This window comes from Carcharodon carcharias, chromosome 6 (genome assembly GCF_017639515.1).
Source record: "Carcharodon carcharias isolate sCarCar2 chromosome 6, sCarCar2.pri, whole genome shotgun sequence".
Taxonomy (NCBI): domain Eukaryota; kingdom Metazoa; phylum Chordata; class Chondrichthyes; order Lamniformes; family Lamnidae; genus Carcharodon; species Carcharodon carcharias.
Window position 1 is genome coordinate 81251981 of NC_054472.1, and position 576716 is coordinate 81828696.

At 43.8% G+C, this 576716-nt stretch overlaps 2 protein-coding genes across 4 annotated transcripts; both read right to left on the reverse strand.

Annotated features, from left to right (window-relative positions):
- Positions 1 to 561: 561 nt before the first annotated feature.
- terf1 (telomeric repeat binding factor (NIMA-interacting) 1) lies at positions 562 to 46298 on the reverse strand. 3 transcript variants are annotated; one of them, XM_041190313.1, is made up of 10 exons: positions 46068 to 46298; positions 39027 to 39122; positions 34331 to 34464; positions 31712 to 31807; positions 31361 to 31510; positions 28322 to 28416; positions 14103 to 14168; positions 13452 to 13558; positions 10530 to 10615; positions 562 to 2408 (listed from the first exon to the last, which is right to left on the reverse strand). In XM_041190313.1, the coding sequence occupies exons 1-10, from the start codon at positions 46252 to 46254 to the stop codon at positions 2232 to 2234; spliced, it is 1194 nt and encodes a 397-aa protein (XP_041046247.1). In that variant the 5' UTR covers positions 46255 to 46298; the 3' UTR covers positions 562 to 2231. The 3 variants fall into 3 exon arrangements, with proteins under 3 accessions (XP_041046247.1, XP_041046248.1, XP_041046249.1); XM_041190314.1 differs by lacking the exon at positions 39027 to 39122 and having other exon boundaries at positions 46068 to 46292; XM_041190315.1 differs by lacking the exon at positions 10530 to 10615 and having other exon boundaries at positions 46068 to 46292.
- A 61279-nt stretch (positions 46299 to 107577) lies between these two features.
- On the reverse strand, positions 107578 to 479649 carry kcnb2b (potassium voltage-gated channel subfamily B member 2b). Its single transcript, XM_041190152.1, has 2 exons — positions 478873 to 479649; positions 107578 to 109659 (listed from the first exon to the last, which is right to left on the reverse strand). Exons 1-2 carry the CDS (start codon positions 479449 to 479451, stop codon positions 107578 to 107580), a joined length of 2661 nt encoding a protein of 886 aa, XP_041046086.1. The 5' UTR covers positions 479452 to 479649.
- Positions 479650 to 576716: the final 97067 nt, after the last annotated feature.

Below are 576716 nucleotides of genomic sequence, written 5' to 3' on the forward strand. Positions count from 1 at the left end.
CAGGAGTTGGAAGTTGTAACTACACATTTGTAATAGGGGTTGCAAAAATTGGGTGATCCTAAGAAAATCAGTTTATCCACTCTTGCAGGCATTGAAAGCTTTCCAGTTCAGAGTTGGCCATAGAAACCAAAGGTTCACTGAATTTTTGGATTAATTAAACAGGAAGGATGCAACAAGACAAAGTACCAGAAGTACTCTGTTACAGACGGAAAAACTTGCTCAGTATTCTTGCTCAAGTGCTAAGCCCTTTAATTAACAGGATAATTCTTGACATTTACATATTCTATTTTACTTACAATGCTAATTTACATGGGAAATTTGTCATGATAGTGTAACATGTTTAGGCTAAAAGTTGCTTCGAATTAATTTTTAAACATGACAGAGATGAAATACATGAAGTATTGTCTTATCACTTTGGGTATACTGGAATTTATAAAATACTAAAGGTATGTTAACATTTTCAAAATTAAAAATGCAATGGAAAGAATTGGGAGTCAGATGGGGGAAATGTTAATAAAAACAACTACTGAAGCTTGTTATAACAAGAGACAAATGCTGTAATCTGATCTCATGAAAAACATTTATTCACAACATATACAGATACTGGAACTTGACAATGTTGCTACCATTTTATTAAAAAAAACCTCTTCTCCCCCAAAATTTAAAGTACCAGCTTGTAATTCAATAAAAGCTTTGGCAACTTGTCTCAAGTTGCCGCTCTTCAGTTTCCCTCCCTATAGTTAGCACTCCTGCAATTACACAAATAAACACCAGGGTTACACTGTCTTCTTACTGCACATAAAGTACACAATAGATTTACACTGTGCAGCTAAACTGCATCACAATGTGGAATATGCATAAAGTTTGAGAATCATTTTTGAGATTCCAATAAAAATTTTGAGAATCCTAAAAAACCCTGAACTCCCAACATTTCACCTTTCGGCCATTTAGAACTTTTTTTCTACTGACAAGGTTTCTCTTTCAACTAGGGGAAGATTTGAACAGGGTTTGCAGACATTGTCACAGATCACTTTTGATTCATACGACTCTGAAAGAAGCTATCACAACTTTATGGAGTAAAACTGGTCCTGCCAGTTTTTTTTGTCTCATCATTACCAAACTAGGAGCCTGTAAAATTCATCCTAAAGGTTTCTTCCAATAATAGCCATTGAGATTAATGTTTGAACTCTATTCTCCTGGCTTTAAGTTTAACATTTTAATAGGATGTAAGACTGTCAAATTATTTTCATACCCCATTTCACAAAATCAAACAAACAATCACCATTCTCTACTCTGAAGGGGCGACATACGGACTCAAAAAATTAACTCTTGTTTGCCTCTCCACAGATGCTGCCAGGCCTGCTGAGTTTTCCCAGCATTTTGTGTTATTTCAGATTTCCAGCATCCACAGTGTTTTACTTTTATCACTATTCTCTATCTGGTCATCACCGCCAACATGTTCCTTTATACCAATATTACTAAAATGCCATTTTGTTGAGATACTTAGGTAAAATAATTTTTAACATGCCACTCAATTATAACATGGTGTGAACTTTTCATTGCAAATTCTATGCTAAATGACAAACACCAAATAGAATATTCAGCACTTCCCACAAAACAGACCAATAGGCTCTCGTGTAAAAGACTACACTCTTCAGGACCCAGGAGCTGGCTTAGGTCTAAACAGGCTCTCGCATATGCAAATCTTTGATAAATCGCTTCCCATTCCCTAAGCTTGAACATCAAATTCTGGGAAAGATTGAAAAAAAAAGTTATGCCTTGATAATCTCTGCATTACTTTTAAGGAATGCATCATTAAGATACTGGTGGGGCAAAAGTGTAATGTGAAATGGTTGTTGACAAAAGGATAGATTTGGGGACTATCAAAATGTAGCTGCGCATGTCCCCATTCCTCCCTGACTTGGCACATAGAACAGCAAAAGTATGCAATCCTCATATTTCACAAAGCATGCATTTAATTACAAAATGCAAGACACAATTTAGATAAACAGAAGAAACAATGTGTACAAATAAATGCTATATATGAGAAACTTACTAGATGTGTCTGATAACAAGTCTTGCTCAAAGCTCACTGAATAAACATAGATGTTTCAAAGTGATGGATCTGGCAGTTAAGTAAATTGATCTACACGTTGCCATAAAAATGTGAAAAATATTGCCAGTCTATCCCCCTTCATTTATGGTGGTGGCCTTCTGAAATTTTTTATTTCTCAGGTATCATCATCAGAGTTGATCATACAGAGCTTCTTCATGGTTCTCCACCTGTCCTTCAGCATTACACTGGTACGATTGTTGAATTCATAGTGCTCCAGGATCTTGGTCCAGTTTCCAGATCCAAATCTTCGCAATCCTAACTTTAGTTGTGTATCTTCTTCCCATGTCCAGGGCTTTAAAATAAATAAATGTTTATATAAATAGAGTAAAAAATGAGTTGTGGGTCTTTATAAATTGGATAAGTTATAACCGTTCTCTTGTAAAAGTTGGAGGAGTTGTCTGGTACTAGATCATTCACAAGTAAATAAATTATATATTGAAGAATTTTTAAAATTGAGTGTGAGAGAACGTTAACTATACAGGTGCTAGGACATGCCCTATAAAAATTACCTGCATAGCACGGTAAAGCTATCCACACTAAGTATGACAACATTTGCATTTTGTGCTTCACATCTTATTCTCGCCCCTAATTAATTAAGTTTGGTTTGCTTATTTGGAAAAGAGGCTTTGAGATAACAGAAATGAGTATTCAAGACTATGAATGGAGCTGACAAACAAATTGTTTACTGTGGTAAAAAATGAAAATACCAGAACAAATTGACATTGGGAAGTTAGTCATGTGACACACTTTGTTCGGAAAAATTTATGAGAAAAGAATGATCTTTAAAAATTTACAGTCTGTACTGCTGAAACAACTGTCCTCTTGTGCAATGGTATCCCGCATGTGATAAAATTGAATATTATAGAGATCACTTGCAATGATCAGTCATTCGTAATGGCTAAAATCTGCTTTCCGAAACCACACTCCTGACGTTACAATGCAGCACACCCTAATAAAGGAAAAGCGGCATCACAGGTCAGAAGTTGAATAAAAGCAGAAAACTGAAATTTGTGGATAATGTACATTTTGGGGGCTGGAGGGATGTAAACAATGGTGCTTCTCCAAAAGTCAGTCAATTTGGAACAATTGCTCATTTTACATATATACACACAAATAAATAACGTAGACTTGAGCATCGAAGAAGAAACTACCAAAATGTGCAGATGATACAAAAGTACAGTAAACTTTAACTTGTATGCAATTTCAGGTAGACGTAGATGGGGTGGTAATTTGAGCAGGTAAATAGCAGATGAAACTTAAATACGGACCTAAGTATGGGTTGATTCTTTTTTTTTGGGGTGGGTGGAGTCCCGGTAACACATCTACTGGTTCTCCTTTATCAATGCTACAAGTAATATCCTCCAAAAACTCCTTTGTCAAACATGATTTCCCTTTCATAAATCTGTGTTGACTCTGCCCAATTTTACCATTTTTTCCCAAATGTCCAGTTACTGCAGCATCTCCTCTAATAGATTCTAATATTTTTCCTAGTCCTGACACCAAACTAATAGGTTTGTAGTTTTCCATTCTCCCTCTATCTCCCTTCTTAAATATTGGGGTTACATTTGCTACTTTCCAGTCTGCAGGAGCCTTTGAAGAATCTGAAGAATTTTGAAAGATAACCACCAATGCATCCACTGTCTCTAGCCACCTCCTTCAACATTCTGGGATGAAGCTCATCTGGCCCAAGAGGAAACCTAGCCTTAACTATCTATAAGGAGGAATAACAACTTGTGCTTATACGGTGCCTTTAATGTAGTAAAATGCCCTAGAGTATTTCACTGGAGAACTATCAATCAAAATTTGACACAAAGCCACAAGTTATATTAAGGCAGATGGCTGAAAGCTTGGTGGAAGAGGTAGGTTTTAAGGGGCTTCTTGAAAGGAGGAGCAAAACGTAGAAAGGCGGGCAGGATTAGGAAGAGAATGCCAGAGCTTTGAGGCCAGACATCTGAACAATGGCTGCCAATGGTACAGCAATTAAAATGAGGGATGCTCAATTGACCAGAATTGGAGAAGTGCAAATATTTCAGAATTGTAGGGCTACCAGAGGTCACAGAGATAAGCAAGACCGTGGAGGGATTTGTAAATGAGGATGCAAATTTTAGAATTATTACATTGCCAGACTTGTTGCCAAAAAAACTGAAGAGGTAAGAGACAACATAAAACCAAAAGAAAAAGCATACAGAAGTGCAACAAAAAGCACAGATCCTGGCAAATGGGAAAGGTACAAAGAACAGCAAAAGGGTGAAAAAAGACAGTGCGAGCCACAAAAAGGGACGATGAAAAGAATCTTGCAAGGGATGTCAAATTCAACACAAAAGAAATTACAATCACATTAGGAAAAAAAAGAGTGGTCAGAGACCCTTCAAACCTGATAACAGTGACATTGTCAATGAAAATAAGGAAATGACGGACATACTGAACAATTACATTGCTTCAGTATTTACAGTACAGGAAGTGGTCTGTGCATCGAAGCGTACCAAGGGAACTAATACTAAATCAGGGTCAGGGACTCATCCAAATTAATTTAAGCAAAATTCCAGTAATGAAGAAAATATTGGCACTAAGTGTGATAAATCCCCAAGATCAGATGGCCAACTCAGGATTTTAGAGGAAGTAGCTGAGAACATTGCAAATGTCCTAACTATAAAATTCCAAACGTCTCTCAACTCAGCAACTGTTCTTTAGATTGGAAAATTGTATTATGTCGCTAAACTATTTAAGAAAGGGAAGAGAGGAAAACCAGGGAATTATAAACCACTTGGCCTAACATCTGTTGTCAGGAAATTACTGGAGTCTGTAATTAAACTGGTGGCTGAACACCTTGAATATATTCAGCTGATCGGAGACCCAGTGTGGATTTGTAAAAGGGAAAGCATTTCTGATGGATACTCTAATTGGCAGGATATGACTAGTGGTGTCCCGCAAGGATCTTTGTTGGAGCCTCAACTATTCACTGTATTTCTTGACAAATTAAATGATGGGGTAAAAAACTACATAATTAAATTTGCCAATTACACAAAGATAGGTGACATTCTAAGTACAGACACAGTGTCTCAAAACTGGCAACCTTGGGACCAAGTTTTGCTGGATTTTGGATCTTGCCAGTTTTCAGGTTGGGCGGTTGGGGCTGGGTCACATGTGGTTCAAAGGCCGCTTGAGCTCCTGAGCATGAGAAAAGATAGGTGGGTGACACCGACAACTAGTTGGCTTGCTTTTGCACCAATGCAGTACCTATACAAACAGGCAAGTTATTTTACTCATCTAATAATAATTAAGAGTCATGCATGATAGCTTAAAAAATGCCCAGGTTTTGGGCATCGCTGGTTTTTGGATAGCCCGATCTGAGACACTATCTGCAGTGTAGATCGAAGCGTAAAATGACAAAGCGATATTAACAGATTAAATGAAATGAATGGGCAGAACTGTGGCAAATGAGTTTCAACGCAGGCAAATGTGAAGCCTTTGGACCTAAAAGGGATTGAAAAGGATATTTTCGAAATGTTGAAAAGCTAGGAGCAGTGGAGGTCCAAACAGGACTTGGGGGTCCAGACACACAGATCATTAAAATATCACGAACAGGTACAGAAAAGTAATCAAACAGGCTGTTTGAATGTTGGTCTTTATATCAAGAGAGGTAGAACAGAAAGGGTTAAATGTCATGCTTCAGTTATACAAAGCCATGGTTTGACCACACTGGAGCATGGTAAACTTTCTGGAGGGAGTGCAAGATAGAATAACCACAACGATGCCTGCGCTCCAAGGATTAAATTAAATTACACAAACGTGTTGCATTTCATGGGATGATTTTCTTGAAGTTTTCACGATATTAATGGGAACAAACAGGGTAGATAAAGAGAAACTATTTCCACTGGTTAGGGAGTCTAGGACTAGGGGCATGATCTAAAAAATTACAGCCAAGCTTTTTGGGAGCGAGATTAGGAAACACTTCTATACACCAGAGGTGGTAGAAATTTCGACTCCTTTTCCATAAATCAGATCAATTGCTAAATTTAAAACTGAGATTAAGAAGATTTTTATTAACCAAAGGCATTAAGGGATATGGGCCAAAGACAGGAATATGGAGTTAGGTTGCAGATCAGCCATCAAATGGCAGAACAGGCTCAAGGGGCTAAATGGCTATTTTGGTGGTGGAAAGAATATGGGGCTGAAAGCTCAGCTCAGGGACAAATAGGACATTATGGTAAAAGCAAAATACTGCGGATGCTGGAAACATGAAATAAAAACAGAAAATGCTGGAAAAACTCCGGTCTGGCAGCATCTGTGGAGGGAGAAACAGAGTTAACGTTTCGAGTCCATAAGACTCCTCTTTAGAGCAGGACACTATGGAAGCTGGTTCAGCCCCAGCAGTGTCCAGAAAGATGGATGAAGTTTGTGGCGGAGACTAAAGATAATGGCTCTGGATTTCCTAATATTTGACTGTTGAAAATATCTACCTATACAATACTGGATGTTAGGCAAGCAGCATGAAAAATTAGAGGCAGTGAAGGTCACAAGCGAGGTAGTGGTGAGCAGTGCTGTGTGTCATCAATGTACTTGTGGAACTTGATGTTATGGTTTCAGATGATACTGTCGAGGGACAGCACGTAGATGAGGAATAGGAAGGGATCAAGGTGTGATCTGTGCAGGGCTCTAGAGGAAACGTCAGAAATGGGAAGAGGAGCCACTGCTGGTGTTTCTCTGGCTAGGGCTGGATAGATAAGAATAGAACTTGGCAAAGGCAGTCCCAGGCAGCTCAACAATGCAGGAAAGCTGTTGGAAGATGGTGCGGTCAACTGCAGAGGCTGAAGATAGGACAATTAGGGTCAGTTTACCATGGTCAGCCACATATGATGTCATTCACAACTTTAATAAGGCTCATTTCAGTGCAATGTCAAGGGAGGAATTGCAGGATACATGGACACACGAATTCAGGCAACATATTGGAGATGGGCTGGTAGTTTACAAGGGCAGTAGGATCAGAGGCTTGCTTTTTTGAGAAGTGAGGCAGATTTGAAGGGGACAATACCCAGGGTTGAGAATGGCTGAAGCCAAAATGGTCTGCAAATGTTTTGTGATAAGGACACTTTTTATGATCTGTAATAAATGAAAATGCTTCTAGGCCACTTCAAATAGGTGGAATTATGAGACTTCAAGTGGGTAAAAACATTAGTTTTGCCTTTGTTTACCTTCTATCATCATCAAGATTGTGGACAAGTGCATTTGTATCCTGTCACAGTCTGTTTATCCTTTCCCATATTAATATTTTTCACTCTTCCCTTATCTCTACTCTTTGATTTACCATATATTCTCATATTTGATCTCTTGCCCCCATTATTTAGTTTAAAACCCTCTCTACTTCCCTCATCATGCAGCTTGCTAGAACTCTGGTCCCAGCACAATTCAGGTGTAGACAGTCCCAAGGGTTAAACCCTCACTTTCCTCAGTACTGGTGCCAGTGCCCCACGAACCAAAACCCACTTCTCCCACACCAGTCTTTCTGAGCCACGCATTCATCTCGCTAACCTTATTTGCCCTACGTCAATTTGCATGTGCCTCAGGTAATAATCCAGAGATTATCTTTGAGGTTCTGCCTTTTAATTTAGTGCCTTGTCTAGCTTCTCATATTCTCTATGCAGAACCTCCTCCCTAGTTTTACCTATGTCATTGATACCTACATGGACCACGATCACAGGATCCTCCCTCTCCCACTGCAAGTCTCTCTCCAGCCCTGGGCAGATATCCTGAACCCTGGCACCGGGCAGGCAACACAGCCACCTGGACTCATGCTCTCGCCTGCAGAAAACAGCATCCATCCCTCTGATTAAGCTGTCTTCTATCACAACCACATTCCTCTTTGCTACCCTCACTTGAATGGCATCTTTCACCATGGTGCCATGGTCAGTCCACTCATCCACCTTGCAGTCCTTCTCCTCATCTACACAGGTAGCAAGCACCTTGTACCTGTTGGACAAAGTCAGGGGCTGAAGCTCCTCCATCACTAGATACTGATTTCCCTTACTTGCCTGACTCAGTCACATCCTCCTGTCCCTGACCATTGACTAACTCTAAAATTCTGCCTAACTTAAGGGAAGTGACTGCCTCCTGGGATAAAGTGTCCAGGTAACTCTCCCTCTCCTTGATGCCCTGCAGTGCCCACAACTCAGACTCCAGCTCAGCAACTCGGAGCAGAAGTTGCCTGAGTTGCAGACACTTTCTGCAGATATGGTTGTCTGGGGTTGCAGTGCATTCCACAGGTTTCCACATGCTGCAGTCATGGCACACCACCAGTCCTGTCATTTCTGTCCAACCTCATTTATTTAATTAGTCAATTAGTTGACAATTTACACAGATAAAGTAATAGAAAGTTTCACTCATCTGGCTTGGAGACAAGGAAGAAAACTAACTAACAATTGGAGGCTGGAAACAAAGTAGAAAAAAAGAGCACCTCTCTCCTCCTCTGTCCCTAATTTCTACCTGAATCAAATTCACTCAATCTACATCTCACTCAGGTGTAGTCTCGTGTGCGTGCTCTGCTTTCCATGTCCAAGTTTAAACTCTTCTTGCTTTTAAAGTCTCTCTGCTTTTACACAAACTGTTGCAGCTAGCTGGATTCAAACCCTAGTTCCAGAGATAAAACAATAGTGTGCTAAACTAGTGCAGCAGGAGTTCTCCTCATTTATTCCCCTTTTTAAACAGGAAATGTGGTTCTCAATTATTGTATCTTTGTCTGGATCTCTACTGGTACTCAGGAAGGTTTCACTTTATCCTGGAGACTCCAACAGCAGCAGTGATATAGAAAGCACTTTTTTTGTCCACATCTTTGTAATGAACAGTTTCCATAAATTATTTTTTACAGCTAGGTGGATGTTAGGTGTGACAGTCAGAGAGGGGAACAAATGCAAACAAACATATAATTTGGCTAATTTGGCAAAATACCACTGTTGCTTAATACGAGGGAGATAAGATTGTAGTTTTTTTCACAAGCCTTTCAAATCTCATTTGTGGCTGTATTAATAAGGAAGGTGTCATGCAGAGGATTGGTGCATATCTGCACCAGGAAGAAGTGGAATAGACAGAAGAAACGAGAGTCATCTCTAAACCACAATCATGAGCATTCTAACCAGCAGTTCAATATATCATTAGAAAAAGTTTTAACATTCAGCTTGCCTGCTCTTTGCCCTAACTACTGTTGGGGGAATCACAGAACACAAATAGGAATATCAAGCACATCCAAAATCAAACCCCCAAAAAAATCAAAATATTGTGAATGTTTGGACCAAAATGATACACTTAGCAACTACAGAAATACATCACAACCGGAGACTTATGATGATTTTTATTTATTCACAGGATATGGGCATCACAGGCTAGGGCAACACTTGTTGCCCATCCCCAATTGTCCTTCAGAAGTTGATGGTGATACACCTACTTGAACTGCTGCAGTCCATGTGGTATAGGTACACTCTCAGTGTGGTTAGGAAAGGAGTTTCAGGATTTTGACCCAGTGATAGCGAAGGAACGGCAATATAGTTTCAAGTCGGGATGGTGTATGGCTTGAAGGGGAACTAACAGGTGGTGGTGTTTCCATACATCTGCTGCCCTTGTCCTTCTAGATGGTAGTCAAGGGCTTGGAAAGTCTTATCAAAGGAGCCTTGGTGAGTTGCTGCAGGGCACATTGCTGCCACTGTACATCGGTGGTAGAGTGAGTGGATGTTTAAGGTGGTGGATGGGTGCCAATCAAGTGGGCTACTTTGTCCTGGATGGAGTCAAGCTTCTGGTATGTTTTTGGAGCTGCTCTCATCCAGGCAACTGGAGTATTCCATCACAGTCCTGACTAGTGCCTTATAGATGGTGAACAAGCTTTGGGGGAGTCATGAAGTGAGTCACACACCGCAGAATTCCCAGCCTCTCTTCTAGTCACAATATTTATACGGTTGGTCCAGTTCAGGTTCTGGTCAAAGCTAACCCCAAGATGTTGGACAGTGCAGGATTCAGCGATGGAAAATATCACTGAATGTCAAGGGTAGGTGGTTAGATTCTCTCTTGTTGGTGATGGTCATTGCCTGGTATGTGTGGCGCTAATGTTACTTGCCACTTATCAGCCCAAGCCTGAATGTTCCAGGTCTTGCTCCATATGGACACTGCTGGCTTCAGTATCTGAGCAGTCATGAATGGTGCAATTATGGAGAAAATATGAGGAAAAGAAATGAAAGCCTAATGTACACCCTATAACCACACCCCAGAGGATTGGTAAATGAGAGAAAAATCTGTATATTGAAAAAATGATCAAATAATCAGCAATCTTCTACACTGTCATTAAAAAATTGGCTTGGAAAGAAGCTTGTTTCTTTTTAACTTCAACAACATAACCTTTCAGTTCACAATTTTCCCTTTATCAAGTGCTTACTCTTTTCTTCCTCGGCACTTCTGAACTAACTGATGTGTTTTGTTTTTTACTTTCCACCAGATGTCCATTACTTGCGATTTTCTTCTCTGTAAAAAAAATTGAACGGACAATATTTGTACAGCTGCAAAAGCCTTTATCTTCCTCCAGATTATCCCAGTGGGTCTAAACGTTGCCAATTCTAACATTAGCATCCAAGTTTCTAAATGGAACTGGGCTTTTAAATACAATGTCTCAACACTGTTGTGGCTTGGCCAGCTACACACATACCAACAATTTGCACTTTCAAACAAGGCCTTGTTTAACACTTACTATTTTTGCCCTATTTCAGTGTTCCAACATCCTACTTCATTTCCAAAGTGACAAGATGGGAAAGTCAGCTGAGCCCAGATCCTTGTCAGTGCTATTTGATTTTGACTGAACACTTCAGGAGTGGGGTGAAGAAGGTGGATGCAAGTGAACGTGCTCCAACTTTCTCTCGGAGGTGCATACCTTCTGCTCTCTCACGTTTCCAGTGGCATGACAGAAATCAAGAGCTTTCAGCATGGGGAATTATGGATACAAAGCTGTTTCTTACACCCAACTGCATAGTGCATTAGCTCCTAAAAATACTCTTGAAACAAGTCTGATTGGAGCTTACGTTACTGAATTCAACTTTTAAAGGTAGGCTTGTGGTTCGAAAGAGAAATTCTATTTTTTTTAAAGTCTTAAACAGAAATGGGATGAAAACTCAACTCACCAAAATAACATATCTTATACTTTATCGTGTAACTTTATTTAAAAAAAAATTCCATTAATTCATGTTCATGGATCAACAGGCACATCGTTTAGACAGACAGAATCTGACAACAACCTGTATTTATATTGTGCCTTAATATAATATAAACATCCTAAGCAGCTTCACAGGGTTGTTATAAAGCAAAATCAGGCACTGAATCACAAAAGGAGATCTTAGGGCAGATGATAGTTTTAAGGAGTATCTTAGAGGAAAGAGAGTTAGAGAGGTTTGGGAGTGGAATTCCAGAGTTTAGGGCCTAGGAGGCTGAAGGCACAACCACCATTAGCGAAGTGATTAAAACTGGGATGCATAAGAGGTCCAAATTAGAAGAATGCATATATCACAAAGAGTTGTGGGGCTGGGGGAGATTATAGAGATAGGGAGAGGCAAGGCTGTGGAAGGATCTGAAAAGAAAGATGAGACTTTTAAAATCAAGACATTGTTTAACTGGGAGCCAATATAAGTCAGCCAACATGGGGTGATGGGCAAATGGGACTTGGTGTGGATTAGGCCAGGGCAATGGGACTTTGGATGCCCTCAAGTTTACAGAAGATAGATTGTGGGAGGCCAGCCAAGAATATATTGGAATAGCCACATCTGGAGGTAAAAAAAGGCACTGATGAAAATTTCATTGGCAAATGAGTCTGAGGTAGGGGCAGAGTTGGGCAATGTTGCCGAGGGGGAATAGGCCGTATTAGTGATAGCACAGCTATGTAATCGCAAGCTGATTGCAGGGTTAAACATGACACCAAGATTGCAAACCGTTTGATTCAGGCCCATAACAGTTGCCAGGAGAGTATAGGGTCGTGGCAAGGGAAGAGAATGATTTCGGTATTCCCAATATTTAAGTTGCAAGAAATTTCTATTCACCCGGTACTGAATGCTGGACAAATAGTCTGACAACTTATAGTGGAGTCATACAGACTTGAAATGTTAACTCTGTTTCTCTGTCCTCAGGTGCTGCCAGACCTGCTAAGTTTTTCCAGCATTTTCTGTTTTTATTATAGTGGAGGGGTCACTCAAAATATAAGGCAACAGTGTTTTAGTGTTTAATTATTTGAAGTTGGGAAATTTGATGTGCTCGGAGGAAAAAGCAAGGGACTGGGACAAATTGGGTAGCTCTTCCAAAGAAGACATGATGGGTCTGTTAGCCTCCTTTTGTGCTGTATGATTCTATACTTGCAGGCCCTTGCCGGTGCCATGCGATTGTGCAGCTGGAACACATCACAAGTGGCATGCTTTCCATTCAAGATGATGTCAGCCTTGGCTCAGTGACAGCACTTACCTCTAAGCAGACAGCTGTGGGTTCAAGCACCACTTCAGAGAAATAATCTAGGCCAACACATCAGTGTAGTACTGAGGGAGTGCTGCATGCCATGAGATGTTAAACCCAAGGCCTTCATCTGCCCTTTCATGTGTATGTAAAAGATCCTCATGGCACTTTTCAAAAATGTAGGAGAGTCCTCCACCTGGCCTAGCCAACATTTATTCCTCAATCAACGCCACCAATACAGATGTCTTGTCCTTTATCTTATTGATATTTACAGCATCTTGAGGTCATGGAAGTGTGATAGGAATGCAAGCACCTTTGTATTTCTTTCTTTATTGACCTTTTATACAGGGCCACATCCAAAACATCCTCAGGAAATCTATTAGAAATCTAATAATCTTCTAATTTCAATCATGCACTGCTGTCAGTTGACAAACGACCAGTAAAGAATTTCCCACAGGGAGAGTGAATAAAATAAAACAGTAGAACTAATTGTTCTATCTTAATAGGACTCTTACAAGTTGGGAAAACCTATTTGCTGACACTTCAATTATTTTTTCCATACAGCATATGAAGGAGGGAACATACTGATTTTCAGCTCAGTCAATAATTCACACCAGGCAGATCAAACACATATTTCAAGTCATGAAGCAGTAAATCCACTTAGAACGACAGGTGCAGGGAAGGTTAGCTGGCCACAATTAAGAGTACCACTGCAGCAAATTACTTTAGTTTCTGTCGACCTAGACCTTGTCTGTTGTTCAGATTGGAAGGCTACAATACAATTAACTATTAAATGCTTGTATTTAGACTAATCAATACCAATTATTGAATCAGTTATTTTATTTTACCAATCATTACCTTCTGATATACCTACTTTTCACAGTTGACCTTTTTCTTTTTCCTGCAAAATCTTTGACTGTTTCAGACTTTATCGGTTTCCAAACTTGATGCTCAATAGAACTGTAAAGCTGCCTTTTAGATCTGCAAGAAAATGTATTTCACTTCATAATTTTGGCAGAATAATACTTATACTTACTAACATTTATAGAGGGAAGTATTTAAAACAGGAAATCATCTATAACTAAAAGGTAACAATTTAATTTTCAGATTTACAAGCCTCTACATAAACCTCTGTATTTATCCACTTTGTAGAATTGATGGGATATTTGGTGCACAAAAGCACAATTTAGTATTTATAATCACAAGATAATTGGACTTTTAGCATTGAGTGGCAACTGCAAATAAAATCTGGATGGTTAGAGTAATATCGTAGATTTCTCTATTCTACAACAGTGGGAAAAAATAAAATACAAACACTCAATTTTAATGTTCATTCTCTTTTAAAGCTTGTTCTAATATCAGGAAGTTTAGAATATATCCAGACAGTAATTTTGAAGCTCTTATTTCAGTCATGTCATTAGCATTTTAAAAAATACATCTTACTTCTGTAATAATAGTTCCCAAATTCAAAAACCACAAAACAGAAAGAACAACAGGCAATCAGAACTGTACAAGCATAACACACCTTTGTGCACTTGTTTTTATGTTATTCAACTCTGCATCTGCTTCTCCACTTGATGAATCTCCACTGCTAAAAACAAAAAGGACAGATTTTCTCACACCTCCAAACAAGTTGTAAACATAAGGAGCAGAAATTACCATTTCAGACAAAAGCAATGTTTTCCAGCTCAAGTAATATTCACTACTGTGGCAGTACTAAACTCTTGTTCAAAACAAGTTTTATAATAAATGGCAAAATAGTGCCGCAATGATCAATGCAATGCACTACTGGAAATGATGTGTCAGATGTCAAACATTTTCAGAAAGTTAGCTTCTGAGATCACAGAAATTTTAAGTTATTTCCATTGGAGTGGGTGTGTGCCCCGTGTGCATGGGACCAGCAGGAGGAGCATGCAAGTACCTTAAATTTATCAATTGAAAGATTAAACCCACATTTTTGAAGTAGGGGAACATTCACTATGGAATGGGAACCTAACAGAAGGAAACAGGGCACAACATGTACTTCATCCAAGCTCTTTTGGTTTTATAGAAGTGACCAATCATTTCGGTTAGAGGCACCTGCAATAAGAGATCAATAGAATACAAGGAAGAATATATGCATCCTCCAGAATAGCACTAAGCAACAGAGGCCTCTTCAAATATCTATTCATGCTGCTTCAGGAAAGCCAACAGGAAAAGCAATTGCAAGTTAGAGTCAATTTTACTGTCTTGGTAAATTGTTCTGAGATGAGGAGCAATTATCAAATAAAATGTGTTAAGCAATGAGTCCCCAGTTCAGCCCTCCCTGCACTGGCACACCATAGTGTTTCCTCTCCCAGTGGTATGATGTGATACCCCTGGGATGGTTCTCCAGTGCTGGTAGATGTCCAATAATTCTCTGCTTCAGCTTTCGCGGACCCCAATATTGCCAGACTCTGGAATTTATTGCCATAATTCTGTCAGGTGCCATGAATTATAGGAGTTTGTGGAACTAGGGTTGGGCAAGCTCAAGGAAGGAATTAAAGGTGACGATGAAGATTTTAAACTACCAGCATTGAGTGAAAGGGACGATGGGTGAATGGAGTCTACTGTAGGACAAGATCCGTGCAGCAGAGTTTTGGTCAAGTTAGTGTTGATACATAGACAGATGGAAGAGATGCAAGGAAAGTATTGAAGCAATTAAGACTGAAATTATGTGGGTTATGTGGAGGGACTGAGTTACAGACACAGTATTGCGGAGGTAGTAGACAATCCTTATGATGGGAAGGATAACGGCCTTTTAAGTGTAGCTTGGGTCAATCAGTGCTTCAACATGATAAAAGTGAATCTGTTGTAAGCGAGTAATATTTGTGGCAGGATCTAAACAACGTACACACTGTTGGAAATTAGAAGAGATAGCAAACTAACACTAATTCAAGGTTTGAAGCTTAAGTTTTGATCCAAATTAGCAGAAAGCCCACCATTGAAATCTGACAGAAATTAGACACTACGGGCGGAATTCTTCCAAAATGAAATTAAGCGCGGTGGCGGGTGGTTTTGGCAGCGCCCAGCCCGCCATCAGTAATGATGGCAACTCACACCCAATTCTACGCTTGGAGCCTCTTACTTACGCAAAGGCACGTTTCGCTCCAAATCATCTGGCAGGTTGGGAGCTGATTCATCCGCCCGCCGTCAGCTAGTGGGTTCAAAGGTCCGGGCGCCGTATTTAAGCACTAGTCCAACACACAGTTTCAATCTCTCCAGGCCACCAAAGATGTCTGCAACCCATAAGAAAGAGAAACGCCAAGAGCCTCAGGACGAAGTCTGCACCCCGGTTCATGCAGCAGGCACTTCAGGCCTTGGTCAGAAAGGTTCAGGAACAATGGCATGTGCTTGGCCCCACAGATGGCTGCAGGAAGCACAGCAACCTCACCTCTCGGGCCTAGTACACAGTGGTGGAGTAGATCAGTGCTGCTGACACTTGCGCCTGACGTACCACCCAGTGCAGGAACAGGATGAATGATCTCATCCACTGCACAGGGTAAGTCATCCTTCAACACTCTCCAATATCAAACTCTCATCGTGGCATTATGCACTCAAACAACTCCTCTCTTAAGGGGTTTCACACCTGCCACCATTAACAGGGTATCCATATTAACACTGTTCTCTCACCGAGACTTTCACATTACCACCATCCCATCTATCATGTTGTCCATCCTCTTGCCCTTTTGGGGAGGGCTCACCACACATAGTGGACATGCATCTCACCCAACCTCTGCGCCATCCCTACTCATCACATGCATGCCTTTCTTTTTGATACAGGCCAAGTTGGCGCACAATAGGCACGAGAGAGTGTAGACTGGGGGAGGGATGTTGGACATCCTCGCCCTCAGCGAATTCAAGGAGGCTGCAGCCAAGCTGGCTGGGGGTGACAGGCATCGCTCCTATAGGGAAGGGGAGATCAGCCTCTCCAACAAATCTAGTATGGATCACAGCTCCATCACTTCATCAAATCCTGACATTCACAGTGAATCACGAGCAGTCTTATCTAGCTCATGCTCATTAAACTCTTTTTTCTATTTCTAGGCACAAGCACATTGAGGCCCCCAAGCAATTCCAGCACAATCAGTGTGAGTCTCCCAACCTCATCTGAGGACGAAGCTCCAGAAGAACCACCACGGCGCTCACATACACCCTCCACCAGCTCAGAGGCACATAAGTACAATGTAGATTAGGCTTGGCCTCAGTTTCTAGAGAACACCTCACTGACAGGTTCCTGCAACAGTCGGAGGCAGGAACAGCCCAGGTCTCTGGCACTCGGAGGGCTGCTGGAGACCAGCCACCTGCTTGGTCCGAGTCAGATGATGAGTCTCTGGAAGCGGCTGCTGGAGATACAACGACAGGCGGCGGAACATCAGGCAGAGACTCAGCAGTCTAGAGCGAATGATGGTGGAGTCTGTCTGCGTTCTGTCTGATGTTGTGGCTCCAACATGCAAGCGCCTCGAGGTCACCACGGGAAGCTGGCAACCCACCATGGAGACCTTGGTCCAGCAGATCTTGCCAGATTTGTGCTCAGCCCTCCACTCCATGGCCACACCCTGGTGGACACCATCAGGATGTAGGCAACATGGGGAACAGGCACCTTGACCCCCCCACTCCAGATACACCATCTCTTCCAGGAGTCAGGGTGGGGCCCTCGGGCACCCACAGGGAAGATAAGTGTCATCAGGACACCCCGGAGGCCTCCTCTCAGGACACTCCATGGGTGTGCAGCTGCTCACAATTCCCTCTGCCTGTGACCCCATCCACTCCAGCTTCTCAGGCTGTTTCTGCCTCCAGGCAGGTGACCCTTATCAGGCCAAGGCCTTCCAGGCCACCAGAGGACATCCTTCAAGGTCATCACAGACATCAGGACATAGCAGTCAGCAGGCTGCCTCCACCCTCCACTATGGATGTCGGGGCTGCACCCAGGCAGCTCAAGTTACAAAAGTTATGAAAAATTGATGTTATTTTTGGATCACGGGTGTGCTAGACATGTAAATAAATTCCACTTTTATTAATACATTTTATGGTTATGTGAATGTTCCTGTCAACTGAAGGCCCTGAGATTTTGTACTTTGGAGTCCTTATTTTGAGGTTTAGCCTTCCTCCCACTCAGTGACAGTGCTCCACTGTGAGATTAACATTCTTGTGATGTCAACCTAAGTTGAACTAGTATCTTCACTCCTTGTGTGATGTCAGGGAGATGTGTTTAAATCTATATTCAAAATGTGTGATGTAAGTGTTTCTCACCCTTCTTCCTCAAGGAACACCATTGAGTGAGGGCAGCTCATCAGCATTGATAATCTAGTGGCACATGTGTCTCCTCAGTGATAGTGGCAGAGGAAAAGATATGCCTAGGGTTCTCCTCCTCCCATGCATGTCCACATCTTAGTCGTAGCGGTGTTGGCATCATTAGATGGCAGCGAAAGCTTCAAGTCTTCTCTCGCATCAATCTTGTTTTTAAGTGGGCTTTCAGTTCTCAGAGTGAACTCACTCACAGGGCCCCATAGACCAAAGCAAAGATCATGGCCTGGCGATTCATGAGGCAAGTGTGAATGCAGGACTTATTCTCGATGCAAGTGGGTGGACATCCCGGGTGGAAAAAAGACAGCGTTGAGGGCTAAGAGAGTTATGGCCATGTTCCCCCACTTGACTTTATTCTTCCTGGAACCTGTCAGCAATTAAAGTATCATGAGCATGTCTCCCAAGTCTTCCTTCCTCCATGGCATGATTGCCCTCATACTGACCCTCAGCAGCCTCCTGAGGTTTCTGGGCCTCCAGATCTTCATTCTTTGATGAGTTTTCATCCTCCTTCAGGGGGTCACCTCTTTGCAAAGCCAGACTGTGAAGGACGCAACACACTGCGATGATGCAGGAAACCCTGTCGGGAGTGTATTGGGGTGAGCCACCCAAGTGGTCCAAGCACCTAAAATGCATCTTCAGAAAACCTATGGTCTAGCCTATAATGGAGCTGTGGACCTGTGAGCAGCATTGTAACTCTCCTCGGCACAACTCTGAAGGCGACGCACCGGTGTCATCAGCCAGCGCTTCAGTTGGTACCCCTTATCCCCAAACAGCCATCCCTGCAGATGTAATGGCCCCTTGAAAATCTCAGGCATCTGGGAGCGACTCAAGATGTAGCAGTCATGGCAACTCCCAGGGTACAGTGCACAAACATGCAGTATGTGCTTCCGGTGATCACACACCAGTTGCATATTGATGGAATGATAGCCCTTGCGGTTTATATACATTAGGGCCTTGCTGCCATGGAGCCCGTATAGCCACATGGGTGCAGTCTATTGCACCTTGCACTCTTGGGAAGCCTGAGGTGCCAGCGAAGCCAATGAATCTTACAGCCTGGCTACCTTTGTCCAGAGCAAGCCTGACATAACGATGGGCCTTCCTGTAAAGGGCATCTCTGACCTCCTTTATGGACGATGTGTTGAGGACTGAGAGATGCTGCACAGGTAAGGCTAAGAAATTGAGAGCCGCGGTCACCTTCAAAGCCACTGGTAAGGGATACCCTCCAACTCCACGGGGCATCAGGTCTTCACGAAAAACGTGGCATATGTAATGTGCCAGATCGCGAGACAAGAACAGACGTGCACAGCATTGCGCCTCACTCATTTGTAAATAGGAGACTCTTGGATGATAAACCTTCGGCCTGGCAAGTGACCCCCGTTGTCTTGGTCTCTCCTCCTGACCCTCCTGTTCATGCTGTGGCTCCGCTTGACCACGTCCCTCCTGCTGTAGCTGCGTGCGGAGACACCTCTCCGTCCTTCGCCTCCTCCATTGCATTAAGACCCTGACAAAGGCAGCATTGTGCCCTGGATCCATATCTACTTTTGTTTTCTCTCTGCAAGGAAATATTGAAGATATTAATAATTCAAGGGACAAGAAAGCAAAGCTCAGAGGATGACATGTTTGGAGACTGTAAGGGTCCATACCTTTTCCTGCCCTACTTGTATGGTGGCTAATGCCGCCTTGTCCCTGAGGCACTAGCACACACATCGAGGTGACAAATATGGCATCACAGATATGTAACATCTTGAGCACTGCATGGGATGCTAAAGTTTAGGTGAGATGTTTGACCCAACCTAGCTCTGTGCTCCAATCTCTGATGTGGCATATGAATGACCAACCAGTTGCTCATGGTCAATGGATCCTTTGGCCCATTCAGAGTTTTACATCTGGTAAACACATGACAGGACTTCATTGATGGAATGCCATATATGATACAGCTGTTCTCCCTCACAATTGCCTGCATTCCCAAATACTACATTCTTTTGTGTTACACTTGAGATGCAGTGACTGTGATGTGTAGCCACCATGTTCTGAATAGCCCTTTAACAATGCTAATGAAGCCTTTGGTTTTCAGTGGCTTTCGACACAAGGTCTTCCTCCTTTCTTTCTAAGCAGACTCCTGCTCACTCCGGTGGCAACAAGAGGTTAGAGGGCGGCCCCAGAAAGGTCCTCATGATGTTTGCCCTTCCCCCTGACTGCCATTCCACAGCTTTTCCTCCCCGTTGTCCCCCTCGTGTTTGTCACTCGACCCCTAACCTCACAGTCCACCCCCAGTTGAAGTGCTAGTCTCTAAAAGTGGAGGCCTGCATTAGTACCACAGCACAGTGGTGTTCCTCGGGACAATGAAAGCAAAGAGGAGCAGTCCAAACCTACAGCCCCAGCAGAGTGGCATTCATCATAACAAGACTGGCGCAGCGCTATGGCAGGTATGTTCTGCTCACCTCAAAGTTACCAGCGAACCAAGGTCCGACTTGTGCAGGCCACCCCTTTTCAAACGGGTTTGATGCCAACATAATTTCCTGCTGGCGTGATGGAAGATCGGAAGATGTGGCATGATATGCTAATGAATGCAAATGGCGTTCACGCCACTGGTTGGCGGGATATCCGACCCACCATGAATACACCGTCGGGAGAATTGTGACCCGTTTTTACAACAGCAATTTTTTGCCTCCCGCTGGATTCTCCGCTTCCGCCTGTCATGAAGCCTACTTCGGGCAGGATGGGAGAATTGTTAGTTTCATTATGCTACATTGCCCTAGTTACTGGCACTATACGGTCATGTAATAAAGATTGCTTCCCGATTCAGACAGCAGGTAGGATTCTGCAGAAATTAAACAGCAGGTTTCACTTTTTAGTTTGTGTGCACCATCCAGAAGTAGTTGATGAACCCACCACATCAAGTCTGTTCATTTCTGTGAGATGACTGCCGTAGAATTCAATAGCAATAGATATTGCAGCAAGTAATACTCCAACGTCCAAGAACCCTTCCCCCCCACTATACACCAGGCACCACCTTACTACAGGTCCCACATTTGCAGACCACCCTTCCAATATAACTAAAATAATCCTGCTACAAACCTGCTTCGCCAACATGAAGCATCTTCCCTTTCAACATTTAGATCAACCTTAGTCCTTAAAGAGACAAGATGGCCTACATATGTGAATAATCATCAAGGCAATTGATTTACAATTTACTTGAAAATGCGGACAGTCATAAAATTTGAACCCAAAAGTGATCTAACAATGCTCCATTAAAATATAATTTTCTATTACTTAACTCTCATAAATCGTACAGCTGAACCTGACACACTGTAAGCAATATCAAGGGAGATATACCTAGAAACTGTAGATTTAAATCAATTTAATTTTTAATTTTATTGATTTGTGTCTCTGGAAGAGTTTCCATCAATCTGTGTCCCCAGTGATATCCTACATTCCATTCAAAATTTAATTATCATGCCTTTCCCCCGGCCAGTTCCTTTGTAGTGAGTCCCTGACTTTTTGTAGTCTTTGGCATCTCTATCACTTCTGCTTCAATTTCACTTCTCCCCACTCCAACATCCATTCCTGTTCTTCATGAATCTTTTTCTTCATCCCTTGTCCTAGCAGCGTGCTCTTTAAGTATACAACCCGCTGCATAAAAATGTTTCTCCTGCTCTCTGCCCTAAATCTCTTGTATTTAATCTTACATGCATGCTGTTTCATTCTAAACTCTTTAATCACTATTAATTGGATCAAAATCAAACAGCAGCAAATAAATGCCCGTGAACTAGAAACATACAAATAAAAATATCACAGATTCGGACACATCTTACCCCAGTGCTCCCAGGACCTTTACCCACACTGCTACATTCATTTTCTCAAAAATCATAAAACCTCTACTCAATCTGTACAATTACACACACACAAAACAGATATACATGCTTAATTTATCTTTTAATAAGTGTCAAGATGAAAGCTGCCTTGCCCCAATGGGTGCAAAATGGAGCTTGTTGCCAAAGATCTGAAAAGTGCCAGCCTGGAACTTTAATTCACAAATCAACATGTAAGGCAGAAAGGTTAGGAAAGCAATTCTAGAGGTAGACCTGGCAGGTCAAAGGGAGAGGGATTCCCAAGACACTGGAGTCAGGTCAATCTGACTAAACCTCATTATGGCATTAATGGGTATGCTAGGCCCAGATGGGGTGTAAATATTTGCTCAACAATAAGCAACTTCCATTTGTTTATCACTTAACAGAGAAATACTTCCCCAAATTGATGCAAAAAAAGATACAAACTACAAGGAGGTGATTTTGGGAGGCGGGGGGGGGGGGGGGGGGGGGGGGGGGGGGGGGTGGTGGTGGTGGTGGTGGTGGTGGTGGTGTTCAAAAGCCATGTTAAAGTAGTAAAGGGAAGGCAGAGATGCAGATAGTTTAGTGAGGCAATTCTAGAGATGGGCCTGGTGGGACAAAGGCAGGGGCATACTCAAGATGCCGGAGTCAGAGAAATTGTGCACTTGGGAGAAGCATGGAGGGGGTTGAAGTGCTGGAGGTTACAGATTAGTGTATATGAATAGATTTAAGAGGCAGAAACGTGTGTTTTACATTTGAGCCTGGGGAATCAGGAGGTAATGCAAGTCAGCAAGAAAAGGGGTCATAAATTAGAGAGAATTATTGCAGGTAGCATACCTACAGCAGAGTTTTGAATGGAAGTCAGCCACTGTAGCATTGGAGTAATAGAATCTGAATCTTAGATGCATGGATCAGTGTTTCAATGACAAATGAGTTGAGGTAGGGGTGGCTGTAAGCACAATTAGAGATGGAATTAGGTGGTTTATGTGTTGTAGAAGACATGGAGTTGGAAGCTCAACTTTGTACTGAATAGGATGCAAAAGCTAAAAAGTCTGGTTTAAGCAGCTTGCACTTATATAGCACCTTTAATGTAGTGAAGTTCCTAGCCAATGACAGTGTCAGGAAGCAAGAAAGAGCCAGTGACAAGTATTCAGAGTTTGTGATTGGGCTGAAGCTGCTGACATTACTATTCCCAATACTCAGCTGGAAGAAAACTGGCTTATCCAAGATTCAGTATTGAACAAGAGGTCTGACAGCACAGATACATTGAAGGGATAAAGTGAAATGGTGGAAATATTGTGATGGCCCCATGTCTATGGATGAGTAGCTAAAGGTCAGCATGCAGCTGAGGGTCAGGGGGTCAAGGCTGAATCCTTGTGCAAAGTGATTTTGCAGAGGTGGAAAGTGAGTCCATTGTTACAGATGATCAGGTTATAATCAAATAGGTAATAATGGAACCAAACAAAGGCAGTTCCACTGAACTGGAAAATGGGAGAAGTGTTTGAATAAGATCAAATGTAATCAATTGTGTCAAAGACTACAGAGGGATAATGAATCATAGCCAGAGAGAATGTCAACTCTTTTCTTCTCCGCCGATGCTGCCAGACCTGCTGAGTTTTTCCAGGTAATTCTGTTTTTGTTTTGGATTTCCAGCATCCGCAGTTTTTTTGTTTTTTTTTGAGAATGTCATTTGTTGCTCTGGTTGGTTAGAGCTGTTTCAGCGAGGGAAGGATAGAAGTCCACTTGGAGGAATTCAACTGCAGTTGTGGGAAGATGGGCACAGGTGTGGGAGGTAATATGTTCAGGAGTAGGGAAGAAGGTTGAAGGAGAGGCAGTAGCCTGAAAGGACAAAATCGTTGACACAGTTTCTTTCTAAGGGAAAATGAGATGGGGAGTAAACTGCTTATGTCAGTTAGCAAGACAGCCAAAAAGAGAAATTGAGCAGTCAGAAATTTAGTGGGATAAGGATCAAGGGAGCAGGAGCTGGATCTCAGACTAGATAAATTTAGAGAGGACATGGGGATAATGGGAGAGAAACAACAAAGATATGGGTTATTAGAGTCATTGAATTGGATTCATTGACAGTTCTTAATGCAGAGATCTCTAGGTTTGGTATACATGGCAAGCTTTTCACCATCCTTAGGCTTTTTAAAATATTCTTTCATGGGATGTCGGTGTTTCTGGCACAGCCAGTATTTGTTGTCCATCCCTAGCTACCCTTGAAAAGGTGTTGGTGAACGACATACTTGAACCAGACGAAGTCCATGATGAAGCTGCAGTGCATGTGGTGCAGGTACATCCACAGCAGAAATGGGGTTCCAGGATTTTGATCCAACTACAGTGAAGGAATGGCAATATAGTTCCAAGTCAGGTTGGTGTGTGCCTTGGAGGGGAACATTTCTGCCACTGAAAGTAGGTGGTGGAGGGAGTGAATGTTGAAGGTGATAGAAGGGGTGCCAATCAAACCAGCTGCTTTGTCCTGGATGGTGTCGAGTTTCATGAGTGTTGTTGCAACTGCACTCATCCAGGGAAATGGTTTTAATTTTATTTACATCGCCTATTTCATGCCACATATCATAAGTGAGGCAAGACTCACTGATGAGGCACCTGCCTCACTCTGTGACCGATTTGACAATATATCCTCCGGCGTTTCGCATTAACTCCGTTACCCCAAGGCTCTACTCTTTCTTCCAGTTTGTTCTGCATCTATATCATAAGACCATAAGACATAGGAGCAGAAATTAGGCCATTCGCCCCATCGAGTCTGCTCTGCCATTCAATCATGGCTGATAGGTTTCTCAACCCCATTCTTCCGCCAACTCCCCGTAACCTTTGATCCCCTTACCAATCAAGAACCTATCTATCTCGGTCTTAAATACACTCAATGACCTGGCCTCCACAGCCTTCTGTGGCAATGAATTCCATAGATTCACCACTCTCTGGCTAAAGAAATTTCTCCTCATCTCTGTTCTAAAAGATCTTCCCTTTACTCTGAGGTTGTGCCCTCTACTAATGGAAACATCTGCCCCACGTCCACTCTATCCAGGCATTTCAGTATTCTGTAAGTTTCAATCATATCCCCCCTCATCCTTCTAAACTCCATTGAGTATAGACCCAGAGTCCTCAAAAGTTCCTCATATGTTAAGCCTTTCATTCCTGGGATCATTCTCGTGAACCTCCCCTGGACCCTCTCCAGGGCCAGGACATCCTTCTTGAGATACAGGGCCCAAAATTGCTCACAGTATTCTAAATGTGGTCTGACCAGAGCCTTATAAAGCCTCAGCTGCACAACCCTGCTTTTATATTCTAGTCCTTTTGAAATAAATGCCAACATTGCATTTGCCTTCCTAATTACCGCGTCAACCTACAAGTTAACATTAAGAGAATCCTGGACTAGGACTCCCAAGTCCCTTTGCACTCCAGATTTCTGAATTCTCTCCCCATTTAGAAAATAGTCTATGCCTCTATTCTTCCTACCAAAGTGCATGACCTCACTTCCCCACATCGTATTCCATCTGCCACGTCTTTGCCCATTCTCCTAATCTGCCCAAATCCTTCTGCAGCCTCCCCACCTCCTCAATACGACCTGTCCCTCCACCTATCTTTGTATCATCTGCAAACTTAGCCAGGATGCCCTCAGTTCCTTCATTTAGATCATTAATGTATAACGTGAAAAGTTGCGGTCCCAACACTGACTCCTGCGGAACTCCACTAGTCACTGGCTGCCATCCTGAGAAGGACCCCCCCTATCCCCACTCTCTGCCTCCTGCCAGACAGCCAATCTTCTATCCTTGCCTCTAACACCATGGGCTCTTATCTTATTGAGCAGCCACGTGTGCAGCACTTTGTCAAGGGCCTTCTGGAAGTCCAAGTAGATAAAATCCATGGGCTCTCCTTTGTCTAACCTACTCATTACCTCCTCAAAGAACTCTAACACATTTGTCAGGCATGACTTCCCCTTGATGAAACCATGCTGACTTTGCCCGATTTTACAATGCACTTCCAAGTATTCTGAAATCTCATCCTTAATAATGGACTCTAAAATCTTACCAACAACCGAGGTCAGGCTAATCGGCCTGTAATTTCCCGTCTTTTGCCTCACTCCCTTCTTAAACAGGGGGTTACATTAGCGATTTTCCAGTCCTCTGGGACCCTCCCTGATTCCAGTGATTCCTGAAAGATCACCACTAATGCCTCCACTATCCCTTCAGCTATCTCCTTCAGAACTCTGGGGTGTAATCCATCTGGTCCAGTTCATTTATCCACCTTCAGACCTTTCAGTTTTCCTAGCACCTTCTCCTTGGTAATGGCCACCATACTCATCTCTGCCCCCCGACTCTCTTGAACTTTGGGGATGTTACTCGTGTCTGCCACTGTGAAGACTGACACAAAGTACCTATTCAGTTCCTCCGCCATTTCTTTTTTCCCCACTACTACTTCTCCAGCGTCATTTTCCAGCAGCCCAATGTCCACTTTTGCCTCTCTCTTACCCTTTTTATATCTAAAAAAACTCTTGCAATCTTCTTTTATATTACTGGCTAGTTTACCCTCATATTTAATCTTCTCCCTCCTTATTTCTTTTTTAGTTGTCCTCTGTTGGTCTTTGTAGGCTCCCCAATCCCCTGGTTTCCCACTGCTCTTCGCCGCATTGTATGCTTTCTCTTTAGCTTTTATGCTGTCCCTGACTTCCCTTGTCAACCATGGTTGCCTCGTCCTCCCTTTAGTATGCTTCTTCTTTCTAGGGATGAATTTTTTGCTGTGTCTCCCAAATTACTCCCAGAAACTCCTCCCATTGCAGTTCCACTGTCTTTCCTGCTAGGCTCCTCTCCCAGTCAATTCTGGCCAGCTCCTCGCTCATGCCTCTGTAGTTGCCTTTATTCAACTGTAATACCGTTACATCTGATTCCAACTTTTTCCTCTCAAATTGCAGGATAAACTCTATCATATTATGGTCACTTCCTCCTAAGGGTTCCTTCACCTTAAGCTCCCTTATCAAATCTGCCTCATTACACATCACTAAATCTAAAATTGCCTGTTCCCTAGTGGGCTCCACCACAAGCTGCTCCAAAAAGCCATCTCGTAGACATTCCACATATTCCTTTTTTTGGGATCCACTACCAACCTGATTTTCCCAGTCTACCTGCATATTGAAATCCCCCATGAACACTGTAACTTTGCCTTTCTTACACACCTTTTCTATCTCCTAGTGTATCTTGTGCCCCACATCCTGACTACTGTGCGGAGGCCTGTAAATAACTCCCATTATGGTTTTTTTTTTACCTTTGCGGTTCCGCAACTCAACCCACACAGATTCTACATCATCTGACCGTGTCGTTTCTTGCTATCAATTTAATTTCATTTCGTACTAACAAAGCAACCCCACCCCCTCTGCCAACCTGCATTTCTTTTCGATAAGATGTATATCCTTGGATATTTGGCTCCCAGTCCTGATCCCCTTGCAGCCATGTCTCCGTGATGCACACCACATCATACCTGCCAATTTCAATCTGCGCCACAAGCTCATTTATCTTATTTCGTATACTGCGTGCATTCAGATACAACACCTTCAGTCCTGTATTTCCTGTCCCCTTTCTCATTGTTGTCCCTTTATCTAATGTGCTTGAAGTTAGATTCCTAGCCCTTTCCAAACACTCTGTCCTATTTTGTGTTCTGGAGACTTTAATAGCCTCTCCTGGGCTCTCCTTTCTTTTCAGTTTTTTCATAATTTTCCATGAAGTTGAATCCATCAGCCCCAAGCTAACCTGCTGCTTTGTTTTCTATTAGTCATACTTCTTGGAGTTTCCCCCCCACTACCCCACTTTCTAGTTTAAAGTCCTGTTGACCACCCGATTTACCTTTTCGCTAGAACATTGATCCCAGATCAGTTCAGGTGGAGACCATCTCAACGGTACAGAACCCTCCTGTTCCAATACTGATGCCAGTGCCCCACGAAATGGAACCCCTCTTTCCGGCACCACTCCTTTAGCCAGTGTTTACTTCCTTTATTCTCGCATCCCTATGCCAAATTGCATGTGGCTCAGGTAGTAATCTGGAGATTATAACCCTTGAGGACCTGTTCTTTAATATAGTTCCTGATATTCCCCAAACAGGTCCTCTTTCCTAGTCTTACCTATGTTATTTGTCCCGACATGGACCACAACAATTGGATGCGCCTCCTCCCTCTCCAATATCCTTTCAAGCTGGTCAGATCATATCAATGGTTACTTTCATTCATGTTCAATCCTCTTTTTCTTTTAATTATTTTACTTTTATATAATCTAGTTTCTCTTCAACAGTGCCATATGTAGGGCAAAGAAAATTGTTCTTAACTATGCTGAGTTTCTTCATGTAACTCAAGCCAAAAATATTAATTTTAAATCTTTGATAGCTCCACCTTTCATTTACTGATAGTTCAAATAGCTCCACTGCATTTCTCACCCCATTCAAAAATTGCTTTTATTTTGCAGATAGCAACACAAAATGTAAAAAAAAATCAAAACAGATTTCCTACTTATTTGCCTTAGTTAAAGCGTAGTTGGCTCTTCACCTTTCAAAATACAAATGCTTCCTCAGTACCTAACACACTTACCTTTTTCCATGTTGGTGTTCACAATTACCCTCATCTTCAGAACTGTCCAGGTCTGTATCTCTTTTCTTTCTAGACTGCACCACTTTGGTTGCTGCCTGAAAACAAAAGATAGCTAGCTACATTATTAGTCATGCTAGCATGGTTAAATGGGGCTGTGATACACAGCCCGTAATATGTCAGAAAATATTTACTTATTTAGCCTAATTTTCCAAAAAAAAACATTGGCTTAAATCTTCTGGTCTCTGGATTATCAGAGACCGGATACATGACAGAAAATGCATGTCAGGACCCTGCGGAACTCCTGTGGTACTGACCTCCAAGGGAATTTCCCAGCAAGTTCCAACTTCCAAGAGGCAATTTCCCAGCGGTCTATAATCCTCCACAAACGTCTCAGACACTGAGCTAGAGTTGGTGACTTCGGACAGTTCCAATGTAATTACCTGGATACGCCCCGAGCCCCTCCACCCAACTACCTACTCAAACTTCGACTAGCAACCCCCCACCACCTGACTACACCCCCTTGACTCCCCCATAGCTACCCCTCCCGACCATCTGACCACACCTTGAACCCAACCTGACATTCCCGACCTTACTAGCACTCCTACCCCCACCTCACCTCACTTACTTACCATCTCACCCACCTGATATCACACCACACTACCTACTTACCTTACCCTACCCATTCCTCCATTCATTAACAATTACACTGGAACTTTAAACTTACTATACAGCAACTAGTGCCATAAAAAAAGGATGTGTCCTGTCTTCCCAAACTCTCCAGTGTTGTGATGGAACTCTGAGGAAGGCTGCGCTCTGCATTCCTGATAAAGACAGGCTTGGAAGACCTGCAAGAATGCAGAGCAGTGTCAAGGCAGGGCACAGTTTGAGCAAAGCAGCATTCCGACGTTGATTGCTGCTCCTAGGAAGATCTGGGGCTTTTTTTTGTAAAAGGAGAATATCAACTACTGCTTGATCTTTACTTTTAATGAAAACTCAAACAAACCCTAGTTTGCTTTAAAAAGAAAATCAGAGCATGTGGCATGGCTGGTTGTTCCCCACCAAAGCAACATTTTCATAGTCAATGGAAATTTGCTACTGATAAGTTGGTCAGTCAGTAATGAACATTTGAATTCGATCCATAGAGAATGAAGCCAACTTGCTTCTAAAATAAAAGATATTTGACTCTGTAGTTCAGTACAAATGTCATTTTGCTTTCCAATACCCAGATTTTGGGACTAAGGCTATTTGTATTTATTACAACTTTTTGAAGGAAACCTATATTTGCCACATTAAAGTTGATCAATAACAGGCCTATGAGCTAGGTCATGCAGGGTCTTGGTAGTCACTAATCATGGGAAGGTTGAGTGTCAGCGAAATCTTCAGACATCAGTCCGTAAATTATTAAATTACTCATCAGAATTTGTGAAAATCTATGAAATTCCAACTGCAGGCCCAGCCAGCAAAGAAGGCTTCAGCTTACTCTTATCTTAGCTTGATAAAGGAGGAGGAAGTGGAAAATATGCATATCAGGGCCAAAACTGAGGACACACATAGAATAGTTAATACATACTTATTAGGGAAGATATGACCATTATATCCTCCACATACAACAATAGTCCAATGAATGACAGATATTAAAAAAAAACAAGATAAAGGGGTTCAAAATAAATAAGTGCCCAAGGATGGACAGTGTTTACTCCATATTGCTGAAAGATTGCAGGGGGTGAGGGTGTATGTGGAGATAGTGAGCTGTTGATAAAAGTAGGTTGAAGCTCAACTCAAAATGGTGGCAATTCAAAGTGCAAGGATGGATAAGGAATTACTGAAGAACAAGAAACACCATGTATATTTTAGGGGAGTTTCCAAGATTTCCCTGTTCATCCACGTCCTTCAGCATCTCACCACTGAGCGTATTCTTTGTTTTGCTTTCCAAAATACATGGCCTCGCATTTATGTACATTAAGCTGCCCTTCCCACTGCCTACCCATTCTAAGTGCTAGAACCCATTATAAAAAGACAAAATAAATTCACAGTTAACAGAATAATGATGTTAACCTGATATCAAGAATGATTAAGCAAATGGAAAACAGGAGGACTTATATATCTTTAGACAGACACAAAGATAGTCAACACTTGGCACATTGGAGGCAATGATGAATTTTATGATTTATGCCTGCTTTCATCATATAGAGCCCCCAAAATACAGAAAATGGTCCATATTTTCCAGGATCTCGCTGTTGATCTTAATCGAGGGGGGAGGTGTTTTGCTGTGGGAGCCAGTTGGAAGAGGATCTTAGTTTTCCGAGTGTTTAGTAAAAAGTCCATTTTCGCATATGCTTTGGAGGAGGAGTTGACAATGAACTGGTGCTTAGTTTCTGAGTGAGTGCACACGTAAGCATCACTTGTATACTGAAGCTCTATGAATGAATTTGGAGCAGATTTATTTTTGGATTGAAGGCAGTGTAGGTTCAACAGTTCCACATTTTTTTCTGTACATTATCTCCATGCCTGTGGATAATTTGCTGCAGGTGCTAATCAGTGAAAACCAGCTCCACTGGATGGGACATGTTGTTTGTATGCCTCACACCAGACCTCTGTAGCAACATCTCTACTCAGAACTCAGTTGTGGCAGGAGATTCCCTTGGGACAGCGGAAATGCTTTAGGGATGTCCTCAATGCATCCCTGAAAAAGTCGAACATATCCGCCCACTCATGGGAGATCCCAGCTTGTGACCGACCAAAACAGAGAAGGCTCATTTGGGAAGGCACTGAACACATTGAGAGACTTCGTGCAGAGGTGAAGTTGAGGTGTCAGAGGGAACGCACAAACCTCCAAACAACCCATCTACCCTACCTTTCAAGCACCACCTGCTCTGCACATGGTTAAGTCTGCAGAGCCTGCATTGGACTTAGCAGCCATTTTAGAACTCATTGAATCAAATTGGACAAAAAAGAATCTTCAACAATTTCAACGGAATTACCTCTGAGCTGTGAGGTAACAAGAAAAAAAATCATCTAGATGATGCAAGTAACACTTACTTGAATTAGGAAGTTTGATTCTTTCTCATTTAGTATTCTGTTTGCAAGAGACTCAGCATTGTCCACTAATCGTTTGTTGCTAAAGTTGTTAAGGAATTTATGGCATGGATCTTTCTTACTGATAATCAAGGACAGCTTCCTTTTTAAAGGCTGGAAAACAAAATAAAGCAAAGGAAATGATCAGTAAAATACCTATGGTATACAAAAAGAACAGGTTATCAGTAAATAACTTTGTTTCAAAAATCAATAAAACTGAACTGCTACACTGTGACACTTAACTGAAAATCTGCTGCTTATAACAGGTGGTTAATTGTGACACCTTTAAATGCAAGAGATCTGAAACACAAATACCTGGTCTGATTCAGAGGCCACATTTTCTTGAAATTGTCGTTCCAGAACTTCAGAAGCTCTCTTGAAATCTCCCTTTTCCATACAGACTGCCACACTCTACAAAGCAAAAGTAACAGGAAAACTTTTAAAAATGATTTTAATAAAAGCATAAGGCTTTCTGATGTCACTCATCAGCATCCAGGTTTGCCTGCGCCTCAGTTTAAAAACATGTTTACAGGCATCTCATGATAATGCTGATAAACCAGAACAGACTGTTTGATGGATATTTCTGTACCTTTTATTGTTTTAAAATAGTTTTTAATCATCTCTACTGCTGAAGTGCCAATGAGAATAGTTTAATTATCCCTCTTTACTGATCTTTCCTCAAAAGAGTTGTGTACTCCCATTTTGAGCCCTGTCCACAAAAATCTTAAGCACAGTTGAGATATCCCGACTTTAATACAGTCCTCAGCAATATTAAAACTCTCACCTTCAAAATACAACATTCTTATAAAAGTTAAAATCACTTCCTTAACCGTATACACTCCTCAAAAGAGCTGAGACTGTCTTCTATAAATACCCTCAGACGTGTGCCAACACACAGGGTTTTTTGAAAGGGGCCCACAATATATGCGTGGAAAATTCTATAATAGATGTTGAACTGTTCGCTATCTAAAATTCTTCCTACAATTCTTTTCACATGGAACATCCATTTTTTTTTAAAATTCCCCATATCTTCTCAGCTACAGGTAGGTGGTGACATTTTACAGACTCCTTCAAATGTCACTGTAAGCCAACTTTCAGAAAGCATACAAAAGCAGTGTGAAGATTAATTCCAAGGGACCATTCTGTCTCATAGACGTGCATATTCAATGTGGGAATTCGGAAGTATGAGGGGAAATTGAATGTGCCATGGCACAGCACACAGACGGCCCATTTGCCTAACAGTGTAATAAAATGTACTATTATCTCTAGCAAATGTCTGTCAATTTTATCCTACCTTATTGTTTAACTGTTCAGTGCACTCAATCTCCATGGAAATATATAAAAAACATTAATATAACATCTTATCCCATTTTCAAAACATTCCAAGCACTTTGCAACCAATTAATTACTTTTGAGGTGCAGTTACTGTTATGCAACTGATCCAGACAACCAATTAGTGCACATCAAATGAGTTGATTGGCTAGTTATTGTTGCCCAAAATATTTAGTTCTGTTGAAGAGTCATGTGGACTCTAAATGTTAACTGTGCTCCCTTCCACAGATGCTGCCAGACCTGCTGAGTTTTTCCAGGTATTTTTGTTTTTGTTATAGCAGGAACTTCTTCCTTTCCAGTGCCATGAGATCTTACATAATTCACCTGCAGCGACAGGCAGGGCTTCGGTTTAACATCCAGTTTGAATGGCAGTATTTCCAACAATGTAGTACAATCTCTTTTTGCAAAAATCCAGCCACCATAAAGTGGCATAAAAGTGACAACTCAGAATTTTTTTTTAAATTTATGACATAACATTTTAAAAAAATCAACTGTACCCATCCTATCTCTCAAATTACTCCTACTCCTCCTTTCCACACAGGTCCTCATCAAGCAGCCTTCACTCTGCTTGCAAACAACGTTCTGATCTTTAACACTGCCCTTATGCCCTGGCTCACCTGAGCCTCAGCCTCCTGTGCATTGATAAGAATAACAGATGTATAATGTACAGCAACAGTCTACTGCTGCACAACATTTTTTTCCCTCCAATAGCGGTCTCATGCTCCAGATTTGCAGAATCCTCTTGGCCCTTTAGCAATGATACCTGTATTGATAATAGCTAGTATTACTTGAGCAAGAGAGATATACACATTTGTTAAAGATAAACAGCCTTACATGGCTAGGCATAAGCAGTAATTGCAGGTTAATTAAGTACGGAGTCTTCCCTCCTCCAACAGAGGGTTAACCAGTGTGTCAGCAATAATAGAAGCCACTTTGGTTCACTGATAGAAATAAACAGCTTATGGAGATGGCTAACAAGTAAAATACTTTGTGAATATATAAAGGAGCAAGTGGGAGTTAAAGTGCATGAGGTGCATGCAGAAGATAAACAAGAATGAGGAAATAGAAGATAAACAGAGTGAGGAACTAGAGGGAGGCAGCCTTACAGAAAGAAAGTTAGAGGCAATCACATGACGACATAAGTTGAGAGGGGGCATATGTACAGACACAATGATTTAGAAAGAATTAGGGGCACAATTTTCTATTTATGGTCTTAAGCAAGAGCACACAGCATCATCTATTAAAAGGCTCCTAAATATTTACAGGAAATATTACACACCAACCATTGCCACAGGAGCATAGAACACTTTAGATATGGACATATGCATGCACAAAAATGGTATCAATTGTAGATTTCATCACTTAAACAGTTAGACCTACTTCAGTTTTCAATTTACAACTTAAAATAATTTAACACCAACCGAACATTAACTGTTTCACATTGTACACATATCCTGGTTGTTTATATTACCTTTTATGAGTGCTAACAGAAGTATTTATCGATAAATTAGATTAGCACGGTATATGTTTTAGCTACAAAAACAATAAGGTTTTCTCAATGACACCCTTCATCACAGTCACCACTCGAAGCACAGAACTAACCTGAATTTGAAGCAGCTGTTTTAGGTCTGAATATAGCACATCTTTCTTTAGCTCCTTGCTATCTGCCATTTCAATCAAAACCAATAATGCAGATTCCAATGGAGTTATACTTTCATCTTCATCAAATTGGACATCTGAAGTGCAAAATAAAAAACAACCATTGCTTTAAGAAAGGCTGATTTGTGAACTGGATTACCTTTATTTATCAATATGCATTTATTTTAAGTTCTTGGCCCAGATTTTGCTGCCAAAATAACAGTTTAATTCACAAGGTATTATTATGTAAATAGTTTGGGACCTTGTTGTGAATTTCAAATCGCCATAGATTGCTGGATTACTTGCACCAACCTGCTGTCTTTAGCCTTGGAAAAACGGCAGATTGCCCTCATCCATGCTAAGTTTCATGAAATTGCTGCATTTTAAAAAATATATTCATTCATGGATTGTGGATATCACTGGCAAGGCCAGCATTTCTATTGCCCATCCTGAATTGTCCTTGAGAAGGTGGTGATGAGCTGCTTTTTAATAAAATAAAATACAGATGTTTTCCAGCTTTGGCATCCAGTATGTTCCACATCAACTACTACATCTTCAGTAAATGTATGCAGCTTGAAGAACTCTGGCTCAGAGTTGATGAGCTGGAGTACAAGCTTCAGACACTGCGATGCGTCATGCAGGGAGAAAGTTACTTGGACACTGTTCAAGGAGGCAGTCATGCCCCTTAAGTAATTCAGATTTGGTCTGTGGTCAGAGAAAGGATGGTATGACTACAAGTGAGACAGATATGGGGATCCAGAAGGTAGTACTGGGGGAGTTTCAACCATTGTATTTGTCCAACAGGTATAAGTTACTTGCTGTCTGTATGGACAAGAGAAAGGAAAGCCTGAATCTCGAAGGCTGTGTTGCCTGCCCAGTTCCAGAATTAAGGATATTTCTTCATGGCTGGAGAGAAATTTGGAGTGGGAGGGGAGGGATCCAGTTGTCACGGTCCATGTAAATACCAATGATACAGATCGGATTAAGAGGATCTGCTAAGGGAATATGAGCAGCTAGGGGCTATGTTATAAAGCAAACCACAACAGCAATAATCTCTGGAATATTCCCTGTGTCATGAGCAAATTAGCTTAGGGTGAATAAGAACAGAGCATTGAATACTTGGCTCAAAGATCGGTGTGGGAGAAATGAGTTTTAATTGATGGGGCACTGGCAGCTGAACTGAAGAGAAGCAGTTTCTGTTGAGAAGCTTTACTTGAACTGCATTGGGACAGGTGTCATAGCAAAATGAATAACCAGGGCTGTAGAGAAGGCTTTAAACTAACTATTGGGGGGTGCGAGGAGAAGGGTTCATGCTGGGGAAGGTTTAGAAAGTTTCAGAGAAAGGACAAGGCAATAGTGCAGTGTAGCAACATAGGTTATAATAACAGGAAGGCAAAACGTACACAAACATGAGTGCATCAACAAACATAGCCAAAATAAGGAAAAACAGCAATAAGATAGAGTTAAAGGCTCTTTATTTATGAGTGTTGTGTGCTATCTGATAACATAGATGAATTGATGACATAAATAGAAATAAATGGGTGTAGTATGAAAGCCATTAGAGATGATTTTATAAGGTAACCAAGTCTGGGAACTGAATATTCCAGGGTATTTAATATTTCAAAAGGATGGGAAGAAAGGAAAAGAAGGTGGGGAAACTCTATTAATAAAGGATGAGATCAGTACAGTAGTGAGAAATTATCTTGGTTTAGAAGATCAAGATGTAGAATCAGTTTTGGTGGAGTTGATAAATAGCATAGAAAGAAGTCACTAATGCGAGTAGTTTGTAGCTATTGACAGGGGGCCTTAAAAGTAGGACAGAGTATAAAGCCAGAAGTAATGGTGGCTTGTAAGCAAGGAACTGCAATAATCGTGGATTATTTTAATTATCATAGAGGTTGGACACATCAAATTGGCAAAGGTAGCCTTGAAGAAGTGCATTTGGACAGTTTTACATAACAATACATTGTGGAACTAACCAGGGAACATGCTATTTTTGACCTGGCAATGTGTAATGATACAGGATTAATTAATATCAAAGCAAAGGATCCTCCAGGAATTCACTTTCAATTTAAGGGTGAAAAATTTGGAACTGAAACTGGTGCCTTTAACACAAATAAAGGAAATTACAAAGGTAAGGCGACATTCAAGGACATATTCCACAACTCTCATATATTCCATTGAGAAGGAAAGACTCTATGAGAAGGAAAATTTTAGAAACTAGCAAGGGATGACAAAATAATAAAGGGCGAAAAGGAGCAGACTCAATGGCCCGAATGGCCTACTCCTATTTTTTATGTCCTTGTGAACAAATGCAATCAAGTGATGAAGGTATGGCCACAGTACTATTAGGTAAGAAGGTCCAGGATTTTAACCCAGCATATTAATTGCCAATAAAGCTCACCACAGAAAGTTAGGCTGCTACTTAACAGAATAAGTAGATATGTCAAGAAATATTTGTTCCTGCAAAGCCGCTCAACTTCTCTGGCCTCAAAGAGGGAAGAATGGAAAATGTGGCATTGCATTCCTGCAGTAGATTGTTGTTAGAGATTTGCTTCAATCTTATTGCACAATTTTGTCTTTTTTCTCTCTCTGCCAATCTTTATTTCCCTCTCTATTCACTTTCCACGCAATATTTGACTCTAACTCACTCTATTGCCTTCTCCTTGGTTTTTGTCTGAATTCTCCACTCAAATTGGTTAAAGGAACAAACTTATGATCCCTTTATTCAGCAAGATGACCTTGAATCAAAGAAAAACCTCACCATCATAGCACACCAAAAGATGCCCCACTCTTGCCAAAATTGGCCATTATGTATACACTCAATGAAACATTTCAAACTATTCTGAAATAGACATATTCTTTTAAAACACAGAACTTTTGGAGTGTCAAAGAAAAAAGGGCTGCTGTGTATAGAATAAGGGCCGCTTTACAAATGATCTCATCCATCAGAGTTCTCATTTTGACTGCCCAATAGTAAACCTAGTTATGATTTGAAAATAGATGACAGAATAAATGATAAAATACAGTGAATGAAACATCAAAGCACAGCGACAATGAAGGAACAGTGATACAGTTCCAAGTCAAGATGGCGTATGGCTTGGAGAGGAATTTGCAGTGATGTTTGCATACATCTGCTGCCCTTGTCCTTTTAGATGGTTGAGGTTACAGATTTGGAAGGTGTCGAAGGAATCTTGGTGAGTTGCTGCAATGCATTTTGCAGATGGTAGACACTGCTGCCACCTTGAGTTGGTGGTGGAGGGGGTGGATGTTGGAGATGGTGGATGGGGTGCCAAACAAGCAGGCTGCTTTATTCTGGATGGTGTCGAGCTTCTTGGTCTCCACCAAGACCATCATAATATATCTCCAACTCAGGACAGTGTACAACTAGAAGAAGAACTTTGTAAAATAATTTATAATAACCACAAATGGTTTTTACAATGTAATCATTACACTACTTAGAAACAAATTGGATGTGGCCAGATTTTTATAATTTACAGCTAACCCAAAATTCACAATGTATAAATGGGTGTACAGGTGGTGGTGTGTCCATGTGCCCACAGCCCTTTTCCTCCCAGGTGGTAAAAGTCATAGATTTGGAAGGTGCTATCAAAGCAACCTTGGCAAGTTACCTCAATGCATTTTTTAGATGGTATACACTGCTACCACGGTGCGGCACAAGTGGTAGAGGGAGTGGCCATTTAAGGTACTGGATGGAGTGTCAATCAAGCGGGCTCTGTTTTGCTCTGGATGGTGTTGAGCTTCAAGTGAACAGCTTGAAGTTACGTGCTATAGCATTATATCAAGGCAGTTAGAAAGTACATCAGAATTCTACAAATATGTTTGTGAACAATGATTTTATAACTGATTTAAAATAAAATAATGTGGATTGGCCACATCTAATTTGTTTTTAAGTAATGTAATGATTACATTGTAAAAACCGTTTGTGATTATTATAAATTATTTTATAAAGTTCTTTTTCCAGTTGCACACTGTCCTGAGTTGGAGATATATTGTTATGTTCATGGTGGAGACCAAGAAGCTCAATACCATCCAGGACAAAGCAAAACCCATACTCCACATTTACAAGAATTTTTATAAAGCAAAGTTAGTAAGATTGTATTTCATGTTTATACTGCTGTCAATCCTTACACTTAAAAACAGTTTACAACCAACAGAATATCTGAACTCCTGCTGGTCCAAAACTGGAATCAAATATTTTCATATAATTAAAATTCAGTAAAATTCATTGCTCTGATTTGCAACTTTTTTTGCCATTAATGCAGCAGTTTAAGTTTTTTCTGCTTTTTAATAGAATGATTGAGAGATGCAAGTCTGTCAATTGCCTGCAGATATGTATAACATGAATTACAAAATTAAAAATACTCAAAACAAAATATTCTGCTCCAGTTGTGATTCAACATGTTTATGAAGAATGTGATTTTAATAGTCTGCAGGTGACTCGTCGAAGTGCAATTGTTCCAATAGCTACCTTTTGTGCATTCTTTTCAAGCATGTGGTATAGAAAAAAGTGCAGCTATTAATTACTATAATTTATATCATTTTGATAAAACTACATATTATCATCTAAAAACTGGGATCGCAATTCATTTAAATCTTGCATTGGGGGAAAATAAAACCATAAAAGTAAATTAATTACCAAGATTTTTCCCTTCAACAATTCGGGACAGGATTTGGCAGATATGCACCTTCTTTGTTTGTTTGGTCTCTATAATGGACGGGTGCTGAACAAAACCTAAAAGAAAAAATATATATCTGTCATAATTACTGTATTCTAAGTTTGTGTAACTTACTCAATAAATTAATTTTAAATGCTTTTTTTCCTAAAAGCAGTCTTGTAACCTTCCAGAAACTCACTCGTCAACAAGACAATGATGAATCACACTTCATTGCGGATGAATCTATTGACATCTTAGGTCTAGCATAGCTCAGCTTGCGGCTGGCAATAATTGCCCTCTCACCAATGTTTTCTTGCCTGCTTGTTCTATCTCATGTCCTGTCTAAATTGATGAAGCAGTGGCTAACCACTTATCATGTCGATCTTCCTAAAAGCATTTTTAAAACAATCAAACTGAAGGTGGGTTGGCTCTCCACTGCACGTTTTTCCAGGTCTTCAGAGGAGAAGAAAGATCAGGAAGTAGAATTAAAGTTTTAACTGGTAGATAAATGGAGGAATCTGTTTAAGAAATTGGTAGGCATCGCAAGCGACTGCACTTTAAACATCTTGGAGTTAATTATAGCTAGAAGTTAACCTATGTTTATCTTAAAGGCCAGTGGTAGAAGTGTAAAACTTGAACAATGAATGATGCTTGTAAAGCACTGGGCTTGTAAAGGAGCCAAAAGGTCTACACTCACTTCAATACAGGATTTAAATTATGTAAATTATGTACATAGTTCCCAGATCAAAAGAATGTAAAACCAGATTGTAAACAAGACAGTTCCTTAACAGGGTCAGCAATCCCGGGAGGTGGGATTGTAAAACGCAATTAGCAATATAAATTGTTCTTATGAGTTACAGAATCAAAGAGTTGTGTTGAAGCTAAAATAATTTGTTTGCACCATCCCAAAGAATGCCAAATTGCCATTGAGATAGTGATAGGGTTGGTTAGAAGGTTCTTTTGTTTAATTTGTGTGTGTGTTTGGTGACAGAAGCCAGCAGTAGGGAATAGAGAGAGGCATCTACAGCTTTGCTTTGGTATAGACTGCATCTCAACAGATTGAGAAAGCCAACAGGAGATCTGTCAGTTAGGCCTCCCCTTCAAGCAAAGACAACACTATCATCATTCAGCTGGAAAATTTGCTCTAGCCTGAAGAGATCTACAGTGGTCTTCACATCGCTTTGTGCCAGGAAGTAGTCAGCAGAGTTAGCTTGGAAAGCTGTGGGATAGCAGTTCAGTATCTGCCGACAATCCAAGGAGCTGAGGCAGCCACAGTCGTGAGGTTTGTGAAGAAAAGGTGGAGGGTCACATAGCCAAAAAGCTAATAGAAGGACCTCAGGACCTCCATGGAATCTTACCTTAGAAGAACAGCTGGAATACGAAGGAAAATTAAAGTCAATTCTGGAGGGCTGTGGGATACATTTGAGTTGGTTCCAGCAAAAGTGAATGAATCTTCAAGATTTCCTAAGAAAAAGGAACTATTGTGGCGTAGCATAAGTCTTTATAAGCTATAGTGTTAAGGTTGTGGTGCTTGCTTTAATTTCTTTTTATATAAAGTTTGTTTCTGCTTAAATATATGAAATCTTGTGGGGTAGTTCGGTCAGTTAATTGCTGTGTGTTCAGATTTCTTCTTTAAACATTAACAGTCCCGAATAGGATTGTAACAATACAAACATAGTTGGCGTCAACTTCCAAATAGAGCAGTGGAGATGAAAACTCTAGAATTTAAAAAAAAATGTTCCTTTGTTGTTGGAGACACTAGGCAGGTTGTATTCAACATCCTTTTCCAGTTGCAGTGAGATACTTTTAGTCACACTAGGTTGTCAGAAATGGCTTTGTGCAAGCTGGACATGGAAGCCATCCTGACCTTATGGTGAAGGATCCCATGGGCAAGCGTTCTTGGCTTTTAGACCATAAGACCTAGGAGCAGAAGTAAGCCATTCGGCCCATCAACTCTGCTCTGCCATTCAATGACATCACGGCTGATCTGATAATCCTCAACTCTACTTTCTTGCCTTTTCCCCATAACCCTTGATTCCATTACTGATTAAAAATCTATCTCAGCCCTAAATATACTTAATGACCCAGCCTCTACAACCCTCTGCAATAAAGAATTCCACAGATTGACTACCCTGAGAGGAGAAATTCCTCATCTCTGTTTTAAATGGGTGACCCCTTACTCTGAGATTATGCCCTTTGGTCCTAGACTCTCCCACAAGGGGAAACAACCTCTCAGCATCCACCCTGTCAAGCCCCCTAAGAATCTTATGTGATTCAATAAGGTCGCCCCTCATTCTTCTAAACTCCAATGAGTACAGGCCCAGCCTACTCAACTTCTCCTCATAAGAAAATCCCTCCATACCAGGGACCAACCTACTGAACCTTGTCTGGACTGCCTCTAGTGCCAGTATATCTTTCCTTAGATAAGGGGACTAAAATTGTTCAGTTTTCTAGGTGTGATCTAAATAGTGCCTTGTATAGTTTTAGCAAGACTTCATTTTTACACTCCATTCCCTTTGAAAAAAAGGCCAACATTCCGTTTGCCTTCCCTATTACCTGTTGAACTTGTATGTTAGTTTTTTGGGATTCATGCACAAGGACTCCCAAATCCCTCTCTGCTGCAGCCTTCTGCAGTCCTTCTCCATTTAAATAATATTCAGCTCCTCTATTCTTTCTGCCAAAATGCATAACCTCACATTTTCCCACATTATGTTCCATATGCCAAGTTTTTGCCCGCTCACTTAACCTATATCTCTCTGTAGACTCCTTGTGTCATCCTCACCACTTGCCTTCCCACCTATTTTTGTGTCATCCACAAACTCGACAATAGTACATTCACTTACCTCATCTAAGTTATTAATATATATTGTAAATAATTGAGGCCTCTGCATTGATCCCTGTGGCACTCCACTAGTTACAGGTTGCCATCCTGAAAATGCCCCCTTTATCCCAACCCTCTGTCTTCTATTAGTTAGCCAATCCTCCATCTATGCTAATATACTACCCCCAACTTCATGGGCTCTTTTCTTATTAAGTAGCCTTATGTGCAGTACTACATACAGTGCCAGGTTTAAGCCCTGACAGATGCACTCTGCCATTTTTACTGGAGTGACACCTATTTGTCATCATCTTGGAGCCCAACCAAGTCCAATGGAGGATGCATGGCTGGTGAACTGGACTGAGCTCAACATCAAAATCACTTCATGACCTGACATTGGTCTTGGCTACACAGTACATCGTTGGTCATATACCAGTTGCTGGTCTGGTAACAGTGAGTTCATTTGATCCCTCCTCCTTGATCTGTTTATAAATTCAATAGAAATTTATTGATTTCTTCAAGACAGTGAGACGCACTAGGTCTCTGCTCATCTCGAGTGTCCCACTTAGGAAAGTGGCCAGTTGCTGATATACGCTCACACCCAGGCTCTCCCATTGTGCCTCGAGATGCTGAAGATATACTGACACATTGAGAATCTTCCAAGGCTGTGTGCGCTGGCGACATTTTCTTCCACCAGTCGCATGGCCTGGATTCCAACAGACAGTTTCCTTTACATCACTTTGCAGTGATTGTCCATGTTGTTGCAGGAACTGATGGTGTTTTTCCAGGGATGCTACAGAAAGTAAAGAGCCTCTGAGATGGCCATAAAGGGCCTTAAGCTGAAATGTTAATTCAGCACACATTTAGAGCAAGACGGCAAAATGGTGAAGGGTTTGGCGTTTGCAACAGGAACAGCTTTCCCTGGGATTAAGGGGTGGATTGGTATTAAAACTGATGTGCTGTATATGGAATTCCAAAAGGCATCTGATAAATTATGACCTAACTGGTTTGTTTACGAAGGGAGTGGGAAGGGGGCACCTAGCAGAAATGGTACTAATCCTGGTGAATCATCTCCTCCTTTTACATGTTCAGCAATGTGAGGCTGCCAGAGAGAACAACCCTTGCTGAAAACGTAAGCAGAGCTGCTTTATGATGATGCAGTAGGTAAATGTAACCAGAGGCAATAACTGCCTGGATGGCTTGGCATTACATCCACCCATCAACAAATCCACCTCAGAAACAAAGTTTCCAATGTCTCCTGAAACGGTGCATCAGGGAGGCTCAAACTCATGAAGCTTTTCCATCCAAGGTCACAGGTTTGGACAGAACAGGCAGACTGGGGGCAACCACCAATTTCAAATTTATGCACACTAAACTGCAGCTTGTGAAAGGTCCAGCTTTAATTCCAAGTTAGTAGTTGGTTTCAGCTTGACACTATTTGGCCTCCATGCCTTCCTAGGCTCAAGAGAAAAAAAATCAGCTTGAGTTCCTGCTTCTTGCTGCCATCCAGCAAACAGATGTTAAGCTAACTGGTCTATAGTTAGCTGTCTTTTGTCTCCCTTCCTTTCTGAATAAGGGTGTTACATCAGCAGTTTTTCAATCATCTGAGACTTTTCCAGAATCTAAGGACTCCTGGAAGATTACTACCAGTGCATCCACTATCTCTGCAGCTATTTCCTTTAATATCCTAGGATAAAACCCATCAGGTCCAGGTGACTTATCGTCCTTTAGACCCATTAGTTTCCCTAGTGATAGTTATTGCATTTATTTCCTCCCACCACCGCCCCCCCACCACCCCCCCCTCCCCCAACCCCCAACACCCTTTTGCCCCATAATTATTTAGTTATTTTGGTATGCTATCAGTGTCTTCTACCATGAAGACTGACACAAAGTATTTCTTCAACTCCTCTGCCATTTCCTGGTTCCCTATTATTTCCCCAGCCTCATTCTCAAAGGGGCCTATATTGACTTTGGCCTCTCTCTCTTCCTTTTTATATATTTAAAGAAGCTCTTACTGCCCGCTTTTATATTATTTGCTAGTTTACCCTCAAAGTTTATTTTCTCCCTCTTTATTTACTTTTTTGGTCATCTTCTGTTGGTTTTTAAAACTTTCCCAATCCTCTAGCTTACCACTAATCTTTGCCACATTGTATGTTTTTTTCTTTCACTTTGATGCAATCCTTAACTTCCTTGGTTAATCATAGTTGGTTTATCCCATTCCTACAATCCTTCTTCCTCACTGGGATATATCTTTGTCGTGAGTCATGAACTATTTTCTTAAACGTCTGCCATTGTTCATCATACGCATTTTCTGCTAATCTCCTTTCCCAGTCCACTCCAGCCAACTCTGCCCTCATTCCTTTGTAATTACCCTTATTTAAGTTTAGCAGAGATGTTTTCGCACTAAGTTTCTTACTCACAAACTGAATTCCACCATGTTATGGTCACTGTTTCCTAGGGGATTTTTTTATTCTGAGATCATTTATTAAACCTGTCTCATTACACATTACCAGATCCAAAATAGCTTGAACCTTGACAAAAACAAAAATAAAAATACCTGGAAAAACTCAGCAGGTCTGACAGCATCTGCAGAGAGGAATACAGTTAATGTTTTGAGTCCGTATGACTCTTCAACAGAACTAAGGAAAATTAGAAGAGAGGTGAAATATAAGCTGGTTTAAGGGGGGGTGGGACAAGTAGAGCTGGATAGAGGGCCAGTGATAGGTGGAGATTTCCAAAAGATGTCATAGACAAAAGGACAAAGAGGTGCTGACAGTGGTGATATTAGCTAAGAAATGTGCTAATAGGTGACATTAAGGGTAGAAAGCAGCACGAGCAAGGTACAAATAGCCCTAGTGGGGGTGGGGTGGGGTGGGGAGAAGGGATCGAAATAGGCTAAAAGTTAGAGATAAAACAATGGATGGAAATACATTTAAAAAAAATGGAAATAGGTGGGAAAAGAAAAATCTATATAAATTATTGGAAAAAAGGGGCATTGGAAAGTGGGTGGGGATGGAGGAGAGAGTTCATGATCTAAAGTTGTTGAGCTCAATATTCAGTCTGGAAGGCTGTAAAGAGCCTAGTCTGAAGATGAAGCGCTGTTCCTCCAGTTTGCGTTGAGCTTCACTGGAACATTGCAGCAGACCAAGGATGGACATGTGGGCACAAGCAGGGTGGAGTGTTGAAATGGCAAGCAACAGGGAGGGCTGGGTCATGCTTGTGGACAGACTGAAGGTGTTCCGCAAAGCGGTCACCTAGTCTGCGTTTGGTCTCTCCAATGTAGAGGAAACCGCACTGGGAGCAGCGAATGCAGTAGACTAAATTGAGGGAAGTGCAAGTGAAATGCTGTTTCACTTGAAAGGAGTGTTTGGGCCCTTGGACAGTGAAGAGAGGGGGTGTAAAGGGGCAAGTGTTGCACCTTCTGTGGTTGCACAGGAAGGTGCCGTGGGAGGGGGTTGAGGCGTAGGGGGTGATGGAGGAGTGGACCAGGGTATCCCGGAGGGCACGATCCCTGCGGAATGCTGCCGGGGGGTGAAGGGAAGGTGTGTTTGGTGGTGGCATTATGCTGGAGTTGGCGGAGGATGATCCTTTGAATGCGGAGGCTGGTGTTGGATCCTCAACAGGTTTTTCTAGGAAGCAGTCCCAAATACACTCTATGAATTCTTCCTGCTGGCTACCTCTGCCAATTTGATTTTCCCAATCCACATGGAGATTAAAGTCACCAATGATTAATATACTGCCTTTTTTACATGGCCTCATTATTTCCTGATTTATTTTCTGTCCGACTGCATAGTTACTGTTGGGGGGGGGGGGGGGTGCTATAGACTACTCCCACCAGTATCTTCTTCCTCTTGTTATTTCCTACTTCCTCTTGTTATTTCCTACTTCCACCCATATGGATTCCACATCTTCTGATCCAAGATCATTTCTTGCTATCGTACTTATTCCATTCTTATCCATCCTATAACCCCCTTTTTTACCCCCAACTCTTATCCCATGTTCTATCCTTATGGGCTCAAAACGTTAACACTGTTTCTCTCCCAACAGATGCTGTTACACCTGCTGAGTTTTTCCAGCATTTTCTGCTTTTGTCGTCCCATGAATGAAGTAGTCTGAAGCAATGAGAGTCTAGAAAGGAAGACAGTGGTTGACCCCAATGGGATAGAAAATCCATTACAGCAACGGTTGAATAATAGATACTGACCGTTCATGGCGTCCCTCAACATCCTGAATTCGTCGTGCATCCCTGCCCCAAAATACCGGCACAAACAGTAATACATGAAATCCATCATCCAGCCATTCGCCACCTCCACCATCTGGGAAAAATCATCCCCGAGAGGCAGGCCTCCGAGCCCCTCACCCCGAGCCACACTGCAGACACCGGCCTCCATTTCACCTCACTCAAAAACCGTCCCCCGCCCCTCTCCCGTGTAACACCAAACACCGTCCCCCCTCCCGTGTAACACCAAACACCGTCCCCACTCTCCCCCTCCCGTGTAACACCAAACACCGTCCCCCCTCTCCCCCTCCCGTGTAACACCAAACACCGTCCCCCTCTTCCCCCACCGTGTAACACCAAACACCGCCTCCCGCCCCTTCCGTGTAACACCAAAATCCGTCCCCAGCCCCACCCGTGTAACACCAAACACCGTCCCCCACTCCCCACCGTGTAACACCAAACATCGTCCCCCTCCCCCGTGTAACGCCAAACGCCGTCCCCCACCCCACTACTGTACAACAACAAAAAAATCGGGAGCCATAGTGTAATTTGGTAGTTTTCAGTTGTTTTGACAGCTCAAATGTATCATTTAAGGCAGCCTATTTTCAGAAAGATCGTTAAATAGGTGATAGGTCGAACATCAAAATATTTAAGGGCTCCAAGACCTCTTTTAAATTGACTCTAGAAACAATGCCTGAACCAAAATGGTATACCAAAATAAAAACAAATTGCAGGTCTGGCAACAACTGTGGAGAGAGAGAAACAGAGTTAACATTTTCAATCCTTAAGACTCTTCGTCAGAGGTAAAGAGAAGTGATGGATTTTATACTTTTTGAGAGGGGGTGGAGCAAGTGGAGCAAAATAGAAGGTCAGAGATAGGTGGGAGTTTATGAGATTGACAAAGATGTCATGCACACAAGGTAAAGGGAGTGTTAAGAAGCAGTGACAGATGGTCCTGGAAAGGGGGGGCGGGGCGGTGTTGAGGTTGAGTTGGGGAAAAAGGATGATAAATAAATAAACATTAGATTAAAAAGGGGGTTAAGATGGAGGAGAGAGTTCATGGTCTGAGGTTTTTGAACTTAATCTTAAATCCAGAAGGCTGTAAAGTGCCTAATCCGAAAATGAGGTGCTGTTCTTCCAGTCTGTGTTGGGCTTTTATTTCAGATTTCCAGCATCCGCAGTATTTTGCTTTTATCTTGGTATCCTCTGGTTTCTGCCTAGTCACGTTTCCAGCCCGTAATGTTTTGACCCATTCAGGCAAAAATTAAAACAAAAACAGATAAATCTTCAACTTATATTTTCGTGATTTTGCATGTTGCTATTTCACGGATAAAAATGAATGTGTAAATCATCTGTGCATTAAATTGAAAAGTAGATACTTCACAGACATTGCTGCAATTGTATGTAACTGTGTATATTTTATTCGTTCATGGGATGTGGGCATCGCTGGCAAGGCCAGAATTTATTGACCATTCCTAATTGCCCTCGAGAAGATTGTGGTGAGCCATCTTCTTGAACCGCTGAAATCCATGTGATGTAGGTTCACTGATGGTGCTGTTAGGATGGGAGATCCAGGGTTTTGACCCAGCAATGAGGAAGGTATAGTTCTAAGTCAGTGTGTGACTTGGAGGGGAATTGCAGCTGTTGGTGTTCCCATATGCCGGCTGCCTTTTTTATGTCCAGCTATCCTCAGCTGTATCATCAATGACCTTCCCTCTATCATGGGGTCAGAGGTAGGATTTTCACCATGTGCCAGCTACCTTTTTTCTTCTAGATGGTTGCAGGTTTGGAAGGTGCTGTCAAAGGAGCTTTAGCGAATTGCTGCAGTACATCTTGTAGATGGTACACATTGCAGCCACAGTGAAGGGACTAAATGTTTAATTTGTGGATGGGGTGCCAATCAAGCAGGCTGCTTTGTCCTAGATGTTGTTGAGCTTCTTGAACATTGTTGCAGCTACACTCATCTATGCAAGTGGAGAGTATTCATTCACACTATTGTGCCTTGCAGATGGTGGACAGGCTTTAGGGAGTGAGCAGATGAGTTAGTTGCTGCAGAATACCCAGTTTCTGGCTTGCTCTTGTAACCACAGTACTTATGTGGCTGGTATAGTTGCATTTCAGTCAATGGTGACCCTTAGGATGTTAATGCTGGAGGACTTAGCGATGGTAATGTCATTGAATGTCAAGGAAAGTGGTTATATTATTGAAGATGGCCATTATCTGGCATTTTTGTGGCATGAATGTCCTTCCCAAGTGACAGCCCAAGCCAGAATGTTGCCCAGGTCTTGCTGCACGTGGGCATGGACTACTTCATGATCTGAGGAGGTGTGAATGGAAATGAACACTGCAATCATCAGTGAAAACCCTACTTCTGACCCCATGATGGAGGTAAGGTCATTGATGATACAGCTGAGGATAGTTGGACATAAGAACTACCCTGAGGAACTCCTGCAACAATGTCCTGGGATTGAATTGATTGGTCTCCAACATCCACAAACATCTTCCCTTGTACTCAATATGGCTCCAGCCAGTGGAGAGTTCTCCTCCTAATTCCCATTAGCTTCAATTTTACAAGGCCTCTTTGATGCTGCCTTGATGACATGGGCAGTTATTCTTACTTCACCTGGAATTCAGTTCCTTTGGTCATGTTGGTCCAAGGCTGTAATGAGCTCTGGAGTAGACCTAGCTCAACCCAAGCTGAGCAGGTTGAGTAAGTACCATTTGTTTACTGATACCTTCCATCACTTTGCTGATGATTGAAAATACACTAATACACTGATAGGGTGGTCACTGACTGAATTGGATCTGCCCTGCTTTTAGCAAACAGGACATAATTGGGCAATTTTTCACGTTGCTGGGGAGCTGCCAATGTTGTGGCTACACTAGAGCAGCTTGGCTAGGAGCATGACAAGTTCTGGAGTACAAGTCTTCAGCATCACAATGGGAGTTTGTTTGGGCATTTAGCCTTTTTGTATCCAGTGCGCTCAGCCATTTCTTGATATAACTTGGAATTGTTGTGGAGTATCTAAAAAAACACTTGACACAGAGTCGACTGTAAGTAGATTCAAGCAGCAGTTTTTATTTAGTACAAATGTGCACACAGTGGGTCCCTGCAGGATGCTCTAAAAGGCAATTCAAAGTTCCACAGTTTCTGTCGGTTATATACACCAGCTTTGGGATAATTCATCAGTTACTCATAATGTTCTCGTACGTCTAATTCATTACATCCTTAATTCCAAATGAGTTTACAACATTAGCATGGAATGACTTGTTCATCACCTCCACTGTTATGAAGGAATTTGTAAAACAATCATGGAATGACCTGACCTTTAGCACAAACGATGTCCACACCCACAGTTCGTTTGAAAACATAAACTTTGCTTATCTTTCCTGATATTTTGCTGTTATGCCAAGTCATATGCAGATTTTGACCCTGAGGTCCAGCTATCAGTTTATTACAGTATAACTCATGGATCATTCATCGATTTATTTTATCCTGACCCAAATGTCACATTCCTTAGTTTATCATGGACTGACCCATAGACTAGTCATCAGCTTCCAGGCCTGGGTAAAGGTCATATGCATTCTAGTTTGTTTCTCTGCAAACACTTTCAAAACTTATATCCTCAACTTGGCTAAGCATGGGTAATCCCATAATGCATCCTGATATGCCTCTTCAGTTCCCCCTTTTGGCCCTTGGTTATTGACCTCCACGATGGTCAACTAATGCTAAACTATCCTATGCTCCTCGCTCTATTCTGCTGGCCAGGGCGGTGGTTAGATTCATACAGTCGTATTTTCTAAACTATGTCTTGTGTACTTTTTCTCCCCAGGCTTGTGCAATGCTTTGGTTACTACTTTAGGAATGGCTTGGTTCTGGCTTTGCCGGCACCGGGTGCCACATTTGACCATAAGTCCAATAGTAATTAGCAGTTGTACTACCACCAGTATATGAGGGGTAATTCTGATCCAAGGATGAATGTCCACCCTAATACCCCAGTCCCAAATCTCCCACCACCATGGTTTTTACATACTTTTCCAGTTGCTTGACTTCCTGTTGAACTCGGTGATACTGCTTTGTTGCCCCCGCCAGGACTCTTTCTGCACCTCCAGTGGATGTTCCGGCAACTTCAGGACTTGCTTCCCTATGAAAGCAGGTATCTCAGTAAATCCTCCTTTAAATCATCAGTAATATTCGCTCGTTCCTTACGAGGAGGCCGGATGTGGGTTATTGCTGAATGTCCGCATGTTGTTGGGGCCCGGGGGTTAAAGCAGAAACTCGAGTTGATCATTGGGCAGTCGATGTCACCTTACTGGTAATGGGGCCCATTGGTGGTCATGCAGTATTCCCCTTCTCCATGGGATGCCGCCTGCATTGGTTCGTGGCGGGCACGAGAAATTTCAAGGGTACAGTTTAGAATGGTGTTAAAACCACATGTAGCTCTCTTCCCCATCCCTTTGGGATGTGGGCAAACAACATTATTCACTTACTCCCTACACCCAACCAGCGAGATTCTTGTAAAGTGGGCTCTCCTCTGGGTTGCACATTTGGACGCAGGGTTGTACTTTAGCCAATTGCCATCTCTTACGCTGTTGAAATTTTCCACCTCATAGAGGGGTTTGGATCCCTCTCCCTGTGAATTAGGTATGACCAGGACTATTGCTACTAATTGCAAGTGTGTGGTGACATAGTGTTTGACTGTTGTGTTTGCTTGTATCAGGGTTTGCAAGGAACAATTTCCACCTTTGGGTGCCAAAGTCTGTAATGTGTCATCCGTGATCCAGTCCAGCACATCTCTACTGTGGAATTGGGCCAGATTGTGCCGGACTTCTCCCACCAACCATGTGCCATAGGCTGTGCACACACGGTCTCTGCCTGTGCATGTGGAGGCCTGATGTAGGGATGCTGGGATTTGGTTAATGTTTTGGGCGTGGTCTTCTAGAACCTGCACAGATCCTCATAAGGTTCCGGCCAGGCTCTCTCCTGTCTGTCCTTGCTGTCTTTCCAATTCATTGGCTCATAACATAAGTTCCCAGGTGATTAACCTTGTCATCTATCTCTGCTATGTCCAGGGAGTTAATGGTGAACATCCCTGTACCATAATTGCTGCATCATTAATTAAGCGTAGTTTACAGTGGGGCGCATTCCACCATGCCCTGGATGCTCAGAGGGCGTCAGAGACTACCATATCAAGAGTCGGTGTTAGAAGGACCTTGTCTGTGTCTCACATCACACTGGTAGTTCCATCTGACTAATACTAAGTACACCTGAGACTATCTCGTGACGTATGTTCTCAAACAAGTTCCTACTGGAGTCCCATACCACAAGTCCATTCTAGCTTCCAGGTTGGATTTGGGGGCACTGTAAGGGCGTGTGGGTGGTTGGGGTTGTGGGAGGATCCCTTGGGCACACTCTCCATCTGCCATACTCCCTCCAAAACTCCTTCTCACCATTCCCGGGACACATTCCCCAACCTATTAAGTTGATGCTCAGGGGATCTGAGGAGATACTGTCAGTTATTACACTTGGTGCACATACAATGCATCGTCTGGGAGGGTCAGACATTTCCCTTTTTCTTTGTTCCCTTTACTCAGGAGATTCCAAGGATACTTCTCATGGCAGCATAGTTGCACTGCCAAGTGTCCTGGGTTATATCTTAAACATACTTATTTGTTAACAGTGATATTTAAGGACTCCTGATCGCAGTTGACATTACTCAAGCTCTTGTAGAACTGGCCTGACTGGGTCCCTTGGTCAAGCATCTTGGTTCCTTCTATGATGAGGCTAATCATGGTCATCAAACATATTAGCAATATCGTGGTCTTCATGTCCCTGTAAGAGAGACCATAACAGACACCGGTCATCACCAATTAGTCCTTATTATTCTTTGCACTTCCATACTTCTTAATCTGTGTCCAGTGTCTCCAGCAGGCTCTCCCTTTCTTGTCCACACATGTGCAAGTATTGCCGGTCATCAGTACCTTGTAAGGTCCTTGCTAACAGGGAACTAAGCCTGGTTTTGTGGGCAAGGCCTTGACCGTCCCTTGATCCCCTACTTCTGGCAATCTTTCCTTTTCTCCTGCCTCATCCATTTCCATATCCCTGATAATCTGCTGGTCCCTAACCTCTTGTCTCAAGTCATGCAATTGCTTACACAACTCTTTGATGAATCATTTAACTCTTTCCCGAGCTGGCCCTATGTCCTCACTGCCCATAAAAATGCTCTGGGGCAGCCTCATGGCTCGTATGTTCATTATTTCGAATGTGGTTAGTCCGATCACTTGGTTAGGGATCACTTGGTTAGGAATCACCTGCAGCCTCATAAGGATACGAGGTAGCAGATCGGCCCAGCCCTTGCTGCTTTCGGCAATGGCCTTAGAGGGTGACTCTTTGAGAGTCCTATTTATTCTTTCTACCATACCTGAGCTCTGTGGGGGGAATGGCATGTGGAGTTTTTGCTTAACTCCCAACAGGCTACATGCCTGTTTAATGATTTAACCTGTAAACTATGTTCCCTAATCCCATTGGGGTATAATTTCTTCAGAGAAAATTGTCGCTCCAGTATTAGTAGAACAATCTCTCATCATGAATGCTTCTACCCAGTTGAAAGACACGTTCACTGGAATAGGATGAGGAATATCTACAATGTTGTTATCCTGGAACAGAGTGTACCATAAAAGAACAGGATAGTGCCGGAAAGGAGCTCTGGACTAAGGGGAACTGCCTGACGACAGCATTTTAATTGGCTCCTGACTAGGTGACCAGGGTTTTGTGCAGTAACAGCGCAGGCAGTACAGCTCTTAGCCTGTAAAGAGGGAAGACCTGAAATCACACCTGTGTCTAAGATTTCGGTAATTCTGCCATAGCAGCTAGCTGGCTGCTACTAACATCTCTGTAACCTGCTTTCTCTGAGAACCCCTGTCAAGAGTTAAAGAGGAAAAATCACCACTAGAGACATGAAAAGCAAGTTTTTTAACCATTGAACCACAAACTGAAAGTGCTGGGAGACCAACTTGTGTCATCAACAACAAACTGCAAGGGATTTGGAAGACATCAATCAAAATCCACCCATCTAATCCTGTATCCGGGTTGATGCTATTGAACTGTTTGACCTCACCCTTAAAATCCATGTTTAGTATGTGTTATGAGTGAGTGTGTGTGCGTGTGTTTATGTATAGGAGTTTAAAAAGGGGTAGAGTTTAAGTTATAGAGTTAGAATTTAGCAGTTCATATTTCTTTCTTTTGCTGCTAGTTAAAGTCAATTTGTTCAATAAACAGTTATTTATTTATTAAGTTTACAAACCTGGTGCTCGTATTCTATTGACTTAAATTAAACTTTTCACATTTGACACAGCTCGGGGGACAGTGAACATAACATTAGAAATAGGAATAGGAGTAGACCATTCGGTCCCTCGAGTCTGCTCCGCCATTCAATAAGATCATGGCTGGTCTTCTTGTGTTTCAATTTCCACGTTCCCATCTAACCCTGATAACCTTTGATTCCCTTGTCTAACAAGAATCTATCTACCTCGGCCTTAAAAATATTCAATGACCCCGCCTCCACCACCTTCTGAGGCAGAGAATTCCACAACCCTCTGAGAGAAAAATGTTTTCCTCATCTCTGTCCTAAAAGGGCAACCCCTAATTTTAAAACAATGCCCCCTAGTTCTGGACTTACCCACAAGAGGAAACATCCTTTCAATGTCCACCTAGTCAAGGCCGTTCAGGAACTTGTATGCTTCAATCAAATCACCCCTCACTCTTCTAAACTCCAGTGGAAATAAGCCCAGTGTGTCCAACCTTTCCTCATAAGACAACCCGCTCATTCCAGGTATCAATTTAGTTAACCTCCTTTGAATTGCCCCCAATGTATTTACATCCATCCTTAAATAAGGAGACCAAACTGGACAGAGTATTTGAGGTCTCACCAATGCCTTGTATAACTGAAGCATAACATCCCTACTTTTATGTTCAAACCCTCTCTCGATGTCAAGGTAACTGGCCTATAGTTTCCTGTTTTCTGCCTCCCTTCCTTCTTGACTAAAGGGGTTATATTTGCTACTTTCCAACCTGATGGAGCCTTTCCAGAGTCTAGCGAATTTTGGAAAATTAACACCAGCGCATCCACTACCTCATTAGCCACCTCTTTTAAGACCTTAGGATGCAGTCCATCAGGACCCAGAGACTTGCCAGCTTGCAGCTGCATCAATTTGCTCAGTACCATTTCCCTAGTGATTTCAATTTCAACAAGTTCCTTTCTCCTGATTTGTAGCTATTACTGGAATGTGTTTTGTATCCTCTATAGTGAACACAGAAACAAAATATTTGTTCATTTCTTCCACCATTTCTTTATTATCTACTATTAACTCCCCACTGTCATTCTCTAGAGGACCAACACTCACTTTACTTACTCTTTTCCTTTTTAGTTATGTGTAGAAATTCTTGCTATCCACTTTTAAATTCTAGCTAGCTTCCTCTCATACTCTAATTTCTTTCTCCTGATTAACCTTTTAGTCATTCTCTGCCATTCTTTATATTCTGTCCAATCATCTGTCCTGCCACTCGTCTTTACGCAGTTGTATGCTTTTTCCTTAAGTTTGATGCTTTCCTTAACATCTTTAGTTAACCACGGATGGTGGGTCCTCCCCTTAGAATTTTTCTTTATAGTAGGAATGTACTTATTCTGAATACTTTGAAATATCCCCTTAAATGTCTGTCACTGTTTCTCTATTGATCTATCCTCTAGCCTAGTTTCCCAGTTCACTTCAGCTAGCTCAGCTTTCATTTCTACATAGCTGCCCTTATTTAAGTTTAAGATATTAGTTTTAGACCCGCTCTTCTCCCTTTCAAACTGGATGTAAAATTCAATCATACTGTAGCCACTGCAATCTAGGAGTGCCTTTACTCTAAGGTCATTAATTAATCCTGTCACGTTACACAATACCATGTCTAATATCACCTGCTCACTGGTTGGTTCCAGAACATGCTGCTCCAAGAAACTATCTCTAAAGCATTCTAAGAACTCCTAATCCAGGCTACTACTACCAATCTGATTCTTCCAGTTTTCCAGTGGGGCTTGATATTACAGCACACTATCCCCAGTGAGTCATGGCACAGCTAAGCAGTATGCCTTGCCTCGGCTGGGGGGCAATGGTCTGGTAAAGCCTATGTGAATGTGTTCCCAAGGTCCCTTGGGTCTGGACTGATGGGCCATTTTGAATTTTACAGCTTTACCAGTGTTGAACTGGGTGCAGGTGACACATCGTTGACAATGCTTTTCTACATCCCTGCCCGTTCCCGGCCACCACCAATGCCGCTCTAGACACCCAAACATGGTGCTCCTCCCAGAATGTTGATTTCCATACATTCTGAGGCCATTACTCATCCATCCTTCATCCAGTTTCTATACTCATCTTTACTCGCACTCCTCCTATCCAACTTTTCCTTTTCTGTTCTGGGTGTCTTATCATATATTTTCTGTATATATACCTCCTCTGGGCCAGTAGCCATGGGCTCCGGCATCCCAGCTTCTGCTGCTTTCTTTCCTGCCTCATCTGCCCACTGAATTCTCTTCTGCAGAGGGTCCTGAACCTTCTGATGTGCCTTAATTTTTATCACAACAGCCTGCCAGGGTAATCGGGCTGTTTCTCACAATTGTCTTACCGCTTCCTTGTGCTGTATATGCCCCCCACTAGAGGTCACATAGCCTCACCTAATCCAAGCAGTCATGTAGTCATGAAGACCCTGAAAGCATACTTGCTATCGGTATAGATATTCATGGTGCAGCCTTTGACTAGCTTGAGGGCTTCAGTGAGGGCCGTAAGTTCGAAAACCTGTGCAGAGAGGTCTCCTGGGAGACTTCTCTCAGCAACAATGACACGCCCACTGTCTACCACTGCCCAGCCTGTCCTCGGGGTTCTGCTCACATACCTTCGTGACCCATCCGCAAACAGAAGAAAACAAACAACAGAGATTTTGCAAGCCTTGAAGGCATCCTTTGAGTCCCAAGTGAATGTAAATTATGAATGATATGTGTTCAACATTAGGGCTCAAGGTGAAAAGGAGTCCATTGATCAGTATGTGAGTGCAGTAACACAGTTTCCAAAATCATGTGAATTCAGGCAACTAAAAGAATCTGATTAAAGGCAGAATTATGTTAGGCAAAAGAGACCCTTCAGTGAGAGCAAGTCTACTGAGAGAGGAGAAACTTATTTTCAAGAAAGCGATAGACGTGTGCAGAAATGTGGAGGTTGTAAAACATCAGCTAGAGCACATATATGGAAGAGCAGATCAGAAGATACATCATGTTGAGAGGCATCCCAGGCCAAAAGAGCTGAACAATTGCGAACAATGGGCAGGATGCAAATACTGCGGAGGACATCATACATAAAGAAAAGAAGGATTATCTGACATGGGGAAAGCAGTGTTTTAACTGCAAGAACTGAATCTTTTCGTACAGAAGTCTTTGGCTAGAAAGAAGCAAAACAAGCTTGTATGGATGGCCACTGGAGAGATATCAGCAGAAGAATCTGTGAAGCACTGTACACCATACAACAGGTCAGTTCTGTCACGTCTATAGTTGATAAGTGGTTTATGACTGTTAGAATGATGACTGCAGAAGGAGACCATCAAGTGAACAAGAAGTGTCAGGTAGACACTGGTGAACCATGCCAACATCGTGACCTTCACAGACTTGTGTGAAGTGGCTCAACATGGCGATCCAAAAATGAAGCCCTTGAAGGTAAGGTTGTGGCTATATGATGGCACGATATTCATACCAAGAGGACAAATTAGTCTGAGAGCCCAGTGCAATGGCAAGAAGGAAGATCTAGAGTGCCATTACATGGACGGTACACAACAGCCACTCATCTCAGCTGGAGCAAGTCCAAAGCCTGGACTGGTAACCCTGAATGTGCCAACAAAGATTTACAACATGGCCCAGCACACAAAACCATTGACTGCTGAACAGATCCTAGAGGGGTACAAAGATGTATTTACAGTGTTTGGATGTCTATTATGAGAATATCATCTAGAAGTAGATGAGAGTGTAAGACCAATTCAGCATCTGCTGCGAAGAATTGCAGCTACCCACAAATCAAGCCTAAAAGACAAGATCAAAGAGCTGGAAAAAAAGGGAGTAATTAAGAAAGTGACAACTCTTAAAACTGGATTAGCAGTTTGGTGGCAGTAAAACAACCTGGAAAGCTGAGAGTATGCTTAGCCTCAAAGGATCTAAATAAAGCACTGAAGAGATCTCACTACTTCATGCCAACCATCCAAGAAATTTTGCCACAACTAGCCAAGGCAAAGATCTTTACTATCCTAGGTGCAAAGGATGGTTACTGGCAACTGAAGCTGAATGAAAGCAGCAGTTTTCTAACTACGTTCTGGACGCCAGGAGATACAGATAGTTGCGCATGCCATTTGGCATCTCCACAGCCCCAGAAGAGTATCAGCACAGACAGCATGAGATAGTCAATGATCTTCACCAAGTGGAAGCCATAGTGGATGATTTGCTAGTCTATGGGTGTGGAGGCACAATGGAAGAAGCCATAGTGGAGGATGATCAGAATTTAATCCGACTGCTACAGCGAGCTCGCCTGATAGAACTGAAACTGAACAAGAAAACATTGCAATTGAAGATGCTTGAAGGCAAGTACATAGGTCATGTACTGACAGCAAAAGGTCTTTGTCTGGATCGAGACAAGGTGAGAGCTGTAGCAATGATGCAGCAACTAACAGATGTGGACGCAGTGCAACATTTTTTTGGATTTGTGAACTATTTAGCAAAATGCTTGCTTCATTTGTTGTTGGAGTGTGAGCCATTACGCAAGCTCATTGCCAAGGATATGCAGTGGTATTGAGGCACAGAACAAGAAACAGTGTTCACTAAAATCTAACAACTAGTAACGACAACACCAGTGTTGAAGAACTACAACATCAGTGCTGAAGTCACCTTACAGGGTGATGCCAGTGAGACAGGCTTTGGAGCAACATTAATGCAGCAAGGACAACCAGTTACATTTGCATCCAGGGCATTAACGCAAACTGAAAGACACTACACGCAGATTGAGAAAGAGTGCTTGGTTATTGTTTTTGCTTGTGAACATTTTCATCAATACCTGCCTGGGGGAGACAAAGTAACAGTGGAGTCCGACCACAAAGCACTTCATAGCATTTTCTCAAACTCCTAATATTTGCTCCAAAGCATCTACAAAGAATTTTATTTCATTTACAGAGCTATCATCTGGATGTGACATAGAAGCTAGGGAAACAGATGTACATCGCTGACAAGCAATTGAGAGCAGCACTCCCATGAAGAAAGTTGAGGATGAGACAACAGAATGTGAAATCTTCCAAATTCAACATGAGGCAGCAGCTCAACATGCTCGGGAAGTCATCAAACCAGCAAAGACATTGAATCTCACAGACAAGCGCCAAGCTCAAATCAAGCAAACTACCCAATGAGATGCAACTCTCTAAGTGCTACAAGTAGTAATGATGAAAGGATGGTCTGAGAGTATCGAGGCCACACCTGTGGGTACAAGCATATTGGGCATATCAAGACCAATTTACAACCCAAGATGGCACCTTGTACAAAGGAAATAGAGTCATCATTCCTAAGGAGATGGGAGGAGAGATGCTGAAGTGTATCCATACAAGCCATCAAAGAATTGAACCAAGTCTGAGAAAGGCAAGAAACATACTCCACAGGCCAAACATTAGCAATGAAATTAAAGACCACATTGACCAGTGAAGTGCTTGTAACGAGTACCATACTAAACAAACTAGAGAGCTGTTCAAAATGCATGACATCCCAGACAGAGCATGGATGAAATTGGGAGTAGACGTCTGCACTATAGCAGGAACTGATTATCTTATCACAGTAGACTATTATTCTGACTGCTGGGAGTTAAATCAGCTGACTTCAATGATGACAGGAGAAATGGTAGAATGCCTGAAAGTACACTTCAGTCGCTATGGCATTCCAAACATTGTGATGAGTGACAATGGCTCTCATTTCACGAGTGAAGAATTCAGTCACTTCACAAAAGATTGGGAAATTCAACACATTCGACAAATTCACCCTCTCCCAGTCAAACAGAATGACTGAGGTGGCAGTGAAAATCGCCAAAGGAATCATCAAGAAATCAAGCAAATCTAGCAAACATGAGCAATGAAATTAAAGCCCTCAGTTCACAAGTGAAGAATCCAGCCGTTTCGCAAAGGATTGAGAAATTCAACACTGTACATCACCCCCACAGTATCCCCAGTTGAATGGAAAGGCTGAGGAGGCAGTGAAATTTCCCAAAGGAATCATCAAAAAATTGAGCACGTCTAACGCCGATGTATGCTAGGCAAATCTAAAGTGGAGAAACACACCGACTGAAGGCATGGAAAGTAGTCCAGTCCAAAGACTAATGTCATGCTGCACCCAAACTACTCTTCCAATTGCAAAAAAGCAACTGAATCCAGAAGTAGTAACAGGCGTGAATGAAAAAATCAAGGTGAAACAGTAGAAAGGCAAATTTCCTTTTGACAAGACCGCCAAACCATTGCCAGAGCCGTGCATTGGAGAACCAGTCAGGATACAAACCTTCAACACTCTCAACAGGAGTCACTCTACATGGCTTCTGGGGACATGCTTAGAGAAGTTGTCACCTTAACTGTACGCAGTGGAAGTGAACGACCGAATATACCAGTGCAACTGCAGACATATATGAAAATCCGAGAAGCTGTTCCTTCACTGCAGGCAGCCAATCAGGAAAATGAGATCTCAGCAGCTGCACAGAGTGCAGAACAACTATCACATCCAAAGGTCTACCAATACCCAACAATGGAAATGGAATGACAGCAACAAGGACCACAGCAACAACAATTGCCACAGGAATGACACTCCTCGGAGAGGTAACATCACCCTGGTGAACAGTCAATGAGAATGCGCATGCATTCCATTAAGAGACTTGCACAATTTAAATACAATGTATGCAATGTAGGTGCAGAGACTGACTAGAATAATGTACAGCTTGTTAATGCATGAGAACAGTGGATAAGTTGAGTAACTCACAGTTACACATGATAGTGCATGCAAATTTGTCTGTTTGTTTGTTAGGAAAAGGGGTTGTTTGGATTTTGAAATGCAATCAGTTCTACATGTCCTGTTTGGCTTGTTGAAGTCATGTGACCCCTGCCATGAGGGACGCCCTGCAGGCATCCATCTTGCACTCAGTTCAATAAAGGCACCACACAAGAAAGACTAATCTTTGAGCTCTTAACAGAGAAAATACTCCCACTCATGAGAGGATTGAGAACAAGATGGCACAGATTTAAAGTGATTGTCAAAAGAAGCAAAAATGGCATGAGGAAAAGCTTTTTTATGCAGCAAGTGCTTAAGGCCTGGAAATACACTGCTTGAGAATGTGGTGGAGACGAGTTCAATTGAGGCACTCAAAAGGGAATGAGACTATTATCTGAAAATGAGGAATGTGCAGGGTTATGAGGAGAAGACGGGGGAATGTCACTAGATGAGTTGCTCATTCACAGAGCTGGCGCAGACACATAGGCTGATCAGCCTCCTTCTGCACTATAACAATTCCATGATTCTGCGAAGTCTCCAAATATTAGCGAGGAGAAGGTTACAGGGTTGACTGGGCTGGGTGTGAAGTTGACATGTCTGGTGCCTTGTTAGATTGTGGTTAGTCTGTCCAGTTTTATTTGTATTAGGCTTTCTAGTCGCATTGTTATAAGCACCAAAGAGACCAATAACTTTTAAAAAGAGATGAATTTCCCAGTGACTGACTGAAATAACTGAAGGATAATATTTCACATTTTAAGACTTTTACTGTAACCAACAAATAAAAATCAACATAAATCAAGCATTACTTAACAGGCAACTAATAAAGCAAACTAAAGGAAAAGCACTCTCGCATTAACCAGCTAACACAATCAAGATATGTCTTGCTGTGCCCCGCGCTTCTGGCAGATGTGGAGCATTACAAGAACAAGTCCAAAGTTACTCCTGGCTCACTATCGGTCTCACTTCTTTCTGCCGTGCCGAGGCAAAATTTCCAGTGTCCTTCAAAAATCATTCCACTCAGCCTGAGTCTGTAGATCTGACTGTTAGCAGCAAGGCTCATCTCAGCAATTCCTTGTACATAATATTCTAAAAGTCCCATTGGCTCTGTCCCCATCCTTTTGATCAGAAAATGAACCCTCATATCCTGTTGGTTGCTAACATGAAAGTGTCCTTCTCTACTCTTCACACAACAGTATTTGTTTTTTTCCTCTGTCTGTGTATCAAAAAGCTGCTGTCCCTTTTCTGTGTTACTGTGTACAGGTGTGAAAACTGTTGCTTGATTTAAATAGGTTTCTGCTTGAATTTCACCCCCATGGTAACCAGACCACATAGGCATATCCCCAAGTAGGTGTACTTTTGGAATACCCAATTTTTCTTTAAGTTAAAGGAGAATTTTAAAAACATAACCATCTTGTAAATTCCAACATTTATAACACTAACCCACTCCAAAAAAATGAACAATGCATTACCATAACAATGATTTTTCCATTATTCTATCAAAATGTAACAAATTACAACATTGTAAACAATTTAACAACTAACTTATTACACACAACACAGGTAACATTCTCTCCCTTTTTGTCACATTTCACCATTAAACATTCATTCTGTCTTGGCAATATTATTAAGCTAAACCTGTAACAGCCAACTGCAGATGACAATTAAGATTTCATGTCCAGCTTGCATGAGTCCTTAGCTCCCCAACTCTCTTGTAAACAAGAATTGCTTTTACTACTTGTTGATTTACTTTCTTTCAATCTCCGCAAATGATCTTTTCATTTTGCGTAGTCTGTACAGTTTTTCCATGCCTTTGGTTAAAAGAATGTACCACGTTTTGCAACCTTTATTGCTTTTTAAAATCTGTATTGGATTGGGTACAGTCTAGACCCTGGGGTAGTATTTGCGATGGGCCCAAAGGTTTTACAATTTGTTTGGTTTTGTTACCTTTGTCAAAAATAACATTGCTGATTGCTGGCAAACCATCTGGCATCTGGGTACTGTAGGCTGTGAACTGGAATCCATCTTCTTCAGGCCTGTATGTTTTTTAATGTCCAAGTCTGTGAAGAAAGCTTCAACCAGCCAAATATCCAAATAGTCATGGAAGACAGTTGAATCCTCATTTTGTTTAAATTCAGGATTACTCTTAACTCAAAGTCCTTTTTCATGGTTTAATCATTCAGCATTCTTTTCCAGGTGACACAGGTTAACCCCACCAGCTCTCAAGAAAGCAGTTCATTTTTCTGTTGAGTAAAACCCTCATTACTGGCTTTTTGGTCTTTGTTAAGGTTGTTTCGATGTTCAGTTAAGAAAGCCTGATACTTTTTTTAGTCAGTTCATAATTTTTTTCTAATTTCGTTGCTTTTTGTCCTGCCACAGATTTTTGGCTTTGCCTAATTCCTATCTAGCAAGAGCAATCGCCTCTTCGTTTTGAAGTTTTAATTTACTTTCAAGATCATGTATCCTTCCTCGCAGCATTATTGTGTCAGCATTGAATTCAGCAGTTTTACTCTTCTTCAAAGCATTCCTTTCCTTCGCTTCATCATTAGTTTTGAATACTGTTGCCAGCTGCTTTGTCACACCATGCTCATGATTTTTCCTGCAATTTTAATTCAGATAGCTTAATTTGTCTCCAACTGTATTAAGCTCTTTCTTTTCAGCCATATGCCCCATTGTCCTTTTAAAATTAGTAGGCTGAGTTACTGACTGTTTGGACACACCTTCAACTGAAGCATTAATTCTCATAGCAGGGTTATAGGAAGTCATGGACACTTTTAAGTCACTCAGTTTTTCCTGTACAACTTCAGTTTCAACAGCCTCAAAGAGTAGTCCGAAACCACTGGAGACAGCAATACCTTATCCCCAGCCAGGTCGTTTCCTAATAAAAAATCCACACCGTCAATCAGCAAATATTGAATCACCCCCACAATTATAGAGGCAGTAATTAAACCACACTTTAAATTAATTCTATACAAAGGAATGATAAATAATTTCCATCAATAACCCATATCAAGATGTCTTTAGTTAGAGAGGATTTATTTCTGGAGGGAAGTTCCTGTCACCTGCAACATCAGTGACTGTGCTGACCTTGTATTTCTAAGAATAACAATTGGCTTCCAAGCCTCACCAGCCAGCAATGTGGACAATTTACCTTTGAACAAAAAAATTTCATAATTTCCTGCACCCAGACCCACTTTAGCGGTAAAAATAGGAAAACCTAAAGGTTTTTCATCAGCTTTATCCACTGGAACAGTATTTTCCAGAGGAACAGTGTGCAATCTTAAAAATACTACGGTTCAGCTTTTTAATTTCTAACATTCGCCCTTCAGATGTCCTTTTTTAATGAAAAAGATAACATGCCAGTGCCCTTGAATCAATTTTAATTTCCAGACTGCCTTTCTTACTGCTCAGAGAAGAAAGTTTCTTCCCCTGGACCATTTTCCTCCAATTATCAAATCTCTCCAATTTTGCTGTGAGTTCACAAACAAAGGCTTATTACTAACCTGGTTGTGAGACAGCTCATGGTCATCTGTGATTACTGCAACCACCTTTGTCATAGAAACATTATGGTCTTCCAGGTGGAACCTTATTTTCAAAGGGACACTATTTTTAAATACTTTCATTAGCATCACATCTCTAAGGTTTTCAAGTCTGGTTCAACTTTCATAGACCTATACAACCTATCGAACATCATTTCCTTTTCTAAAGCAAATTCCACAAAAGTCTGTCTCTGTTCCTGCCTTAAAATTCTAAACTTCTGTCTGTAAGCCTCTGGCAAACTCATAGGTATTGACAACAGCAGTTTACACTGTATCATAGCCACCAGACTGTTTGTCTAAAAGAGATGAGTACACCTCCAATGTACACCTCCAATACACCTACCAACATACCCTGCAGCAAAATAGGCCAATTTTCTTTTGGTCACTGCAGTTTTGTGGTAATTTTCTCAAATTATACAAAATACATTTCAACTCCTTCCTCACTAAATTTAAGCAGTAGGTGAATACCCCAATGCCAAATCAAAACCAGGGGCAGAATTTTGCTCTCGTCGGGTGGGCACGACGGGCGGGCCTGGGAGTGGCCAAGAAAACACCACCAGCGATCGGGCCCTGACAGCAATTTCACGCTGGCTGACCAGTTAACAGCCAGCCAGCATGAAGTGTGTGTTGCAGCGCTGCCAGTGTGGGGGCGGGAGGAGTGCGAGTGCTGGAGTTCGTGCTTGTGCACGGGTGCATGCAGTAAAAGCTGCCTGAGGCACAGAGCTGCTTCAGGGAGCTGAAGACTTTTATCAATAAAAATAAAGATTTTTAAAATAATGAAAGCATGTCCCCTCATGTGACTCTGTCACGTGAGCAAAGACATGTTAAATATAGTGTAAAAAGATTTTATTTTTTTTTTAATTACTGGTCGAAACCTCACCCTGCCCATGGATTAGGTTTGCTAAAAATGCAAAGCCCACTTGGCCTTTTTGCCCACCCACCCGCCAACTGAACAGTTGGACAGGCAGCGAAAAATTCCAATCAATTAGTTGATTAAGGGCCTTAATATGCCGCATAATTGTTGGCGGGTACGCTGCTGACCCTTGTATGCGCCTGCTGACCGAAATATTGCGGGAGTGTGCGATGACATTGGGACGCTCGCGTCATTTTACGCTCGAGCATGTCAGGTGTACGCCTGCATGCCAAACGGAAAATTCTGGCCCAGGAGTTAATACTGAGGCATCCTCAAGTTTCACTGCCACCCCCTGTTCCTGTAATCTAAGCTTTTCTTTGTCCAGTTCAAATTTTGTCACCTCCTATTTGTATTCCTTTCCAAAAATCGCTCAGCAACAGAAGTAGCTATATTGAATTTACACAGAATACAGCGAAAGTAATTGTGAAGTCTTGCTTTTTTGAACTCTGGAAAATTCCCTGTACCTATTTTACATCTTCTGAATTTGACCCTACAAGAGCCCTCAATTTGTTTTGATCCTGCTAGAGACTAATAACTTTTAAAAAGAGATGAATTTCCCAGTGACCAACAGAAGTAATTAAAGGACAAGATTTCATGATTTAAGACTTTTATTGTATGACAAACTAAAATTAACATAGAGCAAACATTACTTAAGAAGCAACTAATACAGCAAACTAAAGAAAAGGCACTCTCACATTAACTAACTAACTTAATTGAGATATATCTTACAACCGTTTTTACAATGCACTGCATATCTGGAAAATGTGTAGCATTACAAGAACAAGTCCAAAGTTACTCCCAGCCCTCCTGCACACTCATATCTTCCTGCTGCACTAGGTAAAAACTTCCAGTGTCCTTCGAAAATTGTTGCACTCAGCCTGATTCTTACAGATCCAATTTTCACACCTCGGCAACTCCTTGTCCCTTAAATCTCTGAAAGTCCTTCTGGTTTTGTTCCCCTTTGAATAGAAAACGAACCCTCACAAGCACCCTGTTGGGTTGCTAACACAAAATAGTCCTTCTTTAGTATTCACAGCTATAGCTGTTCTGCTTCTCCACACAGCTGTATTTGTTTTTTCTCTCTGTGTCTCAGAAAGCAGCTGTCCCCTTTCTGCAAGTTACTGTGTACAGGTGTGAAAACTGTCACTTGATTTCAATAGGTTTCTGTTTGAGTTTCACCCCCATGGCAACCAGTTCACATAGGCATGTCCCCAGCTGGGGTGCTTCCAGAATTTCCAATTTTACATTAAGTTAAATGAGACATGTTACAGCATAACTGTCTTATGAAGTTCAGCATTCATAATACATGAATGAAGTCATACCTTATAAAATATACTAGAAGCATATTTTTTTTTATATATGAAATTCTTCAGTAGGCTATTTAGTGTCTTTAAAATAAATGAGTTTATGCCTTCATTAAAATAGCAGACAAATTAATTAGTTAACATGATTGTTGTTAATATCCTACAGCTTGATTTCAACGTCTCAGTGCCCATTGTCAGATCGCTACACTGATCGGAAATAGTCTGGGAATTCCTCATATTGACTGGACAAGTGCACGCATGACAAAAAGAAAACAGCTGAGTAACTTAGTACATACAAATAGTGAAATAAAAACATAAAATGCTGGAGAAGCTTAGCAGGTCTGGTATCATCCGTGGAGAGAGAAACAGCGTTAATATTTCAAGTCTAATATGACTTCTTCAGAGCTGGAAATTCTGAAGAGGAGCCATATTAGACCCGAAACATTAACTCTGTTTCTCTCTTCACAGATGCTGCCAGACTTGCTGAATTTTCCCAACATTTTCAGCATTTAAAGGAAATGATAGTTACAACCAGGTTTCTAACCTTTTGTCTTTGCAGGCTGCATAGATGGAACAGAGCCTCAGAGGGTACATTTAAGGTGCAAAATTCAATAAGATCCAAAAACAGGTTCTAAGCAAGCTGTTGACTAGCTGCACTCTTGAGCTGCAGATGCAAAATCGTGAGAGTACAAGTTCAAGCTACCTTGCCTCTCCTAAATGGCAGGTGCATTTTGGCTGGGGTGGGTACTGGAGGTCATTGTAAAAGTGAATCTGACCTGTGAAAGATACAAGAATGGCACAACATGGCTCAGAGCAGGCGCTAGGATTTTCTGAAGCCGCACTGGAGGCCATTGTGGGAGGTGCAGACAAGGAACAATGCCATATATCCACGGGGGTGGGGGGGAGGGGGGCAGAATGCAGTTGGACCAGATATTTGTGATGGTTAATGCCAGGACTATAGTTCCAAGGAACTGAATGTTCTGCTCCAAGAGGTTCAATGAATTCAGTGGCCAAGATCAGCGACTGCATTTTCAAATGCCATATCCCATCAACTGTACCACTAGCCTCACACACTGCTCATATTTCCATCACTCTATCATCATACCATATCTCCATCACTCTATCAATCTATGTCAGTTATGACTCATTCCTAACATTTATAGCTTCACCTCATTCTCACAAATTTAGCACTGCTGCAAGCCTCACACCCGAATCTTGTAATGTCAGCTATTCGACCATGCCAGCTACATCATGTAAGCACGTTGCCCACTCTCACTGACACACTCCCCTCTTTCTTGCAGGACAAGATGACAGCAGCACCTCATCCCCCTTCTCACATTCCCCCTCATCCCACAATCTCTTCTGATTTACAAGCCAGAGGTGGTTTAAGTATGTTCAACTTGCTTTTCCTCAGATTTCACCATCCTTCCCCCCCCACCCCACTCAACAACATGTCTCTCTTTTCAGCAATATTCAAGTTCTCTAATACCAAGCGATTCCATGTATTAAATTCCATCTGCCACCTGTCAGCCCATTCTACTAGCCAATCTATGTCCTATTGCAGTTGATTGGTAGTTTCCTCATTGTTTGCCACACCTCCAAGTTTGTTATCATTGGCAAACTGTGAAACTTTGTTTCCAATATCCAATTAATTTATATATATCCAAAAACAATAGTCCTTGTACTGATTCTTGGGGAATACTACTGTCTAACATTCTCCAGTCTGAGAAACAACCATTTACCTTGAATTATTGGCCAGGATTTTCCAGCACTGCCGGCAACCAGTATCTTCTGGTCCCGCCGAAAGTCAATGGACTTTTGGCTGGCCCGCAGTATCCCCCGTAGCGTGTCCCACCAGAACGGGGCTGGAAAATCCCAGCCATTGTTTTGTGTCCTTAAGCCAATTTTTTTTAATCCAAGCTGAGAATGACTCTTCTATTCCTTGAGCCTCAGTTTTGTTATCCTGCTTTTTATGTACTTTGTCAAACACTTTCTTAAAATCTATATAAACAACATCCATTGCATTCCCTTTATAACCTTCTCTGTAACTTCATCAAAAAAAATCAATTAGATTTGTCAAGCATATTCTGCCTTTTATTGATCCATGCTGGCTTTCCTTAGCTAACTCAAAACTCTCCAAGTGCCTGTTGATTTTTTTCCCCCCTGATTATTGTTTCTAAAACCTTACCCACCACTGATGTTAAACTGACTGGCCTGCAGTTACTAGAGATGTCCATACACCCATTCTTGAATAAGGATGTCACATTTGCCACTCTCCAATCCTCTGGCATCACCCCACATCTAGGGAAAATCAAAAGATTATGACAAGTCCTTCATTACCTTCACCCCCAATTCCTTCAGCAACAGGGAATGCAAGCCATCTGGACCAGATGACTCATCCGATCTAAGCATAGCCAGCCTTTCCAGTACATCCTGCCTATCAGTATTCACCCAATCCATTATCTCTACCATCTCCTGATATTTTATTATTTTGTCAGCATCCTCTTCCTTAAAAAACACTGACACAAAGTACTCATTAAGTACTCTAGCCTTAACCCGCCCACCTCCCCCCGCCAAGCATATATCACCCTCTTTGTCCCTAGTATGCCTCGCCCTGCCTCTTGCTATCTACTTACTATATACATGTTGGAAGAAGATTTTTTTGGTTGTCTTTTATGTTAACTGCATTCTATTCCCATATTCTCTCTCTGCCAGTCTTTTTGCTCCTCTTCTCTTTACCTCTCAACTTACTGGCCCCACCCCCGGCTGAAAAAGTCGGCAACTCTCTAGTCCCAGTAGCACCACAGGGAGCAGTGGCCACTGAGGGGACTACAGGCAGTCTTTACTGAAGAGGAGTCATGTTGCCAGACATGCAGGTACTGGAAGGCTCTGGTAAGGGAGGTGAAGGGTGCTGGATTTGGCAGGGTGTAAGGGGAACATGCGTGGGCAGGGGGCAACGACCTTTGTGGGGGCGTCCTTTGGGCATAGGGTGCCTGGAAGGATGACCCAAGCCCCTCAATGCACAAAAAGGCCATTGCCACATGGCATGGACATTTTCTGTGGGGGGAGGTCCTTAAATAGCTATTAATTGACCTGGGGTAGGCCAGACTAGAAGGTAAGTGGGGCGACCTCCCTGGGGCCTTCAAGGGAAGCCTTGGCAAGGGTGAGAGATGGCAGTGACCAGGAGGCCAGAGGTGGGGTTCAAGCAGGGGCAGCCTTTTCCAGTGGGGCAGTGGAGGTGTGGGGGAGGGCCCTTTTGGCACAGGGTGTCTGAACAGGAAGGTTCCCCACCCCAAAGTCCACAAACCGGTGGCCAGGGTTTACCTGGTGGCTTTACCACATGGCATAGGCATCCCTCACCGCTGATAAATTATTGGTGGTGGAGCCTACATAACCAGTGGTAAAATACCAACAGGAGCAGGTAGGCAACGGGCATGCTGCCCCCACCGTCTCACCAGATTTTACAACCGCCCCTGCCTGCAGCTCACTCCTAGGGTGGGGTGTAAAATTCCAGTCAGATACTCAGTATCTACAATGGCTTTCTTACCTACCACCGGGAAAGGATTTGTTTGGAGTACTTGGGGTGAGAGGGTAATTTCTGCATTTTGGAGTTGTTGAAACTCAGATCAAGATTGGTAACACTTGACCATCAGCAGCAACATCAACCTGCTGCAGAGAGACCTGCAAGCGGTTGGCTGATAGGGGCACAGAAAAGGGGGACACAGCAGAGTGGAAAGCAGCAAAGAATGATGAGCAAATCTTGCAGGAGGCACCACCCACATAACAGGTTGTACCAGCTTCCTTGATGTCTCAGGAGGGCAGTGCATCCAGAGGCTGAAATCTTCAATTCAGATAGTGTCAGACATCTTGCAGCCTTCTAGAATAAGTCCTGCTGAACTGGTTGGCGAAGCATTATCAGTGTGGGAGAAGCAGGTTCCAGTTCGTGGGCCACTGGCACCAATACTGGGGACAGTGGAGGCTGTATGCTGGGACGGTCTACACCTGAACCATGCTGGGACGTATGTTCTTGTGAATCGCATAAATAGGGAAACAAGTTGGGGGGTTGGTGAGGGATCAAGTTGGGGTAGATGTGGCAAATCAAGGGGTAGATTCAAAGCAGAAAACCATAATAGTAATATGGGAAATGAGCAGGAAAGGACAGAGAGATCAAACCTAAGAGTACACCAGTAGACAAGACTAGATGTTACAAATGTAACAAAAAGACAAAACTAAAGGCTCTGTGTCTGAATGTGCATAGCATTCATAACAAAGTAAATGAATTGATAGCGCATATTGAAGTAAATAAATTTAATCTGATAGCCATTATAGAGATGTGGCTGCAGGATGACAAGGATTGAGTTCTGAATATTAAGGGATGTATGATTTTCAAGAAGAAGGTGAAGCTAGGTAAAGGTGGAGGGCTAACACTGTTGATCGAGGGTGGCATTGAAGCAATAGTTAGAAATGTCCTTGGTTCAGGAGATCAGGATATATAATCAGGGAGACAATGTGTAAGTAAACCACAAGATGGTTGCTGACCACATCAATGCAATGAGATGCATGAGCCGAAGGTAAATGTTCTACAGAAAAATATTCACATTGGAGCTGAATTGGAAGATTTGAAAGGCAAGGTTCCAGTCAAGTATATACCAGTGAAAATGCATGATAAACTGAAGTCTTCAATGAACCAAGAAGTCTTCATTGAACCAAGCAGTGCAAGATCTGAACAACAAATTTCAGGGACAATGCAAAGGCACCAGGAGGAAAGAATGACCCACAATTCCACAGTTGGTAACTCAAAGCGGGAGTTGAAAACCTCAACCGGATACATCGGCACATCTGCAGGCAAATCTGATCACCTAGCAAAGCTGCTCCTTCACCACAATTGGCTGGTCAGGGAGAAGGGATCTCACCAGCTGTACTGAGTTCAGAACCACCATCAAACCCAAAGGTCCACATATCCCCATCAACTTCAATGGAACAACAACAGTCACCAAGGCAACAAGTGCCAGGGGAATGACACTCTCCGGACAAGGAATATCATCTGGATGTACAGCCAATGTCAACACACACACATTGCATTAAGGGTCCTGCACATTTCAAAGACTAAGGGTAGAATTTTGCCCTCATAGGGCGGGTGTGGCATGCAGGCCCAGGAGCGGTCACAAAGCCGACCACCACCCGTGATCGGGCCCCGACATGGTTTTCATGCTGCTTGGCCAATTAATCGCCAGCCTGCATGTATTGCATGCTGCAGCACTTAGTGTTGCCAGGGTGGGAGCAGCAGGAACGCGAGCTCTAACGTTCACGCATGCGTGCGGGCACATTCAGTTAAAGCTCTCTGAGGCACAGAGCTGCCTCAGAGAGCTGAAGATCTTTGATGTTACAAATAAAGAATTTTAAAATAATGAAAAAATGTTCCCTCATGTGGCTCTGTCACATGAGCAGGGACATGTAAAATATGAGTGAAAAATGTTTTTATTTTTTTAAATCACTGGACGAAACCTCATCCCGCCTGTGGATGAGGTTTTGCCAAAAATACAAAGGCTGCTTGGCCTTTTCGCCCACCCGCCAACTGAACGGTTGGACGAGCAGTGAAAAATTAAAGTCAATTAGTTCCTTAAGGGTTTTAATAGTTAGCTTAATTGTCAGCAGGCGTGTTGCCAACTCCTGTGCGTGTCCGCCAACCAAAATATCGTACAAGTGTACAATGACATCGGGACGCTCAACCTAGTGTCATTTTACACTTGTTCGGGTCGGGCGCACACACACCCGATGAGCGCAATATTCTGCTCTATGTGTTCAAAGCATGTGCAGACACTGACTAGTAGAACAAACAGTTGGTAATGCATGAGAACAGTAGGTGTATAGTGGGGAACGTGGGTAACTCACAGTCACACAGGATCATGCATGCAAATGTATCTTTTTTTCTCTAGGAAATGCTTGTATCTTTTGTTCGATATGAAGAGAGGGATGTTTGGGTTTGGAAATGTAACCAGTCTGACATCTGGCTTTCTGTAGTCATGTGACTATGCTATGAGACATCTTAAGCTCAGTTCAGTAGAGATAGACACTGATGAAGACTGCTGTCTTTATACATGAAACAAATCCAGATCTTCTGGTTTAGAGGCAGGTACACTACCCATTGCACCACAAGACCTCCATTTGAAACTTGCCAAACTTAAAATTTAATAGATCATTAACTAAATTTCTTAGTTTAATCCGCTGCCCTAACTTGAAGAAAAAAAACAATGGTAATATTCATCCATCAATCATCTACTTACTGTAGCGTATTGTGTGATGTTATTCCTTGATATTTTTGCCAAGTATATGCTGCCAGTGGTCCTCCTCCTCCCACTGCTCAGGTCTGCATTGATCCATTGGAGTCTGGAAGATACTGTGAGAGAATTGGGAGCCAAACCTTTTTCAAACGAAGGCACAATCCGGAACTCTTATAGCTTTTTCACAAGTTCTTGATTGAGGGCAGAATTTTCCGTGCCTGCTGACATCGGGCATGTTTGGTGGTGAGAAGGCCAAAAATCGCTTTCATGACGTCATGAAACCGGTTTGTAATTGCACACTCTGCCCGTCAATTGTGGGCCGCGTTTCCTGCCATTGGACATCGAGAACCTCATTGCAATACATCTGCATATTATTATAAGACCAGCCCAGTGGAATCATGCCTCCACTGCTGGATCATCCAAGCACAACTGCATATATAAGGCGTGCACTTGGGGCGTCTGCACTTTGAGGGGAACTCGGAAGTGAGTGCACAGTAAAGTTGCACTCATGACTGCACTCACATGGTGCTCAGATCTTCGTGGCAACAAGCGGTCAACTACATCAGGTGCAAGGGCTTCCACTCGCTGAATGTTCAGCTGGTGTGCGGCCACCACAAATGCACGCTGCAGATGTGCGTATGGTACCCAGGGAATGTCCATGACTTGTCTCAGGTCCATGACGTCTTCCAGAATCCTCAGAGGCTGCATGGATGGCTCCTCAGGGACAAGGGCTACCCACAGAGGATGTGACTGATGACACCCGTGCGGTGGCCTCAGACTGCAGCTGAATGAAGGTATAGCAAGACTCATGCTGCAACTTGCACCTTGGTGGAGCAGACCATTGGGATGCTAAAAATGAGGTTCTAGTGACTGGACCGTTCTGGTGGAACCCTACAGATAGTCAGCAGAGGGTGTCATGCATCATTGTTGTCTGTTGCGCCCTTTGCAACCTGGCGCTGCAACAGGAAGATGAACTAGTGACGATGGAGGTGATGAGGCCATCGCACTGGCCAGATGAGGCAGGCGCACTCGGGAGGCTCTCCTAGCTGCTAGATTTGTGGAGGATGATGATGACATGCAGTGAGGAGACACCATAGATCCTCATATTGCATCTTTGAACGTTTGACTCCAGTCTGGCTGATGGCAGCGCAAATACCCTCTGTGAGAACGTTCCTGTCATGGAGATGCAGCGGAGGCAGGAGGATGATGATAATGTGCAGTGAGTACACTCCATAGATCTTCACATAGCCTCTTTGAACGTTTGACTCCTGTCTGGCTGAGGGCAGCTCATTTGCACTCTGTGATCAGAGTCATATCATAGAGACGCTGCCGTGAACCTTATCTACCTTCAGCACCTGATCCCTTTAAAAGCACAGGGTCACTGATCACAGATGCTGAAGAGGTGGGAGTCAGTCCCACCTTAAAGGTGCTGAGAGCACTCAGAGAGAACTCTGTGGCGTCTGCCCATGACATTCTGGCAGCAATGACAAGCACCATCAAGGTACAGGCTGCAGTAATATGTCCAGTGAGTGTGAGGCCAGACCATCACTTTGGTCTGAAGGCTGCACAAAGCACAGGGAAGAAGCCCTGGACTGAGACACCTGCCTTTATCTTGTGCAGGAATCAAGGCTTCACATCTGAGTGACATGAACACTGCTCACCAGAATAAGGAGCCATAGGCAGAGAGTTTATTTACAATAATGAACATTATGTACAACTGATTAACACTCATGCCCAGGCTGTGCAACTAATTCATCTTAATTTTCCTAACCCTGCTGCTATGTCTTGGTGCTCCCCCAACATCCATAGCAGTGGTGGAGGCAGCCTACTAACTGGAATACCCTGTCTGTGATGGCCTTGGTGGGCATCCTCTGGAGGGCCGAGACCTGGAGGGCCCTGGCCTGTTTTTGGGTTCCTGCTGTGTGGCAGTGGCCCTCTTGGCCTGTGGAGCTGGAGCTGCTGAAGTCACAGGAAGAGGGATTTCGGATGGGCTGGACACTCCGGGATGGCCCTATGGGTGCCCAATAGTCCCTGGCTGACTCCTTGAGGAGAAGGGGAAGCTGGAGTGAGATTGAGTTACCCCACATCCCTCTCATGTAAGCACTGTTGGAGGCCAACTAGGACGTCAGCAATGGAGTTCAGCTGGCGCAGCAGTGCAGGACCAATGTCCTGGACCAAGGTCTCCATGGCAGCTTTAATCCTACCAACATTGACCTCGGTGCATTGGCATGCCAGCACCTGAAGGCGGATGGACTCTTCGATCTGAGGAGTGCAGCGGACATCCCTACCTGATGGTCTCGAGCTTGCCTTTGCAGCTCCAGCAACTGAGGTATGACCGAGTCCAGAGGCTTATCATATGCATCGGACTCAGCAGATTTCTGCTCCAGTGCTGGAGACCGGGGAAGTCCCTGCATCTACCTGCTGTGGATCAGCCAGTGTGACAGTGCGATGTGCTCATCAGGTTGTGATCCCGAGGCTACTCTAAAGCTAGATCCCAATGAGTTGTGTGTCTCTGAGCTTGAGGAGGGTGTGGGTGAGAGCTGTGATGGGTCTTCAGTGAAGGTGCTTTCAGATTCTTCTTTAGACGTTTCTTCGGGGCTTGATTGGAGGCCCTGGGTTGTGGACTTGATTTTCTCCCAGATGTGCCTGCAAAAGCAAGGAGAGATAATTTGTGCATGGCAGAGGACTGTGGAACAAGGAAGTGACTCATGGCATGGTTGTCTGATGGATGTTGCACTGCTGGATCCTCACTGAGTAGAGCAGCGCCGACCTCACTGTCAGCACAGGAACAGTCCAGAGCTTTGCCAGTCAGCTGGATGACTCTATTTTCAAAGTCCATAAGGACCTTGATTACAGACATTCCTCCACCAGTCTGCAACCTCTCCCTCTTGTTGTGTGCCAGCTTTTCCTGCATGAATGCTAATGGGAGAGTGTAAGTGGGACATCTGCTAGGCCAGATGATAAATATGCCTGCTAATATGTAGTATAGGTGTGGGTGGTAAGTGGTCCCATGGACAAATGAGGACAATGAAGGTGTGTGTGAGAGAGTGAATGATGATGCCCCTTGAACTAGCAGTGATTGAGACCCCTGTGGATGTGTGATGGGTTAATAAGTGATTTGGAAGTGATGAGAAGAATGACTTGCCCTGGCAGAATGGATGAGATCATTCATCCTCTTGTGGCACTGGGTGGCTGTCCTCTTTTGCAGGGCATTGGCACTGACCATAGCTGCCACTGCCTCCCTAGCCGGATTGGTGATGTTGCTGGCCTCCTTGCGGTCAGAACGGGGGTTGAGGACCTCACGGCGATCCTCTACAGCGTCCAAAAGACGCTCAAAGGATGTGTCACAGAATCACCAGGCGACAGTTTTTGTGCCTTTTGGGGCTATGTCTTCTGTGGAGCAGTCCTGGGCTGGAGGCTCTGAGATGTGTCCATGTTGCTGCACTTTAAATATGGCACCCGGTGTGATGAAGCAGTGAGGTGATGGTGTGGCGGACGAATGAGAGCCTGCCTGCCATTGAAATGCCATGTTTCCTGGGAATGCATAATTAATGAGGCAGGATTGGGATGATACAGCGCAAAAACGCACCTTTCCGGCTGGTGGGAAAAATGTTCTTTTTCCCCCCCGCTGCCGCACTTAGTGTAAATCTGAGACGATTTCGCCCCGAGTCTCTGGAGGAAGTTACACTGCTGATCAATCTCAGGTCGCTTGTTCTTAGCTCCCTCATGTGGTATGGACAGTGTGATGCAGGAAACTGAGAAACAGGGGGCTGTCCTTCAGTTCCATGGGCAGAATTTTTCTTCTCTTCAGGTGGGTGTGCACCCGACCCAAACAAAACGTAAAATGACGTCGGGCGAGCATCCTGACGCCATCGCACACACGCGTAATATATCGGTCGGCAGGCGCGAGCAAGAGTCAGCAGCTCACCTGACAATTAAGTGGCCTATTAAGGCCCTTAATCAATTAATTGGCTAGAATTTTTTGCTGCCCATCCAACCATTTGGTTCATGGACGGGCGAAAATGCCAAGCGGCCTTTGCATTTTTGGCAAAACATCATCCATGGGCAGGGTGAGGTTTTGACCAGTGATTAAAAAAAAACCTTTTAACACTCATATTTAACAGGTCCCTGCTCATGTGACAGAGTCACTTGAGGGGACATGTTTTCATTATTTTTAAAATCTTTATTTTTTATTTTAAAAATCTTTAGCAGCCTGAGGCAGCCCTGTGCTCAGGGAGCTTTAACTGCGCTCACCCGCGCGCATGTGTGAACTTCTGCGCTCGCCCTCCTCCCCCCGCACCACCCCCACCCCCACCCCCCCAACTCTGGCAGCGCCAAGCCAGCCAGTGTGAAATCACGGTCAGGGCCCAATCACGGGCGGTGGGCAGCTTCCCGATCACTCCCGGGCCCGTCCACCAAGCCCACCCGACGACTGGAAAATCCTGGCCTATGTGTTATGATCCCCAGCTGAGGTTACCACTGGACAAGCCTGATCCCAGGTCGGAAACCAGCTGATTAGATCCTAACTTTGTTTAGATACGTGGAGAGGGTCTACTGAACAGAGTCATCAGAGTCAGCTAATGAAGTTTTAACAAAAAAATAAAACATTTATTAAAAAAGAAGAGGGAACGCTGCACCTTTACAGATATATACAGATGTGTAAGGATAACATAAGTTACAAAAGCTATCTTATACTGTAATGTTCACAGTAAATACACAGCCCATGTAAACCAATTGGCAACCTGTGGTCAGACATCCCACACTCTGACACCAAGTGACAGATACCACCTCAGGGTTAAATTACATCTGCCATTTATCTGCCCATTTGACCATCCCGTCTATATTTTCCTGTAGCCCAAGACACTCAACCTCACTGTTAATCACCCAGCCAATCCTCGTGTCATCCGCAAACTTACTAATCCTATCTCCCACATAGTCATCTATGTCGTTTATATAAATGATGAATAGTAGGGGACCCAGCACAGATCCCTATGGTACGCCACTGGACACTGGCTTTCAGTCACTAAAGCAGCCTTTTGTAATGACCCTCTGTGTCCTACAACTAAGCTAGTTCTGAATCCACCATATCAAATTACCCTGTATCCTATGTGTGTTTGCCATCTTTATAAATCTTCCATGTGGGACCTTGTCAAAGCCTTTGCTGAAATATACATAAACTAAAACAAAAATAGATGGAAAAACGTAGCAGGTCTGACAGAATCTGTGGAGAGGAACACAGTTAATGTTTCGAGTCCGAATGACTCTTCATCAGAACGAAAGAAATATAGAAATGTGGTAAAAATATAAGCTGGTTGAGGGGGGTGGGACAGGTAGAGCTGGATAGAGGGCCAGTGATAGGTGGAGGCAAAGAAGAGAAATATGTCATAGACAAAAGGACAAAGGGGTGTTGACAGTGGTGATATTATCTAAGGAATGTGCTAATGGTGACATTAAAGGTAGAAAACAGGACAAACAAGTGGCAGATGGCCCTAGTAGGGGTTGGGTAGAGGGAAGGGATCGAAATAGGCTAAAAGGTGGAGATAAAATGATAGATCAAAATAAATTTAAAAATAGGTGGGAAAAGAAAACTATATTTAAAAAATATAAATTATTATATGTAAACTACATCAACTTGTACCCTCATCTACACACCTGGTCACCTCCTCAAAAAATTCAATCAAATTTGTTAGACATGACCTCCCTCTGACAAAGCCATGCTGACTATCCCTGATCAAACCTTGCCTCTCCAAGTGGAGATAGATTCTCTCCTTCAGAATTTTCTCCAATAGTTTCCCTACCACTGACGTGAGACTCACTAGTCTGTAGTTCTCTGGCTTATCTCTACAACCCTTCTTAAATAGCAGAACCACAGAGCTGTTCTCCAGTTCTCTGGTACCTCTCTGGTGGCCAGAGGGGAATTAAAAATTTGGGTCAGGACCCTTGCGATCTCCTTCCTTGCCTCCCTCAGCAGTCTGGGACACAAATCATTCGGACCTGGAGATTTGTCCGCTTTTAAGCCTGCCAACACCTCCAATACCTTGTCACTCCCTATATCAATTTGCTCAAGAACCTTGCAGTCTCTCTCCCCGAGTTCCATACCTTCATCCTCATTCTCTTGGGTGAAGACGGATGTGAAGTATTCATTCAACACTCTATCGATGTCCTCTGGCTCCACCCATAGATTGCCCCCTTGGTCTCTAATGGGCCCTACTCTTTCCCTGGTTATTCTTTTCCCATTGATACACTTATAGAATATCTTGGGATTTTCCCTACTTTAACCAGCCAGAGCTTTCTCATATCCCCTTTTTGCTCTCCTAATTGCTTTCTTAAGCTCCACCCTGCACTTTCTGTTCTCCACTAATGCCTCCGTTGATTTGCTTCGCTTGTACCTGCTAAAAGCCTCTCTTTTCCTTCTCATTGTACTCTGAATATCTCTGGTCATCCATGGTTCTCTGGGCTTGTTACTCCTTCCTATCACCCTAGAGGGAACATGTTGAGCCTGTACCCTCCCCATTTCCTTTTGTCCCCACTGGTCCTCTGTAGATTTTCCCACAAGTAGCTGTTCCCAGTCTACCATGGCCAGATGCTGCCTTATTTTACTAAAATCCACTCTCCCCCAATCCAAAACATTTTTTTGCAACTTGACTATTTCTTTGTCCATAACAAGCTTAAACTGTACCATGTTGTGGTCGCTATCACTAAAATGCTCCCCCACCACCAACTCAGCCACCTGTCTGGCCTCATTCCCCAGAATTAGGTCCAGCACTGCGCCGTCCCTTGTTGGAACCTCTACATATTGACCTAAAAAGTTTTCCTGTACACATTTCAAGAAATCCATTCCATCCAAGCCTTAACACTATGTCTATCCCAATTAATGTTGGGAAAGTTGAAATCACCTAATATAATTACCCTATTGTTACTGGTTTTACACACCTGCGCAGATTGTGCACATATTTGCTCCTCAATTTCCCACCGACTATCTGGGGGTCTATAATAAACACCTAACAATATTCCTAAGCTCTACCCACAAAGCTTCATTTGATGTCCCCGCCAAGATATCATCTCTCCTTACTGCAGTAACTGACTCCTTAACTAATAATGCAATGCCTCCCCCTCCCTATCTCGCCTGAAGATTCTATATCCTGGAATGTTGAGCTGCCAATCCTGTCCCTCCTTCAGCCATGTCTCAGTGATGGCTACTATATCACAATTCCACATGTCAATCCTCACCCTTAACTCATTCGTTTTACCTGTAATACCCCTGGCATTAAAGTAGAGGCCATCCAGCCTTGCCTTACTCCCTTGAAACTTAATGCAGCAGTACTCCCTCTGACTTGATTGATTTACTGTATTATGATGTGTCCCCATTCTGCTAACATTTTGTGTCCCCTCCCCTTGCTGAATTAGATTAAACTCCTCTGAATAGCACTAGCAAACCCGCCCGCAAGGATGTTAGTCCCACTCTGGTTCAGATGTAGACCGTCCCGCTTGTGCAGGTCCCACCTTTACCAGAAACAGTTCTAGTGATCCAGGAATCTAAAACCCTCCCTCCTGCACCAACTCTTAAGCCACGTATTCATCTGTGCTACTCTCCTATTTCTGTGCTCGCTAGCACGTGGCACTGGGAGTAATCCAGAGATTACAACCTGAGAGGTTCTGCTTTTCAGTCTACTGCCTAACTCCCCAAATTCTTGATGCAAGACCTCATCCCTCTTTCTACCTATGTCATTGGTACCAACATGTACCATGATCTCTGCCTTATCACCCTACCCCTTCAGGATGCCCTGCAGCCGTTCAGTGACATTCTGCACCTTGGCACCAGGGAGGCAACACATCATCCTGGAGTCACGTTGACTGCCACAGTAGCACCTATCCGTTCCCCTAACTATAGAATCCCCTATCACTATTGCATTTCCTCTCTTCCTCCCCTCCTGTACAGACAGGCTTATTGTGGTGCCAGAAGCTTGGCTCTGTCTGCACTCCCTGGAGGAACCAGCGCCTTCATCAGCCTCCAAAATGGAATACCAATTTGTGAACGGGACCCCAGCAGACTCCTGAACTACCTACCTGTTTCTTTTGGACTGCCTGGTGGTCACCCATTCCCTTCCTTCCTTAAGTCCCTTCAGCTGTGGTGTGACCACCTCTCTAAACGTGCTACCCATGATGCCCTCAGACTCATGGATGCTCCGCAGTGTCCCCAGCCACTGTTCCAGCTCTGAAACCTGAGCTTCCAGGAGCTGCAGCTGGACACACTTACTGCACACATGCTGGTCCCGGGCACTGGAAATGTTCCCAGCTTCTCACATGGAACACGAGGAGCACACCACGGCTTTGAGCTCTCCTGCCATGACCTATCCATTTAAATCAAACCTTTCATATCAATTACTCTAGGGCCCTTCTTTCCTGATCCTGAGAATGCTAGGAACCTCCCTTTCCTGCCATACAGGGCCTTTGTCACTTGCTGATGCAGCAATGTATGGTGAACTGTGATATATTGGCATCGCCAGGCCCTGTCTGAAAGGACCAGCTTGCATAGAAATTCAGGACAGTAGTTATCTTCATGGCCACTGGCCTCACCGGCTTTGCCCTGCTGTGTGGCTGTAGGGCTGGTTGGAGGACGTGTCAACTTACTGCCTCCTTGGCGAAATGAAGCCATCTCAGAAAATGTTTCTGGCTAAGATGGAAGTAGGAGAAGTGCTCCCCTGAATATCCCAGATAGGTAAGGTCTATATTGAGAGCCCTCCTCCCAGCTGTCCACAACTTCACCTCACTAATACCTAAAATCCATTTCCCTGTCATTCTGCTCCAAGAGGGACTGCAACTATTGCCCCTATTAGCAACAACAGGCTTTAAAACTCCACTAACATCCTTGGCAAAGTCCAGCAACACTCCCTTCTGACACCAACAACTCTCAGAACTCTTTCCAACAACACTGAACACTGTACTTCCACTCACCCTGCAGAGTCAAAAGCACACCACCTGAAAGTCCCATGCTGATCTCTATAATAGCCCTAGTGGTGCCAGGTTTGGGGTGGTTCCCACATTGAGCTGAATGCACCTTTAGCTGATAATGTTTAAGAGAGGATATTAACAGGACCAGCGAGGTCCAAAATTGCAGATCAGGCACTGAATCAAAATTTGATGTGATTTAATGTCATGATCCGTCCACATCTGATGCATGCACAGTATGCCCTCACGAGCACCCTTACAAGAATGGCACACCATGTGGTCCTCACTAAAATTGCCAGAAGTGGTTCAGCTGCCATTTCCCAATTTTTGGACTTTTCTGTAACACTTGAGAACTGAATTTTGTACTAAAAGTTTGACCTATTAATAAGAAATCAATCTTGAACTGTTAGAGTTTAGTGGAGTGTGATAGGCCAACTGCGTGGAATTTATCTTCAGCAGGAGTTCAGTTTTACAGGGGCCTCAACACTGAGATGCAAAGAAATTTTCTTTCTAATATTAATGCTTCTATGACACAAATAGAGTTTGATACTGATTAAGGGTTTGGTGCTTATGGAAGTTGAGACATAGGATATCTATATTTTTAAGTTGGTCAATTGGACACAGGATGGCAGCACAAGATGACCTGGTGATGTTTGTGGAGTGTGATATGCTGACCATCACAGATCTCAGCATATGCAAGGATAGGACAATGACACTGATTGGAGGAAGATTGCGTCTGTTAAGCAGAAGATCTCAGTGCTTGCAGAACAATTGTCCGACACCCAACCATCTTCAGCTGCTTCAACAATGATCTTCCTTCTATCATAAGGTCAGAAATGGGGAAGTTTGGTGATGATTGTGCAACGTACACCGCCATTTGCGACTCAGATATTGAAGCAGTCCATGTCCAAATGCAACAAGACCTGGACAATATCCAGGCTTGGGCTGGCAAGTGGCAAGTAACATTTGCATCACACAAGTGCTAGAAAATGACCATCTCCAACAAGAGAGAATCTAACCATCACCCTTGACATTCAATGCCATTACCATCACTGAATCCCCCACTATCCACATCCTGGAGCTTACCATTGACCAGAAGCTGAACTGGACTAGCCATATAAATACTGTGGCTACAAGAGCAGGTCAGAGGCTAGGAATCCTGCGGCGAGTAACTCACCTCCTGACTCCCCAAAGCCTGTCCACCATCTTCAAGGCACAAGTCAGGAATGTGATGGAATACTCTCCATTTGCCTGAATGAGCGCAGCTGCAAAAACACTCAAGAAGCTTGACACCATCCAGGCCAAAGTAGCCCGCTTGATTGGCACCCCATCCATAAACATTCACTCCCTCCACTGCCGCACAGTGGCAGCAGTATGTACCATATACAAGATGAACTGCAGGAACTCATCAAGGCTCCTTAGACAGCACCTTACAAATCCGTGACTGCTACCATCTAGAAAGACAAGGGCAGTAGACACATGGGAACACCACCACCTGCAAATTCCCCTCTGAGCCACTCACCATCCTGACTTGGAAATATATCGCCGTTCCTTCACTGTCGCTGGGTCAAAATCCTGAAACTCTTGACCTAACAGCACTGTGGGTGTACCTACACCACATGGATTGCAGTGGTTCAAGAAGGCAGCTCACCACTACCTTCTCTAGGACAATTAGGGATGGGCAATAAATGCTGCATTAGCCAGCAATGTTCACATCCTGAGAATAAATTTTAAAAAATGCTTCAACATCAGAGAGTTAGCTCCTGGATTGTACTTTCCAGAATTTGGTCACCCAAGAGACAGTGGGCAGAATTTTATGTATGATGGGCAGATGGCGGACCCCGCACGTCAGTGCTTAAAATGTTGCGTGCCGACATCAGCACGCGCCATTACAATATTTAGTGCGACATGTGCCTGCCATTAATTAAAGGCCTTGTTAAGGCCCTTAACTCGGCAATTGACACGGATTTTGAGGCGCCCGCGTGATCTTTGGCTCAGTGCACGGGCGCAACGGGCAGGCAGGTAAGTGACTTTTTAACAAGCGTCATCCACGGTCGGGATATGTGGGCTCAGTGGGGTTGTTAATGTTTTATCTGAAGTATTTATTGCAGAAAGTGTTTTATACTTGCCTGTGTGTTTGTTAGCAGTTCAGATCAATTTCCAGCAGCTTTCTCTATACTTTGAAGCTTTAGCTCACCAGTCTGCAGACAGTAATCTTTATCAGGCCTGCAGCTTTCCGGAGGCCTCCATTTAGCCTGGGGATATGGGTTGTGACATCTCCACTGGAGGCAGCTCCTCTGATGAGGAAGGGAGGGATAGAATAAGGAGGAGGCCAGGAGTGGACAATCAGCCTCCAGTGGAGCCACCTTTGGGAGGCCAGGCACAGGCACAAGGGGTGCAGGGCCAAGAGGTTGTTCAAGGTGGAAGGGGCTGCAGAAGACGCCACTATCCTGCTGCCAGGGTATATAGGTGGCGAAGCAGCTACCTCAATATGACTGAGGTGCAGTGCCGAAGGAGGCGCTGACTGTCAAGGGGGACAGTGAACTATATCTGTCAGATGATCGGCCCTGAGATCTCCCCTAACTGTGTGGGTGGACACCCCATGCCAGCAGCTCTGAAGGTCACAGCTGCCCTCAACTTCTATGCCTCTGGCTCCTTCCAGGGCTCAGTGGGTGATCTTTGCTGTGTCTCCCAATCAGCTGTCCACACTTGTGTCAAGCAGGTTACAGATGCTCTGTTCAGATGTGCATTGACCTTCATCCACTTCTGCTGCGACCAGGCAAGTCAGGCACAGCGTGCCAGAGGCTTCGCAGCCATTGCTGTCTTCCCCCGTGTCCAGGGTGCTATAGACTGTACACATGTGGCCTTCAAGGCGCCAGCAGGTGAGCCCGGTGCCTTTGTCAACAGGAAGGGCTTCCACTCCATGAACGTGCAGATAGTGTGTGATCACAGGATGCTGATTCTGCAAGTTTGTGCAAGGTACCCAGGCAGCTCCCACAATGCCTACATCCTCAGACACTCCCAGGTGCCCTGACTCTTCAGTGCTCTGACTCAGCTGGATGGATGATCCCCTCAGAAAGTGGCTCATGCCGCCTCTCCGCCGTCCAAGAACAGAAGCTGAGCAGTGCTACAATAGGAACTATGGCACCACAAGGGCTGTGGTGGAGAGAGCCATCAGTCTTCTCAAGATACGCTTCAGTTGCCTGGACCGCTCAGGTGGCGCACTCCAGTACACTCCAGGTCACATCTCTGTGATAGTGGTAGCATGCTACGCTCTACACAATCTTACGTTGGAAAAGGGGAATGGAGTTGACGATGAAGACATTGATGCAGTGGATGAGGCTGCACATAATGAATCCAGCAGTGGCTCAATGGATGAGGAAGCACAGGGCAATGATGAGGGGAAGCACGCCGACCCGCTACTACACCAAGGAGGCAGGGACATCCGGGACATTTTAATCCAATGAACCTTCATCTAGCTCCACACACATGGATCTGCAGAACCACACGTGGCCTACTTAGGTGCCACATCTTCCACCTCATCAGATGCAACTAAGGGCTTAGTACAGAAACTTCAATGTCCACTCAAACACTCATGATATGTCTGTGAAACATACAAATGCAGCACAAAGGAAACACCCTCAGCCACGGTCACAAATGTGGACTTTATTGCCACCAAAATAAAGCACAAACGTTGCTCTGACGTATATAATGATATATTCCCTAATCTAGGGCCAACACAAGTTCACTCGTGACAAACCCGTGGAGTGCCTAACGTGCCTTATGCTTATGTTTGCGGGTGCTACATCTTGGTGCCACCCCATTGCTTGGAGTGGCTTGTGAGACAGCCTGCTGACTCTGCAGTCCTGTTGGCCTCGATGACCTTGGCGGCCGTCCTCTGGCCCGTGGATCCTGTGCTGGCCCTGCCTGGAGGGAGTGGCCAGTTCCAGAACTGGCACCTCCCCAGTTGTTGCAGCCTCAACGGATGCACGGTCACTGGCAGAGGGGCGGAGGAGCTACTGCCTTCATCCAGAGTGCCCTGAGAGGAGCTCGCAGCAACAACAGGCAGCTGCTGCGCCAGCATGAGGTCACATTGGACCTCACTGATCACCGCAGATGGATGGGCACTTGGCTGGGACACTTGGTGCCCAGAACATCTCCCACATTGCCAATGACCACCTGTGACCATTACCGCTGTGAGGGCTTGCAGATCAGAGCGTAACCCCATCAGATGATTCTCAATCTGTTGGAAGCCCTTCTCCATGAGAGTCGCCAATCTCTCAATGGAGGAAGCCTGAAGCTCTGTCCTGAGGTTCATGCCATCACTGACACTCTGCCTGGATTCCTCCACCATAGAGACCAAGTGAAGCATACCCTCATGCAACCCTGCCAGATGCTCCTGCGCACCCTGCCGCTTGTCCTGCAGCTGCTTCATGGCTGACATCTCCAGAGGCACATCATCACAGCCCAGCTCAGTATGTGCTTGGTCCCCTGCAGACCTCCGGCTACTGGTGCTATTGGCACTCTCTGTCTGTGCCATCTCCTCCAGCGATTGTGAAGTACCCTCTCCACTGTGCTTGGGACACTAGCCGATGTTATATTCCCCACTGATGCGGTAGTCGCTGCGCTGGTGCCTGGCTCACTGAAAGGATGTGACATAAGTGCCAATTAATGCCCTTCAGGTGTGGAGTGGGGGCTCTGGATGTGATGCAGGCAGTCATGCGGTGGTGATACTGAAATGAGCAAGGATAGTGAATCAGTTAGCATTCAGTCAGTAACACAATTCATCCCTTTCCCCCCTCAGGCTCATACTACGCTCAACCTTCAAGAACTTAAGGAGACCAACATTGGTGGGGTGGTAAATAATCAAGAGGAGGCCCAAACATTATATGTGCATACAGACAGGCTAGTCAGATGACCTAAGGAATGCCACATGAAATGTTATGTGGATAAGTGTGTGGTTAAGCACTTGCGCAAGATAAACAAGGTACGGGAATACAGCAGAAATGGCAGGACCGTGGAAAGTAAGGATGATTACAGGGACCTTGATGGGCAGACCCGTTAAGGTAGCAGAACAGAAACATAAGGCAATTAACAAGGTAAAAGCCAGACTTGCCTTTATTAGCCGAGGAATAGAATGTAGGAAAAGGAAGGTCATATTGCAAGTGCAGAAAACACTATCGAGGCCACATCTACACTTCTGCGTTCAGTTGACCTGCGCTTCATGGGAGGGACAGCATTGGAGTGGGGAGAGTGCACAGGTTCCTGACCTGGATGCATGCCGGCCTGGAGAGTTGGAGTTATGAGGACACATTGCATACACTTGTGATATTTGTCGTGGAGCACAGGAGATTGACAGGTCACGTTATTGACCTTCATACCGTTATGAGGGGCATAGAAGGGGTGGACAGAAGGAAGCGTTTCCCCTTGGTGCAGGGGTGACTCATGTGGTGGCATTTATTTAAGTTGAGTGCCATGAGGTTGACAGGTGAGGTGCTGAGGACCTTTTGGACAGAGTAATGTGGGACGCACTGGCTGAAAAGGTGGTGGAGGTACAAACCCTCCTAAGATGCAATAAGTCTTTGGATGTGCAGCAGCGATGCCATGACATGTTAGGCCATGGGGATAGTGGTCACAAATGGGATAAGGTGACTTTGGAAGGTGCTAGAGACGCACATCCTCAAGGGGCCGAGGGACATTTGTGTATGACCCACACGTCTGAGTGTATCAGTCTGTGAATGAGCAGTGTTGCTGCATTAACAATTGCAGCAACCATCAGTGGATGGTGGGGAGACAGTGTGGATGGGACCGTGGGCCTCAAATTCCTGGCCATTGCACCCCAGCCTCACCAACACCTGCCGAACTGGCCACTTGCCTCCTCCCCAGGTCCATGGCCTGCTCCTCAAAGGTGGTGACATGCTGCAGCACGGCATGCCCACCACCAGTCCACAAATGCTCCTGGCTATTGTGTTCTGTTTTTGCCTACAGAACAGGGAAGACCATTTATTGGGGCTAACCGCTCATGTACTCTGCACGCGCATGCCACACCCCAACCACAGTGGCCCATCTGAGGCCTCCAGCGGCTCCTGTCCACACAGTATTGGAATGGAGGCCAGTCACCAGGAGATAGTACGGCTGCTCCCAACCCCATCCCCCAACAGACACCTTGGACACATTCAGCGTCCATCACTTTGAATAACACATGGGTCTTAGTGCCCATGACAAGGAGGCGCAACTAGGTGTGGCACCAAAGCCAGCAGATAGCTCTTGGCCACGACACCTTGAGGCTTCCCTTCCATCATCTCATCACCATCAATAAGACATGTGTTGGAGTTCTGAGTATGTGCCTAGCTGCCTCCCCTGCAGGTTGCCCCCAGACTTCTCAAGTGTGACAAACACCAACATATGCTGCGGGGAGAACCCATCTTCTCCTCAACCACTAAGGCTGATGTAAGCATGGTCACTATCTGTTTGCCCACCCAGCATGCGCCAAATGCCCAATGCAGTAACGACATTAAGATGTGGGGGTGGTGGGCGGGAGGGCTCAAAGGCTAAGGCTACCTGCTGGGTTAAATGGCCAAGGCCGACATGGTACTCACCCTTCCAGAGCGCAACAAATCATTGACGCGTTTGCGGCACAGCATCTTGAGGACTTACTACCTCTGCCACCTCCTGTCACGCCTGCTTGGTGACATCCTCCTCCCATCCTCCGGAAACAAGACATCCCGATGGTTGGACACCTCTTCAAGGAGGACAGCAAGGAAGGCATCTGAGAACCGAGGAGCACAGTGGCCTCCCGCTGGCCTACCCTGCAGCCTGCCCCCCTCCACCTCCTCTGCCCTCACCTCTTGTGCTGCCCGGTGACTGGCCATGGTGAACAGCCTAAAGGAGGCTGCCTGGCCGCTCCTTATACAGACTGCCGGTTCCCCATTGGAACCGGCGGTCTGAACACGCCCGCCGCCGATTTAATTTTCCCGATGAACACGGGACCCAAAACCCCACTGGGCGGGCCTTAATTGGCCCTCCTGCACAAAATGGCGGCATGGTCTGTTTCGGCAGCAGGATTGGCTGCCCGCCCACCGCCGAGTCGGTCGGGCCTGTCCACCCGTCAAACGCAAAATTCTGCCCAGTGTTTGAGAGTTCAGAGATCCAGTAGAAAGGAGGAAGTGGGTGACCATTTGAACTCATAGATGATGAAGATGATTTCCCAATGTCTCATATCCTGCAATGACAGATTTAATTAGGTGGGTGGCCAATTGATTTTGTAATAACATTGGAGTGTCATGGAGTCATTACGACAAAGAAGGAGGCCATTCAACCCATTGAGTCAGTGCCAATTCTCTTTAGAGAAATCCAGTCAGATCCATTTTTCCAGTCCACCCTTGTAATCTTGCAAGTTTACTTTCCCCAAATGCTCAATAGATTCCTTCTGAAATCATAGAAATATAGGAAATAGGAGCCTGCTCCACCGTTCAATTAGGTCATGGCTAATCTTCTAACTCAAAACCATTTTCTTGCACTACCCCATTTCCCTTGATTTCTTTGCTATCTAGAAATCTGTTGATCTCTGTCTTGAACATATTCAATGACTGAGCCTCCACAGACCGCTGGGCTAGGGAATTTGAAAGATTCACCACTTTCTGAGTGAAGAAATTTACTCCCATCTCTGTCCTAAGTGGCCTAACTTTATCCTGAGACTGTGTCACCTGGCTCTAGACCCCCTCAGCCAGGGGAAATATCCTTCCTGCATGTACTCTGTTGATCCCTGTAATTATTTTGTATGAGTGAGAAACTGCACCTACACTTTTTCCTTTCGTGCTTTGGGGTTCTGCGGTATCTGCCTGTGAAAATGTCAGTCATTCCATTGTTGTTGTGGAGAAATCTAATTGCAAAGAAAGACTTGTGCATGAAAGTAAGTTAACCAATAATTTAAGCTGCCTTGTCTACTTAAAATTAATGAGTGATTCAGATCTCAATGCTATTGCATATGGGAAATCAATGAGCATGCTCATGACACTTCTGGTTTTGTAAATGCTCCCTCAGCGTTATCACAGGTAAATACAGTTAACTTTGGAAATAAAATAAGTCACTTTTTATTTAAAAGGAACAATGATTTTAATTAAAACAAGTAGTAGAAATAAAAGGGAATAATTTTATTTTAATTAGCTGTGTGTATAAAAATAGATTGCAGGCAATGCTTTTCCAGTTAATAATTTTTAACTAACTGTTAAATAAAAAATACCTTTCTTTGACAGATACTTGGCTATCTGTATAATTACTCAATCTTGGATCAGAGGAATAAAAATGTTCTTCCATACAATAATCAGATGGAAAATTTGCCATTAAACCTCTATTGGACTTACAACTAAAAGTTGATTAGGGGCTGGAGTTTGCATGTGAGCACGGACTGACAGCCATATCAGCTAATTTTATGTAGTATGAGCAACATCAAGCTTCAGCTGGCCTGACGCTAATGTGAAGGATTATGAACATCAGGTGCCGTACTCCCAGAAATAATCCCTTCTAAGACAAACCACACAGAGAAAGACCCTTCGATACAGGGTCACTCAAAAATTTGTAGAGAAGTATGCACCCAGATTCTTGATATGACTTCCCGAAACATGACTCTTTTTCTCACAGGTTTTGTAGCTATGAAAGCAAGGGGTAAAATATAAAAAACTCAGGCAGTGCATTCCAGATCCTAACTCTACACTATACACTTCACAGTTCAAAAAATTCCAAGTCTTGTATCAATTTACAGGGGCTACAAATCTAAGAGCAGCTTAGAATGGAAAATAATTAAGCTTTGTCAAAAATCTCCCAAATTTCTCCTGAAACAGTTGAAAAGTATAAAAATATAAAATATATTTGTGAGCAAAGTTAGAGCTCATGGAATAAAAAGGGCTGTAGCAACATGGATACAAAATTGATTGATAGGAAACAGAGAATAGTGGTGAATGGGTGTTTTTTGGACAGAAGGAAAGTTGATAGTGACATTCCCAAGAGGTCGGTGGTCGGATTCCTGCTCTTCGTGAAATACATAAATGACCGAGACCATGGGGTGCAGGGCACAATTTCAAAATTTGTGGATGATACAAGACTTGGAAGTTTCTTGAACTGTGAAGAGTTAGGAATGCACTGCCTGAGAATATAGTGTAAGCAGGTTCAATTGAGGCATTTAAGAATGTGCAGGGCTATGGGGAGAAAGTGGGGGAGTGGTAGTAAGTGAATTGCCCTTTCAGAAAGCAAGCACAGACATGACAGGCTGAATGGTTTCCTTCTATGCTGTAATAATTCTGATTCATTCCATTCTAGACTTAGGATCAGAAATAACATTTATTTACATTTCTTGTAATTTCCAAAAATACAAAATAATCAAATAAAATCAGATTTTTATTGCTTTGAAAAATAACCATACTTAAAAGAAAAACACAGGAGCAGCAAACTAAATCTTGCAAGATTGGCAGTTCTCACTGATCTTTCAATTGGTGTCAGATGAGATTGATTCTGTAATTGATAGAGCACAAGTTGGACAATGTCATGTTAAAACTTGTAAGGGATCGATTTTGCCTCGGGTGAGGAGGAGTTTGCAAGGGTCTGAAATGGAGGACACACAGCTATTCACAAAGGCTGCGAGGCCCAGCCAATTATAACATCCAGTTTCATTTAAATTCACTAAATCTGTCTCCTTCTTAGAGCCAGTGGGATTGATGTTAGGGCTAGTAGGTTGGAACAGGAGAAGCGGGGGACCCAATGGAATGGTACCCAAATGGTCGTTTGGTAGTACAGAACTTGAGTATTACTGAAAAAAGAGGCATGTCAAAGCTTTTTGTCTTGCACTCATCAGGACACTTTACAACAATGCCAATATAAGGCAAAAACAACAAATTATTCTATATGAGAAGAGAATACTGATTGATTGGCAAGTGAACTCTGATTGGTAGAATTGTTGCCAAGGAGAATGCACCAGTGATGGTGACTGATAGTTGACTGCCAAGCATTGTTTGAAAGTTAAACCAGGCAGTTTGACCCTGATTGGTCAAGGCATTGCCCTGAGGAATGAGTCAGCGAATGGCTGTCACTTATTTTATTTAGCTGAAACAGATGCAATTGTGTACATGTTCTTTCTGCCTATAAAGAACAGGGCCCCTGTATTAATATATGTAGCTTCCAGTACACACAAATTCCATGACTGGACACCATTTGCTAAATAATCCTCAGTGTGCTAAGAATTACGCTGACAACCAATTTAAGATTGTCAGTCAGCTCGCAGTGTGGCACATTCGCATGTACTGGAAACTACATATATTAATACACAGGGTCCTGTTCTTTGTAGACGGAAAGAACATGTACACACATTGCGCTTGTTTCAGCTAAACAAAACAAATGATAGCCATTCGCTGACTTATTTCTCAGGGAAATGACTTGACCAATCAGGGTCAAGCCACCTGATTTAAATTTCAAAAACTGATTGGCAGTTAATTTTTTCCAACTGAAGTTCCATCCCTCATGTTTCGAATCCAGGATTACAGGTGTCTCCCGGATATACAACGTTCCTCAGACTGCTATTCTCGCCGCATCCTGAGATCCACACTCAGTGCCATGCGCTGCCATACGAACACACTTGACCTCTCTCTCTAGCAGCACCGACTCATTCTATCTCAAAGCTGTCCTTGTACCCAGTTTCATTTTATTCTTCATCTCATCTGACGCCTTAACAAGAAACCTTTCCTCTTCCTTTCAGGTGCTAAGAAATGCAAGCTCCAACAACTTATTGATACCAATGCCCATCCAGGACCCTCCATCCCTTCCCATCCCTCGGATCCCATCCCTTCTTCTAATCCCAGCCCTTGCCGCGTATTCACTATACCCTCTGACCTTCTGCTCGCTGATGCTGAATGTTCAGTACTCAGTAAAGGACTCAGTTTCAAACCTTTATGCCCTCACCTCAATTAATTTTGGGCTTGGCACGATTCTGAACTCTTCGTCTCTGTGCTCACTTCTTTGGGCAGAAGTCCTCCCCACATACCATGGATCCTTTCACCCGCCTCCAGTATTCTCGCTTCACCTGGACCCCTCTCTTTGGCCTCTTACCTGCTTTTGATCTTTTCATTGAGAACAGTTGGCATGACATCAGCTGCCTCAATTTCTCTGCTCTTCTCACCCACTCTAACCTATCTCATTCTGAACTTGCTGCACTCCGTTCCCTTAGGTCCAACCCTGACTTTGTTATCAAGCCTGCCGACAAGGGTGGTGCTGTTGTTGTCGGACGTACTGACTTCTACCTCACAGACTCTCAGAGCACCAACTCTCAGATACTTCTTCCTACATCCCCCAGACCATGACCCCACCCTGAACATCAAGCCATGGTTTCCAGGACTGTCACTGACCTCATCTTCTCTGGAGATCTTCCCTCCACAGCTTCAAACCTCATAGTCTCCCAACCCAAGACAGACCGCTTCTACCTCCTCCCCAAAATCCACAAACAGGACTGTACCGGTAGACCAATCCTGTCCCACGGAACTCATTTCTTCCTATCTTGATTCCGTTCTCTCTACCCTTGTCCAGTCTCTTCCCATCTACATTCACAATTCCTCTGATGCCCTGCGTCATATCAACAATTTCCAGTTCCCTGGACCTAACTGCCTCCTGTTCACCATGGATGTCCAATCCCTCTACATCTCCATCCCCCACCAGGATGGTCTGAGGACTCTCTGTGCTTTCTTCGAACCGAGGCCCAAACAATCCCCATCCACCACTACTCCCCTCCGCCCGACTGAACCTGTTCTCTCACTGAACAATTTCTCCTTAAACTTGTCTCACTTCTTCCAATTACCCGCATGGGGCCCAGTTATGCTTGTCTCTTTATGGGGTACGTGGAACATTCCTTGTTCCAGTCCTACTCAGGCCCCCTCCCACAACTCTTTTTTTTGGTACATCAATGACTGATTTGGTGCCGCTTCATGCTCTCGTCTGGACCTGGAAAAATTTATCAATTTTGCTTCCAGTTTCCACCCCTCTATCACCTTCACATTGTCCATATCGACATTTCCCTTCCCTTCCTTAACCTGTCTCCATTTCTGATGATAGACTGTCCACAATATTCATTACAAGCCTACCGACTCCCACAACTAGCTTGACTACAGCTCCTCACACCCTGCTTCCTGTAAGGACTCCATCCCATTCTCTCAGTTCCTTCACCTTCGTTGCATCTGTTCTGATGATGTCACTTTCCAAAACAGGGCTTCTGACATATCTTCCTTCTTCCTGAACCGAGGTCTCCCCACCACGGTGGTTGACGGAGCCCTGAACCGTGTCCGACACATCTCCCGCACCTCTGCCCTCACCCCTTCCTCTCCCTCCCAGAACCATGATAGGGTCCTCCATGTCATCACTTATCACCCCACCAGCCTCTACATTCAAAGGATCCTCCGCCATTTCCGCCAACTCCAAACACACCTTCCCCTCACCACCACCACCCCCCTCCCCCCCACCGTCAGCATTCCATAGGGAATGTTCCCTCCGAGACACCCTGACCCATTCTTCCATCACCCCCAATGCCCCATCCCCTTCCCACGGCACCTTCCCATGCAATCACAGAAGTTGTAATACCTGCCCCTTTACCTCCTCCCTCCTCACTGTCCAAGGGCCCAAACACTCCTTTCAGGTGAAGCAACGCTTCACTTGCACCACCTTCAATTTGCTGCTCCCAATGCGGTCTCCTCTACATTGGGGAGATCAAACGCAGACCGGATGGCTGCTTTGAGGAACACCTTCGGTCTGTTCGCAAGCATGACCCAGACCTTCCTGTTGCTTGCCCATTTCAACACACCACCCTGCTCTCATGCCCACATGTCCATACTGACCTGCTGCAATGTTCCGGTGAAGCCCAATGCAAACTGGAAACAGCACCTCATCTTCCAATTAGGCAATTTACAGCTTTCCAGTCTTAACATTGAGTTCAGCAACCTCAGATCATGAGCTCCCACCTCTATCCTCACCCCTTTTTAAATCTAATTTTTCAACATTCATTTTTATTTTTTATGCACTTATTTTTATTTTTTTAATTCATTGTTTTGTCCCATTTTCTATACTTTTGTCCCCACCACTGCCCCTCCCCCCACCCAAATCCCAAAAGGGCCATCTGTTACTTGTTCCATGTTCTTTCACACAGCGCTTCCCTTTGTTCTGCTATTATCACATTCTGCTTTCTTACTTTTGTGCCATGATCAGCACCTTTTCAGCCCTTACCACTTACATTAACACTCCCTTTGTCCTTTTGTTCATGACATCTTTGTCTCTCCTTTGTGCCCACCTATCGCTGGCCTTCTATCCAGCTTCATCTGCACCACCTCCCTTAAACAGTATAAATTTCATCACATTTCTACTTCTCTTTAGCTCTGAAGAAGGGTCATACAGATTCAAAATGTTAACTCTGTTTCTCTCTCCACAGATGCTGCTAGACCTGCTGGGTTTTTCCAGCATTTTCTGTTTTTGTCTTGGCAGTTAATTGTCAGTCACCATCACTGGTGGATTCTCCAAGGCAACAGCTCTACCATTCAGAGTCTACTTGCCAACCAATCAGCACTCCTCATCCTATATAAATTGTTGTTTTTCCCCTTATATTGGTATTCTGACGAGTACAAGACAATGATGACATGTCTCTTTTTTCAGGAATGGTACCCATTAGGAGGTAAGCCCTCAGGGTTATGGTAGCTTGCAGAGCTGTTGCTGGTTGAGCTGGGAAATGGGAAGGTTATGAATGGGGAAACCTAAGGACTCCTGCTCCACAATGATTTCTGGTAAAGGCGCATATTGCATGTTTATGCTATTTCTCAAGAGCAATTACATCACCACACTTGACAAATCATGCAGGCAATCTACTCCTCGACAGTTAGCCAGTCAACTTAAGGCAGATGCAATTTTGTTTTAAATGTAAGAATTTTAGGGGCAGAAGGTTTTGCCTTCCTTATCCTGTCATTAGTTTACATCCACCACTCTGGGGTTGGCACATCTTCTGACAGATGGCAATTCTATTGAAATTTAGCTTGTTTATCAGAACAGATGGAGAACTGGTGTTTCTGATTTACACTCCAAATTCCAGGTCCCAGCAGAACAACACTACTTTTCAATCAAAATAATATTGCTGGCTGAAATATCTGCTGCTCTGCTGCCGTAGTTTCGGTGGAAACCTAAATAAATGTAGTTACATATAGAAACAAATGTGATGGTTGTTGAACATTTGATTGTTTGCCATGTCAAAGTATTGTATGAAGTGCTGGAGGAGCTCTTTGCTTCTTACATAGATATAACCAACTGATTTTTAACTCCAGAAGCAAATCAATGACTATGGCATTGCTATCAGTTGGATATGAATGCTTTTCAGAGTGAACAGTGTTGCAAGATAGACAGTATGAATGATGATTTGTATACACTTTTATTTGATATCCTGTTTACGCTAATAATTGTGATGGAGAACAATACTGTTAATTTTTACATACATTTTGACTTAAACAAGTATTCTGATGTCACATGAGTTTTATAGACAGCTACATGCACATAAATATGCTGATTTGTACAGAAACACTTTGCAGTTCAGTAAAATCTAGTAATACAAAAGTATATAATAGTAGTTTTAACAACGTGAAATGCAGGAGTATAGAAGACACCAAGACAAATTGGCTGAGAGAGGAGTCGGATTTATAATTTAATAGTGAAGTGCTGAAAAAAGCAAAATTGATTCACAAAATCTTGTCTAAAGGGAAAACATTCCACTTTCCTGGCCTGTACCAAGCCTTATTTTAACAATTAAGAAATCACTAATTCAAATACTCTTAGTGAACCAAACCTTTTTGTTCCAAAGTGTTCCGAAGAAGTCATATTGAACTAGAAATATAAACTCTGTTTTTCTCTCTCCACAGATGCTGCCAGACCTGCTGAGTTATTCCAGCACTTTCTGTTTTTATTTCAAACTTTTCGTGTTACAATTGGTAGAATAATTTACATAAAAAAGAATCAGAAGATTTAGTCTCAAGTGACTTAATCCTTGGGCAATGCGGTAACCTTTCCAAACAAACAAAAAGTTCTACATTGTTTTTTTTAAATGAAAACTCTATTGTGGCTCAGAACTTGTACCTAACTTCATAATCTTGCATCTTGGATCTTCACAGATAGTGAAATGGATTGATCTATAGGGGGTCTTGCCCATTGATCAATGAAGCAGAGAACTCCTGGCAGTTACACACGGGAGGCCCAATGGAATTAAGTGCCCTTCCGGTACTTAATGAGCCATTGTCAGGCCTCCCCTGTGAATGAGGTGCACTGCAGTGGAAGTCATGCCAACTGAGAGCTGCCAGCTAATCAGAGGCCGGCAGCTACAGGTTGCCCCCAGCACCAGTGGTGAATGCCGCAGCACTGCGCCCACCAGAGGCCCAGGAACATCATGGGATCCCAGGCCAAAGGTGAGTGAGGATGGGATGGAGGTCATGAGGTGAAGGTCGCAGGGGGAATTGGAGGCAAGGGTAGCTTTCAGCACCCCCCTCTTTTGATTCCAGGTCTCTTGATCAGGCACAAGGTGCCTGATAACAAGGGATCCCTTGCCCTATTCTCTCCACCCACCCCACCCCCAACTGGGAGGCCACTGGCAAACCAGACAGGGAAAGCTGTATGCCTCCCATTAAATCCTTGGGCCACCACTAAATTGCGGTGGTCTCAGGGATAATAGGTGTCTATAGGTAATAGGTCTCATTAATGAGTCCAGTTGACATCCTGCTGCTGGTGCTAGGAATCCCGTATCAGCCCCTTCTGTCCTCTGACTTAATAGGGAAGGTTCTCCCGCTATTGGGAGACTGATCTCCAGTGATTAAGCGGGCCTGGTTGCTATGGTTCCTGCTGTGGCAGGTTGGATTAAATCCATAAAATGTATACTTCTGAAGCCTGTGCAGAAAACTCTTTCTTCAGATGTGCCATTTTTCCACTTTGCTGATATAACTGTCATTTCTCATGCATGAATAATAAAGGAGTCTTTCATTTTCATATACTGCTGGGTACCCTACATCTTTGAATAACTGGATTGAAGTATTTAGTTGCAACCAGAAAGATGAAACTGCAGGTTAATCAGAAAGAACTAATTTGTAAAATAAATAAAATATAACATAAAGGGGCATTACAAATAATACTGACATTAGATTAGAGTTACTGATGAGCTGTAATGAAATAAAAACTTTCAGACAGATTTCTGCTGGTTTTGTTTTCTCCCCATTGGTTGGGGGTGGGGGGGGGGTTGTGTGGGGGTGGGCGTGAGTGGGTGCGCAGCCGATCGGCTGGGTGCTGCCATTTTATGTGGGCAGGCCAATTAAGGCCCACCCGATGTGACGCGCCCAGAAGTGCTGAGTGATCCCTGTGCAGGTGGGTGGGGGGTGGGTTGCCTGAGTCGGGGAGTGCGCTCTTTTGCATCAGGGAGATTACTTTCATTTATGAAACATTGAAGAAAGATAAAAAAAATTGAAGGACATGTCCCTTCATGTGAAACTGTCACATGAGCTGGAACATGTCCATTAATTTTATTAAAAATTTTCAATCACTTTAAAAACATTCATGAAATCTCATCCCGCCTGTGGATGAGGGTCCATAAAAAATGCGAAGGCCGCCTGGGCTCTTCGCCTGCCCGCCAATCTTAAGGTTGGATGGGCAGCTCAGCTAATTGCTTTATTGGCTTTTTAAATGGACTTAATAGACCTTTTACAGTTCGGTGGGCACGCAGCCGAGTTGGCTGTGCGCCCGCCGAACTGAAAATCTAAATGACGCGCGGTGATGTCGGGATGCACACCTGATGTCACCGTGCATCATTTTACGCCTCAGAGAGCAGGCCCCGTCCCCGCTCACTGAGCCGAAGATTCTACCCCAAGTGTGCTCCTTTAGTCTATAGATGGCTGAGAACCTTTTCTTTAATTGTCTGCTGGATTCAGTTTGGTTTTGAATACATTTCATTCACAGACTGCCACTCAGTTGTGACATTATAATCACTCAACAAAAGTAAATATTACAGTAAAGACATGATTATATAGATTAATAACAACCAGAACAATTTTACTGAAACTTCAACATAGGTTTGTGCCTGTGAAAGAGATATGATTGACTGAACACACTCTTAACAGCATCTAGTGAAGCTGCTGGGAGCAAGAAGTGAGGAGGGCCCTTAATTTTGCAGGAGGTGAAATGTCAGCTTCTTGACAGGGGGATGAAGTTGAGAAGAAAGTTGGCGGCAGATTAAACATGAATCATGGTTAGCATGTCATGTATATTCATTGAATCACATGGTTACCAGATTAAACTGGACCTTTGCGATTAAGTCAGCAGCAAATGAGAAACACGTGCCTTCAGATTCATGACTGGTTAAAGGTGGTGTTCAGCAGGCAAGGTAGACTTCCTGGTGGATTTGGACTGAGTAGGAGCTGCTTTTCTTCTATGGAGGTCTTTGCTGGACGAGGGAAAAGGAGGCTGAGCTGTAGCATTGAGCTTGGGTGGTGTCTCGAGGGGGGTTGGAGCATGGCTATCCAAGGGAGAGAGGTCAGGTCATGATGGCCCAAAGAAGAGTCATGGGGGACAGGGGGAGGGAGCTGGATTACAGAGGGAAGGTTAATCTCTGCCAAAGGCAGCTCAAACCTCATAGAGGGGAGTTCAAAGATGATTGAGGCTAGGTCAGTAGTGAGGCTGGGAAGTTAAGGGTAACTGAGGCATTCAAGGGTGATAAGGAGCGGTTTGAGGATGGGGTGGGGGTACAGGTCCAGAGTGTTGAGGGGAAGCTTGATGGTGAGGGGAGGTAGCTCTAAGTTGACAGCAAAAAACTGCGGATGCTGGAAATCCAAAACAAAAACAAAAATACCTGGAAAAACTCAGCAGGTCTGGCAGCATCTGCGGAGAGCAGCACAGTTAACGTTTCGAGTCCAAATGACTCTTCAACAGAACTAAGTAAAAATAGAAGAGAGGTGAAATATAAGCTGGTTTAAGGGGGGATGGGACAAATAGAGCTGGATAGAGGGCCAGTGTTAGGTGGAGATAACCAAAAAATGTCACAGACAAAAGGACAAAGAGTTGTTGAAGGTGGTCTTTTATCTGAGGAATGTGATAGTTAAGGGTAGAAAGCAGGACAAGCAAGGTACAGTTGGCCCTAGTGGGGGTGGGGTGGGGTGAAGGAATCAAAAAAGACTAAAAGGTAGAGATAAAACAATGGATGGAAATACATTTAAAAATAATGGAAGTAGGTGGTAAAAGAAAAACCTATATAAATTATTGGAAAAAAAGTGGGGGGAATCGGAAAGATGGTGGGGATGGAGGAGAGAGTTCATGATCTAAAATTGTTGAACTCAATATTCAGTCTGGAAGGCTGTAAAGTGCCTAGCCGGAAGATGAGGTGCTGTTCCTCCAGTTTGCGTTGAGCTTCACTGGAACAATGCAACAAGCCAAGGATGGACATGTGGGCATGAGAGCAGGGTGGTGTGTTGAAATAGCAAGCGACAGAGAGGTCTGGGTAATGCTTGTGGACAGACCGAAGGTGTTCTACAAAGCGGTCACCCAGTCTGCGTTTGGTCTCTCCAATGTAGAGGAAACCACATTGGGAGCAACGAATACAGTAGACTAAATTGAGGGAAGTGCAAGTGAAATACTGCTTCACTTGAAAGGAATGTTTGGGCCCTTGGACGGTGAGGAGAGGGGAAGTAAAGGGGCAGGTGTTGCACCTTCTGCGGTTGCATGGGAAGGTGCTGTGGGAGGGAGTTGAGTTGTAGGAGGTGATGGAGGAGTGGATAAGGGTGTCCCGGAGTGAATGATCCCATGATCCCTGCGGAATGCCGCTGGAGGTGGGGGGGGACGGTGAAGGGAAGATGTGTTTGGTGGTGGCATCATGCTGGAATAGGCGGAAATGGCAGACGATGATCCTTTGAATGCAGAGGCTGGTGGGGTGATAAGTGAGGACAAGGGGGACGCTATCATGTTTCTGGGAGGGAGAAGAAGGTGTGAGGGTGGATGCACGGGAGATGGGCCGGACACGGTTAAGGGCCCTGTCAACCACCATGGGTGGAAAACCTCGGTTAAGGAAGAAGGAGGACATGTCAGAGGAACTGTTTTTGAAAGTGGCATCATCAGAACAGATAACAGTTAACAGTTGATCAAGGGTGATGATGGGTGGCTTAAGGGTCACAGAAGACAGGGCAAGGGTGATGGAGGGTCGAAGGTGATGGAGAAATGGTCAAAGGTGACTGGGAGAGTGTGCAGGGTGATGGCAACTTTTTGCACCAACCACCCCCTCCTCCTCCCCACCCACCACACAATTGACCATGCCTCTCAGCTGTGCTAAGCTAATTGGCTGGCCACCACATGATTGCATGTGACCAGCTCTTCTGCCTCTGAGTGGAAGTCCTACTCACTTCCAGTGCTGCCATCAGGACATTTGCTGCAACATCATTCTGCCCATTGTTTGCACTGATGGAATTTTAACTCTTCCACATCCTAACTAACAGTCCTTTTCACATGGACTGAATGGCCATTCTGGCCATCTGGTCGTACCAGAGAAGCTGCCCTGGGGGTTCCCGCGGAAGCCCCCATGCAAAGACTGCAAGGCAATTACCCAAGAAGTTTCAACATCAGATGGGCAATTACCCAGCACCAGGAACAATCCAACCCTCTGATCAAAATCAGAGACTTTGGATGGTTCCGACTCCCTTAACAGAATAGTTACCCAAGAAAAGTTAGAAGGATTAAAACCACTTCAAACTCCTGGGTAACGATGGTACTGACCACCCCGACTCCCCACTGGACTCCTTGACTACCATCCCAGCCTCCCGTCCATTCTCCCACTCCCTGACTGCCCCCTACACCCCCACCCCCTGGCAACTCCCAACTATCCCCCCACCTCACCTCCAACTTCCCAACTGACCACTCAACATGCCCTGACCCATGCTATCCCCAATGCATCCTATCCCCTACCCCAACACCCAACAACCCCGCCCACCCCACCCCTCCCCACCCCACCATTCCTACCCACTTACCTTATACACTTGCTTCTCCCTGGTTTCTCAAAGTGCATTTAAACACAGGGACCTAAACTTACCTGGTTTACGGCAGCTAGTGCCATCAGAAGGGGGCATGGCTTCATTCCCCACCCCCCACCACGCTGCACCTGGAGGCCTTCGGAACCAGTACGCTGCACATTTCTCACCAGACCTGAGCCGGAAGAATGGGCAAGAAATGTGCATCTTCTAACCTGGGTAAATAAAAAGGAGTGGTGCAGCAACCTGACTGTGACTGCCACTCCTCGGGAGCTCTGGCTCAAAGTTTTCTGCCTTTCTTTACTTAATATGTTCAGTAAAGGTGAATGACAAAGAATGACAACAGTTGGAACAGAATATAATAATACTTTAAAATAGATAAGCTTTTGCTCTCCATATGAGCAAATGTAACTAAACAAAAAACAAACTGAAATACTAAAGGTATACTGTCTTGTAGATGAACAACATTATTTTCAATGTAAGTAGCCACTAATCACATGTATCCGAGATGTAATATTACAGTTAAGGTGTGCAATGGTACTGCTACAGAAAAATAATGTAACTACCTTTCTAACTATTCAGAAGATTTTTCAAAACCCCATGTAACTGCTCGTATATCTGACATATTACCAAATTAATTATGGCTGTCCCTATAGAAAAATGATTTATTATTGTGCTAGTGTTAAAAATCAATTATTGATATGGCATACTGGTAAGCAAAGCCATTTTAATGTTTGACAGTAATTTACATCTGCTGTGCTGCAGCCATTATTTAAGTGCAAAGTGCCCATATGAATGCAAAGTACCAGTAACTTGGGAAGTGGGGGTGGAGGTCGTATTATTACAAGCCAGGTGCCTTCAAGTGGCTGTGAGCTGGCATACTATTGGCTTTTCAAAATATACTTTTAAAGTGGCCAAGTGCAAAACCCTAATTCTACCACAAAAAAGAATACTTTAATTGATGGCACTGAACCGCTATATTGCCAATTTGAACTCTGTCTGACTGTGTAAACTGGACAGGTTGTCAATTAAAATGCATGTGGCGACCTGGCAGCCGTGGTCTTGCTTCCTTCTCTTCTCACCTTACAGCAGGTGTTTTAACCTGATCTTTTTCACAAGTGAGTGGAAATCTGCAGAAAAGCAGAGTGGGGAGAGTCCTACTCTAATATGTAGATTAGGTCTGCTAATGTCATGCTGATGGCAACCGGATGGTAGAGAGAAACAGGGCCAGAAGTGTTGTATAGCTAATTAAATGTATTTAATTTTACTTGGTTTCTTTGCGAGCCAGAAAGAGCATGAGCATTCCTCTAGGCCCCATGTGGAAACCTTGGCCTGGATTTTAACCCGGAGCCATGTTCCGTGTGGGGGCTGGGTGGTGTGGGCATTGGGTGATGTGGGCAGGTGCTGTTTTGCAGAAGAACCAGATTCCTTAAAGTACCACAAATTTTAACTGAAGGGCTCCTTTATTTTTTTTTCTGTCTACAGTCAGCCCAAATGATAGATTGGAGGCCTGTTGGGTGGTGAAGCCTGTAACTAACACTGAGTGTTAGCTGAGGAGGACAACTCAGCCTAATTGGGGGGAGGGGGGGTTGGCCCAATCACAGATGCATTCCTAATCATTGGGGGAGCAGTGGGATCACAGTGCACGGATTTTCTAGCATGGGACAGATCCAATAGTAGTCAAGGGTGGGGAAAACGGCTAGTATTTGGGGAAGCTAATGGTGAGCAATGGTGGAGCAATTGATGGCCAGGGGACGGGGGACAGGGGGTTGCGATGGTGAAGTGGCGGGAAGGGATGGAGGCACAGGGGCTTTTATGGTGGGATTGAGGAGCAGATGTTGATCAGGGTCCAATGATGGAAGGGAGGACCAGATGGTAGGCGGGAAATGGGGAACAAATGGTGCTCGGGGATCTGATAGTGGTCCAGGGAAATCCGATGGTGGCCAGGGATGCTGATGATGGGGTGTAGCATAAAAAAATGCATGGCCAATTACTGGCTAGTTTGTAGAGCCAGGAGAAAACACTCGTGCTCCTGCTGGTCCATCAGCAGTGCTGAATGGATTCAGTTGTTATCATTCACCTGCCAGGTTTCCTGAGGCCTTGGAAATCCAGTGAGTTAAAAAATAGTATGACTATTAAAGTGTAGGCAGCAGCCTCATTATACCATTTACATACCCAATCCCTCTGCTACACATCTGCAAGTCGATTGGTCTGCCTTGTTCTGCCTCCATTAAAACTGCAGGTGGGCAAGTTCAAAATGGGTTGATGTCCTGTTTCAGAATTTTAATTTCTGACTTGTCCCAACCTCCCCATTTGGGGAGTTAAGAGGCAGTTGTTTATGCCTACCCTCCCCTGGGAAGTATTAACCCCTGAGCTTCATTTGCAATACCCACATTAGCCTTACATCCTGGGGCTTAGACTGACAACTTCTGGCCAGAGTTAAAGTCAAGGTTCATGTTTTACATTGTGTATTGCAAAAAAAGCTTAACTTTGTCATAAAAATAAAATGGATTGCTTAGCATGTTACAGATGTATTGCAGATCTGATGTTATTGATTTATATATGGGCACTTGAATAAATAAATAAATTGTGACAGCATGGTTTTCCTTTGGATTAGACAAATTATTTACTAGGGTCTTATAAACGTGTTATTAGTGCTAGAAAGTGCATTTTGTTTTTCCATACATAAGCTTTACATTTTAATAGTACTGCCTCAATGTTTTTGATTAACAGTGTATATTAGTGGCTTATCGGAATACAAGCTAACATTTTGACTGTCTTAGGAATGATTCTTGCATTAAGAGACACACAGAAAATCCCACCTGTTTTCATTCAAAGTGTTTCTGCTCCGGCAGATAAAAAATGAGTTGTTAATTGTTTTCCAGTCACTTTTCCTTTTTATGCCCCAACTTGCTCACTGAAGACACTTCTATTAGGAGTGCTCTGGTATTTTCATTTCATCAAAAGCTATTTTTTCATAAAACCACAAAAGCTACTTTCAGTTTCAAGCTATATTTTACCTATTCAAATATCATTCACAATCTACCGATGCTTTCATAGCAATCTGTCTGGCATGGCCAGTAACAAAATGCCAACAAATGTAAAGATCTGGTTCCATTATTTGAAAAAATATTCTGCAGTGCTATTTGTCAGTAATTAAGAAACAAAAAAGTTGATATTATTTGCTCAGTGAGAAAGAAACATGATATCACTTTCACAACTTAAGGTATCAAACCACATGTTGAACACAGGTTAAAGCCATTACAGTATGCTTCTACTGTGTTAGAATGTACTGATGTGTACAGAAAACACGGTCCAACAATTCAGGCATAAAGTGTCTGACTGGCATTAGTTTAGTTCATTGGAAAAATGTCTATCCTATCAAAATTATAAATAAAACTTACTGAATAAAACAAACTAAAAGATTTGCTTTCTGTATTCTCTCATTAATTAATGGTTCAGAAGTATTTACAGTACACCACTTAAACAATGACATTAACCAAAGTGCAAATGAAATATGTGAAATCTTATATATTAGCAAGTACAGTGGTTTTACAGCGACAAGAACTTAACAATCTATAGGGAAGTTTCCATGTGCACTGTGTGCAAAAGAACTGTAAACACATTCGTAAAGAATAGCTTTACAGTTCTGTCACACATAATTTAGAAAGAAATTTTTCCAATATGATGAGAATTTATGACCATACACCAGGAATCTCCAGATGGCTCCATAGGAAAATCTCCAAATGCAGATAATTTAAATTCTGACCACTGAGTAGTCATCAATTTTGAGGAAGTGGACTATATGTTTAATTACTTATCTTGTGATGCACAAAAACTTAGACAAATGGACATTTAACATTAATCGTGGAGTCAGCAAAGTTTAGAAGGGTAACAATAAATAACTATTCCCCTGAAAACCCTTTAAACTTATGTGGTAGTCTTGGGTCCTCCAAAATACACAAATATATTATTCAAATAACCCATAAAAATAGAATTCTGACAAGAAAAATACAGTTTATCCATTTATAATGACTATTTGGCAAGTATCAATATAAGATAAACCAGTGAGAGACTAATGCTGTGCATTCTGATTCCTGGTCATTAAATCCTCCCCACTCTTTCAAAACTCAGTTTTAACAAAAATATATTAAACTAACATTTATGCAAATCTCAACTTAATATCCTCTTATTACAAATAAATATAGCCTACATAAAATAGTTTCTGCCCCTTTTTTAATGAACATATACCTAATCAGGATAGAATGAAATGATGTCCTGGAATTTCCTCCATGGGCACGATCAGGAAATTATGCCCAAAATGCATCTGACAATGCGCCTAAACAGCTGAGGTGAACTTGCACTTCAATCTCCGTGTAAACTAATAAGCATAAGCCCTATCGTAAAATTTCCCATGAATCAGTGCAGTCAATAGTGTAATTAGTTTGTCACTCGAGCAGAGCTCTTGGGTGGAATCTTCCATTCTGGACTCTAAGTTCGGTGTGGGCGTGGAAGTGGGAATGATTTCCGACGGGGGTTGGGGGAGGGGGGGTGGTCTGATCCTGCACTGGTCAGCCTATTACCTATACATCCATGCGGATCACACCAAATGTTGCGGCGGGGCGGACAGGAAGTCGCTGTCTCTGCTGTTACCTTATGGGGTCGAAGATCTGGGCATCATACTTGAAGGGCACCTGGCAGCCTGCACTATCCCTTCCACCTTTGCCCGGCCACTGCCCCACCCCTCCCGGCTAACCCTCTCTTCCTTGGTTGTCCTCCTCAACTTGCCCTGCAACCACCTGGTCTCAAGCATAGGCTAACATTTACGGACACTCCCGAAAGAGGATAATGTAGCAGCAACTCAGTGTTAATCATGGAAGAAGTTGACCTCACCAAGTGCATGCCATTTAGTTACAATTGTAAGAGTGAACATTCTGATTTCTCGCTGACAGAGAACTTAATTTGACAGGGGAACTTAATTCTAGTGAAGTGGCCTTTTAATGAGTACGCATGACATGCTAATGCATACAAAAGGGCTTCCTGACATTGTTTGTTGGGAAGCTCAATCCACTTTAACTGGCCTTTAAAGTTCTGAGAACTTAATTCCTAAAGTTAATCCTGACACTGGGGAACTGATTTTTGGCCTCATGACAAATTAGGTTCCCCCTCCCACCAGGTTTCCCGCTGCTGGTGGGACTGGAACATTCCACCCCATCGGTCCTCAAGGTGCTCGGGTGGGTTAATATAAATGTGAAGAAAAAATTTTCACGAGTTAAGACCCTGAGACTACAAGGTAATCAGCATTCATTTCTCTGTTACATTAACTTTACAATAATTCATTTAAATGGTTCTGTATAGAGCCTGAAGTATTTTTAATTTTTCCGTCCCAGCAGAGGAACAGCCAGAAAGTGGGCCTTCAAGTTTCTTTTAAAGATGTATGATTCCTGTCAGTAGAGCAGAGGCTTTACTTCACTATTGGTCATTATCAGTCAGCTGATTTGAGCTGGATTCATGTGGCCTTCGGTACCTGTGCAAATGAGAATCTGTGTACAACATAATGAATTACCCCACCCCCAAAAAATCACAACTGGAAGAAACTCATGTGTTCTGGTGCTGGGGGTATAACCATTTTGTGAGTGGGGATTCATTTGGGGGCAGTAGAGTTTAAAAGACACACTTAAAAGACAGCAGATACTTGGGCATATTGCAGTTGTGAGTATAAGTCATTTACGGTCAAATTTTAGCAATCTTTTACAGTGTTTAATTTGTTTGCGCCCAAATTATCTGTGCATAAATCAGGAGGAAACTCCAGGTCAATATACTTGTTATTTCTGTTTACTGGTTGCGCCTTTGCAACAACACTTTATAAACTTCCTCCAGGCATCGTGCTGTGAAGGAAAAAAACTGCATCAGAGTAATCGTTTTCTGTAATTGCTTCATATTATGAAACCTTGGCATATTCCCAACTATTTACAAAGAATTGTATTTTACAGGCTCTAAGCACCTCTGTTTCACATTGGTTTCCAATTCATGCACGTATATGCTGTCCTCCCTTTGTGCAAATCCTAAAATATTCCAGTGTAGTGAACTTGTGGTAGCATAAAATGATTCTCATCTTTTTACTGGAAAGGTGAAAACAACTCCAAACTTTACAGCACATGGGCTCCACATGGAACCCTAAGTTTTGTCGCACTGTTCTCAAATCCCTTGTCTGCAGAAAAGCAGTCTCTGATGTTTTGAGTCAAACAGCGGCTGGATTAAAAGATTCATCATGCCATGCAAAAATATCATAGGCACATGAATTATGCCATTTTATTATATTAATAACAGGCATCATCCAACTAGCAGTTTTAAAGAACCAGAAAAAATTGATTTTACTTTATCCATAGTCACATGCTGGTTTCGCATGAGGATGAATAGCCTCCTTCCCCAGGTGTCACATGAATTTCTGGTGTAAACATGTGATTTTCCATTTTGTATCCAGTTTGGTTATCATCTTTTTTGCCATCTCCTGCTGCACCATATGTGCAATTTGGACTGGTGTATTTTGGAGAAACAGCATCCACAACAGACACATCGTCAATGTGATTTTCATCCTTGCTGTGTTTATCATGCCCCCCACTGCAGCTGTTTTCCTGCTGGTTATTGGGTTCTTCCATCAGTAACTCTTCATCTTCACCACTGTCTATATCAATGCAACCCTTCTTCGCTTTTGTTTGGAAAGCAAAAAGTCTCTGGTTCGGCAATAGTTGTGGTGATCCTTTACTGGATGTCTTATGAAAAGCTGGTATATCGGTACTCAAGGGTAGCCTCTCATCCTGAGGAGAATTCTCCTCTAGCAGAATGGTGCTGATATGATTAGGTGTAGACAATGACAAGTCTGTCACTATTACTGGTAATGGTCTGGCTGTACTAGGTGTCTGAGGGATGCCACTTTTAATTTCCATAAAATTCACTTTAAGTGACCTAGATTTCAAAGGATTCCTGCCTTTCAATGAGCTCTTGGGGCTTTCCACTGTGCTGTTTAAGTTGGAGCACCCTGGCTGCTCTGTGGCAAAACTGAAATTTTCATTTGCGTTGAGCTCACAAGTACCATCCTGGAACATGCTGTTTTCCCCAGTAATGAAATGCTGATGCTCATTAAGGGGACTAGGACTAGCAAGCCATCTCAAGTGCACTTGCTCGGCTATTTTTGAAGGGTGTGGAGACCTTTCAGCTTCAGTAAAGTCAGTGATACAACTAGCAAAGCTGTCAATGCTAGATATGCTCCGCATGTCCAATATTGGCTCTGTGGGAGCAGTGAGCAATGGGTCAGTTGAGCAAGGAACATTTTCCATTTCTAATTCTTCTTCTTGTGTAGGTGATTTATTAGACTGTTCTGTCTTGCCACTATTAATATTTGGTTGAGACTGTGGCTTTGTCATTTGATTGTATATTTCTTCCAGCTTCTGAGCATTCAGACGCTGTGGGCTAGGGATGGGGTTATTCAACCGTTCACTTGAGTTATGCCTGCTTAGCTCCTGGTATTTAGACTCAAAGGACTTATTGGAGCTTGTTTCAGACATTTTCCACCTCCAGTTGCTTGGTGAAAGATGATTGTCCAGGGGTTTTTCTTGTTTAATCATATTATCCTTCCCTTTCTCAACCACAATGTCCATAAGTTCCATGCTGCGAGCAAATGCATCTTTCAAGTTCATTGAGACAATACTTCCATTTCTTTTGGCTCTTTCAAGAGCTTCTCTTCTTTTAATTGCTTTCTCTTGTCTTTTCTGTTCTTTGTAGAATTCTGAGAAATTGTTTACAATGATTGGTATTGGCAGGGCTATCACTAGCACTCCAGCAATGCAACAAAGACCTCCAACTATTTTCCCTAACAATGTTTTAGGATATATGTCCCCATATCCAACTGTTGTCATGGTGATAGTGGCCCACCAAAAAGATGCAGGAATGCTTGTAAACTTTGTTGCATCTTCATCCTTTTCAGCAAAAAATACCAAGCTTGAAAATATCATAATGCCCATAGCTAAAAACAATATTAGCAAACCTAATTCATTATAGCTTCGCCTGAGAGTAAAACCCAAAGACTGCAGTCCTGTTGAATGTCGGGCCAGTTTAAGAATTCTCAGTATCCTCATAATACGGAATATTTGAACAACTCGTCTAACATTTTGGAATTGGAGCACACTCTTGTTTGATTCTGTGAGAAAAATTGTGATATAATATGGCAAGATAGCCAAAAGATCAATTACATTTAATGGACCTTTGAAAAACTTCCACTTATTTGGCGATGATAAGAAACGCAAAAGATACTCCATTGTGAACCATGCAATGCACACTGCTTCAACATGGGCAAGTTGTGGATTGTCATTGGCTTGTCCAAACTCGTCTTTGTCCTGAAGTTCAGGAAGGGTGTTGAGAGACAAGGCAATAGTTGACAATACAATGAATAGGATGGATACGATGGCCAGAATCTGCAAAATACAACAAAACACAAAGAACTATTTAGTTTTTTGAATATCTGACAGGGAATGTTGTTGAAAGATTGCAGCATTATGAAATGTTTTAAAAAGGTAAATGAAACAAGGAAACATTATTCTGAAGGAGAAAGCTTGATTTTCATGACAATGTAAAACAACAGTTTTAACATTTTGTTATTAAATTTTACAAATTGACAGAAGTTCACAGTGGTGTTTGTGTAATTTATTAATACATAACAGAGCAATTTTAGGTATCATTTTTCAGGCTGGTAGCAACACATATCAAAAAGTCACAAGTGCAATGCACAGAATTTTCTGTCAGTTAATAAGGCTCCATTAATGAGTGAAAAATGATAACCAGCGTTACTTGCCAGTAGTACACATTTGTAAAATGGGCTCTAATATTTTTACTTTTAAAGAAATAAACAATTTTTAGTTAGTTAAATCCATTGTTATTGAATTAAAATAGTATTTCCAGAAGAATCCTCCTGACAGGAATAATAGGAAGTGCCCAATATTAAGAGTTACAACATTTTTCAGCAGGCTATTATGTTTATCATTTTAACAGCACTAAACTGGTATAATAATAAGAAACAATACTGTGCACTTAACAGCAGAACATACTTACCTTACTTTGCTTTCTTTGTAAATGGATACATTTATCTCAAGTGACATTAGAGGTAGAGAATACGATGGTGTGTGCACAATGGTCTGAAACAGATTGGTGCCTATTCCCAGAACATTGGGTGCAGGAGCCTAAGGCTTATATTATGTGTAAGTGCACCTCAGTGCAAGCAGACAGCACAAAGAGAATAGATACTTGCAGGCAAATTGGACACTTGGCCAATGAAGCCACTGAACTCCGTGCAAATGGGATGGCTGCCCACAATGTGGCTGAAGATCCTGGGCAGTTCTCCATCCACACAGAGCCAATTTGAGGAATATAGGCATGAAAGGGTGTAGAAATGCGTTCTGGGAGGCTTCTTAGTCAAACTAAATGAACCTTATTTACATGAGAGCTTCCGTGGCTGCTTGTATCCTGCCAACCTCTCATACAGCCATTTTTCCCAGGACCCCTCCCTAGAATTCATTCCCCCACGCTAGCCACACACTGGTTGAACAAAATCACATGACCCCCTACCTGGTTGAATTGATCTTAAAGCAAAGTCATCACAAAGTGGACACTGCCATTCAATTTTTTTAAAAATCTGCATTTTGTCACTGTGGCTTGCCTAGCAGCTCCTTACTTGGTGTACCTGCTGCTCCTCTTAGATCCCTGGCCATTTTCTCTCTCTACCCCAGTAAAGTGTCTAATGCACAACAGGCAAGCAGAGTTTTTCACTATTTATTAGCACCTAACAATACATTTCTGGTACACAAGGGAAATCATGAGAGACCAGTAAATTATGCAATGACTAATGTGCTTTATGTAGTAAGGTCAGCCGTAATTATGTATAGTCAGGTTTATAGCAGCTGAATCATATTATTAATCCTTAAGCATAATTCTCTATCCTTGGGGAAACTTCCCTGCCGAGAAATGCATGCTGGCAATTCAGATGTATGTTGCATGTTGCACAAATAAAGGTTGAAAAATTGTGCACAATACGCACAAACATTTCTGATAACTACCATTGGCAGGTGAAGATCCAACTGCGAGTATAAAAATGACCCTTGTTTTCACATTGCACTCCATGGGATGGAATTTAGTGGTGGTGATGGTGGTGCCATATACTGGTCAGAGGACTAGTGGGAGCCCCACATCACCTCTCCATGGGAGGCCCGACATTATTCCGAGGTAATCACTTCTCTGGACAGCGTTGGGCCTCCCACTGAAGTAAGACCTCAAATGGGTGGAAAATTCCACCCCCAAGAGCTGTTGGCCAATTAGAGACTGGCAGCTTTTCAGCAGCAGCAATACCCCTGTGGGTGGGGGCCACTGCCAGTATTGTGCTAAGATCTACCCAGAGAATTGGCGATGGATCCTCTGGAGTTGGGTGGGTGGGATGAATTTGGGATCCCAAGGAGGACGGTCACCGGCTGGGTGGAGAGTGGGGAGGGGGTTGACAGTAAGGGCAGTGGGTGATTTCCTGCGGGCCCCTCCCCTTCCCAATGCAGGGTTAATCAATCAGGCACAAAGTACTTTTGAACAAGGGGCAAACCCTGGAAGGTTGCAGGAAAACCCAACAGGGTTTGCTGGGCAGCCACTCCGGATCTAATTAGAAGGAGGTGGGAAGGTGGCTGTATCTCTACCCTATACCATCCTGCCCTATCAAACGGTCATCCCCTGAACTTGGCTGCGGTGGCGGGGGTGGGGGGGGGTGGGGTGGGGGCATTATATTCCAGACCATGTATTAACTGCTGGCACTAATGACATACAGATGACACCATCAACTTGTCATTAATGTATAATTTTCCTTGGATTAAATAAGTAATTATTTTATGATTAACAGTTCAAATATAGACATGGCATTATGGCAGAAGAAAGTGGCAATTTTCCTGCTTTCTCCTTTATTTAATATTTAATGGCACTCTATTTAAAATTCAGTATCTTAAAAATTATTGAAATAGAAATAAAAATTTTAGCCTGTCTTTCCTTGTGAAACCAGTGAGGAGCCAACAACAGTCAGACATTATAGTTCTGACTTTTGATTTTGTCATTTCATGCTGTGTGTACGCTACAGGCACTAAAACATGGTTCTGTTTTGTATTCTAAGATGTTAAATGATAGAAATCAATAATTTAATACACTTATTGAAATCTATAAGTTAACAAGATTTATTGACACTCCTAAAAGAATTGTAACCATGAAGGTTTATGGATAAACTCAGCAGGTCTAACAGCATCTGTGGGGAGAAAAAAAGAGTTAACGTTTCGAGTCTGTATAACTTCTTCAGAGTCATGTGGACTCGAAACGTTAACTCCTGTTTTTTTCACAGGTGCTGTTAGATCTGCTGAGTTTTTCCAGCATTTTCTGTTTTTGTTTCAGATTTCCAGTATCCACAGTAATTTGCTTTTATCTTAAGGTTTAAGGATATGTTGTTTGTTACAGATCTGATACAATAAAACATGGCACGGATTGATTATCTTCAAGGGACTTGCTAGAACAGAAGTTACAGCCATTTTTTTTTGCTATAACAATCTTTTTTTTCACTCCTATTTAACTCGATGCTTCTCTTCTCTTTTTTTCTCCTTCTGTACCTGATTTGACAGTGAATTTGTCTGCTCTAACATATGCTTCGCAGTCCTTATGCTATTAATTTCACAAACCTAAACATGCAAGGGCAAGTCTAATGGTAGGCATTATTACATTCACTTTTACAGCAAATTAGGACACTATTGGGCTTTAATAAACCAACATGAACATTTATAATTTGACCAAGTAATTATCATTGGGAAAAGTGAAGGCTATAGTTCACACACAAATATACTGCATTGATTTAACTATTAAAAACATAGTTATAGAATTAGGTCTGATTATATTCTGAATAACATTTGGGCCAAAATATTGCCATCGGCGTGCGGGGGCGGGACCGACATGACAACGCACAACATGACACACGGTGACGTTGGGTGGACATCCCAACGTCACCGCGTATCCCTTAGATTTTCAGTTCAGCGGGTGCGCAGCTGAATCGGCTGCGCCCCCGCCTAACTTTCAAAGGCCTATTAAGGCCTGTTAAAAACTAATTGAATCAATAAAATGAGCTGCCCGTCCAACCTTAAGGTTGGCGGGCAGGCGAAGAGCCCAGGCGGCCTTTGCATTTTTCATGGAACCTCATCCATGGGCAGGATAAGGTTTCATGAAGTGTTTAAAAATTTGATAAATTTTTTTTAAAAAATTCATTGACAGGTCCCAGCTTATGTGTCAGTACATGTTTTAAAAGTTTTTAATTTCTTTATTTAAAAGTTTAAACCATTAAGTGATTTTTGCACTCTTTCGCATGCATGCACGAAAGGGCGCAGGCCACGACTCAAGGAACCTCTGCCCCCCACTGCACAGGGAGCACTCAGCGCTTCCGGGCATGCGTCATGCTGGGCGGGCCTCAATTGGCCTGGCCACATAAAATGGCGGCGCGGCCCCAACCGGGGGCGCTGATTGGGTTCGTGCCTGCTCCTGCCCACCCCCCCACACAACTCCCCTGATGGGGAGAAAATTCTGCCCTCTGTTCCTATATCGCAAAGTCCCCAAAAGATTTTGCAATGTTAGTGGTGGGTGAGAATTTAGAAAACCTACCTGAGGTGTCAGCATTAAGCATTCGCAGGTTAGGTGTACCTATCCAGTTGCAGAGTTCTGCCCTGCTTTTATTTTGTACTTTTGCAGAACAGGCACTGCTAAACTGCTTTGAAATTTCAATTTTTCACAAAAGGCAGCTTTTTGACCTCTAAGTGAGATTCATACTCACTCAGAACTTGGAGACTACCCAAACTGAATTTACATAAGTCGTTTTTAGCCAGCAGAGAAAAGAAACAGCCATCGCATGAGACTGAGCTGACTGTGATTGCAATTCCCAAAAGTAAAGATTCAGAGTACTAAATTACTGTGCCAACCTTGCCGCTCTCCATAATATTGTACTTTTAACTGGTTTTAAAGAGGTACAAATGATGAGACTGCCTCTTTTAAGGAGATTTTGATGTAATCTTGAGGCAGTTCTATTAAAAATTAACTTTACAATAAAAGGTAAATGCCATGGCAACTGATGGAATGCACTCTAGTATTAAACATTCAGAAGCTTTTACAGTATTTCTTTGCAGCACATCAGTGCAAAATTGCTTTATTGCTTCCTGCCTGCTGTACTATTACATCAATTGTGTTTTTGTGCATCTAATATGTCAAACAGTATTCCAGCATAATCAACAGGAATAAAGACAGCTTTACTCAGTTCAGGTCAATGTAGACTTTGAATGACAAACACTGGCTTCTTCAAGCATGCGCAGATTCATGCTTTCGGAGGCCAAAAGCTTAAACCATTCTCATTAGCTTTAAAAGTCTTGAAGCTTTCCTCTACAGTGTGAGGAGGCAATTTTCATCATATACTTTAGATACTAAAGAGCCTTTGAGATAGCCAAGATAGGGCCTTCAACTGTAATGTCTGTTTAACCCACTGTTAGCGCAAGGTGCCATCTTGGTAAAGGAGTTGAACCTTGAGCTAGGAAAGGCTGCCCCAAAACGGGTGAGTGGAGACTGTGTATATCATTCCACGAAAATTGCTTCTAAACAGTGCTTGAAGACTAAATCTGCAGGTCTCCAGTTTAAATCATGGTAATCACAAATTAATCCCAAGATTATGAGTTAAAATCAGACTTTCAAACAGCTAAGTTTTATTAGCAAACCAACCAGTTAGCTCCCCTTTTCACATCTTTCTCCAAAATAACCCCTTGACTTCTTATGAGACAATCAAGATAATCAAAATGGAATGTTGAACTTGGATGTATGAAAGAGTTCAATTCACACAGGTAAGGACAACACAGGATGCTTTAGTAATATATGTTAAATATCAGTAGAAAATGAAGTATATGTACAGGTGGTCTGAAAGGGACAGATAGGTCAAAGCAGTGTATGTGATCCTTCATTAAGAAGGTTCTGATGAAGATTTATGCCCAAATTGTTAGCCTATCTTTCTCTTTCACATGTTTATTGACCATCCAAACATTTTCTGTTTTTATTGCTGACATGCAGTATTCAGAGTTTTCTTTTTTACATTGACTTCAATAGTTTTGTTAATACAACTGCAGAATAATTGCACTCTTGGATGTGCTTGTACAAGGAACACAAAGTTAGCTTGCAGGTACAGCAAGCAATTAGGAAGGCAGTGGCACTTCGGCCTTTATAACAAGAGGATTGGAGTACAGGAATAAAGAAGTCTTGCTACAGTTGTACAGGGCTTTGGTGAAACCACATCAGGAATACTGTGTGCAGTTTTGATCTCTGCAATGGTAGAGGCGCTGCCATGGAGAATGCTGAAAAAGGCACAATGCTGGGCATGTTCTTTCTGTTTGCAAAGGACAGGGCCCTGTGTGTGAATATAGAATAATTTAACTTAAAAGCTTGGCAGTGAACTATTCTCTGGTGCATTCTCCATAGCAACACCTCTATCAATTAGAATCTACTTGCCAATCAATCAGCACTCTCTTCTCATAAGTATAAATTGCTATTCCCTTTGAGATTTGGAATTCTTGCGAATCTGTCCTGAGGAGTGCAAGACGAACAGCTTCAACAGCATTTCTCTTTCTATCAGCAATACTCAAATACAAGTATATTAAGGGTAATCAGAATTCTTTTGTCATCTATTTTTGTAAGTAGTTCATTTAGTTCCTATTAAGCTAGTCGCAGCAGGCAGGAAAAAGGATGTTTTACATGCTGGCTGCAATGGCGGCTTTTCACGCCGTATCATCTCAATTCCACCTCATAAATCATGCATTCCGGGGAAACAAGAAGACTGCAGCCCCCTGATTCAGTGACGCATCCCTGGAATACCTTTTGGATGCCTGGAGACCTGCCGATATGTCCTCTAACCCCACTCTGGGTGAAGGCCAGCAAGCAAGGTCACCAATTCTGCATGGGAGGCAATGGCAGCAGTGGTCAGCACCAATGCCCTGCAAAAGAGGACATCCACCCAGTGCAGTAAGAGGATGAATGATCTCTGTTCCACCAGGGTAAGTCATTCTTGTCATTGTTCGCAACTCACACTCACAAACCCATCACACATCCACAGGAATCTCACACCTCAAGGGACAACAGCACCAAGTCTCAAACACACCCTCACATCTCCATCAGGCTGATATCCTCTGGAGTTCACATCCTCATCCCATCCATGGCTCAGCTCACCACAAAAGCATTCCATGCGGTGCCATGCGTCCTGCTCACACTCTCTCCATCTGTTTCCATGCAGGAGAAGCCTGCTCACATTAGCAGCAGGGAGAGGTCCCAGACCAGTGGCCCTCACTCACTTTGAGGAGTGTGCCATCACACTGACCAGTGAGGATGTGGGGCCTGCCTGCTGCAAACGCCCACATGAGGATCCAGCACCACATCATCCCTCTCTCAATGCAACTGTAAGTGCTGTCTCTCCTGCTTTTGACTCTGCTGCCATGTACTAATCATCTCAGCCAGCCAGTCCCTCAGCTCCATCCATGTCCTCACCTCCAGTCAAGAGGATACTTCCTCCATTGAAGAGCTGGAAATAAGCAGCCTGGAAGATCTGTCACAGTGCTTATCCACACCCTCCACCAGCGCAGAGACACACACCTCAGTGGGACCTAGATCTAGAGCAGGCTCGGGTTCACTATCTGGTGGTCACTGCATGGGCGTGTCTGCAGACGGAGGAAGCAGGTTCAGCCAAGCTCCCCGGCAATTGGAGGACTGTTGGGCATCTGTGAGGTCCTAGTCAGATGATGAGCCTTTGGATTTGGCCTTCAAACTCATCCTGGAGAGTCATTAGAAGGTGGGGGAACAACATTCAGAGCTGTTGGAAGCCCTCAACAGGGTGGCACATGACTCGGAGGATTAAGTCCGCCTGTGCTCTGATGAAGTGGGTGCCTACATGTGCGCATATGGAGGTCTCGATGAGAAGGATAGTGGGTGCCATGGAGACCCTCGTCCAGCAGAAAGGTGAGATGTGCGCAGACCTGTACTTCTTTACAGTTGAGTTCCTGCAGTGGCAATGTGAGAAGGAAACGGAGCACCTCGACATCCGTCCGGGTGCTCCTTCCCCTCAAGGAATCGGGCCTAGGCCCTCAGGCACCCGGAGGAAGGCAGCTGGACACCCCTGGGTCATCCACACAGGAATCTCAGAGGCTGTCCTCTCCCTCCAAGTCCCCTTTGCCTGTGACCCCCTCAACCTTGTCCCCTGTCACTGCGGAGGGAGCAGTTCGCCTACAGGACGACAACCAAAGCAAGCTAGGACCCCCAAGGCCTTGGCTCTCCAGATGACCCGTGCAGACATCATCAGAGGTAACAGGGCCAACCATTGCAAAGGCTGTCTCCACCCCTGCTGCAAATGTCAGGGGAGCACCTGGAAGAAGTGATAGGCCTTGAAAAGTTAAGGAATTCTGATCACAAGTGGTTGCACGGGTAAACACATTTTAACACTTTGTAATCTGAAAATATAATCTGTAATGGTGTCTTTCAGCTTCACTTACAGGCTTCAAGAGTCTTCCCTCCGCATCCCCCCTCCGCCCCACCCCAGCAGCTCAGCTACATGCAGCCGGCCCACAAGTAATTCTAGAGGAAGTGTGTGTGTGTTTGTGTTTGTGTGTTTGTGTGTGTGGCAGAGCCTTTTGGACCCTTGTGCAAGCACTCTCCCATGCATGCAGATCCTTCCTCCATCACAGTTATCTCAATGTCCTGAGCATTTTTAGTACTGCCTGCTGGGGTTCCCTTTCAGTTGTCCATCTGAGCTGAGCTGCATCTCCACCCACCCACTGATTACACTCCCATGCATCACTTGTGCCCATCCAGCATGAAGACATTTTTGTAAAATGATACTGACGTACGCCTTTAGCTCCCCTGTCCTTTCCCCTCCTCCAGTCACCCAAGTCCTTTCCCCCATCACTGTTGAACCCCCCCATTGCATCATCTTCCACTTCCTCACCGTCACTTATCAGCCAGAACCCTTTTTTTCCCAGAAATATTCAGGTGAACATGCACATTCCCTACCTTCCTGAGAATCCCACCCCATCCACAGTGACCTACCGCAACCCCCCACCCCCCCACCCCTCCCCCCACCCCCCAGGGTCCATGTCTGTCTCCAAGTCACCCATCAACGACCCTCACTGTCCCTTCTACTGCTACTGTTGCATCCTCACCCCCCACACCTACTGGCTCAGCCTGCCCTCTCTCATTCTCATCATTCCTTCCTACCATGCCAATCCTCATTTTGCTCCCCAGGAGGCAATCAGCGACTCCACAGACCCCTCCCTTGCACATTCACTTGGACAGCCCCCCCTTACCCCTTCCTCCACCCTTACTCCTTCTTTCATCCTTACTCCTTCAGCCCCTTGGACTCCTTTCCCCTGTGAACTCCTTCCTCCCCCCGGACACCTTCCTCCTCCTGAAGTCCTGCACCCCTCCTTCCTTCTTCCTCCACCCAAAGTCTTTCCCCCCTCCGAACTCCTTCCCTTGCACCTTCCTTCCCCAGTTGCCGCCGCATTTTTCCCCATTACACCCTCCTCCCCCCGTACTTCCTTTCCCCCTCCAACCTTAGCCCCCCAACACCTTCGATCCCCCCTCCCAATCTCAACACCCACCCACCCCCGCCAATCCTGGTATACCTTCCTCTTCCAGTCAAACCTAGACCTTCCTCCCCCACTCTCCCTGGTACAACTTCATCTCCCACTCACAGCTGGACCTTCCCCTCCATCCCCTTGACGATCATCCGTAGCAGACCATGGCCAACATACTGATGTAGCAAAGCAGACCCTCAAAGGTGACATTCCACCCTTCACAAGCTGCTTCACGGCTGAGCCATGTCCACTTAAATCCACCCAGTGTGTGATCCATGTGTTCCTCCAGTGTTCGTAGCTGTAGTGCTCCAGCATCTTCTGCTTCTCGGATGTCCGCGATGTGAGCAAGGTCCTGATGGTAAGTCCTGACTTCTGCATGTAGCACTTGTCAATAAATGTTCTGCACCAACATGTTTTCCCATCAACGTGGGTGGTAAAATTGATATGGGGGGATGATTCCGGCAAGCAGGGCTTATATTGATATGCAGATGTATTTAAAATGAAGTTCCCAACATTTGGCAACGGGAAACGTGGCCCGTTATTGACGGGCAGAGCTGACAATCGTAAACTGTTTTCATGATGTCATGAAACTGATCTTTGGCCTTCCTGCCATGTTGTCTGCCATGATGCCCGATGCCAACGGGCACAGAAAATTCGGCCCACTGACTCAGCTGGCCGAGACCTGATGGATGCATCTTCCAGACTGCAGCAGGTGGCAGGGGAACCAACAAGAAGGAAAATCCTACTGGACTTTGTCATCCATCTACCTGTCACAGATGCACCTGCCCATGACAGTAAAGGTAGCGGTGACAGTCCTTGTGAAGGCAAAATCCCTTCTTCACACTGAACATATTCTCCATTGTGTTGTTTGGCACCAACACCATGCCAAATGGTATAGATTTTGAACAGATTGAGCAGCTCAAAACTAAGCATTCATAGGGGCAGTGCACCATCAGCAGCAGCAGAACTGTATTTAACCAGAATCTGTAAACTCATGGCTTGGCATAGCCCCACTTTACCATTACCATCAAGCTGAGAGGATCAACTTTGGTTCAATTAAGAGTGCCAGAGGGCACACCAGGAGCTGTGCCAGGCATAGCTGAGGTATCAACCTGTTGAAGCTAGAACACAGGGCTACTTACATGCTAAAGAGTGGAAGCAGCATGCGATAGACAGATAGATAAAACATACCGTAACCAATGGTTCAAAGTTCTTCAGTCCTGCCACATCAGGTTGTGCATGAAGATGGAAAATGAAAGAACTAACAGGAAGAGGAGGGTCCACAAATATCCCCATCCTCAATGTTGGGAGAGCCCAGCACATTGCAAAAGACAAGGCTCAAGCAATTGCAACCATCTTCAGTCAGAAGTGCTGAGACAATCCATTTCGGCCTCTTTCTGAGATCCCCAGATGCCAGTCTTCAACCAATTCAATCCACCTCATGTGATATCAAGAAACAGATGAAGTCACTGGATAAATGAGCTCTGCCAATATCCTGGCACTGGTACTGACGATTTGTGCTCCAGAAGCAGCTACGTCCCTAGCTAAGCTGTTCCAGTATAGCGACAATTGTGCTGCTGTTTACCTGACAATGTGGAAAATTGCTCAGGTATGTCCGGTCCACAAAAAGCAGGATAAATCCAATCCTGTTACCTGATGCTCAGTTTGGGTTCTACCAAAGCCACTGGTTCCTGACCTCATTACAGCCATAGTCCAAACATGGACAAAAGAGCTGAACTCAAAAGAAGAGGTGATAGTGACTGCCGTTGACATCAAAGCAACATTTAACTGAGTCTGGCGTCAAGGAATCCTGGCAAAGTGTAGTCAATAGGGATTAGGGGGAAAACTCTCCACCAGTTGGAGTCATACCTAGCACAAAGAAATATGGTTGTGATTGTTGGAGGTCAATCATCTCAGTCCCAGGACATCACTGCAGGGTACCTCAGGGTGTCGTCCACAGTATCTGCATCCTGCCCTTTTTCCGCAATTGTTCTGCTCTTTTGACCTGGAACGTCTCTCAGCATAATGTATCTCCTTGTCTGCTCTGCCATACATGTGCTCTAACTGATGTTTTACATGCCCCACATATCTATCGCTTTCCTGAGTGTATATTTCTCCTCTTTCAGTAGACTTGCTCTCACTGAGAGATCTCATAACCCTAAGACTATTCAATTTTTAATGAGATCATCTTCACATGATTCTGCAAGCTGCGCTACTGCAGTCACATATTGATTAATGGGCTCATTTTCACCTTGAGCTCTAGTGTTGAATACATAGTGCTCATAAGTAACGTTCACTCAGGGTTCAAATCATTTCATGATTTTCAAAATCTCTGCTGTTTTTTTTGCTTGTCGGTTAGATTTAGGGTAGAATACAATTTGTAGCAGTCCCTCCCCAGAAGTGTTAGAAGTGTGGCTACTCTTATCGGCTCTGACTTGTTAATAAAATCTTTTGCAAATTCATATTTTTGCTATTGCAAGTAGAAAGGGGAGGTTGTGGCGTAGTGGTGTTGTCACTGGACTAGTAATCCAGAGACCCAAGGTCTGGGGACCCAGGTTCAAATCAGCAAATGATGAAATTTGAATTCAATAGAAGTCTGGACCATGAAATGATTGTCATAAGAACTCATCTGGTTCACTAATATGCTTTAGGGAAGGAAAACTGCCATTCTTATCTGGAATGGCCTACATGTGATTCCAGACCCACACCAATGTGGTTGACTCTTAAATGCATCTGAAATGGCCTGGCAAGCCACTCAGTTGTATCAATCTGCTAAAATGTCTAAGAACTGGATGGACCACCCGATATCGACCTAGGCACAGGCAAATTCAGCCCTGTCAACCCTGCAAAGTTCTCCTTACTAACATTTGGGGGCTGGTGCCAAAATTGGGAGAGCTGTCTCACAGATAGTCAAGCAACAGCCTGAGATAATCGTACCCATGGAATCATACCTTACAGAAAATGTCCCAGACAGCACCACACCATCCCTTGGTATGTCCTGTCCTACTGGAAGACAGACCCAGTGGAGGTGGCAGCACAGTGGTATACAGTCGGAAGGGAGTTGCACTTGGAGTTCTCAAGATTGACTCCGGACTTCATGAAGTCTCATGGCATCAGGTCAAACATGGGCAAGGAAATCTCCTGCTGATTACCACATACCGCCCTCCCTCAGCTGATGAATCCTTGCTGAACACTTGGAGGAATCACTGAGGGTGGCTAGGGTGCAGAATACACTCTGGGTGGAAGACTTCAATGTCCATCATCAAGAGTGGCTCGGTAGCACCACTACTGATCAAGCTGGCCGAGTCCTAAAGGACATAGCTGCTAGACTGGGTTTGCAGCAGGTAGTGAGGGAACCAACAAGAAGAAAAAACATACTTCACCTCATCCACACCAACCTGCCTACCACAGAAGCGTCTGTCCATGATAGTATCGGTAGGAGTGACCACTGCACATTGTGAAGACAAAATCCCATTTTCACATTGAGGAGACCTGCCATCGTGTTGTGTGGCACTACCACTGTGCTAAATGGAATAGACATCGAACAGATCTAGCAACTCAAGACATGGCAACCATGAGGTGCTGTGGGCCATCTGCAGCAGCAGCAGAATTATACTCAACCACAATCTGTAACCTCATGGCCCGGCATATCCCCCACTCTAACTTTACTACCAAGCCAGGGGATCAACCTTGGTTTAATGAAGAGTGCAGGAAGGCATGCCAGCAGCAACACCAGGCATAGCCTGGTGAAGCTACAACACAGAACTACTTGCATTGCCAAACAGCATAAACAGCAATTGATAGACAGCTAAGTGATTCCACAATGAATGGATCAGATCTACGCTCTGTAGTCCTGCCACATCCAGTCGGGAATGGTGGTGGATGATTAAACAACTCATTGGGGGAGGAGGCTCTGCAAATATCCACATCCTGAATGATAGGGGAGCCAGCACATTGGTGTGAAAGATAAGGCTGAAGAATTTGCAAGAAGTGCAAAGTGGATAATTCATCTTGGCCTCTTCCGGAGGTCCCCAGCATCACAGATGCCAGTTTTCAGTCAATTCGATGTGATATCAAGAAACAGCTAAAGGCATTGGATACTGCAAAAGCTATGGGCCCTGACAACATTCCGGCGATAGTATTGAAGACTTGTGCTCCAGAACCTGCTGCACCCCGAGCCAAGCTGTTCCATTACAGCTACAACACTGGCAGCTATCCGGCAATGTGGAAAATTGCCCAGATATGCCATGTACACAAAAAACAGGAAAAAGCCAACCCAACCAATTACTGCCCCATCAGTCTACTCTCGATATGAGTAAAGTGATGGAAGGGGTCATCAACAGTGCAATCAAGCGGCACTTGCTTAGCAATAACCTGCTCACTGACGCTCAATTTGGGTTCCGCCAGAGCCATTCAACTCCTGAAAAATATATATAAAAATTAAAAAATAAATATTTGAAAAAAGGGGATCAACATTAACATTCCTTTGACTTTTTGCTTATGACATCTTTTGCAATCTCTCCTTTGTCTCCACCTATCACTGGCCTTCTAACCAGCTTCACCTGTCCCATCCTTCTTAAACAGTATATATTTCACCACATTTCTACTTCTCTTTAGATCTGAAGAAGAGTCATATGGACTCGAAACATTAACTCTGTCTTTCTCTCCACAGATGCTGTCAGACCTTCTGAGTTTTTCCAGCAATTTTTGTTTTTGTTTCAGATTTCCAGCATCCGCCGTATTTTCCTTTTCTCCTCTGAATTGGCTTCTCCTTACCATCATTGATAAAGGTATCACTGTAACCAGTTTGTGCTTTACCCCTTTGGAGCTGATTTCAACACCTGGGAGCAGATAGCAATCTCCAATGGCAATGTGTGTCAGGGTCCTGGCAGGATTCAACTGCCAGGTTTTGTTTGAAGCCCGCAGCTGCTTTGCCATTTCTGCCAATAAGCACCTACTGGTAGCCTGCTAGGGCGTGGGGTGCAGGTGATCCTGTGGTCTCAAAGCTAGGAAACCTGGGGTAATAATTGCCCGGACTGTCCTTGTGAGGTTTGGAGGACCACTCATGCACCTCACTAAGTATAATGTAAAATGAGTGTAAAAGATGATTTAAGTAATTCGTCAAAGGCAGCAGTATTTTAAATTACAAGCCTTTTAGGCATAGTCTCAGCAGCTTTTCCAACACAGACCTTTAATTCCTGTGTGATAAGCTTCCCATGCCTGTTGCCAAGAACCTAACTAAATTATATAGTCTAAATGGTCATCAAAGCAATGAATGGAATTAATCATTGTCATAAATTATTTTCTTTAAGAATAAATTCTGGCAAGTGCAGTTTGAGAGTTGGAGGCAAGCTTTAATGTATTGCTTTAAATGCCAAATGACTGACTTCATTGATAACTGACATCTTATTTTAGCAATTTAATTTTCAGATACTTCATCAATTAAAAATGCAAAAAGTTTGAGTTTTTTTAAATAAAATATAAGCCTCAGAAGAGAGCTTTTTTTAAACTAAATACATACAACTACAAATTACCAGGTAAGAATGGTTACAGCACACAAGAAGGCCATTTGGTCCCTTATGTCTATGCTGGCTCTCTGTAAAAGCTATTCATTTAGCCTATATCCTGCCTTTTCCCCAAAGCCCTGCAACTGTTTTCTCTTTTGTTAATTATCCAATTCCCTTTTGGAAACTGTGATTGAATCTGTCTACACCGTACTGTCAAAGCAGGGCGTTCCAGGTCCTAACCATCTCTTTTTTTACTCATATTGCCTCTGGTTCTTTTGCCAATCACCTTAAATCGGTGTCCACTGGTTCTTGACCCTTCCACCAACGAGAACAGTTTCTCTATTTTTTCCATGTCCAGACCCCTAAAACAAACATCAATTCTTTATAAAGAAACCATTTTATTCTCTAGTCAGCTAGCTGAATCACATCATTATTTCGCAGTACCTGTTAAGTAGATGTGTGGTGCTAAGATAGGTTAATGTTGGCTGCAATATTACATGTTTCAAATAACACATGCAGTAGTCAACTGTCCTTAAAAGTGTGTATTTACATTCATACAAGCATACAATTTTTTTTCTTTAGGGATGTGGACGTCACTGGCTGGGCCAGTATTTATTGCCCATTCTTAATTGCCTTTGAGAAGGTGGTGGTGAGCTGCCTTCTTGAACCACTGCAGTTCATGTGGTGTAGGTACACCCACAGTGCTCTTAGGGAGGAAGTTCCAGGATTTTGACCCAGTGACAAGTGAAGGAATGATGATATATTTCCAAGCCAGGATGATGAGTGACTTTGAGGGAAATTTCCAGGTGGTGGTGTTCCCATGTGTCTGCTGCCCTTGTCCTTCTAGTTGGTAGAGGTTATGGGTTTGGAAGGTGCTGTCTAAAGAGGCTTGGTGAGTTCCTGCAGTGCATCTTATGGATGATACATACTGCTGCCACTGTGCGTCGGTGGTGGAGGGAGTAAAATGTTTGTGGATGGGTTGCCAAACAAGCGGGCTGCTTTGTCCTGGATGGGGTCAAGCTTCTTGAGTGTTGTTGGAGCTGCACTCATGCAGGAGCTGCACTCATGTAGCATATTCCATCATACTCCTGACTTGTGCCTTGCAGATGGTGGACTGGCTTCGGAGGGTCAGGAGCTGAGTTACTCGTAACAGGATTCCTAGCTTCTGACCTGCTCTTGTAGCCAGAGTATTTATATGGCTAGTCCAGTTCAGTTTCTGCTCAATGGTAACCCCCAGGATGTTGATAGCGGGGGATTCAGCAATGGTAATGCCATTACCATTGGTAACCATCAAGGAGCGATGGTTAGATTCTCTCTTGTTGGAGATGGTCATTGCCTGTCACTTGTGTGGCGTAAACGTAACTTTCCACTTGTCAGCCCAAGCCTAGATATTGTCCAGGTCTTGCTGCATTTGGACATGGACTGCTTCAGTAATTGAGAGTCATGACTGGTGCTGAACATTGTGCAATCATCAGTGAACATCTCTACTTCTGACCTTATGATGGAATGAAGGTCTTTGATGAAGCAGCTGAAGATATTTGGGTCTAGGACACTACCCTGAGGAACTCCTGCAGTGATATCCTTGAGCTGAGATGATTGACCTCCAACAACTACAACCATCTTCCTTTATCCTAGTTAAGATTTCAACCAGCAGTGAGCTTCCCCCGATTCCCATTGATTCCAGTTTTGCTCCTTGACGTCACACTCGGTCAAATGCTGCCTTGATGTTAAGGACAGTCACTCTCACCTCACTTCTGGTTCAGTTGTTTTGTCCAAACTTGAACCAAGAATTAGGAGCAGGAGTGGGCCATTCAGCCCCTCATGCCTGATCTTCAATAAGATCATCGGTGATCTGATTGTGGCCGGAACTGCACATTCTACCTACCCTTGATAACCTTTGACTCCCTTGTTAGTCAAGAATCTATATACCTCTGCCTGGAAAATATTCATTAACTCTGCTTCCACTGCTGTCTGGGAAAAAGAATTTGAGCATAAGACATAGGAGCAGGAATAGGCCATTCAGCCCTCCAAGCCTGCTCTGCCATTCAATAAGATCATGGCTGATCTGGTTGTGGTCTAAACTCCACTTTTCAATCTGCCCTCCATAAGATTTGAAATCACTAGCTCATCAAAAGTATGACTTTTACAGTTTCATATGAGTTCCTGCAGATTATGTGAATTCACAGCTATAGCAACTATCTTACTTTGTATCTTTTACTCTGCACTATTACCATACTTTCGACGCAAATCATAGAATCATATCTCATGATATTTCTGGCTTTTGTCGTCTCCTGGAGCTTGAACCAAAAGAATGAATTCTAGATGGAACTCTAGGACAGTTTTCACTTCAGAGCAAAAATAAAGTCAAATTTTTCATAACCGTATGCTCATTTTACAGATTGGGACAAGCCACATGAAGCTGGAATGAGTTCATCTCTTCTGAAGATTCACGATCCTCTGAGAGAAAAAAAATGTTTCCATCCCTGATCATAGGAGCTTGCAAACTATGGAAAATATCTGTTTATGTAAATCAATAAGTTCTGACGTTTTCCATCTGCAGGATATTAATTGAGCCCTCCCCCCACCCACCACTCCTCATTGATATCAAGGATATTTTAAATTTTGTCTTTCCTAATGCCTTTGCTAATGAGAGCATTTTTCAACTTCTCATCCGGTTTTCTATTCGGCCTTTTGAACTAGACCCCTGTCTTGGCCCACCATTATATTTTTTCAAGTCCCTCCGTGAAGTTGCCTTCCCTGTCATCATTAATGAATCATGTTTCAACCCCCAAGGATGATCAGTCAGCCACCTTGCTCTCCTGCACTGTGCTTCCAGCTTTGACTTTGCCAAAGCACTTTCAGGTCAGTGCTCAACTTTCAGCGCAGCTATACCAGCTGAGGTCAAAGTTTTCTTTCAGGACTTGCTGACTCTTTATTTTGACCACATTGGTTGAAATGAAGCTCCCCATGCTGTGTGGTTGCTGAGCAGGCAGGTATCAGAAGAAGCTCAACTGCCTACACTGTGGCTCCCAAAACCAGCCTCCCAACTGAAGCAGATTTCTACCTTCTACCTTGCTCAGTGAAGCAATTTGACTGTAACCAAGAAAGTTTTCTACCCAGCTCCCTCTCTCACTAAGGCAGTTTCTCAATCATAAGCCCATTACTGGCCATGTTAGCTATCTGACAGCATAACTCCCCTGACCCCCTTGAACAGTGACTTGCCTGATCCCCACTAGCCCCCTCTTTTCCATCTCCAAGATTTTCCTTCTGCCCATTCCCCATTTCCATCAACTGCGCTCATCCACCTCCACTCTCCACAGTAACTGCCTCTACTATTCCATTTTCCTCTTGCTGCTCTCGTTCACCCTCTCCTCCTCTTCCCACACACCTCATTGCTCCCCATTTTACCTCCCCTTCTAAACGGGCCTCTCTTTCTTTGCTTTTCTTTTTGTTTATTCTCCATCTCCTTTCACTATCCCCTCTTTCCTTTCCTCTCCCCTCCTGATTGCCTGTCTTATTACTCCCCACTTCTCTTCTGTCTCCCCTTCCTCACTTCCCTACCCTTACCTCTCCTCTCCATCTTGTGCCTTCTGCTGCTCTCTATCATTTTCTCCTCTATCCTTCCCCACCTCTGCCTCTCTGCTTTTCATTTCCTTCCTCATCACCGTCCCCTGTTCTGACTCTCCCCATCTCTCTGGAATGACCTCTTCTGTCCCTTCCTTTCATCTCTTTTTCCCATTCCCCACCATTCTCTTATCCCTTCTCCCCTTCTCCTCACTCTTATCTCCCCTCCTTCTGTAGCTGCAGCAGCTACAATGTTCCAAGCGTGTGCCCAGGCCTTGAAAAATGTGGCACACCTCCAACATGGCCAGTGGGTTCTGGAGAGGAAAATCTACTTTGTAGTGTTTCCAAGCTCCCTTCAGTACACTGCAGCTTTGAACTAGACTCAAAGCAATCTGAGATGTGTATCAATCCTGACCATAAGCTGAATAAATAGGCTTCCTCATTTCTTAACAAAATAATAGCATGCTGTCATGATGAGCAGGAATCCCTGCATGGTAGAAAACTTTTATGGCAGCTACAAATTAACCATGATTTAATTAGAATTTTTGCTGAGCAGGCTCTTCATAAGCAGTATCTTCATTTATGCATTAGAATGGAGTTATCTTATTACGATGATTAGATTAAATGGCCTACAGTATAAGAGGTCAGCAACAAACCTTTTATCATAATTATAATTAATCAATTTAATAAATGGCACTTCATAATACAACAAAAACACTCTGATTTCAAGTTAAATGTATCAGGCCAGATAAAATTCAACTGTGAAACTTAAGTGACATGGAGTAAATATAAAAATTGATTCACTAAGATATATCATAAAAAACATAATGGGATTGTTTTTCTGTGCTTTGTGCCTGGGGCCTCATTTCCCTGATACAACATACAGAAGAAAGGGATGGGGATGCCAGATGTCTTCCCCTTTTCTGTTGCCCTAGGATATTTGGAGCCTCCTATGAGGGAAAAGGAGAAGCAGACTGGTTGCAGCTACAATTGGCTGCCATGGCAATGAGACAGAATAGGGTGTTTCCAACGTTGATGCCCACATTTTCCTTCTCCAACACCACAAGGATTCCCATTTTGAAGGCATCTATAGAAAATGAGCTTTAGTGCCTCTACCCAACCCCTCTCCAAATGGATCAGAGACAGGCAGGCAGCAAACACAGCATGAGCTGAGGTACTTGTTGTTTTTGGATAGTAGTCAGAAGGTTCTGATGTCAGCAGCCATTCCTGTTGCAGCAGGTCTCTCAGGCTGACTTTTCACCCTGCTTCAATGCACGAAGACTTGTCTGGCCTACATGTAAGAAACACAAGTCACTTCAGGTCAGTTAAGGCACGTGCCTTTTGCCTCTGATGAAAGGTCATTGACCTGAAATGTTAACTCTTTGTTTCTCTTTCCATAGAGGCTGCCTGATCTGCTGAGTTTTTCCAGCATTTTTTGTGCTTATTTCAGATTTTCAGCACCTGTAGTGCTTTTGAATGTCTATTGCTTGCCTGCAATGGTCAGGCATAAAGTAGACACCCATTTATTGCACAGACAAATGTAATTCTGATCCTATTTCTATATTTAGGAATAAAGAGTAAGGCTACGGTGAGTATGCTCAATGAAAATTACTCCCTGCATGCTCTATTTTAACAGTATTAAGAAGATATCTAAGAAATTTAAATTTAGTAAGTGATTTCTATCCCTCCTTGCTTTCTGCTCATATCCAACGTTCTTCAATGATATGAGTTATTGGAATAACCCTCAGTGGTTTTATTCATTGATGTAGAAGTTGGAGTTGAGACTAACCAGGTTACAAATGTGGAGAAGCAGAGCTAAGAATGCCACATCATTTTGGCTGGGTACGAGCTGGTACTCAGCAAACATTAACCTTTCCTAATATAAAAACAAAAAACTGCGGATGCTGGAAATCCAAAACAAAAACAGAATTACCTGGAAAAACTCAGCAGGTCTGGCAGCATCGGCGGAGAAGAAAAGAGTTGACGTTTTGAGTCCTCATGACCCTTCAACAGAACCAACTTTTCCTTAGCTTGGTCTGAAGGTAAGCTTGAGCAGTTCATTCAAACTCAACTACTACAGACTTACATGTACACATAAAAGACTCACTCATTGAAATAAATGCTTCTAAAATTATAGTGGCAAAGAATCTAGTTTAACAGTAAACAGGAAATGGCTGAAAGGAGTATCCAGCAGATGAACTGGTTGCCATTACACTGAGGTGTACTAATTGAAGTTGTAAGTTATGCTGGAGTACTACACACTTTTAAAAGTTCTACATTGATGCACACAGTTCTAACAACAACTTGTACTTATATAGCTTTCTTAACATAACAAAATATCCCAAGGTGCTTTGTGAGTGGGGAGGCTAGAACACCTATGAGAATTTAGAAAGTTTTGGGGTTATGACCAAGGATGTAGACTTAAGGAAAGCATGAGGAAGGATATGGCGAGGAGGACTACAGCAAGGCTGAGAGGTTTAGGTAGGGAATTGCAGAGTTTTTGGTTGTGATGCTTGAAGACACTGCCAATATTGGTAGAAAAATGGCAGCATTGCATAGTACATTAGTGTAAAGAAATAAACTGAAATTTAAGACTGGAGAAGGTTGCAAAATTAGCATGCATAAAACCGTGGAAGAATTTTCAAAGAGGAATGAGCATTTTGAAATAAATATGCTGTAGGGAATGGAAAACCAATGGATATTGGTGAGTACAGGTCCCTGAAGGTGCTGGACAAGTAGATAAAGTGGTTAAGTGGCATATGGGATACATGTCTTTATTAGCTAAGGCATAGAATATAAGAGCCGGGAGATTATGCTGAAATTGTATAACACACTTTAGCTGAAGTACTGCGTGTAGTTCTGCTCACTACACTATAGGAAAGATGTAACTTCACTGGAGAAAGTGCAGAGGAGATTTATGAGGATATTGTCTGGACTGGAGAATTTTAGTTATGACAAATGATTGGGTAGGCTAGAGTTGTTTTCTTTGGAAAGTGGAGGAGACCTAATTGAAGTGCATAAATTTATCAGCAGTGTAGATAGAATGGATAGGAGGGCCCTTTTTCCCTTGGTTATAGGATCCATACCTAGGCATAGATTAAGGGTAAGTGGTAGGAGATTTAGAGAGGATTTGAGGGGAAATTTCTTCCCCCAGAGGGTGGCAGGGATCTAGAACTCACTGAAAAAGTGGTAGAGACAGAAACCCACATAACAACATTTAAAAAGCATTTGGATACGCGCTTGAAGTGCTGTAACCTACAAGGCTACAGACCAAGAACCAGAAACTGAGATTTGGCTGGGTGGCTCCCTGTCAGCTAGCACAGACATGATTTTCAGCCTTGCTGCAAATTTCTATAATTTTATGATTTTATGGTATTGGGTAAGAGATGGAGTGGGGGAGATGTGAGAAAGAATTGTTTTATGCTGCCCTTGAGGGCGGTGGAAGTGGAGATGATGAATGATTTTGAAAGGAAATTGGAATGCCAGTTGAGGGAAATAGACTTTCAAGGTTACAGGAATTGAGCAGGGGAATGGGACTGACTGGATTGCTCTACAGAGTGTCAGTATGGACTTGAAGGGCCTCCTTTTGTGCTGTAATGACCCTTTGCAATGGCCTTGCAGGCAGGGTAGGCGTAAAATCGCATGTATTCCAACATTAGCAAATGAGGTACAGATTTAGCAGACAGCAAGTCAAGTGGGAATGGTGAATGGTTCCAACAAGGTAGTTAAGGCAATTAAAGTGGTAACTGAGTGGTATTTTATGTGTCAATTCAAATTTTCCAAACAGTACAAGCAGACCACAGGGCTTTAGAGCTTTGGTAAGTATATCAGGATAGCAGAGGTCAGTGCTGCATTTTGAAGCCGTTGGGTGAAGAAATGCACCTTTACAGGAAGGCTGGGGAAAGTATTTTGCAGCAAGGAGGGGGAGTTCAGATGCCAGGGGTTTGGGGTTGGACCTCTATCTGACTGCTGGCACTTGAATGCATTGAAAGGCAGCTGAGAGGGGTGGTTGGAGGAAGCATCTGGGTGAATGGTCCTTCGGACTGGCAGTGACCTGCAATGGGCATCACCCACTCAAGACGAGAAGGACCTAAGAGGGAGGGATCTGGACAACAGCAACCTCATGGCGAACTTCAGGGGCAACCTCGGGGTGGGGAAGTGGCAAAAGGCCACAGAGGAGATCATGAGCAGGTGCCAGTGTGGAGAATAGCCCACAGCAAGGGTGTACAGACAGAGGGTGAATTACCTCCCGATTTCGGAGGGGCAGTATCACTGAAGACTGTGCCTCTCCTAAGAGGCCATCAAACATCTTTGTGCCATGGTGACTGATGAGCTGAGTTCCATTGGCATTGGTAGCTACCCGATCCCAGTGCTGGTGAAAGTCCCTTAATTTCTACACTTCTGGTTCATTCCAGGTGGCAAGTTGAGATGTGTATCATCTCCCAGTCAGCAGCACATCATTGCATCAAAGTGGTATCCTTCAGGAGGGCCAGCTAATATATAAAGTGTCTTAATGATCCGGACAGTCAGTGTGAGGCAGCCAAAGGATTTACTACATTGCTGGATGCCCCCAGGTGCAAGGTGTGAAAGTCTGCACATCTGTGGCTATCAAGACTCTCAGTGGCCAGCTAAGAGCCTTCATTAACAGGAAGGGATTCCATTCCCTCAATGCCCAACCTGTCTGCAAACACCGACAGTAGATCCTACAGGTGTGTAGTCAGTACCCTGGAAGTAGTCATGCCATCTATATACTCAGGCACTCCCAGGTGCCCCAGCCTTTCACTCCCTCGCCTTCCCATCATCAATGTTGGATTCTTGGTGACAAAAGCTACCCATTAAAGAGATGGCTACTGACACCAGTGAGGAATCCTAGGATGGAAGGAGAGTTATACAACACGAGCCACGCGGTACCCCGAACCACCATCAAGCAGACCAAAGGTCTCCTGAAGATGAGATTCAGGTGTCTGGATTGTTCTGGTGGGACACTTCAGTATGCCTCAGTAAGGGCCTCACTGATTGTGCTGATCTGCTGCACTTTGCATGGCCTGTGATGAAATTGGCAGCTGTCCTCTGGCTGCCTGAGGCCTGGCGGACCCTGGCATGCTCAGGGGTCCTGCACAGGTGTCATCATGGCAACGTGAGGCACTGGTGTCACTGGCAGAGGGGCTGAAAAGCCACTTTCCACACTTGGAGAACCCTGACAGGAGCTCCCAGATGAGGAAACCAGCCACTCCTCCTCCCTTGCAAGGCACACTTGCACCTCCCTGCTAATATGAGATGGGTGAGTACCTGGTGGAGATTTCCAGTGCCTCATCCCCCTCTTGCCTTGCCACTGTACCACTGAGCTTCTGGACAAGGTGATGGGCATGCAGATCTGTGCACACCTCTGGCATCCACTCACTAGTCTGCTGGATGTGGCTTTCCATGAAAGTCAACAATCTCTCTCTCAAGGGGGGAGGTCAGGTGTGCAGATGAGCAGAAAATGCCAACAATCAGGGCCTGGATAGACTCATCCACTGTCTGAACCAGGGTGTGCATACCTTCTGGAATCTCTGCCAGATCTTCAAACACCTCATCTGCTACCTTACTGATGTTTCAAAAGGCACATCATCAGCCTTAGGCTCGACAATGGTCTGGCCTGTGAGTGTCAGTGGCCTTGGCTGTCACAGCCTCTGATAACTGGTTAGGTGCATGTGCAGTGCACGTATCAGGTTGTGACCCTGAATTTACTGGTGAACACATAACCACCGAGGTGAAAATATCTGCACTGGTGGAGGGTGCAGGGGAATGATGTGATGCTGCACCTTCTGAGGCCTCTTCCTCCTCCTCAAAGGTGGATGACTGTCCTCTTGAGAGGGCTCTGTTCTTGTGAATGACCTGCACAAGAAAACAGAAAGATCAGATTTTTGTCCTTCAGAATTGGCTGATGCTCAGATCAATGTATGTACAGTGGAAGACAGAGAAACACCATCCCTCATGCTTGCCTAAGGTTTCCTCATGCCCACTCATGGAGCTACTCACCCTTTTGCGACTGGACTCCAGCCTCACTGTCTGCTCTGAAACCTGTTCCAGGCTTGCTTGGTTATTTGGGAGGTCTTCTCCTTCTGTCTTTGCGGAAGAGAACCTCCTGCCTTACCCAAGTAGCCTGAGGGAGAACATGCAGGGAGTCGTCATTGAACCATGGGGCCACCGGGATCTTCCTTCTCCAATGCTGACAAACTCCTCTTCCCATTGACCTTCACAATGCCTGCCTCGCCGACCTTTTGGCCTTCTCCCACTAGGGCTGCTCTGCTGGCTAGGTCTTCAGCGAATGGCTGACTTGACTGCAAGGGAGCTTTGGCTGCATTTCGATGCCAACAGCCCTTTAAAGAAGGTGGCAACACATCCGTTGGCATCAGCTGACACTGTGGTCACTGCTTAAATACCTGCCACCAACTGCTGAATGGTTAGCCCCCCCAACCTGCCAACAGTTAATTGATAGGCTGACATGAGATAGAGGTACAATTGGGTTAGGAGAATCAGTGCCATCCATTTCTGGCCCTAGCTCTTGAGCGATTCATGTAAAATCCCAGCCCCTGACTCTAGGACAAGTGTAATAGATGACAGAGGCTTAGTATGGAATAGGATGCAGGTAGTGGAGCTCAGATGTGTTGGAGTTTGTGTTTGTTTTCCACTTAAGCAAGGAGCTGAGTAGGAAGTTAGAAAGAGATTAAGATGCGTCTTTGTGTTTGATATAAGCAGAGACCTTAACACGAAACAGATCCCAGGTGTGCAATTTCCGGTTTTGAACTATATACCTGGGGCATCAAAAAGCATGAAAAACATAAACAGGTTCAAAATGGGAAGTTACATTTGTCATCCAGGCTATAGGAAATGGCCACATAGCATTAATGTATTCACTTTCTCTTTTGCTTCTGTTTCTTTCTCTGTCTGCTGTTTTTGCGCTTTCTCTCTTCAGCACCCACCTCCGTGTCAGGTTTTTTAGTACTTTCTTCAGCAGGCAGTGAGAGAAAGTGGAAGACAGCTATGGAGGCAGAGCATTCCTCAGCAGTAGTGAAAGGCCTCTATTAAAACCGCAGGGCTTATTGTTTTAAATAGAAGGCTTATGTATCACAACCTTCCATGTGAAACTCCTCTGCAGGGAACTTGATAGGATACGACAGCAAATAACAATATTACATTAGAAAAGGGTTTAACTCGACACAGATCAATGGGATATTTTGTAGTGTGTTCTGTTTTTTTGGTAATTGCATTATACCACTGCTTGGATAATAATAAGTACAACATGAACAATGCAGTTTTAGCTATGAGCCTACAAGTATTAAAAACTGAACTTAACTGATGTTGATATTATTGCAGTATCACGTCAAACTTAAAATATCAAGTGAGGATCACATCTCTCTTCTGTGCCTCATGATAGGTTTTACTAGTACATTCATTTCTCCAACTGCTTCTTATGTCTGCCAGATCATGTTCTGAGTTGTTTCTGTAACAAGGACCCTTTTTATGTGGCAGCCCAACTCACAACTCCTTACCAGTAGGACCGACTAGATGGTGGGCACACTCTGCTCCCAGCAGACACAAGGATCCTGCTGGCGGTCAACCCAGAACCCAGCGTTCAGAGTCTGGAACTCTCATCTCCACTTGCCAGGGTCATCTGAAACCTTAACCTGCTAATTTGGAAGCAAGAATTCTATCACTGAGCCAAGGCTCACACCTTGAGTATCACTTGGACAAGTAGAAATAGTGAGCAGGAAATCAGCAGCTCTTACAGCGCACTCCCGCTATTATTCTGGCAGAAATGCAACAGAAAGACCTAAAATTAGGTTGGGACCAAGATATGCCAAATGAGCAAACAAAACATAATAATAAGTAGGTTGTTTTAATACAAGTTAGAGTGGAACTTAAATGTTGAATGTGCTTTAATAATACAGCAAAATAGAAATAGGTGATAGCATGACTAATATGGAAGTCTGATAACCTCAGAAATTAAATTATAAATCAAATGAAACTTATTAAATAAATTATTTCATAATAATGGCTCTGAATGCATCCAATTTGTCATTTCATGCATATTAAAGTATTCTGATGGCTAGAATTCTGGAATCTTTCAATACCAAAGAAGGCTATTCAACTTGTCACACTTATGCTGACTCTTTGAAATATCTGCCTAATTTAGCCCAAGGCCCTAGCTTTTTCCCCAAAGCCTGCAAAGCCCTCTTCAAGTATATGCCCAATTGCCTTTTAAACATTCCTATGAAATATGATTCCAATGCCTTTCAGGTAATATGCTCCAGATCTTAACAACCCCCCGTGTGAAGAAATTCTTCCTCATTTTCCCTCTAGATTTTTAGTCAATTATTTTAAATCTATGAATTACTGGCCCACTCGCTAGAAGAAATAGTTCCTCCCTAGTAACTCGATCAAAACCTCTATTACATCTCGGCTCTACGTGGAACAATCCAACTTCTCCAACCTCCCCAAATCACTGACTCTCATCCTAGTTGGAAATCCTCTCCAGGGTTTTAACATCCTTCCTAGTGGGGTACCTAGAGCTGTACACAATACTGTAGCTGAAGACCAACCGGATATTTGTAAAGGTTGGGCATGCTTCCTTTTTTTTTTGAACTCAACGCCTCTATTTACAAAGCCAAATATTCCATATGCTTTCCTAAGCATCATCTCAACTTTTCCTGCCACCTTCAAAGACTTGTGAAATGCAGCCCCCGATCCCGCTGTTTGTAGTCCGTCCCCCAAAATAGATTACATTGCCTCTCCATGTTATTTCTCCTAAAGTACATCACTTTACACTTAGGTGCATCAAGTTGCATCGGCCATGTGTCTGGCTATTGCACCAGTTTGTCTCGTCATCCTGAAGTTTCCTACTATCATGCTCACTACTTATTCTGTTGCCAAGTTTTTATCATCTGCAAACTTCAAAATTGTACTCTCTATACCCAAGTCCAGGCAATTTAGTTTTAACAAGAAAAACAATAATTTTAATACTGACCCCTGGGAGACCCCACTGCTTACTTCTCTACAGCCAGGCAATATCCTTTCACCAATACTCCCTGCCCCTTATCCCTTAGCAAATTTAGAACCTGTTATAATTTGCCCTTTAACATCATGGCCAGAATTTTGACCTTGATGGGCGGGCGGGCAGGCCCTACCGGCTTGGCAGCAGGCGGGCAGCCGAACTCTGCTGCCGAAACGGGGCCAGGCACCATTTTACGTGGGCGGGCCAATTAAGGCCCGCCTAGCGGCTTCCTGTGCAGGGGGTGGAGGGATTCCCCATCTGTCAAAGTGCACTCTTTCACTCATGCGTGCGAAAGAGTGCACTGCTCTCTGAGACTAAGTGCTGTCTCTGGGAGAGCGCTGAATGTTTAAAAAACTTTAAAAATAGAGAAAGAAAAATATTATTAACATGTCCCCCTTGTGTGTTACTGTCACATGAGATGGGACATGTTAATAAAAATGAATGAAACTTTAATAAACTTTTTAAAAACTGAGATGAAATCTCATCCCGCTAGTGGATGAGATTTTATCTTTTTTCAGAAGCCTGCTGGGGCTCCTGGCCTGCCCGACAGCCTTAAGGTTGGATGGGCAGGTCTTTCAATGAACTTAATGATCCTGTCAATGGCCTCAATTGGCATTGACAGGTCAGCGGGCGAACAGCTGATTTCGCTGTCCGCCCACCTTCCTAAAACTTTAAATGTACCGGGATGACATCGGGGGTTCCTCCCGATGTCATGCTGCGTCATTTTCCCATTGGCGAGTGGGCCTCACCCCCCAAATCGCCAACGGAAAATTCTGGCCCATCTGTTTCTAGTTTTCTAAAAAGTCTTTTCTGAGCTGCTTCATCAAATGCCTTTTGAAAGTCCATATACATTTACTACACTACTTTTGTCAGTCCTTCATGTTATTTCATCAAAGAACTCAATCAGTTTGTCTTTAACAAATATGTGCTGGCAGTCCCTTATTAATCCATACTCCTCCAAGTGAGAATTAATTTTGTCCTAGACAATGATCTCTATCTGCTTTCCCACAACTGGTGTTAGACTGAATGTCCTGTAGTTACTAGGTTTATCCCTCTCCCGTTTTTTGAACAAAAGTGTAACATTTGTAGTACTCTGGCACCTCTCCAATATCAAAGCAAGATTTAAAAATTGTGGTCAAAGCTTCCGCTATCTTAATCCTAGCTTCCCTCAGTAACCTAGGATGCATCTCAGCTGGACTGGGTTACTTGTTAACTTTAAGTAAGTCTATTCAGTACCTCCTTTCTATCTATTTTTGTCCTTTCCAATATCTCAACTTTCTTTTCCTCTCTGACATAAACTCCATTGTCTTCTTTTGTGAAAACAGATGCCTCGTTCAGTATCACAATCATGCCCGCTGCCTCCACAAGATTTCCTTTTTTTGTCCCTAATCAGCCCTTTAACTATAATTTCATATTTTATATGTTTATGCAAGATTTTTGGTTTCCCTGTACATTTATCTGCTGATCTTTTCTCATACTCTCACTTTGTCCATATATCCTTTTTCAATTTCCCCGGCACTCTTTGTACTCTACCTAGCTTTTGATTGTATTCTGTATCTGACATTTATCACAAACTTTTTTTCTGTTTTACTTTAATCTATATATCCTCTGTTATCCAAGGAACTCTAGCTTTGGATGCCCCAACTTTTCTCCCTAAGCAAATATGCTTGATTTGTACCTCAGCTATATCTGATTGAAGACCTACCATTATTCTTATAAGATGGGGAACAGATAAACACTTATCTCCAATTCAAATAATTCATCCCTGATGCCTCTGACTTTGCAAACCACTACTCCACTCCAATCCCCTCTTTTCCTTCCGCTCCAAAGTCCTTGCATTGGTTATCACCTCCCAAGTCCTTCCTGCTATTCCACATTTAAATCTTTCTAATCAGGTATCTCCTCCTGCCACATCAAAGTCACAAGAGGCATCCGCTGTGACCGTGGTGCACTATCCCTCCTCATTCTTTTCACCTGGCTGCAAACTTTGACACAGTCGACTCCAACATCCTACTCCAATGCCTCTCCTCCATTGTCCAGCTGAGTGTGTCTGTCCTTGCCTGGTTCCACTCTTAGAGGCAGGGAATTTTTTGCAGTGGCGTCTTGCCTCCATACTGTCATCTCCCCAAGGATCGATTCATGGCTCTCTTATAATTCTTAGCAACATCATCTGAAAATGCGATGTCAGGTTCCACCAAATGTCTACCTAGCTACCAACTCTTTTGAACCCTGCACTGCCTCTTTGTTGTCACATTGCCTGCCTCATATTCAGTCCTGGGTGATATTAAAAGATATTAAAAAATGAAGGATTATCAGTGCTTTTAATTTCCTGGTTTGCTGTATGTGAGAATTCTTCGATGTGATTAGCTGCTTACCCTGCTTGATGACATCATTGTTTCTGGATGTCTGAAGATTCCTAACTTCAAATTAATGTTGAGACAGGTGAAATCCATGCCATGGATGTCACTAGATCTTTGTGGGCAGCTTTCTTTGAGGCCAAAGGTGAGTGACAGTGCTTTGCTGCTGATTGCAAAATCTGGGCCATGTCTTCAGTCATCACTTCAAATTTCATTCCCAGTGACCAATTACCTCCTGCTCCTTGTCCACTATTTCAGACTGAAGCTGTTTTGGTCGCCTGCCCCAATGTTTACTATTTTGGCCCATTGTCAATTGATTACACTTCTGTTAAGCACCTTGAGATGTTTTACTACATTAAAGGGGTCAAATGCAAGTTGTTGTTTCTTTTGAAATTTTTCAGATAATATAGATTATTAAACCTTTGCCTAGTGGAATCAAATGACAGACACATCCAAATCTCAAAGTTTTAAGCAGATAATGCTATTTTCAACCATTTTCAACATAGCATAACTCATCAAATCTTCCAGAACATAGAGGGCAAAGTACGTTTTACGTGGAGAGTTTTCTCCCCGTTGGGCAGGCCGTTCGGGAGCGGGTGCGGGCAGGCGCAGAGTTGATTGCCCGCAATCAGCTCTGTGCCACCATTTTACGTGGGCAAGCCAATTAAGGCCCGCCTAGCATAAAGCGCGGCTCCTGAGGATAGCAGGAGTGGGTGGGCGGCAGCGGGAGTGCAATGACCACGGGGTCCGATGGAGACCCGGCAGCCTGTTCAAATGGAGCGCTGGCAGCCTTGCAAAGGCTGGTCATCATGGCCAGCAGAAGGGCTCTCCAGAGCATTGCTGAAGAGCAGGCCAGGCAGGGGGGTGGGGCAGCAGGGCAGTGTGCCCCTTGGTTTTCTGATGAGTGCCTAGCTGCCCTCCTGGGGGAGGTCCTCGTTCCGAAGGACGGGAGGAGGAGGCCCCCCCCACCTGACTAAACGTGCCTGGGAGGAGGTGACAGACATAGTTAGCTCACAAGATGTGGTGCGACGCACGTGGGTCCAGTGCCGCAAGCATTTCAACTTGCGCTCGGGAAGAGTGAGCACCATACTGGCAGAAGTCATTTAACACAGCAGGTAGGCTTTCCCCCAACGCTGAGTGCAGTTACAGCATTGAATTCTTCATGGCATATTTCCCTCGCTGGGCGGGCCAGCAGATCTTGCCCATGCCTAGTTTGCCCTGAGAGGGTTGTGCTGAGATGTGTCTGCTAGACTGACACCCAGAGTACTGTTTTGGGGGCAACCTCAAAGACCTGCACCTAGGTGTAGTACTGGAACTCCAAAACATGTCAAAGTCAGGGTGCTAACATGCTGGGAGGGAAGCTTCCAGATGGCGGGGCACCAATCCATCTGAAGCCCTGGGTGTTCCACGTGCTTGTGCCTCCTTGCTTAGCAAGGTTAGACTATGTGGTGTCAAATGTGATGGAGGCAGCATGTGGGCAAGGGGCGGGGGGGTGGGTGGGAGGTCAGCCCTGGTTTCTTGGTGTGTGCAGCAGCTGTAGGGTTACGAATCACTGGAGGCCTGCAACGTCCCACTCTGGTTGGGGTGGCAGGGATGCAATGGGAATCCAGATACAGGGTGGACTAATCAATGCTCCTCTCTCCTTTTCAGGAGAAGACTGCACACAATGTCACCAAGTGGATGCCAACTGGAGGAGGCCAGGCCCAGTTCACCATCATGACCAGGTACGAACAGGAGGCGATGGAGCTGGAGAGGCACCATGCGCCCAGGTTCACCAGTGGCGGTGAGGCTGGAGTGCCAAGGGGAGGTAAGATTGCCGGGCACTGAGGTCACCATGTGTGTCCCAGCAGCCATGGCACAGCTGAATGTTCAGTGATTTAAGCTTGCAACATAGGTTGACCATTGATTATGGAAGGATGAGCTCATAATGATCCGGGGGAGTGGCATGCACATTGACATTGCCTCCACTTTAACTAATCAAATGTCCTTGTTCTTCCTTTCAGCATCACTGGAGCAGGGCCGGGAAGAGGCGGCAGAGGGGCCACCTCTGACACCCAAGGGCCCTGAACAACTGGACTTACTAGCGTCACACCATCTTTGCCAGGCAGGCACCAGTGCAGATACTAGCACCTCAGTGGGAATTAGATCATCGACTACTTTCCTGGGGCACAGCGATGAGGGCACTTCACACTTGCTTGAGGTGCGGGCGGAGACAGAGTGCCCATGGTGCCAGCAGTTGGAGGACTGCTGGGGACCAGGTACATGCTTGGTCAGTGGCTGATGATGTGCCTCTGGAGTCGTCTGTGAGGCAGCAGATGCTGAAGGTCCAGCAGGGTATGTGGGAGGATCTGGGAGAGATACATGAGGCAATGCGTGGCATGGTGCCCATGCTGGAGGAGTCCACACAGAGCATCACCGATGCAATGAGCCTCATGGCCGAACGTCATGCTTCCTCCATGGAGAGAGTGGCGACTCTCATGGAGAGGCTCCTCCAGGAGAACAATCAGGGCCTCCTGGGGTTGCGCTCGGACCTGCAAGCCCTCACAGCGGCATTGACCTCAGCTGGTCAGTGCCAATGTGGGAGATGATTTAGGCACCAAGTATCCTAGCTCGGTGCCCATCCATCCACGGTGAGCAGGGAGGTCTGGAGTGACCTCACGTTGGCGCAGCAGCTGCCTGTCATCTCTGCGGGCTCCTCTCAGAGCGCTCCGGATGAGGGCAGCAGTTCTTCCGCCCCTCTGCCAGTGACTGTGGCATCCGATGAGGCTGTGGCGACTGGGGAGATGCCAGCTGTGGAACTGGCAGCTCCTTCTCAGGCGGGGCAATCAAAGGCTCCATGGGCCAGAGGACGCCTGCCAAGGTCATAGAGGCCAACAGGACAGCACAGTGGACAGGCTGTCTTCAATGCCAGTGCCAGTGAGGGGACAGCAAATAGATATTGCACCCAGAAACATAAACTTAAGGCACATTAGGCACACCACGGGTTTCTCACTGATGGTTTTATGTTGCCCCGCTAGTAATTGATGACCACTTGGTGTGATGCATTCATTTTATTTTCTGCTTCACTTTGTTCAATCATTAAATTTTGATATGTGAGCATGGCTCACGGTGATTCCTTACTTCTGCAGGTGGACGGAAACCCATGATGTTATGAGTGGCATGTTTGACACTGAGCTTTATTGACAAGGCACTTAGTTAGTGTTCCTACCCAGGCAGATTTTGCACTCAGGTATCGAGGATGGAGCCTGCAGCCCTGGCTTGTGTTGGAGGTACATCTGTGGTGTGCTAGCTGAAGGTTTGTTGGATTAAAGCCTCCCGGGTGTCCCTGCCTCCCTGGAGTATGCCTGGGTCACCTTCTACCTTCTCAGCGTCCTCCAGTGTGTGCTCATCCTCGGACTCACTGCTGGACTCATCGTGTGCAGCCACAGCCACTGCGTCTACATCTTCTTCATCCACAGTGTCGCCCCTTTCCAGCGCAAGATTGTGGAGAGTGCAGCATGCAACCACTATCAGTGGCACACGATCTGGGGGTTATTGGAGTGCGCCCCTTGAATGGTCCAGGCATCAGAAGCACATCTTGAGAAGACTGATGGCTCTCTCCACCACAGCCCTTGTGGAGGTGTGGCTCCAATTGTACCGCTGCTCAGCTTTTGTTCTTGGATGGCGGAGTGGCTTCATGAGCCACCTTCTGAGGGGATAGCCCTTTCACCCAGCAGCCATCCATCCAGTCGGGCTGGAGCACGGAAGAGCCCCAGCACCTGGGAGTGTCTGAGGATGTAGGCGTCGTGGGAGCTGCCTGGGTACCTTGCACAGACTTGCAGAATCTGCAGACTGTGATCACACACTATCTGCACCTTCATGGAGTGGAAGCCCTTCCTGTTGACAAAAGCACCGGGCTCACCTGCTGGTGCCTTGATGGCCACATGTCTATTGCACCCTGGATGTGGGGGAAGCCAGCAATTGCCGTGAAGCCTCTGGCTCACTGTGTCTGGCTGGCCTCATCCCAGCGGTAGTGGATGAAGGTCAATGCACGCCTGAACAGAATGTCTGTCACCTGCTTGACACAAGCATGGACAGCTAACTGGGAGACTTCACAAAGATCACCCACCGACCCCTGGAAAGAGCTGGAGGTATAGAGGTTAAGGGCAGCTATGATCTTTAGTGCCACTGGCATGGGGTGCCCACCCACACAGCTGGCGCAGATCTTAGGAACTATCTTCTGTCAAATGGAGATGACTGTCTCCCTTGAGAGACTGAGTCTCCTTTGGCACTGCACCTCAGATATATTGAGGTAGCTGTTTCACCACCTGTTAACATTTGTAGCAGTATAGTGGTGTTTTCTGCAGCCCCTTCGGCCTTGGGCTTCCTGTTGGCTCTGCCCCCCTTGTGCCTTCTCCTCTCCTCCCAAAGATGGTTCTCCTGGAGGCTGAATATGGACTCCTGGCCTCTTACCCCTTCTTGCCGTCTCTTCCTCCTCAGAGGTGCCTCCAGTGGAGAGCACAACTCCCATTCCCAGGCTAAAGGAAAGGCTTCCTGAAACCAGCAAAGCCCCAGAAATTATGTTTACTCAGAATCCTGATCTGAAGGCCGTTACTCCTGACCAAGCAGCTGTGAAGAGTTTTGAAATATTCTTGCTCACACAGGCAAATATCAGTAACTTTAAGCATTAAATATCTTATAAATAACACCCGCGACCCTACTCATCCCTCTTATCCTGCCCGTGGATGAGGTTGCCCATTGTGTCTGTGTGACAACCTGATGATCGCACGGGCTCTGAAAAATCAGCGTCAATTACTGCCTCAAAGGCCTTAAGTGGCCTATTAATTAATGGTGGGCGTGCATCAGAGATCATCGTGCGCCTGCCTACTGAAATATTGTGATGGCATGCAGTTACATTGGGACGCTCGCACAACATCACAGCGCATCATTTTATGTGTTGGCGTGCAGGGCCCGCCAATTTAAGATTGTCAGTCGGGCTTGAAGTGTGGCGCATTCGTGTGTACTGGAAGCTACATATATTAATACATAGGGCCCTGTTCTTTGCAGACAGAAAGAACATGTACACACATTGCACCTCTTTCAGCTAAACAAAATAAGTGATAGCCATTTGTTGGCTCATTCCTCAGATCAATGCCTTGACTTACCACAGTCAAGTTGCCCTGTTTAAATTTCAAACAATGCTTGGCAATTAACTGTCAGTCACCATTAATTGGTGCATTCTCCATTGCAATGCCTCTACCAATAAGAATCCACTTGCCAACCAATCAGCACTCTCTTTTCATACAGTATAAAGTGTTACTTCCCCGACATTGATATTCTTCTGATTGTCCTGATGAGTGCAAGATGAAAAGCTTTGACAAAATGTCTTTTTTCAGCAATACTCAAGTTCCATTTGTGTAGAAAACATTTGATTTGATCTCAGGATGTAGGTGGTGCTGGCAAGATTGTATCTACTTGCAATCTGAAGTTGCCCTGAGGTGATAGTGAACCTTCTCCTGAAACTGCTGCAGTCTCAGTGCTGATGACGCTCCCTTAATCGTGGAATTTCAGGATTTTAATGCATGATGATAAAGAATTGGCATTTTATGTGCAAATGAGGATGATATGTGATTTTGAGGGCACCTTGGAAGTGATGATGTTCCCATGATACTAATGCTTATCTTTCTTGTGGTAGACATCATGAGACTGGAAGATGCGTTTGAAATAAGCTTGGCAAGCTGCTGTATTTCATGCTTTATATGATGGGGAGGCTTCAAAGAATCAGGAGATGAATTGTAGAGTACTCACCTTTTACTGTGGTCTTGCTGCCACTGTGCTGATAGAGCTGTTCCTGTCAAGTTTTAGATCACTGATAATCACCATGAAGATGGTACTGTGGGACTCAGCAATGGTGCCATTGAAAGGTAGATGTGGCTAATTGGATCTTTCATCTCACATTTTTGTGACAAGATGCTAACTGCATTTACAAGGAGTCTTGAATGTTGATCAGATCATGTCATAGGCTTGTAGGAGTTGATTCATAATCTGAGGAGTTGAAATGAAGCTGAGCAAGGTGGTAGCATTGGCAAACAACCTTATTGACAGTAGGAAGGCCATTGATGGAGCAGCTGAATATGGTTGGTCCAAGATTGCTTTATTGAGGAACTGCAGCAGTAATATTTGACTTTCACCAGCCAATTCCTTCCTTAGTAACTTGTATAACTCTAGCTTTTCCCTTAACTCCCATTGCCTCCACAGTACCATACTCAAATTGAATCCTACCTTGATATCAATGGCAGTCAGTTTAATCTCTCCTTTGGCATTCAGCATGTGTCCGTGCCTGAACAAGGTTGTGGTGTAGTTTGCAGCCAAGTGATTATGGTTGAATCCAAATTGAGTGTTGTTAAGTAGGATAATGGTAAGTAACTATTGTTTGATTTTGATGACTCCTTCTAGCATTTTGCTGGGGATTGGAAGGACACTCATAAAGCAGTGATTGGTTGGATTAGATTTCTCTTGTTTTGTGGATAAGACATAAGTGATAGATGTCAGTATAACTGCTGCAATGGAATAGCTTGGCTAAATGGGGTAGCTAGTTACAATGTGCAGATCTTCAGCACTACAGCCAGGATGTTGTCAAACAACACAGAACAACGCATTCAGGCACTTCTTAATCTCAGTCAAGATGGAGCAAAATAAAAGCAAAATACTGCAGATGTTGGAAATCTGAAACAAAAACAGAAAATGCTGGAAAAACCCAGCAGGTCTGACAGCATCTGTGGAGAGAGAAAAACAGAGTTAACGTTTCGAGTCTGTATAACCCTGCTTCAGAGCTCTGATGAAGGGTCATACGGACTCGAAACGTTAACTCTGTCTTTCTCTCCATAGATGCTGTCTGACCTGCTGAGTTTTTCCAGCATTTCTGTTTTTGTTCAAGATGGAGCAGTCTGGAACATTGGCTGAAGACATGACTTTGCGTACAACTACGTCAGACTGTTACTTGACCATCCTGTGGGATGGCAGCCCCAATTTATGCACCTGCCACTATACATTAATGAATACTATGAGGGTCAATGCAAATGTCATAGCCAATATTTATCCCTCAATTAGCATCACTGAAACAGATTATGTGGTCATTATTACATTGCTGTTGTGTGAGCTTGCTGAGCACATATGGCTGCTGCATTTCCTACATGACAACAATGACTACAATTCAAAAGTACTTCATTGGCCTTAAGGTGTTTTGAGATGTCCGGTTGTCTTGAAAGGAGCTACATCAATGCAAGTCTTTCTTTCTTTCACACTCAGCCACAGGCTCAAATGCTGGCAAGACACATACTTTACAGGGTAGCATCAAAGCGGGACCAGCATGCAGTGAGCCTTTAGCATAAGTGGTCTGCAGCCAGGGCAGGGGAAAATGGTAGCACAGGTGCCAGCTTGCCAGATGTTAAGGCTGCACATGAATCTGCTGCAGAGGACTCGAATGAGGACTTTGTTGGGGTGGGTACAGGAAAAGACTGACGGGTTTGCACACAGAAATGCTTGGTGCTGTCAAGCCTGCCAGAAAGCCTACAGTCACTGTCAAGGAACATGGAGAGTCCAGCACCAACCTTGCATAAGGCTTCGTGCAGAGCTTGGCACCCCTCCTTTCCATCCTGGAAATGGTGGCCAACTCCACTACCATGCTGTGGACCCAACATGATTTAGTGTCTTATGGTCAATGTCTCAGCTTCTAATGCAGCACAAGCAGATGCCACGAAATGCCTGAGTGCTGCACTGGAGCTCAGACTTGCATCATGCAAGCTCAGTTGGATGTCATGCAAGCTCAGATGGCTGCCATCATGGCTATAGACATCAGTGTTCAAGCAAACTTTCTGATTTTCACAGCAATTGACTGCCAAAAGATTGCTAGGATTCTTATATCCTGGGGCAATGGCAATGACTCCAACCACTGGCACTTTGCTAGTGCCTCTGCTGTTGCCTGTCAGCCAGTTCAGACTGCTGTTGCTCATGCTGAGGTAGAGCAATCCAAACTTAGGCCTTCTAGGACCAGATCATCCTGCAAAGCTATCTACAGTATCCCCCATGGAAAGTCAACATCTTTCCATTAGCCATGCTGCCGCCACTCGAGTGTACTGAGGAGAAATACTTGGCCAGGCAAAGGTGCACAGAAAACAGGCACTTACGAAATGCACAAGGGAGATGAATTGACTTTTGCATGAAATATTGAATGGTTTGTTTTATAAAGTTGTTTTAGAATGTTTGTTTTGTGTTTGTTTTTATTTCACCGTTTTGGCCCAGAGGACACTGTGATGCTTAGTAACAAAGGGAATTAGGTAAAACGTGGAATGGTTGATGATAGGATTGTATCTTGGCACTACGTGGATGTACTAATCACAGACAGCCTGGCCAGCAAGGGGATATGTTGGTAACCTCCTCAGCTGGTCACTGTATACTTGGTCGCATTGTCTGTGTCCTCTTGGTGGCAAGGTTGTGCAGGGCTTCTGCGGAGTTACCACATTATGAAAACATTGCTTAAATATCTCAATGGTTTGTTCGATGACATTTCATGAGGCAGAATGGCTCTTGTTATGTGCACGCTGCGTGCGTGGATTATGCACTGGAGTCATAAACCAGGTGGTCAGCGGGTAGCCCTCATTACCCAGTAGACACCCTCTGGTTTGTTGTGACGGATGTGGCCAGAGTTGAGTGGTGCAGAATAAAGGCATAATAACTGCTGTAAAGTACTTCCTTGACAAAGGAAAGTTGCAGTTAAGGAGCTATATACTGCTAGCCACTTCACAATGCATATTAAAATAAAAACCTAGAAAATAGTTGCAGGAGTAGGCTATTTGGCCCTTTGAGCCTGCTCTGCCATTCAATATGATCATGGCTGACCCTCTACCTCAATGTCATACTCCCGCTTTCTCCCCATACTCCTTTATGCCTTTAAAGACCAGAAATCTATCTATTTCTTTCTTAAATATATTCAATGATTTGGCCTCCACAGCCTTTTGTGGTAGAGAATTCCAAAGGTTCACCATCCTCTGAGTGAGAAAGTTTCTCCTCATCTCAGTCCTAAATGGCCTACCCCATATCTTGAGAATGCGACCACTTGTTCTAGACCCCCTAGCCAGAGGAAATATCATCCTTGCATCCAGTCTGTCCAACCTGGTCCGAATTTTATATATTTCAATGAGATCCCTTCTCATTCTTCTAAACTCCAGTGAATACAGGTCTAGTCGGCTCAGTTTCTCTCCATATGACAATCCTGCCATCCCAGGGATCAGTCTGGTGAATCTTCGCTGCATTCCCTCTATGGCAAGTATACCCTTTCTTAGGTAAGGAGACCAAAACTGTACACAATACTCCAGGTGTAGTCTCACCACGACCCTGTACAGCTGCAGTGAGACATACTTGCTCCTGTACTCAAGTCCTTTCGCAATGAAGGACAACATACCATTTACTTTCTCAACTGCTTGCCGCAGTTAAGTGACAGATTTGTCATCGGAAGGACAACATTTTCAGATCATTCTGGGAATGTGGTAAAAACCTTGGTGACTAAAGGCTAGTATCCCAGGGTGCTTTCAAATTCTGCAGGTTACATTCTCATTGATGTGGGATTCATGACAGATTAAAAAGTCCAATTCTGAAACTAAACAGTTTGAGTAGATGTTGGGATGAACCCACATTCTGTGAAGGAAAACCAACTGTTTTTCTCTGTGAAACAATTCTCATCTCAGTCTGTTACCAAGATAGTCATAATATCTCTCCCAGCACACATATTTGGTGGAAGCTTGTTGAGGCACTGGGGGTCTCGACTGCTGGCTGGAGAGCCGGCAAGAGACCTGCACTGCCTTTTTTTGAGAAGACCCACTGAACCACAAACCAATTAGGCAGTGGTGAGGCCAGTGTGGAACTTCTTTGGAATCAAGACCCTAGGGGCAGAAATCTTGCCTACTGAGAGTTGCCGGCCAATCAGAGGCCAGAAGCGCTTGTGCTCAGCAGCACCATTGGGGAGGCCATGAGTCCTACCAGAAGGACAGGCACCTGAGCCCCAGGATTACAGAGCAACCCAGTCCAGAGGTAAATAATATGGGAGGGTGGGGGAGTTGATTTCGCAGGGTTGAGGTCACAGGGACATGGGTGCTAGGGGTCAGCAAGGGCAGCGGTTGGGTCTCAATGCCCCCTTCTCCCTCCTGATGTTCAGTCCCTTGATCAGGCACTGAATGCCTTTGATTGAGGGCCCCCCTCCCCAGAGGTGACAAACTGGCTGTACAGTTTTATATTGTGCATCCCTTATGACAACCGGCCTGCCAGCAGCTGGGTTAATACCAGAGGCGGTGGGATGAAGCCCTTAAGTGGTCATTAAGTGGCCACATAAGTGCCTCAATTGGCAGCAGGGTGGGAAGGTTGACCATGAGCCTTCCAATCCAGAAGTTAATTCTAACGAAGGCAGGAAGGTAGCACGGTCTGGGTATGCCACCATCCTGCCTAAATATATGCCCTTCCTGACTTCAAGCTCACTACCAGTGAGAGCACAAGATTCCAGCCATAAATACAATCTATTTATATTGCCGTATTGGTATCCAGCAGAAACAAAAATGGTACAGTATTTGCCCCAAATACGTGAAAACAAGTTCAGAAATATTGTTTTCAAAAATCTCTATTTAGTCTTGTTAAGAATACAGGAATATCTAACATGAAGTGACTAAGGTTTTCCAGAATTCCTACTAATGTTGGTTCTTAGGAGTTTCGTTGAAAAAAGAACAGATTATTTTATCTTCTTTCAGTTTATTCTCTTGGTCTTTCAAGCAGTAATTATTTTTCAACTCAACTTCAAAGTAATTATTGATGATCAAAATCAGTCAGCTGATTGTTCTCGTGATATATATGCTCAATGTTCACATTCAAATCAAACGCACACTAAACAAAATATGCCAGTGTCTGAGATGTGAACATGCACGTTTTCCCACTATTTTTAAACATCTCCCCTGTGAATTTATTTCTTAGAATATTGAAGGAACTGTTTTTTAAATTGTTTTCAGGGGACTAGATTCTGTGGTAACAACATATGAATTCCATTGTGTTTACCAACTTCTTGGAAAAGCACATAAATGCAAAGGAAGATTTTGGGGGCAAGTTCAGACCTGTTTTGAATCTACATATATGAAGGAAATTTAAGTTGTATGCTCTTTTGGTTGGGTGTGTGGTGGGGGGATGGAGGGTTGCTATGCTGATGAGTGGTCAAGGAAGTGATTTAAAATTTAGGAGAATCATTATAAAAGCTTTGGGAAATTGAAGAGTTAACAAAACAGCAGTTCTAAGTCAATTATCACTGAATTTCCTTAATTTTTTCCCCACCTGCAATTGGCAATGTGCCTTGAATATTTTTGGGTACAAATTAACGATATATCATACTTAATGTTCAGATGATAATTTTAAACCCTTCACTGAAGAAAATCATGCTGTTGCTGATACTTTACAGCTAACTTGCAAATTCATTTAGTAGCTTTTGTAGTTGGTTGCTTCCAACTTTCGGAGCCTCAGCCTGTCTGTGTGTTCTGCTGCTAAAGTGGAAATGATTGTATCCACCTTTTTTAGTTCGACATATGTTTAATACAAAACAAGAGTGTCCTGCGTTATGAGCCACCACTAACCACAAAACAATTACAAAATAGAATCATAGAATATTAGAATGGTAAGAAGCACAGAAGGCCATTCAACCAGCCATATCCATGCTGGCTCTCTGTAACATCTTTATATCTAGTCCCTGCCTTATCCAATACCCTTTTGAAAGTCATGATTGAATCTGCCTCCATCACACTCACAGGCAACGTATTCCACATTCTAACCATTCACTGCATCAAATGTTTTTCCTCATGTCGTCTCTAGTTCTTTTGTCAATCACCTTAAATTGATGTCCTCTGGTTCTCAATCCTTCCACCAATGGGAACAGCCTCTTCCTATCTACTCTGACTGGACCCATCATGATTTTAAACACTTCTATCAAATCTCTTCTCTGAAAAGAACAGCCACAGCTTCGTCAATCTATCCACATAACTGAAGTCTCTCATCCCTGGAACCATTTTTGTAAAGCTTTTCTGCACCCTCTTCAATGCCTTTACATCTTTCCTAAAATTTCATGCCCAGAATTGAACACAATACTTCAGTATTGCTTCTGTACTCTATACCTCTATTTATAAAACCCAGGACCCTGTACGTTTTATAACCGCTTTCTCAAACTGCCCTGCCACCTTCAATGAGGTGCCTCTGCTCCTCCACCCCCTTTAGAATTGTATCCTTTATTTTATATCGCCTCTCCTTGTTCTTCCTAACAACATGTATCACTTTACACTTCCGTGCATTAAATTTCATCTGCCATGTGTCTATCTATTCCACCAACCTGTCTATATCCTCTTGAAGTCTATAATTATGTTCCTCACAGTTCACAGTACCTCTAGGTTTTCTGTCAGCTGGAAATTTTGAAATCGTGCCCTGCACATCCAAGTCTAAACCATTAATGCAGATCAAGAAAAGCAGTGGTCCAAACACCGGCCCCTGGAAAACCCCATTATATAACTCCCTCCAGTCTGAAAAACAACTGTTCATCACCACTCTGCTTCCTGTCACTCAGCCAACTTTGCATTCATGCTGCCATTGTCTGCTTTATTCCTTGAGCTTCAAATTTGCTGAAAGCCTGTTATGTGGATGAGATGAGCAATGAGTTAAGTGCAATTAAAATAAAAAAAATATGAATCAAAATCAAAGAGGATAAAGCTCCATTTCTGGATGGATTGCATCCACACATTTTAAAAGAATCTGGGGAAGAGATAGCAAAGTTGATACTCACATATTTAATAATTAGTTAGAAAAAGCTGTAGTGCCAGAGGTCAGGTAGACAACTAACGTGATGCCTATATTTATGAAGACGGACAGAACATGCCCAGAGAATTATAGACCAGTCAGCTTAATAATGGTTTTAGGAGAAATAATAGAATCCCTTCTGAAGCAGATAATAGAAGAAATCTAGAAACAAAAAAGTATATATAATGAATAGTCAGCATGGATATCAAAAGGGAAAATCTTGCTTGACCAACTTTATTGATTGCTTTGGGGAGGTAATAGAGAGAGTAGATAATTGTAATGTAGTAAATGTAATTTATCTGGATTTTCAAAAGGCCTTTGATAATAGAATAAATAAATGAATGAATAAAGTCAGAGAATGTGGGCAAGGGGACAAGTGGCAAGATGGATTGCTAGCTAGCAGTAAGACAGAAAGCAGAGAGTGGGAGTAAATGTTAGTTATTCAAAATGAGAAGGTGAGAAGCAGCGTTCCACAGGATCAGTGCTGGGTTCATTGTGTTCATGATTTACATTAATAATTTGGACTTTGGAATCACAAACACAATTTCTAATTTTGTGGATGATACCAAATTGGCAGGAATAGTGAATATTGAGGAGGATTGCAATAAATTACAGGAGGACATTAATGTAACTTGCAGAATAGGCAAATAATTAGCAAATGATGGACAACACGGATAAAAGTGAGGCAGTGCATTTTGGTAGGAAGATTAGTGAGGTCACTTATTACTTGGAGGGGGCAAGTCCAGGTTTAGTAGAGGAATAAAGTGACCTAAGAGTACAAATGCCCCAATTAGTAATAGTTCTGTCACACGTTAGCAAGGCCATTAAAAAAATACAAACCAAACCGTAGGCTTTATTTCCACAAGGATAGAATTGATAAATTGGGAAGTAATGTTAAACCTGTACCAAAACAGGATAGGCAACACTTGGGGCAGGATTCTCCAGCCCTGACACCAGTGGGCATCATCACAGGCTCTCTAATGCTGATGGGTCTCCAAATTTTCCCGTCCTGCCCATGATGATGTCTGCCGGTGTTGGGGTGTGAAAATCCCGGCCTTGGAGTACATGCAGTTCTGGTCACCATATTATGAAAGGGATATAGAGGTACTGGAGAGTGTGCAGAGAAGATTTACATGGAGGATACCATAACATGTAAGGGCATATATATCAGAAAAGGATGAACAGTCTGAGTCTCTTTTCTCTTGAAAAAAGAAGGTTGAGGGGCGACCTAATAGAGATCTTCAAAATTAAGTAAAGTTTTTATAGAGTGGATAGAGAGAGAATGTTTCCACTTATGGGGAACAGCACAACTTGAGGTCATCAATATAAGATGCATGCATCTAGCCACAGTTCTAAAGGACCATAGGCATCTCTCTTCATCAGAAGACATTTTTGGCTACTGTTGGCTTGAGGGGTGCCACTCCACAAGTATGGGGCAAGGCCTCCATGAACTACCACAGCCGTTATGGGGATTGAACCCATGCTGTTGGTGTCATTCTGCATCTGACTTTAGCCATCTAAGCTAACCGACCCCCCAATATAAGATAGTCACCAAGAAATCCAATATGGAATTCAGAAGAAACTTCTTTATCCAAAGAATGGTGCTACCACAGTATGTGGTTGAAACCAATAGCATAGATGCATTTAAGGCAAAGCTCGACAAGCATATGAGGGAGAAGGGAATAGAGGGTAATGGTGGGAGATTTAGCTGAGGAAAGATGAAAGGAGCTGTGAGTGGAGCATAAACACTGGCTGGACTTATTTGGCCAAATGGCCCATTTCTGTGCCTTATATCATGCAATTTATCAAATAATTTTTGCAAGCCAATATACATCTCATCAACCGCTAACCCTTCTCTGTTATTTCATTGAAAAACTCAATCAAATTATTCAGTTATTATTGCCCTTAACAATCCTGTGCTGGCTTTTCTTAATTATTCCATATTTTTCCAATTGAGTGTTAATTCTGTCCCGGATTATCATTTCTAAAGCTTTCCACCACTGAGGTTAAACTAATTGGTTTGTAGTCCCTACGTTTATCCTTACACTCTTTTTTGAAGAAGTGTATAAGATTTGCAATTCTCCAGTCTTCTGGCACCGCTCCTGTATCTAAGGAGGATTGGAAGATTATGTCTAGTGCCTCTGCAATTTCCAACCTTACTTCCTACTGTATTCTTGGATGCATCTGATCTGTCTTAGTGACCAATCAATTTTAAGTACAGCCAGCCTTTTTAACCTCCTCATTATCAATTTTTAGCCATCCAGTTTCTCAAAACCTCCTCTTTTGCTACAACTTTGGCACCATCTTCTTCCTTGATAAAAACAGATGCAAAGCAGTCACCTGGGACTGCATTTTACAGGAGGGCGGACTGCTCATGCCACACCCGGAAGTAAAGTCAGCCATAACACAGCTGCAGGTAGTCTAATTTGGTGGAGAATGGGACTTCTGCCCCTTACTTGGAAAGAAGTCCCACCCTCAGGAGCTGCTAGTCAAATCGATTGGCCAGCAGCTCCATTACTCCTGGCAGCGCTACAGCTGAGTAGTGGGCGCTGCCGGAACTGCAGGAAGAAAGCCGAAGAGGACCATGGCTGCCATGAGAAAGTAAGTCCTGGGATTTCAGGACAGGGAGGGATCCCAGAGCCCAGGGAGGGGAAAGAGAGGGGTGGAGGGCCGTGTTCCGTCAGGCAAGTGGTGTAGAAGGAAAGGGATTTGACATATTGTTGGGGCGATGCCCCCAATGTATGCAGGGCAACCCCCAAATGTGGTGCGCTCCACTTCCTTCCCACCTTTGTTCATGCGACCTTTAAAAATGGCCTGCCCACTCCCGCCTGACTGCCCATACCAACCGTGTTATGGCATGGGTAGTGTAATATTCAGGTCACTAGGCTTGTTAACAAGCCTAAATGACCTTTAATTATTTACTTACATATGGCGGGCCGGCTGCCAATCTCAGAGCCTGCCCAGCTTGCGTATTATAGGGGTGAGCTTAGGGGTGGGCAGGAAGGTGGCATGCTAGCCACTCGACCTGCTTTTTCCAAAAACACACCCGGCAGGGGCACATAAACTCCAGCCAGCCCTCTGCTTCTGTACATTTTTTTTGGTCACTCATCAGCTTCACTGCTCCTTTTACCATTCTTCTATTATTTATATGCCTATTGAAGACTTTTGGATTCCTTTTTTGTTGACTGCCAGTCTCTTCTCATATTTTTTCTTAGCTGCTCTTATCTTTTTTTAAATTTCCCCATTGAATTGTCAATATTCTGTCTGGTTATCACTTGTATAATTTACTTGACATCTATCATATGCATCCCTTTTCTACTTCATCTTACTCTCTATCATTTGTCATCTAGGGGGCTCTGACTTTGTTTGTCCAACCTTCATCCTCATGGGAATGTATCTCGATGAGGCTTCAGAGCTGCTGGCTCCCTGATAGGGCTGGCAGCATCAGGAACCTGCTTGCCATTCTTCATTGGACGAGGTAACAAACAAAAAGGTGAGGATTTCAGCATCAGATAAGCTGACACTTCATGATGGTTGAGTCCACAAGAGTGTTGATGGAATTAGCTACCAGTTCCTTGCTAGAAAGGATACTGTGCAAGACCCTATGCCAAGTTTGTGACGGACTCTTTGACGCTGAATGCAAGCTTCCTAGCATGCTTCCTAATGCACCAAGCATTCTGCTGTGTGCACCTATCAGCCATTTTCTGCAGTCTAGACTTTCAAAGTCTTCACCTGAGTCCTGTGCAGCTGAATTTGTGTGTGGCCTCACCCTATGGTGAGCTGGCATGTGCATTGCCCTTGCCACCCCCCCCCCCCCCCCCCCCTGGCTGCAGTGCACTTGTGCCCATTTTCTTACCTCATGCATTTCACCTCTATGCTATCCTGTAAGATATATTCAGTGCCAGTAGTTAAGCTGGTGGTTGCAAGTGAGAAACCAACTGATGGTATATTTTCACCATCACTGTTTTCTTGATCTTCCTTCACTGCCTGACATCTTGGGTGCCTGGAAGTGAAAAAGGGACAAGGGGAAGGTTGTGGTGAGGAGAGAGGATAAAGTAAGAAATGAATGCTTACACCATCTGCAATTTGCAAGGCAGAATAAATGGTGGGATGAAGGGAAACTGGGAAATGAGAAGAAGGATTAGTTATGAGGATACTATCATCTTCAATGGATTCACCACATCATTGACCTTGGAATCAGCAGGCCTTCTGAATATAGCCAGCATTTTCTCTCTCATGCCTCTCCCCCTGGTGTTAGTTCATGTTGTCTCCGGTTGTGTGTCATCTTCTATTGCAAGAGAGGGGAAGTGTGTCAGTGCATGTCATGCAATATGTTTGGCTGGTGTGTTGGTCAAATAACAGGAAGTGTTAGCAAGGTGTGACATTCATTGAAGGATTAACATTGGTCAGGACACCAGGGATAATTCCCCTGTTCTTTGCAATAGTGCCATGGGATTTTTTTTTACAGTCACCCACGAGAGCAGACAGTTTAACATCACCTTGAAAAGGAAGCATCTCTAACAATGCAATATTCCCTCAGTACTGCATTGGAGTGTCAGCCTGGGTTTTATGCTCAAATCTCTGGATTGCGATTTGAAGGCACAACGTTACAATGCAGAGGCTAGAATGCTACCAACTCAGCCAACAGCTGACACCAAGCAGCAAATGAACAACACTATTGTCACTGGCTGCATACAACAATCATGAGAATGAACAGCATGAAGATGACATGTTACCTAGATTACATTGAACACTTTGGAATCCCCATGCCAATTTTCAGGTGTTATCCAATTTAACCCCTTTCCTCTTATTAGCTCAAGAATTTAGTGGAATGAAGCATCAAGCTTGTATTGCATATTTTGTGATGCTTTAAATGCATTCATCAATATAGCAAAATCAAGGTCGACAAGGTAACAGCCAGCTAACAGATGTATAATCATAAGTGATTTTCCAGCTCGTGGGTTTATTTGTGACTTGAATTTAGAGAAAACAAAATTAAATAAAAATCCCACCTAATCCCATACAGTTGAATGACAGGAAGACTTAGTATAAAATTTTATTTGTATTCCAGCTTTCCACGCCAATGTTGAAACTAATTAGAAAGTTTCCATTAAATAGATGATCACAAACAACACACTCCAACCAGGAAGCTTTGTTTCAAAAAGAAGATATACCCCAGAACCCTAAGCATAAGCTGACATTTATTTTTGTGTTTTTCATAAGGTTCCTAGTTATCTTGAAGAGGGTGCTAACAACATACATGAAATTGTGGGAGAGTGGAGGGTTGTTCAAATGTGCTTCACAGCTAATCTACATCACCATTATTTTTGGAAATGTTTCCAGATGGATTGTCATAGCTAGTCAGTGTGTAATGACATTGTCCGGTAGCACAGCTGAGTCTGTGACCTGTAAAAAATGGTACCAGCTATTGCTGATTTTAATGATAGTGAAAATGCAATGGGAGGCGGATAGGAAAGTGGAGTTAAGGCCACAATCAGAGCAGCCACGATCTTATTGATTGTCAGAGCTGGCTTGAGGTGCCAAATAGCCTACACCCGCTCCTATTTCCTATGTTCTTAAGATCTTGTGCACCTACTGCAATGTCAGACTCGAAAGAGTTACTGCAATGTCAGGGGCTTGGCCTAAATAGCCAAGTGGTTATGGTACTGGGTTTGTAACCCCAAGATCAAGGGTTCAAATCTCACAATGGCAAACTATGAAACAATGTAACTTCATCTGAATAGGAACAGATGGAAATGTGTTTGTACTCGAAAGAGTTACAGAGAGAGCCTTTTAAAGCTTGGCCTAAATAGCCAAGTGGTTATGATACTGGGTTTGTAACCCCAAGATCAAGAGTTCAAATCTCACAATGGCAAACTATGAAACAATGTAACTTCATCTGAAACAGATGGAAACAGGTTTACTCAAAAAGAGTATCAAGAGTTCAAATCTCACAATGGCAAACTATGAAACAATGTAACTTCATCTGAAACAGATGGAAACAGGTTTACTCAAAAGAGTATCAAGGGTTCAAATCTCACAATGGCAAACTATGAAACAATGTAACTTCATCTGAAACAGATGGAAATGGGTTTGTACTCAAAAGAGTTACTGCAATGTCAGGGGCTTGACCTAAATAGCCAAGTGGTTATGGTACTGGGCTTGTAACCCCAAGATCAAGAGTTCAAATCTCTCAATGGCAAACTATGAAACAATGTAACTTCATCTGAATAGGAACAGATGGAAAGGTGTTTGTACTTGAAATAGTTACTGCAATGTCAGCTGTGAAAATGATTAGTATCACATAAACTAGCTTGATATTTATAGTATTTTCTCTTAATCAAATTGAGTATTGCCTTATGCAGCTTTCAATGCTACATGTTCTGTCAACTGCTCCTTGAAAGTAGGAACCCTACCAAATTATAAATTGCACTGCTCACTCTTTTTGTCTTGCAGGTTCCATGAAGAAGTAAATAAACTGTGAAGACTACCTGAATATAGCACACTAATGACTTTCTTTATATGTCTAATGTGACAAATGTTAATTGAGGCTGTCTGAAAGAATACAGTTGCAAAAAAAAAAATCAAGAGTACAAACAATGATGTTCCCCAAGTGGAAGTGGGCTGCGAGTTTTCTGCCAGATGCTGGCATGTCTCCAACAGTCTCCAAGGGGCTTGGGGGGAGGTAGTGGCGGAGTACAGTCTTCTGATGCACTAACCAGTTGAGAATTCTACAAAAAAGACCTAAGTCTAAGAGCACTCTTGAATATTAATGTGTAGGAAACAGGGCCAGGGAGAGAAATTATGGGCCCCAATACTTCTTCTATTTCCGGGTCCTCAGGTGTGTCTGTGCACTTAGCAAAGACTGGTTCACAATTGTATCTGTTTCATGATCAGCAAGTCTGAAGACTCTGCTGATTGCTACTTCTCACTACAATATATTTTCAATATCTACTATGCAACACAGATTTATCATGATATTTCAGTACCTCAAAAAACTCATTAAAAGCACCAAGTTAGAGTGGGATAATAGTTAAGTAGGCAAAAGGACAAAATTGAAGTCAATAGAAAAGACTTGAGAATCATGTGCAGTGTAAAACAGGTTACTGATTCACTATGAGCCCATTACGCACTCCTATCCTGGCAATCTTGCCCCACAAAGCCCCCTCGCAGTAAACTTTCATTAGCAACAAAATAAACAGAACTCCAACCATGATTCCAGCCTCTGTTCGCAAGATAGTAATGGATGACAAAGGCTATTTAGCCCAGTTCATGTCACCCATCCCAGAATGACATACAAACATACGAATTAGGAGCAGGAGTAGACCATTCGGCCCTTTGAGCCTGCTCTGCCACTTGATAACATTGCCTACATTATACCAGTGACCACAACTCAAAAGTACTTAATTGGCTTGAATGCGATTTTGGACATCGTGAAAATGCTGTATAAATGTAGGCTTTGTCTTTCTTTTATTACGCCTGCATGCAGTAGGCAGAGTGACCTTAGCAATGGTGAAATTGTTGTGGGGAGGTGGTGGCATAGTGGTATTGTCACTTGACTAGTAATCCAGAGACCCAAGATAATGCTCTTGGGGCCAGCATCTGAATTCTGCCACAGCAGATGGTGAAATTCAAATCCAATAAGAATCTAGAAGTAAAAGTTTAATGGTGACCATGAAATGGATTTTGATTGTCATAAAAGTCCATTTGATTCACTAATGTCCCCTGAGGGAAGGAAATCTGCCGTCCTTACCTGGCCTGGCCTACATGTGATTCCAACCCCACAGCAATGTAGTTGACTCTTAACTGCCCTTTGAAATGGCTTTGCAAGCTACTCAGTTGTATAAAACCATTACGAGGCCTACAAAAAGGAATGAAACTGGACAGATCACCTGGCATTGACCTAGGCACCAGAAATGACAATGGCAAACTCAAACCTGTCAATCCTTTCTCCTTACAAACATCTGGGGGCTAGTGCCAAAATTGGGAGAGTTGTCTCACAGACTAGTCGAACAACAGCCTGACATAGTCATCCTCATGGAATCATACCCTACAGCCAATGTCTTAGATGCCATCATCTACATCCCTGGGTATGTCCTGTCCCAATGGCAGGACAGACCCAGCAAAGATGACGACACAGTGGTTTACAGTCATGAAGAAGTTGCCCTGGGATTCGTCAACATTGACTCTGGACCCCATTAAGTCTCATGGCATTAGGCAAAACATGGGCAAGGAAACCTCCTGATGATTAACACATACTGCTGCTTTCCCCACCGCCTCAGCTGATGAATCCGTACTCCTCCATGTTGAACACCACTTGGAGGAAGTACTGAGGGTGGCAAGGGTGCAGAATGTACTCTGGATGGGGGACTCAATGTCCATCACCAAGAACAGTTTGGTAGCACCACTACTGAATGAGCTGGCTGATATCTAAAGGACATAGCTGGTAGACTGGGTCTGTGGCAGATAGTGAGGGAACCAACAAGAGAGAAAAACATACTTGACTTCATCCTCACCAACCTGCCTGCCGCAGAAGCATCTGTCCATGACAGAATCAGTAGGAGTGACCACTGCACGGTCCTTGTGGAGACAAAGTCTGTTCTTCCATTGAGGATACCCTCCATTGTGTTGTGTGGCACTACCACCATGCTAAATGGGATAGGTTTTGAACAGATCTAGCAATTCAAGACTGGACATCCATGAGGTGATGTGGGCCATCAGCAGCAGCAGAATTGTACTGAACCACAATCTGTAACCTTGTGGTCTGGCATAACCCCCGCTCTAACATTACCACCAAGCCAGGGGATCAACCCGGGTTCAATGAAGAGTGCAGGAGGGCATGCCAGGAGCAGCACCAGGAATAGCTAAAAATGAAGGGTCAACCTGGTGAAGCTACAACACAGGACTACTTGTGTGCCAAACAGCTTAAGCAGAGAGCAATAGAAAGAGTTAAGGGATTCCACAACCAATGGATCAGATGTAGGCTCTGCAGTTCTGCCACACCCAGTCATGAAAGGTGGTGGACAATTAAACAGCTCACTGGAGGAGGAGGCTCCACAAATATTCCCATCCTCAATGATGGAGGAGCCCAGCACATCAGTGCAAAAGATAAGGCTGAAGCATCAGCCAGAAGTGCCGAGTTAAAGATCCAGCTCAAAGTCCTCTGGAGGTCCCCAGTCATCAGCCAATTCAATTCACTCCTAGTGATATCAAGAAATGGCTGAAAGCACTGGGTACTGCAAAGGTTATGAGCGCTGACAATATTCTGGCAATTGTACTGAAGACTTGTGCTCCAGAACTTGCTGCGCCCCTAGCTAAGCTGTTCCAGTACAGCTACAACACTGGCATCTACCCTGCAATATGGAAATTGTGCAGGTATGTCCCATATATGAAAAGCAGGACAAATCCAACCCGGCCAATTACCACCCCACCTTCCATCATCAATAAAGTGATGAAAGAAGTCATCAACAGTGCTATCAAGTGATGCTTGCTTAGCAATAACCTGTTCACTGACACTCAGTTTGGGTTCTGCCAAAGCCACTTAGCTTCTGACCTCGTTACAGCCTTGGTTCAAACATGGACAAAAGAGCTTAAATCCCAAGGTGAGGTGAGAGTGACTGCCCTTGACTTCAAGGCTGCATTGGCCGAGTGTGGCATAAAGGAGCCCTAGCAAAACTGGCGTCAATGGGAATCAGGAAGAAAGCTCTCCTCTGGTTGGAATCATATCTAGTACAAAGGAAGATTTTTATGGTTGTTGGAGGTTGACCAATAAGTTCCAGAACATCACTGCAGGAGTTCCTCAGGGTAGTGTCCTCAGTCCTACCATCTTCAACTGCTTCATCAATGACCTTCCTCCCATCATAAGGTCAGCAATGCGGATGTTCACTGATGATTGCACAATGTTCAGCACCATTCACAACTCCTCAGATACTGAAGCAGTCCATGTCCAAATGCAGCAAGACCTGGACAATATCCAGGCAATGACTAACTCCAACAAGAAAGAATCTAACCATCGCCCCTTGACATTCAATGGCATTACCATCACTGAATACCCCACTATCAACATCCTGGAGCTTACCATTGATCAGAAACTGAACTGGACTAGCCATATAAATACTGTGGCTATGACAGCAGGTTGGAGGCTAGGATTCCTCTGGCAAGTAACTCACCTCCTGACTCCCTAAGGCCTGTCCACCATCTACAAGGCACAAATCAGGCGTGTGATGGAATACTCTCCACTTGCCTGGATGAGTGCAGCTCCAACAACATTCAAGAAGCTTGACACCATCCAGGACAAAGCAGCCCACTTGACTGGCTTCCCATCCACAAATATTCACTCCCTCCTCTATTGGCGCACAGTGGCAGCAGTGTGTACCATCTACAAGGTGCACTTCAGGGACTCACCAATGCTCCTTAGACAGCATCTTCCAAATCCATGACCACTACCATCTAGAAGAACAAGGGCAGCAGACAATGGAAACATCACCACCTGGAATTTCTCCTCCAAGCCCTCACCATCCTGACTTAGAAATATATCGCCGTTCCTTCGCTGTCGCTGGGTGAAAATCCTGGAACTCCCTCTCTAACAGCACTCTGGGCGTACCTACACCACATGGACCGCAGTGGTTCAAGAAGGCAGCTCACCACCACCTTCTCAAGGGCATTAGGGGGATGGGCAATAAATGCTGGCCCAGCCAGCGACGCCCACATCCCATGAGCGAATAAGAAAAAAATTGAGGACCAATGGTGATTCACTAAAGATAATTAATCATAGATCAATCAACTGATGTTAGGAAGTTGCCTACAAAGAAATCACCATACTTAACAAAAACAATTCAAATTCTGTAGCTAACCTCCCCGGAATGCCCCCATAGCCTTCTCTCTGTAACCTCCCTCGAACGTTCACCAATCCCCAGTCCACCCTCTCCCATAACCTCCCCTCCAACCTCCCCCAACATCTCTCCATCCTCCCCCCAACCACCCCTCTAACTTCCCCAAACCCCCCTCCGTTCTTCCCCTAACTGCCCCTCTAACACCACCTCAATCCCCGCATCCTTCCCCCAACCCCACTCCAATCTTCCCCCCAACCTTTCCCACAACCCCCTCCAACCTTCCATGAAACCCCCCTCCAGCCTCTCTCCAGCCTTCCCCCAACCCTCTCCCCAACTTGCCCTTCAACCTTCCCACCAAACCCCCTCCAACCCCCTCTTCAACCTTCCCCCAAACCCCCTCCAAACTTCCCCCCTCCTCCAACCTTCCCTCACGCCTCAACTCCCCTTGAATCTCCCCATCCAACTACCCACTTCCCCCCAAACCCCTTACCTCCCTATACCTCCTCCCCACCTCCAATATCCCCACAACCCCCCCACCTCTCTGCACTCCCTCCCCCAAACCCCCTCCAGCCTCCCCCAACCTACCACATCCCTAAACCCCATCACTCCCCCAACCCCCCAGATCCCTACACTCCCTCCCTCCCCCAACACCCCTCCAAATCCCCCCTAAACCCCCAACCTCCCTACACCCCTCCCTATCCCCAGCACTCTACCCCGAACCCCACACACACACACACAAATGCACACAGCATCCAACTGTTTGTAAAATTACAGGGATTCGATTTATCATTTTTCAAGCAGGAACACTCTCAGTTGTTGCTGTTGCTTCTCACCTTCAGGCAGCTTTGTGGTTTCCTCGTGGGCTTTTCAGAAATAAAAATCGGAATCAGGAATGTGCCTGAAGGTTGGAAGTAGAAGCAGCAACTAGTGAAATTGACCTGACACTGACAGACCAGCTTAAAAAATATTGGAGCATTCAGTTTTACAGGTCATTTTTTTTAAAGCCGGTCTTTCAGGTCTGTAACTCTGGCTGCTAAGTGTGGACAACAAGAAACTGTTTGAAACACTGAGCCCGGGTACAGGCTTGTACCCCCCCCCCCCCCCCACCCACCGCCCCCCCCCCCCCCCCCCCCCCCCCCCCCCCCCCCCCCCACCACCCCCCCAAACCCCGGACCCCTGACCCTATTGTTGGTACTATCGGCACTCCCCTTTTCCGGGCCCTGGTAGCAAACATAGCAGAGAAATTAGACTAGGCCTATTTTAGGAATAGAGAGCTACAAGTCACAACCTGCCTATTTTGGTTGGAAATGAGGTGGAGAGTTTCTATAGATATTTGAATAAGAAAGAGTAAACAAAGTCAGTGTTGGTCCTACAGAAAGTGAGTCTGGGGAATTAATAATGGAAGATAAGGAGGAGGCAGATGAATTGAACAGGTATTTCACATCAATAACAATAAAAACAGAAAACGCTGGAAAAACGCAGCATATCTGAAAAGCCTCTGTGGAGAGAGAAACAGAGTTAATGTTTCAAGTCCATATGGCCCTTCTTCAGAGCAGAAGTATTTTGCATCAGTCTGTTAGAGGATACAAGTAACATCCCAGAAATAGCTGTAAATCAGGAATTGGAAGAAAGGGAGGAACTCAGGAAAATTACAATCACCAGGGAAGTAGTACTTAGCAAATTGCTGGGGCTGCAGGCTGACAAGTGCTCGGGTCCTGATGAACTTCATTCTAGAGTCTTAAAAGAATTGCCTAGTGAGATAGTTGATGTGTCGGTTTTAATTTTTCAAAGTTCACTAGATTTGGGGGAGGTTCCATTAGTTTGGAAAGTAGCAAACATAACTCCTTTATTCAAAAAGGGAGGGAGAATGAAAGCAGGAAACTCCAGGCCAGTTAACTTAACATCTGTCATAGGGAAATGTTGGAAGCTATTGTTAAAGATATTATGACAGGACACCTGGAAAAATTCAAGGCATCAGGTAGAGTCAACATGGATTTGTGAAAGGGAAATCATATTTAACCAATTTATTGGAGTTCTCTGAAGGAGTCACATGTGCTGTGGATAAAGGGGAGCCAGTGGATATACTGTACTTAGATTTCCAGAAGACATTTGACAAGGGGATTGTAGAAATAGAGTCATAGAATCATAGAGTCATAGAGGTCTACAGCATAGAAAAAGGCCCTTCGGTTCATCGAGTCTGCGTCGGTCAAACGAATACCTATTATAATCCCATTTTCCAGCACTAGGCCCATAGTCTTGTATGCCATGGCATCGCAAGTGCACATCCAAATATTTCTTAAATGTTTTGAGGGTTTCTGTCTCTACTACCCTTTCAGGCAGTGAGTTCCAGATTCCCACCACCCTCTGGGTGAAAAAATTCTTCCTCACATCCCCTCTAAACCTTCTGCCCTACCTTAAATCTAGCCCCTGGTTATTGATCCCTTCATCAAGAGGAAAAATTCCTTCCTGTCTATCCTATCTATGCTCCTCATAATTTTATACACCTCAATCTTGTCCTCCCTCAAACTCCTCTGCTCCAAGGAAAATACACCCAGTCTATCTAATCTTTCCTCATAATGAAAACTCTCCAGCCCAGGCAACATCCTGGTAAATCTTCCTCTGCATTCTCTCTAGTGCAATCACATCCTTCCTATAAAGCGGATTCCACGCAATACTCTGGCTGTGGCCTAACCAGCGTTTTATGGAGTTTCAACATAACCTCCCGGATCTTATATTCCATGCCTCGGCTAATAAAGACAAGTATCCTATATGCCTTCTTAACCACTTTATCTACCTGTTCCTCTACCTTAAGGGACCGGTGGACATGCACACCAAGGTCCCTCTGATCCTCGGTACTTCCCAGGGTCCTACCGTTCATTGTGTATCCCCATGCCTTGTTTGTCCTACTCAAGTGCGTCACTTCACACTCATCTGGATTAAATTTCATTTGCCACTGATCAGCCCATCTGACCAGCCCGTCTATATCCTCCTGTAATCTAAGGCTACCTTCCTCGCTATTTACCACCCCACCAATTTTCGTGTCATCCACGAACTTACTGATCAACTCTTCTACATTCAAGTCTAAGTTGTTTATATATACCACAAACAGCAAGGGTCCCAACACCGATCCCTGTGGAACCTCACTGGACACAGTCACAAAAACACCCCTCGACCATCACACTCTGTGGAAAGTAAAAGCTCATGGTGTTGAGAGTAAAATATTGGCGTGGATATAAGATTGGCAAGCTAACAGGAAATAGATGGTAACCATAAATGGGTCTTTTTTCTTGTTGGCAGGATGTAACAAGTGGTATGCCACAGGGATCAGTGCTGGGGCCTCAACTTTTTACAATTTATATCAATGATTTGTACAATGGAACAGAAGGCATGGTTGCTAAATTTGCTGATGATACAAAGATAGGTAGGAAAGTAAGTTGTGTAGAGGGCATAAAGAAGTTATAGGGGGCATAGTTTGGTTAAGTGAGTGGGCAAATATCTGGTAAATGGAGTATAATGTGGGAAAATGTGAAAGACTCGAAGAGCTGAGTGGGCTACTCCTGCTCCTAACTCGTATATTCGTTTATAAAGTTTGTGTATCCGTCTCATTTCTCTGGTTGTAGCGTGGCCACGAGCAGCTCTATTTGTACTGGTCTCCATTGCACTGCCACATCCTCTGCACACTGCAGGAAGGGTAAGTATTGTGAAGAAACCGTGTGCTCCAACCAGCCTTCCCTTTTGAAAGGTGCAGTCCCTATAAGAGAGTTGTAGCACTCCACTGGAGGTTGCTGAATAATTACATTGCAGCATTGAAGGAAAATTAGAATGGCACAACGTGCCAAGGAAAGAGCTTCCCACTTTAGTGATGCTGCCCTGGACACACTGGTCACACTGTTCAGAGAGGTGGAGGCCAGGAAGGTGGCTTTGTTCCCACCAGGAGGCAGGAAACCGTCAAGACTGAGCCTCCAGAGGGAATGAGAGCATGTGACAAGAAAGTTTATTTCCCAGAATTTGGCACCTAGGAGAATGAAACGGTGATAAAAGAAAGTTAAATTACCCCAATTGGGGAGTCAAGGTGAGCAAATGCATCACATTTCATACCTACCACAACACCCACCTCCCACCTCTCACACTGCTCAATGCATCACACCCCCATCAGCGGCACTCCCTGACCTACAGGGCTCATGCCTAACATCCTTATATTACACCTCACCTGGTCTCTCAGGGATTTAATGAGGAGCAGATGGGAAATGGAATTGAAGCCCAAGATCAGCCATGATCATATTGAATATCAGAGCAGGTTCAATGGGCCAAATGGTCTATTCCTGCTCCTAGTTCTTGAGTTTTTCTGTTCACCCATCCATACCTTCCAATCATGCCAGCTTCACACATACCTCTACATGCCTCCACATACCTACAGCTATTCATCTATGGCAGACGTATCACCCAACCACACTAACACACAGTCACTGACATTCTGCCCTCTTTCTTGCAGGAGAAGGTGCCCACAACAGGAGGGTAACTCACAAGTTCATTGGAAGATCAAATTACATGTATCCCATCATGGCCTTGGTGCATTGGATTATCAGTAACAGTCACAGAACCTGTGGTGCCCATCTCTGCTGAGGCCATCTGGCATGATGGTAAGTTGCTGTCTTATGTACCATCTCCACTCACTCTTACCTTCATTCTGAAAGTAACTGCAGATGGAGTGGCCATAGACCTCCTGCTTTTCTCCCCACCCTCCCTTCACTCATTTCCTCCGCTTATGCTTTTGGACTTTCAGATAATCGAGTATCACCACCTGGTCAGCCACTGCAGCCTCAGGAGGGTGAAAGAGCCAACCTTTGAGGAAGAAGCACCACCACTTGAATCACAGCCACTAGTTCATATATTGGCACTGTGTACACCTTAGAGGTTAGTATAGAGTGAGGATCTGCATGTGGTGAATCACTGGGTGTGGCTGGGCTGCAGACGGGACAGGGTGATGGGTCACCTCATGTGCAACTTTGTTGCAGGGCAAGGTTGCACACTGCCTTTGCTGTGAGGGACACAGAGGAAGATCTATTTGTGGTAGGGATCTACAGGAAAATGCTAACAATATATACCAAAACATAGGATGCATTAGCACAACTGCAAGATAGCCTCCTTTCACTGGTTAGAAGAATGGAAGAGTTTGGCACCAAAGTGGCAGAGGGCATTGCACAGAGCTTGGAATCCATCCTCTCCACCTTGGAAGTGGTGAATATCTACATGGCAGAGCTGGCAATTCGATCCACAATGAAACTCCATCAGACATTCCAGTGGAGCACAGACAGAAGCCTCCCAATGTTGCAGTGCTGCAGCAGAAGCTCATGGAATCCCTGGCTGCTGTCATGTAGGCTCAGACAGCTGCCATCATGGATTCAGATCTCAGACTTGCAGGCCCTCCCAGAAGGGAAGAACAGGAAAAACTGGGAAATAAGGATACTGGTCTGAATTGGCCCTGTATACCTTAAAATGGAACACCAGTAAAAACTGGGAAATAAGAGTACTGGTCCAAACTGTTCTCTTCCTTCTGGGCTCACAGCAGTTCAACAATCTGTGCTCCAGCATATTACGAAGGTTGCTGGGGGGTGCCCCATGGGGGTAACAGTAGCTCCATGGAGCAGAAATTTCTTATAGATGGTTTACACAGCAACCATGATGGACTGATAGAGGAGGGAATGAATGTTTGTGGATGGGGTGCTGATCAAGTGGGCTGCTTTGTTCTTTTTGAGTCTTATTGGAGCTGCACTCATCCAGGCAAGTGGAGAGCATTCCATCACACTCTGACTAGTTCCTAGTAGATGGTGGACAGTCTTTGGGGAGTCAAAAAGTGAATTATTCAGCATGGAAAACCCAGCCTTTGATCTGCTCTTGTAACCACAGTATTTTGGGATGGTTCGGTTCAGTTTCTGGTTAATTGCGATCCACAGGATGTTGCTATGATGGGTGGGAGATTCAGCGTTGGTGACGTATGTTTGGCTCCCCATTCCCCACCTTAAACATTCATTTTCTGTCCACCAGTGCACGTGGCTAGTGTGTACCTTTGACAAGATGTACTGCAGAAACTCGTTAACGCTTCTTTGACATCACCTTCCAACCCACCCAGAAGAAAAGGGGCAACAGAAATGTGGGAACCCTAACACTTCCAAGTTCCCCTCCAAGTCATATACTATAATGACTTGGAAATATATTCATCAATGGACCAAAGAAATTCCTGGAACTCTTTCCCAATAGCACTATGGTTGCACTTTCAATAAGGACTGCAGAGGTTCAAGAAGACAGCTCATTATCACCTTCTCACCACCTTCTCAATGGATATTAGAGGTGTGGAAGAAATGCTGGCCTTGCCAGTGATGCTCACAACTCATGAATAAGGGAAAACAAAATACTCTGATCTATCACAAATACAAAGCAACAAATTCTTTGCAGGCTTTGCAGAACTTTTCGCAAAACTCTGTTAGCATTGGCTGTATGTTAATAAATGCAATTATGAAAAAGGTCAATAAAATTCAAGGTTATAAAGATTTGTGGGTAGTAAAGAAGAATTGTATTGTATTAGGATATGTAATTTGGCAGACAAAACTTGACAAGCCGCCAGTCTATTCTCTATCTTTATTTAGCGAATATATAATGCAAACAAAATGCAAATATTTTGTTTATTATTCAAAACTTATTGGTCCAGTTAAAAATCAGAGTGCAGCTATTAATTATTAACTGTCTTTGGAGAGGACATCCTGAACCAGTTTTCCTTTCTTTGTAAAATTCCTCAATATTCATCTCAGAGGCGGAAAACATGAGCCGGGGCAATTTTCAAGTCCTGGAATCACCTTTGTGGGAAACTGTTTAAAGTCAAGATTTTCATGTGGATGAGCCCTTAATTGGCATGAAGACAGGTTTCCTCTCAGGCAGACTCTCAAAGCTGGAGGGCGGGCTCCAGAAGCTTGAGGGCCAATGAGAGGTCTCAATCATAGCACCTGGCAGCAGTACCTGGTAAATGGGGAGGCAATTCATTGATAAGATCCTCTCAGCCACTTCTTAAAATGTAATTAAAAAGCACAAAAAGGAGCCAGGCCACCATGCTGGGGGGGTAGCCCATCTTTGGGGTGGCCTTTGGTTGCACCTCTATCCTGGCAGGCAGGGAGGCTTGTACGTCTGTCAGCTTGTTGCTGGGTGTCCACCTTCAGGCAGTTGATCTGCTCTGTCGTGTTGGGAAACTGGAGACTGACTGGAAGATCCCCACTCAACAAGTCTCTTACCGACCCTTATTGCTTACCTGCTGCATGATGGGGGGGAAGATGTGGCCTTCCCAGGCCCTGAACCCTCGTAGGCCATAAAATAGGCCTGGAAATTCAGCCCAGCATTTTCTCTAATCAGACAACTGGCATCATATTTCAATGTTTGAATTTTTGAGTTACCTTTAAAAAAGCAATGAAATTATGATAAAATTTATCCTTTAACATGATTTTAATACCTGCCTAATCTACCTAAAGGTGTCTTTAGCCCTAAATTGACCACCCTGGCCGCTTTCTCCCAGTCCCTTCAGAGGTGGAACTTGAGGACCTCCTACTCACCTTCCCCCAACCCCACCAGAAACATGACCTCCCTCCTCCTGTTGACCTCCATCACTAGAACCTCTAGTGATGCATTTGTGAACTTAGGAGCCATCTCCCTGGTGCTCCATTTGTGCAGGTCTTACTTGCAGCCAGTGTCATCATAGGGAGTGAGCAGCAGCTTCCTCACTATGAGTGGAGTTGTTTTCCTTGGAGCAATGAAGGTTGAGAGGGGACCTGATAGAGGTGTATAAGGTCATGACAGGCATAGAGAGGGAGGATAGGAAGGCACTTTTTCCATTAGTGGAGGGGTCGATAACCAGGGAGCATAGACTTAAAGATATGAGATAGAAGGCTAAGAGGGGAGTTGAAGATAAATTTTTTCATCCAGATGGTGGTGGGAGTCTGGAACTCACTGCCTGAAAGGGTGGTTCAGTCAGAAACTCTTGTAACATTTAAGAAGTATTTAGATATTCACTTGCGTTGCCATAGCCTCCAGCGTTATGGACCAAGCGCCCATTTGTGCAGCTCTTACTTGCAGCCAATGTCATTATAGGGAGTGAGCAGCCGCTTCCTCACTATGTGTGGGGTTGTTTTCCTTGGAGCAATGAAGGTTGAGAGGGGACCTGATAGCGGTGTATAAGATTATGAGGGGCATAGATAGGGAGGGTAGGAAGGCAGGGAGAGGGCTCCTAAGTTCACAAATGCATCATGGAGGTTCCAGTAGTGGAGGACAACAGAAATCAAAATCACCAAAGGAATCAAAATATGCTTCTTTAACAACTTGGGCACAAACAGTGCTAGTTTCCTAATTGTTTTTATGGTTACAGTTTCAACTCAAACACAATTGTATAAACACAAATTTAAAACCATCCATGAACCAGTACAACCCAGCAATATTTTAGGATGCAATTTTTTTTCTTGCATTAAAAAATATTCCATGTTATATTTACAAGTGATAACCTGGTACAATTTTATTAATATAGCTGATGATGGGCTAAAAATTCCATTGGACCTGTTTTTGAGAATGTGCGTTGCAAGACATGAGTAGCTTGTGCCCAGTCTCATTGAGGTAGGAGGCAAACTTTGCATTATCTACTCTTTTAAATGATTATACAATTGGGCTGAATGGAGCCTGTGCTGCTGGCTGGTTAAATGCTTAGCAGGAGGCTCATCAGCATACACTGGTATCATGTGGTACATCTGGCCTACACCTGTTAAAGGCAGCCTGCCCTCTTAAAGAGGAGCTCCACTCATAGACCTATAAGACTCGTAGACATCTACAGCATTGAAGGAAGTCATTTGGCCCATCGTGTCCGTGCCAGTTAACAAAGATCTGACTACACTAATCCCATTTTCCAGTGCTTGGCCCATAACGCTGGAGGCTATGGCAACGCAAGTGAATATCTAAATCCTTCTTAAATGTTACAAGAGTTTCTGACTCAACCACCCTTTCAGGCAGTGAGTTCCAGACTCCCTCCACCATCTGGGTGAAAAGATTTCTCCTCAATTCCCTTCTTAGCCTTCTACCTCTTACCTTTACATCTATGGTCCCTGGTTATTGACCCCTCCACTAATGGAAAAAGTGCTATCCTATCCTCCCTATCTATGCCGGTCATAATCTTATACATCTTATACATCTCTATCAGGTTCCCTCTCAACTTTTGTTGCTCCAAGGAAAACAACTCCACTCGTAATGAGGAAGCTGCCGCTCACTCTCTATAAGACACCGGCTGCAAGTTAAGACCTACACAAATGAAGCAACAGGGAGAGGGTTCTTAAGTTCACAAATGCGTCACTGGAGGTTCTAGTGGTGGAGGTCAACAGGAGGAGGGAGGTCAAGTTTCTGCCAGGGGGTGGGGGGAGGTGGGCAGGAGGTCCTCAAGAACCACCTCTGAAGGGATTGGGAGAAAGAGGCCAGGGTGGTCAATTTAGGGCTAAAGACACCTTTAGTAATAGCAGAGACACAAGCTTCATGGAGGGAGGCCACTAACAGTTCCCTTATATCTGGCTGCAAACAAGGAAGTAGTTTGCTAGCATCAGGAGGAAACTCAAAACAATTGCACTTCTCCATTTCTATCATATTTCTTGAGGGGGACATTAACTGTTGTACTCGCAGTACTTTCAATGCCTTTCAAAATAACTATTCATCTGTTATCCACAGTCATTTCTTGTGGCAAAATGGCATTTCATTGTTTTATTTCAGATGTAGGTTTTAACCGTGGAAAAGTAAACTGGAGCTTAGGTGTCTGGCTATGCTTCTGTCTTTGGGGTGCTCTTCTGTGGAGTCAGCAGCAAAGGATGCAGAGGATAGCCCTGTTCTGCAAGAATCAGCACCTAACATTTCTTGTTTACAGAATGTTGAAACCATGGTAACTACACAATGAAAATGTCAAGGCTGCTTTATGGAAAGTATACATGCATAATGATGTTTCTGTGAGTGGATACCACTTAAATAGTGATTCATTACAAATTCTTTCAGTCCATGTTGAAAATGGGTTGGATAATACAAAGCCCTTATGCCCACAAGGGTGTCATCTTCAATAGCATCCAACACTGCTAACTTGTGAAAGCTGTAGCTTCTTTCCTTAAGAAAAATTATCGATGCGGCCCCTTTCAAGCATGGGCAAAAAGCTGGTGGTGTCGGACTAGCTTCTAATTTCCCTTTCTATTTCGAGCTTTTGAAATTGATGAGCAGGTAAAGACCTACTGGTCTAGCAAGCCAGCCATACACCATGATGGTGAGAACACTGTGACAGGAGCGACATTGGATAATCCCCGAGAATGGGCATGGGAATCACAATGCATGATTAACTTGCATTTGTTGCTTTTGCCGCAGGCGACAAGCAAAGTTCATGCGCCTGCTCATTTAAATGATTGTAGCATGCAGCCAGCACATAATGTTTGTTACTTGCTTGATAGCCTGACAGTATTAAGTGTCCAATGACCCAGTTTATATGGATGAAGAGTATGCAGGAACATTGAAGCAGGAGTAAGCCACATAACCCCCCGCCAGCCCCTTCTGCCATTCAGTGAGATCATGGCCTCTCTGCGACCTAAATTCAAATATCCACCATTGCCCCGTATCCCTTAATATTTTTGTAAACAAAAGCTATCAATCTCAGATTCAAAATTTACAACTGATCTAGCATCAATTGTCATTTGCGGAACAGAGTAGCAAACTTCTTTAATCATTTGTCCATTGAAGTGTTTCCTAATTTCGCTCCTGAAAGGACTGGCTATATGCTCCTTAGTCCTAGACCACGCAAATATTGGAAATAGTTTCTATCTATCTACCCTATCTGCTTTCCTCGATATATTGAAAACTTTGACCAAATCATCCCTTAACCACCCAAATTCCAGGGAGCTTAACCTTAATTTGTGCAATCTCTCCGTGTAATTTAACCCTTGAAGTCCAACTATTGTTCTAGTGTAGTTATGCTGCAGTCTTTCTGATATATCCTTCCCAAGGTGTGGTGCTCAGAGCTGCTCATATTTCTCAAGTTGTGATCTAACCAGAGCTTTGTACAACTGAAGGATGACTTCTATCTCCTTATATTCTAGTCCTCTAAATATAAAAGTCAGCATTCCATTTACCTTTTTCATTATTTTCTGTGCCTATTCATGGTATTTTAATGATCTCTGTGTGATTCTGTGATTCTGTGAATTAAGTATTGTTGAAAAAAGAGAATGTTGAATCTTTTTTTGCACTCATCAGGACAGACTCAAGAATGCCAAATTTCAAATGGAACAACAATTTACACTGCATGCAAAAAGGGTGCTGATTAGTTGGCTGATTGAGGCATTGCCATGGAGAATGCACCAGGGAATGACCAGGGAAAGTAGAGAAAATCCCAAGATATTCTATAAGTATATCAATGGGAAGAGAATAACCAGGCAACGAGTAGGGCCCATATGGGACCAAGGGGGCAATCTATGGATGGAGCAAGAGGATATCACTAGAGTGTTGAATGAAAACTTCATGTCTGTCTTCACCCAAGAAAATGAGGATGCAGGTATCGAACTCGGGGAGAAAGACTGCGAGGTTCTTAAGCAAATTAATATAGGGAGTGACAAGGTATTGGAGGTGTTGGCAGGCTTAAAAGTGGACAAATCTCCAGGTCTGGATGATTTGTGTCCCAGACTGCTGAGGGAGGCAAGGGAGGAGATCGCAGGGGCTCTGGCCCAAATTTTTAAATCCACTCTGGCTTCGGAGGCAGGTGCCAGAGGACTGGAGAACAGCTAATGTGGTTCTGCTATTTAAGAAGGGTTGTAGAGATAAGCCAGGGAATTACAGGCAAGTGAGTCTCATGTCGGTGGTAGGGAAACTATTGGAGAAAGTTCTGAATGAGAATATCTATCTCTACTTGGAGAAGCAAGGTTTGATCAGGGATAGTCAGCATGGCTTTGTCAGAGGGAGGTTGTGCCTAACAAATCTGATTTATTTTTTGAAGAGGTGACCAGGTATGTAGATGAGGGTAGTGCAGTTGATGTAGTTTATATGGATTTCAGCAAAGCCTTTGACAAGGTCCCACATAGGAGACTTATAAAGAAGGCAAAGGCACATGGGATACAGGGTAATTTGATAAGGTGGATTCAAAATTGGCTTAGTTGTAGGAGGCAGAGGGTGATGACAGAAGGATGCTTTAGTGACTGGAAGCCAGTGTCTAGTGGTGTACCACAGGGATCTGTGCTGGGTCCCCTATTATTTGTCATTTATATAAATGACACTGATGACTATGTGGGGGGTAGGATTAGTAAGTTTGCGGATGATGCAAAGATTGGCCGGGTGGTTAACAGAGAGGTTGAGTGTCTTGGGCTACAGGAAGATACAGACGGGATGGTCAAATGGGCAGATAAGTGGCAGATGGAATTTAACCCTGAAAAGTGTGAGGTGATACACTTTGGAAGGAGTACTTTAACAAGGAAGTATTCAATGAATGGCATGGCACTGGGAAGTTCTGAGGAACAAAGGGACCTTGGCGCGTATGTCCATAGATCTCTGAAGGCAGAGGGGCATGTTAGTGGGTGGTGAAAAAAGCATATGGGACACTTGCTTTTATCAATCGCGGCAGATTACAAAAATAGGGAGGGCATGTTGGAGTTGTATAGAACCTTGGTGAGGCCACAGCTGGAGTACTGTGTGCAATTCTGGTCACCACATTATAGGAAGGATGTGATTGCAGTGGAGAGGGTGCAGAGGAGATTCACCAGGATGTTGCCTGGGATGAAACATTTATGAAGAGAGGTTAGATAGACTTGGGTTGTTTTCGTTGGAGCAGAGAAGACTGAGGGGCAACCTGATCGAGGTGTACAAGATTAGGAGGGGCATGGACAGAGTGGATAGGGGAGCAGCTGTTCCCCTCAGTTGAAGGGTCAGTCACAAGGGGGCATAAGTTCAAGGTGAGGGACAGAAGGGTTAGGGGGATGTGAGGAAAAACCTTTTTACCCAGAAGGTGGTGACGGTCCGGAATGCACTGCCTGGGAGGGTGGTGGAGGCGGGTTGCCTCACACCCTTTAAAAAGTACCTGCTTGAGCACTTGGCACATCATAACATTAAAGGCTATGGGCCAAGTGCTGGTAAATAGGATTAGGTAGGTAGGTCAGGTGTTACTCATGTGTCGGTGCAGACTCGATGGGCCGAAGGGCCTCATCTGCACTGTGATTCTGTGAGGTACCTGGACTCCAAAGTCTCAGCGAACCTCTACTTTTTCTAGCTTTTCACCATTTTGAAAGTACCATGTTCTATGTTTTTTAGGTCCAAAGTGGATGACCTCACATTTGCTCGCATTGAAATCCATTTGTTAAAGTTTTGCACATTCACTTAATCTATCTATTTGTAATTTTACACTATCGTTTACACTGACAACAATGCCACCTATCTTTATGTCAACAGCAATTTTGGATATGTGGCTTTCTATCCAATCTCTAAGTCGTTAATTAATAAGGTGAATAGTTGGAGTCCCAACACAGACCCTTGTAGGACACCAATAGTCACATCCTGCCAATTTGAGTATCTGCCCATTATCTCTATGTTCTGTCTACTGCCGCTGAGCCAAATTCCTAACCAGGTCAATAATTTGCTTTCAATTGCATAGGCTTCGACTTTTGCTAGCTATTCTTATGAGGGACTTCATCAAATGCTCTCTGGAAGTCCTAGCACAATATGTGATGGAACCTACTAGGGATAAAGCTAACTTAGATCTAATTATGAGCCAGGGTTAATTAGTAATCTCACAGCAAAAGATCCTATTGGGGAAAGTGATCATAATACAACTGAATTCCATAATTGAAAATAACATACTCCAGTCCCAAACAAAAAATTTAAACTTAAACAAAGTCAATTTTTTAGGAATCAGGGGAGAGCTGGATATGTTTGATTGGGTAAATTTAAGTAAAAGGTATGGTGGTAAATAAACAGTGGAAAACATTTAACAAAACAATTCAAAACGTTCAACAAAATTACACCTGAAAAGCAAAAACCCAGCAAGAAAGATTCATCCGTGGCTTACTAAGGGAGTTAAAGATAGTATTAGATCAAAAGAACAGGCTTATACTATTGAAAAAGCCTGAGGATGCTGAATGTTTTAGAAAGCAGCAAAGGGTGACCAAAATTTTGATAAAAACTGAAAAAGTAGAATGAAGTAAACTAGCCAGGAATATAAAAAACAGATTGGAAGAGCTTTTATAAGTATATAAAATGGAGGAGAGTAGTTAAAGCAAACTTTGGTTCCTTAGATATCTCTTGGACAGGAGAAATTATCATGGGTTGATAATGAATCATTGAACAAATATTCGTGCCTGTCTTCACAGTAGAAGACACAAATTACATACCAGAAATATAGGGTAACCAAAGGGCTAAGAAGAGTGAAGAACTTTAAGTATTTAATATCAGCAGAGAAAAAGTAATGGAGAAACTTAAGGGATTAAAAGCCAACAAATCCCCAGGACTTGATGGCCTGCATCTAAGGATTCTAAAGTGGTAGCTGCAGAGATAGCGGATGCACTGGTTCTGATTTTCCAAAATTTTTTGGATACTAAATTGTCCCAGCAGATTAGAACTTAAGCATTTTACAGCTGATAAAGTAGTTCTGAATTTTAGATACAGGTGTGATGTAGGAAATGTGTCACACAATTTGCACACAGCAAGCGCCCACAAATAGCAATGACCAGATAATCTGTTCTAAATGTGTTCACCAGGTTCACTCTATCCAGAGTTTATGTGTAATTTTTGTATCATGGAACAGAAGTTGTTGTCTTAACATTTAAGGAAAAAGCAGCCCGCTTGATTGGCCCACCATATAACACCTTCAACATTCACCCCCTCCACCACCGATGCACAGTGGGAGTAGTGTATACCATCTACAAGATGCACTGCATCACCAAGGGTCCTTAGGTAGCACCTTCCAAACCCACGACCTCTATCATCTGGAAGGACAAGGGCAGCAAAAGCATGGGAACACCACCGCCTGCAAGGTCCCCTCCAAGCTACATACCATCCTGGCTTGGAACTATATTGCCATTCCTTCACTTTCACTGGGTCAAAATCATGGGACTCCATCCCAACAGCACTGTAGGTGTACCTAGACCACATGGACTGCAGCGGTTCAAGAAGGTGGTTCACCACCACCTACTCAAGGGCAAATTAGGGATGGGCAAGATAAATGCTGGCCTAGCCAGCAATGCCACCGTCCCATGGAAGAATATAGAAACAAGCTCCCTGCTCAATATCTGTTAGTGTATAGTTATGATTGAGAGGTAGGCCCAGCCTATTGAGGCCTGCAGACACCTGGGCTCAGCTCACTGGGCCACAGTTTGATTACTTGCTACTCAAGAAAGGAGGGGGAGTAAGAAAAGGAACAACAGGCCAGTTAGCCTGACATCAGTCATCGGGCAAATGCAGGAATCTATTACTGAGGAAGTCTTAACAACGCATTTAGAAAATCATAGCATGGCCAGACAAAGTCACCATGGTTTTACAAAAGGGAAATTATGTTTGACAAATTTATTACTGTTTTGAGTGTAAGTAGTAGGGCAGATAAAGGGAAACCAGTACATGCTGCCTCGCGACTATATTTCTACCTATCTCACCATTTCTTATTCAAATCCCTCCAACTTGGTTTCAACCTGACCACAGCACCAAGACTCCACTGGCCAAAGTTACAAATATCATTCTGTGCAGATGTGACCATGACTCTACTCAACCACCTCAAGGTTCCCACCTGCTAATGTCTCTTTCTCTGCAGTTCCTGCAGGCACGGCTCTCTTTTGATTTCACTATTACCTAACTTAATGCAGCCATTAAATTGCTGTAAACACGCTTCTGCTTACATGGTCACCTCTCGCATATCCCAGACGTCTAATCTTGGTTTTCTTTTTACTATCAACATGACCTTTTAGCAACATTGGGTAGGGTTTTCCTGCGGGCTTCGGGATCCCAACGCTGGGGTAAAGAGCAGATTCTGAGCGTACAATCGCCAGCAATGGCATTGCCACGGGATTGTCCTGGAGGCTGCCTCCACTCCTGCCAGCAGTGTCTGGTAAAATTCAGCCCATCATTTGGATATATAGATTTACCCTCAACATATGCTGACATTGGTCAGTTCTATACCTTGCTGGCTCTTGTCACATTTTCAAATTGCCTGCTTAACATGAAGACTGGGATAAGCTGAAACTTCATCCAGCTGACTATCAGTAAAACAGGTCATCCTATTCACACTCCTTTCAAGTGAAGCAGCATTTCACTTGCACTTCCCTCAATTTAGTCTACTGCATTCGTTGCTCCCAATGCGGTTTCCTCTACACTGAAGAGACCAAACGCAGACTGGGTGACCGCTTTGCAGAACACCTTCAGTCTGTCCGCAAGCATTACCCAGACCTCCCTGTCGCTTGTCATTTCAATACTTCACCCTGCTCTCATGCCCACATGTCCATCCTTGGCTTGCTGCATTGTTCCAGTGAAGCTCAACGCAAACTGGAGGAACAGCACCTCATCTTCCGACTAGGCACTTTACAGCCTTCTGGACTGAATATTGAGTTCAACAATTTTAGATCATGAACTCTCTCCTCCATCCCCACCACCTTTCTGATTCCACCCCCCTTTATTTTCCAATAATTTATATAGATTTTCCTTTTCCCACTTACTTCCATTATTTTAAAATGTATTTCCATCCATTGTTTTATCTCTACCTATTAGCCTTTTTGATTCCTTCACCCCATCCTACACCCACTAGGGCTATCTGTACCTTTCTTGTCCTGCTTTCTACCCTTAATTAGCACATTCTTTAGATAATATGACCACCTTCAACACCTCTTTGTCCTTTTGTCTGTGACATCTTTTGGTTATCTCCATCTATCACTGGCCCTCTATCCAGCTCTACTTGTCCCGCCTCCCCTTAAACCAGCTTTTATTTCACCTCTCTTCTATTTTTACTTAGTTCTGTTGAAGGGTCATTCAGACTCGAAACGTTAACTGTGTTCCTCTCCACAGATGCTGCCAGACCTGCTGAGTTTTTCCAGGTATTTTTGTTTTTGTTTAGGTCAACCAATTTGATGTCCTTTAGTACATCCAATCCCCTGGCTGTGAGACTATGAATCTCTGCCGTTGCTGTCTCAACCTGAGGCAGAAATCCTGGCCTGTTTGACCCAAGGCACAACTTTCTTCCATACATCTGTTTTTGTTTTAAATATCGAAACCACTTTCTTCCACCCCCACAACATTGCTGGCTTCCACCCAATCTAGTCAGTAAATTGACTGACATCTGTTAGCATTCATGCAATGGAGCTTGCAACTGTGAAGCTTATCATTGCCAGAGAATAGACTAATTGGATGGTTCAATTACATTCCTAGTCTGCTTGTAGGAAAGGAAAAAGGATTAATATTTCTAAGGGATAATTTTCTGCTTTATGTATGGCCATCCTAGAGTCTCATCCACATTTTAGGGGTCTATTGCATTGATTTTTGAACTATTGGCCCGGATCTTCTTGAGGAGCGGCAACCATTTTCAGATTGCCGCTCTGCTCAAAAATTTCCCCAACTCGACACTGCTCCACATTTCTTCCGGGACCTTCCGAGTCTGGTTTTTCCAGACAAGTGGAGCGCAGCATCCATTCAGGAAGTCCGTTGAAGCAGAGTAGAGGTGGGGGAGACGGGACACATTCCCTTTATATGGCACTAATTGACATACGGTAAATTTAAATGTCCAGTCTGAACATTGTGAATGGTTGAGTGGATAAATGAGTAAATGGGTAGGGTGGGAGGGTAAGTAGGTGGGTAGATGGGTGAGGTGGGTAAGTGAGTAAGGTGGATGAAGTGGACAAGTGGGTAGGTTGATAGGCTAGGCGAGGTAAGTGGGTGAGATGAGTAAGTGGGTAAGGGTAGATGGTGAGATGGGTGAGTGGGTAAATGGGTATGGTGGGTAGGTAGGAGGGTGGGTAGGTGCTAGGTGGGTGAGGTGAGTAGGTGGGTGACTGGGCAGGTGCATAGGGCGGTTAGGTGGGTGAGTGGATAGGTGGGTTGGGTTGCTAGTCAGATCTGGATGGGGGGTAGTTGGGTGGTGTGGTGTAGTCAGGTTTGGTTGGGACAAGGGCAGTTGGGTCATGTGAGGGGTAAGGCAGGTGGAATCGGGGGAGGGTGGTTACGCCAGGTGGGTAGTTGGGTGGTCTGGGAGGCAGCATGGTCGGGAGGGGTAGTTGGGTAGGGCCAGGTCGGGAGCTGGTCGGGGGTTAGTCAGATAGGGTAGTGGGAGTGGGGTTGGTTGGGGGTGTATTTGGGGGAATCAAGGGGGTAATTGGAGGGTCAGTGGGTGATTGATGGATCAGTTCTGGAGTTACCCAGAGCTAAACTAGGTTTTAATCTGTCTGACATTCCCTGGGTAACTATTCAGGTAAGTATCATGCAACTGTCCAAGCCTCCAACTCTAACTCAGAGTTGGAGACATTCATGGAGGGTCCCAGGGAGCGTGGGAATTGCCCACTGGAAGTTGAAATGTGCTGGGCAATTCCCACATAGGTCCGTGCGTCAGGACTTCCACAGGGTCCTGACGCACATCTTAGGTCATATGTTGGAGGCTGGAAGATTTGGCCCATTATTTTAATTGGCTGTAAAATCATGGACAGCCTGTGTACCACCTCCACACTGTATAGGAACATAGGGACAGGAATAGGCCATTTAACCTATTGAGCCTGTTCTGCCATTCAGTGAGATCGTGGTAGACCTTAACACTTGAAAGCAGTGTAAAGTCAGAAAATTACCCCTCTGAAGATTTTTTTCCCCTTGTAAAATTATCCTCTGACACTAAATTCCATTTTGGAATATCTAAGGTACTGCGAAATAACCATGTTAACAAGTTGAATCACATTTCTGCTGGAAATTGATTAGCTCAATGAATATCCCACAAACTTTCATTTTCATGATAGAGTGAGACTTAATTTTCACTTAAGGTACAAGATGAGTGACATGGCATCAGTCAGAATCACACACAGTGACAAACTGTATAATACTTGAATGACCACTGGAAACCAATACTGCTGTGAAACAAACCTCACCTTATACCGTGTGCATATGTTGGTTTTGGTAAACTCAAGAAAATTATAGCCCAGCTTCAAAGAAAGTCACTTCTTTTTGTAGTAGACTGAGCAGGTGTCTGTCACCAACAGATCATTAAGCTGCCTTGAGGGTCCTGCATTAGTGAGTACTAGGCTGTGGGGGGTAAGGTAGGCATGGTGATATCTGTTGTTTCAGGCAAAGCTGTTTTGTTAATTATTCTTTTATACTTATTGGTTTTATGTCAGTTAATTTTATAATTACAGTACGTTTTATTTTGTTTATTTTACTTAATTTTAGTTAAAAACGTAACTCCTATCAATGGATAAGGGGTGAAAGCAGGGAGAAAATCAAGTCATTAAGCATCAACTGTGGAGCAGTGATAGGTTTATTCCAGAATTGTGGGTGTCTGTCAAGAATGAATAAGTCCCGATGTTACTGCGCACCATTGCGATATTTCATTGGGTGGGCACGCGATGATATCTGCTGCTCACCCGCCATTAATTAACAGGCCACTTAAGGTCCTTGTCTCATCAACTGACGCTGATTTTTCTGCGCCCGTGCGGGATAAGAGGGTTCACTGGGGTCGCGAATGTGCTCTCTCAAGTACTGATTTTTCAAAGTTATGAAACCTGCCTGTGTGATCTGCAATACTTCAAAACGCAAACCAGCTGCTTTGTCTGGACTCTTAACCTTCAGATCAGCACTCTGCAGTGAGTAATCTTTTTTGGGCCTGCAGGTTTCAGGAAGCCTTTTCTAAGCCTGGGAATGGAAGCTGAACTCTCCACTGGAGGCAGCTCCTCCGAGGAGGAAGGGAGGACTAGAAGGGGGAGGAGGCCAGGAGTGCACTTTCTGCCTCGAGGGGAGCCACCCTTGGGAGGTCAGGCACAGGCACAAGGGGAGCAAGGCCAAGAGGTAGATCATGGCTGAAGAGGCCGCAGAAGATGCCACAATCCTGCTGCCAGGGTAGACAGGCGGCGAAGCAGCTACCTCAATATGTCTGGGGTGCAGTGTCGAAGGACGCTTTGTCTTTCAAGTGAGACAGTCAATTATATCTGTCAGATGATGGGGCCTGAGATCTCTGCTAACTGTGTGGGTGGACACTCCATGCCAGTGGCTCTAAAGGTCACAGCTGCCCTCAACTTCTATGCCTCTGGTCTCTCCAGGGGTTGGTGGGTGATCTTTGTGGTGTCTCCCAATCAGCTGTCCACACTTGTGTCAAGCAGGTTACAGACACTCTGTCCAGGCATGCATTGATATTCATCCACTTCCGTTGGGACCAGGCAAGCCAGTCAGAGCGAGCCAGAGGCTTCGCGGCCATTGCTGGCTTCCCCCACATCCAGGGTGCAATAGACCGTACACATGTGGCCATCAAGGCGCCAGCAGGTGAGCCCGGTGCCATTGTCAACAGGAAGGGCTTCCACTCCATGAACGTGCAGATAGTGTGTGACCACAGGATGCTGATTCTACAAGTCTGTGCAAGGTACCCAGGCAACTCCCACGATGTCTACATCCTCAGACACTCCCAGGTGCCGGGGCTATTCCGTGCTCCAGCCTGGCTGGATGGATGGCTGCTGGGTAATAAGGGCTATCCCCTCAGAAGGTGGTTCATGACGCCTCTCTGCCATTCAATATCAGAAGGTGATCAGCGGTACAATAGGAACCACAATTCTACAAGGGCTGTGGTGGAGAGAGCCATTGGTCTTCTCAAGATGCATATCCGATGCCTGCACCGCTCATGGGGCACACTCCAGTACCCACCAGATCGTGTCCCAGTGATAGTGGTTGCATGCTGCACACTCCACAATCTTGCGCTGGAAAGGGGGGATGCTGATGACAAGGAAGACATCAACGCAGTGGTTGCGGCTGCACATGATGAGTCGAGCAGTGAGTCCGAAGATGAGCACACACAGGGAAACGCTGAGGGGATAGACGCTGACCCAGGCATACTGCAGGGAGGCAGGGACACCCGGGAGGCTTTAATCCAATGAACCTTCAGCTAGCACACCACAGAAGGACACCACCTCCAGGACAAGCCTGGGCTGTAGGCTCCATACTCGATACCTAAGTGCCAAATCTGCCAGGTTAGGAATAGTGACTAGGGGCCTTGTTAATAAAGCTGAACTTCCTACAAAGCACTCATAACATTTTTGGAAACCATGCGCATGCAGAAAAGAGGCACCATCAGCCATGATGACATGTCTAAATTGAATATCAAGGGCAAAGAAACTTAATCCAAAAAAATACAATGGTGCTCCAATTCAAAGCAAATCAAAAAGACCTCATCTCGGGCCAACATAAAAGAACCAGTGATAAACTTGTGGTGTGCCTAAGTTGACTTATGTTTATGTTTGCGGGTGCTATGTCTTGGTGCTGCCCCATCGCTGAGAGTGGCATCTGAGACAGCCTGCTGACTTTGCTATCCTGTTGGCCTCGATGACCTTGGTGGTTGTCCTCTGACCCGTGGAGCCTGCGCTGGCCCCGCCTGGAAGGGAGCTGCCAGTTCCGCAGCTGGCATCTCCCCAGTCGCTGCAGCCTCACTGGATGCTACGGTCACTAGGAGAGGGGCGGAGGAGCTGCCGCCCTCATCCAGAGCGCTCCGAGAGATGCCCGCAGAGACGACAGGCAGCTGCTGCACCGACGTGAGGTCACATCAGACCTTTCCGCTCACCATTGATGGATGGTCACCAAGCTGGGTAACTTGGTGCCCAGACCATCTCCCACACTGGTACTGACCAGCTGAGGTCAATGCCGACGTGAGGGCTTGCAGGCCCGAGTGCATCCCCAGGACGCCTTGATGGGTCTCCTGGAGGAGCCTCTCCATGAGAATTGCCACTCTCTCCATGGAGGACTCATGGCGCTCAGACATGTGGCTCATTGTTTTGGCGATCGTCCGCGTAGACTCCTCCACCATAGAGACCAAGCCAAGCATAGCCTTATGTTTCTTCCCAAGATGCTCCCATGCTCCCACACAACCGGCTGCATTTCCTGCCCCTTCTGCATCGCGAATGACTCCAGAGGCACATCATCAGGCACCGACTGAGCATGTGCCTGGTCCCCTGCAGTCCTCCGATTGCTGGCGCCATGGGCACTCTCTGTCTCAGCTAGTCCCTTCAGCGACTGTGAAGTGCCCTCATCGCTGTGCCCTGGACACTAGCCCATGCTCTCACTCCCACCGAGGTGCTGGTATCTGCGCTGCTGCTTGCCTGGTAGAGGTGGCGTGACACTGGTGAGACCACAGGGCCCTCAGGTGTGAGAGGGGGCCCCTGCTGCTCCTCCTCCCGGCCCTGCTCTGATGATGCTGAAAGGAAGAACAAAGACATTCGATCAGTTAACATGGAGACAATGACAAAGTGCATCCCTATCCTCTGGATCATTATGTGCTCATCCTTCCATAAGCAATAGTCAAGCCATGTTGCAAAATTAAATCACTTAACATTCAGCACTGCTATGACTGTTGGGAGAACAATGGTGACCTCACTGTTGGGCATACATACCTGGCCGTGGCACCCCAGCCTCACTGATAAGAGGCATGGCGCCTCTCCAAATCCAGGGCATTCTGCCCAAACCTACTGAGAATGGCTAATTGCGCCTGGCAGCCACAGTCCTCACCCACTCTGAAGCATTATGAGCATTTTTCTCCTGAAAATGAGAGAAGAGCTTTGATTTGTGCAAATTAAATTGTACAAGGAGCCTCTTCGCGAGTGGCCCACCCCGACCAGAGTGGGACATTTCAGGGCTCCAGTGCCTCCTCACCCTGCTGCTGCCAAACACTCACACAAAGGTGATAGGCCTGTTCCCCACCTACCCCCCACGGACACATGCTGCCTACATCACATTAGGCACTACACGGTATATCCTAGGAAAGCCAACCTGCTGGGTTAAGTGACCAATGCCAACATTGTCTTCAACCTTCCAGAGCGCAACAAATCGTTGAAGCGCTTGTGACGCTGGATCCAGATGCACCACACCATGTCGCAGGAGCTCACCACCTCCGCCACCTCCTCCCAGGCACGTTTCCTCATGTGGGGAGCCTCCTCCTCCCATCCTGGGGAACCAGCACCTCCCACCATGCTGCCACCTCCTCGAGGAGGGCAACAAGGCAGTCATCGGAAAAACGAGAGGCACACTAGCCCCCCGCCCTACCCTCCAGCCTGGCCTGCCCCGATGGCCTACCTTCCGGCCTGGCCTAAACTGATGGCCTACCCTCCAGACTTACGTCACCTCCATTGCCCCTCTGCAGAGCCCTTCGTCCAGCCATTGCAAGTAGCCTTTCCATGGCTGCCAGGCCTTCCTTTATACATGCCGCCGGGTTTCCATTGGACCCGGCGGGCTGAGCGTGCCCACTGCCACCCGCCCTCTCCTGCTACGAATGAGAGCCGTGAAGTACGCTGGGCAAGCCTTAATTGGCCGGCCCGTGACAAATGGCAGCCCTCCAACTCCCCCACCGCCAACCAGAAAATTCAGCCCTTAGTATACCATCATTTTTGAATATTTAAGACTGAAAGCATTACAAAAGAAAATTACATTTTATAATTTAAGTGAATTCCACTATGCCATACTTGAAAGTGGACATGAGCAAATTTGGACAGTTTGTTGCTCCAAAACAAAATATTGATTTTTAACTTTATGCAGGAGAGACAGTGATAAAGACTGAGGATTGAATTCAAACCACAGCCTTTAAGTAAAAATAACAAGGGAACAACTCCTCCAACTCCAAAAAATCTTGCAGTCAGGAATGGAAGTTCCAAGGGTGTCAGACCCTAAAGATTTTTGGTCCCAGGTGTTCCCATTCAAGCTTAAAATAACCAGCTTTTACGAACAGGCTAAATGTTTCAACTATTAAGCAAAAGTATAGTACCACAGCTTTATCTATCTGAATATGATGTTTCATTAAAATGCTTATAATAAGGAAAGTATTAAAGCAATATTTTGAAGGAGCCTCATGAGGACTGTCAAATTTTAAAGCATACTGCAGATTGCCGAACCTTTACTTACCTTTTGGATGAGACAGCAGCTATTAATAAGCAGTAAATGTCTGAGTTCGGATAGATCTAATGTCCATCATGGTTCAATAACTATATCCTTACTTATCTGCCAAATGCCTGAATGAACATTCTAACATACTTGATCTGAAGGGGTACTTTAGGGTAAAAGTGAAACAAAAGGCTCCACTAGGGAAATTATATTGCAACTTTTTGGATTGATGCAATGTAGCCTCAGGACATGAAAAATGGTTAGAGGGCTCAGGAGTCACCTGATCTAACATCTGAGCACACCAAATCCATGCAGTGTGATACCAGAAAAATCTTCTGAATTCTCACCAGCTTCGGTATAACTTTAGTTCAGTCTGAAGACATAGTTTGGAGTCAATAAATAATCTGTTCATCTACTTGAGAATTTCTCTAACTTTGCAGTGATTTTTTTAAAATGTAAAACAAAATTAATAAAAATATACATCAGTAAGATGTGAGATCTGTGCATGTGTCACAGCTGGTGCTGGTCAGATTTGTGTTGCTGTCTTAATAAACAATGAACATGATGGAAATGGGTTAAGGAAGTTGTCATCTGATTGGGTTAACCATTGGATATTAGGCCATGATAAAGAAACACAATATGGCCATTATTACAGTTAATTGTGCTGGCTACCTCTTTCCAAAACCATTTGCTTCAAATACAGCTTTCTGGGAGGAATAATTTTTCCATATTTTGTTTCTCCCTAGTGGCTTTATGCTTGACGTTTACTACTCCAAACACAGCTACTAATGGCAATAACAACATTTTAGTATGCTATGGTTTATGTTGGTGTTGGAATAAGGAGCATGGGCTGAATAGCAGAGTGCTGCACTTTAATCAGTTTAGACACTGGAATTTTCTGTGCTATCATGTTATGCAAATCTAAATGAGGTGTCTACATCTGTTCATTATTTTCATCAACATTAGTAGTTTGAACCATAGTTTCACATAGTTTAAAACTGGACATCTTCCACTTTATTTTTCCAACTGCACCTTTGATAAAAGAATGTAATACAGCAGTATCACTGCAGTGAGTATGTGCACAAGCAATTGAAGAGCTTCTTGTACGACCAATGCACCTTCTCTGTGGTGTAACTGCATGATTGTAACAGTAAACAACAGTGAACTCTAGTAGGAATGTTCATTAATTACATACCTGGTGTGCCAACCAAAATGCCTCTTTTAACAAGAAGTTGCAAATGTCAGGAAACTTCAGCTACTTGATAATGTTAGTCTCTGGTCAATTTATAGAGTGGAAAATCTGTAACAATTGATCATTGCTTCACTGATGATAATAACAATGTTGAACCTAGTCTTTAAAGGGGTGGTGTTGCCATGGAAAAGTGTCTTGTCATTTGCCCTGTTTATACACTGGGGTGAGTAGGATGATAGGTAATGCAGTAATTTTGTTGCAACTGCTGTTACAATTTCTGTTATATCTGAATTAGTGTCCCCAGAAAGTGATCACTATCTTCCCTGTGTATTCCTTTAGCTTGCTAAACCTCAAACTCATCCTGCATTAATACAAACAAGTTAAATTGTAAATTGTCCAAGTATTTCTTAATATATTTGACAAAATTAATAATACAAAAATTTAATCTAAACTCATTTACATTCAAACCAAAAACAGTGCAAAGGTTTGGACACAGGCACTGCCTAGTTTATTTTAATTGCGTTTCATGTACAGTATCACATTTATCAAAAATGGAATTACCATTAAACATATATATTTCTTCTCTTAATGTTTCTTGGTATGAGTTTAATCAACATACTTATTTCTGATCCGATTCTGTCTTTCAATCTCTGATGATCGACTGATGCCACTTGTTCTTCCCACATCTTCCATTACATAGGATTACATAGGATACAGTGCACTGAGAAAAGCCATGCGGCCCAGCCAGTCCATGCCATTGTTTATGCTTCGAGCCTCTTCCCATCTTTTCTTATTTAAATCTAGCATAGAAACCATCTATTTCCCTCTCCTTCATATACTTGTCTAGCTTCCCCATAAATGCATCTACGAATTGCTTCAACCATTTTCTGTGGTAGTGGTTCCACATTCTCACCAATCTTTGGGTGAAGTAGGGTTGCCAACCCTCCTGGAATGGCCGGGAGTCTATCGGATTTGCTATCCATCTCTGGCGGCTATTAAAATCAATCCAGGAGATTTTAAAACAATATTTCAAGCAAATGATGTTCATAATTCATACAGAACCTCTGGATAGTATTAATCCATTTAAAACGGTGATCTGAATGCGTTCATAGTGTCATGAAATAAAAGGTAAACTGACCCATATGTGTACTGAACTGACGCACATCACTGCATTGCCTGTTTTCCCTCCGGCATTTAGCCTCGACATTGTGGATAGGAGGAGGTAAAATTAGGAGCAAATGCTGCTGCGAGGGCAATCTAACCTAATAGAATTGGCAAGTGTCTGATTCTCTTCTCTATTGGATGTCCTGGTTTTAATGATGTGAGAAAATACTCAAAATGTTAAACTGAGTACTGGTGAGAAAGGTTTACAGCATGTGCCATTAGTTTCTGTTTGTTTTTAACTGCGTGTGTGAGGTTTGGGGGACTCCTCAATCTCTGACCCCTGCAATCCACACAGAGCGGAGCTGGATGCTGAGCCATGGATGGCGCTGGAGAATAGGCGCTGAATCTGGGACATTTCACCCTCCTCCTGCTCATTGCCCATGGTTCATGGGACTTTGAGTTAATGCAGGTGATCCCAGGATACAGACAGGATAGCAGTTGATCCTAGAGAGATTTTTTGTTGGGTTGAGGGAAAGAGAATCTGATTTTAAGGGGATTTTTGGGGAGAAACCCATTGTACCAGTAGTGCAGATTTACATTGAGTCCCCAGGGACAGACAACGCTGCTGGACATCTTCAATGGTTTCAATGGGGAGGATTTTCCCCTTGTTGGGCCGATGTGGCGGGGGGCCTGGGAGCGGCCGCACAACGGTCCGCTGCCTGTGATTGGGCCCTGACCCCAATTTCACGCTGGCTAGCCAATTAGTAGCCAACCAGCGTTAATTGCACACTGAAATGCACAACGTTGCTGGAGTGGGGGGTTGGAGGAGGAGGGTGAGTGCAGAAGTCAGTGCATGCGTGTGAGTGCGCTCACAGAAAGCTCCCTGAAGGCACAGAGCTGCCTCAGGGAGCTGAAGATTTCTAACGTTAAAAATAAAGATTTTAAAATTAAGGTAAACATGTCCCCTCATGTGACATGCGCAGTGACATGTTAAAAATGAGATTTTAAAATTTTTATGTTATTTTTAATTAACATCAGAAAACTCATTCCGCCGCTTGGCCTTTTTGCCCACCCGCCAACTGTAAGGTTGGATGGCAGGGAAAAGTTCACTTTAATTAATTTATTAATGGGCTTAATAGACATCTTAATTGTCAGCGGGCACGCTGCCAACTCCTGTGCGTGCCCGCCGACCAAAATATCGTGTGAGTGCGTGATGATGTTGGGATGCTTGTCATTGCGCGCGATTTCACGCTGGTGCGTATTGGGCACCTGCCCGCCTGCCAAGCTGAAAATCCAGCCCAATGAGTGATTCCCCAGGGACAGACTACATGAATCTGCAGTGCTGGTAGAATGACTTTCTGACTCTTTATCTTTTAGGCAGAAACTGATGGGAATGGGATTTTATTTTGGGGGGAGGAAAAAATGGATGAGATTTTAATCCAGGCAGGAACTGGAAGCATTTACATGTTTTTCAAGTTTCCGCTTTAGGAAAAGATGAACCTCAGGGCAGTTCATTGAAATCCTGCATTATTGCTGGTTTACACAAAGCTGCCATGAATGGACAATGTTAAATCCTCAAGTCTGCCCTGTACAAAAGAGATATATTTCCAACTCTGCACGAACAGGGACATTCACAATCTTTCTCCAGGGACTTGTTTTCCTTTCTTGTGCTCCTTTAGAAGCTGCTCATGCTGCCAGCTTTCCATAACGTCACTTCAACTGGCACCTCCCAGAATATGTTCAGCCAGAGTTGGCAACCATAGGGCGCACTTATTTCTTTTGAATTCCCTATTGGATTTCTTAGTGATTATCTTATATTAATGGCCCCTAGTTATGCTCTTCCCTGCAAAAGGAAACATTCTCTGTGTATCCACTCTAACAAAACCTTTCATAATTTTAAAGATTATTTCACCCTCAACCTTCTTTTTTCAAGAGAGGAGACCCAGCCTGTCATTATACTTTTGATATCTCCCATGTTCCACTTCAGAATTTAATGCTCCCCTTGTGGACGGACTGGGAGGCAGTCAGGTTGGGAACATGTAATGGGACAGAAAGGTGAAGACCCTATTGCCTTCCCTACTGCCCCCACCCTAGAAGGGGAGAATTGAGGAAGGCCTTCCCATTTGGAGGCCACTTAAGGGCCTCATCAAGTCACCACTGATATTCAACTAGCAGCAGGCGGGGTCCATGCCATGTGGGCAAACTTCAAGGCAAGCTTTGGCAGGCATGCCAACAGCCTAGTGGACGGAGATGGAGTTCCTCCTTCTTGGACATCCTATGCCTAATGGAAGGACCTGCCGGTGGCAAGTGAAGGACCCTAGCAAAGACACTCACTGCCCTTTACAATGAACCCCTTCCCCTTCCTTGTTAGGGCCTTAACAGACTGGCCCTGGCGTTCCTACCTCACTCACTTTTGTGTTGTCATGAACAGCAGATCATAGCCCCGAATTACTTACGGGCGTACTGAAATTTTTTAAGGAAGATGTTTTTTTTAAAAAAAGGACCAACAAACAAAAGCTGGTTGAGACTGTAAAGTAACCACTTGCTGGAAAACCATCTCTTGTTGAGTTATATCCCAGACTGTGGACATGAACTGAGTTGAAAGAAAGCAAATTCTGGGCAAAAGACATGTTTTTTTTTCCTGTCAAGGAATACGCAAGAAAAGGAGTTAAAAGCCGACTACAACCTGGTCTCTGTGTGCTAGTTTTGGTGTTCCACGCCTGGTGTGCTGTGAAGATCACAACTGAAGAAATTCAACTAGGCATCCCTGTGCTTGCAGGTAAAAAAGTCCCCTCTCTCTGATTGCTGGAGGCAAGTCTCAAGTCAGCAAAGTCACATTCAAAAAGGAAACAGGACAACTGCTTTCAGCTAACCTGCAGAAGCAAGAATCTCCAAACCCACTGCTCAACTGCCCAAAGTCAGCTCTACTGGAATCATCAAACTTAACAGCCGCAATGTTTCATAATCTACTCCTTACGGACAAGCCATAGACTGATTCGTATATCTTTTTTAAGCTTATATTTCTGGACTCACTTCTCATTTCTAATCTGTATATATATGTGTTGCATTTTTATTATTTTTCTCCCATTTTATTAACTAATAAACTCAATCTTTCTTTGGTTCAAGAAAGCCTGATTAAATTGGCTCCTTTTAAAACATAGGGGAGAATTTTCTCCCTGTTGGGAGGTTGGGCGGGAGCGGGCACAGGCGGGCGTGCAGCTGATTGCCGCCTGTGATTGGATGTGGGCTGCTATTTTATGTGGGTGGGCAAATTAAAGCCCACCCAGCGTGACATGCACACAAAAGTGGGGCGGGGGGAATAGGCTCAGTCAGGGCCTGCGCTCTTTCGCACAGGCACACGAATGAGTGCAGAAGTCTCTCTGAGGTACAGAGCTGCCTCAGGGAGAGTACTTTGGTTTTTAGAAAATTTAATGAAGGAACAAAAATTTAAAGACATGCACCCTCATGTGACACTGTCACATGCGCTGGGACATGTCTATGAATTTTATTAAAAATTTCTATTACTGTTTTAAAACCTTCATGAAAACTCATCCCGCCCATGGGTGAGGTTTCATGATAAATGCAAAGGCCGCCTGGGCTCTTCACCTGCCCACCAACCTTAAGGTTGGACAGGCAGCTCAGTTAGTTATTTCAATTGGAAGTTAAATGGCCTTAATAGGCCTTTGATAGTTCGGTGGGTGCGCAGCCGATTCTGGTGTGTGCCCGCTGAACTGGATATCTGAATGATGCGCGGTGACGTTGGGACGCACGCCCGACATCAATGCGTGTTATTTTACGCGTCAGTGTGTGGGGCCCGTCCCCGCACATCGATCAGAAAATTCTGCCCATAAATACATTTGGACTGAGAAAAAGTATCCACGAAGTAAGGGATCCTTTTAAAACTACATTATTGCGACCAGCCGATGGGGTTGAATAAAGAAGGGGAGCCAGTTCATCCCTCCTCACCTGAGAACATAACAATTTGGGGTAACTTGTCCGCGATCACAACATATTGTGGGACCTCATCCAGGGACTGGTCATAACAGTGTTAAGGCTCCAGTGACAATCCACAGCCTTGGGTCTCCTGCAGTACTGCCAGTGCCCACCACTCCTGGTGGCGATGTCAGCACAGGAGACCTGCTAGCCTTTGATTGGCCAACAGCCTTTGGAGGCAGGACATCAACCCCACACCAGAAAGTGCAGTATGAAATTGCCCCTGGTGGATCTGGGAACCTTGAAGGCAGCCAATGAGCTGCCTGATTGAGACTTAATCCCAAAGGGGCTCCAGGAAATGGCTGCAGCAGAGTTGGATGGGCCAACTCCCACAATGATTAAATTCAGCCACGTATTTCTGATGCCCTCCAAAACTTATGCACTTTATGTATGATGTATAGTGCACTTTATGTATGATGTAGGGTGCAATCTGTGCACCACAATGCTCTCTAAGCTAGGAGGCTTCCCATATTTTAACTTTGATATATTTTTGATAATGGTCTCAAAATAATATTAATAAAATTAGAACCACCACATATAGCAGATATCCGCTTTATCAGACTTATTTGTTGGTCATAATTATGCCTTGCGATACTTCGGAATTTTATTCTTAATACGTTGAAAACAGATGTGATGATATCAATGTAAATTTCAGAGGTCCACCACCACCAGGGCAGCCTTATATTCTGCAGGTGTAAATAATAAAATTGAGTGTATAACCTTGTTTGCCTGATGCATTGCACACTTAATTTTCTGAGGCATCATTTGGCTCATTTTAGAGGCTGCAGTATATTCATGTGTGGGTCTCACCAACATAACTAAATAAAGGCAAGACGGTCCTTCTAGTATAAGGGTGTTCAGGCATAGCAAGGGTTAATGTGGGACTGAGGAAACTGTACCGTTCATGGTATGATGTAGAGGGCCACATGATGGTAGACTGTGTGTAGTAATGGTCTGAAAGAAGCCAGCATGGAGACAGCACCCATGCTGGAGATGTATATAGTTATGGGTTACCAATAAACGGTTTACGTTCAAGCATATAAGCCTCCAGACCTCTTAGTGAGACACCAAACAATCTTACAACAGTGCCCTGCTGAATTTTATGATGTCAGGTAAGACAGCCCATTACATGGGCATAGGAATTTGGGGAGTTCATATTGAAGCAGGCCTCTTAAAGCAAGAAGGTAAGATTTTTTTAGTGAGCTTTAATTTTCCCTGTGCTGAATTTTGTCTTGTTTATTAGTTGATATTTTCGCAGCATTCCTTCATTGTTATTTTGTTCTCCCCATCAATAGTTTTTATTGCTACTCTGGAATAGCTTTGAAATGATACCTTACAAAGAGGTGAGGATGGGTATTCCTCGGGTGTTTCAAAAATGCTGTGTAACTGTGAAGATGAGGAGTTCACGAAGGGTCAAAAAATGCAGATGGTACAATCCCAGCATTGTTCTAGCCATAAACATAACAACTTCAGTGCCTACTTGGACATGTCCATCTTCACTGCCTTGTGTGTTCTCTGCCTCCACTTCACAAGACAGCCTGTCAAGGGCCTGCTGCACAACAATATGTTCTGGACCATGCAAGCCAAGTCACTTACAAGTCACCTCAGGAGGCATCTGGCACACCACACATTTCAGAGTGCCTGCATGTGCCTTACAGAGTCTCTTCATTTTACAAACTAGGTTTTACTAAGCAGAATGGCTGCTGTTAGTGACCCATTCAGTGGTTACAATGCCACTGGAGTTCCATGGATTTTATAGGACTATAATTTGCACCAGTACATGGTGCTTTCACCTGATTCTGATGAAAAACAGCAGCATTGAAATCATCACAGGGTGGGAAGGAGCAAAGCACAAAGCAATTTCTACACTCCAGGTTTCCTGGCCATGGATTGGATTTGGTCCCCAATATCCACCAAAAAGCTACTGTGGGACTTCCACACATTCTTTTACATGTTGTAATAACGTTCCCAACCGCTTCAGACTTCCTATCTGTTTTAAAACCTAACAGAATTTGCAGCCTAATTCTACACTCTCTTGCTCCCCCTCCACGCACATGGGTTATAATGAAAAAAAAAATCAACCCCACAATCTTGGCACTAAATATGACATAAGTCTTATCCTTTCAAGTTGTAAAACTTGTATATAAACAAAATGTAGGAGCTGCAATAGACTATAAGCTGCCTTCTTAAAGAAGAAAAATCAAATTAGCTCCAACTCTAAAGAACAGTCATACAGACTCGAAACGTTAACTCTGTTTTTCTCTCCACAGATGCTGTTAGACCTGCTGACCAGAATCTTCATGTCGGCGAGCTGGATCGGGCTCGCTGAACTGTCATAGGCCTATTAAGGCCATTTAAATTCCAATTAAAGTGACATTGTCACATGGGGGGACAATTCTTAAAGAATTTCTTTATCCTTTACTTACATTTTTAAAAATCAAACTAATCTCACTGAGGCAGCTCTGTACCTCAGGGGGATTTCTGCACTCTTTCGCATGCATAACCGCAGGCCCCGACTCACCCTACTCCGCCCACCCGCAAAGGGAGCACTCAGTGTTTCTGGGTGCGCGTCATGCTGGGTGGGCCTTAAGTGGCCGGCCCACTTAAAATGGCGGTGCGCAGTCAATCACGGACGGTGATTGGCTGTGCGCCCACCCACAACTGCTCCTGCCCAGCCCACCCGACAGGGAGAAAATTCTCCCCGCGGAGTTTTTCCAGCATTTTCTGTTTTAGCTCCCACTCTATTTTATTTGAAATAATTTTAAATGCTACATTCTAATTCCATCCATGGCAAAGCTACACTAAATATGCTTGAAGTATTAGATGGTGTATGGCGCCCTCTAGCAATTTTCAATTCAGGATCTTGATATTTTACTTTGAATGAATGTGCTGCAATTTTGACAAATTAAGTGATTGTTGAAAGTACTCAAACATGGAGAGATAGGAATGTGTTTGTTGTGTACTTTAATTGAAAAATAATTTGAAGTGGTTTAGGCATTTAATGTGGTAAGGCACAGTGTAAATGGTGATTATTATACTAATTTGTTGAACTAATTTGTATAGCTTAAGCAAGCTCCATTTGTGGAGGATCTAGGCTTTCAGCTAATTCAACTCTACTGTGGTAGGGGGCAACCAGCAGAATTCATAAAAGTTCACTGATGTTAGAGTGGAGTGATATTGGAAGTTCTTAGCAGTTCATTTTTATGGCTATTGACAAGAATTGACTGTTGCTGATATAACTACTGTCTCCTCTTAACATTACTGAGGCTATCAGATGGACTTTAATATAAAATTGATGGATCCTATGCATTTTAAACTCACCAGTTTAAGACAGGCACATTGCCAAAAGATATGGTGAACATATTGTATACACGTCAGTACTAAAAATATGAAATTAGATAAGGACCTATTAATAGGAAGGCACAAAAAAGACTCTTTTAGATATCTACTCCTTAAAATTGCCTTTCCGTATAGTGGGAGTTCGCAAAAGAGCACAGAAATCTTCCTGAGGCACAGAGATGCCTCAGGGAGATCAGTTTTAAGGTTAAACAGTTTAATAAAGTGGTCAAAAAATTTTCATGACATGTCCCAGCTCATGTGACAGTTTCACATGAGCTGGGACACGTGCATTAATTTTAATAAAAATTTTTGTGAAAATTTAAAATCATTCATGAAACCTCATCCCGCCCGTGGATGAGGTTCCATGAAAACTGCAAAGGCCGCCTGAGCTCTTTGCCTACCTGTCAACCTTAAGGTTGGACGGGCAGCTCAGGTAATTGCTTAAGTGGCTTTTTTAATGGCCTTAATAGGCCTTTGACAGTGCGGAGGGTGTGCACCCGAGTCGGCTGCCCGCCCGCCAAACTGAAAATCTAAATGATGCGGGCTAATGTTGGGATGCATGCCCGACATTTTATGCCTCGGCAAGCAGGTCCCGCCCCCCCACTCGCCAAGCCGAAAATTCTGCCCTATATTACTTTCAACATAATATCACATGTGAGTGCTCCAGGGATTTGTTTTGCTGCAACTTATGTCAGTATCTTGTGTGGATTCAAAGGAAAAAATAAAGGTGATGCATATTTAGGATAAAATGAAATCCCAGGCCAGATCCAAGAGCTCCACATGCACTATTTTCAACTGCACATAATGGGCAGAATTTAATCAATATGGCATGTTTGGTGGTGGAGGGCATTTAATTAGGAAGGAGGGTGGCGGATGGGGATCCTGCTGCCTTTCTGCCTCCTCCCTGATTAATTCTGAGGTGAGAAAGCCCATGGATGACTGCAAATTGAGGCAATTAAGTGGGCAATTAATGCTCACTTAAGCATCTCATCCCGTCACTGCTGATATTAAGCCAGGGGTGGGTGGGGGCCTCACTATGTGGGGAGCATTACAACCAAACCCGTGCAGGATTGTTTGCAGGGGACAGGGGTGTCTCTTGTTCAAAGGCACTCTGTGCCTAATCGAGGGACCAAGCATTGGGAAGGAGGGGCCAGCTAAGAGTTACCCCCTGCCCTTGCTGCAGACGCCCCTCCTGACATCACTCACTTGTGGTCTAGGATTCGCTAACAATGCTAGGCCTTGTGTAGGTGTCATTCTGGCAGCAGCCACTGCCTCCCTGGTGGCGCTATCAATCAATAGAGGCTTCTGATTGCCGGGCCGTTCTTGGCAGGTGGGACCTCTGTCCCCTGTGTCTTTGATCCTGGGGAAGGCCCGCCACCAACCAGTTAAGTGCCTATGTGGTATTTAATTTGGTAGATCTTCCCTCAAGGAGGTGACCGGCTCTCCAGCCAGTGGGTGAGATCCTGCTCACCTCCATTACAACCAGCCCAATTTTTCTACATGTAGCACATCAATAACTGCAGATTTCTATATTGATTTGGGTAGTATTTTGCATTGTGACCCCATTTGATGACCTCTTGCCTATTTGTGGGAATAGACATATCCAAAAATCACACAACTAGAAGGCTGTGACCAAAAAAAACTGCTTCTTCCTTACATAAGATTATTTTCTGCCAGCCAGTAGTAGCTAAAAGAGAAATCTGTTACTCAGAACATCCTCGTGGAAGTATGAGAGAGGACCCAGGGGAAGAAAGACAAAATGGGAAGGACGAATTTAAAACAAACAAAATAATTAGCTTCAGATTGTGCAGTGGATTTTAATTTGATTAGTATAGTTCACTCTAGGGGCATAAAGCATTTCTGAAATAGTGCTGTTATCTGTGACCAACTTTTGGATATAAGGCTGTTTCAATGATATGCAGTCGTCATTACTATTCCATAATTTGCAATAACTGCCATTAAACCTTTAAAAACAACCCACAGGGGAAAAGTTAAAAAATTGTGGAACATGGGCAGCACTAGCCAACATTTATTGTTTATCCCCAATTGCCCTTGAGAAGGTAATGGTGTGCTGCCTGACATCCCATGTGACTGTGACAAAGGTAAACTTTCCCTCTTCCTCCTTCTCAGCCTGTCTGCGGCTGTTCAACACCATCCTTCTCCAACACCTCTCCACTGTCATATAGTTGGATGGGACTGCTCTCTACTGGTTCCATTCTTATCTATCTAATTCTTATCCATATAACCACTTGTAATGGTCTCTCTTTATGCTCCCACACTGTTCCCTCTGGTGTCCCCCAAGGATCCAGCCTTGGCTCTCTCCTTTTTCTCAACTATACGTTGCTCTTCAACAACATCATCTGAAAGCACAGCATTAGTTTTCACAGGTACACTGACAAAATCCCGTTCTACATCTCGATTACTCTACATTTGATAAATTATCAATCTGCCTATCCCACATTCAGTACTGAATGAGCAGAAATTTTCACCAATTAAATATTGGGAAGACTGAATCCATTGCTTTTGATCTCCGCTTCAAACTCCATTCCCTTGTGACCGACTCCATCCATCTCCCTGGCAACAGTCTGAGATTAAACCAGTCTGTTCACAACCTTGATGTCACATTTGACCCTGGGATGAGCTTCTGATTTCATATTTGTACCATCACTAAGACCACCTATTTTCAACTCTGTAACACCACTGAACTTCGTCCCTGTATCAACTCATCTGCTACTGAAACCCTCTTTCATACCTTCATTACCTCTAGACTTAACTATTCCAACACATTGCTGGCTGATCTCCCACATTTTATAGACTCACAGGGCTGAATTTTCTGGTTGGCGAAGGGGCGGAGCGTGATTGGGCAGACCTGATCGCCACTTGCAATTGGGTCCGTGTTGCTGTTTTACACGGGTGGGCCAATTAAGGTACTTCACGACTCCCGTGCACAGAGGGAGGCAGGCGGTTGCGGGCACGCTCAGGCCGCTGGGTCCAATGGCGACCTGCATAAAGGAAGGCCCTGACAGCCTCGGAAATGCTGCTCTCAATGGCTGTGCAGAGGGTCAATGAAGTTCATGCAAGTCTGGAGGGTAGGCCAACAAGGCAGGCCAGGCCGGAGGGTAGGTCATTGGGGCAGGCCAGGCTGGAGGGTAGGGCCAGGGGCGGGGTGCGAGTATGCCCTTTGTTTTTTGATGACGGCCTTGCCGCCCTCCTCGAGGAAGTGGCAGCATGACGGGAGGTGCTGGTTCCCCAGGATGTGATGAGGAGCCCCTCCAACATGACGAAACATGCCTGGAAGGAGGTGGTGAGCTCCAACGATGTGGAGTGGCGCACCTGGATCCAGTGTCACAAGCGCTTCAACTACTTGTTGCGCTCTGGCAGGGTGAGTACCATGTTGGCATTGGTCAATTAACCCAGCAGGTCAGCTTACCTCCTGCAGCCTCCCCCTCCCCGCCGCCCACTCCACCAAGTCTGAGTGTAGTGACAGCATTGAGTCATTGACGGTATGTGTCCTTTGCTGGGTGGGGCAGCAGATATTGCCCATGTTGAGGTCAGCCTGAGAGGCTGATGAAGAGATGGGTTTTGCCTCCGCCGCATGTGTTACACTGAGTCCCACATGACTGTTTTGGGGGCAACCTGGAGAATCTGCACCTGGGCGCTGTGATTGAACTCCAGGATATGTCCAAGTCAGGGTGATGACATGCTGGGAGGGGAGCTTCAAGGTGGCAAAGAATCATCTGCTGCCCTCTGCGCTGCATGTGCTTGCGCCTCCTTGCTATGGAAGGATATACTGTGTGGTGCCTAATGTGATATAGGCAGCATGTGGCCAAGGGGGTGGGGGGGGTGGGGAACAGGCCTAGCACCTTTGTGTGAGTGTTCGGCAGCAGAGGGGTGAGGAGGCACTGGAGCCCTGATATTTCTTACTCTGGTTGGGGTGGGCCGTGCGTGAAGAGAGTCCATGTGCAATTTGCGCTAATCAATGCTCTTCTCTCCTTTTCAGGAGGATGCTCATAATGCAGCAGAGTATGTGAGGGCTGGCGGCAGGCAGGCACAGATCGCCATTCTTAGCCATTTTGAGCAGGAGGCCCTGGATTTGGAGAGGCATCATGCGTCCAGGACCATTGGTGTTGGTGAGGCTGGGGTGCCATGGGCAGGTATGTATGCCCAGCAGTGAGGTCAGCATTGTTCTCCCAACAACCATAGCAGTGCTGAATGTTAACTGATTTAATTTTACAACATGGCTTGACCATTGCTTATGGATGAACGCATAATGATCCGGGGGACAGGGATGCACTTGGTCATTGTCTCCACGTTAACTGATCCACTGTCCTTGTTCTTCCTTTCAGCATCAGCAGAGCAGGGCCGGGAGGCCCTCTTACACCTGAGGGTCCTGAAGTCTCACCGGCGTCACACCATCTCTGCCAGGCAGGCACCAGCGCAGATACTAGCACCTCGGTGGGAGTTCGAACATCGGGTAGTGTCCCGGGGCACAGCGGTGAGGGCACTTCACACTCGCTGGAGGAGCTGGCAGAGATAGAGAGTGCCCATGGTGCCAGGAGTCAGAGGACTTCAGGGGACCAGGCACATGCACAGTCGATGCCTGATGATGTGCCTCTGGAGTCATCCACGATGCAGCAAGCGCAGGAAATGCAGCCGGATGTGTGGGAGCATCTGGGGGAGATACATGAGGCTATGCTTGGCTTCGTCCACGTGGTGGTGGAGTCCACACGGATGACCGCCAAAGCAATGAGCCACATGTTGGAGCACCATGCGTCCTCCATGGAGAGAGTGGTGACTCTCGTGGAAAGGCTCCTCCAGGAGACCAATCAGGGCTTCCCGGGGATGCACTCTGACCAGCAATCCCCTCACATCGGCATTGACCTCAGTTGGTCAGTGCCAGTGTGGGAGATGGCCTGGGCACCAAGTTTCCCAGTTCAGTGCTCATCCACCCACAGTGAGCAGGGAGTCCAAAGCAACCTCATGTTGGCGCAGCAGCTGCCTGTCGTCTCTTGGCACCTCTCAGGGTGCTCCAGATGAGGGTGGCAGCCCCTCCACCCCTCTTCCAGTGACTGTAGCATCCACTGAGGCTGCAACAATTGGGGAGATGCCAGCTGTGGAACTGGCAGCTCCCTCTCAGGCGGGGCCAGCACAGGCTCCACAGGCCAGAGGACGACCATCAAGGTCATCGAGGCCAACTGGACAGCACAGTGAGCAGGCTGTCTCAGATGCCACTCCCAGCGATGGGGCAGCACCAAGATATAGCACCTGGAAATGTAAACATAAGGCACCTTAGGCACACCATGGGTTTATCACTGGTGCTTTTGTGTTGGCCTGAGATGAAGTCTTTATGATTTGCTTTGAATTGGAACACCATTATCATTTTTTGGATTAAGTTTCTTTGCCCTTGATATTAAATTCAGACATGTCAACATGGCTGATGGTGCCTCTTTTCTTCTGCATGTGTATGGTTTCCAAAAATGTTATGAGTGCTTTGTGGGACATTCAGCTTTATTAACAAGGCCCTTAGTTACTGTTCCTAACCTGGAAGATTTGACACTTTGGTATCGAGTATGGAGCCTACAGCCCAAGCTTGCCCTGGTGGTCCATCTGTGGTGTGCTAGCTGAAGGTTCATTGGATTAAAGCCTCCTGGGTGTCCCTGCCTCCCTGGAGCATGCTCAGGTCAGCATCAACCCCCTCAGCATTTCCCTGTGCATGCTAATCCTCAGACTCACTGCTGGACTCATCGTGAGCAATGGCAGTCACTGCGTCGACGTCTTCAACATCCACTGCGTCCCCTCTTTCCAGCGTAAGATTGTGGAGAGTGCAGCATGCAACTACTATCACCAACACACGATCTGGGGGATACTGGAGTTCACCCCCTGAATAGTCCAGGCATCAGAAGTGCATCTTGAGAAGACTGATGGCTCTCTCCACCACAGCCCTTGTGGAAGTGTGGCTCCTATTGTACCGCTGCTCAGCTTCTGTTCTTGGATGGTGGAGAGGCGTCATGAGCCACCTTCTGAGAGGGATAGCCCTTGTCACCCAGCAGCCATTGATCAAGTCGGGCTGGAGAACTGAAGAGTCCCGGCACCTGGGAGTGTCTGAGGATGTAGGCGTTGTGGGAGCTGCCTGGGTACCTTGCACAGACTTGTAGAAACAGCATCTTGTGATCACACACTATCTGCACGTTGATGGAGTGGAAGCCCTTCCTATTGACGAAGGCACCGGGCTCACATGCTGGCGCCTTGATGGCCACATGTGTACAGTCTATTGCACCCTCGACGCGGGGGAAGCCAGCAATGGCTGCAAAGCCTCTGGCTCGCTGTGTCTGACTTGCCTGATCCCAACGGTAGTGGATGAGGGTCAATGCATGCCTGAACAGAGCGTCTGTCACCTGCTTGACACGTGTGGGCAGCTGATTGGGAGACACAGCAAAGATCACCCACTGACCCCTGGAGGGAGCCAGAGGCATAGATGTTGAGGGCAGCTGTGACCTTTAGAGCCACTGGCCAGGGGTGCCCACCCACACATCGGAGATCTCAGGCCCAATCATCTGACAGATATAATTGACTGTCTCCTTTGAGAGCTGAAGCCTTCCTCAGCAGTGCACCTCAAACATATTGAGGTAGCTGCTTCGCCGCCTGTATACTCTGGCAGCAGGATAGTGACGTCTTCTGTGGCCCCTTCCGCCTTGGTCCACCTCTTGGCCCTGCATTCCTAATGCCTGTGCCTGTCCTCCCAAAGGTGGCTCCCCTAGAGGATGCATGTGCACTCCTGGCCTCCTCCCCCTTTTAGCCCTCCCTTCCTCCGCAGAGGAGCTGCCTCCAGTGGACAGTTCAGCTCCCATTCCCAGGCTAAGGGAAGCCTTCCTGAAATCTGCAGGCCCGGAAAAGATTACTAACTGCAGAGTGCTGACCTGAAGGTTACGGATCCAGACAAAGCAGCTGGAATGCATTTTGAAGTATTGCAGATCACACAGGCAAGCTTCAATAACTTTGAAAAATAAAACTTGACAGTACACACTCATGACCCCAGTGAGCCCTCTTATCCCGCCCGTGGATTAAGTTTATACAAATGTCTCCTACTTGCCTGCCCGTTGAGCCTGTGCGCCAACCCGAAGATTTCATGGGTGCCAAAAAATCGGTGTTGCTTGGTGAGTCAAGGGCCTTAAGTGGCCCGTTAGTTAATGGTGGGCGCACATCAGACATCATCGCGTGCCTGCCCAACAAAATATTGGGATGGTGCGCAGTGACATCGGGATGCTCGCCTGACGTCACCACATGTCATTTTACTTGAGGACGTGCGGAGCCTGCCCCCACATGGCAAAGGGAAAATTCTGCTCATAGACTCATGGACGTCTATAGCACAGAAGGAGACCATTCGGCCCATCATGTCCACACTAGTCAACAAAGATCTGACTGCACTAATCCCATTTTCCAGCGCTTGGCCCATAGCTCCGGAGGCTATGGCAAATGCTATGGCCGTTGGCTATGGCTCTGGCTCTACCCTCTGCTAACTTGAGGTCATCCAAAGCACAGCTGCTCATGTCTTAATTCACACCAAGTTCTGTGCACTTATCACATCTGTGCTCACTACATTGTCTCTCGGTCAAGTTATGTCTTGATTTTAAAATTCTCATCCCTGTTTTCAAATCCCTCCAAGGGCTCAACCTTTCCTTTCTCTCCAGCCCCTCAACCTTCCACAATATCTGCACTCCTCTAATTATGGCCTTGTCAGCATCCACAATTTTAATTGCTCCACCATTGGTGGTTGCGCCCTCATTTACCCAAGCTCCGGAATACCCTCCCCACACTCTCTTTACCTCACTTTCCTCCTGTAAGACGCTCCTTAAAACCCACCTCTTTGACCAAGCTTTTGGTCACCTGATCTAATATCTCCTTATGTGCCAAGCTGTCATATTTTGTTTTATAATGCTCCTGTGAAGTGCCTTGGGACGTTTTGTTACATTAAAGATGCTACATAAATTTCATTTGTTGTTGCTGTTCTTGAATTGCCACAATCTGTATAGGATAGCTGCACCCCCAGTGCTGTTAGGGGAGGGAGTTCCAGGATTTGATCCAGTGACAGTGAAGGTACTTTGATATATTTCTCAATCAGGATGGCATCTGCCTTGGACCGGAACTTGCAAACGGTGATATCCCCGTCTGCTCACTGTCCTTGTTCTTCTAGGCTATAGAGGTCATGGGTTTGGAAGGTGTTGTTGAAGTTCTTGCAGTGCATCCTGTAATGGTATACACAGCAGCCAGGGTGTGCTGGTGGTGAAGGGACTGAATATTTAAGATGGTGGTCTTGTAAAAATCCTCTTTCAAACTACATTAACAATAAAACTAACTATATTAATCTGCATAGAAACCATGGAATATGTCTTTTAAAATTCAGAATTTTCTAAAGCACTCAGAATGATTTCTTTAAAGACCTGATTAGTTGTCAATTCTTCAAGGAAAGGATAAGTGACTACTAAGAGCTTCATCACCTAAATGCTAAATATAGGAAGCAAAGCCTATTACAATTATCCTGAAATATCCTCAGGCAGAACACAGCAACCTTTCTTCAATGATTTTTACAATAGGTCTCTGAACAGACTGAGTCCAGTTTTGAAGATCACCCATAGGCAACCTTTCTAGAGGTGCTTTGTAGTGCCAGCCTCAACATTAAGCTGCTGCTTCACATTTGCTCATCTGCAAAAAAATTAATCTGGATCCAGTTCTAAATGTGAATCTAGATGAACTTCAGTGAGTGTATGCATGAATGGCTCTTCCTGTGGGGTTAACCAACCTGATTCTAGCTATCTATTATAATGATGACCAAAAACTATTTTTCTGAAATATAATTTGCTTTATGTTGCATGAATTTCTCTGGGTAACTGAATGTTTTACTCTTGAAGGTTAATGATATTGTTTGTATTTAAAAGTACTTTTTTGCAACGTAGATTTTTTCTTTGCTAGTATGGCCATTAATATGGCCTATTCACAGTGTTCATCAAATTTGGAGGGTAAACCTCCCTCTGCATGAGAGGCCATTAAAATTTATGGACACAATGGGCGGATCATAACAGGACATGCCCACACGTGGCGAAGAAGCTGGTAGTGGGTTAGGAACCCGTTTGTCATGAAGCAAGATCTGCTGTGTGTCTTTAACTCAGCCATGGTATTAGCATCCTGCTTCCAGATTTCCTGATCAATCAGAGAGGGCAGGCAGATGATGTGCCAAATCAGCCAGAGGAATCTAAGAAAGTAAAAGGTCTCCTGCTGGGGTCAGAATGGCTGAACTGTACATTTATGCCTGTAGCTTCAGCAACTACAGCAATAGAAAAGAGACTTGGGAAGGCTGCCTCCCACACCACCACCCTCCCCCTGAGTTTTCCCAGCATTTACTGTTTTTATTATCCAAGAAGATGGAAATCATTTGTCAAGCAGTAAGAACATACTCAGAGAGGAAGTGCTATGAGCACCAGCCTCTCACATAGGCAAGGCTGCAGCTAGTCAGTTTCACCTTTTCTAGGCTTTCCAGCCTGTCAGCATACCTCACTGTGTTCTTGCCTGGTTAGCGCTGGCAAGTTCCACAAAGCTCAGGAAACCTGTGCACTGGCTGTCAAAGCCAGAATGCTAAGTTCAACTCAGTTGAAATACTTTAATTACTCACCCAATAGCTCCATGAGGATTCCCTGCTCACCTGCAAACCTACCCAGAAGTGGGTGGGATCATGTTGGGTTACTGGACCGACACCAACTCTTGGGGCTTTAATCCTCCTGCCCAATCCTAAACCCGCCTTCTCTTGGCAGTTAAAATACTGCCCAACTTCATTTCAGATATATTCGTACATTTCATAGGGAAAAAAATAATACTATTTAATGTTAAAAACTGCAGTTCAGCACCAGTTTGTTAAGGTTTCTTAAAGGCATTTCTAACTTTGCATTGGCACATTAGGACAACAAGATGATACTGAGGTGGAAATTACCTTCATAGAGGTGAGAAAAATTAATGGAAAGTTTCCCATTGGGAATCCTCTGTTCCATTCAGATCGACAAATTTGTATGTTCAATTTTCTTGTTACCACCGTCAAGCATGGAAAATATCTCCAGCTTTGTGATACTGGCATAATATAACTAAAGCACCATAATGGTATGCTCACTGCAGCAACTATCTACATTTCTACAGTGCTTCTCACATGTGTGAAGAGAAATTGCTTTACATTAAGGGGGAGAACCAGCAAATTCCTCATGGAATGGGAAAGAGAAAATAGACAGAGCATGGTGCTGAAGATATGATAGAAGAGTGTGGAGGACATATTTAAAAACTGGGTGAAGGTAACAAGACAGAGTGATCAAGGCAAGAAGTTCCCAAGGCTGGCTGAGTCCAACGGGCAGTGCAGGGCATGAAAAACCCACTGTCAGATGAATTTAAAGTGGAGGGTGTGCACAGATAAGGTATGTTCTGCGAAGCCAATGTGGTATTACCCACTTTATGCCCTTGTTAAAGTTGTAAGTACCACCATAGAGAAAATTACAATTAAAGTTTCATAAATTGTGTATATCCTCTGCTTGTATCAATTTTGATTAGTTCTAGTCTTGTTGTATATGCAAAGGTTTATTTAAACAATCAGGCCAATTGAAAACTAAAATATCAAACTGGAGATATAACAAACTATGAGGAAGAATGAATCAGATTTTAGGCAAGTGTTGAGAGATTATTGGGTGAGAAGATTGATGATAGATACAATATTCAATGTAGACAAATTGGGGGTATTAAGTGTACAGGATGGGCTCTGTGCTTGAACTCTGTGCCCAGTCATGTGACAATGAAGAAACCCCAATCAATTCCCCTCATGAATTTAGAATAGGCAGATTGCCAGCATTACATTTGCTGTTTACTGGCAGTATGCTTAATTGGGAGTGTCAATTTCACACATTGCCGATGCCATTTAAGGACAGCCTGTATCTCTTGAAGGGGAGGTGTACTTTGGGGCAGACAGCTGTCACTAAAGAAACTGCAGAGGCCTGGTAGTTTTTTGCTTTGAGCTTTTGGTGGAGGATGTTGAGTAGGAGGATGGACATCTTTTATCTATTTTATCTACCAGCTAGCAGGAAGATTTCCAGACAATGTGCCTAGCACGAGCGGGCAGAGGCAGTAGAGTGCATCAGTACCAGATGTATCACCTCATTGACATGGTTGTAATGGTGAAAAGTTTAATGACCTACAAGGATAACTAAGGTAAGCCTCCTAACTTCTGTTCTCATTACTCTCTTAGTCTTGCACTATCTGTGTCCCCACCAGTATCAACCCTTCTATCGCCAAATTACCAGCATTCATTGCAGCACACTCTTCCTCCTTCTGCTTTTACTTGAGCAAACTGCATCTGTTTGTCTCCTCACTATTCAGCCATTCACCTCCCTACATCTCTGCCATCCTGTAGAAGCCAGAAACATTAATCTACACTGATATGCATGTCCTCAAGGCTTCTAACACTGAAAATCTTTCCTTCTTTCTTGCAGGACAAGCTTGTTTACAATAATAAGAAGCAGGCAGCCAAAGGAGGAGGGCCACGTGCTATCCCCAGTTGAAAACAGGTCATGGACATTGTGAGCAGGGGACTGTGTGTGGAGAGCGTGACATTTGGAAGGGCTGCTGTCAAGTCCTATAGAGTTTTAAACCATCTTTCCTTTCTTCTCTTCTCACTTAAATTCATCTTTACATATGATGCATGACAAATTGCTTCTGATTTCAACAGCCAACCATCTGTCTCTGCTTAAGTACTAACTCTTTCTTCCATTTTAGCTTGTTTGACAGCACCTATCAAACCCAAAATCTCTACCACATAGAAGGAATAGGAAAACAGATGCATAGGAACACCACTGCCTTTAAGTTTTCTTCCCCTCACCATCCTGAATTGGAGCTACATTCTACACTGGTGCTGGATCAAAATCCTGGAACTCCCTTCTAACAGCACTGTGAAAGTATCATCACCACACAGATTGCAGCAGATCAAGATGAAGGCTCAGCACCTCAAGGGCATCTCGGGATGGGCACAAATGTTGACCACAAATGAGAGAGATGTATAAGTTCCAATCGTTCCTTGGGGAACAGAACAGGAAGAGGGCAGCACTGTAGTACAGTGGTACACTCAACTGTAAACTTGCTGACACAGTCAGAGACTAGTACAGGAGATGCACTCAGCACAGGAGCAGGAGTAGGGCATAGGTCAATCCAGGAAGCAGCTCAGCTCCTCTCAACCCATCACTTTAGTTTTCCTTGGAGGGGTGCGCAGCATTCTTTAACAACAGGCAACTGCACTGCAGAACTTAACATTTCGGGCTGGGCCAGGGAGAGAAATCATGAACCCTGGTGCTTCTCCTGTTTCTGGGTGCCTAATTTCTCCCCCACATTTTAACCCTCCCCCTCAATCAGGCATGAAAATATTTTCCCCTTTCAAGATTCACCAATCAATTCACCAAACAATCACATTAAGGTTCTAGGAAAATGATAATGCTATATATCTTAATATGATCATGGCTGATCCTCTATCTCAATGCCATATTCCTGCTTTCTCTCGATACCCCTTGATGCCCCTAATATCCAAAAAATTATCAATTTCTTTCTTGAATATACTCAGTGACCTGGCTTCCACAGCCTTCTGTGGCAGAGAATTCCACAGGTTGACCACCCTGTGAGTAAAAAGGTTTCTCCTCGTCTCAGTCCCAAATGGCCTGCCTCACATCCTGAGACTGTGACCCCTGGTCCTAGACTCCCTAACCAGAGGAAGCATCCTCCCTGCATCTAGTCTGTCTAGTTCCTGTGAGAATTTTATATTTCAATCAGATACCCTCTCATTCTTCTAAACTCTAGTGAATAAATGCCCAGTTGAACCAATCTCTCCTCATACGACAGTCCTGCCATCCCTGGTATCAGTCTAGTGAACCTTCATTGAACTCCCTCTATGGCAAGAATATCCTTTCTTAGGTAGGAGACCAAAACTGCATGCAATACTCTAGGTGTGGTCTCACCAAGGCCCTGTAAAACTGCAGTAAGACATCCCTATTTCAGAACTCAAATCCTCTTGCAATGAAGGGCAACGTACCATTTGCCTTCCTAATTGCTTGCTGCACCTGCTTGTTTACTTTCCTTGACTGGTGTACAAGGACACCCAGATCCCTTTGTACATCCATATTTCCCAATATATCACCATTTAAATAATATTCTGCATTTCTGTTTTTCACACTGAAGAGTATAACTTCACATTTATTCAAGTTATAATGCATTTGCCATGTTTGTCCACATACACTTGTCTAGATCGCCCTGAAGCCTCCTTGCATCCTCCTCACAACTCACAACCCCGCCCAGTTTTGTGTCATCAGCAAACTTGGAAATATTGCATTTGGTTTCCTCAACTAAGTCATTTATATACATCGCGAATGGCTGGGGCCCAAGCACTGATCCCTGCGGTACACTACGAGTCACCGCCTGCCATCCGGAAAAAGACTCATTTATTCCCACTTTCTGTTTCCGGTCTGTCAACCAATTCTCAATCCATGCCAGTATATCACACCTGATCCCATGTGCTTTAATTTTGCCCATTAGCCTATTATGTGGGACCTTATCAAAAGCATTCTTGAAATCCAAATACACCACATTCACTGGTTCTCCCTTATCTATTCTACTAGTTACATCCTCAAAAAACTCCAGTAGATTGGTTAAGTAAGATTTCCCTTTCATAAACCCATGCTGACTTTGTCTAATCCTGTTAATGATTTCCAAGTTTTCTGATACCACGTCTTTTGTAATAGACTCTAGCATTTTCCCCACTACTGATGTTAGGCTAACTGGTCTGTAATTCTCTGTTTTTTTTTCTCTCCCTCCTTTTTTAAATAGTGGGGTTACATTTGCTACCCTCAAATCTGTAGGAACTGCTCCAGAGTCGAGAGAATTTTGGAAGATGACCACCAATGCATCCAATATTTCCAGGGCTACTTCCTTTCGTACTCTGGGATATAGATTATCAGGCCCTGGAGATTTTTCAGTCTTTAACCTCATTAATTTCACTAGCACCATTTTTAACTAATACTGATTTTCTTCAATTCCTCCCTCTCAATAGACTCTTAGTTCCCTAACATTTCTGGGAAATTATTTGTGTCCTCTTTTGTGAAGATAGAGCCAAAATATGTGTTCAATTCTTCTGCCATTTCTTTGTTCCCCATTATCACTTACCCCGTTTCTGACTGTAAGGGACCTACATTTGTCTTTGCTAATCTTCTTCTCTTTACATATTATTTATAGAAGCTTTTACAGTCAGTTTTTATGTTTCCTGCAAGTTTACTCTCACACTCCATGTTCCCCTTCTTGATTAATCTTTTTGTCCACTTTTGCTGAATTCTAAACTGCTTCCAATCCTCAGGCTTGCTGCTTTTTCTTGCAATTTTATATGTCTCCTCTTTAGATTTAATAACATCCCTAATTTATTTTGTAATCCATGGTTGAGCTGCCTTTCCTGTTTTATTTTTGTGTCAGAAAGGAATGAATAATTGTTGTAATTCATGCACACGTTCCTTAAATATTCGCCATTGCCTATCCACTGTCAACCCTTTTAGTAAGGGTTGCCATTGCCAACCCGCACCTCATACTCACGTAGTTCCCTTTATTTAGATTCAGAACCCTTGTTTTGGATTCAACTTTTTAATAGACAATTCTATTATTTTATGGTCGCTCTTCCCGAAGGGATCCCACACAACAAGATTGTTAATTAATCCTTTCTCATTGCACAATACCCAGTCTAGGATAGCCTGCTGTCTAGCTGGGTCCTCAACATATTGGTCTAAAAAAACCATCACGTACACACTCCAGGAAATCCTCCTCCACAATATTATTGCTAGTTTGGTTTGCCCAATCTTTATGTGGATTAAAATCATCCATGATTACATTTGTACCCTTATTGCAAACGTCTCTAATTTCCTGTTTAATGCCTTCCCTTACATCTCCGTTGCTGTTTGGGGGCCTATAGACAACCCCCACCAGCATTTTCTGCCCTTGGTGTTTCTTATCTCCACCCAAACAGACTCCACGTCACGATTTTCCGAGCAAATATCCTTCCTCACTATTGCATTGATTTCCTCCTTTACTAACAGTGCTACTCCACCTCCTTTCCCAATTTGTCTGTCCTTCCTAAATATTGAATACCGCTGGATGTTCAGTTCCAATCCTTGCTCACCCTGCAGCCATGTCTCTGTAATTGCAACTATAATGAACCGTTCATACCTATTTGCTGTTAATTTATCTACCTTATTGCGAATGCTCCGAGCATTAAGCTACAAAGCTTTAGACTTAACTTTTTAACCTTGGTTAGTCATCTTAACTTTATTTTGCACTAATTATTTTGCACCCTTGTTTTTTTTGCCTTCCATTTTTGCTTCTTACTTTTCTGTCTTTTGTTTCTATCCTTGTTTCCCCTTTCTCTGTCTCCCTGCTCAGGGTCCCATCCCCCTGCCATTCTAGTTTAAACGTTCCCCGACAGCACTAGCAAACACCAAACCACCACCACCCCCCCCCACCCCGCCCCCCCGCCGCCCCACCCCCCGAGGACATTGGTCCAGGTCCTGCCCAGATGCAACCCGTCCTGTTTGTACTGGCCCCACCTTCCCCAGAACCGGTCCCAATGCCCCAGGAATCTGAATCCCTCCCCTCTACACCATTTATTCAGTCACGTATTCATCTGATATATCCTGTTATTTCAACTCTTGCTAGCACGTGGCACTGGTAGTAATCCTGAGATTACTATCTTTGAGGTCCTACTTTTTAATTTACGTCCTAACTCCCTATATTCATATACATATTGGTACCTATGACATTGGTACCAATATGTACCACGACCACTGGCTGTTCACCCTCCCCCTTCAGAATGCCCTGCAGCCTCTCTGAGACATTCTTGACCCTGGCAACAGGAAGGCAACATGCCATCCTGGAGTCTCTTTTGCAGCCACAGAAACATCTGTCTGTTCCCATTACTACTGAATCCCCTATCACTGTAGCCCTGCTACTCTTCCTCCTTCCATCTTGTGCAGCAGAGCCACCCATGGTGCCATGGACTTCGCTCCTGCTGCTTTCCCCTGAGAAGTCGTCTTCCCCAACAGTATCCAAAATGGTATATCTGGCAGTGGGGGATGGCCAGAGGGGACACCTGCACTACCTGCCTTCCTCTACTCTGCTTGGTGGTCACCCATACCCTTTCTGCCTGTTCAGTCTTTAGCTATGGTGTGACCACCTCACTGAATGTGCTGTCCATGACAATCTCAGCATCGCAGATGCTGCACAGTGAATTCACCTGTATCTCCAGCTCCAAAATGTGGTTAGCTAGTAGCTGCAGCTGGACACATTTCCAGCACACATGGTCACCAGGGACACTGGAAGTGTCCATGACTTTCCCACATAGTGCAGGAGGAGCATATCATGGGTGCAAGCTCTACTGCCATGACTTCCCTTTAGATTAAGCTCATTAGTTACTCCCTTTAATGAATACTAACTAATGCTAGGAGCCTTATTACACTCCAAAAACTCTCCCCACAGTCCAAAGTCCTCACCTTATTTTGTTTAAGCTAATGGACTGCAGCAGTTTAATTAGTAGAAAAAGTAGAAGTACTCACCTGATCCTACTTACAATTAGCTGCCTCTGCTGTCTCATGTCACTTTTTTGAATCATGATGTCACTTTGAACTCCACTGCCTGAAGGTCCTGAAGTTATGCCTCTCCTCTCCGGTCTTGGCCTCTGTTTTTCGCGTTCTTTTATACTGCTCTCGCTGGCCTCTCCTCTCTGGTCTAAAACTCACCTTCTTTCAACCCTAACAGAAACTTTTAGTTAATTGCTAAATTAAAGAAAGATTAGACTTTAGGTAGAATTTAACCCTTAAACTCCCTCAGTCACCAATCTCCAACTGAAGCTCTCTACTGCAGCCAATCACAGCACTTCTGTGCAGACCAGCATGGGTCATTAATATTAATATTAAGAGCAGCAATGATATAATGCAATGTTAGTTTATATGCACCCTATGGCTGATCCCACTGTGACTATTAAACAAACTAGAGAGTAAAAATTTTACTTTAACAGTGTTAATTTGACAGGAAAATATCCCATTAGTTATTTAATTACACTGATTTTGGTGACTGTCTCAGTCCTCATTAACATGGTATGCACATTGCAACATATGGACACGGTGTCAGTAAATTTATATTTGGGAGGACGATTCAACACTTGTAACCCAGATAAACTGCACAAGATCTTTTCCATTCTGTAGAAGATGACTTTCTTCTACCTGGGTGCATGATATTATTCAATATAATTATTTCATATAAAGGGTATAATTGGATTCTATTTTATCAGCAGGGTAGAAAGATGGGACAGAATCATGCCCTTGTCGGGCGGGCTTGGTGGGGGCGGTTGGGAAGCTGACCACCGCCCACGATCGAGGCTGGAAGGCGATTTCACACTGGCAGGTCAATTAAGGTGCTCAGCACTGCCTGTGCGGGTGGGGGGAGGAGTGTGAATGGGGCAAGTACAAATTTCGCGTATGCGCATGAGTGCGCAGTTGCAAATCTCCCTGAGGCACAGCGCTGCTTCAGGGACATGAACAGATTTCTAAAAAAAAGACTTTATAAATGATTCTGTCACATGAGCAGGGCCATGTTATTAATTAAGTTTTAAAATTTTAATTTTATTTGCGTTTGGAAACCTCAACCTGGCCGTAGATGAGGTTTCCAAAAAGGTGCAAAGGCCTTTTTGCCTGCCCACCAACTGTAAGGTTGGATGGGCAGCAAAAAATTTCTTTTAATTAATGTTTTAACGGCCTTTATAGACCTTTTAATTGTCGGCAGGCACGCTGCTCACTCCGTGCCTGCCCGCCGATTGAAATATCGTGCAAGTGCGTGATGGCGTTGGGGTGCTTGCCCGATTTCATTGCATGTCATTTTAGGCTCGGTCGGGCATGCGCCTGCCCATTGAGTTAAAAAGTTTGCTAATGAAATGACTCCTGAACAACAAAGTGGAATGATTGAACAACATAGGTCTTCACTGTCAATGAGAAGCCCTCAGGTGTCTCTGCAACACACCTTTAAGAGGCCAGAGGACAAAGACTGAATGGTTCACAATTGTATCTGTGCTTTCTTGATCAGCAAGTCTGAAGTCTCTGCTGATTGCTGCTTCTCACTACAATATATTTTCAATATCTACTATGCAAAACAACTTTATCATGATATTTCAATACCACAAAAAACTCATGAAAAGCACCACAATAGAATGGGATAATAGGTAAGTAGACAAAATCACAAGATTGAAGTCAATGGAAAAGACTCTTGAGAATCATGTGCGGTGTAAAACAGGTTACTGATTCACTCATTACCCACTCCTGTCCTGGCAATCTCACTCCACAAAGCCCCCTTACAGTAAACTTTCATTAGCAACAAAATAAACAGAACTCCAGCCATGATTCCAGCCTCTGTTCGTAAGATAATAATGGATGACAAAGGCCATCTAGCCCAGTTCATCTCATCCATCCCAGGATAACATACAAACATGTGAATTAGGAGCAGGAGTAGACCATCTGGCCTCTCGAGCCTGATAATGTTGCCTACATTATACCAGTGTCTACAACTCAAAAGTACTTAATTGGTCATAAAACGATCTGGGACATTGTAACAGGTGCTATGTAAATGTTTTGTCTTTCTTTCATTACATTTGCATGCAGTAGGCAGAGTGACTAGCAATGGTGAAATTGGAGGCCTAATGCTGATGCTCTAAGGATAATTAATCACAGAGCAATCAACTGATATTAGGATTGGTTTCTGCCAAGATATTACTACATTTACAAAAACAATTCAACGCTGTGGCTAACCTTCACTCTCTAACCTTTACCCGCAATTTCCAGCCAACAACCCCCCTCCAACTTTGCCTCCAACTTCCCCAGCCACTCCCCCAACCTCTTTCCAATTTCCCCCCAACCCCCCTCCAACCTCCCCAACTCCCTCAAATCTCCCACTCCAACCCCCTCAAATCTCCCCTCCCGACCTCCACCTCAACCACCCCCCCAGCCACATCCCTCCTTCTGCACCACAGCTCCCTCCACACACACACACAAACACACACACACACTGTTCAATTGGTTATAAAATTACAGGGATTTGATTTATCATTTTTCGAGCATGAATATTCTCAGTTGCTGCACTATTGCTGTTGACTTATGGGCAGCTTTGTGGTTTTTTTGGCAGGCTTTTAAAAAAAAACTCGGAATCTCAAAGCTGCCTGAAGGTTGGAAGAAGCAGCGCAGCAACTCAGCAAAATTGACCAGGTGCTGAGAGACTGGTCTTAAAAATATTGACACTCTCAGCCTGGGAGATCCATTATTTTTCAGGTTTGCAGTTCTGGCTGCTCAGCGTGGAAGATGAAAAACTTTATTTACAACACTGAGCCTGGGCCCTGCTCTGGGGTAAGGCAAGTGCCCTATTATTGGCTTGGATGTTATGCCAAGTTAATTAAGAAAATTCTTACAAATGTCACTAACTTTGATGGCATCTGCACTGGAGGTCCCAAGTGGACACCTCCCAACATTTAAGGCAGATGCTCCCTCCTTGCAGATTTGCAGCCTTGCTGGTCATTTTACAGAATAGCTTGGCTGAGTGATTGGCTGAGTGAAAGGACCCATTTACAGTGTCTACGCTGTCATGCCTATCCAGATTTTTCTGAACAGTTGGTCTTGTTACAGCAGGCCTAAACTGTAACATAAGGTTGTAAAAATGTTATATTTCAAAATGTCAAGGATTATATAATAGTAAATCTTATGCTAGTTAAATTGCCATATTGCTTTTACAACGAACAAAACCCTCAGCTGTTGTGCAATTCATCCTATTATGCTGTGGCCAAATTTTCACAATACTAGGGGAAATGGAGAAGCAATAAGTAAGCACACTTACACATGATCAGTTATTTAAAAGCCCTGAATGACTTTTGTCCACATTTATAAATCTCACACTGTATGTAACTTATCCTATATCTTGTGGCTGCCTCATCTTGTGGCTGCCTCACGATTCTTCCCAAAGTGGGATTGTTCATTCTCTGCTAATTATTGTTGAATTAAAGGCAGTTTTGTACTGTAGTCACATCTATCAGGAAGTGGAATAAGATTAACTTAATTTCTTTCTTAATTGCCTGCAAAAGAAGACATCTATCCCAACATTATAAGATGCTTTAAGAGGAGACTTTCATTAGTTATTATTTGTTGACTGCTTATTTCCATTGATTCTTTTGGATTGACTGTAAATAAATTTTACACAGGAAAGACAGTGCGACTGAGACTTTGTCAACAGTTTGCCATTTGCGACCTCATAACTGGAACTTTGTGCCACTTCCACATTCTTTTTTTGCTGTTTCTCACGCGATTATAATTAAAATTCTAAGTGCCAGCGGCAAGCATGGAAAACACATGCAATTTCAGGTCAGAGGAAGCTTTTCATTGGCGAAACCCACCATCAGCTGACAATGCTGCATCGTAAGGGGCCTATTAAAAAGCCTCTTGTTCAAGCAACGAGGCTGTGCATCACAGCCAGGATGCTCCACTATTTCAGAGTGCCATATTCTTTGGAAAGATGAGTGACTGCTGAGTCAGGCTAGCCCCACTGTTCAGCAATGTCTCCCTGCATGTTCTCCTCCAGGCTACCAGGGAAAAGGAGAGGTGCTTTTTCCTGAAGATGGCATCAGTAGGCCCTCCCACCAGAACAAGGTGGTCTGGACAGAGGTGACAGAGGAGGTGAGCAAATGTGGGGTCATGCATCAAATCTGGGTCCAGTACAGGAAAATGGTCAATGACTTGCTCCGATCCACATGGGTAAGTGCCAGTGTCGCATCTTCACCGGGAGTCTCTCATGCGGTCATCAATAATGTGTATGTGCAAGTGGGCTGGCTATGCCAGAAGAGTGAATGACATGAACGTGATGAGGGCACATGCAGCCAAGGGAGTTGGGTGTCAGTTGGCAGGTCACTAATTCGGCACTTTGTCATGCATAATGCCAGGAAGAGGGGACACACAAGAGGAGGAGTTCCTGAACTCGGGCTCCTCACAGCCGAGGAGGAGGCAATGGAGATCACTTTGGTGGAAGGAGCATGACCAGTCACAGACGGTGAGGCTGAACCAGTGAGGAAGACACACCATCCTGGTGGTGGCATGCAGGCACACAGGACGGATGCGATGAAATGTGAAGCGTTCAAACAGTGATGATTCTTAATGTGATTCTTTTTGTTCTCCACAGCAGGCAGAGGACATCCAAGGACCAGATTGTAGCCATGGGTGGAGCCCAAAGACTCCATCTCTGGGGATGAAGAAGACAGTGCCCTAAAGGATGCGCTGTGATCTGCCTCACCATCCACCCCTGCCACCACAGTTACACCCATACAGTCTGTGGAGGGGTCAATACACACAATATAATTTGTTTCCTGTAATCATTCATAATTATTGAGAATTGTTGGGGCATGTCAGAGCATCAGATGTAATAGTCATGTTCCGGCTCATGCTTCATATAATGTGATGGCTAGAGAGGGGACAAAGACACAGGCATTATTCCTGAATGCGATGTGTTGCGTTTAAGTGCTTTCTTCAATGTTCATGTGAATTCTTACTTCTATGATGATCATTCTGTGGAACATGGCTTACAAAGCAGGCAAGCTGGCCCCTCATCTATGCACCCAGGAGGATATTGACCCACTTTACTCTCATTGGGTATAAATGACACAAATGCAATTGCATTCAAAACACTTGAAAGATGGTGCTGGACCAGAATATTTGGGCAAGGCAGGCTGTTACATGGGTGTTCATATATGCTTAAGATGCCCTTGGGACCAGCACTCATTAGTGGGTTTGTGTGGTGATACAAGATAAAGATTTATGGTTTACTCGGCAAGGGAGGATGGCAGGTCTAGGTCTACACCCCAGGAAGGCGATAGAGGTCAGGCAATGGAGTGATGGTCATGCAGATGCATCATTTGTTGTGTGAAACGTGTGTAGCTCAGGTTGTCTGTGGCATGCATTGCCTACCTCTTCATGGCCCCAGCATCCAGGAAAGGCTCATTTGGATTTATGGACTCCTCCTCATGCCCCAATAAATCTTCATCATCTGAGAAGGGCTGATTTTCCTCATACTCTTATTCTTGCAACATCTGTCCACATTCCGCCGCCAGGTCGTGCAGTGCACAGCAGGCCACTACTGTTTGTGACACGCTTTGGGGTGTGCATTGCGAAGCCCCTGCAGACTGGTCAAGGCAACAGAAGCGCATGTTAAGAAACCCAGTCACATGCTCGATGATGACTGGTGGATGCATATACTTGAGTGTGGTGCTCCTGTGCCTTGGTCTGTGAATGCCTCAATAGCGTTTACCACAGGGCATAGCTCTTGTCACTGAGGATCAATCTGGGCTGGGGCTTCAAAAAGCTTTGGGAATCCATGAGTTGCACAAGATGTATGCATCATGACAATTCCCTGGAAAATGAGCACAGACATGCATTATTCTTCTCCTGTGGTCGCACATCAGTTATATGTTCAAGAGTGGAACCGCTTACAATTTGCAAATGCAACTGGCTGTTCCCAGGGAGCTTTAATGGCCACATGCAAGCAGTGGATGACCCTTGCACCTGAGGAAAGCCAGTGATGCCACCAAACTTGGCTGACGTTGGAGCCTGGCTGTCTTCACCTGTGGCAAATTGGTTAAAATCATAAGTAGGGTGTCACTCATCTCCTTTATGTACCTTTGTGTGGCAGTGTGTGAGATGTCAAATGTCAGCCATCACACCCTGGGAGCCACCACTGGCATAGAAATTGACTGCCGCTGTAACCTTGAGGGTCACTGGCATAGGGCTCCCACCAAATCCATATGGCTGCATGTCTTGATAAACAATGCAACATGTCTTTGTGACATCTGGAGGTAGTTTATTCTTGTCCTCTGGATGTGTTGATGTGCCAATGCCTGTCTTCACCAATGCCTTCCCTGGATGTCTGCATCCAAACCAGCCTCTGGTGCTGCCTGCTGTTAATCTTGTGGCCTCTGTTGTTGGACAGCAAGAGCTCTCCTTCGCTTTCTCTCCTCCTGCTCCCAAGGTTGCAGGAATGTCGGATAAATGAGACCATGGTAATGGCAGTAATTGCACTGTGTGAAAAGGGCACACATACACGCGAGATCATGCTTGCCCAAGATTCTCATCCATTTAACTAATTATCAAGCAGTCCCTTTAATTGGCCAGTTGTGCACAACATTAACTCCACCCACCCAAAATGACCGTCCTTCCATTTCAATCGAACTTATGTTTGGAAAAGCTATGCTTGAAAAAAGACAACATAATAATGGTGTGTTTTAAAGTTGAAACCTGATCCTACACCTACAACAAAAACAGAAAATGCTGGAAAAGCTCAGCAGATCTGACAGCATGTGTAGAGAGAGAAACAGAGTTAATGTTTCGAGTCCGTGTGACCCTTCTTCACAGCTACACCTTCTACCCTCCTCCACCCTTGACTCACCCAACATAACCTTTCTTCTCCCTTCTGTTACGCTTGAACATCCAACCGTTACCCTGGACCCTATTACCATATCCTTGTATATTCCATCTCTCCTCCCTGTGCCTATACCCGTGACCATCCCAATGCCTACTCTGATCTTGAAACATCTCGCGATCTTTCTCCATGCATTTGCTACTCACATGACCCACCCCATGAAGCCTTCCATTACCTGGCCTTGACTCTGTACCAGCCCCCATGCCGAATACAACTCCCCCATTTTTTGACTGTGCCTATTCCCTCCATCACTAAGCATCCTCAATTTGACCCTGAGGCCCCACCATTGATAGCACTGACCCTGACCTTCATACCCTTCATCCAACTTTCAACCACTGCCTTGACCGCTGTCCCTAACCCCTCCACACAACCACCTTACAAGACCACCACAACCAGGGTGCTAGGCCCTTCCCTCCACTGCACTTCCCTGCACATGAACACCAACCTTTCAACACACACCGCCTTGTGCAAAGAGTTCAAGATGAACAACCGTTTACCATAGTCACAACAGCACAAAACCGAATAATGCATACTACTTTTAAATGATAGTGAACCGGGTGCCACAAGATTCTTGTGCATCGTTAACTTTATCTGAGGGTAGGACTTTATTGAAAACTATTTTATGTTAGAGTATTCATGGCATGCAAATATATTACAAGTACAAACTCGCCATGGGCTGGCATAACACCCGACATGCCACCGACTTTATCTCTGCATCTCAACCTGCCTTTGGGAAACTGAAATTTCCCATTCCACCTAATTAAGTTACCTCGTATGCCATACTTCCTGCCCTTGATGGCCCCATAAAATCCCACTGCCGCCCCTTCCCCAGGCACCCATCCCTGGGCTTCACACAATTGAAACAATTTTGCGATATGGGAAGGTAAATCATTTCTCTGACAGTTCTGTTTTAGGGCAATACATTAGTATGCAGATGATAATAGTGTCCTCTAAATGGAAAGCAATGAAAACATCCAAAGACGTACAGTAACCTTTACTGCAACCCAACCTGCGCTTCTCCAAACAGAACAGTCCCAGCTTTGCTAGTCACTCAACAAGTAGCATGAAAACAGAAGACAGAACATAATATGAATACTGATGTATGAATACAGATATATAAATAGTCCACGGAGGAAATCTCCCCTGAGGGAGAAATAGATAGAAACATGACAATAAACTAAGAAGTACAATGAAAATGGTAGCATTTGAGAGTGATGCAAAACAGGAGAGATTAAAAATGAAAATAGAGCCTGAGAAAAAGCCAGACTTAGAATCATTGTCACAGTAACTGCTGGAAAATTCTCCCTGTTTATTTAGTGACTACAGGATCATGTATAATAAGTATAGGATTATTTTTAATGGGTATATCTCTCTTACAAAATGGAATTTTAATTAGATTTTTCAGGATGTCATTATCTTGCTAAATCCTTTTTAAATTTTATAACAAAATTGCATGGTAATATAGCTTTCATTGTTTTGAAAATTATATTGAATCACAAAACTAAAATTTCATCCTAGTTCATAGTAATTAGAATCCGCTGTTATATAGTTTTAGTAATCCTGGAACTTATTTAAGATGATAGCCAGAGGACAATGATAGCACATACAGTATTGCAGCTTAGTAAACTGTTGGCTATTAAAAGATTCTGAGAGCATCTGAACCCTCGTACTGACAGCCAAGAATGAGGTGAGGACGAGCAAAATCCCAGCATGCTTACTGCTTTTACAAGGCAGTTGTAACAAGGCAGTTACAAGACACGGAAACAAAGCACAAAGGGGGAATTTTATTTCCAAGGATTGGTATAGGTTGGGGGCAGGTGGGAAGGTAAAATTCTCACACCTGACCTCAACCTGCCCACTTTTGATTTTTATAGAGGGGGGGCCACGGGGGCGGTTGGAGTGAGCAACCTGCTCTCACGAGACGGGTCAGTCACTAGAATTTTTTAAGGAGGCTGTTTGCCTCCATTTAAACTGAATTTTTATTTTTAACACATGGACGTTAGGATTTGTGAATCTGGACAGTTTAAAGGAGCCAGAATGTTTTTATTGTAATTTCTGTAGGCTAGGAACAGCAGGAGTGTTTCCTCCAGATTCCAACATGTCATGCAATTGGACACCCATGAACAAACACCAAACATCAACCTGCTCGAGCGTAAAATGACGCACATCAGGCGAGCGTCCTGACGTCAACGCACAATCGCATGATAGTTCAGTCAGAGGGTGCTTGCGGAAATTGGCAGCGCGCCCGCCAACAATTAAGAGGTCTATTAAGGCCATTAAAAAATCAATTAAGTTAAATTTTTCGCTGCCCGTCCAACCTTACGCTGCCTGTCCAACCCTAAAATAAAAGTTTTAAAATTTACTTAACAATATGCCCTTATGTGCCAGTCACATGAGAGGACATGTTTTATTACATTTTTCAATTCATTTTTTTTAAAACAAAACTCTTCATCTGTGCCTCAGGGAGATTCCTAAGCGCGCATGTGCGAAGTTTGCACTCGCACCACCCGCACTGCCTGCTGCCTGCAAAGGCACCGCTGAGTGCTGCCGTTTGTGTTTCACGCCGGGCGGACCTTAATTGGCCCTCTAGTGTGAAATCGCCTTCCGGCCTCGATCGTGGGCGGTGGTCAGCTTCCCGACTGCCCCCACTGAGCCCGCCTGATAATGGCTAAATTGTGCCCTTCATCTCCCTGAGGCAGCTCTGTGCCTCAGTGCGATTCTCAAGTGTACACTTGTGTGCATGTGGGAAGTTTGTGCTCGTCCCGCTTGCACTCTCCCCTCCCCACCTGTACAAGCAGCACTGAGCGCTGCCTTCACATTTCACGCTGGGTGGGCCTTAATTGGTCCGCCAGTGTGAAATCGCCTTCTGGCCTCAATTGCAGGCGGCGATGGCTTCCCGACCTCCCCCTGCCCGCCCCCACCCCCGACAAGGGCTGAATTGTGCCCCATGTTTCCCCTCCCCCCTCCCCACTGGGATATCCAATTCACCCGAACTCTGGCTGTCACATAGGAAACCTGTTGAAAAATATAAAAGAAGTTCAGCCGTTAAATACAGCAGGACATGCAGGAAATCTTCACTTGCAGGTTTCCATTCTAAAAATTCTCATTTCCTGCTCTTATCTTGGCTCCGCGTTATTATTGGGGCTATTGTGGCAAAAAGAAAGGAACATAGGAAATAGGAGCAGGAGTAGGTCATTTGGCCTGCTCTGCCATTCAACTAGGTCATGGCTTCTACCTCAACACCATTTTCCCGCACTATCCCCATATCCCTTGAAATCTTTAATATCTGGAAATCAATCGATCTCTTGTCTTGAATATAAGTCAATGGCTGAGCCTCCATGGCCCGCTGGGTAGAGAGTTCCAAACATTCACCACCCTCTGAGTGAAGAAATTCCTCCTCATCTTAGTCCTAAATGGCTTTATTATGAGATGGCGTCCCCTGGTTCTAGACCCCCTAGCCAGGGGAAATATCCTTCCTGCATCTACCCTATCAAACCCTGTAGAATTTTGTACACTTCAATGAGATCTCTTCTCCTTCTTCTAATCTCTAGAGAAACAGGCCCAGGATGGAGGAAAGGATGAAAGAAAAAATAGCAATTGCATAAAGAACTTACACATTCTCATAAACTAAATGGGGGCAATTTTCATCTTCAGCTATAGACTGGCAAAGTAGATCACAATGCTTTAGATATTGCGCCCAATTTTCATTTCCATAATGGAAATTTTTTACATCGGGGTGGTAGGTTGAAAGTCTAACCCAATTTCTTTTTAGCTGGCAAAACAACTAAAAACTGCTGTCTACAAATGCTACATTTTGTACAAATACATCTACTCAGGGAGGCAGAACATTTTTGAATCAAATTAAGGTCTATATTTCACCAATCTTTTTTTTAATTTTTAAAGGAAAGTAAGTTACAGAAGATCTTTATTATCTGTTTGAACTATTCAAATAAAACAATGGTCAATGTTGGAAGAGATTTATTCCATTTTTCATTTGAAGAGAACTTCCACTGGCAACAATTATACAACATGAAATGATAATCTCACCTGAAAACAACTGGGTTAAGCTACGCTCCTAATAACTCACACAGTAAAGCTAAGCAGAATGCTGGAAAGCACTTTCCTGACAGTTGAGGAGTCATACATATAGTCAGTTTCTTAATCTATGTGCAATGGTTCACAAAGGCAGTAGGAAGCAGTTTTTTGATACTAGCTTTTAGTCCTGGGTGCTGTAGAAACCATCTCATTTATATTGCACAGTGGTTTTCAGAAAAATCAGCTTAACTGTGCAGCTGATGGCTAGAACATGCTTAATGGCTGGACAAAGTCCATGGAAATTAGTGAGTACAAAATGGCTTTGCTCTGGCATATTGCCAGCCTGACGAGCTCATCCTATTTCTGAACAGCACATGTGGCAATCTGTTTCTACTGCTGCCAGAAAAACCAATGGGGACCGCCTCTTTTGGTGGAACAATCTCCATTGGCAGCACCTGCACATTGTTTACTGGCTTGCCTCCAAGGGTATAGATGCTACTGGAGGCAGACTGGCAAAGTGAGTGCAGCATTTAAAAAAAAAACTACATGAGATCGAATCACAAAAGTGAAGTAAGAGCAACTCAGGAACATCAACTGAAGCCCAAGATTAGATTGCATTTGAAATCAGCCCCTTCTGCTAGTATTTATTATAACATAATGCTGGACATTAGCTAAGTGATTAATTTTGTTAAACTTGTTGTTTCCATGCATAGCTCTCTGCTTGGAACCCGGGGAAGGGAAAGAGGCACTCAATAAAATTCATATTGTTACTTTAGGGGGTAATTAAATTTTTTTTTTTTGTCTTTTGTTCCTCCTGGCTGTATTTCTTTTCTCACTTGGGGTGGGTGAGGAGGAGGATGGCACTGGTGGTTGTTGTTGGGTAGAGAGCTGAACTAATTTACTTCCTCCTATTGTTCAGGTCTTGCTGAGTAGCACATCTACCATGGCTGAGAGGGCAGGTTTGTGAACTGCAAACAAACCTTTAATGGAGGCAATTTCTAATAATGTTCCCACCTCTTGAAGAAGTATTGAGTTTAACCTTAGTATCCACAATAAACAACTCAGAAAAGCAATTAAATGGAGCAGGAATACGTAGGGCAAACTCATAGAAAGAAATATTCTCCTTCTTCTTAGGCAGTCCCTTGAGGTGACTTGCTTCCACTGGTTCGATGGGACTGAAATGGCTGATAAGTCCAATGCGCAATCTGCAGACTCTGCCACATGTAGGGCAGGCAGTGCTTGAAAGGTTAGGTACATGAGTTGTTTCGTGGTTTGTAAACTCTCTCTGATGCCTTGTTTTCACCTCTGTACCTTCTTGATGATGTCTCTCAATGTGTTTGGTGCCTTTCCAAATGAGCCTTCTCCATTTTGGTCAATCACAAGCCAGGGTCTCCCATGAATTGGCAGGTATGTTTGACCTCTTCAAGGATGCTTTCAGGACATCCCTAAAGCATTTCTGCTGTCCTCCAGGGAGTTTCCTGCTGTGACCGAGTTCACAGTAGAATTTATATCGATCTCTTCATGACCACTGGATGTCTCAAAGTGTTTTGCAGCCAATGAAATATTTTTTGAAGAGCAATCATTGTTATAATTCAGTAAATGAGACAGCTAATTTGCACTGTGCAAACTCCCACAAACAGCAATGGAATAATGATCTGTTTTTTGTAATATGCATTGAGGGATAAATATTGACCAATACAGTGGGATAACTCTCCTGCTCTTTTTCAACACGGATAAGAGTGGCTGAAGACAAAAAGGGTTGAAAATGTTTTGTGACAGGAATCACGTACACATTATAGCCCAAAGCAGCAAAGTCACTGCAGAGTGAGGATCTGGAAAATTATAACACTTATTATCATCTGGGGGAAATGCAGATGCTTCTAAGTCACTTCACATGGGTGGAATTGTAAAAATACCATGAGACAGATGCAGTTGGGATCATTTTTGGACCCTGAATCTAACAGCCACCTGATCTGGCCAGAATGCGGACTTCCCAGTTACCTCATTATAAAGGAACAGAACACGATTCTTAGTGACGTATCAGTGATACCCGGGGGGAGGGGAGGAGGAGTTTGTTGGGATGGTGGGGTGGGGGGCGGGGGGAAGAGGAGGTAGGGAAGGCAGATGGGACAAGAGGAGGGGGGGAGGTTGGGAACAGTGGGAGGGAGTCTCCTGTGGGCAAGTATAAAAGTGGAAGAAAGCCACTGGAAAGGATTTAACTTTTTTCTTTTTTGTTTGGCAATTGTTGTTCTAACAGTAAAGCTTATAAACTCAAATGTCAGGCCCAGGAGGAGGGCTTTAGAAGGAAAAATAAAAGAATTAGGAAATAAATAAAATAAAGTGAGCAATATTGCTTGTTGTCCATACTCTCTCTGTCCCTCTTGCCCTGAGAGGCTTCCTTCTTCCCCACAATCCATCCTCTACTTCCAGAGTGCATGTGTCTCTCGCTCTCTCCCTTCTTCCCTTCTTCTCACATTCCTCCTCTTTCACAGACACAGCTGGAGACATTTTATCTGCACTGGACCTGCTGCCATCTTGGCTTCCTGTCATGAAGCTATTAATGTATATAATATTTTAGAAAAAAAAATTCTTTTAAATTAAAGGTTTAGTTTGCAGGTCTGCCTTAATTGGATTAAAGTCAGCTAGTTTGGGTGCTTTGATATCTACTAGTTTTGATATGTACGGGAGATAGCATGCATTTGCATTTTTTGAATACAGCATTCAAGAAGTGGGGTGGAAATTGAGGTCTTTCTAGAAGTTACCAAGCGTTATGTTTATATTACTAATAAAGTTGGTACTATGAAACGGGTTTCATTGTTAAAAGGTGAAGTTCAAAGAGGTTGTGCATACAATGAGAATTTGAATTCAATGGGGCTGGTAGGTATAACTTCAGTAGTTTTCGGGTATGCAGGGCAGAGGCACTGTAAGATCAAAAGGCAGCTGCAAACCTCCAACTGGCTCCCCAGTGAAAGGAAACTCATTTTGAATTCATAAGGTGAAAATGCTTCGCCTGGTGTTTGGTTAAGTCTTTGGGTTGCTGTTGCCTTAATGGAGATTAGTTTGGGGATTTATTAAAAGTTATGATAGCAATAATTTGTAGCCACATGTACATATATTTTAACCTGTGTAAATTAATAAAATGTTTAATTTATTTTAATGTAAAACCTCGAAAACTAGTGGTCTGATTCCTGAATTTAGAGTTGCATCTCAAACATAACACTTAATATTACAGGTTATGACAGTTGTTTAAAGTTTCCCTCTGGGATTTTTAAAATAACTCCGCTTTACCAACTGCATTGGTCATAACACTTCCCTCTGTCCTCTGGATCCACCAAAGGCGGTGCCGATACCCAATGCCCTTCTTTTCTTTGTCTGTTATCTTGAAATAAGAGGGTTGGTGTAACTGGGAGAAGGATGGGGTCTAGGGATGGGACTGTTTATTTATAAATAATTTTAAGAAGACTCACCTCAGTGCATCCTCCTTGGCAGCTGCCAGAAACAACCCACTCAATAAAAAACACACCTCTAAAAGGATTTTAAAAAATAAATAATTCCAAAAGGATGAAAAATAGTGTCCACTGTCTAATGACTCCCAAGTTCTGAGTTTCTGCTGTGAACAGAATTGTTTCTGTCTCTTTCTCCCTCTCTCTTAAGAGTCGGGGAAAGTTTTTTTTTTGGTTTCAGTTCTCTTGTCTCTCCCTTGCTGCTGTTCCAGATCCACCAATCACAGGCTCCCTCCCTTGCTGCATAGATTCTGTCTCTGGAGGAGCAGCAAGAGTGGGAGGGAGCGAACCTGTGATTGGAAGAGCTGTTACTCTTCCCACCCTAGGGCACCCTAAACTTACCTTGTCCTCCGGTCCCGGGCTCAGACACGTTGGTGCACTTCCTCTTCAGTCCACTGCAGCTCTGTCGCTGCAGGGGCGGGAGAGCTGCTGGCCGATCAGGTTGGCTGGCAGCTGTCTAAGGCAGGACTTCCTCCCGAGTGAGGGGGCAGAAGTCCCGCCTGCAGTCACTTAACGCTCAACTGAGTGTGAAATGGCTGCAGGGCACTCAGAATTGGTGGGATGTGTTCCCCACAGACTCTTAGGATGCTAGGAAGGGAGACTCTGCCATCGAAAAATTTAGGCCATAGTTTTCTGGTTTGGAAGACCTAATGATTAATATTTGGTGTATCCATGCCTATGATATACATTATCTGGCAGCTCTTTCCTTTGTGCTGTGTCTAATATCTTTATTCTTAATGTCCTTCTTATTTCTAACATCCAATGCCCCTTTATAACATTATCTTTAATGCCTCTAATTTGTATAATGCTTTCCAATATTTAGAGCTCTTCATGTCTCCTATCCCGTGCATATGAATGACCTTCCATCTGTTCATCTTCTAAAGAAAGCTCAGCTTAAATTACTGAAAACTCTTTTCTTCTTTCATGGGTTATAGGCATCACTGGCACGGTCACATTTTATCGCCGATCCCTATACAACTAAATCGCTTTCTACTTCAGAGGGCAGTTAAGAGTCATACACATTACTGTGCGTCTGGATTTACATATCAGACATGCATGTGCATGCTCACATAGCGATCTGAAATTACTGGTAAACAGTAAAAAGCTAGTAATAAATTACTAATAAAGAGGCCACTCACAACAACAAGCTCGAGTGGAGGATGGCTGAGCATCAACTCTCAATGGGCAAAGCAAGAGCGAATAGAGAGAGTGCGAGAAAAACAGCAGGTATGATTGGAGGAACAGTATGCAGAGAGTGAATCTTTGGTTAGATGTGGAGTGAGCATGGGAGAGAGGAAATCTGTGATTCGAGGAGCAATGAGGATGGGAGAGAAGGTGTCTTTGATTGAAGGAGCACTGCGTTCGAGTGTGGGGAGCAGCAGATGTATCCAGAAGTGAGCACTTTGCAACACGAATGGCAGAAGGCCTGGAGCCGAGACAGGGCCTCAGTGTTCTAGCAGAGAGTGAATTTCAGGCTCCGGGTTCATTAGTTAGGGATGGAGAGACACTGCAGAAAATTCCCCAGTAGCTGAGCTACATGAAAGTGATGGCGCCCACGGAGCATCTGGTTGTGAGCCCTGAATCAGAGCAGGACTCAGAAGTGATTCCCATTCAGCAACTCGCACTGCCCAGGACTCAAACTGCAGCTGAATAGCCCAGAAAGAGCCATAACAATGAAGGGTTACAAACTCAGGGGGAATGATGCATCATGGCCAGATAAACACACAGTCTGGGGTGAAGATTATCAATGAATTTCATCTCAGTGAGCACCTAATGCTTTCTGTTGGGCGGCTTTAATTTGTAGATTTATACCAGCCTGGAAACAGAGGTTAATTGAAGCTGCCTAGGTTAATGGATAATGAATGAGTGGCCAGATTATCGGCAGAATTTTCTGGATGGCGGGTGGGTGGAGCAGGAGCGGTCGCGGGTCCAATCACTGCTTGCAATCATGGTCCGCGCTGCCATTTTACACAGGCGGGCCAATTAAGGCCCGCCCAGCGTACTTCACAACTCCTGGAAAGGCTGCTAGCAATGGCTGGGCAAAGGGCTCTCAGAGGGGCAATGGAGGCTACGCAGGTCCGGAGAGTAGGCCATCGGGGTAGGCCAGGCCAGAAGGTAGGGTGGGGTTCCAGTGTGCCACTGGTCATTTAACCCAGCAGGTTGGCTTTTCCACCCCTGCTGCCCCCCGCCCACCAAGTCTGAGTGTAGTGATTACATTGAATCATTGACGGTACGTGTCCTTCGCTGGGTGGGCCAGCAGATATTGCCCATGCCGAGGTCACCCTGAGAGGGTGGTGAAGAGATGTGTTCTGCACCCGCAGCATGTGGCACACTGAGCCCCACATGACTGTTTTGGGGGCAACCTGGAGGATCTGCATCTAGGTGCAGTGCTGGAACTCCAGGACACGTCAAAGTCAGGGTGATGATATGCTGGGAGGGGAGCTTCAAGGTGGCATGGACTGAACCATCTGCTGCCCTCTGCACTGCACCTGGTTGTGCCTCCTTGCTATGGAAGGATATACCCTGCGGTGCCTAATGTGAGGTAGGCAGCAAGTGGCCAAGGTGGGGGGTGGGGAACAGGCCTAACACCTTTTTGTGAGTGTTTGGCAGCAGCGAGATGAGGAGGCACTGGAGCCCTGATATGTCCCACTCTGGTTAGGGTGGGCTGTACGTGAAGAGAGTCCATGTACAATTTGCACAAATCAAAGCTCTTCTCACATTTTCTGGAGAAGAATGCTCATAACGTGGCAGAGCGTGTGAGGACTGGCGGTGGCCAGGCGCAGTTAGCCATTCTCAGCTGGTTTGGGCAGGGGCCCTGGATTTGGAGAGGTGCCATGCGCCGAGGTCCGCTGGTGTTGGTGAGGCTGGGGTGCCACGGCCAGATATGTACGCCCAGCAGCGGAGTCAGCATTGTTCTCCCAACAGCCATTTCACTGCTAAATGTTCAGTGATTTAATTTTGCAACATGGCTTGACCATTGCTTATGGAAGGATGAGCGCATAATGACCTGGGGGACAGGGATGCACTTTGTCATTGTCTCCACGTTAACTGATCCAATGTCCTTGTTCTTCCTTTCAGCATCAGCGGAGCAGGGCTGGGAGGAGGAGCAGCAGAGGCCCCCTCTCACACCTGAGGGCCCTGAAGTTTCAGTGGCGTCACACCATCTCTGCCAGGCATCTGCACCAGGTGCAGATACTAGCACCTCAGTGGTAGTTAGAACATTGGCTAGTGTCCTGGGGCACAGCGGTGAGGGCACTTCACAGTCGCTGGAGGAGCTGGCAGAGACAGAGAGTGCCCATGGCGCCAGCAGTTGGAGGACTGCAGGGGGCCAGGTACATGCTCAGTCGGTGCCTGATGTGCCTCTGGAGTAGTCTGTGATGCAGCAGGGGCAGGAAATGTGGACGAGTGTGTGGGAGCATTTGGGGGAGATACATGAGGCTATGCTTGGCTTGGTCCCCTTGGTGGAGGAGTCTATGCGGACGATCGCCAAAGCAATGAGCCACATGTCCGAGCGCCATGCGTCCTCCATGGAGAGAGTGGCGACTCTTGTGGAGACGCTCCTCCAGGACACCCATCAGGGGCAGTGTGGCTTCCTGAATCTGCAGGCCCAAAAAGATTCCTCACTGCAGAGTGCTGACCTGAAGGTTAAGGATCCAGACAAAGCAGCTGGTTTCCGTTTTGAAGTATTGCAGATCACACAGGCAGGTTTCAATAACTTTGAAAAATCAATACTTGAGAGAGCATATTCGTGACCCCAGTGAAGTCTCTTATCCCGCCCGTGGATGAGGTTTATACAAATGTGTCCTACCCACCTGCCCTTGTGCCTGGCGCTGACCTGAAGATTGCACAGGTGCCGAAAAATTGGCATCGACTGATGAGTCAAGTGGCCCGTTAATTAATGGCGGGTGCGCAGCAGATATCATCACGTGCCCACCCAATGAAATATCGCAATGGTGCGCGGTGATGTCGGGACGCTTGCCTGATGTCACCATGCGTCATTTTACCCCCGCATGCCTACAGGAAAAATTCAGCCCTATGAGTTTCATTTCATTGTTTGGCAAGTTGAATGGATTTTCAAGGTTGTTTATGATCCAGGCTGAGACTTTCAAGCTGTGTGCATTCTCCCTGCTCCTTTCATATTTCATCATGTCTCATGAAAGGGTGAAATCTTTTTTTGGGAAAGGGGAGCTAAAAGCCTAAACGTGCGATATATGAGGGGAAGCCGAGGAGAGGGAGAATAAGACCAGTGACTGGAAAGTTAGAATGGGACAAGCAAGAGTATAGGTAGAATGAAATGCAGGAAGAGAAGCAGAATGGATTGTGTGAGTTGAGACAGAATGAGGCTTGTCTGGAGTGGTAGATTGAGATGTATGAGGAGAGGGAGAATTGAACATGTATGAAGTGGTAGTTGCGACTTTTGAGGAGGGGGAGAATGGATTGTGTAAGCAGAGGTAGAATGATCCTCTGAAGAGAGAGAGATAAGACCACTGTGAAAAGAGGTAGATTTGGATGTATGAGATTAGGAGTATATGTGACTTGTTTGTTTGGGCTCTGAAGTGCAACAGTATTATGTGTCCTAACTGGCTTGCCATAGCCATGTGACCCCTACTATGAGGCAGTCTCTCTGCAAGCTGGCATTTTACATGAGTTTAATAAAGACCCTCAGTGAGAAAGCACTGAAATCATTGAACTCGAAACATGATGTGGTAAGTGGAGATTGAAATAGAGTTTTGAGACCCTGGAAATTCTGCAGAAAAACCATAGCTCTGAAAGGCAAATAGAAATGTTCAAATCTGCTAAAAGCTGCTGAAAAAGGACAAGGAAATGAAAACGCAAACCAAAGGCTGCAAGTAAAATACTGGCTGAGTGAACATGGCTCTAAACTTCCCCATCTCAGCTCCTGTCGAAATGAAAGATGCTATGTGGCAGAGCTGGCAGTTTTCCCATTTGCAATGACAAAGCTACGCACTGGCAATAGATTTAATGAGCATGCCAGAGCCAATAAGAGTAGCCACACTTCTAACACTGCTGGGGAGGGACTGCTACAAATTGTATTCCACCCTAAATCTATCTGATGAACAAAGGAAATGGATGACAGAGATTTTGAATCCCTTGACCACACATTTTGAACCCTCAGTGAACGTTGCTATGAATGCTATGTGTTCAACTCTAGAGCTCAAGGTGCAAACAAGCCCATTACATAGTATGTGATCTCAGTAGTACAGCTTGCATAATCATGTGAATTCAGACAGGAAAGTGATAGACATGTGTAGAAATGTGGAGCTTGTAAAACATCAGGTAGAGCACATGAATGCTGAAAGACATTCCAAGCTGAAAGAGCAGAACAATTGTGGACAAAGGGCAGGATACAAAAAATATGGAAAAAATCATAATAGGGAAAAGAAGGATTTCTCAGCATGGGGAACGCAGTGTTTTAACTGCAAGAAGTTGAATCATTTCACACACAAAATTTTGACTAGAAAGAGGCAAAGCAAGTCTTTACAGATATAAGCAGATGAGTCTGATGAAGCACTATACCCGATACAACAGGTTTGTTTTGTCAAGTCTATCAGTGATAAATGGTTTGTGACTGTTAGAATGATGACTGTAGAAGGAAAGTATCAAATGAACAAGAAGTGTCAGATAGGCACTGGTGTGTCATGCAACATCATGACCTTCACAGGCCCGTGTGAAGTGGCTCAACATGGCGATCCAACAATGAAGCCCTCGAAAGTGAGGTTGTGGCTATATGATGGCACAATATTCAAACCAAGAGGACAAATTAGTCTGAGGGCCCAACGCAATGGCAAGAAGGAATACCTAGTGTTCCACATCATAGAAATTATGCAATGGCCACTCATTTCAGATGAAGCAAGTCTAAAGCTTGGACTGGTAACCCTGAGTGTGCCAACAGAGATTTACAATGTTGCAGCACACTAAACCATTGACTGCCAACCAGATCATAGAGTGTTTACAGTGTTTGGATGTCTATCAGGAGAATATCATCTAGAAGTAGATGAGAGTGTAAGACCAATTCAGCATCTGCTGAGAAGAATTGCAGCTACCCACAAGTCAAACCTAAAAGAAAAGATCAAAGAGCTGAAAAAGAAGGAAGTAATCAGGAAAGTGACAACTCTTACAGGCTGGATTAGCAGCATGGTAGCAGTAAAACACCCTGGAAAGCTGAGAGTATGCTTAGACCCAGAGGATCTAAATAAATAAAGCGCTGAAGAGCTTTCACTACCCCATGCCAACCATCGAAGAAATTTTGCTGAAACGTGCCAAGGCAATAATCTTTACTGCCCTCAATGCGAAAGATGGTTACTGGCAAATGATGCTGGATGGAAGCAGCAGCTTTCTAACTACATTCTGGATACTGTTCGGGAGATACAGATAGTTGTGCATGCCGTTTGGTATTTCCACAGCTCCAGAAGAGTATCAACACAGGCAGCATGAGATAGTCAATGAACTTAACTGAGTGGAAGCCATAGTGGATGATCTGCTAGTCTATGGATGTGGAGACACAATGGAAAAAGCCATAGTGGACCATGATCAGAATTTATTAGGACTGCTAGAGAGAGCTTGCCAGATAAACATGAAACTGAACAAGGAAAGTTTGCAATTGAAGATGCCTGAAGTCAAGTACATAGGACTTGAGATCCCATGGGATACAGGGGAAAGTGGCAAGTTGGATCCAAAATTGGCTCAGTAACAGGAAACAAAGGGTAATGGATGTTTATGCAAATGGATAACAGTTTTCAGTGGTGTTCCACAGGGCTCATTATTGGGACACTTGCTGTTTTTTATATATATTGAGGACTTGGACATAAATGTGGGAGGTATGACTGGGAAATTTGCAGGTGACACAAAAATTGGTCATGTAGTTGATAGTGAAAAGGATAGCTGTTGTATCCAGAAATTATATCAATGGTTTGGTTGAGTGGACAGAAAAGTGGCAAATGGAATTCAATCCGGAAAAGTGTGAGGTAATGCATTTGGGGAGTGCAAACAATGCAGGGGAATACTCAATAAACGGGAGGATATTGAGAGGGGTTGAGGAAGTGAGAGACCTTGGAGTGCATGTCCACAGGTCCCTGAAGGTAGCCAGACAGGTGGATAAGGTGGTAAGGAAAGCATTTGTAATGCTTTCCTTTAATGGGTGAGGTATTGAATACAAAAGCAGGGATGTAATGATGGAACTGTATAAAATGTTGGTTAGGCCTCAGCTGGAATTTTGTGTGCAGTTCTGGTTACCACATTACAGGAAGGACATAATTGCTCTGGAGACAGTACAGAGAAAATTTACATGAATGCTGCCAGGGCTTGAAAATTGCAGCTATGAGGAGAGATTGGATAGGTTAGGTCTGTTTTCCTTAGAACAGAGGAGGCTGAGGGGGTGACCGAATTGAGGTGTACAAAATTATGAGGGGCCTAGACAGGGTAGACAATAAGAACTGTTTCTCCTAGCTGAGGGGTCAATTGACCAGGTGCTGGAAAGTGGGATTAAAATGAGCGGCTAGTTTCTTTTTCATCTTTTTTCTGGCCGGCACAGACTTGATGGGCTGAATGGTCTCTTTCTGCACCATAACTTTTCTATGATTTCTACGGGACATATATTGACAGCAAAAGGTTTCTGTCTGGTTCCTGACAAGGTAAGAACTGTAGCAGCAATGCAGTGACCAACAGATTTGAAGGCAGTACAACCATTTGTTCAACTCATGAGCTATTTAGCAATGTTTTTGCCTAATTTGTTGTCAAAATGTGACCCATGACGCAAGCTCATTGCCAAGAATGTATATTGGGCAATAGAACAAGAAGCAGTGTTCATTAAAATCAAACAACAAGTGACAACAACACCAACGCTGAAGTACTATGACATCAACGATGAAGTCACCTTGCAGTGTGATGCCAGCGAGGTGGTCTTGGAGTAACCCTAATGCAGCATGGATAACCAGTCGCATCTGCATCCAGGACACTAACGTAAACTGAACAACGCTATGCTCAGATCGAGAGAGTGCCTGGCTTTTGTTTTTGCTTGTAATTATTTTTATCAATACCTGCTTAGGAGAGACAGACCATGGATGAAGCTGGGAGTAGACTTCTGCACTATAACAGGAACAGATTATTTTATCACAGTACGCTATTATTCTGGCTAATGGGAGTTAGACCAGCTGACTTCAACGATGACAGGAGAAATAGTAGAATGCCTGAAAACACACTTCAGTCATTACGACATCCCAGACATTATGATGAATGACAATAGCCCTCAGTTCACAAGTGAAGAATTCAGTCGCTTCACAAAGGATTGGAAAATTCAACAGATTCATCATCTCCCAGTTAAATAGAAAATTGAGGTGTCAGTGAAAATCGCCAAAGGAATCATCAAGAAACCGAGCAAATCTAGCACATGTAAATACAAGACAATCCTGGAGTGGAGAAACACACCGACTGAAGGCATGGAATGTAGTCTGACTGAAGGCATGGAATGTAGTCCAGTCCAAAGACTAATGTCATACCGCACCTAAACTACTCTTCCAAAAGCAAAAAAAAACTATTCTTCCAATAGCAATAGCATCCAGAAGCTGTAACAGGCGTGAGTTAAAAAATCAAGGTCAAACGGCAGAAAGCCAAATTTCGTTTTGGGAAGACTGCCAAACCATTGCCAGAGCTGAGCATTAGAGAGCCAGTCAGGGTACAAACCTTCAACACTCTCAACATTAGTCAGCCCTCATGGAAACTTGGACACGAGTAGCGAAATTATCACCTCAATCGTACACGGTAGAAGTGAATGACCAAATATACTGGCACAACCGCAGATATATGCGCACAGCTAGCGAAGCTGTTCTTTCACAGCACAAAGCTGTTCCTTCACAGAAATAGGCTGGCCAGGGAGAAGGGATCTCACCAGCTGTACTGAGTAAAGAAATACCATCAATCCCAGAGGTCCATGTGTTCCCAACAACGGCAATGGAACAACAACAGTTATCATGGCAACAAGTGTCATGGGAACGACACTCTACAGACAAGGAACATCACCCAGATGAACAACCATTCATACAAGCATGCGTACCATTAAGAGGCCTGCACGGTTTGAAGGCTACGGGCTGAATTTTCCCCCCGTTGGGGGTGGAGTTGAAGGGCGGGTGCACACAGGCATGCTTCCGATTGGCGCCCCCAATCGGGGATGTGGCACCATTTTACGTGGGCGGGCCAATTAAGGCCCGCCCAGCGTGGCATCCACATGGAAGAACCATGCACTCCCTGTGCGGGTGGGGGGGGGGGACATCCCAAAATCAAGAGTGCGCTCTTTCGTGCATGTGCACGAAAAAGCGCACTCATCTCCCTGAGGCTAAGTGCAGCCTCAGGGAGATTGGCTCTAAATTTAAAAAAACTCAAAAAAGAAAAAAAAAATTCCTAACATGTCCCCTCATGTGATATTGTCACATGAGTTGGGACATGTCCATAATTTTTACAAAAACTTTATTAAAATTTTTTGAAACCTACATGAAACCTCATCCTGCCTGTGGATGAGGTTTCACGCTGCTTCTAATTCGTGTCGGGGCTCCTGGCCTGCCCGCCAACCTTAAGGTTGGATGTGCAGGTCCTTTAATTACTCAATTGACTCTGTCAATTGCCTCAATTGGCCATTGAGAGGCTGGCGCGCCCGCAGCTGATTTTGCTGCGCCCCCGCCTTCCTGAAAATTTAAAAGGGCACAGTGACGTCGGGAGTTCCGCCCGGCGTCACCGAGTGTCATTTTATGTGTCGGCAAGTGGGCCCCACCCCCGCTCGCTGACGTGTAGAATCCTGCCCTATGTATACAATGCAGGTGCAGAGACTGACCAGTAGAAGAAGAGTCATACAGACTCGAAACATTAACTCTGTTTCTCTCTCCACAGCTGGTGCCAGACCTGCTGAGGTTTTCGAGCATTTCATGTAGTTTCATGGTTACCATTACTGATATTAGGTTTCTTTAAAATTCCAAGTTTATTTAATTAACTGAATTAAAATCCTTGGGCAGAATTTTGCCCTTGGTGTGTGGGATTGGCGGGGGTGGGGGGGAAACCGACTACTGCCCGTGATCGACAGTGCACTGCAATTTCACGTTGGCGGGCCACTTAAAGCCCATCCAGTGTGATACGCAAGCGACAGCACTGAGCTCTGCCTGTGCGGGCAGGGGGAAGAGGGCGAGCAGGCCTGGGGCGAACGTCATGCATGCGCGCGAGAGAGCGCTGAATAGTCTCCCTGAGGCACGGAGCTGCCTCGGGGGATTAAGAAGATATTGAAAAAAATTAATGAAGCACAGAAAAATGTAAGAAACATGTCCCCTCATGTGACTCTGTCACATAAGCAGGAACATGTTTTTAGTTAAAAAAACATTTTTGTTTTGTTTGTATTTGAGTTTGGAAACCTCATCCTGCCCGTGGATGAGGTTTCCAAAAAAATGCTTGGCCTTTTCACCTGCCCGCCAACTTTTAGTGACAATTGATAACTTACTGGCCTTAACAGGCCTTTTATTTGTCGGCGGGCGCACTGCTGGCTCCAGTGCGCACCCGCTGACTGAACTATCGCACGATTGTGCGATGACATCGGCACGCTCGGTTGACGTCATCACGCGTCATTTCACGCTGGGTCGGGTTGGGTGCGCGCCCACCCGCCAACCTAAAAATTCTGGGCCTCGGCTATGGAATATGAACTCATGGCTCTGGATTACTAGTCTCATAACATAGTTACCACACTCCTGAACCTGTCTTTGTTTCTGCTTTTGTAGTAAGTCAGTGAAATCTTCTCAATTGAAGTATCGGAACTTTCTTTTTGAAGTGGAATTAGCCAATTATTTCAATATCAGTTCCACCTGCAATGGAGGCAAGATGTAGCCTTCTAGTGGTGTTCCATTACAGTGATTTGACCAGAGAGGGACTAGCAAAGGATACTGGGTGGGATTCAGGAAAAACCATATAAGGATAAAGAGGAGGTCAGGAAAGAGGCAGGGAGGCAAGCTTGGGAAACAGCACAAGACAGATCAAATGGAATACAGGAGAAAGACTGGCAGGCAGATCAAGAGCCTGTTTGGCCTGACCTCATTTTTATGCTGGGTACAGACGAAATATTAATTAGTTCTTATTGTGGCTGTCTTTGCAGCATCGACCATAAGCAGCTTCCATTTATTAATTGAAGGTTAATCTTTTTGGGAAGGTGAAGTAACTTGCACTTTTCTACCATTTTTAGTTACTAAGGATGCTCATTTCTCCACAGAGTATAGCAGTTGTTTAGATACATCTTGCCTCAGGGCAGAGGGTTAAAAACAATAAATCATTCTAAAGAGATTGGATAAAAATGTTTATAATTTGTGACTAATTAATTTTCTAAAGTATACTCCTCAAGGATCCCAGAATGTCTTCTCAGTGAAGCTCTTTTAGTTTGATTATGGATGCTGGCATAATCCCACCATTTTTTTAAGTGTTAAAAAATAACACTTGGAAGTCAAATAGTCAAGTAGGTAGTGAAGAATGAAGAAAATGAAAAAAAGAGAAAGAACATGACAGAAGAAATCACAGAAAAATGGAAAGGGATAAAATGCCACTTCCATACTACACTGTAGGAATCAGCATGGGTTCTATTTCACAATGATGTTGGTGAAGAGCAATGCTTTCAATGCTCACATTGTCATGGAGTTAAGGGAAGTATTGCTCATGAATGTGTAATGACTGTCCTCTTATCATTGGAGTCAATTTTAATAACTGTACAGAGGTGAAGAGGTCATCAGCTCCTTTCAATGATTTAACACTGTCTTTCAATTATAAATATAAAATAGATCCTGCAGATAAAAACACCACAAAGCACTTTACAAAGGGGAGAAGGTGAGAAATTCTGAGGCGGAAACAAAATTATGGTAAAAAATAGGTTTTAAATAAGCTTTTAGCAGAGAATTAGCTAAAAACAGAATTTGTATTTCATTTTATCTATCTCTTTTGCTGAGACTTTGCACCAGCTACGATTGTACTGAAACCACTGCTTATCTTTTTGGACATCTTTACAAACATCGATATGCATTTGTCTCTTCTATACTGTATTTTGGCATTGTTGTGGCTGGACACAACATGACACAAAGTGAAAAATAAATTAAATGGATTAATACAAAATTCAGATCCCTTGCAGAAGCTATAGGATTAAAAATGGATTACTATGTAACACAGATGTGAAAATTAAGGTTCAGGACAAGGTGGACTTATACTTACAACCAAAAAAAAATCCTGATTTTAGTTGGTTGTGCTTAATTTTTGTGGGCTGTGCGACTGCATAACTGGTTTAAAGGTTCAGACTTATATTCTAATGACAGGTCCAAATCAATAATCCCTGGAAACATTTGCCTATTCAGTTTCACACTAAACTGGGGAGTTCCATGTTTAGTCCGATAAGAGTAATATTTGCAAGGAGGCAATTGATAACCTCAGGTAATTGAGGTTACGCAACTGGTCATTTTCTGTCCACAAATATTAATGGATGGAAAATTATGGGATGCAAACCTATGATTTCCTGAGATGTAATTCCTGTAAGAACCTCTCTTTACTGGGAGCAAATTAAAATAGAATAAACATCATGGACTCGAACTCAAGTTCTGTCGAAGGGTCATGAGGACTCGAAACGTCAACTCTTTTCTTCTCCGCCGATGCTGCCAGACCTGCTGAGTTTTTCCAAGTAATTCTGTTTTTGTCATGCAGACTAGGTTGCCTGTTGGCTAAGAGCACTGGTCTTATATCTTTGGGACCTGAGTCCAAATCCAATACAAACTGAGAAGAGGGCCAGCAAGACATATTTTTTCCTCTGTGATGGGAGCTGGAGGTCCACCAACATTACCATGCCAGTTTGGGAGTAGGTCACCAGTGCGGTCAATACTAACGCACCCCAGAAAAGAACTGCCATCCAGTGCAGGAAGAGGATGAATGATCTCATCCGCTCCACCAGGGCAAGTCCACCTTCTCCTCACTCTCAACTCACACTCACAAGCCCGTCAGGCATTCACAGGGTTACAAGCCACAGGAATCTCACACACTACCAACACTAGGGACATCAGTACTGATTTGCTCACACACACTGTAACAGCTTCATCTCTTGTCATATTCTATACAGTTTGCATCGTCAGCCCTAAGTGGATCTTATAGGGTTGAATGGTGACGTGCACTGCTGTCATTCACAGTCGGTGCATCTTTCATTGGCCTCCATGTAGGGTCCGTCAGATTTGAGTCTGGTATACATATCCACAAGAACTTGGGTCTCTCATGTGTCCCTGGCGGCCTGCAGCATTATCTCATATCTACAAGAACATTTAAAGATCAACCCAATAGTAATCCGCACTTTTCCACTTGCATGATGCAGAGCTATGGACCTTGCTGACACATGTTGAGCCTTGCGATTCCTACTAGAGGGCTAAAACTAGGTGAGATTGGAGATGTGCATAAAAGCCACTTGTGCTGGACTTTGATATGGGAGGATGCTGTGCTGAGCCAGAAGGTCTGACACTGGGTTAGTGTCTCTTAACATTAACCCTGTGCCAGCTCTCAGATGGTCAGCTGACATAGTTATGTGCTCGTTACAATGGCATCAGTGTACCTGGTTTCCCTGTGAATGGGTGGAATTTTTCTGCAGTGGGGTTTTACGGTTCCATTGAATTGAATGGTGTTTAGAATGGCTCACCGCATTTTATGGCCCCGCAGTGACAGGGCCTTAAAATTCCGGCCAATATGTCAAACTGGTGGAATGAAAATATGGAGCCTTCAAATGGGAGCGAAGCTCCAATACATCTGATGTGTGCTCTTTGTTATCAAAGGTTAAAGTATTCAATGAAAAATGGAGTGTCAGCATTTTTGGGCCCTCAGATGCCAAGGCTAGGCTGTAGACTCCAAATGAAGGCATGTCATGCGTGCTTGACAGAGATCAGACTACGATGCTGCTGAAGCATTCACAGTCCACTGAAAGGTGAGCTGAAGTGGAACCAATTCCTGTTGATGAATTGTAGTGGATGTTCCAAGGGAGCTCTTAAAGACACGTGTGTGCAGTCAAAGGCACCCTGCACCCATGGGAATCCGGAGATCGCTGCAGATCCCACTGCTCTGGCAGCCTGGCTGTCTTCATCCAGGGAAAACTGGATGTAATTGTGTGCCTTGCTAAATAGGGCATTGATAACTCTCGGATGCACTTACGAGCAGATGTTTGAGAAATTCCACAGAGGTCCTCATTGCAAACATCAAATGAGTTACTCGCTTAAAAGTTCAGAGCAGTGGCCACTTTGAGAGCCACTGGCAATGGAGGGTCTCCCAGTCCCTGCAGCGTCAGCTCCTCCTGGAGAATGCGGCAGGTATGAGCCACCACGTGCCTTGATAAGCAAAGGCATCTATGGCACTGTCTCTTGCTCAACTGTAAATATGAGGAGCATCTTTGGTACAACCTTGGTCATTCCAAAGGCCTCCATTGAATGGGGCTTCAGGGTCTTGAGGGTGCCTCGCTGGCACTTGTTCATCAGGGTGAGGCTCTTCCCTTTGCCTAGCCTGTCAGAAATGGGCCCTTCTTCTCCTCCTCCTCAGTTGCCTGATTGCCAGGCTAAACAGAACATTGGCTGCTCCATTCGTTATGCCCTCATGCTTTTCTCTGCAGAAACATTGGACAGATATAGGAATGCACATAGGAGTACAATGGTCACCTTCCATTCACAAGCTGGGGAGTCACTGTGAAGCCCATGGGTTGCATTCATCCCAAACTTTCCATACCCACATCTTCCCTTGCGGCCGTATCACTGCCTCAAGGATCACTAGTAGGGACCCCTGTCCCCCACAACCCCACCCAGCATCCCCAGAAACACCACAGACATGTCAGGGTTTTCCCACAGGGGCTTCGATTTGACTGAGCACTGCTATGTGATAGCAATCTCAGTGAGGGCACTGTCAAACTGAACCCTGAATTGCACAGCAGCCCCAACTTGCATTAATGTTACCACGGTATTGTGGGGCGGGGAGAGGGGGTCAGGGGGAGCGGAGGAGGTGGTGGTTTGCAAAGCCTGAACCTGCGAGCTGCGAGGTCTGGAGGTATTTGAGCCATTCGCATATGCATTTTGGCCATTACCCCTTTACAGTTGGTTCCTTCTCACTCGTGATTTCCTAAGACAGAGACAAGGGATCTTTTGAAGCCAATTTAAAAATGGCCTCAATTAGCAATAGGCTCTCGCAACATGAAGTAACATGCCAAAATTCCTTAATTGGCATTTGGCTGTTCCTAACATTTCTCAGCTGTGCCTTCCTCTCCATTCGGTAAAGCAGAAATTAGTAGGGCCCAAAAGTGCAGTGGCCGACTCCTCCTACGAGCCCTAAGTGCCCTCCTCTGGCGATTGAAGAGCATCATGTGCAAGGTTCCCTCCCTCCAATCAGTCTCCTTCCTCCCCCACTCATCCTTGATCCCATGCCATTGTCATTGATATTCCTGTTGTCCCCCGAACCATTTGATTTTGATGTCTCATTGCCCCATGTAATCCTAACTCCTCCCCAACTTGAGGCCCATTTCACTCCGAGACATGCCCCCCCCCACCCTCTCATGAGACCACTGAGTGTCCTCCCCCACACCAGATTATCTGTTCCCCATAAACAGGCTACTGATGCCTCCCCTGACTGTGCTATCTGGGGCCCAGAATCAAGCTACCAATCCCCAGGTCTGACATATGTGAGGGACTGACCACGCCCTGTGCACCATGCTTGGCATGACTGACCCAATCTGACAAGTCCTCTATCTCCCTAGGCCAGGGCCAGCACAGGCGTGCCTAGCATAGCCCTCTAAGTTGTGGCAGGAATCTCCAGAACAAACTATGCTTCCTAGCCCTGACTACTTCTTGCATTATTTCCCAGGACTGTCTTTGCTTTCTGGCCCTGATTACAATTTCCAATCCCACCCCCACCCCCGGCCATATGTCTCTGTGCTCTCTTCCCTAATCATTCTCCTACTCCACCAGCCAAGTCATATACCTCTGTGCACCCTTTCCCCAGCTCCATTTCCACACCCCTCCACTCACTCACCACCCCCACGTCCAAGTCAAGTTTTTGCGTCAAGCCCCTTCCCTTGCCTCTGTCTGTTGTCACACCCATCCCAGTCAAGCCTTTTGCCTACCAACCCCACCACCCCATCACCGCCTTCCCGCTGGTCTTGCATGAGAAGCCTTGGCACTGAGCCCCCACCTTACCTTCCCCTGGTCTTGCCTGAGCAGCCTTGGCACGGAGTTGGAGCATATGCGAGCTTAGTGCAGTGAAAGGTACGCGAGCGCTGTGCACAAACACCTCGAGATCACAAAAGAAGTGCCGTATGCCAGGTGCACATCACTTATTTGCGGCCATGAATCACACCGGCCTAATTAGTCTGATTAGGGTGTGGCCATTTGATCTGGAGTAGGGGCGTGATTCCAGCAATCTGGGTTTTTAATGAGTATTCATGAGATTTAAATGTATGCAAATGTGGTTCCCGACAATCTGACCTACCATGAAAGTCGGGAGCGTAAAATTTGAAACTATTTTACATTGGCGGGAAACTGCCTTTTGGCCGCACTCCGAATTTTCCAGTCCTGCCTGCCATGACGCCTGCCATTGGAGAGACTGTAAAGTCCAGCCCTATGTGACATTAGAGGGGTGGCACCCCGAATGGCGAGTTCAGAGAAAAAAACTTGTGATTCACAATGCCTTACGTCAGATCACCAGAAATAATGCCAATTCATCCAGCGTATCTTCTAGTCTGTAAAAATTGCTGTAGTTATGAAAATGAATAGATTTAATCATTGGAAGTTTGTAGAAAGACTGCAGTGAGAGACTTCAGGAAAATTCAAAAGTGCTTACAATGCACCTTAGGAGTCATGTGGGGTAAACCCGCTATTTGTTCCAGTTATAATTACAGGCTTTAAGAAAGTATGAATTTAAATACATGCCTGGAAAGCTAATTTAGCATCTAGGTTCCATGCAAAGAAGCAAAACCCCAGAGCTCAAATGATAAAGGAACATAAATCAACACCAAGCTTTGGACTGCTCTTCCAGTACATAAGACCTTTGATCCCAATGTGTATTACATTTTTAATAACATGCTGGATGCAACAGATTGTCAATCATGTATTTAAAATCAAATCTTCTAACAGAATTTTTAAAGATAAAACAAGTCAGATAACTGCAATAACTCTAACATTAAGAAGATGATCATTTATTGTATCATTATGACATGAATATTGCCATTGATCTTTCAAAAAAGGATTGCTGCTTTTACCAATCGTATGCCCAGAACATGCTAACGTATTCTGTCTTATGTGATTGAATGTTGTGATACCTTGTCACTGAAGTATATTGATTGTACTGAACCCAATGGTTTGTCAACTGTGTACTAAGACCGTAGGATCAATTGTTTTGTAGAATGAAAAGTAACTTGATAAGTGCAGTGCTTTTAGTCATACTAATTGGTGAATTTAATATTAAAGAATGACATAAATTATAAAACAATTGAAATTAAAACTACCCTTTAGCACGACTGAGAAGGTGATAGCAGAGGGTTAAACAATTCCATTCAATAGAGCTTGAATATCCTTTGCCAACAAAAATGCAAAAACCCCTGTGTTTTTTCTCTAATTAATCACCCGCTGATGTGAGCAGAAATGTATAGCTTTAAAATGTGCTATTTGTTAATTATGGATGTAAGCTGCAATTCTCCTGTTTTCTGTAGAAAGAGATATTTCAATCTTTGAGACTGAATAACAAATTGCGTAAAAGAAATCTGAATAATAATCACAAATTGGAGCACAGGTTATGGAGTTTAAGTTTCTTGGTTTCAGCCAATTAAATAGAACATTTTTGTGCAGGAAAAGCAATTAAAAAATTTGTGTGAACACAGCCATTCCTCTGAACAGCACATTGATATTCACTGTTAACAGAATTTAATGAAACAATCCAATATAGGCAACAACTACAGAAGTTCAGGAGGGAACACATATCACTTGAAACAATTGGGGTCCAATTCCAAAATTTGTTCATCAGAAATTTAAAAGGAGGCAATTGATAACCTCAGAAACCACGAGGGAAGACTTGTTTTAGTGACATTGACTGCCTCTATCATTGTAGAAGTACCGGTCAGGAGGTTAGCAACTAACACAGCAAAAAACAAGCCTGAGAGCACATCGCTACCCTAGTCAACAAGTGTACCTATCACTTGTAGAATCTGGTGGCAGGTCAGAATGTTCTCTGAAAAATACACTAAAGAAGCAAGCTTCAATAGTGCAATTTTGACTAAAGAAACAGTTTTACTCACGTTGGTTGAAGGATAAATATTAATAAGGTCACCATGAGAACCTCTTGCTCTTCTTTGAATAGTGGCATGGGACCTTGGAAAGGCAGAAAGGCCTCAGTTTAATGTCTCTTCTGAAGTCCAGCACTTCCACAGTACTTATTTTTAATTCGTTCACAGGATGTGGGTGTCGCTAGCTAGGCCAGCATTTATTGCCCATCCTTAATTGCCCTTGTTCACAGGGCATTTTAAGAGTCAACTACATTGCTGTGGGTCTGGAGTCACATGTAGGCCAGACCAGGTAAGGACGGCAGATTTCCATCCTTAAAGGACATTAGTGAACCAGATGGGTTTTTACAACAATCGGTAATGGTTTCATGGGCCAGAAATTTCCCATCGGTGATTTGGGGGTGGGGTCCGCTTGCCGACGGGAAAATGACGCAGAGTGAAATCGGGAGGAACCCCTGACATCATCCTGGTCCCTTTAAATTTTTAGGAATGTGGGCAGACAGCGGATGTCCACCTGCTGACCTGTCAATGGCTAATTAAGGCCAATGACAGGCTAATTAAGATCATTAAAGACCTGCCCTCCAACCTTAAGGTTGGCGGGCAGGCCAGGAGCCCCAGCAGGCTTCTGATAATACATGAAACCTCATCCACTGGCGGGACGAGGTTTCATGTCTGTTTTTAAAATGTTTAATAAAGTTTATGTCCTTTTTATTAACATGTCCCATCTTGTGTGACAATGTCACATGAGGGGGACATGTTAATAATATTTTTATTTTTCTATTTTTTAACTTTTGTGCACTCTCACTAATCTCCCTGAGACAGCACTCGGTCTCAGGGAGCACTGCGCTTTTTCGCGTGCATGAGCGAAATAGCGCACTTTGACAGATGGAGAATCCCCCCCCACCCCCGGCACAGGAAGCACATAGCGCTTCCTGTCGGGAAGGCCGCTAAGCAGGCCTTAATTGGCCTGCCCACTCAAAATGGCGACGGGCCCTGTTTCAGCGGCGGGGGTCAGCTGTCCGCCCACCGCCGAGCTGGTGGAGCCCGCACGCCCACCAAGGGCAAAGTTCTGCCCATGGTCATCATTAGATTTTTAATTCCAGATTTTTTTATTTGTCTGCCATGGTGGGATTCAAACCCGGGTTCCCAGAGCATTACCCTGGGTCTCTGGATTACTAGTCCAGTGACAATATCACTATGCATCGCTTCCCCTACACTAAAATGACTGCCTAGATTATGGGCTCAAGTTATTAAAGTAGGGCTTGTACCCATAATCTTTTGATCCACAGGTGACTGCGTCATTGAGCCAATATTAATAACTTTGTGTAAATGTATATCTCACACCAGCAAGGTCATGATATTCTTTGTATTTTTTTCCTGAATATATTCATTGATTTTCATAAATTTTGTGATTAAAAATATTACAAAGATTGGAAGGCATGGCACTGAACCTTCGAGGGCCCACCTGCTCAATTTTGCACTTAGCTAATACCAATGATCTCTACCCTTTGTTTTTACTTCAGCCATTTATTAGCTAATATGCAATGGAAATATTTTAAACCTTCCCACGAAGGGTGGGATTGGGGAGACGGTGGTGGGTGGGGCATGAATAACTTGGTAAAAATGTAAAACCCAACCCCCAATTTGCCAGTACCCACTTCCCAGTTAACAAGGGAGGGTTTGGGGATGGCTAGGTAAATCCCCCTCAGAGATATATTAATATGTTAATGAGTTCGCATTTTTCAAATTCTTTTTTTCTTGATTCTATTCCCATGCCTAGGGATGCATAAAGCAGGCAAAGGACATGCTTCTGTCAGTTTCCATAGCTAGCTTTTTCTTGTGACAGGTCACCAGAGGCTATAGCTTGAGGGGCGCCATTCCACATTAGGTATGGCTGACCAGGAGACTCTCTCACTCTTACCATCTGCCATTGGTGAATTGGAAAGATTTACAGGCTGATAATCAATCTTTTTGACCACGTTATGAATGCACCTTCCTTGGCTATCAAATCCTAGAGTGGGACTCAAACCCAGAGCTTCTGAATCAGAGGCAGGGGCACTACTCCATGTGCTACAAGGGTTTCTACTCTCAAATTTTGGCAGCCCATTAAATTTAACAGCTGAAGGTTGGCAGAATTGATGGATCCTGCAGGTAAGTGCTTTTCCAGCACCACGTGGGCCAGGAAAGGAGCTGTGCTTTCCCCCAGCTCCTCAAGGAGTTCTCTTGAACTCCCGCCATCTCTCTCAACTCATAATTCCCTCCCCACGATCTCTCTTCACCCACTCTCAACGATCTCTTGGACTCTGCAATCTCTTAGATGATCTTGTGATCTCTTCTTCCCCATGATCTCTTAACCACCATTCCATGATTGCTTTCCCCTCAAGATCTCTCCTTCCTCAATCTCAACCCCACGATCTTTCACTCTCCCAAGAATGTTTCCCTACCTGATCTCTCAGATGCCCACACAATCTCTTCACCACCTTCTTGTAATCTTTCCCATCCCTTTGATCTCTTTACTCCTATGCCCAAGATTCCTCTCTGCTTTGGATCCCTTGGAAACCCCTGCAAAGTCTTCCTCACCTGCCTACCTCTCGATCCTCTGTGATCTCCCAGATGTCCCCTTGATCTCTTCTTTCGCATCATCTCTCTGCCCCTGCAGATTTGCCCTACTATGATCTCCTCCCCTACCCACCCTCATAAACTCTCGGAGCTCTGCAATCTCTCTTTTCACCAATCCCCAATCTCTCAGACTGCCCTGCAATCTCTCAAATGCTCCCATAATTTCTTCCACTTCCCATGCAATCTCTCCTACTCCTTGATGATCTCACAGATGCCCCATGATCTCTTGCCCAAGTAAATCCCTCAGAAACGCACCCCCCCAACTCTCCCCACCCACAATCTCTCTTCTCCCTGTGATCTGCCTCCGCAATCTCTCTGTCTATGATTTTTCTCTCTCCCATGATATCTCTTATCCCCATGACTCTCCCTGCTGGAATCTCTCTTCCCCTTGAGATTTCATGGGTCATCTGCAAAAAATCTCTCCATCCTCCCCCAATGATTTCTTTTCCCCCTGTGATCTCTCTGAGCCCTCCATTCTCTCTCACCAAGTGATCTCAACAAACCCCCATGATCTTTCGGATCCATCCCCCCCGCCCCCAGCCGTGATCTGTCCCTCTTCCCACCAACTGCACCTCACCACAACTATCCATGACCTACCTGGTTGCCATCAGCTGCTGCCTTGTATTGCAGGCCTTCCTACCTGGCAGCCGGACAACCTCTCAATCTGACTGCTTGCTGAGCCAGAAATGGGGCAAGGCGGTTCTAATGAGGTCCATCTAGCTGGTACTTTATTGTTTCCCAGTCGCTGACAAGCTTTCTCCACTCTTTCCCTGAAAATACTGGGGTTAATGTCTTGGTTTATCTTGAGACCCTTCACACTATCCATTTGTCTATTCTGAAGGACTTTATAACATCAAATCACAACATTGTCATCCATCAACTCAGAAATGACAATAAATTTGTTAGGCATGAATTGCCTTTGATAAATTTCCACTGGCTTGTAATTACTGACATTATTCTAGTTAAATGCACTTGAGTTGGGCTTTCTTTATAATAGACTCCAATATTTTTCTCACTGTAGATGTCAAGTCAACAGGCCTATAATTTTCATCTACATGTCAATGAGAAATAACTACTCTGCTATGTGGTTGTAGTGTTTACAATTATTATCAATGCCAAAAAACTGGTGGTAATTTTAACCTTAAGTGATAACCTGGAGTTGTAAAATGGGTGTTATCAATTCACCTATTTTTCAGCAGGAAAAAATATATTTTGAAGATGAATTGATATTGCTTGTTACATTACTATCCAAAGCCAAAATTAACCCCATTGAGCTTTCAGTGTTTGGCTGGTCTCCCTTGTCTTGGGGCAACAATGATGTCGTCCAAATCCTCTGGTCTCCGTTTATTATGAATAATCAGGGCTTCACTGACTGAGTAGCTAAGCCATATATAGCAAGAAAGTCCTATGTTAAATCCCTGGTCCATGTTCAGTTAGAAATAAATAAACTACTTTCATTTATATGACACTTTTCACAACTTCAAGGCATCCTAAGTTGCGTTAAAAAGCAAATTGAATACTTTAGAAGTGTAATCACTTTTGTAATGTAGGAAAAGGCAGCATCTAAATTTCATATAGCAAGACCCCAAAAACAGTAACATGATAATGACCAGATAATTTCGAGATCTTGGATGATGAATGAATACTGGCCATGATACCAGGTGAATGTCCCTGCTCTTCTTCAAAAAGTGCCATGAAATCTTTTACATTAGCTGAGGGACCAGATAGGGCCTCTATTTAACATGTTATCTTTAAGACAGCACCCTCGGCAATGCAGCACTCTCTCAGTATTGCACAAAGATGGCAGCCTAGATTATGGGCTTGAATATTTTTAAGGCTGAGCTAGGTCAATTCTTGATTAACAAAGGAATCAAAGGTTATAGTATACAAGAAAGTAGAGTTGAAGCCACAATCAGATCAGCCATGATCTTATAAAATGGCAGAGCAGGCTCGAGGGACCGAATGGCCTACTCCTGATCCTAATTTATGTGTTTGTATTTTCATTTGTAAATATGGAAATGCATGTAAGGGTAAATTCCATGATCCCACATTCTCAGGGAACAATGTTCCCAGGGAGTGTGGATCAGAAAAACAGTGTTATAGCCCTATCTCCAATTTGCGCTGCCCTTGAGCGTGACTTTCCCAATGGGAAAACAAGATTGTGGAATTTATTCCATTGAATATCCACTAGTAAAAGAACAGTGAAGGGGTGTGAAAATTGGACAAATATGGAAATGTTCCTTTTCCTAGCAGTATCATTACTCACCTTATTAAGCAAAATTTTCAATAAAAAGAAAAAATCTGACAACTTAGGCAGGGTCTTTGAACATTGAGGATGGCATTCCATATACTCAGAGAATCATCCTAGTACTGCAACTCATATACTTTGCCTGATGAACTGTCAAAGAGACTGTTCCATTTTCGCTGAAATGTTTGCTCTGTTCTTGGCTCTGCAGTTGGCTCTTTATTTCCTCATACTAATTTGCTCACATCTCCTCTTTAAGCTGTTGAGAACTTAGCACCAGCCTCTCTCAAGTAGTCAATAATTAGAATTCTGAGGGACAGGATAAATCTTCATTTAGAAAGACTGAATTAATCAGACAGTCAGCATGGATATGTCAAGGGAAGGTCGTGTCTGATTAATATGAGTGAATGTTTTGAGAGGGTAACAAGGATTGATGGAGATAGTGCATTTGATGTAATCTATATGGATTTTAATAAGACTTTTGATAAAGTCCTATGTGGCAGATTAGTCACGAAAGTAAAAGCTGCGAGATCCACTGCAAACTGGCAAGTTGTTTCCAAAATTGCCTCAGAGGCAAAAAACAAAGGGCAATAGTTGATGGGTGTTTTTGTGACTGGAAGGCAGTTTCCAGTGGGATTCCACAGGGCCCCGTTCTAGATCCCTTTTTGTGGTACGTATCATTTGGACTGGATGTCAGGGTATGATTAAAAAATTTATAGTCAATGCAAAATTGGCCATGTAATTCATAATGAATAAGAAAGATGTTGAATGCTGGAAGATAGCAATTAACTAGTCAGGTGGCCAGTACAATGACAAATGGAGTTCCAATCTGGAGTTGCATGAGGTACTACATTTGGGGAAGGCTTATGAGGCAAGGGAATAAACAAATTAATGGAAGGATACTGAGAAGTGTAGAGGAACAGGGGGACCTTGGAGTGCATGTCTACCAATCAGTGAAGGTGGTTGGACAAGTAGATAAGATGGTCAAGAAAGCATATGGTCTTTATTAGCTGAGGCTTGGAATATAAGTGCAGCAAAGAACTGTATAAAACACTGAGTAGGCCACAGTTGGAGCACTGCGTGCAGTTCTGGTCATTGCACCGTAGGAAAGATGTGATTGCACTAGAGAGAGTACAGATGAGATTTACGAAGATGTTGCCTGGACTGGAGAATTTCAGTTATGAGAAAAGATTGTATAGGCTAGGATTTTCTTCTTTGGAACAGATGAGGCTGAGGGCGCCTAACTGAAATGTATAAAATGATGAGCACTAGATAGAGTGTAAAGGAAGGCCGCATTCCCCTTGGTTGAAGGGTCCATAATGACTTAGGGGAAGAGGTAAGAGTTTTAGAGGGAATTTGAGGAGGATTTTCTTCCACTCAGTGGGTGGTGGGAATCTGAAACTCGGTTCCTGAAAGGGTGGAGCAGGCAGAAATCCTCATAACATTTAAAAAGTACTTGCATACGCACTTGAAGTGCTGTATCCTACAAGGCTATGGACCAAGAGCTGAAAATGGGATTATGCTGAATGACTACTTGTCGGCTGACGTGAACATGATGAGCCAAATAGCCTCCTTCTGTGCTGTACATTTCTATGATTTCTATGTGAACTTAATAATGAGTTATGCAGACTATTGAAGCAGAAGGGGAGCCAAATTATACACTTGACATTTACACATTTCAAGCAGAGGTTTACTGAATAACAATCGAGACCAGGAACCTAGGTCAATTTTCCCCTTCCTAATCCAGATGTGCCGAAGCCATACCACACCATGATTAAAATCAGCTAACTCAGTTTTGAATCAGAAGATAGGGGTTCAAGTCCACTCAAGAGAAGTGAGCCCATAATCTAGTTTGCCACCTTTGTGCAATACTGAAACAGTGCTACACTGTCGGGGGTGCTGTCTTAAAGATGGCATGTTAAACAAAGGCCCTGTCTGGTCCGTCAGGTGATGTAAAAGATTTCATGGTGCTATTTGCAGAAGAGCAGGGATGTTCATCTGGTGTCATGGCCAGTCTTCACTCATCATCCAAGATCTCGAAAAGAAAACAAATTATCTGGTTACTGTTTATGGGATCTTGCTGTATGAAATTTAGATGCCACCTTTTCCTACATTACAAAAGTGACTACACTTCTAAAGTCTTTAATTTGCTTTAAAGCAACTTAGGATGACCCGGCCTCCACTTCTCTTTGGGGAAGAGAATTCCACAGGCTAACAAGCCTCTGAGAGAAAAGAAATCTCCTCATCTCCAACTTAAATGGAAGGCCCCTTATTTTTAAACTGTGTCCCTTAGTTCCATTCTCTCCCATAAAGGGAAATATCCTCTCAGCATCCACTTTGTCAAGTCCCCTTAGGGTCCTACATGTTTCAATAAGATCACCTCTCATTCATCTAAACTCCAACAGATACAGGCCCAACCTGCCCAACCTGTCCAACCTTTCCTGATTAGCTAACGCCTTCATCACAGGAATCAGTCAAGTGAAACTTCTCTGAACTGCTTTTAATGCATTTGTATCCTTTCTTAAGTAAGAAGACCAGAACTGTACACAGTACCCCAGATGTGGTCTCACCAACACCCTGTACAACTTGGTGCACACGAGCTGTCACATATTCAGCCATTCCTCACAGCACAGATAGTTATCAAACAATTCCCATGACTTTTTGCAGCTAAAATGCACCACCCCTTCAAGTGTGCAGGCTGCCTTTAAATAATGTTTTACTTGTGAAATTGAGCTTTCTACTGAAGTTTGCAACCAATGAAAAACATACGTAGCTCTGGTTGAATGCAGCAATTATATAAAGCAGAGGCAGCACCAATTTAACATGCTGCCTGAAATATCAATTGCTTAACTAAGTACTGGATATCATATTCCAATAACTTAACAACTGCAAAGGAAAACCTTCCAATTCCACAGAGACACTTGTTAGCTAGATTAACTCTAAAGGATTGTGTAAGTTGTTTCACTTCCACTTGTGGGAGTTCCACAAGATTAATCAAAAGATAACATTCTGCAGTATTATTAATGCCTATAGATACTTTCTATAGAAAGTAATAGATGAAAATCCAGAATAGCTGTTGGGGTTAAATTGGATAACTCTGAAAAAAGGCATGGGGATTAGGGTACATGACTAATCTGTGCCCATTCATTGAAATGTGAGAGTGTGCATCAAAGTTTTCTGATGTTGCACTGGTCTGGGTGCAAGATGAGAAGGCATCCTGTATCCGCAGGGGTACAGGAGTCCCTCCAGACATATGCCCCCCATATTTCAGCATCTGGTGTCCAACATCACAGCTTCCATTGTAGCACAAACAGTTTACTTTCCATCACAAACAGCTTCCGTCAAAGATTTGAGTGCTGAGTGAAACTATAAATTGGATTAGAATGTGCATTGCAATATTTTTACATTAAATACTTATAGTTTCAAATTCTCAAGTTATGGCAATATCATTCAAAACTGAGTGGTAAATGCTATAAATGTAATGTAAGAATGGTCTATTTGACAGAAAAATAAATTAGAAAATACAAAGAAAACATTTTAGATGAAAGATCTGGTTAACTGAGATTGTAGAATATGCTAAAATGACACTCATTTATTCTTTCTCAGCTTTGGGAGGATTAGACTTTATTAGGTTCAAATTTATTTAGAATTCTAGGGATGCGTTGCTCAAAAACACGTCAAGTGTCTCTAATCTCAGTCAAGGTCACAGCGTACATATCAGCCAACACCTGTAAAGAGCAGCTAAGAGTGTCTTCTTCACTTGATGCACCAGCTTGGAGGGAATTGTTAGTTTCTGCCTGTAGCTTAAATTATGTTAGGTTATGATGATAACAAATGGCAACCCCTCATTTGTCTTGCTGTGTGGTTTCCTCTGAGGTGATAATTAGTGTCAAGAATACATTTGTTATTCCTAACAAGCCGATTAACCATTCCAGTGGTATCATAGCACAATCCATGCCGATAAGAGGTAAAAAAGTGCCAAAATTGTTAACATAAGAAACTAGTTTCAGTTCATAAAACCACGTTGTACATAAAATGTGATTTCAGTTTTATATTGTCAAATATGAATATTTTTAAAACCCCAGCAGTTTATATATTACTCTCCTCAGGCCTTCTTGTGTCACTCAACATGGCCCAGGTGAGACGTAAGACAGTTTGGGTGAGAAATTGGACTTGTTAGCACCATTTTGTATGTACTACAAGAGCTCCAAAATGGTATGATTAGTGCACACGCAAATTATGAGGTGGATCGCATACCGTTAGTGCGTCAGAAATATCCAGGGCAGGCAGGTCATGATATCAATCAATGTTCAGTGTCGATTCAACACTATCAGTGACATTTTGGAGCTCATTGATCACAACTGCCAGCACTTGCTCCCGTCAAAATACACTACCCCTTTAAGAGGTGCAGGCTTGCTTTAAATGGTGCTATCCACTCACAATACTGGCCTCCTGCTGATGCGTCCAGCCAATGAACAGTGTAGTTAGTGCTGGCTAGACGTAGAGATAATTCAAATAAGCATTTGGCATGTTGCCTGCATTCCCGTTAATGGACAGTTCCTTTTCCCACCCGCTACCATACTTAGTGCAAATCTGGGACGATCCCGCCCTTTGTATTTTGTATCTGTCTTCATGGTAGAAAACACAAAACGCATCTCAATAATAATAGAAAATTTAGGGGCTAAAGAGAGTGGGAACTTAAAACAATCTCCATCACTACAGTGAAAATGTCTAGGAAAACTAATGGGGCTAAAGGCTGACAACAGCTCTGGACCTGATGGCTTGCATCCTAGGCCCTGAAAAGGGCTGCTGAAAAACTGGGTGCATTGGTTATAACCTTCCAAATTTCCCTAGATTCTAGAAAGGTCCCAGTGAAAGCTTATTAAGAAAGTAGTAGCAGTTTATTTAGAAAATCATAATTTAATCAGGCAGAGCCAACAAGGTTTAGGAAAGGGAAATCATGTTTGACAAACTTATTAGAATTTTTTGAGGATGTAACAAGCATAGTGGATAAAGGGGAATCAGTAGATGTACTGTATTTTGTTTTCCAAAAGCCAATCTATAAGGTGCCACATAAAAGGTTACAACACAAGGTAATAGCTTAAGGTTATATTTCACCCCTCTCATTGTAAAGAAAAATCAGTTCTGTTGAAGGGTCATGAGGACTCGAAATGTCAACACTTTTCTTCTCCGCCGATGCTGCCAGACCTGCTGAGTTTTTCCAGGTAATTCTGTTTTTGTTTTGGATTTCCAGCATCCGCAGTTTTTTTGATTTTATAATAGCTCATGGTGTTGGGGGTAATATATTAGCATGGATAGCGAATTGGCTAACCAACAGGAAACAAAGATTAGGGTTAAATGGATCATTTTCAGGTTGGTAAACAGTAACTAATGGTAACAGTAACTAACAGTAACAGTAATAGCCACAGGGACCAATGTTGGGGCCTCAGCTATTTATGTCAATATTAATGGCTTGGATGAAGAGACTGAGTGTATTGTCGCCAAATTTGCTGATGATACAAAGATAGGTAAAAAAGCATGTTGTGAGGAGGAAGCAAAGTAGAGAATTTTACTGATCCCCCAGGAGATGGGAATGGACCCTACCTGCAATTTGGATGCCTTTCCCTTTAAGGAACACCAGTGCAAGGACCATCCGGCAATGTTACACCTGTTGTTTGCAGAGTGATGTGGGAATTCGTCAGGTCTAATTTTGCCCAAGTTTGGGATCCTGGCATTGCAATTGCTGGGTTAGGCTGTGCGACATCAGGACAGCACAACTTTAAAAAAAATTATTCTTACATGGGCTGTAGAGATCACTGGCTAGGTTAGCATTTGTTGTCCATCCCTAATAGCCCTTGAGGTGATGGTGAGTGGTCTTTTTGAATCGTTGCAGTTGATGTGGTGAAGGTATGCCCTTTGTGCTGTTAGAAATGGAGTGCCAGGATTTGACCAGCTACAGTGAAGGAACAGTACTATAGTTCCAAGTCAGGATAGTGTGTGGCTTAGAGGAGAACTTGCAGATGGTAGTGTATTTTCAATACACCAATGCATCTGCTGCTCTTGTCCTTCTATGTGGTAGTTGGTGGAAGTTTGGAAGGTGTAGTCGAAGGAACCTTGGTGAGATGCTGCAGTGCATCTTGTAGATGGTATACACTATTGCCACTGTGCATCAGTGTTGGAGGGAGTGAATGTTTAAGGTGGTGGATAGGGTGCCAATCAAGGAGGCTGCTTTGTCCTGGATGCTGTCAAGCTTCTTGAGTGTTGTTGGAGTTGCACTCACCCATCCATCACATTCCTGACTTGTGCCATGTAGATGGTGGAAAGATTTTGGGGAGTCAGGAGGCAGAAATTCCAGCCTCTGACCTGCTTTTGTAACCACCGTATTCATATGGCTGGTCTAGTTCAGTTTGTGGTCAATGGTAATCCCCAGGATGTTAATAGTGTGGGATTCAGTGATGGTAATGCTATTGAATGCCAAGGGACTTGGCAGTCTTTTGGGCTTTTGTGTGCCCCCAGAAAGTGGCACTATACCTCTGTGTCACTGTCTTGAGCGATGCTGTGCAATTGAATTTCGTACCCAATATCTGGTCATTATCACATTGTGTTTGTGGTTCCCTGCTCTGCATAAATTGGCTGCCAAATTTCCCTTTATTACAACTGAAACTACATTTCAAAAAGTATTTAATTGGCTGAAAAGCCCTGAGGTCGCGGAAGGCATTCTTGCTCTCCTTGACCAACCATTTGGCCAGCTACCCAATTATTTCCTTACATGGCAAGCTGTAAAGTTGTAGTACTGTCATAAAAGTATAATAATTCTCATAATATTATTGTGATTTAATGTAAAAGTAGGTTAATAGCGGGGTTTAGATAGTTTCTCCTTGCGTGTGTGGGGGATTTAATTGAATTGGAGACAGCTGATCTGGATTCTTTGACTCATCGTAAGAAGCTAGGTTTGAAATGCTAAATATGTAAACATGGCTGAATTCTTAGAATGTAAGGTGAGGAGAATTTGCGTGTTTAGATAAATCAGGGCAGTTTGAATTTGTAAGAGGTGGTAGGCTGTTTACAGCTAGCCAGGGAAGCTAGGCCAAACAGTGTGTTTGTTTTTCACAAGGTTACTGACAATATTAACACCATGAAAAGGTTTGTATTATGAGAAAGGTAAAGTTCCAAAGACATTTAGGAACAACTTAATTTACATTAAAAGGGAGAAACATTTATAAAAGAGAATGAGACTTTGTGTCAACGAAGGCATTGTAAGATCTACCAGAAGTGTGAGAAGCCTCCAGTATTTGTGCATTAAGCCTCCTGTCAACAGAAACCAAAGCTGGGAAAAGCCACTTTGGATTCTACTGTCTAGGGTATTGTGTTGATTTGCCTGGGTCTGTTCAAGATCTATTTTTTTTTTTACTGTTGCCTTACAGGGGTGTAACTGGTAGCCAGATTAATTAGGGGTTTTAGGAGTTATTATAGTAGTAATTTGCAGACCTATGTATGTGCTTGAAATCTTTTCTTTTGTTAATAAGTGTTTAATTTAGTTTTTAAAAAAATATCTGAAGTCTTAGTGGACTTATTGCTTCTGAGTTTGGGGCACACATCTTGAAATAATTACAAATTGCAAAACCGTTGTGATAGCGTGATCAAGTTTCCCTCGTGAATTTGATCTGCCTGACACACATCATCTGCCACGTCATAACAGTACATAACTCTCCTGTGAAGCTCCTTGGGATGCTTTAGTATGTTAAAAGTGTCAAATAAATGAAAGTTGTTGCTGTATATCAATGCAAGTCCTTTTTGTTACATCATTTATTATTTTTAAGGCAGGTATAATGTAGCTTTCTGTATTGAATCTAGGTTCTAACTACAGTAAAATTTCTGTTATCTGGCACTGTACCAATTGGCATGCTCCAGTAACCGGAAACATATGTTCACCATTCCCCGTCTGACCCACTCTCACACAACGACCGGGATTTTCCATGCCTGCCGGCATCAGGCATGTTCGGTGGTGTGAGCAAATAATATGGCGAGAAGGCCAAAAATCGTTTTCACGACGTTGTGAAACCAGTTTGCGATTGTCCGCTCTGCCTGCCAATGGCAGGCCGTGTTTCCCACCATCGAACGTCAGAAACCTCATTGTAATAAATCAGCATATGATTATAAGGCCAGTGCTCTGGACTCATTCCCCCACGGTGGATCGTCTGCCCACATCAGTGGTAAAGCACGCCGACATGTTTCACAACAGCATATATAAGGCATGCTCTTAGCGGTCTGCACTCCGCTCGGGACTTCAATTGCCTATCTTGCTTCGGTCAGCACTTGCTGTCATCAGCGCCAGGCTTCACAGACAGCACCATATCACTTTTAGCAGGGCTCATGCATAGGTCTCTACCTACCAGATCAGCCACATGTGGGTGGCTTTTCAATGGCTGCAGGGCTGGGTCTTGCTTGGGGAGGGGAGAGAACTGGCTTCAACCAAGAGAAGAGGCAGAAGGACAAATGCTGTACTGGTGAAGGGGGTATCCCAGGGTGTACATGGAGGGGAAACGTTGATCTGTGCAAGTGGCCTCAAGATGGTGAGGGCTGAGGAGGCAGTCTCCAGAGGAGATGAGGCCAGATGGACATGTGAGGGTTTTGTGTGAGAATGGGTGATGATTGTCCCTTGAGCTGGCGGTGAACGAGATGCCAGTGAATATGTGATGGGCTTGAGTGTGTGAGTTTAGGGTGATGAGATGATTGTAATACCCTGGCTGCACAGATGAGATCATTCATCCTCTATCTGCATTGGGTGGCCAACCTCTTCTGTGCAACGTTGGTACTGATCACCACTTCCATCGCCTACCAAGCTGGAGTGGTAATGTAGCTGCCCCTCCTGCAGCTAGAGCAGGGGTAGAGAACATCACAGCGGGCCTCCACGGCATCCAAAAGTCTCTCAAGGGCTGCACTCTTCTTGCCTTTCCGGGCCATGTCTTCTTTGCTACAGTCCTGGGCTGGAAGCACTGAGTGTGGATACTTTAAATATTGTAAACAAAAACAGAATTACCTGGAAAAACTCAGCAGGTCTGGCAGCATCGGCAGAGAAGAAAAGAGTTGACATTTCGAGTCCTCATGTCCTCCTTCTTCCTTAACCGAGGTTTTCCACCCACAGTCGTTGACAGGGCCCTCAACCGTGTCCGGCCCATCTCCCGCGCATCCACCCTCACGCCTTCTCCTCCCTCCCAGAAACATGATAGGGTCCCCCTTGTCCACACTTATCACCCCACCAGCCTCCACATTCAAAAGATCATCCTCCGCCATTTCCGCCAAATCCAGCATGATGCCACCACCAAACACATCTTCCCTTCAACTCCCCTATCGGCATTCTGTAGGGATCGTTCCCTCTGGGACACCCTGGTCCACTCCTCCATCACCCCCTACTCCTCAACCCCCACCTATGGCACCTCCCCATACCCACGCAAAAGATGCAACACCTGCCCCTTCACTTCCTCTCTCCTCACTGTCCAAGGGCACAAACACTCCTTTCAAGTGAAACAGCATTTCACTTGCATTTCCCCCAACTTAGTCTACTGCATTCGTTGCTCCCACTGCGGTGTCCTCTACATTGGAGAGACCAAATGTAAACTGGGTGACTGCTTTGCAGAACACCTGTGGTCTATCCGCAAGAATGACCCAAACCTCCCTGTCGCTTGCCATTTTAACACTCCACCCTGCTCTCTTGCCCACTTGTCTGTTCTTGGCTTGCTGCATTGTTCCAGTGAAGCCCAATGCAAACTGGAGGAACAGCACCTCATCTTCTGACAAGGCACTTTACAGCCTTCCAGACTGAATATTGAATTCAACAACTTTAGATCTTGAACTCCCTCCTCCATCCCCACCCCCTTTCCGTTTCTTCCCCCTTCCGTTTCTTCCCCCTTCCTTTTGTTTTTTCCAATAATTTATATAGATTTTTCTTTTCCCACCTATTTCCATTATTTTTAAATTTATACCTTTTATGCCCTGTTAGTCTTTCCACCCCACCCCCACTAGAGCTGTACCTTGCGTGTCCTGCCATCCATTCTTAATTAGCACATTCCTTTAGATAATATCACCACCTTCAACACCGCTTTGTTCTTTTGTCTATGACATCTTTTGATTATCTGCTCCTATCACTGCTTGCTTGTCCCTACAACACCCACCCCCCCACTTCTCTCTCACCCCCGCCCCCCCCACCTTAAACCAGCTTATATTTCACCCCTCTCCTAATATTACTCAGTTCTGCTGAAGGGTCATGAGGACTCAAAACGTCAACACTTTAAATGTTGTGCCTGGCATGATGAAGCAGCGAGGTGATGGTGTGGCAGGCGAATCGGAGCCCTCCTGCCATCAAAATGATGTGTATTTCAGGACGCATAATTAATGCGGTGTGTTTGGGACAATATGGCAGGAAAACCCACCATCGCAGCTGGCAGGTAAAACGTTCTTTCACCCACCTGCTACCACACTTAGTGCAAATCTGGGACGATTCCAAATCTGGGACGATTCCACCCAACCATTCATAATTGCGAAATTCATGGGGAGTTGTTATCGGCGGCCTGCCCTCTCTCTGGTCTCAGCCTCCCACGGTTCCGCAGCACCACGATACCTTGGTGCTGCTCACTCAATTTGCATGCTCCTGCACCTCTCGTGAGATCTCAACACCCTCATCATCATGAGATCACCCAGGAGCTTTCTGATTGGATGAAAACACAGAACTCATCTTACCTATTAGTTAACCAGCATTTTGATTAATCAGCACGCTCCATTCCCGGAGCATGACAGGTTACAGAAATTTTATTGTAATATCAATCTTTCCACTAGGTTATGTTGCATGAAGTCTTCATAGGACTGTGTAGAGATTGGCAGTTAGATAGTGTGCAGTCTTTGCACACTAAATCCATCATCAACATCGTTGTCTATCATTCACATTTGGGATTGCATTTTATACTTCCCTGTGATGGGTTTGAAGGCGGGTGCCCTTGCTAAATCCAATGGGTGACCTGCCTGCCACCTACCTGCCCGCCTCTGCTGCCACTCCAATTATACCAGTGGTGGGGGTGGTGTCGGACGGCCCGCTGCCAGTGGGTCAATTGAGGCCCTTAAGTGGGCAACTAATTCCCACTTGAGGACCTCATGCTGCTGCTGGGATTTAACCAGCCCTCATCAACTGGCCAGCTTGGCAGGTTTTCTAGTGCAGGCTAGTGGAGGATGAGAGGGATCCCCCTTAATGGGGCCCTTGGGCCCACTGAAGTGACTCCCCCAAAGGTTTTATCACACCCCCAAGTTGCCCTCCTCACATTGGCTTTTAAATCCAGCTCCCATCCTCCCATTGAGGGGCCTGCCAGTTTGGCATCTGGCGAGACCCCCAACAACACTCAAGAAGCTCGACACTATCCAGGACAAAGTAGCCCACTAGATCGGCACCCCATCCACTAACTTCATCATTCACTCCCTCCACCACCATCGCATAGTGGCAGCAATGTGTACCATATGTAAGATGCACTGCAGTATCTTGCCAAGCCTCCTTCAACAGCACCTTCTAAACCCCTAACCTCTACCATTCAGGACAAGGCAGCAGATGCATCTGGAATGCTACCACTTCCTTAGTGATACACCATCCTGACTTGGAACTATATCATTATTCCTTTCTGTTGCTGGGTCAAAAGCCTGGAACTCCCTTCCAAGAAGCACAGTGGGGTGTACAGTACCAGATGGCTGCAGCGGTTCAAGAAAGTGGTTCACCATCATCTTCACATGAGCAACTGGGAATGGGCAACAAATGCTGACCTTGCCAGCAATGTCCACATCTCATGAAAGAATAAAAACACTGACCCAAATCCTCATCCAATGCTGCACACCTCCATCCTGAAGTATTGGAAAGCTGCCAGCCTCCGATTGGGGAAGGAAAGTGGCTTATGTGCTGTTTTCAACCATCTCCCAGCCTGCCTTACATCCAAGTGCCCGAGGGAGCCAGGTAAATGCTCGCAGGTTCTAAAGATTTTCATCTTGGCCAGGTTGAAACGGGAGAAGCTGTGGCAACTCTTGCAATGCAGAAGTACATAGGCGGCTAAGTCAACTGTGGCTCCAGGATCTTAGCCAGCACTTGCAACAGGGTCAAGAGAAAAGTGAACCGAAATTTTGATTTAAAAACTTAATGCTATGCATCCATCAAGCTGCTCCTGAATTACTCTGGCAGTACTTTTTAAAAAAAATACATGAAAACTGTTCCGTCTGGGATATCACATTCAGACTCTGTGGGGGTAATTTTAATACCCCACCTTTACATGAGGCAAAAAATAAATAAAATGAGAAAATCCCAAATGCATGCCCAATTCCATGATGTCCCATTTCCCCAACCAAACCCCATCAAGTTCCTCTCACCACACTTCCCAGGACTTATCTGATATCTGCTTCTAAGCTGCTTTTCAGCCTGAACACAGCTAACCTGACAGTTTGGCTGGCTGATCAGCGGCAAGCCTATTGAACAAATTTTAAATTCATATTCAAACAAAAACAAAAATTGCTGGAAAAACTCAGCAGGTCTGACAGCATCTGTGGAGAGAAAGAGTTAACGTTTCGAGTCCAGATGACTCTTCTTCAGAACTTAAATTCATACTTTTCGGTTTCCCTCAAAATCCTTCACCCTCCCCTCCCACCCCCGTTCATGTGATTGGTTCTGAGTTATCATCAGTCTCAGTATCTCCCAAATCTGACTGCACAGGTAACATTCCATGGCATTACATACTTTTACAGCAAAGAAATAGGTCATGCGGCCTAAAAAATCTTCACCAGTTTTAATGTTTCAAATGAGCCTCCTCTCTCTTTAGCTCATCTCACTTCGCCCATCAAATCCTTATAATCTTTTTTTCCTCATGTACTATCTACTTAAAGTCATGTATGTCAATGTCATCCTGGGATTTTGTAAGTCAATGTTGCCCTCAGTTTCATGAAGTTAATATTGTCCTGCGGTTTCAACTGGAAATCTTAATGTTACTGATATTGGAGTATTGTTTTTAGAGATGAAAATCTGTCAAAGTCAGGACCTGCATGCAGTATTGTCGAGCCTGGGACTTTGACTTTGCTGCATACTATGTAGTTTTCAGGGTACAGGAAAGCTAATACAATAAAAACTCTATTTAATTTTATTTAATTGCTTTGAGGCAGTATTCTTGATCATTGGCCTTCAACTGGGGCAGTTTTTCAGTTGCATGTAATTTTCCAGCTTTTCAGGTGTTTATTTATTTATTTTTGCGTACATCAACACAAGGAGCCGTGACCTGCACTTTCCTGCAGTCCTTGGAACATCTGACTGGACTGCAGTAAGAAGATTAATTGAAAGCTTTGGATTGCTCTCCATTTAAACAGATTATGGGTTTCTGAATTCAGAATTAGTAACACACAACTTTAGAGATGTCTCTGATGTACAAATATTGTGTATTGGAAATGCAAAGAAAAATAACCACTTCTATGTTTTGCTTTCACACATAAGTAACTTTGGAGGGGTAAGTTACATCTGCTACCATTCCGTATGTTAGTTGAATCACTACTGGTTTTAATCACATCACTCACACAGGATAGAAAACATCAAGGATGACACAGCTGTTTTATAGAATTCTAAACCTTTCACCTATGTGCAGCTTTATGACAAGGAAGAACTTAAAGTATTGACTAATTAAGTTTTTGAACATGTGTGTGTGTAACTTCAATATCTTAACAGAAGACATTTACCCAGGAAGATTCTGCCCTAGAAATTGGATCATATGGTGGCCGTTTTCTAAGGGAGATGCAAGTACAAAGTGGTCCAATTTAGGAAAAATATCCAAATAGCATTGAAAACACATCCACTGCCATATTGGATCACACACTGCCTCAGCAGCTACTTAAAACAGATGATAGTTCCCTTCAATATGCTAATGAGGGGTTTGATGCCTGTTTTAGGATACAAACCAACATATACTAAGAGCAGCAGTTATTGGGTCTTCTTCATTCAGGATTACCAGATCTATATACAGCCTAACTAGTGGTCATTAATGGGATCACTAGAGGATGTCACCAAAGAGGTAAGTGCATAAGAATTCTTTTTCCTGTATGTGCAGCCAGGGACAGTAGGAATATTCATCCAAGTTCTACATCAAATCCTGGGCTGCTGCCGACCACTGCTTGCTCCCCTCCCAATTGCCTTCTCTGAGATCCTTGACAGGTGTCAGTGGTGGATTACTTTTCTAACCTGGCATGACTAGGATCTGCCTCTGAGGCTGTGACTAATGCTCATGGCTCACCTGCAATAAACAAATCTGCTGTGGTCCTGCTGCTCACATACAATATCTGGATCATGACCCAATTTGGATGCAATCCAATTTCTAGACTACTGGGCATTTTTCACAGTAAAGAGCAGATGAAAAATCAATGGAAAAGAAACCTAAGTCAACATAAATTAACACCTTCGACAGTTGTTCATAGATTAATGTACTAGGTTTTCCAGACCAAACAGTTAGCAATGCCTACATAAAACAAATACTATATTTACATGGAAGACTGGAGCAGCCACAGTAGAATTCCATGTCAAGATCAAGGCAATATCATTCTGAATAAAATCCACTTTAAAAATTGTTTTTTGGTCACGATAACTATTCCTCCAAGCCTTTGGCTTTTACTTAAAACACATTCAGTAGAATGGCTGTTCAAAACTCAAAAGGTTTATGATAAGTACATTTCACAAAGTATTATTTTCAGTTTTCTGTAATTTTAATCATTGCAATGTTTAGGCAAACAGCAAAGAAGCACTTTTCTTTGGCAAGTTACAAAAGAATAACTGAGTTAAAAAGTTAGTGTTTAACCAAACATCAACAATGTGACATAAACCTACAAAACTCAGTTTTCCATTTAGCTAAAATGCTGCATTTTAGACAGACAGAAAAGAATAACAAATAAAAACAAGACATAATATCTAGCCATTTAAGTAACGACAGGATATATGCTGCCAGTAGCTGCAATTTTCCAATATGGCTTCTGGCTTTCAGACCTGCAGCTCCATATTATAACAATCTCAAAACAACTTCTCTGGTGGAAATTCAACTACCCCATCTGTGGAAACCAAATGCAGGGGCTGGAGGAAAGCATATGGAGCAGATGAATTATTTGCTCCAACCTCAAGCAATTCCAGTGGTAAAATAACTGAGTACTCAGGCATATGCCTGCCTGAGACTGGCGGAGCTCTCATTAATTTATCATTGCCCTATTAGATCAATATGATCCTGATGTTACCTTAACCAGAAAGTCAGTCCGGCAAGAATCTGGTCAGACCATCGAAGAGGCCCTGCAAGCTAAGTTTAAAGAGATTTCCTTCATATGGATTGGAGCAGCAGAACTGTGGAAGCTAAAATTTTCACATGCCTTTTTAAAAAAAAATTTCATTGGTTCATTCCCTGATCAGTAACTCTGTGGCCATAAGGTGCTCTAACTGATGGCCAGTTATAAGAACTAATTCAGGTTGACCAATTGTGGCTGGGGCAATAAGTGGCAGGTAGCTGAGATTCCAATCTCCAGTCATTTGGAGAGAACAATTCCTCTCCATATTATGTTACTGAAATTCTCAGCATTTTCTGTACAAGAGTAGATTCATGGGTATTGGTAAACAAGTATTTAAAATTGGGAAGGCAAGCTGATGAGCTTTTGCTTACCAGTGTCTGCTGTAAATGTCAGCTAATAAGACATCTTGAAGGGCAGAATATCCTTTTTGATGAACAGCATACCTTTCTTAAAGCTAGATCAATAGAATTACAATTCATTCTTAACATCCACGATCCAACCTATAAATTTGACAATCACATCAGCACAGACCTGGATACTTTAGATTTTTCCAAGGCTTTCAACTGTGTACGACAGGTGAAGCTACTTTCCAAACTAGATCATTATGGAGTTTGAGCAAGTACTAAGCAATGTATAAGAGTGTTTCTTATCAAATGACAGCAAAGAGTCACAGTGAATGGGGACATCTCAAACTGGAAACCAGTCTTAAGTGTTGTGCCCCAAGGTACTGTCCTGGGTCCACATTTGTTTCCACTCTTTATAAATGACATCCAGACATCTTTGTAGATGACTGCTTGATCTATAGAGCCATTACTGAAGCAATAGATGAGGTTCGCCTTCAAGGAGATCTAAATAATCTTGTCAAATTGGCCAATATACAGGGAATGAAACTCAATGTAGAGAAATGTAACATCATGCAAATCAGCAATACTTGATGTCCACCAATACTAAACTACACAATGCATGACTCGCGCTTGAATTTACTAAAGAATGTCATTACTTCGGAATCCACATGCAAAATAATTTAAAGTGGAATGTACAAAATCAATACGTAGCCTCCAAGGCATCCAAGATGCTTGAGTTTGTAAAATGGAACTTCCATCAATACTCAGCTACACTAAAGGAAATGCTGTACCAGACATTGGCTAGACCACACTTAGGGCAGAATTTTCCACTCCTGTCAGTGGTGAGAATCGTGGCAGGTGTGGGCACTAAATTTGTCATGAATGAAAAAATCAATTTCCTGTAGGTGAAAAAATAGTTTGGAATTTTGTTCTCCCAGCTTTCAAGGCAAATGGAGCTTACCACTGAGCAATGTTGGGACCTAAATTTGCATTCATTTGCATCTCATGAATGTTCATTAAAAGGCCAACTTGCTGGAATCACGGTCCCCCTCTAAATTAAGTGCCCTGCCAGTGGATAATTAGAATGTTCTGTTTTACAACTTATATAAGTGGCGTGCACCTGACGAGTTTCACTTCATCTATGACTTGGAGGTCAGTAGATGCTGTTTTCACATTCCTTTGATACCGTCACTGGTAAATATCAGGTGCACAGAGACAAGACAAGCTTGTTCTTTCAACGGTACCATTGATCACTGAATGCAAACATGCTACTCATCACATTTGTAAGTGCAGCCAGCTTCCAATCTCCTCCTGTCACCCACCAAGTTCCTCCCATCCTCTTCTATAGTCACCACCTCCTAATACACATTCCTCCTGTAATTATACAGCTTTCCCATTACTCTTGACCCCATCATTGTACATGTTGGTGCTCCTGTTCTTCCTGCTGAACCCTTCAATGTCATGGGGGGGATACTGGATAGTTTCATGGGGGGGTTCTCGAAAAGTAAGGGTGTATGTGGCCTTGTGAAGGGGTGAGGTTAGATCAATAAAGGACATGGGGACATCAACACAGGTCCTAACATCCCCGGCGACCTTCTCCCAGGCCGGAGTGGTTATGTGGGAGGACCTCCTGCTCCCATCCCTCAGAAAGAGGACCTCCTGTCTTTCCTGGATGGCCTGGTGGAGAATCCCCAGGGACGCTTTGCTGAACCATGGGCCAGGGGGTTTGTTTCTCTTCGGGGCCATTGCTTTCCTCTCCACAACAATGCCCAGGTCTGCAGTGAGTGTGTATCTGTCCGGGTGCAGTTTAAATATGGTGCCAGGACCTTTGAACCCGTAAGGTAGTGGTAGGGCATATGGCTCCCTGCCCGCCCCACTACGAGATTCACAGAGCTCCTCACTGATGCATAACTAAAGAGCTAAAAAGCGTAAGATCATGTGTGTTCAACTGCCCCGCCACACAGCAGGAATCATGCCAGATTTCCCGCCTGCCACCAGACTTAGTCTCCAGAATGGAAAACTCCACCCTTAGAGTATGGTGTAGCCACACGGGAACCATATACTGCTAAAAGCATTACCCTCCTTGAGAAAGTTCAACGCCAAGCAGCTTGTTTAGTTACTCGCAAGATTCTGGTGCCTCTCAGATCATCATGTCACTAGGCTGGCACAGTCTCCAGAACCGAAGAAAAGCCCATTAAAATTTTGAATGAGGAATTAAATACTTCTAAGCAGTACAATAAGGCCAAAAGTGACTGAGCTTGAAGAGTTCATAACCAACAACTCCAACCCGAGTGCATTCATTGTGTACCTGGTGTGAAAATTCCCTGGCGAAGACTATGGAGGGGAAGCTTTTCAAGTACCAAATATTAAGCTATAAAAAACGACATATGAAATCCTGGTCTAAATAAACAGGTACAGTGAGTACAAAAGGAGAGAAGTAATGCTAATCCTATACAAAGTACTGTTTAGAGTACTGTGCCCAGTTTTAGGTGCCCTTCCATAAGAAGCTTGTCAAGGATATGGGGAGGGCACTGAATCGATTTATAAAAAATATATCAAGGAAGACTTTAGTTACAAGGAGATACTAGAGTGATTGGAACTCCACGCATGAGAAGAAAGAAGGTTGTGAGCAAAACTGATAGAAGTGTTCATGATTTCCTATCCATGGCATGTGAGGCTCACTGAGGGTGTAGGAGCTCAGAAAATTTCACCTGTGGTGCATGAAATAAATGTTCCCTCCTGGTTATCGACACACCATCATGAATGTCGTACCTTCTTGAAGTATTTATGATATGTTTTAGTTTAAAATTTATGCTCCGCAGTGAGTGTAAAACGTAAACTATAAACTCATAAAATGAAGCTTTTGCTGCTACTCAATTTATTTTTGAATATTACAGTATTAGAACATTGCCATTTCTAAATGTTTGTGGATAACTGTGACAACTCTGACAGATTGCATCTGGCAGGATTTTACTCTATAGCTGAAAGTCCAGTGCAGATACCTTGTGGATTGTTGTGTGTTGGTCATTCTTTGGATGTTAAATAATAAATATCACCTTTAAGTTGGAAATAGGGCAATTTATCCACAATAAAAAAATGTAAGTTCAACGAACAAGCGTTCTTTTTAAATTTTGGGAAGACTCATTGTGGGCAATTTTAAGTTTAGATGCACAGTAGGTGGTCACTCACTATGCACTTCCTGTGAAAAAGTGGAAGACTACGAAGGAAAACCTTACCAAGTATCAAGTATCAATCAATAAAAAAAGACATATGAAATCCTAGACAATATAAATAGGTACAGACAGTACAAAAGGAGAGCAAAAGACAATCCCAGGGGAGAGCTGCACACAGTCTGATAATGGGCCAGGGTATTTTTCTGAGGCCAGAAGGAGCCCAACAAAAATATAAGGTTAAAATATTGTTTTTTTAACCACTGTTTAGGTTGGTACAAATGGAGAAAGTGGTAGTGCCATATATCTGCTCACAGTGTGTCAAAATACAATCGGAGTCCTATACAGGCCAAAGGAGCAAGTTTCCTTACCACTAGCAGCATTATGCCTGCTGATGGGTACTTCTGATGCCCTTCTCAGGATAGCAGCAGCTGAAGCACTAGTGCGAACAGGGTGGTAAGTCAGTAGGTGTAACTTTCAGACTGTGACTACCCTGTTAATGCTGGATGAAAGTGCAAAACTAGGGAGCATTCTGCCTGCCAAATATAGACACCTTCCAGAGCTTGGTATTTTGCATTTGGAATTTGACACCTGAAGATCTCCAGCTGTGATTTTCCTTTTTTGACAACAAAGCATGACAATTACATAGGGTTAAGAAAATCATTGTAATGGCCCATGAGCCAGTCTGTGAAATTATACTTGAATAGCTGTTTTGAAACCTCTGACACACGGTAAAAGATGAACTAAACAGTTCCATGAAAACATTTTAAAGTGGCCACCTCCATTGTATCTTCCTACTGGAAGATCTTACGACCCAGCTCCAGGAGTACCCATCATTCAGACTTATCTATATTTAAGTGGGAACTCTCAGCAGGCTGTTAGTGAACTGGTTTTGATATTACGGCTCCCATCCAAGAAGGTAAAAGGCTTGGATTGCTGCTCATGTTTCTTGTTGCAGAGACCCACAGAGATTGGTCGTGGCTAAAGCTAGAGCATCAGGATGTGTGAAAGTAAGTGGGCTGCAAGAGAGAAAAAAGTACTAAAAAAACTGAAAACCAATATTTGTTTTCACTTTAACTAACAATAAAGCAAAATTTTGGGGTATTGTGATACAGACATTATTTAATTTTCTGCCAGTAGTATTTTGACATTTTAAGGACTAAAATGTTGAATATTGCTTGTGTACAGAGAAAAAATTGAGAAAATAATTTAGAGACTTCTCATTCTCCATTGCCAGAGATTTAAAACATCCTCACTGTGAGAACAACCATATTTACCCTGGGGGGTTGGCTACATTACACTGTAAAACTCTGCTGTACCTATGGACCACATAACTATCACTTGGAAAATACTTCAAAGCACTTCACAGAGTGAATTAGTTCTGTAGAGCAGTGGCTGTTATTATCACATCTTTTACATTATGAGTTTTCCCTTCTTCTGTTTATTATTGTCCACAGCAAAAACTTAAAAAAAAAGGATGGTGGCGGCAGGACGGAATATTAATCAGACTTGAATTTATTTGGCAGTATCTAATAGCTTAGAAGTGAGACAATCAAGACAGTGAGTTTCTAAAAGATTGACAGTCACTAGAGTTCCCAACCCTCCCGGTTTGACTGGAGCCTCAAGAAATTGGTGATTCTTCTCCTAAGCATTGCTGCTGGCAATTTGGGAGAGAGATTTCTTGTATCACTAATTTGCACATGTGCTCCAGCATTGCAGTCTGACTCTCTAATCAGGTTTCTGGCTGTACTGCAATACTGAAAGAGTCTTTATCAAAGTCCAAATGACGTACTATGTGACTGTGATAAATTATCGCTCCTCATTCTTCTCGACCTGTCTGAACCTTCGACATAGTTGACTACACCATCACCTTCCGACATCTCTCCTCTGTCATCTGGTTGGATAGAACTGCCCTCTCTTGGTTTAATTCATCTGTATCAATTTGTAGCCAGTAAATCACATGCATTGGTTTCTCTTCCCAGTCCCATACCATTACCTCAGATGTTCCTCAATATTTATCCTTGGTCTCCTCCCCTTTCTCATCTACATGCTGCATCTTGGTGACTTCATCTGAAAGCATAATGTAAAACTCCATGTGTACATTGGTGACACCCTGCTCCACTTCACTCTTGACCCCTCTACCCCTCCGTCTCTAAAGTGTCAGATTGCTTGTCTGACATCCCCAGTGCTGGATGAGCAGAAATGTCTTCCAACTAAATACTGGGAAGACCAACATTTTCTTTAGTCCTCACCACAAACTGCATTCCTTAACCACTGATTCCACTCCTCTTTCTGGTAACTGTCTTAGGCTGAACTAGACTGTTCACAATCAAAAACAAAAAATGGTGAAAAACTCAGCAGGTCTGACAGCACTTGTAGAAAGAAAGACAGGGTTAATGTTTCGATTCCGTATGACTCTTCTTCAAAGAACTCGAAACGTTAACTCTGTCCTTCTCTCCACAGATGCTGTCAGACCTGCTGAGTTTTTCCAGCATTTTTGTTTTTGTTTCAGATTTCCAGCATCCACAGTATTTTGCCTTTATAGACTGTTCAAAACTTTGGTGTCAAATTTGATCCTGAGGTGAATTTCTGACCACATGTCTGTGCTATCATAAGTTCATAAGAAATAGGAACAGTAGTAAGCCATTCAGCCCATCGAGCCTGCTCCAGCATTCAATAAGATCATGGCTGATCTAATTGTGGCCTTAACTCCACTTTCCTGCCTGTCCCCCATAATTCTTAACTCCCCTGTCGATCAAAAATCTGTTTAACGCAGCCTTGAATATATTCACTAAGATTGCCTATTCCCACCTATGTAATATCACCCAACTCCTCGCCTGTCTCAACTCATCTGCTGTTGAAACCCTCAGCCATCCATTTGCCACCTCTTGACCTGACTATTCCATTGCACTCCTGCCAGCCACCCATGTTCTACCTTCTGTAAACTTCAGGTTATCCAAAACTCTGCTGCCCATGACTCAGCACCAAGTCCTCTTCATCAACCACCCCTGTACTTGCTGACCTTCACTGACTCCTGGTTAAGCAACTGCTCAATTTTAAAATTCTCATCCTGGTTTTCAAATCCCTCCATGGTCAAGCCCCTCCATATCTCTGGAATCTTCTGGCAGGCCTACAGCTCTCTGAGATATCACTGCTCCTCTAATTCTAGCCTTTACAGCATCCCCAATTTTAATCAGTCCACCATTGATGACTGCTTTTAGTTGACAAAAATCTAAACTCTGGAATTCCCTCTCTAAATCTTTCTGCCCCTTTACCTCTTTCCTTCTTTCAGCTGCTCCTCAAAAGCTACATTTTAACCAAGCATTTGGTCATAAGCCCTAGTATCTCCTTTTGTGGCTTGGTATCAAATTTTGTTTGCTAATGCTCTTGTGAAGTGCCTTGTGATGTTTTATTATGTTAATCACAGAATTGTTATGGTGTGCAAGGAGGATATTTGGCCCATCTTGTCTGCACCAGCTCTCTGAGCATTTTGACTTAGTGCCAATCTCCTGCCTTTTCCCCATAACCCTGCACATTGTTTCTATTTAGATAATCATTCAATGCCCTCTTGAATGCCTCAATTGAACCTGCCTCCACCACACTTCCAGGGCAGTGTACAGTGTATTTGAAACCCTAATTACTCGCTGTATGAACAAGTTTTTTCTCATCCCGCATTTGCTTCTTTTGCAAAACACTTTAAAACTGTGCCCTCTGGTTCTCGATAGTATGTCATTTGTGACTTTGATAAGGACTCTTTCAGTATTTATGAGTGGGAACAGATTCTCCCAATCTACTCTGTCCAGGCTTCTATCAGGTCTCCTCTCAACTTTCTCCTCTCCAAGGAAAACAGTCCCAACTTTTCCAATCTTTCCTCATAACTGAAGTGTCTCATTCCTGAAACCATTCTTGTAAACAAATGGCATTGTTCCCTCTACGGAATGCAGCAATTGGGAATATGCTGCACAGCGAACAAACAGGCTGCATTCAAACAAAGTTCCCTTTAAGATTTGAGCATGTATGGCAATCTGAAAGGGACCATGTAGTGTAACAAGCCAGCCACACAGAAGTTAGAGGGAACATTGGTTAAAGGTGCTATATAAATGTTGTTGTTGCAGTGTGAATATATTCCGGGACACCACTCTATGCTCCCTTCAGTTTTCATTCAGGTGCCAGTTGCATGGGGCCCAAGTGCATAATTTCCCACCCCTAGCCCGGTGACGCTGTACCCACCGTCGCAGAGCCTCGGGAACATTTAAGGATTAGGAGTTAGGGTGGGGGGGAGGGAGCTGAGAAGTTAGCAATCAGGGATTGCTCAGGTATCAGGAAAAGGTGGAGGCTGGGGCAATGGGAGTGAGGGGAGGAATGAAAACATGCAGGTTGGGGGTGTTGGGAGAAAAACGGTGACAGGACAATGGGAGGCTGGGAAGAGAGATAGAGTCTGGGGGTTGGGAACTAGAGGAAGCGATGGAGACTGGGGAGTAGTGGCCCATGTTGTAGGATGTTGGATACCGTTCAGTAGGTCTTAATGAAGTCGTCATGGTCTTAAGTACTTTAACTGTATGTATTTATTAACTACAAGAACTATGTACATATATACAATAAGGGTTCAAGCTTCGAGCTGTCTCCATGCTTGCGCACATGGCTCTGTCTAACATGAGACTGACCCCGAAGTGCAGGTCATGTGTTCTTTTGCATCACTGTGCGGGCAGTATTGTACTCAGTCCCAGGTTAACCCTATATGTGCCAGACCCTTATACTACACCTCCTCCCAAGTCTTTATCGAATGTATTTCAAGTTAATCTAGTTTACCCCATGTATTTACATTGTTATTGCTACACTATCTCTCCCCTTCAATTCTTTGAGTTCTTAGATTCAGGCGATCTGGAGGCCTTATCAGCCTTCCATATCTGATTTGCACCACTGTCGGAGAAGTGGTAGGCTCTGTCGCTGCAGGTCAACATTTCCTGAAGACCCTCAATGGATGTGGCCTCCTGCTCAGAGCCCTTATCCTCCTCCTCTCCCTCTTCTAGCAGCTTGTCCTGCTCTTTGTGGCCACTTTTCACACTCCTAGTCTCTCAGACCACCCATGTCTGGAAGCTTTAAAATGAATCAGTACTTCAGTCCAATCCTTGTAGACTATTCAAAATATAGGTAAATGTATAAAGCTTCAAAAACGTTTGCCATTGCACTAGCAGCCAGAAGAAATAAGCCAGCGACTATCTTGCAAATAGTTCATGATCACTTTAAATAGCACTTTAATAATGTTCAATGTCATGTTCAGATGTGTGAAGTCAAGACCTTGGTGTGGGCAGAAGGGTGGTGTTTAAAAGTGGCAGTGCTTCATAATGATTGTTTAATAATCTGCCTGCTTTATATGCTGCCCACGGTTGTTAGATGCATGCTAAATCACTTGACCAAAATGCGTGTATCCTAGACCCCATTTTCCAATGTAACACTGATGGGCACTGCAAACCCCAATTTCTCCTCCAGAGTATTACATGTACACGTACATTTTAGACTAATGAGTGCCATTGTATAACAGGTCCTGCATTTTTTCAAATGTAATCACTAGAAGCAGTCAAACAACCAATCTCTTACAGACGCTAATGACACTCATTAAACTAAAATGGAGTTGGCCTATATTTTTCTCTTTTTGGAACTGGAGCTACAGTACTTGGCCAGCAATTTCTGTTTTAATTTCAGACCTAATTGCAGGCTTTCTATGTATAGATTTTCAAACAGATTTTCCCAGTTCAGCGAAGTTGGTTGAGCTACATTTGCAATAAAGTTATTTAAATGCACAAGATAATTATGGACGAGGGAGGCAACTTGATATCTTAATTTATCCATCTACAAAGACACAAAATGCCTCCTATTGCTGCATCTAATTGTTTTGTATTTTTTTCAAGGATTTTGCCTCTACCGCTCTAGCTCGGAGCCCATTCTATGTGATGATCTTTGTGGAAAAGCTTTTAAAAAGTTATTGAATTTATTTAGTGCTCTTTGTCCTACTCTCACACTTTGAAGTTGAGTTCTGGGTTTATCTTTTTCATTCCCTTAACAATACTACTATAAAATAATTTTAAAATCATTTTGTAAACCTTTGAAGCCTTATAAGATTAAAGGGTGCATTTTTTTGAGGGTCCTCCTGGTCTTTTGTCATAACTTTGTCAAAAAAGCCATAAAAGCCATGGAAAAATTGTGTAAATACCATTTTGTGCCAATTTTCCTGGATTTTTATAGCTCTTCCGTGACAGTTACAGTGATGAGCTATTTCTTCGGTCTTTTAACAACAATTTGCTTCTATATAGTATCTTTAACACAGTGAAATGTCCAAGGTGTTTCCCAGGAACTTCATAAAACAAAATTTGACACTAAGCCAAGGAAGGAGATGTGAAAAAAGGTGACCAAATGTTTGGTCAAAGAACTAGGTTTTAAGGAACACGTTAAAGGAACAAAGAGAGCTAAAGAGGTTTTGCGGATGGAATTCCAGAGCTTGGGGTCTAGACAGATGGAAGGCACGGCTGGCACTAGTAAGGCAAAAGAAAGCGGGGAAGTACAAGGTGCAAAAAAGTGGAACCCTGATTTCTTGGAAGAATGTAGGACTGGAGTATGTTACAAAGATAGGAAGGTGAGCTTAATTGGATGAATGGTTTTTTCTTGCTCTGGACATCCTGTGTTCTGTTCTGATGTAACTGCACGCAATACATACCTCAGAAGGGTCAATGAAGTAAGTCAAATGTCAATTAGCTCAACTAGATGAAGCTGAACTTAAGCTCTAAGGGTAACAGATTTCAATCCTATCAGGGCTTGCCAAGTCTTTTGTATTCATGAGCAACATTCCTGCGAATTTTGTTGGAGTTCATGGATGATTTATGTACTTTTACGTACCCTTTAAATACATTTGTGCAGCTGCCAATAATGGGACAGAATGTTGTGAAGTCATTGAGAGTCTTGGTCACCCACTAGTTGCAGAGATGGCAAGAATTCTGCATTGCCTGTTTTTGAGAAGGTCTCCGCATCTTGTGCCACTCAGGCACTTGACATTCCAGGATACAGAACTGTTCGAAGAGATAGGCAAAATGGAAAAGGAGAAGGGGTACCCTGATAATAAAGGACAGGATAAAGACAGTAAAGAGAAAGGATATTAATGCAGAAAATCAAGAAGCAGAATCAATTTGGGTGGAGCTAAGAAACAATATAGGTCAGAAATCATTGGAGGGAGTAATTTATAGACCACCTAATAGTTTCAGTGTAACACAAAAAATATATCAGTAAATTAGAGGCATATGTAACAAGGGTGATACAGTAATCATGGGGCTGGGGGGAATTTAATCTTCAAATAGACTAAGCAAACAAAATTTACAGTAATAGTGTGGGGAATGTGTTCATAGGATGTATGCAAGATAGTTTTTCTAGATCAGTATGTCGAAGAACCAACTAGAGAATAGGTTATTTTGGTCTAGCATTGTGCAATAAAGAAAGATTAATTAATGACTTTGTAATAAAGGGACCTCAGTGAAGAGTAAGAATAATACGATAGAATTTTACACTGAGCTTGAAAGTGATTTAGTTAAGTGCAAAACTAGGGTAATCAATCTAAACAAAGCAAACAATGTGGGCATGAAGAGCAATTTGTCTAAGGTAGATTGGGAATCACATTAAAAGATATGATAATGACTAGCATTTAAAGAATAGATAATTTGCAATAATATACATTCTTATAAGGCACAAAAGCCCCACGGAAAAAGTGGTCCAACCTGGCTAAAAAGAGGATTTAGAGATAGTATTAAATCAAAGGAGAGGCTTTGGATGTTGCCACAAAGAACAGTAAGCCTTAAGTTTGGGAGGGTTTTAGAATTCAACAAAGCAAAACCAAGAAATTGATAAACAGAAAAAAAAATGAGAGTAAACGCACAAGAGAAATGAAACCAGATTTTAAATGTTTCTACAGGAATGCAATTAGGAAATTGAAGAAGGAAATTGTCAGCCCATTAGAGACAGAGATAAAATTATAATGGGAAATAAGGAAATGGCAGAGAAATTAAACAAATACTTTGGGGTGGATTTTCCAATCCCAATGCAGGGCCGAAGTGCATTGGGCAACTTTAAAAATGGCAGGTTCTGGGATTTCCATCCCCACTCCTGGTGCTGGCAATTTTCATCAATGCAGGATAAATGGGTGGGTTGGGATCTCTTAGGTTGCTGTCCTATCATTGCTGGAACCATTGCAGAAGTGGGCATATCCAAATTTCTGCAACTTTGATGGAGGAGGGCAGACTTTGGTAGGCAATGTGAATCACACCAGCACAGAAGTATTGTGAACCATAGCAAACCATGTTTTGGAGGAGGGAACTGTATGAAAGATAAGTGAAAAATGTGTTGCCTATTTCACAACAATGCAATGTTGCAGCATAAATTTTATCTGTTTTAGATACAGTGTTTGATCATACTAGCTTTTTGCTTGAAAAGGTAAGTCACCATTAAATAACATGGTTGCCAGGTTGTTACTTATGACAACTGGCAAGCTGTCAAGGGAAAGAACAGCACTATGAAAGTGGAAAAGTCTTCAGATGCACTAGAATACATTATACATGGATAAAGTGTTATTCTGCAGTGCACACTTTTGAAATCCAGATCAGATTATGTGAAATTTCCCCATTGCTTTAACTTTTCCCTTGAAGTTCAGCTCAGGCACCAGTTTGGCTATTTTAAAGATTTGACAAAAGGCTTGGATTCTGGCTGTGTTCAAAGGCTCTAATTGCTTCTGTTCAGCAGGGATTGTTTATACAGTTGTTCAATGGAATGTAAGTCCTTCCAACCTATGGATTCTGGTCATCAGGGTTTGTTTACACAGCTGTCAAGGGAATGTGAGCTTGTCTATTTTGACAGATTTATGAGCTTTAAAGAGAGTACTGCTTTTAAACTGGATATTCAAGTAATTTTGATAGATTTAAGTTCTTTTCAAAGACTTCCAAATTTTATTATAGGACTCCTGAGTTCTGTTTATAGTGGATACTGAGTAAGTGGTTGAAGGAGTATGGGGGGATGAGGGGAAAATGGGGTGAGGGGGTATTGCAGTTTGAACATATGGAAGGGTGAGGGGGTTATGGAGGTGAAGGGGCTATGGGGAGATGAGGTGGGTATGGGGTGTCTGCGGGGTGTGGTAGATAGGGTAGAGGGACTCACACTAATTTCTAGAACTGGGCCACTGTCTCAGTGAACAGAGGTAGGTCTGTTAACCTTACTGCCTCAACATCAGTTTGCCTGTCACCAGGTCGTCCTATCTCCCACGGATGAAAATAGTGTCAGGAGGCATTGGTGGGTAGAAGGCAGAATTGTGATGTCGACTCCTGATTCCTGCTCCAAAGTGTAACATAGCCAAGTTTGTTGACAATACAAAGTTAGATGGGAAACTAAACTGTGAAGGATGCAAATAAATTGCAGATGGATGAAGACAGATTGGATGAGTGGGCAAGAACATAGCAAATGGAAATACATTGTGGCAAAGTGTGAAGTTACCACTTAGGTAGGAAAAATAAAGAAAGCAGAATACTTTGAATGTCAAGAGATGGGGGAAATGTTTGCATTCAGAGGGAACTAAATGTCCTTGTACATGAATCAAAGAAAGTTAGCATGCAGATATATCAAGTAATTAAGAAGGAAAATGTATGTTAGCTTTTGTTACAAAGGGATTTGAGTATAAGAGTAAAGAAGTCTGACCACAATTATTCAGGGCATTGGTGAGACCACACCTGGAATAGTGTGTGCAGTTTTGGTCTCCTTACCTAAGGAAGGACATAGTTGTCTTAGGGGTAGTACAATGAATGTTTACTAGAGTGGTTCCTGGGATGAGGGGATTGTTCTATGAAGAGAGATTGGGTGGAATTTTCTGTTCTGGAGACTAAGTGTGGCAGCTGGCTGGATAAGCAGCGCGATTCCCGCAGGTTGGCGGGGTGGGTTCTCGCGTCCGATTATACGCTTGGAATCTCATTAAATATGATTTGCGAGCCGCTCTCCAAATCACATGGCTGGGCGGGCACTGATTTATCACCTTATGGGGTCGAATGTCCTGGCACCATATTTAAATGCCACCTGAACACACGTTCACTCTCTGCAGCCCAGCTGTGTCGTCTGCACATTCTGAGATGACCCCAGGAGAAAGAAGCCATGCACCCAAGGTTCAGCCATGACTCCCTGTTGGATCTCCTCAATGGTGTCTGCAAATGCCATAATGTCCTCTTCCCGAGGGAAGGAACCAGGAGATCCACCAACCTCACCTTGGCCTGGGAGGAGGTTGTAGCTGAGGTTTGCGTCACTGGGACCCAAAAAAGAAAGGCTGTGCAGTACAGGAAGAGGATGGATGATCAAATCCACTCCGCTAGGGTAAGTCAGTACTCAATCACCTGAGTCAGATGACAAGCTTCTGGAAACAGCCATAGCACATATGCTGGAGATGCAAAAACAGACAGCGGAAATTAGGTAGAGTTGCAAGAGGCAGTCAACAGACTAGAGCAAAGGACAGAAGAATCCATCCGCATTCTGTCTAATGTTGTGGCTCTGACATGTGAGCATCTTGATGTAACTATGGGAAGGATGGTGACCCCCTTGGAGACCTTGATCCAGCAGGTTCTGCCAGATTTACGCATGGACCCGCTCTCCATTGTTATGGGAATAGGTGGGATCTATCAGTAGATAGACAAGAGGGGGGCAGGGCACCTTGACTTTCCTCCAAGTGCCCTTCTCTGCAAGGAGTCAGGCACGGACACTCGGGCACCTAAAGGGTGAAGGACCATCAGCTGGAAACCCCAGGGCCATCTACCTAGGAGACTCCGAGACTTTCCAGCTGCTCCCAATCCCCTCTGCCTGTGACCCATCAGCTCCAGCTCCACAGGCCGAGGAGGGTACTCATGCCACACAGCAGAAGACTCAAAGCAGGCCGGGGCCCTCCAGGCCTTGGCCCTCAAGAAGACATCTGCAAAGTTCATCACAGACAACAGGGCATAGCAGTCAGCAGGCTGCCTCCACTTCTACTGTGGATGTTGCGAAGCACCTAGACGTACCGATAGGGCAAGAAAAACTAAGAAATACTGAGCGCACAGTGGTGGGTATTCTGTCATTGTATATATCATGCACCTCTGGAAATATATTTTGGGTTCATGATAATGGTCTCATCATGTGAATGCCTCTTGCATATGAATCTCTGTGCCCTCTTATTGCAAGGGTGATCCGAGATCCCACTCCATGACTGCCTCCCTTTTGTGTGCCTCAGACTCATGAGATGTTTAGCAGACTTATGTTTTTTACTCGCCCCTTGTCTCATGTAAGGGAGATGTGTCAAACCATATCCCGAAAGTGACTGCACATTGAGATTTATGATCTCCAAGCCCTCCATCCCCACGATCTCCAAGTCCCCCCACATCCTCCACGGTCTTTGACTTCCCACTAGTCCCTCCAACTGCCTATTTAGCGGGCATCCTGCTGAAAAAATTAAAAGACATCTTGCAGTTAATTTCAGCAAGGGGCCCAGGAAACACACACCAGTAGTTTTCCCTTCCGGAAATCTTCCCTCCCGCTTCCTTCATAGTCTTGAGTAAACATTGAGGCCATGGCATAAGAGGAAAGGTTTCAGTTTCTTGTGGCATTGAATGATCAGTCACCAAGCCATTTGGGTAATGTTGGTTGAGGGAAGGATATTGACTAGGACACTTTTCTACAAAAAAATGCCACAGGATCCCTTATGTTTAATTGTACAGACAGTTATGCACTTGGTTTAAAGTCTTATTCAAAAGATGGCACCTCCGAGAAAGAAAAAAAGGAAGTAAAGACTTGCCTTTCATAACCTCAGGACATACTAAAGCCCTTTACAGACAATGAAGTATTTTTGAATTCTAATCATTGTTGTAATGTAGGAAATGTGGCAGTCAATTTGTGCACAACAAACTCCCATAAATAGCAATGTGATAAAGAACAGATAATCTATTTTTTAGTGATGTTGATTGAGGGATAAATATTTCTTCTTCAAAATAGTGCTATGGGATCTTTTATGTCCACCTGAAATGGCAAACATCAGCCTAAGAAAAATCTTCCCTTGATAACAACCTATAAAGGTAATTTAGTTTGGGAAATGGCTTAACATAAAATATTTTTTTTAAATTATGTTTAAAATAGAATGATTATTAGGGATGATTAACGCATGAAGTGTACTAAACTGAACAGTTTAAATCGATATGAAATTTAGTAATCTAGCTTAACACATGTTAGAGGGTTTACTTTATTATTGGGTGGGACAAGAGCCGATCAGCTAATAACAGCACATTAAGAAATCAAGTTGTGCCAGGTTACTACCTAATCATATTGCTTGTATATAATATCCATTAGATATCAGAACTGCAGCATTATACAGTATGGACTATAATTCAAAAATTTATGCAAGGCAAACTGAATAAGACGTTCTAATGCTTCTAAGGGTGAAACTTTCTGGCTCCGCCTGCCACTGGGATCGTCCAGTCCCACCGAAGGTCAATAGACATTTGGCTGGCCTGCCACATCTCCTGCAGCGGGCCCCAATCCTGGTCTAAGTATTCAACTGCTTTTGTGGCAAAATCCACAGTCCTTAATTTGGATTAAAAAATAAGAGAAAACAGAATTTTACATAGAAATGTGCAGTGAAAAATAAATATTCCCTCCCTGAGCTGCATAGACCATGAATTGATGACATGAGGGGTAATTAGGCAATATGATACTCCCAAAGGGGACTGGCACTTACTGGGAGAACATCTTGGGAAATGGCAGATGTGCAACTGTGATTTTTTTTGGCCATTTAGACTGATCTAAGGTGAGTTTGCCAAAAGAAGCATAAAATAGGATCAAGTTGAGGACTCCCTTTTCCCATCTGAAGTGGGTCTAATGAAACTCTTATTTCCCAATACTTCTGATAGCTTTTCTGCCATTTTTATTAAATAAATTTAAAAACACACTTTCAGAAATTTGTTTCAGTCCCTTATGTAACATTTACATGGAACTTAAAATAGCCTAACGTTGTCTCCTCATTCACCATAAAACTAGATGGAATTGAAGCATTTCTAAGACTTCAGTATGATAAGAGCTGATAAAGGAGTTCTTGGAATATGAACTTTCACTGGAACTCAGGTGTCAACAAAGCATCAAAGTGAAGAGTCTCTAGTGTTTGGCTAGTGAAGTGATGAAGGTTGTTTTTCAAACACGGCAAGTTGAAAGAAACCATACGACAGAGATCAAAAGGTAATAGAGCTTGTTTGCTTGCACCCACCATTACACCAACAACTATAACTGGCATAACTTTCCGACAATGATTGTGGTGAATTGGCTCCCCAGGGTTTAGATCAGCATGCAGCTACTTGCAGATCTGTAGCAAGGACACCTGCAGCTAACTTGTACAATTCACACGGCATTGACAATGGTAGTAAAGGTTACCTTGCCCCTCAAATTCTTTGCCTCTGCTTCCTTTCAAGCTAGCACAGGAATCATGCGCAGTATCAACCAATCTGCTGATTGTGATTGCAGCAAAACAGGCGATTAATGTATTGATGATGGGACCAATACTTCTATTTTCTTTTCTACTAAATGATAACACAACATGAAATGACTGTCCAGTGTCAGCATAGTGTTGTCATTTCCCAAAGTAGAGAGGTCATTGATGGCAGTTATGTGCCATTTTGCTCATGATATTATTCGATAATCAACTTAGTGGAATTCTATAGCTGATATGCAAGTGTTAAACTGATAACCAAACTGCTTACTGCACATTTAAATAAGATTATTTCACACATTATTCAATTCTACAGAAAGTTTTAGAAAACAAATGCTTTCTACTAACAATGAGCTTGTCGATACAGCATTTTATTAGCTCACCAGGCAATCACACTGTTTATTCAAGTAGCATTTCAGTAAAATGTTTTATTTGTCTCTGTTCTCTATCACCCAGTTGTCCTACAGAGCCACCCTATCATTAGTTGTTGCTCCTAGATTTACCTTGAATTAAGCAAGCTGTGTCAAATACATATTGTTCAGTGGCCCTCTGCATTAATAATAGGTAATGTAGCACATCAGAAAATCTATAGGGTCTATTCTAATTCGAACACACATGATTTAGCAAAGTAGATTGGAATTTGGGGAAGTGGGCATAAAATTAATACTATTTCAATGTAAATGAAACACATTTTGCAAGGTGCCACACTCACAAAGCAAAAATAAGAGTAACCCAGCAAAGTGGTGTGTTCCTGCAGAAAAGCAAATCCTGAAGCAATGTCAATCTATTCCTGTATGCCATTTTCATGTGAATGAAGGGACTGAGTGATTCAATGTGTTATACAATGGTCTTTCAATCCTGAGATCTGGGTTCAAATCTGACCTAGAATAATAACTAGCAATAAAAGCCAATACAAAATTAGCTTGATTGGTTTCTAAGTGGGTTTTGACTGAAGATACAAAATTGTCCTTAACTACTACTAATCTGGCAATCTAATTCAACTAGTCCCACAGCGTGGCTGTTGTAGCACAGGAGAACTGTTGCAGTGATGGGAATGAGGCTGAACAGAGGGAGATTTATTTGCATCTAGCCACAATATACTGGCTTGGGGGCATGGTTTCTGACACCGCTTGTCTGAAATCAAAAGGGATAACAATAATATAGTACAAGGGTGTGGCACATAAAGGGTTAATGTGGGACTTAGTACAGTACTGCCCACACAGTGATGTAAGAGAACACATGACCCGCACCTAGGGATCAGTGTAGTGTTGGACAGAGCCGTGTGTAGAAGCAAGCATGGAGACGGATCCTAGCTTGGACCTTTACTGTGCATGTATATAGTTGCTAGTTGTTAATAAATATTTACTGTTGTACTTCCTAAGACTATGAATTCCTTAATAAGACCTACCGAATTACACCCAACACCTTGCAACAACTAACAAATGTGCGAAAAAAGAATTTTCATTTATATTGTGCCTTTCACATCCTCAGGGCTTCAAAGTGCTTCACAGCCAATGAGTTCATTACTTTTTAGATAACTATTTAATGATCTATATTTATAACTTGGATAAAGGGACCAACAGTATTGTAACCAAATTTGATGATACAAAAATAGGTAGGTAGGCAAGTTGTGAAGAGGACACAAAGAGTCTACAAAGGGATATAGATAGGTTGAGTAAGTGGGCAAAAAATTGGCTGATGGAGAATAATGTGGGAAAATACAAAGTTGTCCACTTTGGCAGTGACAATAGAAAAGCAGAATATTAATTAAATGGAGAGAGATGGCAGAATGCTACAGTACACAAGGATCTGGATGTCCTTGTACGTGAGTCCCAAAAGTTAGCATGCAGGCACAGCAAATAGATAGGAAAACAAATGAAATGTTGGCCTTTGTTGCAAGGGAGAATGGAGGATAAAAGTAGGGAAGTCTTGCGACAACTGTACAGGGCATTGGTGAGACCTGATCTAGAGTACTGTGTACACTTTTCTTCTCCTAACACAAGGAGGGATATGGTTGCATTGAAAACTGTTCAAAGAAGATTCACTAGGCTGACCTCTGAGATGAAAGGGTTGTCTTATGAGAAAAGGTTGAGCAGGTTGGCCTAAACTCATTGAAGTTTAAAAGAATGAGAGGTGATCTTATTGAAACATATAAAATTCTGAGGGGGCTTGACAGGCTAGATAATGAGAGGATCTTACCCCTCAAAAAGGGAGTCAAAGATTATGGGGGACAGGCAGGGATGTGGAGTTGAGGCCACAATCAAATCAGCCATGCTTTTACTGAACGGCAGAGTAGGTTCGAGGGGCCAAATGGCCTCCTCCTGCTCCTATTTCTTATGAGCTTATGAACTGTAGTCTCTGTTCTAATAAATTGTATGGATTGGATTGGGGAAAGGTTGGAAGTGCTGTACTCCAGTGGTGAGATTTGGTCCACTTTCTAAGGCAGCAATCCCAGATATCATCCAACCTAGTCAAGAGAGAATGCTACTGGGTGGAACAGGCCAGTAGGTGGAATAAGCTGGATATAATCCTTCCTATCCACCATTCCTGTTGGGCATGGAGGGGGGTACAGCAGGGAGGTTAACTATTGACCACTCTACTGAATAAAGTCCCTTTCTCTTCTTTGAAATGGTGCCATTGTATCCTTTACGTCCACCTGGGAAGGCAGACGGCCTTGGTTTAACATATCATCTGAAAGACGGTACCTCCAATAATGCAGCATTCCCTCAGTGTTACATTAACACTTAACTCTAGATTTTGCTCTGTATCCCTCAGAGAGGGGCTTGAACTCAATCTCCTGACTCAGAGTTGGAAGTTATGATACACTGCATAGGGCAAAAAAATTAAATAAATAGGGCAGAATTTTATGGGTCCTGACACTGGGTGTGTGGTGGTGGGAGTGGGGGGCAGGGGTTTCTATAAAATTCCCCGGGTAGCCTCGCCACCTCCAACCTGCCTGCACCTGAATTGTCAGAAATTTTACAGTGGGTGGGCATGACTTGGATAGGTGAGCTGCCCTCGCCCTCATGGCTAAAGGAGTGGTGCGGGAAAGAGGGGTTCCGTTTCGTGGGGCACTGGCATCAGTATTGGAACAGGAGGGATCTGTACCATTGGGACAGTCTCCACCTAAACCGATCTGGGACCAATGTTCTAGTGAAAAGGGTAAATAGGGTGGTCAACTGGACTATAAACTGGAAAGTGGGGGCAGGGAGGAAGGGTAAAACTCCAAGAAGTATGATTAATGGGAAACAAAGCAGCAGGTTAGTGTGTGTGTGTGTGTGTGTGTGTGTTGTGGGGGGGGGGGGGGTGGATTCAACTTCATGGAAAATTATGAAAAAACTGAAAAGAAAGGAGAGCCCAGGAGAGGCTATTAAAGTCCCCAGAACACAAAATAGGACAGAGTGTTTGGAAAGGGCTAGGAATCTAACTTCAAGCACATCAGATAAAGGGACGACAATGAGAAAGGGGATGGGAAATACAGGACTGAAGGTGTTGTATCTGAATGCATGCAGTATATGAAATAAGGTAAATGAGCTTGTGGCACGGATTGAAATTGGCAGGTATGATGTGGTGGGCATCACCGAGACATGGTTGCAAGGGGATCAGGACTGGGAGCTAAATATCCAAGGATATACATCCTATCGAAAAGATAGGCAGTTTGGCAGAGGGGGTGGGGTTGCTTTGTTAGTAAGAAATGAAATTAAATCAATAGCATGAAATGACGTAGGGTCAGGTGATGTAGAATCTGTGTGGGTAGAGTTGAGGAACCGCAAAGGTAAAAAAAACCATAACGGGAGTTATGTGCAGGCCTCTGAAAAGTAGTCAGGATGTGGGGCACAAGATACACTAGGAGATAGAAAAGGCATATAAGAAAGGCAAGGTTACAGTGATCATTGGGGATTTCAACATGCAGGTAGACTGGGAAAATCAGGTTGGTAGTGGATCCCAAGAAAAAGAATTTGTGGAATGTCTACAAGATGGCTTTTTGGAGCAGCTTGTGGTGGAGCCCACAAGGGAACAGGCAATTCTAGATTTAGTGATGTGTAATGAGGCAGATTTGATAAGGGAGCTTAAGGTGAAGGAACCCTTAGGAGGAAGTGACCATAATATGATAGAATTTATCCTGCAATTTGAGGGGAAAAAGCTGGAATCAGGTGTAATGGTATTACAGCTGAATAAAGGCAACTACAGAGGCATGAGGGAGGAGCTGGCCAGAATTGACTGGGAGATGAGCCTAGCAGGAAAGACAGTGGAACAGCAATGGCAGGAGTTTCTGGGAGTAATTTTGGAGACACAGCAAAAATTCATCCCTAGGAAGCAGAAGCAAACTAAAGGGAGGACGAGGCAACCATGGTTGACAAGGGAAGTCAGGGACAGCATAAAAGCTAAAGAGAAAGGATATAATGTGGCGAAGAGCAGTGGGAAACCAGGGGATTGGGGAGCCTACAAATACCAACAGAGGACAACTAAAAAAGAAATAAGGAGGGAGAAGATTAAATATGAGGGTAAACTAGCCAGTAATATAAAAGAAGATTGCAAGAGTTTTTTTAGATAAATAAAGAGTAAGAGAGAGGCTAAAGTGGACACTGGGCCACTGGAAAATGACACTGTAGAAGTAGTAGTGGGGAATAAAGAAATGGAGGAGGAACTGAATAGGTACTTTGCGTCAGTCTTCGCGGTGGAAGACACGAGTAACATCCCCAAAGTTCAAGAGAGTCGGCGGGCAGAGGTGAGTATAGTGGCCATTACCAAGCAGAAGGTGCTAGGAAAACTGAAAGGTCTGAAGGTGGATAAATGACCTGGACCAGATGGATTACACCCCAGAGTTCTGAAGGGGATAGCTGAAGAGATAGTGGAGGCATTAGTGGTGATCTTTCAAGAACCACTGGAGTCAGGGAGGGTCCCAGAGGACTGGAAAATCGCTAATATAACCCCCCTGTTTAAGAAGGGAGCGAGGCAAAAGACAGGAAATTACAGGCCGATTAGCCTGACCTCGGTCGTTGGTAAGATTTTAGAGGCCATTATTAAGGATGAGATTTCAGAATACTTGGAAGTGCATGGTAAAATAGGGCAGAGTCAGCATGGTTTCATCAAGGGCAGGTCATGCCTGACAAATCTGTTAGAATTCTTTGAGGAGGTAACGGGTAGGTTGGACAAAGGAGAGCCAATGGATGTTATCTACTTGGACTTCCAGAAGGCCTTTGACAAGGTGCCGCACAGGAGGCTGCTCAGTAAGATAAGAGCCCATGGTGTTAGAGGCAAGGTACTAGCATGGATAGAAGATTGGCTGTCCGGCAGGAGGCAGAGAGTGGGGATAAGGGGGTTCCTTCTCAGGATGGCGGCCGATAACTAGTGGAGTTCCGCAGGGGTCAGTGTTGGGACCACAACTTTTCACTTTATACATTAATGATCTAGATTAAGGAACTGAGAGCATCCTGACTAGGTTTGCAGATGATACAAAGATAGGTGGAGGGACAAGTAGTATTGAGGAGGCTGAGAGGCTGCAGAAGGATTTGGACAGGTTAGGAGAATGGGCAGAGAAGTGGCAGATAGAATACAACATGGGGAAGTGTGAGGTCATGCACTTTGGTAGGAAGAATAGAGGCATAGACTATTTTCTAAATGGGGAGAGAATTCAGAAATCTGGAGTGCAAAGGGACTTGGGAGTCCTAGTCCAGGATTCTCTTAAGGTTAACTTGCAGGTTGAGTCGGTAGTTAGGAAGGCAAATGCAATATTGGCATTTATTTCGAGAGGACTAGAATATAAAAGCAGGGATGTGCTGCTGAGGCTTTATAAGGCTCTGGTCAGACCACATTTAGAATATTGTGAGCAATTTTGGGCCCCGTATCTCAGGAAGGATGTGCTGGCCCTGGAGAGGGTCCCGAGGAGGTTCACGAGAACGATCCCAGGAATGAAAGGCTTAGCATATGAGGAACGTTTGAGGACTCTGGGTCTATACTCAATGGAGTTTAGAAGGATGAGGGGGGATCTGATTGAAACTTACAGAATACTGAAAGGCTTGGATAGGGTGGATGTGGGGAAGATGTTTCCATTAGTGGGAGAAACTAGGACCCGAGGGCACAGCCTCAGAGTAAAGGGAAGACCTTTTAGAACAGAGATGAGAAGAAACTTCTTTAACCAGAGAGTGGTGAATCTATGGAATTCATTGCCACAGAAGGCTGTGGAGGCTAGGTCATTGAGTGTATTTAAGACCGAGATAAATAGGATGATTGGTAAGGGGATCAAAGATTATGGGGAGAAGGCGGGAGAATGGGGTTGAGAAACTTATCAGCCATGATTGAATGGTGGAGCAGACTTGATGGGCCGAATGGCCTAATTTCTGCTCTTGTGTCTTATGATCTTATGGCCCCATTTGAGGCCCCTAGTGACCAATTTTTGGCTGCTCGCTGCCCGGCTGCAATTTTGAGGCCGGCAGGAAGAAGTCAGAGATTGGAGGGAAACTTGGCAAGCAAACCTACTGGGGCCTTGGGTGGAAAAGTGGGGAGGCATCTCCATCACTGGTCCCCGTTTCCCGATCGGGCACCCCACCTAAAGTCTAGCCCTCTGAATATCATCTCCCTTCTGGCCTTTCCAAAACTACGCCCACCCACCCCCCCCACCCCTGGGCCTCCCTTCACCTGGGGCTTCACCCTCCTGTCCCCACCACGAGACCCCTCAACTTACCTTTGTCCTGGGCTCCCAGCATATAGACCGGGATTTTCCGGCCCTGGCGCAGTGGGCCCTGCTACAGCAGATGTGGCGAGCTAGCCAAATGGCCATTGACTTTGGTGAGATTGGAAGATCCTGCCTGCGGGCGGGGCCAGGAAATCCTACCTTGGGGCAGAATATTAAGCTCGGCGGGCGGATGCATGCCCGACCCGGCTGAGCATAAAATGATGCGCGATGATGTCAGGTGAGCGTTCCAACATCATCGCATAGTCCCGCGATATTTCATTCGGCAGGCGCACGCCGGAGTCAGCCGTGCTCCAGCCACCAAAATTAAATGGCCTATTAAGGGCATTTAAAAGGTACTTGAAGTAAAATTTTCACTGCCCGCCCAACCTTACAGTTGGCGAATAGGCGAAAAGACCAAGTAGTCGTTGCACCTTTTTGGAAACCTCGTCCACAGGTGGGATGAGGTTTCCAAAAGCAAATAAAAATTAAATAAATACTTTCATTTTTCATAAATAACATGTCCCTGCTTATGTCTCAGAGTCACATAAGGGGACATGTTTCATAACATTTATATTTTTTTTGCATCAGTTCATTTCATTGAGGCAGCTCCGGGAATTATGTAGGGCGCACTCACCCGCATGCACGAAGGCTACGCTCGCCCAGCTCGCACTCCTCCCCCCCAACTGCATGGGCAGTGCTGAATGCTGCCACTCGCATTTCATGCTGGATGGGCCTTAATTGGCCCGCCAGCGTAAAATTGCCTTCCGGGCCCGATCACAGGTGGCGGTTGGCTTCTCGACTGTCCCTGCCCACCCCCTTTGAGCCCGCACGCTAAGGGCAAAATTCTGCCCTTAGAATCTGTGGACAGCTTGTAGTCCCAGCAGTGGCCACTGCTCCCAATCAGACTTTGCCATAGTACCAAGTTTTGATATAATTGAGCCTATCAAGACCTTATTTGTCACTATTGCACTAAACCAAAGCAGAAACTGGGGAAAAAAAATCAACTTCTCTTTCTCTGTTGTACGTACAGTGTATAGAGTTCAATTAGTTATATATGTTAGAGCCAAAAAACATCAGGTCTGCAACAATCTTCACTGAGTTAATATTTAATAATTATGTTCAGTGCTGCCAAGTAATGCATTTAAATGCGGAGCCAAATTATATAGCTCTGTGTAGCTATGGGTAAGTATGCTTGGCAACAGTTGCCTGGAACGGAAATGGCAAAGTGGCTAATAATAACGCTATGAGGAGGAAGCGTCTTAAAAAAAACTGTTCTATTACAAGCAGCTCTACATTTGCATGGGTTTTTTTTTACCTTGGTATAACCACATTTTCTTTGCCACTAGAATTTTGTTTTCTCTTCCTTTTGTCTTTACGGGAAGTCTGTCATTATTCATCCTTCTCCTAGAGAGAACAGAAAGTCTATACTGGAGACATTTTACAAATAATTAATTTACTGATTTAGTAAAGTTAATTTGCTGATAACACCAAAGTGCACTGCTCTTGTCCAAACTCAGATGCACTGACATGTCCTTCACCAAGAATTTGTTAACCTTTGCACCCAGTTCTCCAATCAACACTCCTGTAGAGTGAGATTTCACACTGGTGAGGGAGTTTCACATGTTACCCTTATAGTTAGTGAAATGTATACTGTTCGATTTTTAAGATTTCTTTGTGAATGTTATACTGATGCTCTGGGCTGGATTTTACAGCCCCCCAGCAGCAGGTTTGTAGGCAGGTGTCTGTAAAATGCCATGGGTACTGTGCCTGCTACCTACCTGCCTGCCCCTGACCCGCTGCAATTTTACCAGTAGCGGGTGAGGCATCAGGTGGCCTACCTTTCTGTGGGCCAAATGAGGCCTTAAGGGGTGAGTTAATGGCCAATTAAGGGCATCATCCCACTGCTGGTGGGATCTAATCAGTTGCAGGAGAGGCCCATGCCAAGCATCCAGCCTGGCAGCTTTCACTGAGTGGGCTGATGGCAGGGGTGTCTTCTTGACAGGCCTCTAGGCCCGTTGGAACCCATCCCCCAGGTTGTTCTCCCAGCCCCTCAGTCCCCCTCCCCCTGGCCTGTCTACCTCAGACCCCAATCCACTTACTTGGGCCTTTTAGCCACCCCTACATCCTCTCTCCACTTATCTTTAACTCCTGATCCTTGCCTTTGTGGAATGTTGCAATCCCAACGGTGGCCACCTCTCACGTGGGCGCTGCTGTGACCAGAGATCTGGCTGTCATTTGATCTCAGAGGTGGGTGGAATCTCAGATGTGGGCTTAAGTCCTGCTGTAAACCAAATAATGAACCAACAGCCTTTAAATGTCTGTGCGACAGCCTGCTGGAGTGGAGGCTGGCTCAACCCCCGCCGGCATCCTGTGTCTCTCTGGGACAATACAATGGAGGTCAATTTTTAAAAAATTTAATACGAATTTCTATACACTTCTGTAAATATAAGGATAACATGTGAAACTCCTTCTTCAACGGGGAATCTCATCTGACAGCAGTGCTAATTGGAGAGCTGGGTGTAGAGATTAACAAAGTCCAGGGGCAGGACATGTCAGTACAACTGGGCTTGGACAAGAGTAGTGAACTTTGATGTTATGAATGAATCAGCTTTACTAAATCAGTAAATGAATTATTTCGTAAAATGTTTGCAAATTTGTTAAAACCAAAACACAGAATAAAATATCAGCTGGGGAATCTTAAACTGTCACAAGTTACAAGTCATTCCATCCTTTGATCCATTAAAATAAACGTTTGCATCTTACAGCAGCAGAACCATTTAATTAGCTTTGTCATAACGTTTCCTTATAACTCTATTACAGACATGAGTTAATGATTCCCAAATATCCTGTTTCCCTGTTACTATCACATTAAACAAAACTGAAAAGGCAAATTTGCACAGCAAACATATATTTGAAATTTGCATCGAATTTTTGTGTGTCTTATAATTAAACTATAATCAGTCACAGCTTCTTCAGAAAGCAGGCTGGGACCTGGATACATTGAATTCTGATCTTGTGCCAAATTTTCCTTGATGGGTCATTGGCAAAGTCTCTGGATCACCCCAAACATGGTCATTCACATGGTGGGCAGGCACTACAACCATCCTGAGCCTTCAATAAAACCCAAAATATGATTGTTCTAAGCATACCTCCTCCAAAATGTGTGATTATGGGGCCCACCTAAGGCTCATGGCTGGGATTTATGACTAGGGCGGAATTCTCCATTCTATTGACTAAGTCTGGTGGCAGGTGGGAAAGTCGCCGTGATCCCCACTGGGTAGTGGGGCAGGCGAACACACGTGATTTTCCACTTTTCAGCTCATTAATTATGTATCTGCGAGAAACTTAGCAAATCTTGCAGCAGTAAGTTGCCCGCCCTGCTGTAACCTCATGGGTCAATGGTCCTGGCACCATATTTAAAGGGCACCCAGAAACACATTCACCCATTGCAAACCAGGAGCTCTTAGTTACTCCTCCAGAGTCCTTGCGGCTGCAGCTCGCACAGAAGTTTGCAGATGTGAGCATCCGCATCCCGATACATAACAGGGCACCTCTGGCGTTGCCTTTCACTCATCTCTAGATAATATCACTGCCAGCGATACACCCATGGTCAACCCAATGCTCCTCGTTGCAGTGTTCCATGTTCACCAGCATCCTGAACTTATAGAGGCCTAACTGCCTCTTGCTGCTCAGGCCCTTGCTCCTATTGGCCCTATACCAAGTGGCAATGGACCCACTTTCTCCTCCTCTGGATGAGAACCATTACCAAGGCAGACAGCATTGCCTGCAGCCTACATCATCGACGCCTTAGTGGACATGTGAATGAATTGAAGTGATACATTTAATGAGTATGTCCTTTACAGGTTTCCCTCTTCTCAAAGCCAGCAGGAAAGTTCAGGGGATCAGGATGTAGAAGCGGTTTGGGTGGAGATGAGGAATAGAAGGGGAAATAAATCACTTGTGTGAGTGGTCTACTGGCCCCCTAACAGCTACCACAATGCAGGACAAAGTATGCAAGAATAAATATCGGGTGCTTGTGATAAAGGGACAGCAACAATCATTGGTGATTTTAATCTACATGTAAACTGGAAAAAATCACATTGGCAGTATTAGCCTGGATGAGGAGTTCATAGAATGCTTTTGAAATAGATTTTTGGAGCAGCACGTTCTGGAACCAACCAGAGAGCAGGTTATATTAGACTTGGGGCAGGATTTTCCCTTCATCAGATGGGCAAGACGGGCGGGTTCGGGAGCGGCTGCGAAATGGGCCGCAACCCGCGATCGTGCCCCGACAGCGATTTCAAGCTGGCTGGCCAATTAACGACCAGCCAGGTGAAATGCATGCTTAAAATCTCAGTGCTGCCAGGGTGGGGGGTGAGCACTAAAGTCTATACATGCGAGGGGGAGCACGCACTGAAAGTTCCTTGAAGGCACAGAACTGGCTTAGGGACTGGAAGATTTTTACAATGAAAAATAAAGATTTTAAAAATAAGGGAAACATGTCCCCACATGTGACTCAGTAACGTGAACAGGGACATATTAAAAATGATGTTTAAAAGTTTTTATTTTGTTTTAAATTATTGTTGGAAACCTCACCCCGCCTGTGGACGAGGTTTCCTAAAAAACGCAAAGGCTGCCTGGCATATTTGCCTGCCTGCCAACCGCAAGGTTGGACGGGCAGCGAAAAATACAAATTAATTGCTAGTTTAATGGCCTTAATTGGCTTCTTAATTGTTGGCAGGCGCACTGCCGACTCTTGCGCACGCCCACCAATGGAAATTTTGTGCGAGTGTGCGATGATGTTGGGATGCTCGCCTGATGTCATTGCGCACTATTTTAGTCCTGATTGGGTCAGGCGTGTGCCTGTCTGTGGGACATAACATTCTGCTCTTGGTATTGTATAATGTGGCAGGATTAATTACTGACCTCAGAGTGAAGGCACCCCTAGGCAGCAGCGACCACAATATAATTGAATTTTGCATCCAGTTTGAAAGGGAGAATAGTGGGTCTAAGACTAGTATTTTAAACTTAAATAAAGGCAACTATGTGGGGATGAAAGCTGAGCTAGCTGAAGTGAACTGGGATACTAGGCTAGGGGGTAGATCAATAGAGAAGCAGCAGCAGACATTTAAGGGGATATCTCAGAATAACTATATTCCTAAGAAAAATTCTAAAGGAAGGACCTGCCATCTGTGGTTAACTAAAGAAGTTAAGGAAAGGATCAAACTTAAGGAAAAAATGTCTAACTGCACAAAGGTGAGTGGCAAGTCAGATGATTGGTGAGAATATAAAAAGCAGCAGAGAATCACTAAAAGGTTAATCAGGAGAAAGAAATTAGAGTATGAGAGGAAGCTAGCTAGAAATGTAAGATAGCAAGAGCTTCTTCAAGCATTTAAAAAGGAAAAGAGTAAGTAAAGTGAGTGTCGGTCCTCTAGGGAGTGACAACGGAGAGTTAATAGTAGATAACAAGGAAATGGCAGATGAAATGAACAAATGTTTTGCTTCTGTCTTCACAATAGAGAATAGAAAAAAAAAATCCAGTAATAGCTGTAAATCAGGAGATGGAATGGAGAGGGGAACTTGGTGAACTTACAATCAGGGAAGCAGTACTGAGAAAACTGATGGAGCTACAAGTTGACAAGTCTCCGGGACCTGATGGGATTCATCCTAGTGTCTTAAAAGAAGTGGCTAATGAGGTAGTAGATGCATTGCCGTTAATTTTCCAAAACTCCCTCGATTCTGAAAAGGTTCCATCAGACTGGAAAGTAGTAAATATAATCCCTCTATTCAAGAAGGGAGGGAGGCAGAAAACAGGAAGCTATACTAGTTAGCTTGATGTCTGTCATGGGGAAGGTGTTAGAATTGATCATTAAGGAGGTTATAGCGAAGCGCTTAGAGAAACTCAAGGTTATCAGGAATATTCAGCATGGCTTTGTGAAACGGAAATCATGATTAACCAATTTAATGGAGTTCTTTGAAGGGGTAATGGGCACTGTGGATAAAGGGGAACCTGTTGAAGTGCTGAACTTGAATTTTCAGAAAGCATTTGATAAGGTGCCACATCAAAGGTTTCTGCAGAAAATAAAAGCTCACGATGCAGGGCGTAACATATTAGCATGGATGGAAGCTTGATTGGCTGGCAGAAAACAGAGAGTATGCATAAATGGGTATTTTTCTGATTAGTAGGATGTGAAGGGTGGAGTCTCGCTGGGATCAGTGCTGGGGCTTCAACTTTTTACAATTTATATCAATGACTTAGATGAGGGGTGTGAAGGAATGGTGGCTAAATTTGCAGATGATACAAAGTTAAGTAGGGAAGTATGTTGTGTAGAGGACATAAGGAGGTTGCAGGTGAATATAGATAGGATCAGTGAGTGCCCAAAGATCTGGCAGATGGAGTATAATGTGGGAAAAAGTAAAGTTGTTCACTTTGGCAGGAAGAATTAAAGCAGAGTATTAATTAAACAATGAACATCTACAGAATTCTGAGCTGCAGAGGGATCTAGATGTTCTCGTGGATGAGTCACAAAACGTTAGTATGCAAATACAGCAAGTAATTAAGAAGGCAAAGAGAATGCTATTCCTTATTATGAGAGGAATTGAACATAAAAGTAAGGATGTTATGCTTCAGTTATACAGGGCATTGGTGAGACCATATCTCGAACATTGTGTGCAATTTTGGTCTCCTTATTTAAGGGAGGGTGGAAATTGGTTGGAGGTGGTTCAGAGGAGGTTTACTAGATTGATACCTGGAACGAATGGGTTGTCTTATGAGGGAAGGATAGACAGACTGGGCTTGTTTTCACAGAGTTTACAAGTGTGAGGGGTGACTTTACTGAAGTATATAATACCCTGAATGGTCAAACTTTTATAAATTTTAAAGAACCCTCATGAAACCTCACCCCACCCGTGGATGAGGTTTCATGCTTTTTCTGAAGCCCATAAGGGCTCCCGGCCTGCCCGCCAACCTTAATGTTGGACAGGCAGGTCCATTAATTGCTTGAATTACTTTTTAAATGGCTTCAATGGCCGTTGACAGGTCAGCGGGTGCACAGCTGATTCGGCTGCACCACCGCCAACCTGAAAATTGAAATGACGTGGGGTGACATCGGGAGTTCCTCCTGACGTCATCCCGTGTCATTTTACGTGTTGGCGAGCGGGTCCCGCCCCCCGCTTGCTGACCTCAATATCCTGGCCATGGTTCCTTTTGTATGGGAGCAACAGGAGGCATCTATAAGTTCCTTCTGATAGGGTCCTGCATTTTTCATCGCCAGCCTGTGCACCACGAATGAACATTTCCAATTTTTGAGCCCTCTAACATAGTTGACTCCCAAGATGCTCTGCCAATAGTGCGGTCACCTGTCATTTACAAGCTAAACAGAGGACCTCTACCTGGTCATGACAAGTGCAACAGTTCTGACTTGGACAATCCAACAAGCTCATCCAGAAGCCCATGCTAATGCATAGGGGACACGGGTTCAAATCCCACCATGATAGCTGGTGGAATTTGAATTCATTTAATAAAATCTAGAATTGAAAGCTAGTCTCAGTAATGGTGACCTTGAAACTTCATTAATTGTCATAAAAACCCATCTGATTCACAGATGTCCTTTCATGAAAGAAATCTGCCATACTTACCTGGTCTGGCCTACATCTGACTCCAGACCCACAGCAGTGTGGTTGACTCTTAACTGCCCTCTGAAATAGCTGAGCAAGCTACTGAATTCAAGGGCAATTAGGGAAAGGCAACAAATGCTGCCCTTGCCACTGACTCCCGCATTCCATGAAAGAATAAAGTAAAAAACAAAGTCAACAGTGCAGGTCCCAGAGGGAGGCATCCCAGTATATATGCTGGAATCTGCTTCACGCTCCTGTGACAGGTTTTTGGGGCGAAAAGAGTTTTATAATTTAATGGTCTTAATACCCAGCATTTCAAAGCATGTGCATTGATGCCAAATTAAGCACCTTCCAGCCATTTATAAATTGTTCTACCGAGATTTTTTAATTACAGTTATGGAATTATTATGGCACCTTTACAAAATGTAGCTTGATGTGATTAGGAGACGATATTGCGCAGGATTTGAACAATTTTAAATACAAACTAAGCACTGCATTTAGATAGATGATAATTGAAATGCCAGATGGCAACTGATAATCAAGAGCATTCGGCATTAATATATGCTTCAATATTGAATTATTCATTTATTTTTCACTCTGCCACTGAAGGTGGGCAGAGGTAATGTTTTCGCCCCTGGTTATTAGTCTGTTTGTCTATGAACAACATATCTCAAAAATTAATGGACAGGTTTCAACAAAATTTGATACACAAATATGCTATAGCCCAAGGAGAGTCTGATTAGTTTTTGGCAAATGTTCAGTTCCGGATCCTGGAATTTTTTAAAGGATTCCTTAACATTGGGAGATAGGGGGATCAACTTTTTTTTTAGATTGCTGTTGATTGTTTTAGAATGGTGTGGATTGATTCACGGTGGGGCAATTTGTCACAGCTGTCAAAATTATTTTTTTATTCATTCATGAGATGTGGGTGTCGCTGGCTAAACCAGCATTTATTGCCCATCCTTAAATGACCTTGAGAAGGTGGTATTGAGCTGGATTCTTGAACCTCCGCAGTCCATGTGGTGTAGGCACATCCACAGTGCTGTTAGGTAGTGAGTTTCAGTATTTTTACCCAGCGACAGTGAAGGAACAGCGATATATTTCCAAGTCAGGATGGTGAGTGGCTTGGAGGGGAACTTCCAGGTGGTGGTGTTCCCATGTATCTGCTGCCCTTGTCCTTCTAGATGGTAGTGGTCGTGGGTTTGGAAGGTGCTGTCTAAGGAGCCTTGGTGAGTTCCTGTCGTACATCTTGTAACTGTACTTCGGTGGTGGAGGGAATGAATATTTGTGGATGAGGTGCCAATCATGTGGATTGCTTTGTCCTGGATGGTGTCAAGCTTTTTGACTGTTGTTGGAGCTGCACTCATCCAGGCAAGTGGAGTGTATGCCAACACATTCCTGACTTATGCCTTGTAGATGGTGGACAGGCTTTGAGCAGTCAGGAAGTGAGTTACTTGCTGCAGGATTCCTAGACCCTTAACTGCTCTTTTAGCTACAGCATTTATATGGTTAGTCCAATTCAATTTCTGGTCAATGGTAACCCCCAAGATGTTGACATTGGGGGATTCAGCGATGGTAATGCCATTGAATATCAAGGGGCGATGGTTAGATTCTCTCTTGTTAGAGATGGTCTTTGCCTGGCACTTGTGTGGCACGAACGTTACTTGCCACTTGTCAGCCCAAGTCTGGATGTTGTCTAGGTCTTGCTGTATTGGACTTGGGCTGCTTCAGTAGTCCTCGCAGCTGAAACCCTCACTTATGCCTTTGTTACCTCTAGACTTGACTATTCCAATGCACTCCTGGTTAGTCTCTCACATTCTACTCTCCATATACTTGAGGTCATTCAAAACTCAGCTGTTTATGTCTTAACTTTCACCATGTCCTGTTTATCTATCTGTGCATGCTGATTTGCACTTGGCAAACCCTGGTCAAGCAATACCTTGATTGAAAAATTAACATTCTTGACTTCAAATTTCTCCATGGCCTCACCTTTTCCTATCCCTGAAGTTTCATCCAGGTCCACAACCCTCTAATTCTGGCCTCTTGAGCAGTCACGATTTTATTGTTCCACCATTGGTAGCTGCGCCTTCAGTTGCCTGGGCTCTACACTCCCTACATTGGGGAGGCGGTGGCATAGTGGTATTGTCACTGGACTAGTATTCCAGAGACCCAGGGTAATGCTTTGGGGACCCAGGTTCAACTGCTACCACAGCAGATAGTGAAATTTGAATTCAGTAAAAATCTGGAATTAAAAGTCAGATGACAACCACAAAACCACTGCTGATTGTCATAAAAACCCAACTGGTTCACTAATGTCCTTTAAGGAAGGAATTCTGCCATCCTTACCTAGTCTGGCCTACATGTGACACATAACCCACAGTGATGTGGTTGCCTCTTAAATGCCCTCTAAGCAAGGGCAATTGGGAATGGGCAATAAATGCTGACCTAACCAGCAACACCCACATCCCATGAATGAATAAAGAAAAAAAACATCTACCCCTCTATTTTGCTTTCCTCCTTTAAAACCTATCTTTTTGACCAAGCTTTGCTCTTCTGACCTAATATCTCCTTATGTGGCTCAATGTCATACTTTGTTTTATAATGTTCCTGTGAAGTGCTTTGGAACATTTTATTATGTTAAAGGTGTTAGATAAAAATCAGTTGTTCTGTACACCATACAGGATTGCCTACTCAAAGCAGCTGAGTGGAAGAAGGCTTAATTATTATAGCTCATGAAACATTGAAGGCCCATAAGCATTGCATGAGGTTGTTGCTATAGTAAGTAGGATTTAGGGCATATAACCAGGATAATTAAAAGCAAAGCTACAATTCTTGCACAAGGCCTTGGTTCAGCCACATCAAGAATACTGTATCCAATTTTGGATTCCTTACATGGCAAAGGATATTAAGGCCCTGGAAACAATTCAAAGAAGAGTGGAGTGATTGTTTTCGTTATTATGTTTGTTAATGCACTTGGCTGAGGAGACAGCAGCAGACCTAGGAGCCCTTGAGTTTGGGGGAAAAAAATCAAACAGTGATATCACAAGAAAGCTGTTAGCTGATTGGCTGATGAATATTACTACTGTTTCCCTTTCTCCAAAGTTAGGGATGGAGTCTAAGCAGCTGGGAAATTAAAATTAAACATGTTAATTTTTAAGTAAGGCATTCAATTAGCATCCCTATATTTAAATGACATCAACAGAAGGGAAGTGAGTAGTTGGTGAGTCTTTTTTTTAAGTAGCAAAGCTTATGAATAGTAGCAAGGTTTTTACGTGTTAGAGGGATAGCAGGGCTGCTTCAACCTTTAGAGTGCTCATCCTGTGCCATGTGGGGATTCAAGGACGCTTCCTGTGCCCTAGATAACCACAGGGGCAGATGGTGTCATCAGCTGCGGCAGCTCAAGCTCCAGGTTTTGGAGCTTGGGAAGCAGCTAGCATCACTGCAGTGTGTCTGTGAGGTTGAGAGCCTCGTGAATAGCAGGTTTGTAAATGTGGTCACCCCGCAGCTTAATAATGCGCAGGGACAGAAGGAATAGGTGACCACCAGGCAGTCAAGAAGAAACAGGCAGCTAGTGCAGGAATCCCCTGTGTGCATCTCACTTTCCAACCAGTATTTGGTTCTGAATAATGATGAGAGTGATAGATCTTCTGGGGGTACAGCCAGAGCCCATGGCACCACAGTTTACTCAGTTGTACAGTGGTGGGGGGGGGGGGGGGGGGGGGGGGGGGGGGGCAGAAAAAAGACTGGAAGAGCAATAATGGTAGGAGATTCAATAGCTAGTGGAACAGGCAGGCTTTTCTGCAGCCACAAACATGAATCAAGGATGGAATGTAGCCTCCTTGGGCAAGGATCAAGGAAGTAATTGATAAGGCTGCAGAGCACCCCGAGGGGGAGGGTGAACAATTAGCAGTCCTGTTTCATATTGGTATCAACTACATAGGCAGAAAGAGGAATGTAGTCCTGCAGTCAGAATTTAGAGAGCTAGGTAGGAAATTTGCCAGCAGGACGTCAAAAATAGCAATCTCCGGATTACTCCAGGTGCCACACACTAATGAGTATAGAAATAGGAGGATAAAGCAGATGAGTGCAAGGCTGGAAATATGCTGCAGGAGGGAAGAACATTCCCTGTAAATTTGGGACCAGCTCTGGGGGAAGGTGGGACCTGTACAGCTGTAATTGTTGCACCTAAACAGAGCGAGGACCAATTTCTCTGTGGGGCTATTTGCTAGTGCTATTGGGGAGGTTTTAAACCAACTTGGCAGGGGTGTGGGAACCAGGAGATAATATCAGACAGGAATACCAAGGTGCACAGAATACTTGGAAGGCAGATGGTACTAGCGTAGGAAATACTAAGCTATTAGGTGGGGTCAGAATAAGGGATAGAATAATACAGTCGAAATTAGGGTTACTGTGCATGTATGTGAATGTGCGGAGTGTGGCAATAAGTCGCAGGTGCAGATAGCCATGTAGAAGTATGATGATGTGGCTATAACGGAATCTTGGTTCAAAGAAGGGCAGGCCTGGGTGTTAAATATTCCTGGGTATAAAGTGTTCAGGAATAATAGGAAAGGAAAGAGAGGAGGAGGGTGGCAATATTGATCAAGGAGAGCATTGCAGTGCTGGAGAGAGAAGGATGTCCCAGAGGGGTCAAAAACAGAATCTATTTGGCTAGAACTAAGAAAGAAAAAAAGTGCAATTACATTGCATGGTGTAGTCTATAAAACACCAACTAGTAGGAAAGATGTAACAAATTTGCAAGGAAATTAGAGAGACGTGCGAGAATTATAGAGTAGTTATAACGGGGGACTTCAATTATCCGAATATAATCTGGAATAGTAGTAATGTAAAGGGCAGAGAGGGGCAAGAGTTCCAAGAGTCTGTTCATGAGAAAACTGGATCGGACCCAGATAAATTAGAATCAAAGGTTAGCAAGCAAAACTGTAATTGAACAATGGAATGACTTTAAAGACGAGATAACTCTGGCACAGTCAAGGTATATTTCCACAAATGGGAAAGGTAGGGCAAGCAAATCCAGAGGTGCTTGGGTGACAAAAGAGATAGAGATTAAGATGAAGAAGAAAAAGTGTGCTTATGGCAGATGTTAGGTGAATAATAGAACTGAGAACCAATATAGAAGATACAGAGGGTAATAAAAAAAGACAAATAAGAGGAGCAAGGAGAGAGTATGAGAAGAGACTGACAGCTAACATAAAAATGAATCCAAAAGCCTTTTGTAGGTATATAAGTAATAAAAGGGTTGTAAAAGGAGCACTAGCTGATTAGGGACCAAAAAGGAGGATTTCGGCATGGAGGCAAGAAGCATGGCTAAGGTATTAAATGAATGCAAGGAAGAAGATGCTACCTAGGCCATGGTGAAGGAGGTGGTAGCTCAGACACTAGAGGGGTTTAAAATTGATGAGTTATTGGATACATTGTTTGTACTTAAAGTTGATGAGGGCACCAGGATTGGATGAAATGTACTTAAGGTTGGTTGAGTGATAGGAAACAGGAGAGTAATGTTTAATGGATGTTTTTTGGACTGGAGGCAAGTTTATAGTGGAGTTCCCTAAGGGTTGGTTTTAGGACCCCTGCTCTTCCTGATGTATGTAAATGACCTAGACCTTAGTGTACAGGGCACAATTTCAAAATTTGAGGATTATATGAAACTTGGGAACATTGTGAACTATGAGGAGGGTGGTGTAGAACCTAAAAGGCCATGGAGAAGTTGGTGGAACGGGCGGATAAGTGAGAGATGAAATTCAATGCAGAGAAGTATGAAGTGATTAATTTTAGAAGAAAGAACGCAGAGAGACAATATAAAATAAAGAATACAATTTTAAAGAGGGTGAAGGGACCTGTGTGTATACCTGCAGAAATCATTGAAACTGGCAGGTCACGTTGAAAGAATGGTTAATAAAGCATATAGCACCTTATGCTTTATTAATAGGGGCATAGAGCACAAAAGCAAGGAAGTTATGTTGGATTTGTAAAGATCACAGGTTTGGCATTTAACTAAAGTATTGCTTCCAGATCTGGGTGTCAGACTTTAGAAAGAATGTGAAGGCATTAGAGAGGGTGGAGAAAATATTCACGAGAATGGGAGATGAGAAACTTCAGTCACGTAGATAGATTGGAGAAGTTGGGACTGTGTTCCTTGGAGAAGAGAAGATTGGGAGAAGATTTGATAGAGGTATTCAAAATCATGAGGGCTGGACAACATAGATAGGGAAAAACTATTCCCACTGCAAGGATGGAGGACAAGAAGGCACAGATTTAAGTTAATTGCTGAAAGAAACAATGGTGACATGAGGAAAAACTTTTTCATGCAACGAGTGAATGGGATCTGGAATGCACTGCTGAGAGTGTGGTGGAGGCAGGTTCAATCAAGTAATTTGAGGGAATTTGATTATTAACTGAAAAGGAAGATTATGCAGTGCTAGGGGATAAGGCGGGCGAGTGGTACCAGGTGAACTGCTCCTTTGGAGAACCAGCTTAGCCACAATGGGCTGAATGGCCTCCTTCTGTACTGTAACCAATCTGTGATTCTGAGGAGTCACGAATAGTGCTGAACATTGTTCAATCATCAGCAAACACTTCCACTTCTTACCTTATGATGGCAGGTAGGTCATGAATGAAGCAGCTGAACATGGTTGGGCCTAGGATACTCCCCTGGTGGACTCCTGCATTGATGTCCTGGAACTGAGACGATTGACATCTAACAACCACAACCATCTTCCTTTGTGTCAGGTAATGCGGAAAGTTTTCCCCCCGACTCTCATTGGCTCCAGTCTTGCTAGGGCTCCTTGATGCCACACTTGGTCAAATGCTGCCATGATGTTAAGGGCAGTTCCTCACACCTCACCTCTTGAGTTTAGCTCTTTTGTCCATGTTTGAGCCAAGGCTGTAATGAGATCAGCACCCAAGTGGCCCTGGTGGAACCCAAACTGAATGTCAGTGAGCAGGTTATTGCTGAGCAAATGCTGTTTTATAGCACTGTTGATGACCCTTTCCATCACTTTAATGCAGACCGAAAGTGCACTGATGGAGCAGTAATTGGCCAGGTTGGGTTTGTCTTGCTTCCCTGGGCAATTTTCCACATTGCCGGGTAGATGCCAGTGTTGTAGCTGTACTGGAACAGCTTGGCTAGGGGTGTGGCAAGTTCCAGAGCACAAGTCTTCAGTACTATTGCTAGAATGTTGTCAGGGCCCATAGCTTTTGCAGTATCCAGTGCCTTCAGCCATTTCTTGATATCACGTGGAGTGAATCGAATTGGCTGAAGGCTGGCATTTGTGATGCTGGGGACCTCTGAAGTGACAATGTTAGAAATGCAGGTCCCTTTAAGAGTAAACCAGGACAAGCTTCAGAGTGAATTGAGAGTAGGTGATGCTCATTAAAGCCTGTAGTTAAGAGCTGGGTTTTTCCCCAGTGGGGGATGTTTCCTTCTGGATGGGAGAGGATCCTGAAGTGAAGAGTAGAAACTGGTATTTGTACTGAGCTATAGTTTACCAATAAAGCAGCTGTGATTCACAGAATATCTTCTACTGCCTGATTCGGTAATGGATATCCATCTATGAAACACAGCGGAGGTTGAAATGGATCATGCATTTGGCGTTTCTGGCTGAAGATTGTTGCAAATGTTTCAGCATTGTCTCTTGCACTGATGTGTTTTGCGCCCCCATTATTGAGGATGGGGATATTTGTGGAACCCTCCAGTGACTTGTTTATTTGTCCACCGTCCACAACTGGATGTGGCAGGACTACTGTGCTTAGGTCTGATCCATTGGTTGTGGAATCACTTAGCTCTATAATTTGCTGCTTGGCACGCAAGCGTTGTAGGCTTCACCAGGTTGACACCTTATTTTTGGGTATTCCTGATGCTGCTCCTGGCATACCCTCCTGCACTCTTCACTGAACCACGGTTGATCCCCTGGCTTGGTGGTAATGGTAGAATAGGGAATACACTGAACCATGAGGTTACAGATTGTAGTTGAGTACAATACTGCTATGAATGGAGTTTTCAGAACAGGTTGTTTTTTAAAAATTCTTTCACAGGGTGTGGGTGTCACTGATCAGGCCAGTGTAGCTTATGGTTTTACTTAGTTTGTAATGTACCTTTAAGAATAATACTTGTTAGGCAAGACCACATGGTCTGTAGTAACCAATAGGAGAGTAACGCAGGCTACCTCAGCAGTCAGTATAGAGACAGAGGGAGTTGAAAGCACACGTGTAGTTGCTGCTGAGTATGTTGTGAATAAACTTAATGTTTCCATCCAAGAAGTGTTTGCAGATCAACTCTATCATTTATAGCACAACTTGGCCACCCTACAACAAACTGGCGATGAGGATGAAACAGGATTGAGCAGAAGAAATCAACTTAAAAATAAATCAGCACTGTACCTCGCCCAGTGATTGTGAGTAGCAAGCTCTGTTTGAATTGAAGAAGTTATCCCCTCTCAAAATGCCACAATTTTGGTGAATTGATCCTTTTGAACCTGCCACAGATGATTGGTCTCATACACAGAATGCCTCAAGTTCTTTTTTCAAGTGAACGAGATTATGGGGGAAGGGAAGAGGCGAGCGATCCTCTTGGGAGCAAAACCTACAGTCTGATTCGAAGTTTGATGGAACCCAGTGCCCTGGATTTGAAGAATTTTGGGACCTCATGAAGGGTCACTTTCAACCAAAGCCCTCCGTCCCAATGCAGAGGTCCGGTTTAATTGGTGGAATAGAGCAATGCGTGAGACAACTGCATGCTATGTGGCAAATTTGAAGCACCTAATGGAACATTGTGAACTCAGTATGACTCTGACATGCTCAGAGATCGTTTAGTTTGTGGTGTGAAAGAGGACACTATTCAGAAAAGATTATCGCCCAAAGTGAATCTGGATTTCAAAAAGGCACTAGAGATAGCAATGGCCATGGAAAGTGCAGTAAGAGATTCAAAAGCAACACAGGGTGCGCAAAATTGCACCGCCCCCACATTGGGTGGAACATCAACCAAAAATGGCGCGAGAAAGTGACTCTGCTGAAAAGTGGGAAACAGCCCCTGCAAGCCGAAGAATAAAGAAAAATAACTTAGCAGCGAAATAGAAGAATAATTTTAACAGAGGTGGAAACAAGCAGTCTTTTAGCGATTGACAGTTTTTAAAAAATCGCATGTTACTATTGCCTTAGAAATGGAGATATGACAAGGCAGTGCAAGATTGATTCAAGCAGGTTTGTGAACAAAAGAAGAAGCCCAATGAAATCTACAGTGTAGAAGAGCCTGAAACAACAAATTCAGACATTTACTCATTGGTTCTGTCTTTCAAACTTCCAGATTAAACAATGTTTGTCACAGCAAAAGTTAATGGCAAACCTGTTAGAATGGAAGTGGGCACAGGGGCTTCCACTACAGTAGTTGGGGAACATTCAGATATCTGAATAATGGTGAACATCAGTTAAGTTGAGAAGAAACAGCCGCCAAGCTAAAAACACACATGGCTAAAGACATTCAAATAAAAGGCATAAGCATAGTAGCTGTCCATTATGGAAGCAAATCGGCAAAGCTACCCTTGACAGTGGTAGCAGGTGATGGGCCAAGCCTCCTGGGGTGAAATTGGTTAAAGGAAATTAAGTTAGAATGGGCTGAAATTTTCCAGTTGAGTGCAAGTGGGCTACCAGAGCTACTTAGAATGTACGCCAATGTCTTTTAAGGACAAACTGAGGAAAATCCAGAGCCTGCAAGCCAAGATTCATGTGGATCTGGAAGCAACCCCTTACTTCATGAAGATGAGGTCGGTGCCACATGCCTTGCGAGGGAAAAAGTCGATGTTGAACTGAACAGACTAGAGAAACTGGACGTTTTACAACCTGTTCAATTCTCAGAATGGACATTCCCCATCCTTAAACCCAACCAAAGCATCCGAATTTGTGGAGACTACAAACTGACAGTTAATAAAGTAGCTGAGCTAGACGGGCACCCTATTCCAAAAATCAAAGACCTGTAGGCCAAGCTGGCAGAAGGGGCAATGTACACAAAGCTTGGCATGAGTCATGCTTATCAACAAATAGAATTGAATAATGTCTCCTGGGAATTTATCACAATTAATAACCACAAAGTGCTGTACCAATATACATGATTGCCTTTCGGTGTCTCCTCCCCTTGTGCCATCTTTCACAGAACAATGGAAATCTTAATGCAAGGACTGCCCCAGGTTGTAGTCTGTTTAGATGATGTATTGGTGACAGGATTCATTGAAAAAGAGCATTTAGCAAACTTAGAAATCTTAAAACATTTCTAGCAAGCTGGAGTGCATTAAAAAAAAAAGAAAAGTGCACGTTCCAAGCGAGGCAGTTAATCTATTTGGGTCACCGGGTACATTCACAGGGCCTCCACGCGGTTGAGGAGAAAGTGAAAGGCACCTGCGCCGAAGAACGTCTCAGTGCTCAAATCATTCCTAGGAATGATCAACTATTATGGTGGTTCTTATCCAATTTGTCTATAGTGCTGGTCCCTCTGCATTCTCTACTCAAAAAGAACCAACGCTAGTCTTGGAAGACGCCCCAGAAAGAAGCTTTCATAAAGGTGTAACAATTGTTGAACTCATCCAAACAATTAGTGCATTATGACCAGACGAAAGAATTAGTGCTGACATGTGACGCATTTCCCCAGAGTGGGAGCAGTGCTCTCTCATCTGGATGATGGCACAGAACAACCAATAGGTTATGTATCAAGAACACTTACCACAGCAGAAAAGGGATACTCGCAGATAGAAAAAGGCCTGTCCATCATCTTTGGTGTTAAGAAATTTCACCAGTACATATACGGCTGTACACAGTTAAATGTGCTGAGTTTCAACAGTTTATCATCCTCAACTCGTGAAAACTGCACCATACAATCCTTCCTCAAACAGACTGGCCAAAAGGGCAGTTCAAATGTTCGAGGCAGGTATGAAGAACTTAACTGGTGATTCCTTGGCAACCAAGCTAGCATGCTTTTTCATTACAAGACTACCCCTCACACAACAACAGGTGTCGCACCTGAGGAGTTATTGTTGAAATAATCTCGTCTGAGGACAAGATTGAGCTCAATAATTCCGAATTTAGAGGGGAATGTGGAATGGAGTCAGGGAAGCCAGAAAACTAGATACGACTGGCATAGTCGCCAGAGGAAAGTTACTGTGGGAAAGCCGGTATCTGTGAAAAAGTTCAGGGAAGGACTAAAGTGGTTACCGGGTGAAACAAGTGCGGTGACTGGACCTCTGTCTTACCACATGGAGGCAGAAGGCAGGATCATCTGTAAACATATGGGCCATTTAAGGATGAGAGAAACAAATCACCAAGATATGGTTCCACCAGTGATCATGACCGGATGAGTTTCCTGTTGAGAATACTCAACCCAGGACTGACATATCTGATGTTCCTGAAAGAGTTGAGGACACAGAACTGCAAGTGCCCACCAAAGCACCTGATGTTCAGGCAACTCTGGAAAAGGAGTTTCCTGACAAAGAATCTGAAGTTGTGGAGGTGCTACGTTCCACATGTACCAGGAAACCACCTGAAAACTGAACTTGTAAATTCCTTACCCAGTGTAAATATTATGTTGTCTTGAAAAATATGTACTTGTAGATATAATATGTATAGATGAGTTAAAGGGGGAGGAATGTAGTAATTATGGTTTTATTTAGTGTGCAATGTACCTTTTAAGAATAACACTTGTTAGGCAAGATCACATGATCTGCAGTAACCAACAGGAGAGTAGCGCAGGCTACCTCAGCAGTCAGTGTACAGATTGAGGGAGTTGAAAGCGCACATGTAGTTGCTGCTGAGAATATTGTCAATTAACTTAAATGTTTCCACCAAAGAAGTGTCTGCAGATCAACTCTATCATTAATAGCATAATTCAGCAACCCTACAACAACCAGCATTTGTTGTCCATCTCTTGAGAAGGTGGTGGTGAGCTGCCTTCTTGAACCGTTGCCGTCCATGTGGTGTAGGTACACCCACAGTGCTGTTAGGAAGGGAATTCCTGGATCTTGATCCAGCGACGGTGGAGGTACGGTATTCTAGTTCCATGTCAGAATCATGTGTGGACTGGAGGGGAACTCCCAGGTGGTGGTGGTGTTCCCGTACATCTTCTGCCCATGTCTTTCTAGGTAGTTGAGGTTGTGGTTTGGAAGGTGCTGTCAAAGAAGGCTTGATGAGTTGCTGCAGTACATCTTGTCTATGGTACACTGATGCCACTGTGTCTCAGTGGTGGAGGAAGTGAATGTTTGAGAAGGTGGATAGGGTGCCAATCAAGCGGGCTGCTTTGTCCTGGATGGTGTCAAGCTTCTTGTATGTTGTTGGAGCTGCAATCATCCAGTAAGTGGACAGCATTCCATCACACTCCAGACATATGCCTTGTAGATAGTGGACAGGCTTTGGAGAGTCAGGAGGTGAGTTACTCTCCATCAAATTCCCAGTCTCTGACCTGCTCTTGTAGCCATAGTATTTATATGGCTAGTCCAGTACAGTTTCTGGTCAATGGTAACGCCCCAGGATGTTGATGCTGGGGGATTCAGCAAGGGTGATGCCGTTGAATATCAAGCAGATGGTTAGATGCTCTCTTGTTGCAGATGGTCATTGCCTGGCACTTATGTGGTGTAAATGTTACTTGCTACTCATCAGTCCAGGTCTTGCTGCATACAGACTGCTTCAGTACCCGAGAAGTCGCGAATGGTATTGAACATTGTGCAATCATCAGTGAACATCCACATTTCTAATCCTGTGATAGAGGGAAGGTCATTGATGAAGCAGCTAAAGATGATTGGACATAGGACACTACCCTGAGGAACTCCTGCAGTGATGTCCTGGAACTGTGATGATTGACCTCCAACAACCACAACCATCTTTGTGATAGGCATGACTCTAACCAGTGGGGAATTTTCTCTGATTCCCATTGACTTTAGTTTTCCTAGGGCTCCTTGATGCCACACTTGGTCAACTGCTGCATTGATGTCAAGGGTAGTCCCTCTCACCTTATCTCTTGAGTCCAGCTCTACTGTCCATGTTTAAACCAAGTTTGCAATGAGGTCAAGAGCCAGCTGACACTGGCGAAACCGAAACTGAGCTTCAGTGAGCAGGTTATTGCTAAGCAAGTGCTGCTTGATAGCACTCTCAGTGACACCTTCCATCACTTTGCTGATGATCCAAGGGTAGACTATGGCAACTGGCCGGGTTGTATTTTTCCTTCATTTTGTGCACAGGGCATACCAGGGCAATTTTCCACATTGCTCGGCAGATGCCAATGTTGTAGCTGTAGCGGAATTAGAAGCGCGGCTAGTTCTGGTGCACAAGTCTTCAGTACTATTGCTGGACTGTTGTTAGGTCCCATAACCTTTGCAGTATTCAGTGCCTTCAGGCGTTTCTTGATATCACATGGAGTGAATCGAATTGGCTGAAGACTGGCAGCTGTGATGCTGGGGACCTCCAGAGGCTGAGATGCATAATCCACTTGGCACTTCTGGCTGAAGATGGTTGTAAATGCTTCATTCTTGTCCTTTGCACTGATGTGCTAGGCTCCCCCATCCTTGAGAATGGGGACATTTGTGGTGCCTGCTCCTCTGGTTAGCTACTTAATTGGCTGTGGTTTAGTCTGAAGCCTCACAGTGAGGTGGAAGCTCTTAATCAAAAAGGTTTTTTCTTCCGGCTTTGTAGTTACAGAGCACCAACCAGGCAGGGAATAGCCTCCAGGAAGAGCTGCGTAATTGTAATAACATTGAGTTAAGACATCATGGCTGAGGTATGCACTCTACTGAGTGCCCTCTTCACTTGAAGTATGATGTACTACTACTGTATGATTTTAGAGTAATTCAATATTAGATATTAAACATCCAACCATGGATTATAAATAAAATCAAGGGAGAATTCTAATTATCACATTGAGGTTGTGGTAAACATTCAGTTTAGTTGCAATGGTTTTATTGTTCTTAGTTGTTTAATCTGGAGGGTGAGGTTGTAGCAAAAGACCAACTATTCGACTTTTACATGTTCATTAAAAATGTCACTGAGTTTAAATTGTGCCTGTTGACTTCCAATAGACTATAGGTCAATAAAAGGGAAAATGCTACTGATTCCTTTCATTTATCTTTTCTTTATTTTTAATTGTAATGTATTTTTATTTTCTCCGCTAGCCTCTGATATTCTTTCCTACACCTTGCAGCTTCCTTGTCAAAGAGGACTTTGCAAGCTCACTGCCTAGTCTCTGTCAACGCCATTTTTAAGCTAACTGGTAGCAAGTAAATGCGAGGGGCAAGGAATGAAAAGTACCTCTGACCCTATGGAGAATCATCTGCATGATATCTTGCCTCTTGTAACACAAGGCAGAATTTTCTGTGCCTATTGGCATTGGGCGCGTTCAGCGGCATGAGTGGTGAGAAGGCCAAAACTAGGTTTCACGACTTCGTGAAACCAGTTTGCAGCCGTCTGCTCTGCACGTCAATGACATGCTGCATTTCCCGACATCAAAAAGGTGCTTGAGAGACACTTCATTAAACCAGGGGGCTGTAGTCTTCTTGCTTTTTGGGTCTTCTGTGCAGCAGTCCTGGGCTGGAAACACTGAGAGGTGTGCACATGGCTGCACTTTAAATGTGGCATCTGGTGTGATGAAGCGGCGAGGTGATGGTGTGGCAGGTGAATGAGAGCCCGCCCACCAACGAAATGGTGTGTTTCCTGGGAATGCATGATTAATGAGGTGGTGTTTGGACAATACAGTGCGAAAACTGCCATTGTGACCAGCAGGAAAAACTTTCTTTTTCCTGCTTGCTACTGCACTTAGTGCAAATCTGGGATGATACCTCCACAGTTTGACGTGAACTCCTGGTCACAAACTGTTAACCCACTGTTAATGGCACAACATATTAAAGTTCCAAATGCACTGTATCTCTGTCATTTGCCTCTGCCATTTTAAGATTTTTCAAAAGAATTCCACTGCAATTTTTTTGCAGATCTTTTGTACTAAACTTATACTTTTTATTCCATTTTTGTTTTTTTACTATGCTGAAACACTAAGTTTGTCAGAATTTTTTCCTTGAAAAAACTGGAGCAGGGACAGGCTTATTTTATGTGACTTGCACAAGCCTACTGGTTAAAGTAGCTGCCTTTAACTGATTCACTGGGCTGCCATATAACTACTACTTATTGTGAGGGGCCATTTTATGATATATAACAAAACTTTTAGGAATTTTACATCAAAGACATTACTTCTAAATGAAAACATATGTGCAATCCGTGATTGACAGTGACCCAAATTCATTAATTAGATAACTACACTCATCAAAAAAAAGCTGTATTTTTATTGCCTCACTTGGTTGTAAATTGAAAGTGCTAAACTGTCAGTCAAGGGTGATTAGTGGGCCATTTATTGCTTGTCATTCAATCTGAAATGTAAGAGAGCATAATAATGGGCTGAATTTTCCCAGTCCAGCAGTAGCAGGATAGGAGCCAGGACCAAGAGCAAGAGCAAAATGAGAAGACAACACGTTGGGTCAGCTACCCGACACATTCCTCTATCGAAGTGATCTTGCCAAAGGTGAGGTGAACGTGGCAGAGGCTAGATGCCCAGCAGCAGCAGATAGGCAATTACACCCATTATTGGACAAATGGGGGAGAGATGCTGCTGCCACCGTGATCTTCCTGACAGCAGCCTAGCTATGTGTTGAGGCTGGAGCTCACAACCGAACTGGACAAGGCATCCTAGCATAGGCCTGCAGGGCCATCAATGCCTCCTCTTCATCGGCGCAGCTTGAACTAGCTGGGATGCACCTGCCAAAGCTGTGGCTGCAGGCCATCCTGTGCAGGGGTTCATTGGCTTCTGAATTGTTTGCAATTTTCCTGGAGGCCAATGTCCCCCCAACACCAAATCTGGGTTCTTGACCCGGAATTACCCCCAATGCTGGGGTCCTGATGACCTTGACAAAATCCAACCCACAGGGAACAACTGTTCTTGCAACACACATATGCATTCCTTTTCAAATTTTCTCCATTTCTCCTCTCACAAAGATATTAAGGCACACCTAAAGTCACGTTTAAGCTCAAGTTTGCCCAGTGGATACAGGACTGTAAAGGAGTTAAAATCATAGCGGTGGGTTTAGAGCCTTAATCAGGTAGGACACTCATGAATTTATGCAAATTGAGGTCCCATCACATACAGGCCTCTGAGAAAAAGATAGGATTTTATAACAAAGATTTGCAACACTATAGAGACATTGTTATCAGGAGGTTTAATAATTTTGCTCTAAATTACCTACTTTTATAGGTTTATTATGTTATAAATGCTACTTATTTAGGCATGAAGTAGTCTGGCTTAAAAGTTCAAATTGCAGCTGAATCGGTATGAAAATACCTTTTGAATTATTTCATTGGTTTGACTTTTGGTGCTTGTTGGATGATGGTTGCTCATTGCTAGCTGCTACCCAGCTGTTTGGTAAATTGTAGGGTGATTCCTTGCTGTAGTTTTCTCCTACCAGAAAGCAAAATTTTACTCACTCAGCATTGCTATTAAACACAATGTAGTTTATGACATTTCAATGTTTTAATTGATATTTAAAGTAATTGTATTTTTATCTACTTTAGAGGTGTGATGCTCCATGGGCAAACACAATGGCCTGGAATTTCAGCCTCTATGGGGGTCAGGATCGTAGGCAGGCAGATGCTAAAAATAGCCCTGTTGGGTGGTGTGTCAGTTCTCTGACTTTATCCCGGCCCCAGGCCATTTTTGTGGAGGGGGGGGATGGAGAACGGGGATGTGGGGGCAAGCAGCAGGAAGTCAACATGGCTTGTTGAGAGCCTAATGAGGCCAATTAAAAGGTAGTCCACTGGAATGAATTTACCAGACACCTCCAGGGATCAGTTTAGTTGTCTGAAAGAGGCCTCCAGTAGCAGCCTGCAGTGAAGACCTGGTTGTAAGATCTATTTTATAATTTAAGTTTAAAAAAAAATTGGAGAGGGGCACCTCCATTTTGAAGCACCCTCTCCCTTATTTCCCAAATTGCAGTCTGCTGCTCCTATTAAACTGGAAGGCTTCTGACCCTCCAGCTTCATAAGCCTGCTCATCGTCCTTAATTGGATGGGGTGCCCATCTCCAGGACAGTTAATGGTGTGCCCCCCTGAAAATCAGTGCTGGTGACCTTTCCCCACCAGGGGCAGGTGGACCAGGAAAAAGTACCAAATTCTGCTTCCCCCCTGGAGGGAAACACCTGCCTTATATATCAGACTTTTATATAACCACAGATATAGTTGGATTGGATAACAGATGACTATGTTCCAGGCTTCAACATACTTCAGGATCCAAATAAAATATACAAGTGAAGTTTATGCTGCTTATAAAACTGATCTCAAGTATCAGTTGGGTTGTAGCCTGAAGAGAATGGTATGCAGTTATTTGTTTTTGTTAAAGGTTTGTTAGCAAGGCTTTTGGAAGATGAGGTCAACAGTGTGTGGGAACTCATGAGAAAGAGTGAGAGTTGGCAGCATCCTTAGTACAATTATCATGGCTGAAGACTGGTTATTACACTCCTGTGACTCACAACTAAATGATAACATATTTTGAAATCAGATATAGGTATTAAGCACTTTTATTTTTCAATTTAATGCAGAGAATTCAGTCCTTTCTATGTATTACACAAAATACTTAATTTGTTGCTTTAAAAAATTGGGTACGGAATAAATGTTATTTCAAAATCTATTCTGAAATTGCCTCAATGAGATATATGGTGGGATTTTGTAATTTTTTTTGTCAAGTCTTAATAAATGAAGCAAATTAAATATGTGAACCTTCATAAAAAATCCTTCAAAATATTCCCCCCCCCCCACCCTCCATGAAGAGCTATAGGTCATCTTGGTAAGGATAGCTGTAACCACGGAAACAGGTGGCAGCTACTAGATTGTTCTTCAGCTATTTTTGTAACAGTCTATAATAGGCTAGTTATTAGGTTACACACAACTAGCTACAGCACTTGTAATACTTGGTAGCAGTAATTATCAAGAACTTTTGTTTGAAGGGATAGTTGATTCTGGAGTAAAATGTACATATCAATGAGTCAAAATCAGAACTAAGGCTTTAAAACAATCTTTAAACAAGAAATTATCACTCCCTAAAAAAATGTTTTTGCAAGCTGTAGAACTTTCATATAATTTTAGTGTACCTTTGGTGCAAAGGGATGTCTGAAGTTGGCCCAGAGCCTTATCCACTGGATTTCCACTTCTTTACCACTGCCTGCTACAGTGCATAGCTATTAATGGAGTCTGGCCCACGTTTGTCAATGTTTTGAACTGACTCAAATGGTAAAGTGCTGTATTTATCCAATTTTGCATGGTTAGTTTATTAGCATAACTTCAGATACAGGTGAGGAAAGGAGCACACCAGAAGTGTCAACATGCTACTGAATTATGGGTTAATGTCATAATACGGATCTCAACCCATTAGAAGCCTTTTCAGGGCTGAAACTAGAGTGAACTAAAACATGGCAGGCAGGAAAAAATAAAGGAAATCCAAGGTGCTAACTTCAACTGCAGACAAGTAAGGGAGCAGCTTAACACTCAACTCCTTGTTTGATGACTACTGAGGTCAAGAAGGTGCTTTATATCCAGCAATGCCACAGATTTTCAATCCAGGCACCCAGGCCGAATTAGATGTCAGGGCAGGCAAAGTGAGGAGGATGCCAGGTGCAGAGGCGGGTTGGGCGGTAGGCCTTGGGGCTCAGGCACTGTGTCCAAAATATTTTTTAAAAATGAAATATCCCTCCAGTTCTCAGTGCCCCACATTCTCCCCATGCCACTTCATGCCCCCCACCCACCCCTACATGGTCCCTCATGCCAAATTATTCCCCCACGACTTATGGCCCCTTATTCCCCCATGCCAAGCTATGCCCCCACTCATCCACTATGGCAACTCATACCCTCCATGCCAAGGACAGCACCTTCCAATACCACAACCACTACCACTTAGAAGTACAAGGGCAGCAGATAGATGGGAACACCACCATCTGGATGTTCCCCTCCAAGGAACTCACCATCCTGACTTGCAAATATATCACCATTCCTTCACTGTCGCTGGGTCAAAATCCTGGAACTCCCTTCCTAACAGCACTGCAGGTGTACCTAAACTACATGGACTGCAGTGGTTCAAGAAGGTAGCTCAACACCACCTTCTCTAGGGCATTAAGGGGATGGGCAATAAACGCTGGCTTAGCCAGCAAAGCCTACATCCCATGAATGAATTTTTAAAAAGGCGCACCCTCTTAGCAACCCCTATGGACCCTTATGCCCCCATGCCAACGTATGCCTTCCACCAACTCCTACTGGCCCTTTTTAGTCCCTGTCAACCAATGCCCCTCCACCCACCCACCCCCATGGCCCTTTATAGCCCCTATGGTTACTTAGTGCCAATCCATGTGCCACACATATCATCATTTGCCCTTATACCGACCATGCCAACTCACCTAGTATCCACCATGGGCAGACTTCAGAACCTAAGCAGAGATGAGATAAAATGAAGTTCTAAATGTCTATTGCAGACTTCACTATATTGAAAAAAACCCCTCATTCATAAAAAACCATTTATTTAATTTATATTCCTTCATAAAATAAAGCCTTATAATAAACATTTCATTCAAGTTCAAGGTCAAAGTCTTATAGCAACATGCATTAGAATTCATAGTCCCACATCAAAGCGTCTATAACCACTTATAGTTGTAGTCAAACTGTGAAATGGCAGACACCACAGGCACCCTACTGTGATAATGGAAGGTTGCTAAATCAGTCATGCAGCACTAATCCAGTAATGGAAATCCTCAGACTTAAACTAATACAGTGAAATAACAAGCATTCATCTTTTTTTAACACCCCAGGCAGTTTTTCAGAGATTTAAAGGTCAGGACTTTTAAATGCCTTGACAGCTTGACAGCTCCCTTTGACAGGTGCTTTTGGCAGCTCCCTTTGACAGGTTCTTTTGACACTTTTGACAGATCCTCTTGACATTTTTAACAGGTCCCTTTGACAGTCCTCTTGACAGTTGCTTCTGACAGTTTTGACAGTTGATTTTGACTGGTCTGTTGACAATTCCAATGAGCTTGACAATAATGAATGTGTGCACTTTTTACACAAATTTATGTATACTTTTAACAATTCCAAAGGGCACCTGCCCTCACCAAAGGGCACTTTACCTCCTCCAAAGGTGTCTTGAGTCCCTGGAGAGCGAACATATGAAGGAGCTATTTGTGAGTCCTCATCATGGGCCAAAGGCCTGCCACCTGTATAAGTGTTGTGCTAGTCTACATAGGGAAACAAACACTGTTCTGCTTGCAGAAGAAATGGGCACACAACAATAAAAAATGAACCAAGACTGGTGGAGGCCTCTCTGTCATCCAAGTTCTAACCCCAGCAGAGGCCAAGAACTTGGAACTGGTTGAATTGTGGGGTGGCTGAGCGACTGCTGATGGAAAAACAGGAGCGTTTACCTAAGACACTGAGTGAAGAGTACAGGGGCACAAGGGTGCATTGTGGTGACATGAGGCTCAGTGCTCATGTGCCCACCATTGGATATATGGAGTTCCATATCAGGTTTGTTTGAGATGAGGAAATGCCTTAATCCCTAAATGTTTGTGTTTTCTCATGCAGATTTTGATTCCTGAAGGACAACTGGAGAGATCCAGAGGGGAAAGGATCATCCTTTCACCTCTGAGGAGGAGGAGGGGACCTTGGAGGGTGCACTATCATATCATTCCCTCGTACCCTTCAGCAGCACAGATATTCTCACGTCAGCGTGTATGCATTCAGGATTAGAATCAGAGTCACAAGCTGGTAAACACATCAGAGACAAATTGAGCAGCTGTCAGTGACTGTGGAACTGAGGTCAGTGACAGGCAGAGGATTGTGGGAGTCCAGGACCATGCTGAACCCCAGGGTTATGACATGCCTCTTGAGTTGTCCGCAGCAAGACACTTGCTGGAGCTGCAGGGAGAGGTTAGGAAAAATCTGGCGGAGCTACCAGAGGCTATGTGCATCCATTACAGACAATGGAGGAGTCCATCCAGATGATGAGTACTGCCATGAATCAGGCGTGTACATGCATGTCTTCCTCCATCAAGAGGCTGACAACCCTCATGGAGAACCAGTTCCAGCAGACCAGTCAGTGGCTGTCAGAAATGCATGCAGACCTTCAAACCATAACCTTGCCCGTTAGCTCCATGCAGCAGTAACAAGGCGAGAGGGAGACTAGGTGCCTGGAGTCTCCACCAGATGTTCATACTTCTCAGGTGAGCTGGGAGTTGCAAGTGTGTCTTGCAAGGGAGGAGCAGTGGCTGCCTTCTGCATCTGGGGGCTCCTCTCAGGGTGCTTCTGCTGGGGACTTAGGCTCCTCAGCCCCTCTGCCGGTGTCCCTGGTGCCTCCAGTAGCTGCAATGCTAGAAGATGGTCCTGTACCTGGGCATGAACACCTTAGCATGCCAGGACCCATCAGGTGTCAGACAGCCAAAGGAGGGCTGCCAAGGTCATCCCAAGGCATGGGGCAGCAATAACAGCAGCCTGCCTCCACCTCAGCTGCATTGCACTGTTGGAGGCGCTGTCTCTTGGATGAGATATTAAACTGAGGCCTTGACAGCCTGCTCGGGTGGATACAAAAGATCCCATGGCACTATATCAAAGGAGAGCAGGAGAGTTATCCCCAGTACCTTGGCCAATATTTATCAGTCAATCAACATCACAAACAACAGATTATCTGACTATTGTCACCTTGCTGTTTCTGGGAGTTTGCTGAGTGCAAATTAACTGCCGCCTTTCCTACATATAACAGAGATTACACTTCAAAAAGTTCTTCATTGGCTATAAAGTGCTCTGAGATGTCTGGTGGTCATGAAAAGCACTAGATAAATGTAAGTCTTTATTTCATACACAAAATTCATCTTGCAATTAGTCCTTCCAGTTCTGTTTTCAAATCTGTGGCAAAATCAGACCTATAGCCCATGGTCCCTTCCTGCCTCTTCCACTGCCTCTAATCATACTTTCTCACTTAAATTCAGACGTTTCCTTGCTATCTACCAGGGCATTACCTAAATGGGGAAGCCTTTGTAATTTAAAGTGCAATCATCATTGATATTGTAAATGCTGACTAAAATCAGCAATTACTGCTTAACAGCAATGTGCTTTAAATGACAGGCTTCCCGAACTCATCATTGGGGTAATTTATTTTCCAACCTTTTCAGGAAGAGGGAAATTAATGATGTTTACAAGTAATTATTTTTTTTTTTTAAAGTGCTCAAAGACAATGAAAAACTATTCCTGCTTAGTGCAAGTCTTGCTGGTTAGAGGAACAAAGGGATCATGGGGTACATCACAAAAAGTTCCATTACAGGCTATCAAAGCATAAAAAAACAAACAAGCACTGGGCTTTATTTCTAGAGGAATAGAATTGAAGAGCAGGGTAGTTATGCTAATCCTTGGTTAGACCACACTTAGAGTGCTACATGCAGTTCTGGTCGCCATACTATAAAAAGGATGTGGAGACCGGAGAGGTTGCAGAGATGATCTAGAAGGATGATACCAGAAAAACATGTGTATACATAATCAGGAAAGGATTGACAGGCTGGGTTTCTTTTCTCTCAGAATGGAGGCAGCTGATGAAAAGAATGGCATTGACATCATGCATCATGACATTGCACATCTGTTCCCAACCCTAATGATTTTTGCAAGGAGAGTGGGGGGGCGGGTGGGAAAATTAAATCACCAAACAATCTGCATTGTTAATTGGGTGCATTTAGATAATTAAGCAGCTCCTTAAGAGCTCACCTTCTAATGTCCCAAACGTTTCACTGGCCGGGTGTCTGTTAGGAGCTGCATAGAGTTGAACAGCTCCAACCTGTCAGGAACAGGGTTGGTAGCATGTAAGAAGTTTTACTTGATTGAAAAAAGTAGAAGCTTTGAAGAAAAGCTCTTCCACAGCAATGAATTTTAACAACACGAGTATTTCTTTACCCCATCCCAAATTCTAGCTCTCCACCTGCCCTGGCCAACTTGCCAATTCAGATGCTTTCCTTTTTTTAAACCAGCCACAGCAATGGCTGCTGAGTCAGGCCAGAATGTTGCCTGCTTCCCTGATGTCCCACCTCCAATCCCATCATCCCCACCACTAATTGGCCGTCACTCTCAACAGTTCACCAATTAACTTCTCGCCTCCATCAAAATTGGAAGCTTTGTCTGCTTCTTGTTGGGGCCGGGTTTGAGAGAAACATTTTATTCCTTAGGAATCAGTTTGTAATTCTGTTGGAGACATTGTAATACACTAAAATTGTTTACATTTGAGGCTTGGGAACAGACTGCCTGTTGAATCACATGTAGGAAGTGTGTGGCTGATGGGATATTTACAGGACAGTAAAATTGGAAAAAAAAGAGGGTGGATGGGACATAGGGTGCATCACCTCAAAAATGAAAAAGGATAAACCAATCTAACAATATAACAAAATATAAATAGGTCAGTTCCATTAAAAGCAACTGTAGAAAGACAGTAAAAATTGAATTTCTAATTATAACTAAGAGTTCAGCGACAGAATACAAAACGCATACACAATGTGTAGGGGAACACTACTGCAATTACTAAAGTGAATTAAATGAACATTTGTCGAGTCGAAGTGGGAGGTTGGCAGTTCAGTAAAAATGTTAATGCTTTCATGGTTATTGGTTTCCAGTTTTCTGTTTTTCCTCAGTTCCCTGTTATTGATGCCTGTGCAGAAATTCTAACTCAATTACAAGCAATTATAGTGCATTACAGAGATACTGTAGCCAATGCAACAGAATTACAAACTGATTTCTAAGGAATCAAATATGGCATTAGATAACTTTGGTGCTGTTTTATTTTTCATTTTTGGTGCTGCATTTTGTTTCACCTTAGTTCAGTGCAATGGTCTTGGGTATAAAAAAAATACTTGAATGCTAATGCGCAATTTAGAAGAAGTGTAATGGACCACAGTCTATAAAAATTTGTTTGACTTTTTTTGCCTGATGAAGTAAATCACAATGAAATGCACTGTCATATGTCATATCACTAGCGTGCAACATCATGATGAAATTAGCTCACACAATTCTATTGGCTCTTAGCCCCTAAAGTAAAAAGAGCTGTTGAGCACTTTTGCTATGAAGGCAATGTCACTTTAACAATTATTGGTAATAAAAATAAATGCATCCTGTGGCGTGTTAAATAAATATTCGAGAGGAGAAACATATCGTAAATTTTACATTTATTTATTACTGCAGCATTTACATTTTATCAGGTGATAATGTTGATGGTTTATCGCAAAGGAACTGAGATGTAGGGCTGAATTTTCTTTCCCAAGTACAGATCCCGCCATCAGAAGGAAATGTGAGTCGGGAACCGATAAAGTTCACGTGGGGACACGGGGACAATTTTCGTGGAGGCAGCCAGTTGTGAGCTCTGTCCAATTAAAGATGAAGCGCGGGCTCCTTAGGCTGGAAGGCCAATGAGCCCCTTCAGCACTAAAAGATCAGCAGCCCCATCTTCAGAGGTGGGAGCTGCAGACGTAGGTAAGGGAATGGGCAGGCTCTTCAAGATGGTGCTGGCCTCTGAAGAGTGTCCCAAAGAATAAAAATAAAAAAGTGGTCACATTTTCCAGGCTATCATTGAGGAGAGGGAATCTCACCGCAGGAAGTCCTACAGCTGTAGCTATGTACCTCTGGCAATTGCAGGTGGTTAACTTTAATGATGGAGTACTGGGCCCTCCTCTGTCACCAGGAAGTTGTCTCCATTCATCGGCTGGGTTGCAGCCTCAGTAGAGAACCTGCATGCAGGTTGAAAACTTCCAGGCTGTGTCAGAAGAGTGGCCTCAACGGGCCCCATAATTAGCTTAAAATAACTAACTGCTGCTTGCAAGTAGGTAGCTGTTACCTTCTCTAAGCAGTTTGTTCTAAAATAGCCTAAAGGCAGGAACATGCCAGCAGACTAGCCTCAGAAAATTATTGGCCCACTTGCCTCCAGTCGCACCTCCACAACCAAATAAAAAATCAGTCTGTAAAGTGCAGAACAGAAATATATTTGTACTAAGCAGGCAATAAAACATATCTTTAAAAATATATTTTTAACTCATATGTCTTGTACAATATTTGTATGCTCTAATTAATCTTTTTAAAACAAAACATTTTCTTAATTTATTTTAAGGATGTCATGTATTGAGTAACTTTGCTGGAAGTGAAGAAAGATCCACAATGGAGTTTGTGCTGCACTCTTGGTGAAGGTTTTGTCATCTGAGTGAGATCAGGCCTGAGAAAATCCATGTCATTCTCTCCAACCTTTTGTCACATCCCCTTTAACCTTTCTCATCTTACACTTGGGCAGTTTTATCTGTTCTAAAATAGATTAGAATTAATTTAGAATTGCTTCCTAGATCAGCATATTTCTAGCCAAACAAATAACCAACAAATAATCAGTTTATTTTTGCACAACAAGTTCTATTTCCTCATGATCATATTTAGTATTGTTAGCCCTGGTTTATCATATGCCTCCTTTTTACATTGCAATTTAATGTCACAGGGGTCACAGTCTGAGGATATGGGGTAGACCATTTATGACTGAGATGAAGAGACATTTCTTCACCCAGAGAGTGGTGAGCCTGTGGAATTCGTTACCACAGAAAGTTGTTGAGACCAAAACATTGTATGTTTTCAAGAAGGAGTGAAAGGGTATGGGGAGAAAGCGGGAGCAGGCTATTGAGCTGGATGATCAGCCATGATCATAATGAATGGTGGAGCAGGCTCGAAAGGCCGAATGGCCTAATTCTGTTCCAAGTTTCTATGTTTCCATTTCCAAGTCAGGGTGGTGAGTGGCTTGTAGGGGGAACTTCCAGGTGGCGGTGTTCCCATGTATCTGCTGCACTTTCTTTATGGACGGTAGCAGTCGTGGGTTTGAAAGGTGCTGCCTGAGGCGCCTTGGTGAGTTCCTGCAGTGCTTCTTGAAGATAGTACACACTGCTGCTACTGTGTGTCGGTGGTGGAGGGAGCGAACGTTTGCGGATGGGGTGCCAATCAAGTGGCTGCTTTATTCTGGATGGTGTCAAGCTTCTTGAATGTTGTTGGAGTTGCACTCATCCAGACAAGTGGAGAGTATTCCATCACACTCCTGGCTTGTGCCTTGTAGATGGTGAACAGGCTTTGGGGAGTCAGGGGGTGAGTTACTTGCCACAGGATTCCTAGCCTCTGACCTGCTCTTGTAGCCACAGTATTTATATGGCTAGTCCAGTTCAGTTTCTGGTTAATGGTAATCCCCAAGATGCTGGTAGTGGGAGATTCAGCGATGGTAATGCCATTGAACAGTTGTTGGAGGGAGGGGTGAGAAAAAGGCTGGCAGCAATGGCGGCACTAATCTTTTTCCCTTGAAATGTATAGTTTTACTGGCTTTTGGGTCCTCAAATGATTAATACCTAAGTAAACAATGTAATAGCAGATTTAGAAATAATACGGTCAACACACTTTTTTAGCGCTCCAGCACCTCAAAATTTAGCAGTTGGGTAGAAGTTTCCCAATTTGGGCCAAACATTGGGACCATTTGCATGTTGGGAACCCCAATGCTGAAAGAGTGGGCTTTGCCAAGGCACTGTAACTGATCTACAGCAATCTATTCTGCCTACAGGTTCCTAGACAAATTAGGCAGCGCAGGCGGGATGACCCGCTGGATCTGTCAAAGGAAGTATTTCTGAGTAAGGGGACCATGACATGGGTTACAATTGTTCACCAGCACTGTCTTTCAGGTGGCAGCAAGCAGAAGAATGGAGAATGTTGCCCCCCCACCCCCGTCAAACAGGCATGGTGGAAGTGGTCGAGGAAGGCAGCAACAGAATTGTGGTCCCTGCAACCTGCAGACAGTGCACCAAGAGGATCCTGGACCACAGAGGGTAGCAAAGAGAAGCGGCAGAGCACTTACAGGTGCCAAGCCCTACACTGACTTTCCCAGCATTCTCACATATAGCGCTCATCAAGACATTACACCTTGCAGCTCCACTCATTTCGCTCACTTCAGGCATATCCTCACATCCCCAGCTGAGCAGCCAACACTCACTTTAATCTAATTACCCTCTTGTACCATGCTTCACAGTCTTGATGTCAGCAGCTAATGTGTACAATGGCGCCTTTCTTTGACAGTTCTTATTCATCTCTTTCATCTCCTACAGGCCCTTCAAGCATCCTGCAGCAGGTAATACAGGAGGGGGATGAAGGTTCCTCAGAGGAGGTCATTTGCTCTGAGGATGCACCAGCTGGACTCATGCACACAGTCCATCAGCTCAGATACACACGCTTTGGTTTAAGAAGATCATAAGAAAAAGCAAATTTTCCTTTAATCGGTACTGCCCAACCACATCCCCCCTACCTTCCCTATCTTTCTTGAATAGAATATTTAGTATCTAAATGTGCCTTTTTTTGAGCCAGGCATCTGTTATCACCACAACATCATATTCCCCTGTGGCTATTTGAGCCTGCAGCTCACCAACCATATTTACTATACTTCACGCATTTGCACACATGCACTGCAAACCTATCTTAGTCCTTTTTTCTCCTAGTCTGATCCCACCTAATGCCTTCTGTAATGCTATCTGTCTCTCTCAATCCTTAGTGCACCCTGTTTTACCTTTCTAATGCTACATCTTGACAAATTAGTTTAAATCCTCCCCATCAACACTAGTGAACCTCCCTGCGAGGACATTGATCCAGCTCTGCTGAGGTGCAATCCATCCAGTTTGTACAGGTCCCACCTCCCCCAGAACTGGTCCCAATATCATGAGTTGCCTACTCTGCTTACTTCTGATGGGCGTTCATTGCATGCACACTAATGCCCTCACCACTATGGCATTCAGCATGATTCACCCCGCAAATGTGGGCACAAGGTGCGAATGCTATTTTGGAAGTCTAAGAACACATGTAGCACCCAAACATCTGGCATTAATGAGCCCAATTTCTTACCTCCTGGACCTGCTCCAATGAAACAACTAATAATATGTCTGTATTTCTTGTTTATCTGCTGCAGCAATGCCACTTGTCATCAAACTACAGAAATGTGAAGGAAGTGCTGCGGATTAGCAACTTCTACCCAATGTGAAGACAAAGTTTAAAATTATCATAATGTTTATATAATGATTATATAAGTGGGTTGATAAAGGCGAATTTATGTTCATCATCTATATTCTTATCTTGCCACTGTGTAGGATTGTGCAGTAGTAACTGTGAACCTTTCAGAGAATTTGACAGGTTGTTAATCAGATTTTTTGAGGCAAAACAGCAAGCTATACTTAGGCCATTGATGTACCTACAAAGGCACAGTGTACACTTATTTTTAAAATGTAGGTGTATGTATATATAGGAAATTAATTTAATTTAACTTCTAATGACTCAGTTAATAAGACCTTCGGCTTCCACCGTTTTTCAAAGATAAGAGCTTGACTTCAGTCATGGCATAAATCAGTGCTCAGTTGCATTTCATTAACTTTATTAAAGAAATTATTTGCAGTAATTAATCAATGATTACATATTAATTTACTGCAAACTTCAAATTATAAATCACACAACTGAAGAAACAAATGTGACATTGTCAGCAACAATCACTTGCACTTATAAAGTGTTTAATGTAGTAGAATATTCTTTGGTGCTTTACAGAGCCTAATGGACAAAATTTGACACCGAGCCATATAAGGAGGTATTAGGACAGATAAAGATAAACTTGGACAAAGACGTAAGTTTTAAGGAGTGTCCTAAAGGGGGAAAAGAAGGTAGAGAGGCTGTGAGGTTTAGGGAGATAATATCAGAAAGCATATGGTCTCGGCAGTTGAAGATATGGCCACCAATGGTGGAGCTAGTAAAATTTGGAATCCACAAAAGGCCAGACTTGGAGGAATGCTGAGATCTGAAATGTTTGTTAAGCTACAGAATGCTACAGAGATGGGGTGGGGTGTTGGGGTGTTGGGGTGGGGACAAGGCAATGGAAGGATTTGCTGACAATGATGGGAGTTTTAAAACTGAAGCGTTGCTGGACCAGGTGCCAATGCTCTTACGCCATGGGTAGAATTACAGAGAGGTGCAAGAATTATAGAACAATTATAATGGGGGCTTCAATTATCCAAACATAGACTGGGTTAGGAATAGTGCAAAGGGACAAGAAACGAATGTTCCTGGAATGTCTTCAAGATAATTTTCCACGGCAGTATGTTTCCGGTCCAACGAGAGGCCTGGGTGTTTGGCCAGGTCCTGGGGAATGAGTGGGCTCAAGTGGATCAAATGTCAGTGGGAAAGCATTAAGGGGACAATGACCTTTGTGTCATAAGGTTTTATTTGGCCATGGCGAAGGACAAGGTGCAATCCAGTGTAAGGGTAATTAATTGGGAGAAAGACAACTTTGATGGGATGAGAATGCATCTGAGTCAACTGAGTTGAAAGGGGAAAGGTAGGACAAATAAATCTAGAACACCCTGGGTGATGAGAGAAATAAAGGTGAACATGAAAAGGAAGAAGTGTGTGTATGACAGATGTCAGGTAGAAAATACAATGGAGATCAGGCTGAATATAGAAGGACCAGAAGGGGAGTGAAAAAACTGATCAGAAAAGCAATGAGGGAGCATGAAAAGAGACTAATAGCTAACCTAAAAGGGAATCCCAAGATTTTTTTAATAGCATGTAAATAATAAAAGGGTGGTAAAAGAAAGGGTAGGGCAAAGTAGGGATAAACGAAGAGACTTGCATGTGGAGACAGGAGAAGTAGTGGAAGTATTAGACGAGTACTTTGCATCTGTCTTTACAAATGAAGAGGATGCTACACAGGCTGAGGTGAGAGAGGAGGTAACTGGTATACTCGAGAAATTTACAATTGAGAAGGAGAAGGAATTGGAAGGCTATTTTTATTTAAAATTGATAAGGTGCCAGGACTGGATGAGATGCATCTGAGGATACTGAGGGAGGTTAGAGTGGAAATTTCAGAGACACTGGTGATAATCTTCTAGTCTTCCTTAGAAACAAGGGTGGTGCCAGAGGATGAGAGAATTGCAAATGTTACACCCTTGTTCAGAAAGAGGTGCAAGGATAATACCGGCAACTACAGACCAGTTAGTTTGACTTCAGTGGTAGGGAAACTTCCGGAGCAAAATCAAGAGTCACTTGGCCAGGTGTGGGATAATTAAGGAAAGCCAGCATGGATGCATTAAGGAAAAACCATGTTTAACTAACTTGCTGGAGTTTTTTGTGGTGGTAACAGAGAAGGTTGATAAGGGCAATGCTGTTGATGTGGTGTATATAGATTTTCAAGAGGCATTTGATATAGTGCCACACAACAGGCTTGTGAGAAAAGTTCCATCTCATATAATAAAAGGAAAAGTGGGCACTTGGATAAGAAATTGGCTGAGTGGCAGAAAACAGAGAGTAGTGATAAATGGTTGCTTTTCAGATTGGAGGAAGGTCTGTAGTAGAGTTCCCCAGGGGCCAGTATTGGGAGCCTTGCTCTTCCTGATATATATTAATGACCTAGACTGTGATATTCCTGGGTACAAGGTATTTAGGAGAGACAGGAAAGCAAAAAAAGGGAGGGGGGTGGAGAGCAGGGCATGATTTCAAAATTTGCAGATGATACGAAGATTGGAAGCATTCTCAACTGTGGTGAGGATAGTCTTGACCTTCAAAAGGACATAGACATATTGGTGGATTGGCAGACAAATGGCAAATGAAGTTCAATGCAGAAAAGTGTGAGATGATTCATTTTGGCATGAAGAATGTGGGGACACAGTGTAAAATAAAGGGAGAAACTCTAAAGGAGATGCAGGAACAAAGGGACCTCAGTGTACATGTACATAAGTCATTGAAGATGGCAGGGCATGTTGTAAGAGCAGTTAATAAAGCATATGCTATCCTAGGTTTTATTAATACGGGCATTGAGTACAAGAGTAAGGAGGTCATGTTAAGCTTGTATAAGACACTAGTTAAGCCTCATCTGGAGTATTGCTTCCAGTTCTGGGTGCCATATGTGAGGAAGGATGTGATGTCATTGGAGAGAGTTCAGAGGAGATTCACAAGAATGATTCCAGGGATAAACAACTGTAGCTATGAGGATAGATTGGAGAGATTGTGTCTGTTTTCCTTGGAGAAGAGAAGGCTGAGAGGAGGCTTGATAGAGGTGTTCAAGATCCTGAGGGATATGGGCAGGGTAAATAGCGAGAAACTGTTCCCACTTAAGAGAACACCAAGAATAGAGGACACAGATTCAAAATAATGGGCAAAAGGAGCATAAGTGATGTGAGGAAACTTTTTTTTCACCCAAAAGTGGTTGGAGTCTGGAACGAACTTCCTGAGAGGGTGGTGGAGGCAGGTTTGATCGAGGCATTCAAAAGGGAATTGGATTGCTATCTGAAAAGAAAGACTGCGCAGGTTACAGGAATAAGGCATGGGAGTGGGATTAGGTAAAATGCTCTTTCAGCAAGCCAGTGCAGACTCAATGGACCGAATGGCTTCCTTCTGCACTGTAAAGTTTCTGCGATTCTGTGATAGAATTACATATATTAAAAACATCAAGGGATACAGGGTTAATGCAGGAAAATGGTGTTGAATTTGAAGATCAGCCATGATCTCACTGAATGGCGAATGGGGCTCGAAGGGCTGAATGCCCACTCCTGCTCCTATTTCTTATGTTCTTACATTCTTATGATTGAGAGTCCAACATTGGGAAGGGGGTGCCCATTAACAGCCTTCCCCATACCCTTGCTACTGACCCTCCTCCTTCCTCCTTACCCTGACCTCCATCCTGTGACCCCTCTCCTGCCATCACTCCACCGTGACTTTGGATCCAGCGATGATGTTAGACCTCGGGTGGGTGCATACTGGCAGCACCCACCACCTCCCCAATGACGCTGCTGCTCAATACAGCGTTCAGCCTCTGATTGGCCAGCAGTTCTCAGCGGGTGGGGTTTCTGCCCTCTGGGTCCTTAGAGGGAGGCTTGCCACTGTCTAGTTAAGTGCCTAAGTGGCACAGCTATCAGTGGGCAGAACTGGCAGATCCGGCAAGCGAGACTCCCATCACTTCCATTAAATACCCTCCTTGGTGATGTCTGACATTGAAATAACATAAAATGTATCTTAATTATTTTGTTTACAGAACAATGTTAACCATTAACTGCCTAAAACTAGTCAGGATCAAAGCCTGGAGATACACTTCAGATCATCACTCGATCTCTGTGCTCCAAACCATTCTTCAGGACCATCTCAGTGACTCTATCAAGTTTTATTTGGTAGTTAAATACATGGCTAATATTTGTTAGGGTGCCATAGCAATGATTTTCAGTAGAAGCACAATGGGGTAGTTTTCATACATTTTGAAACACGGAATGCATTATTAGAAGTAACAATTGGGCAGAGATTATAATATAACTTAATAATGGAACTGGATGAATATTTTAAAAGAAAGACAATCAGATTTTCCAAAGGAATGCTTCTGATCACTGTAAATGAGCAGCTATCCAATTTCTCAGGGTTTCTGCCAATCATCTGCTAATGTTGCAGCGGTGAATTGGGGAATCCCTCTAGAAAGTTACCTCAGAATATCAAACAATATGGATGAGGGGATAGGGAAATGGGATTAAAGTAGTTAGCTGCATTTGAAGTGCTAGCACTGGCATGGGCATGATCAACTGAACAATCTCCTCCTCTGCCATGAATTCTATGGTTCAATGCTAGACAAAGAAATTATATATAGTGTCATATCTACAGATTTTCAAATATTTGGCAATATTCTGCACAAAAAATTACTAGTAATTATTGAAACCCATTGAATTGGAGGCAACTTGGGAGGTGGTCGCGCAGTGGTATTGTCAATGGACTAGTAATCCAGAGACCCAGGTAATGCTTTGGGGATCAAGGTTTGAATTCCACTCACAGCAGATAGTAGAATTTGAATTCAATCAATAAAAAAAAAGTGAGTTAAAAGTCTATTGATGACCATGAAACCATTCTCGATTGTCGTAAAAACCCATCTGGCTCACTAATGCCCTTTGGGGAAGGAAATCTGCCGTCCTTACCTGGTCTGGTCTGGTCTACATATGATTCCAGGCCCACAGCAATGTGGCTGATTCTTAACTGCTATCTGAAATGGGTTAGCAAGCCTATAAGGAATGACACTGGGTGGAGTACCTAGCATCAATCTAGGCACCAGAAATGACAATGGCAAACTCAGCCCTGTCGTCTCTGCAAAGTCCCCATTACTAACATCTGGGGGCTTATAGCAAAATTGTCCCACGGGCTAGTCAAGCAACAGCCTGACATAATCATAACTACAAAATCGTACCTTACAATGTTCCAGACACTACCATCACAATCCCTAGATATGTCCTGTCCCACCGGCAGGGCAGGCCCAACAGAGGTGGCGGCACAGTGACGGCGCAGTTGGGAGGGGTTCTCCAGGGAGTGCTGTACATCAGCTCTGGACCCCATGAAGTCTCATGGCATCAGTTCAGACATGGGCAAGGAAAACTCCTGAAGCATGTACCGTGCTCCACCCACACCTGCACCCCCCTACCACCCAACCCCCGCTCAGCTGATGAATCAGTGCTCCTCCATGTTGAACATCACTTGGAGGAAGAATGAGGGTGGCAAGAGTGCAGAATGTATTAAGGGTGAGGGACTTCAATGTCCACCACAAAGAGTGGCTTAGTAGCACCACTACTGACCAAGCAGGCCGAGTTCTGACTGGATCTCCAGCAAGTGGTGAGGGAATCAACAAGAGAGAAAAACATATTTGACTTCATCCTCACGAATCTGCCTATTGCAGATGCATCTGTTCATGACAGGATTGCCTACCGCACAGTACTCATGGAGACAAAGTCTGTCTTCACATTGAGGATACCCTCCATTGTGGCTGTGTGACACTACCACTATGCTAAATGGGATAGATTTCGAACAGATCTAGCAACTCAAGACCGGGCAACCATGAGGCGTTGTGGGCCATCAGCAGCAGCAGAATTGTATACAACCACAATCTGTAACCTTATGTTCCAGCATATTTCCTGTCATGAACAGATGCATCTGCGATAGGCACTCTACCTTTATGATCAAGCCATGGGATCAACCCTGGTTCAATGAAGAATGCAGGAGGGCATGCCAGAAGCAGCACCAGGCATACCTAAAAATGAGATGTCAGCCAGGTGAAGCTACAATACGGGACTACATGCATGCCAAACAGTGTAAGCAGCCTGCAATGGACAGAGCTAAGCAATCCCACAAGCAATAGATAAGATCTAAAATCTGCAGTCCTGCCACATCCAGTCATGAATGGTGGTGGACAATTAAACAACTCACTGGAGGAGGAGGCACTACAAAAATCTCCATCCTCAATGATGGAGGAGCCCAGTACATCAGTGCAAAAGATAAAGCTGAATCATTTGCCAGATGTGCCGTGTGGATGATCCATCTCGGCCTCCTCCTGAGGTTCCCAGCATTACAGATGCCAGTCTTCAGCCAATTCGATTCAATCCACGTGATATGAAGAAACAGCTGAAGGCACTGGATACTGCAAAGGCTGTGGGCCCTGGCAATATTCCAGCAGAAGTACTGAAGACTTGTGCTCCACAACTTGCCGCGCCTCTAGCCAAGCTACAACACTGGCGTCTACCTGGCAATGTGGAAATTTGCCCAGGTATGTCCTGTACACAAATACAGGACAAATCCAACCCGGCCAATTACTACACCTTCAGTGTAATCTCGATCATCAGTAAATTGATGGAAGGGGTCATCAACAGTGCTATCAAGCGGCACTTGCTTAGCAATAATCTGCTTACTGACGCTCAGCCTGGATTCCACCAGGGGCCACTCAGCTCCTGACCTCATTACAACCTTGGTTCAAACAGACAAAGGAGCTGAACTCCCGAGGTGAGGTGAGAGTGACTGCCCTTGTCATCAAGGCAGCATTTGACCGAGTGTGGCATCAAGGAGCCCTAGCAAAACTGAAGTCAATGGGAATCAGGGGGATGCTGTCTGCTGGTTGGATTTATAACCAGCACAAAGGTTGTGATTGTTGGAGATCAATCATCTCAGTTCCAGGACATCACTATAGGAGTTCCTCAGCTGCTTCATCAATGACCTTCCTTCCATCATATGGTCAGGAGTGGGGATGTTCGGTGACGATTGCACAATGTTCAGCAGCATTCGAGACTCTTCATATACTGATGCAGAGCATGTCCAAAATCAGCAAGACGTGGACAATATCCAGGCTTGGGCTGACAAGCGGCAAGTAACATTTGTGCCACACAAGTGCCAGGCAATGAGCATCACCAACAAGAGAAAATCTAACCATTGCTCCTTGACATTCAATGGCATTACTATTGCTGAATCCCCCACTATCAACATCCTGGGTGTTACCATTGACCAGAAACTGAACTGGACTAGCCAGGTAAATACTGTGGCTTCAAGAGCAGCTCAGAGGTTAGGAATCCTATGGCGCGTAACTCACTTCCTGACTCCCCAAAGCCTGTCCACTATCTACAAGGAACAAGTCAGGAGTGTGTAGGAATACTTTCCACTTGCCTGGATGGCTGCAGCTCCAACAACACTAAAAAATCTCAATAGCATCCAGGACAAAGCAGCCCACTTGATTGGCACCCCATCCACAAATATATACTCCCTCCACCACCGATGCACAGTGGCAGCCATGTGTACCAACTACAAGATGCATTGCAGGAACTCAGCAAGCCTCCTCAGACAGCACCTTCCAAACTCATGGCCACACCATCTAGAAGGACAAGGGCAGCAGACATAAGGGAACACCACCATTTGGAAGTTACCCTCCAAGCCTGACTTAGAAATATATAACCATTGTGTTATGGCAGGTGGTTTGTAAATGCCAAGTTGCTCAAATCTCAAAGGGAAACTTGGAACAACTGCCACAACTGTTTTGCAATTTTGTATATAATTCAAGATGCGGGCTTTAAATTCAGTAAAAAGGCCACCAAGTCTTATAGGTTTCTTACAAAACTAAATTAAACCTTTATTAATAGAAAAAATGATTTTAAGCACATACAGGGATCTACTTTTGATAACTTTTAAATCCCCTAAATAATCTAAACCCCAGTTACATGCCCATAAAGGAACAGTGAGACACAAAGATTTTTTTAAATCCGTGCAAAGTAACACACAATACCCTGAACAGTTGAATTCAAAGTGAGTTTTCTTAACTTCAGTTCTTTGTAGACAGCAGCTTCAAGCTTAGATGCTGGAGGCTTTTCACACTTGTTACATTGTAGTATTCCTGCCCTTACACACAGCCCTCTCTCCTTTATACATATTTTCCCCTTTGAATGCAAATTCCCATTGTTTCGCTATGTCTTTGGACTTTACCTCTCTAATTATAAAAATCCAATTTTACCAGTAATCTTTGGGAAAAATAAACACAATGGCAGGATTTTTGTCTTGTCGGGTGGACATGGTGGGCAGGTCCGGGAGTGATCACGAAGCCAACTGCCGTCCATGATCGGGCCTCGACATCAATTTCATGCTGGCTGGCCAATTAACAGCCAGCCTGCGTGAAAAGTGTGCTGTAGCTCTCAGCGCTGCTAGGGTGGGGGGGTGGGAGAAAAGCGAGCACGGTGGTTCACACATGCGTGTGAGTGCGTGCAGTGAAAGCTCCCTGAGGCACAGAGCTGCCTCAAGGAACTGACGATTTTAAAAATCAGAACTAAAAAAATTATCACTGTTAAAAACATGTCCCCTTATGTGAAACTGTCACATGAGCAGGGACAAGTTATGAATGAAATTTTAAAATTTGTATTTAATTTTTAATTGCTGTTGGAAACTTCCAGTGGAAATCCCGCCTGTGGATGAGGTTTCCTAAAAATTCCAAATGCCGCTTGGCCTTTTCGCTTGTCTGCCAACCATAAGGTTGGACAGGCAGCGAAAAATTTCAGTCAATTATTACGTTAATGGCCTTAATAGGCCTGTTACTTGTCAGCAGGTGCGGTCCTGGCCATGGTCACGTTGCAAACGCTATTTCACGCTGATGGCCAGTTAAGGTCTGCCCTGCGTGAAATGAAACTTCTCAACGGTCAGGAAGGACCAGGCGGGAGCGGGAGCCTGTCGGATTCCAGCTCTAATGGCGACCCAGCGGGTGCTTTTAAACAGGCACAGGCAGCTCCCTGAAGGCTGCCAGGGGAGAATCTTTGGAGTCTGTCGAAGAAACCAATTCATTCGAACAATGGCTTCACCAGCAGCTGGAGACGTCAGGTGGAAGGGCAAGTCGGGTGGGTACTCGGCCCTCCGTTTCTCGGACGTTGTGCCTCCAGTCCTTGTGGAGGAGGTCGGTGTCAGGCGGGACATTCTAGTACCCAGGCATGGCAGGAGGAGGCCACCGGGCCACAGCAACCGAATTGTGCGGTGCACATGGGTGAAGTGCCACAAGAGGTTCAATGATCTGCTGCGCTCGACAAAGGTGAGTACCGAGTTGGCATGGATCAGTGTGGAGAAGTGTTAAGGGCTGGATATCACCCTGTGGAGCCCAGGGGTGTTAGAGCCTGAGTGCCAACTGTCACTGATACCGGCGTGGGCCAAGGGGGTGAGCCCTGGCCGCTTGGCCTGAGTGCCTTGTGGGTCAAGAGCATGACTCGGATGTGTTCTGAAAGATGTCCGAGGTTGGGGATGGGGGGTGGTGGGGTGGAGTGGTGGTTTGCCAGGCTGCAATGATGCTACAGGTAGAGAGCAGACAAATCAATGCTCCTCTGTCATTTCAGGAGAAGCGAAACCATAACACCAATGAAGAGGCCCCCAAACCTCCTCATTTTGACGAGGTACAAGATGGATGCCTTGGAGTTGGATTGCCGCCACCCACCTCATTCAGCAGGTCGTGGAGAGGCAGGGTTCTCTGATGAAGGTAACAGTGCAGTGCACAGAAGTGACAGTGTCCGATTGTGCAAACATTCTTGTGCAGTCTCATCATTAATGGGAGCCTCAAACCTGGAGTCCCCATTGATCATTGAAAGATGATGGCAACCATGATGTAGATCTCCATTGTCTCGCCAGGGCACCTGGCATGCAGTGACCGTGTGATGACTTAAACTAATGACATATCGTTGTCCTCCCCTAGAATTGTCAGCTCGCCCATGAATGCAGGGCCCCGAAGAGCCACCCTTGAAGCCAGAGGACCACCGGACTTTATATGCACCCCCTCTCTGAACCAAGCACCTGTGCAGGTACCAGCACCTCAGTGGGCATTAGATAATTGGTTAGAATGTCAGTGCATAGCAGTAAGGGCATCTCACACTTGATTGAGGAGCAGGCAGAGGCAGAGACTGCCCAAGGCGCTGGCAATCGGAGGACTGCTTGAGAACAGGACGATGCTGATTCAAAGGCAGATGATAATCCCCTGGAGTCGTCCATTAGCCACAGATGCTGGATGTCCACCGGAATGCACAGTACGATCTGGCGGAGATCCATGAGGGTATGAATGCCATGTTCTCAGTTGTAGAGGAGTCCACGCGGAGCATGAGCACTGCGTTAACCCTGATGGCTGAGCGTACTGCCTCCTCCATTGAGAGAGCGGCAACTTTCATGGAGAGGTAACTGCAGGGACAGAATCAGGGGTTCCTGGGGTTGTGTTCGGACCTGCAAGTCCTCACACAGGCAATGGCCTCAGGACGATCCAGCGGGGGGGTGGACAATTCCGGCAGGCTGGGCTTATGATGATATGCCATCGGCAGGCAGAGTGGACAATCACAAACTGGTTTCACAATGCTGTGAAACCGATTTTTGGCCTTCTCGCCATATTGTCTGGTCACGGAAAATCCCAACCTTTGTCCCACAATAATCTACTCCCCAAAGTGTTGTATGTGCAATCTATTATTCTGACATGTGGAACTTTCTTGACTTACTTTGTAAATACAACAACATTCACAAACTCCGGTATGAATTCAGACAACTGCACTCACAATCACATACTGTTACATAAAAAGTAGAATACTGGTAGCAAATTTTAATTTGCACAATGATTTGATTTCACTCTGCATGGCCCATTAAACACATAAGAAAGGAATGAAAAAGGATAAAAAGGCCAATCAGTAAAACAGATAGAAAAATTCATGGCAATTTGTCTCCTACAAAGTGGATGTCACATGACAGGTATGTTTCAATGTGAATTGTGAGGCTGTATACTGAAAGGCCAAAATTGTACACAGCTTGAGTGGGCGCACGCCCAATCCAAACTCGTGTAAGAAGACTTCGGGCACCCGTGCCAATGTCATGGTGCCCTCACGAGATAGTCTGGTGGGGCAGGTGCATGCAGGAATCGGAAGAGCGCTCGCTGACAATAAAAGGGCAATTAGGACCATTAAACGTACAATCGTCACAAATTTTAGGTGGCCCGTGCACTTTTACACTTCGTGAACAGACCAGTCAGCCAGGCAGCATTCGTGTTTTTTTTCACCATTCTCAATCCAGGGCTGGATAAAAGACTTGAATATACTTGATGTTTGATGATTCAGGAACATTGCTGTCGGTTGTTCATTGTGTCATTATTGATTTTTGGGGCATTTTTTGTGTGCTGATATCCCTCCAACAATTCTGCAGCTTCCTGACTCATCTTCATAGCAGTTGTCAGCCTTCAGAGAGCTTGTGTGATTGGCGCCGGCATTTAACTGACCAGACAGTGTGAAATCGCTGTTGGGAGCCAACGGAGGGCAGGAGTGGATTTCCCATCGATCCACGGATTGCACTCCCGCGCCAAGCGTTAAATTCACACCACAGTTTTGTGTAAAGTGTATTTTAGGCTACCTATTATTGCACAAAAATTGAATGCCCAATGCTCAAAATAACATAAAACACCATGAGAATCAGATCAGTGAGCAATAATACATTTTAAAAGTTGACATGTTGTCCTCTGACTTGAGTACAACACAAGTAAGGCTTTTTTTTATGGTGAGTTCTGGAATAGCACCAATGATGGCTGTGTTCTAGCCACAACTCTAAAGAAAAAAGATGCCAGAGAAAGACAGTCTTGGGGATATTAAGCAGCAAACTGGAAAGCAATAGGTACATTTAAAATAAGATATCTTTTTCCTGTTTTCAGGATTTCAAGATCTGTTATTTAATAAGTTACCATCACACGATTTTGAACAATAATTAATTGTTGAAATATTAAAAGCAAAGTAAAATTTAGCTCTCCTCCTTACTAGGGCTAGCATTTTGAATCTTTTTTGAAGGAAAGCAGTCTCTGATAAATTGATTATGTACCTGCAGTTTTGCAACCTGACAATGCAAAGTTAGTGTTGAATGCAACCAACTCACTGCCATGTTTGGCATTTTACATGATTCCTAGGGTACATGAAATCGTCGGTAAACTGATAAGAACATGGCGGGTGCTATAAATATGATTTCAATGAATGTAAGAAAGTAAAGAAAAGCATACTTATGGTAAGGCTAAATAAAAATAAATTGTTCTTTTTGTCATGACAAGCAGACATGAGGACATTACAAATGCTTCAAAACTTGTCTGCCTGTTTTAAAAAAGGACACTGCTGAACTTTAAGATGGCTGCCACAGGTCCCTTACTTTTTGGAACTGCAAGTTGGCCAAGCTTCTGGAGCTGGAGCGACAACTCGAGTCACTGTGGCGCATCCGCATGGCTGAGGATTAGATGGATAGCATATTTAGAGAAGTGATCACACCGCAGCTAAGAAGCATGCAGGCAGAGAAGGATGGACGACTGCCAGTATATCTAAGAGAAACAGGCAGGTAGTGCAGGATTCCCCTGAGGCTATTTCGCTTTCTAATTGCTTTTCCATTTTGGATACTGAGTGAAAGGACTGTAGTAAGAGCCAAGTATGTGGCATCACAGGTGGCTCAGCTGCACAGGAAGGGAGGAGGAAGAGTGCAAATGCTAGAGTGGTAGGGGATTCCATAGTTAGGGGAGCAGACAGGCGTTTCTGCGGCCGTAGACGTGACTCCAGGATGGTGTGTTGCCAGGGTCAAGGATGTCACAGAGTGGCTGCACGGCATTCTTTTGGGGGAGGGTGAACAGCCTGAGGTCATTGTCCACATTGGTAGCAATGACATAGGTAGGAAAAGGTGTGAGGTCTGGAAAACAGATTTTAGGGAGTTAGGAAGGGAATTAAAAAGTAGGACCTCAACAGCAGTAATCTCAGAGTTACTCCTACTGCCATGTACTAGTGAGCATAAGTATAGGAAGATCAAGCAGTTCAACATGGGGCTGGAGAAACAGAATAGGAGAGAGGGCTTAGATTCCTGAGGCCTTGGGATCAGTTCTAGGGCAGGTGGGACCTGTACAAGAAAGACGAGTTACACCTTAACAGAACTGGGACTAATGTTCTCCCAGGGTGATTTGCTAGTGCTGTTGGGGAGGGTTAAACTAGATTGACGGGGAATGGGAACCTGAGGGAAAATTCAGAGTGGAGAGGAGAGAAACTGGCAGTGGGAAGTAGAGAAGTATTAACTGCTAAGGGGGATATAGCAGAGTAGTATCAAGTTAGATAGAATACTTGGTGAGTTTGATAGAATTAGAATAGGCAATAGTAAGTCATTGGATGGGGTCAGGGTAAAGGGGAAAGTAAAAAAGCCTAAATCAGGCCTAATGTGCATGTATGTGAATGCACAGAGTGTAGTTAATAAGATTGGTGAACTACAGATTAACAAATGTAATTATAATACTATTGCTATAACACAGGCCTCACTCAAAGAAGGGCAGGACTGGGTGTTAAATATTCCTGGGTACAAGGTGTTTAGGAAAGACAGGAAAGAAAGAAACTGGGGGTTGGGGGAGGGTGTTGGGGAGTGGCAGTATTGATTAAAGATAGCTTTACAGTACCGGAGAGAGAGGATGTCCCAAACAGGTCAAGGATAGAATCTCTATGGCTAGAGGTATGGAATGAAAAAGATGCAATAACAATTATTGGTGTAGTATATAGACCACCAACTAGTGGAACGGATGTAGAGAAACAAATTTGCCAAGGAATTATAGAGAGGTGCAAGAATTATAGAGTCATTATAATGGAGGACTTCAATTGTCCAAATATAGACCGGGATAGGACTAGTGCAAAAGGGCATGAAGGGTGAGAGTTCCTGGAATGTGTTCAAGACAATTTTCTGCAGCAGGTTGTTGCCGGTCCAAAGAGAGGGAAGCCATAGTTGGACCTGGTTCTGGGGAATGAGCCGGCCCAAGTGGATCATATATCACTGGGAGACCGTTTAGAGGACAGTGACCATTGTATCATAAGGTTTAGGTTGGCGATGGAAAAAGACAAGGAACAATCCAGAGCAGGGATAGTTAATTGGGGGAAAACCAACTTCAATGGGATGAGAATGCATCTTAGTTGTGTGAGTTGGAATCAAATGTTGATGGAAGACAGTGGCTGAACAATGGGCTGCCTTCAAAGAAAAAGTATTGCAGGAAATGTCAAGGTATATTCCCATGAAGGGGAAAGGTAGGACAAATAAATCCAAAGCGCCCTGGATGACAAGAGCGATAGAGGTGAAGATGAAAAGGAAGAAATGCATACACAACAGATGACAGGTAGAAAATACAATGGAGGATCAGGCTGAATATAGAAGGGCCAGAGGGGAAGTGAAAAAAACAAATAAGAAAAGCAAGGGGAGAGCATGAAAAGAGACTGGCAGCTAATATAAAAGGGAATTCTAAGGGCTTCTATAAGCATAGAAATAATAAAACAAAGTAAAGGGCCAATTGGGGATAAAAAAGGGGACTTTCATATGCAGGCAGGAGAAATAGCGGAGGTATTAAATGAGTACTTTGCATCTGTCTTTACAAAGGAACAAGGTGCTACCCAGGTTGAGGTGAGAGAGGAGGTAACTGGTACACCAGAATAGTTTACTATTGAGAAGGAACGGGTTTTAGAAAAGCTATCTTTACTTGGGCCAGAATTTTCAGCTCAGCGAGCGGGGGAGGGGTCCACTTGCCGAGGCGTAAAGTGATGCAGGGTGACATCAGGTGTGTGTCCTGACATCACCTAGTGTCATTTAGATTTTCAGTTTGGCAGGCATGCAGCTGCGCACCCACCGACCTGTCAAATGCCTATTAAAGCCTTTTAAAAATGAATTAAACTAATAAACTGAACTGCCCGTCCAACCTTAAGGTTGGCGGGCAGGTGAGGAGCCCAGGTGGCCTTCGCATTTTTCTTGGAACTTCATCCATGGGCAGGATGAGGTTTCATGAAGTGTTTAAAAATTGAATGAAAATTTTTTAAAAAATTCATTGACATGTCCCAGCTCATGTGATACTGTCACATGAGGGGACATGTCTTAAAATTTTTTATTTTCTTTATTCAGATGTTTAAAACGTAAACTAATCTCCCTGAGGCACCTCTGTGCCTTAGGGAGGTTTCTATGCTCTTTCGTGCGCATGCATGAAAGAGCACAGGCCCTGAGTCAGGGAATCCCCCCTTCCCCCACCTGCACAGGGAGCGCTCAGCACTTCCAGGTGAGTGTCATGCTGGGTGGGCCTTAATCGGCCCACCCATGTAAGATGGCAGCATGGACCCGATCAGGGGTGCCGATCGGGTTCATGTCCGCTCCCATCCCCACACAACCTTCCCAACGGGGGGAAAATTCTCCCCTTGAAGTAGACAAGGTACCAGAACCAGATGAGATGTATCCAAGGGTACCGAAGGAAGTGAGAGTAGAAATTGCAGCAGCACTAGTGATAATCATCCATTCTTCCTTAGACACAGGGGTGATTCCAGAGGACTAGAAAATTGCGAATGTTACATCCTTGTTCAAAAAGGAGTGCAAGAATAAAGCCAGCAACTACAGACCAGTCAGTTCGACTTCAGTGGTAGGGAAACTCCTGGAAACTATCATTCGGAACAAAATCGATAGTCACTTAGACAAGTACAGGACAATTAAGGAAAGCCAGTATGGATTTATTAAAGGAAAATCATGTTCAGCTAACTTGCTCGAGTTTTTGTGGCGGTAACAGCAAAAGATTGATAAGGGCAATGTTGTTGATGAGGTGTACATGGATTTTCAAAAGGCATTTGAAGTGAGGGGAGAAAAGAGAAATGTAGGAGTAATAGGGAGCATAGTTAGGGGAATAGATGCTGTTCTCTGCAGCAATGACAGAGCGTTCTGAAGGCTGTGTTGCCTACCTGGGGCCAAGGTTAAGGACATCTCTTCTGGGCTGGAGAGGAACTTGGAGTGGGGCGGGAAGGATCTAGTTGTTGGGGTCTATGTCCGTACCTATGACATAAGTAGGACTAGGAAAGAGGTTCTGCTGAGGGACTATGAGCAGCTTGGGGCTAAATTAAAAAGCAGAACCACAAAGGTAATAATCTCCAGATTACTACCTGAGCCATGTGCAAACAGGGGTAGGGTAAATAAGCTTAGAGAGGTAAATGCATGGCTCAAAGATTGGTGTGGGAGAAATGGGTTCAATTCATGGGGCATTGGCACCAGTACTGGGGAAGGAGAGAGCTGTTCCGTTGAGAGGGGCTTCATTTGAACCATGCTGGGACCAGTGTCCTGGAGAATCGTATAACTAGGGTTATAGGTAGGACTTTAAACTAATTAGTGGGGGGAGGATTCAATCGAAGGAAAGTTTAAAAAATCAAAAAGAGATGAGAGAGCAGAGGTGCAGGGTAGTGAAGAGAGTGAACAATAATCAAAGTGTGACATGAAGGGACAGAAAATATAAGCAGAAAAGTGCAGCAGAAATTAGAACCAGATAGAGTAATAATGGTAAAAAGTCAAAGCTTAAGGCTTGTTATCTGAATGCATGCAGCATTTGTAACAAGAAAGATGAGTTGATGGCACAAATAGAAATAAATTAAAAGGCTTGATAGCCATTACAGAGAAGTGGTTGCAGGGTGACCAAGACTGGGAACTCAGTATCCAAGGGAATTCGACGTTCCTGAAAAATAGGCAAAAAGGAAAGGGAAGTGGGGTAGCTTTGTTAATAAAGGAAGGTATCAGTGTGGTGGTGAGTAGTGATATAGGTGCAATAGGTCGTGATGTGGAATCAGTTTTGGTGAAAATAAGGAATAGCAAGGGGAAGGAGTCACGGGCGGGAGTCGTCTATAGGGCCCCAAAGAGTTGCCTTACTGTAGGACAAAGTATAAATCAGGAAATAATAGAGGTAGGGTGCTACAATTGTCATGAGTGATTTTAATCTGCATATTGACAGGACAAATCAGATTGGCAGGGGCAGCATAGAAGATGAATTTGTAGAGTGCATCAGGGATTGTTTCTTAGAGCAATACATTGCAGAACCTACCTCGGAACAGGCTATTTTAGATCTAGTAATGTGCAATGAGGTAGGATTAATAAGATTTATCGTAGATAAGGATCCTCTAAGGGGTAGCAATCACGACATGATAGAATTTCAAATTCAGTTTGAGAGTGAGTAACTCAGGTCTCAAACCAATGTCCTCAACTTAAATAAGGGCAATTACAGAGGTATGAAGAAAGAGTTGTCTAAAGTGGGCTGGGAAAATAGATTAAGGGGAAGGTTAGTGAATGAGCAGTGATGGATATTTAAGCAGGTATTCCATAATGCTCAGCAAAAATTTATCTTGGTCAAAAAGGACTCAATGAGAAGGATGAACTACCCGTGGTTAATAAAGGTAGTCAAGGAGAGTATCCAATCAAAAACTAAGGCATACAAAGCAGCTAAAACTAATATTAGGCCAGAGGATTGGGAAGTTTTTAGGAACCAGCAGCGGATTACTAAAAAGCTAATAAAGGGGGAGAAAATTGATTATGAAAGTAAATTGGCAAGAAATATAAAAACAAATTGCAAGAGCTTCTACAGGTATATAAAAAAGAGTAGTTAAAATGAGTGTTGGACCCTTGGAGGATGTGATTGGAGAATTGTTAATGAGGAACAAGGAAATGGCAGATAATTTAAACCAATATTTTGCATTGGTTTTCACGGTGGAGAACACTATAACCATCTCAAAGATAACTAATAAGCAAGGAGCTAATGGGAGGAAAGATCTTGTAACAGTCTCTAGCACGAGAGACAAAGTTTTTGACAAACTAATGGGACTAAAGGCAGACAAATTGCCAGGACCTGATGGCCTGTATCCAAGAGTTTTAAAGGAAATGGCTATAGAGATAGTGGAGGCATTGGTCGAAGTATTCCAGAACTCAGTGGATTCCGGGAGGGTCCGAGTGGATTGAAAAACCGCTAATGTGACGTCCCTGTTCAAGAAGGGAGGGAGACAAAAAGTGGGAAACTATAGGCCAGTCAGCCTAACATCTGACTTTGGGAAATTGCTAGAGTCTGTTATTAAGGAAGAATAGCAGGACATTTAGGAAAGCTTAACACAATCAAACAGAGTCAATATGGTTTTGTGAAAGGGAAATCATGTTTGACAAATTAGCTAGAGTTCTTCGAGGATATAACAAGCAGAGTTGATAAAGGGAAATGGTAGATTTCCAGAAGGCATTTGATAAGGTGCCACATAAAAGATTATAGCACAAGATAAGAGCTCACGGTATTGGGGGTAATGTATTAGCACGGATTGAAGATTGGTTAACACACAAGAAGACAGAGAGTCGGGATTAATGGGTCTTTTCCAGGTTGGAAAGATGTAACTAGTGAAGTGCCACAAGGATCAGTCCTAGGGCCTCAATTATTTATAATCTATATTAATGACTTGGAGGAGGGGCAGAGTGTAATGTATCCAAATTTGCTGACAATAAATATAGGTGGGAAGGCATGTTGTGATGAGGACATAAGGAATCTGCAAAGGGGTGTAGATAGTTTGAGTGAGTGGGCAAAAACTTGGCAGATGGAGTTTAATGTAGGAAAATGTGAGGTCATGCACTTTGGTAGGAAGAATCAAAAGGTAGACTATTATTTAAATGGAGAGAAACTCCAAAAATGTGCAGCCCAGAGGGATCTGGGTGTTCTTGTGCATGGAACACAAGAAGTTAGCATGCATGCAGCAAATAATTAGGAAGGCAAATGGAACTTTGGCCTGTATTGCTAGGGGGTTGGAGTTTAAAAATAGAGAAATCTTGTTACAACTGTACAGGATGTTGGTGAGGTCGCAGCTGGAGTGCTGTGTACAGTTTTGGTCCCCATATTTAAGAAAGGATGTGAAGACACTGGGGGAAGTACAGAGGAGATTCACAAGAAGGATTCCAGGGATAAAGAACAGTAGCTATGAGGATAGATTGGAGAGGTTGGGACAATTTTCCTTGAAGAAATGAAGGCTGAGAGGAGACTTGATAGAGGTATTAAGGTTTCTAAGGGGTATGGACAGGGTAAATATTGAGAAACTATTTCCACTCAAGGGAGCATCAAGACTTAGAGGGCACAGATTCAAAATAATGCACAAAAGGAGTAGAAGTGATGTGAGGAAAAATGTTTCCACCCAGAGGGTAGTTGGAGTCTGGAACGAACTTCCTGAGAGGGTGCTGGAGGCAGGTTCGATCGAGGCTTTCAAAATGGAATTGGATTGCTATCTGAAAAGAAAGGATGTGCAAGGTTACAGGGTTAAGGCAGGGGAGTGGCAATAGGGAGAATGCTCTTTCAGAGAGCCAGTGCGGACTTCTGCACTATATAGATTCTGCGGTAGCTTCTAAAAGGTGGATTACAATGAACATGTCTAGACCATATTCTTGTGGAATGTCACATCTACATTTATCAGGACTTATTCCAAACAGCAAGGGCAATAAGGTCTCAGACATTTTGTCCTCAGGACCACTAGGTAACAAAGTAGAACTAACAAAACTGATTATGCACAAGGAAGAGTAAAGGAGCCCTATCTGCCTCTATTGTGTGTTGATGGTTTTTGACTATGGGAGATGGAAACTCCTTCGTTAACATGAATGGACTATTGATTGTTTTCCATCGTGTATCAATAGCCAGTCGCCACATGACCAAAACCCTTTGATTTTTAAAACTCTTTTATTGTTATGACCGCAGCCAATGTTATTCACTGAGCAAGCCAAATCCCAGGGGGAGACTTGTTTTACTGATCATAACATTTTTTTTGCATTTTGAAAATTAGTGGAAAATTACTAATCGCAGACACAAAGAATCCTAGTAACACTTTTAGGATTTTAAAATTAAAAGATTTATTAACAATAGGAAAAAAACTTAAGCACACAAGATAAAAATTACACAGTTGGAACAGTCCTATAAAACATTCCCACAAAAAAAACTGCTTGGCCAAAACACACAAGTAAACTACTTGGTAACAGCTCCCTTATAAAATATTAACCATAAAAATCCAATAATATTACCCAAGGCCAAAACAGCTGCAACTGTTCACACTCTCCCACTCTGCTATTGAAAAAAAAAACAAAGAAAGTTCAGCAACAGACTACTCTCTGAACACAAAGACTTCTCTGGCTTGAAACTAGATGGCTGCTTCAAATTCACAACTTTTCTCAGCACAGAGCTGGCCTCAGGACATCTCCCTCACACAGGCAATGTAACTGAACAAAACACCTTTCCTTAAATATCCTTTTCCCCTTTGATCTTAGATTCCATTGTTCCATACACTTCTTTGGACTCAATTTTTCCAAAATATAAAAAATTTTCATGCCTTCCTATTGCCACCGCTTTCAGGTAAAAAATAAACCTTCTCTCATTTACCTATGAAACCTTTGTAAGCTCTAAAAGTCCCTGGTGACTTCTAAACTCCCCTTGAAGCTTAACAGCTGAGAAGTTAAGTTCCTACTTATCTTATAATGCAAATTTCAAACCCAACCTATTTACTCACACATTCAACTTCACCATAACCTCTCATTACAAATGCATGTATTTAGCTCCTTTACCTTTTATCTCTCTGCTCCCACAGGAAAGCTGTCTTTACTAACTTTCCCCTAGCTTAATTACACACACACATACACACACACACACACACACGCACACTCACAGCCTCTTTACAGAATACCACCATATTCCCAAAAATATTGAAAAAGAAATCCATCTTCACATTATTATAAGCCCTGCTTGCTTTTTACAGCAGATCACCAACTTCAGAATGCAGGAGTAATATGAGAAGGAACATCACTTCTGGAATAAGGCTATGATATCTAGCCTCCTACCAAGACACAAGGCTTAAAGTTTTAAAGCCTCCTTAAAAGCCTGTTCCCAAAAGATCCCAAGTGTGCCTGGAAAAAGGAAACTGATCCTCTGGCTACAAGTATTATCAAGGCTATCTACTCCACTTGCTGTGCATCTCTTATCCCCAAGAAACTCTGCAAAATCCTGTCTTCAGCTGTCTGGACTGAACTTCAGCTCCATAGTGGAAAAACCCCTCTCACTGGACTCTTACAAACACATGCACTGTTAACTATTCTGTTTAGTTTTAGTATTCGTAGAAGTAAAACTCTTTCCTTTTACTGTATCATTCTTGTATGTGGTGTATAGAGTAAAGCTCCTGGTTTAAAAATCCATTCAAGTCTGCTACTAGTGACTTTGTAAAAACTGGCCACAAACAAATGGTAGGGGTTGGAGGACATGGTTGGGAATACACCTCAGCCTTATCTAAATCAAACCACAATGATTGCCCATAGAAGGGTAGAAGAATTAGGGGGTTTCATACGAGCATACAAACATACAAATTAGGAGCAGGAGTAGGCCATTTGGCCCCCCTCAAGCCTGCTCTGCCATTCAGTAAGATCATGGCTGACCTGATTGTGGCCCCAACTCCACTTTCCTTCCTACCCCCTACACCCTTTGACTCCCTTGTCAATCAAAAATCTATCTAATTCACCCTTGAAAATATTCAATGACCCTGACTCCACCACCCTCTGGTGAAGAGTTCCATGGACCCATGACTCTCTGACAGTAAAAAAGATTCCTCATCTGTATCTTAAATGGGAGACCCTCTATTTGTAAACTGTGTTCCCTAGTTCTAGTCTCTTCCACAAGGGGAAACGTTCTCTCAGCATCCATCCTGTCAAGACCCTTCAGGATCTTATATGTTTCAATAAGATCGCCTCTCATGCTCCTAAACTCCAATGGGTAAAGGCCCTACCTGTCCAACCTTTCTCAATAGGATAACCCCCTCATTCCAGGAATCAGTCGAGTGAACCTTCTCTGAACTGCTTCTAATGCCATTATGTCCTTTCTTAAATAGGGAGATCAAAACTGTACATGGCACTCTAGGTGTGGTCTCAACAATACCGTATACAATTGTAGCAAAACATCCCTACTTTTATATCCTATTCCCCTTGCAATGAACAACAACATTCCATTTTCCTTCCTAATCACTTGCTGTATCTGCATACTACTTTTTTGTGATTCATGTATCAGGACACCCAGATCCCTCTGTACCTCAGAGTTCTGCAACCTTTCCCCATTTAAATAATTGCTGCTTTTTTATTCTTCCTGCCAAAGTGGGCAAATCCACATTTTCCCACATTATACTGCATCTGCCAACCTTGAAACTTAGGCAAATGAGTCTTGATTGCATTTATAATAGGTAATTTACAAATGATCAATCAATATGTGGAGTTAGGTGTCAGCTGTGGCTCAGTAACAGCACTCTTGCCTCTGAATTAGAAAGTTGTGGATTCAAGTCCTACTCCAGACATTTGAGCACATAAATCTAGGCTGACATTCAGTGCAGTATTGAGAGAATGTTGTAATATTGCAGGGAAAGTCTTTCAGATGAGACATGTATATGAACACATGGAGCATGCTAAATAAGGTAGCTGTGGTGCGGCACAGATTGCCATGGGAATATTATGTCATGGCGATAATGGAGGCCTCGCTCAAAAATGGGCAGATCTGGGATATTAAATAATACAAGGTCCTTAAGAAAGATGGAAAGGAAAAAAAAGGAGAGACAGCATTAATTAAGGAGAATATTACAGCGCTGATGAGAGAGGATGTTCTGGATGGGTCAAGGACAAACTGACCTGTATTTCCTTTCTCAATAGTGGTGAACACTGAGAAGTTCACTGCTATTGAAGGACACAACTGTACTGCAACTTCTGGTGAGTTCACTTATGCTGAGGTCCGGAAGTTGTGGTGCGCCTGAATGGACTCTGCCACGCTGATGCCCCTGCAGGTCCTATTTCTAAAGCAGTAGAGACCATTAGTTCAAAAACTTTGCCTGTTTGTCCTCAACTGGATTTTTCCATGCAAAAGGTTAGGGCTGATAATCACAGGTGTAAATCAAGGAGTCAGCCCCCCAAATGCTTATGGGCATTTCCACAAATTAAACAGATAAATGGTAGTTGTGAATAAAAGTCATGCTTCCCCCACAACCCCCTCACCCCTGGATTCCCCCGAACACCTCTAAGCCCCCCCACCTCCTGGCTCCTTCCATCCCTCCTCCCACTCCTCCAAATGCAGCCTCCCACCTTCACCTGGCTCTGGCAACCCTGGCTTTGCTCCAGCTCCCCCCATCCTCGTTCCCCAGGCCTGCTGATATGAGAAATAGCAGTTGATGGAAAGGAAAAACTTTTCCCTCTCCATCAAATGCAGTGTCCAACATTGGAATGGATGAACCAAAAAGGGAATTGAGGGAGTGAGGGCATTAGCTGCAGGTTGCAGGGGAGCCGTGGAGGAACCAGAGGTGTGGGGAAAGGGGTAGAGGAGCTGGGGATGGCAGGGGCACAATGCAGTGAGGTGGAGAGGAGCTCAGTGTCATTAATGACTGAGAGATATACCCCAGTAAACTTTTAAAAGCTGTTACAAAAATGTTAAATATATCTGAAAATTTATAACTGTTTTTAAAAAGTGTCCTAAATGTTTGAAAATATTAAGAGTCATTAAAACAAAATTTACCAGTCACTGAACTGAAGGCTAATCCTAAGGGACATGTCTTCAGCTCATGACATCAAGAGGGGGCATTGCTTCATAACAATGAAGCTGGAAGACCTCAATTTTTATCCTGACTTTAGGCTCTGCTGTGGGAGTCTAGGAACATCGGACTTAGGAGCAGGAGTAAGCCATTCAGCCCTTTGAAAACAAGAGGATGTTTTCATTGCAGTCTATGGACAAAGTAAGTATGGATTGTTTTAGGGTAGTCGGTGGTGAATGCTGACAGTTTGCTGCTAAGAGAAAAATCCAATCCAATCTATTTGGTTAGAGCTAAGGTACATTAGGGGTACTGATTCATACAGGGTGTATTGTATAGGCCACCATCTAACAGGAAATAACACAAATTTGCAAGGAAATTACAAAGTGGTGCAAAAAACTATAGTGTGGCTATAATGGGAGACTTTAATTAGCCTAGTATAGACTGGGATAGCAATTGTGTAAAGGGCAGAGAGGTGGATGAGTTTCTGAAGTGAGTTCAGGAGGATTTTCTAAATCAGTACATTTCTGGCTCAATCCCTTGATCTGGTTCTGGGGAATGAGATGGGTCAAGTAGATCAAGTGCCAGCAGAGGAACATTTAGGGAACAGTGATCATTATGTCAAAAGGTTTAGGTTAGCTATGGAAAAGGACAAAAAGCAATCTAGAGTTAAAACAACAAATTGTGGGAGGTCCAATTTCAGTGGGGTGAGAATGAATCTGGCCCATGTAAATTGGAATCAAAGATTGGCAGGCAAAACTCTAATGGCAAAATGAGCTGCCCTTTAAAGAGGAGATGGCTTGGGCATAGTTGAGTTATATCCCCTGAGGGAATAAGGTAGGACTAATAAAGCCAGTGCTCCCTGGATGACAAAAGAAATGGAGAGTCATATGAAGCAGAAACAGTGGCTCTCTGACAGATGTACAATTGATAAAAAAAAATGAGAACAAAACTGAATACAGGAAGTTCAGAGGGCCAGTGCAAAAAGAAATAAAAGAAGCAAAGAGAGAATGTGAGAAGTAATTGGTAGCTAACATAAAAAGGAATCCAAAAGTCTTTTATAAGTATATAAACAGTTAAAGCATAGTAAAAGGTGTGCAGCCAACTCAGAACCAAATGGGGAATTTACACATGGAGACAGAGGGCATGGCTGAGGTACTAAGTGACTACTTTGCATCCATCTTTACTGCTGCCAACGTCAGAGTAATAGAGGAAGTAGTTGAGGTGCTAGATGCTTAAAAATTGATAAAACAGAAGTATTAGAAAGGCTGGTTGTACTTAAATTACTGGGATTGGATGAGATGCATCTGAGAATACTGAGGGAATTAAGGGTGGAAATTATGGAGGTGCTTGCCGTAACCTTCCAAGCCTCCTTAGAAACAGGAGCGGTGCCAGGAAAATTGAAGGGTTTCAAATGTTCAAAAAAGGGTAAAAGGTAAACCCAGTTACTACAGGCTAGTCAGTTTAATGTCAGTGTGGGAAAGCTTTTAGAAAAGTTAATATGGGACAAAATCAAGTCACTTGAATAAATGTGTGTAGATTTGCTAAATTCTGGAAAGGTTCCATCAGATTGGAAACTAGCAAATATAACCCTTCTATTCAAGAAGGGAGGGAGGTAGAAAACAGGAAACTATAGGCCAGTTAGTTTGACATCTGTTGTGGGAAAATTTTTAGAATCGATCATTAAGGAGATTATAGCTAGGCATTTGGAAGAGCTCAAGGCAATAGGAAAGAGTCAGTATGATTTTGTGAAAGCAAAACCATGTTTACCCAATTTATTGGAGTTTTTCGAAGAAGTAACATGTGCAGTGGATAAAGGGGAGCCTGTAGATAGATGCATTATACTTGGATTTCCAGAAGGCATTTGATAAGGTGCAACATCAAAGATTATTATGGAAAATAAAAGCGCATCATGTAGTGGGTAGCATATTAGCATAGACAGAAGATTGGCTGGCTGGCAGACAGCAGAGAGTATGCATAAATGGGTCTTTTACTGATTGGCAGGATGTGATGAATGGAGACCCACAGGGGTCTTGTACTGGGGCCTTAAATTTTTACGATTTACATCAATGACTTAGATCAGGGGAGTGAAGACATGGTAGCTAAATTTGCAGATGACAAAAGATAGATAGGAAAGTATGTTGTAAAGAGGACATGAGGAGGTTGCAGATGGATATAGATGGGTTGTGAGTGGGCAAAGGTCTGGCAAATGGGGGTTGATGTGAGAAAATGTGAAGTTGTTCACTTTGGCAGGAAGAATAAAAAAGCAGAGTATTACTTAAATGAAAAAAGGCTGCATAAATCTGAGGTGCAGAGGGATCTAGGTGTTCTAGTATGAGTCACAAAAAGTTAATATGCAGGTACAGCAAGCAATTAAGAAGGCTAATGGAATGCTATCCTTTATTACAAGAGGGATTGAACATAAAAGGATGTTATGCTTCAGTTAATTCAAAAAAAGCATTCCAGAAGTTGCAAGTACTTCAACTCTAATTAAATACAAAAGCAACAGTCATATACGGGGCATTGGTGAGACCGCACCTCGAATACTATGTGCAATTTTGGTCTCCTTATTTAAGGAAGGAGGTAAATGCATTGGAAGCAGTTCAAAGGTGGTTTACTAGATTGATACCTGGAATGAGTGGGTTGTCTTATGAGGAAAGGTTGGACAGACTGGGCTTGTTTCCATTTGAGTTTAGAAGAATGAGGGGTGATTTGACTGAAGTATGCAAGATCCTGAACGGCCTTGATCAGGTGGACATTGAAAGGATGTTTCCTCTTGTGGGCGAGTCCAGGACTAGGGGGCTCTGTTTTAAAATTAGGGGTCACCCTTTTAGGACAGAGATGAGGAGAAATATTTTCTCTCAGAGGGTTGTGGAATTCTCTGCCTCAGAAGGTGGTAGAGTTGGGGTCATTGAATATTTTTAAGGCAGAGGTAGGTGGATTCTTGTTAAGCAAGGGAATCAAAGGTTATCAGGGTTAGATGAGAACGTGGAAATTGAAACACAAGAAGGTCAGCCATGATCTTATTGAATGGTGGTGCAGGCTCGAGGGGCCAAATAGTCTACTCCTGTTCCTATTTCTTATGGCCTTATGTGTATTAATTAAGGTAAGCCGTTGCATATTTGTGGAAGACAAACTGTATTTAACTAACCTGTTTGAGTTTTTTGATGAAATGACAGGGAGGGTTGATGAGGGCAATGCAGTTGATGTGGTATACTTGCACTCAATGAAGACATTTGATAAACTGCTGCATAATAGGCTTGTCAGCAAAATTAAAGCCCGTGTAACAATAGGGTTAGTGGCAGTATGATATTAAGTTGGCTGAGTGACAGGAAACAGAAGGCGGTGGTGAACAGTTGTGTTTCAGACTGGACAAAGGCATATAGTGGGGTTCCTCAAGGCTTGGTACAAGGATCATCGTTTTCTTTGATCTATATTGATGACTTGGACTTGTGTGTGCAGGACACAATTTTAAGTTTGCAGATAACTCCAAACTTGGAAGTATTGTGAACCATGAGGAAGATAGTGGTAGACTTCAAGAGGACATGGATAGGCTGGTATACTTACTAAGTGGACACGTAGTAGAAGAAATTTGATGCAGAGAAATGCACCTTTTGGTAGAAAAAACAATATAAAGGATATAATTCTAAAGTAAAGGGGGTGCAGGAGCAGGGTGACCTGTGACCATATACGCACAGGTCATTGGAAGTAGCCGGGTAGGTTGAGAAAGCAGTTAATGAGGCAAGCAGGATACTAGACTTTATAAATAGAGGCATAGAGTACAAAAGCAAGGAAGTTATGGCAAACCTTTATAAAACACTGGTTCAGCCTCAGCTGGAGCATTGTTTCCAATTTTAGGCAGCGTGCTTTAGGAAGGGCATGAAGGCAGAGGATGCTGAAAAGACTTATGAGAATGGCTTTAGGGTCGAGGGACTTCAGTTAGGTGGATACATTGGAAAACGTGGGACTGTTCTCCTTCAAGAAGAAAAAGTTGAGAAGAGATTTGATTGAGGTGCTCAAAATGGTGAGGAGTCTGGACAGGGTAGATAGGGACAAACCGTTCCCCTTGGCAGAAGGATTGAGATTCATTAGACACTGATTTAAAATCAATGGCAAAAGAACCAAAGAAATCATGAGGAAAATCATTTTCAGACAGCATGTGGCTGGGATCTGGAATGCACCGCCTGAGAGTCTGGTGGAGGGAGGGTCAATCATGGCTCTCAAAAGTGAATTGAAACATTATCTGAAGAGAGACAACTTGCAGGGCTATAGGGAAAGGGAGTGTAACGGGACAAGCTGGATTGCTCTTTCAGAGAGCCGAATGGGCGCAATGGACTGAATTGCCTCCTTCTGTGTTGTAACCATTTTATGTTTATATATTCTAGATCAAGGACCTGTCTGTCAACTCAGGTGGACATAAAAGATACCGTGTCACTATTTTAAAGAATGGCAAGGAATTCTCCTTTGAATTAATACTTATCCTGCAAGCAACATCTAAAGCCAGATTATGTTTGTGGGACCTTGTTGTGCATTACAACATTACAACAGTGACCACACTTCATAAGTAAGTACTTAATTGGCTGTAAAGCCTTTAGGATACCCTGAGGTTGTGAAAAGAGCTATATATAGGTACATTTTTATTTCTTTTAAACTCCAGAGAGAGGAGCAAAGATAAAACCCTGGAATTATTTAAGAAACAACTGGATGCTACAATGCTAAAGAAGAATCTTGGGGTACAGATGGGAGTGGGTGGGGAGAGGGGAGCTGTGTGGAGGGATGGGGTGGTGATTGTTTGCATCTCTCATGAATCAAATAGGGTGAATGGCCTTTCTTATCCATAATTATCCTGGGTCTTCAGATTGTGTTTGGCACTTTAGCATATGTTATCTTCAAAACAGGCTTCAGGTGAAGGTGGGTGAATAGGCAGCTAAACAATCCTACAGACATGGAGTAAGAAAGCTTTAAGTGCAGTATTTTCAGTACTAGATAAAACAACCAATTAGGGTCTCCGCTTGAAGCTGAAGTTGTTCTGATGCTATAGATTATCGGGGGACCTAACAATGTGTCAGAAAAGTTCCATTCACCAAGAATAAGATCGTCAGTCTGGATCAGGCAAAGTTAGTACGTGGCTGTACTGAGCTGATAATAAACTTTACCTGCTCTGATATCAATACATTGGCTACCATCCCAGTTCAAAATACTGATCTCTGTGTTAGTGAATTGAACTGTTCCAGAATGCAAATGGCCACTCCATAATCTACATTATGGAAGTGCTTTCAAGTGCAAATGGGTTTTCACAAGAGTGAAAGTGACTAATAGAAGATTAAAGACTTTTTTAAAATTCAGATACTTAGGTGAAATTCTGTCATATAAATTACTGCCACATCTGCAAAAAAAGTAGAAGAGTCTATGCGATAAATCTGGAAGCAATTGATGCTTAATCTGGGTTTTGAAAGTGAAGACTGTACAAGAAATAAAAGGCAGTTTTGAGGCCCTGGGGAATAAATGATCTTGAGTAGAGAATTTTAGCACAATGAGGTTATGGAAAGGAGGAAAACCATGTATTATGATATATATATATTATGGATTTTAAAGAATAGGAGGGGAAAGCAATGAGAAAGCGATATTGAAAAAAATGAAGAAAAATAAGGAAGGTTGCTTCATGAAAACTAGGGCATTCTGCATACATTTGTACGAGGTATGACATTCTGTACATATTAAAGACATTCTGAAATTCGCCATAATAGTTAATCCTGTATACTAGAAAATCTGGAACATAGAAAAGGAGCTAATGCATCCTAGGGGAGAATTTTCGGCTGTGCGCCTCCATTTTACGTGGGCGGGCCAATTAAGGCCAGCCCAGTGTGACGCGCACCCGGAAGCACTGAACCCTCCCTGCGTGGGCGGGGGGAGGAGGGAGAGTCGGGGCCTGTGCGCAAAAGAGCGCAGAAATCTTCCTGAGGCACAGAGCTGCCTCAGGGAGGTTAATTTCACTGCGAAAACCTAAAAAAAAATTTGAAGAAATTAATCAGACATGTCCCCTCATGTGACAGTGTCACCTGAGCTTGGACATGTCTATGAATTTTATTAAAAATTTTTATTAAAGTTATAAACATTCATGAAACCTCATCTTGCTCTTGGATGAGGTTCCATAAAAAATGCGAAGGCCGCCTGGGCTCTTTGCCTGCCCACCAACCTTAAGGTTGGATGGACAGCCTGAGAATCAGTTTAATTAGTTAATTAATGGTCTTAATAGGCCTTTGATAGTCGGGTGGGTGCACAGCCGACTCCGCTGTGTGCCCGCTGGACTGAGGATCGGAATGATGTGTGGTGACGTCAAGATGCACACCCGATGCCACCCAGCATCATTTTACACATTGGTGAGCGGGGCCGGCCCCCGCACGCCAACCAGAAGATTCAGAATCTAGTATTACGAGGTGCTTTTAATTCAGCTTGCCACTTGGAGGAAACACTAAGGGTGACAAGGGCACAGAAAAAACCCTGGGTTGGAGGGCTTCAATGTCCATCACCAAGAATGACTCAGTAGCAGTGCTGGCCAACCCCTGAAGGACATAGACGGCAGATTGGATTTGTAGCAGGTGATGAGACAACCAACAAGATGAAACAAACTGTCAATCCTCATTCTTAACAATATATCTGTCGCAGATGCATCTGTCTATGACAGTCCTTGTAGGAGTGACCACTGCACAGTCCTTGTGGAGACCAAGTCCCATCTTCACATTGACAATACCCTCCATCGTGTTCTGTGGCGTTACTAGTGTGTTAAATGAGATAGATTTCAAACAGATCTAGCAACTTGAAGCTCTGTAGGCCATCAGCAGCAGCAGAATTGTATTCAACCACAATCTATAACCTCATGGCCCAGCAAATCCTCCACTCTACCATGACCATCAAGCTAGGGATCAACCCTGGTTCAATGAAGGGTGCAGGAGGGCATACCAGGAGCAGCACCAGGCATACTACCTAAAAATGAATTGGTAACCTTGTGAAGCTACAACACAGGACCACTCGCATGCCAAACAGCAGAAGTAGTATGGGCTAGACAGAGCTAAGGGATCCCACAACCAACAGATCAGATATAAGCTCTGCAGACCTGCCACATCCATTTGTGAATGGTGGTGGACAATTAAACAACTAATTGGAGGAAGAGGATTCACAAATATCCCCATCCTCAATGATGGGGGAGCCCAGTACATCAGTGCAAAAGACATTGCTGACACATTTGCAACAACCTTTAGGCAGAAGTGCTGATTGATCCATCTTGGCCTTCTCATGAGGTCCCCAGCATCACAATTACCAGTCTTCAGTCAATTTGATTCACTCCATCTGATATCAAGAAATGGGTGAAGGCACTGGATACTGCAAAGGGTCCTGCAAAATTCTGGAAATAAATCTGAAGATTTTTGCACCAGAACCAGCTGCGCCCTTGGCCAAGCTGTTGCAATGTAGCTGCAATGCCAGCATCAACCCAGCAACTGTCCAGGTGTGTCCCGTCCATAAAAAGCAGGATAAATCCAATGTGGTCAACTACTGGCCCATCAGACTACTCACGATCTTCAGCAAAGGGGTTGTCAAAAGTCCAGTGGCACTTACTCAGCAATAACCCGCTCACTAACCCTCAGTTTGGTTTCTGCTGGATCACTTGGATCCTGACCTCATTGCAGCCTTGGTCCAAACATGGACAAAAGAGCTGAACTCATGAGGTGAGGAGAGAGTGACTGCCCTTGACTGAGTATTGCAACAAGGAACCCTAGCAAAACTGGAGTCAATGGGAACGGATTGGAGTCACATACCTAGCGCAATGGACAATGGTTGGAGATCAATCATCTCCGTCCCAGGATATCACTGCAGGATTGCCTCAGGGTAATGTCAGAGGCCCAACTATCTTCAGCAGCTTCATCAATGACCTTCCCTCCTTCATAAGGTCAGAAGTGGTAATATTCGCTGATGATTGCACAATGTTCAGCACCGTTTGCAACTCCTCAGATACTGAAGCAGTCCGTGTCCATATTCAGCAAGGCCTGGACAACATTCAGGCTTGGGCTGACAAGTGCCAGGCAATGACCATCTCCTACAAGAATCTAACCATCTCCCCTTGACATTCAATGGCATTACCATCACTGAATCCCATACTATCAAACTTCTGGAGGCAACCAATGGCATTACCATCACTGAATCCCATACTATCAAACTTCTGGAGGCAACCATTGACTAGAAATTGAACTGGACCAGCCATATAAATACTGTGGCTATTAAAGTGGGTCAGATGCTAGGGATTCTGCTGCGAGTAACTCTCCTCCTGACTCCACAAAGCCTATCCACCATCTGCAAGGCACAAGTCAGGAGTGTGATGGAATACTCTCACCTTGCCTGGATGAGTACACCTCAAACAACATTCAAGGAGCTCAACACCACTCAGGACAAAGCAGACACTTGATTGGCAACGCATCCACCACATTAAACACTCACTCCCTCCACCACTAACGTACAGTAGCAACAGTGTGTACCATCTACAAGATGCATTGCAGCAACTCACCAAGGCTCTTTCAATAACACGTTCGAAATGCACAACCTCTACAACCTAGAAGGACAAGGGCTGCAGATGCATGGGAACACCACCACCTGCAAGTTCCCTTGCAAGCCACACACCACACTGACTTGGAACTATATCACTGTTCCTTCACTGTTGTTGGGCCAAAATCCTGGAACTTCCTTCCTAACAGCACTGTGGGTATACCTACACCACATGGACTGCAGCGGTTCAAGAAGGCGGCTCACTACCACCTTATCAGGGACAATTAGGGGTGGTCAATAAATGCTGGCCTTGCCAACACCAAGGTCCCATGAAAGAATAAATAAATAAATTTGAGCAAATATGGCATCAAGGAGACCTACTAAAATTGACGTGAATAGGAATCAGGGAGAAAACTCTCCAATGGCTGTAGTCATACCTAACACAAAGGAAGCTAGTTGTTATGTTGGAGGCTAATTACCTCAGTCCTAAGCTATCGCTGCAGAAGATCCTGAGGACTATGTCTGAGGCAGAACCATCTTCTGCTGCTTCACCAATCACCTTCTCTTCATAAGGGCTGAAAGTGGGGGTGTTCACTGATGATTGCATAGTGTTCTGTTTGATTTAGAATGTCTCAGATAATGAAGCAGTCCATGGGCCTGCACATGGTGAAACCTACCTTCAGGATTGGGATAATAAGTCACATTTGCTCCATACAAGTGCCAGGCAAAGACTATCTCCACAAGAGAGAGTTTTAGCACTCCCTTTGATATCCAATGGCATTACCATTGTTGAATCCCCCATCAACTTCCTGGGATGGTGGGGGGGGGTGGTGGTGGTCACCGTGAGTGAGATGTAATACTCTCCACTTGCCTAGATGAGTGCAGCTCCAAAAACACCCAAGAAGCTCAATAGCATCCAGGACAAAGCAGCCCACTTTATTGGCACCAAATCCAGCAGTTTAAAGATTCACTCCCTCCACCACTGGTACATCATGATTGCAGTGTGTACCATCTGCAAGATGCACTGCAGCAACTTGCCAAGGCTTCTTAGACAGCATCTCACAAACATGTGACCTCTAAGGAACAATAAGAGTAGAAGGCACATAGTTGGGAACGCCCCCACCTGCCAATTCCCCTCCAAATCACACACCGTCCTTTGGAAATATATCACTGTTCCTTCCTCATCTTTGGATCAAAATTTCTTGAACTCTCTACCTAACAGTGTTGTCTACCTTCACCAAATATACTGCAGCGGTTCAAGAAGGTGGTTCACCAACACCTTCACAAGGACAATTAGAGGTGAGCAATAAGTGCTGGTCTTGCTGGTGTTGCTCACATCCCATGAACAAATTTTAAAAAGACACGTGTGCATGGTTACTTAAGATAGGAGAAGATGACTGAAGAATAACTATAAATAGTGACTTGCAGCAGGCATTTCCAGAGGTAAATTCCAAGCATCTCAGGGGAAGGCAGAACATCCCAATGCTACAGCAGCCAACCAATTACAAAAGATGAGGTTGTATGTCTTATCCTATTACGCAGAGGGATAGCCTGAATACTTGAAATGTATTAGTGATACATTAAATGCCAGTCAACTTAATCCTGCTAAGCCATTCTGTAATCTTAGACATTGAACGTCTGTCATAGTGGTATTATATAAAACCCAAGTAATGTTAAGACATCATAACACTTAAGTTACTGTTGTGCTTGTGAAGGCCTATACTCTGTCAATTAGTAGTACATATCGAAATACTTTATACAATTCTCAATGCTTAGCGTTGTGATGGTTTTGATTGTATAATCATAGATATTACTGATGAGGTGAACCTTTGTGTCCACGGTGTCCTTTCATGAGTCTGACAAGTAGGAGTTAAGTACACTTTGTTGTGGGATCTCTGTAAGAGACTTTAAGTGGTGAGTCACTTAAGGAAGTGATGTCAGTTGTGGGTGTAGACTAACAGAGTAAGATGTGCGTACAGCGTGCTCCTGTAGCTATGGTGTGTATTTATGCTCCAGTTTAAGTTACAATAAATAACTAATGTAACCAGATAAAATGCATGAGTTCAAATTATTCCACCAATGGATGGAACTGTGGGACCCCAGGAGGTTAAAAACTGTGTGAGTACAGTAGCCAAACGGAAGTTGTAAGAGTTGTGGGGGTAAGGGCATTGTGGGCAAGTTAATAGCCATGCTATTGGTGTGATTGGTGTCCTCGAATGTTCTGGCAGTGGGCCAGAAATCAGAAACAACAGCGGGTTGCAATTGCTGCCCTTGGATTTCCCCTCTGTATCACTTCATGGGCGGGGTCTGCTCTGAAAGCATGGGAACGGTTTCACAGCGCCATCGGAGGAGTTGTGGTGCAGCACTCTAAAAAGACGGGCCTGAAACAAAACAAGCCTAAATAAAAATCGAGCCAGTGCACAAGATACCCCAAAAATAAAAAAAGGCAAGCCTGTAGAAATACTGTGCCTATAAAAGGAAAAAAACTGACAAAGCCAGTATTTTTAAAGAAGAAAGAACACTGAGAACATGGCACTTAAATACTCACTCATGAACTGTGTTTCCTGGATCAGGGAGTGAGCATACCAAAGAAACAAGCTGTAAAAATAAGACTGCAATGGGCAATGAAGGGCTGCTCTGGATCAACACATCAGGATTGATGGCTGAGGATCAGAAGGACTCTAGCAAGATATCAACAAACCTGGAAATCAGCTCTCAAATAAAGGTCAACTTCCAGATCCATAGGTTAGAGCTGATGACACAAGGGCCAAGATGAGTCCGTCAAACAGATTGTGGTAACGCGCTGGAACAAAGTCCAGGAGCGTGACTTTTTAGAGATTGAATTGTCAGAACGGATTTTGGGACTAATCACCTTGTCCACCCTAATACAGATCTTTCAAAAAGACCTTTAGAGAAGAAGAAAGAATACAGCATTGACGCATTACTCAACAACAGAAGGAAATCTGAAGCCATCTTAGCTGGCCACCAACAATTATAAGTGTTGGGGGTGCTTACGACAATTGGTATGGTAACCAAGGCTTAGAAATATGCTAAACCTTGTGGTAAATTTGGCTTGACTTATACAATTTGCAATTACTAGCATATCAGGGCTTGTGCACTGCATGTGGACACTGGGAAAGGCAATGCAGGGGGCCAAGCTCAGAGCATGCATCTAAAAATGGTGATAAGTCACGTGGAGAGGAAAAGCTTGCAAAACACAGCAGGAACTGCAGTCAAAGGTATGCCAACACACGGCAGAAGTCTAAGCAGATACACCAGGTTGATGAAGAGAATCTGAATGAGAGCCATGTTCAGGACAAGCGTTCCATATTGTCAACGTGGATCAACATGTTGATGCTATTATGCAATCTGAGGCATTCACCACTATTGGGATTGTAGTGGTAAGCATTTTCTTGAGGCTAAGATCGATATGAGCAAGTGCTACTATTTTGCTTCTCTGTATGTTGAACGCTATGTATTTAGAGAGATGGGAATCTATGGTATAACTCACCATGGCTTGGCTGATCAGTCAACTGCCTACAGTGAAATAAAAACAAAAATGCAATGTCATCGGCTATACAGGTCCACTCCGGGACATCTTCTGTTATTCTGTCCAAGTATTGTTGGAATATGTCTTGGCCGACACAGAGTCCGAATGGTAAGAAAAGTTGTGAGTAGCTGAGACTTTTTGACTAAGTGGACCAGGCAATATCCCTGCTTCGTGCGAGCTTTGAAAATAGCGCCAGTGAACTTAGGGACCCCACAAATGTGAGCAATAACAGATCAGAAGGCTCATGGCTCTACTTTATTGTTGTTTTGGAGGGTGATTCTGGAAGGATGGCCTGACACCTTACAGGAAGTAACTGAATGTCTACACTGTTTCCGGCTCTGCTGCATTGATACGAGCTTGGTATATCCTAAGGGATGACTTTTAAAGGGAAACGTGCCCTGATATCCAAAGCTCTGTGTTCTAATATTCTAATCCAATTAGATCAAGGGCATTTAGGGTTCAAATGTTTCAGGTGTCTTGCCAGAGAGAGGGTTTAATGGCTGGGAATCAACAGTTTTGTTGAGAAAGTGGTGAGTTTCTGTGAGGCATATCAGTTATCAACCAAATCAACAGAAACCCGTGATTCCGCATGAAACTCCACATCCATGTACAAAGATTGGCTCAGACTCATTTCATGTTCAAGGTAATAATTTTCTCCTTGTTACGAATTACTTCACAAAATTTATGATCAGCCTGCTACACGATACATCAAGTGCGGTAGTTGTGGATACGACCGGCTTATTTGGCATGGTAGAAGAAATAATCTCCAAAAATGGGCCGCAATATGTTGGCAGGCTGTTTCTAGACATGTGTGCCAGGTGGGGAATCTGTCTCGTGACATCATTGTCACATTATCCAAAATTTAATTATATGGTTGAACACATGGTTTGTACCATCAAATCATTAATTTTAAAATGTAGGCAGACAGGAGAAGATATTAAGGTTGCAATGCTGCACCTCCGAGTTACTCCTTTGGACATGGGTATAATGTGACCTGCAGAGTTGATGTTTGGGAGGCAATAAGGACTACCCTGTTGAGTCACCATCTTTCTACGTTTTCAACAGTAAGAGAAGCACTCCTTTCAAACAAGAGAAGATGAAAGTGTCATATGATTGGCAAGCAGGACCAGAATTGTCTTGATTACCAATAGGACAGAAGGTCACAGTTCTCGCTCATTCATCAGGAACTTGGCATCCTACAGAGGGTGCGACCAACCCAGATCGTACAAGGTCAAGATACCATATGGTACGATTCTCAGATGGAACTGAAGTCAACTTGGAGAGTTATATAATGTCACTGCATCTGTCACCTTTGTCGTACCATGGACAAGGGTCAGAGACAAGGGACCAAATCTTCTGGTCTCTGGATCGTCAGAGACCGAAGATGCGTGTCAGGACCCTGCAGAAACCCTGATTTGCGGGCCTATGTGGGGATTGCCTAAGAAGTTTAAACTTCTGATGGGCAAAACCCCAGCTCTCCTGTACCCTCTGCAAATGTCTCCGACTCTGAGCTAGAATCAGAGACCTGGGAGACATCCACAGGACTTAACAAGAAATGTTAGATAGATTAAAACCTGATCTAACAACTGGGTAACTCCAATACCAGGCCCCAAGTCATCACCTGACCCCAACCACTTTACTTTATCCCTGACATGACCACCATCCCAACTTCTCCTGACCCGACACCCCTGACCTGGCCACCCCTCCAGCCTGACCCGGCTACCTACCAACCGCCCGACTACCCCTGACCACTTGACTACCCCACAACCACCCGACTACCCCACTGACCAGACCCAACTACCCCGATCACGCAGCTGATCCAACTACCCACTCACCCGCCTTCCCACCCTACCCACTCATTCACCTAATTATTCACCCACCTTACTCACCTACTCATTCACCCACCTACCCATCCTATCCACTCACCCATCCACCTACCACTTCACTTCCCTACCCAACTCATCCACCTAGATAAAGGCAAAATGCTGCGGATGCTGGAAATCTGAAACAAAAACAAAAAACAATGACTCTTCAGAACACAGTTCTAACTGTTCTGAAGAAGAGTCATACGGGCTCGAAACGTTAACTCTGTTTCTCTCTCCACAGATGCCCAGACCTGCTGAGTTTTTCCAGCATTTTCTGTTTTTGTTTCATCTCATCCACCTACCCATCTCAACCACCTGCTTACGTAGCCACCTCACCCACTTACCCAATTCGCCGACTCACCCACCTACCCATCACTCACTCACCCATTCATCCACCCACCAATTCACTCGTCTATTCATGAAAAGATTGGACCTTTAAACTTACCAGAATACGGCAGCTAATATCATAAAAAGGTGTCCCCTCTCTTCTCCCGACCCTACTCTGCTCCGACTGAGTTTCCCGAGCAACACTGCACTGTGCATTGCTTTGTCAGCCGGAATTGGAAGATCCCGGAAGAAATACACAGCAGCGTCGGGTTGGGAGAATCTTCGTGCTCAGCACTGTCGCTGCTCGGAAGATTCAGGTCATTGTCCAATGACAAGGAGATGGATGCCACGTGTTCGAAAGAATAATAGGTTGACAAAAGTTCTGAGTTAATGAATCAGAAGAATCGTGAAGATGATCACAGTGCTGAGCAGAGGTTTACAATCAAAAGATCTGGTCGAATAAGTTTACGTTTTCAAGATTCTTAGTCTTGTGTACTTGTAAATTACATTTTGTTTTATTCCTGTATAATTATTCTGAAACACAAAATCATTGTATATTATAAACATGTTTTCTGATTAATGGGATATTTTGATATCTTTGGAAAAGAAGGGCAATGTTGTGGAGTCACTTTAAAAGACTGTAATGGGAGCGTCACTGGAGGAAGTGATGTCACCTCTCACATGTCCTGAGACTTGTGGGTGTAGACAAACAGAATAAGCTGTATGTAGAATGTGCTCCTGTACTTGTGTGTATGTATGTTCCAGTTCAAGATACAATAAGAACCCACATATTCGTTGTATGCTGTTTGTATTCCTGTAACTCCTGTATCGGCCATACTCGAAAGGAGCAAATATAATACGCTTCACTTAGCATTTTACTGCAACTCTGTTGAATTTTGTTTGAGGTTTTATTTGGACTGGGCTGTGTAGAACAGCACAAAGATTAATTTGCACATCTTATAACTTTGAACATGCTCAATGGATTCCAATCAAATTTTCTGATTTGTGTGCCTTAGAAGAGGGAGGGAAGATATGAGTGACTATAATTGATATGGATCACAAACTGGGAATTAAATACAATCGTTTATATATTTAAAATGGTGCTTAATCACAATATTCTAACATTTGCACCAATGGGTGGTACTGAAATCATAACATTAGAAGATATAATGCTACATTACAGGTGCATAAGAACAAATATAAGTAATCTACCTCTGATAACATGCAAGAGGAAAGCATGTTTAACAAAATGCTTTTTTAAAAATTTGCAAAGAATGTTAAAATCTGCAAGATATTGCACATGGAAAATCAATAAATAGAAGAATTAAGGAACAATTTGAAAGGGACCTGCAGCCAGCCATGGATAAGCAAGGCCTGTAAAAATATAGCTGGACTCCTCATCATACCACAAAAGCAGTAATTGTACCTTGTAGGAGAAATAAGTTGCAAGGATGGGGGAGTGAGACAAACTGGATTGTTTTTGCAAGAACTGGCATAGACTTGACAGGTGAAATGGCCTCTTTGTATGTTGTGCTATTCTGTGGGGGAAAATTGGATAAGACCCAAAAACGAATAAACTGTGCCTGTTCACTCCAATAATTTAAATGATAGTAGTGTGCAGTCCACCGCTAAATGCACTGTAATGTGGCTGCACACCTTAGCAGGAGGTCAATATTTGTGGGAGGCTAGTGCCTGTGCTGCTTAAAGCCAGCCTTAACACGTTAAAGGGAAGGTGCATTTGACTGTAACAGGCACTGGAAATGGTTGCAGAAGAAATTCTGGGCAGGAAGAAGGGTGAAAATAGGACAACATGATGGAGAGCATGATCCAAAGTTCCCAGACGTAGCAGTGGAGGCCTGTATACAGCAAGTCGACAGGACGAGAAAGAGGTCCTCTAACCACGGGAGGGCCAGGAGGCCCTCCAGGCAGACATTGAAGAGGAAGTGGAACCAGAAAGCCATCTCTGTCAATGCAAGCAGTCTAATCCTTAGTACCATAATGCAGTTCAGGAAGAACTCACACAAGTGGTCAAGACCAGTGAATATGAACACACATATGAACATACGAGTTAGGAGCAGGGTTAGGCCATTCAGCCCCTCAAACCTGCTCTGTCATTCAATAAGATCATGGCTGATCTGATTGTGGCCTCAACTCCACATTCTCCCTAGACCCTTTAACGCATCTTTAATTGTCATATCCTTACTATAACCACTAGCCTCATATGCTGCTCCACTCACCACCATCCCTTCAATCACTTACCAACATTCTCTATCAAACAGGACCTGTACCTAGCATTCAAAACTTCACCTCTCCCTCGTACACTTCGTACTGCTGCCAGCCCCACAACCACATTTCAGCTTGGGCATACTGCCAACTATTCAACTATAACAGGTGAATCACCCAAACGCAGTGCACCATGCTGATTGACACACTTGCCTACCTCTTGCAGGACAAGGTGGCGCACAACTACAGGCAAGGGCCTGTGGGGGATGGGCTTCACTTCATGTCTTCACCCTCATGACAGTGCTTGCCATGATCAGAGTGGCCACAGCTCAGTCCTTAGCCAGTGGTAGAACTAAAACCAAAAAGATGGTGTTATGTTCCTACCTAATCTGCCTTCTCACATCTCCTTTCCCCCTCATCTCCCAATCCTTTCTAATTTACAAGTATGTACCTCTTGTTTTCCCCCACTTCACTCGCTGCAATGCTACCGCTATGCCTTTCTCCTTTCAGATACTCAAGAACTGCTGCCTGGCCAGGCAGTGACATGGGAGCACGAAGTCCAACAGGAGCAGGAGACTGGTGATGATGAAAAACCCTCACTTGACCTCACATTTGCAGCCAGCAGCTCAGATACCGGTACTGCATGTTCTTTAGAAGGTAGCATAGAGGCAGGATCTGCATGTGCTGAACCAGTGGATATAAGTGGCCTGTAGCCAAGGCAAGAGAAGAGGGTCACACAGGTGCCAGCTTCCCAGAGGGCGACGTCGCACAATAATTCTGCTAGAGAAAACTCAGATGAAGACTTCAAAGAGGCAACATAATGAAAACGGTTGACGGGCATGCACAATGAATTGCTTGATGCATTGATGTGTATACCAGAAAACCTGCTGTCACTGTCAAGAAGTGCCTGGCACCAAATAGGTACAGGGCTTTGTGCAGACATTGCAGCCCATCGCCTCCAGTTTGGAAGCTCTGACCAACTCCATGAAAACACTTGCCATGATGCAGTGATTGATATCTCAGCTTTCATTTTGTTAAAAGCAGAAATCACCCAACATCTGAGCACTGCAGTGGAAGCTAAGACAGAGATCATGCAATTTCAGTTTGTTGCCGTGCAAAGCTCAAAGAGATTTCCAGGCTATGAGAGCAGTCCAGTAATCTGTCCACCAGTACACTGCTAGGGTTTCTGAGACGCCACCCTGGGGCAATGGCAAAGACTCCGTGCTCCCATCACTGCCACTCCAACAGTAACCTAGCTGTCGCCCCTCAGCCAGTCAACCCACATTCCTGTTACCCAAGCCAAAGTGTTGACGTCTGACGATGGGCCTAATATTCCTTTCCACTAGCATTGTTATGACCTTATCCACTTGAGATGCATCTTTTAATGTCTGTGAATCTAAACCTCCATTCCTCTGCTCTTCCAAGTCACTCAGCCTTTCCCTCACTCAAAATAATCTGCCATAATATGCTGTGGCAGGGTATCTAATGGTTGTCAGTCATTAGTTAAACTTGCCTTTGCATGTTTGGGCTATTAACAGTTTTGAATGTTCAATTGCAGAAAGTGTGAGATGATAATATCGCAGTGAGTGAAAACAGGCATCTGTAATTTGAGTGAGCAGGGCAAGTAAGTGGGAGGATTATGGAACTAATAGTACAAGCAGAGTAGGGAGTGTAAGTTACACTGGGTGAATTCAATGTTAAATCAGGTACAGAAAGAGAAATAAAGGAAAAGAAAGACTGGAGTAAGGGAGAGAAAAAAAGAGAAGGGAAAGGTTAAAAATAACTTATATTTTTGAAATCTTGAACAACAAGACTATACATGTAGATAAAAGCAAAAAACTACGGATGCTGGAAATCTAAAACTCTTCTGTTGAAGAGTCATACGGACTCGAAACATTAACTGTGTTCCTCTCCGCAGGTACTGTCAGACTATACATGTACTGGCTAATTTACAGTGCCAGAGAGGTTGCTGGGCAGTAATTAATTGTTGTTCATTGGGTTCTTAGAGGAAATGGGTAAGAGTTAACTTTCTGCGACAAGCTCAGTTCATCTCTACCCAGCAAATATAGGAATTTCACACCTTTCAATACATCTCAATATTGAGACAGACAGCAATTTTTTTATGAAGCTTTTGGCAAATGGCACACTATGGACATCAACCTTTGGATTTCCAAGTTTAACCACTGCCCTCACCTAAAGTTCCTGTAGCATTTTCATTTTTATAACAATTATTAGCTTCTTTATTTTGACAGCAAATTATGAGCCATTGTTACTACTTTTAAATTTTTACCAAAATGTACCTTATCACATTTACTGACATTGATTTCCATCTGCTACTGTTTGCTCAATCACCTTCATATCACTATCCTCTTGCAGTTTCCTTGGTTTCTCAGAATATTCACCAGACCTCCTGTTTTAGCACTGGCTGAAATTTGGATACCACTCTCTTGAATCCTATGTCCTAATCATGGATGCACCATTGAATAGAAGCAGTCCTAACACACTGTCCTTAACACTTACTTTCTGTTTCACCCGTTGGCATCAGTTTTTAATCCAGGTTCCCACCCACTCCTAGTTCCATGAACCTTAAGATGGTGGCATAGTGGTAATGTCACTGGACTAGTATCCTACAGGCTAATGCTCTGGGGACAAGGGTTCATATCCCACCATGGTATCTGGTGGGATTTAAATTCAATTAATAATCTGAATTGTAAAATCAGTTTCAGTAATGATGACCATGAATCCTTTGTCAATTGTTGTAAAAATCCATGTGGTTCACCAATGGCCTATAGGGAAGGAAATCTGCTGGTCTGACCTACATGTGACTCCAGATCCACAGCAATGTGATTGATCCTTAATGGCCCACTGAAATGGCCTATCAAGCCACTCAGTTCAAGGGTAATTGGGGATGGGCAACAAATGCTGGCCTTGCCAGTGATGCCCACATCCCATGAAAGAATAAAGAAAACAAAAATAGGCACCTTTGTGGCATCTTATCAAATGTTTTCTTAAAGTTCAAGTGCATCACATCTACTGCATTTCCCCTGCTCCTCAAAGTACTCTTATCAGGCTTCTCAAGCATACCTTCCTTTCTGAAATCTATTTTTGCTGCTTCTAATTATTTTCTATTCAATTAGATACTTGGTAATTTCAACTTCAGTTAAAGATTCCAACATTCTTCCTATCACAGATGTTATACTAATTGGCTGGGTCAGCTTTGTTTCCATTTTTGAAAATGAGCATTACTTTGGCCATTCTCCAATACTCTGGCACTCATCCACCCTCAATAGAATTCTAAATTTTCTCCTTCTGAAGCCAAGGATACCGAGGCCAGCTGTAGTACTCTACCGATGCATTGGCTGAAATATGAAAACTAGTTTGTATAGTTCAATAACTCGGTTGGTAAGCTCACTCTGCCACTGGAGGAGCACAACATCTCCATTATAGCGTCAGCAAAATATAATTCTGTAGCGCCCATTTTATGGTGCTATGGGTGCGGTTTGTGTTCCAAAGTGGCATCTGTGCTTTGCACACACTTCTGGTGGGGGCCATGCTAGACGTCATCTTGGGTAAGGTGTTAGTGCAGGTGCAGGGAGCATGTGCCAGATGTATGCAGAGTAGACAGAACATGGCATCAATCAACATGTAATGATCATTTGATGACAGTGGTGCCATTTTGGAGCTCAACGTTAGCTAATGTCCTTTCTTAATTTCACACAGCTGAACATGCATTCAGCAGCAGGCAGGACTTCACACTGATGCTATTTAAAGGTGTCATCAACCACTTTCAGGTTAGCTGCTAATGGACTTCTACTGTTGCTGAGCTTATAGAAGTGTTTGGATGTTTATACCATTATTTAAAGATTCTGAAGTCTAAAGCGGGTGCTGTGGCACGTGCTGAAAGACTTTTCTAGCTAACTTCAAGGTTTCAGCAGAGACCAGTTGCTCCAAGATATGGGTGCCCTAATAGACCTTCTAAATGGAATTGAACATGACTGGGATAATGAAGAGAAGCCACACGGAGCAGGAGAAGCTTCTAAATTAATAAGGGAGAAGAAGAGCTTTCCGCAGCTGGCTATGTCTACCAAGGGTGCTCAGAAATAAATTCCCCAACTTCAATCTCAGTGAGAAACAATGGGCAAAATTCTCCCTTCCTGCCTGTGGTGGTTTTTGTGGTGGGCGGGAACAGAGAATCCAGCCGCAGGCAAAACGTTACATATCCCCCGTCGTAAAAATAGGTTGCAATTCTCCCAATGATGTGTTTATATTGGGTCGGTTATCCGGTGAGAAAGCCATTTGCATTCATTAACATGTCATGAATGCTCATTAAAACAGCTGCTCGTCAGAATCTTCCCAGGCCTTCCAATCTTGCATCACGCCAGCGGAAACTTAAGTCAGCCTCAAATCCATTTGAAAAGGGGTGGTGTGCACGAGTCAGACCTCAGTTTGCTGGTAACTTCGAGGTGACTGGAACATACATAGCCTGCCATAGTGCTGCACCGGTCTTGTTGCAATGAGCACCACTCTGCTGGGGCTGTAGGGTTGGTCTGCTTCTGACCTTTGCCTACATTGTCCTTAAGAACACCACTGTGCTGTGGCACTCATGCAGGCCTCCACTTTCAGAAACTAGCACTTCAATGGGCTGGGCTGTGAGGTTAAGGTGGGGCTGATGAACACAAGGAGGGCAACAGGGAGGAAAGTCTGTAGAAAGCCAGTGAGGGGCAAGGGCGAACATGAGGTGGGAAAGGGGGAGAGAAGGCTGTGGAATGGCAGTCAGGGGGAAGGGCGAATACAAAGGGTGAAATAGGGAAGGAAAGTGGTGGAATGGCAATAGGGGGGAGGGCGGACACGTGGGGGTCCTTTCTGAGGTCTCTAAACTCTTGTTACCACAGGAGTGAGCAGGAGTCTATTTAGAAAGAAAGAAGGAAGACCTCCTTGTGATGAAAACCACTGAAAGCCAATGGCTTCATTAGCACTGTTAAAGGGCTGCTCAGGACACGGTGGCTTCACATCACAGTCACTACATCTCAAAAGTAACACATAGGAATATAGAATTTGAAAATGCTGGCAATAGTGAAGGAGGCACAGCTGTATCATACATGGCATTCCATCAATAAAGGCCTGTCACATGTTCCCTAGATGTGACACTCTGAAAGGGCCAAAGAGCAGCCACTCTTTGACCATGAGCAAGTGATTGGTCATTAATATGCCACATCAGAGTTTGCAGCACAGAGCTAGGTTAGGTCACTCAACTCACTGAAACTTTAGCATCCCTTGCAGGGATCAAGATGCAGTGCCATCTTGGTCACCTTGATGTGTGTGCTAGTGACTCAGGGACAAGGCAGCATCAGCCACCATGCAAGTAGGTCAGTAAAAACTATGGAACCTCACAGTTTCCAAACATGCCATCTTCTGAGCTTTACTTTCTCGCCCCTTTAATCATTAATGTCTTTAATGTTTCCTTTCAGAGAGAAGGCAAAAGTACATATAGATCCAGGGCTTAATGCTGCCTTTGTCAGGGTCCTAATGCAGTAGAGGAGTTAGTGGGGGAGGGAGGAGGGAGAGATGACTCCGCGCGTAGCTCCAGCAGGAGGGGCATAGTCAAGCAGAGCCAGAGCATGAACAGGAGGGTCAGGAGGAGAGACCCAGACAACTGAGTTGACTCGCCAGACCTAGGGTTTATTGTAGAACAGTCTCCAATTTACAGATGAGTGAGAGGCAATGCCGTGCATGCCTGCATTTGTCCCGAGATCTGGTACATCACATATTCCACATTCTTCGTGAAGACCTGACGCCCTGTGGAGTTGGAGGGTCTCCCCTGTCAGTGGCTTTGAAGGTGACTGCTGCACTCAATTTCTTGGCCTCTGGTTCTTTCCAAGAATCAACAGGCGACTTGTGTGGTATCTCTCAGTCCACAACACATCGATACATAAAGGAGATCACAGATGTCCTTCACAGGAAGGCCCATCAATATGTCAGGCTTGCTCTGGACGAAGATAGCCAGGCTGTGAGATTCACCAGCTTCGCTACCATCTCAGGTTTCCCAAGAAATAGGCTGCACCCATGTGGCTATATGAGCTCCATAGCAGCAGGCGCTAATGTTTATAAATTGCAAGGGTTATCATTACATCAATGTTCACTTTGTGTGTGATCACCAGATGTACCTATTGCACATTTGTGCATGGTACCCTGGCAGTTTCCATGACGCCTACATCCTGAGTCACTCCCAGGTGTCTGAGATTTTCAAGGGGCCATTACGTCTGCCAGGATGGCTGCTTGGGATAAGGGATACCAACTGAAACTTTGGCTGATGACACTGGTGCGTCACCCTCAGAGTTGTTCTGAGGAGAGGTACAACGCTGCTCATAGCTCCACAGCTCCGTTATGGAAAAGACCATAGATGTTGGTTACGCCCTTCACAATCTGGCTATGCAAAGAGGTGAACCCCAGCCAGAGAATGAACTGGAGAAGGATGAAAGCTCACTGGAGGATGAAGATCCGGAGACCCAGGGACCTCAGGAGGCTGCTGAGGGTCAGTATGAGCGCATATACGCCATGGGGAAGTAAGACGTGGGAGACGTGCCTGTGATTAGTCAATTGCTGACATGTTCCAGGAAGACTAATGTGAAGTGAAGGAATATGGCCACACCTCTTCTAGCCCTCAATTCTTATAATTTGAGAAGTCCACCCACTTGCAGCAAGAACAAATCCCTCATTCACACTTGCGCATTCTGACCTCATGAATCGTCAGGCCATGATCTTTGCTTTGGCCTGCCTGTGGAGCTCTGTGAGTGAGCTCACTCTGGGACCTGAGAGTCCACTTAGGATCAAGAGCGATGCAAGAGAAGACTTGAAGCCTTCGCCCCATCTAATGATGCAAACACTGCTGCGATTGAGATATGGACATGCCAAGGGATCTCCTCCTCCCGTGCATGTCTTTTCTTCGCCACTACCACTGAGGCAACACACATGCCACTAGATTATCAATGCTGATGAGCTGCCCTCACTCACTGGTGTTCCTTGAGGAAGAAGGGTGAGAAACAGTTATATCACACATTTCCAATAAAGATTTAAACACATCTTCCTAACATCACACAAGGAGTGAAGATACTAGTTTAACTTAGGTTGACATCACAAGAATGTTAATCTCACAGTGGGACACTATCACTGAGTGGGAGCAAGGCTAAACATCAAAGGAAGAGTATTCCGAAGTACAAAATCACAACACCTTCAGTAGACAGGAACATTCACATAACCTTCAAATGTATTAATGAAAGTGAAATTTATTTACATGCCCAGCAAACCCAATATTTTCATCCCTTAGGAGCACCCACCTGCAGCTGGATCAATCCCTAAGGGGCACCCATTGCTGCCGCTGGAAAATGCTCCATGTGCCTCCGTGGCTCCAGTCCTTGCTGCACATATAATCAGCATGTCATGCCAAAGGTAGGAGAAAGGGAAAAAGAAGGGAACTTGGTGAGAAGCAAAGAAAAGGGGAAAGCACTAACTCTATCACCATGCCTGGGTGCAGCCCCAACATCCACAGCAGAGGTGGAAGCAGCCTGCTGACTGCTACGTCCTGATGTCTGTGATGACCTTGGCAGATGTCCTCTCGTGTCCCATGGCCTGGAGGATCCTGGCCTGATAAGGGTCACCTGCTCAGGGCAAAAGCGCCCTCGGCGGCCTGAGAAGCTGGAGTTGAAGGGGGTCACAGGGAGAGGGGGCTATGAGTGGCTGCACAGCCTTGGAGTGTCCTGAGAAGAGACCCCTGGGGTGTCCAGATGATGCTCATCCTCCCTGTGGGTGCCTGAGGGCCCCACCCTGACTCCTGCAGGAGATAGTGCAACTGGAGGGAGGTCAAGGTGCCTCGTCCCCATGTTGCCTACATCCTGATGGTGCCTACCAAAATGTGCGGCCATGGAGTGGAGGGCCATGTGCAAATCCAGCAAGAGTTGCTGGACCAAGGTCTCCATGAGTGTTGCCAACCTTGCCATGGTGACCTCAAGGTGCTTGCATCTCTAAGCTATGACATCAGACAGGACACGGGTGGGCTCCTCCATCATTTGCTCTAGCGTGCTAAGCGACTGCCAAATCTCTGCCTGATGTTCTGCCACCTGTTGTTGCATCTCTAGTATTGAGTTGGTGGCCGCTTCTAGAGGCTCATCATCATTAAGTGGGTGGCTAGTAGCCAGTAGCCCTCTGAGTGCCAGAGACCTGGGCTGTCCCTGCCTCCGACTGCTGCGGGGACGTGTCAGTGAAGTGTTTCCCAGAAAGTGAGCCCGGGCCTAATCTACATCTATAACCCACCGACGTGTGTCTCTGAGCCGGTGGAGGGTGAGTGTGTGCGCCGTGACAGTTCTTCCAGAGCTTCCTCTTCGGACGTGGTCTGGGGCTCGCACTGGTGCTCAACTGGCATGGGGGCCTCGATCTGGTGCCCAGAAAATAGAAAATAGAGTTTCAGTTAATGAGCATGAGCTAGATAAGACTACATGTGACTCACTGTGATTGTCAGGATTTGATGAGGTGATGGAGCTGTGATCTGTACTAAGTCGCTGGGAGAGACCAATCTCCCCTTCCCCACAGGAGGGATCCCTGTCCTCCCCAGCCAGCTCAGCTGCAGCTTCCTCAAACTCAGTGAGGGCATTGATGTCGGCCGTCCCTCCCCTGGTGTGTGATTTCTTGCGCTTGTTGTGTGCCAGTTTGGCCTATGTGAGGAAGAAAGAAAGGCATGTGATGAGAAGGGATGGGGCAGAGGTTGGGTGAGATGCATGTCCCCTGTGTGTGGTGAACCCAGAACGGCAAGAGGATGGAGTGTGAGCAACATGATGGATGGGATGGTGGTGATGTGAAAGTCTCTGTAAGAGAACAAGAATTGATATATGTCCCCCGCTAATGGCTGCGTGAAACCCCTGAAGAGAGTAGCTGTTTGAGTGCATGATGCTTTGATGAGAGTTTGATGCTAGAAGGAATTGAATGATGAATTATCCTGGTGGAGCGGATAAGATCATTCATCCTCTTCCTGCACTGGGTGGCATTTCGAGCGCAGTTGCCAGCCACTCTGACCTGCTCCGCGACAGCCTCCCAGGCCAGAGAGATGAGGCTGCTGTGTATTCTGCAGCCATCCCTGGGAAAGAGCAAAAAGCAAAAATCTGCAGATGCTGGAAATCCAAAACAAAAAGAAAAAGAAAAATTCTAGACAACAATTTTAGATCATGAACTCGCTCCTCCATCCCCACCCCCTTTCCGATTTTCCCCCTCCTTTTTGTTTTCTCCAATAATTTATATAGATTTTTCTTTTCCCACCTATTTCCATTATTTGTAAGTATATTTCCATCCATTGTTTTATCTCTACCTTTTAGCCTATTTCGATCCCTTCCCCCCACCCCACCCCCACTAGGGCTATCTGTACCTTGCTTGTCCTGCTTTCTACCCTTAATTAGCACATTCCTTTAGATATTATCACCGCCTTCAACATCTCTTTGTCCTTTTGTCTGTGACATCTTTTGGTTATCTCCACCTATCACTGGCCCTCTATCCAGCTCTTCTTGTCCCACCCCCCCACCCCATTTAAACCAACATATATTTCACCTCTTTTCTATTTTTCCTTAGTTCTGTTGAAGGGTCATTCGGACGCAAAATGTTAACTGTGCTCCTCTCCACAGATGCTGCCAGACCTGCTGAGTTTTTCCAGATATTTTTGTTTTTGCCTGGTATAGAGCACGTGCTTTTGCGCCTACGCCCCTTTGATCAAGGCCTGGAGGGTGTAGCGGGGTGCTGCCTTCTTCTTTAGGCTCTCGGCCTTCTTCTTCTGGCTGCCAGGTATCTCTGATGGGCTGGAAAGAGTGAGATTGTGTGTTGGGCTGGGCTTTAAAAATGGTGCCTGGACCTTTGAACCCACCAGCCGATGGCAGCCTCACGAATCAACTCCCGACCTGCCAGGTGATTCGGACTGATACACCTCTTTGCATAATCAAGGACCCTCCAAGCGCAGAATCAGGCATGAGTTTTCACCAGTCCGGGCAGCAAAAACTGCCTGCCACCGCACTTAGTCTCATTTATGGAAAATTCCAACCAATGTGTCAGATGTCTACACTTCACTCAGGAGGTGCTTACTGAAATCTGCTACTTGCTGCAGACACAGCTGCAGCCTGAGAAGGGAAAGGACAGCATTGTCAGTGATTCTGAAGCTGAACGTGACAACGACCTTTTATGTGATTGGTTCCTTCCAGGCTGGAGAAGACAATTTTTCCCAGCTCACCATCCACTGTTGCGCAAGGGAGGTCACTGAGGCTCTGTCGAGAAGGAGAACAAAATACATTTTGTTCACTTTGGTCAGAAAAAAACATGCCGAGTGGCACAAAGCTTAGTGAGGATTGCAGGTTTCCCTATGGTGCAGGGCACCACTGATTGCATGTATATCACTCAACTCTGTTCTATTTCAGAACCAAAAGAGATTCAACTCCCTCAATGTGCAGCTGGTATGTCATCATACTCTGTATCATGCAGATGAAGGCTTGGCATCCCAGCAAGTCGTGATGCCTTCGTTCTGCACAACAGCAGTCCCCTATACCATCTGCATTTGAGACACCATGACAAACCAGAAAGTGGCCACTAGGTAACACTGACTATATGGCTCATGAATTCCAATGCACAGCTAAGCACACGTCGACAAAAGGCATATAATGAAAGCTATGCTGCGCATAAAATGTAATAAAGCAGGGTGTGATACAGCCTGGGCCGCTCTGACTGCGGTCATGCACACAAACTCAACTTGCTGTTCTGCAAGTTCAGACTGCTGTGTGGATTACAGTTTTCACAGGGGTTTGCAGGATGTCACAACAGTCCAGCAACCTATCCTCAACACAGGCTTGTCCAACACGCGACTCACAGGCCGGATTGTGGCCCCCGAAGCCATTCTATGTGACTCCAGAGCCACTCTTCAAAATGCTGGTCAGTCAGGTAAGCGAACTTGAAGGTTCTGCAAGGGGTTGTTCCTCCAATCACAAGCAGTTCTTCTCCTGTGTTTGCTGCTTATAGGCTCAAAGTGAGCCTATCAGCAGCAAATGCGGGAGAGAAACAGGCTGTGATTGGAGGAGCAGTGAGCACCAGCAGTAGTGAGTTTGCAGGGAAAACAAAGGTTTTCAAGGAGTGAAGAAGAGAGGCTACGTGGGCCACGGGGCAAGGAGAGAGAGAGGCTATGAGGGCCACAGGGGCAGGAGAGACAGAGGCTGCGGGACCACGGGGGAAGGAGAAAGACTGCGGGGCCACTGGGAACAGAGAAACTGCAGGGCCCATGGGAAGGAGAGACGGCAGGGGCCCATCACTGAGATGCTAGCTGCATACAAGGCCAGTGGGGAGATGTTGTAGAGCCCGGGGTCGAGTTGGGGGAAAAGGCTGGCTGGTGTGTGTGAGAGAAAGTGAGTGTGAAAAAGTGTTTGTGTGTGAAAGTATCTGTGTATGTGGGAATGTGTGTCTGTGTGTGCAAGAGAGAGTGAGTGTGTGTGTGTGTGAGTGAGTGTGAGTATGTCCATTGACTTTGGTGGGACCTTAAGTCTGAGTGAGTGTGAGTGTGTGTGAGTGAGATAGTGTGAAAGAGAGAGAGTGTGTGTGACTGAGAGAGATACTGTATTTAAGAGTGAGGGAGAGAGTGTGTGTCAGATACGAGTGACAGAGAGATAGAGAGTGTGTTAGAGTGAGGGAGAGAGCGTGTGTCAGGGTGAGAGATAGAGAGAGAGAGAAAGAGTGTGTGTGTGTGTGTGTGTGTGTGTGTGTGTGTGTTTGGTTCACTCCCAGTCTTACAATTCTCAATCACCCTCATCCCCACACACCAACAGAAGTGGGTGAGGGTGAATACGTGCACACACTGAGACTGGGAGTGAGCTGGACACACATACTCTGACCTTCTCACACTCTAATGATCATTTTTATTAATTACTCTTTTTTAATCATCTATTTATTGCTTTGACATTGCTTTATTTTTGCTCAGCAAGTTGTTTCTTTTCTTCATACTCAACTTCTTTTTGAAATTCATGTATCTTCCCGAAATTTGCTCATGAACACTTTGAGTGAGAAGAAAATGGAAAAGTGTCCCCCCCCCACCACCCCAACCCACTCAAAAAGATTGGACAAGCCTGCTTTAACAGATTACTAGGATTGCCTGGGGGAGTGGCAGTGGCTCCTTGGAGCATGAATCCGCTGCCCTCTCTCAGGGAAATCGCATGTATCCTCCCACCCCTGCCACTCTGCCAGTGCCTTTGCTGTTAGCTAGCCAGTCCAACCTGCTGCTGACCATGTTTAGATGGTGCAAACCGCAGCTGGACCTTCCAAGAACAGAGCTGCTCAAGGTCATCTTGTAAGGCCATCTGCAGTCTCCTCTACTGAAAGATAGCAGCCTTTCACCAGTCATGTGGCAGCGATTTGGATAGCAATGCTTAAGTGTATAGGGTAAACAAAGGCACAAGGAAAACAGGCATTAAGGGGATGCATAAGGATGACTAGTTGATGTTTGTATGCAATATGGAATGAATTCATTTATACATTTGGTTTGGAAGCTTTATTTTGTGGTGGCTTTTATTTTTGCATGTGGTCAAGTGGACTCTGTCATCATCAGTGACAGAAGGAATGTAAGGTATGGTCTAGTTTGTGAATGGGGAATTCCGGTTGCAGTTACTTGGATAACTTCATGGACAGCCCATGCAGAAAGAGGCTGTTTAGGTTGTCTCCTCCTCTTGCTGCTCCTCTTCACTGCCTGCTGCTTGACATCGTGATCACCCTGCTCTGCATATATCTGGCAAACATCCAATGCACAGTCTAGTGCCTTCACCAATATTGCATCCGGCACGATTCACCCCACAAGAGTGTGTGCGTTCCACAGATGCCATTTTGGAGCTCTAAGTGCAAAAAATGGATGTAAACGATCCCAATTTCACGCCCATGATCTGCCAACTGGCTCTATTGTAGAATGGTATACTGTAGAACGACCTGAGGATCCAGGGCAGAAGTTAACAAAGAATAATGTAAAAATAAAACACTGATCAATGGGGGTTGGAGGGGTAAGAAAATGTACTTCTTTCTGTGCCACAAAATGAAGTAGACTGTTTGCAAAATAGTTTTCGCAAAAGGATCTGCATTTAATATTTTTCTTATATACAGTGTAGTTTTCCATAAAATTAGAAATACCGATAAAATTACAGGGTGTGATGCTGAGCATTTAGTTATAATATTTATAGACTACGGATTTCCAAAGGATTATAGCATTATGTAAAGTTACAGTTGCATTAGCTTTAGCATAATTCTGCGAGATCTTTTTATTCTCAGCTAATGGTACTGCATAATAACCTTTCTGCTGTTAAGAATTTATAATGGTTCTTTTTGGCACCAATAAATAAATGGAGCTGCCTTCTGATAGTCACTGTGCTCTTTTATTTTTATAATTAAGGTAATGCGTTTTTGGAAGAATATTACATTTTTAGAAAGGGAGGAGGTGGTTCTGTCTTCCCTCTTGCAAAGGTTTTATCTCTTAATCTGTAATTATCTACAATATAGAAAATATAACAATAATTTTGCTAAAAATGTCTGATTTGCTGAGGTATTTTTTTGAATTTTCAGAAAGAGAATATTTGAAATTACTGAATGTGCACCTGCAAGTTTTTATTCAATTTCTTTTTCAATGAAAATATTTTATTCTTTCACTTTTCTCACAAACAAACAATGTCTCAGCTTGGTTAGCAGGATGGTTGGACCTGAGTATTTCTTTATAATGACAGTCACTGCTTCTCTGCAGGTGGACTCAGATAAGCATGCTGAAAAAATATCAGATTTTCTTTCTCCTGGTCTTATGAACCTATTCCTTGCAAGAGGGAACATTGTACTTCAGCAGTGTATTTTCAATTCAGCAAGTTGACTACTTGTGTCATTTTATCATTCCCATACCACCCAAATACCATATCTACATTAAACTGAAAAACAATTACAATCTGTGCTCCTTCAACAGCATGGATTAATATTCCCTCTGTTATAAATTCTCAGAGCTCAGTAAATGAGGCCATAACGCAACATACAAAGGTATATAGTGTTTATAAATGAGTAGGTAGTATTGTACCTACTCATGTGTTGGTACAATAGTTTTAATTGTTTAAATTGTCACCCTCCAAAACATACTCGGATTGATTAAAATACTCAGTGGTTGTCACAGAACTTTATGTTTATCATCTGCTTTGAATAATTAATTTGTAGAATTTTTCTCATTCTTTCCCATCTTTCAGGGGATATAGGTGTCACTGGAAAGGCCAGTATTTACTGCCATCCCTAATTGCTAGGCTATTTAGAGGGCAGTTAAGAGTCAACCATATTGGTCAATAGTCACATGTAGGTAAGGATGGCAGATTTCCTTCCCTAAAGGACATTTGTGAACCAGATAGGTTGTCACCAGCTTTAAATTCCAGATTTAGTAATTGAATTTAAATTCCACTAGCTGGCATGGAGGCATTTGAACTGATGTCACCAGAGCATTAGCTTGACCCTCTGGATTATTAATCCAATTACATTAACACTATGGCATCCTTTCCCCTCCTGAAAGTCATGCATTTTATCCTTCTTCAGTCTTGTTCATGTAACACATAGGTAAGGGCTATCTAAGCAATCTGGAAAATTATTTTCTTCTTTTTCTTTTCAAAGAAACCCAAGCTAGCTTTCCTTTTTCAGCCTTGTATAACACTTATTATTTTGACTGAAGTAGGGCTAACACAGGAATTACACAAGTATCCCATTTCTTCAGATGAAATTAACATCTCAGCTTCCGCCTTTGCATTATTTATTAGTCAAACTTAACTATAATAAAATGCATAACTCTATGTTAACTGTAATAAAACTTAACCTGCGAGAATTGCTCCAAAAATGTTGCATTCAATTGCCATAAATTAAGACGCATGAGTATGACAGGCATAGATGATCTAATGTAGGAAAGCTATTAAAAGTACTGAGATGCCTGAAATTCACACTGCGCAAAGATCCATTGGGACCTGTATAATTGGGATATTAAGTGGAATAATTATTTGTGAATTAATTATTTGTCAAGGTAATTCTCCTGGCCAACTGGCAATAATACATAATGTAATCCACCAACCAATGTGCTTCTCTGTTTGGCAACAGGGTTATAAAGTTTTTTGGTTATACTGTTATATTATTTCAAATTGATTTCGGAACCACGCATATACAGTCAGAATGCCATATCACTCACTACTGCGTTAGTCAGTGTACCAAAGCAACACTGTATCATTCACCCTTGCCCTTTCCTCGATCACCCTCGACCTTCCCCTGGTTGCCCTTGATCTGACCTGCAATGCTTCTCAGCCTCTTCTCTACTCTTCAAAGTAGCATTTAATTGCAAACCTTGTGTCTTAATGGGTATTCATTACATGCAAATCCATTACAATTACCTTCTGTGCTTGACGATGCTGCCCCGCTTCCAACACACTGCCTGAAGAATTTGGTGCTTCTATCCTGACTTTGGGAACTTGAAACTTTGCTTCTTGCCCCATTCAATGCTCTTTCTCTTCTCCTACAACCAGCATTAAATCCGCTCCATTATTTTAATTTCCCACCAGAAGAGGGGTCTGGTGTTAATATCTGACATTAGCAGGAACAGAGCGGGAAATAGAGTGGCTCCATTTTAACTCTTCACCTACTCTGTTTCGTTCAACTGGGGGAAGTAAAATTTCCCCCAGGACTTCCTCACTATTCAGTAAATTATTGAAGTAGGTCATTGAATTTTGGCATCTCTGTACTTCACTGAGTTGAGAAAACCCTTTAAAAATAAGCTTTTGTTGAAGCAGGGACAGGAGAAATTAATTAACCAATGTGCACAGAAAAAAGGAGCAACTTTGTTCACAAATTTACAGGCATGCCACAAGAGACTTGGGCCGGAATTTTCCAGCCGCTCAGCGGCAGGCTCCCCAACAGTGGGGCCAGCAAGCCATTGAAATCTCCATTCATTGAAATTTCCATTCACATCGACGGGACTTGAAGATCCCGCCTGATTGAGCAGCTGAAAAATTCCAGCTATAATTTCCATTTAAAATTAAGCTTCACTTGCAATCTCGCCATAAAGCTCTAAAATCTCAGGATACTTCACAGGCATTCTTAAAACATGCCTTCTGCAGGCTGCCACATCCTGCTCTGGCCCTGTATCCAGGAACAGCCACTCCTGTTTTCCCACTCCCGATAGCCACTTGACTATCACTGTGAAACACGTGTTACCAAATTACATTGTTATTTGATGCTGTTAGGTGCATGTGTGCCTGTGACACAAGAGCAGAGAGCACTTAAATTTCTGTCAGAGATTCAATAAACCACTAATGAGGTTTATAAACCAACCGTAAATCTAGGTTCTGCCTAAAGGAAAATACTAGCTATCAAATGGCAATGATTTTTATATCAAATCTTTTGATTTTTAAGAGTTTGTCTCTTGATTTATTAGATGGTGGGGTTGGCATGTCTGTTTACACTCAAACACAATGAAGTACAAAGCCTTGTCAAAGATTTTGATCAGTAACCGACAATTTGATAGTTTTGAGGTCGTAGGGATAAATCGTGGAAATAGGATACTGTGTCCTGATCCCTGAACAATGAAGATGAAAAGAGATGTGCCCTAGCCACTTTCATTCCCGATGGGCGGAATTTTACGGCCCCCCCATAGGCGGGTTTGCAGGCTGGGTGGGGCACTGTAAAATCCTGCATGTTACTTTCCTGTCCCCTGCTCACTCACCCACAGCATCGCTGGAATTATAGAGTGACAGATGAGGCCTAGAGGGGCTCACCTGCCCTCAACTCAATTGAGACCTTTAAGTGACCAATTAATGGCCACTTCCCACCCAGATCACAATTTTGCAGTTGGCAGGGGGTCAGGGATAGGGGAGATGGAAGCCTGGCAGGGTAGCCTGTTCAGGCCTTGGGTTGGAAAGGGGAGATGCTTCCTTCAGTGGCCCTTTTTGTGATTGGAGTGCCCCTTGCCCAACCTCTCCCCCTGATGCCCCCTCCCAGCCTGGCCTTTGTGCCGGGGCTCCCCCAGGGCCTGTGGTCCTGGTCCCGCCGAGAGCCTCTCAGTACTCACCTCACATCTAGCTCCTGGCTCCTCGATGTCTGGGATTTGGTGTAGTCCCACCAGTGACCACCGCTCCTGATGATGCTTCTGGAACATAGGAGCTGCCGGCCAAATGCTCCTCAGAGTATTAAATGGCTGCTGTGCTGCCATATGAAATGGGGATGAGTTCCCTGCTGACATTTTCTGCAGCAGGGCAGAAACCTCACCATTCATTAAATGCTGCCCTATGTATCTGCTGGTTCGAGTGAAGTGTTTTAAAAAGCTTCTGTATACATCATAAGTAACATTTTAATTCCTGTTAACCTCTAGTCATAACACAAACTGCAAATTCTCATGAATATGCTTATTTATAATTGTAAGAGAATAGTATTATTTTGTAAACTTTGTTTTAGGGCATCTTCCCTAGAAATGTCAGTCAAAGATGCTATCAGGGAATTGTTAAAATTAGGAACATTCTGCACATTCACTTCACAAATGATGCAGCTATTAATTAACTGCATCTGCTTGAATGGAGAAGGAAAGACAACTTTATGACCCATGAAACTATAGAGACCGAGAATAGTGATTTTTAATTAACAGAAAAGCTATGGCAGATGGAGTATGATGAACCATTGTGCAAAGGGGATAAGCATTGCAAAGACTTCATTCCCAGTTTGAAGGCTCCCTGCAGAATGTGGGCTGACCGTGGTCAAAGTTGCCATGATTCAAAAGGGGAATTGATAGTTGGAGATTTTAGCCTATGTAAACATTAGTTGATGCACTGGCAGTTATTGCTGACTTCAATTGATGCAGGATAGAGCCAGGGAGGGAAAGATGCCTTTTAAATTTAATTAGTGTTTAAAAAGAATCTGTGAATGAAGACTAATAACCTATTGGAAATGGTACTACGCCAAACAAAACACATTGAGGGAGAATTTGGAATTCACTGAAAGCATGACACATTCAATAATGAACCGGCAGCCCTTATCACACTGGGCTCAATTTTCTTTTCCATTGAAGACCTGAATTTATATGATATCTTGTCAGATTTCAAAGAAACTCTCAAAATAGCCCATTATTTACTTTGAAACTTGTGATGTGGACAAATATGTCAGTTAATTTTTCACAAGTAAAAACCAATTGGTTGAATGGGCAACCATTTGATTTTGGCAGTGGTGGTCAAGGGAATAATATTGGACACAGCCCCAGAGAATTTTCTGCATTTGTTTAAATTGTGCCACAGGAGTCTCAGCTCAAGTGAAAGATGAACAGGAAGACAGGGGTAAGTTTAATGGTTGGAATTTTTAATAGTGGGGGTGTTAGCCCACCCCCTCAGGACCAGGAAACATTGAGCTGATTTAGCTGGCTCAGGGTGAAACTTTCACCCCAATGAAGTGGCTGTCAGCTCTCTAGTTCCAGCAGCACCACCAGGAGTAGTGGCTACTGCTGGGATTGCATCCAGTCCCCAATGGCAATCATTGCCGGAGCTGGATTAGAAGGTAAGAGGAGGGAATTCTGCTGGGGTCAGGCTGGCACGCCTGCGAGGAAATGGGCAGCCAGGATTGGGAGGCCAAGGTAGGGGGGAACATGCATGGGCGTGTAGTACTGTGGGCACAGGGTCAAGTACCAGCGTCCATGGGAAAATGTCCTTAATTGGCCAATAATTGACTATTTAAGGGCCTCAAGTGGCCCAAGGTGGGGGGGGGGGGGTGGTGTGGGCTGTCTGGTACCTCCCCTACCACTGGTAAAATACCAGTGGAGGTGGGTAGGCGAAGGGTATGGTGCCTTCGCCCCACCCCCTCCCATCCCCCACCTTCCAGCCACTCCTAAGGATGGAGGAAGGGGGAGGTGTAAATTTCCATGCAATGTATCACATGTTAAATTGCGACCCTGTCTAGGTTACCGATTGCCCTCCAGAACCTCATTCTGTATGCAAGAATGCAGTATGAGAATACACAGTGTGTGTTGGCCGGCAATTTGACCATACAATGCAAGTGCACCATAGTTGAGCCCAATCTTTTCTTCACCTAGTCCCTAGAATTGCACGCTTGCCATCAAGGGTCATTGGATAATACTCAAGAACAGGAACAGGAACCCATGCTAATTTTGTGCCTCCCTAGCCAAGGAGCACTACTCCATCATCTGAAATCATACAATTTACTACAGTTTAAGGTTTGAACCTGAGACCTGCCTTATTCTATGTAACTCAGTGATTCACTATCTTTAACAAGTGAGCCATCAATGCAGTTATAGTCATGGCTTTGGAAACATTTGGATTGATTGATATCTTGAGCAGGTGAGAACTACACACACTGAAGCCACTGCTCTGGTTGCAGAGCAAAATGTGCCCGTCACAAAGATTAGTACTGAGTAGGGATATTATTTAGCTTGACTGATTCATTTTCTTGACTGCTGCTGAATTTTATACATCCTTGTCTTATCTGGAAGATATCACTTTGCGTGAAGCAGTGTTTCTTGACCTTAATTCTGAACTTATCATTTACCATTTTATACCTATATCATTTGTAGTTTAATTTGAAATTGTGTTCTGGGTTAACTCTTTGTAATACGTTTTGTATCTGATAGGATCTTCTTTCAAGGCTGAGAAGTCCAAGTACTTCACTCAGTCTCAGCCTCTTGCCTCATCTCTGCACTATACCTAAGCATTGGATTCTCTCTTGTAGCTTGGTGACCAGAAATGAATGAAAAGTGCAAGCTGAACAGAGCATGATACAGCTGCAGTGTGAAGGCTTCCCACATAAATCCTACCGATGTGGCAACCTGAGGGACCTTCACTGCCAGCACGTATGCAGAAAATGACCTCTGTAATATAGCATTCTATTTGCTCTGCATCTCTTGTACAATCAGAAAACATCAACTTTAAGGTTTCCAGTTAGAAATCATTACTGGCATATCTGCAATGTCCCCAAACATTCCAGTGCTGTCAAGCTCATGTTCTCCCTCTCCTCTTACTGCTGATAGTCACAGCATTCCACCAGTGAGTCAACCCCAGGTTCAACCCCAACCCTCACTCACACGCATGTTCTACCAAATCTCAAGCTACGTCTCAGCGTATACCAGGCCAAAGGCATCTTCTTCCATGCTGTCAAACCTCGGTGTCTTCACTGTAACTCTGTCAAACTCAAGGACCCTCACCCTAATATTATCAAGCCCTAGTGTTATACAAGTGTAGTGCAGTTAAACCCCATGCCACAACCCAGTACTGCTGATTTACAGATATCAAAGCCCAGTTGATGGATTTTGCATACCAATGAGCTGTGTAATCAACACTTTAATACTGGGCAGGGATAAAAATTGCATACAAATGAAGATATATAAAGTGAATATCACGTATTTACATATTTCGCAGATTAAAGTAGATTGCAATAAAATTTGATTCCAAAATGCCAATAAATATGACAGAATATCATTTAATAAGAAAGCAATTTATCTTATTCATTTGCTGGCAATCACCAGCCCTGATGTTTTCATGCATATTGCATAAACGCACATATTACTTCAAAATAACATAACATCTTGAGAAATCCTCCATTAAAATGTTCAACAGATTTGAATTTCCACATGGTTTCTTGGTTTAATCCATTTTTTCTGGAGTCTTTGCAGCTCTTACACTCAAATGTTGGCAAATGAATGTGAGAACCCCTGAGAAAAATCATTGACAAGATTTTATGTCTAGCATGTACTTCCTGATTCCTGGAGGAAATTTTCATGACAATATTTTCATCCCTTAGGAGCACCCACCTGCAGTTGGATCAATCCCTAAGGGGCACCCATTGCTGCCACTGGAAAATGCTCAATGTCCCTCAGGGGCTCCAGTCCTTGCTGCACATATAATCAGCATGTCATGCCAAAGGTAGGAGAAAGAGGAAAAGAAGGGAACTTGGTGAGAAGCAAAGAAGAGGAGAAAGCGAGAGAAATAGGGGCTAGACCAGAAGAGTGAGAGCAAAATTGAAAATGGCGGCATACAAGCAACCTGAACATGATTGACATAAGATAGAGCATAGTCTCAAACTCACTGTAAACAATGCCATGAACTATTCACTTCTGTACATTAAATCTTGTCTATGGGCAGAAATTTTACCTCGGTGGGGGGGTGCATGCCCAACCCGGACAAGCATAAAAGGACGTGCGTTGAAGTCAGGCAAGCGTCCCGACATCAACGCGCAGTCGCACGATACTTAGTTCAGCGGGCATGTGCGAGAATTGGCAGCGCACCTGCCGACAATTAAAAAGCCTGTTAACAAGATAATTCTAACAACTTTTTCGCTGCCCTTCCAACCTTACGGTTGGTGGGCAGGTGAAAAGGCCAAGCGGCCTTTGCACTTTTTTGGAATCCTCATTCACGTGCGGGATGAGGTTTCCAACATCAAATAAAAATAAAGTAAAATTTTTCAAATTTCATTTATAACATGACAGTCACATGAGGGGACACATTTTATGACATTTTTAAAATCTTTATTATTTTTGTTGAAAACTCTTCATCTCCCTGACGCAGCTCTGTGCCTCAGGGGATCTTCAAGCGTGCATGCGTGAAGCTCGCAATCGCCCTGCTCACCCTCCTCCCACACCCTCACAGGCAGCACTGAGTGTTGCCGCTCGCGTTTTACGCTTGGCGGGCCTTAATTAGCTCACCAGCGTGAAATTGTGGTCTGGCCCTGGTCGCGGGCAGTGGTTGGCTTCCAGCCCACCCCCACCGAGTCCGTCCGACTAGGGCAAAATTCTGTCCTAACATTTACTTCCTGCAACACTTTTGGCAGAAGTTTTAGCTTGGCAGGAAGGTGTGCGCCCAGCCCAACTGAATGTGAAATTGCATGAGATGACATCGGGCGAGCGTCCTGACATCATCATGCACTCGTGCGATATTTTGGTCAGTGGGAGCGCACAAAAGCCGGAAGCGCGCCCACCAACAATTAAGAGGCCAATTAAGGTAATTAAAGGTGCAACTGTCTTCCATTTATTCATGGTCTGTCCAACCTTACAGTTGGCGGATGGGCGAATCTGCCAGGTGGATCTTGGATTCCTCATGAAACCTCATTCAAGGGTGGGATGAGGTTTTCATTATCAAATGAATGAAAAATAAAAGTCCATGGACACCATTTTTATCATATGTTCAGGTGACTGATTGTGTTGATTGCACATTTTTTCCCTGATGTCAAAAATTTTAGCTAATGCTTTTTAGGTCTTCAGCTCCCTTTGGCAACTCTCTGCCCTTCAGGGAGCTTTCTGTCAGTGCTGGCCTGCGCCCACGCTGACATTAGTGCCAGCCCTCCTCCTGCCCCCACCCGGCAGCGCAGAACTTCTCAGCATGTGTTTCACGCTGGCTGGCCGTTAATTGGCCGGCCAGCGTGAAATCAATATCAGGAGCTGATTGTGGTCCGTGGTCCGTTCCCAGGCCGATCCTGGAACTGCTATTTGTGCCCGCCTGCCGACGTAAAAATTCTGCCCTTTGAATTTTCTGCCATAATAGCCCTGATATTCACAAGCAGACGAAGAGTGCTTAGGAATGGTTCAAAACAGCCAAGGAAACCAGCTATATATGTGGAGATCCAGCTGAACTTAACAGCAGGACAGCAGCCCGTTTTACATCTCTCCCAATTTTTATTTCGACTGACTTAGATGAGAGGTGTAAAAATTGAATGCCAACTCTCTATCAGTTTTACATTATCACACAAAGCGAGATCTACCCCACTGATTTCTCCAAAATTTGGTGTGATGATTGCCTTAACAGAACATGGAATTTTAATCTTTGTACACATTATGGGATATTCTAAAATGCACAGATGCTCTGCTGTACTGTCTTTGATACCATGCTTGCATAAACTAAAGAGCATCTGGTCGAGGGATTAGAAGCAAACTCTTGCAGGCATTTAGGAAACAATTATGCCTGGACACTTAGGTGACATATGAACTTCTGTGGGCTCCACAGCAACCAGGATCCAAAGCTCTGATTTCTTGAATATTCATATAGATACAAATGAGCTGTAGACACATAGGCCCGAATATTTCTCTCGTTGGGCACACACGATTGGCGGGCCCAGAAGCAGTCAGGAAACGGGCCCTTGACCGCGATCGGCCCCTGGCCGCGATTTCACACTGGCTGGAGAATTAACGGCCAGCCAGCGTGAAACGTGCGCTGTAAAGCTTAGTGCTGCCGAGGTGGGGGTGGGAAGAGAGCAGGCAATGACATCACCGCAGGCGCAGGCGCAGGTGAGCGCTTCGAGTGAGCTCCCTGAAGGCAGACAGCTGCCTCAGGGAGCTACAGACCCGCAATAAATCATAAAAAAGCTGCAAAAAATAGACATGCAGCACAATCAAACACCTGAAAGCATTTCTCATAAAAATGCTGTCCCCAGTTACTTCTTTATATTTAATTTCCTAACAGAGATTTCATCTTTTGGATGAGGTTTCACGAAAAATGTAAAGGCCCCCAACTGTAAGGTTGGACAGGCCACGAAAAATCACGTTCAATTGTGCCATTTATAGGTTTAATTGCCTGTTTAATTGTTGATAGGCATACTTTCAACTGCAGCGCGCGCCCGCCGAGTGAAATATCACGTGAGTGCACGATGACGACGGGACACTTACCCAATGTCATCTTGCACGATTTTACGCCCAATCGTGTTGGGCGTGTGGCCACCCGTGGAACGTAAAATTCTGCCCATAAAAATAAAATGTGCGGTATGTTAGCCATAAAGCTCTCTGTATTTCTCCGCTAATACTCTTTGAAGTCCTTGGTTGAATCGGAGAAAGGAACATGCTTTCTAAAATTGTTCCAAATGTTTTCCATTAACAATGTAATGCAACTTACTGCAATACCCAAAAAACATAAGCACTACCTAAATGTGCAGTATCATTCTAAAATCTATTTTCACTGAATATATCCAATGTGATTAGCATATTATTTATTTCTAATTATATTATGCGAACAAATAAAGTTGTAACTATGTCATATGGGACAAACAATGACTGTAGTATGTGAATTATTAAATGATTTTAAAATGATAACACAGATGACTTATCACCAATTAATGGCAAGGGTATAGAGGAAAATGTCCTGATGGTGGTAGTCAGTCAATCAGTAGAAAAGCTCCGACTTAGCCCACTATGTGAAAAGGTATCTCACTTCCCATCTCGTTCTTTTGCCAATTATCTTAAATCTCTGTCCTCTGGTTGCCAACCTACTTGCCTAAAGAAACAGTTTCTCCCTAATTACTCTTTCAAGAACTATCATAATTTTTGAATACCTCAATGAAATTTCCCTTTAACCTCTGCTCTAAGGGGAACAATCCACAGCTTCTCTAATCTCTCCACATAACTGAATCCCCTCATTCACATTGTTATTCTAGTAAACCTCCTCTGCACCATCTCCAAAGCCATTGACATCTTTCGTAAAGTGTGGTGCTAGTGGACAAAATACTCCAGCTGAGGCACAACCAGTGATTTGCAAAGGTTTAGCATGACTTCCTTGGACTTTGTATTCAAAGCCCCTGTTTACTAAACCAAGTATCCCATTTGCTTTTTATCCCTGGTAGAAATATTTGATATTGCTGTCAATGACTGATCCAAAATAGTGCATGTAAAATGCTCAGCTGTAGATTCTTGTTAACTGCCCGTGGGAATGTCTGACCAAAGACTATACATTCTGCTGGCTGTTACTGCATTTGCAGCCATCTGTGGCATATAAATAGTAATATAAACATAAATAATGAATTAGTCTTGTTTGCCTGTTGCCTTAATTACCTCTATAAGTGGGTAACCTCACATATTGCAGGAAAATTAGGAGTACCAGCTAACTTCTGGATGATCAGCATATAATGCCTCATTTTCTTCTCAATGCTGCAACTAATGTCTGGCATCATACTGCATAGCCAAATGATTTTACTCAAAATATGACTCCAAGCACTGCACTGGAAACAATAATTCCAGACAGCGGAAAGCCAATAACTGTCATATGATTTAAGATATATGGAAATATTAATTCCAGATAGCAGAAAGCTAATAACTGTCATATGATTAAGGTATATGGATAATTTATTTTTGTACTTCAGTAGGTGAAATATTTGTGATTACAATTTATAAAGTTTTATCTCTTAATAGTTAAACATAGGTTCACCTTTACAAGAAAATGTTTGAAAAGCTTATTTTTTTGGTATAATCAATCAACAAGCATCTATGAAAATGAAGTGTTCTTTGTTAGGGAAGGATATCAATTTGAGCTCAATAATGCTATGAGTGAAAGTACATTGGTCCAGATTTTCCTATCAAAGTAATGGTGAAGTTAATGGTGCTGTTATATATGCATAAATGCTACAGCATCTTCAGAAGAGAGACAAATGTGCGGTTAGAGTCAAAGATCCAAAGTGCTGTCTGAGTTATTCCAATGTTAGCTTTGTGAAAATAGCATATAAATATCCGCCTCTGCATTGAAATACATTGTAAAGTGTTGTAATGGGTTAACATCAGAAACACATGATGCTGATCTAATGATGATGGAACATCACATGATTGAGTAACAGAGATCTGGGGAGAGCAGAAGTTCCAACCTCATGCATAGGTCCCTATACATATATAGTAGCTGTAAAAAAGAGTAATGGTTTTAATAAACTACATGGTGGGATCTTTTGACCCTGCCCACCTCCAGGATCATCCAGTCCCGCTGAAAGTCAATGGACTTTCAGCTGTCCCGCCGCATCCCCCCGCTCCAGCGGGTCCTGGCATGTTGGGGCCAGAAAACACCAGCCCCAGTCTCCAGCAGCTTTCTTTGGGACAATAGACAAGCCCCAAAGAACCGTGGCTAGACTCTGAACACACAACAAAGCATGATGGCAGCAGAAAGTGAGTAAAAGATCTAGAAAACTTTAAGAAGCAGCTACCGACCTGGCAAATCAAGAGATCCTTAAAAGGACGATGGAACAGATTCAAGTGGATGCAGCAGATGCAAGCTGAGACATAGACCCAGAGTCTGGACAGCAGTGAGCACAGACGCGAAGCAATAAGCAGCACCAATGAAGCAGCAACAATTCCAGGGCTCGGTAGAAGCATAGAATCCACACTGCCACTCCCAGAACCATTTATGAGCACTGATGGCTTACAACAGGCCCAGAACTGGGACAACTGGAGAAAGAGATACATGAGAAAGAGGGCTGCTTCTGGTTTGAACAAAAAAGATCAAAAGGATATTGTCTGGAAAGCCAGGCTATATCCCCAATAATCCAGTATTACACCAATACTTTGTAGAGCGCAAGCACCTCACAGTCATTGACAATTTACTAGTCTTCAATGAAAGAACAGTCATGCCGAAAGCACTTCTGCTTGATATTGTTCAAAGACCTCACCAAGGTCACCTAGGGATAGAAAAATGTTCAGTGAGAGCCCAGCAATCAGTTTGGTGGCCAGGCATTACTCGTTCTATAAAACAGCCAAGAGCAAAAATAACCACCATCACCTTCTAATTTTTCATCAAGGTCAGGGAAAGCCTGGGAATGGACTTATTTGATTTTAAGGGGAAAAAAATTCCTTATTGTCATTGATTACTATTCAAGGTGGTTTGAAGTAAACAGTTTGCATAGCATCAGGGTGGCAGCAGTCATTCAATCACTGAAGAGAATTTATGCAATACATGGCATTCTGCATGTTGTGGTGTCAGATAATGGGCCGCCAATTCGCTATAGAGTTATTCCAAAATTTTGCTCAGGAATATGGATTCATTCATGTAACCAGTTCACACCGTTAGCCTCAAGTTGCTGGAGAGGCTGAGAAAGATTTGCTGAAGAAGATTGAAGACCTTAATCTAGCTATTCTGAGTTACTGAACTTCACCACAACAAAATTATTTTTCACCACCTGAATTATTGATGGGAAGGAGATTGAGAGAACACAACTTCTACCTCTGACATAGAATCTTAAATCCAATATCACCTCGAACGAGTACGAGAGGGTAAAACAGCATGATGAAGAAAAGAGCAACAAGCAGGCAAGTAACTTTAAACACAGACATAGAGCACATGAATTGCCAGTGCTGAAACCTGGGGAGAGAGTATGGGTACAAGATCAACAGAGCGAAGGCGTAATAATCAAAAGAACTCCACAACCGAGATCATACAAAATTGAGACAGACCTGCGTGTCATAAGGAGAAACCGCAGCATCTTAATATCCTTGGAAAGAAAGCCAATAGAAACTTGGGCTTACTACTAAGATCCTGAAGAGAAAGAAGGAGAAGTAAGACACAGCACAACAACCACCCAGGAGAAGAACACTCATAACAAAAGAAGGGAGAGTACGGAATATCCTCAACTTCAGAAAGAGGTCAGAACACGATCAGGGAGATTAGTCAAGGCACCTCAGAGACTAACCCTGTGAAGTCTGAGACTTTGCGGGGAGATGTAGGAGGATTTATTATAGGGGTAAAGACTTTGCTGGAGATGTAGCGTACGAGGTTAACATCAGAAGCACATGATGCTGATGTAATAATGATGTAACATCACATGACTGAGTTACAGATCTGGAAGGAGCAGAAGTTCCAACGTTGTACTGAGTACCAATATATATATATAGTAGCTGTAAATAAAGAGTAATGGTTTTAGCAAATTACAGTCTCGAGCTTCTTTCTTTGGTATAATAGACAAGCCCAACAAAACCCAGTCTAGACCCTGAACACATGACAAAACAAGTGTGAAGTTGCTGTATTTGCACAGTTGATATGAATTAAATATGTCACAGAAAGTTATGTCTTGTCCATTCCCATTAAAGTACTCTATTAATAACAAGATAAATGTTAATTACTATCACACAACCTCTCTTCATTATGACTATAATGAAGTAATTCCATACTTCATTATAAGTATGAAGTCTCATTCCTTTGGGTTTTAATTGTTGTTGGAGATGTTAAAAATGTAAAATGTTAATTTGGTTTTACTTTTCTTATTCTGCTTTGCTCCCTCTTGATTCAATCTTTCTTTCACTCTAATTTTTTTTCTCTTTGTACCTTATTTGACATTGAATTCACTCAATCTAACATACCTCCTTCTTAGGTCTTGCATTGTTACTCTCACAATCCTTTAATCTGATTGGTTAGTAGATGCACTGGTGGTTGCCACGTTCACTCAACTCCCAAATGCTAATTCCCTCATTATAATGCTACTTGCCTGCACTTGCAGTAACTTTCCACATAAAAAAATGTGCATGGGCATATCTAGATAAGATAAACGCCAAAAAAATTCCTACTACAGCAAAATTGGCCTATTATATCTCAAGTGCATAAAATATAAATTATATTTTCACTGGAAAAACATCAGGCTGCAAATAAAGTATTTCTTGAATAACTGTTCTTTAAGGGATCCTAGTTAAAGGTGCACTGCTGTGACCTGATTTAAATCTAAAATAAATTTAAAATTAATATTATATATGTTGCTCAAGTACAGCATCCATTTTGAACTTTGTGAAGTCATGGGTGTGATTTTCCACTACTTTGTGGTGTGAACATTTGGGTATAAATACAGATGATATCAGTTTGTACCCTTACACATATTGTTCACTAGTCCATTAGTCCACACAAGTAGCCTATGCATGGTTTGGCATGAGTTTTGAGACAGAATACATATAAAGCTAACTTTTGAAAGCTTACGGATTGTTGTTCTGATGCTTCCTGTGGAAAAGCTTGTATAAAAATTAGGAAGGTACCAGATTAAATGTCTGGTCTATGATTAGTTTTTTGATCTGTGAGTGAGGTGATCTCACTCCAAGTGCAAGTCAATGTGACATAAGCTGCAGCAAACTACAGAGTCACTGCCACTGTGAACTGACAATTGCTTTCAAACAATCAAGAAATGCATTCAATGAAATGCATTGTTCAAACGGAATTCAAAATAGTGCTAAAGTGAAGCTGAATGATTCCTTTAACTCCTAATTAGGCACTGCATAAGGCCTGCCTTTGACAACCAGGAGTGCTGTGAATGCTGAGGATATATTGTGCTGAAATGACACAAAATCTGTGCTGGGAGTGTAAATTCATAAAATTTGCCCTTTTGAGAACCCTACTGGTGTCATTACAATTTTCCTATGAAGGAACATTTTGTTTAATACTGTTCTGAAACATCCTAGCATCTTTTGGTCACAAATGGTCAAAATCATAAAAGTATAGTGTAGTAACACAGAACATAATGCTGATGACTCATGTGTGGTTTATTTTAGGCAAACAAGCTTTTGGTTTTCTGTGATTATCCGTTGCTATGGAAGTCCTGCATACAACATCCTATCAAACTCAACATTTGCTGAATTCACTGTTTTTCAGTATATTTTTATTTTTATCAATTAAGTAACTGTTCGAAAATTGTATGTGTTTTTTGTCCAAAATATATGTATAGGGTTGAGGAATGTACCACAGTAATATTTTAAAATGTGTCTTAACAGGCAGACACTATTTGCAAATGTTAACTTAATAAGATTTTAGAATGTTAGGCTCATGGATATAGCAAAGTAAGAAATAATCTGTTTCTGAATAAAGAAACCATCTATGCATATAATTCATAGAATTTCATTACTGTTACCGCATAAAAGTTCAGGATAATTACAGATTTGTTTGTTTAAACATAAATTTTAATGTCAACAAGAAACAAGGGAAACTGATGGTAATATTTGATAAATAGAAAACATACAGATGAAATGATCCAATCACTGTAGTGCAATGCTGGACTGCAGCCAAATGCTAAAGACCACACTGCTGATACCATTTCCAACACCATACCAAAACAACAAAGTTTTCTTAACTTCAAAGGAATATTTTGAAGAATTAAGCATGCAGCTGGTATGCAAATGAACCATATGAGAATTTGGTTCTCTTTTAAAGGTGCATTTCATTTTATTAGCAGGCACTTTGGAGATGTTCTTTAAAATCAAACTTGTGCAGTCCAGAGAACAGGCTTGCAAGTAGTTGTGCCCTGAATTTTACTGTCCTGTTCACTTGGGGAAAAAAACACTATCAGCATACTTCTGGAGTAAAAAGAAAACATTGAATTCTGGATATTTTTTACATATATATCTTGTATACAGAGCATGTTATAAGAACAAAGGAATCGTCAGAAGAAAAGACCAAGGTTCATCTTGTTCACCTCTATCATCCTGGTAGTTGCACATTACAACAATAAGAGTTAAAAACTAAGCATGGGAATATGGAAATCAATCTCTATCAATTAATCTGCAACATGCTCAGACATGGGGTGAGGAAAATGTGCCACTGGTGAAAAAGTGTGAAACATAGGATTACAATGGAAAGATATCTGTCCATTTTGGATTTGAACAAATCAACACTCCCAGAAATTGGCAGAAACCAGGTGGGGGCAGTTAAAATAGAGTACAGGACTTTGTTCCCATTTGGCCAATTGTAATTTTAAATTTCGTGAGACAAAGATACCTGCTTAAAGCTAATGGATTTAGATCAGGCACTGAGCAATGTCATTGGAGTTCGATCCGCTTTTCCAACCTGAGGCCTGAGTAGGGGCGCAGTGGTAGCTTGCCCACAAGGCCAAACAGGCTGAAAAACAGGAGCCAGAACCTGATGAAGCCCAGTCAGTTAAGCTTTTAATTTTCTTTTAGATTTCTTGTGGGTCAGGAGGAGCAAGAATATCTGCATTTCTAGCATTTTGGGGCCAAAAATACTTTATGAAACTGGAAGCCAAATCCACATTTGATTTAAGAAGCAGAACCTTCCTTTACGTGTAGAGATAGTTACATAAAGAAGCATGGAACTCAGAAAAGCTTTTGGGCAACTTCAAACAAAATTGGCAGAGCCTCAGACAAGCTGGTAACTCAAGGAAAACACAAAACTCAAAAACAGCTCTGGGTAAAGGCTGATAACTAAGGCTATTACTTAAAATAGCTGAATAAGGTAAACTTCTTTTAGTTTTAATTCTAATTTATAAAATTTTAGGACTACGTCCTGCAATTGAGTTTGTTTCTTTTCTTGGAAGATGAAAATGTAGCAGGTGGCATTGGTGGGGGAGTGCAGCAGGCAGCGAACTGGTCTGTCCCTGTGGTCTCCTCCACGCAGGCTGGAGGGCAGAGCCAGGTGCCATGAGGAGCAGGCAAAAAGAAGAAGGTGGGGGCTTTGAAAAGGGAGCTGCAGTACGGTCGGAGTAAGATCCACGGACGAATAGAGCATCCTGAAGCCTTTTTTGGTGTCCGGAGAACCAGTGAAACTGGAGCAGGCATACAGCTGCTAGAAACCAAAGAGGACAATCTGGACAATACAGAATCCCCTGAGTCTGAGAAACCCCCGAGATAAAGTTGATACCCTTCATGGTCTGGATGGCAAGCTAATCTAGCTCACACAATTGATAAGATTAGCAATAAAAGCTCCATGAACCAACGCTTCAGCTGAATACAAAGCATCCCTGCTCTCAGTGCTCTACAACTCAGCCACCTGGCTGATTAGAGACCAGGAATTGAGCTCTCAATGGTTTCCTAATGTGTCTGGCGCACTGGGGCCATGGTCGTCCATTGTAATTAGCTTGTTCTATTAGTTAAACTTCTTCAAGAGTGTAATAAAGATTTGATGCTATTGGAATAACTTCCACGCAGTGTGTGTGTTTGAATCTCATAATACAAAAGCATTTCTATGTGTCTCATTTACTAACAGAGGTTTCAAACCTCCTGAAGATAGAACAAGAGACTGTTCAAGAGGATGTATCTCCATTGAATAATTTAACCCATTCACAGTAGCCCACTCAGTTACCCTGTAAAATGACAACATAAGCAGCTCATCCAGATGTGCCAGAAATGTACTGAATGTGCCACATGCCCGGTGCTCAATGTGTTATCCACGTTACCGTAAAGACATTACTCCATGTAGGCAGGGAAGCTATACCATGAATTCAACATGGATAATTTATACATCTGATTAAATTTTATACAGTTACATCACCAATGTTCCAACATTACATACTATAATAAATGCTCTAATTTACCATGTATAAGGATCTATACAGTAAGCCTGCACTCTAATTATCTAAATTCAACTCTGAGGTTTCAGAGGACAGGTAGCATTGAAATGTGCTTTTATAGCCTAAACATACCGTGCTAATTTAAACTAACTGATACCAAAAACTTACATCCTTAATGCCTATCTGAATCCAATGCAAAGGGCTGAATTTTCCAGCGGGTGTCAGGACCCCAACACTGGTACATGTGAGGCTCTGCTGCCCTCTCACGTTGCTACTGCACTCGCTGGTGCAACCTTCCTGGAGACAGCTTCCTAGTTGGCTGCTTCTGCACTTGCTGTCCTCATAAGGGTAGTGGGCAGGTTGCCAAGGCTGGAGGCTCAATCAGAGGGCCCTGAATGCAGAACAGCTGGCAGGTCAACTGGAAGAGGTGGGCATTGCTAAGGCACAAAGGCCAGCATGAGAGCACTTCAAAATGGGGTGCCCTCGGCAGCCAATTTCCTTTTGCAAAGACGTCAGCAAATGAAGAGACTTAAAGCCAATATGGCTGTCAGGTTGGAGAGAAGCTCCTGTGCAGGACATGGTTTTGGACATAGTTGCAATTTTCATTGCAGTGGCCATGTCAATGGACAATGTGCATCGGGCCCTGGTGGACCTTGGCCTGCTGTTGGGACACTGCTTCAAATCAACTCGCTAGTTTTCATATTCTATTTTCTCTTCATTTATCAGTTTCTTGGTTGTCCTTTGCTGAATTCGAAAATGGTCCAGACATTTATTTATTATAGAGGATGTGATAATTGAACACTTAGAAAATAATGGTAAGATTAGGTAGCATCAATGTGGGTTTATGAAAGGGAAATCATATTTAACAAACCTGTTAAGAGTTTTTTGAGGAGGTAACAAGCAGAATGGATAAAGGAGAACCAGTGGATGTGGCGTATTTGGATTTTCAGAAGGCTTTAGATAAGGTTCCACACAAGGAAAGCAAAATTACAGCACATGGGAGTTTTTTTATTCATTCATGGGATGTGGGCATCACTGGACAAGGCCAGCATTTATTCCCCATCCCTAATTGCCCTTCAACTGAGTGGCTTTCCACACCATAGCAGAAGCAGTTAAAAGTCAACCACATTGCTGTGGATCTGGAGTCACATGTAGGCAGATTTTCATCCCTAAAGGACATTAGTGAACTAAGTGGGTTTTTATGGCAATGGCTTCATGGTCACCTCTACTGAGACTAGCATTTTCAATTCCAGATTGTTGCTTGAATTCAAATTCCACCAGCTGCTATTGTGAGATTTGAACCCTTGTCCCCAGAGCATTAGCCTGGGCTTCTGGATTACTAGTCTAGTGACATTAACACCACTGTTATGCCACCACCACTGACATGTATTGAGGATTGGTTAACAGACAGAAAGCAGAGAGTAGGAATGTCATGAAGCTATTAATGTATATAATGTTATTGGAAATTATTTTCTTTAATAGAGGTTTAGTCTATGGGTGTGTCTGTGTTATCTTAAATGGATAAAGCCAGCTAGTCTGGGTGCTTTGATGTATAGTAGTTCTGAGATGTAAACAGATGTAGAGGTACATTTGCATTTTGTTGAATCGAGCATTCAAGAGTGGGAGTGACATCTTGCACCTAGCTAGAAGACACCAAGCAAAATGTTTATAGTACTAATAAAATTGGTACTATGAAAGGGGTTTTATTGTTAGAAGAGGTGGAGTTCAAAGGGCCTGGTGATACAAGAGAATTTGCATTCAAAAGGGACCACTAGGTATAACCTGACAGGAGTTTGTGTGTGCAGATCAGAGGCATGTAATATCTAAGCAGCTGTAAACCTACCACTGTGTCTATGAAGGAACAAATTGAAAGGAACCACATTTTGAATTCATAAGATGGAAATGCTTTGCCTGGTGTCTGGTTAAGTCTATGGGTTGCTGTTGCCATAGTGGAAATTAATTTGGGAATTTGTTAAAAGTTATGAAAGTAGTAATTTGTAGCCATGTGTATGTGTTTAATTTATTGTAACTTAACAAATATTTCATTTAGTTTGATATAAAAACCCCTCGAGAACTGGTGGTCTTATTCCTGAATTTAGAGCTGCATCTCAAACATTCCAATTGAAAATATAGGTTATGACAGTTGCTTAAAGTTCCCCTTTGGGAATTTAAATAACTCAGTCTTTACAAACTGTTGTGTCATAACGAGGAGTAAACAGGTCATTCTCAGGTTGGCAGCCTGTGACAAGTGGGGCACTGCAAGGATCAGTGCTTGCATCCCAGCTATTCACAATTTATACCAATGATTTGGATTTGGGGGACCAAATGTAATATTTCTCAGTTTGCTGATGACATGAAACTAGGTGGGAATGTGAGTTATAAGGAGGATGCTAAGAGACTTCAAGGGGATTTAGACAGACTAGTGAATGGGAAGAACATGATGAATGAAGTTATCCACTTTGGTTAAAAAAAACAGAAATGTAAAGTATTTTTCAAATGAGATGAGATTGGGAAGTGTTCAAGTCCAAAGGGAACTGGGTGTCCTTGTTCACAAGTCACTGAAAGCTAACAAGCAAGTGCAACAAGCCATTAGAAAGGCAAATGGTATGTTGGCCTTTACTGTAAGAGGATTTGAGTACAGGAGTAAAAAGGCGTTGCTGAAGTTGTATAGAGCCTTGGTGAGACTGCACCTGAGGTATTGTGTGTAGTTTTGGTCTCCTTACCCAAAGAAGGCTATTCTTGCCATAGACGGAGTGCAATGAAGGTTCACAAGACTGATTCCTCTGATGGCGGGATTGTCCTGTGAGGAGAAATTGAGGAGACCTGGCCTGTATTTTCTAGGGTTTAGAAGAATGAGAGGTGACCTAATTGATATATACAAATTTTTGCAGGACTTGACAGGGTAGATGTAGGAAGGATGTTTCCCCTGGCTGGGGGAAGGGAGTCTAGAACCAGGGGACACAGTCTCAGAATAAAAGGTAGGTCATTTAGGACCAAGATGAGGAAGAATTTCTTCATTCAGACAGTGATGAATCTTTGGAACTCTCTACCTCAGAGGACTATGGAGGCTCAGTCATTGAGTATGTTCAAAATGGATGGATAGATTTCTAGCTATTAAAGACATGAAGGGATGTGAGAATAATGCAAGAAAATGGCATTGAGGTAGTGATCAGCCATGATCTAGTTGAATGGAGAAGCAGGCTTGAGGGGCTGAATGGCCAACTCCTGCTCCTATTTCCTATGGTCCTAGGAACTGCTGAGTTCCCCACCCTTTAGGGTGGGAGGTGAGGGGCTAATGGCAGGAAACAGCCAGCATTCTGGAAAAATGGTCCCTATGCAGGGCCTTATATGTCCTAATTGGCTGCCTACCACTGTGGAATGGGCAGCCGACCCTGGGAAAATCTCTTGGGCCAGGATTTTCCCATTGACGTGCAGGGGCGGGACCTATATCAAGACGCGTAAAATGACCCGCGGTGACATTGGGCGGGCGTCCCAACATCACCGCACGCCATTGCGATATTTTGTTGGGCAGGCAAAATGATATCCGATGTGCACCCACCATTAATTAATGGACCACTTAAGGTCCTTGAGGCGCCAGTCTACAACGATTTTTCGGCGCCTGTGCAATCTTTGAGTCAGCGCAGGGGCGCAACAGGCAGGTGGGTAGGACACATTTGTACAAAACTCACCCATGGGCGGGATAAGAGGACTCAGTGGGGTTGCGAGTGTGCTCTGTCAAATATTGTTTTTTCAAAATTACTGAAACTTGCCTGTATGATCTGCAATAATTCAAAACGCAATCCAGCTACTTGGTCTGGACTCTTAACCTTCAGGTCAGCTTCCTGCAGTGAGGAATCTTTTTGGGCCTACAGGATTCAGGAAGCCTTCCCTTCGCCTGGGAATGGGAGCTGAACTCTCCACTGGAGGCACCTCCTCTGAGGAGGAAGGGAGGGCTAGAAGGGGAAGGAGGCCAGGAGTGCACATTCAGTCTTCAGAGGAGCCACCTTTGGGAGGACAGGTGCAGGCACAAGGGGTGCAGGGCCAAGAGGTAATCCGAGGTGGAAGGAGCCGCAGAAGATGCCACTATCTTGTTGCCAGGGTTACAGGCAGTGAAGCAGCTACCTCAATATGACTGAGGTAAAGTACTGAAGAAGGCACCATCTCTCAAGGGAGACAGTCAACTATATCTGTCAGATGATCGGGCCTGAGATCTTCGCGAACTGTGTGGGTGGACACTGTATGCCAGTGGCTCTTAAGGTCACAGCTGCCCTCAACTTCTGTGCCTCTGGCTCCTTCTAGGGGTCGGTGGGTGGTTTCTAGTGTCTCCCAATCAGCTGTCCACAATTGTGTCAAACAAGTTACAGACTGCTGTTTAGGTGTACATTGACCTTCATCCACTACCGTTGGGACCACGCAAGCCAGACACAGCGAGCCAGAGGCTTCGCAGCCATTGCTGGCTTCCCCTGCGCCCAGGGTGCAATAGACTGTACACGAGGCCATCAAGGTGCCAGCAGGTGAGCCCGGTGCCTTCATCAACAGGAAGGGCTTCCACTCCATGGACGTGCAGATAGTGTGTGATCACAGGATGCAGATTCTACAAGTCTGTGCAAGGTACCCAGGCAGCTCCTTCAACACCCACATCCTCAGACACTCCCAGGTGTTGGGGCTGTTCAGTGCTCCAGCCCCAACTTGATGGATGGCTGCTGGGTGACAAAGGCTATCACCTCAGAAGGTGGCTCATGACGCCTCTCCGCTATCCAAGAACAGAGGCTGAGCAGCGGTACAATAGAGAGATATCCCTCCTAAAGGGCTGTGGTGGAGAGAGCCATTGGTCTTCTCAAGATGCACTTCCGATGCCTGGACCACTCATGGGGCGCACTCCAGTATCCCCCAGATTGTGTGTCGCTGATAGTGGTTGCATGCTGCGCTCTCCACAATCTTGCGCTAGAAAGGGGGGACGCTGTGGACGACGAAGATGTAGACACTGGCTGAGTCTGCACACGATAAGTCCAGCAGTGAGTCCGAGGATGAGCGTGCACAGGGAAATGCTGAGGGGGTAGACGCTGACCCGGGCATACTGCAGGAAGGCAGGGACACCCGGGAGGCTTTAATCCAACGACCCTTCAGCTAGCACAACACATATGGACCTCCAGGACCAAGCCTGGGCTGCAGGCTCAATACTCAACACCTAAGTGCAAAATCTGCCTGGATAGGAACATTAACTAAGGGCCTTGTTAATAAAGCTGAATGTCCAACCAAGCACTCATAACATTATTGGTAACCATGCACCTGCAGAACAAAAGAGGCACCCTCAGCCATGGTGACATGAATTTAATATTACAACCAAAGGAACTTAAGAAAACAAAGTAACAAAGATGTTAAACATCACACCAACTCAGAAAGGCCTCACTGTGGGTCAACACAAAAGCACGTGATAAACCCATGGTGTGCCTAAGGTGCCTTATTTTTACATTTTTGGGTGATACATCTTGGTGCTGCCCCCTTGCTGGGATTGGCATCTGAGACAGCCTGCTCACTCTGCTGTCTCGTTGGCCTCGATGACCTTGGCAGTCGTCCCCTGACCCATGGAGCCTGTGCTGGCCCCCCCAGGGAGGGAGCTGCCAGTTCCACAGCTGGCATCTCCCCAGTCATCATCACAGCCTCATCGGATGCAACAGTCACTGGCAGAGGGGCGGAGGAGTTGCCGCCCTCATCCAGGGCACCCTGAGAGGAGCCTGCAGAAACAATAGGCAGCTGCTATGCCGACATGAGGTCATTTCGGACCTCCCTGCTCACTGTGGATGGATGGGCACCAAGCTGGGAATCTTGGTGCCCAGAACATCTCAAACACTGGCACTGACCAGCTGAGGTGAGGGCTTGCTGTCAGAGCACATCCCCAGGAAGCCCTGATTGGTCTCCTGAAGGAGCCACTCCACGTTAGTCACTGCTCTCTCCATGGAGGAGGCATGGCGCTCGGCCATGAGGCTCATTGCAACAGCGATAGTCCGCGTAGACTCCTCCACACAGACACTAAGCCATGCATAGCCTCATGTATCCCCAACAGATGCTCCCGCACACGTGGCCGCATTTCATGCGTTTTCTGCGTCGCAGACGACTCCAGAGGCACATCATCAGGCATCGACTGAACATGTGCCTAGTCCCCTGCAGTCCTCCGACAGCTGGCGCCATGGGCACTCTCTGTCTCTGCCAGCTCCTCCAGCGACTGTGAAGTACCAGGACACTAGCCAATGATCTAAGTCCCACCGAGGTGCTAGTATCTGCGCTGATGCCTGCCTGGCAGAGGTGGTGTGACGCTGGTGAGTTCGTGACTTCAGGACCCTCAGGTGTGAGAGGGGGGCCCTGGTGCTCCTCCCGGCCCTGCTTCGCTGATACTGAAAGGAAGAACAAGGACATTGGATCAGTTAATGTGGAGACAACGTCAATGTGCATCCCTGTCCTCCGGATCATTATGCGCTCATCCTTCCATAAGCAATGGTCAAATCATGTTGCAAGCTTCAATCACTGAGCATTCAGCACTGCTATGGCTGTTGGGAGAACAATGGTGACCTCACTGCTGGGCATACATACCTGCCCATGGCACCCCAGCCTCACCGACAACACTGGACCTGGAAGCATGGCGCCTCTCCAAATATCCTGCTCGTAGCGGCTGAGAATCATCAGCTGGGCTGGCCCTCCACCAGTCCTCACCCGCTGGGCAGCATTATGTGCATTCTTCTCTTGAAAAGGAGAGAAGAGCATTGATTAGTGCTACTTGTACCTGGATTCTCTTCGCAGATGGCCCACCCCAACCAGAGTGGGACATATCAGGGCTCCAGTGCCTCCTCACCCCACTGCTGCCGAACACTCACACAAAGATGCCAGGCCTGCCACCTCCCCCCACCCCCTTGGCCAAATGCTGCCTACATCACATGTGGCACCCCATGGTCTAACCTTCCATAGCAAGGAGGTGCGAGCACGTGGAGCGCAGAGGGCAGCAGATCAATCGGTGCCACACCATCTTGAAGCTCACCTCCCAGCATGTCATCACTCTGACTTTGACATGTCCTGGAATTCCAGCACAGCCCCTAGGTGCAGCTCCTCCAGGTTGTCCCCAAAACAGTCATGTGGGTTTCAGTGTACCACATTCTGCAGGGGCAGAACCCATCTTTTCACCACCCTCTCAGGGTGGCCTAGGCAGGGGCAATATCTGCTAGCCCACCCAGCGAAGGACACATACCGTCAATGATTCAATGCGGTCACTACACTCAGACTTGGGGACGGGGGGGGGGGGGGGTGAGGGTGAGGGTGGTGGCGTCAGGGGGGAAATCCTACCTGCTGGGTTAAGTGACCAATGCCAACATGATACTCATCCTTCCTGAGCACAGCAGGTTATTGAAGCGTTTGTGACACTGGATCCAGGTGCGTCGCACCAGGTCGCGGGAGCTCACCACCTCCTCCCAGGCACATTTCGTCATGTGGGGGGGGCCTCCTCCTCCTGTCCTGGGATACGAGCACCTCTCACCGTGCTGCCACCTCCTCGAGGTAGGCAACGAGGCAATTGTCCAAAAACGACAGGCACAGTGCCCCCGTGCCCTACCTTCCTGCCTGGCTTGCTCATGTTTGACAGCCTTTGAAAGGCTGCAGCAGCTTTTTAAACAGGCCGCTGGGTCGCCATTGGACCTGGCGGTTATAGCAGTCCCGCCACCGCCCACCCACTCCCACTGTCCTCGGGAGCCACGATTCACGCTGGGCAGGCCTTAATTGGCCAGCCCGTGTAAAATGGCGGCGCGGACCCGATCGGGGTGGCGATCAGTTCCACGTCCGCCCACCCCTACTCCCACACCACCTGCCCGACAGGCAGAAAATTCTGCCCCTAGAGATGGGAATGCATCAGTGAGCCGTCCCAAAGCGGCTCCCCCCCATTTTCCTGGCCCCTGTTGCCTCTAACCCCATTTCCACAGGGTTAGGAAAATTCAGCTTCTGGTTGGCATCCACACAACAAAACATTTTCTTGACTTTGTTTTGTTGCGACATGTTCAATTCGAAATGTTTGCCTGTTCTCTGTCTGACTGTATGAACCCTAACTGCCCAATGGGTCTCCCTAAAATGCAATCTCTATCCACTTTTCACTTGATTCGAATGTGTCAGCTTCACACACCAATTGAACTTCAAACCCAAACCAGCCTCTAGCCCAAGTCAGAATGCTTCAAATAAAGACTGTAAAAGCGAATGTCCATGCCAAAAGAGACAGTTAGCAACTAAGCTATGAAATGAGAAAGATTCCAAGAGTAAAGTTTTTACCTCAGCGGGCAGGCGTGCGCTCAACCTGGCTGAGCGTAAAGTGACGCGCGCTGATGTCGGGTGTGCAGCCCGATGTACTTGCGCGATATTTCAGTTGGCGGGCGTGTGCTGGAGTTGGCAGCGCACCCACTGGCAATTAAAAGGCCTATGAAGGCCATTAAAAAGTTAATTTAAAGAAAGTTTTCTCTGCCCATCCAGCCTTATAGGCAGTCTTTCCACTTTTTTGGAAACCTCAGAGTAATATGAGGGAGCACGCTTCATAACATTTATAAAATCGTTAATTTTTTATTGAAATCAGTTCATCTCCCTGAGGCAGCTCTCTGTCACATGAGCAGGGACATGTTATTAATGAAAAAATAAAGTTTTTATTTGATTTTTATTTGTTTTTGGAAACCTCATCCACGCCAAAAAAGTGCAAAAGCCGCTTGGCAATTATGTAGCATGCACTTGCGCACGTGTGAAGGTCACGTTCACCCCGCTTGCCCTCCTCCCCCTGTCCTCACAGGCAGCGCTGAGCACTGCCGCTTGCGTTTCACGCTGGGCTGGCCTTAATTGACCCGCCAGCGTGAAATTGCCTTCAGGGCCCGATCGCAGGCAGTGGTTGGCTTCCTGACCACCCCTGCTGAGCCCACACGCCAAGGGCAAAATTCTACCCCAAGACATTTCTATGAAAAGTTTCTGCCTAATAGCTTTACTCTTGCAATAAAATAAAACATTCAACAGAATTCTAACTGGACCCCAGATGTGTGAAAATGAATTCAGTTTCATGTGATGCACGAAACAAAGGCCTAGATTTTTCCCAAATACAATGAGTATAACAGGACTCACCATAATGACAAAGAAAATTTGGTAGCAACTTCTGGCTTCTGCTTATGTGTAGTTACAGTGGAAATCTGGATCATTGTTAGATACTCCACTCCTGCGCAGAGTACGCTGTAATAATCCTGACCGAGAGATTCGACAATGAAATTACGGACGATATGAATTTGGGATACTTACCCACTAGTCCCTCGCTAAATATACCAGAAAAAGTTTGGTTGGTGCATTCAAAAGTAACTGAATTTTTAACAGCATGATAAGTGACCATTATTGTCAAACAAGTTCTCTGGCCCTAAAAATGCAATTTAACATTTGTAGAGTCTCTCTCTTTCAGAAGTTAATTAGTGTTGTAGAGTTAAAAAATATATGTTTTACTTTTACGGTTTGTCTCTTTTATCTTTTTCTCTCTTAATCCTATCTGTATTTCCTAATCTTTATTTCCCTGTTGAAATGGTGGCTTTAAATTCATTCTTATGAGGAAAGTTTGGACAAACTGGGCTTCTTTCTACTGGAGTTTAGAAGAGTGAGGAGTGATTTGATTGAAGTATACAAGATCCTGAATGGCCTTGACAAGGTGGACATCGAAAGGATGTTTCCTCTTGTGGGTGAGTCCAGAAGTAGGGGGCACTGTTTTAAAATTAGGGATCACCCTTTTAGGATAGAGATGAGGAGAATTTTTTTCTCTCAGAGGATTGTGCGACTTTGGAATTCGCTGCCTCAGAAGGTGCTGGAGGCGGTGTCATTGAATATTTTTAAGGCAGAGGTAGATAGATTCTTGTTAGGCAAGGGAATCAAAAGTTATTGGGGTTAAATGGGAATGTGGAAATCGAAATACAAGATCAGCCATGGTCTTATTGAATGGCAGAGCAGGCTCGAGGGGCCGAATGGCCTACTCCTGTTCTTATTCCTTATGTTCTTATGATTAAACTGCCTGGTTTAAACAACTCTGGTTGCTAGGATATTTAAACTCACTAAAACTATTAACACAGCACATTTATTTTACAACTCTAGTTAGCTGATTAATTACTGATGTTTCAGTTAATTATTAATGAAACATTTATACAGAGAAAAGCAGCATTTCATGTTGTATATTTTTGCTATTGACCAAAAGTTTGACTTGTAGAGAATTGTATTGTGATTTGGTAAAGGTGGATGCATGTATTGCTGAATATATAATGGGTATTGCCAGCATATAGGGCAAATCTACCTAAGCTATTAGCTGTGAGCTGGTATGATCTATAGATTTCTGTATTTTTGAGAAAAATGGCAGAAGAAGATTTCACCTTGTTTCACTATTCAAAATAAAGGAGCCTCCCTTTGACATTTGGAGTTTGCTTTTATAAAAATAACAGCTTAGGATATTACCATTATATAGAGAGTTGAGCAGAAGCACTTTTGGTTGTTCAGAAGCTCCCCACTTGGAGTGAGGAACATTATTGGGCAAAAGTTAATGCCCCCTGCGGAGGCAGGTTTAGAGGTGGGAGGTTGCTGTTCGTTCAGGCAGTAGGGTGTGGGATAGAGACCCTGCCATCTCCCAAACTTCCCATGGTCAAACTCTGGGGGGCTGCCTTCCCACTCAGAGTCCAACTGAGGTCCTTATGTAGCTACTTAAGGGCCTTATCCTATCACCGGTGGTATTCAACCATTGGCAGACAAGGAACTCCCCATCCAGAAGACGTTGAGTTTTGTGCAGCCGAATAGGAGGTCCATCATATTCAGGCACTCTGTGCCCAATCAAGAAACCCATAATCAGGACAGGGCCCACAGAAAGTTACCGCCTGTCCCTTGCTTTCGACTGCCATGCCCCCTTGCCAGTGGCCTCTTCCCGCCTACTCCCATCCCACCCACACTCAATTCTCTCCAGTGTCCGAATTTTCACAAGGACAGAAAAGGTCTCGGACTTAGCCAAAATGACACTGGAGCCCCAGTTCCAGAAATCCTGCACCCAAGCCCAGCACCCACCATTTTGGTAGGAAGCAGGGGGGACCATAGACAGGTAGTAATTTGCACATCCATGTTTCACGGAGGCAGCTGCACATGTAAAAGTGGAGCTACCTTCAAACAGGTGTAACTTTCTTTAGTGCGATGTGCAAAACGCATGGGCTTTAGACATTTGAGAGGTAGGGTACCCTTTTGGAAGAGATAAGGGACCCTTTTATGATAGGTCCAGGTATCCCTTTGGGAGCAGTAAGGTGTCCCTTGGAGAAGTAAACTGCCTTTTGAGAGAGGTCAAGTACTCTTTAGGATTGTTAATAGTGGACAATATGCATTGAAAGTGGATAAACTCGTTGCAGCTGTCAAGCTGTCAAGGCATTTAAATCCCCATGCCCTTTAGATTTTCTTTTAAAAACAGCCTGCTGTGTCTGCTTGCAATTTCACTATGTCTGTTGATATAAGCCTGGGGGTTATCATTATACAATTAGTGTTTCATGACTGATTACACAACCTATCATTATCACAGTGGGGAACCTGTAAGTTCACAGTTTGACTGACAGCTCCAAGTGGTTAAAAAACCATTGATGTGGGGCTATGAATACATATACTTGTTTTATTAGGGACTAAGTACTTGAAATTAAATGTTTGTTTTCATAAGCGATTAAGACGTTGAAAGGACTTAAATGTATTGAATGGGTTTTTATCAATGAGAGTGTTTTTTAAGTGAAATTATGAATGATGTAAGGGCAAAGGGTGATGGGTGGAGGGGTGATGGGTTGACATGAGTTGGCACTAAATTCGCATTGAGGCTATAAAGGTTCACTGAGTGGGTAGAGGGACATAGATTTGCATGGAGGTTATGAGTAGCTTTTGGGGGATGGGTGGAGGGCACGACAGGGCATGAGGAGTGTATGGGTTGTGAGCAAATAGGGCTAAAAGGCTGTTTGTCTTTTGGTTTTATTGTTCTTTTTACAACAGGGACCAAGTCCCTAAGCACTGAGGTGGACTTTTTAAACAGCCTACCTTGGCACCACCACCTCCCTACCACCGAGATGAAAGTCGGGCTGTTTGGGGCACTTACTCCCAAGCCAGGTTTGTGGAGTCAGGAGTTTTCCCTGCTCTGTGCTCCCTACTTGAGAATGGAAATTCGAACCCAGGGCTCCATTGGTGATCCCTCCTGAAGGCCTGCTTGCAATACAGGCAGTAGTCACTGCTCCCAGTGGCGTTGCTGGTACTGATTGGCCAGCAGCTCCTAGGGGCAGGAATACAACAGGATAATGGCGTCCCCTACAACCTTCAATAAGGTTATCATATGGAACACTTTGGACACAGCTAAAGAAAATATTTCAATAAAAATGTGGGTGAATTCATTGAGAATATTATCAGAATGTTCATTGAAGAGATTATATATTACAATTAAAAAGGTCCCAATTGAAAGTTTAACCTATCTTTCTCTTTCAATTGCTAACTGACCTGCTGTCCATTTCACAGAAACACAGAATTTTAACGACACAGAAAGAGGCCATTCAGCCTATTGTGCCTGCACTGCGCTCCAAATGAGCACGATGACCTAGTACCACTGCCCTGCCTTTTCCCTGTATCTCTGCACGTTGTTTCTATTTAAATAATTGTCTAATGCAGTCTTGAATGCCTCAATTGAACCTGCCCCCACACACTTCCAGGCATTGCATTCCAGGCCTGAACCACTTGTTGCGTGAAAAAGATTTTTCTCATGTCCCATTTGCTTCTTTTGCAAATCATTTTAAATATGTGCCCTCTCGTTCTTGATCCTTTCATTGGTTTTTTCCATTTTATTTTAGACTTATAGCATTTATAGTTTAATCTGTTGGAAGGATATTATGGGCAGAATTTTATGTCCCTTGGGTAGGTGAACTCTCGATCCGATTGGGCGTAAAATAGTGCGCAATGCAGTCAGGCAAGAGTCCTGATGTCATCGCGCACTCGTGTGATATTTCATTCGGCTGGCACATGCGAGAGTCGGCAGCGCACCCGCCGGCACTTAAGAGGCCTATTAAGACCAAGAAAACGGCAAGTGATGACGAATTTTTGCTGCCTGTCCAATTTTATGGTTGGCGGGCGGGTGAATCGACCAGGCGGCCTTTGCATTTTTGAGGAAACCTCATCCAAGGGCAGGATGAGGTTTCCGATATTGATTTTTAAAAAATGGGCAAAATTTTTATAATCTATATGTTTAGGTGAGTGAGTCCAATGTGTGGATATTTTTTTCTGCATTTTAAAATCTTTATTTGGTGGTTTCTGCTCTCTGCCTTCAGGGAGCTTTCATTGCGCGCTCCCCTGCGCTGACTTCAGCGCTTGCCCTCCTCCCATCCCCACCCAGCAGCGCTGAGCCAATTAATGCCAGCCAACGTGAAATCGTTCTCGGGTGCTGATCGCGATGGCGGGCTGTTTCCTGGGTCTGCCCACCATGCCCGTCCGACGACCCGTAAGTTCTTCCCCATGTTTCTCAATCCATTAACATTTTGTAAAATCGTCTCATATATTTACATTGTGATATATGCATTTATTTAAAATTTTCACTGATTCCTTTCATCAATTTTATTCATTTTTAGTCCTGGGAGTTGATAGATTTCGTCAGATTGTGTCACTGATGTCTAATCAAGGCACAGAAAAGCAAAGTGATGAACAGGCTCTCACTGCTGACTTAGTGTTGTTGTGGGTGTAACACATGTAGGGCTTAACATACCAGACAGAAGAACAGGTTATATGTAATGAACTGATCACTCACATAAACAACAGCTAAGCCCAAGCACATACACAAACATAACTATATTATACATATTTCCCTCTGCATTTTAAATGTCAAACTTTTATGTTTAACACCAGCTATTTTGATAGTGACTTTCCTCAATTCTACACATGACAGACTGTAAAACCTGTAATGCTTATTTGCTACCATGTCATGGGGCTGAACAGCTGTCAAAAGTCTCAGGGAGTCCATGACCTTTTTTTCTGCTTTCCCAATTGCTGGATGATGCATGAACAGAACAGATTAAAAAAGGGAAATGAATTGTCAGTAAGATAAAGAAAAAGTTGTTTGACCCACTGTAGTAAATTTTAATGACAGGAACAAATCAAAAGAATGAAAAGGAAGACAATTTAATTATAACTCTTGAACTCCAAGGATTTAATACTGTTTGTACAAGATTAAGTCTCCTTCCAGAAACAGCTTTTGAGTGTCAATCAAAAATGTAAATCCTCACACATTTTAGCTATGTCAGAGTTCCAAAGGGAGATCATGTAATCACTGCTGATTAAATTAAAGATGCAATACAAATGTACTCCAAAAATTATATTCAGGGCAAGATTTTAACTCAAAAACCATCCACCATACAGTCTTAAAATCGAGTCCATATACTCTCATCCAGCGCATAAAAAAAAGCTCATTCAGAATGGCAGTGATTATGGGCTGGATTGTTACATTAGAAGCGGCTAACAGGAATCAGGAAAGATCCCGGCTTGGCACACCTGCCTCAGGGGATAGTGCCTCAAAAGGCTCAATTTTCGTTCCGGGGAAGGTCGGTGTATGATGGAGTCAGGCCCGCCAGCCCCAGAAACAATTCGGAGGCGACCACAGTAGTTGCCAATTGCCAGGATATGCTGCTTAAAAGGCCTGCCTTGGTTTTCTGGGACTTTGTCCCCATTATTTTGTTCAATATTAGGCCTTCTAGCCATCTCCCCTCACATTCCCTAAACCCCACCCCCCCCACCCACTCCCCATGCCCCATCTATGCCAACACATGCCATCCATCCACAAAGGCCTCCCATATCCTCCATGCCAATCCATTCCCTTCCAACCACCCCCATGGCCCCTACTGCTTTTGTGTTAACTTAGTAGCAACTCATGCGCCCCACTCTTTTTTTCCCTTACAGCCTTCCAATATCCACCATGGGTAGACCTCAGAAGTCATGCTGAGATGAAATAAAATAAAGTTCTGAGTATCTCTTACCTACATCATTATATAAAATAACACTCCCGTTCATGAAAGCCCTTCAATACATTTAAATCTCCTTAAGTACTTAATCCCATATAAAAACTACTATTTGTACTCATAATCTACATCTAAGACAGCTAATCCTTTAATAACCCCTTAGTGTTATGTCAACGAACATCTATTGAAACTATTAGAACCATTTTTTTCACACTCAGAGACACAGATAGTTTTTATTTCAAAATGTAAAGGGCAGGGGATTTAAATAACTTGACAGCTTGACAGTTCTACGTACCTTATACCCTCCACCCACCCCTCACAAGCATTTAGGTCTCCACCATGAAGGAACACAAATTGTGAGTTGAGGTCATTCAGGGAGTGAAAATCATGTCTGTTTGTTCTGTGCACTGAGTTTCAATAGCCTAGTTGATTCATAATTCATGCCAGTATGCTTCCTGCCCCACCCCCTTTACCCAACCCACAAAAATGGTGTGTGCCGGAAATGGAGGGGGCAGAACTTCTGGATCAGAGTACTGTTTGCCATTTTTAAAGTTCTCTGGAGTCTCCCTGACTCTGCAAGCCCTATGTATGTAATTAGATTATACAACATCAACCTGCACTTTGATAGTTCTGTTACCATACAAAATGTGCTACAAAGAGGAGTGTCAAATAAAGCGAATGGTAACATTGGACAGAATTTTTAGGTCAGTGGACCGCAATCGGCGGGTCTGGGATCGGCCAGGGAACAGGCCACCGACTACGACTGGCCCTTCACTGCAATTTCATGCTGGCTGGCCAATTAATGGCAGTCAGCGTGAAGCGCATGCTGAAATGCCCAGCCCTCCTGGGTTGGGGGCAGGAGGAGGGTAGGCACTGACATAAGCGTGGGCAAGTGCTGTATGAAAGCTCCATGAAGGCAGAGAGCTGCCTCAGGAAGCTGAAGACTTGAGAACAATTAAATAAAGTTTTTAAAATCAGGAGAAAAATGTCCAAGCATCACAATTAGTCACCTGAACATATACATGATAAAAATGCTGTCCATAGATTTTTATTTTTTTTAACTTTAGTAACGGAAACCTCATCCCGCCCTTGGATGAGGTTTCATGAAAAATGCAAAGTCCGCCTGGCCGATTTGCCCACCCGCTGTAAGGTTGGATGGACCATGAAAAATCTGAGACAATTGCAACTTTAATTCCACTAACTGGCCTCTTAATTGTTAGCGGGCATGCTTCTGGCATTTGTGCATGGGTCCGATCGGGTCAGGCATGCACCCTCCTGCCAACCTAAAAATTCTGTCCATTGTGTGAGGGTTAGAAGAGGGAACAAAAAGACTGTTCTTAAGTAGGTCTTTGAAGATGCAAAGATAAGTAGATAGTAATGCAGTTTAGGGGGAATGTTCTAGAGAATAAGAATGAAGTGGCTGAAGGCTTTGCAACTAATGCATGTGGGGTGTGGGGAGGAATGCACACAAGTTGGAGGATTGATTGAGGGGGAAGGCCTCTGAGAGATCTGAAAAGGAGAATGAAAATCCTTTAAGTGCAATGCACTGCAAGTCAGGAAATCAATAGAAGTCAGCAAGGGTGAGGTGTGATGAAACTCGGCATTATACAGGAAATAAGGAGATTGATTTTTGGACAAGTTAAAGGATGAGAGGCCACAAAACAGGATATTGGAGAAATTTAAAGGTAACAAAATCATGAATAAGGGCTTTAGAAGCAGTATGGTTAAAGTAAGGATAGTCAAGTGATGTTGGTGAGGCAATAGTGAGCAGTCTTGATGATGATTAGGTATGACGTATAAAACTCCACTCTTAGGCAAAAAAGCTCATCCTTTTTGGCATGGTCTGATAAAACCTAAACCAGTGACCAGAGAGAGAAAAAGATTCACTGACAGGAGAATGCAATACCTGGTGGTGGCTGAAAGAAAAGCCTCTTTCCAGTATTCATTAGGAAGAATTTTTACCCATCCAGAACTCAGTGTCAGACTGCCGGCATGGACGTATAAATGGGGTTGAGAGAAATGGTGGAAAGATAAATTTGGGATCTTCAGCCATATAATGGAGATTGACTTCAAGCATATAGGAGTTGTTACTGAAGAGTAACATATGAATAGCAAGATGAGGAGACTATGGATTGTGTGAGGTGGTAAATAAGCTATTGCTGGTAAATTACTGGTTACATTGAAAAGGGGAGAAATGGAATCTTATAAGGACAATTTCATTGAGCTAGGCGTCAAAGGAAAGGCAATTGCAGAGGATGCCATGGTCAACTATATTAAATATTATGCAGTGGTTAGTTTTGTTTTTAAGGAAGGGTGACTGTAATTAAGCAAAGGGAGCCAATAACAATATCAGCGAGTGGACAGCAGGAGGTGAAATTGAGTGGAGAGGGGTTTGAGGGAGCTGAAAGTGAGTCTCATGGCACAAGTGAGGTTGGAGAAGCCAGAGAGGCAGATGAGGAAGAAACTGTAGGGTGGATTGAAATTGATAATGGTTAGAGCAAAGGAGAAAATGAAGCTTAAAATGGATTTAGAGATAGCTGCACAAATCATCTCAAAGCTAGTGACAAAAATGTTATATCCACTTCACACTTGTTATTGGAAGTAATGGTGGAGGGGATAGGGGCAAGAGGTTTGAGGAGAGGGTTCATTGCTGAGAAAAGGCAGCTTGCACTGTATCACCCTCCATGAGAATCTGAGTGGTTGGAAACCTTGCCTGAAGAGAAGCTGGCATGGAAGTGATTCAGATCTGGTAATAAATGACCAGAACAGTCATGTGCCAGGAACATTTAAGTTTGATGCCTCAGACTTAAGGTCATGAAAGTGGGGCCATAATGAAGGAAAATGGCAGGGTGAGAAATAATGCATCATTTGTTGGAAATAAGGAGGAGGTGATAGAGGAGAATAGCTGGTTTACAGCACTAATGGTACAAGCCAGGTATTTTTCTTCAGTTTTTGAAACTAAGAGAAGGCTCAGGTAGACATTAAAGAAGCAATTAACATCCTAAGGGATACTGATAAGGGCCAGATTTTGTGGTCAGCAGTGATTGAATGCCACCAGCTATTAATTACAATCCTTGCCCATAGACCTTTTCTATGCTCTTGCACTGGAAGTTCCTGTCAACCAATTATCAAAAAAGTACAGCATCCTTTACAGACCACCTGAGACCTGTGTAAATCGGACAAGCAGATATCATCTTAACCGATCAGACTGAGGAATTATTAACGAAAGGCATAGTCTGAATCAGGGAGTGTAGGTTAGAACAGTTAATTCAATGTCAGTTCAAGTACAGAAAGCAAAATAAAGAGAAAAGGAGAAAGGTTGGATTAATTACGAGAGAGACTGCATTCAGCACAGTTCAGGTTTCCATGATCTTTTGTGCTAGTTTGTAAAAATTTGCACTATAAGCAGTGCATGCCCACAGAACTAGTCACACCCCCAAGGTGAACTAATCACCATTGTGAATTTCTACTAATTGTGCTCCTTGCAGACATTTGAGGAAGCTGTAAAATTCAGCTGCACTTTTTGGCCACAAGGACACAAATAGCTTTGTTTTAAAATGTTTTGCATGTATTTTTTTAATTTATGAAGGAGCTGACTGCTGTACTCTGAACTAACTAGAAAATAGTTTTGTAAAAATTTTAGAAGTCACTTTAAATCATGCTACTTAAAGGTGATGAATTGACAGTGTGGGCTAGATTTTGCTGTTCCAATGCAGGTTTGGGGGGGGGAAAAGAGTCGACGGGACCTGTATTGCTAAACTGCCACCTGATTGCTGCTGGCTGCCATTTTGGCCAGTGTGGGAAACATGGTGGCTCACAGCCTGACGCACAGGAAATTGGATGTCAGAACTTCCACGTTGCCGCCTACCTCAATTTTAGATTTCTTGGAGTTTGAAACTTTCAGCGAGGTGGGTGGATTTCTGAAATCTGTGTGAACCACATCAGGTCACAGTGTTCGTGAACCAAGGCTGAAGCCTGTTCTGGAGCCAGGATCCGTTTCACAAGTAAATTTAAGGCCAGAATTTTTCACTCGTCGGGCAGGCGTTCACCCAATCCAAACGAGCGTAAAATGACGTCGGGCGAGAGTCCCAATGTCACCGCACGCCATCGCGATATTTAGGTGGGCAGGCGTGCGATGTTCTCGGATGTGCGCCTGCCATTAATTAATCACCCAGTTAGGCCCTTGAGGCAACAATTGGCTGCAATTTTTCGGGGCCCATGCTATCTTCAGGACTTCACATGGGCGCAAAGGGCAGGCGGGTAGAAGACATTTGTATAAACCTCATCCACGGGCTGGATAGGAGAGGTGAGTGGTGAGTGAGGGGCGAATATTATCTTTCAGGTACTTAAGTGTGAAAGTTACTGATACTTGCCTGTGTGAGCAGGAATACTTCAAAACTCAGGACAGGAGTAAAAGCTTTCAGGTCAGGACCCTACAGGAAAGATCATTTTTGGGGCCTGCATCTTTCAGGAAGTCTTCCCTTAGTCTGGGAATGGGAGTTGTATGGTGCTCTCCACTGGAGGCACCTCCTCTGAGGAGGGACGGCCAGAAGGGGGAGGAGGCCAGGTGTCCACATTCAGCCTCCACCTTTGGGAGGAGAGGCGCAGGCACAAAGGGCGCAGGGCCAACAGGAAGTCCAAGGCGGAAGGGGCCGCAGAAGATGCCATTATCCTGCTGCCAGGGTATGCAGACGATGAAGCAGCTACAATATGTTTGAGGTGGAGTGCCGAAGGAGGCGCCATCTCTCAAGGGAGACAGTCACCTCCATTTGTCAGATGATAGGCCCTGAGATCTCCGCAAACTGTGTGGGTGTGCACCCTATGCCAGTGGCACTAAAGGACACATCTGCCCTCAACTTCTATGTCTCTGGCACTTTCCAGGGGTCAGTGGGTGATCTCTGCGGAATCTCCCAATCAGCTGTCCACACTTGTGTCAAGTAGGTGACAGATGCTCTGTTCAAGCATGCATTGACCTTCATCCACTACCGTTAGAACAAGGCCAGCCAGACAGAGCGAGCCAGAGGCTTTGCAGCCATTGCTGGCTTCCCCCGCGTCCAGGGTGCTATAGACTGTACACACGAGGCCATCAAGGCGCCAGCAGGTGAGCCCGGTGCCTTCGTGAACAGGAAGGGCTTCCACTCCATGAATGTGCAGTGTGATCACAGGATGCAGATTCTACAAGTCTGTGCAAGGTACCCTGGCAACTCCTATGACGCCTACATCCTCAGACACTCCCAGGTGCCGGGGCTCTTCAGTGCTCCAGCCTGGCTGGATGGATGGCTGCTGGGTGACAAGGGATATCCCCTCAGAAGGTGGCTCATGACACCTCTCTGCATCCAAGAAAAGAGGCTGAGCAGCGGTACAATAGGAGCCACACCTCCACAAGGGCTGTGGTGGAAAGAGCCATTGGTCTTCTCAAGATGCACTTCTGATGCTTGGACCGCTCAGGAGGCGCACTCCAGTACCCCCCAGATCGTGTGTCGCTGATAGCGGTTACATGCTGCGCACTCCACAATCTTGCGCTGGAAAGGGGTGAAGCAGTGGACGAAGAAGACATAGACGCAGTTGCCCCGGATGCACACGAGTCCAGCAGTGAGTCCCAGGATGAGCATGCACAGGAAAACGCTGAGGGGTAGACGCTGACCCGGGCATATTCCAGGGAGGCAGGGACACCCGGGAGGATCTAATTCAAAGAATCTTCAGCTAGCCCAACACAGATGGATCTTCATCACACGTCAGGGCTGCAGGCTACATACTTGATAACTGAGTGCTAAATCTGCCTGGATAGTAACTAACTCAGGCTCTTGTCAATAAAGCTCAATGTCAAGCAACTTACTCATAACATCATGGGTTCCTGTCCACCTGCAGAAGTACCTGAGGCATGGCAACATATCAAAATTTATTGAGAGAACAAATGTAACTTAATAAACCAAAAAAAAACGGTGTTGGACAATACACCAAGTCTTTAATAAACTACCTTGGGCCAACATAAAAGCACCAGTGAGAAACCTGTGGTGTGCCTAAGGTGTCTTAAGTTTACGCTTTCTAGGTGCCATATCTAGGTGCTCGTCCCGCACTGGCACTGGCATTGGAGACAGCCTGCTCACTGTGCTGTCCTGTTGGCCTCGATCAGCTTGGCAGACGTCCTCTGGCCCGTGGAGCCTTTGATGGCCCCACCTGGGAAGGAGCGGCCAGTTCCACTGCTGGCTTCTCCCCAGACGCCACAGCCTCATCAGATGCCACAATCACTGGCAGAGGGGCAGAGGAGCTGCTGGCCCCATCCGGAGCGCCCTGAGAAGAGCCCGCAGAAATGACAGGCAGCTGCTGCGCCAACGTGAGGTTACTTTGGACCTCCCTGCTCACTGTGGATGGATGGGCACCAAGCTGGGATAGTTAGTGCCCAAACCATCTCCCACACGGGCAATGACCAGCTGAGGTGAATGCCGCTGTGAGGGCTTGCAGGTCCGAGCGCAACCCCAGGAGGCCCTGATTGTTCTCCTGGAGAAGCCTCTCCACGAAAGTCGCCACTCTCTCCATGGAGGAAGCATGATGCTCAGCCGTGAGGCTTATTGCATCAGTGATGCTCCGTGTGAACTCCTCAAGCACTGGCACCATACCACACATAGCCTCATGTATCTCCACCAGATGCTCCCACATGCCCTGCTGCACTTCCAGCATTTGCTGCCTCATGGACGACTCCAGAGGCACATCATCAGCCACCAACCAAGCATGTGTCTGGTCCCCAGCAGTCCTCTGACTGCTAGTGCCCTGGGCACTCTCTGTCTCTGCCCGCACCTCAAGTGAGTGTGAAGTGCCCTCACCGCCATGCCCCAGGATGCCAGCCGAAGATCTAAATCCCACCGAGGTGCTAGTATCTGCGCTGGTGCCTGCCTGGCTGAGATGGTGTGATGCTGGCGAGTGGATTTCCTCTGAGCCCTCAGGGGTGAGAGGTGGCCCCTCTGCCTCCCCTTCCCGGCCCTGCTTCGGTGATGCTGAAAGGAAGAACAAGAACATACGACTAGCTACAGCGCAGACAATGTCAATTTGCATGCTGCTCCCCCGGATCATTATGCGCTCATCTTTCCATAATCAATGGTCAACCCATGTTGCAAACTTCAATCACTGAGCATTCAGCAGTGCCATGGCTGCTGGGACACACATGGTGACCTGAGTGCTCGCCAAACATACCTCCCCTTGGCACCCCAGCCTCACCGCCACCGGTAGGCCTGGGGGCATGACGACTCTCCAGATCCATGGCCTGCTGCTCAAAATGTGTCAGGATCGCCAACTGGGCCTGGCCTCCACCAGTCCGCATCTGCTCTGCGGGATTGTGCGCAGCCTTTTCCTGAAAGGGAGAGAAGAGCATTGATTAATTCAGCATACACCTGAATTCCCAACGCATCCCTGCCAACCCAGCCAGAGTGGGACATTGCAGGACTCCAGTTCTTCAACACCCCGCAGCTGCCAGACACTCACCCAAACAAGTCAGGACTGACCCCCCTCTTGCCCAAATGTTGCCTCCTTCACATGTGGCACCACAACGTGTAACTTTCCTAAGCAAGAAGGCACAAGCACGTGGAGTGCAAAAGCCAGCAGATGGATTGGTGCCCCGCCACCTGGAAGCTCCCCTCCCAGTATGTTTGCACCTTGACTTGGACATGCTGCCCCATTCCAGCACTCTGCCTAGATGCAGATCCTTGACTTTCACCCCTATTCTCAACTCTGGGTGTCAGTGTCACATATGCTGCAGGTGCAGAACTCATCCTAGCTCAACCCTCTCAGGGTGAAGGATTCAATGCCATCACTGTACTCAGAGTTACCAGGGGATGGTGCCTGGGGGGATAGTTCCATTAAATGACCTCAGCCAACATGGCACTCACCCTTCCCAAGTGTAGGAGGTTGTTGAATCTTTTATGGCACTGGACCCATGTGCGCCGCACCACATCATGGGGGCTCACAATCTTGGCCACCTACTCCTACGCACGTTTGGTCAGGTGGGGAGGCCTTTGCCTCCCATCTCGGAATCAGGACCTCCCACCGCACTGCCATTTCCTCCAGGAGGGCAGCTAGGCACTCATCAGAGAAATGAGGAGCACTCTGCCCTGCTGGCCTATCCTCTGGCCTGGTCTGTCCCGATGGCCTACCCTGTGACTTATGTGATGCACAGTAGCCCTCCGCTGTGCTCCTCTCCCGGCCATTGTGAGCAGCCTTGCAAAGGCTACCAGGCCTTCGCTTAAACAGGCCGCCGGGTCACCATTGGACCTGGCGGTCTATGCACGCCCGCCGCCGCCCGCCCACTCCTGCTTTCCTCGGGAGTCGAGAAATACGCTGGGCGGGCCTTAATTGGCCCGCTCACATAAAATGGTGGCGCCGGCCTGATCATGGGTAGCAATCGGGTCCATGCCTGCCTTCATCTGCTCCCGCACAGCCTGCCCGACATGGGTAAAATTCTCCCCTAAAGGTTGTTGCCAGCTTCACATGTAATAATTAGATTCTGTACGATAATTACCTCCGCTACTGACATGGTAATGTTTTTATCCCTGTTAGGTTAGCCTGTTGTGAACAATATATCACAAAAACTAATGGGCTAAATTCAATGATATAGATAGGGTCCAGTCCAAGGAACAACTGATTAGTTTTTAGCAAAGATGTGGGTCCAGATCCGGATCCTGAAATTTTTTAAAAGATCCATTGAGATTGGGAGATAGGGAAAATTGTTTTTTTTTAGAATGTTGTTGATTCTTTTCGATGTGGAAATTGTCTCAGCTGCTGTGATGCAATTTTTCAAAACTGTCAAAATGTGAGCAGAGTTTTCAGAGCAGGATGTTGGCTGTTGATTGGTCTGAAGCCACCTCAATGAGATGGAAACTCTTCATAAAAAGATTTATTTTTTTCAGCTTTTTATTTATAGAGCATCAGCTTGCCAGGGAAAAACTCAAAGAAGAACTGCATAATGGTAATAATGCTGAGCTAACACAATTTGGCGAAGGTATGTGCTCCCCTGAGTGCCCTTTTCACTTGGTTAAAAATGTTTTAATGCAGTGATTGACAACAGGGTTTTGCACTTAAAAGGTAAGTGACTCATTAAATTGACAGCATGGTGAAAGTTTTCAGAAGCAGTAGAGTACATTATCCAGTAGATAAAGTGCTATTCTGCATTCAGCATTATTGAGATGTATCATTTGGACCCTTTGCTTTAATCTTTACATTGATTTACAGACCAGCCATCTGTTCCACTACCCCTATCAACTGCCTGGGGTTACCATTGAGCAGAAACTGAACTGGACCAGCCATATAAATAACTACAAGAATAGGTCAGAGGCAGGGAATTCTGCAGTACGTAACTCACCTCCTGACACCCCAAAGCCTGTCCACCATCTACAAAAACAAGCCAGGTGTGTGATGGAATAGTACAGCTCCAGCAATGCTCAAGAAGCTCACAAAGCAGCTCACTTGATGGGCATTCTATCCACCATCAATGCACTGTGGCAGCAGTGTGTACCATCCACAAAAGGCACTGCAGCAACTCACCAAGAATCCTTCAACAGCACCTTCCAAAACTGCAACCTCTACAAGTTTGAAAGACAAGGTCTATGGGAACGCCACTACCTGCAAGTTCCCTTCCAAAGCCACACACCATCCTAACTTGGATATATATCGCCATTCCTTAACTGTCGCTGGGTCAAAATTCTGCAACTCCCTTCCTAATAGCACGGTGGGTGCACCTATTCTACATGGACTGCAACAGCTCAAGAAGGCATTCACCACCACCTTCTCAAGGGCAATTAGGAATGGAAAATAAATGCTGGCTCAGCCAGTTACGCCCACATCCCATGAAAGAATAAGTTTAAAAAAAGGCTTGAATGTATTCAGTCGAGCCACATGTTCAGCCTTTTGAAACAGTGGAGTAGATGGTGATCTGTTCCACTAGTTCAAAAGGCTGTCATGTTATCAGCTACAGAGGCCTTATCTACTCAGCTGTGCTTCAAAATCCCATTATAACTGCTTGGCTGAATTACAAATCCACTGATGGATTTAGCTCAGCAGGGATTGATGACACAGCTGTCAAGGGGCTTTGAAGTTTGTTTTGACTAACATCTTTATGAGCAGTTAATAGCACTAAAGTTATTAGGAGACTTACGAGTGGCTGTTTGTTAATTTTGACCATTTTACGAACACTTAAAAGGATTAACTTTTTCAAGTTGAGTTTCAATGGTTGTGTATTTGATTGACAGTTTTATGAGCTCCAAAGAGGATTAAATTTTTTTGGAGATGTTCTTGAATTGCTGTTTGTTTATTTTGACAATTTCATGACCATCACAAAGACTTCCCAATGTTATTATAGGGCTCATGCATTCTGTCCATGGTGGATACTGGATGAATGGGCATGGTGGGTTTGGAGGGGGCATGGAGCTATGGAGTGGGCATGGCAGTAAGGAGGAGCATGGGATGTATGGATTGGGCATAAAGATGCATGATGGCTGAAGGGGTTGAGGGGTGAGAGCTAAGGTGTCCTACATTCATGTGCATAACTTGCTCAACATCTGAGTGAATGGGAGCAGGTTTTCTAACCTACCTGCCTCAGCATCCATCTAATCCTGCCTTAGGCCTGCTTCAGCCTGGCCCGTCTATGGTAGGTAAAATTTTGGTGAGCGTGCAGGGCACATTAGGAGGTGGGAATGTGGCCCGAACCACTATTCCACCTCGAAGTGGAAAATCTGGCTCGGCCATTAAAAATGCTTGCTTTTTTGTGAAAAAAATCAGCTCTATTAATCAAACTTTACCAAGTTACCACGCTTAAACATAATCAAGGATTACTTCGTTAAAGCAATTTTTAAAAATTACATTTTAAAATGCTGCCCAATTGCACTGCTTCATGACAATTTTGTGTTCAGTGAAATGCAAGTAAGTTTGAGTGGAAGCTCAGAGGGCAAAAAAAACACTTCTTGAAATGGGCACAATTTGCGTAGGAATCGGCACTGCAGCCAAAACAGAAATTCTACCCTAACGTCATTAAGAAAGGCCCAACAGTTTCAAGAAGGAACTTCCTACAAATGCCCTCAAGTACTATCTGTCAGCCACAAAAGGGGAAGAGACCAGACAATTCAGATTTCTACCTCTTCCTCCACACTGTTGGATTCTGTTAACATGTAGGTAGGTAATTAACCACAGTCCCACAGGGGCCAAACCAAATTAGAGAGAGACAATTGTTTACGTAGCTTGAGGGGATCACTTCACATCAAGCATAGTACAGACAAGAAGGTAGGTTCCAAATCTACCTCAACTGGAACAAGAATTGAACCCTCACTATTGGTGTTATTCTGAACCACATGCTAGCCATCTATACAATTGAGCTAACAGGTCGCTGCTGTAATTGTGTAATGATATAAAAAAAATCCTCAATTCTTCAGGTTTAGCATTTTTACTTGTGGAATAGGCTGTTCCCAGGCCCAGCAGGTGCATGTTCAGTTAAAGCAATCAAAAGAGAATTCTATCAATTCCAGATTCAGCAAAGAGCAGAGGAATATCAATTTAAGATCAAAAAGCCATGTCTGGTCAGATCAGATTTCAAAACAGGAGCCGGATAATACTAAACCAATGCTTTTGTCTTATACGTTACTCACTGTTTAACTGTCCTATATATGGATAAATAGCAAAAATAACTTTTGCATACTAATAGTGCATCAAGGCAAAATAATGTTATTCCTGTCTGCTTTGGGGAAGAGCAAAATACATCATGTACACCCAAAAATCCAATTTACTAACTGAATAATTGTTTTTGCTGCAACACATTATTAATCCCATAAAATACAGATCCATTGACGTGAGTCACATTTTCCATTCCTGAAAATGCTATCATCAGCAAAAAGGAAACTAAATTGTAATGGTTTGGATGTTTAATGCAACCAATACAATGAATTATGCATAATTCTAGTAAACAGACCCTTAGGAGAACCAGATAGTAATGAATAGCATTATGGAGCCAAAATGAAAGGAATTTACAATTGATCTTCTAATATTCATATACAGAATTTTCTTGGACGATTAGCCAGCCTAGCACAGACACATAGCATTTGACTGTCATGTGACTCAGATCATGCATCGCGTTATTAAAGCTAAGGGTCAATAACAATAAGCCAAATATAGCCGTAACAGCAAATCTCGTACTGAATGGCAGTCAATGGACTTTTTACCTTAGTTCATATCATGCTATATTTTCACTGCATATTGCTACATCATGATGCAGAGATGTGAATACTGTATCTGGGTCATCATGAACATCAGGCTCAATGACTTATTTGCTTAACCACTGAGGGGTGATTGGAGAAAGCCACAGAGTGAAAGACAAAGGAGGAAGTTGCATTGGAGTTAAATTAGGGACAGAAAGAGAAAAAGAAAGAAAGAGAAAAAAGAAAGAGAAAAAGAAAGAAAAAAAGAAAGAAAGAAAGATAGACAGACAGTGGGGCGAATTTTCTCCCCATCAGGCAGGCTGGGCGGAAACAGGCGCGCAGCTGATCGCCGCCCAAGATTGGCTGCATGCCACCATTTTACGTGGGCGGGCCAATTAAGGCCATGAGCTGGGACATGTCAATGAATTTTAATAAAAATTTTTATTCAATTTATAAAGCCTTCATGAAACTTCATCCCGCCCATGGATGGGGTTTCATGATAAATGTGAAGGCTGCCTGTGCTCTTCGCCTGCCCACCAACCTTAAGGTTGCAAGGGCAGCCCAGACAATCAGTTTAATTAAGATTATGAACAGCCTTAACAGGCCTTTGACACTTCGGCGGGCACACAGCCGACTCCAGTGCGCACCTGCCGAGCTGAAGATCGGAATGACGCACGGTGACGTCAGGATGCATGTCCAATGTCACCACGCATCATTTTACACGTCAGCGAGCAGGGCCCGCCCCCACACGCTGACTAGAAGATTCAGGCCAGTGGGTTAAGAGAGGGGAAAAAAAAAGAAATGGAAAGGGAAAGTAATGAAAAATTAAAAATCAGAAGGACATTGTGTTTGGGAATTGCTGTATTGGTCCTTGAGAAGTTGAGTGAATGGCGAAGTAGGTATGTAAAATGTACAATTATTCTTGGCCCAATTGATACATCCTTGCACTGCTTTCATTGGAATATAGAAATTGTTAGACAAGAAGAGACCATCTGTCTTTTCCATTCTGATAGTCTCATGAAATTATGATAATGGGGATATTGCCTAATCATTGCAATTAATCTCTATCAATTAGTCTACAAGTGACATGAGGAAAGCCTCAGTTGTGGAACTTTGGGAAGCCTAAGATCACCATTTTCCTTCCAAGTATGGTACACTTGCCTGCCATATCCCAAATTATTAACATACTGCACTAGTAGTGTGATGGCAAGCCTGGTACAAAATACTGCCAAAACAAATAAAAAGTTTCACAAACCTCTAGGAACAATCCAGCTGCTAGGGTGAGACTCTACAGCTTCGCTATTTCATTTCTGGGCCTGAGTGTTATATCAGGGCTATATATCACTTAATTAATAGGGTCCCCAATTACATTAATTATGAGCCCTAATGGTCATGGCAGGAATGATTCATACTAATATTGTAATCCAGCAATTTCATGATTGCCATTAACTTCAAAGGTCAGCCTCACAGTGAGAAGGTACTTTAATCGGATTTGGTGAGACTAATAGCATAATGGCACAATCATCCAGCAATTTGCGGAGAATTAGAACGCATGCCACATCTCTTTTACACAGCAAATTGTTGGATTTTTTTACACACTAATGAGGGTGTTGATGCACCCAGCAATTTTTAGCCTATTGTTTTCATCAACAAAATAGATCCTAAAGAGTTAAACAGCAACAAGACTTCATAGTAGCAATCCAAAAACCTGAGCCTGTAACTGGTTCAACCAGAGACTTTGCTATGAGTTTGACAAAGCTCCTTCATTTTTGTCAGGCTGCCAGCATCATATTTTGAAACATTTACTGTAATTACAGAGACTAGCGGAGAGCAATAAAATGCCCAAGTGACAGGAACCAACTGAAATTTACAAAATAGTGTAGATCTTCACTACTGGGCAGCCCATGAAGATAAGGAATCCATTCCTGGGACCAGAAACCTTGGGAATTTACAGCGGCATATATTGTTAAGAGGATCATGATGAAGAGCAGATAGAGAAAATGTATCATAGTTTGAAAAGATGTTCACTCGAGGTAAACATACTTCCGTTAGGGTTATGGCTTTACCTTTATTGCCTTCCATTAGTGAAATAGTTTAAATAGATTTGGGATTTTTTTTAACAAAACACATCTTTTCTGCTGTATAACACCACCACAAATTATTTTCTGTAAATTACTAAGGGTAGAAATTCTGATGGCGCAATGGCATTGCCAAAAGTGTCGCAAGGCATAACTACTGTCTGATGTGGTAACAATTCCCAGGCCAGTGTCATTAACATTTTGGGGTGGGTACTCATGACAGCAGCAGCTCAACAGAAGCACTCTTCCAGCAGATATGCGAGATGTCAAAGCTCCGTAAGACAGAGCCATGGGCTGTTCCAATTCAAATTTTGTAGGCAGAAATTTACTTTCTTATTTGAACCCTAGCTGGCTGATCCAGCATTAAAGATCAATGAATCCTTAGATGAGTACACATCTGGCTCAGCTGTGTCTGCTTTCTGCAGCTGTAGGTACCATTAAATGCAATGGCTGGATGGTAAGCAGTATTTTTAAAGGAGTCTGAGATCATCACAAGATACATCCCAGCTGAAGTCAATACCGGGAGACTTGGAAGCAAAAACACAGGAAATAGTAGGCCATTTGGCCCTTTGAGCCTACTCCACCATTCAACGAAATCATGGCCAATCTTCTACCTCATGCCATTTTCCTGCACTATCCCCATATCCCTTGATGTCTTTAATATATAGAAATCTATTGATCTCTGTCTTGAACATACTCAATGACTGAGTCTCCACAGGTCTCTGAGATAGAGAATTCCACAGATTCACCACTTCCTGAGTGAAAAAAATTCCTCCTCATCTCCATCCTAAATGACCTACCCCTTATTCTGAGACCGTTTCCCAAGAGATCCAGCCCAGCCAGGGGAAACATGCTTTCTGTATGTACTCTGTTGAGCCCTGTAAGAATTTTGCATGTTTCAATGGGATCACCTGTCATTCTTCTTAACTCTAGAGAATATAGGCCCAGTCTCCTCAACCTCACCTCATGGGATAAGTCCACTATCCCTGGAATCGGTCTGGTGAACCTTTGTTGCACTCCCTCTATGACAAGTATCTCCTTCTTTAGGTACAGAGACTAAAACTGCACACAATACTCCAGGCCTGATCTTACCAAGGCTCTATACAATTGCAGCAAGACATCTTTACTCATGTACTCAAATTATCTTGCAATGAAGGCCAACACATCATTTGTCTTCCTAATTGCTTGTTGCACCTGCATGTTAGCCTTCAGTGACACTGAAACACCCCTGCTCATCAACAAAATTTATCCTAGCTGTTTCCATGAGGTGGAAATCTGGCATGAAATGTTCCACCCACCCACCCACCACCAGTACTACAACAACTTTAGGTTAAGAAGGAGCAAAGCTCAAAGCTCTTGTATTCAATGCTACAAAATAGAATTAGATAAGTGTAGATAATCATGGGTTATTTCTGAATTCATATTGTTCCTTAAAACTGTCAAGAAAAAATCTGACACTAGTCTAGTTAATAAGGTTGCTGCCATAAATTAGAACACAGAGCAAATCCAGGAAAGAAACCATTACTTGTAGAAGTATGAGTTTTTTGAAGAGGTGGCTGTGATTGCGAGTGGGTTCTCTACAATTCCAAGGATCCACTGCAGTTTCAGAAAAAAATGTATTTTTCAAAGAATATTAGGGATTCACAGACAGTCAAGTATTGCTCTTTAGGGTATCATATGGCACACAATGGGCGGAAATTAACACTTCCCCTGGAGGTGGGTTCTGAGGGGTGGGGGGGGGGGGGGGCAGGTTGGGTGTTGGGTGTTTGGGTATTTGATAGCCGGAGAGTGCAGTGCCACTTCCCCCAAACCAATTAAATCTAGGATGGGATGGCTCGTGGGCGGCCTTCCCACCCAGCCACTAATTGAGGCTCTTAAGTGGGCTATTAATGTCTACTTAAGGGACTAATCCTGCCACCACTGGTATTCAACCAGCACCCAGTGGGGTACTTGCGTACAGGGAGAACAACAAGCAGAAGTTTACTTGCTGCCTCCCAGATTGGCCGGGGAGAGGGGTCCCTCAATGAAAGGCATGGTGTCTGATCAAGGGACCTGGGAAGGTGGGAGGCCCAATGAGGGCCAACCTCTACTCTTTTTTCTGACCCTCCAGCCGGCAACCCAATCCAATGCCCACCTCCCCATCACTCACCTGTGGCCTGGTTCCCTTAGCAATCCTAGGTCTCTCCACGGCTGCTTTATTGGCAGCAATCACCACTCCAAGTGGTGCACTTGGCAATGGATAGCTGCCTGCCTCTGATTGGCTGACAGCCCCTGGGGTCCTGAGTCTTGGGAAAGGCCCAACGCTAGCCAGTTAAGTGCCTGACAGGGCAATTAATTCCGTCAGACAGCACAGGCAATGCAAGATTCCTGCCAGTTGGAGTGAGACCCCTTATCACCAAGATTAAATTCTACCTTGTCTCTTGTCCCTATAGCAACTTTGCAGCACTCAATGTTTCACATCCTACAATGCATGCCAACACAATGAAGTCTCACAGCCTGGGTCCTTACCCTCTGGCATCTTACTGTCATCCATTACACCTCTATCCTGACTGTTTCTGATTGCAGGATCTGGAGACTGCAACAGCACATTAACACTGCATATTCATGCAGAAAAAGACAGCACACAGTACTAGGAATACCAGGAGGGTTGGCACTCATTCAGTATTTAACAATCATAGAATCAAGGTATAGCAATTAGATGGAAATGTGACAGTAGTGCCTTCAATGGGTTCATCTGAATGTAAGAGCATATGTTTTATTTTTTAATTTTTTAATGTTTCTATATATTCTTCAATTTCTTCACCAGCTATTTTCCTTATAACAGATACACAAAATAGCATTTATGATAGTGTACTACTCAAGCACACAAACTTAACACTCGTGTTTTTTGCTGCCAAGAAACTATAAATTAAACTACAGCAGAGGAGGTAATAAGAAGAGGCTGAGATATCCAAATAATATTGCTGTTCATTTGCGAAGGTGTGCAATGTGAGTCTGCATGGCAACCATTGTACCTGCTTTCTGTTTATCAATGGTCAAGTCCACACATCAACAGTTCATTATTAGTCCCTCTAATGTCCCCTGCAATACCTATCAACAGACCTCCAGCTAGATCTGTAGCAGTTCTGCTGGTTTACTTTAAGTACCAGAAGGGGGTAGACAGTAGTGTGGGCCTAAATGGGAAATCGAGCTTTGTACCAAAATCTCTTAAAATTATGAATTTCCATCAAGAAATATATTTAGTATTAGCCTTTAAACACAGAGATAAAAAGATGAACCAAGGACACAATCCCTACAATCTTTTGATAACCTGCCTTGTTTCTTAAATTTGTAAATAGCATGGAATAGCCACAGAATTTGGCATCTTAGTTGATGCAGAAACTCTATTTGAGAGGTTGCAAAATGCATTCTTTGTTATAAAGCGTGTGGGTAAATCATGGAATTTGAATTACTATCCATTTAAATTATTTGGGAACTAAATTTATACGACATGAAAAATGTTTTTACTTCAAAAAAAAGAGTAACCAAGTCTGCTTCTCTTTTTAAGTCTTGAGGCTAGAAATTTGTTTGCCTCGTGCCACTACAAGCAGTGCTATAGAGACCTACCGCCATGTCTGGGGCCACTTTATCCACGGCCCTTGCAGCGTTGCTAAAGGAGAAAGGTGCAAGCAGCAGCGTCCCCGTAATGCATCGGAAGACTGTGAATCAACACTATCTTCATGTCACACAGCCCTACCGACTGATGTGAGGCTAGGATTCCATATGTAAATAAAGCATGTGCAGAAAGCTTCTTGGTTGTTCACTCTGTAAATAACAAGCATGAAGCAACAAGATGGGCCCAGCACTGAAGTTATTTATAGAGCCAGGCATCTAAATTACTGGTAAAGTAATTTTTTTGGAACTTCTTCTGTTGCAAAGTGTCTGGAAGTACTCTAGACTGTCCTGGAAGACATTGTGGTGAGTTCCTGGATTTTCCAGCGTGTTGCCACAGGTTTGCAGGGAAGGCAAAGGAGTAGGTGATCTGTCATTCAACGCACAGCCTCTGGTTCTGCGACATGTCAGGGCGATGGAGCAGAGGCTGGAGAGAGATCAAGCTCTGTCAAGTTGAAGCTGGGTTCCTTCATGCTCATTAACAGTGATAAAGGGCTGTTTGGCAGGCCAGACAATGTACCCAGCATCTCAGTGTGCATGTCCATCAGCATCTCGATGTGCATGTCCATCAGCATCTCAGTGTGCATGTCCATCAGTGCTCTTCTGTTTGCCACCCCACCGAGCTCCACAACTGAGTCTGCTGCAACAAGCTCATTCATGACCTTGCCCTCCAGTGAGCTGGCAAACAAATCATCTTTGCCCCCTACCAGGATGGCTCACCACATGTTGATCCCCAACTCTATACTACCCTCCAAGGTGTATGTAGTGTACCCAAATTGGTGGCTGTGAGTATCAGATCAAGGGCCTCTTCACGTGCTGTTGCTCCCTCTCCTCCTTCTGAGGCTCTGTAATTGGTCACGCAGCAGCTCTTGGTGTCTGCAAGCAGGAACTTAACCTGGGAATGTGATGTGAGGGAAAGGGGTTGGGATGGGAATCAAGGGATTCATGATCACACAATCAGCAGCTTGCTCATCCTGCCAGAAAGCAAGAAGAGGATGAGCTGGGAGTTCAGAGCGGCATAAGGCAGGAACATGCCATCACCCTCAATGTTCTCAGCAGTGCTGGATGCCATGGACCATTGCAACTGGTCCCAGAATGCAGATAAACATCACCCCCATGGGGCTCATGGGATGCAGGCATTCTGGTCCACCAGTTCTGCTTTGCTCCCTTCTCACCTTGTCTTGCATGAGAGACGGTAGAGTGGTTGTGTAGCACTGTCTTTGAGTGATATACCTGCCAAAGTTGAATAGTTGGAGGTACGTGGATGTAGCAAGCAGTGAGTGTGTGGTTGGTAGCATTGATGGGTGTGTGAGGTTGTCCATTAGAAAACAAAAACTTGGGAAGAAAGATCCATCTGTAGCTTACAAAGGAAGTTAAGGATAGTATTACATTAAAATAAGAGGCTTATAATGTTGCAAATAATACTACAGTAAATTATGTGTTATCCTGCACTCTACCAACTAGAATTCTTTACTAGTCGGGATTTCTGATGTTCCCCTAAGATGATTCGTCACTACCAACCAGAAGCAATTACTTTATACTTTAATTTATATTTTAATGTACTGTTGAAAACTTAGAAGTAAAAAGAATACTGTTCTTTACTTTCTGAATACTTGCAACTTAGTTCCAGCTACAATTCCATGGTAATTCCATTGGTAAATTGAACTCTCAGTTAACTGGCATTTTTGATGAGGCAGCATCACCCATTCCCTAGCATGGCATCCCTAATTGCCCTTGTACAGGTGTCTTGCTAGGCCATTTGTTGCCTCATCCACAAATATTCATTTCCTCCACCAGCGACACACAGTAGCAGCTGCGTGTACCATCTGCAGGATACACTGCAGGAACTCACCAAGGCTCCTTACGCAGCACCTTCCAAACCCATGACCATTACCAGCTAGAAGGACAAGGGCAGCAGACGCATGGGAACACCACCTGGAAGTTCCCCTCCAAGCAACTCACCATACTGACTTGGAAATATATCACTGTTCCTTCAGTGTCACTCGGTCAAAATCCTGGAACTCCCTAATAGCACTGTAGGTGTACCTACACCATATGTGGTTCAAGAAGGTAGCTCACCACCACCTTCTCAAGGGCAATTAGGAACGGGCAATAAATGCTGGCCTAGCCAGTGATGCCCACATCCCATGAATGATTAAAAAAAATTTCAGAGGGTAGTTAAGAATCAACCACATTGATGTGGGTCTGGAGTCACATGTAGGCTAAACCAGGTGAGGACAATAAATTTCCTTCCCTAAAGGACATTAGTGAACCAGGTGAGTTTTTACAATAATCAATGATCGTTTCATGGTCACCATGATTGAGACCAGCTTTATATTCCAGATTTATTAATTGAATTTAAATTCGGCCAGGTGCAATAGTGAGATTTGAACCTATGTCCCTCAACAGGATTATTGGTCCAATGATATTACCACTATACCACTATCTCCCCCAAACAGTGAGGAACTTAAGGTAATTAATATCAGCAGAGAAAAGGTATTGAAGAAACTGAAGCAACTAAAAGCCAACAAATCCCCAGGACCTGATGGTCTACATCCTAAGGTTCTAAAAGAAGTAGCTGCAGAGATAGTGGATGCATTGATTCTGGGTTGTGGTTTTAGATATTTACAATCTATATTAATACCTTAGATGAAGAGACCTAGAGTAACGTATCCAAGTTTGTTGACAATACAAAGCTAGGTGGGAATGTAAACTGTGAAAAAGGCAGAAAGAGGCTGTAAAGATATATTGACAGATTGAGTGAATGGACAACAAGGAAGCAGATGGAGTATAATTTGGGGAACTATGAGTTATTCACTTTGGTAGTAAAAACAGAAACCCAGAATATTTTTTAAATGGCATTCAAAGAAACTTGGGTGTACTCATACAGGGAGCACAGAAAATTAGCATGCAGGTGCAGCAAGCAATTAGGAAAGCAAATTGCATATTGGCCTTTATTGCCGGGGGGTTGGAGTGCACAAGTAAGAACCCGCCATTGGAAATTCATGTGAATAAATACACAAGGCTAGTCAATGTGAGGGTCAACGCACCTTCAAAGGACATATACCTATTATGAATCAGGGCATTAAAAACACATCTACATTACAATATATCATCAATCGTGGCATTTGAAGGTGTGAAAACAAACTTTACATTTACTTTTCAGATATTCCAGACTTGTCAACAGGCTTTCCATTTTCTTCATAAGCTCTCAAACCTGAAGCAGAATCATCCCAGATTTGTACTAAGTGCAGTAGCGGACAGGTAAAACGTCACACTGTATCATCCCAAACGCACCGCATTAATTATGCATTCCTGGGATACATGCTGTTCCGATGACCTTCTAATGATATGCTGATGTATTACAATGAAGTTCCCTACATCCAATGTTGGGAATGTGGCCCGCCATTGGTGGGCGGAGTGGACGTAGCCTTTTTGTTATATTATCTGCTCATGCCACCGAACAGGCTTGAAGCCAGCGAGTGCAGAAAATCCCAGCTTTAGTGTGCTTAAACGGCTTCCAAAACCAAGCACCACCTGATGGAGATGGAGTGTGGCGTGAAATCCAATTTTCATCCTCCATTTAAAACCTGACCTTGGAGGGGCAGGTGTGCATTTGCACACTAGACATTCCCAACCCGCAAGAAGGCCAGGAGAAAATGGTGTAGGGTTGGGAATGCAGAGGGAAATTAGTTTTTTGTGGAGGAAATCCAAGTGTGACCATTTGCACAACAAAACGTGCCTCCACATCCAGATGCAAATTCGGCCCCTTGTCTGACAATTAGTGTTAAAAATGTTCCCCAATTGCCTCTGATTACAGCCCCACCCCAGGCACTGTTTGAGGCTGAATGACTGTTCACTACTTCCGCAATTCTTGGCATCCTATTCAACCCTGAGCTGAGTTTCGAACTTCATGTGTCCTCCTTCACAAACAGTGTGTCTGTTCACCACTGTAATATCAGTCTCTGAGTCACCTCCAACCCTTGCTAAGCCCATCTGCTGCTGAAATCCTCATTTGTGCCTTTATCGCCTCTAGATTGAATTATTCAAATGCCCTTCTGGCTGGCTTTGCACCTACCATTCTCCATAAACTTTAGTTCATCCAAAACTCTGCGGCTCATACACTATCCTGCACCCAATCCTGCTGATCCATTGTTCCTGTCCTTGCTGATTAGATCCTGGTGCCTCTAATTTAAAATTCACATCACATTGTTTGACTCACATAATGACCTGACATTTTGCTATTGCTGTAACCTTCCTTAGATTTGTCATCCCACCAGATCTCTCCTTTCCTCTGGTTTTGGCCACCAAATCGCCAGCTGTGCTTTCAGTTATACAGACCTTAATTCTTTCCCACAAGGTTCTGCATCTGCCTCCTGTTCTAAAGACTCTCTATTAAAATCCACCTCTTTGACCACCACATTTGGTTGCCCATACTAATATTTCTTTTTGCTTGGCATCTATGCTTGACCGAATAGGTCTCTGTAAAGGATCTTGGGATGTTTTTTCTGCATTAATCTTTTTGTGAATGTAAGTTATTGTTGTAGAGTATTTGGATTTATTTTCTAACTTCTAAAAGGAAGAACGAAGTTGATTTTTTTTTGTATTTTAGTTCTTCCTTCCATTTTCATATGAGTAATAGCATATTAAATGAAGAAGAGACCTTACCTGAAATGCAAACTTGTCTATTCTCTTCACAAATCCTGATTGGCCATTGTGTGTTTCTAGCATTTTCAGTTTTCTAGCAACTGCAGCAATTTGCTTTTCACTTATGAGGTTATTGGGTTTCAGATTTCACTGAAATCCAATCTAGTAAAGAGGATCTTAACTTGTTTAAATGTTGTCAGGTAGTATTATTATATATGCCTGCTTTTTAGTTGTACGTTTTTTTTGAGTCATCATTTTTTATGACTTTAGAGAATGTTGGTAAGTATGGTGCATTCTTCCAATGAATATCAGTGGCACCCTGAAATGATCTTAAAACGCTGGGCACCGAGGCCTAACAGGTGACCCCTGAATCCAGTATTCAAATATGGTAGTTCCACTGGGCCTACAATTTGGAACGGGAAGGGGAGGTGGGGGCATGTTGGGTATTAGGAGGTAAGGACATTGCCAAGCACATCTCAGAGCAATTTTCTGGCTGAGTTTGCCCCCGAACTGCCAAGAAACTAGCAGAAGGAAACTGCAAGATGCAGGACTCTGTTTATCCCAGGAAATAAGGACTTGCAGCTTACAAAGTTCACAAGTCACAATCATAGCAAAACTGAGCAATGGTGATTTTCTTTTCAATTTTTTGTCATTGAAATCAGTGGGGGGAAAAAGGCAGCATGTAAATTGGCTGCCAACCTGGCTGTGGGCCAATTTAACCCCCAATTTGTGCAACGCCACCCATGCATACTGCAGAGCCATTTTACAAGCACTGTATCTTCATTCTGACACAACAGTCGATTAACTTTCAGGTTTCTAGAGAACAATCCCAGCTAAAGCATGGATGGATCAATGCAGGCATCCATGGTGAAGACCATCAAGCACAAGAAAAAATGAAGTCAGGGCCGTATTCAGGTAAGTTTTAAAGGTCTCCAGTCATTCAGTAAGTGAATTGGTTAATGAATGGATGAGTGGTTGAGTGAATGGGTGATTGAGTGGTTGAATGGGTGAGTGGGTAGATGGGTTGGGTCAGTGGGCGAGTAGTTGGTTCGGGTGATTTCGGGTCTGGGGGGCGGGGTTGATTTGGGGCGTCAGTTATTGTGCTCAGTTTAGTTGCGCTGGCTAATCACAGAGTTAGACCAGGTATAAATCAGTGTAACATTTGCAAGGTAAGTATACAGGTAAGTCCCGCTTATCTGGCCCAAGTCTCTGACACTGAGCTCAGTGTTGGAGACATTTGAGAGGGCCGGGGCAGCTGAAATCAGCTCATTAGAAATTTAAACCTCTGGGCAATTTCAGCGCATGTGTGTGTGTGTCAGGACCTCCGTGGGGTCCTACACGCATCTGCCAATTTATGTCTAATTTCCGATGATACGATACGGATACCAGAAGATTTAGGTCATTATATGTTTAATAGATCGCTGGACATTCAAAGGTATATGATTTCCTTAAAGAACCTGATTAGCCCAGGAATACTTTCAATACAAAGTGCTCCTGAGAGCTACATAATAATAGTGCCTTCTTGGAAATGTAATTGCCAAATATTTTTCATTTATTTTCAGATATAAATTATGTGGACACAGATTACTGCATCCCTTGTGTACGAAGCCAAAGAAAAACTATACACAACTCTTCTTTCAGTAATACTTCATAAAGATGCAATGGCAGTATTCAAAGAAGGGCAATTTGTTCCCAATGTTCTGGCCAAAATTTATCCCTCAGCCACCATCACTAAAACAGATTATCAGGTCATGATCACATTGCTGTTTGTGGGACCTTGCTGTGCATAAAAGTGACTGCCGCATTTCCCACATTACAACAGTGACTGCATTTCAAAGGTACTTCATTAGCTGTAAAGCACTTGGGACGTCCTTAGGCTGTGATAGGCGCTATATAAATCTAAGTTCTTCTTCAAGACTCCCAAAATAGAATCCATGCCTGTTGAGATCAGACATAGAAACTGCTGGAATAAAAACAGAAAATGCTTGAAAAACTCAGCAGGTCTGACAGCATTTGTGGAAAGAGAAACAGGGTTAACGTTTTTAGTCCATATGACTTACTCAACTCTAAAGAAGAGTCATACGGACTCAAAACGTTAACTCTGTTTCTTTCTCCACAGACGCTGTCAAACCTGCTGAGTATTCCCAGCATTTTCTGTTTTTATTTTAGATTTCCAGCATCCGCAGTATTTTGCTTTTATGGAAACTGCTGGGCCTGACTAATGGTAAGCTCAGCAGAATTCAAGAGTGAATGCAGCTCCAGATGCATCCCCCCTACTTGCCAGGACATAAGGGGGTGTGGGCAGAAGTACCTTTCCTCCCACCAAACTCTCACAGGGTTGACAGCTTCAGCTTTATGTAAATCGTGGAGAAACTTGTGGGTTCAGATTGCAACCTACTACTTACGTTTCACTGGGACTGGAATTCCTAACCAAATCATTTTACTTCTTCCTGTAGTTTTAACTTAATATCTTCCATTTTATGTGACAAATCTATAATCATTTAATAATCCAGTCCCAAAATATTCTCTGTTAGTATCAAATGCTACGTAAATATATTTTCTGAGATGATATTTTAATGTTAAACATAATATAGTTCTGAGGCGGAGTTTTACGTCGCCGAAGCCAATGGAGTTTTGAATGGCTTTCTGCATTTTAAGGCCCCGCCCCCGCTGCAACAGGGCTGTAAAATACTGCCCCTGGTTTGCAGTGAACAAGTTTAAAACTCTATACTGAAAGAAAGCAAAAGTTGGCCATATTTTAAAATTGTAGCATATGTTTTCAAGGCAGATTATTTCTTCTGGTTTCCTAAATAAAATCTAACCAAAATTTGAGGTTGGAATGATATTTATTTTTCTTAATATAAATGAATTTCTGATCGATGATTTTAAATGCAAATTAAACAAATTTGACAAAATATTTTGAAACCAACATTAACAGCACTGCATCAAAAGCAATCCTTTGGTAATACGAATTTGGGATATTCTGGGATCTGATATGGTGCTATATAATTTTAAGTTGTTTCTTTCTTTTCCTTTCCTATACATGCATATGTAAAAACATTAGCCTGTGTAGCAGATAGCAAAGAGGGCTGGAAATTCCCATAAAAACTTTAAAGGTGGATATAGCTATTGCCACTTCCACTAAGCTTTTCTACATGTTTTCATCAACCTGTTCAGTGAAAAATCTTTTCACATCCTGCGAACTCAATTATCATGGTTATTATATTATATTTCCATTCATTCTCTGAATTTGGCTTTTTTCTTTTTTGCGGTATTCATAATATTCTCAAAATATTCCACATGAAAGCACCACAATTAACTTAGCCTTTAAATTTTCCTCCCTTTTTGCAGAGAAATGTCTGGCTTCCACCCCCATGGTAGTCGGGCTGAGATCTGGAGCTTGCCCTGTGGGGTGTGATCCTACATCCTGGGATTCCACAGTACAATGCATTTGGACTTTAGAATGCTCTGTTTCATTACCATCTACTGAAGTTAGATCTTTAAAGCCAAATTTACTAAGAAAACAATATTAATATTTACATCTACAATATGAGCATATGCTTATTACACTCTGTGAAGACTGCCCTTATTGTACTGTAATATGGGCCTGGATTTAGTCCTGTTGTGTGGTACCCACCAGGTGGCCCAGAAGTCAGGATTCTGATGTGGCTCCTTGGCAGTCGGCTGAACCTGATTATTGGCGGCAAACTCATGAATGGAGGTGACGGGCTTATCTCTGGATCCCATGACAAGGGACAACTCTGACATTCGCATCATCTGATGGCTGCTGGATGCCATATTTGAACGGATGTGTTCGAGTTGAAAATCATTTTTCAGGCTTTTTAAGGAAGCTTCGCAGTTTGAATCTCCAGCATCTGAATTTCTATTGCTCTAGCACAAAAAGATATTACAAAGACCAGGGAGAAGATTCCTCTGCCATCACACAAGATCACTTGATGGCATCAATGGTTTGAACTGAGGTCTGAGACGTAATAATTCAGCCAGCTCATCCCCTCCAGCACTGAAGGATGAAGAAGGACGGGGTGGATGATTTCCACGCTGCCCCTACCTCTCCATTTCCTTGCAGGCAGCTTCCTAAGTGTCCTTCCCTCAGGGAATTAGATCTATTATGTCACTTTAAGGAATGGCTCCTCGGCAGCTAAGTTGTGCATCTACCCTTAAAATTTTGGACCCAGTGCTTCTGGATTCTAAATTTCCTGCCTGAGGCTCCACCCCTTAGAGTGTCAGCTCAGCAAGCCTTTACACAGAGAAAACGTCTCCAAGGTCAGTTCAGCGCCCTGCACTCACTCTCCTGGAACTCCAAAGGACTCTCACAGTGAGTCAAAGAAGCCACTAATAAATCGACATATTTCACTGGGCGGGTTAGCGAAGGCATGAGTGACACATGTGAGGTTCACTAAATCGGGCTGGCAGGATTAAAGTTGTGTCGCATTGCGTTTAAATTATATATTCCCTTTTAATACCTTCCCACCGCTGACCTAGTTGCTCATAGTTTTAGAGCTGGAAATAAATTCTCTCCCTACCATTTTGACTGGGGAATGATTGGAAAGCTGAGCAAAGAAAAATTGCACACATATAAAAATAAATCAGTGGAAGGGAAAAAAAATGTTCCTTTGGTTGCTAATATGAATCAAAAAGTTGGAATGTTTTCTCATTGTGTGGTTGTCAAATTTTCAGCAAAATTTGAAGAATATAGCAAAACTAAGGATTTTTTAAAAATGTTTTTTCTTTAAATTACATCACAATATTTACAAATTAATATTTTGTTGTAAAAGGAATATCTCCACTACAGGCTTTAGACTTTATATTCTAACAACACTTCATTATTTTTAATCAATCATCCATTAAAAGTGAAGCAGAAATCAGCTCATTCACAGAATTCTTGAATTGTCAGTGTACACTCCACAAGCCCAACCCAGCAGAGATTTGCGGATCTTATCATCAGGTACACGTAACCCGTGCCACAAACATTTTTGTTAGGGTTGCAATTTGACTAACAAAGTTATCAGTCATTTATCAATTCCTGTACATTTAATAAATTTTTCAAATGTACATACTTTTGTTTTCATGGAATTAAATTTTCTTTGGTAGAGCACTGCTCAATGTACTTGCATAATTTTTTTCTATGGGCAGAATTTTCCTGTCGGCGTGTGGGAGTGGGCTTGACACGTGAACGCATAAAATGGCACGCGATGATGTCGAGTATGCGTCTCAATGTCACCGCACGCCATTGCGATATTTCATTCGGTTGCATGCCCGCCGAAATGTAACAGCCTATTAGGCCATTAAGAAATCAATTGAGCCGGTAGCTGAGTGCTACTGGCCGCATATTATGCTGGGTGGGCCTTAATTGGTCCGCCACATAAAATGGCAATTTGGAGCCGATCGCAGGCAGCGATGACTGCCATGACTGCCCCCACCCGCTACCTGCTAAAGGAAAAATCTTGGCCTATGTTTTATTCTAAGCAGGTTAACTGTGCTAAAGTAGCATACAAAGTTTTTTTTGGGTTTAGTAGTGCACCACCAATAAGTAAAATTCATTAAATCAACTAATGCAAAGTGCCTCTAAAATAATTGTGTGGGATTAAAAAATTAAAGATTAATAACCTTCTTATTTTACCACTATCAATCCCAAAAACTGTTTTATAATTCCACTATTTATGCCTATGCATAGTTTACGACTTCAAAAAGGAATTGGCACATTTATAATAAAATAACAACTCTAAACAGCTGGGAGTAATCAAGAAGGGAAGCTGTAACTCAGGGCACGTTAGTTGATCTTCTACACTTTGTCATTACAGCAAACAGGACATGAAGATTTCCAGTCAGACTTTGCATAATTCTTATCTACCTTCCACAATGTATTATCAGATTAGGTACAACGATTGGCAGAAGATTATCAGACATCACATGATGTGTTTACGTCAAGGATGATCTTTTGATTTCCTTGCTTATATCTCCCACAAATTCACCTATTCATAGCAGAGTTAACTTATTTGCTTTACTGTTTGTGAGAATATGTTCCCACTTCAAAACAGAGCAGTAATTTTAGTATTTTCATTTCTGTGAGACTACACCGATATTTAAAACAATCAAGTTAAACTACAAAGAAAAACTTTACAATTCTACAAGATTTCATGCCTTTTCCCCCAATTTTCTTTCCTCTCCTACAGGCACTCTTGCATATTAGTTAAACTTTCTCATTGAGTGGAATGCATTGGCAGGATGGCTCATTCACAGTAAGCTGTCTGCCTGGCTCTCAGGGGCATTGAAACAGAATCAAGTAATGGTCATGTATGCAGAGGCAAAGGAATGGTGATAAGAAGCAAAGACCTCACTGATTCACCACCCTGGCCACCCCTGCACAACCACCATTGCTCCCATCCTCCAGTTCAAGGGCATAAACAGATATAGCAATCCTATCACAATCCCAGCTTTTTAAAAATTCATTCACGGTATGTGGACATCAATGGCGAGGCCACCATTTATTGTCCATCCCTAATTGCCCTTGAGAAGGTGGTGGTGAGCTGCCTTCTTTAACCGCTGCAGTCCATGTGTTGTAGGTACAGCCATAGTGCTGTGAAGGAGGAAGTTCCAGGATTTTGACCCAGCAACAGTGAAGGAACAGTGATGTATTTCCAAGTCAGGATGGTGAGTGGCTTGGAGGGGAACTTCCAGGTGGTGGTATTCCCATCTATCTGCTGCTCTTGTCCTTCTAGATGGTAATGATCGTGGGTATGGAAGCTGCAATCTAAGGCTTGGTGAGTTCCTGCAATGTATCTTCTGGATGGTACACACTGCTGCCACTGTGTGTCGCTGGTGGAAGGGGTGAATATTTGTGGATGGGCGGGCTGCTTTGTCCTGGGTGGTGTCAAGCTTCTTGAGTGTTGTGGGAGCTGCACTCATCCAGGCAAGTGAGGAATATTCCATCACACTCCTGACTTGTGCCTTGTAGATGGTGGACAGATTTTGGGGAGTCAGGAGGTGAGTTACTCGCCACAGGTTTCCTAGTCAATGTCCTGCCACAGTATTTATATAGATAGTCCAGATCAGTTTCTGGTCAATGATAACCCCCAGGAATTTGATAGTGGGGGATTCAGTGATGATAATGCCATTGAATGTCAAGGGCCGATGATTAAATTCTCTCTTGTTGGAGATGGTCATTGCCCAGCACTTGTGTGGTGTGAATGTTACTTGCCACTTGTCAAGCCTGGATATTGTCCAGATTTTGCTGCATTTGGACATGGACTGCTTCAGTACCTGAGGAGTCATAAGTGGTGCTGAACATTGTGCAACCATCAGTGAACATCCACACTTCTGACCTTAGGTTGGAAGGAAGATCATTGATGAAGATGGTTGGGCCTAGGTTCCTACCCTGAAGAACTCCTGCAATGATGTCTTGGAACTGAGATGCTTGACCTCCAAAAACCACAACCATCTTCCTTTGTGCTAGGTACAACTCCAACCAGCAGAGGTTTCCCCCTGATTCCCATTGACTCCAGTTTTGCCAGGGCTCCTTGATGCCACACTCGGTCAAAGGCTGCCGTGATGTCAAGGACAATCATTTTCACCTCACCTCTGGACTTCAGCTCTTTTGTCCATGTTTGAACCAAGGCGGTAATGAGATCAGGAGCTGAGTAGCCCTGGCTGAACCCTAGTTTAACTAACACAGGAATCTATCTTGGGTCTTGTTATACATCACTGAGAACAACATCAAGAATTGCATTTATTCATTGGGCCATTCACAAGATTTCTGAACCACTTCCTTTAATTAAAAGTTTGTATTTGAAACTTTTGAATGGTTAACACCTTAATCTTGGATCAATGCTTGGATGAGATAGAATGTTTTCTATGTTTTGTATGAAGGTACAGATTGTAGTAAGTTCTTAAGTCTTATTTTTAATTCTGCCAGTTAACAGTTTGGATAACTAGACATTTTACCATGAAGTACAAAAATTAAATTAACTACAGACATATTAAATTATCGTAAATAAACAGTAATGTGTTAATATCATATTCATTGGAAGTGCAGTGAATGGCTCCTGTGCATGGATCCATGAAATGGCAGCATGCCAATTCACAGCTACAAACACAAAATACACATCACTGAATTTGTCAATCTCAGCTATTTTGCTTTGAGGAGACACCAGTTGGAGGTCAAACTTTTTCCTCTTGGATAGGAATAATCAGACGGCCATCAAATGACCAATTGTCTATAACTCAGTCGATAACTTAGAGTTTCAGAGATTGAGACGTTGAAGATCTCAGAGATGGACAGGAAAATAAATTTACGGATAAAGGAGGGGTAGCACTATCACCCCATATCTCTAGTTACCAAATCATCTTGTAAAAATTCTGGTTTTCACACCTGTCGTCTTGATCAGTATGCAGTATTCTTAGCTGACTTTATCTGAGCTTATTATATTAGTGTATCTACTTTTAGAGCTGCTAAACATAAACTTACTGAAAAGAAACATCATCTGCTGTCTTCCTGCCTCTTCACCTTTTCCTTCTGCTTTCTTGCCAAAGTTACTTTTAATGATTTCTGTGAATTTTTCTGTCTCCTATTTTTCTGATGACACAGTTGCTACCTCTGCTAAACTGAAAGCTGACCTGGTCACCATGCTTTTTCACCCTGCCACTGTAAACCAGATATCTTTGTAAATGGCTTTCCTTCATTGCTGTTGCTACTTTACCATTAAGACTGTTAGCAGATTTTAACCTCATCATTTAGATTTTCTGCCTTAATGAGACCGCTGATCTTGCAAACCTCCTGCCATCTTTGCTGTGTGTGCTTCTGAACATACCCCTCCTATGGTGTGTCCCTTAATCCCAAGCCACTTTCCTGCTCAAACATTAGCCTTTGTTCATCCTGTCCCTATCCCTAAGAAAGGTGAACTCATTCATCTTTTGCCCTTTGGCCTCACATTGGCACTTTCTAAAGTGTATCTGCTTCCCTTGGCCTAATCATTGGCAGTTATGCTTTCAGCATCCTAGAACTCACTCTGGGGAATTCTCTCCTCCTGACCACTCCTTTTGTCTTTTACAATCATCCCTTAAGCTCACCTCTTTAACCAAACTTTGGGCAACCTTCCTAATAACTCATTCCTTACTTGACATCTATTTTTTTACTATGTGCCTCTGAAATGACTTGGAATGTTTTCTAGAAATATACAAAATAGGAGCAAGGGTAGGTCATTTGGCCCTTCATGCCTGCTCCGCCATTCAATAGGATCATGGCTGATCCCCTATCTTAACGCCATATTCCCACTCTCTCCCCCATATCCTTTGACGCTTTTAGAGTCCAAAAATCTATTTCCTTCTTAAATATATTCAGTAACTTGGCCTCCACAGCCTTCTGTAGTAGATAATTCCACAGGTTCAACACTCTCTGAGTGAAGAAGTTTCTCTTCATCTCAGTCCAGTATGCTAAGACTGTGACTTCTTGTTCTAGACCCCTCCCCAGCCAGGGGAAACATCAATCCTGCATCTAGTCTGTCCAGACCTGTCAGAATTTTATACTTTTCAATGAGATCCCCTCTCATTCTTCTAAACACCAGTGAAAACAGGCCTACTTGGCCCAATCTCTCCCCATATGACAATCCTGCCAAGCCAGGAATCGGTCTGGTGAACCTTTGTGCACTCCCTCTATAGCAAGTGATTGGTGTACAAGGACACCCAGGTCCCTTTGTACATCAATATTTCCAATCTATCACCATTTAAATATTACTCTGCCATTTTGTTTTTCCTACCGAAGTGGATAACTTCATATTGCCATGTATATGCCCATCACCTAACCTGTATAAATCACCTTGAAGCCTCTTAACACCTTCCTCATCGCTCACATGCCCACCAAGTTTCATGTCATCAGCAATCTTGGAAATGTTACATTTGGTTCCCTCATCCAAATTGTTGATATATTCTGTGAATAGCTGGGGCCCAACTGTTGATCCCTGCGGTACACCACTAGTCACAGTCTGCCACTCTGAAAAAGACCCGTTTATTCCTTCTCTATGTTTTCTATCGGCTAACCAATTCTCAATCCATGCCAATATATTACCCCCAATCTCATGTGCTTTAATTTTGCACACTAACCTATAATGTGGGACTTTATCAAAAGCTTTCTGAAAACCCAAATACACCACATCCACTGGTTCTCCCCTATCTATTCTGCTAGCTACATCCTCAAAAACCTCCAGTAGGTTTATCAAACACGATTTCCCTTTCACAAATCCATGTTGACTTTGTCTAATCCTGTTGTTATTTTCTATGTGTCCTATTACCACATCCCTTATAACAGAATTTAGCATTTTCCCTACAGCTGACATTAGGCTAACCGGTCCGTAATTCCCTGGGCAGGTTTTACCATTGGTGAGAGGGGGCGGGGCCCGCTCGCTGATGCGTAAAATGACACGGGATGACATCGGGCGGAACTCCCGACAGCACCCCCCGTCCCATTTAAATTTTCAGGAAGGTGGGGGCGCAGCAAAATCAGCTGCTCGCCCGCCAACCTGTCAATGGCCAATTGAGGCCATTGACAGGATCAATTAAAGTAATTAGTGTACCTGCCCGTCCAACCTTAAGGCTGGCGGGTAGGCCAGGAGCCCCGGCGGGAAGTAGAAAAAACATGAAACCTCTTCCACAGGTGGGATGAGGTTTCATGTAGGGTTTTAAAAATTTTAATAAAGTTTTGTTGGAAATTATGAACATGCCCCAACATTGTCACATGTGGGGACATGTAAGGGAATTTTTTTTTCCTATTTTTAATATTTTTGCACGTAGAGCCGATCTCCCTGAGGCTGCGCTTAGTCTCAGGGAAATGAGTGTGCTCTTTCGTGTGCATGCGCGAAAGAGCGCACTCTCGATTTTAGGCATCCCCCCCGCCTGCACAGGGAGCACATAGCGCTTCCTTGCGGATGTCATGCTGGGCGGGCCTTAATTGGCCCGCCCACATAAAATGGCGCTGCGCTTCAGATCGGGGGCGCCAATCGGAAGCGTGCCCGCACGCACCCACCCATCAATTTCTCCCCCAACAGAGGGAAAATTCAGCCCCCTATTTTCTCCTTCCCTCCTTTTTTAAATACATTAAAAACATTACAGTGGTGTAAAATTGAGCTCCAAGGCGCTGTTGGTTTTGTCTCTATGGGAGCCCAAAGGGACTAAGAAACGGCTTAGTCAACACAAACTCTCCTATGCCTTCCGATGGAGCCCACAGCAAGCCCCAAGCTAGGAAAGGCAATAACACAGGCATGTGTTCGTGCATCAGAACCATGCAGAGTTGGCGGACTGTGATTTCAGTCAGTACCTCATGCTGATTTAGCACTTGATCTGTGATTTTGGTCCTCACAGGTCCTAATTATACCCTCTCTCAAACATTCTCAGTTGAACGGAAGAGCCCACCTCCAACTAGTGCTATTTAAAGGGATTTTAAATATTTTAAATTTAAAGGGATTTAAATATGGGATTTTCAGGTGAGTTTCTTTCGGTTTTCACTTGACATTGCAGAGTTAGTGCATGTTGTTGGAGGAAAACTAAAAGAAAGACTTACATTTACAGAGCATCTTTCACAACAACAGGACATCTCAAAGCACTTTATAGCCACTTTAAACTTTATACCTTTAAAAACCCAGCTGAGTCACTGGTTCCTGAGTTGCCTCGTGTTGTCCCTTACTCTATTCAATCTTGGTGTAATTAATTCAAGAACTTGATTTCTCAATTGAAATCAAAATGTAATTTAAATTAAATTTGTGTTCCATGCTTGTTTTTAACTTTGTAAAGTCAATTAGATTTGTCCTGTTAAATAAGTGGAAAGGCTGCAATGAGAAATTACAGTGTTTTTGTGTGTATTTAGAACTTGCATTTTGGTAATGGCTTTGGATGTATTCCTTAAAGGAAGTTTCTTGTACTTAATTTGTTATTTATTCACAATTGGATTATTCAAATTATGAATAATTTTTAAGATCATGAACTCTTAGAATATATTGTTTTCCACAATTTAACAAACTCTAAATATCTTTTTTAACAACAATATTTTATTCATCACAATCTCCTTTGCAATTGCCTGCACATGATAATTATTTGAGATAACTAGATTTCTTTCACACAAATTCAAAAGGACACCTTTTTCAGATCTCATACTTGCAACACCCTAAATAACAGGATTAATCAGCATCACATTGATGTCACATGATCAGCTCCATATGGCTTCCTTAACACAATTTCTAGATCACGACTGTATGAATTCTTAATCCAATTAAATAGTGAATGACAAATTTTCACACATGGATAACCATTGAAATGTTTTTTTCCAATTCTCCCTTGTGCTTAAAACATTGTAAGCTTTGTGTTGGCTTCAAGATTTTGGTAAATTTATGCTTGTATTAAGTTTCCAAAATGTATTAAAAGAACTATTGCACCACCAACTTTGAGCAAAAATTAGATTATGCTACATGCACCCTCAAGAGCGATAAGAATGCGGAACTTGCTACCACAAAGATTAGTTGAAGCAAATAACATAGATATCTTTACGAGGAAGCTAGCTAAGCACTTAAAGGAGAAAAGACAAAGCTGATACATTAGATTAAGATGGCTTGTAGGAAACTTGTCTGGCACTTAAACGTCTGCATAGACCAGTTAGGCCAAATAGTTTGTTTCTGCTTTGTAGATTCTAAGGCTGGGATTTTTCGGACCAGCCAGCGGTGGACATTGTCATGGGCGGAATTGGAAAATTTGGAGGGCGGCCAAAAGTCAATTGACTTTTGGCGGCTCTCCAAATTTTCTCGTCCTGTCTGTGACATTGACCGCCGCTGGTGGGGCTGGAAAATCCCGGCCTAAGTAATTATATCCAATCTTATTACAAATTCAATACATAGCAGACAAAGAAGAGAAATAGAAGTAAACATCAAATATGAAACCTCAGCAAGATAATGACATGATGATTGTGAGTTATTAAAAATATTCACCTGTTATATAACATTACATGGAGTCAGGTCAAAGACTCAATACCTGAGATTAGAAACAATGAGGGTCAAATAAAATCTATAAAGACTAAACTCCAATAGTCCATCTGTTGGTAATTGGGTGTAACTGAAATAAGTAAATTTTTGGTTGTTGCTATAAGTCATACTAAAAACAAATAATTTTATTCTGTGAACTTGTGTCCACTTGGAACTCATTTGTACCCAAATTCATTGCATCATAGCTATCAGTGAGAGACAGTTATCCTTCAAGTCTGGTACACATTTCAAAAAACATGTATCAAAGGTGAATGAACAATATTTTAATTGAAGCTCCGTTTAATTTTAATACTTGTATGTGATATATTTTCTGTTGCTTCCAGATCAGCATAGCCTGATTTCACAATAGCTCCTATATTTAAAATCAACAATGATGGACAATATAATCCTGTAATGGACTTGCAGAAGATTTACCATTTAGGCAATGGAACAGGGGAATCAGCGATAACAAAGAAGAGAATATGTGACTAAAGGAGATGAAGTTGCATGGATCAAGTTTTCCCTCTTCTCTCACTTCAATGGACCAAAATTACTTCAGTTATCACTCCACACTTTATCTTAAACAGAATATACCATTATTATGAATTACTCTACGTAATTGTCTGATTCAAAGCTAGGAAATCCTGCCAATTAAGAATGAATTCACACTAGATTTGAATCTAGAATTTTACCACTAGATCTACCAAGGCAACCAGATACAGTGAAAATAATAAATTAGCTCATTGAATGAAAAAAAAGTCAATGTAATTTTAATGGCAATGGAGTTGTAAAGTGGGGAGATGAACAAAACAGATCCACAAGTGTTCTATTCCCTAGCACTAGGATCCCTTACCTTGATAAGCACAAAATTTACAAATAGGCTACTAAATCTAAGTTCAAAATAATAAGAATTGTTTAGTTGACTTGTCCTGAGCATGAAAAATTGCAATTAGTCAGCCCCAACTGTTTTGAAATATTTATGCAAAGAAATTGTAACTGATTATAAAATATGGGAAATTCCCATCTTTGAGAACTGATTATTGTTATGTTACCTTCTGGGGAATTGGCTAGTAAGTGTAAAGCTGAATTTATTGAACTGTTATTAAATTTTACTTAGTCATAATTCCACAGTAAAGGATAATATTTGAATCTATAATTACCTTCACATTTCTAATCAGAAAAAAATGTTAATGATGGATTTTTAATTTATACTGGATACTTTGTTTGAATTAACAAATTATATTGAATTGTTGAAAGAATATATAGGCAGAAAGGAGAGTTTAGAAATACAGGCTGTCAAGCCACAATGGCAGTTGATGCTTGGCAGGGCAGAGCTTGGAACATCAAACCCGTGAGTGAAGGGAATTTACATGAAGAGGAAAAGTGCTTGAGGAAGGGCAGAATCTTTGGATTATAACTTTGTCATAACGTTAAAGAGGTCAGTTGTAACAGTAAAAGGTGACTTGAAACTGCTAAAACTTTCATCATTTTCAAGTGATCACTATCCCAGAAACATGATAGGGTCCCCCTTGTCCTCACTTATCACCCCACCAGCCTCCGCATTCAAACGATCATCCTCCGCCATTTCCGCCAACTCCAGCATGATGCCACCACCAAACACATCTTCCCTTCACCCCCCCTGTCGGCATTCCGTAGGGATCGTTCCCTCCGGGACACCCTGGTACACTCCTCCATCACCCCCTACTCCTCAACCCCCACCTATGGCACCTCCCCATGCCCATGCAAAAGATGTAACACCTGCCCCTTCACTTCCTCTCTCCTCACCGTCCAAGGGCCCAAACAATCCTTTCAAGTGAAGCAGCATTTCACTTGCACTTCCCCCAACTTAGTCTACTGTATTTGTTGCTCCCAATGCGGTCTCCTCTACATTGGAGAGACCAAACGTAAACTGGGCGACCGCTTTGCAGAACACCTGCGGTCTGTCCGCAAGAATGACCCAAACCTCCCTGTCGCTTGCCATTTTAACACTCCACCCTGCCCTCTTGCCCACATGTCTGTCCTTGGCCTGCTGCATTGTTCCAGTGAAGCCCAATGCAAACTGGAGGAACAGCACCTCATCTTCCGACTAGGCACTTTACAGCCTTCCGGACTGAATATTGAATTCAACAACTTTAGGTCTTGAGCTTCCTCCTCCATCCCCACCCCCTTTCTGTTTCTTCCCCCTTCCTTTTGGTTTTTTTCCAATAATTTATATAGATTTTTCTTTTCCCACCTACTTCCATTATTTTTAAATCTTTTATGCCCCCCATCCCCACTAGAACTATACCTTGAGTGCCCTACCATCCATTCTTAATTAGCACATTCGTTTAGATAATATCACCAACTTCAACACCTCTGTGTTCTTTTGTTCCTTTGTCTGTGACATCTTTTGATGATCTGCTCCTATCACTGCTTGCTTGTCCCTACAACCACACCACCCCCCTCCACTTCTCTCTCCCCGCCCCCCACCTTAAACCAGCTTATATTTCACCCCTCTCATTGTAAAGAAAAATCAGTTCTGTTGAAGGGTCATGAGCACTCAAAACGTCAACTCCTTTCTTCTCCACCGATGCTGCCAGACCTGCTGAGTTTTTCCAGGTAATTCTGTTTTTGTTTTGGATTTCCAGCATCCGCAGTTTTTTGTTTTTATTACTATCTTTATTCAGTCACTCAGGAGCAATAACCATTGTTTTATTTTGCCTTAAAATAGTAGCTTTGCTCATGGGCTTTCATTTATGTTTTTCCCCCATTATATAGATCAAAGAAATTTACAGCACAGGAGACAGTCATTCGGTTCATTGTGATATGCACTCTAAGACCTCTCTGTTCCTCTACAATTCTCAGAATTCTATCATTTATTCCCTTGCCTTATTTGCCCTCCCAAATGTATTAACTCATATTTCTCTGGACTGAATATTACTTGCCACTGTTCTGTTGACTTGTCTAGTTCATTCATATCTTCCTGAAGCTTACAGCTTTCATTCTATCAACCACATAGCCTATTTTTGTATCATCTGCAGACTTCTAAATCATGTCTCGATATTTAAGTCTGAATCATTGATATATGTGAAATGTGGGCTCACACTATCTGTGTACCTTTAACATATTGGGCTATTTGTGAGATCAACATAACAGCTTAAAACAGCTTTCAGCTTTGCTGAACAGGAATTCTTCATGAAGCAGGCCTCAGGCAAAGTTGAGGAGCTGAAGAAATGTGTGAAGGTCAATTGTCCAAGTCCAAAGGGTCTTGGGACATTGTTTGAGTCACTGTTTATAGTAATGAAGTTATTGAACAGCCTAAGTGGACCATATAACCATGGTAATGGAATCATTGGGAGAGTTTGAAAGGACATAAGTGTGTCTTCTTGGCTCCATGTATATCTGATATCTGCATTGTATGTGGTTTGTTGTAAAGTGATTTAGTAGTAGTATGCATAGAATGTAGAGGTCAAAGGTAGAATTGGTATCAGCATTTTGAGCAATTCATTGTATGCTGTAGTCAGACTGGATTGTGGAGCATGATGTGAACTCAATAATAAAGAATTGCATAGTCATATTGGAATAGTTTAATATGATTTACCTGAGCACTCATGTTGCATTGCAAGAACACAAGAGTACAAGAAATAGGAGCAGGAGTAGACCATATGGCCCATCGAGCCTGCTCCATCATTCAACTCCATTTTCCTGCTTGCTCCCCATATCCCTTAATTCCTTGACAGAACAAAAATCTGTCTATCCCGGCCTTAAATGTATTCAATGATGGAGTATCCACAACCCTCTGGGCTAGAGAATTCCAAAGATTCACAACTTTTGAGTGAAGTAATTTCTCTTTATCTCAGTCCTAAATGATTGGCCCCTTATCCTGAGACTGTGCCCTGATGTTATACACTTCCCAACTGGTGGAAACAATCTCTCAGTGTCTACCTTATCAAAGCCCCTCAGAATTTTGTATGTTTCAATGAGATCACCTCTCATTCTTCTAAACTCGAGAGAATATAAGCCCAATTTACTTAGCTTCTTATCATAGAACAACCATCTCATCCTAGGAACTAATACAGTAAACCGTTGCTGTACCGCCTCCAATGCAATTATATCCTTTCTTAAATGTGGAAACCAAAACTGCACACAGTGACCAGAAATTTTAGCTCGGCGGGTGGATGCACGCCTGACCCGACCAAGCGTGAAATGACGTTGGCCGAGCATGCCGATATCAATGCACAGTCGTGCGATAGTTTGGTCAACGAGCGCACGCCGGAGCTGGCAGCGCGCCCGCCGACAATTAAAAGGCTTGTTAAGGCCATTGTTATCAATTGACGTTAATTTTTCACTGCCCGTTCAACCTAATAATTGGCAAGCAAGCAAAAAAACCAAGCGGCCTTTGCATTTTTTTGGGAACCTCATCCACGGACAGGATAAGGTTTCCAAAAACAAATACAAATAAAATAAAAACTTTATTCTTTAATTAAAAACATGTCCCTGCTCATGTGACACAGTCACATGAGGGGACATGTTTCATTACATTTTTTTGTTCTTTATTATTTTTTTCAATATCTCTTCATCTCTCTGAGGCAGTGCTCTCTTGCGCACATGCGAGAAGTTTGCGCTAGGCCATCTCTCCCTTCTCCACCGCCTGCACAGGCAGCACTCAGCGCTGCCGCTCGCATATCATGCTGGGCAGGTCTTAATTGGCCCACCAGTGTGAAAGTGTGGTGCGCTTTCGATCGCGGGCAGCGGTTGGCTTCCCAACCACCCCGGCCCGCCCCCGCGGACCCGCACGCCAATGGCAAAATTCTGTTCAGTATTCCAGATTTGGTCTCACCAAAGCCCTGTACAACTGTAGCAAGACTTCTTTATTCTTGTACTCTAATCCCCTTGCAATGAAGGCCAACATGCCTTCCTGATTGCTTGCTGCACCTGCATGCTAACTTACTGCATTCCTTGTACAAGCACACCGAGTCCCTTTGAACATTAACTCTTACAATTTTCACACCTTTTAAAAAATATTTTGCTTTTCTATTCTTATGACTAAAATGAATAACTTCACACTTCTCTACATCATCCTCCATCTGCCATCTTGATGCCCACTCACTTACCCTGTCTTTATCTCTTTGCAGCCTTTCTGTGTTCTTCCCACAGCTTACCCTCCCATTCAGCTTGGTGTCATCAGCAAACTTTGAAACATATCTCCCTGTCTCTTTATCTAAATCACTGTACAACAAATGAGCTCATTAAGGACCTGATTCTGAGATTGGTACCACGGATGCATGTGTAGTCCTGTAACAAAACTAAATAAAACACTAAAACAGATGCCAACAATTTTTCCAAAAGAAGCAAGGGACCTTGTTTCATGTTTAAGGACAGCTGTACTTCTTCAGTGTGTTCTCAGTGAGAGGCTTTATTGAATTGTTCAGAAATGGCAGCCTACAATGAGACTTGCCTCATGGCGAGTCACATGACTACAGAATTCAGGTTTGACATGTAGACTTACTACATTTCAAAACCCAAACAGACTTAGTACTAATCCTGTAATGGCCTTCCAGTCACCAAAACACCTCTGGACCATTACCATTTGCTTCCTGCTACTGAGCTAATTTTGGATCTAACTTGCCATTTTGTCCTGGACCCCAGTCTGTTTAGTGGGACCTTGCCATGAACCTTGCAAAAATCCATGTAAACTACATCAAATACACTACCCTCATTGAGCTTCCTTGTTGGTTCCTCAAAAATTTCAATCTAGTCCTTCCCTTAACAAATCCATGCTCACTGTCCTTGATTAATATGTGTCTTCCTAAATGATGATTAATACTGTCCCTCAGAATTATTTGCCAATAATTTTCCAACCACAAAAATTAGGCTTGGCTGGCCTGTAATTATTTGGTTTAACACTTACTCCTTTATTAAACATTTTCCATGCCCGCAGGTGTTGGACGTCATGGCGGGCATGAGCAATCAGTATGGCAGAAAGGCCAAAAATCAGTTTAACGATGTCATGAAACCAGTTTGCAATCTCCGTTCCACCTGTCAATGGCGGGCCATGTTTCCGGCTGCCGCACATTGGGAACTTCATTGTAATACATCTGCGTATCATTATAAGCCCAGCTCGCCGGAATCATCCCCCTCACATCCAAGCACACTGGCCCTGTTTCCCAAGTGAACATAAGCGACATGCACCTGGTGAGCTGCACTTCGCTCGGGTCTTTGAGGCTTGTTTGCCTACCTTGCTTCGGGCATCACTCGCGGTCATCAGTGCCAGGCTTCACAGGCAGCACCACATCACTTTTAGGGGGGGCTCACAGGCAGGTATCTACTTATGAGACCAGCCGTAACATGGGGGTGGCTTTTCAAAGGCTGCAGAGTTATGGCTTGCTTGGGGAAGGGGGAGAAGTGGCCTCAGGCAAGGGAAGAGGCTGCAGGGCGAGGACATTCCTGGGGAAGGGGAAGTATCACAGGGTGTGCGTGGGGGCACATGTTGATCTGTGCAAGTGGCCTCAACCTAGTGAGGGCTGAGGAGGCAGTCTCCAAAATCCTGATGGAGATGTGAGGGTGTGTGAGAGAGTGAGTGGTGATGTTCTTTGAGTGACAGTGAGTGAGATGCCAGTGAATGTGTGATGGCCTTGTGAGTGTGTGAGTTTAGAGTGATGAGATAGTTTCCTAACCCTGGCAGCACAGATGAGATCATTCATCCTCTTTCTGCATTGGATGGTCAACCTCTTCTGTACAGCGTTGGCACTGATCACCACCTCTGCTACAGCTCCCAAGCCAGAGTGGTGACACTGATGGGCCTCCTATGGCCAGAGTGGGGGTAGAGGACATCGCAGTGGGCTCCAATAGTGTCCAAAAGGCATCCCAGGGATGTGTCACTAAACCTGGGGGCTGCAGTCTTCTTGCTTTTCAGGGCCATGTCTTCTGTGCAGCAGTTCTGGGCTGGAAACACTAAGCTGTGTGTGTGGCTGCACTTTAAATATAGTGCCTGGCATGAGGAAGTGGCAAGGTGATGGCGTGGCGGGCGAATGAGAGCTCACTCGCCATTGAAACGGCATTTTTCCTGGGAATGCCTGATTAATGAGGCTGGTTTGGGATGATACTGCATGAAAAGCCGCCATTGCGGCCAGCGGGTAAAACATTCTTTTTCACGCCCACTACTGCATTTAGTGCAAATCTAGGACAATTCCGCCCTATGTCTATATTATCCAATAGTGCACACCTCTCTTTCTTAATTACAATGTCTGCAAGGGCCCTGTCTTTTGTGAAAGCAAATACAAAGAGCTCATTAAGAATTATAGCTGTCTTCGTCCCCATACACAGATTAACTTTTTGGCTTCTAATAGACCCTTCTCCTTCCTTAGTTATCCACTTACTTTCATGTATTTATAAAACGGATTTGGATTTTCCTTGGTATTATTTGTTCATGCATTCTTTTCTTTCTTAATTTCCTTTTTCATTTAAACCCCCAAACTCTCTATCCTCCTACAGGCTTTCTGCAGCATTGATCTCTTGTTTTCTGACATAAGCTTTCTTTTCTACCTTATCATATATGATCCAGGGGGCTCTAGGTTTGGGAGCATATTTGTTCTAAACCCTCACTATCTTCTCTCTGATTGGCTCCCACTGCTTTGACACTGATTTATCTTTAAATAGCTGTTTCTAGACAGATTTTTTAACAAGTCAGATAGGAACTCATCACAGAAACTTCAAGTTTGAGTGATTACCTTTTGGATGAAAAACAGTATGCAATTACTAATATACTGTAGTGTGACATATTGCTAAATATATTGTCTAAAAGCAACAAGTTTAGTAATATTTCATAATGCAGCACAGGGACTTAGCAAATGATAGCCTCCTTAGGCACACCTCGTGTAGTTAAGCAGGTTAAACAGCGTTAGGCCCATAGCTTGACATCTCTTGTGGGGAAGGTATTAGAGTCAATCACTGAAGAGGTTATAGCTGGGTACTTTAAAAAGCTCAAGGTAATTGGGAAGAATCAGCATGGCATTATGAAAAGGAAATCACATTTAACCAATATTTTAGAGTTCTTTAACATGTGTGGTGAATAAAGGGGAGCCTGTAGACGTACTGTACTTGGATTTCCAGAAAGCATTTGATAAGGTTCCACAGCAAAGGTTATTGTGGAAAATAAAAGCTCATAGTGTAGCAGGTAACATATTAGCATGGATAGAAGATTGACTGGCTGGCAGAAAACAGAGAGTGGGTCTTGGTCTGACTGGCAGGATGTGACGATTGGAGTCCCACAGGAGTCTGTGCTGGGGCCTCAACTTTTTACAATTCACATCAATGAGGAGAGTGAAGGCATGGTAGCTATATTTGCACATGACACAAAGATAGGTAGGAAAGTATATTGCGAAGAAGACACAATGAGTTTACAGACGGATATAGATAAGTTGAGTAAGTGGGCAAAAATCTGGCAGATGGAGTATAATGTGGGAAAATGTGAAGTTGGTCACTTTGGCAGGAAGAATAAGAAAGTTGAGTATTACTTAAACGGAGAATGACTGTAGAGTTCCAAGGTGCAGAGGGATCTAGGTGTTCTCGTGCATGAGTCACAAAAAGTTAGTATTCGTGTGCAGCATATAATCAAGAAGGATAATGGAATGCTATCTTTTATTATGAGAGAAACTGAACATAAAAGGAGGATGTTATGCTTCAGTTATATAGGGCATTGGTGAGGTTGCATCTCGAATACTGTGTGCGATTTTGGTCTCCTTATTTAAGAAAGGATGTAAGTGCATTGGAGGCGGTTCAGAAGAGGTTTACCAGACTGATATGTAGAATGAATACGTTGTCTTATAAGGATAGGTTGGATAGGCTGGGCTTGTTTCCACTGGAGTATAGAAGAGTGAGGAGTGACTTGATTGATGCATACAAGATCCTGAATGGTCTTGACAAGGTGGATGTGGAAAGGATGCTTCTTCTTGTAGGTGAGTCCAGAATTAGGGGGCACTGTTTTAAATTAGGATCGCCCTTATAGGACAGAGATGAGGGGAATTTTCCTTTTCTCAGAGGGTTGTGCGACTTTGGAATTCTCTGCTTCAGAAGGTGATGGAGGCAGGGTTACTTAATATTATTAAGGCAGAGGCAGACAGATTCTTGTTACACAAGGAAATCAAAGGTTATCAGAGGTAGATGGGAATGTGGAACTTGAAACACAAACAGATCAGCAATGAACTTATTGAATGGCGGAGAAGACTCGAGGGGCTGAATGGCCCACTTCTGCCTTTGTAAGTTTATATTTAACCCCCAACTCCCCCACTAACCACCCCCTCTGACCACCTGACCCCCCCCCACTGACCACCCGACCACCCCCACTGACCACCTCCCATTGACCCTCCCACTGATCACCTGACTACCATTCCATTGACCATTCCGCCCACTGACCACCCCTCACCCCTTGACCACCTGACACCTCCACCACACCTTACCACCCCCCGACCTATCCTACCCAAACCCCCACATCCTACCCACTTACCTTACACACTTACCTTCTCTCTGGCCTCTCAAAGCGGCTGGACCTTTAAACCTACCTGCTTTATAGCAGCTAGTGCCCTAAAAAAGGGGTTGTGTCGGATCATGTCTTCCTTACCCTCGACTCATCTGCCCTTGACACAAGGCCTTGGAAATCCGCTGCACTGCACCTTTCTCATCATTATCAGGCTCCTCTGATCAGGCCGAGTCAGAAGGTCAGGCAAGAGAAGTGCAGCTGCTCTTTCAGGGTAAGTAACTAGGAAGCGTGGCAATCCATGGAAGTTACAGCCCTTAGTGTTTTCTTCACCAGGCAGTACAAATTATAGATACAAAGCGGAACACTGCAGATGATGGAAATATAGAACAAAAGAACAGAAAATGCTGGAAACACTTAGCAGGACATGTAGCACAATGGGAGACAATACACAAACTGTTTCCGATAGGAACCACTCCTCAGGACTTGAAGCTATTACGTGAGCAATTACGCCAGCAATTCCAAAGGAACAGAAAGGAAATAAGGGGAGAAAACAGCACACCCACATGTATGGAAAAAGAAGCAGGATGGAAGTTTCAAGTGGTGGGAGCCCAGGGTCGTATTTGTGAACAGAAAGGTTGTGTTCAGCAAAGTAGTCAACTCATCTTTGTTTGAATCCTGATATAGAAGAGTCTGCAACATGAGCAGAAAACAGTATATCAAGTTGGAGGACATGCTGCTGAATTGATATATCAGCCAGAAGGAGTGTTGAAGCTTCAGACAATGAAGTAGGAGGAGATAAGCGGACAGGTATTGCAATGCCTGTGCTTGCCAGGGAAAGGATGCAAGTAGTAGCAAGTCATCTTACTTAAAAACTCCTCCACAAGGACGAACAGTGGATTGGTTACTGCAAGTAGAACAATAGCTTTGTGAAGATTATTCCAGTGAGTTCAGCAACTGAACATTATTATTTTCTTTTGGCTATGTATATGGTGAAACAGTTGTCATGGTAGTTACTTTTTGTTGCACGTTGCATCATTTTTGTTTCTTTAACTTTGGAATGATTGATGCATTACTTTCTGTACATAGAAATATTGATGGATAATATGCAAAGTGAATTAATTTTACATGTTGAATGAGTTTGGCTGCTGTGTTTGCCAATTCTGTGTTGCGAAATCTTCTTGCCAGTTGCGGATGTACCCTATTGTTAATGCAGACTAAAATACTGATTTTATGAATACATGCTCCTGGTTCACATAAGCATGCATCAGGAGTTGTAGATGCAATCCCCACAATTATCCATCCATCATGCAGATCATGGGAAGTGTACCTGTAATTGAATCACAGAATAATATATAGCATAGAGGTCATTCAGACTATTGAGTTTTTCGAAGTGGAATCCAGTTCGTCCCAATCCCTGCTGTTTCACCATATCCCAGTAGCATTTTTTCCCTTCAAGTATTTACCTAATTCTCTTCAGAAAGTTGCTATGTAACTGTATCCATCATCCTATCTGAGAGTGCATTCCAAATTCCAACCACCTGCATGAAAGAGTTTTATTTCATGTTGCCTCTGGTTCTTTTGCCAATCACCTTAAATCTGTGTCTTCTGGTTTTCAACCCCTCAGTCATCGGAAACAGTTTATCATTATTTACTCTATCTAAACTTGTCATCATTTTAAACACTTCTATCAAATCTCCCCTTAACATTTTCTGCTCTAAGGAAAACAACACCAGTTTCTCCTGCCTACCTACCTAACTGTAATCCCTCACCCCTAGAATCATTCTAGTACACTCTCCAAAGCCTTCACATACTTCCTAAAGTGTAGTGCCCAGAATTGAACACAATACTCCAGCTGGAGCTAAACTAATGTTTTAGATAATTTTAGCATAATTTCTTAGCTTTAGTACTCTATGCCTCCATTCACAATGCCCAGGGCCCATACACTTTATTGACTGGTCTGTTAACATATCCTGCAACCCTCAAAGATTTGTGACTTAGTACCCCCAGGTCTCTGTTCCTGTATCCTCCTTAAAATTGTACAATTTAGCTTGTACTGTCTCTCTTCATTCTTCCTACCAAAATGCATCACCTCACACTTAACTATGTTGAATTTCAACTAACACGCATCTGCCCATTCACCAGCTCCTGCCTTCCCTTCTGATTTTATGGCCTCCTCCCTTCCTCTCCAACCTGCTCTCAAGGGCCACATGAAATTCCACCAAATAGCACTGATAGAAATTAAGGGGTTTAATCTAATGGCCACTGTGAAGACATGGCTGCAGACTGACCATGGTTGGAAACTAAATATTCCAAGATACTTGACTTTTAGATGAAAATGGGGAGAGGTAGCTAGGATAAAAAAGGATGGGATTGAGACATTAGAGAAAAAGGATCTTAACTCAGAAAATCAAAATGTAGAATCAGATTGGAATCAGCTGAGAAACAACAAAGGGCAGAAAAACAGTGCTGGAAATAGCTGTGGTGTCAGGCATAGTATAAATCAAGGAAGGTAGAGGTAAAAAGGGCAATACAATAATCATAGGGAACTTTAATTTTTATATAGACTGGGCAAAACAAATTTGTAGTAATAGTGTGTAGGACAAGTTCATAGAATGTATACAAGATAGTTTTCTTGATCAGTATGCCAAGAAGCCAATGAAGAAACAGTCTATTTTAGATTCTAGTATTGTGCAATGAGAAAGGGTTAATTGATAATCTTGCAGTAAAGTAGCCTCTAGGAAATAGTGATCATAATATGACAGAATTTTATATTGAGTTTGAGTGATTTAGCTAAATCTAAAATTAGGGTATTAAATCTGAACAAAACAAACTATATAGGTAAGACAGGTGAGCTGGCTAAAATAGTTTGGAAAACTGAATTAAAGATAATGCAATAGATAAGAAATGGCAAATTAATCATTTTCAATAAATATGCATTTCCTTAAAGAATAAAAATGTCATGGAAAAATTGGTCAAATCATGGCTAACAAGAGAAGTTAAAGTTGATATATGACTAAAATTAGAGACTTATAATGTGGCCAAGGAGAGTAGGGAACCTGAGGATTGGGAAGATTTTAGGAGTCAGCAAAAGATGATCAAGAAATTGATAAGAAGGGAGTTTTGCGATGAGTAACTCACCTCCTGACTCCCTAAAGCTTGTCCACCATCTACAAGACGCAAGTCAGGAATGTGAGGAATTCCCTTCCACTTGAGTGCAGCTCAAACAATACTCACGAAGCTCATCCAAAACAAAGCAGCCTGCTTGATTGGCACCTCATCCACCACCTTAAACATTTACACCCTCCACCATTGGAGCACAGTGGCAGCAGTGTGCTTCATCTACAAAGTGCACTGCAGCAACTTACCAAACCCTTTACCTCTACCAACTAAAAGATAAAGGGGATCAGATGCAAGGGGACACCACCATCCACAAGTTCCCCTCCAACTCACATGTCAACCTAACTTGGAACTATACTGCCATTCCTTTTCCATTGCTGTGTCAAAATACTGGAACTCCCTCCCTAACATCACTGTGGATGTATCTATATCACATGAAGTGCAGCATCTCAAGTTGATGGTTCACCACCACCTTCTCAAGGGCACTTTGGGATGGGCAATAAATGCTGGCCTTACCAACGAGTCTCACATCCCATGGACGAATAAAAAAAATACAGTACTTTTTTTTAAAATTCAGTCCTCAAAGCAAATTAACCAGGCTAATTATTTATTTAAGCTTAACAAGATCCACTGAGATCAGTTATTAGGTAGAGATAATTAACCTAAATATTTACCTTAGGGTTCTTGGATCCTAATCTCCATTCCTTCTTTTGAGTTTGGTGTGAGAAACCACCTTCCTTCTTTCCACTGAATTTATATTATCACCAAATTCTCAGCTGCCATTCTGATCCAGTCCAACTGTACTGCTGACAGGTGAGGGTTTATGTTGGAAGCTTGCATAAATTAATTTTTAAAAGCTAAACATAAAGTAAGGCAAGTACTGATTCTAAATTTTAATCCATTGCTGACTGTGCTGTAATCATCCATTCTGAAGTGGATCTACATTATACCATCAATTAGTTTGCTAGGGTGACCTGGAATTATTGAATATCAACTTAAAAGCTGATGAAGAGTAGCAGACTGTATTAATTAATCTTAGAATAAACCAAAGGTTCTGCTAGGGACACAAAGCTAAATTCAGTGAACTTAGAGAGTATTCTGAGTCCTGATAAATAAGAAATAAATATTGTATGAAAAAGGTAATGCTTGGTAAGGCTGCTTGTAAACAACACAGTCTGAGCTAAAATCAAAGCTGTAAGGTCAGTTGATTGTCAGCACATGAAACAGCAAGAATCATTTCACCAAAGGCATGTACATTCTCATGAAAATTAAGTAACAAGAGAAAATGATGAACATCAAAGCTCTGCAACATGATAATGTGACTAGCATAGTCATATCTTTACAGATAGAATTCTGGTAGGCATGTTGTTCCAATCTCAGACACAGCTTCCAAAAGCAGCAATTCGCAGCTCTCTCTCTCTCTATTTTAATCCAATCTTTCTTCCCTCTTTATTTCTCTTCTTGTATCTAATTTATCTCTAATTAATGTTATTTCCTTCTCTGTTCCTGTTTCCTTCTCAGTCCTTAGATCTCATTGGTGAAGGAAATGAACTTTTGGCCCAGCATTCGCCAAGATCCCAGATATTCCATGGACCTCATTGACCATCATTAGTTTGCATTTCCAGCAATTTGCGGATGTTTTTGGGGGTTGAAAGGTGAGGTAAAGGTCTAACGAATGGCGTGCCATGGGAAATGCCCCACTCCAGCAAAATCTGGTTCAATGTTTTTCAACTGAGCTTCAGAACGGAGTTGATGAAAAAGAATTTCTAAATTTTAAAATGATGCTCTAACAAAAATGAGATGCCACAGATTCAATCTATTGTCCTTAGAATGAATTCATTATTATTATAATTTAAATGCAGAAGACTCAACTTGGACAGCTGACAGTGATTCAATTGAGATTAGTTTCCCCTATGCTGTCAACAAGCAACTTCTAATTTGAAATTGCAACTGTATCACACTAGGATGACATTAATCAAATTCTACTCAGGATAAGGTTTGTAACAAGGATTTCACAGTACAGATGAGCCTCTATGCATTAAAGTACAAAACTAGTTTGGACTTACAAAGCCTGAAGGGACTTGTATAGCTTGTCAAAAAGTTGCTCTTTTTCCTTCGTGATTGAAAAAGTTTCTATGGAAACAATTCACCAAAAACATCTACAATCTAATTAAAATTAAGTTACAAGAGAAAGTGATAAACTTCAAAGTGCTGCAATATGACAGTCATATTTTTACAGTTCTGGTAGTGCATGTGGTTCCAATGTCAGATACAGCTTCCTGAAGCTTCATTTTATGGCCAGCTGGCTTTTTTGTCTTTCTTTTAATTTAATCTTCCTTTCCTCTTTATTTCTCTTTCTGTACCCGAGCTGCCCTATTTCCTTCTCTGCCATTTTTCTGTTTCTTTCTCAAAACTTAAATCTTGTATAAAATGACCAGTCTAAAACATCAAAACACTTAATGCAATACCTATTGATTTTAGGGCAATTTTGGTTGCACATACCCAATGGTTGTGATCATGTCAATGTGTTATGGTGGCAAATTCAGTTAGAATTGGTGCATTTTAAGGTAGTGGTTATTCAAGCCTTTTCCTGGAGTACTTGTGTTGTTTTGATATAACCACTGAAAGGCACCACATAATGCTACAAATTGACAGTAATTCCATAAATTAAATATCAGCTGTGCAAAAGAGTGATGAGTGAAGAACCTTATTGTTATTATCCATTTATCAAAACATTGCATTCTGTAGCATGATCTCTTTCCATTAGGTTTGCCAAAAGATTGCATTTTTAAAATTATCTCAGTAAAGTAATAATATTGTCTGGTGCAAAGTTTCTTTAAAAAAATTAGTTTTCAGAATAATCATCGTATTAATGCCTTTGTTATATTGCCGCAAAGGTACGAGCACAGCTGGACAAGAGCCCGTCTAATGTTGATATAATGTTGGTATATGGATATTATGCTGCTATACCTAGTAGCAGTAAGTGAGGCCCAATTTCTCATATCAGGATTCTTCACAGCTGGGGAGGGCAGGTTATACTGACCATAAATCCTGGCATATTGGTGTTCCAAGTTTTGTGGCAAACTGCAGCACCATGGTATATTCACACAAAGATGCAGACTTGCACCAACTGGTAAAAATAAATAACTATAAGAATGAAGATCATGATGCCAAATGCATTCTGGATATTGTGGCAGCCTCCTGTATTAGGTTAGCACTAGCACAACACTACTCCATCATGATTAACTTATTTGACTGGATCTTGCTACATTCAGGAGTATCAGTTTGAGCCACCAGTAGCTGGAATTTAAACACTATTTTTATGACTGTTGAAAAAATCTTTATGTAACAAGTGGCATCATTGGTAACACTTGGTGAACTATAAAAATATTATGTTATCTTCACTTACTTTTTAAGGATAGAGAACTAATCAGCAACAACCACAACATCTTGCTTTTATTTTGGGCTACTAAAATACTATAATATCCACAGAGGTGTAATTAGGCAAAAACAAATGCTAGGCCAAAGAGGCAGCAATTAGGGGGGATCGTCAATGTTTAGTTACTGTTTAGATGGGTTTTAATCAGATTCTTAATACTTTGGGAGCTGGGTTTAGGGAAGAAATTCTAGATGGCTGAAGGCAAGATGACTAATGGTGGGACAAAGAGAAGTGGGAATACACTAGAGGTCATTGTCAGGAGAATGGAGCATTCAGAGAATGGGTTGTAGGAATGGAGGAGGCTACAGGGATAGACAACTTTAGTTTATTTATTTATAGTTTGTGGGCTTCGCTGGCTAGGCCAGCATCTATTGCCAATCCCTAGTTGCCCTTGAGAAGGTGGTGGTGAGCTGCCTTTTTGAACCAATGCAGTCCATGTGATGTAGATACACCCACAGTGGTGTTAGGAAGGGAGTTCCCGGACAGTGAAGGAACTTAAGTCTATAAAGTTATTTGAACACAGGAATGAGAATGTTATTTTGGAGATGTTGGGAGACTGGGAGTTAATGTAGCAAGGGCATAGGTGATAGTTGATAGGGAAAAGAAACAGGCAGTAAAGTTTTGAACAAGCTGAAGCTTATGAGTGAGGAAGGTTGAGAGATTGGCCAGCAGTGCATTAGAATAGCCAAGTCTGGAGGTGACAGAGGCATAGCTGTTCATTTCAAAAGCTGAGGAAGAGGCAGTTGATGTTATGAAGGTGAAAATAAGGGGTCTCTATGATGGGAAGATATATGGGGTCAAAAGCTAATTTAGTTGCCAAATAGAATGCGGAAATTGCAAACAGTTAGGTTCAGTCTATGACAATAAGCAAGAAGAGGGATGGAATCAATGGTGAGGGTGTAGCGTTTATGGTGGGGGTAAAAGCGATAGTTTCAGCCTTCCGCTTGTTTACAAATACTTACTGGTATTATTACACATATTTAATAATTAATTAGAAAAAATTATAATGCCAGAGAACTAGAAGGGAGATAGATTGACCAGGAAATAACAGACCAGTCAGCTTAGCATTGGCAGTAGGAAAGTTAATGGAATCCAATTGAAAAGAAAGAATATACAACTATCTGGAAATCAAACAAAATAATTTTTCATATGGCAGGCGGACTCGGTGGGAGCGGGCGTGGAGGCGATCGCAGGCTGCCATTTTACACAGGCAGGCCAATTAAGGCCTGCCCAGCATAATACGCAAGCGGTAGCGACCTATGCGGGCGGGAGACATGGAGCTGCCTCAGGGAGATTGAATCAATATTAAATTGATTAAATAAAATGTTTAAAAACTAATTTAAACATGTCCCCTCATGTGACTGTGTATTTATATTGATGAAAATGTATTTATTTATTTAATAAAAGCTTTAAGAAACTTCAACCCGCTCATGAATGAGGTTTCCTAAAAAATGCAAAGGCCGCTTTGGCTTTTTGCCTGCCTGCCCGCCAATCTTAAGGTTGGACAGGCAGCGTTCACAATCACAATAATTACTTTCTTAATGGCCTTAATAGGCCCTTTACATTTTGGTGGGCGCACGCCAGAGTCAGCTGTGTGCCTGCCGAATGAAATATTGCGGGACTGCGTGATGACATCAGGATGCTCGCCCCCGCACACCGACTGTAAAATCCTGCCTAAAATCATAATAATGACAAGTCAACGTGGATTTCCCAAAGGGCAAGTCTTTCTTGACCAACCACTCAGTCAGAGAATGGTGACAGTGCAGAAGGAGGCCATTCAGTCCATCAAACCCATGCCGACTCTCTGCAACAACAATTTAGCTAGTCCCATTTACCAGCCCTCTTCCCATAATACTGCAATATTTTCCCTTTAGGTGCTTATCCCATTCTCCTTTCAAAGCCACAACTAAATCTTCCTCTAACACACTTTCAGACTGTCCATTCCCGATCATAACCATTTGCAATGTAAAAAACCTTTTCTTCATGTCGCCTTTGGTTCTTTTTTTAACTCTAACTCTATGCCCTTTGGTTCTAAACCTTGCTGCCAATGTTAAAAGTTTCTCTCTATCTGCTTTAGATCCTTCATGATTTTGAACTCCTCTGTCAAATCTCATCTCAGTATTCTGTTCTCTGAGGAGAACAACCCCAGCTTCTTCAATCTATCCATATAACTTAAATCCCTCTGTTCATGCACCCCTTTTAAAATTGTACCCTTTAATTTATATTGCCTCTCCTTATTCTTCCTACCAAAATTGATCACCTCACACTTCTCTGCATTAACTTTCACCTGCCACATGGTCACCCATTACACCAGCCTACCAGTCTATCACTATCCTCCTCACAGTTCACAATATTTCCAACTTTCATGCCATCTCCAATTCATTAAATTGTGCCATGTAAACCCAAGTCTAAGTCATTGATATATATCAAGAAAAGCAGTGAAAACAGTACTGACCCTTGGGGAACGCCACTGTATACCTTCCTCACTCCGAGAAACCACCATTCACCACTACAGTGTTTCCTGTTACATTGCTTATCCAAGTGTATCAAATTTCATATCCATGCTGTCACTGTGCCTTTTATTCCAATAGGCTTTAACTTTGTTGACAAGTCTATTTTATGGCACTTCATCACTTTTGGAAGCCCATAAATACGATATCAATCGCATTACTCTCATCAACTTTCTCAGTTACCTCATCAAAAAGCTCAAGTTAATTAAGCACGATCAATTTTTAGCCCATCCAGTATCTCAATCACCTCCTGTTTTAACCCTGGCAGCGTTTTCTTTCTAGTAAAGACAGATGCAAAGTACTTATTTAGTATCTCAATTATGCTCTGGCCAGGATTTTCCAACGGCGATATGGGGGTGAGGCCCGCTCGCCAAGGGGAAAATGATGTGGGATGACGTCAGGAAGAATCCCCGATGTCATCCCGGGCCATCTAAATTTCTAGGAAGGCGGGCGGACAGCTGATTTCGCTGTCCACCCGCCGACCTATCAATGGCCAATTGAGGCCATTGACAGGCTAGTTAAAGTACTTAAAGACCTGCCTGGTCAAGCTTAAGGCTGGCGGGCAGACCAGGAGCCCCAGCAGGCTTCTGATTATTCATGAAACTTCATCCACTGGCGGGATGAAGTTTCATGTCCGTTTTGTACAAAAATAAAGTTTATGTGTTTTTTATTAACATGTTCCATCTCGTGTGACATTGTCACATGAGGGGGACATGTTAATAATTTTTTAATGTTTCTATTTTTAAAGCTCTTATCACTGTCAGTAATCTCCCTGAGACAGGACGTTGCCTCAGGAAGAAGTGCGCTCTTTTGCACGTATGCGCGAAAGAGCACACTTTGACAGTTGGGGAATCCCTCTCCCCACCGCACAGGAAGCACATAGCACTTCCTGTCGGGGATGCCGCTGGGCGGGCCTTAATTGGCCCGCCCACTTAAAATGGCAGCGGGCCCCGTTTCAGTGGCAGGGATTGGCTGCCCACCCACCGCCAAGCCGGTGGGGTCCACACACCATCTGAGGGCAAAATTCTGCCCTCCCTCTCTCCATGCATAGATCTCCCTTTTGATCCCTATTTGGCCTCACCTCTCCTCTTAATACCTTTTTACTATTTATATGCCAAATAGGACTTTTGGTATGGGGCAAAATTTAGTTGAGGCAACAGGGAGAACTGGTGGGAACCCCATGTCATCATTCCATGGGAGGCCTCCAATACTATTTAAGTGCAATCGGGAACTTACCTAGACAGCATCGGGCCTCCAACTCAACGAAGGCCTCAGCAGAGTAGAAACTCTGCCCCGAGAGCTGTCAGCCAATCAGTGGTTGGCAGTTCTCCATTATCGACAGCACCATCAGGAGCTGCCGGTAATGCACTGAGGCTTTAACCAATGATCAATGCTGGATCCCTGGAGAACAGTAAGTGTGGTAGATGGGGGTAGTGGGAAGGGGAACGAGGGGAGTTGGATGCAAGAGTAGGGTGGGTGGCTTTCAACAGCCCTTCTCCCACCCTTCCCAAGTTAATGGAAATGAACTTAAGGCTTAATAAAAAAATCAGCATCTTACTCACTAATCAGCTGCTTGCCTTGTTCTGACGTCACTTTAGGCTTCGTATAGCACTAGTATAGGGAATAGTATAGAGAATAGTAGTATAGAGAACACTAATATAGAGAATAGTAAGTTAATAGATAAAGTCAGGGTGAGGGAGAATGTAACAAAACCTAAATCAGAGTTACTATGCATGTACGTGAATGCATGGAGTATACTAAATAACATCAGGGAGTTACAGGTACAGATTGCCATGTGGAAATATGATGTTGTGGCGATAACAGAGACCTGGCTCAAGGAAGGGCATGACTGGGCGTTAAATATTCCTGGGTACAAAGTGTTCAGAAGAGATAGGAAAGGAAGGAAAGGAGGAGGGATGGCGGTATTGGTTCAGGAGAACATTGCTGCGCTAGAGAAAGAGGGTGTCTCAGAGGGTTCAAGGACAGAATCAATTTGGCTAGAGCTAAGGAACAGAAAGGGTGCAATTAATTGCTCGGTGTAGGCTGAAGACCACCAAATAGCGAATGTAGAAGAACAAATCTGTAGGGAAATTACAAAGAGATACATGGCGTTATAGAGTAGTTATAATGGGAGACTTTAATTACCCGAATGTAGACTGAGACAGTGGTAATGTAAAGGGCAGAGAGGTGAAAAAGTTCCTAGATTATGTTCAGGAGAATTTTCTACAGCAGTATGTGTCCAATCCAACAAGAAAAGACGCATTGTTGGACCTGGTTCTTGGAAATGAGGCGGGTCAAGTAGATCAAATGTCAGTGGGGGAACATTTAGGAGAAAGTGATCATTGTATTGTACATTTCAGGATGGTAATAGAAAAGGATGATAGGCAATCCAGAGTAAAAATAATTAACTGGACAAGAGCCGACTTCGATGGAGCAAGAACAGAGCTGGGTCAGATAGGCTGGAACAAAAGATTGGTAGGAAAAACTGTAGCTGAACAATGGGCTACCTTCAAAAAAGAATTGGTTCAAGCACAGTCAAGGTATATTCCATCGAAAGGGAAAAGAAGGACAAAAAATTCCAGAGCTCCCTGGATGAAAAAGGAGATAGAAATTATGAAAAAGAAGTGCGCTTATGACAGGTGTCAGGTAGAAAATACAACTAAGAACCAAGAGGAATACAGAAGGTTCAGAGAGGTGGTGAAAAAGCATATTAGAGAAGCAAAGAGGGATTATGAGAAAAGTCTGGAGGCTGAAGTGCAATTGCTATTTTCTAGGCAAACCAGCCACCTGTGTACTGTGTACAGATAGCTTACGTCCTGTACAAATGTGGCTCGAATTATATATTATCAAACTAATTTCAAACTTACCTTCTGAAAGGCACTTACATAATTTATCCTTGCTTTCTGAATGATATTAATCCCCTATATCATTGTCATGTAGCCTGATAGCTTGCTGTCATCAACAAATGCCATAATATTATCAAAAGTACTCCAGTCAGGTTTATATCCTATCCTGCTCCACGGTGTTTATTCATACTGTAAACGGTGGGTTGTCTGATGAGACCTCTACAGAACTCCATTGGTTATTGCTCCCGAAACGGCACTGTGTATTTATCATTATCTTCTGTTTTCTTTTACATTTTTATTGATTTCTATTTTCACTAAAAGTCTAAAAAGCATACTTGATCAAATACCTATTCCAACTTAAATCAGATTCCTTCTAAACATGCACATAAATTATATGCAGTGGATATCCCTTGTCTGCTAACTTCACTTCCCTCTCAAAACTTGGCATAATGCTAAAATAAATCATTTTTTTCTGATGTAAACAATCCATGTTTATATTTTCTTTTACCCAACATTCTATTATTATTCTTAGCTGACTTTTGTATGTCTCCCTATTCTCTTTATTTCCGCCTTTTAAAATAATTCTTCAGGTTTTACATTTTTCTCAGCTTCTTTACTCAGTCAATGTGGTTTTAAGATGTAAATTACCTAATCAATCAACTCTACATTATCAAAGCTGATTCACACTCCTGTCAAGTAAGGCTCTATGCCAGATCAGGAATTGTACAAAATTGTCATTTTATTCCTTTCTATGCTGCTTATCTCTATCTTTTCTGATTTATTCAACAAATTATATTTAAACTTAACAACTTTCCTACAAAATCAAAATTGACTAAAAAAAAGGTCTGAAATTCTACAGGCATCAATTCAAGCACTTGCACAAGGATCACACTTGCTCTCCAGCACTGATCCGCAAACCCCCATCACTGGAGTTTTTGGCCCAAAAATCCATTAAAGTCCATTTTCGGGTGTCAGGGTCACAATTTGCCCTCTACCCACACTCATGAGGCAGGCAGCACACAAACTTTGTGCTGCCTCTTCATTTAAATAATTGTAGCATTTGGCCTAACATGTTGCCACAGCACTCAACAGGGGGCTGAGCAGCTTGAACTGATATCACATGGTGCAGCTAGCCTACTCCCTATAGTCTGCCCCTCTTAAAGGGGAGCTGCTGCTAACTGCCTGTATTAACACTGGCTGTAAGTAGAAGCTGCAAAAGTGGAGCAGCAGGGGACAGAAACAGCTCCTAGGTTCATGGATGCAGTGCTGGAAGCCATAGTGCATAGCGGTGGAGATCGACTAGAGAAGAGGGTTATATTCTGTGGAGGGGTGGGTGTGTGTGTTGGGCGTCCATGCCCAGAATCTGGCCCTAAGGACCTGGCAGCAGTGCCACAAGAAGTTTAAAGACCTCATGTGGGTGGTCAAGGTGAGTGAATACATTCTCACATGACATCTACCTAATGCATCACACATTACGCACCAATCTCTCACATGCTCAAGACACTACCAATTATCAGCGTCCCTGGAACTCAGACCTAACATCCACCTCGCCCTCACTCATATATCAATGATGTCAGCCTCACCTACACCTCCCACTAGTCAAATAATTCCAGCTGTTCAGTTGTGGTAGTCACATTACCCAATCACTATGCAAAATAATCACTGACGTTCTTCCCTCTCTCTTGCAGGACAAGGTGCTGCAGAACAGCCAGATGCAGAGCAAACTGGTGAGAGACAAATACACCTGCATTTCCTGACATATAGGGAGGATATGATTCTCTGCATCTTAGGGCTAGCTGCAAAAGGCATCATACATTGCTGAAAAAATTGAAGGAGATGCTATGATTCTGCCTTATGTCTCTTCTTATCCTCATATGATGTGCATGATGTGCAAGCTCCAGATCACGTGATCATTCACATCCTGCTTTCCAAACCACACGCTTCCCTCACAACAACTTTCCCATTCTGATTTTATGTTTTCAGATGCCCAAGTGCTGCCACCTGCCCAACCATAGCAGCATCAGGCAGAAGGACAAGAGCAACACTGCAGCCCTGATGAAGAAGCACCATCACTTGATCTGACACTTGCAGCCACTAGCTCAAATACCGATACTATGTTGCCTTTAGAGAGATAATGTAGAATAATGATTGGCATGTGGTGAGTCACAGGCATGAGCAGGCTGCAGGCAGACCAGAGGAAAAGACTTTCATGTGTGTGAGACCACTGGATGACGATGCTGCAGATTAGTTTTACTGCAGGGGTCTTAGATGAGGCCTTTGATGGGGTGGCATACAAAAGAATGCTAATGAACAGGCACACTGAGATGCCTGAAGCATTGGCAGGCCTACAAGAGATCCTGGTATCACTCTAAGGAGCATGGGGGATCTAGTTCCAACCTGGCACAGGGCATGGTGAAGAGCTTGGAGCTATCCTTTCCAGCATGAAAGTGGTGGCCAAACACTTGACAGCACCTTTCAGATGCACAATACACTGTCCAGTGGCTGATGTCTCAGCTTCTGCAGCACAGGTGGAAGCCACAAGACATCTTAGCATTTTGCCCGAAGTTCAGATGGAGGTCATGAAATCCATGCTTGCTGCCATGGAGACTCAGACCACAGCCATTGTGGCTGCAGATATCAGTGCTCAAATGGCCATGCAATGGCACTACAAAGCCAAATTTTCGCCTTCTGTGTTTAGTGGGAGGGAACAGCATCTAGATGGGGCCAGAGCCAGCATGTGGAAGTGCCACATAGGTACTTCTTTGGCAGCCATCTGCCCCATGTTAACAGAAAGTCATCTAGCCACCTGCCCGTGTTGTGCACCTGACCCAGGGCTGCTCCAAGCAAATTTTAAATTCAATATTTGAGGGCCAGGCCATTTACCAGGTCTTAATCATAATGGTGGAGTACACATACATTTTTACGAAAGCTACTTTGCCTTATCTGACCAGCCTGATCTATTGTTTGCCTTTTTAGGGTTGGACAGAGGTCCCAACCTTGCAGGTCAAATTGGAAACTGGCAGAAATGGCAGAGTCCTGGCATAAATAAAATTTCACTGTTTCCTTGGGAACTCCGTCAATCTCATGTCAATGTCACCTATTCAACTGTAGCCAAATTCAATAATGTGACCACTGATTCCATCCTCTTCCTTGGTTATTATCCGAACCAGAATATTTGCAATCTCAATATCTCTCAAGCGAGCTTCCAGCCCCATCATATCTCCCTCCCAAAGACAACCTACTTCCAACTCCATAACATCACCTGCTTCTACACCTGTCTCAGCGCATCTACCACTGAAATTCTCAACTAGATCCTTGTGACTTTCAGACATGATTCCAGAAGCAAAAGCTCTCACTACTGATCTTCAGGAAAGCTGCCCACAAATATCTAATAATCTCTGTGGTGTGAATTAGTTCTTTCCTAATGTCAGTTTGAATCTAGAGCCAAGTTGAAGATATTTCCAGGTGACCAGCAACAGTGATATAAGTGTAAGGACCCAATCACATCAACGTATTCTCATAAGCAGCAAACTAGGAATTAAAATGTGCTGGATTTTTCAATTTTAATTTAAAGATCTACAGATTGCAAAATAAATGATTAGGATATACACATAGGGATAGGGTAGAAGCTGAAATGTCATAAACCATCTTTGCAAAAAAAAGTATTTCAAAAACATGTAAAATTGTTTACCTTAATGGAGAAATTTGATATCCCACAAATATAAAATTAGTTATTCAGGGCCAGTGAGGCTGTTCAGCAGTAATCATTAACGTTTTACACCATTAAAAATCCAGTTACATCTCACTAAACAAAAGTTAACTTTTTCCAAAGGTTTTCATAGATCAACAGCGCAATAGTTTGCATTTTTGATAATTCAGTGATTCCTATTTGATTGCCATCTGGAGGGATTTCAACAATGTACCCCTATGGGGAAGTGTTGAATCAATGATAGTAACTTCTGGAGTTCTGTATTTAACTTTTCATGTGCTTACTCTGGAAATTGATATCAGTTTCAGAGGAATAATGATGACATACACTGACAGTTTTGCTGTCATTGCTACCACAAAATACTGGTCAATGTACTGTTGCTATCTGGAACAGTTAGTCATAGAACCCATGTCAGCAGGTGATATTATCCTGATAAGAAGTAGCAACCATGAATGGTGGGGGTCAGAGTCAGAGAATACCGGATAGCAGTGACGACAATATCAGAGCGTTTAGGATTAGGCTTATCATGAAAAAGATAATGTTGGTTCCACAGTTCTTTGGAAGAAGTTATAATGAACATTATTGGAGAAAATCACTCACAGTGAGTACAGTATTAGCATTTAGCCTTAGAATAGAAGATTTTGAAAGGATGAAGGGATGAGTTAAGGAAACTGGATTAGACAGCATTTTAAAGGGGAAAACCATCAGTTGTGTTCTCATCGCTATGGTGAAACCGCATTGCAGCAGGTTTGTTCCTGAAACTCAGGAATCATCGAGATCCCAGCAAGGTGTGTAGCTGCCCTTTTTTCTGTGCCATTTGCCATTGGTTGCTGTCAGAAACAGGGATTAAGGGAGAAAAGGAGGTGGCTGCCTCCAAGGGACAAAGCTGGTGGATGGCAGCCAACTCACAACTCTAAGCCTCCATTCTCCTGAGTGAATGGTCATGGTTGACAAGGGATCATGTGATTAGTCTTTCTATGTTGCCAAGGCAATGGTTTCTGTATAGAGTCTTGAGGGTGGTGGAGACAAGCAGAAAATTGTCCACATCAGGCTTCTAGCACATGGCTCTCATCACCCTAGTCAAAGCACAATGCCTCCATATGCTTTCATGTATGAACAGGAGGAACACCCAACTCTGGTCCTCCAGGATGTCTTTTACCTGGAAGGGGTGGGGTGGGGGATGCCATGTCTAGATGGAGGCCAGGTGAAGTGCTTAACACTTGCCTGCTGGCTTTGAGATAAAGGGAAACCTGTAAAGGACATGCTCACTCAATGTAGCACTTCAATTCATTTACACATCTAATGAGGCATTGATGATGCAGGCTGTAGGCAACCCTGCCTTGGTAATTGCTCTAATCCAGATGAGGAGAAGGAGGGCTCATCGCCATTTGGCACAGGGCCATGAGGAACAAGAGCCTGAGCAGCAAGGGGCAGTGGGGCCTCTATAATGTCAAGAGGCTGACAAACATGGAACGTTGCAACGACGAACATTGGGCCAGCCATGGGTGTACTGCCAGCAGTGCGCTTATCGAGAGATGAGTGAAAAGCAATGCCGGAGTTGTCTTCGTATAGCCCGGGATGTGATTGCTCACATCTGCGAGCTTCTGCAGTCAATACTGCAGCCATAAGGACTCTGGAGGAGTTGTGTGGAGCTTCTTGCCTGCAATATGTGAATGTTGTGTCCAGATGCTCTTTAAATATGATGCCAGGACCTTTGACCCTATGAGGTACAGTGGAGAGGGCAACTTCCTGCCCACCCGCCACAAGATTTGCCAAGCTTCTCGCTGATGCATAATTAATGAGCTGAAAAGCAGAAAATCGCATGTGTTCACCCGCCCGGCTGTCCAGCAGGAATCACACCGACTTTCCCACCCACCACCGGACTTAGTCTCCAGAATGGAAAATTCCTTCCAATGACCCAGGCACAGAATAACTTCATACAACTGTACATAAAAAAGTCAAAAGCAAAATCAGGCACATCTTTGTCATTTTCATTAGGGAACCATTAAAAATGTATTAATGCCTAAGGATTGGGAAATAGTTAATAGAATACTTTTTTTAAAAAAGGGCACACAAGCAATCTAGCAAATCAGAGGCCTAACATTCATTGTGAAAAATGTACTGGATTGTATTGTGAAAGATGGATCTTGAAACACTTGGGTAAGATGATGTGATAGAAGGGGTTAGTACAGATATATGGAAAGAACATCTTGCGTGAAAAATATACTTTTTTGAGGAAATTAAGTATTTTATTGACAACAGGAGTTCTATGATGTGAAATATTTAGATGCTGATTAATCTATATTGTTGGAAAAGATGGAATAGCAGGCAAGCTGCTGAGGCTAACTGAAAATGGACTAAACCAAAGAAAGCAAAGGATTGTTATGAGTGGAGTTGTGTTGACATGACATGGGGTCACTCATTGCTGTTTACAGTTTATATAACTGATTTGGAACTGGGAGACAAACACAGCTAAGTTTGCAAAAGACACTGAACTGGAGAAAGGGATTCAGATAATAGCAAACGAGCAATGAAATACAAAGGGATCTGGACAGGATAGGAAGATGGGCTGAAGAGTAACAAATGGCATTTAACCAGCACAAATGCAAAGTATTGAGACTATATGCATAAGGGAAATAATCATTGGAAATATAAACCAAATGGCTTTAGGGTATGTGATACAACATTGAAAAGAGCTTTGAGGATATTACTGGATAGCTCATTAAAATGAAAAATGCAGTGTGTAGCAATATTAAGAAAAGCTAATTGAATCTTGAGATGCATTGTTATCTAGATAAAGTATTAACTCCAGGAGGTAATAACGAATCTTTACAAAGCACTGGTGCTGCCACACCTAGAGTATTACATATATTTTGCTCGCCATATTGCAGTAAAGATATCCACGAGTTGGAGACAGTGCAACAATAGGGCAACTTTAAGAAATAGCTGAAGACATTTGAGTTACAATTATAAGTTGAAGAACTTGGAATTATTTAATGCGGAGAAGACAAGGGCTCAGAAGAGATATTCTTCATGTATTTAAGATTCATAAATTCAATATATTGTCACAAACTCTAGAACCAGGAACATGGGTTAAGAAATGAGAACACATAACCAATTTAGAATTAAGTATTTTATAAACAATAGATGGTGATTTGAGGCTGCTTGAATGAAAAAAGTGAAGAAACCGGCAAATAAGCAATTGATACATCAAGTAGGCTAGGCCAAAGTAATATTGCCAGTTTGATGTTGATGTAAAGTGGTTTTGGGTAAGCATCAATACAAATGTATAAACTTGGCTACAATTTCTCATTTTGAGACCAGAGCATACTAAACTTTGCCAGAAAGCTGTTTCACACAGGTTAGAGTTTGCAGCTGCAGTATAACTCCAGCTTGGTGCAAAGTTGCAGTTTAAAATATAAGAAATATTTGTAATGCTATTAAAAAAATCACCTACTCTCCTAGCATTAAAAATGAACAGTCCTGTGAGCAGAGTTCTGCATATGTGGACAAATATGAGATATACACAGTCCCTTTATGGTGGACTTTATTATGATCTGGGTATATGCACAACAGACAACACAACCATGCTAGAATCTAAGCAATCCAAATAATAAGTTGAAACTGTTAGTTTCAAAAGAGCTGTAGCTTTTGGGTGCAGTTAAACAGTTGTTTTTGTATAATGACACAGCATTTCCACTTGGGTTTGACACATGTGGAGTATAAATCCAATGAAGTATTAAACGAGTTGTTCTGGTAGCAAGTTGGGTCTTCTGTGCACTATAGAAACTTAAGCAGTTTTTTTGTGTTTTGAGAAAGCAGATGCTACCATCCATGCTGCTAAAGCATTAAAAAAAAAATCTGCCAGCAAATTGCTCTAAGCTACCTCCTGTTGGCCATGACATAATTCTCAGCTAAGTAACATAACAGGAGTGTCGCCAGTTGTAAATCGCACTCTGCACTTACTGTTGGCAGAAGAATAATGCAATATAAGAGCTAACAGCCTTGCAGTTTTCAGAGGTAAAAGGAGGGTATTGAAACAATGCACTGCAGAGCTGGAGAAATGTAAGTGAGGTACTTCATTGCAAAAATGAAGAATGTCACCGATAACTTGTTAATAAACAATTAAGAAAAGGAATATACTGCAAATCAGGAGCGTGTTACCTGTGGTTCTCTCTGCACCCCACTTGCCCCCTGGCATTTTGCTTCTTTTAAAATAAACAATGGCTGTAAAGCTTAATGATAGCGGTAAATTAGCTGGAATTCCCTTTAATTCCGAAATTCTTCTTAGGGTTCTCCTTCATTAGGGATTCATTTTACTGTGTGTTTAGTAAAGAGGGGGAGAAAAATTTCTAAGTGTTATAGAGTCTACTTTGATTTGTACTTGGCCGTGCCGTAATAGGCAATAATCACCGCCCACTTGAATATCAATTTTTTTATTTTAATAATTTTATAATTCAATTTAGATGTATCTGAGTGATTAGCTTAGCCAGTGTTACTTTAAAACAGATGAGAAAATGTGTGAAATTGTGATCCACATTCGATTTCTAAATATTATGTCATTCTAATTTTAACTCAATCTCATGAAGAATCGCCTAAAAGCTATCATTTTTGTCGAAAAAGGACCGCTGGTTTCTTGACTCTTTGGTTTCTTAGTTTGGTGGGGGAGGGGGTGCGCGGGATGTGCGAAACAAGAAACAAGACAAAATAAACATGTAGTGAATACAAATAAAACGGAATTTCTAAATGCGAACGCTTAAAGGCATTAAAACACGAGTTTTAAGTTTTATCCTTTGATAAAATCACTGTTTGTTATACAATATAACGTCTTCCTTGCGGATCCAAATGTGTCACACGAACCCTACCGACATTACTTTAACTTTTCTAACCTTACCATTAAAGTCTGCGTCGGTCTATTTAAATATTGCAACAGGACAAGTAATATTTACAAGCCTCAAATCACCATAACAACCAGTTTCGGCGCTGTCTCCTTTGAATTGACGCCTTGGTTAATACGCAACGGCAAAAGGTTCAGAAGTTTATCAATTCAAAACTCCAGCGAGGAGAGAAAAGGGCGATTTACATCCTCAAGAGTGACTCGGGTAAAAGGACGAACTGACATAAAGGTTAATTTCATTCTGAGTATGACTGTGTCTGCCTGCAAGTTTGTGCTGGTGAAAGGATCGAGCTGCCTGTGTCTTTCTGGGGAAGCCCATCAGCACCTTACCTTAGCAGCCACTGAGGAACCGGGTTTTTCCAGCAAATCCCACAACTTCCTCCTTTTATCAGGACAGCACGACTCATCAAACTCTTCGCCTTCTCTCTCCCTCATGGTCTCAGCCTCACGCCTCAGTTCCTCGTTCATTTGCTCCTTTTTCTGGTGGTACCTGGCTTGGCAGCAGGACTCCAAGTAAATCTCATCAATCCCCCAGTAATCGAGTTCCTGGCCGAAGGAGAGCGCACACATCTCCTCCATCATGTGCAATTTCCCAGTGCGGTAGAAATTCAAAATCGACGTGAAAGCCCCCGGGTGCCGATCAAAAAAGTATTCGTTTTCATCGAGGTTATAATCATCGCAGGTCTCCAACAGGGATTCGTGGGTGTTGCAATCTCTCAGTTTCCCCAAACGAGTCCGGGGTAACCTTTCCAGTGTCCTCCACAATACTTCGTGGTTAAGTCCCCCAACATTGATTCTTACCCTCCTGAAACAAGTCTTGCTCCTGATTATCTCCATTGGCTCCGGGGGAAGAGAGGCTGTGGATCGGGATGCTTTCTTGGGCACTCCTGATGGGATCCTTTCTGCCATAGCAGCAAATCGGAGATGTTTTTATTTTTTCTTTGTATATAAGATTAACGATAAATATATCAAATCAATTTCTCAGGTGGAATAAATATAAAATAATACATTAATAATATTTAGAGCACTTTAAAAACGAAGCCCGCAGGGGGTAAAGTCAGATCCCGTCACTCAGCTCTTCCATTGTCGAAGCTACAAGGAAAACAACATGCGAGTGCCTTGGTGTCTATTAATCCCCACCGGCCAGTCACTTTCATTCAGCGTTATCCCCGCAGTCAGCACTGAGCTGCTGAGGAACGTCAGGGGCACGCCGCCCTGTCGCTAACGTCCGCGGCACGGGCGGGGTCACGTCGACGTCGGCGAGCGGCAGCCGCGCTCCCGCCTTCTGTCCAGCGTGCGCCGCACCCCCGAGCGCGTGCGCCCACCCGCCAGCCTTTGTGCTGCACCCGCCTCACCCCTCCCCAGCTTGAGAGTGTAACGGTCGCACTGACAATAACGGCACAATAACATCCTCTTGTATCTTGCGTTTATGGCAGAGTGAGCAGGTTGGTTTATGTCGTGGACAGCAGCAAGTTGCGATTTAATGCGGAATCAAAGGATCGTTGGAGGGCAGGAGGAGACCATTCGGGCTATCCACTTCTGCAACGGGCTTTCCAAATGTGGATTTCACCTAGTGCCATTCTCCTTTCTCCCTGTAATCCTGCAGGTTGTTTCGTTTCAAATAATCATCTAATTCCCTCTTGAATGCCTCAATTGAACATGCCATCATGCTACAAAAATAAACAGCCATCTGATGTTAGAAATTTGTTTGTGCCACGCCCGTGGTTTCAGGCGCGAAACATGCTCCCAAGCATCTGATATGGCGCTTGAGGCATGTGCACTTATTCTTTTGCTTGTTCGTGGGATGTGGATGTCACTGGCTAGACCAGAATTTGTAGTCCAATCCTAATTGCCCTATTGAGTGGAATTTTTCTGAGCCCCGCCCCGGGGCTTCATGGCGAGAATGGAGGAATTTCTGAAAAAAAATTGTCACATCAGCCACTGGATACGTTCCTGCCTCCAGATGACTTTCCCAGGGACAAGTTAGCACCTGGAGCTGTGCATAGTGTAATGCAATCCATGTGTGTCCCTGGTTGTTAAATTGGCAGTCCGTGGAGATTGTAAGTGTGCTTGTAAGCTAGTGTTGAGTGCACTCAGGAATCTAGGGAGAAGGAATCTCGGAAGGTGAGATTGAAACACTGTGAGGTAGCTGTTATTAAAGCTGTCTGAGTAGGATCTTTGAAGGTGAAGCTGGGAATCCCTCCTGAGACAGAGTTTCAAAGAGATTGTTTGACTTGGTGTTTACTGATGCCTGGGTGGGTTCTTGAGAAAACCATGGACTCTGTCTTGGTTGCATCTGTCATTTACTCTGTAGTGTGGTGTGTTTGACCACAATTTGTCTGTTAATTCACATGTATCTCATACTTACCCTGGATGTTAGAGTATACAATACATATTGTAAATTATTTTATCTTCCTGTATTTGTGTAGTAAAGTTTGTTTTTGTTTATTCAAAGCACATGGAATCTTGTGGCTTTATTCCAAAAGCAGGTGTCTTGAATCTCAACCTTATAGACTTTAAACAAAACACTATTGGGCCCTAACCGGATCACACCCCCCACCATGTCCCGGGGTCTGGAAAGGATCATAACAGTAACCTATCTGCATAATTAAATGCCTATTTATGGGCTGATTGGGCATCTGCTGGGATCTGCCCAGCAGACAAGCCCCACAACTGAGAGTCAAGCCTGGCAGCTGCCTGGAGGTAGCTCACCAGCAACTGCCTGGTGGGGTGGGGTTGTGGGGGGCGGGGGGGTCAACTCCTCCAGTTTTAATCCCTACACTGGAGCTGTGGCCACCAGTGGACCACAGCATTTCTCCTCCACAAGGTTGGCCTTGGAGCTATGGCCACCATTAGTTTAATTTAGTACCTCTTCAGAAGGTACCTCAAAATGGAGATGCACTCAGGTTTCCCCTCCGACAATGGCAGCATCCACCTTTTCCAGTGATGCTCCCATTCTTCCAATGCTTTAGGCCTTCTGTTTTGGCCTGCAACTTCAGGGACCGGCCCACCCTCCTTAAATGAATGGCAAACCCAGAGGCAGCCTCTTAATTTTTTCTCCCAGCCAGACATCCTGACAGATCAGGGTTGAGACCTGGAAATGGCCCTGAATCAAAAACTTAAGAGCAGAAGATTCCGCCCATTAGGAGCCGGAAGTATGCCAACTGTTGTATTGGATCTGGCTGCACCACAAGCATCCAGGATTGATAAAATATTAAAATTAGGATGTTGTTCTTGTAGCACCTTTTTCCGATATTGATATGCCCAGGCTCAAGGTTTATGACAGCAGTGCTATTTAAAGAGCTTATCCATTAGTTGCAGGTTAATTGCTGGTTTGTTATTTGAAGTGGATGATTAACATTTGAATGTGCTTTAACCTGTTTTCTGACGTAAAATTAACGTTGTCTGCAGAGAAGATTTTGGTTGTGCTGCACTGTTTTTTCTTTTTCTGCGTTCTCCAGTTCCTCGGGAATCATGGGTGGCCTGGTAGATCTGCTGTTAGAGATAAAGAGCAAGGTGCAGAAGAGGGAAGAGGACACTGATGGTTGTCAGCAATCACTTCTGCATTAACATCGTAGAGGAACAATGTCTCTTGTGTCTTTACTTCACAAATGAGGCTGTAAGTCTGCTATAACACTTGCTGCTACCACAAGTTGAGCCTCAGACCACATAACCTGTTGAAACCCATTCGCGACAGGGATTTGGTATTGCAATTATTCCCTGGTATCATCATGCTCCTTAACTTTTATGTCACAGGTTCCTTGTGAGCTGCAACAGGTGACATTAGCAATATTCCCTAGTTTGCAGTCCATCGCTGTATCAACAAGCTGACTGATACTGTCTACACCATAAGGAATATTTCCATCTCTTGAACCATGGATAGACCAAAGCACGATGAGGGAGTATGAGGCTTTGCACACATGGCCATTAGCTAAACTCACATCGTCTTGTGTGCTTCCCATCAGCATCCTGGCATTTTTGTCAATAGAAAGGGATTCCACTTCAATGTCCAGTATTTTTTAACCACGCCACATACTATGCAGTCCTTTGCCAGTTTCCTATCAGCATTTATGACTTATTTATCCTTCCTCAGTGCTCTGTGCCACTTCCAGCCAAGCAATCAGGTTATGGGTTGGCTATTAGGCAACAAGGCTATCTTCTTCACACTTGGCTCAGGACTCCTGTCAGGTGCAGAGTTGGCTTATGGTGAAAGCTATTCTGCCACCACATATGTAATTAAGCAGACAATTGGCCTGCTAAAGCATGCTTCACAGCGTGAACCACTCAAGAGGATCTTTGAAGTACAGTCTTGAACAGGTACTTGATTTGTGATAATTTTCTGTTTGTTCCATAACTGTGTCATCAAGGGAGAACAGCCCTTACTACAATATGGACATTAAGAAGTACAGCAGAGGAACAACATTGTCCACCAGTGTCCCAAGTTGTCAATACTCTCAGAGCAACTTAACAAAGAACATTCATGTGAACATTTCACCCCATTCCAAATATATAAACAGTATTACAGTCTTTATCCATCATCATTCTTCAGTCCAGTCCTAAGGGTCTTGCCCTTACTTCACTGCAAATGTAAACCACAACATCAAATCCAAACAAAAACAAGTTTATCAAACAACATGAATTGGAAACAATCCTATTTGTATCTAAGTTACAGAAATAATTAAAATTGACTTTGTCTTAATCCCAGTGTTTTGTTCATGTTTTACCTGTGTTAATGTTTCTACGGTGTTTCTGCACTGACTACAATTTGAGAGGTAGAGAAGCTTGCACTGAGGACACCTCAGATGACCATGCTGCGTGATCTGAGTAGTTCTGGACATTGAGGGCCCTGCTGCGAACTGCAGCCTCTCAGTGAGGGTTAGAGCAGGACTGCACCTCTGACACCACAGCAATCATGTTGTCTGCCCCCAAATATCATTCCTTCCCTTTTCGTAGCATGTTTCAATTCCCCCTTCAGGACTTAACCCAAGTGCCATTGCCGTAAATAGGCCCAGCCTAAAGTCTACCCCGTGGATTTAAAGAAGGGTCTCAAAGGAGATGATGAGACAGAGAAGTTTACAGAGGGAGCTCCAGAGACTGAGACTTAAGTGGTTGAAGGCAAGACCAGCAATAGTAGAAGTGAAAGGATTGGAGAAATGTGCAAGAGACTGGAGTCAGAGAAAAGAGTTCTGAGGAAGGTGGTTGTTGGCTAGAGGGGCTATTGTGATGAAAGGGAGGAAGACAGTGGAGAGATTGAAACATAAGGACAAGAATTTCACATTTCTATTCTTGAAGAATCAGAAGCTAATGCAGGTTAATAATGATGGGGATGCTGGTTGAGCAACACTTGGTGCAGGATAGACACAAGCTGAGAGTTTTGGGTGAGATGAAGTTTATGAAAGGTGGACAGTGGGAAGCTTGCAAGAAGAAAATTGAAATAATCTAATCGTTAGTAAAGAAGTTGGGTACATAATGGGATCATCTAGGATTTGGAGCAAATGATATATAAATATAATGCTCAGGGGAGTATGCAAAAGGAAAGCAATATAAAATATTAGCCTTTAAAAGAGCAGACTGCAAGTAGTACAATATAAGTTTATATGAAAAGCACGATGGTAACACAAGGAATAATAGTTGGAGCGGCTGCAGTAGAAAATTGGGATGTATTTCAGAAAAGAATGATGAAGCTACAAGCACAATTAATTTAAATCAAAGCAGATTAAGGGGCATGCAAGGTAATGTGGTTATGTAGGAATATTAAGAATAGCAATAAGGATCAGCAGAAAGATTAATAAAGTACAAATTATCCAGTAGGTAAGAGGATTGGGTAAATTATAATGATAAATAAAAGCAGCTGAAAAAGTAATGAGAAGGAAATAGAAACAAGAAATATAGTAGCGCTGAGAACACCTCACCAATAAAGGGATTTTCAGGTACTTTTCAGTAAACGATGAAAGGAAAGAGGAAAGCTCAAACCTGTGGAACAAGAACAGTAAATTAAATATTTCCCACTGTTATAAAACCATGTTTTATATTAAAATGACTAAACTTATTAAGTGACTGAAATCAGAGCTTTAAAAAGACTGACAACAGTATTTTAAGTGACCTAAACAACAGTTCTTAAAATGGCTGAATATCAACATAACTTCACCTTGCAAATTACAAAACTATCAGAAAGCAGTAGTGCTTCCTGGAAGTAACCCAACTGGACAATCAGCTTAAACGAGTATGAATGGCCCATCCCCTGAACTACGCATAATCAGACATCATGGGCAGAATTTTCCGTGCCCGCTGGCAGCAGGCGTGATAGGTGGCATGCGCGGACAATATGGTGCGATTGGTTTCACGATGACAAGAAGGCAGGTCGCGATCGTCTGCTCAGCTGTGTTTCCCGCCAACGGTCATCAGGGAGCTCTTGTAATACATCAGCATATCATTGAAAAGGTCATCCCGCCAGGCTCTTGGTCCCCCGGCGGATCGTCCGCCCATGTCAGTGGGAAAGCACCTTGACATGTTTCACAACAGCACACAGGAGACATGCACTTGGTGGCCTTCACTTTGGGGAAACTGGTCCTCCAGGACGGAAAGTGTGCGGTGTGCTTCCTGCAGGAAACCCATACCGTTCCGGGAGACAAAGCTACATGGCTCCTGGGGTGGCAAGGGGGCTTTACATGAGTCACCTAGCCTCCAATTCTGGTGGGGTGGCTATCTTGTTGGCCTTACATTTTCGGCCGGAGATCTTGGGAGTCAAGGAGCCGGTGCCAGGCTGGTTGCTGCACTTTACTGTGCGCCTGGGGGACATGGCACTTCACTTTGGGAACATGTACGCTCCCCTCACCTCCCAAAAGCAAGCAAGCTTCTTTGAGGAATTGTCCACTAATCTGGGCTCCATCACGCGGGCGAGTGCATCGTCATCGGAGGGGATTTCAACTGCACCCTCGAGGTCCGGGACCGTCACCGTACCCAGCACCTCACGCTAGGTGTGAATAAGTTGCGGGACCTGGTTGGGTCCTTTGACTTGGTGGTCGTCTGGCGAAATCTCCATCCCGACTCCAGCGTTTTCACTTTTGTGTCACCTGGAGTCAGAGCATCAGACTCGACCGCCTTTACATTTCGAAGGTGTAAGTGTCCTGCATTCCGTCGGCTTCTGTGCAGTGAGTACCGTGCACGGACCACCATCTGGTGTGGGCGGAGCTCGCTCCATTCTGCCCTCGGATGGGGTCCGCGTACTGGCACTTTACCAACCTGCTGCTGGAGGATGAGCAATTCCTGGCCTCATTTTGTCGTTTCTGGGCCAGTTGGAGAAGGAAACAGGGAGGCTTCCCCTCCTTGAGGCTATGGTGGGACGTGGGCAAGGTTCACGTCCATGTTTTCTGTCAGGAGTACGCAAGGGGGTCGACAAAGAGGCGGAAATCCAGGATCGAGGAGTTGGAAAAGGAGATGCTCGACCTGGAGGCACGTCTCCATCAGCCCAATGCAGACCCGGCCCTGAGGTTGGTGTACGATGAGAAGAAGGGCACACTGTGGGACCTGCAACTCGTCGGGTCTCACGGCACTTACGTGAGGTTGCAGATCCGGTTCTCCAGGACCTGGACTGTGTCTCCCCCTTCTACTTGCTGGAGAAAAGGCACGGGGTCCGTCAGCATCTCCTTACGCTGCTGGCCGACGATGGATCCCTTGTCTCAAATCCAGATGGCAGCAGTGTCATTGCCAAAACCTATCACACTGCCATGTTCTCTCCTGATCCATCCAGCGAGGATGCTTGTAGAGTTTTGTGGAAGGACCTGCCGCAGGTCAGCCCAGAGGATTCTGGAAAGCATGACTCCTCTATAAGTCTGGGGGAGCTGACCAGCACCCTCAACAGTCTCTCTAAGGGCAAATCCCCGGGGTTGGACGGGCTGACCATGGAGTTCTTCAGGTCATTCTGGGACATCCTGGGAAGCGACTACATGGGAGTCTTTCGGGAGAGTATTACCGGTTAGTTGCCCCTTTCGTGGCGCAGGGCTGTAATTACCCTGCTGCCTAAGAAGGGGGATCTCCACTTTCTTAAAAACTGGCGCCCAGTCTCCCTCCTCAGCACAGATTCCAAAATTTTTGCCAGGGCCATGGCTTCTCAAATTGGCACCATGCTGGACCGCATGATCCACCCTGATCAGTCTTACACCATCCCGGGCCATACCATCTATGACAATATTCATCTGGTCCCTGACACCATTCATTTTTCCCAGAAGGCTGGTCAGTCGAGTGCCTTCCTGTCTCTTGACCAGGAGAAGGCATTTGACAGTGTGGATCACAAATACTTACTTGGGACTCTGCGAGCATTCGGGTTTGGGAAGCATTTTGTCACCCGGATCTGACTTTTGTACACTGCCGCAGGGTGTCTAGTTAAGGTTAACTGGTCCCTGACTGCGCCCCTTCACTTTGGGAGAGGGGTGCGTCAGGGCTGCCCCCTTTCTGGCCCATTGTATTCTATTTGCGCCTCTTGCGGAGGAGGTTGTTGGGATTGGTTCTGTACGGGCCGGACATTGGGGTGGTCCTTTCGGCTTATGCTGATGACGTGCTCGTTATTTTCATTGACCCGGCTGACCTGCAGAGGATGTGCGAGTGCCAGGAGGTCTACTCTGCCGCGTCTTCTGCCAAGATCAACTGGGCTAAATGTTCTGGACTCCTGGTCGGTCCATGGCAGATGGATCCCCTACCCGAGGAGCTCAGGCCTTTCACCTGGAGGAGGACTAGCCTCCTCTACCTCAGGGTCCATCTCTGCCCTGCTGAGAAATCCTGGCCAGCGAATTGACAGGATTTGGAAACCAAAGTCACACTCGACTGCGGCACTGGACAGGACTGTTCCGAGTGCTGTCTTGCCAGGAACGGAGTTCTGGTCAAAAATCAGCTGATTGTCACCATGTTGTGGTACTGGCTGGTCACTTTGACCCCTCCCCCGGACTTTGTCACGAAAATCCAGAGAATGCTTATTGACTTCTTCTGGGACAAGAGGCTGCACTGGATCGCTGCTGAGGTTCTGAGTCTCCCACTTAGGGAGGGTGGTCAGGCACGGTTGTGCCTATGCACCCAGGTGGCGACCATCAGGTCCAGGCAGCAGGCGACCAAGGGGGTCGTTCGACCTGAATGTCTGCCCCTCTTCCGTGGCTACGTTCGTGGCCGGGTGTCCCTGGAGAGGGAGCACGCAGTATCTGCAGGCACAGTCAAGGCCTTCTGTGCCCGGTGGGCACCCCAGGACTGGGGTGTTTTATCAACCTTCTTAATCGCATTTTTATTTGACTTTGGTTTTACAGTTACCCTAAGTTAGGGGCTGCGTTTTACTTCGTCCCTCATTTTGTTGATTTAGTTTATTTGGTTGACTCTAAAAGAGTTAATTCTCCTTATCTTTCCTAACTCTACTGCTACATCTTGATGCTCCTTGAACACCCACAACGGAGGTGGAGGCAGCCTGCTGAATGCGACACCCTATCTGTGATGACTTTGGAGGGCATCCTCTGGAGGGCTAAGGCTTGGAGGTCCCTGGCCTGCTTTTGGCGTCATGCTGTGTGTCAGTGACACCCTTCTCGGCCTGCGGAGCTGCAGCTGCTGAGGTCACAGGAAGAGGGAAGTCAGATTGGCCAGACGCTCTCGGAGTCACCTGGATGGATGGGCCCGGAGTGTGCACCTGCTGATCCTCCTCCCTACGGGTGCCCTGGGGCCCTAAGTTCCTCCTTGAGGAACAGGGATGGCTGGAGTGAGATCGAGCTGCCCGGCACCCCTCTCACGTGCATACTGTTGGAGGCCAACTATGGCATCAGCAATGGAGTTGAGCCAGTGCAGCAGTGCAGGAGCGAAGTCCTGGGCCAAGGTCTCCATGGCGGCTGCCATCCTACCAGTATTGACCTTGGTACGTCAGCATGCTAGCGTTATTACCTCAGCTTGAAGGCAGACAGACTCCTCCATCGTGCCTTGCAACCTGAGGAGTGCAGTGGACATCCCTTCCTGATGTTCCCAAGCTTGCCTTTGCAGCTCCAGCAACTATGACATGACCGAATCCAAAGGCTTGTCATCTGTTTTGGACTCAGCAACGTTTTGGCCTCCAGCAGTTCTCCAAGTCCTGGACACCTGGAAAGACCTTGCTGCTGCTGCTGTGGATTGGTTAGTGCGATGTGCTCACCAGATTCTGATCCCGTGCCTACTCTAAAGCTGGGTCCCACTGAGGTGTGTGTCTCTGCGCTGGTTGACGGTGTGGGTGAGCGCTGTGACGGGACTTCAGGGAGAGTGCCTCCAGATTCCTCTCCAGAGGTTTCTTCGGGGCTTGATTGGAGGCCTGGGGTCATGGGCTCCGTCAGCTGTTTGGCAGATATGCCTGCAAAAGCAGGGACAGATAATTATTGCATGGCAGTGGCCTGTGAAAGAGGACTCTTCACTCATGGCATGGTTGTCTGATGGATGTTGCCCTGCTGGATTGTCACTTGGTAGAGCAGCGCCAACCTCATTATCAGCACAGGACCAGTCCCGGTCATGGCTGGCCAACTGGATGGCTGTGTTTTCATAGCCCATAAGGACCTTGATTTCGGGCGTTCCACCACCAGTCTGTGACCTCTCTCTCTCTCTTGCGTGCCAGCTTGTCCTGCATGGATAGAGATGGAGAAAGTTTAAGCAAGATATCTGCCAGGCCAGATGATAAATATACCTGGCCTTTATGGGTGGTGAGTAGTCCCATGGATCGGATGAGAACAATGACAGTGAGTGTGAGAGAGTGAATGGTGATGTCACTTGAACTAGCAGTGATTGAGGACCCTGTGGATATGTGATGGGTTTGAGAGTGTGTGAGTTGAGAGTGATGAGAAGAGTGAATTACCCTGGCAGAACGGAAGAGATCATTCATCCTCTTGCGGCACTGGGTGGCTGTCCTCTTCTGACGGACGTTGGTGCTGACCACTGCTGCCACTGCCTCCCAAGATGTATTGGTCATGTTGCTGCCCATTCTGCAGCCATAGCAGGGGTACAGGACAACCCGGTGGGCCTCCACGGTATCCAGCAGTTGCTCAAGGGTCCTGTCATTGAAGCAGGGGGCTATGATCTTTTTTACTTTGCTGGCCATGTCTTCCATGCAGCAGTGGTGAGCTGGAAGCAATGAATGCTGTGCTTGCAGCTGGACTTTAAACATGGCGCTCGGTGTGATGCGGCAGCGGGGTGATGGCCGCCAGGCGAATGAAAGCCTGCCCGCCATGGAAACGGCATGTTTCCCAGGAGTGCATAAATAATGAGGCGGGTATGGGATGATACAGAGTGAAAACAGCTCTCACAGCCAGTGGGTAAAATGCCCATCATGCAAATGCAAATCTGGGAAAATTCCGTCCAATCTGTTTATTTAGGTGGGTGCAGGCCAAGTAGCTAACTCAATAACTTTAGACAATGGCCCCAGCTGAGAAGACTCACCAACCATTTAATCTAATCACTTTAAACAATGGACCTGGAATAATAGGTCGCCAGCTTGCTGACCATACTTAGTAACTGGCTAGTTTGTGAATGAAGGCATGTGATGGCAAACTAACATTTTATGTTAAAGAAGATATTACTTTTCCTGGGTCAGAGTCAGGTAAACCATGAGTGGGTAACAGAGAGAACTTGTGATCTCTCTCTCTCTCCAACCATCCTGTAAACGTGGGCCCTGCTTGTATCTGACCAGCTGACACCGCAGGCAGCATCTTCAACGTAAACCAAACAGCTACTGACTTAAAAGGAAATAACAATGACGGTCTGTGAAGACTTCAACTTGTCCCTGTGCAGAATCTGGAAAAATCACTGAACACAACCTGATACCATCCAATACATCAACCTACAAGATCCGTATATGATTGACCTTTTGGACACTCTTATACAACTTAACTTACCCTCCCTCCTGTCTTTTTTTATTATTTTTATCTATCAGGTGTTAATGACAATGAACAGTGTTTCCTTTTCTTTTAAAGCTTACCAGAAAACCTGTCTATCTGTATCTTTTATGGTCACAGCACTTAAACAGTTGTGTACTTACTGAATTAATAAACAAATTCTTTTAAAAACACCTGTTGCAGTCAACCAATAGGCAGAAAGAGAGGGGAGCCATTCTACCGCTTCTCACTAACTACACATTAAATTTTGCGGGATAGGAAATTTTCATAAGTCAGAATTCAATTTTCCAGGGCAAGCAGAGGAAGATCAAGACTGTATGCAAATGACAAAGGATATAGTTCTAAAAGTTAAATAATCTTAAAATAAGTACCTGGTCTACACAACTTGTACTCAATAAGTACCTGGTCTACACAACTTGTACTCAATAATGTTAAAGTAGATAGAAAATGGAATTAGTGAAGTTTTATCACAGGCAGGGTTTTTCAGTCGGCTTGCGGGGGTGACCCCGACATGCTGACACATAAAATGATGCGCGACGACATTGGGTGTGCGCCCCAATGTCATTGTGCAGTCCCACGATATTTCATTCGGCAGGCATGCGCCGGAGTCGGCTGAGCATCCGGCGATATGTAAACAGCCGATTAAGGCCATTAAGAAAGTGATTGATGTCATTAATAATGCTGCCCATACAACCTTAAGGTTGGTGGGCAGGCGAAAAGGCCAAGTGGCCTTCCACAAGCAGGATGAGGTCTCCTAAGGGTTTTATGAAATAATTTAAAAAATTTTCCTAAATATAAAAACATGTCCCATCTCATGTGACACAGTCACATGAGGGGACATGTTTAAATAAATTTTTTAACTTTCTATTTAATTTTTTGAACATCGATTCAATCTCCCTGAGGCAGTTCCGTGCCTCAGGGAGATTGAAACACTCTTTCAGCGCATGTGCGAAAGAGCGCTGGCCCCGGCTCTCCCTTCTCCCCCTGCACTGAGGTAGCACTGAGTGCTACGGCTCACGCATTTCGCTGGGTGGGCCTTAATTGGCCCACCCATGTAAAATGGCGGCATGGAGCCGATTGCAGGCGGCGAGTGGCTCCGCGACCGTCCCCGCCTGCTCCTGCCAAGCCGGCCAGCTGCCTGAAAAACTCAGACCCTGATATTTTTGATAGATTGCTAAACCTGGCAGAGATTCCAGACTTTTGGAGGATGATAAAGCAAAAAGAGGCCCATACAATTAAGGTTATAGGCCTGAATCTTCGGTTCAGTGTGCGGGAGCAGGCCGATGAAAAATGATGCGCAGTGACGTTGGGCGTGCGTCCAATGTTACTGCGTGTCATTCCAATCTTCAGTTCGGTGGGCGCGCACCGGAGTTGGCTGTGTGCCTGCTGAACTGTTAAAGGCCCATCCACGGGCAAGATGAGGTTTCATGAAGGGTTTATAAATCAAATAAATTTTTTGATTAAAATTCATTGACATGTCCCAGCTCATATGACACTGTCACATGAGGGGGCATGTCTGAACTTTTTTTCTTTATTTAAATTTTTCATTATGAAATTAAACTCCCTGCAGCTCCGTGATGACATTGGGATACACGCCTGATGTCATTGCGTGTAATTTTACGTGTCGGTGTATTGGATCTCGTATGCTAACCAGAAGATTCTGCCCTTCATTTTAAGGGGAGTGAGAAGACTTCATTTAAAAGGAGCGGGGAGACTTAATTTAAAAAGAGTGTGGAGTGCGAGGAGACTTCATTTTAAAAAGATCAGGGAGTCTTCATTTAAAAAGAATGCAGAGAGTGAGGAAGCTTCATTTTAAAAAGAGCAGGGAGAGCGAGGAAACTTCATGTCGAAAAGAGCGTGAAGAACGAGGAGACCACATTTAAAAAGAGCACAGAGAGCGGGGAGACTTTATTTAAAAAGTATGGAGAACAGGGAGACTTCATTTAACAAAGAGCACACAGAGAGTGAGGAAATATCATTTTAAAAAGAGCGGGGAGACTTAATTTTAAACGAGCATGGAGAGTGGGGAGACTTCATTTATAAAGAGCGAGGAGACTTCATTTAAAAAGAATGGGGAGAGCAGGGAGACTTCATTTAACAAAGAGCACAGAGAGTGAGAAAACTTCATTTTAAAAAGAGCGGGGAGACTTAATTTTAAAAGACTGCGGAGAGCGAAGAGATTTCATTTAAAAAAAAAGCGTGGAGAGTGGGGAGACTTCATTTAAAACAAATGCAGAGAGCGGGGAGACTTCATTTATATAGAGCGAGGAGACTTCATTTAAAAAGAGCTCCGATAGCGGGAAGACTTCATTTAAAAAAGAGCATGGAAATTGGGAAGACTTCATTTAAAAAAGAGCATGGAAATTGGGGAGGCTTCATTTAAAAAAAGCGAGGATACGTCATTTAAAAAAGAGCGAAGAGACTTCATTTTAAAAAGATCGTAGAGAACGAGGAGACTTTATTTTAAAAAGAGCGCAGAGAATGAGGAGACTTCATTTTAAAAAGAGCAGGGAGACTTAATTTTAAAAGAGCCTGGAGAGTGAGGCGATTTCATTTTTAAAAAAGTGTGGAAAGTGGGGAGACTACATTTAAAAAGAATGCAGAAAGCGGGGAGACTTAATTTATAAAGAGCACGGAGAGTGAGGAGACTTCATTTAAAAAGCGCGTGGAGAGCTGGGAGACTTCATTTAAAAAGAGCAAGGACACTTCATTTTATAAAGAGCGTGGGGAGTGAGGAGATTTCATTTAAAAAAGAGCATGGAGAGTGGGGAGACTTCATTTTAAAAAGAGCGCAGAGAGCAGGGAGACTTCATTTAAAAAGAGTGTGGAGAGCAGGGATATTTCATTTAAAAAAGAGCAGGGAGACTTCATTTAAAAAGAGAGTGGTGAACAGGGAGGCTTAATTTTAAAAAGTGCATTGAGAATGAGGAGACTTCATTTAAAAAGAGCACAGAGAACGAGGAGATTTCAGTTTAAAAAGAGCAGGGAGACTTCATTTAAAAAGAGCACTGAAAATGGGGAGACATCATTTTAAAAAGTGCACGGGGATGAGGAGACTTCACTTTAAAAAGAATGCGGAGAGCAGGGAGACTTCATTTAACAAAGAGCACAGAGAGTGAGGAAACTTCATTTTAAAAAGAACGGGGAACTTAATTTTAAAAGAGCGTGGAGAGCGAGGAGATTTCATTTTTAAAAAAGTGTGGAGAGTGGGGAGACTACATTTAAAAAGAATGCGGAGAGCAGGGAGACTTCATTTATAAAGAGCGGGGAGACTTCATTTATAAAGAGCATGGAGAGCAGGGAGACTTCATTTAAAAAGAGCGAGGATACTTTATTTTAAAAAGAGCATGGAGAGTGGGGAGACTTCATTTTAAAAAGAGCGCAGAGAGTGAGGTGACTTAATTTCCAAAGGGTGCGGAGAGCGAGGTGACTTAATTTCCAAAGGGCTTGGAGAGCGAGGTGACATTAATTTCCAAAGGGCACAGAGAGCGAGGTGACTTAATTTCCAAAGGGTGCAAAGAGCGAGGTGACTTAATTTCCAAAGAGCGCGCAGAGTGAGGAGACTTAATTTTAAAAAGAGCGCGCAGAGTGAGGAGACTTAATTTTAAAAAGAGCGCGGAGAGCGGAGGACTTCATTTAAAAAAGTGTGGGGAGACTTGATTTAAATATAGCATGGAGAGCGAGGAGATTTCATTTAAAAAGAGCACGGAGGGCAGTGAGACTTTAGCTTGAATTTTTCAGTCGGTGGGCGGGCTCGGCAGGAGAGGACAGAGATTGGCTTCGTGCCATCATTTTAAACGGGTAGGCCAATTAAGGCTAGTAATCCAGCGACTCAGGGTAATGATCCGGGGACACGAGTTTGAATCGTGCCACTGCAGATGGTGGAATTTGAATTCAATAAAAATCTGGAATTAATGATTCAATGATAACCATGACATAGTCATCCTCATGGAATTTTACCTTACAGGTAATGTCCCAGACTCCACCATCACCATCCCTGGGTATGTCCTGTCCCACCAGCAGGACAAATCCAGCAGAGGTGGCGGCACAGTGGTATACAGTCAGGAGGGAGTTGCCCTGGGAGTCCTCAATATCGACTCCGGACCCCATGAAGTCTCATGGCATCAGGCCAAACATGGGCAAGGAAATTTCCTGCTGATTACCACGTACCACCCTGCTTCAGCTGATGAAACAGTGCCCCTCCATGTTGAATATCACTTGGAGGAAGCACTGAGGGTGGCAAGGGCGCTGAATGTTCTCTGAGGGGGGACTTCAATATCCATCACCAAGAGTGGCTTGGTAGCACCACTATTGACTGAGCTGGCTGAGTCCTAAATGACACAGCTGCTAAACTGGGTCTGCGTCTGGTAGTAAGGGAACCAACAAGAGGAAAAAACATACTTGCCTGCCGCAGATGCATTTGTCCATGACAGTGTTGATAGGAGTGACCACCGCACAGTCGTTGTGGAGATGAAGTCCCGCCTTCACATTGAGGATACCTTCCATTGTGTTGTGTGGCACTACCACCATGCTAAATGGGATAGGTTTTGAACAGATCTAGCAACTCAAGACTGGGCATCAAGACAGTCTTGTTACCATCAAGACAGGGGATATCAACCCTGGTTCAATGAAGAGTGTAGGAGGGCATGCCAGGAGCAACACCAGGCATATTTAAAAATGAGGTGTCAACCTGCTGAAGCTATAAAACAGGAATACTTGCATGCCAAACAGCATAAGTAGCAAGTGATAGACAGAGCTAAGTGATCCCTCAGCCAACAGATCAGATCAAAGCCATATCCAGTCAGGAATGATGGTGGACAATTAAACAACTCACTGGAGGAGGTGGCTCCACAAATATCCCCATCCTCAATGATGGAGGAGCCCAGCACAGCAGTGCAAAAGGTAAGGCTGAAACATTCACAGCAGTCATCAGCCAGAAGTGCCAAGTGGATGAAAACAGAATTATCTGGAAAGACTCAGCAGGTCCTCCGCCATTTCCACCAACTCCAGCATGATGCTACCACCAAACACATCTTCCCTTCACCCCCCCTGGCGGCATTCCGTAGGGATCGTTCCCTCCGGGACACCCTGGTACACTCCTCCATCACCCCCTACTCCTCAACCCCTACCTATGGCACCTCCCCATGCCCACGCAAAAGGTGCAACACTTGCCCCTTCACTTCCTCTCTCCTCACTGTCCAAGGGCCCAAACACTCCTTTCAAGTGAAGCAGCATTTCACTTGCATTTCCCCCAACTTAGTCTGCTGTATTCGTTGCTCCCAATGCGGTCTCCTCTACATTGGAGAGACCAAACGTAAACTGGGCGACTGTTTTGCAAAACACTTGCGGTCTGTCCGCAAGAAAGACCCAAACCTCCCTGTCGCTTGCCATTTTAACACTCCACCCTGCCCTCTTGCCCACATGTCTGTCCTTGGCTTGCTGCATTTTTCCAGTGAAGCCCAATGCAAACCGGAGGAATAGCACCTCATCTTCCAACTAGGCACTTTACAGCCTTCCGGACTGAATATTGAATTCAACAACTTTAGATCTTGAACTCCCTCCTCCAGCCCCACCCCTTTTCCATTTCTTTCCCCTTCCTTTTGCTTTTTCCAATAATTTATATAGATTTTTCTTTTCCCACCTATTTTCATTATTTTAAAATCTTGTATGCCCTGCTAGTCTTTCCACCCCACCCCCACTAGAGCTGTACCTTGAATGGCCTGCCATCCATTCTTAATTAGCACATTCATTTAGATAATATCACCACCTTCAACACCTCTTTGTTCCTTTGTCTGTGACATCTTTTGATTATCTGCTCCTATCACTGCTTGCTTGTCCCTACAACCACACCACACCGCTCCCCCACTTCTCTACCCCCCCCCCCCCACCGCCCCACCTTAAACCAGCTTATATTTCTCCTAATATTCACTCTGTTCTGTTGAAGGGTCATGAGGACTCGAAACGTCAACTCTTTTCTTCTCCGCCGATGCTGCCAGACCTGTTGAGTTTTTCCAGCTAATTCTGTTTTTGTTTTGGATTTCTGCATCCGCATTTTCTGTTTTTATATTAGTGCCAAGTGGATGCTCCATCTCGACCTCCGGAGGTCCCCAGCATCACAGATTTCAGTCTTCAGCCAATTCGATTCACTCCACGTGATATCAAGAAATGGCTGTAGGCACTGGATACTGCAAAGACTATGGGCACTGACAACATTCCAGCCCCTAGCCAAGCTGGTCCAGTACAGCTACAACACTGGCATCTACCCGGCTATGTGGAAAATTGCCCAGGTATGTTCTGTACACAAAAAGCAGGACAAATCCAATCTGGCCAATTACCGCCCCATCAGTGTACTCCCCATCATCTGTAAAGTAATGGAAGGGGTCAACAAAGGTGCTATCAAGCGGCACTTGCTTAGCAATAACCTGCTCAATGATGCCAGTTTGGGTTCCTCCAGGGTCATTCAACTCCTGACGTCGTTACAGCCTTGGTCCAAACATGGACAAAAGAGCTGAACTCCTGAGGTGAGGCGAGAGTAACTGCCTTTGACGCCAAGGCAGCATTTGACTGAGTGTGACATCAAGGAGCTCCAACAAAACTAGAGACAATGGGAATCAAAGGGAAAATTCTTTGCTGGTTGGAGTCATACCTACCACAAAGGAAGATGGTTGTGGTTGTTGGAGGTCAGTCATCTCAGATCCAGGACATCACTGCAGGAATTCCTCAGGGTAGCATTCTAGGCTCAACCATCTTCAGCTGCTTCATCAATGACCTTCCTTCCATCATAAGATCAGAAGTGTGGATGTTCACTGATGATTGCACAATGTTCAGCAATTCGTGACTCCTCAGCTACTCAAGCAGTCCATGTCCCAATGCAGCAAGACCTGGACAATTTCCAGGCTTGAGCTGACAAGAGGCAAGTAACATTCACGTCACACAAATGTCAGGCAATGACCACCTCTGACAAGGGAGAATCCAACCATCACCCCTTGATGTTCAATGGCGTTACCATCACTGAATCCCCCACTATCAACATCCTGGGGGTTACCATTGACCAGAAACTGAACTGGACTAGTCATATAAATACTGTGGCTACAAGTGAAGGTCAGAGGCTAGGAATTGTGCGACGAGTAACTCACCTCCTGACTCCCCAAAGCCTGTCCACCATCTACAAGGCACAAGTCAGGAATATGATGGAATACTGCCCCACTTCCCTGGATGAGTGTAGCTCCTACAACACTGAAGAAGCTGGACACCGTCCAGGACAAAGCAATCTGCTTGATTAGCACCACATCCACCACCGATGCACAGTAGCAGCAGTGTGTACCATATACAAGATGCACTGCAGGAATTCACCAAGGCTCCTCAGACAGAACCTTCCAAACCCATGACCACTACCATCTAGAAGGACAAGGGCAGCACACAGATGGTAACACCACCTCCTGGAACTTCCCCCCCAAGTCACTCACCATCCTGACTTGGAAATATATCACCGTTCCTTCACTGTCGCTGGGTCAAAATCCTGGAACTCCCTTCCTAACAGCACTGTAGGTGTACCTACACCACATGGACTGCAGCAGTTCAAGAGGGCAGCTCACCACCACCTTCTCAAGATCATTAAGGGGATGGGCAATAAATGCTGGCCCAGCCAGCGATGCCCACATCCTGTGAATGAATGGAAAAAAAAAAGATTTCAATACCAACTTTAGGAAACCTCATCCCGGTCGTGGATAAGGTTTCCTAAAAAACGCGACAGCTGCGTGGCCTTTTTGCCTGCCTGCCAACCTTAAGGTTGGATGGGCAGCATTACTAATGACATCAATTACTTTCTTAATGGCCTTCATAGACCGTTTACACATCGGTGGGTGTGCAGCCAACTCCAACGTGGGTCTGTAAAATGACATCGAGATGCACGCTCGACGTCATCGGGCGTCATTTAACATATCAATGTGTTGGGCCCACTCCCGCCTGCCAACTGAAAAATCCTGCCCTTTATTTTAAACAGAATGCGGAGAGCGAGGAAAATTAATTTAAAAAAGAGTGCAGAGAGCGAGACTTCATTTAAATAGAGCATGGAGAACAAGGAGATTTCATTTAAAGAGAGCGCGCAGAACGGGGAGGCTTTATTTAAAAAGAGCACGGAGAGCGAGGAGACTTCATTTTAAAAAGAGGGGGACACTTTATTTAAAAAGAACATGGAGAGCGAGGAGACCTGATTTTAAAAAAGTATGGAGAGCGGGGAGACTTCATTTAAAAAGAATGCAGAGATTGAGGAGACTTCTTTTTGAAAAGAGTGAGGAGAGCGAGGAGACTTCATTTAAAAAGATCGCGGAGAGTGAGGAGATATCAGTGAGACAAGCGGCGGATTGATGTCACAAACCACAATGCGGCGCGAGGGCAGGTAAAGCAGCTGATTGTTGAGTAGAGTTGGTGAGTATATCTAGTCTTTAAAGTAAATGTAAGGTCTTTAGTTTTCTAGACTTTTTTTATCTCTTTTTCTTAAAAATAGCTTGTTAAATTATTAGATCGATACTGAAGTAAAAAACATTAATTACAATAAGGTGTGAAAAGTGGAGGATTCTTCAAGTATAAAGAGCAGGGATACTAGAGTAATTAATTAATAAGTTAAATAAAATACGATAGTGATGGCAGGACGGGTGATGTTTGCTGCTGCAACATGTGGGAGCTGCTAGACACCAAGGTAATCCAGAGTGAACACATCTGTAGTAAGTGTTTGCAGTTCGAGGAACTTCGGATCTGAGTTGAGGAGCTGGAGTCCGAGCTGCAGGCATTGCGCCACATCAGGGAGGGTGTAAGTTACCTGAACACTTTGCTCCAAGGGGTGGTTACACCCCCTTAAATTAGGTAATTCCAATTTGGTCTGTAATCAGGGACAGGATGATGTGACTGCAGGTGATGCATGTGCGGGGACCCAGGGGGTATAATTCAAGGAGCTTCAGCACCTGCAATTGTCTAACAGTTGCGAAGTTCTTGCAAGCTGCATAGTCAAGAGCGGAATTTGCAGGGAGGATGAGTGAACTGACCGTGGCACCATGGTACAGGGAGCCATTCAAGTGGGGGGAGGAAATAGGAATGTAGTAGTGGTAGGGGACAGTATAATTAGGGGGATTGATACTGTTCTCTGCGAGCGTGAGCATGAGCCCCAAAGGCTGTGTTGCCTCCTCGGTGCCTGGTTTAAGGACATCGCCTCAGGGCTGGAGAGGAACTTGGAGTGGAAGGGGAGGGATCAAGTTATCACCATCCACGTTGGTACCAACAACATAGATAAAACTAGAAAAGAGGTTTTGCTGAAATAATTTGAACAGTTAGGGGCTAAGTTAAAAAGCAGAACCTTCAAGGTAACAATTTCGGGATTACTACCTGTGCAACAGGCAAACTGGCATAGGATAAATAAAGTCAAGGAGTTAAATGTGTGGCTCAAAGATTGGTGTGGGAGGAATGGGTTTCAGTTCATGAGGCACTGGCACCAGTGCTTGGGTAGAAGGGAGCTGTTCCGGTGGGACGGGCTTCACTTGAAACATGCTGGGACCAGTGTACTGATGAATCAAATAAGTAGGGCTGTAGCAAGGACCTTAAACTAAACAGAGGAGGGGAGGGTTTTGGAGAGGGGATATGCAGGCTTACAAAGCAAAAGGATGTGGCAGCATTGCAGGGTAGCTATTTAGTAATGATACCCAGGGTGTGACAGGAAGGGACAGAGTGTACAAACATTAAAAAAAAAATGGCAAATAGGGTCAAAGGGGGAAAAATGGTAAAAAGGCAAAATTAATGGTTCTTTCCTTAAATGCACAGTATTTGGAACAAAATAAGTAAACTAACGGCACAAATAGGGTTTAATGTGTATGATCTTACAGCCATTACAGAGACATGTTACAAGGAGATCAAAGCAGGGAACTAAGTATTCAGGGGATGTGACTTTTCAAAAGGACAGGCAGAAAGGAAAGGGTGGTGGGGTAGCTTTGTTAGTATGAGATGGAATAAGTAAGATAGCAAGGTTTAATAAATGATCTCAGAGTAAATGATCCCTGAGGAAACAGCGACCATAACATGGTAGAATTTAGCATTCAGTTTGAGAGTGAGAAACTTGGGTTGGAAACAACTGTGCTAAACTTAAATATGGTAATTACGAAGGAACAAGGGCAGGGTTGGCTGGAGTGACTGGGAAAGGAGCTTAGCAGAAAAGGCGGCTGATGAACAATGGCAGACATTTAAGAAAATAGTTCATGACTCACAACTAAGATATGTCCCTTATTCAAAAAGGGAGGGAGACAAAAAAACAGGTAACCAAAAGTTAGCTTAATGTCTGTCACTGGGAAAATGTTAGAATTTATTATAAAGGATATAATAGCAGAGCATTAGAAATGCATAATATAATCAAGCAGAGTCAGCATGGCTTCATGAAGGGGAAATCATGCCTGACAAATTTATTAGAATTCTTTGAGGAGGTAACAAGCAGGATAGATAAAGGGGAACCAGTAGATGTAATATATTTGGATTTCCAAAAGGCATTCGATAAGGTACTGCACATAAGGCTACTTAATAATATAAGAATTCATAGTGTTGGGAGTTGTATATTACCATGGATAGAGGGCTGGATAACTAATAGGAGACAGAGGCATGAATTTTCCCCTTGGCAATTTGGGGGCGGGCCCCGCTCATCGACAGGAAAATGACGCGGGATGACGTCAGGAGGAACCCCTGATGTCATCCCGGTCCTTTTAAATACTGAGGAAGGCGGGCGGACAGTGAAATCAGCTGTCCACCCACTGACCTGTCAGTGGCCAATTGAGGCCATTGGCAGGATAATTAAGGTAGTTAAAGGGCCTGCCTGTCCAACCTTAAGGCTGGCGGGCAAGCCAAGAGCCCCAGCGGGCAATAGAAAAAACATAAAACCTCATCCACTGGCGGAATGAGGTTTCATGTCCGCTTTAAAAATGTTTAATAAATTTTATATCATATTTTTAACCTGACACATCTCGTGTGACATTGTCACATGAGGGGGACATGTTAATAATTTTTTTATTTTTCTATTTTTTAAGTTTGTAAACCTTTCAGCGCTTTCCCCGAGACAGCACTTAGTCCACTCCTGGACTGGTCGAGAAGCTGACCCCTGCCCACGACTAGCTCTGCACTGCGATTTTACGTGGGCAAGCCAATTAAGGCCCTCCCAGTGTAAGATGTGACAGTGCCAACAGCGAGAAGGGCACGGGCCGGGTGGAAGCTCAATGTCTGCCGGGCCCAATGGCGACCCGGCGGGCGATTCAAAAACGGTCGCGGCAACCATATGAAAACTGCCAATGAAGCAGACAAACCTCATCATGGAGCTCATTACTGGTGAACACAGCAGGCAGGAGGGCAGGATGGCAGGGCAGTCGGCTCCACGTTTTTCTGATGAGTGTTTCGCTGCCTTCCTGGAGGAGGTGGCAGCATGGAGAGAGATCCTTGGCACATGGTCGGGAGGACGAGGCCTCCCCACCTCACCAAAAATGCCAGGGAAGAGGTGGCATCCAGGGTGAGCTCCGATGATGTTGTGAGGCGCACATGGGTGCAGTGCCTTAAGCGGTTCAATGATCTCCTGCGATCGGGAATGGTGAGTACCATGTTGGCATAGGTCACTTAGTACAGCAGTTAGGAGCTGCCCCCGAGCTGCCGCTGCCATCCCCCCACCCCTCTTTGGACCTCAGAGGTCTCACAGTGTGAGTGGTGAATATCAATGAGGCAACATCTGGGCAAGGGGGTGAGCCCTGGCTGCTTGGAATGAGTGTCCCACTACTCCGAGGTCACAAATCAGCTGAGTCCTATGAGATATTCCTCAGGTGGGATTGGCCAGGCTGCAATGGCAATGCAGGTACAGGTTGGTTAATCAATGCTCCTCTGTCCTTTTAGGAGAAGACATTCCTTAACAATGTCGAGAGATTGCGGACTGGCGGTGGACCGCCCCACCTACTCATCCTAACTCAAATGAGCAGGAGGCCCTGGAGCTAGAGAGGTGCCATGCGCCTAGGTCAACCAGCCACGGTGAGGTTGTGGTGCCACAGGGAGCTAAGAGTGCTGTGCACTGATGTCAGAATGTCTGCAATAGCAATCATTCCATTGTTGTCTCTATGTTGATGTAAGCCTTGAACATGGAATCCCCATTGATAATGGAAAGATAAGGGCACCCTGATCCGGGTGCCAGGCATGCACATTAACTGTGTAATGACTTCAACTAATGACATGTCCTTGTTTTTCCTTTCAGACTCACCAGCAGCCTATCGGGGTGAGGAGCCTGAAGGCCCACCACTGACTCCTGAGAACAGCAACCATTGAAACATACCTGTGTCACACCCGCTTAGCCAGGCTGCCACCAGCACAGATACCAGCACCTTGGTGGACATTACAACAGCGGTTAGTATCTCGGTGCACATCGGTGAGGGCACTTCACACTCGCTCAAGGTGCAGGCGGAGGCAGAGAGTGCCCAGGGCACCGGCACTCGCAGGACTGCTGGGGACCAGGAACATACTCAGTCGATGTCTGATAATGTGCCTCTAGAGTTGTCCCTGAGACAGAAAATGCTGGACGTCCAGCAGAGTCTGCAGGAGGATCTGGCAGAGATGCATGAGGGAATGCGTGCCATGGTCTCCGTTGTGGAGGTGTCCATGCGCAGCAGGAGCAATGCAATGACCCTCATGGCCGAGTGCACTGCCTTGTCCATGTTGAGAGTGGCGGCTCTCATAGAGGACTTCCAGGAGCTAAATCAGGGGTCCCTGGGGATGTGCTCGGACCTGCAAGCCCTCACACCGACAATGACCTCAGGAGATCACTGTTAGTGTGGGAGATGGATTGGGCACCCAGTATCACCGCTCAGTGCCCATCCATCATTGGTGAGCAGGGAGGTCCAAAGCGACCTGAAGTTGGCGCACGAGCTGCTTGTCATCTCTGTGGGCTCCTCTCAGTGCGCTCCAGATGATGGCAGCAGTTTCTCCACCCCTCTGCCAGTGACTGTGGCATCTGATGAGGCTGCAGTGACTGGGGAAATGCCAGCCGTGGCACTGGCCACTCCATCTCAGGAGGGGCCAGCACAGTTCCACAGGCTAGAGGATGCCCGCCAAGGTTATCAAGGCCAACAGGACAGCAGAGTGAGCAGGCTGTCTCCAATGCCAGTGCCGGCAAGGGGAGAGCACCTAGATGTAGCACCCACAAGCGAAAACTTAAAGCACCTTAAGCACAACATGGGCTTATCACTGGTGATACTTTTCCCCCCACTTTTATGTTAAATGTTATTTGGTGTGTTGGATAACGCCAATCAATTTAATTTATATTATGTATGCCAGGCACCACATCATTAAATGTGTTTCCGTTCAACAAGTCTCTGGGTGCTTCAATAGTTCTGCAGGTGCAGGGCAACCTATGATGTTATGAGTGACTTGTTTATCATTGAACTTTATGGAAATGGCCCATGGTGCATGTTGTTCACTAAGCAAATGTTCCTGTCAGGTATTGAGCATGCAGCCTGCAGCCCTGGCATGTGATAGTGGTTCTTATTTGGTAGGCTAGCTGAAGGAGCTTTGGATCAAGGTGTCCCAGGTGTCCCTGCCTCCCTGGAGGGTGCCTAGGTCAGCGTCTATCCCCTCAGCATTCTCCTGACCATTCTCGTCCTCGGACTCACTACTGGACTGTTGTCAGAGCAGCTGCGGCAACACCTTCTTCCTCCATTGCGTTCCCCCTTTCTAGTGCTAGTTTGTGGAGAGCACAGCATGCAACCATTATCAGTGACACACGATCTGCGGGGTATTGCAGTGGCCCCCCCGAACAGTCCAGGCATCGGAAGTGCAGCTTGAGAAGGCCTAAGGCTCTCTCTACTCTAGAGAGGTACAATAGGAGCCATGTTGTGAAGGCATGGCTCCTATTGTACCGCTGCTTAGCCTCCATTCTTGGATGGCGGAGAGGTGTCATGAGCCACCTTTTGAGGGAATAGTCCTTGTCACCCAGCAGCTATCCACCCAGTCGGGCTGAAGCACTGAAGAGCCTCAGCCCCTGGAAGTGTCTCAGGATGTAAGCGTGATGGGAGCTGCCTGGGCACCTTGCACAGACTTGCAGAATCTGCATCCTATGGTCACACACTATCTGCACATTCATGGAGTGGAATCCCTTCCTGTTGATGAAGGCACCGGGCTTACCCGCTGGCGTCTTGATGGCCACATGTGTGCAGTCGATTGCAACCTGAATGTGGGGGATCCCAGCAATCACTGCAAAGCCTCTGGCTCACTCTGCCTGGCTGGCCTCATCTGTGCGGTAGTGAATGAAAGTCAATGCACACCTGAACAGAGTTCCTGTCACCAGCTTGAAGCAACTGTGGACAACTGATTGGGAAACTCCACAAAGATCACTCACAGAACCCTGGAAAGAGCCGGAGGCATAGATGTTGAGGGCCACTCTGACCTTCAACGCCACTGGTACAGTGTGTCCACCCACACAGTCACAGATGATCCCAAGGCCAATCATCTGACAGATGGAGGTCACTGTTCCCTTGAGAGGTGGAGCCTCCTTTGGCATGGCACCTCAGATGTATTGAGGTAGCTGCTTCGCGGCCTGTATACCCTGGCAGCGGGATAGTGGCATCCTCTGCAGCCCCTTCTACCTTGAACTTCCTGTTGCCCCTGTGCCCCGTGTGCCTGCACCTGTCATCCCATAGGTGGCTCCCCTGGAGGCTGAATAGGGACACCTGGCCTTCTCCCCCTTCTGGCTCTCTCTTCCTCCTCAGAGAAGGTGCCTCCAGCAGAGACCACAATCTCCATTCCCAGGGTAAGGGAAGGCTGTCTGATGCCTGGAAGGCCCCAAATGTTATGACTCCTCCGGAGTCCTGAACTGAAGCCTCTTATTTCTGTCAAAGCAGCTCTGAAGTGAAACGAAGATGTCCTGTTCACACAAACAAGCTGCAGCAACTTATAAGCTAAAGGACAAACAACTTGCATTAGCAATCCCACTCACTCACCCCTCTTATCCCGCCTGAAGTTGAGGTTTTTGAAAATGTTGCCTACCCGCCAGCCCGTTGCGCCCATGCAATGCCTGAAAATCACACAGGCTATGTAAACTCTAAGACAATTGGTGTCTCAAGGGCCTTAACTGGCCCATTAATTAATGGCGGACGCGCTGGCCTAGTGAAATATTGCGAGGGCGCATGGTGATGTCGGGATGCATGCCCGACGTCATCACACGTCATATTATGCTCAGGCTTGTCGGGCGCATGCCTGCATGCCCAACGTAAAATTCTGGCCAAAGAGTCTGCAAAGGGATATAAACAGGTTAAGTGAGTGGGCAGAAACTTGGGCAGATGGAATATAATATGGGAAAATGTGAGGTTATGCACTTTGGTAGGAAGAACAGAGGAGCTGAATATTATTTAAATGGAGAAGACTGCAGAAAGCTACAGCACAGAGGGATTTGGGGTCCTCATGCATGAATCACAAAAATCTAACATGCAAGTTCAACAGGTAATACGGAAGGCAAATGGAATGTTGGTCTTTATTTCAAAGGGAATGGAGCATAAAAATAGGGAAGTCTTTACAAAATTAGACAAGGTACTTGTTAGCCCACACCTAGAATACTATGAACAGTTTTGGTCCCCTTATCTAAGGAAAGATATACTGGCATTGGAGGCAGTCCAGAGAAGGTTCACTTGGTTGATCCTGGGTAAGGAGGGATTTTCTCATGAGGAGAGTTCGAGTGGGTTTGAGCCTATACTCATTGGAGTTCAGAAGAATGAGAGGCGACCTTATTGAAACATGTAATATTCTTAGGGGGGTTAGACAGGGTAGATGCTGAGAGGTTGTTTCCCCTTGTGGGAGATTCTAGGACCAGAGGGCATAATCTCAGAGTAAGGGGTTGCCCATTTAAGGCAGAGAGGAAGAGGAATTTCTTTTCTCAGCAGGTAGTGAATCTGTGGAATTCTTTACCACAGAGGGCTGTAGAGGCTGGGTCATTCAGTATATTCAGTGCTGAGATAGACAGATTTTTAATCATAAGGTAATCAAGGATTATGGAGAAAAGGTGGGAAAGTGGAGTTGAGGATTATCAGGTCAGCCATGATCTCATCGAATGGTGGAGCAGACTCAATGGGCTGAATGGCCTTTTTCTGCTCCTAGATCTTATGGTCTTATGAAAGAGGATAGAAAAGGTTGGGACTGCTATTTTTAAAATACAAGTATATCTCAGGGGTGTTAAAACATAGAAAATTCAATGTAATATCAAAAGCACTATTGTTTCATGGTCACTGAATAAATGAAATGTGTTTTGCTGCTTAACATTCGGGATTTTTTAACCAGTGTTTTGGGCATTGAGCCTTTAGATTCCATTGATTTTCAGTGAAAACTAAATCACTGGCCTTGATTATGATAATTACCTTTATTTGTCCGTGCAATATTTATCACTTTTTTTAACATAGAACTCAGGGTGAGATAGGGTTAGGTAACTGGTATTTAGCAGTATTGGTGAGGGATGGTTGTGAGATTTATCAGGATTGGGAAGAAGATTCAGGCTTTGACTACAATGGTGATGGTCCAGACTTTCAATGGAGCTGGGGTGGAGTCTAGAAGGTTGACAGCAATGTGATAGACAAACATAAATGTTTGGAGTGCTTGGGTGAGGGCAGGGGCAGCAGTTCCTGATATTTAGTAGTACAGGTGGGAGGCTTTGCAGTTGGGTAGCCCTTGCCTTGGTTTCTGGACTTTGGTAGCACTGCAAGATGATCTTAGGATTTGGCAGAACTGAGTTATGGATCCTGGAGATTGGCACGACTGTGAAGGTGAAATTCTTAAAATATAGTATTAGTGAGGTGATTAGTGGGGTTTGATGCCTCTAGAGCAGAGATCTTGGGATTTGTTAGGACTTGGGTGGGACCACTGGAGTTTGGAAACAATGGTGGAAATACTAAGGTTTGGCAGCAATAGGTGAGTTATCAGGATGGGAGAGGGGACTTTTCTACCATAACAGATTGACAACAGCAAATTAGCGGCCATACAATTGTGGTTCTGTGACATAAAAGAAATAAGGAGGCTGCAGTTTTTATGAAAGTTCCACGTTCAGTGGCCAGGAAGACTGCCTTTTTTGCATTTGGCCAACTACTCCCATGCAGCTTACAGGGTGCCTTTCACTGCTCCAATAAACCGCTCTTTTTCACTGCATGTCATGCAGTAGCACCTTCAACAACTCATTATTGGAAGAGGGAATTTTTGATGCAGTCAATGCACAAATGGTGCTCATAACCCTGTTGCTCTCTTCAACCCCCAAATAACAATTGTAAGCAACTTATCTTTAGGTTGAGCCAATATGTTGAAATCAAACAGCTTTCAGACTAGATCTTATGCACATTTTTGCAATACAAAATTTGATGAGGCCACCTCTTCCTACTACTAACACAAGTGTGTCTGTGCCATGGCTAAGTACAGCCCCAATTTTGCTGGACTTGCAAAAACTGAGGTTCCTAAATAGGTTAGAGCGACAATTATATACGTTTTTGGTATGAGAAGATAGGTTGATGGGGCTCATCTCTTAAAATAACACTTTAACCTTACATTGCCTTATTTCAATGCAATGAAAGGTGAAGTAGCATTGATTCCCCTCAGATGGGCCTCAATATCCTAAATTTGTTATACAAAAATTCATTTCCCTTTCAATAATTAATACATTTCCTTCAAGTCTGAGACTTCAGTGCTGCTCCACTTATGTTACTTGCATTTCACTTTTGGACAGAATAGAATAAGAAACTTTTTGGCTGATGTGATCCTCTCATGTCTAGCTTCCAGCTACCAGTCTCTCTTCCTGTCACTTTTTCTCCATCTCAATATCGCATTCTAAATTATATGATTTCAGTTGATTGCCTGTAATGTTGCATATGACAAGTGTAGTCTTAAGGTGAAGTGGGATGAAGCATAATTAGACTAAAGAAGTAATTCAGGCCCACTTAAAATTATTCAATCTGTCCTCATTTTTATATTCCATTATAAATTTCTGTGTTTGCTTCTATAATGAAAAATATCTACATATAACAATATGGCAACTTTACATTAGGAAGTTTCCATTATAAAGGAAGACAAAGGAATTTGTAATAGGAAAAGTCAGGAAAGAAGAAAGAAAGAATTTGCCTTTATATTGTCAGCATGGTCCAAGGTGTCCCAAGCCAAAAAATTACTTATGCATCACTGGCTCTGATATTAACCTGAAAGGTTGTGGAATTGTTTGGGTGAAATCCAACAATCAGTGGGTTGGAATCTCAGATTGCAATTAAATTGAAGCATCACTGGAATTACTGCTGGATAAAGTCAGAACTAGGAGGAACATCCTTTTCTCCAACAATGAGAAGAAACCTACATCTCTCAACAAGGCATGGTAAGTGGTAGGTGAGGAGATTAGCAGCAGGACTATTGTGCCCCAGTCTTGGATGCAGTATAGGAAGAATTCAATGACCTGACCAGGTGAAAAATGGGTACATTTGCTGATTCATCTACATCCTATGGTTTGAGTTCCCTTCCCACCTTTTACCCTGTCTTGTCAAATGTATTCCATCATGACACTCCTCACATCAATTCAACTTCCAGCAGCACCCAGCCTCACTTTCTATGCACTTCATCAGTTCCCCATCTATCCATCCAGCATTAGCATTTACCCCACTCCTTATGCAATGTGATGCATCTATTTCAGAGTCACCCTCATCAAATGCACTGCATCCATTGGGTGAATATGTGACCATCACTCACTCATTGGTCTGTTTATTCACCCCCTCGTAGGAGAACAAAGTTCAGGTAGAGGAGGGGGATTGGAGGTGGTTGTCCACAAATAGTCCAGCTAACATATGCAAAAGAAGATGCCCTGGAGATAAATGGCATATCTGAATCTCACTCAATTGGACATGGATGTGCAGGCAGATAGCTGGTGAGAGAATTACAAACATCTCTGATATGCAAATGTTAATTCCACAGGTTCACCATCCTCTGAGTGAAGAAGTTTCTTCTCATCTCAGTCCTAAATGTCCTACCCCATATCCTGAGACTGTGACCCCTTATTCTAGAACCATCAGCTAGAGGAAACATCATCCCTGCATCCAGTCTGTTCATCCCTGTCAGAATTTTATACGTTTCAATGAGATGTCCTCTCATTCTTCTAAACTCCTAGTCGACCCAACCTCTCCACTTACGACAATCCTGCTATCCCACGAATCTGTCTGGTGAACCTTCGCTGCACCACTCCCCCAACTATGGCAAGTATACCCTTTCTTAGGTAAGAAGACCAAAACTGCACACAATACTCCAGGTGTGGTCTCACCAAGGCCCTGTACAGCTGCAGTAAGACATCCTTGCTCCTGTACTCAAGTCCTCTCGCAATGAAGGCCAACATACCATTTACCTTCTTAACTACTTGCTGCACCTGCATACTTGCTTTCAGTGATTGGTGTACAAGGACACCCAGGTCCCTTTGTATATCAACATTTCCCAATCTATCACCATTTAAATAATATTCTACCATCCTGTTTTTCCTACTGAAGTGGATAACTTCACACTTATCTACATTATACTGCATCTGCCATGTATTTACCCACTCACTCAACCTGCCTAAATCACCTTGAAACCTCTTAACACCCTCCTCACCGCTAACAAGTTTCGTGTCATCAGCAAACTTGGAAATATTACATTTAGTTCCCTCATCCAAAGCATTGATATATATTGTGCAGCACCTGTGTCCAATCTTGCTCAGTTGGACACAGATGCTGCACCCCAGGGGCTACCTTTGAGAAATACACTCTTCAATATAGCAGAGAGAATGGAAGTGTCCATCTCAATTGCTAGTGGATTAGTGGCACAGTGAAGTACAAGCCTGTTATTGACAGAATAGCCACCTCCACAGAATTTCCCAAGTGAATCCATCTGGACCATGACCCTGGACGTGCAGGAAATGCCTGTTGCCTTAAACAGGATGAAAGATACCTTATTTGTGGTCTCTGTTTATGACAAATCACAGACCTGAAATGTTAACTCTCTCTTTCGCTCCATAGATGCTGCCTGACCTGTTGAACATTTGCAGCATTTCTGTTTTTATTACTGATCTCCAATAAGCTGGTCTGCACCAGAGTAGTAGGAATGATGTGGCACTGGCCCAGGAGCGGCGTGATGTTGATGGGGGTAATGGCAGTGGGAACTCTACTCAAAGTGTTTCCACTTCTTGCCTACTACTGCACCCACCCCCCTCCCCCACCCCCACCCCCACAACACCCAGCAAGTACCTAATATGCTGCCTGCCCTTCCAATGGCAGAGTCTGCCTCTTCACAGGTGCAGGGGTTAAGCCCTCAATGCAGAGTGCAGGCTAGTGGCAGTTCAGTAGTTGGGTCAGGAATCTGAACAGCCTGCTTCAACCTCTGTTGATGCAATATAAGATAGACCATGGAGAAGCAGTATTAAATGTGAGTTAAAGCAATTTTAATTCACCATGGGTATCTACAAAGGGTATCTTACAGAATGTTATGTTGTTTCATTTTTTTATAACACCACATAAAATTTATTGATCAGCATCACTTGTGCCACTTGCCTTTTCACGAGTTTCATGATGAATGTCAATACATGACTGGACTCACTGGGCAGATGCACAATAGGTGGGTGCATGGTTCAAGCTCACTTTAGTGCAAAGGGAGAGAACGGTGGTTGTGGGAGGTGGGATGAAGGATTTCTGTTTTGCTGTATGCTGAGCCTTTGCACGCTTGGAGCATTCCAGCCAGCATCTATTTGCTGGTCTGACGAATGGTGCCAGATCTCCTCATCAGAAGATGAGTGATGGGTTCTTTTGTCCTCCTCCACCTGCAGTCCCCTCTCCTGTGTAATATTGTGCAGGACACAGCACACCACAGTTATTCTGGAGACCATCACTGATGATTACTATGTGCAACTGAAATAGCCCTTCAACATTCTGATAGCTTGCTCTGTGACACACCAGAAAGTCATGTGGATCTCATTGTAGCGTTCCTGCACCTTATTGTTTCCTCAAAGGTGTCAAGAGTCAAGTTTGAAGGGAGTATCACCTGTGCTCTAAGAGCCTTAATTTCTGCACCTTGGAGTGAAAATTCCTGGAATGATAGCCTGGGCAGCATGAATGCATCATGGCAGTTTCCAGGAAATCTGAAGGATTCGGATGAAAGGTTGCAACCTGAAATGTCAACTTTGTTTCTCTCTCCACAGCTGCTGCCATACCTGCTGAGTATTTCCAGCATTTTATGCTTTTACTTCAGATTTCCAGCATATGTAGTGATTTGCTATTTCAGTTGCACATAGTAATCATCAGTGATGGTCTCCAGAATAACTGTGGTGTGCTGTGTCCTGCACAATATTACACAGGAGAGGGGACTGCAAGTGGAGGAGGACAAAAGGACCCATTACTCATCTTCTGATGAGGAGATCTGGCACCATTCATCAGACCAGCAAATAGATTGCTTTGCCAAAAACAAGTGAGTTCAGTGTGTTGTAAAACCACACGTGTGTTTTTCTGGCTACGCCAACTGCTGGGATCATCCAGTCCTATTGAAAGTCAATGGACTTCTGGCTGGGCTGCCGAATCTCCTGTGGCGGGTCCTGCCATGACGGGGCCGAAAACCCCGGCCCATGTTTTATATCGAAAATTATTTATTTATTGAGTGGGCTGAAACCCCAGGATATGGTTAAAAAGACATTCTAAATGGACTATGCAGCAACTCTCAAGATGGCTGAACATGCACATAGCTTTACCTTGCAAATTAGAAAGCATCATAAAGGAGCGAGTCTGTCTGGAAGTAGCTCACCAGAGACAACCAAGTAAATGTGTATAAATGGCCTATCACCTGATCTGTTCACAGATATCCAGACATAATCTATTTCAGGTGGGTGCAGATCAAGCTGTTAAACTCAATCACTTTGGACAATGGATCCCATCTGAGAAGGGGACTCCACCGGCCATGTAATCTAATCACTGTGAACAATGGACCTGGAATAAGAGATCGTTGCTGTGACTATATTTGGTAAATGGCCAGTTTGTGAATGGAGTTCATGTGATAGCAAGCTAAACTTTTTTGTTTAAGGAAATTGCTTTTCCAGAGCCAATCTGAGACCAGAAGGACCTTAGCCAGAATTTCCTGCTCCTGTTTGTGGCAGTTGTGTTTGGTGGTGTGTTCGGAACATATCACAAATTGGCCCTGGCCATGTTTTCTGGTGATGTAAATCCAGGACCCCACTCCCTGTCAGTGGCAGGTTGCGTTTCCACCGTCCAACTTTGGGAACTGAATCTTAGTGCATTTGCAGTTCATTACTGTGCCCGCACACTGAAATCAGCCCCGCACGACAAATTTAACTTCCATGTCAGCATGACTTCAGACCAGCATGATTTATAACTGCTTTTAGAAGGCATGCATCTAACAAGCTGAATTTCGAGGAGAACTCAGAGATTAGTGCATACAACCTAGGACATCAGGAAGTGCCATTCATTCGTTGGGGGGTTCACACACAAGTTGCTTTCTCCATGGCTGGCTTTCAGTGCTATGCCGGGGCAGGGCTCCAGTGCAGGTCAGGCCAGGCAGGTTGCAAGGCAGCACAGACTGATCAAGGTTCTCCAGAAGGTGGCAGACCCCATTGAATTGGGCAGCATATGGATGGATGCAGCAGCTAAGGAGGCTGTGGCAACCGGCCCAGGGTACCAGGTGGCCACAGCAGCAATTGGACCTGAGGTGATTATGGCTGATTTACATAGAGACATTGAGGGAGAAGAGAGCAGTCAGTGGGAAAGATGGGGGGGCAGACAAAGACATTGATGGAATTTGGTGAAAGGAAGGAAAGGTTGTGGCGCTCCGCTGTATACAAATATACCATGGAATCACCACCATGGGAGAGAAGTTAGGCTAGGAAAGATGGGCAGGTGCTGGTGGTAGCAGGGAATGGGATGAGATGTTGCCAAATACAGCCAGCAGTGCCTGACATGTGCACATCATAACCCAAATAGACCCATCAAAGTTCGTACGTCACACCAACCCCAACAAAGGGGTCCATGGGAGTAGATACAGATAGATTGCACGGGATCTCTCCCACCAAGCCGAGGGAAACAATATTGTTTGGTCACCATTAGTCAATTTACTAGATGGATAGAAGCGTTTCCCACGCGTGATTGTTCAGCTACAACTGTTGCTTGAATAATGTTAGAGGAAGTGATTCCCCGCTGGGGGATACCATTACAGATAGATTCAGATCAGGGTACAAATTTTAAGAGGCAAGTGATTAAGGAAGTGTGTAAATGGCTAGGAATTAATCAGAAGTTTTGGCATGGAGGGGTTTCCTGTATGGGCTGCTGCTGCACACCCTTCACTTCCTTGCTGTCACCCGCCGCCCGGACACGCCCTGGCGTGCCTTGTTGCCATCCGGCAGCGGAGGTCCCCAGTGGGGAACCCTCATAGGGGGCGTCCTCCCACTTTCCATCAGGGACCTGGGATGGAGGGCATTGCACACAGCAGTCCCATACAACTGTAGATTGTGTCGGCTCACGGACTCCCAAGATACCTGCGCCTTTTGCAGCCTTGTGGGGTCTGTGGACCATGTTTATATAGGGTGTTATAGGCTGCACTCCCTTATCAGTTTCTTGAAAAACCTTTTATTAATGTTTCATTTGCACTTCAGTCCCAGGCTCCTGATCTACGGGCACCTGGTGCATAGAGGGGCTGGGATGGAGGAGGACCTCCTTGTGAACTTGCTCCTAGTTGGCCATTAACAGGCCCAGGCAGCAGGCATCGGGGGGGGTCATCTGCCCCGGCTGCCTGCCCCTCTTCCGTGGCTATGTTCACGGCCAGGTGTCCCTGGAAAGGGAGCACGCAGTGTCTGTTGGCACTGTCTAGGCTTTCCATGCTCGGTGGGCACCACAGGGACTGGGGTGTTTTATTGATCCTCTTAACCACATTTTGGTTTAATGGTTGTAAGTTTCCTTTAAGTTTTGTCTTTGTTTTTACAGTCTCCCTAATTTAAGGGGCTGTGTTTATTTTGTCCCTGATTTTGTTAATTTAGTTTATTTGGTTGACTCAAAAGAGTTAAAACAGGAGTTTCACATCCCCTACCACCCACAAGGCTGGGGCATTGTCAAATGAATGAATAGAACGTTGAAGAAAGCGCTGGCCAAGGCCATTCAGCACACAGGGTGGGGGAGGGCGGATTTGTTATCTAGTATCTTGATGGGACTCAGGGCAACATCCAATAAGATAACTAGATCGACTCCATAAGAGTTGATGAAGAGAAGAGCTATGAGATTGCCAGGAGATGTTGTTACAGGGAATGAAGATGTAGGACCGGTGAGAGAAGCAATTTGTGCAGGAGCTGTGCAAGCAGCTGCATGAAGTGAGATAACAGATTACAGACCAGCAGCTTATAGGTGATACTCAGCAGGTCTGGCAACATCGGCGGAGAAGAAAAGAGTTGACGTTTCGAGTCCTCATCAAAGTTCGGCTGCAGTAGCAGTAATAACTTGACACATATGGACAGTTGATGGGGACTTTTTAGTAAAACCGGTTCATTTGTTAAATTCCTGAGTCTAACTGATGCATGTTTTAAACATTAGGAATGGGATGATTTTGTTTGTGAGAAAGGAAATCACATACATGTGGCATGCCTGACAGGGTATGCCCAGTTTTTACTCATTCTCCCCCCAAGAATCAGGGATGGGACACTTGTGGTCCGAATGGCATTAATAGACAAATGTGGGCACAGGATGATAATAGGTGGTCATGGGGATACCCCAAAGAAAGAATTGTTATAACCACTCCACCACCTTTCACGACAACAAGACGATCAGTCCCAGCAGATGCATTTAAAACACCACAAACCACACCAAATGACCCACCTTGTTCAATATTCAGCCCAGGACCAGAAAATGGACTTGTGCTGATTAATGATAATAAAATTTTGTATGATAATGTACACCATGAGCTGGTACCCATGGTCCTAAATGTTTCCAACATAACCCTGCCCGATGGTGCTCGACTCATATGCCAGCATTGTGTACAGTCTTAATGGATCAGTTAATGATAGAAGTAGCCCAGTTCAATGGTGGAACACGGCCAATGGCACAAGGGAAGAACCTGCTGGAGCTCAGACTGGTAAATGATGTCACTACAGTGTTTGATATAGGAACCCCGTTAGTTAATTCCATCAACCTAACTACTGTGGACCAAAAGGTCTGAACCCTAAGTTCGCAGCTTAAGAAAATTTTAGAAAAGGGGCAAGAGATCCATGGCACTCAACTAGGTGCAGACCAAGACCCAACACAAATAGTTCAGAGCTTAACCACTGTGCTGGCAGGTCATGCGGGCACTATTAACAAATTAATTGGAACAGGTAAGAACATCTTGGATGATGCAAGTAAGAACAATGCAGTACTTATGGATCATGGGCATTGAACAAACAAGGAGAATTTGAGACAAATTTATAAGGGTATGATCCCTTTATGGGTGACAAATACACATCTTTTTAACCTTTCACGACACAGACACGATTTGACTAGTTGCCACCTCAAGGGTTTAGCACGTTTGTATGGAACTGATGCAGAATGTATAATAAATAATATCGTGTTGATAGGCATTGTCTTGTTAATACCCGTTATACCCAAGTCAACACCTAGCAGGGTGTAATATAGGATAGAGAATATAATGGTAATCAGGGGGAATCATTATATAAGACATCACAATACACTGCCATGCGCAGTAGAGATAAAGGGTAGTATGGTTTGTACTTCATTAAATGGATGCAGTGTAGAAACCACCTCAGTAGTATGCACTCATCCAATATGTGAAGCAGAAGAGGCAGAGGTAATGCTACAGCCAATTATACAATGGACACTATATGGATTGCAAAGGAGCCAACCCACATGGCATACATGGGTAATGGGAGATACTGTATTACCACGTGGCAGCAAGAATTCCGGCACAGGAACAACTAGTCATGCCCCATGTACAACCATTCAGTGTTCTTACACCCACAACTGCCGGCAAGAGTGGGGAAGGTTGAACTGGTTGAAATATATGAGACGAGCAGTTAATGTTCAAGCTGAGGGAAGTGTAAAAGACAACCTGACACAGTATTGGAGCCAGTTCTCCTATGCTATCCCACTATTGCCTGAACAGCTCACCCTAATCTGGGATGAGGTCCAACGAGTGTATAGGGCATATTATACACTCCAATAATAGACTCAAGCCTTAATTGATGACATTAGACAAATAGACTCTACCACCTGGTGGGAGGAACTGCGGAATCGGGGATTGAATGTATAAATACACCTGTGGACTCTGATTATCTCCCATGCTCTGGTTATTGCCAAATAGTTATTCATTTTATATTTAACATGCCTGATCTATTATACCAGGAGGCTACACAGGGAATGGCGATGGGGACTTAAAAGTTGGGGCAACAAAGTGTTAAATCAGGGACCTAAATTGAAGGGCCAACTAGTACAGATGGTCTGACCCAGTACCTTTACAACCCTAAGCTGGATACCTGGCCAGTATCAATGGGCAGGAGAGCATAAAGGGAAAGGATAGTACCACTGAATTGGCTACCTTGGGCTAGGCCAAGGGCCAAAAGGGGGTACCATAAGAGTTAAACAGGGACTTCTATTAGTAAAACCAAAGATCACCATAGGACTGATATTAGCAGAACTCTCCAGAAGACCTTGGAGGTCACAAGGAATTAATTAGCGAGGATACATTAAGTGGGGGGGTGAGATTAGACAGATAAAGTAAAGACAAACAGTACCAGGTTGAAACAAGTTACCCTTGCTTGGGTAAGGAAAAGATATGTACCTGGGACTGGGGAAATCCGCTTATTATGTGATTATGCATGGACAAGATTGGAATTTGAATAATGTGTGCATGACTAACACTTTATAAAAAAGATGGTTTCCCGTAATTGGTAGAGTCCTGTTTTAGTTAGTCTATGGCAGACTCTCCCTGCATTCACTGAATAAAATGATGTCAACCTGTATCTGAGTCTTCTGTGGTCGATTCTGAGAAGGTACCACAACAGTCGGTGTCTGTGCATTCCTCTTCCAAGGTGTCCTGGGGGCTGGAGACAACAACCTGGCTCATTGCTGCCCTTGGCTGCTTCCTGGATGTGCCTGCAAGAGAAAAGAGAAATAATTAGTTCATGGCAGGGGACTGTGAAATAGGACACATCACTCACAGTATGGTTGCCTGATGGATGTTGCAGTGCAGGATGCTCACTTGGTTGAGAACTGCCAACGTCACCTTCTGCACAGGAATGGGTCCACATCCTTGCCAGCCAGCTGGATGACTCTATTTTCAAAGGCCATGAGGACTTCGATGTCAGGCATGTCTCCCTCTTGTGGGCTAGCTTATCCTGCATGGAGACTGATGGAGAGAGTGTAAGCAACATGCCTGCCAGGCCAGATGAGAAGGATACCTGGCACATGTGGAGTGTGAGAGGTGCTATGGACGGCATGAGGACATGATGGGCAGGGGAGAAGACGATATTTCTGAAAGTGAGTGGCGATGTCCCTTGAGCTGGCAGTGAGTGCGAATCCTCTGGATGTGTGATCGGTATGTGAGTGTGTGAGTTGAGAGTGATGACAAAAATTACTTACCCTGGCAGAATGGAAGAGATCATTCATCCTCTCGCGACACTGAATGGATGTCCTCACCACCGCTGCCAAAGCCTCCCAAGCTGGATTAGTGAGCTTGGTGGCTGGTCTTCACCAAAGCGGGGATAGAGGAGTTTGTGGTGGCTTCCACTGTTCTCAGCAGGCACCCCAGAGAGGCATCACTAAATTTGGGGCTAACACCTTCTTTGCTTTCAGGGCCTTCTGTCACCTGGAGCAGTCCTGATGTGTAGACATAAAGTAGGCTGTACACTGGTACACTTTAAAAAGGCGCCCGAAGCGAGGAAGTGCTGAGGTCATGCCGTGGCAGGCAAATCTGAGTTCGCCCGCCAGCGATCCAGTGTGTTTCCCGTGCATGCATTATTAATGAGGTGGGTCATGCCACGAAGTGGCTGATACAATGCAAAAAACCCATCATTGCTGCTGCTGGGAAAACGTCTTTTTTTAAACCCGTCACCACACTTAGTGCAACTCTGGGAAAATTCCACCACTTGAGTGGGTAACAGCAAGAGGAGGACTTGTAATTTCTCTCTCTCTGCAGCCATTCTGCAAGCTTGTGCCCTGCCTCTATCTGACTTGCCAAACATCTCGGGCAGTATCTTCAAACTAAACCAAACAGCTGCTGACTCCAGAGGAAAAGACAGAGATTGTCTTTAAATTGTCTCAACACAGAATCCTGAAAAAGCACCGCACATGGCCCCAAACCACCCAAAGCATCAATCTCCAGGATCTGTACAGTAAGTCCTTGCTTAAAGTTGTGGCTGCATTCCTGTAAATTGCAACATAAGTGAAACAACTTTCTGACTCATGGGTTCCCATAAGAATCAGTGTTAAAATGGGAGTTAGCACTGGAATAGCTTGCAAAATAAAATAAATCACTGAATATGACAGAAATATTAAATTCAAATGAGGTGACACTAAATCCCCCAAACAAACCCTGAGTAGCACAACTTTTGTGGTTCATCCATAGCACTTCAGAAACTCAGCTCAACTTTTTGCTCGCTTTCCTTTACAACTCTGCCTCTCTCTCTCTCCCTTCCCACTCTGTCTGTTTGTCTGTCTCTCCCCTTTCCCTCTGTGCCTCTGTCTCTCTGCCCAGAACCTGGAACCCTTCCTGATAGTTTGCAGGGGCTGAGCCCCTGTGCCAGAGGGTGCTATGGCTGGAGCCGGAAGGAGGTGGGTGGTGTGGGGGAGAGTTGGGGTTGTGGTATTTTATACTTCAGGTTACTGTATGCTCACTGCACTTGCAGACATTATCAAGCTGAGGAAACCAACCTCTTTTTCAGCCTGACCTAGTGGTGTGCAATGAAGTGGAGTTCAGTTCAGAGGAAAGGAGATGCTGCTCATTGCATGTTGAGGAAGGAATGTACAGTACAAACCAGCAGACTAAAACTCTTGTTGCAGATCCATTCTGTTCAGTCACAGGACTTGGGACAGTAAATCAGCCAGCATCATTCCCTCTGGGTCATTGAGTCAGTGATGTCTGGAAAGGCAGGGAGAGATTCCTAAGTCCTGTGACTAAACAGAGTGTATCTGCAACAAGAGTTTTTGTCTGCTGGTTTGTACTGTATAATGTGCAGTTCCAGACAATTGACAAACTGGCCTCTTACCTCCTTCCCTCAGTGTTTGATACTGTCTTGAGTCTAATACTTGGGGTACCCAACAAAGTCTCTTCTCTCCTGTGAATGCTCTGCAAATGTGCAGGTGGAGCAGTCTTTGGCAGGTCCCTCATGGGCTCCAAAACCTAGATATCTTCAGCCACAGGTATCTCAGCAGTCAGGCCAGTGATCTGAGCCGCCTCCCTCAACCTCCCCTAAAGACTCAAGGGTTGCACTACATATGAACAAAGGAAGAGTAAAACTTTGTATGTAGTTGTACAAGAGTATGCACATGGATGAATGAAATAAATGGTATTTTGTTAAGCTTCTATTCTTTAGTAGAATCACAAATTTAATTTTTTGCATCGTTTTCTCGTTTTGCTCATTCTTGATTGTTGAGTGACAACTCAGCTTTTAATTGCTTGTTGATGATTGGGAAGACAATTAAGAAGGGAAGAAGTGTGAAGTGCATGTTTGCATGCCTGCTTTGTGTCAGCCAGGTTGGGGTAGGGAATGATGGGTAAGGGTGTCAGTGAGTGAGAGTGGTTGTTGGATGTGGATGTTATATTGGTCTAATTGTGGCTAATAACTGAATTACAGCTATAAGGGATTCTTTGGCATCCTGGACAACAATACAAGTTGCTGGTTGTTAATTTAGATTGCCATCTTCCTTCTGTGCTTCCTCTTCTTCCTCTTCCTTGGATATCTCCACAGATGATATGTGCTCAGCAGTGTGTTCCTCTTGTCATTTCATTCCTCACCACTGCATAATGCACAGCACATCACAATCTTTCTGAAGACCCTGGCTGGTGAGAACTGAAGGTAATGCCAAGATCTGTCAGGTACCTGAAGCACATCTTAAGCAGGCTGACCACCTGCTCAATGACACATCTGATTACTATGGATGTCTTTGTCCACCCTTGGGCATCATTGCTTGGTTTGTCATGTCCAGTGAAGGCATGTCATATTTATAACTGTTAAGATATGAGCTTTATTCAATGTGGACCCTAAAATCAACCTTTTCTTTTTAAAATTAACAATGTGGTGCTGCAAAGATGGCCACCCAAGGTTAGCTGACCTGGCTTCTAAAAATAAGAACTAACTCATGTCCCAGGAAAGTCATATAAATGTAAATGTCTAGAGTTCCCCGCCATCCCAACACCCCCCCCCCCCCCCCAACCCTCTTCAAGGCATTCCGGATATGAAACCACTTTTGAATTTACAACTCCAAATGTCTGGGCATTTACAGAAACTCAAATATAATGGTGCCTCAGAGTCAATGCCTGCAAATACAAAGGGAGGTGTGGAGAAACCAATTTATCACAAGCAGATATGGATGGCCATCATTTGTCCCCCATTGTGTAGCAATGGCTTCTAACTTTGAATCATTTGTGTGGACAATAGGAGTATTGATCCTGTGATCACATGATTGAAACCGACTTCAGATAGCACATCTTATTCCTAGGACCAGGCAGGGCAGTTCAGTCTGGAGACCAACAGGATACAAGAGAGACCATCCTCCAGCAAAAGGACAGAACCCTGCCAAATATCCAGTTAACCAAGGCGGTGAGAGAGGGGCTAATTTGTTCCCTCATGCAACAACAGTATATCACTTTTTCTAAATACGCTTGCCCACAACTTCATCGGAAAGCCAGAAACTTCCAACTACTATTTACTTTCAAAGAACCATGAGCGAGGACCCAATACAGGCCTACAACAATTTCATTTTAAAGAACTAATTTAAACACATGATTTGTTTTCTTGTTATTGTGTTCATAATCAAAGTGCATGCATCATCTGGAAAACTCACCTTTTCTTGTGCGAATGTTTCTGTGTATCTGAGGGAATGAGTGTTTCATTGTGTTTATATTCCAGATGTTGTGTGAATAAACTCTTACCTTTTCTTTCGATTTAAACTTACCAGAAAGCCTGTTCACATCCATCCTTTGAAGTCACAACGCTCAAAGGGTTTAAAACACTCCCTCTAAAATATGTATTGGGTCCTCGCTCATGGTTCTTTGAAAGTAAATAGTAGTTGGAAGTTTCTGGCTTTCCGATGAAGTTGTGGGCAAGCTTATTTAGAAAAAGTGATATACTGTTGTTGCATGAGGGAACAAATTAGCCCCTCTCTCACCGCCTTGGTTAACTGGATATTTGGCAGGGTTCTGTCCTTTTGCTGGAGGATGGTCTCTCTTGTTTCGAACAACGAAGAGGTGTGGGAAAAGGAAAAACGTTACCCTGCCTTCTCTCCAGTTCTATAATGGGGGGTTTCTCACAGACACTATCAGCATAGTTTGAAGTGGGTATCCCTTGGACCCAGCAACCACTCCTTAAATCTGCTTACAGGACTCAAAGGTCAGGAAATATGGACTGCTACAAGATGAAAGCATGATGGCAACTCCCTGAAAATCTGATGCGCACCTATATAAACCTTTTCTTGTGTTTGCACAGCAGCAGCATATTAATGGAACAGTTTCGCCTCGTGATTTATGAATACTCCTGCCTGATCTGGGGCTGCACAGATTGTGATTCATGTGCAGATCATGATGCCCTAAACCTGTGGAAAGCCAACCAGAGACACAAACCCAAGCACTTGCTCGTTCTGACTGGTGTATTCACAGGCGAAGTTGACATTGACAGCTTTGGCAGATAGATGGGAATACCACCACCTGGAAGTTCCCCTCCAAGTGACCCATCATCCTGACTTGGAAATGTATTGCTGTTCCTTCACTGGGTCAAAATCTTGGAACTCCCTCCCTAACAGCACTGTGGGCGTGTACCTATACCACATGGACTGCGACTGTTCAAGAGGACAGCTCACCACCACCTTCTCAGGGGCAAATAGGGATGGACAATAAATGCTCCAGCCAGGGAAGTCCACATCCCGTGAATGAATAAATAAAAAATAAGTTCCAGGATTTTGACCCAGCAACAGTGAAGGAACAGCGATATATTTTCAAGTCAGGATGGTGAGTGACTTGGAGGGGGACTTCCAGGTGGTGGTGTTCCTATTTATCTGCTGCCCTTGTCTTCTAGATGGTAGTGGTCGTAGGTTTGGAAGGTGTTGTCTAAGAAGCCTTGGTGTGTTTCTGCAGTGCATCTTATAGATGGTACACACTGCTGCAACTGTGTGTTGGTGGTGGAGGGAGTGAATATTTGGTGAAAGCTTCCAGATGTGAATGCATTTTCAGCCAGTTTAATACACAGCTAAACACATCTGCTGCTCCAGGTTAAAATTGTCCCCGAGTATGAATTTTGGCTAAGTGGCAGCACTCTTTCTTCAGAGCCAGAAGGTCATGGGGTAAGCTAACATTCAGTGCAGAGTGTTACATTGTTGCAGTTGCTGGCCTAGAAACATGATGACACCACGCTTATTTTTCAGATGTAAAACAGGTGCCTAAGCATTCAGTATGACAAGTGACATCTGTGCACACATCATATGCCCAAAGTGCACCAGCTACCGTATTGGTAAAGGTTGTGTAGGTGCCCAGGTCCTAAAAGAGGCATTAAGCCCTTTGCATATGCAAATAGGATGTGTAACGCCTGTTTGAAGCATCTTTTATAAACTTTTTTAATACTGACCGCAGCATATGGCTTTGCATTTTTTATATTCATTCATCGGATGTGAGTGTTGTTGGCTAGGCCAGCATTTATTGCCCATCCCTGGTTGCCCTTGAGGAGGTGGTGGTGAGCTGCCTTCTTGAACTGCTGCAGTCCATCTGGTGTAGGTACACCCAGAGTGCTGTTAGGAAGAGATTTCTATGATTTTGACCCAGCGGCAGTGAAGGAACGGCGATATATTTCCAAGTTAGGATGATGAGCGACTTGGAGGGGAACTTCCAGATGGTGGTGTTCCCATTTATCTGCTGCCCTTGTCCTAGGTGGTAGTGGTCATGGGTTTGGAAGATGCTGTCACCAGGTTAAATCACTCTTCTGATCACTCTCAGGTCACACATTCACAAACCCATCACACATCCACAGGGATCTCACTCACTGCCAGTTCAAGGGACATCACCATTCATTCTCTCACACACACCTTCATTGTCCCCATCCTGTCTGTGGGACCGCTCACCACCCACACATACTTATAGCCTGGCCTGGCAGGCATCCTTCTTACGCTCTCCCCATCTCTATTCATGTAGGAAAAGCTGACACACAACAAGAGGGAGAGGTCACAGACTGGTGGAAGAATGCTTGAAATCAAGGTCCTCACAGACTTTGACAACAGAGCCACCCAGCTGGCTGGCGAGGATCTGGACCATTCTAGTGCTGACGATGAGATCAGCAGTGCTCTACTAAGTGAGGATCCATCAGTGCAACATCCATCAGACAACCATGCTGTGAGTGTTCCCATCTATCTGCTGCCCTTGTCCTTCCAGATGGTAGTGGCCATGGGTTTGGAAGGTGCTGTCAAAGGAGCCTTGGTGAATTCCTGTTATGCATCTTGTAGATGGTACGCACTGCTGCTACTGTATGTCAGTGGTGGAGGGAGTAAAAGTTTGTGGATGAAGTGACAATCAAGTGGGCTGCTTTGTCCTGGAAAGTGTCAAGCATCTTGAGTGTTGTGGAAGCTGCATTCATCCAGTCAAGTGGGGAGTATTCCATCACATTACTGACTTGTGCCTTGTGGATAGACTTTGGGGAGTCAGAAGGTGAGTTATCCGTCACAGGATTCCTAGCCTCTGATCTGCTCTTGTAGTCACAGTATTTATATGGCTAATCCAATTCAGTTTCTGGTCAATGGTAATCCCCAGCAAGTTGATAGTGAGGGATTCAGTGATGGTAATGCCATTGAATGTTAAGGGGTGATGGTTAGATTCCCTCTTGCTCAAATTGGTCATTGCCTGACACTTGTGTGGCGCGAATGTTACTTGCCGCTTATCAGCCAAAGCCTGGATATTGTCCAGGTCTTGCTGCATTTAAACATGGACTACTTCAGTATCGGAGGAGACGCGAATGGTGATGAACATTGTTTCAATAATCAGCAAACACCCCCACTCTGACCTTATGATAGAAGGAAGGTCGTTGATGAAGCTGCTGAAGATGGTTGGGCTGAGGATACTACCCTGAGGAACTCCTGCGGTGATGTCCTGGATCTGAGATGACTGACCTCCACCGACCACCCATAGTGCTTCCTCCAACTGGGGAGGTGATGGCATATGGTATTGTCACTGGGCTAATAATCCAGAGACTCAGGGTAATGCTCTGGAGACCCAGGTTTGAATCTGCTACAGCAGTTTATAAAAATTGAATTCATTAAAAATCTGGAATTAAAAATCTAATGATGACTATGAAACCATTGTCAATTGTTGTAAAAATCCATGTAGTTCACTAATGTCCTTCAGGGAAGGAAATCGGCCAACCTTATTTGGTCTGGCCTACATGTGACTCCAGATCCACAGCAATGTGGTTGATTCTTAAATGGCCTAGCAAGCCACTTAGTTGTATCAAACTGCTACAAAGTCTCAAAAAAGGAATGAAACCAGATGGACCACCTGGCATTGACCTAGGCACCTGTGGTAATTATGGTTTTATCTAATATGTAATGTACCTTTAAGAAGAATACTGTTAAGCAATATCAGGCAGACTTTCAAACAAAAGAAAAAAACCCAGTGAGATCTACAATGTAGCAGAGCCTGAAACAATAAATTCAGATATTTATTTGTTGTTTAATTTGAAAGTTGGAGAGATAGAACCAATATATGTAACAATTAAAGTAAATGGCAGAACTGTTAGAATGGAAGTGGACACAGGAGCTCCGACAACAATAATTGGGGAACATACCTTCAGATATCTGAATTATGGTGAACGTTAATTAAATTTAGAATAAACTGATGCCAAACTAAAAACATACACGGGTGAAGACATTCAAGTCAAAGGCATAAGTAGAGTAATTGTCCATTACGGAAGCAAAGCTACCGGTGTTGGTATTGACAGGCAGAGCACCAAGCCTTCTAGCACGAAACTAGCTAAAGGAAATCAGCCTTGATTGGCCACTGAGATTCCAAAAGGAAGCTGTAAATGTTCCTGTTTTCGAAAAGGAATATGTAGGAACACAATAACCTCTGGAAAAGCAGGCTATCTTAAGCCAAAACATGGTAGAACAGCAGAAGGCACTTGAAGAGACCATGCTTGGTGACAGAGTTCAAGACAAGGTGAGTAACTTTCAAAAGCAAAAAGAAAACCTGCTGAAAGACCTTCACACACTACAAGATTCCCTCAGGTCAAACCTTGTTACACTGGGAAAGTATGAAGAGGAAAATAAATAATTCAGCACTTCCCTGAATTAAATGAAGACACAAAAATGTTTAATTTTCCAGGATGCAGCAAACAAATACAAAAAAGAAATGGTAGAGCTGAAGAATCAGCTAAATGAAATCAAAGAGGTTTGGAGGTAAAAGTTACAGAATTTTCTAAGAAGCAAACAGCTGATGAAATTTTGGGAGACTAAACCACTGAATTCACTGTAGTTGAGCTTACATCTGAGAGTAGTCTGGCCAATATTTGAAGTCGAAAAGAAGATCAAGATTAAAGTCAGTGCTAGAAAGAAGGAGGCACGTAGAAAGAAGACACAGAAACACAAATAAGGCTTTAATCCTGGCAGCATACGAGTATACTTTTGTACATAGGCCTGGAAATCAAATTAGAAATTCAGATGCACTTAGTCGTTTGCTTTTACAAGAAAATGATGAGGATGTTTTTTTACGCAGAGGGTAGTGAGTTTCTGGAATTCGCTGCCAGAGGAGGTGGTGGAAGCAGGTACGATAGTGGTGTTTAAGAGGCAGCTTGACAAATACATGAATAGAATGGGAATAGAGGGATACGGACCCCGGAAGTGCAAAATGTTTTAGTTGATGGGCAATATGATCGGCGCAGGCTTGGAGGGCCGAAGGGCCTGTTCCTGTGCAGTACTTTTCTTTGTTCTTTGATATTTATGGGCCAGTTCCATAGGAGATAGTTTTGTTGTTAAATTTTTTAGATTACTTGCTGGCATGTGCTTGACAATCAGAGACTGGACAGGTTGGGACCCAGTCCTATCTCAAGTATGAAAATAAGTGCTTCATGGTTAGTCACAAGGGCCTGTTACATATACAGTGAGACTGTACTTCAACAGAAGACATGAAATAACCAGCCAGAATGGCATCTTATTGTGGGGAGCATGAGTAATAGTTCCTCCAAAGGGAAGAAAGCCATTGTTAATTGAACTACACAGTACACATCCAGGAATTTCCCGAATGAAGACCATAAAACGCAGCTATGGTGGCCTGGGATAGATGAAGAAATAGAGTTTAGTGAAGAATTGTGTGCAATGTCAGCAACTGCAAAAGTTACCTTCAACAGCTCTGTTGCAGCCTTGGGAGTGGCCAAGAAGACCATGGGTGTGGTTACGCATTGACTATGTTGGACTTTCATGGGAATAATGTTTCTGCTCATTGTTGATGACCGCTGAAAATGGATGGACATGTATGAGGTGAAGTCACCAACGTCTTATGCTACAATTGAGAAGCTACGTTAAAGTTTTGCCATTAACGGACAACCGGAAGTAGTTGTTTCTGATAATGGCACAGTATTTACGAGTGCTGAGTTTCAACAGTTTGTCAGCCTCAATGGTATCACTCACGTAAAAACTGCACCGTACCACCCTTCCTCAAATGGACTGGGTGAAAGGGTGGTTCAAATGTTCAAGGCAGGCATAAAAAAGTTAACTGAAGATTCCTTAGCAACCACGCTTTCTTTTTCATTATAGGATCACCCCTTCACACAACAACAGGTGTCACACCAGCGGAGTTATTGATGAAATACCATCTCAGGACGAGATTGTGTTTAATAAGGCCAAATTTAGAAGGGAAGGTAGAAAGGAGTCAAGGAAGCCAGAAAACTAGACACTATTGGCATAGTCGTGAGAGGAAATTTACTGTGGGAGAAACGGTATACGTGAATAACTTTGGAGAAGGGCCAAAGTGGTTACCGGGTGAAGTAAATGCAATGACTGGACCTCTTCTAAGGAAGAAAGAAACAAATTGACTTACCTGGCTAGATTGGAAAAATTACAAATCTTCATTGTGAATACTTGGTGTTCTCTAGTGATCATCTGGTTGGTCACCTGATGCTGTCCCATGCCAGGGGGCCCTTTAAAGTGTTGGCCGTTACCTTGCTCCAGGTAACAGCCTGCAGCCTCTGAGACCAGACGTCCTGCCCTCCAGCGCTCAGTGGGTAGATGATGGCCTGTAACCTGCCCTTGCCGCTAATTGGCGGCAACTTGCATATCATCAGGCACGCAACAACGACTAGACTAGAAGGCGGAACCTGCCTTTGGCGAGTGAATGTATTTTTCAGCCCCTGGCCTCTGCCAGCAGCTAAGTTGGCTGCAGCTCATCATTAAACAAGTGAAGCCCGTCGACCAGTTTATCTGGTCCTGCCACACTCTCATTAGACATGTTCAGTGTACACAGCACTGAGAAAGCAGTCCGACTGCAGGCAATTCAATATTTAAGCTGCTGATGGATGCTCTGTTAAACCAGGATCCTGTCTACTCTCAAATGGACCTAAAAGATCCCATTCTATTAAATAAAGGAGAGTGAGGGAGATCACTTAGTCTCTTAGCAAAAATTTGTCCCTCAATGAACAGCACTGGATGAAAAATAAGTAACGAATCATTTATCACAGATGTTTGTGATATCTTGTGTGTAATATGGCTGTTGTGTTTTCCTACATTACAACAGTGATTATGCTTCATTGAATATAAAGTACTTCATTGTGGAAGGTATTACAGAAGTGCCAACTCTTTCTATATGATTTCATCCTGTGTCTATCATTCCTTGAAAAAAGCGCGCATTCACCCTTGGATTTTTAAGCTCTAATTCCAGCTCTTGTTCTAACCAGGAAATTTCAATGGAAAGTAATGCATATTTGTTCAGCCAATAAGGTGTCAGGATCATAAGATATACATTTCAGTTCTTTGGATCCCAGGGTGAGACAGTAACAGATGTTGATATTAATTAAAGACAAATAAATATTAAGACAGCTCTGTGGCTGGTATTCAACAATATAAACAGTTAAAAGTATACTTATAACTGCAGAGCATAGTCCAGAATGCCATTGACCTGGGAGAATCCGAGTAACTATCTTGGTACCTCATTGTCCTCTTTGTGTTGTTGGTCGAGGCTTCTTAGCACTCAGTGATTAGCTATTCCACCAAAGTGCTCTTTTGTCTCCCTTCAAGCTTGCATTATCTTTTTTTAATATAGTTTCTAGTGAGCTCTTGTTTATCTTGCTATACATGGCATTGGATACAGCTATCAGTTGTGGTCAATACCAATAACAAAGATCAGTTGTTGACTGATGCGATTATTAATACAGTTTCAACATCTCAGCACTTTAGTTGATTTTGAGCAAGAGACAAGTCTGTTCAAGTCCGTCACACTCTGAATGATCATTCCTGTGTTGATTGCAGAGAATCCTGGTTCTTACAGCGGGACTCATAACCTAAAGCTTTTCTGAAAATCCCTGTATTCCTCAGGCTAAAGGTCACATCCATCTCATATGACTGGTAATCTCCATGGAAAAAGAGATTGATTGAGTTAAGGTCTTGGGGGTGTTGTTAACCCTACCTGCATAGCAGAAACCAGGCAGATGAACAGATAAAATTGCCCAGGTTACTTACCCCTGGAGCTGCCAGGAGCCAACTGTTCCCAATTTTTTAAGGTACTGTAAAGAGCAGGTGGCAAGGACACCCCCCAAAGTTGGTGGGATTTTTCTTGCATATGCATGCCTTGTTCTGATAATGCCAGGATAGCCTGAGTGAGAAGCCAGCAGTTGAAGAAAGAAGAGGCAGAGGAGCCAGGTCAACCAATTGTTTAGGGGAAGTACAAAGGTAAATGAATGGCTAGATTTGGCTGTTCTGTATACTGCCATCACATGGGTCGAATGAAGTATTTCCACAAAATAACTGATTTCAATGTAAATATCCATTTCAGCACCATCAAGTGGTAATACTTAGTTCTTACAACAGTTTCAGAATAGCCAATCTTTAAGGGAGGATTTTTCTGCTGGAAAGGAGTAAATATGAAAGACAATTGGAAGATATTTCATTTAATCTGGAAAAGTGTTTTTCATTGTCTAGTCTTTAAAGTTTCCACTTGAGACAAGATGCAGTGATATTATAAGGGAAATGTAATAAAACAAAGAGAAAATTAGAATAGTGAAACAAGACAATACAAACAAAGTAATAGACATGCAATGCCTTGGTTCACCAGTTGCACTATCACAGTGGAATGGACTGTGGTGTAAATGTTGAATTTCTTGAGTTAACTACACTACTGGATGATGAGATACTAAATAAAGCAAATGGTCAGAGGGGAAATTGTTTTCAAACCACTATTTCATACCCCAGTGGCTGGCTGAAGAGTAATTTTGGCAAAGACCATAAAGCTGGATTCCTAGTTTCCAGCTCTCTCTCTGTTACAGAAAAGTAGATTGATTCTTAACATCATAAAATATTTTAAGAGACAAATTACAAAGGACGAAGTGATTTCTTTTAATATCCTTAAAGATAGAATAAGTGGATTTTTCTGACAAATAGGTTGGATAAGAAGCAACAAAAAGTTTCTGAATTTTGTGGATGGCAGGGTTTCCCACACCACCACCCAAAGAGTCGATGGGGAATGCATCCCTGCTGATGCCAGCTGGCCCACAGCCATTTAACATGCTGAGGAACATTAATTGGCTGGAGGTGAGACTTCTGCCCCTCATCAGGAGGAGGTCCTGCCTCTGATAGCTGTAGGCCAATCTGATTTGCTGGCCGCTCTGTAGTCCCAGCAGTGTCATAGGGAGCAGTGGCCACTTATGAGACCATAGCAGTCCCACCACTCACTCCCAGAGCTAGGTTGGAGGTTTGTGCCATGGGCTGAGAGAAGGGGGTAGTTAGAGGTGTATGGGGATCTTGACAGAGAGCCTGGGAGGGGGGGAATTGAGGGGTTGGAGGGAACACCTGGGAAGGGGTTCAGACCTTGGGGGAAGCCCCCAAGAGAGGAAGATAGCCCATGAGGGAGGTGCTCTGCTGTTTCTCACTCAAGGACTGTTAGGTTTCCAAAATTGCCAATGTCAGAAATGTGATTGGGAACCGCCATGATCGACTGGCCTCTTAATTTACATATGGCCCCGTTCACTTCTGTTCCTGACCTTAAAGGGGTCCAAACACTTAACCCTTACTAGGTACCTCCTGATTTGATTGATAGTCATTTCACTCACAATCCAACATCTCCCTTTGTGAAATAGAGCAATAATTGCTTAGAAGATATTTAACAAGGCACTGATATGATTGTTACTTCATACCTTTGCAATTTACAACTGCAGGTGTCAGGCTTGACCAGATGTTTGAATTTATTCTCTGTGAACTTTTGCATCCTTCCTCCATCTTCATACCTTTTTTTTTTAACTTCTAATGCAGGAGACTTTAGACAGAAAAAAGACTGCGGAGAGGGCAGAGTGAAGAAAATACAAACTTCATTTGGGCACCTGACTCCTGAAGTTGCAAGAATCATCCTGGTTTTAAATTAAAATTTGTGATTACTATGGTTAAAGCTAATAACTATGACTTCTAATATAGGGAATATTTTTCTTGTCCTTTCCTATTTCAGATATTCCATGATTCATTATGCCATTATTCATTCCCGGCTTTCAAGGGTGTGACAAATGTTACTATATTTGTTTGGCATTTGCTCCTGCTGCTGTGATTTTTTAATTGCTGGATTCTGCAGAGACTGTCTCTTCTTAAGTAATTATGATGTCACCACCAAGCAGAGAGGGAAGATTGTGGATTAGAGAAGTATGGAATTCTATATTTATAATAAAAAACTGAAGTAATCAAAATAGATAGCAGAAATGCCTCATGAAATCAAGGAATTTTGCAGTATAATTTTTTTTATTTGTTCAAGGGATGTGTATATAACTGGCAAGGCCAGGGTTTGATGCCCATCCTTAATTGTGCTTGAGACAGTGTTGGTGACCTGCTTTCTTGAACCATTGCAATCCATGTGGAGTAGAAACAACCACAGTGCCATTAGAAAGGGAATTCCAGGATTTTGACCCAGAGATGGTAAAGGAATGGTGACATAGTTCTAAGTCAGGTTAGTAGATGGCTTAGGGGGGACTTTGCAAAGGTGATGGTGCTCCCATCTGACTGCGGTTTTGTTCTTCATTGTGTCGGTGGTGGAGAGAGTGAATGTTTAAAATGGTCAATGGGGTGTCGAATATGTGGGCAGCTTTGTCCTGGATGGTGTTGAGCTTTTTGAGTGTTGCTAGAGCTGCACTCATCCAGGTGAGTGGAGAGTATTCTATCACACTCCTGGCTTGTGCTTTGTGGATGCAAGACAGTCATTGAGCAGCCTGGAGATGAGTAACTTGCCATGGAATTTCCCATCTCTGATCATCTCTTGCAGCCACAGTATTTATATGACTGTTCCAGTTAAGTTTCTGGTTAATGTTAATAGATTCTCTCTTCTTGGAGATGGTCATTTCCTGGCACTTTTGTGGCATGATTGTTACTTGCCATTAACAGCCTATGCCTGAATGTGCTCCAGGAACTGTTACGTTTAGGCAAAGACTGCTTCCCGGAGTCACAAATGGTACTGAGCACTGCAATTATCAGTGAAGAACCTACTTATGACCTTATAATGGAGGGGAGGCCATTATTGAAGCAGCGGAAGATGCTGTGCCTAGGATCCTACCCTGAGGAACTACCCTGTGGACACTACCCTGCAGCAATGTCTTGGGGCTGAGATGATTGATCTCCAACAACCACAACCATCTTCCTTTGTCCTAGGGATACCTTGAACCAGTGAAGTGTTTTTCTCCTGATCCCCACTGATTGCTAGGGTTCCTAGGTATGACACTCAGTCAAATGCTGCCTTGATGTCAAAGACAGTCACTCTCACCCCACCTCTTAAATTCAGCTCTTTTATCCATGTTTGGACCAAAGCTGTCAGGAGCTGACTGACTCTGGCGGAACCCAAACTAAGCATCAGTGCGTAGGTTATTGCTGATTAAGTGCCTCTCAATAGCAGTGTTGGCAACGCCTTTCATCACTTTGTTGATGATTGAGAGTAGATTGATGGGATGGTAATGGCTGGATTGGATTTGTCTAGCTTTTTATGGATAGACCATTACTGAACAATTTTCCATTGTTGGGTTGATGCCAGTGTTGTATGTGTACTGGGACAGCATAGCTAATATGCAGTCAGTTCTGAAGCAACAGTCTTCAGTACTACAGCTGGGATATTCTCAGGATCCATTGCCTTGCTTTATGCAGCACATTCAGCTGTTTCTTGATATTACATGGAGTGGAAGAGTCATACAAACTCGAAACGTTAACTGTATTCCTCTCCGCAAATGTTGTCAGACCTGCTGAGTTTTTCCAGCTATTTTTGTTTTTGTTTCAGATTTCCAGCATCTGCAGTATTTTGCTTTTAACTGGCTGAAGACTGGCATGTGTAATACTGGGGACCTCAAGAGGAGCCAAAATGGATCATCTACTTGACATTTCTGCTGAAGATTGTTGCAAGTGCTTCAGTCTTGTCTTTTGCACTGATGTGCTGGTTCCACCATCATTGAATATGGAGATGTTTGCGGAGCCTTCCCCACCAGCTAGTTGTTTAATTGTGCACCATCAATCATGACTGGATGTGGCGGGACCACAGACGTTTGATCCGATCTGTTGGTTGTAGCTTCTGTTGTTTAGCAATCATGTTTGTAGCTTCACCAGATGAACAGATGGATTTTTAGGGCAATCCAGTAGTTTCATTGTCAATTACACAGACTAGCTTCTTACTCTAGCTCTGCCAGCCATTATGGCCCTTCAGCATTTCCACTTCACCAAATTCCTCATGTTCCAGGCAATTGTGTTAGCTTCTCACTTCTTTTTAAAGCAGAATGCACACTTACTTTGTTTCAAAACTTTTCAGTGATTCTAAGTGAACACAAATCCTTGCTGTAACTCAGTTTGTTTATTTCAGAAATTTACAAAATTCAATTGGTTTCCTTTCTGCCCTGGAAAAAAAATCAAAAATACTTTACAATAAGCTTTCTGTTAAATTAAACTGAAAAAAACTTGCATATTTAAAATGATGATTAAATCTGTCTCTCTCTAGTTGTTTCCAACTCATGCTGTATTTCAAGTAGAAATTAAGGGTTGAAATTTTATCCTTGAGTTGGGTGTCTTGGATGTTGCAACCAACGGAAGTGAAGCAGCACAAAATGGGTTCAACTTGTTCCTGCCAGGATTCTCTCTGGCAGGCAAGGAGGTTGGGAAATTCTGTTAAGGGGGCTGTAGAATGACTTACTGCCAGCATTCTGAAGCATGGGCAGCATGACAGAGGGCATTCCTGGCTTTGCCAGGAATTCTACAGACTGCGGCTTCATTATGGCTTCAATAAAGGAGTCAGAATGTTAGAGACAGCGGATAATTGATTTTGTAGAGGATCAATTGTCCTGTGGGAGTGGCCTGATGGTTCGTTCGAAAGTTATGGATTTGGGATTCCTCCGTTCTACTCTGTTAATATTTATTCATAGCCTCAGTTGGAATGGGCACCACTAATGCACCCACTGATCATTCTGATATGGATCTTGTTCTCACAACTTGGTATGGAGCCAGTTGCATACATTCTGGGTGGCTATTGGGTCCAAGCGCTGCCATACTTATATTGGTGGAGCAGGCCAATTGGAATGTTGGCATTTAGTGACAGTTAAAATGTGAAAGGTTACCTGAACCCTTAGCATGTAAAATATCTTTACATGGTTATTATGTAATTTGAAAAATAAAAACAGTATCATAAATTCTCTCACACAATAAGGATAAATTCCTATTCTCTTTGGGAGCTGTCTTCATTTACATTAGGGGGCTGCCCCAAAATGAGTTTGGTAAGGACTGGATAATAAAGGGTTTCATCCCCATCTCTGAGCCATGTTTTAACTCAATCCCCTACTCGCTCTGAGCGTAACTTGCTGTTGGAAATTCAGGGCTGGATTTTGTGGTTCTGTTTTGGGACTGCAAAGAGTCAGGAATTAGAAAAAAAAGCCACTGAGTGGTGAAGGCAGAAATCCTGCCTCCAGTTCCGCTTCTGGCTATTTTCAGTGGAGCACGAAAGGGATGGATTGCGAAATCCACATGTTTCTATTTGGAAGTTGCCAGTACCATTTCAGAATTTCTGCAAGGTGGCCATATATTGGAAGCTGTTTTAAATCACACCTGCAGAGTGGAAGTGTGAACCATGGATTGGAGGCAGGACAAGTGTAAAAGTGAGTAAAAATGGTGTTGCCTCCTTTACAGTTCTTCATGAAATGCCATTGCCTGAGTTACATCTGTGTTTATGAAAGTGAGTGATGACAATACTGCGATTAGAAAAAGTAAGCGACCATTAAATAATGTGGTTGTCAGGTTGCTATTTTGGACAACTGTCAAGCTGAAAAGTGAAAGAAAGCATTGTGAAAGTGTAAAAGTCTTCAGATGATTAGAATAGATTATCGGGTGGACAAAATGCTATTCCACATTGTACAATATTGAAGGACAAGCACATTGTGATATCCAGAGCTAATTCATTAAACTCCTCCTCCCTCATGATTTTCATTCTTCCTTTGCAGACGACGTCAGTCATCATTTGGCTGTTTAAAATAGGTCTGGAGCTTTTATTCATTCTTTGCAGAAGAGCTCAGCTATCTGTTTAGTTGTTTTAAGCTTTGACAGGTGCATGAGCCTAAGGCTGCATTCAAAGACACAAATGGATTCTGAACTGCAGGGTTTATGTGCACAGCTGTCCTGGGGAATGTGAGTTTGATGGTTTGACTGCCTTCCAAATTACTAATGAATTCGGATTTACAGAGTGTGTTTATATAGCTGTCCTGGGGAATCAGAGTTTGATGGTTTTGACAGATTTATGAGCTTCTGAAGAGGATAATGGCTTTTAAGTTCTTATACAAGTGATATTTGTTCATTTTGACAAAAACCAGAGTGGGTTGGGGTTGCTAGGGTATTGAATGAGGCGGGGGGGGGTGTGTGTGAAAGGAGGATGGAGGGCGATGAAGATAGGTGGGGAGATTAAGGGGTGAGGGGACTTTACACTGTTCCTACGGATTAAACCAATTTGTAGATGCAGAGGCTGTGGGAAGGGTTTTGAATGAATATTTTGTCTCCGTGTTTACAAAGTAAAGGGAGGATGTAGATATAGTAGTCCAGGAGGAACATTGCGAGATTTTGGACAGGATAGTCATAAAGAGAGAGGAAGTACTTGAAGGGTTGAAATCCTTGAAAGTTGATAAGTCACCGGGGACAGATGGATTGTTTCCGAGGCTGCTGAAGGAAGTCAGGGAGGGGATAGCAGATGCTCTGAGGATGATTTTCCAATCTTCACTAGATACAGGGGAGGTACCGGAAGACTGGAGAAATGCAAACATTGTTTAAAAAGGGATCAAAGGAAATGCAAACAATTATAGACCAGTTAGTCTTACATCGGTGGTGAGCAAATTAGTAGAATCAATCCTGAGAGATAGGATCAACTGTCATGTGGAAAGTCATGGACTAGTCAGGGATGGTCAGCATGGATTTGTTAAAGGAAGGTCTCACTTCACAAATTTGATTGAATTCTTTGATGAGGTGACAAGAAGGATTGATGAAGGTAGTGCAGTGGATGTTGTGTACATGGATTTTAGCAAGGCATTTGACAAGGTCCCACATGGCAAATTTGTTAGGAAAATAAAAGCCCATGGGATTCAGGCTAATGTGGAAAACTGGATAAAAGGTTGGCTTTGTAACAGGAAACAAAGGGTAATGGTTGATGGATGCACTTGCGAATGGAAAGTTGTCGCAAGTGGTGTTCCACAGGGCTCGGTGTTGGGACCCTTGCTGTTTGTGTTATATATTAACGATTTGGATATAAACGTGGGGGGCACGATTGGGAAATTTGGAGATGACACAAAGATTGGCCGAGTGGTGATGGTGTAAAGGATAGCCATAATCTCCAAAACGATATAGATTGGTTTGTGGAGTGGGCGGTAAAGTGGCAGATGGATTTTAACATAGGGAAGTGTGAGGTCATACATTTAGGGAGGTCAAACAATTCCAGGGATTACACAATAAATGGGAATATACTAAGAGGGGTAGATGAAGTGAGAGATCTTGGCATACTAGTACACAGGTCCCTGAAGGCAAGGTTGTAAAGAAGGCATATGGAATGCTCTCCTTCATTGGCAAAGTTATAGAACATAAAAGTAAGGATATAGTGTTGGAATTGTATAAAACACTGGTGAGGCCACAACTGGAGAATTGTGTGCAGTTCTTGTCACCACATTACAGGAAGGACGTAATAGCTGTGGAGAGAGTGCAGAGGAGGTTTACAAGAATGTTGCCAGGGTTAGAAAAGTGTAACTACGAGGAGAGATTGGATAGGTTGGGATTATTTTCCTTAGAACAAAGAAGGCTGAGAGGTGACTTGATTGAGGTATACAAAATTATGAGGGGAATAGATCGAATAGACAGGATAAAATTGTTTCCCTTGGTGGAGACTTCTAGAACCAGGGACATAGATTCAAGATAAGTGGCAGAAGGTGTAGGGGGGACATGAGAAAGAACTTTTTTACGCAGAGGGTAGTGGGTGTCTGGAATTTGCTGCCCAAGTTGGTGGTAAAGGCAGAAACTCTAAGCTCTTTTAAAAAGTATGTGGATCTGCACCATAAGTGCTGTAAGCTGCTGGGCTATAGGTCGGGTGCAGGAAGGTGGGATTAGAAAGGGCACTTGGTGTCCTCGGGCTGGCTTGGACAAGATGGGCCGAATAGCCTCATTCTGTGCTGTAACTTTTCTATGGTTCTATGGTTCTATGGTCTGTGAATGGAAGCAGGACATTTTAACCTTGCTTTGGCACTGCATCTGCGCCTTAAAGGCAGCAAGCCCAACTCCAGGGGATGAAAATCCCACTCGCCAGCACTGCTGGGATGGAGTTGGGATCATGACTATGAGAGAATACATGAATCCTGATTCCTGTTTCCATGATGAAAATCCAGCCCTTAAGGTGGAAATGTCTTAGATTTGCGCTAAACCCAGTAGCTGGCGTTAAAAAAAAATCATTTTACCTGCTGCCGCAATGGCGGGTTTTCATGCCATATCAACCCATTTCCTATATGTCCCACCTCATAGATAATCCATTCACGGCAAACACTCTGGATTATTGGTGTGCAGGCTCGGATTTGCACACCACGCCATGACCTCGCTCTGGGCCCCATATTTAAAGTGCACCAGACCACATACCTACCTCATGTCTTCAGACCAGGACTGCTCCAGGTGTCAGGTGGCCCCGAAAGCAAAGAAGACTGCATCCCCCAAATTTAGTGATGCCTCCCTAGGGCGCCTGCTGAATGCAGTGGAAGACTGCCGTGATGTCCTCTATCCCTGGTCTGGCTGCAGGAGGCCCACCATGAGTCACCAATCCAGCCTGGGGGGCCAGAATAACGGCAGTCAGTATCACTGGAGCATAAAGGAGGTCAGCCATCGAGTGCTCGAAGAGGATGAATGCTCTCATCCATTTCACTAGGGTAAGTCAACCACCTCATCACTCTCAACTTAAACACTCATCCACAGTGATCTCACATCACATGGTACAACCCCACTAACTCTCACACACACCCTTACATCTCCATCAGGCTCATAACCCCTGGAGCTCATGTCCTCATTCTGTCCATGACTCCGCTCACCACACAACCATACCACGCTGTGCCATGCAACCTGCTCACACCCTCCTCATCTATTTTCATGCAGGTGAAGCTGGCTAACAACATCAGGTAAAATTCCCTGACTGGGGGTGGAGTAGCCCACATTAGGCCACTCACTCACTTTGAGGAGTGTGAGATCGGGCTGACTGGTGAGGACTGCGGCAACGGTAAGGTTGGTGGCGAATACCCATGTGAGGATTGTGCACTACATCATCCTTCCCTCAGCGCAACTGAATGCTTTCTGTCCTGCTTTTGACTTTGCTGCCATGCACTAATTATCTCTACTTTGGTTCACAGGACGTGTTATGAGACAGCCTTCTGGTAAAGCTGAGTTATTTAAAAATCCCAGAGGGAAACTTCAAACAACTGTCATAACCTATATTTTTAAATGGTATGTTTAAGATGCAACTCTAAATTCAGGAATCAGACCACCAGTTCTTGAGAGGTTTTATTTTAAACTAAATTAAACTTTTTATTAATTTACACATGTTAAATACATTTACATGGCTACAAATTACCACTATCATAACTTATAACAAATTCCTAAACTAATCTCCATTAAGGTAACAGCAACCCATAGACTTAACCAGACACCAGGCAAAGCATTTTCACCTTACAAATTCAAATTGAGATTTCTTTCACTTTGGTTCCTGTGGAGACAGTTGTAGGCTTTTAGTTACTTTATCTCACATTGCCTCTGCACTGCACACACAAAAACTGCTGAAGCTATACCTAGCACAGCTCATTGAATGTAAATTCTCATTGTATCACCAGCCTCTCTACACAATAAGGCCCTTTCATAGTACCAATTTTATTAGCAATATAAACATATTGCTTGGTCTCTGCTCGGTAGGTGCTAGATTTCACTCCACTTCTTGAATGCTCTATTCGTGAAATGCAAATGCACTCTACCTCTCTTACATCTCGAAATTAGTACACATCAAAGTGCCCAGACCAGCTGGCTTTAATCTAACTAAGACACACCCACAGACTAAACCTCTATTTTAGAAGAAAAATATTTTCCAATAATATTCTACACATTAATATCTTCATGACAGGGAGCTCTGCCATGCGACCGATGCCCTCAGCCAGCCAGTCCCTCAACTCCATCCAGGTCCTCACCTCCAGGGTGAGGATGCCTCCTTTATTGAAGAGTTGTAAATAAGCAGCCTGGGAGACCCATCACAGCACTTATCCACACCCTCCACCAGCATAGAGACACACCTCAGTGGGATTTAGATCTAGAGCAGGCTTGGGTTCACAATCTGGTGGTCACTGCGCGGACATGAGTCCACAGCAGAGGGAGGCAGTTTTAGCCAAGCTCCCTGGCACTCGGAGAGCTGCTGGGGAAGAGGCATTTGTGAAGGCCAAGTCAGATGACAAGCCTCCAGATTTTGTCTCCAACTCATGCTGGACAGTTAGTAGAAGGGGTGGGATCATCATGCAGAACTGTTAGAAGTCCTCAACAGAGTTGCACGTGAGTTGTGCATACGCCTACTCTCTGCTGAAGTGGTGCCCCACATGTGCATGTATGGAGGTCTCCATGGGAAGGATGGCAGATACCATGGAGACCCCGGACTAGCAGGATGCAGAGATGCACGCAGACCTGCACTCCATCACGGGAGCCATTGGTGAGTTCCTACAGTGGCAAACTGAGAGGGAAACAGGGTACCTCAACGTCTCTCCTGGTGGTCCTTTCCCTCAAGGAGTCAGACCAGGACCCTCAAGCGCCCAAAGGGAGGAAGAGAGGCAGCTGGTCTCCCCTAAGTCATCCACTCAGGAATCTCAGAGGTTGTCCGTTCCCTCCAAGTCCCCTTTGCCTATGACCCCCTCAATCTCATCCTCTAGCACTGCAGAGGGAGCTGCTGGCCCACAGGAGTCCATCTAAAGCTAGCCGGGGCCCCCAAGTCCTTGGCTCTCCAGCAGACGCACACCGAAGTCATCAGATGCAACAGGGCCAATCGATGCACAGGCTGTCTCCATCCCAGCTGCCGATGTCAGGGCAGCACCTAGAAGAAGTGGTAGGTCTGGAAAAGTTAGGAAATTCTGATCACAAGTGGTTGCATGGGTGAAAACATTGTGTCAATTGATAATCTGAAAATTTATTCACTTTTACTGAATAATGTATAATGTTGTCTTTCAGCTTTATTGACAGGCTTCACAAGTACTCCCATTGCATCCCCCCAATAGCAGTTCAGCTGCATGCAGCCAGACCATGAGTGATTCTGGAGAAAGAAGTGTGTGTGTTGGCAGGCCTTTTGTTGCCTCATGCCGCACTCTCCCACGCATACGGAGCCTTCCTCCATCACCCTCATCTTACTGTCCCGAGCATTTTCAATGCTGCCTGCTGGGGTTCTCTTTTAATTGTCCATTTGAACTGACCGACATCGCCGCCCACCCACTTATTGCACTCCCATGCAGCATCTGTGCCCATCTAACACGAGGCTCTGTGCACTTCTGATTTCAGCAGCCAAGGTAGCTGTTAAGTTTTTGGTTAGCTTCTCCTTTCTTTCCCTTCCCCAGTCACTCATGTCCTTTCCCCCAATCACTGTCGATCTCCTGGCACCATCTTCCACCTCCCCACTGTCACCTACCAAACTGAATCCTTGTCTTTCCAGGATGTCCAGGTGAAAGTGCACATTCCCTATCTTCCTGAGAATCCCACCCCCATCCACATTAACCTCCTTGACCTCCTTCTTCCCACCTCCAGAGTCCGTGTCTGCCTCTGAGTCCCCGCCAGCCATCCTTGTTGTTCCTTCTACTGCTACTGTCGCACCTTCACCCTCCCACCCTACCAGCTCATTCTACCCACTCTCATTTTCACCATCCTTGCCTACCATGACCACCCTCAGTTCAATCCTCAGGAGGCAGTCATTGACTCCATGGAACCCTCCCTTGCACATTCACCTGGACAACCTCACCCCTTCCTCCCTCCTCCACCCTTCCTCCACCATCCCCCAGACACCTCCCCCCTTTCAACCTTCTTTCTCCCCCCCAACACCTTACTCCCTCTGGACAGCTTCCACCCTCTGAGCTCTTACCCCCTCCAAACTCCTTCCCCCTCCAAACTCCTTCCCCCTCCAAACTCCTTCCCCCAACAAACTCCTTCCCCCTACAAACTCCTCCACCTCCAAATTCCTTCCCCCCCTCCGAACTCCTTCCCCCCGAGCTCCTTCCTTCTTCCAAACTCCTTCCGCCCTCCAAACTCATTCTCTTAAACCCTCCCTCCCAACTTACATCCACTTTCCCACTTGCCGCATTCTCCCCATAACATCTTCTGTCCCCCCGTACTCCCTCCTCCATCCTCCCAACCTCACCCCCGCCAACAACTTAGTGCCCCCCTACCTCACCCCCTAATACCTATGTCGCCCCCACTACCCCCAACATCACCCCCTGCCATCTTTGTGCACACCCTCCCAACATTACCACCCTAGTATGCCTTCCTCTCACCCCCTCACTGATCATTCGTAGCATGCCATAGCCAAGAAAGCAATGTTCTGAAGCAGACCCAAGACATCAACGGAGACCACCCAACGCCTGTGAGCTGCTTCACGACTGAGCCATGTCCATAAGAATCCAGCCAGCATGTGATGCACATGGTCCTCCAGGGTCTTGTAGCTGTAGGGCTCCAGCATCTTCTTCTCTCCGGATGTCTGCGCTTTGAGAAAGGCCCTAATGGTAAGTTCTGACTTCTGCATGTCACAATTGTCCAGACCTGTTCTGGGCCAGTGTGTTTCCTGCTGGCATAATGGTAAATCGAGCGTCGGGGGACGATTGTGGTCCATTACTGGGATGCAAATTGAGTTCACCCTGGCCTCCAGCGGGATTCGTATTCCACTGTAGCGGACACCATCAGATGATCCCACAATGATTTTATGCTGGTGTGAAACCGATTTTTGGCCTTCTCGCTATATTAAGCCCCCCCCTCTGGCCATGATGCCCGACACCAACAAGGACGGAAAATTCCGGCCTTAGTGTCTGCGAATCCACACAATAAGTTGCAATGTAAAATCCAGAAACTTGTAAACTAGAACATTCTCAAATTCCCTCTATTCAGACAAACTTGACTAATTTTCTTTCAACTGTTCTGGATCAAAAGATATAATCAAAGACCAGGCTTTGGGAGTGGGCTGAGATCTTGATTAAAAAGCCTTAATGAAGGTGTTTAAAAAACACAAAAGGCAGTTCAGTGTTAAATTTAATTATATTATTATAAAATACGTAATCTTTTGGGTTTAGAATGTTTTTAGAAACTAGGGACAGGAATTTCCCCCTGTTGGGTGTTTGTGCAGGGGCGTGCGCGAACCTGATCATGGTCCCTGATTGGGTCCGCACCACCATTTTACGTGAGCGGGCCAATTAAGGCCCGCCCAGCGTGACGTGCACCAGGAAGCGATGAGTGCTGCTCCCTGTGCGGGTGGGGGGTGGGGGTGGCGGGATTCTTTGAGTCGAGGCCTGCGTTCTTTCATGCACGTGCACGAAAGAGCGCAGAAATGTCCCACCTCAGGGAGATTAGTTTAAGGTTTAAAAGTTTAAATAAAGAAAAGAAAATATTTTAAGAAATATCCCCACATGTGACAGTGTCACATCAGCTGGGACATGTCAATGAATTTTTTCAAAAATTTTTATTTAATTAATAAACCCTCAATGAAACCTCATCCCATCCATGGATGAGGTTTCATGAAAAATGTTAAAGCTGCCTGGGCTCTTCGCCTGCCCACCAACCTTAAGCATCCTTTACAACTTTAATTACTTTCTTAATGGCCTTAATAGACATTTGACCGTTCGGCTTGGCTGCGTGCCTGCCAAACTGACAATCTAAATGACGCGCGGTGACGACGGGATGCATGCGAGCAGGCCTCGCCCCCGTTTGCCAACCTGAAAATTCTTCCCTTGAACTTTAAGTAACTGCGACAAAATAAATAATAAGGAGAATGTTTGAGGAAAAAGCATTTCAATAATTCAGTTTTGAGTTGTTCCATTTAATAGAGGAGTTCTTACCAAAATGATTTGGCCAATAGTTATCCCTCAATCAATATCTCCAAAACAGCTTATTTGGTTATTATCACTGTTTGCAATATCTTTGTTATGGCACAGCTAATGGTAAATGTTGAGTTGCTCAAATCCCAAAGGGGAACTTGAACGACTGTCACAACTGTTTTGCAATTTGTATATATTTCAATGTGTGTGCCTTGAATTCAGCAGTAATAAGACCACTGAATCTTATAGGTCCTTACAAAACTAAATTAAACCTTTATTTAATTTTTAAAAAGATGAATTTAAGCACATGCATAGCTTTCCAAATTACTACTATGATAACTGCTATCTCCCCTAGTTAATCTAACTCCCAGTTACACCTCTGTTAAGGTAACAGTAAAACTACATAGATTTAAACAGACCCAAGCAAAGCATGCACCCTGGACGCTCAAATTCAAAATGAGTTTTTCTCAGCTTTGGTTCAATTTAGGCAGCAGCTTGAGGCTTTGATGCTGGAGGCTTTTCAAACTTGTTAGGTCTTAGCATGCCTTCTTTCCTACACACAACCTCATCTCCTTTAAACTGATTTCCCCTTTGAATGCAAATTCCCATTGTTCCCCCATGTCTTTGGACTTTACCTCTCTAATAATAAAAATCTATCATAGTACCAATTTTGCCAGTAATCTTTTGGAAGAATAAACATGCTGTTTCTTAACTTCTCCTGGCTAGGTGAAACAATTCACCCCATCTTTTGAATTCAAGCCAGCCTGCTTTATTTAAAAATGCAAATGTTCCCTTTACACCTCACATTCTAAAAGTTCACCCCTATTTACCTACTTAACATTTCAAACCTAACTTATGTTCTGATACATCAAAGTCTTCAGACCAGCTGTCTTTAATTCAGTTAAGTCACACACAAACACACACACATACACAGACACACACAGATTCATAGACACATGCCCCACTATTACTCTACCTTACAATAAATTCCAATAACATTTTGAAAATTATTATATCTTCCTGACAATCTTGCTGTGTGAAAACCGGCTGCCGTATTTTCCACATTGCAGCACTGACTACGCTTCGGATGTATTTAATTAGTCGCAAACCATTTGGGATGTCCTGAACCTGTGAAACGTGCAACATCAATGCAAGCTTTTCTTGATAATGTTAAGAACAATGTATATCTTTAAGCTTAAATTATATTTGTGTGGTAAGAGAAGTGGATCATGGTTTCAGTTCCATTTAGTTTTTTTGTGTTCTTGGTGCCAGAAAGACTGGAGAAACTCCAGTGACACACAAACACAGGGAAAGACAGGAGAGAAGCTCAGAGCATGTGTGTCAGATAGTGAAGACAGGAATTCTAAGCTCTCTAGTAAGAAATTGTACAAAGTTACTCGGGCACTGAATTTAGGGAACTCATGTACTTACTCTAAAGTTGAAGTAATAGTGAATTTAGAATGTGGTTTTGAGTGTCTCAGGAAGTTTGGGGGAAAGCATCTGGTGAATGCTCAGAGTTCTGCTAGAAGAAAACTGTTTGCAACTGGGCCAGTCCAAGCAAGAAGCCTTGGTGTTAAGATAGCGATAAATTTTCACTGGGGGTTTGTGTCTGTAGGGGTATTGCTGGGATAAAAAGAATAGTGTGAGTTTGAATCATTTTCCTGCATTAGTATTGAGATCTTTCCCACCTTTTTGTCTGGTATAATATAGTTCATTCTTTTTGCTGTCTAAAATACATTTTATTCGTAATGTTTAAAGTTCATCAGTAAACTCCTGTGCTTTGTTCAGCAACTCAAGTCTGGGCATCCCTGAGGTGCTGTGGGTCATCAGCAGCAGCAGAATTGTACTCAAGCACATGCTGTAACCTCATGGCCTGTCATATCCCCACTCTTCCATTAACATCAAGCCAGGGGATCAACCTTGTTTCAGTGAAGAGTGCAGGAGGACATACCAGGAGCACTACCAGGCATACCTAAAAATGAGGTGTTAACCTGGTGAAGCTACAACGCAGGACTACTTGCAGGCCAAACAGCATAAGTAGCAAGTGATAGACACAGCTAAGCGGTCCCACAACCAATGGATCAGATTTAAGCTCTGCAGTCCTACCACATGCAGTCATGAATGGTGGGGGACAATTAAACAACTCACTGGAGAAGGACGCTCCACAAATATCTCCATCCTCAATGATGGAGGAACCCAGCACATCAGAGCAAAGTCTTGAAGTGGAGGGAAAAAAGAGAAAGAGAAATGAAAAAACTCTAATTAGAAAAAAAAGTGAAAGAAAGAGCAAAAGAAATGGAAAAACCGTGAGCTTGAGCTTGAAAGAGAGAAAGCAATCAGACAACATGACTTGGCTAGAGAAAAGCTTAGAATAAAAGGAAGAAGAAATATTAGTTCAGGGGCAACATTTTCCCCCTATCGTGGGGAAGTGCAGGAGCGAGTGCGGATGGGCGGGCTTCTGATCGGCGACCCCAGTCGGGGGCCCGTCGCCATTTTATGTGGGCGGACCAATTAAGGCCCGTCCAGCGTAGCATCCTCCAGGAAGCGCTATGCGCTCCCTGTGCGGGTGGGTGGTGGGGGCAGGGGGGTGGTGGAGATTCCCTCAGCCAGGAGTGCGCTTTATTGTGCATACGTGCGGAACAGCACACAGATCTCCCTGAGGCAAAGTGCTGCCTCAGGGAGATTGACTCACATTTTAAACTCTAAATAAAGCTGAGAAAAAAAATTCCCTGCCATGTCCCCTCATGTGACACTGTCTCATGAGTTGGGATGTGTCCATAACTTTTAAAATATGGTGAAATTTTTAAATCCTCATGAAACCTACTCCTGCCCGTGGATGAGGTTTCATGCTTTTTCTTAAGTCCGCCAGGGCTCTCGGCCTGCCCGCCAACCTTAAGGTTGGATGGGCAGATCCATTAATGACTTCAACTACTTTGTTAGTGGCCTTAATAGGCCAGTGACAGGTTGGCGGGCGTGCAGCCGGCTCGGGTGTACGCCTACTGAACTGAAAGTTTGAATGACATGCCGTGACATCGGAATGTACACCCGAAGTCACCGTGCATCATTTTACGCGTCGGCGTGCGCGTCCCACCCCCACACGCCAATGGAAAAATTCTGTCCCAGATAATGATTCTGATTTCTGTGAGAATTTTGATTTAACTAAAAATCTTTGATTAGTGCCTAAGTTTACAGAGGATGCTAATCAATATTTCACCTCATTTGAAAAGATAACTGTGAAGTTGAAGTGGCCAAAAGATGCTTGCCCTTAATGTTACAAAGTGTTCTCTCAGGTACAGCTATGAATGTGCATACTGGTCTGTCAGAAGGGCAATCTGCAGACTATGAAGTGGTTAAAAGTAATGTTTATGAGCTCCACCCTGAAGCTTATCAATTGTCATGAAACTAAAATAGGTTTCATAATATTATTGTGGTTTATTGTGAAGTAGGTTTTTTGCATGAGTACAGATGGTTCTGTCTGTGGTTTCATTAAGTTAGAGTCAGATAGGCTGCAAGCTTGAAAATATCAAAAGACGTTAGGGGTGAAAGGCATTTGAAATGCTAATGAGTAAACATGAATGAGGCCTTAGCATGTAGGATGTGAAGGAAATTTGCATTTTTAGATAGTTGAAGGAGTTGTTTGGGTTTCAAAGGGATGATGGGATATTTACAACTAACAAGATAAATAGAGAAAGGTTATTATGGTTATTTTTCCCAAAAGGTATTGACCATTTTGGCAACGTGGACGATTTTTATATTATGGGAAAATACATTCCCAAAGGAAACAATGGAATTTACGGATTAAAGAGATAAACATATATAAAGAAGGAAGGAAGCTGTTGTTGTGGGGCCATATAAGAGTGTTTGAAACAGCCTTGGGGAATCCTCCAGCCATTTTTGCAAAAGCCTGCTGTGTCCAGTAACTAAAGTTGGAGAAAGCCTTCAGAATTCCACTGCTAAGTGGGTGCTGCCGTAGATATGCTGACTTGCTATTTAAATTAAAAAATCTATTTTGGATTGCTTCCTTAAAGGGGTTGTGTAGTTGGGAGTCAGTTTAATTAGGCATTTTGCGATTTGTTATAATATTAAGTAACTGTAATCTTATGTATGTGCTTGAAATATTTTCTTTTGTTAATAAGTATTTTAATTTAGTTTTTTAAATCTCTAAAGGTGTTAGTGGACTCATTACTTCTGAATTCAGTGCCCTAATCTTCTCTTAATAAATACAAATTGCAAAACCATTGTAATAGCATGGCCTAATTTCCCTTGTGGATTTGGTCCAATTGGCACACAACAGTTGCCACGTCATAACACAATTAAATGTTTAGGACATAAGAAATAAACCTAATCAGACAATTGTAGAATTTGCAAGAGATAAAGTAGTGCTGTGGGATCAGTTGTTTCGATCATTGAAATTAGAGAAAGATTTTGAGAATTTGAGGACAATCATGATTATGGAAGAATTCCAAGACAGTATTTCAGTAACCATTAAGACTTATTTATATGAGCGTCAAGTAGCAAAGGTCCGAGAAGCAGCAGTTTTGGCTGATATGTATGATTTCTCACTCAGACAATTGCATGTGGGGAAATGGTCATATGGGAATTATCAGGGAAATTAGAGGGATAGAAAGTCTGGTGATGGAAAAGTACTAGTTCTAGGGAACAGATAGAAGGACACCAAAATTGTAAAGGAGATAGGCTATAACCTAAAAGTGATGCAAAGAAAACAGTGTGCTTCAATTTTAATAAAACTGGACTACTAAAGCTAATTGCTGGAGATTAAGTGGAAAAACTATTGGTAATAGGGACACCTAAAGGATCGTTAGGAAAATCTAACTTAGGGAGTAATAAAGATATTGACAGCTACTGGGGCAAGTCAGTCACTGATGCTGGCTGATGATACAATTTGTCTTCCAGTGGGGCTAATGAAGGGAAAAAAAATAACTGGAGGTATCCACAGAGGTCATAAACTGATCCCATTATAAAGAGTTGGATTAAAGAGTGATTTAGTAAGTGGAGAGGTTACAGTTGGAGTAGTGCATCAAATTCCTATAGCAGGAGTTGATTTTATCTTGGGAAATGACCTGGTTGGCTCAAAAATATTAGCTTTACCGAGGGTGTTGTAATAACCAGTGTAAGTCAAAGAAACTGGGACACTACAGGAGGAACATCCTGCATTGTTTCCTGACTGTGTTGTAACTAGATCTAGATCTCAGGCCCATAAAATTAGACAGGAAGAGGAAGAAGTTATACAAAAAGGAAATGATTAATTGGCCAGCCAATATGAAATTGCTGTCGGAGCCTGATCACAGGCAGTGGAGTGTTGTGCATCCACTCCTGGGCCCACCCACTGTGCCCACCCAATGAGGGGAAAATCCTCCCTGAAGTTTAATTTATATTTGCCTATGTGTGTTAAGAAAGGTAGAACATGCTTTAAGTTTCGTTTAGCTTTTTTGTGAGCTTGGTGCCAGGAAGTCTGGAGGGCCTCCTAGCAAAACTATCATGTCTCCTGGATTTGTTTGTGCATTTTTATTGCAACCCTTGAAGTGATGAGATTGGTTACAAAGGTGTTAGTAATTTTATGATTTTTCATGATCAGACTCATTGAAATAAAAGTTCTGCCCTTTTTTTTCCCAAAATCATGAATCAAGCTCACAAAAAACTAAATTAAATTGAAAGCATAGTCCACCTTTCTTAAAGCACAAACACAAATATAAATTAAACTTCGGGGAGGATTTTCCCCTCATCGGGTGGGCATGGTGGGCGGGCCCAGGAGCGGCTGTGCAACACTCCACTGCCGGCAATTGGGTTCTGACTACAAATTCATACTCAACGGCCAGCCAACGTGAAAGTCATGCTGAAAAGATCAGCGCTGCTAGGGTGCATGCAGGAGGAGAGCAGGTGTTGATGTAAGTGTGGGCACAGGGGAACGCGGAATGAAAGAGCTGCCTCAGGGAGCTGAAGAATTTAAAAGCAATGAATGAAGACTTTAAGGTGCAGAAAAAAAATGTCCACATATCAGAATCAGTCACCTGAACATATAAATGATGAAAATTCTGTCCACAGATTTTTATTTTTATTTTTTTCTTAATTGATGTCAGGAACCTCATCCCCCCTTTGATGAGGTTTCAAGGAACATGCAAAGTCTGCCTATTAAGGTTGTACGGACAACAAAAAATTGGAGTTAATTACAACTTAAATGTCCTTAATAGGCCTCTTAATTGTCAGCGGGCACACTTCCGACTTGTGTGCGTGCCCACCAAATGAAATATTGTGTGGGATGCTTGCCTGACATCATCATGCACTATTTTATGCTCAAGTGAATTGGGCGCGTGCCTACATGCTGAGCTAAAAATTCAGCACGTAAAATAGAAAAAAACTGTGCTGTTACCTAGCGACGGGGCCTAGTGACACACGGAGACTGAGGGAAAAATAGGAAAAAAGTTCAGAGTATGTATGTCAGAGAATGGAGACAGGAGTTGTGAGCTCTCCAGTAAGAAATCATGCAAAGGCTACCTGGGAATAGAGTTTAGGGAACTCATGTGTTTGCTCTGCAGTTGAGGTAGTAGTGAATTTAGGATGTGGTTTGGGGTGTCTGCAGGAGAGGTAACAGTTGGGGAAAATACATCAGAGTTCCGCCTGCAGGAAGCCATTTCTAACTGGGCCAGCTCAAACAAGAAACCTTGGTATTAAGATAGCAGTAAATGTTCACTGGGGTTTTGTGCCTTTAGGGGTATTGCTGGGAGAAAAGGAATGGTGTGTGTTTGAATCAGTTTCTTACGCTTGTATTAATATCTTTCAAACCTTTTTGGTGTAGTATAGCTTGTTTTTTGCTGTTTAATAAATGTTTTATTCTTTATGTTAAACATCCATCAGTAAACTCCTGTGAATTTGTTCAGTGACTTTCCTTTAGGCTTCTAAAAAAAACAAAGTTAGGATCTATCAAGCCAGGTTTCACTCTGGGGACTGACTTGTCCAAAATTAAAATCAGCTTGGACCATAACGTTAGGCTCACCTTACTGATCATCCTTAGTACTTTCTCATTGTCAGCCTTAAGGCATTTATTTTCATTTATTTTGATTCAGATAACCATAGGCCAGAATTTTACACTCTAGGAGCAGGTACTCTTCTGACCTGAACTTGAGTGAAGTTGTACGAGAAACTTGTGTGTGTCCGATATCATCATGCAACTGTACCACATTACAGTCGTGAACGTGCACAGGATTTGGAAGTATGCCTGCCGACAATTAAATGGGCAATTAAGCCCATTAAAAAGGCAGTTGTATGACATTTTATATAGCCTGTGCGATTTAGCAGTTGGCAGCCACGTGTTTTTAATTGAAGCTCAATCCAGGGTGGGATAGTAGTTGACCAGAGCCATGGCACTGTGAGTAGGTGGGAGTTTAGGTATAGTTGGTTGTAGGTGGTTTTCTAACAGTTCATTGCATTCCTTGTGCTCTCTGCAAGACTCTTTGGCTTTTAGGGCAGAATTTCAGGCTGATTGGGTGGGCGCCCGTGTACCCAACCTGATCTGGTATGAACTCACGTCAGATGACATTGGGCGGGCATCCTGATGTCATCCTGCGCTTGCGCAATATTTCAGTTGGTGGGCGCGTGCGAGAGTCAGAAGCACGCTGCTGACAGTTGAGAGGCCAATTAATGACATTAATGGTGAAATTGTCTTAAATTTTACATTGCCCATCCAATTTATGGTTGGCGGATGGGCGAATCTGTCAGGTGGCCTTTATATTTTTAATGAAACTTCATCCAAAGGCGGGTGAGGTTTCCATGATTAAATAAAATAAAAATAAAAATTTGTGGACAGCATTTTTATCATGTATATTTTCAAGTGCCTGTTTGGGATGCTTGGACATTTTTTTCCAGATTTTAAAAGCTTGATTTGATGTTTTTCAGGTCTTCAGCCCCCTGGGGCAGCTCTCTGCTTTCAGAGAGCTTTCTCTCAGCGCTGGCCTGCACTCACATTGAGGTCAGCGCCCACCCTCTTCCTGCCCCCAACACAGCAATGCTGAGATTTTCAGCGCGCGTTTCATGCTGGATGGCCGTTAATTGGCCAGCCAGCGTGAAATCACGGTCAGGGGCCGATTGTGGTCAGCGGTCCGTTCCTCGGCCAATTTCAGGGCTGCCGATTGTGCCTACCTGCCAACCTAAAAATTCTGTCCAAAAGCTTTCTTAGAGGCTTTCAGCTGAGCGCAGCCTTCAGTGCACTATCCTGTGCCATCTGTATTCCAGCAAATGGGGATTGTCTACTTTGCTGGAGGGGCCTCCTCTGAAGAGAAGGAAAGGAGGCCTAGTATCTGCAGGCAGCGTACCAGAGGGCGATGGTGGGAAGGGAGGTGCAGCCAGAGAGGGTGCAGGGCCAGCAGGAATTGCAAGATGGAAGGGTCCGCAGAAGATGCCATTATCTTGCAGCCAGAGTCTACAAGTAGCACTCCAGCTATCTGGACATGTCTGACAACCAGTGCTGAAGAAGGTTCCACCTCTCTAGGGACCTTTATATGCCAGATGATTGGCCTAGAGATTGCCTCAAATTGTGTAAGTGGCCACCCTATGCCAATGGCTCTTAAGGTGACAGTGGCCCTGAACTTTCTCACCTCCGGTTCTTTCCAAGAGTCAGTGGGAGATCTATATGGCGTCCCAATCTGCTGCCCACAGCTGCGTCAAGCTGGTCACTGACACTCTGTTCGGACGGGTCATGAACTTCTTTCATTTTTGGACCGATGAAGCCAGCCAGGCTGTGTGAGCCAGAGGCTTTGCTGCAATTGTTGGCTTCCCCTGCATCCAGGGTGCCATAGATTGCATGCATGTGGTCATAAAGGTGCCAGCAGGTGAGTCGCGTGCCTTCTCCAACTGAAAGGGCTTCACTCCATGAACATCCAGATTGTTTGCAACTACAAGACATGGAGAGACTAGGTGCCTCATCCATCTCTCACACTGGCAGTGACCTCAGCTTGCAGGCCTGAACGCAACCCCAGAAACCCCAGATTCTGTTTCATGCTTAGCCATGAGAGTCGCCACCCTCTCAATGGAGAAGGCTGTGCACTCAGAGCTCTAGGTCAGTGCAGTGCTCACACTCCACATGGACTCCTCCAAGGCACAGGCCATGACGCGCAGACCCTCAGGGATCTCCGCCAGATCTTCATGCACATCCTACTGGATAACCAGCATCTGCCGCCTGATGGACAACTCCAGAGGCTCATCATCTGCCTCGGACTCTGCATGGTCCTGGTTTTGAGCTGTCCTTCAACTGCTGGTGCCCTGGGCACTCTCTGCCTCCACCAGCTCCTCATGCAAGTATGATGTGCTCTCACCAGTGTGCACCACCATCTGATCTGATTTGCCATTGACCACCAGCGTGCTTGTGTCTGTGCTGGTGCCTGGTTCAGAGAGAGGATGTGACACGGGTGTCTCTGTCCACTGCTCCTCCTTGGGTGACAAGGGAGGGTCCTTGGGGTCTCTCAGGCATTGTGAGGTTGGCGCACCTGAGGGAAGGAGATAATATGTCAATTGATTGCATTGCAGCAAAGTGACTGCATGAGCTAGGGTTGCCTGTCACAATGGGCAACTACCTCATTGAGGTACTGTGATTGGACTAGCAATGGGGGCTCTTGATTTGAACTTCCCATTGGAGATGCCATGATCCTACATTCCTTACACACTTACCCAGTCTCTCATCTGTCCACTAGAATCTTACCTTCCTCCGAGAACCCTGCCTTGTCCACGATCTGTGGACCTTGCTCCATACTCACATTCCATGTCCAGGATGTCCATCTCAAACTTGGAAAGTATTAGCAAGTTGGACACCCCACCACCCATTCAAGCACACTCCAGCCCATTATGGCTTCTCTTCTTCTGTACGGACTGAAGTGCATTCATTAATGCACCCTCTACTTGCCACACCATACTAGCCTCGCACCTCCATCCCAAGGAGACCCAGGTTGAGGTGCCTGTCAGATTAGCACTCCTCGCCCTTCTATACACCCAAAGCAAGGGGCTACAGCTCTCAGCCTTTTCCAGCACACGGATATGTGTCATTTGGCATTCTGCAACTCACACCCCTGAGCGCCACAATGAACAGCCACCCTCCAAGACATCTATATACAGTTCCATGCGAAGTGGTCCTCAACCTTGTGGATTACAGAAGATCATTGAACTATTTCTGTCATTGGTTCCATGTCAGTCAGTGTGAAATCATGCCAGGGTTGCGATCGCGGGCGGGGGTGGATAACGCATCTGCTTCCGGGCCCCCCGATCGCACAAGCACATCATACATAAAATTCAGGCCATAATTCTGACCTTCTGCACTGTAACTGAGAGCCAATCAAAATGTGTGGTGGAGTCAAGAAGGAGGAGAGCAATATTTGTTGAAGTGAACATTCGGGGTCTTGTTGAGTATATCTGCTGAAGCATGTTTCAGACAATGTAGATCACTCATTTATGCACTAAATATCAGTCCAGATCATGTTCTTAACTCCAGGAGTAATGTTTGAACTTACAACCTCCTGACTCAAGCATGTTAATGTATTTGAGACCTTTAAGACAGCACAGCCTGAATATAGTCCCGCTAATTTTTTAACATATATGCTGTGAAATACCTGAAGTGCAGAATGTAATTTCTGATTTCCATTTGCTGCCTTCTTCCCAGGCATGGTTGGGATTAACATTATTATTCCTCAGTGAAACAGAGTGGCATTCCATGGTTCATTTTCAGAGCCTTGGCTAGTTTCTCAGGTAGCATTGCTGAATCCAGCAAACTGCTCAGTTAACAAATTGCCAGTTTGCATGTCTTCAGATTTGCAGTATTTTTATAGGAATAACAGTTGTGGTACTTTGGAACTAACCCCTTGCATGTTTGTGTAATGAATATGTACAATATAAATAATAAGATATGTGGTTATACATTTATGTTATTGGGCTAAATAAGATCCAAAAAGAACAATTGATGTTAAAATATTCAGCTGCTAGGCTGGTTTACTATTTCCTTGTGAGCTATTTCTGACCATGCACATGTTCATTGCTTCTGGTATTGATCCAGATTTCAAGCTCTGAAATAGTAAAATTGTTAACATCTGCTATTGCTTTTCAGGGCAGTCATCAGCATCACAAATAGATTTCCTTTTATAGCTTGTAAATGCTGCATCACAATGTGACCTCCATAAATCATTCAAAAAATAAAGGCATCAATTTCAAATGTGAATGGTTGATCAAGTAACATTGTACTTGAAGGAGTGACTTTATTACCAAATACATTATTTGTTAAATCAGTGGTGGTCAGGGCTGTAAGTTTCAGAAAATGTTCAAAGATGCACTGTTTTTCCTCCTTCTGACTTTCCTTCCCAATTAACTGCTCCTTGAACACTGCACTGAGGATGTGCCAGTTGGCCATGATTTCCATTTCATGAACATAAGACACAGGAAATGCCTATTGAGCTTAAGGTTCAAGCGTTTTCATGTTGGTGATTAAGTGCCCCAAAGCATTTTTGACTGGTTTCAACAAACCCTTAAGAGTTTGAGAATGCAATGAAGAGAAGGGCAATAAATGGATTTTTGAAACCTCTGTTTTTGAAGGCAGACTGTGTCACACTGCTGAGGCAGACTATTGAGATCATAACAAAACTCTGGCCCCCAGTGACCACCTCTAAAATGCCACTGGCCTTGCACTCCACTAGAGTTGTGCACCAGTGGATGCAGAAGACCCTGGTCAAAATGTATAAGGTTCTGGGGAGAGATTTAACAACAACAACTTGTATTATATAACACCTTTAACTTAGTAAAATATCCCAGGTAATTCACAGGAGAGTTATAAAACAAAGTTAACACCGAGCAACATTGGAAGATACTCGGATAGATTAGCCAAAGAGGTAGGTGTTAAGAAGTGTCTTAAGGGAAGAAAGAGAGGTGGAATGGTTTAGGGGGGCAATTCCAGAGCTTAGGACCTTGGCAGCTAAAGGCATGGTCACCAATGGCTGAGGATTAAAATTGGTGATGGTCAAAAGGCCAAAATTAGAGGAATACTGCATATGAAACAATGAATGAACAAAATAGGACCTAAATTTCTGTGGGTCTTCCAGTGCACTCTTGCTGTAAATCAATTGGGAGCATAGTGGTAGGGTTGGAAAATATACCTGGACCCAGATAAGCTGGGTCCAAATAATTTCTGTCGACTTTTTTGGTGTGGAACCTTGACAATCTCAAATTAGTACATTCTTGTCAGAGGGCCTGTAATGAGGGAAAAGGACACTCAGCCCAGGAATTTCTTCCTACCTGGCTTGGGATCTGTGAGATGGAAGTGATGTACTGCCCTCCCAGTCAGCAACAATGGCCAGGATTTTCCATTTGGCGGTGGTGGGGGGTGGGGTAAGCGGGAGCAAGGCACAGGCATAGACGTAATCAGGTCCGCGCTGTCATTTTACGCGGGCAGGCCAATTAAGGCCTGCCCTGTGTATTTCTTGACTCCCGTGGGTAGCGGGAGTGGGCAGGCGGCGGCAGCCATGCACAGACCGCTGGGTCCAATGGCGACCCAGCAGTCTGTTTAAAAGAAGGCCTAGCGGCCTCCTGTAGGCTGCTTACAATGGCCAGTTCCAGGCCACGGCAGAGGGGTTCGAGTGAATAGGCCTGGCTGGAGGGTAGGCCAGTGGAGTAGGCCCGGCTGGAGGGTAGGCCAGCAGGGGGAGCCAATGTGCCTCTCGTTTTTCTGATGACTGTCTTGCTGCCCTCCTCGAGGGGGTGGCAGCATGGTGGCAGGTGTTGATCCTGCAGGATGGGAGGAGGTAGCTCCCCTACATGACGAAATGTGCCTGGAAGGAGGTGACGGAGGTGGTAAGTTCCTGCAACGTGGTGCAGCACATCTGGATCCAGTGCCACAGGCGCTTCAATGATTTGTTGTGCTCTAGCAGGGTGAGTACCATGTTGGCATTGGGCATTTAACCCAGCAGGTAGCCTTGCACGCTGCAGCCACCCCCCCCCCCCGCCAACCACCTAAGTCTTACAGCCATGACTGCATTGAATCACTGATGGCATTTTTCCTTTACTGGGTGGGCAAGCAGATAGTACCCATGCTGAGGTCAGCCTGAGTGGCTCATGGGGAGATGAGTTTTCCCCCGCAGCATGTGTTGATATGAGTGCCACATGACTGGTTTGGGGGCAACCTGGGCGCAGACTCAGAACTCCAGGACGTGTCCTAGTCAGGGTGATGAGATGGTGGAAGGGGACCCTCAAAGTGGCATGACAACGAACCATCTGCTGCCCTCTACCCTGCACGTGCTTGTGCCTCCTTGCTATGGGAGGAAACCATGTGGTTCCTAATGTGATGTAGACAGCATGTGTCCAAGAAGGCGGTGGGGGTTGGGGAGCAGGCCTAGCATCTTTGTCTTAGTGATCAGCAGCAGCGGGGTGAGGAGACACTGGAGGCCTAATATGCCCCACACTGGTTGGGGTGGGCCATGCGCGAACAAAGTCATGTGCAATTTGCCCTAATCAATGCTCTCCTGTCTTTTTCAGGAGAAGAATGCTCATAACACGGCTGAGTGTGTGAGGACCGGAGGCAGCCAGGCACAGCTCTCCATACTAAACCGCTTCGAGCAGGAGGCCCTTAAAATGGAGAGGTGCCATGTACCCAGGTCCACTGGTGTTGGTGAGGTTGGGATGCCACGGGCAGGTATTTAAGCCCAAAATCGAGGTTAACATTGTTCTCCCAACAGCCATAGCACTGATGATCGTTAAATTAGTTATTGTTGCAACATTGTTGGGCCATTGGTTATGGAAGGCTGAGCACATAATGAGCCGGGGGGGGGACAGGGATGAAGTTTGTCATTGTCTGCATGCTAACTGATCCACTGTCCTTGTTCTTCCTTTCAGCCTTATTGGAGCAGGGCCAGGAGGAGGAGCAGCAGATGCCCCCTCTCACACCTGAGGGGCTTGAAGTCTCACCAGCATCATACCATTTCTGCGAGGCAGGCACCAGCGTAGATACTAGCACCTGGTGGGAATTAGAACAATGGCTAGTGTCCTGGTGCACAGTGCTGAGGGCACTTCACACTTGCTGGAGGAACTGGCAGAGACAGGGGGTGCCCATGGTGCCAGCAGTCTGAGGACTGCAGGGGACCAGGTACATGCTCAGTCAGTGCCTGATGATGTGCCTCGGGAGTCATCAGCAATGCAGCAGGGGCAGGAAATGCAGCCGGGTGTGCGGGAACATCTGGGGGTGATACATGAGGCTACGCTTGGCTTGGTGTCCGTGGTGGAGGAGTCCACCCGGACAATCGCTGAAGCAATAAGCCACATGTCCAAACGCCATGTGTCCTCCATGGAGAGAGTGGCGACTCACGTGGAGAGCCTACTCCAGGAGACCTGCCAGGGCTTCCTGGGGATGCACTCTGACCAGCAAGCTCTCACATCGGCATTGGCCTCAGCTGGTCAGTGCCAGTGTGGGAGATGGTGTGGGCATTAACTTTCCCAGCTTCCCACCCATCCATGGTGAGCAGGGAGGTCTGAGACAACCTCATGTCAGCGCAGCAGCTGCCTGTCGTCTCTGTGGGTTCCTCTCAGGGCGCTCCTAGTGAGGGTGGCAGCTCCTCCGTCCCTCTCCCAGTGACCGTATCATCCGGTGAGGCTGCGATGACTGGGGAGATGCCAGCTGTGGAACTGGCAGCTCTCTCCCAGATGGGCCCAGCACAGGCTCCACGGGCCAGAGGACGCCTGTCAAGGTCATTGAGGTCAACAGGATAGCAGAGTGAGCAAGCTGTCTCAGATGCCACTCCAAGCGATGGGGCAGCACCAAGACGTAGCACCCAGAAACTGAAACATAAGGCACCTTAGGCACACCATGGGTTTTTCACTGGTGCTTTTGTGTTGGCCTGAGATTAGGTCCTTATGATTTCTTTTTGATTGTTTACACTATTGTTTTCAATTTGTGATAACTTCTGCTTCACACATTAAATGCCAGAAGTGTGACCATGACCGAAGGTGCCTCATTTCTTCTGCATGCGTATGTTTACGAAAAGTGTAATGAGTGATTTGTTGGACATTCAGCTTTATGTACAAGGTCCTTAGTTAGTTCTGCTGACCTGGCAGATTTTGCATTTAAGTGTCGAGTATCGAGGCGGCAGCCCAGGCTTGTCCTGGTGATCCATATGTGGTGTGCTAGCTGAAGGTTCATTGGATTAAAGCCTCCCAGGCATCCCTACCTTCCTGGAGTAGCCCTGGATCAGCGTTTACCCCCTCAGCATTTCCCTGTGCATGCTCATCCTCGGACTCACTGCTGGACTCATCGTGTGCAGCCACAACCATTGCATCAAAATATTTGTCGTCCACTGCATCCCCCCTTTCCAGTGCAAGATTGTGGAGAGCACAGCATGCAACCACTATCACCGACACACGATCTAGGGAGTACTGGAGTGTGCCCCCTAAGCGGTCCAGGCACCGGAAGCGCACATTGAGAAGACCGATGGTTCTCTCCCCCACAGCCCTTATGGAAGTGTGGCTCCTATTGTACCACTGCTCAGCTTCTGTTCTTGGATGGCAGAGAGGCTCCATGAGCCACCTTTTGAGGGGATAGCCCTTGTCACCCAGCAGCCATCCATCAAGACGAGCAGGAGCACAGGAGAGCCCCGGCACCTGGGAGTGTCTGAGGATGTAGGTGTCTTGGGAGCTGCCTGGATACCTTGCACAGATTTGTAGAATCAGCATCCTATGATCGCACAATATCTGCACGTTCATGGAGTGGAAGGCCTTCCTGTTGACAAAGGCACTGGGCTCACCTGCTGGCGCCTTGATAGCCACATGCGTACAGTCTATTGCACCTGGAAGCGGGGGAAGCCAGCAATGGCCCTGAAGCCTCTGGCTCGCTGTGCCTGACTTGCCTGGTCACAGCGGAAGTGGATGAAGGTCAATGCACGTTTGAATAGAGTGTCTGTGACCTGATTGACACAAGTGTGGACAGCTGATTGGGAGACATCGCAAAGATCACCCACCGAGGCCTGGAAGGAGTCAGAGGCATAGAAGTTGAGGGCAGTTGTGACCTTCAGAGCCACTGGCATGGGTGTCCATCCACATAAATTTGGGGAAATCTCAGGCCCAATCATCTGACAGATATAGTTGACTGTCTCCCTTGAGAGTTGGAGCCTCCTTTGGCACTACACCTCAGACATACTGAGGTAACTACTTTGCTACCGATATACCCTGGCAGCAGGATAGTGGCATCTTTTGCGACCCCTTCCGCCTTAGACTACCTCTTGTCCCTGCACTTCTTGTGCCTGTGCCTGTCCTCCCTGGAGGCTGAATGTGCACTCCTGGCCTCCTCCCTCTTCTAGGCCTCCCTTCCTCCTCAGAGGAGGTGCCTCCAGTGGACATATCAGCTCCCATATCCAAGCTAAGGGAAGGCTTCCTGAAACCTGCAGGCCTGGAAAAGATTCCTCACTGCAGAGTGTTGACCTGAAGGTTTAGAGTCCAAAAAAAGCTGCTGGGGTGCGTTCTGAAGTGCTGCAGATCACACAGGTAAGTTGGCAAAGCTTTCACCAATAAATACCCCACAAAGCAGATTCTCCAGCCCACTGAGCCCTCTTAACCCGCTCGTGGATGAGGTTTATACAAATGTATCCTATCCGCCTGCCCGTAGCACCCGTGCGCTGACCCGAAGATCTCACGGGCGCTGAAAAATTGGTGTCAACTGAAGGGCCTTAAGTAGCCTGTTAATTAATGGGGGGTGTGTGTTGGACTTCATCACGTGCCCGCCCAGGCAAATACCGTGATGGCGCGCAGTGATGTTGGGACGCTTGCCCCCCGTATGCGCAGACGCGCCCCCCCGTGTGTCAAATGGAAGATTCTGCCCAATGTGTCCTAATTGAAACTAAGCCTGGACACCTGAAGATTTGTCATGTTTCTGTTCAGCTCCATGAAAAGGGGCTGATGGGCCACAACCTTGAATCACCAGCCTCCTCCTGAGGCAGCTTTCTGACACTGCAATATTCACCTCTGCCAAATGGTAGGCTTCCCAAATATGTCAAAGGGTCATGAATGCCTGCCAAGGATATTTAAATTGGTTAACCGCTGACTGAACTTGTATACTATGGTGTATACTATACATCAGCAGCAGAAATCCTGATTGGGCTCATCCTGGCACTTAGTCAGGATTGAGGAACTGCAGATATTTGAACCCACAGGTGGTTAAATGGGACAGTCCCTGAAAACCGGCTTGTGATTTGTGATTAAACTATGCCTGTTGAGTGGAATGCAATTTTGATCAGCATTGATTGCACTAGTTAAAGCGAGCCTGTATCACTTGAAAGGAAAGTTCATTGAAGCTGGAGAGGATGCTGGGAGTTGTTCTACAAGTGAATTTGACTTGGAAAAGAGCGAAGACCAGATGAGCAAGTGACAATGTGAAAACCCAAGTTTTCAGATGCTGCACCAGAGGTCTTGTTGGAAAGGAACAGAAAAATCCTGTGTATCCTCAAAATGACAGGCAGCCTTTCAGCCACAGGATGAGAAGGCAATAGAAAAAATAGCTGCTAAGGTCAATCCCAGGAGTAGAGCCCCAAGGACAGAAGAAGTTTAATGATCTTGCACAAGTGGTCAAGGTCAGTGAATGAACTTCAAATGCTTACCAATTGGACCACTAGCCTCAGCCAGTACGCTATTCACCACACTCCATCACTCACCTACCAACAATCTCTATCAGTCGTGACTTACACCTAATGTTCATAGCTTTACCTCACCTTCTCATGGTCATGTTGCGAGCTGAGATGGGAGGGGTGGGCTGTTAATTTTAGTCCCACTTTTCCACAGGTTTTAACAATAGTTTAGATGTTTAATTCACCTACAAAGCTGACCAATTGTTACCCTTTGATACTGTTATTCCCAGCATAAATAGACTCTAACCAGGCTTCTTTCAGTAAACACAATAAAATTGATTTATTATAAAACAAATTTCTTTTTTAAAAACAAGTTAATAAACTGGTTAGCATAAAAATTGATGTTTAGAAGTGTAATGATTTTCCCCTTTTAAAAAAACCCCAGATATTTGAACCCCCATGCACTCACAAACAAACACAAAACAGGACAAAATAAATACATTCCCTGCAGAGGCTAGAGATTTGGAAAGTTTCTTTTAAAAGGATAAAATTTGAAGAGATCTTAATGCTGTTGGTCTAACAGAATTCTGGTCTCAATGGACCTGGAAATTATTTCAGATGGATTTGTTGGGAATCCGTCCTTGATGAATCTTACTTATCACAACTTTGCAGACTTTAAAAAAAATGAGTTATCCTAATGAGATGTTTCTGAGAGAAGATTAACACAAAGGTGGGGCAGAAAGAGTAGGAAAGAGAGAGTCTTTTCCTTGCAGCCTGCTTCTAAGGCACCCACACTCACTCTCCGAGAGTCTTAAAGGCCAAGATATTCAAAGGCTATGAATATATAGAATATATATAACATACTTCTCTCAGGCTGGGTGTTTTTAACCAGTCAGCAAGAGCCTTTAGCCTGGCATCAGCAGTTCTTTGTTAACTTAGATATACAAAATATCTCTTCCCTTTCCAGATGTTGCCTGCTGGACATCTGGCTTGACCTGTGGTTTTTTTTTGAAGAATGGCATATTCACAGCCTGAAATAAATATTGCAAACTTTTGAAAATAACCGAGGAGGAAGAATGTCCAAAATTCCATGTCCTTCAAACTTTCCAAAAACGGGTTCCTCACTGTAACTATTCAACCATGACAGCCACATTACCCAAACAGATTGAACTATAATTGATGCTCACAGGAGAACGTGGTGCAAAATAGGTGGCGGCAGGAACTGACCAAAGAGGGAGAGGCAGGCCTGCCTGTTGTGACCCCCTACTGAAGATACAGTGCTGGCCATTATGGGGAAGGACATGGCTGAATCCATGGCTGCTGGCGGGGCCAATGCTGTTGAAGTTGACAGTTTCCATATCCCTAATCCTTCTTCCTACATCCCATTTCTCCCTCATCTTTCAATCTCTTCTGACTTAGTGCAGATGGCGTAAACATGCAATTACTATTTCCTTCTCTCCCCTCACAATGTTTTTACATTACAATAGTGAGTACACTTCAATAGTACTGGTACTTCGTTGGCTGGAAAGCACTTCCAAACCTCCAGTGGTCGTAAAGAGTGTTACTTAAATGCAATGCAAATCCTTCCTTCTCTCCTGCCCTCCCTTCATTCCTTCCTTCCTCAACAGTGGTGGAAGAGCAGGAAAACATTAAAGGCGAAGACACACCATTGCTTAGTTTCACAGTATATAAGTGTTTGTGTGTGTAGGTTATTTTAATTTATCTTAACACTTAATTATGCAATTATCTGACTTCAGATTAACCCAATAAAATCAATTAAATGTTTTGGTTTAAGCAAGACATAATCATAAGGCAAGATGGACTCTCAAGTAGTAAATTAAAAAGAGAAAGTTTATTTTCAAAAAAAGTATACTTCACAACACAAAATAGACTTTACAGCTTCAAACGAGTGATCAGGTCACTGAAGAGTAAGGTTGTCCTCTAGTTCCTTCATTGACAGCAATTCTTTCAAATTCTGCTTTGGGAGCATCCAATACATGACTAGCTAGCAAAGATGTCATTCAAAGCCCTTTTTTTCAATCCCTTAAATTATCAATACTTCAACTCAGATCATACCTGTGTAATTTCATAATTGGTTCATTTAATAGTTGGTTTGTTTAAATTGGAGTTTAACTATCTGTGTACATTATCACTTGAAAGAACAATGTTTCTTTTGCACTCTCTTTTGTTATCTGACTTTGCACAATTGTCTACTGTCCATTTGGTCACAGCTTTTGTTGAGCTTAGCACAAAATATCTGATTTATATGCAGCCAAAACAGAAATATTAAAATAGCGTTTAAACTTAGAAAATTTTCATTCGGCTTTAACATAACCACTTGATTAATTACTATTTCTTCAATTATAAATTAATTGAAGTATGCTACTTGGTCAATCATCTGTTTCTGGCTGGTTCCTAATCATGTAATAACCCTTAATTAATACATGTGAGTAATTATAAAGGACAAAACACAAAATGGCTTTTTATCTCAATGTTAGCACAAAATGGAGTTTTGACCTTGTTACCTTGTACAATGAATGTAACATGAAATTAATCTAAAAATGTTTGAGTTACACTAAAATTTAGTACCCAAGCTTACTTACAAGTATCAGCCACCAGCTCAGGTATTGACACTGCATAATTTAGAGGACAGCATAGATGCAGCTTCTGCACATGGTGTGACATTGGGAACAAGTGCATTGCAGTCAGGAACAAGGATAGCTCAGGTGCCAGTTCTCAGGAGGGCAAGGTTGACCATCATTCTATTGAAAAGAACTCAGATGAGGACTTTGATTGGCCATACTATAGAAGAAAGCTGATGAGTATACATATCCAATGATGATGCATTGCAAACCTGTCAGAATTGTGTTCAATGTCAAGGGGTATAGAACAGTTTGGCAACAACTTGGCACAGGCTTTGGGAAGAACTTGGAACTCAGCCTTTCAGTGTGGAACTGATGACCACCTTGATGAAATTAATCATGATATAGCTTTGACTGCAGCACAAACAGCAGCCACCCAATTTCTCAGTGCTGCAATGGAAGCTGAGACTGCTGCCATCATAGCTCTGAATAACAATGTTAAAAGGGGCTTACAGGGTGTCACAACAGTTCAGCAATCTGTTGTCTAACAGATTACTAGGATTTCTGAAACAATGGTGAGGAGAGTGGCAGTGGCTCCTTTGAGTTTGAACCTGTGTCCTCTTTCAGAAAGACAGCATCCATGCCAGCCTGCCATTTTCCTTGCTTTGCCCATGCTGAGAATGTGCAGCCTGAAACTGAACCTACTAGACCCAAAGCTGTTTGAGGTCATCTTGTGAGGTCACCTTCAGTCTCCTCCATGGAAAGACAGAGGCATACCACTAGCCATGCTGCAATCACAGGAATACCAGCTTGCAGGACAGGCAAAGGCACATGGAAGAGGCATTAAGGAAATGCACAAGAGTGATTACTTAATTTTTGTTTGTAATATGACATAACTGAATTTATAAATTTGGATTGGGATGTATATTTTGTGTTGGCTTTTATTTTGCATTGTGGGCAAAAGAATGATGTGATGGTCAATAACAGAGGGGAGGTAAAGAGTGTGGGACTGTTGATGAGTTGGGAATGGAGGTCGAGATACTGGTATTGCTTTTGAATTATTTGTTCACATATAGAAAGGCTTTCAAGGTTGCAGCCTCCCTTCCTCTTCCGTCTCCTACTCTTCTTCTTAGCCTTCTCTTCCTCTGCCTTTTCCTCCTGGTGCCCCTGCTCTTCAGCTTCTCACCTGGTACATTATGGTAGGGGCTGTTCCCTCATAATGGCAAGATTATGTAGCATACAGAACACCAAGACAAATCCTGAGAGTTGCTCAGCCTAATATTGGAGGGATTCTCCAGAATAGTCCACATAACAAAATTATTATTTCAAGATATCAATGGTTTGCTCTACCAGGTCTCTTGTGACTGCATGGCTCCTGATTTATGCCTGCTGTGCCTGTGTGCGTGGTTTGTGGCCCATAGTCATGAGCCATGTTATTGGTGGATAGCTCTTGTCGCTGAGTAGGAAACATTGTAATTATTGCCTGGATACTGGATATTGACCAGCATGATGTGCTGCTTATAGTCACACATCAGCTGAATGTTGAGAGAGTGGACTCTCTTTCAGTTCAGATACTTAGGGTCATAATGGCATAAGGGAAGCCATTCGTCCCATCAAGTCCATTCCAGTTCTGTGTAGAGCAATCCTATCAGTCATGGTAGAGTTGACCCTCATGCTTGCTCTGCCTGCTTCTTTCTGACAAGAGGAAGTAAGATGAAGTTGTCTCTCTTTACAGAGATAGTCTCAGTGACGTTCAATGTATTGCAAACTGTAAGATGTTGCTAATAACACAGCAGCAGATTAGAAGGTGCCAAGTGCATACATGTTCATAGCCAAAGTCACCGACTGTCACTGCCAATGCAGTCCTCGCCCTCTTCTGAGGTTGGAGTTATGGCTGCAACAGCTGGCAGACTTCAGTGACAAGCGTCTTAGTGAAGTGCAGATATCCCAGACATTGATGGTTGCAGAAGTTAAGGAAGAAGGATTTACTCCATAAACACATTCCCTGGACATAGCCTCCGGCTCAAAGCCCTTGATCCTCTCCTCCTCTCTCTTTTACCAGCTTGTGCTGCTCTGAGTGACCTTTTCTCATTATTCCAGTCACGCTCAATGCCAAGAGGAAAGCCTACTAGTACATCCATGTCTGGAGGCAACTGGTTTGTGCTAAAGTCTTGAAAGAATAAAAAGACCTTCAGCATGTGCTGCAGCTCTCCCTGTAGACTTGTGAAACTTTATACAATTATACTGCTTCATGCAGCTATTGTCATGTTCAACTGTGCAAAGTTAAAAGAAGGCGTAAACAGGGGCGTGATGTTCCAAAATGGCAGGGATTGTATCAAATCAGCATTGCATGCTGATTGGCATCATGCTCTATCCACTCTGCATGTTGGTGGCAATGTTATTTATGCATGCCCTATCTCCTTCATCAATATGGCAACCGGTGCACTTTGTATCAGATGTGCCATGGATGCCGTATTTCAACTTTAAGGGCTGCTGTAGAACCCATAAACAGGTGCTATCAAGCCAAATATAGGCTTCATTGTGTCTCCCAAGCTCCTTCAAAAACTTCAGTTAAAAACAATGACCTTTCCTAAACTTTAGAGCTTCAGAACTCTCATTATGATTGCACAGATGCCGAGTATGAGATTGCATGGATAAGGATAATGCATAGCATTTGGATTAATCAAAGCAGGAAACCAGTTTTCTGCACTAATCAGTACAGTAAGATCCCTAGAGTCAGGTCTTTGGAAATTCTGTAGCAGCTTAAATGTTTGATCCTTTAGTGCTAAATTCAAATAAAATTAGAAATAAATTCCCCAACTGCTAGCAGAATCAAATTAGAAGCTAAGCTACAAAGACCCTTCTTAAGTAAGATATAATCTTGTAGGCATAGAATACAGAAGTGCTGATTGGATGTTATTTAAAAACAAGGAGATTTCATTCAAATAAAAAGGAAAATTTGCATTGGAAGACTGAAATAAAACCAGAAAATGCTAGAAGAACAAAATTGGTCATTCAGTCTTTGTAAAGGGAAAAGAGCGGTCATGACATTTTGAATTTGTACTGAACATCAGAACTTCTCTCCTCCACCCTCAGCCATTTTCTCAAATACTTATCCCAACCCCGGCATCCCTACTCCAACCTAATTTCCCGAGAAGCTCATGGACTTCTTTGTCATTAAAATTAAGACTATCCACTAAGTTGCCTCTTAAGAAGATAGGAAAATAAGAAAAATGAGCAGGAATAGACCATACAGCCCCTCAAACCTACTCCGCAATTCAATATGGCTGATCATCAGCCTTAACGCCATTTTCCTGCCAGCTCCCTAAATCCCTTGACTTCATGAGAGGCCAAAAATCTGTATATCTCAGCCTTAAATCGCTGCACCTTCTCCAATGTAAATACTAATGCCCTTTAGGGAAGGACATCTGCCATCCCTACCTGGCTGGCCTATCACAGAATCACAGAATTACAGTGCAGAAGAGGCCCTTCAGCCCATCGAGTCTGCACCAACACTTGAGAAACACCTGACCTACCTACCTAATCCCATTTACCAGAACTTGGCCGATAGCCTTGGATGTTATGACGTGCCAAGTGCTCATCCAGGTACTTTTTAAAGGATGTAAGGCAACCCGCCTCCACCACCCTCCCAGGCAGTGCATTCCAGTCCGTCACCACCCTCTGGGTAAAAAGGTTTTTCCTCACATCCCCCTTAAACCTCCTGCCTGTCACCTTGAACTTATGCCCCCTTGTGACTGACCCTTCAACTAAGGGGAACAGCTGCTCCCTATCCACCCTGTCCATGCCCCTCATAATCTTGTACACCTCAATCAGGTTGCCCCTCAGTCTTTTCTGCTCCAATGAAAACAACCCAAGTCTATCCAACCTCTCTTCATAACTTAAATGTTTCACCCCAGGCAACATCCTGGTGAATCTCCTCTGCACCCCCTCCAGTGTCACATCCTTTCTATAATGTGGTAACCAGAACTGCACACAATACTCCAGCTGTGGCTTCACCAAGGTCCTATACAACTCCAACCTGACCTCCCTACTTTTGTAATCTATGCCTCGATTGATAAAAGCAAGTGTCCCATATGCCCTCTTCACCACCCCACTAACATGCCCCTCAGCCTTCAGAGATCAATGGACACACAAGCCAAGGTCCCTTTGTTCCTCAGAACTCCCTAGTGTCATGCCGTTCATTGCATACTTCCTTGTCAAATTGCTCCTTCCAAAGTGTATCACCTCACACTTTTCAGGGTTAAATTCCATCTGCCACTTATCTGCCCATTTGACCATCCCATCTAGTTTATATAAATGACAAATAATAGGAGACCCAGCACAGATCACTGTGGTATGCCACTGGACACTGGCTTCCAGTCACTAAAACATCCTTCTGTCATCATCCTCTGCCTCCTTCAACTAAGCCAATTTTGAATCCACCTTATCCAATTACCCTGTATCCCATGTGCCTTTGCCTTCTTTATACATCTCCCATGTGGGAGCTTGTCAAAGGCTTTGCTGAAATCCATATAAACTACATCAACTGCACTACCCTCATCTACACACCTGGTCACCTCCTCAAAAAATTCAATTAAATTTGTTAGGCATGACCTCCCTCTGACAAAGCCATGCTGACTATCCTTGATCAAACCCTGCCTCTCCAAGTGGAGATAGATATTCTCCTTCAGAAATATCTCCAATAGTTTCCCTACCACTGACCATCTATAGGTGACTCCAGACCCACATAATGTGGTTGACTCCTAAAGAAAATGCTCTTTGAACAAGCGTAATTAGGGATGGGCAATAAATACTGGCCTAGCCAGCGGCACCCACATCCCATAAACAAATTTTTTAAAAAATCCTTCCTTGATATGGAGACCAAAACTGCACACAGTATTCCAGGTGTGGTCTCACCAAAGCCCTGCACAATTGCAGTAAGACTCCTTTATTCTTGTACCCCAATTCCCTTGAATTGAAGGCCAAAATGCCATTTGCCTTCTTCATTGCTTTCTGTACCTGCATGCTAACTTTCTGTGTCCTTGTATGAGTACGCTCAAGTCCCCCTGAATATTAACAGTTACAAATTTCATAACTTTTAAAAAAGATCCTGGGCTTAATTTTCCATGCCCACTGGCATCAGGCATCATGGTGGCTGTGAGCGGACAATACAGTGGGAAGCTCAAAAATCGGTTTCACCGCTTCATGAAACCAGTTTGCAATCGTCCGATCAATGGCAGGCTGGTTTTCCGGTGCTGGACGTTGGGAACTTCATTTTGATAAATCGGCATAACATTATAAGCCCTGCTCACTGAATCGTCCCCCCAAGCTGGATCATCTGGGCACATTGGTGAGACTGCACGCCAATGTTTTTCACAACTGAACATAAGTGACGTGCGCCTGGTGAGGTGCACTTCACTCGGGATTTTAAGGCTTGTTTGCCTACCTTGATTCAGTCAGCATTCACGGTCATCAGCACCAGGCTTCCCAGGCATCACCACATCACTTTTATGGTGCTCACTACCAGATCAGCCATATGTGGGTGGTTTTTCAAGGCTACAGAGATAGGGCTTGCTTGGGGAAGGGGGAGAATTGGCCTCAGGCAAGGGAAGGGGCTGCAGGGCGAGGGCATTATTGAGGAAGTGGTGTATCCCAGGGTGTGTGTGGGGATACATGTTGATATGTACATGTGGCCTCAAGAGGATGAGGGCTGAGGAGGCATTCTCCAAAGGAGATGAGGCTAGATGGAGATGTGAGGGATTGTGCAAAAGAGTGAGTAGTGATGTCCCTTGAACTGGCAGTGAGTGAAATGCCAGTGAATGTGTGATAGGCTTCTGAGTGCAAGACCTGGACAATATTCAGGCTTGCATTGACAAGTGGCAAGTAACATTCATGCCATACAAGTGCCAGGCAATAACCATCTCCAACAAGAGAAAATCCAACCATCGCCTCTTGACATTCAATGGCATTACCATCACTGAATCCCCCACTATCCACATTCTGGGGCTTACCATTGACCAGAAACTGAACCGGACTAGCCAAATAAACGCTGTGGCTACAAGAGCAGGTCAGAGGCTGGGAATCCTGTGACGATTAACTCACTTCCTGGCTCCCCAAAGCCTGTCCAGCATCTACAAAGCTCAAGTCAGGAGTGTGATGGAGTACTCCCCACTTGCCTGGATGAGTGCAGCTCCCACAACACTCAAGAAGCTTGACAACATCCAGAACAAAGCAGCCTGCTTGATTGGCACTGCATCCACAAACATTCAATCCCTCTACCACCGACGCACAATAGCAGCAGGGTGTAGCATCTACAAGTTGCACTGCAGGAATTCACCAAAGCTCCTTAGACAGCACCTTCTAAACCCACAACCACTACTGTCTAGAAGGACAAGGGCAGCAAATAGATCGAACATGACCATGTGGAAGTTCTCTCCAAGTTACTCACCATCCTGACTTGGAAATATATCACTGTTCCTTCACTGTTGCTGGGTCACAATCCTGGAACTCCCTTCCTAACAGCACTGCGGGTGTACATACACCACATGGGCTGCAGTGGTTCAAGAATTCAGCTCACCACCACCTTCTCCAGGGCAGTTAGGGATGGGCAATAAATGCTGGCCCAGTCAGCAACGCCCACATCCTATGAATGAATAATTAAAAAATGATGAGATGGTTGCCTTACCCTGATGGCGGATGAGATCTTTCGTTCTCTCTCTGCACTGGATGGTAAACCTCTTGTGTGCAAAGTTGGCACTGACCACCACTGCCACCGCCTCCCAAGCCTGAGTGGTGACACTGATAGGCTCCTGCGGCCAGAACAGGGGTAGAGGACATCACGGTGGGCTCCAAAGGTGCCCAAAAGGTGTCCCAGGGATGTGTTGCTGAATCGGGAGCTGCAGTCTGCTTGCCTTTCAGGGTCATGTCTTCTGTACAGCAGTACTGGGCTGGAAGCACTGAAAGGTGTGCATGCGGCTGCACTTTAAATATGGTGCTAGGTGTGGGGAAGTGGCATGATTATGGCTTGGCGGATGAATCAGAGGCTGCCCCACAGCAAAACGGCTTGTTTCCCAGGAATGCATGATTAATGAGGCAGGATTAGGGCGAGATGGCATGAAAACCCATAATTGCGGCTAGCAGGTAAAATGTCCTTTTTCCTGTCTAGTACCGCATCTAGTGCAAATCTGGGATGATTCTGCCCTCTAATTCTCTATTCTTACTACCAAAGTGAATAACCTCACATTTCCCTATATATACTCCATCTGCCACTTGCTGCCTATTCAGTTCATATCTCTTTGCACCCTCTCTGCGTCCTCCTCCCATCTAAGTAATTAATATAGATTGTAAATAGCTGTGGCCCAAGCACTGATCCTTGCAGCACTCCACTAGTCACAGCCTGCCAACTTGAAAATGCCCCATTTATCCCTTCTCACTGTTCCTTGGCTGTTAACTAATTATCTATGCATGTTAATATATTATCCCCTAATGCTGAGAACCCTTCAACGAATACCTTTTGGAAATCCAACTATGCTACATCTATTGATTCACCTTTATTTACCCTACTTGTTGCATCATCAAAAATTCTAATACATTTGTCAAACATGACTTCCTTTTGTAAAACCATGTTGACTTTTTCTGCTTATACTATGGAGCAGGATCTTCCAGTCGGTGAGAAGGGACGGGCCCCACCTGCTGACCCGTAAAATGAAGTGGGATGACGTTGGGTGGAACTCCCGACATCACTTCGCATCATTTCCATTTTCAGGTTGGCAGAGGCGCAGATGAATTGAGGTCATTGAAAAAGTATTTACGGTTGTTAAAGGACCTGCCTATCCAACCTTAGGGTTGGTGGGCAGGCCGGGAGCCCTGGCGGGCTTCGGAAAAGGCATGAAACCTCATCCACGGGCAGAATGAGGTTTCATGAGGGTATTTAAATCTTTAACAAAGGTTTCAATAAAACTTATGGACATGTCCCAAATCATGTGACAATGTCACATGAGGGGACATGCCAGGGAGAATGTTTAAACATGTTTAATAAAAGTTTTAAATCAGAGCTGATCTCAAAAGAGCGCACTGCCGGCTGAGAGAATCCCTCCCCCCACCCGCACAGGGAGCGCATAGCATTTCCTGGTGGACGTCACACTGGGTGGGCCTTAATTGGCCAGCCCACTTAAAATGGCGGCACCACCCTGATTGGGGGTGCTGATTGGAGGCGCGCCCACCCATGCCAGATCCCGCACTTCCCCCCCAACGGGGGGAAAATTTTTCCCATGATTTTTTGAGTGCATTGTTTAGACTTCCTTAATAATAGATTCCAGAATTTTCCCAATGGCTGATCTCAGGCTAACTATCACCTAGCTTTTTCTGATGAGCTAAAGTGTGAAGTCTACTTTACTCCAAATGATAACTAAATCACATACAGACAGACCCAACCACTTCCCCCATAAACCTACTTTACAATAAACCAGAAAAATATTATTTAAATATACTTTCATGGCAGCTCTATCATAATTTTAAGCGACGGCTTAATCTTTTCTTAATCTATCTTACACCTATACTTATCAAAATCCCCACACTATTACATTACCAGGTGCATATATTAACAGTCTGGGAAGAGTGTCCTCTGCAGTCACCGTCGCTGTGAAGCAGTCTGGGAAGAGTGTCCTCTGCAGTCACTGCTGCCGTGAAGAAGTCTGGGAAGAGTGTCCTCCACAGTCACTGTCTCCGAATGAGAAAAAACATAGACATCACAGGAAAATGATAAGTTTATTGGTTGGTAAGTAACTGCTAGTTTGAACTACCTATTCTAGGTTGATTTCAGATTAAAGGCGACTGGGCCCAGGATCGGGGGCCTAACTCTTCAGCTTTAACTCAGCAGAGAGAGAGAGCTCCAGTTGTTTTAAAAAGTATATTTTGAATCTCTATTCTAACTTGCTTTCAGATTAAAGCTAAATAGGAGAAATATTTTTACAGATTGATAAACTAAAGACCAGTAGGAAATTTAAAAACAAATTGAAAAACTAATTAACTAAAATAGAGATGCAGGGCCAGGCGATGTATTGTAGCTGCATGATGTGGGAGCTGGTGGACCCCATTGTGGTTCCTAGTGACCACATTTGTAGCAAATGCTGGTTGCTTGAGGAACTCTGGCTCAGAGTTGATGAGCTGGAGTCTGAGCTTCGGACACTGCAACACATCAGGAAGGGGGACAGTTACCTGGATGCAGTGTTTCAGGAGACAGTCACATGCCTTAGATTAACTACTTTACATTGGCCAGTGGTCAGGGACAGGAGGGTGTGGCTATGAGTGAGGCAGGTAGAGGGATCCATGAAGTAGCACTGCAGGAGCCTCAGCCCTTGCCCTTATCCAACAGGTTTGAGATTCTTGCTCCCTGTGTGGACGAGAGCGGGTACTGTAGGGAGGATGAACAAATTGACCATAGCACATAGTACAGGGAGCCATTCAAATGGGGGGAGAAAAGAGAAATGTTGTTGTAATTGAGGATAGTATAGTTAGGGGAATAGATACTGTTTTCTGTAGCCAGGATCGAGAGTCCTGAAGCCTGTGTTGCCTATCTGGTGCCAGGGTTAAGGATATCTCATCTGGGCTGCAGAGGAACTTGGAGTGGGAGGGGAAAGATCCAGTTGTCGTGGTCCACGTAGGTACCAGTTATATAGGTAGAACGAGGAAAGAGGTTCTGTTGAGGGAATATGAGCAGCTAGGGGTTAAATTAAAAAGCAGAACCAATAAGGTAATAATCTTCAGATTACTACATAAGCCATGAACTAATTGGCACAGGGTCAATAAGATTAAAGAGGTCAATGCATGGCTCAAAGATTGGTGTGGGAAAAATGGGTTTGAATTCATGGGACATTGACACTGGGGAAAGAGGGAGCTATTGCGTTCGGACGGGCTCCACTTGAATCATGCTGGGACCAGTATCCTGGTGAATCGCATAACTAGGGTTGTAGATAGGGCTTTAAACTAAATAGTGGGGGGGGGGGGTTCAGTTGCATGGAAATTTTTAAAAAAATCAAAGTTTAAGGAGAGGGTAAGAGTGCAGATTAGTGATGAAGCTGATTGTTACCAAAAAGTGAAAGGAAGGGACAGAGTGTGTGAACAGCATACTGCACCAAAGAATCATATAAGAGTGGGGAAAATTGACAATATGGCAAACTTAAAGGCTTTGTATCTGAATGCGCATAGTATTCGGAATAAAACTAATGAGTTAATAGCACTAATAGAGATAAATAGGTATGATTTGGTGATGATTACTGAGACGTGGTTACAGGGAGAACAGGCCTGGGAGTTGAATATCCAAGGGTACTCAGTGTTTTGGAAGGATGGGCAGGAAGTGAAAGGATGTGGTGTAGTTTTGTTAGTAAAGGAAGAAATTAGTGCTATAGTGAGGAATGATATAGGCACTGGAGAGCAAGACAGAGAGTCAGTCTGGGTAGACATAAGAAATAGCAAGAGAAAGAAGTCCCTGGGGAGTAATCTATAGGTCCCTAAACAATAGTTCGGCAGTAGGGCACTGTATAAACCAGGAAATACTGAGAGCATGTAAGAAAGGCACGGCAATAATCATGGGTCATTTTGATATATATATATGTAGACTGGACTAATCAAATTGGCAAGGGTAGCCTTGAGGGAGAGTTCATAGAGTGTATTAGAGATTGTTTCTTGGAGCAATATATTGTGGAACCAACCAAGGAGCAGGCTATTCTGGATTTGGTTTTGTGTAATGAGATGGGATTAATTAATGATTTCATAGTAAAGGATCCACTAGGTAAGAGTGATCATAGCATGCTAGAATTTAAAGTTCAGTTTGAGAGCAAGAAACGTGAGTCCTACGCTAGTGTCCTGGAGTTAAACAAAGGTAACTACATAAGTAAGAGGGCAGATTTAGCTCTGAAGGACTGGCCAGGAAGACGACAAGGTAGGACAGTTGATGAACTGTGGTAGATATTTAAGGAGATATTCAATTCCTCGCAAGAAAATATATTCCATAGAGGAGGAAAGATGATAAGAGGGGGATAAAGCATTCATGGCTAAGCAAGGAAGTTAAAGATAACATAAAGGCAAAAACTAAGGCATACCAAATTGCAAAGGTCGGTGGCAGGCTAGAAGATTGATTAAAGATCAACAAAGGGTTACTAAAAACAAAATAAAAAGAGCAAAGGTAAATTATGAAAGAAAACTAGTGCAAAATATAAAAACTGATAGCAAAAGCTTCTATAAGTATATAAAAGGGAAGAGAGTAGCTAAAGTGAATGTTGGTCCCTTGGAGAATGAGACTGGGGAGTTAATAGTGAGGAATGCAGAAATGGCAGAGACGCTTGATCAATATTTTGCCTCAGTTTTCAAGGTGGAGGACACTAGTACCACCCCAATAGTAACAGGAAGTGCAGAGGTTAATAGAGAAGGAGGAACTTAAAACAATCATCATCACTAGAGAAAAAGTACTGAGCAAACTATTGGCGTTAAAAGGTGACAAGTCCCCAGGACCTGATGGCCTATATCCCAGGGTCTTAAAGGAAGTGGCAGCAGATATAGTAGATGGATTGGCTATCATATTCCAGAATTCCCTGTATTCTGGAAAGATTCCAGTGGATTGGAAAAATGCTAATATAACGCACTTCTTCAAAAAGGGGGGAGGCCGAAAGTAGGAAATTATAGACCAGTTAGTTTAACGTCTGTTTTTGAGAAATTGTTGGAATCCAGTATTAAGAAAGTAGTAATGAGGCATTTGGAAAATCAAAAAGCAATCCATCAGAGTCAGCATGGTTTTATGAAGAGTAAATTGTGTTTGACTAATTTTCTTATGTTCTTTGAAGATGTGACAAGCAAAGTGGATAATGGGGATCCTGTAGATGTAGTATATCTGGACATCCAGAAGGCCTTTGATGAGGTGCTGCACAAAAGATTAATACACAAGATAAGATCACATGAAGTTAGGGGTGATATATTAGCTTGGATAGAGGATTGGCTAACCAACAGATAGCAGAGAGTTGGGACAAATGGGTCTTTTTCTGGATGGCAGGCTGTCACTAGTGGGGTGCCACAGGGTTCAGTCCTTGGACCCCAACTATTTACAACCGATATTAATGACTTGGATTCAGGGATAGAAGATACTATAGCTAAATTTGCAGATGACAACAAAATAGATGGGAAAGTAAGTTGCAATGAAGAAATAAGAAATTTACAAATGGGTATGGACAAGTTAGGTGAATGGGCCAAAATTTGGCAGATGGAGTTTAACGTGGCTAAGTGTGAGGTTATCTATTTTGGTTGGAAGAATAAAAAGGCGACTTATTATTTAAATAGAGAGAAACTTCAGAATGCTTCGGTGCAGAGGGATATGGGTGTCCTCGTGCATGAAATGCTGAAAGCTAGCATGCAGGTACAGCGGATAATAAGGAAGGCAAATGGAATTTTGGCACTTATTGCCAAAGGAATAGTGTATAAAAATAGGGAAGTGTTGTTGCAACTGTACAAGGCATTGGTGAGACCACAGCTGGAGTACTGTGCAGTTTTGGTCTCCTTACTTGAGGATGGATGTAGTTGAATTGGAGGCGGTTCAGAGGACGTTCACTAGATTGATTCCAGAGATGCAGGGCTTGTCTTAGGAGGAGAGACTGAGCAGTTTAAGCCTAAACTCACTAGAGTTTAGAAGGATGAGAGGAGATCTAATTGAGGTATATAAGATGCTAAAGAGGCTAGACAAAGTAGACGTGGAGTGGATGTTTCCCCTTGTGGGGCATTCTAGATTGAGAGGCCATAGTTTTAGGCTAGGGGAGGTAGATTTAAATCAAAGATAAGGAGGAATTACTTTTCTCAAAGGGTCATGAATCTATGGAATTCACTACCTCAGAGTGCAGTGAATGCTGGGACGCTGAATAAATTTAAGAGGAGACAGACAGACTTTTAACTCATAATGGGTTGAAAGGTTATGGGGAGGGGGCAGGAAATTGGCGTTGAGGCTGAAATTAGATCAGCCATGATCGTATTGAATGGCAGGGCAGGCTCTAGGGGCTCCTGCTCCTAGTTCTTATGTTGTTATGTTCCTAGTTCTTATAACAATATACATATACAAATCATCAGTATCAACAGAGGTCATTTCAGTCCAGTGTCCATGTTTTAAACT

Coding starts and splice junctions, on each gene's coding strand:
- terf1 (XM_041190313.1), bottom strand. CDS start 46,254: ATGGAGGCCGGTGTCTGCAGTGTGGCTCGGGGTGAGGGGCTCGGAGGC. Junction 31,511..31,711: donor TGGCCTCTGAATCAGACCAG/GTATTTGTGTTT, acceptor TTTGTTTTCCAG/CCTTTAAAAAGGAAGCTGTC. Junction 13,559..14,102: donor ATAAAAACAAGTGCACAAAG/GTGTGTTATGCT, acceptor ATTTTCTTGCAG/ATCTAAAAGGCAGCTTTACA.
- kcnb2b (XM_041190152.1), bottom strand. CDS start 479,451: ATGGCAGAAAGGATCCCATCAGGAGTGCCCAAGAAAGCATCCCGATCC. Junction 109,660..478,872: donor GTTCCTCAGTGGCTGCTAAG/GTAAGGTGCTGA, acceptor TGTATTTTGCAG/ATTCTGGCCATCGTATCCAT.